The sequence below is a fragment of the Mytilus trossulus genome, chromosome 9 (genome assembly GCF_036588685.1).
Source record: "Mytilus trossulus isolate FHL-02 chromosome 9, PNRI_Mtr1.1.1.hap1, whole genome shotgun sequence".
NCBI classification, from domain to species: Eukaryota; Metazoa; Mollusca; class Bivalvia; order Mytilida; family Mytilidae; genus Mytilus; species Mytilus trossulus.
The window spans coordinates 33237941-33786731 of NC_086381.1; the positions used below are offsets into that span (position 1 = coordinate 33237941).

The 548791-nt window shown below is 32.0% G+C and overlaps 14 protein-coding genes across 89 annotated transcripts; 6 read left to right on the forward strand and 8 right to left on the reverse strand.

The window, feature by feature from the left end:
• Positions 1 to 14291: 14291 nt before the first annotated feature.
• Positions 14292 to 21868, reverse strand: LOC134683831 (uncharacterized). The gene is made up of 6 exons (XM_063543139.1): positions 21768 to 21868; positions 20203 to 20239; positions 18737 to 18900; positions 16155 to 16259; positions 15136 to 15330; positions 14292 to 14558 (listed from the first exon to the last, which is right to left on the reverse strand). The coding sequence occupies exons 2-6, from the start codon at positions 20203 to 20205 to the stop codon at positions 14354 to 14356; spliced, it is 672 nt and encodes a 223-aa protein (XP_063399209.1). The 5' UTR covers positions 20206 to 20239; positions 21768 to 21868; the 3' UTR covers positions 14292 to 14353.
• A 7796-nt stretch (positions 21869 to 29664) lies between these two features.
• LOC134685593 (Krueppel-like factor luna) lies at positions 29665 to 109588 on the reverse strand. 41 transcript variants are annotated; one of them, XM_063545438.1, is made up of 6 exons: positions 109450 to 109588; positions 106273 to 106431; positions 104342 to 105657; positions 103304 to 103695; positions 44015 to 44316; positions 43439 to 43652 (listed from the first exon to the last, which is right to left on the reverse strand). In XM_063545438.1, exons 2-6 carry the CDS (start codon positions 106396 to 106398, stop codon positions 43617 to 43619), a joined length of 2172 nt encoding a protein of 723 aa, XP_063401508.1. In that variant the 5' UTR covers positions 106399 to 106431; positions 109450 to 109588; the 3' UTR covers positions 43439 to 43616. The 41 variants fall into 41 exon arrangements, 40 of the variants coding, with proteins under 40 accessions (XP_063401535.1, XP_063401532.1, XP_063401518.1 ...); XM_063545433.1 differs by lacking the exons at positions 43439 to 43652; positions 44015 to 44316 and adding exons at positions 47494 to 47656; positions 49087 to 49468; XM_063545467.1 differs by lacking the exons at positions 43439 to 43652; positions 44015 to 44316 and adding exons at positions 86299 to 86527; positions 86875 to 86990.
• Positions 109589 to 118449: 8861 nt separating this feature from the next.
• On the forward strand, positions 118450 to 210899 carry LOC134685596 (uncharacterized). 27 transcript variants are annotated; one of them, XM_063545492.1, is made up of 7 exons: positions 118450 to 118640; positions 120934 to 121074; positions 130695 to 131908; positions 132404 to 132687; positions 207198 to 207289; positions 209508 to 209766; positions 210366 to 210899. In XM_063545492.1, exons 2-7 carry the CDS (start codon positions 120946 to 120948, stop codon positions 210491 to 210493), a joined length of 2106 nt encoding a protein of 701 aa, XP_063401562.1. In that variant the 5' UTR covers positions 118450 to 118640; positions 120934 to 120945; the 3' UTR covers positions 210494 to 210899. The 27 variants fall into 27 exon arrangements, with proteins under 27 accessions (XP_063401562.1, XP_063401550.1, XP_063401559.1 ...); XM_063545480.1 differs by lacking the exons at positions 207198 to 207289; positions 209508 to 209766; positions 210366 to 210899 and adding exons at positions 196292 to 196606; positions 196958 to 197196; positions 197784 to 197894; XM_063545489.1 differs by lacking the exons at positions 207198 to 207289; positions 209508 to 209766; positions 210366 to 210899 and adding exons at positions 200428 to 200694; positions 201267 to 201522.
• Positions 210900 to 212597: 1698 nt separating this feature from the next.
• Positions 212598 to 219926, forward strand: LOC134685599 (metal cation symporter ZIP14-like). Its single transcript, XM_063545497.1, has 7 exons — positions 212598 to 212936; positions 214577 to 214748; positions 215146 to 215315; positions 215888 to 216016; positions 217060 to 217318; positions 218802 to 218989; positions 219601 to 219926. Exons 1-7 carry the CDS (start codon positions 212703 to 212705, stop codon positions 219748 to 219750), a joined length of 1302 nt encoding a protein of 433 aa, XP_063401567.1. The 5' UTR covers positions 212598 to 212702; the 3' UTR covers positions 219751 to 219926.
• Positions 219927 to 230199: 10273 nt separating this feature from the next.
• LOC134685600 (uncharacterized) lies at positions 230200 to 243173 on the reverse strand. Of its 2 annotated transcripts, XM_063545498.1 has the most exons (15): positions 243119 to 243173; positions 242213 to 242267; positions 241195 to 241314; positions 240706 to 240867; positions 240035 to 240182; positions 239241 to 239404; positions 238431 to 238524; positions 237737 to 237850; positions 236745 to 236822; positions 236317 to 236411; positions 235574 to 235668; positions 235053 to 235203; positions 234329 to 234417; positions 232427 to 232542; positions 230200 to 231976 (listed from the first exon to the last, which is right to left on the reverse strand). In XM_063545498.1, the coding sequence occupies exons 3-15, from the start codon at positions 241248 to 241250 to the stop codon at positions 231671 to 231673; spliced, it is 1668 nt and encodes a 555-aa protein (XP_063401568.1). In that variant the 5' UTR covers positions 241251 to 241314; positions 242213 to 242267; positions 243119 to 243173; the 3' UTR covers positions 230200 to 231670. The 2 variants fall into 2 exon arrangements, with proteins under 2 accessions (XP_063401568.1, XP_063401569.1); XM_063545499.1 differs by lacking the exons at positions 241195 to 241314; positions 242213 to 242267; positions 243119 to 243173 and having other exon boundaries at positions 240040 to 240182; positions 240706 to 240822.
• A 4532-nt stretch (positions 243174 to 247705) lies between these two features.
• On the forward strand, positions 247706 to 253959 carry LOC134683832 (uncharacterized). The gene is made up of 6 exons (XM_063543140.1): positions 247706 to 247766; positions 248913 to 248967; positions 251030 to 251202; positions 251828 to 251953; positions 252610 to 252735; positions 253711 to 253959. The coding sequence occupies exons 1-6, from the start codon at positions 247725 to 247727 to the stop codon at positions 253864 to 253866; spliced, it is 678 nt and encodes a 225-aa protein (XP_063399210.1). The 5' UTR covers positions 247706 to 247724; the 3' UTR covers positions 253867 to 253959.
• Positions 253960 to 257984: 4025 nt separating this feature from the next.
• LOC134685601 (uncharacterized) lies at positions 257985 to 319596 on the forward strand. Of its 5 annotated transcripts, none has more exons than XM_063545503.1 (15): positions 257985 to 258081; positions 266087 to 266328; positions 299597 to 299710; positions 303574 to 303651; positions 304457 to 304564; positions 305569 to 306061; positions 306449 to 306651; positions 307302 to 307729; positions 308825 to 308982; positions 309455 to 309657; positions 310393 to 310616; positions 310832 to 310990; positions 311422 to 311551; positions 311765 to 311864; positions 312803 to 319596. In XM_063545503.1, exons 2-15 carry the CDS (start codon positions 266209 to 266211, stop codon positions 316381 to 316383), a joined length of 6099 nt encoding a protein of 2032 aa, XP_063401573.1. In that variant the 5' UTR covers positions 257985 to 258081; positions 266087 to 266208; the 3' UTR covers positions 316384 to 319596. The 5 variants fall into 5 exon arrangements, with proteins under 5 accessions (XP_063401573.1, XP_063401572.1, XP_063401574.1 ...); XM_063545502.1 differs by lacking the exon at positions 257985 to 258081 and adding an exon at positions 258123 to 258258; XM_063545504.1 differs by lacking the exons at positions 257985 to 258081; positions 266087 to 266328 and adding an exon at positions 275947 to 277631.
• A 5360-nt stretch (positions 319597 to 324956) lies between these two features.
• LOC134685602 (RNA cytidine acetyltransferase-like) lies at positions 324957 to 368452 on the reverse strand. Its single transcript, XM_063545506.1, has 27 exons — positions 368307 to 368452; positions 363540 to 363654; positions 362676 to 362767; positions 361472 to 361643; positions 360058 to 360180; positions 357815 to 357876; positions 356696 to 356810; positions 355167 to 355274; positions 354456 to 354589; positions 353568 to 353661; positions 351897 to 351995; positions 350747 to 350883; positions 350246 to 350385; positions 349534 to 349781; positions 348875 to 348991; positions 348153 to 348254; positions 347185 to 347259; positions 346697 to 346810; positions 338765 to 338898; positions 336909 to 336957; positions 336347 to 336449; positions 335555 to 335662; positions 331613 to 331785; positions 330670 to 330789; positions 330085 to 330183; positions 327804 to 327961; positions 324957 to 325079 (listed from the first exon to the last, which is right to left on the reverse strand). Exons 2-27 carry the CDS (start codon positions 363645 to 363647, stop codon positions 324983 to 324985), a joined length of 3081 nt encoding a protein of 1026 aa, XP_063401576.1. The 5' UTR covers positions 363648 to 363654; positions 368307 to 368452; the 3' UTR covers positions 324957 to 324982.
• A 223-nt stretch (positions 368453 to 368675) lies between these two features.
• On the forward strand, positions 368676 to 411712 carry LOC134685603 (meiosis 1 arrest protein-like). The gene is made up of 13 exons (XM_063545507.1): positions 368676 to 368795; positions 369924 to 370046; positions 370892 to 371055; positions 373380 to 373559; positions 374143 to 374259; positions 375899 to 376049; positions 378753 to 378848; positions 394027 to 394106; positions 394339 to 394479; positions 396128 to 396229; positions 398408 to 398632; positions 409845 to 409958; positions 411129 to 411712. The coding sequence occupies exons 2-13, from the start codon at positions 369989 to 369991 to the stop codon at positions 411270 to 411272; spliced, it is 1572 nt and encodes a 523-aa protein (XP_063401577.1). The 5' UTR covers positions 368676 to 368795; positions 369924 to 369988; the 3' UTR covers positions 411273 to 411712.
• A 16457-nt stretch (positions 411713 to 428169) lies between these two features.
• On the reverse strand, positions 428170 to 442999 carry LOC134685604 (FMRF-amide neuropeptides-like). The gene is made up of 2 exons (XM_063545508.1): positions 442855 to 442999; positions 428170 to 430617 (listed from the first exon to the last, which is right to left on the reverse strand). Exon 2 carries the CDS (start codon positions 430597 to 430599, stop codon positions 429535 to 429537), a length of 1065 nt encoding a protein of 354 aa, XP_063401578.1. The 5' UTR covers positions 430600 to 430617; positions 442855 to 442999; the 3' UTR covers positions 428170 to 429534.
• Positions 443000 to 454965: 11966 nt separating this feature from the next.
• On the reverse strand, positions 454966 to 473646 carry LOC134685606 (putative ammonium transporter 1). The gene is made up of 13 exons (XM_063545509.1): positions 473522 to 473646; positions 471068 to 471201; positions 469716 to 469805; positions 466637 to 466867; positions 463689 to 463783; positions 462396 to 462530; positions 461812 to 462006; positions 460045 to 460107; positions 458510 to 458648; positions 457390 to 457502; positions 456776 to 456902; positions 456170 to 456262; positions 454966 to 455374 (listed from the first exon to the last, which is right to left on the reverse strand). Exons 2-13 carry the CDS (start codon positions 471192 to 471194, stop codon positions 455124 to 455126), a joined length of 1659 nt encoding a protein of 552 aa, XP_063401579.1. The 5' UTR covers positions 471195 to 471201; positions 473522 to 473646; the 3' UTR covers positions 454966 to 455123.
• Positions 473647 to 485459: 11813 nt separating this feature from the next.
• On the reverse strand, positions 485460 to 493676 carry LOC134685608 (protein phosphatase inhibitor 2-like). 2 transcript variants are annotated; one of them, XM_063545513.1, is made up of 4 exons: positions 493597 to 493676; positions 491352 to 491555; positions 490622 to 490734; positions 485460 to 485838 (listed from the first exon to the last, which is right to left on the reverse strand). In XM_063545513.1, the coding sequence occupies exons 2-4, from the start codon at positions 491537 to 491539 to the stop codon at positions 485603 to 485605; spliced, it is 537 nt and encodes a 178-aa protein (XP_063401583.1). In that variant the 5' UTR covers positions 491540 to 491555; positions 493597 to 493676; the 3' UTR covers positions 485460 to 485602. The 2 variants fall into 2 exon arrangements, with proteins under 2 accessions (XP_063401583.1, XP_063401581.1); XM_063545511.1 differs by lacking the exon at positions 493597 to 493676 and adding an exon at positions 493407 to 493512.
• LOC134685607 (deubiquitinating protein VCPIP1-like) lies at positions 493641 to 518196 on the forward strand. The gene is made up of 17 exons (XM_063545510.1): positions 493641 to 493752; positions 495666 to 496567; positions 497354 to 497482; positions 498293 to 498423; positions 499011 to 499122; positions 499661 to 499870; positions 500165 to 500252; positions 500645 to 500788; positions 506423 to 506556; positions 507199 to 507359; positions 507957 to 508103; positions 509092 to 509220; positions 509997 to 510360; positions 511074 to 511264; positions 511617 to 511907; positions 512204 to 512434; positions 512937 to 518196. Exons 2-17 carry the CDS (start codon positions 495703 to 495705, stop codon positions 513507 to 513509), a joined length of 3900 nt encoding a protein of 1299 aa, XP_063401580.1. The 5' UTR covers positions 493641 to 493752; positions 495666 to 495702; the 3' UTR covers positions 513510 to 518196.
• Positions 518197 to 526335: 8139 nt separating this feature from the next.
• LOC134685609 (calumenin-like) lies at positions 526336 to 543403 on the reverse strand. 4 transcript variants are annotated; one of them, XM_063545517.1, is made up of 9 exons: positions 543182 to 543317; positions 539989 to 540105; positions 538455 to 538585; positions 537885 to 538075; positions 532461 to 532630; positions 532016 to 532076; positions 531119 to 531346; positions 530880 to 531076; positions 526336 to 528694 (listed from the first exon to the last, which is right to left on the reverse strand). In XM_063545517.1, the coding sequence occupies exons 2-9, from the start codon at positions 540094 to 540096 to the stop codon at positions 528590 to 528592; spliced, it is 1191 nt and encodes a 396-aa protein (XP_063401587.1). In that variant the 5' UTR covers positions 540097 to 540105; positions 543182 to 543317; the 3' UTR covers positions 526336 to 528589. The 4 variants fall into 4 exon arrangements, with proteins under 4 accessions (XP_063401587.1, XP_063401586.1, XP_063401584.1 ...); XM_063545516.1 differs by lacking the exon at positions 531119 to 531346 and having other exon boundaries at positions 543306 to 543403; XM_063545514.1 differs by lacking the exon at positions 530880 to 531076 and having other exon boundaries at positions 531123 to 531346; positions 543306 to 543403.
• Positions 543404 to 548791: the final 5388 nt, after the last annotated feature.

Sequence of the window (548791 nt, forward strand, 5' to 3'; positions counted from 1 at the left end):
GTACAATAAAAAACACGACATGGCAACACGTACAGAAACGCAATTTCAGATAACAAGTGCTTTTTCCTGACTAAGTACAGGACATTTTAAGAAATAAATGGTGGTTTGAACCTGGTTTTGTGGTTAGCGAAACATCACGCTTTTATGGCAATGTTAAATATAACAATAAAATGACAACATGACATGACAGCAAAACAGTACAAAGACATGCACGAACATTAAGGACAAAGAAATACACAAATTAACATTACAATAGGACATTTCGACATGCTAATAGTTTCAGGTTTAAAATTTAATATACCCTATGTGCGTTTCGTCTACATAAGACACAAAAACTTTTTGTAAAGAACTGAAAAGTAAAATCATAAAAATATGAATCTCTGAGGAAAATTTAAAAAGGAAGTCCATTAACCAATGGCAAAATTAAAAGCTCAAACACATCAAACAAATCGATAACAACTGTCTTTGTAGAACCTTTTTCTTATGTTTAAGCTGTATATATCTTTAAAACTATATTGTTGTCTTTTTATAAATCTTCGATTAACTTACCAATAAATCCACCTAACAAGAACTCCCGATGCATCTTTCATTTGAAAGCAATCGACCACTGCTTAAATTCTAACAATACGTTGTACCGATTTAACCAATTCACTACAACTATGCAAATGCCAAGACATAAAAGTAATTCAAATAACAAAACAAAGCCAAAAAGCTTACTTAAAATAGATTTATCCCTCTAACACTAAGATGATAATAATTGATTAGAATTCTTCATCGTTTAACTTGCTAACTCTTTTCATTACATTTATTAGTTCAATTGAGAAAAACATTATAGTACGAAATACGAACTGTGCATGTGTTATACCTAGAAATAAATAATAATCAAACTACTGATGATATTAAAACAAAAGGTCACTTCAAAACTAACATACATGTTGTCACTACCCGAAATTCATTTTAGCTGCAATCAATATTTTCATTAACTGCTTCAACAACGATGTATCTTAGAAGAATATGTAAAAAATCAACAAATTAGTTATTAAACTTTAAAATTACAAACCTCTATTGATATGTCGATGTTGGCAATAAATTGTTGCCGCTCGGAGATTCTCTTCTCTAATTAATGATATGGAAAACTTAATTACTGTATTTATATATACATATACGTAGTGCGTGGTATCATGTTACAGCTGTTACATCTTGTTTTGAACATAAAACGTTTGAAAATGTCAAATAGAATGTACGTATTTGCACTGGTCAAGGAAGCTGAAATACAAAAAGTTAAGGCTGCATTTATGTCTAAAAAGAAATATTCATAAAGCAAGTTGTAATAAGATCCATTAGAAGTAAAAACAGCACCCAATCCAAATATAGATGACGAGATAATAAAACAACAATATAACATTAAAGAGAAGAAAAAAAATCAAACAAAAATGAACCTAACGAAAGCAGTTTGAAACGGGGAAAATAGAAATCAAACAAAAATAAAATCTTCAAAAAAGATATATCGAGATGTTACACATCACGGCCGTGATAAAAAAAAAACCATATGAAGTTGCATCATGAACCGTATTAGCAACGATACCTAATTGGTGGACTGAGTTACCATCTACTGTTAAAGATGCTTCATCGGCAAAAACACTACCAGTTAAAATGTCTGTATATTCGCATATCAGACCACTTTCACGGTGGGTATGGTTGTCCTGCGAGAGAACGTACTGTGCTGGTGATTTGGTCCTGACGGGTGCTGGTGGGTCCTGATTCTGTGCTGGTGGGTTTGTTTACATTGTATCAGAACGGCAATAAAATGACTGTTTTGTTGCTTAATTTTTCTCTGATGTGTCATAAGTACCATGCAAAGTATATTACAACAATATTATATTGCAAAAGTCGTGCAAGTTCGTTAAACGGAATTGTCCGGACGCTGTGCTGGTGATAAGAAAAACGGTCCTGGTTCTGTGCTTCTATGTCCTGGTTCTGTGCTTTTATATTTTAGTTAAAAGTGGCATATATTCAAGATCAATTTTTTTCATTGGTGCTGTGAGAGCAAACATATAGAACAAAGGACTTTCTGAGCGTTTGAATCATGTCTTTAGCAGCTTAAAACACATTTGTTTGTGAACAATTGAGTGCTGACTATAAGAATGACAATAGTATTGCGGATTTGTTTTTTTTTCTGTTTTTTTTGGGGGGGGGGGGGGGTGGGGGAGGGATGGGGATAAGTTAGAGCGAGGTTACAGTGACGCTTGGAATAGTTTCCCGTAAGATTTAAAAGTTGTATTGTAAAAGAAAAAAGTATCTTATAGCTGTTAAGAATCACTTGCTGTTAGATTTCTCCTACATATTTTTTTTTGTCTAAACGGTTATCAGGTAAAAAAAAATCGAAAGTTCGATAGAACACTAAAAAAATCACTATTTTATGAAAGGGCAGATAAGAATATGTCAGAAAATGAAGACGAGATAACATAGAGAACACTAACAAAATTCAGATTTCTTAGCTTTTTCATTTCAAAATAAATATTTTTGATAAAGAATTACGGGGGAGGAAGTGAACAATGTGTCCTTCTTTTCTATATTTAAATATTTTTCATGAATAAAAATAAAATGTGCCTTGATTATAATTGAAAATGAGTAAATGGAAAAAATACCCAACTAAAATACACTTTTATTTTAATATTGGAAATATCACTAAGCTTTTAAGTTTTGTGTGTCAAACACACCATCTCTGTAGTAATGACTCCTTGCTAAGATATTTCACTTCATTCATTTTTTTTCCTGCATTTTTTTATATTGTGAATTCATAGAATTATTATATTATAATGTAGCCTTAATTCATATTTAAAAAAAAACTGAATCTAAAGCCAGATATATCAAACATTTTTGTTTCCATCTATCCGGTTTCAGGACTTTAACAATCAACAATGCCTGGAAAATGCGTACTCGGCTGTCTGTAATCGAGCATTTTTAGACACCACAGGCTCCAAAAAAAACAAGCCGGGGTGGGGGCTCAAAGATGCAAATTATGTACTTATATCAATATTTTATCTTTTCGTGTACGGTTTATGACCCCTCCTGTGGCCTGTCAATTCCGAAATGTGCAAACTGCAATAGTATCAAAACAGCACAGACAATGAATAATAGAGATATAATTTTGTACATATATCAAGGGGAAACTTCTTGCAAAACATTATTATTTATAGTTCATTATTATATTTAGTAGAAAAAGAGAATTTAGTGAAAATAAAATCACTATTTTTGTAGAGAATTCACAGACCTATGTACAGAAATTTTTGTTATGTTTAGCATGGGATCAACACAATGGTTCATTACCGAGTAAAAAAAATCTAAATGTCTATCTACCTTGCACATTATAGAAAATTCAGATCAGATAACGAAACTGGGTCCAGCAACATTTATAAGCAATTTAAGATTGTGACCCTCACAGTTTCCATTCACCACAAATATTCTCGTTACAACGAATCATTTTAAATACAAAAATACGTGTTGCAGCCTTTTGTTTATCTATTAATATATGTATACGGATAAAGTTATGAAAGGCAGCAGGGTCATCAGGGTGAGGAGTCCATGTCATCTGAAATAAATGCTAAGCATAGATCTAGAAAGCGACAGATAATCATGACATTAAAAAAAGTCTCTTATTTTCGACTTTTTTCGAACAAATCGACACATAAAATGAATTATATAGTATTGTGGAATTTTTAACTTATTTTAGATACTATATATTGTTATCTGATATTGGACGAAAGATGTTGCCCTTTTATGTTATTATGTTATACAAGTTCAGATCATTTGAAAACACATATTAAACAGTCAAATGGATGCACAAGAGCTAAAATAGGAGTTATAGATCCTGTAGGCAACAATTAATTGGCTAACTGTATTGATTTTGTAACATTTGTTTCAAATATGACCAACTTCTTATCCAAAATCACCAGCACCGTATCAGGACCCACCAGCACAATGACAGGACCCACCAGCACAGTATCAGGACATGAATAAATTGAGAAAATGCTAAATTTTAATAAATTGCAATGTTTTTTTTCACAAAATTGTTTTGTCGTGTGGATTGCGGTATAGAAAGCGGACTCAATGAGCATTTTTGTTTTATTTTTTCAGTTCGAGATTTTCTGAAAATGAGCATTTTTGTGTTATGCTTACTTAAACAGTTTAGAGGGTCATTTTTTTAATGGTTTATATATGAACCGATTAGAAACGAAATTGAAAAATCTAAACTGTTTTCTTCCATTTTTTTTGAGTGAAAACGTCAAAAATCATCATTTTCGTCTTTGTTTACATTTTTGCATTGATCACCAGCACCCGTCAGGACCGAATCACCAGCACAGTACGTTCTCTCGCAGGACAACCATACCCACCGTGACTTTGATGTTATCTGCAAAATACGTCACTTGTGACTTGAAGGACACCCCTTTATTCCCTTAAAGCGTGTGAAAATAAACGAGCGTATTGTCTTCATATAGATTTGTTTACTCCATTACTTGAAGAGTTGTGTTTTCAAAACTTAATAATAACCCAACATCCTACAACAAAAATTAATTTGAACACTAATCACATAGTACTTTGTTTCATCTAAATAATTATTTTGATCGTTTCTTGTTGATGATACATTTCAGTGCATTTGGAATCTCTATTTAATAACAACTTGTGCCATACAGGTACAATTTAACGTTGCATACAGACTTTTACTGAGAGACTTATTTACAATGTCTTACTCAATAACCTAAGGCATACAGCATTGTACTTCAATACTTAAACTTATGTATTAATATTCTTATCAACAATAAAAATATTAAAATGCCTCAAAATAGTACATTTCTACATTCAATATGAATATGTTACATTAGTTTTTTTTCCATATAAACATATTTCTAAAAATAAAGATGTACTAAAAGGATTCAATTTGATAAATTTAATAATTAATCTACGTGTTTTCTTACTCGAAGCCAATTGAATGATTCGTAAAACATTGAATTATATTTCTTGACATTTGCTTCCAAAACTAAAACTGTGTGCATGGAAAACATGACATATATGGAAGAAATAAAAAAAACATATTATACGGTAGAATCATCCAAGCATCTCCTCAATACGGAATATACATCATCCAATTATTACTACATTCCCGCGGTTGCATTTCCTATCATGATTTTCTTTATAAAGATTGGTGCTCACAAAGACGTTATTAAACCAAGAGTTCCTAAAGGTGAAGTTGAAATCATCCCTTCTCTTGTTTCTTACGTCGAAACTATAATCCCCTTTCCTTTTCATGAAGGTTATTTGCCGATTTAGACTATTGGACGGGCTTGTAATAACATTAGCAAAATGACGAGTGCCACATATGGAGCAGGATCTGCTTACCCTTCCGAAGCACCTGATATCACCCCCAATTTTTGGCGCGGTTCGTGTTGCATAGTCTAGTTTTCAGTGTTGTTTTTTGTGTACTATTATTTTTCTATTTGTTTTTTTTTTCATTTTACGTCATTGCGTTGGCGGTTTTATTTTCGATTTACGAGTTTGACTGTTCCTCTAGTATCTTCCGCCCCTCTTTTAAGGGTGCAATAATTGGCTCAATTCATAATTTGATTACGATGTGAAAATATTTGTCAGACCAAATAATTTGTTTCCACTGACACATCTTAAGAAGGTTCCCAACACTTAGACTATAATAGACTGTTCTCGTTAATTTTTAATAACGTTTTGATAGGAATATTTGCTTTGACCTGTTACAAAATAAGCAAATATCTAGAAATTTAAACCACATAATTTACAGGAATAATTTGGTTCGTTAAAACGCGTGATCTTTCCTTAATAGCAGCATGTAATTAAACGATTCACATAAATTCTGAGAGGAATACAATAACTGACATGAAAAATCCAGACTTCGAATAAACTGATTGAAATATTATGTCCCAATAATTGGTAATTAAGTGACATTCATGGCATCATTGAGTTCCATCAGCTAAAACTGCGCACACAAATGAATGTGCAATGGTATTCACATCAAGTAACATGTTTCAACAACGGCATATCTGAAATCTTTTTCCAAACATCTGAATATTTTATTTTGTTTTTACCTTTATATTATTAATTACCTTATTAATTTTATGTTCAACAACAACTTATCATGTTAGTCTGCCTAATTTTATAAAATCCCAAAAACTTATTATCAAATTGAGCGACAAAATATATGCAATACACATATTAACTATTTATAAATGTTTTAAACCTTATAACAAGCCATGAATATATATAAAAAAAAAAGAAGATGTGGTATGATTGCCAATTAGACAACTATCCACAAAAGACCAAAATGACACAGACATTAACAAATATAGGTCACCGTACGGCCTTCAACAATGGACAAAGCCCATACCGCATAGTCAGCTATAAAAGGCCCCTATACGACAATGTAAAACATTCAATAAAGCTTTCCTTTGAATTGACAATAGTTATTTAAATTTTATATGTTTTATTTATACTTACATTTCAAACTTGAAAATAAACGAAGAAAATTAACTGTTACATGTGAGAGTTTTGACTGAACGTATGTTCAGTGATTCCATAGGCTAGAATAATTAAAAATCCTAAACTTTTTTGTAACAATTGAAAAGCTGATAAAATCAAAAAAGATGTAATTGATGTATTGATTGATTTGTATTTAACGCCAAATTCATTACTTTTTTGCTCTTTTTGTGACGGTAAGTTTTTCTTGTTGGAAGAAGTTTTAGTGTTCAAGAGAGCACCGACCCTCGATAGGAAAATTAACAATTCTAATCATTTAATTTTAAAGCCGCGTACACCTACGCTGTGCAGGATTCGAATTTTCTAATTGAGTGACAGGCTATTGATATATTAGTTAGGACTCCATTGACCAATCGACCGAGGCGCTTTCAATAGGACATAATAAAGTTTAGCTACATGAAGCTACTAGTATAATACCAATAATGAAAATTAATTCTTTTGATAAAATGGACTTTTGGATGGAGAGTTGTTTTCTTGGCACTAATACTACATCTTCCTATATCTATGTAAATGGATAAGGGTATACAATTATCTCTTGACAATTAATGAGGTTTTTTCACGAATTATGAGGCGCATCTTACGAGTTTTAAGTTAATCTTAAACTAGGCTTTTGAGCGTATTTTCAGTATCAAATTCATTTAAATTAAAATTAAACGATGATGAATTTTCTTTTGGACAAATCAAATATACACGTTATTATTTAGAAATACATTTAGTCATTATTTGTACATGTATATTTTTTAAATGTTTTTATATGAAAAATAAATTTGGTGACATCATGTGCAATTTTGTATTTAGGAAAACATTACAAGGAAGTGGTTTCTTATTTTTATTATATATTTACATATGACTACATCAATTAACTCGTTAAAGTACAATGATGTAATATGTAAGTGAACAAACGTAAGCATCATCTGCTTAATATTTCGTAGCACCTGAGAACACACCCGGATTTTAACGGGATTCGTGTTGCTCGGTCTTTAATATGCTGTTTTGTTTTGTGTACTGTTGTTTGTCTTTATCTTATTCTCTTTTCCGGCATGGCGTTGTCCGTTTATTTACCACTTATGAGTTTGATTGTTCCTTATGGCATCTAACGAATCTATAGTACAATGATTGAAACAATCTGAAAGGTTAATATGATTAACTTACATGAACGTTTTGTAAAATTTTAACAGAAACCCTGATAAGTGAATTTCGACTGTTACTCAAAATGGATAATAAAAATAATTGTCAAAAGAGTTATTAAATGAATTTATTGTGTCCCTTTGGTAAATTAAGTAAAATCTTTTTTTTGTCGTTTTTGGTAAAAAGGTAAATTTAAGAAATTACAAAAACATATATCCGATGGTAGACAAATGTATGTGAGGCTTTTTTTTTTAGAATTTAGCACAGCAGAATTATATTAAAATAATATAACTATGTGTTTTAATTAATATAATCACATGCCGTTTAGTATTGGTCAATTCAAGTCTTGATTTATATTGTGGTAATTTGTTATATATCAACTTATATAAATTTGAAAACTGGTACACACTTTCAAACACCAAATCATTAAATGTAATGTAATTGTTTTAAAAGCTGTGCTATTAATATTACAGTTCCATGTTAGCCCTTTATAGCTGTAAACAACATGACATGTAGCAATGATAAACAAACGTATAAAGTCTTAGGATTGCTGTATCATGAATTTCATAAATCTCGACAATTTCTCGGTCCATTTTTTTTCGCTGTTAGATTTTACCCTCTTTTTGTATCGAAACTATCAGCGATTACACAGTAGAAAAAATACAATGACAGCTATCAAAGCAATATCAAAACTATTCAAGCTTGTTTTTCTATATAAAGGATGTCACGTTTATTTCTTTTTCATATGATTATATTTCAAAAATATTTTTATACAAATATTGACAAAATGTATTCGTTTACATGCAATGTGTATACGTGATTTATAATCCTGGTACTTTTGATAACTATTTATCCAACAGAGAATAAAGATAATTTGATTACCTTAAGATTAAATTGATTAAGGAATGACTGTATTATTTTTCTGTCTATGAAGAAATAACATAATCAATTTGGTGCACACTGAATAACGCGCGTAGCGGATTATTTTGCAGTGTGCACAACATTTTTTATGTTATTTCGAATAGACAGAAACAATATTACAGTCATTTCTTATAATTTAATTCTAAATTCCATTTTAAACCATAGAAAGCTATGAAAAAATATGATCACGGTCACATTACAAAATTATGTCTATGGGCCTGAACAAAATAACGTCAGCCAATCAGAAGACGCATTACATCCAAAATTAAATTATTAGTAAATATACTCGCAAAACCGCTAGCTTACGATTTACGAAAAACTATAAGTTCTTCTTAATTTTCATGAAAAATCATAATTTTCAACTTTTATAGGTTTTATAACGAACGAGAATTGGATATCGCTTAATATCAACTCGGATTCATTATGATAATGAACGAGACTAAGCAAGTTTATAAGTACAAGTACTATAATTAAATATTGAGAGTTTATATCAAGATATCCAATTCTCAAGAGCTGTTCAACCTAATTTCATTATGGTCAACACTCTCATTGCGTTAAATTATAAATTCCGAGCATTGATAGTCTAGTCTTTTGCACATACCTGTATGATTTCAAATGTCCTGTTCAAGTCGAAATTTAGTATCAGACATTTTAAAACTACGTTTATGATTCAGAATTTAATAAAAATTTGACAATATGAATATTATCATTTAAGAAATCTTCATAATTCTAGATATTAAAAACAAAATATAACAGTAAATTTGCACAATTTATAGTTCAATTGAGATTATTTTATTAGATAAGTCTTCAATTGAATTAAATACGGTGTTTTGTATATTATTGAAAGAAATCACATATGGCGGTTGCCATGACACCGTTTAAACATTTAAACGTCATCAATGACCTCACGAATATTCAACGGAATCGTCGTAAATTCCTCTCACAATGCTGGATAAGCCAATCAAATTCAGGCAGTTCTTGAATCACTATTTCGTATCACCTTCTTTGTAGTGTGATACGAGAAATATCTCTTTATGCAAGAAATAGAAAACAGGCCACAATCATAACAGAAATATATAGATTTATATAATCCAATAGAAACAACCCTTTTAGTTAAAGTTTGGATTTACATGTATGCAGATCGATTAGATCTTTTTCTTTATCTCCCTCAGTCTGATTCAATTAACTTGGATCGAGATTATATATAAAGGTAATAACGGTATATATGAACTTCTTTTCTTTTTGTGGAAATCTGTCTTGAGATTGTTGGTCTTTCAAATTCAACTAAATCATAGACTCTGTATATATTAAATGGAATGTGGGTACACTTCCTGTCATTCATGTTTACGGAGCGCTTAACGTGCCAGTTGGATATTCAAAATGTATAGTGAAAACATACCTGAGACCGCTTAAATGAGGGTGAGACCCTCCTGGTCTTTCAATTTCCATAAACTTCAACTAAATCATAGACTCTGTATATATACAGGTTGTATTATACCTTTTCAGCAATTGTCCACACCTACATTTGAGAACGACTACGACAGGTAAGATGTTAATTGAAAATAATAGTATTGATTACTATTGATTTTATTGTTTGAAATTTATCTAATTGATAATGATACAACTTTCAAACAATCCAAATGACATGGATTGTTGTAATTTAGTATGAAGAAAAGGATGATCTTAAAATTGCCTTTCATCTTTTGAGACGTTGAGTCTTTAGATCACAGGCACTTGTCTAAGAAAAAAAATCCTTTATACCTTGTGTAATATTAAGGTATATAGGATTTTTTTTCTGAGACAAGTGCCTGTGAACTAGATGTCTTAGTGCAGTTTGGAATATGAAAACAATGTTTTTCTGTCATTGAAGTTTACAAGGGCGGCACATGTTTATTTCAATTTCTATCAGTTTTTGCCTTGGGTGCCTCTATAATGCACAAACTACTATATAATTTTTTAATTCATTGATTTTGTGTCTATATTCACCGATGACACGATTAAATTTTCTACACTTTATCTTCAAATGTTGTTTGGCTTACGGTTAATCTGAGGTGTTGTAATAGGGGTTACTTAAGGTGGTATGGGAGTCTAAAATAAAAATGATGGATTTTTTTTATACTTTGCCAAAACGTAGTATCTATTGATATATGTTGAAAAATATAATAAAAATGATAGGTCACCGTGCATTTTTTCGAGCTACAGGACGTGACAAAATGACAAATTTTGTATAGATTATACAGGAAAAAACACCATTTTGTGATTAGAAACTAAACAAAATGATAGAATTGTTAAATACTTAAGGAAAAGATAGCTTTCAGACACTGCTTTGAGAATATCAAAAGAAAAGATGGGGTCACCGTACGTTTTTTCCGGCTTAAATACAAAATAGAAAAATTCCATGTAGAATCCTTCAGAAAATGCACTGTTTTAGAGTTACCTCCCCTTAAAATGCAAATTTTAAAAAATAATTAAACACCCCAAAATAATCAAGATTTGCAAAAATATTAATATTTATAAGTTATACTCTCATACATTGGTTCTTTTAAATGAAAATTCATATTAAATATCTGCATTCCTGCATCAAATTTTGCTAATTTGATAGAAAATATGGACCTTTGGTTCTCTGTTTTTTACAATCCAAGATGGAGGAAGACACCCATACCACCTTAAGAGTAACAATTGGTATATATGTAAGACTCAAATCTATGGTGGGTGCCCTGTAAACTGTCGAGAGATGTTGAAAATGTCTATTAGAAGGTTTTCACAGAATAATGTTATCTTCTATATCTACTGAGGCCTTAGATTGTCTCTTTTCAGCTAACACTTGTCAAAATTATAGGACAAAGGGCACAGGGCAATGGCTAGAGACCCCTGATCCCTCAATCTTTCTGAGAGTATGCAGAAATTTAGTTAATAGGTGATTTAAGGGAATTAGGGAACACCTCCTGTCGTCAATGTTTACGGAGCGCTTAACGTGCCAGTTGGATATTCAAAATTTATAGTGAAAGACTGCCTGAGACCGCCTCAAGGAGGGTGAGACCCCCCTGGTCTATCAATGTGCATAAAATTCAACTCAATCATCGACTCTGTACATAGAAAGGATGTATCAGAAGGATCTCACAGAATTATGTCATCTTCGATATCTACAGAGGGATTAGATTGTCACTTTTCATCTAAAAATGTCTAAGTTTTAGGACAAAAGACACTGGGAAATTACGAGGGTTCGCTGAATTGTCAATCTCTCTAGTATAATGCAGACATTTATTTAATAGGTAGATACAAACGTGATTAAAGGGTATATGGGTAAACTTCTTGTCTTCCATGTTTACGGAGGGCCCGAATTCGTCCAATTTTATGTACAGAAAGAACATGGAGGTATGACCGTTATTTGAGTGGTATTAGGTAGATTTGCACTATATATTTCTGTTTTTTAGGCTTCTTATATTAATTTCTATATTTATTTCTCAATGTTTCTAGAGTAATCGGTATTTGATTTTTTTTAAATTAGATATTAAATAACATTTTTGATGTCGTTTTATTGATATAAACCTTTGTCTCATAAAGACAAATATGCAAAGTACATAAGCATTGATAATTAGGGTTTATATTCGAGGACAACGAGAGTTTAACTATGAAAATCATGCTTTAAATGTTATCAAATATTTTATTTATTTTTGATTTTCAAAGAAATTTGAATATCAAACCGACTGCTGGTAGCCGAATATCGAGTATCGAATGTCAAACCCCGGATGCTAACTTCACATCAATTTACTCTCCACTTATTCTTTTAATTTCTCCACTGTTTTACCGATTATTTGTCCTATTGGTGTATGGACTCAGAATATGATAACATTTAGAATAAAATGGGGAATATGTCAAAGAGACAGCAACCCAAAAAGCAGACAACAGCCGAAGGCCACCAATGGGTCTTCAATGCAGCGAGAAACTCCCGAACCCGGAGGCGTGGTTCAGCTTAATAAAAATGTATAATAGTTCAGTGATAATGGACGTCATACTAAACTCCGAAATATACACGAGAAACTAAAATTGAATATCATACAACACTAACAAAGACCAGAGACTCATGACTTCGGATATGCGAAAAAAAAGCGGCGGGGTTTATTAAAAAAAATAATTTAGAAAACAAATTTTCAGTTATCGTATTTGTAAATGTCTTATAATCAATCAGCTTCATAACGTAAACCGACGGATATATCAAATTGATCACTTCATTGATTGATTGTAACTGTGGCGTCCGGGAAAATATAACCCACATTGAGTTTTTTTTAATGTTCTTTTAAGCAAAAAGTAAAATCACAAAAATATTGAACTTCGAGGAAATTCAAAACAGAGACTGAAAATAAAATGAGAGGTTTAGCTAGCTATAAAACCAGGTTAAATCCCAAATTTTCTACATAAGAAAATGTCTGTGCCAGGTCAGGAATATGAAATTTTATTTTCAATCGCATCAAATTTCAATACCTCTTCACATTTCTTCATGTTTACAATCCCCTGATTTTCAAATGCCTTGCTTGAGCAAATAACTGTTCCTTAAGAATGAACATCCATGAATGAACTTTTGACTCACTAAATTTTCAAATTGTCAAAGTCATTCAACAGATGACCTTTTGAATTAATACTTATACATGTATACATTTGATATTTGACAGTGATTCCAATATTTTCCCAAAATAGTCTAACGCTCCTTTGAATTAGTATACAACATAAACATTTTGACCTTAAGTCTTAGATACATGATTTTGTGTTTAGATGTTATTGGATAATATAAACTAGCTGATAATAGCAATAAGAACTCTCAGATATGGAGTTGTATTCATAAAAAAAAAAAACTACTAACACTGTAAGTCATGAATAAAACAGTAAACTAAAATCAAACTGACTTCTGTACTTTATATCTTATTTGTTTTGGGGACGCATCAATACCATGCCACACCCGGTCTGTGTTTTTGTATCTTGTTTTTCCGTCTTTTATCAAATTGATGAATTAATAATAATAAAAAGAAGATGTGGTATGTTTGCCAATGAGACAACTATCCACAAATGACCACAATGACACAAACATTAACCACTATAGGTCACCGTACGGCCTTCAACAATGAGCGAACCCCATACCGCATAGTCACCTATAAAAGGCCCCGATAAGACAATGTAAAACAATTCAAACGAGAAAACTAACAGCCTCATTTATGTAAAAAAAAAATGAAAGAAAAGAAAAAAAATTAAAAAAAAATTAATTAAGCTCTCTTCAACGGATTTTTATAGTGTGTGCTCATTGTGAAAGGCGATCTATAATTGTAAACTTCTGTGCCATTTTGTTTCTGGTGAAAAGTGGTCACGTTGGCAATTATATCATAACTTCTTAAATCTATATTCAATGTCATATTCGGGACATCATCTTGACATGACACATGTTATGTATTTGGTACTGATAGAAACTCCCTGGCAGTTCCAGTTCCTATCCACATACTACTTTATACTAATGGAGTACAGGACAATAGTTCCGGAACGAAAACGACTACTGTAGGGAGTTTGGTACTGATATTCCCACCGGTATATCAAACAAAATTAATTGTTGCATTTGCGTGCTTTTGTTCAAGGTTTCATTGAGTTCAATTCCATTGGAGATACGAAAATCTTAAAAATTGATGAAAACAACATACAAATTTTATGATTTTATTAATTCAATCACATAGTTATGTGGTTGATATACACCAGCAGAATTTTATCCTGCTAAAGGTTGTGTTTGGTGGTGGATCCAAGGGCGGCAAAGCAGTCTCATACATGAGCAACATTGCGGCAATCTTACATATCTTCGAACCAAACCATAGTGATGACAATAGATATAATAAAAGTATGTCTTATATGTAGATTGTCTGCAGGCTGTGATCCACGGGTAAAATGTATAGACTCCTGAGCAACTCCTACTTCTAAAAAACAAAACACAAGATACATGTTAATTTAGATATGTCAAAGATATAATTTGATGTCTGGTGCTTTATCAAACGTAAAAAGATAATAACCTTTCATCTTTGAGATTTTGTTGAAATAAGCATTTGAACCATGACAATTATGTAAAACAGTATGATAAAGAACAATTTACCATTTTTGTTTCTTGATTTGTAATGGTAACGTGAATGTTTAGCAGTTCTTTTATATTTGAAATGTTATGTTCATTTGCAATGCATGTAAAGAATCTGCGCAGCCTGCTGGAACATCTACAGATTTTGATGGCGTTTGCTTTGCTCAGTCTTGTGTTTTCCCATGATGTTTTTTTTTTCTTTTGATTCTTTTTCCCCCGTTTTGTACTTTGCGTTTGTCTCCAGCTAATGGGTATTTAAACCCTTTCTGTATCTTCTGCCTCTATAAGATTTACATATTGTGAAGCACATTTTTTTGTGTAATTATTCAGAAAATTCTGTGTGTAATATATTTTTTTTTTAAACTTAATCTTCGATTTATTACAAAAAAATAAACAATTTACATTTTATAATATGTAATACTTACCTGCAGGTATTATATCTAACACGGTAATGATGCCAATTAGATAACACCCAGCACATTCGATGATTGTACCAAAAGGCCCATCTCGGAAAGTAATAGTACCTACTATATGATGGGCACGTATCACTCCAGAAACTGAATGCTGTAAGGGAGTTAACAGATGACTTTGCAAGGGAAGCAGGCTTAACATCAGCAGTTCTGAAAATTTTATATCAACATGTATTTGTGGTTAATGCAAAACATTCACAGTGACATAATAAACTGAAAGAGTTTTATTGTAAGTATTCAATATATTTAACGTTAGAATATATTACTCGACAGAAAGTAATATTTGAGACGTTGCATTTTGCGATTTACACAGTATAAAAAGACCAAATTGAGGATTTGATAAAAAAAAAAAAAAAAGATTATGTCAGTTTTCTAATGTGGTTCTCGCTTAGGTCAGATGATAAAAAAGACACGAACCACGTATGTTATATAAGTTTAATGGACAGTGGTCTATGTAGTTACTTCTGTTATCACTAGCCAGCCGAGGTTGAGTGATCGAACCCCGCTCGTGCGAAATTATTCGACTTCAATCTTAACTGACTAGTATGGTCAGTTTTCCTATCGAAGGTCAGTGGAGTTCTCTTGACACACACTTCGGATTCCTCCACTAATACAAAAATAGACGTCAAGAAAAAGCTTAAAATAGGCGTTTAAACACAGAAAAATCAAAATCAAATTGATGATTTGAAAATTTCAAACACGGACTTCATATTTTTATTCACAATACCTAGTTGTTTTAGTTATTTACTATATTTTAAGTTTTACTTTCTGTCATCCGTCGTATAAAAAACGTTGATCAGATTCATGGTTCAAAGAAATTATTCTAAAATAAAAAGCAAAGAAAGAAATATCAAATATATCGTTAATACTAAACGATCTACAAATTACATGAGTATGTAAAAAAATATAATTGTGTACGAGATTTTTTTATATATTTCCACGAATACTTTGCATGACTATTTTTTTTTAAATACCTGGTGGTGTATCTCTCATAAACACTACTTGCAAGAGTTACTTCCTTTTGTAGCTGAACTCTAATTGTGCTGGATGACCTACTTATAGCACTTCTAATAGCAGCGCTGGAAAAACAGATGAAGAGAGGTAAAGTAAAAACTGTATTGAATCAAATAATTAAATATTATAAAGCTTAGTGTTTTCCTATACTTTTTGATAATGTATATTGTTGTATTCGCGCTTTGTTAATTCACCCCAGAAATTTTAACCATGGGCGATTAAGATTTAGAACACTATTTGTTCATGTCATTTTTCAATCCCCTTCTGTGAAGTGGTATTGTCTTATCTAAGTGTTACTTGTTTTTTACTTGGATTATTAAGCTGCTAATGACAGATATGTAATCCCTCTATTACATTCTGTCCTGTCGCAATATGTTAGGATTTTTAAAACTTGGCCTTTTCCATTGAATCTTTTTTTTTAAATGCTATACGGTACTCTCTTTGGTCACCTGGAGTTGTTGTTGTTTAGTTATAAGAAGAGATATAAGAGATTCAAAACTTTATAAATTTGAAACAATTGATGGAATTTTCCTAGCGGTTGCTTTAAATGGACTTTTTTTTCAAGCAATAAGAAGATGTTTAGAATATATATAACGTTTAATATGTTTAATTTCTTTTGTAATATCTATCTTTTGATCATTGCATACCGCTTATGTAATATTCTTTTCAGCTGATCATGTATTTAAGACATTATTCAGGTATGCATTTATTAAGGTTGCATTTTACAAAAAGCTTTTTTTTTAACATTTTATGGCCCCTATTATATATTCAGTGGATCGATAAACAGTATTCGTTGAATCTAGGATCATAAAAGGTAAAGTTGAAGTGATCTCCCAGATAGCAATACTTTGTTGGGCCAACATTGGTGATTAGTTGGCACAGTTGGTAAACAGTTGGCAAGACAACAAGAGACCAACGTTGGTCCAACAACACTTAGCCAACAGTTATTTTGACATTGTTGGCCCCTCGTTGGCAAAACAACTTGGCACCAACTGTCATTTTTGTATGGTTGGCCAAATGTTGGCCCAACATTTTCTTACCAACTGTTATTTAAGTAGTTGGTCCAATTATATTCGACTTATGTCGTCCATTGGTTCAGTGTAAGATCTTCTGACCGAACCCACTGAACCAATTTTAAACAAACTTTATTTGAATGTTCATTCTTAGGATATATGTCATGACAATATTGAAATATAAGCCAACATTGTGCCAACCATATGCCAACGTATTAAGTACCTATCTCCCCATTTTATACCACAGATTTTTATTTATTTTTAAATATTATTTCAAAGTGAAAACAAAAAGATGTGCTCTTTATTCTCTTTATCTAATATTTTCAAATCTGTGTAGTCATCTAAATGTATTTATCTTAATGTTTGAATATTGTTTTGAGCAAGCAAAAAATATTTAAAACCAGCCCAAAACAATAAATAAAATTTGAATATAGTTGCATTTGAAATATAATCATTAATTTCATCTGTTCAATTGACACGAGTGCATTTCTCTACTCTCCAATTGACAGTTGATTGTATAATATCTATATACATTGCAGTATGATCCATAATATACTGATTACTAATAAATTATAATAAGGAAAGCATAATAAAACGTTATTAAAGACGTTGGCAAATATTAGTACGACCAACATGGCCCAACATAATTTCAAAACTAGACTACGTTGGTAGACTGTTGGCAAACAGTTAACATTGTTGGCAGATTGTTGGCAAATAGTTAACTTTGTTGGCATACTGATGTTCGCCCAACAAAAACCCAACATGTTGGGCCAACGAAGGGCCGATGAGCAAAATGACGGTGGCCCAACATAGTTTTCCAACGTTGGCCCAACAATGTTGCCAACAGAATGCCAACGTGGGCCCAACACATGTTTGCTATCTGGGCTGTGTTGACATTGTGCGGCCAACAACATACATTTAGGTGTTTGATCAAGAATATCCGTGTCGACTGCACGATGAATACGGGTACCGTAAATTCGCTAAAGTACAAATCCCGTCCCTTCGTCACTATAACATAATTCGCATGGGACTTATTTTTACGTTTTACGAAAACGAAAACAGTTTATACGCGTGGAGCAGGACATTATTCCATTGCCTGACCAACTGAACCCACTACTTTTGTTGGTAAGGTAATATCTGCAAAGTGTTCAACGAACTAAGGTTAGTTTTCGTATAGCTTAAAAACGACAGGATTTGGAAAGCCATACACAGAATGTGATGTTTTTTAGCATTTAGCACTATCTCTAACTTTGGACTGATCAATTAATTTTTTTGTCAAGTAAAATAGTTCCAAATTTTAATGACAAACATTTAAACAATATGGATTAATACGTATCACTAGTTGTAGGTAAATTATTTTATGATACCTAATATGTATGTCCAGTTATTTATGAATGATCGTTGTAAAGGGATAGTGCTTCGGCTCTAATTTGTGTTTCTCTTGTTTACAATTGAGTGGCATAGATATATATTAATTAAACAATTGGCCGAGATTATTCCACGATTTTCATTAGTTAGAATATACCTACGCTGGATATACGCCAGACTGTCTCGAGCTCACTTGAACCAATGCTGGTTCAGAATACTCTCTTGGTTGGATGCATCTCTGATTAGAAATAGGAACGCTTGTATGTAGTTGAGCGTCTGCAGCGTACACACCAATAATCACCAAGCATAACGTGATGTACAGCCTCTAAAGAAGTTAGAACAATGATAATTCGTTAAATAGCTGAAATATGTATAAGTAATTGATTTCATAAAATAAAATATAAATCAAAGAGTTTTGCTGTTTGCTGTAGGGATGGTCTATTATAAAAAGTAAAAACACAAAAATATTGAACTTAGAGGAAAACCAATTCGGAAAGTCCATAATCACTTGGCAAAATCAAATAACAATACACATCAAAAACGAATGGACAAAAACTGTCATATTCCTGACTTGGCTTTTTCAAATGTAGAAAATGGTGGATTAAACCTGATTTGAAAGCGCTAACCCTCTCACTTTGATGACAGTCTCATCAAATTCCGTTATATTTCCGATGATGCGTGATTGAAACAGACACAATAAATACGTCACATATATTTGTCGTTCAATGTACATACAATTTTAAATTTCTCATAGGCAATGTTAGCATACAGGATTAAAAAATCATAAGTATGTAAGAATTAATTTCAGAAATAGACCGAGATTTAAAATAGTCCAACAAAATCATCTAAAATGCAGCTTTTTATTATAACGATTACTTCAGTTTCCATTCTAAAGTTGGATTCTGGATTGTTTCTTAATTTTCTTCAGGAGGTACGCTTCAGTTTTATTGGAGTAGGGTTTTCAGACTTTCTTCTTTTGTACATAATGTGTAAATAAAAATAACACTTAAGATGTCGTACGTCCTAAGCGCTTTTTCTTACTTTACCGTCATATGGAACTATCAAACGTAGAAATTTGAATTTTAGGGTTGTATTAAAATGTATATACATTTGAAGCTTAATTACTCAAAGGAACAAAAAACAAAAACCGAATTAATTAGTGTTCAACTTTGTCTGTTATGGATAGAAAAGCTAAGCCAAAAAAAAAAAACAATTCTGTTGGAGCTGTTTCTGTCGGATGATGACATAATTGTGCTGTGATCGTTATATTTGTAATTTTACTTTTGTTATGCAATGAAAATTAAGTTTGCATACACAACAATAAAAGATATCATGGAACAGTTTAATATTTCAATATTTCAATCTTACTGAGACTTGAAATACTGTCAATGTGCGGAAAGTGGACATAATGACAGTCTAATGACTGTTCAACAATGTGACAACTCACTGTTTCCTTTTCGAATATACAAATATTTTTTTCTAAAAACATCTTCAGTAATGTTAACTTCAGCTGGAATTGAGATATATGCATGTGGATTAAATCGTTGTTAAAGCATTTTTAAATGAATATTAACTTTTTAATGTAATAAATGTAAAAAGAGAAAGAAATATTTTGAAAAGGACTTACCATGTTTGCGACGAGGATTTCAAAGAATAGGAAGTAGCTAAAAAGAAAACAATTGTACACATTTTCATTACACTTAAACTAATATTTATTTAAAATTTCAATCTATTGGATCTTATATATAAACTTATGACCAACTATTCACATAGTGTCATTATGTTTTTGTTTTTTATTTAATTAACTTATTTGATGATCCTAATTCTCTGCCTTCAATTTACATTAATAAAAATCGGAAAAAATCTCTTAGCAACGTTTTATCACAGAGTCCCTTGACTGATGATAAGTAACACCTTGTATCTTTATCCATCCACAGGTAGTATAATGATAGACAGGGTCACCATCTATCAGAATATGTCACAGGTGGTACTGTAACATGCTTAAAAAGGAGAAAGTTTTATTTCTTGAAACGATAAGCTTCTTCTACTATGCCCACTTTACCGGTCACGCAACTCAAAAGTCATTCAATTGTAACGGGTTTGGAACATGATCTATAAGTTTTTATATCAAACGACTGGTCTGATATCATAAGATAAAAGCCATCGGAAATATTTTGATAGTTAGTTCAGACACAGACAAGTCGTAATAGTGACCGTTAATAGTATGTCAAATAAAAAAGAACATGTGGTATGATTGCCAATGAGACAACTGTCTACAGGCGACCAAAATGAAACAGACATAGACATTAACAACTATATGTCACCGTACGGCCTTCAACAATGGGCAAAGCCCAAACCGCATAGTCAGCTATTAAAGACCCCGATATGACAATGTAAAACAGTTCAAACGAGAAAACTAACGGCCTTATCTAAATAAAAAAAGTCGATTTCAGTCTTTTTCAACCCTTTTCAACTTTGTTCTTGTTTGGGTTTATTTAAATATGTTTTATATGAGCGTCACTGGTGAGTCTTATGTAGACGAAACGCGCGTCTGGCGAAATGAATTATAATCCTGATACCTTTGATAACTTTTCCCCTCATACCACTGTTTAAAAAGCCCGTACAGTGTCTACATCATCATCGTAACGCGTATATTGAGATCTATTAATGCCAAAAGATTAAGCGTAGGGATGTTTTAATGCTGAGCAATTGGAATGGAATAATCAGAACTGAAATTATCAAGTATCTACATGTCCTAGTTTGAAATGGTTTATCTGTCTCCACGGCGTTATATATAAGTTTCTATAATTAATATAAAGTTCACTTGTATGTGTTAAAAGCAAGTCTCACTAACAAGTGGTTAATTGCGTTAGAAGCTTTTATCAGTACACATGAAGGACTTTACAAAACCGTTTTAAAATTTGTGTAAGAAAAAATCTGTTTGACGAGATACTTCTGGAGAAATTTGTCGTTGGCATCAGTATGGTTCTATAAAAAGTAAGATTTTTCTTGACCTAAAGTAAGGAATTGATCTCTTCAATTCTCTCTGTTTTAAAGTCTTGTTTAATGAAAACATTTATTCGATCAGTTATCTGCAGTAAGATTGGTACATATAAACTATTTATGTTACAAAAATTATAGTGTTCACGACGTACATGTTTAATATTTAACAAACATTAAAATATTACAAACCTTTACTGGAACTTCAATGTTAGTCGTTGTAGGTTCCCTCTTCTCTGAAGAACTGATACAAATATTACCAGGTATATATACTGTACATCTACGTAGTGCGTGGTATAATGGTAAAGCTGTTACATCTTGTTTTGAATATTACCTATGTCAGCATCTTTTTGTTTAATATTACTTATGTCAGCATGTTAATTATAATGTTGTAATTTACATTTATCAAGACAGCTAATGTTGATAAATTTTGTATGTACTATATATGTCTACTTTTCTAAAATACTAAAATATATGGGAGGAACCGGATGAAGACATCACAATTACCATCAAAACAAGACAAATAGTCAAGTATCTAGCAATTAAAAAAACACGATTATTTTATAAGTTGATTTTTGCTACAAACCTACAGTAGATGCCAGTGTTTTCAGATATGTTCTTTGTATCTCTGTATATCTCTGGGTTTTTTAAGGGTTTGTCTTTGGCTCTGTGTTGATCTGATGGGTTGAGCCCTTTTTAACGGTCTGGTATAGTTTGTATAGTTTGTTCTTATTTTGTACTTTTAAACCACTGTTCATGGTTAGGGGTGAATTAACTAATGTATTACCCGCAACATTATGTATGTTTCTGTCTAAATTTAGTAGCATGTCTGTATTCACGGTTTTCTTTTTTTGCTTTATTCTATTATGATACAGGAATTTTGTCGGTAATAAAAGACACAAAGTAAAGAAATTTCTTTAGAGATGGTGATCCCTTTATGATATAAAATGCATGATTTATGTCTGATGTCTGATGCTTGGTCCGTGTCTGTGTGTGTTACATTTGAGTGTTGTGTCGTTGTTCTCCTCTTATATTTAATGCGTTTCCCTCGGTTTTAGTTTGTTACCCCGATTTTGTTTTTTGTTCATGGATTTATGAGTTTTGAACAGCAGTATACTACTGTTGCCTTTGTTTATGTTACACCGTTAGTCTGGAATTCCCAATTAAAATGTGAGGTAAATTCCTTGATTTATTTCTGTCGTTCACACAAACCTTGTGTCTATCAACTTTACAAATATCGAAAATATTATTCAGCATTATAATAATCATACAGAAAACAAATCCTATGCTAAAAACATTTTTTTTTTTATCACAGGCTACTGACTAGTTATAAACACATACAGAATGTGACAGGGTTGAACATGTAAGTGGGCACCCTTCTCTAACCTGTGACAGTAATGTATCAGGACAAACATATGAAGAAAAAAACTATTAAAATCAGTTGAAAAGGGTTTAACTCATCAGATCGATACAACTCATGCTAAGGATTGGCATACAAAAATGTCAACATTAAAGTGAAACAAGGTTGAAACTAAGTTCCAGCTCAAACAAACCATTCTTATGCAAGGGAAAAAGAGGAATAATATGGCTTAACACCTTACATGAAATCAAACAGATCTAGACAATCGAATTGCACTTACTCACACCTGTTTTTTTTTTCTCTCCATTGATGCTTATTTCGAGCGATATGATCAGCAGCGATCTTTGGAGATCATTTTAATGGTTAATTAGATTACATCTAGACTACAAATTACTGAAACATATTATCGAATCAATACATTGTTAATTTTTAATTGTTAATTTTAAACTTTTTAAATAAAAAAAAAATAAGAATCTTAGTAAAATTGGTGAACATCTTATTAGGCCCAATAAACGAAAAAAAAAATTTTGAATCAATGTTGATTACCGATAACACTTGAAAATATTATTTTAAGATTCTGTTCGAATGTATCAAACATACATGTAAGGTTAAATTATATTGATATTTCAGCATTCATCAATGCTTGTTAAAAGTTCTTTAACACAGACTTGTACTTTTATAGTTTAAATTATGTACATATAATAAAATTAAGAAAATGCTTTCTTGATATGTTTTCTTACACACAAGATGTTGCTTTTAGAAAATGAATATACTAGTCAGTGAGTCAAACGTGCATGTATGCATGTTCCTTTCTAAGGAATAAAAAATAGGAATTTGAAAGTCAATGAAAAGCCTAAAAAACAGGTGCCGACGGATTGAAGAAACGTGAATCTGTATATATATATGAATATAATAACTAAAGTAATATCTATACCAATAAAAACATTATTGAAATTCTAATTGCAATGGTGAATGGGTTATCTTTAAGAATCGGGATAAATAAAGAATCGGGTTAATTAAAGGAGCAATTAGCTTACCACGAACGATCGCATCTGCATTTCCGGGATAAAAAAACAACATCTTTGTAAAAAAAATTAGATGTGCTATAACTTTTCTACTAATACAGCCAAACTTACAAACCAATTCTTTTTATCTATTCTAGAATTGGTTGTGTGGTAACGCAAACGCTGACTTAATAACGTACCAGTAATAAAATATAAGAAGATGTGGTATGAGTGCCAATGAGACAACTCTTCATCAATGTCACAATCAATAAATGTAAAACTATTATAGGTCAAGGTAGGTTCTTTCAACACGGAGCCTTGACTCACATCGAACAGTAAGCTATAAAGGGTCCCCAAAATTACTTGTGTACAACCATTCAAATGGAAAAAAACAACAGTCTAATTTACTTATGAATCACATAAACAAAGAACAACTACTGACAATCAGATTCCTGACTTAGACCAATTGCATCGGGTTAAGTAGTCCAGTAGTAAGCACTTCGTTGAGAGGCCATGAATATCAAATATATGGTTATATTTATGATTTTCTTGATTACAAAACTTAGCAAGGATTTGGTTATCCCAGGCAAAGATTACCTTAGCCGTATTTGGCACAACGTTTTTTGGAATTTTTGGTCCGTAATGCTCTTCAACTTTGTATTAAAGGTTTAAATAGATATCAACCTCTACCCTTCTCTGAAACAATAGTGTAACATCACAACATAGACAGACACACTATGAAGTACCAATTGAAATGTCTTAAATCAATTAAAAGACATATTAACACAAGTACAAAAATGAACCTACACTGAAAGAATAAAATTTGATCTATGATACACTGTAAATACAAAATCAATAATATAAGGAATGATTTATTAAAGTACCAGTATTATACTGCTGAGAAATGTTAAACAATTGCAGACAAAACAACAATAACCTTGAGCAAGAATCCGTCATTTACAATATTATTACACACAGGTAAACGAAAATATTTGTGTTGTTAGGTAAACAGTTTAATTGGAGAGGAAAACATTTTTACAAAAAAAAAACTAGTTTATTTATAAGTAAAATACGGAAAAAATGGATTTTATTTTTACAAAATTAACTTCTAGATACTATTTTATGATCATAAACAAGCTTCTTTCCAAGTTTGGTAGAAATCCAGTACAGTTTAAGAAGTTTAAGAAAGTTATTAAATTTCCAAAACCTAAAACCACAGATTGAATATTTGTGGACGCAGCCAAGGTCGACAGAATGTATGATAGCTATGTCGTACTGGTTCGACTAAAGTCGAAGGCTCGACAAAAATGTATTACAAATAGTATCAACAGGTCAGATTTACAAGAAAGTACGATTTGAGAGTAATCGCAGTTACTGACAGCTAGTTTAGAGTCAAAAACAAATAATAATAATAATAATAATAAAATCATGCATCAGAGAGGCAAAAACTCATCTAAACCACATCCGAGGCAGTTAGTATTTAACGTCATGGACAGTCAAAGAAAAAATGACTTGTGTAATGCAAAAAATACGTATGAACAGGCAGTAGGATAGATAGGAGTTAACATATTTACAGATAAATGAACGCAAGTGTGTTAGTATACAATCCGTTTAAAAAGAATACATTTAGTTGTGTTTTAATTTGCTGATGACAAAATCGATATTATTGCCAATGTCAACTATATTCAAAGATTTAGTTACAACATTGGTATAATATAACCTGTACTAATAAGTTTGTTGAATGGTTCGATGAGTTAACACGGATCACAAAGTGATTTCCGCGCTTTTAATACAATACTTTCGTATAATTTAGGATGTGAAATACCGTTTTTGATAAATGTCTAAAGATACAGCTAGATTTACTAATCAACTCATTGTAGCTTTGAAATATATATATAACGCTCATTGAAATCGCCAACCCCACTAGAAACATGGATATAATGAACGAGATGTAAGCCGATATTTTCTTTATTGTAACTGATTACATAACATGTAGACACCCTTATTCGAAAACATTTTTGTCAATAATTTTACATTAATTTTTTTAAAGTATGTAATTAACATCTTGTGTGTAGGAAAACATTACAAGGAAGCATGTTCTTATTTGTTATTCATTAATATGATTATGAATCAAACAATTTATGTAAAATGATGTAATATCGAAGTCAACCAATATTTACTTTAATTGATACATGCTGAAATATTATTATAGGTTTACCTTACATGCATGTTTGTCAATATTTTTTAAACAGAAACCGAGAATAATAATTTCTTATGTTTCCTATAGTTACTAATCCTTGATTCAAAATGTACATAAAAAAGAAGATGTGGTATGATTGCCAATGAAAGAACTGTCCTCAAGAGACTAAAATGACGCAGAAATTAACAACTATAGGTCACTGTACGGCCTTCAACAATGAGCAAAGCCCATTCTGCAAAGTCCTCTATAAAAGGCCCCGAAATGACAATGTGAAACAATTCAAACGAGAAAACTAACGGCATTATTTAAATAAAAATATGTATACGTTTATTAATAAACATCAAACGAGACTATATAAGAGATTCATCACAAAAGAAATCCTAACAAATCTATTAAATAATCAATGTCTTATTCAAATGCCGTAAAATATTGTTCAAATGAGATAAATCATTTATCTTGTGCATTAAGTTTCTTTCAAACTGAAAATTCTTAATAAACTACTCCTAACACAAAAAAATATGTGTATCAGCATTTTCCCAATAGACAAGCTGTCCTAAATCAAACACTACACACATGAAAAACAATCACACAATTACAGGGTCCGAGGACAGGCGCACACAGAATATGACAGGATGACAATGACTAGAACTCAATAAAATAAGGTAAAAGGAAGCATTATAACGGGTTTACTGTACAGCCCTTCGGACGACGAAGGTATGAAAGTCTTATATATAAAGGGATGGTTTCGTAGTAAATAAACTCATCATAGATACCAGGACTAAATTTAGTATATACGCCAGACGCGCGTTTCGTCTACAAAAGACTCATCAGTGACGCTCGAATCCAAAAAAGTCAATGAACAGCATTGAGTTACATTTCCTTGTTCTCCTAAATAACAGGATATGGAATCAAGCAGATTACCTTGGTCACATTGAGCATTGTTCTTAACTCAACATTCACTCTTAATTGAAGTGCATAAAGTGGAGCTAAACGGGCGTATATACATCGTGACTCTTCTATAAGAAGGGCTTCTTATGCAGTAATATACGAGTATAGACATCATGACTACTTCTATGAGAAGGGCTACTTATGCAGTAAGATAAGAAATTGATAGTGTTCAAAAAGAATGCAGGAGGTGAGGACAGCTCACTAGTAGCCTAAAAATGCCCACAATTTAAATGATATCAAATAAACAAGAAAGTCAATTTGTAATGTTTTATTGTTGATTTTTGTTAATTGTTTAATTGATGCTAGTTCTACAATTTGTGTAATCCTTATACAAAAGTATAAATAACTGCCAGTTGAATTTAAACCTGAAATTTAAAGATATAACCCACGACTATGTTTGGTTGATAGTAGTTATGTTTAATGCATATATGTGAATAAGTCAGTCTTAAAATATCTTGCTACATGTAATGCATATTCTATTTCCATCTCTAGCTGTTTTAACTTTCGAATAAAAACAGAAGATTAAAATGTCGGATAAACAGGATTTGTTTACTTTAGCAAAGTTTCAAGTTTGTATTTATCAAAGACCCAACAAGAGTATGTGAATAGTAACAATCACATTAATATTTAAATAAAAAAGTAAAAAAATTATGAAATGAACATAACAGAAATTTTTTAACATATATACATGTACAAAAAATAATAAATCATAAGAAAATGCTTTTTATTTGCAACAGTATTTATCTAAAAATAAAGCAATCATGAACATAAAATCGTAATTTCAGGAACTGTTTCACACAACATTCTTAGTATTTTTATTTTGGTAATGAGATTACAAGGTAAAAAATGGTTTTCTTTCCTTGAAAAAAGAACAAAAAATCAAGAAATGATATAAATCACCTAATTTATTCTTAAGCAGAATAAATAGTCATATAGCTCTTTCTCTTCTTACAACACTATACAATTATGACCCGTAGGAAAAGTAAATATCCAAAATTGTCAACACGAGAAGGTTATTTCATTAGGGGCGCATCCCGAAATGAAATAACTTTTTAAGGTTAGACATTTTTGAATATTAATCGCTTCTAAGGGGCCACAATTGTTTTATTATATCGAACTAACAGTTGAAAGGCCTTTTCACATGTTTGAACCATTGAAAAAGCACTAACCTTATTTAAGTAACAAAAACAAGTTCGAAAATACATTTTTTTCACAGCTACAGGCATGGAAGTTCTTGTATGTACAACAAAGGTTGCATCTTTTTTGTAAAAAATTGAAAAGGACTGTTTAAAGAGATACCATTGGCAATAGATACATGTTAAAAGTCTTATTTCCTCGTCTTTCGAAGAGCTTTCTGTAACGTGAACCTTGACATTTTGTTCATTTACATCTGTGACGTCATTATCATTGGAGATAACTCGTGTACAAATCAAGGAACTGAAAAGGTTATTCGCCGGTGATTAATAAGGTTATTCAACACTTGTGTCAATTGTTAGAGTAGTTCGTCCTTCATGCCATTGAATGAACATAATTGAATTATTCCATGTCACGTGATAACGTATTTTCCAATAGAAATGTTTGTAATATTTGTAAGGTATAATAAAACAATTATATCACTCCGCCAGGAAACCAACGTTATTACATTATGTTTTGTTGGTCAATACAGAAGGAAATAACCAGTTATTTTTGTTGGTTTTTAAATTCTAAGTCATTCAAAGGGTTGTGATTTTGGAAAGTTCAAATAATTCAACTCATTTTAAATTTCAAAACTTAAATAGACACACTTTGACTACTTGTTTCCAATACAAAAATGTGACAACTATATAAGATGCCAGTCTCTAATATGACTTCACGCCACACCAATAAAATATAAACTGCCCTTAATGATTGTACATTTAGCAAAACTAAAAATAAAAGATAGTGAACTGGAAAAGATGTCTCTTACAAATTGAAAAAATTAACAAAGCGAAACGAATGAAAAACATTGAAATATTCAAAAAAAAGTAGGTAAAATATAATGTTCATTCTCAAAGTCAAATGGTTCATCATAATACAAATAAAAGGAGAAAAGGAGCAGAAGTTTAAGTCTATACGTGAAAAAGCATGATACAATCAGACATCCTGATAATCTGGAAAAACACCTTTATGATACAGAGCTGCATGATACAATACCTGTGTAACACTTTTATGAAACAATCAGACATCCTGATAATCTGGAGAAACATCTTTATGATACAGAGCTGCATGATACAATACCTGTGGAACACCTTTATGAAACAATCAGACATCCTGATTACCTGGAGAAACACCTTTATGATACAGAACTGCATGATAAAATACCTGTGTAACACCTTTATGAAACAATCAGACATCCTGATTACCTGGAGAAATACCTTTATGATACAGAGCTGTATGTGTCAATCAGACATCCTGAATACCTGGAGAAACACCATTATGATACAGAGCTGTATGTTTCAATCAGACATCCTGAATACCTGGAGAAACACCTTTATGATACAGAGCTGTATGTTTCGATCAGACATCCTGAATACCTGGAGAAACACCCTTATGATTCAGAGCTGTATGTTTCAATCAGACATCCTGAATACCTGGAGAAACACCTTTATGATACAGAGCTGCATGATACAAATAAAAACACTTCCTACTTCCACGACAAAGTGGTATGTTACACGACCTGCATTTATATCTGGTGAATATGTCCCAGCCATTCTTAGTCTTGGCACCAATCTTGATACAGTAGTGACAGCGCTTGTGATTACCATCTACCAGCACTGATGTATGACCTGTAGCTACTGACATGTGACCAGGGTCCAGTAAACCGTCTAAAAAAGAAAGGGTATTTTTATTATAAAATAAAGTATATAAAAGTTGCAATATCGTAAATATAAATAAATGCTTGCAATTGTTTGTAAATCGAGATCACGTAAGCATGTCAATTTTACAATATCATCACTTTGGTAAAATCTACTAAATTCAAAGTATAACTATGTTGGATTACTTTTGAATGGTTTGAAATATAGGACCTGTTATAAACATTGTTTATTTCCTTCCACAATGATCAACTGAAAGTGATGTGACTTATATAAAATTTATATTGTATGATTGCCAATGAAATAACTCTTCTTCATGGACCAAAAGACGTCGAATATAACAATCATCGTACTGTCTTAAACGATGAGCGATACTCATAACGCATAGTAAACTGTAAAAATAAAAAAAAATAGATACTCTAAAGAGCCTGTGTCGCTCACCTTGGTCTATGTGAATATTAAACAAAGGAAGCAGATGGATTCATAACAAAATTGTGTTTTGGTGATGGTGATGTGTTAATACATCTTACTTTACTGAACATTCTTGCTCCTTACAATTATCTCTATCTATAATAAACTTGGCCCAGTAGTTTCAGTGGAAAATGTTTTTAAAATTTTACAAATTTTATGAAAATTGTTAACAATTGACTATAAAGGACAATAACTCCTTAAGGGGTCAATTGATCATTTCAGGCATGTTTACTTATTTGTAAATCTTACTTTCCTTAACATTATTCCTGTTTACCGTTTATCTCTATCTATAATAATATTCGAGATAATAACCAAAAACAGCAAAATTTCCTTACAATTACCAACTCAGGGGCAGCCACCCAACAGGGTTATCCGATTCATCTAGAAATTTCAGGGCAGATAGATCTTGACCTGATAAACAATTTGACCCCGTCGAATTTGCTCTAAATGCTATGGTTTTTGAGTTAAAAGTCAAAAACTGCATTTTACCCCTATGTTCTATGTTTAGCCGTTGCGGCCATCTAAGTTGGATGGCCGGGTCCCTGGACACATTTTTTTAACTAGATACCCCAAATATGATTATAGCCAAGTTTGGATTAACTTTGGCCCAGTAATTTCAGAGGAGATTTTTGTAGCAGATTACAAAGATTTACCAAAAAGGTTAAAAATTGATTATAAAGGGCATGTTGACTTATTTGTAATTCTTAATTTGCTGAACATTATTGCTGTTTACAGTTTATCTCTATCTATAATAATATCCAAAATAATAACCAAAAAAAGCAAAATTTCCTTCAAATTACCAATTTATGGGCAGCAACCCAACAACGGGTTTTCCGATTCATCTGAAAATTTCAGGGCAGATAGATCTTGACCTGATAAACAATTTAACCCGATCTCAGATTTGCTCTAAATTCTTTGGTTTTTGAGTTATAAGCCCAAAACTCCATTTTACCCTAATGTTCTCTTTTTAGTCGTGGCGGCAATCTTGGTTTGATGGCCGGGTCAACGGACATATTTTTAAACTAGATACCCCAAAGATGATTGTGGCCAAGTTTGGATTAGTTTGGCCCAGTAGTTACAGAGGAGAAGATTTGTGTAACAGATTACTAAAATTTACGAAAAATTTTTAAAAATTGACTATAAAGGGCAATAACTCCTAAAGGGGTCAACTGACCATTTCGGTCATGTTGACTTATTTGTAAATCTTACTTTGCTAAACATTATTGCTGTCTACAGTTTATCTCTATCTATAATAATATTCAAGATAATAACCAACAAGAGGCTGTCACAACGACAGCAAACCGGATTTATAAGCATTTATTTGTGTCCTGGCAATACCACAAGAACCATTACTGATGATTGGTGAAAGTGAAAATTGTCAATATCAAATTTGACCTCTATTTTGTCATCAGTATCAACATATTAAAATTTGAAAAGCTTAGATTGAATGGTTCATGAGTAAATGCAACAACGTGAATGGAAACACCATTTTACGATCTTTCAAGAACCATAACTCCTGAACGGTAAAAGTCAAAATCGTCATTATTGAACTTGACCTCTATTTTGTCATCAGTAACAATATATTAAAATTTGAAAAGCTTTGGTTGAATGGTTCATACGAAAATGCAGGGACACGACTGGAAACGCCATTTTACGATCTTTCAAGAACCATAACAACTGAACGGTAAAAGTCAAAATCGCCATTATTAAACTTGACCTTCATTTAGTTGTCAGTAACAACATATTAAAATTTTAAAAGCTTTGGTTGAACGGTTCATGAGTTAATGCATGGACAACATTTGGTTGCAGCCCGACCGCCCGCCCGCCCGCCGTGCATCCCCATATCAATAACCGACATTTTTGTCACAAAAATCCGGTTAAAAACAGTAAAATTTCCTTAAAATTACCTAATAAGAGGCAGCAACTCAACACGAGTTGTCCAATTCATCTGAAAATTTCAGGGCAGATAGATCTTGACCAGATAAACAATTTTACCCCGGTCATATTTGCTCTAAATGCTTTTTTTTTAGTTATAAGCCAAAAACTGTATTTTACCCTATGTTCTATTTTTAACGTTGCATTTTAACGTTGAGTCGTTTCTGTTTTCTCTTATTTTTGAGATAAGACGTGGCACGGTACTTGTCTATCCCATATTCATGTGTTCGGTTTTGATGTTATATTTGTTATTCTCGTGGTGTATTGTCTGTTGCTTGGTCCATTTCTGTGTGCTGTTGCGTTTCGGTGTTGTGTCGTTGTTCTCCTCTTATATTTAATGCGTTTCCCTCAATTTTGGTTTGTTGCCCCGATTTTGTTTTTTGTCCATGGATTTATGAGTTTTGAACAGCGGTATACTACTGTTGCCTTTATTAAGCCATGGCGGCCATCTTGGTTGGTGAACCAGGTAGTTTCAGAGGAGAAGATTTTTGTAAAAAATTACTAAGATTTACGAAAAATGGTTAAAAATTGACTGTAAAGGGCAATAATTCCTAAAGGGGTCAACTGACCATTTCGTTCGAGTTGACTTATTTGTAAATTTTATTTTGCTGAACATTATTGGTTTTTACAGTTTATCTCTATCTATAATATTATTCCGGTCACCCGGTTAACCAACCAAGATGGCCGCCATGGATAAAAATAGAACATAGAGGTAAAATGTAGTTATTGGCTTATAACTCAAAAACCAAAGCATTAAGAGCAAATCTGACATGGAATTAAATTGTTTATCAGGTCAAGATCTATCTGCCCTAAAAATTTCAGATGAGTCCAACAACCCGTTGTTGGGTTGCTGCCCCTGAATTGGTAATTTTAATGAAAATATGTTGTTTTTGGTTATTATCTTGAATAATATTATAGATAGAGATAAACAGTGAACAGCAAAAATGTTCAGCAAAGTAAGATTTACAAATAAGTCTACATGACCAAAATGGTCAGTTGACCCCTTTAGGAGTTATTGCCCTTTATAGTATTTTGTGTACATTTTTCATAACTTTTTGTAGATTTTTAGAAAATATTTTCCACTGTAATTACTGGGCCAAGTTCATTATAGATAGAGATAATTGTAGCAACAAGAATGTTCATTAAAGTAAGATCTACAAACACATCACCATCATCAAAACACAATTTTGTTATGAATTTATCTGTGTCCATTGTTTAATATGCACATAGACCAAGGTGAGCGACACAGGCTCTTGAGAGCCTCTAGTTTAAACTAGATACCCCAATGATGAGTGTGGCCAAGTTTGGTTTAACTTGGCCCAATAATTCAGAGGAGAAGATTTTTGTAAAAGTTAACGAGAACGGACGACGACGGACGACGACGGACGCCGACTCAAATTGATGGGAAAAGCTCACTTGGTCCTTTCCGTCAAAAACTTTAGTTTAAGTGAACGTCACTCGTGTGTTTAGGTGCGTCGTGACTTCCGTTTCAATGTTGAGCGAGTGGTTGGAAACCTATAAAGCCATGATATTGCACGAATTATTCGGCAAATTAAATTCTCATAATTGTCAATCCGTACCACTGTCATTAGGAAACTGTGACTAAGTACCTACTGAACAAGCTTTATTTCTAGTTTATCCTGCACAATGACGATCACTAAGACGCTTGATGAACGTTTATAGTGCAGGGATACAGGCGAGCCCCTCTATCTGGTAAATGACGTCACAAAGGCGCGTATAATTGACGAGTTTTTCCGGTGATGTATGAATTCTAAAGTGGTCTATTCAAACGAGAAAACTAACGGACAGAGTCTCAGGTATAGTATGTGATGGCTGTTTTAGAAAATGACTGGTACATGCAAAATAAGTCAGTCCAAACCTATTTGGGATTTCTAAATTGTTTTATCAATCTGTAATCCTTCACCTTCCAAATATGAATAAAATAATATCAAATCAAACATTGGCATTTGAGAACCCTAAGCCCAAAGTATTCATCTCTATTAAGCTATAAAAAAAGATGTGGTATGATTGCCAATGAAACAACTGTCCACAAGAGACCAAAATGACACAGATATTAACAACTATAGCTCACCGTAGGGCCTTCAACATGTATATTTCGACAGTATATTATCACATTAACATATATATGCTGGCCATTTTTATAAGTATACAAAAAATACTTCAAAGCATTAAAGTCATAAGAAACCTCAAATTGAAAAAAAAATATGCATATGTTTTTATACCTCAATGGATAGTTTTGATTATAAAAATTATGTACATATTCTTTAATTTGTTCATATTAGAAAGAAGTTAACTTATTTTAATAGCTTCCTCAATTCCCCGATATAATTTCCGTATGCAAAGTGACCTCCGTGTGACCCATCTCATAAAAATCCGGTGATCATAATTCGCATGGATGTCCTTAAAATAAACTATTATCTGATTGTACATGTTAAAAACGTGCTCAATATCCATACTTTTTTGTTGATTTTTGACAAACAGGTGAAAATCGTTAAACTTCGGCTTCAAAACACGAACTTTAATTATCTGCCATTTTTTCACAAGTTAACAACACTGACCAATTGAGAGAAAAAAATTGACGATAATACGAAATTCATGCGAAAAAAAGTGATATAATCCTGCGAAGAGGAATAGGTTTTAGGATGTTTGTATGCATTGGTTAAAGAATTGGAATAACATTATTTTTCACCGGTCACTCGTTTATTATTAATTTAACTTTATGGTAGTTATAGTCCTTCTTCGGCACATGTACAAATCGTATATATGTACACTAACAGATACTTGAAACCTTTCTTGTACAAGTAAATTCTTGAAATCATGCTTTATCTTTATGGACCATTGAGTGCCTTTCTTTCTAACATAATGCATATTGTATTGTCCCGAAAAGTGCAAAACAATATTGCTAAGTTCAAATCTGAAAGTTAACGTGTACTCAAAATTTCAGTTAAGCAGAAAAAATAACCATTATAGAAAAGTCATATAGTGTAAATAAGGTATCAATACCAATAAAGCATACAAAATAAGATACAAACATTTAAACAACCATTGGACACATATAGATATATGCTAGATAATTTAGCAGGAAACAACGAATGTAGTGTGCAAATAATGCAGACAGACTTTGTTAGATGTAACACAACCATCGCGTCATTTTAAACGAGAATGCAACGGAAAGAGGTACATATTTAAAACAAAATATTTCCTACGCATAAAGGTAAATATCAAAATATGAAGTATATATTTTGTTAATTTAAGTATCACATAAAAGGTGAAGGACACTTGGCCCTTGCAGAGCACCTTTTGGTTGAAATTTTGAATACTACAAACATGTAATTGGTGGCCTTCAGCTGTTGTCTGCTCTAGTCTATGGTCGGGTTGTTGTCGCTTTGACACATTCCCCATTTCCTTTTTCAATTTTATCAGTACATTCTACAATTGAGTGCATGTATTATCTGTTTCTCAGATGTAAGTTACCTTGTTTGGTGTATCATAAGTTCTGGTAACCGGTTTGGCGTCTAAAAAACGGTATGTTAAAACCAACGACAACCACTGAACATTAAGTTTAGGTAACACTGTTTACATGCAAGTGTCTCTACTAGACAATTGTTAATAGATTTAGTAGAGATAACCATAATCAGTGTTCAGCGCCATAATACAAATCAGAACAAAACAAAAGAAACGAACAAAGACAATTACTGACAAGTTACAAAGCTTTTGACTGGGACATTAATATTATATATTTACCGCCATCTTAGTACTCAAATCAAAATGTATTAGTCTCGATTGATATATGATGATAAAGGTAGAAAGGTCAGTACACAGTAAACATGTGTTAAAGCACCTTCTACCAATAGTTGGTTCATCGTATCATTTTATCAGTGTATCAGATTACTATAGACATAAACCATGTTTTGAATATTACATAATTACATTAGAAACATTGATTGGTTTGTTTTTAACGCCACTTTCAGTACTTTTAGCTATTTATTGGCGGCTAGTATTTTATTTGTGGAGGAAGGCAGAATGCCAGGAGAGGGCAATCGATAATAAAGACGGCAATGCCATTGCTTCAAATGAAAAACATAATAATGGACCATATTATATTGCAACAAAGAGATTGATAGCAGTACTTTCTAGAAGATACTATACATCAACGTAATGAACTGTTTAGAAAAACAATCCGATTTAAGCAATAAATTGTTTGGGTGTGGTCTATGTAAACCAACACCATGAACATTGTACAACTCAAAGCATTTCTTATAATAATATATACCAAAACAGAGGAGAACATTACACTGGATGCATTTATACCGACGTTCAATCGTTTTTGATTTTCGTTTTTGTTTAGAAATATGAAAGAAATGTTGACATCGCTTTAATATGAGTTCAATCTATCAATACTTTATCGGCGTGCTCCGGAAATGAAGAGGTAGATCATTGGCAAGTCCTGAAAAGGAATATATTGTTAACATCTATATATTATATATTTGTTATTAGTTTGATGTTTTGGGAATCGATTTTCCTGGTATGGAACTTTTATATATAGTATAAGAATATTAGTCTCGTATCGTATTAACTTATCAAATTGGGATAAATTGTAAAGAAAGTAATTCGGCCATGATTATGAGGGTTGTATGTTCGATTAAATACTTTATTTGGGATGTATTAGTATACAAAGAGCTGAAATAGATAAAAACTTTTATTATGAGTAAAAAGAAACATTAAAATAGACAGAGAAGCACATACGCATACTCTATGCCACTTGAAGACTGAGATATAGCGCTTGTCCAAAACGTCATTGAAGGTTTTGTTATTAAGCTCCAATAGCCCTATTTTACAAATAATCTTTAGTGTAAAAATCGTAAGTCTAAAATATTCCTTAACAATTCATTTGTCGTCTAGTTAATTCTTGTCAACTGTGATTCCCACATTTGACAATATCAACAACTTAGTTTAACTAAATGAATTTCTATAAATTAAATTAAACTACCAGAAACAGCTTTCCCTTTATAAGTATTATAATTTATGTTCATTGAAAAATACCTAAGAACAAAAATCTAAGTGATACCACAAAATTATATTCTTATATAAAATTGTAGTAATCTTTAAAAAAAAAAACTAAAAAAACACACACACACACACCAAAGTTACAATTTGCTGGCTACATTCGGTGAAATTGTGCGATCCATTCACTGTCATTAATTTTATCTTTAAAAATCGTATGAAAAACTTCAAAACAATTTCGGTAGGTGTAACACAATGAAACATCACATTGGCTACACTTGTAAGCACTGAAAATATCCCATCCTCTTTTGGTCTTGATCTTGTTCATCCAACAATATTGACAACGTTTCCTGGTACCGGTCAGTATTGGTAAATGACCACCAGATGGTTGGGCTCCTGGAGTTGACTGGATATTTCTAGAGGTCACTGAAACAGAAAATAATTGCATTTACAAAAAAACATACTCTGTTTTTTTAACCATTGTCATTTGGATATATAATTGATATATAGTTGACCTAATGCATATAGTATTTGAAAACAGACCTTGCAGGAAACTTAACTTAATCACTGATATATGAATTAAAAGTAAAGACCAAATGAACCCTACTACACAATAGTTGACATATTACTATAGTATCTTAAAAACAGCCAAATCCGGAAAAAAACAAATAGATATAATAAGAAGAAGATGTGGTATGAGTGCCAATGAGACAATTCTCCATCCAACTCATAACTTGCAAAAGTCAGCCATTATAGGTCAACGTACGGTCTTCAACACGGATTCTTGTCTCACACCGAACAGCAAACTATAAAAGGACCCATAAAAACAAATAATTCATGCGGTAAAAGTCAGGCGAACACTGACAGAATGTACACCATATGTGATAAGTATTTCAACTAAATTTTCAAATGTTCACGAATAGCAAAACTGTGCGAGTTTATAGTTCTTTGCATCAAAAATACAATTTGACTATTCAAGCATATATTTATTTTTTTCAATCAGTCACTTAAAACAAAATGTAAATCCGCCATGTAAGTGAACAATAAATAGATTTCGTTATTAGTATATTTGGGTCTGAGTTATGCCGCTTTGTGTGTAGAACATCATCTCTTGACAAAATAAAACTGATTAAAGTGTTGCCTCAACTCACAAAGTTTTTAAAACTTTTTAAAAAGACTGTAAATGAAACGACAGATACATTTATGCTTCTTTTCTGCGAGAAAGATGGGAGGTCTCAAAACTTACACTCAACACAAGGTAGTTAAATCTAATGACTTTTAAACTATGATTAATCAGATGGTTGAACCATCAGTGAGGCGGGTAAGGGTACTTCAAAACACTTATGTAGTTTCATCGATGTAAAACTTATCAAAGTAAAATTAAATGCAATTTATTTAATTGTCAGATATACACATTTCAAATATAAAAACAAAATGTAATGAAATTTTCAATGGGACACCTATCCACCAAATGTCTAATGAAGTGTTTTAGCAACTATAGACAACCGTATGGCATTAAACATTGAGAAAACCCATATTGTATAGTCTTTTATAAAGAGCCACGACAAATATGAAATAATTCAATTGAAAAAATAACGACCTAAGTTATAACAAATCAATTTACGAAAAACAAATATGACAGACATGAACCAACAACAACTACTAAACTACGGGATCATGACGTGGGACAGGCAAATACAAAATATGTAAGGTTTAAACATGATTATGGGTGCTCAACTGTCTTAACCAGGGACAGTAGTATTACAGCACAACATAAGAAAAAAATATAAAAGTCAGTTGAATGCAAAGTAGGAACACATCCAACCGATTTTAAGTCGAAATGAATTCGCTACACTTATTATTGACATTCTCGAGTTTTATTATGTGGGGAGAATTTCATACTCTCTGCACTTGAAAGAACCCATTCCAAGAAATCTTTCGGAAGTCCATAGATGACATGTTGCATGGTAAAAGGAGAAATTTGAGACCAAATTGGTCCTAAAATCGAGTATATTTCAAACTGTCCTTGAAAAGCAGAATCAAATGCTGAATATGAATATTAATAAATCCATGAGTATATACTTTCCATGAATTTTAACTAATTGACTATATATGTGCAGTCAAAATATTACTTGGGATCAGAATATTTTTGCTGCTACAACTCTGAACAAGAATGTGTCCATAGTACACGGATGCCCCACTCGCAGTATCATTTTCTATGTTCAGTGGACCTTTAAATTGGGATAAAAAGATGCACCAAATTTGTTTTCAAAGGTCAAAATATAGGGCTGTGTGGCATATTTTCAACATTTATATGCCCTGAACTTCTCAGAGGTTAAACTAACACTAATTTTCTTAACTACCTCTACCTCGAATGAAAGGTTACCACAGATTTCAATGTAAACAATATGCACATGTAAATTTACTGGTAACATTTCCAAGTTATGTCTCTGTGAGATGGAACACAGAGAGCATAACTGGGAACCAGTATGTAAACAAAATTAATTTTCTATGAATATTAAAGTTCTCCCCAAACCGGACAGACGGAAGAACACAGTATGTCCTTCTACTTTCGTAGGTGGGGAAAAAAAATCCCTTTTTAAATATGAAATTATAGAGTTTATCTGTTATCGTCTTGGATATGAAAAAAACAGTTGCAACTGGACGTTCAGCAAACAACAATCAATCAATCAATATAAATATTCCCTTCGGCAATTTTCAAAACAATGATAAAAAAAAATGTCTAAAACCTCAAAACACTTTATATCAACTTTATAAACTGTGGCGTAAATGATTATCAATATCAATTCGGGCGAATGGGTGAGAAAACACTAGGCTTGCTCCTGTTGTCGTGGCTAAAGAGATGACAGAGTCGTTTCAGCTTAGTTATTAACGGATTCAAATATAGATAGGAAAACATATACCCATCAGTATATACATGTTCCAGACCATATGAATATTTGGAACGTACGCGTATTTAAATAAAATGACACATGTTTATATAAAGTTATATCTTTAATTATCGTAATAACCTATTACATTTAGAAATTATAACAAATCTTTTGAAAACAACACAATGCCTTGGATTTTTTTATCCTTTTTAATATCATACAGTAGGTAGAAATGAAAATATATACAGTAGAAATGAAAATATATACAGTAGAAATGAAAATATATACAGTAGAAATGAAGATTATACAGTAGGAATGAAAATGTAAATTAAAATGTATACAGTAGAAACGAAAATTATACAGTAGGGATGAAAATGTATACAGTGCAAATGAAAATTCATCTCAATGGCCAAACACAGTAGCCTTCGTTGATTGATTATTACTGACATCACTAAAACTTTACATTAAAAAATTGTTCGTGAAAATTTTCGAAACAATTACGAGGAGTTTGAATTCCGGAGCACAATGGAATTTCGCATTCTTTACACTTATATCGAGTAAGTATATCCCAGCCTGCTTTCGTTTTACATTTTGATAGCCTACAGAATTGGCAACGCTTTTCCTTCTTGTCACCTATAGAAACAAGAGTATGTTGAACGTCTCCTACATAATGATGTTTGTACTCTTCTCCACCGGTATGTTGAGTGAGCTTGCTAGTATTACTTGAAAGGTATGGGAATAGTACATCTGAAATTATAAAATATAGCGTCAGGAAAATAATTAAATTTCAAATGTACTTTTTTTACAGAAAAATATAAATTTAAAAACTTTACGACAAATTGAAACCCACAAGCAGATACCTCATCTACCGGCGGTAGCCAATGGTTATTATTTACTCCCCTCCTCGTATGCTCTTAGGATGAGATTGGATCGTAACCCTTGGCTAGCATAGATGCAGATACATATGTTAGATGAAATTCGACAAGTTTTATGTGACATTTTAAAACATATCTTATCATTTTTGTCATGAACCATTTTTGTCATGAAAATGATTTAAATTGTATCTTTAAATTATGTTTGTCGCATCAGATCAAACTTTCTTTTATGATTTGTATGATGCAACCTTAGTTTATAGAAGGGTTTGTATACTATACAAATCCTTGGTTCAAAAATTGTGATGACAAACATACTAAACTTCACAGTTGTTTCCAAAGAGATAATTCTATTAAAACTGACACAACAATGCCGACCAACTAATAAAATATTCCTTGTATATATACTTTGTACAAGCATTTTCCGCGGGGAAAATGTGGATTAAACCTTGATTTACAACTGGCTAACCCTCCCACTTTTGAGGTCATTTAAAAAGATTCTAATATAACGGAATGTCTATAAGTCTTATTATTCTTTTGTCATTTGTACAAATAAATGCAAATAGGAGACATATATGTTTTAACTAAAAGAGTGTAGCAATTTAAATTCACAATTCTTGAAGAGAAATTTTAAGAAAGTAAAAACTGTGCATCAAAATCAAGCAATATGCGTTTTCATCTGGAGTGTAATAATTACTCCCTTGTTCGAAAACGTTTAAACAAGTTAAACATTTTTCCGTAGGTTCCAACCCCCGGAACCCCCCCCCCCCCCCCTGGATTTGCCAATGTAATTAAAACACCTTCTAGTACAACAAAGGTATTGTCATGACACATAAGAATACTCATACTAAGTACCATTAGGAAATGAGTGGGGATCGTAAAATTTCTAGGTATATTTAATAACTTATGATATAAGTGGGTGAGAGGTAAGGAGCCATAGATCATGAAAAGAATATATGCTCAAGATATTTAGTTTTTCAGCATGTTTCAATTAACAGTAATCATATACAACTCTAATTTGTCATAAACTTGTTATGACAATTCATTGCCAATCTCGGTCTAAAGCGGTTTTCAAAAAAATCGTTAAAATATCCTTAGCCATGTCAGACTTGTTGATTGACAGTAGGAATCATTGGACATTTCAGATGAAAATATTTTGTAAAAGTTAGGGTTTATTCTGATAAAATGCCCCATCTCCATTCAAAGACAAAAACAATTTGAAGACGTGTTTCATTTTTGTTCTTAAACTACTAACACATTATTTTTAGCAGAGAACACTTTCATAATTTACATCACTATTCAGCAGCAAAACTGTTTGCTATATAAACAAGAAAGCTCTGGATTTGGATTCACTATCCGCAAAAGCATATCTGCTTGTGATCTTAATTGTGCATACTTCTAAACCTTCAAATCATAACGAACAAGTATATAAGTTTCTCATTGATGTTACCACACCTTTAAGAAAAACTCTAAATAGTCGAAATACAATATCACCAGCCAATCGACACTAAAGTTGTGAGTTCCAATCCCGCACTAGGCAGGTGCAATCGAATCAAATCTTCATTCACTAATATTGTCAGTTTAACTACCAAAGGTCGGTGTTTCTTTCCAGGAACTCCGGCTTCCTCTGCCAATTAAAGCTGACTGCCACGAAATGGCAGAATAATGTTGAAAGTAGCGTTAAACACCCATCAATTAATCATGAAAACTACCTTGTTTAGCCTACGGGCGGACGAACAGACCAGAAAACATTTTCGATAAATGGCTTCCGGCATAATTGACCAAAAAAAACATTTTTTATTATTCTCATTTAATTAGGACCCTCGTAAAATAACAATCTAAATAACGAGTATACTATCCTTAAAAAAGACCACAATATGTAAAAATATTTTCAAAACTGAAGTATCCATATTGATTCAAACTTTGCCAGTTATTGGTTGGTAATAGTTGTCTTATTTACAATCGCAATATAATAAAACGCTGTTGGCATGCATAACTTCAGTTGTTACAAAAGCCTAGAGTATTTATTTTTCCTGTTTCGATAAATCGGTGATGTAAAAAAATAAAACATAGATAACTCTACAAAGTCATGCTCAAACTAGTAATAAATCAGTGGGCTGGCAAAATCAATATGGTTAATTTCAATCAATATTTTAATGAAAACAAAGTTTACTTAAACATAGGTCATAAACTTAAAAGTTTATCTTAATATTCTTTCAATCATTTTATTGGTACATCGCCATGTTGTCCAAAAACAAATTCTTCATGAAATAGCTGGAAACAGTTTCTGTCTGTATTTTCTCCAGAGCATAATCCAATGTCACATGTACCACATTTAAAGTTTGTTACAACACGCCATCCGGACTTGGTCCGTAATTTATGTATTTGACAATATTTACACTTCCGCTGCTTTTTATTTTCTATTGGCACAACCGGATGTCCAGGCAAATCACATTTCCGGTTGACATCCTCCTGACTAAAGTATGGATAACATCCTGTTCCTGTTAATAATTGTCCTCTTGACTGCCACGGTAAGGTTGCTGCAAAAGAAAAGAAAACCTTGTTGACTGCGAAAATCAATATCGAAACACTTCTAATATATATATTGGATATGAGATAAATGCACACTTCTACTAGGGGGACTCCTATAATGAAGTAGAAGGGTCTAGTTTAAGCTAACTATACAATTTCCAACAACAACAAAAGGGAACAACTGGAAACAATGTTAGATATCACCGAAGCTAACATGTCATTCTGGACGATGTAATAATACTGATAAACCCTCACTCTGTTAAAAACACTGAAACCAGAGAAAAGGTTAAAAGTATTTACAACAATAAAAAAATCCAGGCTACAGAAGCAATAGAGAATTTAAAATATAAACAGAATACAATTTATTTACCCTTAATTCAGACTGTTGGTTCCTAAATACAAATTCATGATGATAACTAGTGAAGCAATTGCGGTTTGTCAATTCTTTGGTGCAGAGAGGAATGTCACATGTTGCACATTTGTAATTAGTTTTCACTCTCCATCCAGATTTGGTACGATTCCCAGTGAAACGACAATATCTACATTCTCTTTGCTTATAATTTCCTCCAACAATGGCTACTGGATGACCTGGAACGTCCTCTATCGGAGGTGGCCTTCCTGCGTTATCCGGTCTGCCTGTATTACCCGGCATATAATTATACATAGTTGATCCTGGAAAGCAAAAGATAGTTTCATTTATTTTCCCCAGGAATACTGTAATGCAGTTTTTGTAAAGGTACATGTATGCTTAGTGTGTTCTTCTTAACTTTCATTTAAAGAACACTGTTGCCGAGGTGTAAAAAAAACCAAGAGCATTTAATGACAGGTCCATTATTACGATTGATTCACTAGCTACGAGTCAGTACATGTATATAAACATTAAAATGTGATATTTTTTGTTCAAGTATTAGTTAAAGTGAAATCGTGAATCAAGTATTCGCTTTTTTCAACTATTATGTTCAATATTGTTAAAATAAGCTAAGAAACATCGATGATTATTTTTTCACTTGACAATTCGACCTCATTGAATCCAAATTCATGTAATTTTTTTAATTAAACCCCTTAGCTAGAGATCGAGTACGCATAAATTATGCGTGTTTAATTATAAAAAGGAAAAGGATGTCAACATTAAAATTGAATCAAAGGAACATCATTTGATGGACTAAATCGATCCACAAAAAAATCTTTCTTTTACAGATAAAAACAATGATTAATATATTTCAAACCTATAATATGAAATTAATAGGCCTAGAAAAATCCAATTGCACGAGTTCGCTATCTATTTATATCCGTATATTTATGTTTAGGTGTCATACCATCAATAACTCCCTCCAATTTAAGACGTATTTTAAAGTAGTCCTACTCTAACAAAAAATATTGCTTTTGATGTCATTGTTTACTTCAACTAACCAACAAATTTGCAGAAATGAAACTTTTGGTGAAAGGGAAATATATTTATACCATTTTGAGCCAAAATTCACTAGTCTGTGAGTTTGCGTTAAAAAATCAGGATTAATGCGCTACATAGTACACTAGTTTAAGATTTCCAGAAAACCGGGAGTTATTTTGGTAGTACCTGCGTTTTCAAGATCAGAAATTTATTCCATGCAATCTTCACTCAAAAATTAGATGTAGTAATATTTTCATAACCAAACAAAAACATTCAATTCGTTTGTTACGTTACTCGGTGACATGCATTCTATGCAACTAGTGTAAACTCAATATGCCTTCTCTGTTATATTTATACCATATTAAAAAGAGGATGGGGTATAATTGCCAATGAGACAACTCTCCACAAGAGACCAAATATCATAGACGTTTACCACGATAGGTCAATGTACATCCTTCAAAAATAAGCAAAACCCATATTATGTATTTACATTGTATATACTTCATGGTTTGGTTTCACACTTGGTGCATGTTATAAAACTGTATTTCGACCGACGTCATTCAACAAGAACCACCGTCAGGAATTGCAATATTTGCATGTAAGTACCTCCATTCAAAACAACAGAATAAGAATACATGTAAGTAAACACAGCCACTATGTATATGTATTGTCTTGATAGATTATGACATACAATTAACAAAATCCAAACCAATTTGAGTCCTTGTTTATTCATAAAACATGTATACAAGTTAAACAAATCAACAATTACAAATGTATGACATAATTTTAAAACATCAATACTATACAGTAATAAAAGGAAACATAAATCACACCAGTGGTGTCCTTATACACTAAAAACATAATTTATATCTCCATTCAACCATTGATCATTGATATTAAAGAAGGGGCACTCGAAAATTTCTAAATCTTTGTCCTAAGATACTTAAAAAACTAATTATAAAACAATAAAATTACATAAACTATTAAAAAAAATCGCTTTCATTCTTTTCACATTTATTCTTCACATGCCTGTGTCCATTGGATTTTAACACATCTGCTTTTAAGAGCTTGTCCATTCTTTTCACATTTATGCTTCACATGTATGTGTCTATTGGACTTTCATACATCTGTGATAGAGCCTTTCCGTTCTTTTCACATTTAACCTTCATATAGTTGTGTCCAGTGAACTAATATTCATCTGCTGTGGATTTCTCATGTATGCTTCACATGTCGGTGCATATCAGTTAGCAATTTTACCTGACCATATCGGGAAAAAGGTATTTAGTCGGATCTTAACACGTATTTGTGATTTGGTTGAACCGGTTTTTCTATGAATATACGAAGAAATGTCGAAATGTTCAGGACTTAATTAAATTCGTATTTCATTAGGATGGTGCAAGCCTACGATTTTTATTGCGTCTTACACTTTGAGAAGCGAATAATCTTCAACTACTTTATTCAAATATTGTGTAAAAACGTTAATTTTGAGCTTTGAAAGTCAAGTGACTCGATCATTTTCCTGAGGAAGTTTTAAAAAATTGCAAAGAAATATGTTTACAGCGGGTTAGCTTTCATTAGTCTTCACTATCTATAGATTAACAACTTTTGGTTATATTTATAATTTAGAATCATCATTGAAGGTGGAGCACGATTGCGCAGTTAATTAATTCTATTAATGTGCCATTTGTATGCAAGAGTGACATTCCGTTGTATTATGTGCCAATTCGAAAAAGTTATGCGAGTATTCTCTCCCCTTAACAGGTTCATTATTTTATAAATAAGTTTACGTTTCTGATATAATTTTGAATAATTACAAAATGTATACATTCAATATATTTCAGTTTTTGTTATTGGTGTATCAAAAACATTGATGTACGAATATAATTTCATTAATTTGAAACGTTTAAAATGATAACATACCAATATAAAAAAACGTTCATCATTTTTGAAAAAGACTATGAACGAAAATCGCATCAATTATCTGCTCTTGATGATAGATTGATTAGCAAATGAACATGCGTTATCTAATAGAAATCACAGAAACGGACCGGCGAGCAATTAATAATTGTTGCATATTCAACCTTAAAACAATTTTCCACTATTAAGGAATGTTACTTTATACAAATATTAGGACTTAGTTAGCTAAATCTACCAATTTTATTGGATATTATGATTTTTTATTGCAATAGATTAATATGCTACATGACTTGTATACATGTGCAGTTGATTTCACATTTCTGCTTCAAATGTTTGTGTCTAGTTGACTAATATACATCTCCGATTGTATTTTCCCAAAAACGTTTTCCTCGTGATATAAAACAAAACAATTTCTTGAAGTCATATCACCAGAACACAGATTCACATTACAAGTTTCACATTTAAATTTTGTCTTGACATTCCATCCCCTTTTTGTTTTGATCCTGTATTTCTGACAATATTTACAATCTCTCTGCATATTATTTTCCCCGATCGGTACGACAGGGTGCCCTTCTATATTACACTTTCTATTCGCCATTGTATTTCTATGTGACATCGAAATAAAGAAGTCCCTTCCTTTATTATCTGAGTAATAATGTGGTCCTAAAGGGTTGTTTCCTAAATCTTGTTGAAAAGGTAGCAAGTCTGAAAAGAAAATATAATTTTATAGGCATAAATAAAAATGAGTTATCACAACGGTTTTGGAAGTTTTAATGTTTACAGCAAATCTGTAAACAAGCAATGGGCTGAAATTATGTCTATTTCCAATTACAACATGACTAATTGCTTAAATACACCCCTAAAACGATGCCGTGAATTAGACAATTTAGAGTTATATCCCGTGCTAAAAAAAAATCTCATATTTTCGAAGAATATAATACAAGTTATCGCCATTATTACATATCAATAAAAATCCATAGAATCTAGGAAGACACTAAAGTTCAAACTATAAGCAAATATTTCTTGTTTGAAAGTGTTTATCAAATCATACATCGTGTAACCTCAAAACATACATTTTACATACATGTATATCCAAATCAAATTTCTCACACTCAAATAAAACAGAGAAAGAGTGTATTACAAATATTATGATTTTAACATTTTACTTTTTATTTGAGTGCATATAATGAATAAATCAAATTCATCTTCAATATCAGAATTACATAATTTACAAATCCTCCCTGCTGACAATTTAAGATAAGTAAACATCATCTTTCAATACCTTAATCACTATTGCTTATACGATTTTTTCACAATTGTTGTTTAACCATGAAAAACAATAAACTCCTTATAATTGCATGCGTCCGAAGCGCCTTTTGGGATGCACCTCCATCAGGAACGCTCATAACCGAATATTCAAATGCCATGCGTGTATGTTGAAGTTGAAGACCAAAACATACTTTAAAATTAATAGCCATAATCATCTAAGGTTAAGCATACACGAGAGAGTTGAACTTAAGTTTCTTAATAATTTTCAAATTAAGACTAGTAAACAGTAAGGTATGTTAAAAATCTTTAAAATACTGCAGAATTGGTTGCTGAGTTATTGATACCCTTGGGGATTGAAACATGTAAATGCATGAAAACTACTTCAAACTGATATGAGATGAACACAAGTTTCTCAGAAATAAAATTAATTTGAAAACATCACAAAATATCCCAAATACATGTAAAAAAACAGAAAACTTGAGACACAATATTAAATTGACAGTATAATCTCGCTCTTTTTAAATACTAATTTTCGGGAAAAGTCTGTTATACTGCCTTAAATCTCAATCATAAATCGCCAGTTGAAAAAAAATTATTTGAAATTCCAAACAGCTAAAAGTGATTCCTAATATTTAAAGCCTTGTACCGACCAGTCCTGCAGATGCAATAGTTAACAGATTAAAATCTGCTGTACACGATAACAAAATTCATTGTATTGCAATAGCAACCGGAACTGCCGACTTAACCTGCTTTATATGAAAAAAATGTTTTGAATGACAATCAGAAACACAGATTCCACTGATTTGATGTAGTAATAGTCAATAATTGGGTGTATCATTTCTACTTGTATATTCTACGTAGATTACATTTGTCAGTTAAAGGAATATCTTTACATATTGTGTTTTCCGAAGACGAATTCATTGTGAAATAAAACAAAACAATGTCTTTCTGTATGTTCACCACTACACAAGGCAATATCACATGTCGCACACTTGAAGTTCGTCTTGAAGCGTAGTCCTGATTTAGATTTTAATTTGTGTACTTGGCAATATTTACAGTCCTTTTGTATCCGTTTTATTCGAATTATTGGTACCATGGGGTGTTTAGACATATCTCCAATAGGTAACGGATGTTTAGACATATCTCCAATAGGCACCGGATGTTTAGACATATCTCCAATAGGCACAGGTGAACAGATGTTGAAATGACTTCTTTCACAATTTCTGGGTAAAAACATGTATGTCCTACCTGAAAGGTCAAAGTAAAATACAATTATAACTTGGACCAATACTTCTCTCATATGTCAATTATTATTACTATCTTATACGTTCCATCAAAAACACAGTTATGTGGTACATGCTACAATTGTGTCTATTATGCGGGATGTTCAAGTTTCAAATCCTCACTCAATGAATCGAAATATCTACCGTGTCATTATAAAATACTATGTTAAATTTTATATATTAATATATTTAATTCCATTGAACTACTGTTGATATACTAATATATTGAATTCCATTGAACTACTGTTGATATACTAATATATTGAATTCCATTGAACTACTGTTGATATACTAATATATTGAATTCCATTGAACTACTGTTGATATACTAATATATTGAATTCCATTGAACTACTGTTTATATACTAATATATTTACTTCCATTGAACTACTGTATCTCAGATGTTAGATCATATCAAGGAAATGACATAAAAACATTTCAGAAGTAGTCTAAGTTTCTCGCCCGTTATCTCGGTCAACCACTCAAGAATTAAATGCTTCTTTTTGTAACTTCTTCAGGGTGTAAAAGCGTTGACCGAAGTACATTTTGTATGAAGCGCGGAAGAGTTTCATTCTAAAAATGTGCGCACGGTCAACGCTTTTATATGTATCAATTGTTGACATGCTCTCATAACACGATTGGCACTGGAAGTTAGGCAACAAACACTCAAATAAAAGATGTACATTATCATAAGATACCACGTCTAAAATTGAGAAAGGTATTGGGGAATGTGTCAAAGCGACAACAACCCGACCATAGAGCAGACAACAGTCGAAGGCCACCAATGGGTCTTCAATGTAGCGTTGATTCTAATAAGGAAAACATGTTAACTTCAGTGCATATGGATAATTGGAGACATTGGTATCCGTCCAGGAGACAGCTACATAGCGACCAAAATGAACAAAGAAATCTCGAGGGTAATCAATGCAGCTTTCAATATTAAACTGTCTGTACAACATGTCGAGCCTAAAATCTAAACGGGGATAAGACACAATAATCTAAGACCGCTTATACCATTTTTTTTCTCGTTTGACAACAGTCATATTTGCATTTAATTTTTTTAAAAGCCCCAAAACATTTTGTCAATCATTCCCTGTGTTCATGGAACTTTGAGGAACTTCTGTAAACCATACACATGTACCTCTTCGATACAAATCAGGAAAGAAACAAATTCAAGTGTTTTTACTGATTTTGTTTTATTAATTTTATTATGCCACATTGTATAAAAGATATAGAACTTCCTGCACCTTCTACTGTAATAAAGAATAGCCAACAAATATACAAATGGCACACTTTGACGATCTATATTGTACATGTACGCTACAGTTTAACAATTTACACCTTTATATTCAAAAATAAAGTTGTTAAGCGTTAGATTATAATTTACCATGACTATTTTAAAACTGCACAATGAGTGAAAACTACGTTAAACGGACGTTGCCACTACCAAGCATTACTTACAATAATTGTATTACATAATGCAAATGCGTGTACGCAAGGACATATGTCAGTTATAATTCCTTGGTTTCCGTAATCTGGTAGAAAAACTAAGCCAGAGTCTTACAATATGTTACAGATTTTTTTTTAGATATTATTGCGAAAATTTGGTTCGATCCAACAAAATACTCATCTCATAGCTACAGAAGAGAATGTGGAACTGTTTTAAACAGGCAGCCAACTTATAAACGCCTGGAGATTGCAATATTGCATTTTGTCTATATTTTGAGTACCTATCTACCCAAATGTGTAAGCAGGACATCGTTCACCCAAACGAAAAAAAACGTTGAATGTAAAGCAATGTTTTGCATTTCGAATACAAATAAATTCATGTTGAAGTTAATTTTAAAAGGTTTCTAAGGACACAGAGATTCTATTTTCGGAATTAATGATTGGAATAACATTTTACTGCAGTATACACATAAGGAAAACATGATAACAATGTTTTGACAATATGCCATTGTGAAAAGTTTAGAAACGCTGCAGTCACAACCTTAATCAAACGGATAAGATCAGGAAGATTCAAAATGCATTCTATTTATTTTCCAAAAACGAATTCATTGTGATATGACACAAAACAGTTTCTCCCAGTATGCTGGACACAACATAATGCTATATTACAAGTTGCACATTTAAAATTTGTTCGCAGTCTGTTTCCAGATTTGGACTTTATCTTATATCTCTGGCAATATCTACATTCTTTTTGCATCGGATAACCTCTACTTCCAATAATAGGTACTAATGAATGTTTGGAAATCTCTCCCATGGGCACTGGAACACCTCCGCTGTGTCCTTCTCGTTCAGAGAAAAACTCGTGCGACTTATCTGAAAGTTTAAATAAACATTCGATTAGCCATCGAAATTGCATCTTTTATATAATTTGAGTGTTTTGTTTTGTTTTACCCCGGATTTCGTTTGTTTTTGTTTTGTTTTGTTTTTCTTTTATTTGTTTTGGGTTTTTGTTATCTTGGGCGGCAATTTCTTTTTGAAATAGCATTATGCTGAATAACATACAAGTACTTTGAAACTTATACATATAAAACTTTGATGGGCGTATAAAAACACATCGAAAGAGCAACAATTTAGAATTTTAAAATACAGGTCACATTATTCATTCTTAGGAATCCTTCGCATAATTTGAATGCATAGTTGCTTTATTTGCGTACATGAAGTAGAAGAATTGGAAAAACTTAGAAACGTCCTCGGAATATACGAACATGTATGTTTAACTGACCAGTACAGTATTAAACACAAAGTAAAGTATTTCACAAACAAATAACTACTGTTTTGTAAATAACTCTACCACAAAAGAAATTCTTTCCAGATAACGAAGACTATCAATTACAACATGGCAATTTAAGTCCAAAACTGTTATGGTAAATTTATAAGTGTGTATAAATTTCGTGAAAAATTAGTTTTCATCAATATATAAAAATACAACAATGTTGTTTCCCACATAGTTTTGTGTATCCTATTTGTACTATAGTAAAATAGGAAGTACATCACTAAGTCATTGTCCCATTGCTTTCCGTGTTAAATTCAAGTAGGTACAGCTCTTTTGATTTATAATTCAAATAAAGTGACAATTATTGCATGTCAAATAACATTTTAAGATGTCTTGTACAAAAATTAAATCAACATACCTTTAATGGCATATAAGAGGGAACTGATTCCCGGAATGTCGAATGTACTATAACAAGTACTTCAGATCTGACAAACAGGTAAAATGTATGTATCCTCCTTTAAAATTTTCATGCATTTTTTTATTATTCAAAATTATAGATCAAAAAGGTTTTACAATGATCACCAGTCATACAGCTTTCATTTGATACCAAACTTTCTGGTTACAAGCAGTTTCAAATTATTCCCCATTGGACATTTTAGTGCATTTAGGATCTAATTTCCACTTAACCTAGTATTTGACATTAGGCAAGGAATTAGCTTACACAACTTTAAGGTGGATTAACTTTGGATGTTACGTTTTTTGTTTTCTTTCTGATCGGAAAGTATGCTCGTGAATTCAACGAGAGAGTATTATTTAAGAAATGCTGAGACCAAATTACATAGAAGTTTATAACTATAGGTCACCGTACGGCCTTTTTTTAACTATATACATGTAATGTATATATTGTACATAATTTGATTCAAACATGATTCGTAATGGAGAAACATGTTGGGGTTTTTTAAGAAAAAATAAAAGAAAAATGTGTCTGAGAACACGAATGCCCCTGCTCAAGCTTTGCGATCTTAAATTAAAAAGGGGCATAACTCTAGAACGGCAAGTGACCTCTTCCCAAATTCGAACACAATCTGCTAGTTCTAGTTCTAAATAATGTGTATTAGTTTCAAAAAATTTGGATAATAAAACTTTTGTTAGAAAACCAAAAAATGCCTGAATGGGATAGGTTGTGATCTTATCAGGTAACATTTTGTTTAGTTTACATATATTTCATTTGCTTAATATTGCGATGAGACACAAATTAATCAAAATTTAAAGTCTTCTCCAATCTTTTTGTTTTCATATGTACTATTAGGAACTTGTGATAGCAATTATTCGGTTACAACACATCTGATTAGACATATCCGTACTCTCATTGGTACAAACATATTTTCTTATATAATCATTTTTATTGAAATAACATAAAGCAGCAGGTTAACATATTTACAAAGAGTGATTGTATTAACTTCGTTGAAATCAGTATTATTATCAAACTTTTTGTCCATGCTATTATAATTATAATGTTCCTCATAACATAACCAATCTTATTTACACACACACACACATATATATATAAAGGGAACAAAACAGAATGTGACTATCACAATTAGTTCTGGGCGTGGCTATATTACACCCAAAAAAAATAATATACTAGTATTTAACAAAAAAATTTAAAAAAATGAATTTAAAAAGAAATTATAAGCTCAGTTTTTAGTCAAAAGCAAATTATATTTACAAACAAACAGATTATTATATAACTCATATAAAAATAACAATTTGGAATCAGACAGTTGTATATAAAACAACAATAATTTGTGCACAGGGCAACGGTTACATATCATGCTTTATCGCTCCATCATCTATATGAGAGTATTGAAGATGTGAATAGAATAGAAAATAATAGCCCCCAAAATAATCAATTAACAAAAATGAGCCCTATAAAAAGGAAAGAGAACAGCAGGTTGCAAAGCATAATAGTATATTAAATGTGGATATAAAATAAATCAAGTAATACAATACTGTTTACAGAAATGAACGATGGACAAAATAAAGAAATTATCTAATTGATTGATTGTTGGTTGCTTAACATCCAGTGGCAAATATTGCATGCATGTTCAGGTCTAGATACGATATAATTTAACTGAATAAGAGTTATTTCTAAAGACTTAGAAAAATGCATTTAAATTGGAAAAAAATAATGCACAAAGAAAAAGTGATCCCAATCAAGACGTACCCTAAACTATCAAGTTTGAGACTGACAATACTCTTTGTGATACATGTAAAAGCAGGACCTTCCCGTCTTTTTGTGTGAACACAGATTTACGTCACAAGTATTGCATTTGTACTTGCTTTGTACTGGCCAAATGCTTTTAGATTCGATCTTCTTTCGGCGGCAATACTTGCATTCCCTCCTTCTTACACTAGAAACAAGAACGTGTTCACGAGAGTTGACCACAATGCACTCATATCCATCCTGAACCGCAGCATTCGACATCACACCTGGAAGAATTATGCAGATAGAAAATAAGCAAACAAATGAACAGAAAAGGATGTGTTTCAAGACTGATAAGGAAACCTTGACTAGTGTCATAAATTCATAATGAATTAGTACACATGCAGACATACAGGAAAAGTAAGAAAAGGTGAGTGGTTTATATGTTAGTTCATAGCAAATAGTACGTAATGAGTCTGGGAAGTACATGTATACATACATAGGTACATGATAGTAAACAACTGGTTCACCAACAACAAAAATTTTGACACCAGCTATTATCCAAACTTTGAATTTTTAAAGATGCAAGCATACAGTTTCAGTTGGTAAATATATAATTAACCAAAAAAAAAAACCCAAAATCTCTCAAATATTCAGTCCAGAGTTGAAATTTTAACCGGAAAACTCAACTTAAAGCTTCATTGGGAAAAGAACAAAGTACATATTACATTTTCGAAACGACATATGCTTCATTATGAAAGTTAACCAAACAATTTCTGTCTGTATATCCACCAGAACACAAAGCTACGTCACAGGTTTCACATTTATATTGCGTCTGTACAGCATAACCACTTTTTGTTTTTATTTTATGTCTCTGACAGTATTTACATTCTTTCTTCTTGTTTCCAGGAATTGAAACAAGATGGTGTCCCGGTGGTAAATTGTGTTTATTGAAAGGAAAGGTATAGTGATTCGACTCACTACCTATTCCTCCTAAATGTGGTGACGTAAGATCCATCATAACTAAAGATTTCTCTGGATTTTGTTGAACCTCTCTCTTACCTGAAAGGTCAAAGAAAAACAAACATATAATCAAAATGAAGACAAAACTTAAAAGTATAAAATACGAAATCTTACTGCATGCCTAAGAATTTTTCATTATGATACAAAACAAAGCAGTTCCTGTTAGTTGATTCGCCTAGAACATACAGCAGCATCACATGATAAACATATATATTTGGTTCGTACTGCCAAGCCTTTCCTTGTTTTCAATTTATATTTTAAACAGTATCGACATTCTCTTTGTTTTACGCTACCGGAAGTAGGATTTACCCCCCAATGAGTGTTAAGATGTGACCTTCGGGCATATTACTTTTGTCAAAGGGAAGTCGGTTGATGTCTTATGCAAGTTCCAATTTTGGTTCTGATACAAGATTAAGTACGCATTTGGTATGATTGCTAATTATAACACAACTATCGAACATCATTCAACCGGAGTAGATTTTAGCAACTAAAGTTCAATTTATGGCCTTTAACAATGAGCAAAACCCATTCCGTTTAGTCAGCTATTAAAGACCACGACGTGCCAAAATAAGAAACAACTCCAATAAAATACAACCGCATAATTGAACACAACAAATGCATTTGTATTCAGATATCGCAGATCAAATTGATTCGTTCATTGTGTAATCATACGTTTTTTGATTGAGTTAAGTCTGCCAATTGATATTTTATCGTATGTTTTCTATGTTGTGATGTTATGCTATTGTTTCAGAAAAAGGGAGAAGGTTTGGATCCATTAAAACGTTTAATCCCGCTGCAAATGTTTGCACCTGTCCTAAGTCAGGAATCTGATGTACAGTAGTTGTCGTTTGTTTATGTAATATATACGTGTTTCTCGTTTCTCGTTTTGTTTATATAGATTAGACCGTTGGTTTTCCCGTTTGAATGGTTTTACACTAGTAATTTTTGGGCCCTTTATAGCTTGTTGTTCGGTGTGAGCCAAGGCTCCGTGTTGAAGGCCGTACTTTAACCTATAATGGTTTACTTTTTAAATTGTTATTTGGATGGAGAGTTGTCTCATTGGCACTCACACCACATCTTCCTATATCTACTAAATGAAAATCAAATATGACACAAATCCAACCCCATGAATTAAAGGGTCCAGGCATGGGACAGGGACATATATAATGTGGTTGGTTGACATTTATGAGAGCGCTCACCCCTACCTAACGTGTGGCAGTGTTAACGGTACAACATAAGAACAGACAGTACAAATCATTTAGAAATGGCTGAACTTATCAGGTATTCAAGATCAATAGTGCACAAAAAGACAGTTTATCCACATCTACATCTTCATGTAAGATTTTGTTTGTTCTTAATGGCCTTTAGTGTTCATATCGAAATATTCAAGACAAGCTCTCAAAAAGGGGGAAAGGGGATGCACTTTTTATAAATCAAAAAATAAATCACAGATCATAAATTCAAATAGCTGAAGCTGCACACACACACATGCATGTCATGAAGCAACACGTTTGGTGGAATTCCGTTTCAGCAATTTAAAACCGACTGTGACACCATAAAGAAGAAACATTTGACCCGCAAAATATTTGCTATAAGGCTACACATTTCAAAACGCATACGATTTATTAATTTTGTTCAAATAACATTCAATTATTATAACCCCTCCTCAAATGCAAGTTTCAAACGTGTTAGTGTTTGTTGGTCTCATAAGCTGCAATATTTGTTTTGTTAAGATAATATAAGTGTTTGTATAGGTCAAACATCGTCAGTTCAAAGCAATCCCCTATATAGAGTACAGTGGTAGTTTCATTTGCATTGGCAATTTTGCATCTGGTATTTGTTTGTTTTTTTGCTGTTTACAGTTTCTGATTGTATTTTCTATCTTTTAGAATGAAATTCAAAACAGTGTGGCTGTGGCCATTGATTGACACATTAAATTCATCCATTGACTAGGACAATTTAGGTGAACGTTTGTATGTAACGACCACTGCTCGTTATGCACTTTTTAAAGACTCTTAAACTATTGGGTCACCAAAGGGTCTCAACACCTTAAAAAAGTAATTCAAAAAATTAATCAGAAAAAACACGATGTATTGATTTACATCAATTATATAAATCAAAACATAAAAATTATTCCTGATTAATTTTTCGAATTATTTTATAATTAAAGGCGTTAAGAAACCTTTGGTGACCCCACAGTTTAAATGTCCATCGGTGGTACGTCGTGAACAGTGGTCGTTACAGACAAACGTTCACGTAAATTGTCCCAGTCAATGGATGACTTTAATCTGTCAATCAATAGCCACAGCCACACTGTTTTGAATTTCATTCTAAATAAATCTTTTCATTAAATGAAAAAAGTCTAACAACAATATTTGTTTCCTAGATTTCGTCTGGCGTTGCAATGCAAAGTGTTGTTTTATGCAAAAACCGATTAATAGAGAAATTCGAATATAACAAGAATGTGTCCAAAGTACACGGATGCCCCACTCGCACTATCATTTTTCATGTTCAATGGACCGTAAACTTGGGATCAAAAGTATAATTAGATTTTAAAATTAGAAAGATCATATCATAAGCAACATGTGTGCTTAGTTTCAAGTTGATTTGACTTCAGCTTCATCAAAAACTACCTCGACCAAAAACTTTAACCTGAAGCGGGACAGACGGACGGACGCACAGACCAGAACACATAATGCACCTCTACTATCGTAGGTTGGGCATGCAAAAAATTGCAAGTTTTTATCTTTACACGCAGATGATAGTTCAATGATAGTTCAATACTAGAATCTTAAACTAAAAGCTAAAAAGCAAATGATTTGGATAACTAATCCAACATTACGTGGAATAAATTTTATTTAAGCCATAAAATAAAACAAAACATACCTCTACAAAATAAGACAAACTCAAACTAACTAACTAAAATCATCTCGTTTGAAATTCAGTTCAAATCTTATTTTCTAATTCAAATTCAGTACTACTATACTTGTAACAAATTAAGACTTGTTATGAGTACATATCTTAGCAAGCATTTGATTAAAAACAAAGAAACACAATGTTTAACGTTAAACTAACTAGAATAAATGTATCCAATGTAACCCCACATATAAACAGAATTATAATACAATATGTACAATACGGTTTTTATCAATCTTGTCATGTGTCTGAAGTGAATACTTTCAAAAGTTCACACCACATTAACAGCAGAGCACACCAAATAATCAATAGTTCATACCACATAAACAATAGTTAAAAAACCATCAGTTATATACAAACACACCAATTTGCATCTCGTAAAAAACACAACGGGAGGAACAAGCATTCAAATAATAAATTTTGTAAAACTAAAATATATTCGGTTTTGAAATAGAGAGTTTGTGAACCCTTTCCAGTTGAAAACAACAGAAGTAAATGTTTGAAATTGCTTGCTATGGAAACTCTTCTTCCCAATAATCAATTTGAATGATATAAGTCACTATAGCTTTGCCCTTAAACAACAACCCGATCAACATATATATTCATACGCTGCATCTTTTACCAAATAATCATTCAATGGCAAGCTTCCTAATTATGTAGAAAAACGCAAATCACCAATATCGATTTCTTTTTTGTTCTACACTGCTATCAAGTCATTCGTCGTTATTATCCCATAATATACGAACTTTGAAAATAACTTGTTTTCTAATAATTTTAGTATGGGCGACCGTATGCATACACACATCTCTTTTTTTTTATATATATGCTGATAGCTTCTTATGTCCTATTTGACATGAAGTTAAGTGTATGCATATAAGCCATAACAAATCTAATTTGCAATTTCTAGTATATACACATAAATATCATCTCCTGTGTTAAACTGTATACATGTAGGTATAGTTCCATTATACAAATGAACTACTATAGTCAAATGTCAGCACACGTCATCGTTTACTGCGCTTTATCGCCTAAAATCTGCTCGCCAAACATTTCAACATGATGTAGATGGAAGCAATTCCGTTCGCATACTTCGCTCGCACAAAGAGCCACATCACAAGTTTCACATTTATAATTAGTTTTTACTCTCCATCCAGACGGTGTTTTTATTCTATGGACTTGACAATATGTACATCTTGCGCCATTCTTGATATCATTAGGGACAATTTTATGACCTGGTAAATCATCTAATCCCTTTAATATTATCGCTTTCTTCTTAACAACTACCGGTGCTGAAGAAGCTGTACCGTCTGGGTCGACCAAGGGATCAGTCGAGGGATATACTGGTTCTGCTACCATTGTAGGTGTTGACATGCCAGTTGTATGTTGAAGTTGCTCTTTAGGTGCAATCCCTTGTGAATGGTCAGGAAATTGAGAAGGTACAGGCATACCATGAACAATACTGGACGAAGATTGGAAATACATTGGTCGTGACTGAAACTCCATGAATTTAGGAGAACTTTCAAGACTTAGTGGATAAGGTGGCGGCGGATGTGTAATATTGGGTAAAATTGGAAAAGGTGGCGGCGGACGAGTCATATTGGGTAAATTTAACGTAAATCTTTGTCCACTGGAAATCGGATATCCACTCTTCATAGTATTCGCATCGCCTTCAGAAGGTGCGAGAGAATTGTCCCTATCTATATCGGCTTCCATTTTAGACTGTTCTGAATCCAATGGTCTTCTATGACGATTTGTACCTAAAAGATAAATATCACATAGTAGGTTTTCATCTTAAAAAATAGTTTTACATTGGCGAGTAGATGAAAAAACTTCATAATGACTGTAAAAGGGTTTCTTGAACATACATACTAGTATTTGATTTCTGAATTTAGAGGACCAATTTTATACAGCTGTATTTTCTGTTTGAAAACATCATTAAGTAAACGTAAAACTATTTTAAACAAACTTGATATATTTCAAGGTAGCGATATAACTTTCAAGGGAAATAAATTAGATAAACTATTTCCATTTTTCAGTGATAGCTGCAACACATTTCCTCAAATATGTAAATATCTTTGCCAATATCAAATACGTTTTAACATACGATGTTCCGGTAATATTCTATTCAATCAAACAGACCTAGCTTTCAAATGACACATACATGGAAGAAAATAACCAGACTGATTCGTGCAAACCGCAGAAATAACAAAAGCTGGTCCATTAGTTTTGAGCAATTTCATATTAGATTTAGACTGATATAAAATCGGTACTACCCACATCGGCTACTAGACATATCAACATCAAAATTACAGCTAAATACGATCAAATAATGACCTCAGACAGGATTAAGTCGCGATGTTTGTGGTTAAGTCCACCTCACTAAAATTTCTGTTGTTGAAATATGTACGGTTTCAATAATAGTTTAAAATTTTAAAAAAACAAGGTTTAATCTGAATATAGCAATAATTGACAATCTGATACCTTTATTTACTGTCAAATAAAAATAAGAAGTGGTATGATCGCTAATAAGACAACTCTCCACTAGAGAACAAGAGTAATAGAAGTTAACAACTATAGGTTATCGTACGGCCTTGCAAAACGAGCTGATCATATGCCGCATTGTAAGCTATTAACATCCCCCTCCCCCTAGAAAAGACATATGTAAAACAAAAACTAACAGTGCAAAACAATCAACGAAAAATAATATACAGCAATAAACCAAACTGCAAAATGACCGGTAACAAGCTTTACTGTACTCGATTGGCATTTAAATATGTAGGTGCATGTTATTTTTTTTTGCTAATGCATACAAAACTGAATATAGAAGCTCTGGAACTGTTGTACGAAGTAGTGACCCTAATGTCCGTTACCTTTGACCAAGTGTATATCTGATAGCTATTTACCTTGCCCACACAGATTGGAGGATTTTTATATGCTGTTCATCTGCAGATCACTTTTCAGGAACTTCGTATGTCGTTGTTATTCAGTTTTGTATTTTGGGTGTTGATTGATATTTGATTGTCTCCATCAAATCTAATGAAGTCTTATTTAGACTCGGGTGATTTAAAACTTAATTGACATATATAGACGTGTCTACTGTTCAAGACTGTATACCACTATATATTTATATCTAAATGGATTATGGATTATGGATTTGTATCGCAAGGTGATTGTTTTATTTAAGAATTGATTGTTTCTTATTGTAAATTCATTGGGATGTAAAGCGTTGACCGGATTTCATTTTGAATGAAGCGGGGAAGCACTTCATTCTAAAAATGTGCGAACGGTCAACGCTTTGAAAACCCTATGGACTTACTAATAACTACATGTTTTCGCTATGGTCATGAAATTGATTTTTATTTTGTATCTCTTAATGGCATTTACACTTTTTTTGTGATAGCACGTGTCTTCATGAATGTTAAACTTCTATGAGATATGAAGGTGAATTTTAGTATGACGTACAAGCGTTGTTATTCAATTAAAAATAACGGATTCTTCTGAAACATACATGTTATGTATTATTTATTTAAGACAGACAGCTAGATACCATAAACATACTACGTATACACAAGCCAGAGTCTGAGCTTGATTTGCTATATGATATAAAAACTAAACTGACGAAAAAAGGTCATTTATTCAAAATCATAAAATGCAAAAAATACATTTTGCTAATAAAACATTTGACATAAAAGTTCATATTTAATATGAAATAATAATACATAATTACTACGAAATTACATCAACTAATATCATGTCAATTGAATAAATGACAAAGAATAGCAAAGGTGGGGAGAAAAACCTGCCCCATAAATAAACATATTTACTTCAAAAGATAATATAAAGGGCGGTCTGTGGGTGGGAATTTTGAACAAATTGTTTGATAAGAATCACAAGTTAACACATCAAATGCTGATGATAAAAGGAAGTGACCACAATGCACTTACACGTGAACTCGTGCTGACCCGCAAGGCCATTGACCAATAAGAAAGATGATATCCAATCATGCATTGGTCATAAAAGAAATTTCTCTGCACGTGAAAACAAGTTATCTAATTTCAACAATTTATCGTTTAATTAAGTAGGACACTCTGACCCTTTGACCAGACTAGAGACATTATACATTTACAGTAATAAAAGCTCACTCTTTTATTTAAGTCGGTTAGTAATAACCAATTAAACAGAATTATCTTCTCTGCTGTCTTAAATTATTTTATTCCGCTTAATTTTCAATTAGCAAATAAAACTGGTTTTAAGACAGACAGCTAGATACCATAAACATACTACGTATACACAAGCCAGAGTCTGAGCTTGATTTGCTATATGATATAAAAACTAAACTGACGAAAAAAGGTCATTTATTCAAAATCATAAAATGCAAAAAATACATTTTGCTAATAAAACATTTGACATAAAAGTTCATATTTAATATGAAATAATAATACATAATTACTACGAAATTACATCAACTAATATCATGTCAATTGAATAAATGACAAAGAATAGCAAAGGTGGGGAGAAAAACCTGCCACAAATCCACTCTTTGGCTGAAAGAGTGGATCTGAAATCCACTCTAAGGCTAAAAGAGTGGATCCCCCACCCGAGGACTCTGGCGACGTGAATATAATTATATATGACTTGGGAAAAAAAATACATTCACATACATGTACACCAAACACATATCACTTATTATGTAAAACGTTTCCACATTTAGCAGAAATATTAAAAGTTTCTATTTTCATATACCAAGATATTACTTTAAAATAATCTCTTACTGGTAAAAATGATAAAAGGTGTAAATCTTATTCCGACCAGGATCACAGCAATTAAATTACAATAGAATCGCAGTTACAATGTAAGTATGATTCAGAATTCATATTTCTTCTTACATCCAGACATTTAAATATAGAATCCTTTATATATTTTAGTACAGACAATTAGTACTTTGATTAACCGAAACAATATCTTTAATTTTAAAAATTCAAACAAAACTAAAGTATATTTTTACAAAGCCCTGGATCCTTCCTAAATACGAAGTTTTATATCTGACTATTTCTGTAAGGGATCATGAGCAAAGGATTCCCAAACTAAACTTGACATTTTTCAATCGAAAATGTATAAATATAAAAAAGAATATGTGGTATGATTGCCAATAAGACAGTTCACCACAAGAGACCAAAATGACACGGAAATTAACGACTATATGTCATCGCACTGCCTTTAACAATGAGCAAAGCCTATATTGCAAAGTCAGCTATTAAAGACCCCAAAATGACCATGTAAAACAATTCAAACAAGAAAACTAACGGCCGTATTTATATAAAAAAAAAAAATTAAAAAAAAATTAAAAATTTAAAAATTAGCAAAAAACTTAAATGTAACACATAAGCAAACGACAACCACTGAACTACAGGCTCCTAACTTGGGAAAGGCACATACATACATAATATGGCGGGGTGAATTCCATAGGGTAAACATTTTTAAATTGAAGTCGGTTAGTAATAACCAATTAAACAGAATTATCTTCTCTGCTGTCTTAAATTATTTTATTCCGCTTAATTTTCAATTAGCAAATAAAACTGGTTATACTCATATCTCCTTTTACCGTTATAAATATTTTATCGGCTAATATATATCATTACTATCTGCATACAAATTAAAGTATGTTTTTTTGTTTTTGATTTAAGGCGATAAAACAAACGTTGCCAAAAGGCAAAATCAAAAGTATAAACACATCAAACGAATGGATACCAACTGTCAATTCCTGACTTGGTACACAAATGCTTTTCTGTAGATTTCTTGGTTCTTTTAAAATAAAACATTATTGGTGTTCTTCGATTCTGATATCGTTGTACAATTCTGTATTCTAATTAATTAAGTCACAAATACATGTATATCATAAACTGGAAACAAATATAAAATTGAAAAGTCCGAAAATTTAAAAAATAACGTTTAACTGTAATATTCCTGATCGAATGGTGAATATGTAAAGAACCGATCTTTAAACTAAGTGTATGGTTTCAGCTTTCATATGTCCTCCACCATTTATTGAAATAAAAAATGAATTTCGAAACTTTTAGGTGTATGTCGACCCAGGCCTGCCTCCACAACGACAACAACACCCGAATAGTCTCTACATCGACTACAATGACATAAATAGGGACCAAGTTCCCTCATCATGCAAAAATCAAGTACCAACTCTCATAGAAGTAGTTATTTTTTCTGTTGAGATTTTGAAGGAAAAGAGCATTTAGAAGACCATGTTACAATACAGGAAAATCAAACTACTTCTTTTAATAATAAATGGTGGAGGACCCGGGTTCAAGACAGTGTTCAAGTAAATGTAGTCAGACATACAAGTTTTATAATATAAAGTTCTGCAATTGGATTAACCTTTATTCTAAATTCATTGACACATTTATGTTTTCAAGAATGTAACTTTTAAAAGACATGAAAAAACATTTTGTCCATAAATTGATAGGTTTATATTAAGATAAGATAAAGTTGGGGACTATAGTCCAACTTGACGGCTTATGCATCACTTGTTTCCGGTTTTGGTGCACCATTTACCATGTGATATACAAAGAAACAACGCCGTTCTGAAGTATATGGATTACAGAGAGCGATGCCACAGGTTTCACATTTATAACGTGTAAAAATCCTAAGGCCAGTCCGGGTACGGCATTTCATTATTCTGCAATATTTGCATGTTTTCTGTTTTCCAAATCCCAAGGGAACAAGTCTGTGTTCGGGTGAAATGAGGATATCTTGGTAACTTCCAGCGTCAGATAGCTTCGTGCTTGATAAGATAGGAGGAAAGATGGATGCATCTGCAAAATAAGGGGATTTTAGTATGATCTACTTAAACATGGTTGAAAACTCAAGAATTCAAAACAAAGTGTTAACCTAGATCGTATATCTGTACAACATTGACCTCCCAAACCTTTCATCAATGAAAATAGTTATATGAACAACAATTTACACATTAAAATCTAGATTTATATTTGTTGCCTTTATATTCAGCACACTTTGCCGAGTAATTTCTGTTCTGTAAAGCCAATCCACATTTTCAAATATGCAAGTTAGCGACATAGATTTTAAATTCCATGAAATATGGGCCTAGACTCAAACTTCTGATTCAATCGTGAGTAAATTAAGGTCCAAGTAGTTAAACTATCGCCAATATGTATTGTACTCGTTTAAGTTTACTTCAACGAAACTTGACACAGTGCAGAACATTGTAATCCTTTAACACTGATCTAGGGTTAATGTTGATAAAATAAGTACTTTAAATTTCCAGATAATGTCAAATTAATCTATTATTGCTATCAAATGAAATATGTTCTGTTCAGTTCAAGATTTCAGTGATTAAGTAAAAATCTGGGTTTTTTTATTGGCTGCTATAGTATTAAGTTGTACTGAATATTAGTACTTAACCATACAAATTCAAAGATATGTACACAACCTTCTGTATTTTTTCCCTTCTCGATCACGTGACACACTTAGTGAACAAAGTTGTTACAACATAGTCTTATAAAGAGTGAAATGCTTAGGCAAACCCAAAGTAATATCATTTATATTTATTGATGATGGAGAGTTGTCTCATTGGCACTCACACCACATCTTCCTATATCTAATAACGATACCAAGATACGAAACTCCATCATGCTGCAGATAATACACCAAATACTCATTAGAAATACAGCAAAACACTCATTAGAAATTTTCAATAGAAATTTTCAATCAATCATTTAAGTAGTTTTTAAATCCAAACTGACATACGTACATGCCTACTGTGTACCTTCTTCATAACTATTTATAGTGATGACTTCAACTATACTTCTCTTTATTCTAATCCAGTCATATATGTCAGAATCCAAAAACCCTGACACATGAAGCACTCATTACTTCCAAGCGGTTGACAAACTATAAAGTCAATAATATCCGAGACAAGTGCGAAGAAAAATCTTAAAATTCATCCACATGTTGAAAAAATTAAAATATCGGCAACTAGGTAAAAGGTATTTGACATGTAAGAAAGGTGGCCTGAGAACACAGTTATTTCGTAGTGCATTTCTTTAGACAATAAATTCAAATTAAAAAAATCCCACCTGCTCTTTCTCAAAAAGAGTTTTACAGTGTAGTGTACTCACAGTGAGACAAATAATATCAAAATTATAGAAACTTCTACCAGCTCTATTAAACTCAAAATATTGACAATTCTGTGTTAAGGGGGTGTTAAATTCAGTTTGACAGCTTCAGACGTAATAAAATTTGACCTTTCTGAACTGGACCAAATCACTACTTAACATAAAGATTCAGCACCCCAATTTTTTAAACATATAATTAATTACATCCCCCTACTTAATATTTCATGCATTTAATATCAAGAAATAAATTGGGAAAGTGTATCAAATAAAATATGCAAGTTATACACTGTTTACACTAGGGACTAATATATTCGTAAGACAACGAAAACCAAAGGACGACAACTGTGTCCTTGGACCAGGTGGTTACACATTACAACTCATCACTGTAAAGCTGTTGACCATCAATTCACCTAATAGGCTATTCAGTCGAATGTGAGTAAATGTGTGTTGAAAAATTGTTTGACGGACGGACGGACGGACGGACGACCAGACGGACAATGCGAATGCAATACAAACAAAATTACAAGAGTTAGGATATGGTATTTTTGTCAAATTTACTTCAATAGATATTTTGTTATAAGACAAAGTCTTTATTTATCTATATGATTTATTTTCACAAGTGATTTTTATATGGTTATACAAATTGTTCATAAAAAAAATTAATTTAGTTCACAATTTCACGTAAAAAAAACTTACACGGAAAATATTATTTTGAATTTAGAATTGTCCATCTTTTGATTATCTGCATCTTCAGAATGAATCTCAAGCAAGTATAAAGACAGCTAAATATCATCAAATCGCATCCAACCGATAATAGACAAAATCGGCCCGTTATTTATTTACACATGCATGCAAACCCACAACCAAACTAGCTAAGTAGAATAACAACTAGAGTTTGACTAGATTTGTCCACAGTAACAGTTGTATATTAAATATGTCATTCATTGCCTTCGTCATCTAACTTTCCTCCTTGAGTTTTAATAAGTGTATCATGATAGGCTTTGAAGCACATTCTTTCAGACGTTTCAAGTTTACATAACGGAACTTCACAGGTTCCGCACTTGTGTCGGGTAAAAATAGGCAACCCTGACCTAGTCTTGTTGTTATAGAAACGACAATACATGCATTTCTTTTGTTTATGTCCTTCATTTGACACGCACGGGTGTCCAGGAACTTCAAATGATTTATTTGTGAGGACCATTCCTCGATACATATCTTTGTAGTAGTCGGTATAGTATGATACTTGCATCTGACCGAGGTCTTCAGTCCGAGGAGATATCTTAATGTGAGTTCCTGAAAGGGAAAAAGAGAGACAAAGAATTAAAGACAGAAACTAGCCAAAACTATTTGAAAAAATCACACATCATCAACATGCACCTCACATAAAAGGAGAAAAGTATTAGTAACTGTGAGAACAAGACAAGAGTATACAATGTGTATAATTGATTAGAACACACATGAACACTTTACAGATGAATAATTGATGTGGCCACCATAAGAAATAATAGGCCACTCATTTGTATCTTAAAAGATCATTCAAATATTCTGTTTTTAATTTGAATCAGATAACCCGCCATTTCTCAGATAACCCGCCATTTCTTATCATGCAAGAGATTCAAATATTGTTTTAGAAAATGTGCAAAGAATCGTGATTAACTTTCATTTCACGTCTTCAACCTACTAGTACAAAACACAGAAAGGCCAATGTTAAGTCAGATAAATAATGATTCTTTACACTGTTCCCCATCTTTTACTTTGTTTTTATACAAATTATCATATTTAAATCTCTAAACCGTAGTCATACATAAAAATAGGAAACAATAAACACTGAAATACCATTATTATTTTAATTCATTAAACGGTATAAGCTTTGAACAATGGATTAAGTTTATTTTCAGAAAGACAAGGTCAATGTTTTAAAGTCCCACAACGTTCAAGAACCGGTATAACCCAACAATTCCTCGTGGTATTGCTTAAAACAATCCCTTTCTGAAGTATCGTCCCTACACAAAGACACATCACAACTCTCGCATCGAAATCTAGATGCGACCTGCCATCCTGACTTAGTCTTTCTGCGATATTTCTGACATTGCTTGCATTTACGCTGTTTGTGTCCCTCATTCGGAACAATTCTATGACCCGGAATACCAGAATCCATTGACCTATTGACGTTCCAATATGCAAAGCTAGAGAGGTCAAATCCTGAAAGGGAAATAAAATCGAGTTACTCATCAACATATAATGGCATGCCAGAACTGTTGGTATAATTTGTGCTCAACTGTAAAATTCATTCTGAAACCAAACGTTCAGATTTCCATTCATTATAAGCAGGTCTGATAAAAATATGAGTCATCATATGACCGGTTTCTAATCCCAACTTTGCATTACAACCTTTCTGATTATAGGATTGATTGGTATTTGGTGTTTAATGACACTTTCAGCACTATTTGACATTTCGTGGCTGTTAGTGTTTATTTGTCGAAGAAGCACGAGTGCCTGGGAAGAACCACCGATCTTCGACAGGAAAACTGACAGTCCAAGTCAATTAAGATTAAAATCGAACGCACCTGCCATATAAAAGTTAATACAATAGATGAACTACGTGGGCCACTCGACAACTGATGCCCCCTGAAGACATGGAATTGCGTGCGGAAATATGAAGACAAACAAAGAACATCATTCAACATTTTATCAACATAGTCAAAGAATCACTCATCAAAATGTAACTTATTTTATTTTTTGAATGTACCTTTTCGCAAAATAATTGATAAATGTAATCAACAAATGTATATCTTATACAGGAATCAGCATACATGAAACCTGGGTTACCCTATATGCTATTTATCAAACGATTCAAAGGATTCAAAATCAAACTGTAACCGAAGATGTCATAGGGAAACGGCAAAATCCGAAGATTGTCCTCGACTAGTCTCACATCTTAGCAATACATTTATCTTTAGGCTAATAAAACTTTTCAACTATATTCGGCTTGCCCTGGTAGAAAAAAAGACACATGACGATTATTATTTTACTACCAACAAAATCAAAGCTACAATATTTCATACATTGTGTTTAAAAATAATCAGAAACTAAACATCCAACTTTAACACAACTAAGAATGTCTTTCTAGTGCATGGTGTCACATAAAATATCAAAAAGAGATTTTGTGAAGAATGTTGTATCTTGTTGAAACAGTGCTCTGTTAACGACATTGTCGAATTAAAGTTAAAACATTCGACGCGTAAGCTTTAAAACACAACGGTAAAACGTGTCACCATTGTCATTATACTAGTAGTTAGCTTTGAAACGCAAATGAAACACTTGTCATCATTTTAAACATAAAATCCAGTTCTGAACACTAACAATTAAGACGAAATAAATAAGACCTCAAAGCGTAGACAGAATTTTTGCAAAGTATACTTTGAACATCCATGGAAAAAAACTTGATATGAGTAGCGTTTCTTTCTGAAAAATTCTTCGTGATATTGTTAAAAGTTCCTCGTGATACGTTTTATTTCGGGAAGTGTTAATTTCTGAACAATTCCTCGTGATATTGTTTAAAACAGTCTCTTTCACGACACAAAGCTACGTTACATATATCACATCGAAACCTCGAATTGACCCGACATCCCGATTTTGTACGTATCTGATTTTTCTTGCACTGCTTGCACTTTAGTTGCCTGCGACCTTCGTTCGGAATCATCCTATGACAAAGTACCGTACCTGAAAGGTAAAGATAAAAGGATAAAAGACGGAGTCCTAAAATTCAATTCATTTTCTACATTAGTCAAAGGCAACAGTGAAACCCCAATTAACCAAAAACCACCTCAAAAGTCAGATACAATACATACCATCATAAAAATACCATGTTTTAACCTCAAACTTTAATTTAGATGGAGCTTCGCCATTTCATTTAAAAACTCTTTACATACAATATTAGATAATTTGATACTTTTATTGACATACTATGATGGAATCGCATTTAACGTCCAGTAGCAAATAGTATGTTTGCATATTAGGAAGAGGACATGTTCATATGATATGAATAAGAACCTTTCATTCTTACTATCTCCTAACAAATTAATGTTTTAGGTTGTTGATCTCAACGTAACCGTCAACAGGAAAACACGACACCCTATCCACACTTTTTACTGTCTTCCAGTCAGCGTGTCTAACGCTCACTCCTGAATGCCAAGTACTTAGATGAGTTGCAAAAAGATAACTATTCTTTCATTTGACATGAGCAGAAGTCAAACCATCCTTCGGCACTCGATCGCGTACTGTCTCGAGACTAATTGACACAATACCCAAACTACTAGTATATGAAAATAAAATCAGCTCTAAGGTTTTAACAAATGTGAACTATAAACTCCAAGAACAGTCAACAGAAATTGAATATATATCGCCTCATAATATAAAATGTGTCTATAGTACACGGATGCCCAATCCGCAAGTATCATTTTCTATGTTCAGTCAAAACTCTAATTTGGCAATAAGATTAGAGAGCTCATAGCATAGGGATCATGTGTACTAAGTTTAAAGTTCAACGTCATCAAAAAACTACCTCGACCACAAACTTTGACCTGAGGCGGGACAGACGGACGGACGAACGGACACATAGACCAGAAAACATAATACTCATAAATTGGGGCATAAACTCACGTTCGTTCTAAATAGTTTAGCTATTTTTAAAATTGTGTAGTCAATGCTACTATTGTGACATATACATTTAAAATTTTAGGACCAAATATTAGAGGTTAATTCATTATGAATACATTAATTCTAGAGCGGACCTTAAATATTAAATCGTACTTTTGAAGGAAAATGAAAATGAAGCACTCGTAGAGTAATTCTTTTGTGTATTTTAAAATTATACAAAATATAAAATCAAACTATTGTACAAATCATAAAAAAAAATCATCCCACGTGTCAATCAAGTATATAGTTTAGCTTTCTATCTAAAACCGGTATGTCTATAGATATGACAATCCGTCGTTGTAAAAAATGATGTAACAAGGCACAAATAATCAACTTCATCATGCACCTATCCTATTTCCACAAGAGACAACTTTAATATTTGTCTGGAAACACAAACTGTTCATGGAACAATTTGAAACACTGTCGCTGTGTACGTGTGGTTTCTTGACACAAAGGCACGTTACACACTGAACACCTTACACGTGTCCAGATCGTGTTTCCGGTGGACGTTCTTCTCCCTATCGCTGAACAGTAGCGGCATGGTTTTTGTTTATACCCATCCGTAGTGACTAAATGGTGGCCTTGAGGAGATAATGGTGACCTTGGCTTATGACCCGGAAGAGGATAACGTTCCCTGTTGACGCATGGTGATTTCACTGAAAGGAAAATGATGGAAAAATAAACAAATTTGTTCACAGGGTTAATGAAGACAAACTGATTTTAATTTACAAAACTATTCCCGACATTTGCGAAAGCATAATACACTTAATACAAATTTGCCATCACCTTTGTATATCACTTTAATATAAACATTAATTTCTGTAACCCAGGATACACAACCGTCACCCGTCTCGATCAAAATAAAGGTCAAAGTTAGCCAATTCATTCCAAACTACCTGATTCTACAGATAATTGATCATCAAGAGAAAGTAAATTGAAGATATTATTAATCCTTCGATCCATATAAATATTTAATCCTTCGATCCATATAAATATTCAGAGAAAAACTTTGATTCAATCATGTCAACGAAAATGTTCACTGTCGTGTATATGTATTTTATTATAGAAATACTACATTTATATTGATAATTGTATATGAAAACCATTTCCCTTTTATATGCGTAAGCCGTTTATAACAGTTATGTCACTTTTTATTAAAGATATGTTTTTCGTGAAATAGCTGGAAGCAAGGTCGTGTTTTTACACGACATAAGGGAACGTTACACACTGAACACTTCACTTGAGTCAGAACGACCCAGCCAGATACAGTTCTAGTCCCCTCCATTTTACAATATTGACACATTTTCTGCTTGAAATTATCATTTAAAACCAGAGTATGCTTTTCAGTGTCAGTTCCGCGTGTCCCACTTGGCGACAAAAAGGATCCTCCTTTCATGGCACTTTTTGGGACTGTCGTTTGGCCTGAAAGGTAAAGAATCGTGTTTGCAATTATTCTACGTGTATATACTATGAAGGTATACATTTATAGCTCAAAGAAAAAAAAACAAAAAGAAAAATATTCATCAATATCGATTAGCAAATTATATACTTTAAATTTCAACGCATGTTCGGAAACTTTATAAGAATATAACAATATGAAACACTAACTTCAACATACCGAAATTCCAAGAACTAACAAATAAGTCAGTAATGCCTGTTTAATTTATTATGACTGAATCCCATGATGATATGTAAACCGAAAATTTACTGCGAGTATTCAACTATGAAAATGAAGCCAATGTAAGTTGGTCCCAGTTAATCTTAAATAACACTTATCAATCGTAGTAACTTGGTAACATACTTAAGAAACTGAAACATTTCTGGTGACCGATTGAACATGGAAAACAATTATTGTCAGTTATTGCTGTCAGATGTCTGATTCTTACCCTTTTATATAGTGGAAGTCAAATTTCCCAACCTTTATCCCAGTCGAACACTTCATAGAAGTCTTATCTAATTTGTTCTCAACCGAACATGCATTAAAAAATATTTGCCACTGGACGTTTAACAATTACTGCTAATTAAGCTATTATCTATTTTTTTCTCAAACTGAACATGCATGAAATGTTTGCCACTGGACGTTTAACAATTACAGATAATTATGCTATTATCTTATATTAAGTATTTATCGTATGGATAGGAGCAAGGACACATTCACTTAGTGAAAATGAGTTTTAATAATAAGAAATACTTACTTAAAAAATTAAACACAAAAAAATGGATAAGAATAGAGGGGTCTATACCCCAAAGCGCCTGTGATCTAACTCAAAAGTTTTCCTTAGTATCCTCGATTAAGAGATGATATGAATATTTTTTCAGTTGGTTTATGAATAGATCTATTACAAAATTATAGTAGTCAAAATACTAGTATTCACATGTCAAAACAAGTTTGGTAACGACAAACGATTTCTTTAGGTTTTAAAACAGCTTCAAGCGTCTTCACTTTACATTTTTGAACCACTAAGGTTCAGACTGATCAAGTAAATGTGTGATTTCAAGGCCTGTTAAAATCAATGGCTACATATATTAATTTCTGAGGAAAGTTTCACAATCAAATAGTTCGCATGCTCATTACTAAAGATGAATTATATGATAGGGAAACGTTAGTTGTACAGCTTCTCATAACATCAATGTATAAACGCAAAGTTACTTGTCTTTAGACATATCGTCCTTGAATACAATTTTATCATGAAAAAGTTTAAAGCATTCCCTGTATGGACGTGTAATTCCGCGACACAATGACACGTTACAAATGGAGCATTTAGTCCCAGTCAAAACTGTATACCCAGAATGCGTTTTTTGGCCCGTAAGCCTGCAGTAATAGCATATGTTTTGCTTATATTGGTCGTTTGGGACCAAGTCATGACCTCCAACACCTCTGATATAAATATGTTGTGTCGACACAGAAGAATGTGTTTGTTGAATGTTTGCTCTTCCTGAAATGAAAATAAATAACCAACATTGAATGATAACTAGTCATCCTGTCATCGAAGTATTTTACAAGTAAACACAAGAAAAGGTTATAGAGAAAGTGGTAAATTATTTTTTAAGCAACTTCAAACTACAGAAACGGTATACCAAGAGCAGAGTAATACTAAGAAATCATTCTACACCCAACTCTTTCCGCACAGAATTGACAATCCCTGTTTTCATTATTTCGGTATGTTAGTAATTTTTCCTCAATAACAGTAGTGTCTCTCTTTCTTTAAAAAAAAAACACTCGCATAATATATACCACAAACACAGCCACAGTATTCATTGTGTACAAGACTGACGAAGAAGTGGATAAAGATCCCCTTAGCTACAAGCATTTATAATGCGGCAACCAAACAAACACCTCTTATTATACATGATACAACTTTATTCCGAAATAAACAGAAAGGTAAATGAAAAAAAAAATATATCGATTATTGAAATGTACATGAAATTATTAAAAAAAATCTTTTTGAAATGTACACAGAGTTATGACAATTTTCTCCTAGTGGATATTCCCCGTTTCCATTTTCAATTATATTGTTCCCCTCACTTAGTCTCCAGAATAAAATATCAAAATATGATTGCTCGTTATAAAAAAAATTGAACATCAAGTACTGAATATATTTTCCTGTCTTTTTTGTCTCGATGACGCCTAATACAAGGACAGACAATTTCCTATTACTTTGAAATATTCTCATCGGATGTTGTATATTGTTTGAGAATATATTCTTCGTGAAACAACCTAAAACAACTCCTTTCTGTCTTTCCATCATGACATAGAGGGACATTACAAGTTTCACATTTAGATCGAGTAAGTATTTTCCATCCTGACGGTGATTTCATTTCGTTAGCCCGACAGTATCTACATAGTTTTTGCTTCTTGCCATCAGTAGGAACAATGTTATGCCCAGGAATGCCACTGTTCCAGAACCTATAATTTGGTTGACCTTTATTCGTCATCATACGTGCATCACCTGCAAACAGAAAGGGGCAAAACAAATTGGTTAACCTTTTTTCAACTTCCATTTTCATTTTAATTTAAGACATATTATCAACGTTCACTGTTTTGAATAAATTTCAACTGCAACCAGGAAGCGGCAAAACAAATTGGTTAACCTTTTTTTCAAATTCCATTTTCATTTAAGACAAATTAATTGATGCTCATTGTTGCGAGTAAATTTCCATACACAAACCTCCAAATCAAAACATGTTCTCCCTTCTCGCGTATCAAATGCATACTTCGTTTGAAAACATGTTAGCAAACTTTTTATTCAGACATCTAGGATAGAGCATCGTTTAAACCTGAACTTTGAAATATAAACTTAAAATAATCTACGGATTTATTAAAACAAATGCTACTATTTACAAATAAAAGTACGCTAAAAATTGAACACACTCAATTTTCAACATATACAATGGGTTTCAATGACGGATTGCAAAGCTAAGCTGGTCACTATACTCTCTCGAAAAGAATCTACATTTGCTGAAGCACGAAGCTTTAGTATATTTTTCTAATACATTCTAGACAGTTAAACAAAATCAAAAACGAGGTCTACTAATCAAATGGGTGGTCAAAGTCGTGGTAGGTGTTGACTGTTTTCGCAGTCCTTATGTCCTGCCATAAAGAAGTCAAAAGCAGGAATAACAAACTCCAGATGGTATTTACTGAAACAATTCCTTCCGGTTCTAATACCAGGACAAAGCGGGACAAGACAGGCTTGACACTGATAAGCAGTCTCAGCTATTCCTCCTGCCGCTGTTCTAAGTTTACGTTTTTGACAGTATCTGCACCTTTTACGGCGATTTGTTTCCATTGGCACAAGTTTGTGTCCATTCATGGCCTCGTGTTCTTGCAAAATCTGGTTCATTTCTGACATGCCTATTGATTGGCTGATATCTGAAACACTGTCTGACTTGCTATCCCAGGCAAATGTTCCTGCAAGGAGAGAAGTGACTGGTTAAACCATTATATGCTCTAGACAAGAGAGGGGCGTATTATCACGAAAAATCACACTAATATCAAAATGTCTTGTAAATATCACGACACTCACGTTCAATGCATTACACATATACACAACAAACACATGAAGACGTGTGAAATAAAGATATCATTTAAGCAACCATTCGTGATACAAATTAAAACAATCTCTATTTTTAGTACACAGAGGAACATCACAGAGGTGGCACTTGTTTCTCGTTCTAGCCATATGACCAAGTCTTGTTTTTATTTTCCGTTCTGAACAGTATTTACAGGGTCTGAGTTTGCCATCAAAAGTATTCACAACAACATGACCTTGGGTCTCTAACTGTCGTAATTTTGCACGATGCCATTCGAACTGATGAGAATGAGAAAAAGACGGATAAGTATGTGCCGCCATTTGTTGAAGCTTCGGCATATCTGAAAGGAGAAAGAAACAATCTGTAATTTTATTATTCCGGACCTCTACAAGAACAATACCATGCATACATCCTAGCAAATTAGCAACTATTAGAGCGAGACAATAAAACCCGAAGTCTTTACATCAGACGGATAGAACAGTCAAGTATCGATCCAGTGATGATATGCAATGAAACAATCTCGGTGTTTTGTGCACAATGGTACGTCGCAAGTCGAACACTTGTATCGACTCCGTATTTTATGACCTCCTTTTGAAATAGTTTTGCTAACTGAACAAACAGCACATGATCTTAATTTCTTATCAACATTATCAACTGCACAATGGCCCAACATTTTTAAGTTTCTCATGTAAATATGTCGTTTTGCTCTAATATCACCAGAGACTTGACGAGAGGAACCATCGGAATGAATTGGAAAGGGTCGGCGGAAATTTTGATGGCCTGATTCTTGCAATGACTTGTTAGTTTCTGATATAAATTCACCAGGGAGAAAATCTGAAAGGAAAAAGAAAACAATTCTTACTGCATGCAAGGAACAAGCATAGCTTATATCTAGAATAAGGATTGGGATTAATACCCGGAAAAGAATCCACGAGAAAAGAGAAGTGACAATTCGAGACAGCTATGCAAACATATTTAAAAAGCACTCACGAAATTCACAATTTGCTATCAATGAAAAGCAATTAGCATTGATGAAGGAAATATCAAAACACAAGAAAAAAGTGGAAATCTTCAATGTAAATTAACACGAGGAGTCTGTTGTTCTTCACGTTTAGCTCCCCCCCTTTCAGTACAGCTATGAGATACAGTAACATTTATATTTTTTATTACATAAATACAAAGCGATTCACAAATAAACAAATAGGCAAACAAAACGAAAAATGTTTGCAGTATATGATTATGACATGACGGCAACTAACTCAATAATGAGCTGATTTCCATTAATTTCAAAATTCAACCATGCAAAGTCAAATTTAAAATACACACGTGTACAATAGTTCTTATATTAGACGTGTCAAACGTCGCATCTCTACATAAAAACTACGAAAAACAACAAAAAGTGCAGCAACCAATTACAAGATAGAGAGATGATTGTAAAACCTGATAATGATAACTGTCTTTTAAACCAATAATCAACACTTCCACACATAGGTATCTATAGATGGAACATATATAAATAAAGAAAATTGTTTTCGTATTAATTGTCAAACGATGTCCACGTACAAAAAGAATTCCGACATGGTTAAAACATTTACTGTTAATTAACTCAACAGTTCTTCAGTTAGACTGAATCGTTTATACTAGAAGAGGTTTGTTCAAGAAGGGCTCTATGATATTCAACAAAACAATCTCTATATCCAATACAAAGAGGTGCTGCGCATGTCCCACATTGCTGACGCACGCGTACTCGTTCTCCTTTCGGTGACCTGATATCATGTTTAAGGCATTGTACGCATATTTTCTTCCTTTTACTGAAAGTGTCAACAATGGGATGACCTATAGAGGCTAATTTCTGTTGTTGGTATTTTTTCCAAACTCTTTGCTGATAGTCGGTTGTGGCGTCAAAAACTACAGGTGCATCTCCTGAAAGATAAAACAATTTCGTCGTCATTTCCACCATTTTGGTATCAATCAAAATATAATGTGCAGTCAAAATCCTTAAACAAAGAATTCAATTGGTGAAATAAACAGAAGGGCACCTTTTTCCTTCTTCATTTGAAGACCTCTAATTCTATAGTAAGTTTCAAAATAAAATAGTTTTCCCACATCATATTTCAGTTCTCATTTTTGCAGAATACGTTTTTAACAACAACTGCAATATGTATCATTATATTAAAATTGAGAATGGAAATGGGGAATGTGTCAAAGAGACAACAACCCTACCATGCATGTAAGAGAAAACAGCAGAAAGTCACCAACAGGTCTTCAATGCTGTAATACACATATCATACACAGATATGCATAACGAGAGACAGCAAATCAACAATAACCAACAAGACATCTAGAAATCAACACATGTTATTCCACATTTGAATAAAGTTAGTACACTATCACGCCCTTATTCACTACAGGAATAAAACGAAAACAATGTCAATATACACTATCAAAGGTCTGTCATCAACACAAAATGACCAAAACATTATTATCATGACGAATGACAAATATATACAACAAAGGTCGTATTATTTCTAGAAAACCTTCTCTGTATAAGCAAGAATAGTTAATATGATTGCCAATGAGACAATTATATTTTTCTTCTATTCACGCGAAGGCGCATCAATATTGTCGGCTAGTACAGCCATCGTATTATGTTTTCTTATGCCAGTGCTGGTGGTAATTTTTCATTGGGTTGTTTTATTGTTTTTCATAATCTTTTAGGTTTTTGATTCTCTTTTAACCCTTTTTTTTTTGTTTTAATTTTACAGGTTAGTCGGTAGGGTATCATGAGAATATCGTTTACCATAGAGATCCTTAAAAAAACGAATCATTAAATTTTGAAATATTGAAGGTCTAATGAAACTCGCTTATATATACATCAACATTGTTTCTCCCAATAATAAACCATATATTCAGCCAACTAACAATAAAACTGAGTATAATATTTATTCAACAAACGCATTTACATTGATACATAAGACAACACTATGAATGAAGTGTATTACTTCGTCAACAATTCTGGGTGATTACTATACAAAAGCAAACATATATATATATACACTTATGATATCAGCAATGATTCGTGATATATAGAAAAACAATTCCTTTTTCCAATGCATAATGCCACATCACATTTTGAACATTGATGTCGAATTCTAACTTTCAGTCCATATTTTGATCGTATGTTCCTACTTGAGCATAAAACACAAGGTCTTAGTCTGTCATTAAATGTGCCGACTATCCTGTGGCCTAGGCTTGAAAGCCTACCAACATTTTCAGCTCTTACGCCCCTGTATAAACGTCCACTCTCTTCATCATACATATACATGGACGAGTCTGAAAATATAGATAATATGACTCACAGTCAGGTCTCTTATGACTTAAAAAAATATGAAAAAATGAATCTAGACTAGAAGTAATTAAATACATATCCTCTGTCCCATGCAATGTTTTATGACTACAATATATACGAAAAATCGCAAATAATCAACTGAGTAAAGACTGGTGATGTAAAGTGAAGCATTCACGGTAACCAATACATAAAGCTACACCACACTTAGCACACTGGTGACGTATTCGGATGCTATGACCTCTGTGTGACCTGACGTTACGCGATGCACATACAACACACGGTTTCAATCGTTTTTCGTCTGTATCAACAACTCTATGTCCCTGTAATGACAACTGACGTATTGTTTCATGTTTCCTTGTTCTATAATCAAAGTCTGTGTGGAACTGGGTTACCAAATCTGAAATATAAAAACATCAACCATGACAAATTTCTTCCATCAAGCAGGTCCATCTTAGTACACACGACGAATTCATATCACTGGTAAAATATTGAAGGTCATCAAGCGAAATGCAACCTTGAATCCCTTATTTAACTCTCAAACCTCCATTAAAGTATTTAAAGTTATTTTCCACTTGCTTGCTTACTAAACATCATTTTATGAAACTGATAAAAACAATCTCTGTGTCTTAAACAAAGAGGAATGTCACATCCTAGACATCGGTGACGGACACGAACTTTCTGTCCAGAACTAGACCGAACGTCATGAATCGTACACAATCTGCATGGCCGACATTTCCTTCCTTCTGTGTCACCTGGTATGTGGCCAAGGATATTCCATGCATCTATTTCAGCCATTCTGTCATTATGATTTGTATGAATTCCTCCAAGATCTGAAAGGTAAAATGAACATTTTACCAAAGCTTGGAGCCAGGAAGACGACAGATTACGATTGCCAGTTTTTCAAATATAGAATAACCATAAAAAAAATAACGAAAATTTAAAAATCCACAAAACATTTGAAATATAAATATTTTAGTTAGTCTAATACGTTAACTTAACTTATGAAATCGTTTCAAAAATAATAGTACAACATTTCCCTCTCTTATCGCCTTTTTACATAAACAGTCAGAAATATCAAAATTCAAAACAATAAAACAAACATGGAAACTGATACAATATAAATGTATGATGTGCACGTGAAATCTGTCACCGGGTATGCTCCAGATAAACGTTTGAAATTAGTTCTAAAGAGCGTTAAAACCAATTAAAGCACATAAAGAGCAACACAAATCGTCGAGAGATGTGACGCTAATGAGATAAGTATCCACAGAGTTGAAATAAAATGGGTGAAATCAATTATAAGCTAACGTATACAGCCTTCAACAATGAGAAAACCACACAAATATAGTATACTTCGACTATAAAAGGCTCAGACATGAAAAAGAGTGAAACAATTCAAACGAAAAACTGATGGTCTCGTGTATGACGTACACAAACGGTTGACGAAAAACAAATATAACAGACATGAACCGACGACAACCACTGAACTCAAGGCTCCCGACTTGGGAAAGGCGCATTAAGAATGTGGACAGGGTTTAGGGTTCAGCACAGACTTTTCTGCTAGAAAGGATACCATTCTTTAAACAAACAAAAATCCAAGGATAGCGTGTACCGACCTTTGTCAATTGATAGTTGAAAACAGTTTGTGCATCTCGAATTATTTTTTTTATTTATTTTTTTGGCACCGTTAGATTGCGGTCTACTCAAAACAGCAAAACTAAACTACAACCTCGAAAGTAAACATCCAGTTTTACTTAAAATCACCTCAACTTTTCAAAATTATTTCTCCCAATATTTAGCGAAGTATCAAGTCATGTCAATTTGATTATCTACCCTTTACCGTATAAGTTTTGTACAAATATGCAGTCGTCGTCTTATCAGCACATGGGCAGTCTGATTCCTATGCCCCCCCTTCTAAAATTTGTTATCCTGCTCCACAGATATGACCGAGTTAGTTATTTCATACAATTTGAAAAATAAACACTTATATCAAGGATTACATCTGATGGTCGGGATTTTTCATTCATTAACATTGATGTTCGATAGAAACTGATACAATAGTTTCCGTGCGACGAGAAGACACTAGCTATTCAAAGAGTTAAAAGTCTTAAGATATTAGATTCCGAATCAATGCATATTGAATTCAACATTCAACATGAATTCAAATCCAACAACTTTAAAAAAACACAATACATACTCTTGATATTTTTTAATCATATATTTTATTAAATGTTATTAACAAGATTCCAATTACAAATTACAAATATTCCATACCACCATTTTTCCTACTACACTATTTGTATCTATCTACACGTTACATTCACACATGATTATATAAACAAAACTTGCAGTTGTCACGCCAATACAAAGACCACTATTTCTTACGGGTCCTTTTCCTTATGAGGCGGTGTTTGAAAAAATCAGTCATTTGGTGCACAACAATTTTTAAGCAGGTATTTGAAAAAAAATAATACATTTTTGCTTGCCAGCCCTTTAGTTTTCTGTTAGACAGTTCGTTACACATAAAAAATAGAAAAAAATCGCATGAAAGGTATCTATTTGCAACTACCTACGGTTTCCTTTATGAAATAAATTATTTTCTGCATCCAATCAATTCATCCGACTTCTGAAGCATCAAGTCGTCAATTTGCAAATGTTAATACTTAAAATGCCCTAGTCCGAGATAGAGCCATTTTCATGCACTGTTTGAACACAGATATTACTATTACTGTCTTACTGGTTAAAAGGTTTTGTACGAAATTTACTTAATAGGTATAAAAGGAATTCTAGCAGCAACTTCAACACAATATTAACATAAGACATTATGGATTCCAACTGACATCACTAGGCTGTTTGCTGAATTTAAACAAACAGTTCATCTGACAAAGAAGCTTGTGTGAATATTGCTGCTGATTCTTTGAAATCTTGTCCCAATTACAAATTTAGCTTTATTTTCACAATATCGATGTGCCTGTATTGTATTTATATATTATTCTTTGAAATATTGTCACAATTACAAATAGCTTAAATTTTCACAATATCGCTTTGCCTGTATTTAATGTATCCATATATTATGAATTTTCCAGAACAGACCGATGAAACAAATTGAAACAGTCCCTGTTTTTAGTACATAGAGGTACGTCACAGAGGGAACATTTACATCGGGTGTATGTTTTACGTCCGGACTTCGAACGGACTGAATTTATGGAACAGTAAACACATGGCGTGACCTTTTTACCATCCGTATGAGTAATATAATGGCCTAAAGATTTCAATTTCTCCCAAGAAGCATTAGAATAGGCGTGAGGACGATGTCCAAACACGTTGCTGTATCTCTGGAATAAAGGTTCTGAAAGAAGAAAAAGAAGTACTTCAGTATTGCGTTCACCACAATGAATCCTGAATGAAAGAAAAAATTCACAACTGTACATGAACTTATGACCTTTTCTGATACATTTCTATATGAAAGGAAATATCCCCTTTTCAAGCAAAATTGTGTAAAGTTCAAACCCCGAGATTCGCTACATATGCTATATGTGTATAAAACACTACTGCAACCCTACATTGCCTCGCTCTCTTCTGATACAAGACACGTGCAACATTTCATTTAATTCTAAAGATGTATTTATCAACAATCAGTTCTATTATACTTATTGGTTATAGTGTTTATTTGGCAAGAACACTATATATGTTCCGAAGAAATAATCAAAGAAACTAAACGATAATATAAAGAATATAACCCAAGACGCTTATAAGTATTTACAAAGAGACGTTTACAAAGACAAAAATCCAACATTGTTCTTCAAAGACATATGCGTTTGTTACAAAGAACTACAAACATTTTATATGAGCAAAGGCCAAATTTCAATCTTAGTATCAACGTGAAGTATATATAAAAGTGTCTCAAATTAAAATCAAAAGACATGTTTACATTGATTGAAAGACACAACTTTTCTAAAATAATCCTTTACAAAATAACACAGAATTTAACGAACTATAAGCACGTTAATACATATGTACACGCTGCTGTCCCGAATAAAGTTTTGAAGCCACCGCCTGGTCCAGCAAATGAGAATGGTACAGACCAAAACAAGATCTATTTTTAGTACAAAGCGGAACATCACATTTGGAGCATTTATGTCTAGAGAACGCTCGATGTCCTAATTTAGTCTTGATTTTCATAGATTTACAATAAACACATTGTTTTGGTTTTTTGTCAGGAGTGTGAATGATAGTGTGGCCGGAATTTTCTAAAGTCCGTATAACCCTGCTGTAGTAGATTGAATTATGTGAAACATCGGCGTCTGAAACGGAAAAAAATAAAACATTTGAAGAAATTCGTTTATTTTCCACTACAAAAGATTTACATACATATATACAAATTTACAATCACGAAGTCTAAAAACTTATATTCCGATTCTTTAACTTGCATCACTTTAATGTGAAATAATAATATTAATCATAAAAGGTATATATGTGAAAGTATCCGAGAGGCGAGTATAACAATTTCAAAAGGAATTCAGAATCATATTATACAATTTACAGTATTACTTATACTAATAATGGTGTCAATGGTGAAAAATGGAAGATAACAAACAATGAAGTCAAACTATAACAAAAACAACTCAGCTGGAAAATTAGAGAACCAATAACCAACGATAATGCATGGAAACGGCAATTGTAATCCTGTATATTTTGTGTTTGAAATGAGCTAAGATCGCCCGAAGACGATATTGCTTATAAGTGAAAAAAAATCGATTTTAATCTCCTAATCCTTTTTTAAACCATAAATCTTGTTCGTGAATCTCAAGTAACCAAAATGATATATAAAACTTTCTTGTATTCAAGAAATACACATATATACCATCCCTATATACACGTACATGTAGTTCAGAACATTCACATGAAAGTTCTTTCCAAACGCTACTTGATATTGAACAGGACAAACGAAACTTTCAAATTTCCTGAAAACCAAAGTTAACGAACATTGTATTTAATTCCAAATTGGTAACATAAAGTTGAATAAATGAAAGGACCTCCCACACTATAAGATGTATATATCAACGACCAGGGTCAAGCTGAAAAGCAGGAGCTAACTCTTCTCCCATAAAGTTTATATGAATGAAAGGACCTCCCACACTATAAGATGTATATATCAACGACCAGGGTCAAGCTGAAAAGCAGGAGCTAACTCTTCTCCCATAAAGTTTATATGAAACAATGCAAAACAATTTCGATTTTTTGTACAAAGTGGAATATCACATTTGGAGCACTTGTGTCTGGATAATGCTGGATGGCCAGATTTAGTTCGTATTTTCATGGATTTGCAGTAGATACAAGGCCTTGTTTTACTTTCTGGGGTGTTGGCTATTCGATGACCAAATTGTTCTAATCTCTGCAACACATTTGCATTGATCTGGTAAAACTTTAAGGATTCTGAAAGGAAAAATAAACAGATGGTCAAGTGCTGATTTACGTAACTGAAAACTATCAATACTGGTCATTCATGAATTTCGATGTATTTATAATATTTACACGAAACCAACTTCTATGGTCGTATATTATGATTAATCTAGTAATGCATACGGAATAAACATGTGCAATCCTTTACAGTAAGCCCAACAACACAGTCATGTCCAAGAAGACACCACATAACCTATATTTCACTTTACATTCATTTTTTCAAAACAAGATTGGACCTCTCCAGTAGTTTCTTATGATGTAAATAGAAACAGGGTCTATTTTTTGTACACAAGGCAATATTGCATAAAGAACATCGATGTCTTGTATAAACTTTCCAACCAGCCTTAGATTTGATATTGTTTGTGAGGCAATAAACACAAGCCTTCGCTTTCCCTTCTGGATTATTCATTAGCATGTGACCCATTCCAGATAAAGCCCGAGTACTTGAGAAAACGAGAACATCCTGTTGGCTACCTCCCACGTTGTAAGCCTCTGAAAGGAAAAAAGAACAAAACTGAACTGAATATATTCTTTAATAGTAGTTCCAAACCAAATATAACATTTAACACACATCTTTGTATTAACTAACGTAGCATAAATAAACTCGAAAAAAAAACTAAATGTATGCGGAATTGACAGCACTATAATCAAAACGAGACCCATAGTTATCAAAACGAGACCCATAATTATCAAAACGAGACCCATAATTATCAAAACGAGACCCATAATTATCAAAACGAAACCCGTAATTGACCAACTGTATTTTATTTTTTTCTCAACATTGATTAGTTATAAAACACTTTTACTCGGTGAAACCAATGAGACAATAATAAGGATATTGAGATACTATGACTTAAATGGGAAAGAATTTCAAATACATTTTCGCAGAGTGACAAAGATCATAAAGGCGGAATGTATGCTATAAATACGTCATACCCCTTTCTAAATGTTACAACAAAACACTGTTTACGTTGAAGTATACAATCTTCTATCAAGCTCAGCACAAAATGATCGACTGACAACTAACCAGTAATCGATCACATACTGTTTTTTATCCTCCTGTACGATTTCAGTGTTAGGATAGAAATATTTTATTAAACCTTCATAGACATTGAAATAATTCATATAGAACAGAAATAAAAATAACACTATGTTGTATGCGCATGTTCAGGCAGATGACGTGATTCAAGATCGTAGAGAAGAGTTGTATGGTACAACAGAAAGCAATCTCTATGCTTGGTACATAATGGAACATCACATCCGGCACATTTATACCGCGTATACACGCGCCATCCGGATTTTGTTTTTATTTTACACATTGTACAAAAAGCACATGGTCTCAGTTTTCTTTCAAACGTGGGTACAACCAGGTGGCCTAAGGATTGTAACTTCTGGAATGATTTTGGTTTCGAGTCCTTGAACGTGAAAGGGTCATTACCTAATGTGGTCTCTAACATGCGAGGATCTGAAAAGGTAAAACAGATCCTAGTCATTATTTCATCACATAACCAGTAAAACATCTGACACAAAATAACAACTTGTAAAACAAATAATGAGTATTCCTTATTTTCCATGGAAAAAAAACAACTATAAGGTGTATTTTGTGCCTTCCTCGTAATCATTTTGATTACTTTCCGATGGGGCATAACGGAATAGTTTGATAACAGAATTTGAAGGATTATTTCCTGTCACTTTGCTACCAATAAGGTTATGGTAATGATAATAACAATCTCTTGAACCTCGACACAAAGGTACTTCACATGCCTTACACATGTAATATGACTTGACAGTCCATCCCCTTCGAGTCTTCACCTTGTTAATTTGACAATAAACACACGCTTTCAGTTTATTTCCTTCAGTATGAATAAGAATATGTTCAGCTTCTTCATTCACTTTCCGCGAACCATGGCCAAAAGGCGGCGCTGGTTCTGAAAGAAATAAAGTATATTTGAAACATGAAGAGGCAAGATAACCTTGAGGAATTTACAAATGACGATCTTAGGTTGACATTTGAATAATACTGGGTTTTTTTCTGTTACACAATTTAATAACAAACAACATCAAATACAAGTTGCCAGTTTTCAAATTCATCTTAGTTCACACTTAATAACTTTCAAAAAAGACAATGTAAAAAGCAGTCAATGTCAAAATAGATTCTCCCTGGAGAAAAATGATAAGTTTAGTGAGATTCAGGAGACGATAAACTGATACAGTATGTATATTCTGGAGTTTCGTGGGATCCCGTCTCGACAGACGATATACTGTCCGATTGTACAGTTGCCGTAGTAAGTGGTTCTGATTTGATCAAGGGCCCACTCAGCCTCCTACGTCCGGTCCCTGTATTAAAATCATTCCATCCACGTTCTTCAATGTGCTTATGGAAATCACCAAAGCAATTCCTCATAGTTTTACATAAAGCTACATCACAAGCTTGACATTGAAAGTAGGATGTTACAGCATGTCCGCTGTAGGTTCTGGCATTTTTAAAATGGCAATAAACACATTTTCTCAGTTTCTTTTCTTCTGTATAAACAAGCTGGTGTAGGATTACGGGACGACTGCTTACTTTTCTATTCTTGGAACTGCCTGAAAGAAACAAGCATGGCTCTGATTGGCTTTTGTGGATTCAAAAAAAATAAAGTGTTGGTTGTTCTTAAAACTTACAATTGTTTTGATTGACTAGAGACATAGAAAGACGTGGCCATATAGATCAATAGAAAATGTAAATAAGTCTCAATCTTTTCTTTATTTGTCCCATTAAATGTTATTGTCAATATCATCCCGAACACCATTACTTCGACACCAATTCCGATAGTTGACTGTTAAGACCTGTTTAATCATCTTTCGGTCTAGCATATATTCAAAGTCAACTTCCTTCATCAACTCGTGATAATAACTAAAACAATCTGTTGTTCCTTTGCACAAGAAGACGTCACACGTGTCACACTTAAAGTAAGACTTTCTGACTTCTCTAGAGATTTTGGTTCTGTTTCCAACTACCGAGCACATGATACATGTTTTGTTATTACCAGCACGAATACACACATGTTGTCCTGGTAACGACTGACGAGTTACAGGATTGTATTCCTCTGAAAGGATAAAGGACATATATCAAGTCACGTGGGAAGGATCCGGCATTGTTTTATGTCTTATTGAAAGCTTTTGCAATTCTCTTTACATGAGGACTCAATTTGGGTATTGTTTTGTATTGTTTGGTGTTTTGTTTGACACAAAGCCGCACTGAGCCCTATACTTCATACTGAAACAGCCACAAAACATTGATTCAATATCTGATATCTCGTCAGCAATAAAAACATCCAACAGAACTACGTATTGATTTAATATCAAGAGAATGAAGACAAGCCTTATTGATTTCGTATTCATAAAAATCAATTCACAAGTAAAAATACATAAACTATCAACTGTTCTACGCATATCATACTTGGCATATTAAGCCGGATTGATTTTCTTAAAACTACTTAAAGACACATCAACAGCAGAGAAGACAAAATCAACAACATATAGAGTTTGCATTGCAATATGGGATATTCAATTGACTTCCACAATGTCCTACTCACAAAGTATTTAGCTACCCATCTACACTTAACCTAAAACACTTAACATTTCTATCAACAACATTCCTAACATTGACTCTCTAAGAACAGTACGTTACATCAGCGAATAACACCGTTAATATACGACTTCAATAGTAAGTCATATCTCACAAGGTAATAATTCCGTATACAGCAGTTATTTCTTTAATTCATATCAGTATGTAAACTTTGTCCAGTGCAGATTTGGATTACGTGTTCGTTTTAAGAATTCGTGAAACAGATTATAACAGTTGCGGGACCCACTACTGCACAGTGCAGCATCACACGACTCGCATCGATAATATGACCTAACCGAGTAGCCCTTATCCGTTTTGCATCCTGTTAACTTGCAATATAAACAGGTCAATGCCCGACCACCTTGATTATGAACAAGTCTATGTTGTGGGGACATGATGTTACGTGGGACATCGTCATCTTGGATCAACGACCGTTCCATCTTTGGTACTTTTAATGGTGACGGTATTTGTTTTGACCCAGTTTCATGTAAAGCAGAAATTTCGGTCATGACGACATTTAGATCACAATCAGGGGCTTGTGAATGTTCAGCTTGTTTCGATTTAGATTGTTCATTATGTTCATCATGTTTTGGACTATATTGAATCTCTTCTAAGGACAGGATCCCTGAAAGGACAAGAAAGACCTAGTTAGCCTATAGGTATTCTGATATTTAAGCAGAAACAGACCACTAAAAAACTAACTAGAACATAACAAACAACATCTAAGGCAACATTTACATCCTTATCATGCTACTCCCTCTAATTTACTTAATATATGCAAAATAGTCCAAGGTCTTCAATTTTGATATTCAGTTTACTTTATCCAACTGGAAATCGATTCAACAATAAACTTTTATCTTTCCACATCAAAAATATCTACAACTGTTAAAGTCCTGGTTTGACGATCTAGAGGTTCAATACATAAAACTTCAACAAGGATTTGACAAATGCACCCACATAACATGAAATTGGTTTAATACTATAAACACATTACAATTATAATGACATCAATTTGGCAAGCTATCTTGTTCCATCATCATATTATGAAACCTAACAAAGCAGTCTCGAACTTGAGGTCGACAAAGACAGACATTGCACGTATCACATTTGTAATAAGTTTTGGTTGGAAGTCCTGTTGCAGTTCGAATGTTATTCTTTTTACAAAGCGCACAAGGCTTGTTACTGGCAGTATTTAATGGAATTAAATTGTGAGATCCCGGCTGAGGGGTTTCCATTAGTTGAACATGAAATTTAGACTGAGCTGTGTCCATTTCCTTTTCCCTATTCCATACACCATCAGATACATTCCACACAGCCACGGGACCCAAAGATTTGTCCTGACCCCACCCTGAAAAGGATAAACGAAATAACGTTAACCAGGGAAAACTCTATTGTTGACTGCTTATCATAATGTCAATGTCATGTTATATAAAGGTAAGGAGATGTGGTAAGATTTTCAAATTGACAATTTTCAAACCGAGACAACAGGACATGGATATGAACAATTAAAAGTCATCCGTTCACCATATTAATAGCAGAGTAAACCCCATACTGTATAGAAAGCTGTATAAAAGGCCCAGAAAATGTTAACAATTCAAAAGTGAAAGCCAAATGCCTGATTTATGATAATTTGATTCCAATTGCAAACTTTTATCAGTATCAGATAATACTTCAGTGAACACATTTAGTATGTGATTATATAACAAGTCCAAAAACTAAATTAAATTATGAAAGGTTTTATCCACTGTAATAGACATCAACAATGAGTCACAATCATTAAAATAAGCAGTAGCCCTTTCTACTTCAAAGTTGTGAGAAATACTGTGCAAACTATCAGAAAGACTGTTCAACACCCATTGTGGTAAAATGACAGCTTAACTTGTGACATTTTGTCTTTGGTCTATCACATAATAAAAGACTGGATCACATGTCTTAGGGAGTTTACTAGCATCTATAGAATTTCTTAAAACAAAGACTGAGAAAGAAAGAGCACAGTAAGTCTTCTTTGGTAGATTAAAATATTCTCTATGAAATGTAGCGAAAACAGATATGATTCACAACAGTTAATTCCTAATTAAACAGTCAACTCTATCAACTTTTTTCGTCTGACACACCAGCTGAACAGTTGTGTTGTTGAAGATTCTTTTTATGTTTATAAGACTTATTGCACACCAAACATACAAATGTCTTTTCTTCTGAATGGCATCGCATGTGAGTAATTAGTCGACTCTGACCATGGAATAATTTTCCACATACAGTACATTGTTCAAAGGAACCCGTCTCTCCATCATGCATTTTCTTGTGCAGTTCGTAGCCAAGATTAGATTTAAAACCTTTACAACATAGACGACAATAACCAACATATTCTTTCGAATGTTTTGTTTGATGGTGAATGTTCATTAAATCTAACGACACAGATGAGAATCCACAGATCCTGCATTGGTGATGTTGTGGACCACAGGATGTAGTGTACAGAGAATGTTCAGAGTCTGTTGTCATTGCTGAAATCAAGAAAAAGAAGGATCCTAATTGCAAGTGTAAAACACTATGAAATAATTAAATCTACCAGGCAAACTGCAAAAGCTTGATGTAGTCTAAAAGCCAATTCTATGCAAATACAGAACAAACCACATCAACATTGTTTTCAATATTATTTTTTTTTCAAATGTGTTTTCATCAAATAGTTGTCCAAAAGAATCAAATACAAGAAAACCAAATAGGCTTTTAAATTTGGTCTTGTCAAAGGTATAGCATAAGATAGATAGAAGTATTTATTTCTGCATTCATTTGATAGTGAACTTTGCACTGATTTTGTCGTTTATTACTTTTTAACATTTATATACCATATTTGGCATTTTTAAAAGACTAACAGGTTACTTTACAAAAGTAATAATATTAAAGCTTAAAGTCTCTTTATAACTATCAAAATTTGAATAATGAATCTTTCAGTACCAGTAGTATTGCCCGGCATTTAAACAACTCTTAGCTAGCGCCTTTTATTTTATAACTGCATAACTATAGTCTTATTTCCATTACATTTATATGTTATTTATTACTTCAATATTGGGGGGGGGGGGGGGGGGGGGGGGGAATGCATTATATTATTTCCTTTTTCATGTGTCAGCAATTACATATAATATTCATTACTTCAACATTTGGGGGAAATGCATGCTATGATTTCTTTTTTCATATCTGTCAACAAGTACAATCTAGACCAAAGATTGGAAAGATAAAATATGAAACCTTTCAAAGACACAATATGAAAAGGACCTGAACTGAAAAGCCCTAATTTTCTGTCAGTCTAGCCGAAGTTAGTTGCACCCAGAGATTTTATAAACTCAAAATTCACTGATTACATTTATCTTAACTATGCCAAGTGAGCGTGTAAGGTACTGACCAGGTTGTCAAAACTTAACCAACAAAATGATTCATCTTAAAACCTTGCCATATTTTGGCTATTTTATTTATTGTGTCTGTTTAACGCATCAATGTAAATATAACGGAATTTGATGAGACCGTCATCAAAGTGAGAGGGTTAGCGCTATAAAACTAGGTTTAATCCACCATTTTCTACATTTGAATATGCATGTACCAAGTAAGGAATATGACAGTTCTTGTCCATTCGTTTTTGATGCGTATTGTTATATGATTTTGCCATGTGATTATGGACTTTCCAAAGTGATTTTCCTCTAAGTTCAGTATTTTTGTGATTTTACTTTTTGCAATTCAAATCACAGGCCAATAGCATATTGTGACTTCCATGAGTCTGGAAGCAGTGGTACTGACCAAGATGCAGATAAATGGGTTTTTATCAAATTTTATCTTCAAATTTACAATAAGTTAATATCATCAACAGTAGTGGATAGTCCTTTAATCAGGTTCAATCATTTCTTTAAAGAACCATCCTTTGAAGACTTGTTATTCTTTTAACTTCATTTATCTTTATAAATGTATTTTACTCATTTTTTAATTGGGTCATTTGCATATTTGATTCTATTTGTCTCTATTAACTTTAAATATATATGACTAAAAATAAAAATGTTTGTTTTATTTTACGATATAGCAGAACTCATAATTCTATTTATTATAGATTATTTTCATATACTTTCTTCAATTAGTTCCACGACATTTATGGTCTCTCAAGTCTTTTTCATGTTTATAAGACTTGTCACAGTGTGAACAAGCAAATGGCTTTATTTCTGAATGACTACGCATGTGTACAGCTAATCTGCTTTGACTAGCACATCGTCTACCACAAATGTAACATTTTGGATAAGAATCGTTTTTCTCTTCATGCATTTTTTTGTGAATTTTGAATCCGGAGAGTGATTTGAATCCTTTTCCACACTCAATACAAAATGCTATGTATTCCAATCCATGGGTCGTCTGCTGGTGCTTATCCATTTCATCATATTCAGTGGTCAAATAGCCGCATGTCCGACATTGATAAGGTGGCTTCGTCCATGATGAACTACTTGCTGAAATCAAGAAAATAACCATCCTCAAATCATACTGAATAAATAATCAGTCGATATACCAAATTATTTTAATGTATTCCAGCTTATTATGCACAAATTTCATAGCATTACCAACATAAAAGTGAAGATACTAAAATAAAACAATGACTTGTGTATTACTATATGCATTTTGTTCTATCAGAAACCATATTTTTTCTATTAGAAGAAGTGTTTTTAACTAAGTCAAACTTGTGTCATAATTCCTCATTTGTCAGAGTCCTTTAATTACTAAATCTGGAAGCCAAAGAATTGAAAATTACTAATGTGAAAGATCCCAAGTTCAACTTCAACAGTACAACTAAAAGTTCATAACACTAATACCTTCTTTGGTGGTATGCAGACTAAAATGATAAAACCTTTTATAGATAAGATATTTAGTGTCAAGGAGGCAATAATAGTCAATTTAACACTACACTATGACGTACTTTAATTACTATGTATTTTTCACAAGGTTTCTCAAGTGAAGTGTACATTTCGATGCATACATAAGGCAGATTAGGTAAGAAACAGTTTGAAGACATTGCAATATTGGGATAGTTGTTAAGGAATGTTCCGCTGTTCTTTTTCCCTCCTCTTCATGTAATATCGTCGGTTTACTTCACGTCGTTTCAGTTTCTTCATGTGTTCTTTGATCATTTGTTCAGACCAATTTTCTCCAATAGGATCGACTTGCAGTTGTGCCTCTAAGTAACTAACTGAAACGAAAAGCCACCACGAATAATTGCAGAAATGATAAGCCATTTCATTATAAGTAGAAACGGATTTATATTGATTGATATGTGTTTATTTAGAAGTATTAGTCTAAACTTGAGTTCAATGTAAATAGGGTCGTCTAAAAGGAAAATCAGGCTATGAATTCCTCCCCTAACAACCCTATACACAAATTTGAATGTTTCCATATACAGTTTTATTTCACAAATACCTGCAATAAACCAGTCGATAAACCAGTCCGTGTTTACTTTTTATGTTCAAGTATCCTTTTCAATAGTTACTATAAAATGGTAAGTTTATCTGATTATAAATTTATTCCATTTATAGATTCATAGTCTTTTACAAAAATACATAGAGCATCAAATACTTTAAAAAGATATTTGCTTGGCACCAATACATAGAATAGAAAATCTATATATCCTTTACTGAACCCCTTTAATATAATGATTACATTTTATGCTGTTAATCAATACAACCTCAAGTCATCTTATTGATTTGGCAAGCCTGGTATAAAATCAATATCCTTACAAAGATTTCCATTACACAGGATTATGTCTCCAGAAAAATCAATTTTACAACTTAATTCTGTACATTCTGTATACTGACATCATCAAATCAACTGAAAAAGTGGAATTTCACAGATTTATCCTTGATTTACTTCAACACAATGAAAACCTTGTATTTAACAGTTGAATCATGACAGACGCAACATAACTGACCCATTTGCCTAGGTTAACACTTGTAGAAATGGAGAATGGAAGACAGCAAGCAAACAACCAAATGAGCACAAGTCAGTTCCAAAAAGAAATATATACACTATCAAATCGACAAGATCCAAATCACATTTCTCCTCTCCTGTGCCTTTCCATGTGTCCAGAATGACCATTCCAGGTTTTAAATCCTTTTCCACAAATTTTACAGAAAAATGTATATTCCTTATGAGCTTCTCTTTGATGATCTCTCAGTTCTTCTTCACTTGTAAGGAAATTATTACAAACTCGACATTGTGGCATAAGATTGTCCTTGTGGTCAAGAATGTATGTGACAGCAGTATCTTTGGTCGATGATGTCCTACCATGTCTGTTGGATTGCCAGTTGTTAGCCTGCTGCTTGGCCCATTCTACATAACTCTGAATGTCTGAAAGCAGAGATGGGTACATGTGACTACTACACCCATTATATCTCTTTCAACTTATTTTCTATATTCTTCTTCAATACTTCCACACTGACAATAGTCAGCTCAAAGAACATATACATCTTTGAAAACAGTTAGAAATCTTTAAGAAGTCAACTGAACAGTAGTCTAATGCTTTTGGTCATATCGAGAAGAAAGCAACAATTCCAAGGCAAGATCCAATTTAAGTAATTATGAGTTGTTGACATGAAGACCTTTATGCATATAGGAAATCCTGATATTCAAATAAAGATTTTATCTTCAGTTATATATTGTCAAATTTATAGGCAAATATAACAAAAGAGTCACAAAACAGTTTCACATCCAAACCTCAACTAGAAACTACCTTTCCATTCATATAACTTGCAACTGCAATTTTATTTTAATCAAATAATCAAAAATTAAATCTACACAAAGACACTCAAAAGCAATGATATGATCTCAATTTAAATCATTCAAAATGCAATACAGCACACAACTTCAACATAGAATATTACTTATAATGAGTAATTACATGTCAAGTTTAGGCAAATAAAAATTACAGTTTCACACCTTTTCTATTGTCAAATTTCATTTCAAATCACCCCACAATAAAACAGTTTTACTTTAACTTTACCTGAAAACCGATGTCCATGGTTGAGATAAAAAAAAAAATGAAAATGAATCCAATACAAAAAAAACAAGATTTGCATTTTAACCTTTGACTGCATTATTTTGCATGTAATTTTTGGAACAGATCTGGGTGGCCATTTCAATATACAAATTATAAATCATAACTATTTCACAATGCCTCTCAAGGCATAACAATTTTTACTGAATGGACACAGATTGTTGTTTGCCTTTGACAGCATCAAATTCTTAATTCAAGATTTTTTGGGGAATCTAAGATACAAGGAACTGGTAATTTGAAAAGTATCCACCAATGTATAGTTCAGTGGATACTTTTCATCGTCTCTTCTCCCATGTATTCCCAGTTAGTTTGATAAATAGGTTCAATCAAATTTTTGAAACATTTGCAGTTTATATCACTGCTTCATTTCATTTAAGAATAAGCATCTAGTGTTGCTATGTTATAAGCCATAAACAAAACACTACAAGTATTCTAGTACGATGTCAATACATCAAAACCAACAAAACCCCAAAAACTTTCTATTCCAACTATATAATACCAAGATCTGCCGATTCAAATTATCCTTTGAAAAACCTCATTCAATCCTTTATCATTTTCATAACTTCCAAAGTCAACAAGAAAACGAATTCAATCCAGCCCTTTTTGTCTATTCAGATATTATTCAATAATTTGTTACGGAAACTTTAATTTGTCCATTTGCAAACTATCAAGATATTCTACAGTTATTTTGGTAAACCTTTTTTTTTTACTCATCATTCAATATTTTACATTCCTGGTGACAAGAACTATGTTCAAGAAATCATGTCATTATAGATATCATTTAATCCCCACCCGCCAACCCAATCTGACATGATTGCTCGAGGAGATGGCTTCAATAAGAGTATCTTAAAATCTTATTTCAAATGTTATTCAGCATAAAATAATTATGTTTTACCAAGATAACCTTCCTCACATATCATAATGTATTGAAAATCATCATAGTATTGAATTCATTATGCTATAAAAGCAAATTAAGAATGTTTTTTTCAACAACCTCACATGTGAGCAAAGTTTCTTGAATTGTGTACAAGGACCAAAGGACAAGGAATACAAATGGTAATGTAAAGGCAAGCAAGCAAGTAGTATACGTACCTGTTTGGATACAGCATTCGGTCCAACTTTATACCTAAAAATTTATAGAAAAACATGCACATATTCAATTAGTGATCCAGCTAGGAGAAGAGGGCTAAATTATCATGAAATACCCTTTTTCTATTACTTTAACTTTATCATATCTTTCATTTACATTTAACAAATTTTCTTTATGTCTTCTTGTAAAATTACAAATTTTCTATACGTCTTCTTGTGTTCATAATGCAGAAAGGAAAAAAATATAGGATTATGTTTTTTTTTATTTAAGACTAGCTGGAACACTTTATTATTTAATTCATCAAAACATCAAAATCACTTTTCAAATATAATTATCAAAGAATGTCATGAATAAAAGCTATACTTTGAGTATCACATTTTTAATCAATTTAATTGTAATTTCATCCAAAAGTAATTTTTTCATATCAATTAAAGTTGAAATAATATGGAATAGAAATGTAAGCTTGATGTTTTGTTGCAGTTAAGTCTTTTAATTTGATGAATACAGGAACATGCTATATGGGTTGACAAAAGCTAAGGGCTGTTCCAGAAAATACTATGTCCCCCCCAGGGACGGCACTTTTTTTTAACCCCCACCACCCACAGAAATAAAATTTAATTAGAACAGCACTCCCTTTGCATTTTGGTATTTCAAATACAACCACCCACATAATATTTAAAAAAATTGCCTTCCCTGGGGGGGACATAGTATTTTCTGGAACAGCCCTAACAGGCTTTATATGTCATAAAAAGACTTTCTGCTGGATGCCAAGTGTGCTGTAACTTCTGCTAATATAACTCATTGTCTTTTACAGTTGCAAGTAAAATAGAGGAGGGTGTAACTGAGGAACTAAATTAACAATTCTTAAAAATAATTCTTGGAAAAATCAATTAATGTTGAGACCATAGGCTAAAAATATGGAGTTCCTTTTTTTAACTTTAAAATAAGGGTAGTTGTGTCTAAACAAGAAATCTATTTTTATTCTCAATGACTCCTTTATCTCACTCGATATTCTGCCTACATACAAGTACTTTTTTCTGGATCATTGTTGTTCTACCATATGTACTTCCATTTAAGCAATGCTTAAGTAGGGAGAGTCAAACTTTTCCCATATCTCAATTGACAGTCCATAGTAGTGGGTTTATTTCACTGCTGTATCATTGCATTGTGAATTGGCTAAAATATGGGAATATGGCATGAATGGGATATGGTACATGAGAGAAAGATATAACATATTATATTTTTATAAACTTTTATTTGTCATACATAAAATCTGTGTACTCTTCTTCACCAATCACAGCATCATCCTTCTTTTTCTTCAGCTGAGATCCAGTATTTCTGGACAGTCTACTACATGTTTAAAATCCAATATGTATAGCTGACATTTTTTTATTATGGCTGTTGTTCAGTACTCATCAGGATGTTTTGGTTCTGATGCTTACTAACATCTACATATGCTGTCCTTTGATGGTTTAAGTTGTCTCATTGGCAGTCTTACCACATCTACATAATTTTGCTTTTAATGGAAAGTTGTCTTATTGGCAATATTACCGCATATACATAATTTGACTTTTGATAGTGATCTCATTGGCAATCTTACCATTTAATAAAGGAAGTTTTTTTTATTCAACTTTGATCTAGAGCATACCGGATGACACTTATTCAACATTTCCTGTGCACTACAGGAAGTAAATAAAAAAAAACACTATTATTTATATTACCAAAGTTTAACTTTAAATGTTACATATTGTTTCCTTTTGCATTGTTTCCTTTTGCTATAAACATCCAGTGGCAGATCCAGAAATTTTTTTAAGGAGGGCCACTGACTGCCTAAGACAGGGGCCCGCTCTCATCATGCTTCAGTGATTCCTTATGTAATCAACCAAATTTTTCCCATAAAAGGGGAGAAGGCACTGGCAGGCCCCCTGAAAAGTCCTCTCCGTCCACCTTCGACATTTTTACAAACATATTGTCGTACTAGTTTTGAATTACTAAGACTTTTCTATCTAATGAATGGAATACCATAGCTGTTTTTGGCAAAACTTTTAGGAATTTTTGGTCCTCAATGCTTCTCAACTTCTACTTTAGTCAGCCTTTTTTACATTTTCTAATAGAGTGACACTGATGAGTCTTTTGTAGACAAAACCCACGTCTGACGACATATACAAATTTTCATTCCTGGTATCAATGATGATTTTTTTCTTGTTTTATACATGCGACTTTTCTAGCTTTGAGTCTTCAGCACATTTGTTGACTGCTTTTTCAAGAAAACAGTGCAATATGTCATCTATGTATTGTACTCTATATTTTTGTTCATGGAAAACTTGTCATTGGATATCCACCATAAGCTTCTGTTATCACTAATGATTTTTGATTATGTAATACCATTCCATTTTAAAGTCATTTCTTTCATACAGTCCATTTACATATGACTCATAAACATTATTGAGTTCTTTACTCAAAAATTGACAAAAAATAAGTCAAAAAGGCAGTTTTAAAAAAAAAACATGTGTGATTTGACTGCCCTTTTGTAATTGTAAATAATCTAATTTTTAACAAGAAATTTAGTTTTTGGCTTTTTGAAGCAGTGATTCTGAAGTTATTAAATTCTTTTTGTAATAATCAAACATATATTCAGTTTTATGGATCAAATAAAATCACAAGCACACATACATTCATGTTACAACAATTTTGAATATTTGCTTTGAACCAAACACTATACATTTTGTACATCAAAGTTCAATATTTAGAGTAAAACAACAAATACAATTATCTGATTTCATAATATTTATGGGCATGTCAGACTTTAGTCAAGGCTCCATGTTGAAGGCCGTACGTTAACCTATAATGGTTTACTTTTTAAATTGTTACTTGGATGGAGAGTTGTCTCATTGGCACTCACACCACATCTTACTTCCCAATCTAATCAACTCCTCATTTTTGTGTAAAAATTATCATCTCTTCAAATGAATTTTTAGCGCATTATTTATTTTCTTTATATCAAAATCTTGAGTCATGTAATATAAATGGGAGCTGTTGCTCGTAATCAAACCTAACTAGATCTAAATACTGGATAGTATTGTCTATTTCTGCATTTTTTTTCTTTAATCAAAGCAGTTTAAACATGTTAAAGGTCAACATATTGGGGACTTTTTAAAAAAAAAACAATATTATAAATATTATAACAAGTTATTTTCAGACTTATGTATTGTGAATATTGATATTGGTCTCTGAATTCAATTGCCATACTATTGTTTATTATACCCTCTCAATAGCCATATTTCCAATATATAATGTAATATTACGGATTACAAGTGTGTCGAGGCTTGTGATTGGATAACAACACAGAGATGTCAGTGTATATTCAGGAAACTGCCGGGGTATATACGACGTTTTTATCCCCAATTGGAACCTCAAAAACGTCATCATAACACCGGTAACTATGTGACGTAGTCAAAAGCTATCAGATTGTCAGAGGCTCACAGAAGGAAAATAATGACGTGCTTCAGTCAATAATACATTTTTGATACAAAAAACACGCAATTTATACTTTAATACTTAAATTTAATGTTAAAAGTGTTATTATAAATTATTACATACACGATAAAATTATGATCACAGCAAATTAGAAAATCCTTCACGTATGCCGAACATATTAGGGTTTTCAACTTATATATGTGTTGTGAACAAAAACCTCCACTGGAAAATAACATTGAGTCAGAGGTAATCCATAATATATGTGTAATTCAGGTCTCAGAAAGGGTATATACTGTGACATTCCCGGCTTAGGGCTTATATCCCCTTCGCCTTCGGCTCAGGGGATATAAACTCTAAGCCGGGAATGTCACAGTATATACCCTGTCTGAGACCTGAATAACATATAATGTGCATGTGTGTAAACACCAAAAAACATTAATTTTCTCAAATCAAATGATAACATTTTGGTACATTGTACAAGTATATAATATACATCTCAAGTCCATACAAATACCTTTTGTATACATACAATGAATTATAAAACTTACATTAGCATATAATCTAACTTTATAACATCTGTTACAATACACTACTATAAGAAAATAACCCATATAAACGTCTATCAATTTAAAAACATGTTCATAGCTTATAACATGCAAGATTTCTAAGTTACACAGATTGAAGATATTTTTAACCATTTTATTACTTAAATTTAACAAAATGAAAAAATTCAAATTAAAACTTTAGAAAGCAGAGTATATTTGTTAATGAACTATATCATATTGCATATATTTTTACTAAATGTATTTCATTTTTTTATCAAACCCATAGGCATGTTAATTGAGGAAATTATTTCTTGTGGATTTGGACAAATTTTTCTATATATTTCTAGTCAAAAGAAAAAAAATGTTAAGGATAAACTTTGAAAATGAATATTGCCCCCTAAAATATCCATGACAAAAAGTGTAACAAAGATGCTCAATCTTGCATATTATATGACATACCTTTAATTGTGTCCACCATCTCACAGTTGCCGGCTCTATCTGAAACTTATCATACATAACCTAACACTTATGCAGGCAGGGGTGGGAGATGTAAATTGCTAGTTTCAATGTCAAATGATTTTCAACATCTCATCCGATATTTTTGTTTCTATATTAACGCATACCTTTCCTGTGCAACTGTTGAATATATATGTATGCTAGAATCTCATGTCAAATCAAAGCATTTCATACATGTTTTCACATTCTCTTTTTTTAAGTTTCAATTTCGTAAAAGCAGATGAGACCCAAAGATGCGGTGATTGAATATGCATTCAATTGAAATCATGACTGCTTTTCTAAAATTTAGATTTGATTTCTAAATTTAAAATCAGTTTTCACCTCAACTGATTTATTTATGTTTATCACAAGTTTCAGCACTTTTAAGCTATTTGGTGGCGGTCAGCTAATATTTGTACTTCAACAATCCTAAAGGTATACTAGGTTTATTAAAACAATGATAATTTCACCATTTGTTTTGCATGATTATTCTGTATATTTGGTACTTAACAGGTATTTATCACAATAGGGCCAGACAAATGGGCAAGGGGATTTTTTTTTGTGTATGTACAACATGCAGTCAGTCCAAGCTTAAAGTTTCTAAGTGTATACACCTTTTGTAAATTTACAATTAAACACTTGTATAAAACTTTAAACTTGTATATACATCCTATATATGCTAAAGCAATTATTCAGTTTGAAGCCATCTCCTGAAAAAAGCATTAATTAACAGACTGTCTAATAAAAATGAATGAAAGCATATAATTAATCAACTCTTGCTGTAAACAGGTCAAACTAGCCTCATTAACCAACAGCAAATGTTTTGAAGTTCCAAATACTTATTGAATAAGTCTTTGAACATTTAAATGCCCAGCAATTCAAAACAATATAATTTAACCATCATGATTGTGTTGATAATAAATGCCAGTTTGACTGTATACACCCCTTCTTGCCTTCCTTCATTCTTGAACAGTTATAAAATGAATGAAAGATTTTGGTTTGAAATAAAGGGAAGTATGTCCATAGCCTTTGTATTTCATATGTATTAAATGCAGTCTCATATGTACAAGACTTAATGTTGTCTGAGAAAGTTTCCTGTCAAAGTAACATTACACTGCAAATGAGCAAATCTTCATGGTGCTACTATTTCTATGCAGCTAAATTAAGAGGTCAAAAGCAAATATCAAACTGTAATCCTCGTTTACATTCAAATATAGTAAACCGGGATTCAATAACAAACTGTCTAATTCTTATGAGACAGCAATATCCTAGGACGATTTTGACTTTTCTATATATATTGTCGTCTTTTTTCAATATTTTGGTGAATAATTTCATTTTGTACTTAAATTTGAAAGAGAAGCACAAATGTGTAGCTCATTCTGAAAATGTAATTAGTTTTCCGTGGTGATCTTCTAGACTGTACAATGTTATATATTACTATTTCAGGATAGTAAGCTTCTCATATAGGCTAGAGGTCAAATTAGGTCATATCTAAAGCATTACATTCTACTGTCTAATTAATCAGTCACTTAAGTCATAAGTCCTACCCGGGATGGACCCACACAACCTTGTTTTCAAACTTGTACTGTGGTAATTAAGATGAAGAATCCAAATAGTATTTCCTCAAATGTTAACCCCCTATTATCAATCATAAATGTGGAATAAAAAAATATCAAATTGAATTAGAAAGACCTCATATCATCCCAATTTTGAAAAAAAAAAAAAAAAATGGGTATTACATTGAGACAGCAACCCCAAACATTGTGGTTCATCATTTATTATCACATAAATGTAGACCATTAAGTTTTAATTTCAAAAATGTTGGAAAAACTTTCTTTTTTCTTTTAATGATTATTAAAAAATTTAAATTCACAGGACAAGTTGAAAACAAGATGTTTCAAAAAACCAAGATCTTTCATTAGACTTGTGAAGTAAAGAAAATTGATCCCTACCTCTAAATCCTCCAAGTGGGTTATTTGGATCATTGCTTAAACTACTATCATCGTTACTATCGTGTGGCCAATCTCCGGTTGCTTCCAGTTCCTCAATATCGCTATCTCCTTCCTGTCCCATTCCGTCGTCATTCCGTTGTATTTGCATTGTCATTGTTCCGCCATCGTCTGGTGCATCTACATGCATGTCCAGACCACCAGTCGTATCCCCACTCAACAGACCTGAATGATCTGTGGAGTGAATAACACCATCTGAGGAATGACCAGGCTGACCACTGTCCTTGTGTTCTTTAGACATTGTCTCATCTCCTGTTTCTACTTTGATTATTGTTATGTCTGCCATTAGATCTGTTGAACTTGCTGTAGAGGAATCTTCATTTTTTTGTTTTGAACTACAATTAAACATTTTAAAAGTTAAAACTACAATTAAACATTTTAAAAGTTAAAACTACAATAAAGCATGATTTTAAAAGTTAATGCTACAATAAAAAAAATTAAAACATAAAACTACAATTAAAAACATTTTAAAACATAAAACTACAATTAAAAACATTTTTAAACATAAATCTACAATTAAACATTATAAATGTTCAAACAAAGCTTTCTGGTAATAAGCAAATATTTCCAAAATTTCTTAAATGAAACATACATATATATATATATATAGTTGACAGTTTAATCATTTTCGCTTGTCCCAACCTTTCAAATCTGTTTGCTTAAACACAAAGCTGTATGTTGTTTAAATTGTATGTTGACTTCATATGTTATGTTTGTATTGTTTGATTCCTGCCTTATAAATTCTAGATGATCTTTTGGTATGATCAGGTTTTATGGTAATATTAAACACCTTTAAACGTGTGGTAGAAGATATTTCATTGGTGGACATTATTTTCAGAGCAGAAAGTTGTATGAAGTGTTGTCTGATTCTTGTAATGAAGCACACAAGTTTGTTTCACTTCAATAAGATTAGTACATGACATTTACATGTACATGTATAACAATTTATTATTTTGTAAGATTTCGTAATAAAACATCTACCTGTCCTTGCTGGCCTCAACACTTGGTGGTCTATCCATACTATCACTTCTACCACTTAATGATGGTGATCTATCTGGTCGTAAAGTGGATGGTGAACCTGTTGAGGAGGAACCACTGTGGAGATTTGGCATCTGTGGTGGACCGACTTGTCTGGCACTGCCAGCAGCAAATGATGGTTTGCTAGCAGTCTGCTGTAGTCTTTCAGTGAAGGGAAAATGAGGTGGCCTTTGTTGTGACAATGATTCATGTGGTGATGTGAGGCCCGGGGCTAACTGTAATGCTGGCGGTCGAGAAGATGAGGCACTATGTTCTTGTTGTTGTAATTGATGGGTGACTTCTCTAGTTATCTGTGATATTTGTGGATCGGTTAATGAAATGATGGCACGATCAGATGCTTTGGACTGTGATGGCGATGAACTGACTGATGAATGGCGGGGTGTGTATGAGGATGATGACGGAACATGTGGTGAAGAATATGAAGGACCACTTGTTTGTCTCTGTGAATGACCTTGACTTGGAGATGGACCATGCGGAGGTCCAGTATTTCCCGTTACATTAACAATGCTAATATTTGGAGGCCCACTATCCATCTGGCTAGCCACAGAAACAGCAACACCTTTTTGTGATGGCGGCTGATGACTGCTGCCATCCCCTGGATCAACATGAATTAATTCAATGCTGTCTTCTACGATATCAATGACACTTGGTTGTTGAAACCTTTGACTTTGACCTCTTGACATTGAAGCAGCATTAGCTCCAGGTCGTGGTACTCTATCCCATGGTTCTTGTTGACCGGACCCATAACTGTGAGACATGCTGAATGTATCATCAGCTCTTTGGCTGAAGCTTGACTGTGATGATTCTGATGGTGGTGTTGAAGCTCTATAAAGTCTTTGTTTTTTACTTGATGGGCTTAATGGTCTACCCATTTCTGAAGCTCTTTTCATAAGACGATCTTGTACTGTCTTCTGCAGGTCAGTTGCTCTAACATGGCGGAATTCTAACATATCATAAGATGAATATTTGTACTTTGAATTAGAATACATATTGTTCCCCGTTTTTGATTCTAAACACTTATAAAAGTCTGCACAACATTTGATTACACTGTCCACTTGTAAAAGTCTTGCTACTTTTTCAACGTCTTTACAATTTTCTTCTGTGAGCAACATGAAACCTTCATATAAGTACTGTAAGAACATGTTAACTGCTTCCTGTTTGATGTCTGCTGTCAGTCGTACCTCCAAGTGGGAACCGATCGATGCTTTTTCCATGGATTGTAACATTGGACATGCTGCAAGTAACACAACCCGGTGGGCCTAAAAAAATAAAACATTTGTGTAAGCATTGAAGGTAAGGTAAGGGGTTTTACATATATTATATGTTTTATTAGTAAAGTTATAAATCAATCTGAGGAGCAGCTGTTCATTTGTTGTTGGTCATTGTAAAAAAAAAAAAGACCCCAAAAAATTATAATAAAAATCCAATTGCTATTTACGTAGAAACCTTATAACATTTAGTTGTCGTCAGGTAATAAGAAGCATTTTTTTTGTTCTTTGGCTTAGGCAAAATAAAATAATTGATCATGGGCTAAAGATTTTTATTGTATTTGAGGTCAAAATGGTCCATAAAAATATATATGAATCTATATTTCTAATAAGAATCAAGTGTTTAATCCAAGTCATTACAAAAATTTCAGTGAATGTCGAATTTCGTTCACACATTTTATTGTTTCAATGAGGTTTGTTTACTATATAAAGCTTTTTTTTATCATTGACTTGTCTCATCAGCAATCCTACCACATCTCCTTAATTTAATGTTTAAGGCCATTAGGAAACTATGTACCTCTGATTCTAATAATGTTCAAACTTAGGACTGTTGCTGCACAAGGAATCCCCAACTGTAACAGAATATCTATTTGTGTGGCTACCTACCTTTGTGGTGACAGTTCCTGTCCTTATGTAAGCATCACATACTAGCTGGCTCCTCCACATCTGAGCTAACTGACATAATAATGAGCTTGAATGTATCTGGTTCATATAAACCTTCTGGTAATTCATTTTGGCAAGATTTTCTCCTCTAGTTTCTTTGAACTGCAAGATAATTTTGATTCAAGTTAGTCTATGTCTGTTATTCCGTATTTTCCCACAACAGAACTTCTAAATTCTTAAAGCACTTCCAAAGAATACATTTTAACTAAGATATTGATTTTCACTTCATAAAATGTTGATATATTTTTCTTTTGTCTTTATGAGGGTTGCTTTTTAATAAATAGATTTTAGTTAACTTTCATTTTAAGTCTTCCTTATTTTAAGTGAAAAATTCTGAAAATCAACATTATTAGCATTTTAATATTATGTTCCTTAATTTGTATTTTACTTTTTTTAATTAAGTGTATCTAATTCTAATTTGCACATAGTGCCTACTAAGCCAACTTGCGCTATAATCTATAACTTTTGCATATAAATATTATTATAATTATGAATTAAACTTTTTTTATTGTACAATATTAATTATAATGACCTGTAATTAATACATAGGTGACAAATATCAGTTTCTTTTTCACTCGAGACAATAATCAAAACAACATTCTTTACATTTTTTAATGACTACATGTAGTTCTGAACTTGTGTGCATCTCCTTAAATGAAGTTATATATTATGTTTTTGTTTAGGTGTATAATGTTTGGTAAATTTTTAATTAATTAAAAATACTTAATTCAGAGTTCGCGAAAATGGTCGGTCCTGTCGGTCCTGACCGCCAAAATGAGGCTCGGACCAGTATTTTGAAACCTAGTGTCGGTCCTGATGACCGATGTAAAAACGGCCGTTGTAGTTCCCTTTTTATCGGTAATTAGTTGTATCGCAACTAATTCCAATACGTGTTTACATCGGTCTTCAGATGTACCTGCAGGTTATTTCCGGTACTGGATTCCTGTTATTATAGACAAGCTGAAACCTATGGAAAACTTAGTGCCGATCTACGCGTGGCCTGCTAAATTTGTTCTTGGCAAACAATCGGCGATTGAAATCTTAGATGGAGATAACAAATACTGAGAAAATGATTCAGTAGATGAAATTGATAGTTAAGATGACTATAAGAACAATCAGAAGAACAGAACGTGTCCTTCATTATTAATTTGTCCGTGGCTGTGAAAAATAAAACTAAAAATAATAATAAAGATATTTTTGGATAAAATATGTTATTATTTTATATTAGGATCAAATTGACAGATTTTTTTAGGACTGGCAAAAATTTTGTAGGACTGACAAATAATTTTGCTTTGTCGGTCCAATGTCCGACGGGTCAAACGAAGTTTTCGCGAACTCTGTTAATTCCATCTCGGATGCTTTCGACATTACTCGTTACCTTTCGACATTACTCGTTACCTGTTTGTACAAAAATTTATCGTTCGTAATTTATACGCATTTGATTGGTTAACAGAAATACCTGTTCACTTCAGGTAAATTTTCATAAATATTTCCTAGTCATTTCGAAAAGTTTACTGGTCAGTTCAACACGTTAAATTTACCCACCCTCCCGCCCATTTTATTTTTGTATAATTTGATATTTTTGTACATGTGTTATACCTTATTAAATAGAAGAAGTTAGTCTTTTTCAGATAATGCAGATTGATGAATTTGATGTCTGTTTGGGAAGTGACTGGTGCATTTATATACTGTGAAAGTACTTTAATTCGTGGGTATCAATTTTCGTGGTTTGAGTAATATTTACATGTTCTTGGGTTTTAAAATTCGTGGATTTTAGTTTTCTAAAAAAATAATTGAAAAATTAAAGCCTTTAGAAACGATTACAAATAGTTTGGATTGAAGGAAATTGCAAAGTAAACATTGCCCTGTGTAAATTGTAGTTATAACGTTAATTAACCCATGATAAAGTGATTAACAGATTGAAGACCATTAAAGGTGTTAATTAGGCCATAAACATGTCACCTAAAGAAAACAGTAACATAAACAAATGCACTAAATGTATTTTGCATTGTCAAATAATTCTTATCAAAATCAAGCTCAGCATGAAATTATTATTTCCCATATGTACGAGAACTATGAAGATATAAAATGAACACTTTATCACACTAGCATATCATCACAGGAAATCTCGACTTTCATCGATCAAAAATATTTTATGAGAATTAAAAGATCAAAAGTTGTACAGTTTAGGTTATAAAAGATTAAATGGGTATAATCCTGCATGCGGTTGTAGTTCTATGACGATTATTAAAGTAATCTCTGATTTGGTGCTTTTCTATATTCTCTAGATCATATCAGTAGTCAAACCTTACGATGGGGATCTTTGCATGTCTTGATTTGGACAATGGTTGTTTTATTTCGTTGGACACTTAAATTCGTGGATAAAGTCATCCACGAAAACCACGAAAATTGGTACCCCACGAATAAAAGTACTTTCACAGTATTTTGGAAATTAATATTTATCAAGAATATGGACTTTAAATGGGAAATTTATTTATGACATATGTATGATTGTTATTTATGCCAAAATATGATTATCATTACTTATGTGTTGAGTTTTTGTTTTATTACATCGAAATGGGAGCGGAGGGAATTTCTTTTAAATGTTTAAAATTATGCAATACTCATTGAGGTACTTCAAAAATGATTACTTTGTAATTTCTAAGTAATGGCTTTAAACAAAGCTATATAATTATTCAGGTAATGCATTTATCTTGTCTATTTGTTAATTGCCAAATGACACCTACCACTAAATTATGCTAATCAAATGTTATTAACAAATACACGTGTTTATTGGTTATTTCGGTTATTAGCCAAACCGTGTGACAGGTGCCCGTTGTTGTTGAATTATGTCAATCACTTTTCAAAGACTGACAATTTCATTTCTAACCAATTGCATATTAATTATTGAAAATGAAAATGACAGTCTTAAAGTAGTCAAATAAAAGAATAATGGGGTAACTGTCACTTCACTTGAATTTCGAAATTCCAATAATGCGGGTCATGCTGCCTCCATCCCCGGCCAAGATATCCGCAACCAATTACGTTCATAGTAGCAATGATTTCTAAATAATGGGACAAATAGACAAAAAAGAAATAATCTGTAAAGAACATACTTACGTTTATAATAATATTTGCTATTTGGAATTTGCTTTATAGACGATCAATCAAGGAAGATATCAGTTTGTAACAATGGACCTGCAATCCTCCGCCATTTCTTGTATGTCAATGTCTGATATTTAAAACAATGCGCAGAGCAATTGCGCATGTTAGTTGACGGAGGTATACAGAAGGATATTTCATATATCGTATGATTTATAAATGCCATTGTCCTAATGAATGATTGTCAGACTAAAATCAAAGAAATTCAGAGTCAAATTCTAAATCTTTATTTAATCAATTCGGTATTACAAATTCATGTAAAAAAGGCTGGAGTCAGTTTCTAAAATCATCTTAAGACTTACACAATTCAGAATGATCTATATATATATATACTTGCGATCAACATAAGACCGTGGGGTAGGATGATATTTGTGAAACTGGTTCAAGTCACAGTTTCATTAATATTAAGGGTCGAGCCGACCATTTAAGTTCAAAGTGGAGGGAGATTATTTTTGTTTTCTAAGAAAAAAATATTATGATCCTCAATTCGATGGAAAAAAATAACCAGAGTTTGTCCATATCTTATATAAGGTTAAATTTGGAGAAGAAAATTGATTGATAGCGCCGTCGAAAAAAATATAAGAAAGAATTGCGCGAAAAATTCTGACAGACATAAACTTATTACACCCCCTTATGTAAATGGTTGCTCCATAATAATCCCAGTTTTTAATACATGTATAATAGTAGTCTAAGACAGTGGCGGGTCCATAAACATTCATAAAAAGGGGGGTGGAGATATATATATATATAGATTCATAATAGGTAAATTCAGTGACATTTAAACAATTAAAGAATAAGGCAATAAGATTAAAAGATGGCACCTGATATAAGTTATCTTCTTCTCATGATAATTAATACTGAAAGGAAGAGTGCGTAATTACATTGAACTAGTCACGTGTATATATATATATATATACCAGGCGATTTGGTGTCACGATATCACAGTAGCATGGGTTCGAATCCCGGCGAGGGAAGAACCAAAAAATTGCGAAAGCAAATTTACAGATCTAACATTGTTGGGTTGATGTTAATTTAGACGAGTTGTATATACATTATGTACACAGCTATGTATCACCATCATTGATGGCGATCCGATGGATACATCTGTTGTAGGGTTGTCACTGACTCAGACGTACTTATGAATATAATTATTTTCTGTGACTGTATCTTACATTAATTTGTAGGATCCTTTACTATAGATAATTTAGCTGATCTGTAACAATAACATCTTCATGCCTTATATGTCATGTACTGTAGTACGCCGCTAGATTAAAACTGACGTGGAAAGGTAACACATGCCCACCGAAAGCTCTTTTTGAGAGCCCAGGACTGGTCGTGTGGTCTAGCGGGACGGCTGTAGTGCAGGCGATTGGGTGTCACGATATCACAGTAGCATGGGTTCGCATCCCGGCGAGGGAAGAACCAAAAATTTGCGAAAGCAAATTTACAGATCTAACATTGTTGGGTTGATGTTTAGGCGAGTTGTATATATATATATATATATGTTATTTAGGCGGGGCACCCCTAAAATTGGCAAAGCATTGATTGTCCTCAGCGAGATATCTACATTGCACCAACTCTAAAAGAATATTTCGATAATTTTACCAAAAACAAATTTTTGCCAAGGCTACTCTAATATCCTGGATCTGCGCGTCCCTATCCGCAGTGATAAATTCAAGGGGGGGTGACATAGAGGGTACACGACCCCCTTGGATATATTTTCAGTTTAAGTATGCAATTACAATCCCCTTTTACCTAAAATCACATGGACCCAACGATGATCTTGTATTCGTTCATTTGTCCAATTGTCCTCCTTTCTTATCAAACTTCATGTGATTATTACAAATTGTAGATTTTCAGTCTGATATTACTTCATCGGGAACGCTAAAATCCAAAATATATGGAAACCAAGGAGGTATTCGAGTAGCCATTGATCAAAAGGAATACATAAAGAATAGTCAAATACATGTTAGTTTCTTGTGTACAATTTGGAAATTAGTATGGCGTTCATTATCACTGAACTATAGTATAGAAAATATATCAAAATTATCTCCCCTTGACCACTGATCCTTTCTTCATGCATTTGAATTATTATTTTATGTTTCTTTAATCACTCTGTAATGTTTATGTCATGTTGTAATTAATGTTATGCTCTTAATGGGCCCTTTAATTTGGAAATAAAAATATTGTATTGTATATATTTGTTTAGGGGCCAGCTGAAGGACGCCTCCGCGTGCGGGAATTTCTCGCTACATTAAAGAGATATAGGAAGATGTGGTGTGAGTGCCAATGAGACAACTCTCCGTCCAAATAACAATTTAAAAATTAAACCATTATAGGTTAAAGTACGGCCTTCAACACGGAGCCTTGGCTCACACCGAACAACAAGCTATAAAGGGCCCCAAAATTACTAGTGTAAAACCATTCAAACGGGAAAACCAACGGTCTAATCTATATAAACAAAACGAGAAAGACCTGTTAGTGACCTTGTGCTTTTTTTTTATATGGTCGGGTTGTTGTCTCTTTGACACATTTCCCATTTCCATTCTCAATTTTACCTATGATCAGTTTAAGCATTGTGAATAAAAGGAGATTCTGGTATATATAACAAGAAACTGCACCAACCAACGACAAGACAACTAAGATGACACGTATCAAGAAGGGAACATGCAGTGAGTCTTAAACAGAAGACAAGTGTTTATATATACAATACCGGTAATCCTCACCAATTTGTAAATCGTCACGAGTTTGACAAAGTTTTGATAAAACCAAACAATAAGTACCAATAACATTTTTTATAGATTTTCAAGCAATTTGTTTGATTTACGAAATCTGTCGTTGAGCAAAGGTTAATTTGCAACGTTCTTTAGCCAGTCTTACAAAGATTACATTCTCAATCTTTATTTTTCGTGTACTTTTTTTTCCTTCTGATTCATTAAAACCATCAAGTTTTTAAGTACATGACATCATGAACACGTACTATATATATATAGAATATAGATATGGGTGGATCCGAAAGTTTTCTCTTCTCCTTCTCACCGCGAAGGCCCACTCATGCAGTGTTCACTTTTATCCTTTGAAAATTGACGTTATCAAAATGATGTTTCGTTTCTTTAAGTGAAGATGTCTCGTGAGAGGATAGTATTTAATTGTTAGTTTTCCACAAAGGCACATGTCTCTGAAAAAAAAAACATATACAGAAAAAAATTCTTGTTGATTTCTGGAATATGTTAATCAAAAGTTTACTCAAATTCCCTTTTAAAGAACAGTCATATATATAGCCGGCACAATTATTGTTTAAGAGAATTTGAGTCATATAGAGAACAGTCATATATATATAAGTTTTATCTTTATTTTCAATAAAATGTTTATCACAATATTCGGAAATTGGTATTGACAGGGTTCTGTTTCCTCAGGTATTATACAGATATAAAAGGCAGTTTTGAGGATTTCAGTGCCAAGTAAATGTAGTTTACATAAACTTTATATGGGATATTGGTCGATCCTTTCGTTTGTTGTTCCCCCAGGCCATTTTTTCATAATTCAGCTTATTTAAGATAATAGCTTATTTCATATATACATGTAAATATATTAAGTGATCTATCATGTATATTCTTCTTAATCAAAGGACTTCGTGCATCCATGCTCTCCGCTTACCATTATATATACACGCAGTGTCTTCTTTTCCTTATCTGCATATTCACAAGTCATCTTATTTCTGAAAAAAAAAAACAATTAAAGGGTTAGAGAAGTACATAACAAGAAAATATATACAAGAACAATGAAAGGTGGATGTCAACCCGGATTACACAGCCCATTATGCACAAGTTTTACGAGAACATGATTTGAGTGGCCAGGTTTGAGAGACTTGTTCGATTATACCTGCCATACTGCTTTCAAATTTCAATTGGATGCTGTGTAAATTTCTTTCATGTTTGTAAGTCAAGGTTTAAATATTTTGGCATTTTATATATAACAAAAATAGTTGTCAACATTTTGCGAAGTATAATGTTTTTACAAAAGAAGAGAGTTGTCACCCTTTCAGTCAATGGAAAAAGCTTTTTTCTGAGGTGACAGAAAACTTTTTACGCGGTTTAAATATCTTTCAAACTCAATATTTGTTATTTTTTTGTATGATTTGAAGCAGACCAACTTTGGTGTTTTTTTCATATGCCTGTGCCAATGTTGACATTTTTCTATTTGAGTTCTCCTTCTGGTTGAGAATATATATATGCTTTTTAGTTTCCACGTTTTTCAACATGTTTTCCTTGTAGAACTACATCACAGCCGGCGGGAAATAAGTTCTTAGTTGTGACATTTTTATTAAATAACTATGCGTGATTTTGTATTTTTATATACACATTATTCATATTTCAATTCATATAATTTACCATCATATAATTTGTATCGACCGAATCAAGCAAAGTATAGAGTCAGTACAGTATCGAAGACCTTCTTAAAATCTACAAATACACACCGTGGCTTTATTCATCTTCTTCTTTTTCAATTTATTGGGCTCGAAACATTGCTTTAAAACTGCCAAGTATAATGAATCATATTAAAAAATTGAAAGAAATTACTACCAGCAATTTTACCTGATCAAAATGAGGAGATGTGATACTGGTATGATTGCATACCAGTGAGACGACTACCCCCACCGTTCAAATAAATTTGATGTAAGCAAGCAGTAGGGGCTACCTTCAGGTCTTAAAAACAATGAGAGAGAAAAAAACATAGATCGTATAGTCGGCTTTAACCGCCCCGTCATAAAAACATAAAACAATTCAATTGAGAAAAACTAACGGCCTTATCTTAAAAAAAAAAATCTTTTGAAAAACAAAGACATAATTTAATGTATGAACCAACGACAACTACAGACCTACATGTTCCTGACTAGGGACACATAAAGAATGTGACAGGGTTTCACATGTTTATAAGTGCTCAATCCTCTCCTACGATTGGACAATGGTGTTACATCAGAACATTGGAACAAACTTTTAAAATAAGTTGAACAGGGCTTTATAACTTGGTGGCGGGGGTGGCTGGCTTTTCGATCTTCGATTTGGAAAAAGCAGATAACAATCGGTCGAGATCTTGCAAATTTCGAAAGAAGTATGTAATTCATGTGTAAGACTTGTCATGTTTATATAGATAATTTTGTATTTTATCATGTTCACGGCTATATTTTACAAAAAAAAAACACCAAAATTTATAAGTTTGATTCACTTTTACAATATTATGTATCGTTGATTTACCTTTTTAATTGTGTAGCAAGAAAACAAGTCCGTTGACCACATTTTTGTCGAGTCTGTGACTTTTGTCGCAGAAACCTCGACACAATAGATATAAGAAGATGTGGTATGAGTGCACATGAGACAGCTCTCCATCCAAGTAACAATTTTAAAAGTAAACCATTATAGGTTAAAGTACGGCCTTCAACATATAAGCTTGGATGGTGATCCGACAGAGCCAACTTCTCAAAAGCTTTATATTTTAGATTTAAGGTGGGAGATGTTTAATACTTTTGTTTATTATAATAGATGTCTCATGCTACGAAGTTTCTGTCTGTCACATGTCTATTGTCATTGACCTTATTTTCATGGTTCAGTCACTACTTGAAACCAAGGATTTGTATAGCTATAACTATACAAATCCTTGATTTTACTAACAATGTAAATGCATTAGTATATAACAAACAAGAATAGTATTGTTTTAATTCACAAATTATGAAAAAGATATTTATTCAAATAAAATAATACATTCAAAGATCTAATTACAGTATTAAATTGGTAACCATTTGAGTTATTTAAGGGCTTGATAAGTTTAATCGGACCGTATCTTAGTTTCTAAGCTTGTCAAACAACATCAGAGTAAAAATTCGAATGTGCTATTCCATTTGAAATCAGTCTTCTACAGGTACAGCCAAACATGCAAACCTAATATTTGTTTCTATGAAATAATTTAATTAATCAGAATCCACTGTCTAATAAAAACTGAATACCAGTTATTAGCACAAAGAGAACAAGAAATCGAGTCACGTGTTTATCAGAAGAAGAATGGTTATAATGAACACAAACGTCTATTTTACAAACAATACTCAAACTTCCCTCTTTAAAGTATATATTCATCTAACAATTCAACCTATCCAGAGACATATATAATATGTATATATAGTGTATATACTATAATATAAGATTAAATTATATAGGAATAAATTACGACAACAAAGATGAAAGGATGATTCTAATAGGTGTTCAATAGTGTATATATACAGGCGATTTGGTGTCACGATATCACAGTAGCATGGGTTCGAATCCCGGCGAGGGAAGAACCCAAAATTTGCGAAAGCAAATTTACAGATCTAACCTTGTTGGGTTGATGTTTAGACGAGTTGTATATATATATATATATATGTATCTGATCTGTCATTAGTGAATGTAGCAATGTATATATAATTATATATACTTGTTAATTCAAGAAAAGATAGATGCATGTACAGTCTTCTAACTGATAATGTAATATATATCCCCCCTTTTAATCGGTCTTTACACAAAGTCGGTCACCTATTATAATCATCCTTTCATCTTTGTTGTCGTAATTTATTCTTATTTCTTAATTTGTTAATACAATAAAAAGACTATAGTATACCATGCGATGATAACTACATATGAGAGATAGCAGAGAAACATATAATACCTTCAAAGTGTAATTTTTCTCAGACTTTTGGTGTTATAACCTTTTAAACTAACTTCTAGGACCGAGGGCACGGGGAACACACTAATGCTTCTGTGCTTAAAATATTCGGTATGTTAGATATAGGAGGCAAGTAAAACGTAATAGCTTAGTAGGGGAAAATTACGAATATACAGGAATTTACAAATGAAATCCCTGTGTCGTCACCCCTTTCTTTGACAGCCGCTATTATTTTACGATCAAGACACTGCAAACAGTATACTATAGCTATTTGTTGAACACCCTTTCAACACTAAGCACGTCAAAATAGTGTGTTAGTCATTGAATATTTAAAAAAAACCAAGTGTGTTCTATGAAAGTCAGCAACCTGATAACCGTCAGTTAAATCCTCTTTTTATTTTCGGCGAGAAATTGCGATATACGAAACAAGCTTTCCTCTCAACTTGTTGATGCAACATTAATGGCATATATTGTGATGATAGCCAGGGTGGTTACTTTCTATATTTTTAGTGGTATGTATGTGCCGCAAAACAGGGTAGTTTTGTCATGCCCTGCTGGTTAGAACAGTTTCTTTTTTTTTAAACAAAGTATTTGTCTAGAACAGGATTTCTTATTAAATGTTAAAGATACAGCCTAGAACCTGGGTCTAGAACAGCATATATTTTATACGCTCTAGAACAGCATCATTCCCAGTATACATTTTCTGAGCGTGTCTAGAACAGGGTATGTTTTTCAATATTTCTGTTTAGAACAGGGTATGTTTTTCATTCACGGCCGTTTCTCGTTATACCAGGGTATGATCTGGCAAGTGCTGTCGGCATAGTAATACCTGAAAGGATAGTCAGTAAACTTCCCCTCCCCACCCCCGGTAATTGTAACTAATTAACATCCATTGGAAATATTACATGATATAAATAAATTTAATATTAGTTTTGTCAAAATCAAATTAAAAATTGGTATTCTATTACTAGTATATGAGAAAGTTGACCAGCGCTCTCTTCCAACAGAATATCAGATGATGCTACCTAAATCATTAAGTTTCATATTAAGAACTATATGATGAATGAACACTTTGAAGAAAAGAGTGGCTATAGAAACATGGTTTTCAGATGCGGATTTAGAGGGGGCAGGGGGGCCGGCACCCCTTTTTAGGAAAAAATTTGGTTGCTTATATAGGGAATCACTGAAGCGTGACTGGAGCGGGTCCCCTCTTAGGTCAGTCAGGGGGCCCCACTTATGAAAATTTCTGGATCCGCCACTGGTTTTTTTTTATGGTTTGGGGGATAACAACTTAACTACCACGCACTTCACAGCTTTTGAACTCTGCTTAGAAACGGACTCATTATGGGTTTTAAAGTTAGTGTTGTCGGGGTCTATTGGCAAACATTCCATGGACCAGTACTCACTGGAGCTTTAATAATGAGTGCTGTCCGTGACTTGTGTGTCCATCGGCAAATATATATCACGGATTTATGGATGACTGGGGCGTAGTTAAAACTGAGTGGTGGGTGTCCATATGCAAATATTCCATAAAGACAAAGCACCACATGAAGAAAAATAAGACTGTTACTGAAAAAAAAAATGTTGCAAATTTTTTTAAAGGATTGTTTATTTCGAGCAATTTTGATCATGTTTTAGTCAATCACAGTGCCCTTTTATATCATTATGTTATACTGTAAAAATATTTCATTGTAGAAAAAATACGGTGACTTGGAGTTGCTTGGTATCTTTGTGGTTCTGTCATTGTGAATACTATTTGTAGCAATATCAACATGAATACCTTGTTCTTTCTGTATTCGTCACTATTAATTTACCTCTTTTTGGGGCGAGATGTTTTATAAATAAATATCTGTCTATATATATTTCATAGTATAATTATTTTTACGAGTTCAGTTTGCTTTTGTTAAAAGTCGACTTGAACAATAATTTTCTATCCAGAATAACTGTTCAGTATCAACTCATTTTTAATTGTTTTTAATTAACGAATACCCTTTTGGATACCTCACTAGTCTGGACCAAGTGGATATCCAGATACCACGTGGTAGACTGAACCCCAAACATGGACATTAATGACATCAGTGTCCAATGTCGGGGTTCGTGAGAAATCGATCGAAAATCTAATGTAAATATTGGCTTTTGATTGATAGGTCTGCGTTCCATTTAATGAATGGGCAATGAAAATTTATTGATTGAATTTATATATTCTGTTAAATAGGTAGTTAATTTGATGAATGGTAATCATCTTCCCCCAAACGAAGCCCAAAATTAACATAATCCATTGATGCGCATGAGCCCTGCGCAGGTGCCCGCCGACAAAGAAGACCCTGGACCAATCGATATCGAGTCAGAACACAAGCGAGAAGAGAAAATGGCCACAACTCATTGAACCCGCAGTTGCAAATTACTCTATAAATTACTAACTTGAACAAAATTGCACTTCTTAACGCATAATATTTGTAAGTATTCACACATATTTCTGTCGACTTATGTTGTAAATGCATGCAAACGGCTGGACCGTTGAACCTGTGTAAAGTTTAGCAAAAATGCTTTGTGTTTATCCGCCATATTTCCGGAGAAAATGTGGGGGCAAATTATGTGAAAATTAAATTATGTGTCCATTTTATAAGATGACAGTAACAACTATGATAATTTTTTTCTATCCGAATAACATATTTAATTATTTTATTGTAATTCAAGGCAAGTTATAGAAAAGGGGGAGTGAAAAACTCCACTGATTTGTTTTGCCCTTTTAGAACTGGCATTTGTCTCTTTGCTTTATAAGACTCTTTCCAATTTTGACAGATGTTGAATGCACTGCACAATTTTCCTATTTATCTTGTGAATTGTAATTTTTCTATGGTCTCTAGACTAGCCAACCCAAGGGGAGAGATTCCAAACAGCAATGAACATTTTAGATGATATAAATTTTAAATCATTTTGTGTTCATACAATGAATTGTAATCAGTCATAAATTAAATTCAAATAAACTGTTTTTATGTCCCAGTCTTCACTATAAACCTTCGTCCTGAATATGCATGAAATATTTGCCACTGGACGTTAAGCAACCAACAATCAAACAATCACTCTAAACCTCTAGCCCTGTGACATTTTACTTAAAATTCTGTTACCAAAAAAATCCATTTAAAGACTTATCTACTTTATTTTTGATCCCTTTCAAATGCTGTTTTGATTTGATTTTTTCGAGACTTCCACTTTTATTAGTCGAAAAAGCGAGACTAAGCGATCCTACATTCTATCATCGTCAGCAGCTTCCACAAATATTCACTCTTTGGTGAAATTTTTTGAAATTATATTATAATAACTTTCTTAAACTATACTGGATATCTACCAAACTTGGACAGAAGCTTGTTCATGATCATAAGATAGTACCCAGATGTACATTTTGTAAAAAAATAAATTCATTTTTCCCAAATTTGTCTTTGAAATAGACTTAGTTTTTCTGCAGGGAAATATTACATTCATTTTACTAACTTTCTGAAACTATCCTGTGTTTGTACCAAACTTGGACAAAAGCTTAATTCTGATCACAAGATGAGAGGGGATAGGACCTGTATCAGGATTCTGGGATCGGGTGTTTTTAAGCTCGGGATTTCAGGATTGACCCTTTCGATATCTCTGTTATTCATTGTATCTGTAGTTTTGATACAATTGAGGTTTGAAAAATTTGTACAAAAATGGCTACAGAAGGGTACATAAACCTTAACATTACATACATGTACAGTCTGCAGTTAAAGTTTTTAAAACATTTATTGGATTCATAAACTATCCTGGATTTTTACCAAACTTGGACAGAAGCTTACAATCAAATGATTGTATCAAGAGGAATGTTTTCATTGATTTTTTTCCTCATTTTTGTGGAGCCTGCAATTTACAGCAAAAGTAGGCGAGACACTGGGATCCGCAAAACCCTTACAAAGTTTTCTATTTACAGTTACAGTTATAGGCTAAGTAATAGAAAAATATTAATATTTATCATTCAAATTCCATAAGATATCTATTGATTTGGTATGCAAATCAGATGTATTTATTTACAATCTTAGAAGGGTATTAAACTAATGATTTTCATGAAACACAGATAACCTTTGATCTGATGAAAAGAAAATATCAAATTTCAAATGAATGGGATGTAAGCAATAATATGCAACGGTCAGCCGTCCATAATGAGAGACAAATTTTGAAAAGACTGCCCTTAATCAATGTTAATGAAAAATATGAATTAATTGGAATCAATTGAGAATACGATAATTTCAAACATTTAATTTTTTGGTTCATCCGTAAGAAACGAAATTCACAAAAAAATGGTATTGGACGAAAAAATACGGAATCCACAGTATAAGGAATCTTGGATTAGGTAAACGAAAAGAGTTTTGAAAAGATATTGGGACTCCATCTTGAATTATCTAAAACAAAGATGACGGGCAATAACAAACATTGCAAAATCAAGTTTCCTTCTTGTTTATTGTACATCATACATTGATTATCCAGCAAATTGAACTTTTAGATCAATTACATTTGGATCAAGAATTTTTCAAAAATCATGAGGCAACATTGGTTCATTTTACTTTAAAATCTTGGGCCAAAAATCTCCCTTAATCTTTTCTAGAGTAAAATTTGGAGATATAGTCACTCACTTTTCCGGTGTGGTGACCCCTGGAAGACGGTAGTTTTAGATTTCCGAGACTTTAAATGGTCAAAGATGAATTCTTAATTTTCTACTTTTATTTTCAGAAAGCATCAAAGATGAATCAATACCAGAAGGTTTATATGAACCAGATACATTCCAGTTCTTTACTGGGACAGTTAGCACAGATGTGGAAAAGTCAGATGTTATGTGATGCACTGATTAGGACAGGAAATGTCACCACAAAGGTAGGCTAGTAGTTTATGTACTGGAAATAAATCTTTGCAAATATATGAAATGTGGGCTTACCCTCACAATATATGAGTGAAGATGTACAAAATTACAAAAACAAATGATCATGTATAAAGGGCTAAACCTTTGATAAATTGTCATCTAAAATAAGTTGGTTTACAGTAAATATGTTCAAAACAAAAGATGTCTATTTAATCCATTTATCCAGACTTAACTAATCGATCAGATCAGTAATCGATTGATGACTTGAAGTCATCGATCAGTAATCGATCAAACTCTCTAGGGAGTTTGATCGATTAGTGATCGATTAGATGACTGATCGATTTAAGAACGATTACTGATGGATTAGTGCTTGATTAATGACAGATTAGTGATTGTATTATAATTGAGAAAACAATGCTTTTCCAGAAATAAGCCACCCCCTTATGGAAGACATCAGTTGTGAAATAAAAATTCCGTGGAAATATTTTCACCATTGCCAAAATTTTCTGGAATTCCAGGATTTACTCTGTAATACATGTTTATATAATATGCAGTCGTAACCAAGAGAAGCGTATATAAAAGCTTAGTCCTAACATATTCCTGATTAAAACTACATTTTTGTAGGTTTACCCATGTATATTAGTCCTAATAACTATGACGCCTTGAAAGGCTATTGTATTTTTTTTCTTTTGCGCCTTTCATTGACGGAAGGCGTCAAAGCAAAATTTAAAATAGCCATCCAAGATGTCATTATTATCGATATAAAAACCCTATTTTTTATATGTGTTCATGTAACAAATTTGGTTGTAGAGGGGTCTAAATACAGCACAAACTACATTTTCCAAAAGATCGAAAGAGTGAAAAAAAATAAAAATTTAACAACAACATTTGACTTGAATATAGTAGTATATATATACTTCCATGGTCGATAAATATTTGATGCCTTTTAAGTAAATGACCTTTGTTAACACATCAAAATAAATTTTGACATATAATATCAGCTTCAGACACTTGTGATGTTATTATCTGGTATTAAGAGGATGAAAATTGCAACCAAGTTAATATTATATTAAAATCTGTATTTTTCATATATAAGGATTAATCAACACAAATAAATTGTGGAATTTGATATATATCCTTAACTTTATGATGAAATTTAGGGTTTGTCCTATAACATTATTAACTAATGCCAGATTTTAGGTCACAACTAAATAGCCAGAACATTTACCAATTTTACAACAGGTAACTGATACATTATTTATTCAAACACACTTGTTAGTCTTCACAGCAGGATATTGTCTAATTGCGTACAATGGGAGGCAACTCTCATTGTACCTAATTGATAACACCTTGTAAGAGATTGCTTCCCTTTGATACTTCATCCGGGTTTATATTACCATGTGGTTTTAAGCGAAAGAGCATGTTCCAGGCCACTTTATTATGTAATTGATATAAAACTTTTTGGTTTTACTGTGGAACCTTTTTTATCTACAGAATTCAAATTGACTTTAAGAGGATTGAGTCATAAGAATCAACATGTGGCTGTGTCAAAATTACCATTGTTACCTACACATTTAATTGATATTGTTAGGTTGTTGAATATTTATGATTATTTAGATGCTTGTTTATGGTGTTTTCTAACGTTTGCCTTTTTTGGTATGCTTAGGGCGTCAAACCTGGTCAGCAGAAGCTCTACATCTTTTAATTCCCGTGAACAATTGATCAGAGATGATGTTGTTGTTAGTGAAAAGGGTATCCTCCTTTTATTGAAATGGTCAAAGACTAGACAAAATCATGATTACACCCATCAGGTTTCTCTGTGTTGCTCAGTTGAGCCTTCAATATGTCCTGTTCGAGCTTATAAGCATCTTGTGTCTTTAATACCTGGTGATAAGAATGCTCCCGTTTTTGCTTTACCTGTTCATGGTAAATTATTGCCCTTATCTAGATCCGTTTTGTTGAACCGTTTTAGAGAGTTAATTGTTCTTGTTGGTTTAGACCCTTCAGTTTATTCTTTTCATTCGCTGAGACACGGAGGGGCTACTTTAGCCACCAAGGCTGGCATTCCTGAGATTTTATTGAAACATCACGGAGACTGGAGATCTGATTGTTTTCAGACTTACATTAAACAAGCTAGTGTTGATATGTATCGGGTCACGTCAGCTATGAATTATTTGATTGGTAGTTAGTTTTAGGGTATTTTGCCGGTGTATTATTATATTCTTGATTTGATGTTGTTTTTTTTTTTTTTTTTTTTTTTTTTTTTTTTTTTTTTTATGTATATTATTAACCCTGTGTTTGGCGACTTCGTTTTGGGTTCAGGTGCTTCAAATTGACATTTTGTTCATTGTAGCTTATTGATACCATGCTTGGTATAACTATATATGCATTACTATAATAAAGCACCTTTCGCCAAACACTATTAGTTGTCAATTGCGTACAATGGGAGGCAACTCTCATTGTACCTTATTGATAACACCTTGTAAGAGATTGCTTCCCTTTGATACTTCATCCGGGTTTATATTACCATGTGGTTTTAAGCGAAAGAGCATGTTCCAGGCCACTTTATTATGTAATTGATATAAAACATTTTTTTTTTTCTTTTTCTTTTTATTGTTAATTTTTTCTAATTACTTTTATTATTACCCACATTGGGGTTCAGGTGCTTCAAATTGACATTTTGTTCATTGTAGCTTATTGATACCATGCTTGGTATAACTATATATGCATTACTATAATAAAGCACCTTTCGCCAAACACTATTAGTTGTCAATTATCACAATATTGTAGAAGACTGACCAGAAATGACCAGCTGTGGACTATGACTCTACCATGGATTGCAAAATACTGATAAAATAAATAGATTGTTATCAGAGTCAGTGGAAAACTGTCTATTGACTTTTGAATTTACATACAGAAGATCCCCCCTTTTTTCTGAAATTTTAAAATAGTCTTAATACAAGACAATAGTGGAGTATTTGTGATTAGTGTTTTATTTTCACATGAAAGCTTATATTACTAAAGATTAGTAAAATGAATATGAATAAGAAATTAAAGATGTTTTTAAAAAGAACTGAGTATTGTGCCTGCTGAGTGTGCCTGTCACAAGTCAGGAGCCTGTAATTGATTGTCGTTTGTTTTTGTGTTACATATTTGTTTTTAAATTTATAAATAAGGCCGTTATATCTACCTATGATTTGTAGTTGCATAGTGCAACTACAAATCATTGTCCTGGACAAATCATTGATACGGTGTAGCAATGTTTAGATTTTTTTCTGAAAATGTGTTGATTAAAGGGAAACTTTCAGCAGAGACCACCCTTCTTTTTGTCATTTTTTTGTATCACTGTTTTGATTTATTGATTCTTTTCATAATTTTGTAAAATCAGTTAATTTGAATTAAGATTTTTTGTTTTTTTGATTTTCTAACTATTTCAACCTATAGTTCAATAAATGTTAGATTAAGTGTTTCCTGGTAGAATTTTGTCTTATAAGAATATCAGTTTACATGTGAGGTTTACATGGTGATGGTCATTAATTAGTTCTGCACAGTGAAATATTTTGAAGGAATTGTGACCTTCATACTATTTTATAGGTCATTTCATTAATTCACCAATGTTCTATTTCTTTTGAATCCTATGGATAGGTTTTAATGGGATATTATAATACACAATGTAGCACCTATTGAATAATCTGTTTTAATAAGATGCCAGTATTTCTTGAATACTTTTTGAAGTTCTTCTGCTTGAGGATGATAATTATTATAATGTAATGAATGATACTTAACATCTATTTTAATTTTTTCTTTTTCTAAGTTTTCTGTTTTCTGTCATGGAATTTGATAGAATTTGATTTACCAATTTCAGTCAATAAAATAGTCTTTCAATACAGAGTTTTCTTTCTGGTTTGTGTTTCTATGTGAATGAATACCTTTGCCTTTAATATAGGATTTAAAGTTCAAAATGGGTTGGTTTGGGTTTTATGAAGATGTTGGAATTTTTCTGTATTTTTTTTAAAGCATTTCATATCTTAAACACCAGTATTTTGATGTGTTCGTCTTTGCATGGGGATTTCAAGGTCTAGAAATTTTATGGAATGATTATTGCATTCCTGAGTAAACTTTGGCAGGTAGTGTTGATGAATAAATTGAGTGGTAGGGATGGGCTGGTCACCATGGTCACTATTTCAAGCACTAATACATATTTTATGATAAAATCTTGAAATTTAGATGGAGGTTAAGTTTTCAACTATTTTATTTTTTTATTTCACAAATGTCTGAAACTAATTAGATGACATCTTGGATGGCAATTTTTAAATTTTGCCTTGACACCTTCCGTCAATGAAAGGCGTAAAAGAAAAAATTTCAATAGCCTTTCAAGACGTCATAGTTATTGTACTAATAGACACGGGTAAACCTTCAAAAATGTAGTTTTTAATCAGAAATATGTTAGGGCTAACCTATCAGATACGCTTCTCTTGGTTACACTGCATATTGTATTAAACATGTTTTACTGACTAAATCTTGGATTTTTTTTGCATATTTAGACAGAGACATAAATTCAAAACTAAAAAAAATTAAAACTGATGTCTTCTATAAGTATTGATTCAATCCTTTACACTCAAATTTCCAAACGATATTGGCAAAATCATGAAAAAAAATTCCAGTATCTTTTTAGCAGTGAAATGATTTTAAATTTTAGAATTCCAGGTAATTTTGGCAATGGTGAAAATATTTCCATGGAACTTTTATTTCACAACTGATGTCTTTCATAAGTCTTATTTCTGCAATAGCATTGTTTTCTCAATGATAATAAAATCACTAATCTGTCATTAATCAATCACTAATCCATCAGTAATCGGTCTTAAATCGATCACTTATCTAATCGATCACTAATCGATCAAACTCCCGAGAGAGTTTGATCGATTACTGATCGATGACTTCAAGTCATCAATCGATTACTGATCAAATATGATCGATTAGTGTTCGATTACCGATCTGATCGATTAGTTAAGTCTGGATTTATACATTATGACTTGTAAATTTACGACACAAAATATTTCAAGACAAGAAACCCCTTAAAAGTGCAATGTATGTCATAATAAGTAATAATATGGCCTAAAACACAACAAAAGCTCAAACCCTACAAGTTCATGTCAGTTTCTGCACCCCTTTTTGCAGAATTGTGTGAGATGTAAAAAATACTACAAATACAAGGTAAAATATTAAATGATGTCTTTACAAGTCAAAGAAATCTAAGAAATGTAATCATCCTTAATCATATGCAGTCTTCACTATTAATTAGTTATCAAAAGTACCAGGATTATAATTTAGTAGGCCAGATGTGTGTTTTGTCTACATCAGGCCTTTTTTTTAATTAGTTGGTTTACGGATCCGCCGACCCGATTTTGTTTAAAAGTGAAATAAAATTAAAATTTTGATTTCGTGTTGTTTTTTATTCCGCCGACCCGATTTTTCGAGTGCTGTGAATAAAAAAATCCGAGGCGTTCCAAAACGTTTTGTCTGTGTCAATAAAGCGTTTGTAGTGAACGGCGTATTTTGAAAAGCTTCGAAATGACGCAGACGAATTCAAAAACCCAACGAGGGAGGACCATGGAGTCTGACGGCTTCATCTACTTTCAGTTGAATATTAACTTTGATGGTCAACGTACTGAGAGCACTTTTATCAAATGCAAACCTAAGCAAACAATCGGCGATGCCATATTCGACAATATGGCTGATGAAAATGTTGCCATTGTCAAGGTACAAACAGTTTCGCCACCAAACAAAACTAGGGCAGACAATGGAGAAAAGTAATCTAATGTAATCAATTACATTTGAAATTGGGTGTAATCATAATGTAATCGATTACATAAAATAAGCAAAGTAATTGTAATGTAATCGATTACATTTCAAAGTAATCGACCCCATCCCTGCCAGACACCCCTACCAGTACACCCGTAGAAGTGCTTGCGTCCTTTGACTTAAAAATTGGTATCTGCTGCTTCTTCGCCAAGCACGCTGCAATTGCAATTATTAAAGGAGTCAGAATAATGTGTTTGGGTAAGGTAACATATCTTTGGGGGAACTGTCACCTTGTGAGCTAGCACATTTAAATTCTGGCTCAGTGTGTCAGTTTAGCATTTCATTTCTCATTATCATATTCTCATCCTAATTATGCATCTGATTAGCCACTAGACATTAAACAACAATTGACCATCCATCCATCAAATGCAAAGCATATCAAGATAAGAGCTAAACTATTTCTCCTCCTCAACTCCTGTAATGTCATGAATGAACAGCATTTTTTTTTTTTTTTTCCTCCGACTCAAATTTTTCAGAACAGTTGTACGTGAACAAAAAAAAAATCAAAGATTGCTATTTTATTTTTATTTTTTTTACCTCCTCCGACCCTAACCTTTGACACTAGTTGTCCGTAAACCAACTAATTAAAAAAAAAAGGCCTCAGACTCGTCAGTTAAGTTTGAAGGTTACAGACTTGTATTAATACTTTTGGCCTGTTGAAGAAAATTTTGTGGGCACCATAGTATGTTTGACCAAGCATGAAAACTGTGCATAGTCTTGTTTTTGGGATACAATTGCTTTCAAGCAATCTGTAGACCTTTACTATCGGCTCTGAGCAATGCCCTCACGTCAACTGTTTTATTCTAAACATTAAGGAACAGCACAGATTGTTATGATTGTCTTGCTTTAAAAGGTAAAAACAACCGGGATTGAACAACTTTCCTATATCTTCTTTCCATAATCTTCATGTTTGATAATTCCTTTGACTTATATGCGTGTTTTTAACAACACGGAACATCAGAATTAAGCAGTATTTATATTAAGTGTCTTTATAAATTTAGAAACACGTCAGAGGGAATCCCAAATTTTGATGAAAATGTGAGTGTTCTCTGAATTCCGATAAATCTATTTCTGTCATATAAGAACTGAAGTGAAGTTTTTCTTATATGTTACTGCTATGTAACTGATATTTGAGATTGTACTTCCATAAAGAAATAGAGAACAATCTAGGTTGTTTAATAAAAATTTAATATACGTTCTTGCTCCAGGGTTTGTTTTGGTATTTATGCACATGCGTAGTTTTCTTTACTTCCAGGGTATTAGATTGAATGGTAGCTCTGGATTCCCCACTCAATTAATTTATAACTCGCTAGATCTTTTCTATGTATGTCTGCTATTGAGGGTTATTGTTGTTACATGATTTTAAATCATTTGCATCATTTAAATTAAAATTAATTAGTCCATGTCGTCAAGTTGTTACTAGAACACCCCTTCAGGAGAAATGGAGTCTTACATATTATTGTTTTGAATTGTCTCCCTTCCGAAAGTAAATTCCGTAAGATCTGACATTGAATATTAGCTCGTTCTGTCAAAAAACGTCGTATTATATTAAAACCGATTGCAATTTAAACCGTAGAATGAGTACGGAAAGAAGTTATGATCACTGACCAAAAGGAAATTAAATATTTAAAGAGTTAGGAATGATGTTCCTCCTAGAATTAACGTAAGAAAATAAGTGATATAAATATACGAAGTGAAAAATACCTTCTCTCACTTTTTTTACTGTTGTGGAAAGTAAACTTGGAATTGATAGTACAAAAATAAAACACAATAGGCCTACGTACATTGTCCATACACTTTTATCCGGGATTGGCTATTTTGTGACTATTCAGATTATGTAAATTACATTTTACATGTGCAGTTGAATTAGTTTTTAAAGCAATTGCTTTCATGCCGTCGCGTATGGCCATCTTTGTGACCCAGATCAGAGACTCCGCCCAGATCAAGCCATAGTATTTTGTTAAACAGGCTCCTGGTCTGTCATTCTTAAACACCAATGTATGTTTTCTAATGCAGTACATAGCTTGAAACTTTTGAAAAACGTTAGTGGATTTAAGAAGTTTCAGCATACGTTCTTGTAGATGTATTTTTGTATTTAGGGGGACAACCGTTTGACTATCAAAAAACATAGACGTCCGAGTGAAAAAAATGCATTTTTATACCTGCGATTTCGTTTTCCGTTCATATGTTGTTTCAACAAAATATGGAATCATTTCAGTTGTTGATTTAGTATTGAAAATTTGACTGAATTATCTTTTATAATATACGGTTTTATATGTTTAATTGGTGTTTTTTTAAGAAAGAGGTCAGGTGCTCTTGTTTATTCATAAAATTGTCGTTCATTCATAAATTTATCTTAAAATCAAAATCACTACACAGGTTATCAGGTTATACGTAGTGTCAAATGATTACCTGTAATCTAAAAATAGACAAAGTTAACTGACCTATTTTGTTGATTTGTTTGCGCAAATAATTTAGAGGAACGAAACCCTTGTTAAAAACACATAACAATAAGTTTGTTTTCCTTTTTTGTCATAACTCCGTAAGATTTATCGATCACCTTACTAATGAAATGGACCCGTCCAAACGTGATAGATGCCAATTAAGTCCAGATGAAGAGATATTTACAATTTGGAATTTTCTAGTTTCATAGATTAAAAAAAGTACACCTTTTTGGATATCATATTCAAAACTGGGTATGCATGACAAATGATAAAACCATTATCCTCGTCTTTCCAATGGACGAGTCTACTACGTTTGTTGACCCTCGACAGTCCACCGTGTTTGCAATTTTATTTCACATGTTTTCGAAATATTGAAGATCATTTTCACAATGTTTCCTGAAAATTGGATAAATATCAAAGCAACTTAGAGCTGTTTGTTCTTGTTCGTTTAATGACGATTTAATGTCATGTTTGTCTGTGATGGCCCCTCTTTTCGGGATTGCACGAGAATTATAGTTATCTCGTACCGCATGAGGATGACACATATCAACTGAGCAATAATGTTTGGGACTTAGTTTTTAAGAAATGATGACAAAGTAACATTATGAAAATATTTTTAGTCAGCTGAAATATATATTTATTTTTTGCATGTTTATGTCTTGTAAAATATTTTGTTTCTTTCCTGTTTTTCAACATTTGCGTCTGGAAAGTTGAAATGTTTTTACTGAAGTGTTAAATTTAAATTAATTATGAAAATTAAATCAATAAAGGAAATTATTGCCCAGTTACAAACACTACTAGGGGATAATCCATTATAGTTTCGGGAGTTATATGTTTCAGCACATGTATATTTGACCCCAACTTTAGCCTGGTAAACGTGTTGTCTCCTTGTGAAATATAAAACATATTAAAAATGACTTTCTGCTAAAGTCTTTAATTGATATAAAGTTAAAACCTTCTTAATTCTCACTAGACCACACTCCGGTCATGTTTAATTCTTAAATATATGTGGATGAAAAAAAAGTCCCCAAAACATAAACATGGCAGCAATTGCTTTTACAGCCTTTCAGGCTTTGATTAAAATAATATTATCCAGCTACATGTATACATGTGTCAATGAAACAATGGCAATCGTATTCCTCAGAGCAATCTGCTCTTTGATTGTTTGTCGTTTCTGAAAATTTGTATATGAATGGAGATAAGTGATAATGATACCAACAAAAAAAAACCCAAAGACATCTAAAGAGTAACATATATTATCTATTTTAATGCGTAATAGATAAGTGTAATGTTTAGACTGCAATTACATAAATGTTTCTATTTTTCAGGCCCACAGAGTCGTGTTGGTAGCTGCCTGTCCTATGTTACAGTCCATGGACAATGCTTCAGTCGGTTCACATCTAGAAGTACGCTTGGCAGCAGATATTAAACAAGAGGCTGTCAATTCATTCTTACAGTACTTATATGAAGGATTTATGATGTTAAGTGAAGAAAATTGTAAAGACGTTGAAAAAGTAGCTAGACTTTTGCAAGTGGACAGTGTTACAAAGTGCTGTATAGACTTTTATAATTGTCTTCAAAAGAAAACAGGTGTGCCTGTATATTCCAACACACAATATAAATACTCATCAGCTGATCTCTTGGAATTCCGTCATGTTAGAACAACAGACCTTCAGAAGACACTACAAGAAAGAATGATGAAACGAGCAGCTGCTGATTCAGTGAGACCAACAAGTCCAAGTGGCAAACGCCAAAGAATGCAACAACAAAGACCACCAAGTCCCAACATTGATCTTGCCATGTTTGGTCAGAAAGCTGATGATACGCTCAGCATGACTCATAGCTACATGGGCAATACTGGCAATCAGGCAGCAGCTGAACCATGGGAAAGGGTACCTAGAATTGGTGCAATCCATAGTCAGCGCCCATCTCACCCAAAGCCAGGTGTAATTGAGATCGTGGAAGATAGTCTGGAAATCTTACAAACTCAGCCTCCAGACAAGGACGGCAATAAGTCAGCTCCTCCTATTATTCAGAAGAGCTTAGCTATTTCAGTATCTAGTCAAGTCAATTCATCACAAGATGTTCATGTTGTAAATGTGAACGACTCATCATCTCATCCCACTGCTGCCGGTGACGGCCCCATCATGAGTACGGGTAGAGACTCTATCACTGTCAGTCCATTAACAGTCATGCCAGGAACATCATCATTATCGTCATCATCAGCATCATCACCATTAACCAAAGATCCACACAAATCCACTATGGATAAAGATATGTCAGACAAAATACCATATGCCAAAAAATTGCAGTCATCATTAGACCATCAGTCCAGCACCCCTCAGAGAGGTCTGTTCCCTGTGTCTATGTCACCAGCTAATATGTCTCCCATCAATCAAGTCAAGAAATCATTTGCCGCAGGAAGTGCTTCCCAAGCTGCCTCTATGTCACAATCACATGATTCACCCGCCAAAAGAACATCAACCTCAGCAGGAAATGAAATGGAGAGGCCACAATCTTCAGATCAAGGCAAAGATTTGGGGTTTGTATATTACATGTGATAGACATCTACTTTAGAAATATATTTCACTATTACATGTACATACAAATTCCCAAGCATTTGCGACATCACACACATGTCTTAATAAAGGTCAAACATGATAAAATCTGTAATTTAGATGTTTCAAGTTTGCAATTATTTCTGTTTGTAAAAAAAAATTCATTCAGACAATGGTATCCTCCAAATAAGTAAATGAATAGATAAACGAATATGTGGTATGAGTGCCTATGAGACAACTATTAATCCAAGTCAAAATACAGTCTTCAGCACAGAGCCTTAACTCATACCGAACAGCACGCTACAAAGGGCACCAAAATTACAATTTCTCCTTCTTATTCAAGTTATTGCTTAAATTGGACAATTATAGTGACACATTGCATCAAGAAAAATGCATTTTTTTAGGTCCTTAAATAAATGGTTGGCATTATGATTATTTAATAATTATCAGAAATTAATGTTAAATGTTTTACATTGTAGGACAAAAAATAAAGTGGATGACAGGTCTGCATCCAACAGTACAGATATGGCACCTGATTTAAGTATTGTAAAAGTAGAACCGACAGGTGAAGCTGGATTAGACATGTATGTTGATGTACCGGAAGAGAGTATGATGCAGGCACAACAAAGAGAACAAAGGGAACACGATGATGAAAGCGATCTGGAATTGGAAGAAGCCTCAGGCGATTGGTCAAGGGATGAAATGTCAAATGAAGCAGCTGGTGGCGACCAGAATAACTCCTGGTATATAGGACAGTTCAAAGGTAGGTCTTCTTTAATATTGGCCTGATTATAACCCAACATGGTTGACATAAATATACTGAAGAAAAAAACTCAATTCTATATGATTTAGGAATGAGACATAGTTTTAAGGTATTTTTAAGTCAGCTTTGCTGGGTTAATGTGTGGATCACTCAAGATGGCATAATTTAGTTATTTTACTGCAGGCACATTGCAAATTACGGATTTAAGTGAGGTTTTGCATCCAAACATCATTTATCTTCTCTAAATATAAAATTCATAAATTTAAAGTACATTTTCATTTTGCCTTTTTGTTGAACAATGGAGAGGACTTAAGTACATTTTGCATACCAATCATGTTGTCAAAATTGATAACAAACTTTTATTTTGGTGAAATCTATCCTGCTAAATAATTAAAATTTATTTTACAATTACCTGCTTTGTACAAGATCAAGTCAGATTTAAATTTGCAAGTTCTTATTGTAGCAGTCTTCAAAAAGTCCTGGAATACCCTTTATAAGGTTCCCTGGTTAACAATTTTATTTTTACCAAGCACCTTTTTTTTACTTGAAATGAATTAAAACCAAAGTATCAATATGAAAAATTGTGAAACAGCGATCTCCATGTCTTACCCTCATGCAATAAATTATCATTAGCTGCATTGCCAAAGATTTCCTCAGTAGAGGAATTATTGTATTGGTCGATGTAGTTCAACAATATTCAGTATTTAATTCAAACTTTTTGATGGGCATGATTTTAATTATTTTTATTTTCCAATTTAGATGTTATATGACTTATTTTTACACCTCATTATTATGATTTATTTGTTTTCTCTAATTGCCCAACATACTGAACAACCTAACTTCAGTAATAGCTAGTCAACATCTGATATTCGTGATATTCATAGATGTGGATTGTAATACCTGTGTCTGACCTTTTCAGTGTTAATTAAAGTTGACTTGTTGCTGTAGTTATCACAAAATGTTCATGAGGATATTATTTTTTGGTCTGAAAACATAAAAAAAATTAGCAAATTTTATAAAGTCAAGAAGCCTGACAGAATTGGTTTGTGGATGAAAAAGATTCTGCAGATTACTAAATATAAGCGGGATATGCTTTCGAAAAAAATATTTCTATGAATTATTTTTGTTTGTTCTGATGCATATAGTATTATGTCAGAAAGGACTTATTTCCTGTAACCATTCAACTCTTAAAATTTCAAACTTTACTTTTATTTTGAAAAAAATATGGTATGACTAGATATGGCAAGAATTAAAATTGATCAAGTGTAGGCAGCAATTGAGAGAAGTACGATTGACAGAAGCTTTGTCATCCACAATCATAAATGCAACATCTTTGAGGGATCCACACTTCTTAAATAAGATACAAGATCACTACTGTATATATAAATAAAATTTATGATCATGATCATGGAGAAATTTTTTCAACAACATTTAAATGTACATGTCGCGCCTTCAAAAATATATTTAAATTCACTTGGTATATTGAAAAAATTCAAACAGTTTAACTTATGATAAGTTATTTTTTAATCAAAAATATTTATCAAAAAACTAGAAAATGGAAATAAATTTCTCCTTTTAACATTGCTATGACACCCTTAACATTATAGATATGTTTATTGATAAACTCTAGTGTTTTAAAACATAACAAAAGACAGGTTATACTATAGTACTATTGAGTGTGTGTATATGCATGTGTTTCTTGTGGTGTATAAGAACATACAGCTGTAAAACTAGCTTATTCTGAGAGTATCGATACAAACCTTGGAACAGAAATCAAAATGAAGTCCATCATATGCATGGTGTCAAAGTTGAACTTGAAGCATGTCAAAAATTAAATTTGTAATCTGGTGCAGCAGTTTCTTTGTTGGACAGAAGTTGTACTATTTTGTAATTATTTTTAATGAGGGAATAATATTTTGAATGCTATTTACTTAGATGTTGAATTTTAGTCTTTTCCAGCATTGAAAGTTTTATGAAAGAAATTTTAGGACCACTTAGAACTGCTCAAACCAGATTATAAAGTGTTATGTCATAGCAATGAGAATGTTTTCTTATTTTAATATGTAGGTCAATGTGACCTGATTATGCTGATATAAGAAATTGGAAGATGATAAAATCAGCTTCCAGTCTCTGATATACTAATAGACAAACAATTTGTTTGTGACAATTTTATATTTATTTAAAACAAAAAGGTATCTTGTATATAGATCATTATAGAGAAACAAAACGCTTCCATAAAATTCATTTGTGTCTGTACTTTGCAAGTTTGGAGTCACAAGCGGGAAACAGTCCAAGAAATTTGTAAAATAATGAACTGGAGACTACTAACTGACATAAGAGTTTGACTGAAATTAGATTTTACTTTAGTATTCAAGTTTGGTATAAAAGAAATTATCTCAAAACGTGACTGAAAGTAAATTTCGTGTCGTTTCAGATGACATGGGCAGCTTGCAAAGTACAGTTTTAATGGGACAGAATTTCGATTATACTGTTACACAGAATCTTGAGCAATTACATCCAACCTCAATTGATTCAAAAACAGACAATACTAAATCAGTTGTCAGCTTCAATTATGAAGAAATACTTCTTAAAGGCAGGGATGATCCATTCTCTGATATTCCAAGAGAACATTACATATCACTTGCAACACTTATAGACCTTCATAAACAAAGTTTAGGACCTGGAAATTTTGCTAAAAATGTTTCTGAGAAACTTTTCCCAGAATTATTTGGACCTGATTTCTTAAGAATTTATTACTCCTACAATGGAGGTGGACGTTGCGATAAGAAAGAACTAGATCCCTTTAGAAAAGCTTACCTGAAAAAATATGTGACTTTTTTTCATCCAGAACTTGAAAACACACCCCTCTGGAAAGAGAGTGCTGTTTCTAAAATAAATGAGAATTTACGACGTCCAACTAACAAAAAAGTGTATAAACATTAATGATAAGTTTCCTACCAGTGAGTATTTAAATAAGAAATCTAAATAACCCAAAAGAGATATTCTGATTTTTAAATTCTTTCCTTAAGCATCTCCACCCATTCAACCAGAGGTGATAACTTGCAAAACTGAAAATGAGGATACGCAGAGGATCTTAGATATGCCACGTCCTGTTGTGTTGACATCAACAGAGCCAGTTCTAGTAACGGAAAGTTTTGGCGGAAATAAGAATTCAGGAAGATCATTTCTATTCACTAATGAGTTTTGGGAAGAATTGGATATCAAGTGTTCAGATATTGAGCCTCCTTACAGAATTTCTAATGCTGAACTTTTAGCTGAATTTAATAAATCTAATAGCCCTGGAAATTTTGCCAAGCATTTGTTAGAGAAACTATTCCCAGAACTTTTTACAGATGAATACCTTTGTCGTCTCTATTCATATTATGGGGGAGGCAAGCAGCACAAATTTGCCCTTAGTTCCTATGGTCTTGGCTGTTTATATCGATATGTCATTCATTTTTACCCAGAAGTTTCTAATCCCATAGCATGGAAGAAGTTTGTTGTTAAAAATATTAACTGTGCTCTAAGAAGATGTGAAAATCCCAAAAGTTCAGATGTGATTGAGATAAATTAATTTAAATGACACCCTGCAAATTACATTCCAATTTAGAATACAAGTTATTTAACATTTGTGTCCTTTTTTTTCTGTTTATATTCAACAGAAGTTTGAAATGAATCTTGTATATAAGTTAGAAATTAATGCGTTGTTTTCTGATATTTTTTTCTCTAAAACAGTGAATTGCCAAAAAAATATGCAAATTTACTTCTTGTGTTGTATTAAAATGATCACATCAAGATACCTTTTTGTTTATTGTGCATCTGTATATATATATTGATGAATTAAAAAAGGAGAATTTTACCTGAGAAAAGCTGGAGAAAGGAGATCATTTGGATTAAAAGCATTACCTTCTTAAATCTGCCAGAGTTATCTTTCTTTGTTCACACATTTGAGTTCTGGAATTTTATGGAAAATACTTATTTTTAATGAAGACAGTGACACACACATATGCAATTTAAATCATCCTGGTTTTTGATATGGATGAACATGTTGGTATAAGAATTAAGTAAATTGTAATGGTTATCAAAAGACTTTAAACAAAAACCTGGCAGAGTTGTGAAGGCAATGCTAAACAGGTAGGTCCACACACACCAAACAAAAGTCCCAGAAAAATAATATAACTGAAGACTGGAATCAATAATAGACTGAAAAATAATTGAATACTGATTCATATACTTGAGTTGACTGGATCATTGAAGGTTTCATGTGGAGTTATATAAACTTGTAGAGAGCTAAACAATTGACTGGAATGTTTGATTTTGGTTGAAATAGTCTTAATCAGGGAATTGTAGTTTTCTTGTTCTGATCAGTGATGTATGATTTATTAGTGGGAATGGTAGTTGTATTCTTGCTTTGACTTTGATTGAAGTAATCAATCGTTTGTTAAATTGATGGTAGAAATAACGCACTTATAAAAAATGTTGTTTAGAAATTTCAAATAAAGTAAAAAAAAATGGAAGATAAAAAAGGATGTAACATTATCGTGGAAAAAAATATGAATTCTGTTTCATGTCCAAAAAAAAAAGAAAAATATTGAAGCCGTTTAATAAAATATAAACGAAGTATCATAAAACCTTAGAATGTAACCATTATAAAATTACAAATGGGTGATCATTTTGTTGTGTGCTGTTGCAGGTCTCCATGGTAACAGACACAACAAAATTGATCCACTCCGATACAAGATGATGAGATCCCAAGATAGAGACACCATATTGGTAGAAGAAGACTGTGCAGATTTACAATATTATGTTGAGGATGCTATTCCTGTGAAAGTGTTAAACTTTGAACATAGGCCTGACTGTGTTGAACCTGAAGAGGAACACATAATACAAGAAATATTAACCAATGCTGTTTCTCGTCAAAACTTTGCTTGGAGACTTGTTAGGCACTATTTTACTGATCCTGAATTGAAAGATCACAATTGTTTTGGTCGGAGAGGCAAAATGCCACTTATCACTGATAAATTAGAAAAGGTTGAGAGCATTGTATTTGCCTATTACCCTGTGGCTGATCCTGCTTTATATCCTCAAGCGTGGCGAGAGTGTGTGGTTGCTATTGACAAGGGCATTAGAAATTCATTCTCTGACTATGGCTACATTAAAGCTGACGAAAGAAAGTGTCGATCAAGTTACAATATTATAATATAAAATTCCTTAATGACTGGAAATTTAAATTGAAACTTATTTTGATGGTTTTGTGAAACTATCAATGCATATGCATTAGCACTAGATATGTCCACAATTGAATGTAATAATTGAATGATGCAATTTCTGAATGGAATATGTTCTTCCTGCTCTGTGCTTCCGTATTTGCATATAGTGGTCAAATACGTTATTATAATTTCTTGAAAAGCTATATAGAGTCGTCTCTTAGTTCAAAATGAATAGTTGTGATGTTTGTTTTAGCTTGTTTTTAAATAATTTATATTAAAAGATGAAAATGCATTGATATTCTTGGGTTTTATTGGAAAAGGCTTGTTACAAATATTGATAGAGTTACTTCCCTTTGAACACTTAGTTATTTATGGTTGATATGCAGTTGCCGAGTTGATTCTCATGTTCAGTCAGAATACAAAATTAAGAAGGTTTAATTTAATCATGTTCAATTTCGGTTTTTGGAATCTGTAAAATAAATCCCCAAGGGCAAACCTTAAATCTTGCAGAGGAAATTATGCACATTATTTGCAAAAGTTAACATTGTAATTTGATTTGAAATCTGGTTGTTATAAAGTTTTACAGTGTTAACAATTGATTTTGCAAACCAGCAGTCTGGCAATGTTACTTGAAAATCAAGTCTGATCATTGTTTTCTACGATGTACAGGATTCAACCTTGCAGGTAGATGTTATTTTTGATTGAATTGACTGTGCACATAAGTGGACCAGTTAGCAATGGATTTGACCCATAAACCAGAGATAAAATTAAGTAATAAAAGAAATTATTTCTCTTGTAGTAAACCTGACATAGATATGATAACCAATCACATAAAACACACTAATACAACAAACTTGATATTGACACACACATTCAGTTGACATATTTTAATTCATATAAATTGCATGTTGTTTGTGTTTGTTTTTATAAATATTGCCTAAGTGTTCTTCTATTCCTCCTGGTTTCACTAAAACTATTGAGAACACCTTGGCACTATTTAGGTACAAAATAGCCATTAAAAAGCAGCATAATGTGTTGCTATAGCTACTGAACAATAAAGAGAGGCTGTGTTTATTTCAAATTCCAAATTCTTTTCAATAAATGTTTTAGTGATACCTTGAGAAAGATTTATAAATTTCTTTTTGCACGAAACTTTTAATTGTGAACGTAATAGTAAAGCTAACACTAGCCTCTCTTTATTCTTTCAGCTCCCAAACAGCCAGTTTTAAAAACAAAGCCTATGCCTGCCTGTGCTAAAGCTAAGAAGTATCCAGGTTGGAAAGAAGAACCGTCTGAAGACCCAAATGATCAAGAGATAGAGTTTATGCCAGGTCACAAATTAGTTCACATCACTGGCCATAAACGAGCTTGCGCTTATTGTAATATACTCCGTCTTAAGACAAAATCGGGATGGGCTATAAAATCTTACTATAAATGTGAGGCTTGCGATGTATGTCTTTGTAAAGGAAAGAAAGACTGTTTTGTAAGGTATCATGAATTAAGAATGGAACAACCAGATTTGTCTCCCAAGATGTTGCTGAAAACTTTAAAGGAAGCAACTGCTAGTCAAACACCAAAAAAACCTCGTAAAAGTGCCAAAGTAGATGAACCAGGGGCTAAAACTGCAATATATGAAGAATTTACCTCAATGATGACACAGGCTATTGCTGATCAACTTCAGGCGTATGGGGGAATGTTGGACCCAGATGACAATGGTCAACAGAGTTTGAATCGGAGTCGTGGATCTGACCAGCAGTCACATATAACTGTCTCACCACATAACACAAATGGTCCCAGTCAACCTGAAACTGCAAATGAAAAAAATAGAATTCACATGGAACCTCTGAAAAATGAACAAGGAATCTTGCCAAAAACTACAGATGATAAACCCAACCCTAATGAAGAACAAACTTACTCACCTAATAACCAACAAGAATACTTGTTGTAATATGTTGTTATTGAAACAAATTAATGTGTTCAGCTAAATCATAGACAAAAAAGGGCATTTCATTGAAAACATACTTAAAAAAGGAATAGGTTTTAAATGGCTCAGTCCTTGACGAAAGATTTCCATTTTTCTATTTCTTAAAATGTTATTGCCACAATGATCAAATATTGACTGACATAATAATTTATGAAATGCTCCATGTTTTACATATTATGTGCCAAGTATATTATTTTTTAATCTTCCATATTTATTATTTTGACATGTTGTTTTGATAAATGATACAGGTAAATTCTGAAGGCATTATCACAATTATAATTTATTCAGTTTGTATATTTTCTACATTTTCCCATTTTATGATGATAAAAAAAAATAAGGACACTTTAAAGTTATCTTCTCATGCTTTTCTACCTTGCTTGTGACAACACTTAGTGTAAAAGTAAAGATAGAACAGGTCTGAAATATTCGTTGTTGATTTCAAATTCTTGAATATGGTCAAAGTGAAAAAAATAATCATGTTTTGAAAAAATTACAACAGTTTAAATTTAAAAACCAAAAATATTTGAGTAATTTAAAATGTATTAAAAAAAATTGAGATATTTTGCTTTAGTCTGGGAAGCACTTGTTTACCAATGGGTAGTTAATGCATACATGTGTACCAAGTACAAAATGTGGGATTTAAGATTTAAAATTTTATTGACAAAGCTTGAAGAAATATATTCATTACTATCTTCAAATTTCAATAACAAGGTTTTGTTTATGTTTCTTTTCTTATATAATAATATTTAATTGTATAACTTGCATGTGTTTTGTGTATTCACTATACTTTAAAAAGGTGTTAATAATTATCATGACTAATGATGCATGAAAATGTATTGGAAATCCCTCTTTCCCTATTTATGCCCCTTTGTTTTGTTTTGCATTTGAAAATACTCATTTTGTTTGCTAATGTTGTTTTATAATGTTCATGTTTTTTAAAAGTTAAGATTTGATTGTATAATCTGCAAAGCAGTGGCCATCCATATTGATCGTCTAATCTGGTTACCAAACTTTGTAATAACCCATCTTCTAAAATAAGGGAGGTAACTGGTTTACCTTTGTCTGTTCATCACATATCAGTGACATAAGGCCACACTTAAAAATATTTTGGTTTGCCCAAACCCTACCCAAAAGTTGAGACAGTGGGTAGGTAGGTAGGCATTTTCTTTTTTTTTTTCAAAATAAGAAATTGAAGTATCAGATGTTTATTAGTCTTCATGCCTATTTGGTTAAAAAAAAACTTCTTCAAATCAGGACAAAAAAAGAATTTGAGTAGGCAGCTATTTTCTGGGTAGGTAGGTAGCATTTGGGCAAACATACCTATTATTTATTATGGCCTAGCTTAATCTGGATGTTCAGTAGCTTACAGTATATCTGATTAGTTCTGCACAATAAACAATCACAATCTGCACTCATTCTTGTATGTATTAAAGTCAGGTTAAGCAGCTTCAATTTTGATTTTTACTCTTTGGTAATTTGAGTTTTCTTTTTCAAATCCCATCATTTTGAACATGAAAGTGTGTTATTAATTGATTTTGTATGGCTGTTAAATTTAGATATCTTTGACCCTTGTTTTCAATTTATTACTCCTATTTAAATATTAAACTCAGGAAAAAAAGCTTTTGTATTTTTACAACATTTGAAACTAAACATAGATCTTCTTACACAAGGCCAGTTAATTTTTGTTCGTTGTGACTTTTCACCTTAAGAATCGATCTTGATATAAAAATGAAAATGAATTAAAAAAATATAATATTTTCATGTAATTTTCAAATTTATTATTATACATTGTTAGTGATGAGCATACTTTATTTATATCACAACAAAAAAACACTGCCTGATGGCTGATATTCTAAAATTATATTGTATACAATATATTGATCTGAAATTGGATAATTAAATAAAACTAATGTGAGGATCACCCAACCAAACTTTATTCATACACCAAATATGTATCAAAGCTTTGATTATAAAGTATTCTATTTCATTTAGTTCTTTCAAAGTCTAAATTAAACAATTGTAAGTTAACATAAGTTGTAACATTTAATTTTTAAAATTTCCAGGGACACCAAATTTTTACAATTTTTACAATAGCTGTTATTAATTAATGGTCTGGAACAAAAAACTTAGATATTTATTTAGAACAAAACAGAAATCCTTTTTATATGCATGTTATCGTCTTTGTGCTATATTTATTTATGTAACTTTGTTTAGATATGTCCGTGTTGGTATTTTAGAATAAAATGTTGAATTATTTTAATGGACAATTTTATTGATACCAACACTTTGAACATAGAAAAAATGCTTCCACTATTGCTCTGAACATAGAAAAAATGATTTCACGTAAATTCACTGTGTAAATATATGTTGCACTGGAGAGAGAGAAAGAAAACAAACATAAAAACCTTGATGTGATTTCTGTAGTAACTATTATCAATCAGACACTTGCCAGTACACACAAAAAACTAATAATATGGATATAATTATTTAACATTAAAACAAAATGTAAATATAGGGGGCTGAGTGGTCTAAGTAGTCAAACTACTGTTTTACTAGCCTTGTCAACAATGAGGTTCTTAGTTCAAATCCTGCTGAAGTCTAATCATCTGAATTGACTAGGATTATCAGTTCTCCAACTGAAGGTTAGTGGCTCCTCTGAGCACTCTGGCTTTCTGCTTCCTCTTGTAATAAAATGGCCACCATGAAATAAAACAATTGTTCTGAAAGTGGTGTTAAACACCAATCAATCAATACCAAAAATAAAAAAAGGATGATAAAATAATCTAATGTTTGACATATGTGGGATCTTACATTTTTAACTTCAGGAATGTGTGTTTTGTTTTTTCTGGAATATTTCATTGATTCTTTTTTTATAAACTTCATTCGTGAAATATTGATTGTATAGGTCAATACTGGGGAAGACAGTCAGATAAATTGTAAGCTGTTAATTACAACACCAAACTCTTGTTCTGGGATATTTGGTTTATAATGATTATAAACATTTTTCTTAGTTGAATGACTTTCTTATGAATTGTCAAAGGTATGGAAGTTCTTGTTCCCTACATTGTAAATTTCATTTCTTGCAGGGTACAAGGGCAAAGAACGATCTTCTTTTGGACACAAGTTTACACAGGAACTTCATGAAAGTATTGCAACAGAATTTGAAAAAAAATTACATGGTTATAAACATAATGTGGTAGATCAGTCAGCTGATTGGTCTACACAGAAAAGTTCAAATTTACCATATGTAATTGGGACTAGTGAACTTGAAGGTCAAGATGTGACAGAAAGTCTACCATTTATTGTCACTGATAAAAATCTGGCTTCTGAACAGGGTGGGCAATATGAAGGAAAGCCTAAATATCATTGTCTTGTGTATAATGCTGATTCAAAGGCCAAATATTGTGTATACTGTAAAATCATGGGAAATAGAACCAGCTGTGGTTGGAATGTGAGATCTTATTACTGTTGTGACGCTTGTGATGTGCCACTGTGTAGTGGCAAACGGGACTGTTACAATGATTATCATAACATGTTAAAGAAATCACAACCAGACTTGACATGGCTGTGCTCTGATCTCAGACCAGTTAAAAAATGAATTACAAATCGAATTGAATTGAATTTTTAGGCTTTGTGGCTCAGGTAGAATATTTCTGTTTTCATAGCAATTTGTTGTTTTTACATGTTTTTTCCCTGGATGAATTTGCAACCAATCAATGAATAGAAAAAAATAAAATTCAATAGTCATACAATAGAGTTTCAGCTTGATGCTTTTGAGTAGAAAATAATATCTTTGCAGTCTTGTCATTGCCAGAGGTATAATACCCAACATCTCAGTTAAAACATACTTCAAGACATCAACTTATCCCTTGAAAAGTCCCACTTAATAATTTTGTTTTGATGTATCTTGATATATTAAAATATTGCCACATTTTTGTTTGTTCAAACTAATTCTTTCTCTATGCATCAGATTCACAATTCAGACTGTACCTATAGCTGTGATAGCTTGGCACTACAAAATTCTTCAGATTTCTATCTAAATATGCACACAAATAAACTCTAAAACATTCGTTTATATCTTATTCACAACTTATCAAAAATAAACTTCCAAGAGGTTAGAGTTGACACTCTTGTTTAAGACTATATATTGTCTTTGAGATGTCTTTTGGTTATTTTCTTCAATCTGTTGTGTCAGTCATGTCAACCTTCTGGGACGCCACTCTAACTGAGCAGAATAGTCCTTGCATCTTACTCTGACAGAAATTTGCTTTTTACATGTATGAAGCTTTCTTAATAGTGTTTTTTGCAGTGGGATCGTGGATAGTTTCAAAGAGAGGGGTTAAAATGAATCTGCCAACTACAAAAGCTTTCTTTGTATTAAAACTGACCAATATACTGGATTAGTGAATGCATTTTATGTTACACTAAAGAGAATGTTTTAATATATATGTCTCTTCTCTCTAATGATACACATGCATATAAGAGATCATTTCGAAAGGACCTTGTTGGCAGATTCAGAATAATTCTTTCTCTTTGTTTTCAGGCGGCCAAGTTTCTTCTAATCTTCGTGACATGCTCACATGCCAACTTCCTGCTGACAGTTATGGTTTACAGTGTCGCAGTTCAGCTGTTTACAAATCAAAATGGGAGGCATTGGGGCACTTACTGGTCAGATGTGATAAAAAGCTTTGTTTCATGTGCCAGGCTCATAAACGAAAAACTAGGGCAGGCTGGTTCGTGTACACTCGGAAGAAATGCGAAAAGTGTAATATTCCATTGTGTAAACAGGGGATGGGTTTCAATTGCTATGAAATGTTTCACCAGCTGTATTTTCATGAAGATGGAAGCCCAAAGCCGTCTCTAGTCCAAAGTTCTGGAGTTCACAGAATTTCAGCAAGTTCAGTTAGGCCTGGCAATCAGCTGACACCTGATAAGCAAACATCTTTGATATATTCAACATTTCAAGTTCCTCATAGTACACCAAATCCACTAGAAAGTGGTAAAACTACAAGACTAATGTCTGATCTTTCACCATTACCTCTCCAGTATGGTAGACAAGTTGAAAGAAATGTTATTAATGAAAGATTTTTTGATGAGGATTTCACTAGACATATGGAACACATAGTTTCTAATGTTATACCTGTTCAAGGAAATTATAATACTGATAATAGAGATGATGATATTGAACAACAAAGATCTGATATACTTTCATTTGAAAACACGAAAACAATAAATCTGAATGAAACTAACAAGTAGAGACATGAACCTTTCTAACTTTCAAAGAGTCGTATTCTGAAAAAAATACTTGCGGTTATACATCTTGTTATAGAGTGCCAAATAAAGATATTTGTTTTAAGCTCTTTTTTCTTTCTCTATACAATGTGATGGAATTGAAGACATAGATATTTGATATTATTTAGAAATGGTTGAAATCTCACAAATAACTTCTTGGCAATCAACCTAGAAATGTTGTGTACAGGATATTAAATCTATTTATAAACGACTTGTTTAAAAAGTGTGAGATAATTTTCTTGGACTCGGCTGTAGAACTTATGGTTTTCTTCAAAACTATTCAAATCTTGGGTTTCAAGTAATAATATTTAGCATGCAAGCTGTAGGCATAATATGTTTTGTTGACTTTGTAGTTTTGAATTTGTATTTGCTGCATGTGTAGAAAAGAAGCTACTTTACTTTTGTTATTTGATACAGAGTTAATTAGTATTAAAAAACATATACAAAAGATTTATAGTTTGCTTGTATTGTCAATGAAATTTTGTTGAATTGAAAAACTTTGGAGACAGCAGTTCATAATGGAAACTCCATACTTCACAAATGGAATGGGTGTTAACGCTGATTTAATTCAATGAATGTGTATAATGCTGTATATATTGTACAACATGATTCAAGATTTAGTGCTCAGTGGCCTATTTTGTCTTTCAAACTTAGTCGAGCATGCACACATGTAATCTATGTTTTCAGGTGGCATACAGATACCAACAGAAACAAATTGGTCATCAGTGCAGCCTCAACATGGACAAGTCATGCCATCAAAAGTGATTGTCAATAATCCTTCCTTTTGGTGCATTCCTTTGAAATCTTTTATGGGGAGTAAACAGGAGGATTTTACTGGTTCCCTGAATAATTTTACTATGCTGCCACTATCAACTGAAGATTATAAAATTCCAGCTGAAATAATTTTACATGCTTTGAATACGTGTGAGCTTCAGAGGCATAAATTTGCAGTTGCTATTTTTCGCCAGATTATATCTATTGGTGAAGCCCACGGTCGCAATATTACAGGAAAAGTCTTTGTACCAAATGTTATAAAGGGTAAAATTTCTCCAGTTAAACTTCAGGCCATTCAATTTGTCTGTAGACAGTATTACCCATCAAAGTGTGGAGAGGAGGAAAAAGATTGGAAAATTGTTGTTTCTGCCTTACATAAAGCATTGTGGACAGTTGAAAAATTTGTTCAAAATTTCTTGGATGTCAGTCTGATTGCCAACTTGCAAGGAATGACTTAAAATATAATGGTTTTGTACTGTAATGACATAATAGATATATGAGTGATTGTAAGTTACTGTGTGACTGTGATATGTACTTTTAATCTTTTTTTTTTATTTTTTTGACAAAATAATCATTTTAATGGAATAAAATATTAGCACATGCTATTAGAATTGTGATTCATAATCAGGAGATTTAAGGTCAAAGATTTTTGTCATGGATTGTTAAGACTTTTGGTTGAAAAGGATTGCATTGCTATACCTAGTTCTTTAGATAAAAGCCATTGCATTATTGAAAGATTTAGATTTTTGGTTGAAAAGTGATTCATTATTGATAGCCTATAGATATTTGGTAGAGCGAGATGTGTCACTGAAAAACTACTGGTCTATTTTCATTTGATGAAGAGGGGTCTATCTTGAAAACAGTTAGGATATTTCAGCAGTGTTGATGTTAATAGTGGTCCTGTCTAGAAAAGTTGTATGCGAGTATTTGATCAATGACATTGCTTTATTGACGCAGTTACTCTTTTTTCCTAATTGAACAATAACAAGTACATATGGAATGATAGGGAGTCTCAAATTTGAAATTTTATTAGAATGTTGAAATAAATATATGATAAATATTTTGATGTACTTTTATGTGGCATGTTTCTGAAATAACCTTCATCAACTTAAACCAATAGATGACGTTAAAATGCAAAAAGAATAGGTTTTAGAAGTCTACAGCCCAAAAAGAGCTTAGACAGAAAGGATACCCCCAACTTGCCTGTTAATTTTGGCTTATGGAGTTACAACTGTAATAACAATTTCAATTTATTAAATGCAGCAGACTAAAGGATTTTGACTTTGTTTCTTTTTTAATTTAAAATTTTAATAAATAATTTACGTGGAAAACATTTTGTTTTCAGATGAAATGCAGTCTTATGTTCCAATGAGGTTACTACACTCCCAGATAAAGCAACTAGACTTTGGAAGAGAACAGTTTGAACCAGATCATACCAGTCATTCAAATCTGGCACAACCTTATGTATTGGATGATTATAGAAATTATAAATTAGAAACAAAATTAAATAAACCATCACTTGCATGCAAACCACAAAATCAAAGAAAAGGCAAAGTCAAAATCCTTGATCCAAAATTTTGGGATCTTCCATTAATAACATTGATTGGAAATCAACCAGAAGAATTAAATTACAATATGAACAATTTTGTATGTTTGTCAACACCAGAAGAGCCATTTATTATCTCCGATGATACATTGTCTCTTGCCATGACAAGTAGTATGTCACAGCGGCATAGGTTTGCCACCACTGTGTTCCGTCATATCTGTACTATAGGAGATATATATCATGGAAATGTTTCTGGGAAATTCTTCAGAGCTCATTCTGCATCTGTTGTCAACAGGAAAATTAGTCCGTTAAAAATGAATGCGTTAGAACAAATTTGTTTTGAGTATTTTCCGAGCTCTCCCAATGATAGAGATAAAGATTGGAAAATCATTGTGACTGCTTTACACAAAGCTGTTTGGTATGGAAGAAAATACATTAGAAATTTATTGGATATAAGTGCTATTGAAGATAGTCTACAATGATGATTATCTATTGATATGCCATTTGTCGTAGGCTCAGTCTACAATGATGATTAACTATTGATATCCCATGTGTCGTAGGCACTTCTGTGCATGTACTTCAGCTCTCAGTTATATATTCCAACAATAACTGTCAAGAAACTACAGTTTATAAAGCAGCTTGAAAGATAACTGAAATAATGCAAAAATATATAATTTGTACATACTATAACATTCATACCTAATATAATGTAAAAGGATGTTATCAATACTAGCAACAAAATATAATCATTCTTAAAAAATGAAGTAAAAAATATCTGAATGTCTTCTCTAAGGAATAATACTCTACATCCAAAATGAATGACCTGTACAAATAAATTAAAAAAAAACTTAATAAGCATGACCACTGACTGGAAGTCATAGAAGTGATTTGCATTTTTATTATTATATAAGCTGTGCATTAGTATAAATGCTCTATCTACATTATTTATTTATGCTTGAAAGACTATGATTCATTCTGATTGTTGTCTTATAGATATTTTGTTTGTTTACATCTAAATAAATATGACTGTTGTCTAACTACTGTGTTTGTTTACCCTTGGATATATATATATATATATAATTATAGATTATCGTTGATTATCTCAACGAGATTGTTTTTCTCGCTTGAGCTGGTTCAGCGAAAATGAGAAAAGCAATCGAGTTGAGATGACCAATGATATTAATCTGTTTATCGCTATTTTACCTATGACGACGACGTCAATTTCGTTAGCAACGCCATGAGGCCTCCTTAGTTTCTAGCAATAATTTTTCCATCTCAATCGAGGAGCAGGATATGAAAATTATCACAAAAAAGATCAAAGGAAAAATGCACAAAATATCGATAAATATATATATATGGTTGATAATGGTTCTGTTTGTTTACATCTTTTGAAGACTTGAAGGTTTTTTTGGTTATTTTTTTCTTCCATGTAAATTTTATTGTAATCTTTCAGGTTCTACTTCCTATCATCTTTAATTAAAATGGTTATTGTTTTGTATTTACCTGAATTGATACAATCATACTTGTAGGTTGATTTTGTTGAGGTTTCCAGAGGTTCCATATGCATCATTATAGTTCAACATGTCAAATAAATGCAGATATATTCTAAAGTTTCAATTCAAATTACTGTTTTTGCAATAGTTCTAGATGATTAGTTAGTCAACCTGTACCCTTTCTGGTATTGTTAACTCACACACAAGTTGTCATTTATAATGTTAAAAGTGAAACATCTTTGTATTGACTTTGTTTTAAAAGGATGGAAGTAAATGTGGGGTTGGGGTTTTCAGACACAAATTAAACAAAACAGCCAAAACCTAGAAAATTAATATATATTAACCAGCAAATACTCATTGTAGATCTGCTAAATATATAAATTTACCGGTACATGCCAAAACTCTTTCCTGACTAACCTGCTGGATTTTTTGGTTGCAGTATACTTTCTTGAAGTAAATTTAATAGATGGTTACTCACCTACCTGGACAGGAGAATTTTACTTTTCGTTTTTCTGCTGCTTGATGATGGAGGGACTTAATAATAGTCACTGTCCATTCAGCCATGCGTTAAGTTTATAATGAAAGCAGAATTATCAAATGTCAAAGACATAATCACATTACCAAAGAATCATATTCTATCTATCTTGTTTTGATATTATAATGTTGGTAAATGGGAAGTTTGGTTTTGTTTCCAGGTGTACAGTTAAAGGAAGAGACATCAGAAGAGAATTTGGGAATTGAAGTTCTTTCCTTGGCAGGTTCTGCATATGAGGTTTTCTATGGGGAAGTGGATCAAGCCCAGAGTTTTGATCAGATATCAGAGAATTCCACTGAAGTTGAAACTTATCATGCTAATGGGGTTGGTGAAGTTGATCTTGGTCAGACAAATACCTCCCATACAGTCGATGTAAATGAAACCACTGTTCAAACAGTTGTTGTACCAGCTGATAAGCAAGATAAATCCATTTCAAATGTTCATAATACAAGAAGCAAAAGGTCACCACTAAAAAAATCTGCAAAAATAAAAACTACAAACAAACGAAAGGTCAAAGAAAAAGCATGTAAACCTTTTATGAATAGGTTAAAATATGCATTGAGAACAAGAGAAAACAGATCAAGAAGGTCCATAGGTTCTAAAGCAGTGCTTTCATGCATAGAAAATAATGTAAGTGTTAGAAAACCAACTGATGCTGCTAAAAAACAAAGTCGTCTTACAAAGAAAGCTTCTGTTGTTGGGAAACTGATTCCAGCAAAGAATGTTACACATCTACATAAAACAAAGCAATCTTCAGCTGGAAGTTATCTATCCATGATATCCAATATTGAAGACATGACCATGGAAAAATTAGTTCCTGTCAAATTTCCAATGAAAATTTCTAATACTTTAACTGACACCAATAACCTGCAGGAACAGTTTATGACTAGTTATTCATTCAAAGTAATGGATCCCAAGTTTTGGTGCATCCCACTGCAAGCTGTATTTGGAATAGTCAGTCTGCCAGGTGATGCTCGGCTGAGATGTATATCACAGGTATCTGGCTGTCTACTTCCTGCTACTGATTCCTTCACAATCAGTGATAAAGCTATACAAATTGCACTAGAGTCCTGTAGACAAAGCAGCTATAGATATGCTCAATCTCTCTTCAAGTCTGTTCTTACTGTCGGAGAAATCTATAATAGAGGAGTGGGTAAAGTGGACAAAGAAGAAATAAGTCCTGTCAAGATTGAACTTGTTAAGAAACAAACCTTTAAACATTTCAATGTTGAGAAAAGTGTTGAAGAATTTCAATGGAAGCATATAATGTATGGGTTTAACTTGAATGTAGAAGAAACTCATAAATTCATTGAGAAATGGTTTGATGTCAGTCTTATTATGGAACAATTGTAAATGTGTAACATAGTTTTGTTAGAAATACCAAGGTTAAGGAGAGAAGTTTGATTTTTTTGGGTAAAAATTGCATGAAATTCAATTATAATCCTGTTGTACTGACTAGTACTTGCTATCTATATTTCCAGGATTTATCACATCGGTTGAAATACTAAAATTTCCATGTTTTACAGTGTAACTTCTCATATTGACAATTGAAACTTTATAATCTTTTATTAAAAAGGGGGGAGGTAAATGTGTAATCAAACTGAAAGCTGTACATGTATTAAGAAATCAATTTATATATACATGTACTAGTAATTTAAGATGAATTATATGAAGTTGTATAATCCACCATCGTTAAGTCTACTCTACTTGAAGTTTTGATGGTTATTTTATTTTCATCACTAGATAATTTCTTGTACTTATAATTAGACAAATTTTAAGGGTATGATAGAAATAATGTCCATAAGCATTAAGCCATTGTCTTCACTGTACTTTAGCACTACCTTTTGGAATAAATTTATTACCTTTAATTTGTTGCTTTTCAAGAACTCTTGATTGTTTAAATGATAAGATAATCATGAGACAAATTGGTGAAATAGAGTTATACTTTTTGCTTTTTCTCTGTTTGGTTACAATTGCTATTTTTTTTTTGTATTACTTACCTTGGAATATTGCAATAGCCTTGCCTCTCCATTCATTTGTCAGTCTTATATTTTGTCCATTCATCTGTTTGACAATTTATTTTTTTTACTTTGTAAAGATTTTATACCGAATACTTGAACTGGGTAGTTTTGAGATTTTCTTTGAAATTGATTTGTTGATTTGCCAATGAATAAGGTCTCAGAAAAAGTCTGGCAATAAAAGCCAATATTGACTTTGCCAGTTTGACTTGGATTTTAACTTTAAAAAAGCTGGGGCTCCTGTATGAACAGTGATTTATTTCTGTTTGCCATTTATTACATTTTAGAAAACTTATGAAATGAAGATGAGCTCTTATATATAAATATTCAATTAAGGAATTGTATATTCTATGAAACTATGAATCTCTTAATGTAATATTATTATGGTTCTAGTTTAAAGTATAATATAAATGTACACTCTGTTAGACTAACATATTTCAGTGAAAGTGTAAATATAATTATTTCTCGATTTACAGTACTTGATTGTTAGATTTCCAACAAAAAGATATTCTACAGAGGAGAGATTAGTTACGATTTGATTTTCGATTCCAGATGCACAGCCACAAGATGAGATTCCAGATGATTATGATGCACCTAACCTGGTAGAAAATTTCCTTGGCAAATCTTTTGAAGAATTAGCACATGGATCAATGGACACTCCAGAGGTAAAAGTGGAAATCGTTGCAGAACCCTTGTGGTATACATTAACAGATGTTCCTACACAACAGGAATTTAATCTTGCAGCCACACAGATTGTACAAGTCAGTAAGACAAAAAATCCAACAATGTCAAAATACAAAGCGGCACTATTAAAAAAAAAGAGCAGACTTGCTAGTGATGGTTTTCCCTCTAAAATAACTACCTCTTCACTTGCTGTGAGGAAGGCTAATTTTGTTGGAAAGATGTCATCAGATGATACCCTTGAAAACCCCTTAGGAATGATAAGACCTTCCATTGTGGGAAAACTAATACCAACAAAGGTAACATCACCTAGTAAAAGTCCAAAAACCATAACTTTCATACATCAACAGATTCAATCAACAAGAGCAAAACCTCTTACATCAAAAATAAGCAAATCAATCAGCAAGCCGAAGGATTCTGCTGGAAGAAAGCTGAAATATCCACTGAAATCAAAATCTGGCGTAAGGAAGAAACCTTTTGTAAGTAAAGTGAGAGCAGCAAAAGAGAGGTCTTTATTAGCAAAAAAAGGACCAGTTAAACTGAAGGAGGCATCTGTTGTCATAAGCCCACTTAAAAGCCATAACCTACAGGGTTCTTCAGTTATTGACAAGGAGTTGAAAGAGAAGACTCCTAAACCTAGATTAGAGGTCCCGAGGGCAAATGTAAACAGTACAAACAAGCATAGAAACTTTCAAATCAAAAAGATGTCGAATAGTCTTGATAAATCAGTGAATATCAATTCTGAGACAGATACTAGTGAAAACACAGAAGAAAAATTAGAGGTCCAATGGAAGAGACGCAAATACTTTGGTGGAAAAAAATTAAATGTATGCGATCCAAATTTCTGGAATCTTCCAATACATGTTATCATGTGTTATGACAATATGCCACAAGATTTAGCTGTTGAAGATGTAAGCAAGCAGTTTGGATCAGTTTCAATAAAGGAAAATTCACTCTACATTGATCACAGGACAATAAAACTCGCCATGGATAACTGTCAGTCCAAGCAATCTTTATTTACAAGACATTTGTTTAGACATGCCTTCTCAATCGGAGAAATCTTTAACAGGCACGTTTCAGGGCTGGGAGGAAAAGAAAAGGTTAATCCTGATAAATTGAGGATGCTGAGGGAGATTGTGTTCCATCATTTTCCTCTTGAGGACAAAGAAGAGGAGGAAGAAGAATGGAAACAGAATTTGGTACGATTTCAGGCTGTTTTGACGGAGGCTCGCCTTCATATGAGGAAATGGCTGAAACTAGAACAAATTCTGGACAAAATATAGACTGTTATTGAATTGATTATTTGAGATGGACATGAATACTTATCTATTATCTACAAAAAATATACAGTAGCTTTGATATAGACATTATTATAAACTTACATGTATTTTATACAAGATACAATATATTATAGACCTTTGACATATAAATCATGAAATTTTCATATTTTAATCATTTTGTGCTTGTTATTTTTAATTTTTGTTGTGATTCACCAAATGTGTTCATTAATACAAATGAAATAGTCTTGTTATTTTGTATTAGTTGTAGTATAATACTGTATTTTTGCTTCTTCTTTAGATTCATTTTTTTTTAAAGAAAGACTATTTTGTTTGGTCAAATCTTTTGACAAAAATCTCTACTTTGAACAGTATCAATTATAATTCTACACATCTTAAACAGTCTCATTGGGTTATTTGACTGGCCTTGAGAGAAATAAGAGTGAATTGATGTATAAATTTGTGATTTTGAAGATTCAAGTGACCTTTTCAATGGAAGTTGTAATAACAGTTGGTCTGACATTCATGCCAGTTTGTACTTTTCATTTAAGCTTTTAATTTTGTCCATGTTATTATTCTATACTCTAGAAACTCCCATCTAAACTTTCTAAAGAAGGAAGGGATTTAGGACTTCACTATTCTTGTATAACTACCAATTAAAAATGAAATAGCCTATACACCTTATTGAATATGAATACACTACACAGAACAGTGTTTAAATATCTGTAGTTTTTTCCTCAAATAGCAACGAAGGTGTATAAATGTGAAAGAATTTCCTAATTGGACATCTTTGTTTGAAGTTTGGCTAGCTGGCACATGGACTAGAATTACTTTCAAGGTCATATTCCAGATGTCAGTTTAAAACTATTTGATCGCGATAATAATTGAAGTGGACATTATAATGTAAACATTTAGTTTTGTTTCCAGGTTCAGAGCCTCTAGAACAAAAAGATGAAGATGATTCTACCCAAGGAATACAAATTCAGTGTTCAACAGGGTCAGCTTATGATACATTTTATGGAACAGAACAAGTTCCTCCTAACAGTGATTTACCAGTCCAGACTAGTAAAAAAAAGAAAGTCTTTACCTGTCCAAGTGACATTGTCATCAGAGTTACAAAATCTTCGGGAAAAGATGCACAAAGGGAAGTTCAATATTGTCCTACTGAATCAGATTCAGCCTTTCAAACAAACGCTACTAAAAGAGCCAATAAAACTGTTCATTCATTACCCATGGAATCAAATCAGACAATAAATACAGACAAAAACCCCAACAAACCTGAAGAAGGGAGAAATGATATGGATAATTATTTGGTGAGCCTAATTAAAACCTATGACTGTCTTGGAACTTCAGCTATAGCCACAGCTTTGAAAGAGAAATCTTATAAACCTAAATTAGATGCTCAGAAGACTAATGTTAAACAGAAAATCACATTTAAAAAGACCAGTATGCGGTGCTATCGTGGGAAAAAATATAATGTATGTGATCCAAATTTTTGGAATCTCCCGATGCATGTTGTCATGTTTTATGACAATCCCCCTCAAGATTTAGCTGTGGAAGATGTAACCAAGCAGTTTGGGTCAGTGTTAATAAAGGAAAATTCACTCTACATAGATCACAATACAATAATAACTGCCGTGGATAACTGTCAGTCCAAATGCTCTTTGTTTACAAGGCGTTTGTTTCAACATGCCTTCTCAGTTGGAGAAGTTTATAATAGACACATTGAAGGGATTGGAGGAAAAGAAAAGGTTAATCCTGAAAAGTTGAAATTACTTAGGGAGATAGTTTTCCATCATTTTCCTGTTGACAGTGAGGAAGAGGAGAGTAAGGAATGGAAATTACATTTGAGACGGCTCCAGCGTTTTCTGTCAGAAGCTCATCACCATATAAAGAAATGTCTAAAAATAGAACAAATTCTGGACAAAATATAGAGTCTTTGAGTCTGTAGTCTATTGTTATTGAACTGATCAAGTGAGATGGACATAACTATTCAGTATTTTATAAAAAGAAAAATATTGAGCTTTGACATGAAGTCATGATTTTATTTATATATGGGGATAACCATTTGATTTTCTTGGGGCCAATGCTGATTAATCAATTATTTTCACCTGTTGACAAAGAATGCTTTTTTTTCACAGTAAATTTATGATGTCTTTCATCAAAATTTGTATGGCAGAATATTCATTTCTTTCTGTTTTGTGCAGTTACTTATTTTTTGTTCTTATCACTGACACAATTAATCATTTTCAAAATCCTCCTTCCCCCAAAACATCAAATGGTTCTCCCCTATTTGTATAAATTTCATGGTTGTGATTTATTTTTTTTTATGTTTCACCAGATGTGTTCAGAATTTTTCTGTCAGATAGTTCTGTTATTTAGTATTAGTTGTATTATACTATACTTTTTGCTACTTATGATTCCTATGGGATTTTTATCCACTTATTTGCTAACATTCTCTAGATTAAAGAAATCTTGTTCATTAAGCAAAACATTAAGTCTTTTAGATTCTTTTAGTTTCTACCATTGATCTCGAGAGGGAAAAAATAGTTGATTGAAATATGAATTGCAAATGTTTGTTTGTTTATTAAATTTAAGTTAGGTGATGGATGTTGTAAATTTAGTTCCTCTGAAGACTGACCAGTAAGCCATTGTTTTGGTCTGCCTTCTTTTGGGGGGTTGTTTTTCTGAGTTTAACTGGTAAAATGGACTACAGTTAACATTAGATACAGTCTTTTAAAAGTTTTTGTCATTATATCCAATTCAATTTGGTACACACGCTTATGACTTAATGTTGGTTGAATTGTAATTTTAAGACTCTGGTGGTTGTAATCTAAATCAATGTCAGTTTGTCAGTTTGCAGAATTATTTTTCACTAATGTTATTTTGAAATATTTCAATCCAATTAAATGTGGTTGGGAACCAAGTTTTTTTTCTGAAAGGGTTAAACTGCATATTTTGGCTGAAAACTTGAGTACTCATGATCAATGTATATAAACTTTTGTAAACTTTTGTTTGCCTATAGAACAGTTAGATCAGGAGGAACTAAATGAGTATACCTTTTTTCAATTCAAACATATTGATCAGATAGATCTTTCTTGTATAAAAGAATATAAGTATTTTTATGGATGAAGGAAAAGAAAAGGGCAAATTACATATATGTGAAATCAAGCAATAAAAAGTTAAGACTTTACCCCTAAATTAAACTTGGATGCTATGTAATGAATATCCTTATTATGAGTTTTTCCATAAGATGACACTCTGTATAAATGTTGCTTAAAGCCTTTATTATTTGACTTTTGTAAGTGTTGAAGTTTTCATTGGCTGGACTGGACATGAAGTTATATTTCAGATTGACCTATATGCAGTATAATACAATTTGATAAAGATGACTCAAGTGGACAAGATAAAGTAAACATTTGGTTTTGTTTCCAGGTTTGAAGCCTCTAGAACAGATTGGTGAAGAGGAATCTACACAAGGAATACAAATTCAGTGTTCGTCAGGGTTAGCCTATGATACATTTTATGGAACAGAACAAAGACCAGTTCTTTCAAATACAACTGTACCAGCTGTATGGACCAATATAAACAATGAAATCTATTCTTTCCCAAGTAACATAAATGTCAAACCAGTAAAATCTTCTGGAAAAGGTAAACCGAGGAAAATTAAAAGTCTGCCTGTTATAATACCTGGGATAACAGTTCCTTTTCAAACAAAAGCTACAAAAAGAGCGAATAAAACAATTAAAAAGTCAAAACCTGAAGAATCAAATCGAACAACAATTAAATCAAGAAATGATGTGGATAATAAACTGATGACAAAAGATAAGAGAGGGAGACGTAAATCTCCAACCAAAACTCCAAGAAAGTCCCCTGATACTGGAAGCAGGAAAATAATGGTAAAACAAGAGGTCGTAAAATCATTTAGTAATGAAAAGAAAGGCAGGATAACTTCAAAGGTCATTCAACCTGAAAATCAGAATCCTAAATTATTAGATAATGCTTCCCCTAAAAAAATGAAATCAGAAAGAAAAACCCCTAGGGGTAAATTGAGTTACAAATTTACCAATCGTAAGTCCTTAAAAAAACTATCTGGAAAAAAATATTTAGTGAAAGATTCAAATTTTTGGAATATGCCACTCCTAGCTATCACTTCAATTGAAAGTCCAGATATGCTGACAACAGGAGACCTGAGTGCCCTGTTTGGATGTGTCCCCACTGGTGATTCTATTGATGGAGATATAATAAATCTGGCACTTGAGGATTGCTTGTCTAACAGGGGTAGATTTGCTTTGGCCCTCTTTCACTACATTATATCCATTGGAGAGTTATATAACAGGAACATTAGTGGATCGGGGATCAAAATGAAAATCAATCCTTTCAAGATAAAAATGATTCGAGATTTAACATTCAAACATTTCCCAGCAGCCACTGGAAAAGAAGAAGTGGAATGGAAGTATATTGTCAATAGAATGCATGTGACCATTTGGCATGCTGAGAAGTTTATCCAGAAGTGGCTCATTATTAAACCTTTGAAACATTATAGTTTAGAATAGATCTCCACTCTTGGAAGGTTTATTCATGAACTTTTGACATTTTCTTAAATTTGTTAGGCCAATTTTGGGCATTATGACTTAGTAGCATATCAGAATCTCATTGACAAGCAGTAGCATGCAATTACTGCAAGGGATAATGGAATGTAAATATTTTCTTTTGTATATATTTTGGCATTTTTATATATGCAGTGTAATGAAAATATCAAGGCTTTATAGAACTATTTTATTATATATCATGTACACGATATTTGCATTTCAGCTGTCGTCTGTTCTATGGTTGGGTCGGTGTCTCTTTGACACATTTCCCATTTCCATTCCAAATTTTATTTTTATGAGTACATTTTAAGTGCATTTATTTTGGCAGAAATATCTAGTCTCTGGTTTCTGTTATTTTGCTCTGATTATTCTTTTATCCAGAACTAAAACTGTTTGATATTGATTCTGTCTGGGTTTAAAATCTTTTTGTTATAAAACTGTTGATCAATCAATGAGTTTCAGCTTCTTTTTTGAGTAACCCCATCTTTTCTCATCAGATTTCTATCAAAATTTAAAAAATAGATAAATAAATATCAGCAGTTTCCTTCTCTTTGATTAACAGAAAATTCTGTGACGTAAAACATATTAAGTTTGGTATTTGGGTTGTTGAAGAATTGATTTGAAACACTACCGATATGTGTTCATGAACTTTCATCTTAAAACTTGTAATTTTATAAAAGTCCATTTTAGGAAAGATAGGGATCAGTAAAGTGTATTCTTTTTTATTCATTTTGACATTTGACTGATAATATTGGTATATTCTTTAAGATTGATAATAAATATGGAGAGAAAAACATTTACAAGGGCTGTGTTGCATTTTTTCATGCCTTAAAGTGCAGTTTGACAAATCAGAATATTGAAAATGTTGGATCAATTTTAGTATAACTTGATAATTTGTCTTCCATAGAAATCGACTTCAGTTTGAAATTTTGTAAATGCTTACTCCCATCCCTGCTTACATCTTTTGGCAATACAATTTTGTAAAGGGAAATTTTGACCTCATTTTAAGCATCTTTTATATAATTTTTTCCCTGCTAAATATACACTGAAACGGTTTGAAGGTACTTTTCTAAACACTTTTTAAAATAAATGGTAAAACACAGCAGTTTGATTTTTCATTGATATCTTTAAAAAAAAATTGCATTTATTGAATAAATTAATGTCTAAAAAAAACTTTCATTTTTTCATGAATCAAACCTAAATGACTTGCACAGGACATACAATTTTCATGGTTTATATTGGTTGTATATTATGAATAATGGTTGTAAATTTTTCTCTAAACTTTAAAATCTTTTTTTTTTCGGAAACTATATGCAGACAGTTGTTTTGAAATGTGAGTTCAATTATGTGGCATTTTTGTTGATAACTTTTGGCCAAGGAGGCATTTATGATTTTATATACCAGCATTTTTATTGTAAATAATGAAAGGTATTATGTATGCTTTTATTTGACTAGTGTATTAAGATTCATGTAGACATCACTTTACTTAAAATAAAATTAGCTTTAATGTTTAATCGTAGTTTACATATACATATGGCCATAAGTTTATCTTTGCTGTCATGTAGTTGTACCAAATATATAAGAATTATCTTTTTATGGTCAACATGGGTATATTGCTTTACCCTTGTATAATGTACCTTTTCTTCTTGGACTTTCCATTTAACTTCTATGTATCAATGCAGAAAGCTTTTATTTTGCAAAATCGTCAGGATTGAAGAAACGTTCAGCAGTTGAACTTGGTAGATATTTGTTCAGTTTTGAATTTATGGACATTTTTCAGTGCTTTGCTTGTCTGCTTAAATCTTTAGGCTTTTAAGCTAGAATTTAAAATTGATCATTACTATTCAACGTTTATAAACTGTCCAAGATGCACACTGTTGTTGCATTAACAGAAATAAACCAGTCAACCTTTATGACCACAAGTAATTCATGTCACGTAACTTTTGTAATTGTTTACAGGTTTGAATCATTTACTTAAATATTTTTAAGTCAATCTCTATTTGAGAGGATAAGCAAGCTATAGATAATACCGGGTCCAATCCACCATTTACTGTATCAAGTCAGGAATATGACAGTTGTTATCCATTCGTTTGATGTGTTGGAGCTTTTGATTTTGCCATTTAATTAGCGACTTTCCGTTTTGAATTGTCTTCAAAGTTTAGTTTTTTTTGTGATTTTACTTTTTAATATCTTTACTGAAAACCAAATTAGAAAAAATCCGACACAGGCAAATGTGCTATGAATGTAGAGTTCACTATTTTTGTGATGCTACTTTTGACAGTTTTGTTTTCTAAAATCAATTATAATTGAAATGCTGCATCCTTGTTATCTGCTTTGATATATAGACAGATAAGCTGCTTTAACAAAGAAAAATCAAAGAGCTACTGTTAAACAATCCCTTACCCATTCTGCATTAATTTCTCAGGGTAGATCATCATAAAATCCTAGAATCTTACGAAAATGCACCATATCGCGAATACAGACTGGTCAATGCCTGTTTTGAAACATAAAGCACCCTCTAATGGTGGGGTCCGTGTTGTTCAATCTTTTGTTGACTGTCTTTTGTATTTTTGGTCACAGTTTTTAATTGGCTTTCTTCAACCCATGTTTTTGTTATTGTCCACTTGGTTTCTACTTGTAGTTTTAATCAAATCACAAAAGCTTTTGCTTACCTTTTAAATGATGCTCAGCAGAACTTTTCGTATTTCACACTCTTTATTTTGATTTATGCATGGTCGATTTGAAGTCATTATTAAAATGTATTTATGCCGACAAAAAAGGGACAATAAACGCAGTTTATGAAGAGACATGTATTGTCGAAATGCGCATCTGGTGCAACAAAATTGGTACCGTTGATTTTATGTAGTCGTGTAACAATGAAATAAACTCTTCGCATGTTTCACTGCAAATTAATCGATTGGAAATAATGATCATAACAGTCGAACAATTAGTTCTTGGTTCAAAGCCCTAGCTCGTTTATAACGCTCTTATTTTCATTGTCTTTTCCTCACGTTTGTTAGCTCCAAATTGCCTTTGGATTTAGTGTTTAACTAAGAGAATTCTTGGGAATCGCAGATACTAGTTTTGTCGATAATTTGTAAGAGTTCCAATAGCTATCGAGATAAGTTGATTGGAGGGAACAACGGTCAAAAGATATGAATTATTAAGCTTCAGTTAGGCTTTAGATGAAACAAGTTATCATACATTTGTTACAACGTTGTGCAGAGGCAATATAAATATAAGTTTTCTTTTTACGTTAGTATGATTTGCTGAATTCCAAGCAGAAATGAAATCGCGCAATTCGGAGGATTATTATTCAATGCACATAGCTTTGAGATATGAATGGAAGTTTCTTTTTCCTTTCAGGCCACCACGTTGCACAAAGAAGTCATCTTCAGTCGAGTGACGCCACCCCTAGGGGGTCGGGTGTAGAAGGTCAGGGGTCGCGGACATTCGTTAGGCAGGGGTTTGACCCTTCAGCTGGTATTCTTGGTCAACACACACGGTCTTCAGTAGATGATCTTGCCACATTACGACCACCGAGAAATCTCCCTGTGGACAGTATGTGCACTACAACTTGTAGCGCAAGCTGTTCTGGGGGAGGTCATATTCCTGTAAACATGATGGGGGTTAGGAAAGGTTGCGTCTATTGTCAACTAACAAAATCGAAAACGAGGTCCGGATATTGGGTATATACACGGTACAAATGTGGAGAATGTACGGTACCTCTGTGTATGCCCTCAGCGGAAAGAGACTGTTTTCAGTTATACCATAGGTATTTGAAAGATGGAAGTCTCCAGCCACCAACATTGTTTCCAGACTCTAGGGCTCCGCGACAGCATTCCGAAACTACTTCTTTTCCAGATTCTAGGGCTGCGCGACAACAAATCGAAACTGAACGTTTTCAGAGACAAGTAATTCAAGCTTTAAATGACCAATGCAAGGATATAAACCCTAACAATTCAACATAGAACACCACAAGGTACTTGTTATCATAATACATTTTGTACCATGTGATATTAAAGCCAAAAACTAAAAGTTACTGTATGTGAATAATGTATATACTTTTCTTATAAATGTGTCAATTTGTGTGCAGATTAAAGTGAAGAACGACGCTATTGTCTTCTTTTTTCCCTCCTTTTCACTGTTGAAGAGTTAACAATCCGAAGGTTAATAACACGTACGTCAATTATTAGAATTCGTTAAAACAGTGTACTTGCAAATATTAACATGTTCTATTTAAGCAAAAAATTGTGGTTTCTTCTTTTGCATCATCATCCTTACAATCATATAACGCCACAAACATACGTATGAGTATTATTTATAAATGGTATGTCTTGTTATTGTTGACATTTTAAATGCTACATTCAGAACTTTGAGACGCCAACTGAATATTGCAAATAACTTCTACATTATTTATTTTTGTGGATTCAGGATGTCAGTTCTTTTTTACCAAGGTGTGAATAGTATAATATCACGATGTGACCATACAAAATTGCATTAAATGCTTTAGCTACTTTCTCATTCTTCTTAAGTCATGATTTTTCGTGAATTTATACTTCTTCCCTAACTGCTTCCTTTAACACTTAGCAATCGCTTGCGTTTCTTATCGAACAACTTGCATGGCTCATTCGGGCTGACAAATTCCAGTAGACGACTTTTGTAAGGCAGTGTCTGTGCTGTCAACACACTGCAATGTTACCTTGAACTTTTATTTTGTCATTGAAAAAAAACCCTGAAATTTGTAGAGGAATTTGATAACATTATTTTGTGTTAAATTCTTTCATCAACTTATAGCTAAGGTGCAAGACACCAAAGGGGTAATATCCCGGGATACTTGACATTAAAAGCAACAGAAAAAAAACATTCCATGAAATTTTGTCTAGGTTATATACGATTGGTAGTCATAGTACCAGAAGGAAGTCATAAATCCTCGTGAATGAATTTATTATTATAATCGCATTTAGTGAAGAACGTAAATTAACGAATATAACGAGGATTTATGGTTTTCTTTCTGGTTTCAGGTTTGGATTATGGTTCGCCTGGACAGTCTCGCCCTGGAATTCACCCGGTTTCTTCGTCAAGTGGTTTACATGATGTTGTTCGGAACGAGGGAAACAAACCACGACTCTGTGTTTTGTGCAAATTTTATAAGAGAAAAACAAAAAGTGGTTGGAAAGCCTATTCTAGATTCCACTGTAATACTTGCCAAGTGAATTTATGTAAAGGGGATAGGGACTGCTTTAAAGTTTATCATGTTATGCTAGAACGAGGAATCATTGACCTGGACGTATTACGTCTTCAGACAAATGTGGTTGAAAGACACCGAGATGAAATGACAATGTTTATGCAAGAACAGGAGAAAACTCGTTATAGTGAAGACAAGACATTTTAGAACATTTTAAAAGCAGTTGACATTTAAGACCGTATATCATTTGTTTTATTTTTTGTAGATTTTGTGAATTAAAAGGTATTTTTGTCTGGTGGTGGTGGTTATTTAAGAGATGGAAATTGGTAACTTTTTTAACGTTACCTTCTTTATGTTTTCAGATTTTCCATCTCCACAGAAATTTCAACCACCACCAGCAACGATTCCCTTTACTGGTTCGGAACACCGCCTTGTTCACAACGAAGGTTATAAGTACAAGCTGTGCGTTCAATGTCAGTTCAATAAAATAAAAACGAAGAAAGGATGGAGAGTGTACACACATTTTAAGTGTGAGAAATGTAATGTTCCCCTTTGTAAAAACCAAGGTTCCCAGAAGAGAAATTGTTTTGTTGTATACCATCAAACGGAACTGGGTGAAAGTAAATCTGTTCCAGTTAATCCACTGCCTCTGCCTGTTTCAGTAAAGTCACTGCCCCTGCCTTTAGTTGCTCCGTCCGATCCTAGCAACTCTTGGTCTTTCACTACCAGCCGATCACCGGAAGCTAATGTGATATCTATTAATAGAACACCGCAGTCATATATGTACATGGCCCAAACAAAACAACGATTTCCGCCTTATCCTTTCCAGCATCCGCCAGACACTAGTAGTTAAGATATAATCGAATTGATTAATTATTTTTACTTATATGCTTATTTACTCATTCCCGGTGAATTAAAAGTTTGCTTTAAAAATTGCTTTAATGGGAAATTGCTATTTTAACTGACCTGACGATATTGTCATCATGAGCTGCTAAGTTGCTATTATAACGTATAACTTATATCTGGGCTTTGCAAGTTCGTCACAAAATTTTAATTTTTATTCATCATTTAAAACCATATATATTTAATGCGCCTTATCAATCAACGTAACAATGTACTTGTACTTTTTTTATTTTTTGAAAAGCTTGTGCTACTCTTGATGAGTCAGTTGCATTTTTTTTCTAAAAGCACTGGGATAATTATTTTGTTGTTTTATATGGTTAGTATCTGAGATTCCATATATGCTAGGCTTAGATCATGGCGCAGACCTGTAAAATGTTTTCTATGATTATCTGTTTTCATTTACAAAGGGTCTGACATAAAAATTATCAAATACAAAAACTCCTAATAAATGAATCGAAAAGGGTATTCCTTGTATCTTAAATTTACATTATGAGCTTCATTTCTTGACCATTAGACAGGATTTTTTAACCTTCGACTTTATAAAACTCAAAAAGGATGACAGGGATTCATGGAGAGAGAAATAATGTGGAACAGATCCCGGTCTTTAGTGTGGTGGGTGTGGGATACAGATAACACTATTTGGGAATCATTTTTTTTCCCAGATAGACTAAATTGTGTATTTTATTATAGTTTGTAAATAAGATTTTTATAATAATTTTGTATAATGGTTTAATCTTTGCTAATTCTATTTTTTTATACAAGTATTCACATGTATATAGATTTCATTGCACTAATTGCCTTTAGAATAAAATAAAACTTAATTCATTACTCCTTACTCGTCATTATTTTTGGTCAGACTGTCTGATGACCAAGATGCAAAATGTTGCTAGCATACAGTCGAAGAAAAAAATGTCCGTTCCCGTGATCAAATGTTTTATGCAATTTCAAAGTAACCTATCTGTATGTGTAATTTGAATAATGCCACTGTTAATCAAATGGTATTCGTTTAAACGAGTGATTCGTAGTTACATATTTCACTAATGTTTCGTGTTTTCTTGTCTGCTTCCCAACTTACTGTTCGTCAATGCTGGCTGTGTCATTGACACAAGTTATATATTATACTGAAGTCGATTCACGTATAGATATATAGAGTATATCTCAATATAGTGGATAAAATTCCAGACATTTAGTTTAGTTTCAAAACAGATTTTTACGAAAAGGGTTGGTGTTCACAAGAAGGCTTCTGAAACAAAGATTGTTTTTGCGATGAAGATAGTATCTTGAAAGTTTACGAACGCCATCATGGTTCATACTTTGATGACTTTTTAACGAAAATATTTCACAGATATTATGTTCCGTCTGTCGTGGCAATACTTTCGTCGCCCTTTCCTCGTTTATGACTGGATACATTTGAAAACATACTGTATATTTTTCTGTTTATGGCTCTCAGCACATCGTTACTGTTATAAACCTTTAGTGAAACAGTAGCTATGCTTTCCCTTTCGGAGCTATCGAGTCAACTCAACGTTTTGGCGGTGTTGGTGTTGCTAAAAGACTTAAGTATTCTGTAGCATTGTGTTGGCGTTGCTAAAAATCTTAAGTATTGTGTTGGCGGTGTTGGCGTTGCTAAAGATCTTTAGTATTCTGTAATATTATGTTGAAGTTGCTAAAAATCTTTAGTATTCTGTTGTATTGTGTTGGCGGTGTTGGCGTTGCTAAAAATCTTTAGTATTCTGTAATATTATGTTGGAGTTGCTAAAAATCTTTAGAATTCTGTTGTATTATGTTGGCGGTGTTGGTGTTGCTAAACATCCTTAGTATTCTGTAATATTATGTTGGAGTTGCTAAAATCTTTAGTATTCTGTTGTATTGTTATGGCGATGTTGGTGTTGCTAAACATCTTTAGTATTCTGTTGTATTGTGTTGGCGGTGTTGGTGTTTCTAAACATCTTTAGTATTCTGTAGTATTATGTTGGTGTTGCTAAAAATCTTCAGTATCCTATAGTATTGTGTTGACTTGTTTGGTATTTCATTTGGCTAGTATGTTGTCTTTCTTCCTTGACTAATGATAAGTTCACCGCCTCCCCTATTCGGTATCATCATTGTCTTTTGTCAACGCCTTGACAGAGTAAAATAACTACTTGGGCATGCTGTTTCCGGCGGTGTGACCGAGTCAGTTTCAGACAGAGACATAAATACAGTACTAAAAAGTACATAGGTCTCACTTTTAAGAGGAACCACAAATGGAAAAGTAATGATATCTTGTATACGATTGTACTAGCGTTGCTATATATTATATCTCGGGAATTATTTGTACCTGTTCTTTTAACCACGATTCCGTGATTGACTTTCAGTAAATAATTATTGCATTTTTTTCAACATTTGCATTTTAACTATCAACATTAAATACATGTTGGACAAATTTCTGTGTCAACAGTTCATTCACGACGAACGCCATTGTGCTTTTTTTCAGGCTCGATAGTCTTGTGCCTGTCTTGTTTTTATATGCATTTTACTGTTAGTCGTTCTATACAAAAAAAAGAAGCGTTTCCGATAACCAGGGGAATTAGATGAACGAAACTGTGGACATATATATAGTCGCTGATTATGTTATAACCAAACACGTCTTTTACAACTACAAAATAACTGACTTTTATTTATTATCAGGAAAATTGCAGTAGATGGTGGTTACACTCATATTTAGCGCATGCCAATAACATTAAAAATAAAATGATTCGAAACACCAAAATCTAAAGCTCCTCACGAAAATGTCCATTTGGACGTAAACATTATATGGGAAGGAATCGAGAACCATGCATGCAAATGCCAGATTGATTAATCGAATAGATTTCCTTCTCTTTGTCACTAGAACTATCAATATAAGAAAATTGTCTATGCGTATAACGATTTTACCAAAATAGTTATCTTTTATAACTCACTTCTGTTATTCAAATTTGCATATATATCGGTCTTCTCGATTTATTCCCATATAATGTTCACCTTCAAAAAAGGTCTGTTTATCTTTCAATTTTGTTGACGAGTTTTCGATGAATTTCGTTGGTTTAGAATGATGTATATATGGAGTACTAGCGTGTCCATGTGACATATACATCCAACCAGTTGAGATTGGTTCGTATACAATACTTTGTTGCATGGCAAACTTTTAAACTGGGTTTATCCTCGTTCTTATAAAGTCTGCTATTCTCGTTGTTTCTTTAGAGGAAAATAAAATTATCATTTAACTCTTTTGCATATTCATTTGCTTTCCAAATTTCCGTTTACCAGAATATTAGCTAGTGAACTTAAAATCAATTCCGTTTTGGAGCATATGGACAACATTGAATAGTGACTGCCATTTGCCAGGGTATTTCTCAGGGAATAACATGTTCAGGAATTTATCTCCTGATATTTAGAGCACTTGTTACAGATTTCTGTTCTCTCTACTATTATATAAAAGCTTAAATCAATATTATATTCGGGTTTAATCCCAAATTATAATCCATGTATGCTAACAGTCTGTTTTCGACGTAAAGTGTAATATATTGATTACCGAAAGATTTATACTTTTGCCATGGCTTTGTCAGTTTATTTTCGACTAATGTATCTTTCGTCTCTATTCTACTTACTGGTTTATATCAACTATATACAAAGATGTGGTATGAGTGCAGTCTGCATTTTGGTTTGTGATAGAGCTATTAAATGTTGGTTCTTTTTCTTTTTGGTCTCTGGTGGAGAGTTGTCTCAATCAATGGCAAATTACTACCTGACAGAAAAGCAACGTGCAAAATTTGTGATTTGAAACTCTTTACAAACAGGACTTCTAATACTTGGATATTATTTAACTTCCTTAAGGACCCAGTTTATTTTTATATTTAAATATTGTTGATTTTAAGTAATAAGTGATTTACACCACACTAAGCCACAACCAATTCAGTATTTGAGGTGACCCGCTTTTTCGCAATAAGAATGTTGATACTATACTACAAATTGAAGCAATAAAGTTTAATACAAAAACAATTTTTTGAATTGTTGCTGCCGTTTCTAATGCAAATTCTGATTAGTTTTCCACCTTTTATAAACTCGTGTTCATCTTTTGATTTCAGAACCCGACTTACCATATAGAATTAAGCACATTGAAGCAGCTGACAACATTCGACAAACGTCAGGAGTTACAAATGTTTCGCCATCTACAAAATTACCCAACAGTAGGCATTCCCTTCCTGTCATGACGTCAGATTTTTCCTTCGGTGTTACCAGAGGGCGCCCTAGTAGAGCGTCGGAAATTGAGCTTGCTGATTTCATTGATCCAAATGTCCATACCGTTGTTCGAACTGTAGAAAATAAATACAAGCCCTGTGTGTTTTGTCAAATCCAAAAACGTAAAACAAAGAAAGGCTGGTACATTTATTCATATTATAAATGTAAGGCCTGCGATATTCCACTGTGTACTGGACAAAGGAATTGTTTTAACGATTATCATGCCTATATCAGTGGCAATTATGTACCCTCCGCGGAAAGTGAACACGAAGACAAGCAAATGACACTATGATGTTAGGATAGTTGTTTAATGTGACATGACAAATGATACTATAATGTTAGGATAGTTGTTTAATGTGACATGACAATTAATAATTATAATGTTAGGATAGTTCACGTGGGATAGTTGTTCAGTGAGATATGTCAAATGTTGCTAGATTATGAACAAACATGTAGCAAATGTAGGGCACCAACAGAAAACTATATAATATAAATCAACTATTATAGAATATCAATAATGAGTTATTGCATACACAAAATGATTATATAGAATATTGTAACATTTAACATGATATAGTTCTATTATGTTATAGTCTCCACATATAAGTCAAAACTGACATATTTGAATATGTACATTTACACTCTGACTTGAAGTAGAACTTACACATGTAGTTTATGAAAAGTGTGATATTATATTTCATATCGACGATCTGTATTTGGTTTCTTGATCAATATTTTACTTTAGTTTTATTGAAAGGACATATCTACTGTTTAAGGTGGACTGGTATGATTGTCTTTCGCCATCTTGGATTGTAAAAAACAGAATCTAAGGTCCAGATTTTTAATCAAGTAAGCAAAATTTGATGCAGGAATGTAAATAACTAATGTGAATTCGCGTTTAAAAGAACAAATTTATAAGATTATAACTTATAAATATTAATATTTGTACAAGTGTTGATTAGTTCTGCTTGAATTTTTTATATTTATATGTTGGCATTTTAAGGGGAGGTAACTCGGAAATATATCATTTTCTGAAGGAATCTACATGGAATTTTGATATTCTCAAAGCATTTTAGAAAAGCTATCTTTTCTTATTTTATTTTACAATTCTATCATTAAGTTTAGCTTCTAATCACAAAATGATGATTTTTCCTGTATAATCCATACAAAATGTATGATATTGTCACGACCTGTATCTTGAGAAAAAGGCACGGTGACCTATCAATTTTATGATATTTTTGTACATATATCAATAGATACTACGTTTTGGAAAAGTGTGAACAAATTCTGTCATTTTTAATTTAGACTCCTATACCACCTTAAAGTTGTTTTATTAGTGTGATGGGTGTTTGTTTGGCTGATATTTGAAGTGGAAGTGTAGTTTGATGTAAACACTTAATTTCTAAGTAGGTTTTTTATATTTTTGAATTTAACGTTTAAACATAGTTTGTTAAGGATATGTATAGGAGATACTCAGTTTTGTTGTTTTTACAATAATTTTTTTCAGTAGTTCAGATACAAGTTTGCAAATTTGATAAAATAAAATGCATGTATTTAATGAAAAGGGTACCAGAGTATTTTTATTTTTCACCACGTTTAAAAATGCTATTGATATTACAATATCTGATTTTAAATCAATAAAACTGTAGGTCACTTGATCAAACTTACCGAAACATGATTCTTAAAATAGAACCTCGTGGGTTGATATAGAATTTAAAAAAAAGATATTGTCATTAGTAATTTTAAAGGCGACATATAAACGCCTACTAATATTAAATTAGTTTGAACATTGTCCTTACTGAATAACTTTGAAATTTCATTATAGAATTGGAGAATCATATTAAACAGAAAATCTGTGTGCAGCTGAAAGAAGTGGCATTATATCTTTTCTAAAATAAACTTGGAATAATAAAAAGATCAAAATAAATTCTTGATAAATGAATTTAAATGCCACTTCTTTTTGTTGCAGGAAATGGTACGCAAAGTTTACAGTATCAGACCTATGATATCTCAAATTCTTATCATCCAAATCCACGTGATTTTTCAGTCGGAACTGGAACAAAATTTGAATATTCACAGAGTATTGGATTAGAACCAAGCATTCATCAGCAAAACCATTCCAACTCAGATTTACAGAATAAATCCGTGCATATTCCCCAATTTATTGGTGGTAATAGAGCTTGTCATTATTGTTCTAGCAAAAAAATCAAAACTAAAAACGGGTGGTATGTTTACAGTTCGTATAAATGTTCACAGTGTAATGTTATTCTATGTACTGGAAAAAGAAATTGCTTTAATTTGTACCATAAAGACATGGGACTTCATTTGACAGGACATGAAAATACTTCTTGGTCAACATAATAACTTATATTCCATTGGGTTGTAGATTAATCGTTTTGAATTGTTTTGTTTTTTTATTATTATTTTTGTAAAAGTTCAGTGTGATAGATGAACTAATAAAATTTGAAGTTTAATTTGTCGTTTTTAGCGTTTTATATGTTTGGAATGATCAGGGACCTTCTATACTAAATTAGTAAGATAGAAAGTACATTTGTACCTGGAATTATGTACCTGATTAACAATTAGTACTATGAATTAGGGAAATGTGGGACTTCTCCGACCAAACAGCACCAAAAATTACAAAGAATTTATATTTTCTTGTGCTGTTGTGTATTTATTGTTCCCAAGGTCTTTGATGGATTCGTCTGGCTCTCGGTTGAAATTTTTTTTTGGAGAAATCATTTGCATTTCCTTTTCATGTACTGATATTCGAAAAGTCAAGTCAATATATCCTTCCAATGTTACATGTCACTATCACTTGTTATATATATATATATATGATCCTGGCTTGTTGATATCTTTTAGAGAGTGATGCGTAACAGGTTGCCGAAGTAATCATTGCAATGAAAAAATGGTGATCGAAAATACTTCTCCATGCACCTTTTTTGCAAATAGATGTTTGAAAGTGGAGAAAACACGTGAAGGGACGTTTCTTTTGAAATATTATTTTGTTAATTTTATTTAGTTTGGATGAGAGTAATGGTTCGTTCTTTTGTTTCAGACAAAATGGCTTATCCAAAAAGATCTAACATGCATGCAGATGTCGCTAAAAAATTTGGTTCAGTAGGTGGACCTCATAATACCTCTGATGAACGGATGTATATTTATCGCACAAACACGAGTGCAGATCGGTATCTACCACGTGGCTTGCCACAACACAAAGTATCACATATACCTGGCATGTCGGGTAGTTTAAGCGGTTTTCCTGATGACACGAAACGTCACGTGGCTCAAAATATTGGAACAACAAGAGCCTGCGTCGTATGTGCTAGACAGAAACTTCGAACGCAGGGTGGTGGCCATATCTACAGTAGATACAAATGTCAGATGTGTGATGTTGTACTCTGCCGTGGAATAAGAAACTGTTTCAGACAGTACCATCAAGATCTCGGAATACCAATCGAATAAGCCTCGCTACAACATCCTGTTAGGGATTGAAGTTCCGAATAGCAGGCGTGTTGTCCTTCCGAATCATTCCTTTTTAGAACCTGACGTCTGCTTTGTTGATTGCGTATTATTGTATCTTGTTATTTGTTGACTTTTTTAATTTTAAAGATAGAAAAACTCTAAACTTTTAATTTAAACCATACCGAAAAAAATGAAATGATTTTATTACTATTTTACAGGAATGCATGTATCATCTTAAGTTATTTGGTTTCTGTGACATTTTAAACAATCTGTTGCCTCACAAACGAATTAGCACGCCGCCATTCCCAAGAGATTAACAATTTCCAGTAAATATACTGAAATCTGGTAAAGATGTGGCATTATCTATATTAAATGTGTTGTAAACCTTTTAACTTATTTCTAATAATAAAATTTAACAATATTTCTAAATAAAGCAATGCCACTTCTTTATGTTCCAGATTCCCCAGTGGGTAAGCAAGTTCCGGTGAAGGATCCTTTGTCGCATAAGAGTAGGACAATTAAAATCTCTCGTTCGCAGTCATTAGATATAGAACATGAACAGTTAAAATGGAAATTGGCAAGAAAAGAGAAAATGGAAGAACTTGATATAAAAGATACTATGGAAGTTTTATCAAATATGCAGAGTTTAAATTCAGGAAATGAAAGCGGATCAAATAGGTCCAAACATTTGGATAAGTCACCTGATTTACACATGCCACTTGAACAAGATAATTTTGATAATAATGAATATTTTGACGAAGATATGGACCATAGAAAGACTATCCAGAAAGGGTATTATCCTAAACTAGATCCACCATACGATAGTCATAAAATTGAACCAATAGGTACCAACAAGCCATGTGCCTACTGCGAATTATTGAAGAGGCGAACGAAGAACGGCTGGTACGTTTACAGTCGTTTTCGATGCAGTGGTTGTATGGTGGCATTGTGTAAGGGAATGCGTGGATGTTTCTATAAGTACCATCAGTGTCTCAAAGATAGAAAACAGTTGAATTAACTGCTATAAATGCACCGTTTTACAAAGTTGTATCGAATTAGTGTAAAAATCGCACATGCTTACATGAGAAAACATATTGTATTACAAGTAAGCTTTCTGTGTCATTTATTCTCGTGTAGAGAGTTGCCTCATTGGCAATCATGCCATGTCTTCTTTTGATATTTTATTGCCTTAGACTCTGCATTCGTTTTATTTGACAGTTAATCGACAGATATGAGTAATTAACAAAATAACTAAATAGCTTTGACAAATCTCTCGAATACGTTTAAAGAATGTACAACTGTAAATTGCATGAGTACTCTGCTAGTTTGAATTTCTTGCAGTGCAATCTCTACTACAGACTGATGTAACGTTATATATCTACCGTTTTCTACCAGTTTTGATGCATGGTAATAGAAAGAAATAACATTCTTCATAGTATTTGAAAAAGTCCTTCGTGGAAAATTAGCGTATTGTACAAAACTTCTGGTGTATATATTATTTTTGTTCCAGGCGGATGTATTTGTTGACATCTTTTTTCTTTTTCTACATACTATTTAATGGAACTTCTTTCTGTATCTGTTTTTCTTTCAGTTTTTATTCATGCTCATATATTTTATGGGTCCTGTCTGCCTTTATTTTCCCGCCTTTATTTTAAGGAAAATTCTATTTTATGTATAGTCAGTATTTGATGCTCAAAACTTCAAACTATGATATAAAGATTGGTGTAGATTATCCTATTCTTCCCAAACACAAAAAGTGATTGTATTATTTTTAAATGTATTGTTTCATAACATTTTTTGTACATTCCTTGATAAAAGCATGCATTGTTTATTAAAATGTTGAAATGTTTTTATTTCTTTTCTTTTCATTGTTTTATTGGCGCAGTAATCGACAAGCATTAGCTATCAACCAGTTTATGTTTGTATTCATGTTACCACCACAATGACAACTTTTAAAAGTGGCCAGGGGGACACTTTTTATGAAGTAGAGAACATTCATCTTTGAAAAAAACCACTCCAAGTAAAACAATATTGTTTTGAAAACAGAATATGAGAATAAAACAAAGCAAATGAACTGGTTATGAAAAAATAACCATTAGACTGTTTAAGATAGATGGCGGAGGAAAACAATAAACTCGTATTTGTACTCGTTATAAAACATCTTACTTGAACTACAATATACCAAAACAATTAAAACTTGTTTATAAATTGTTTTCGTTGCACAACTTTTGTTTATAGTATAATAGATTTCATTGCATTCTGACGGCTGGTATTTCCTGTTCTTTTTAAGTCTTTTGGTTGTTGAGTGTTGGTGATTTTACGAGGGATAGTGCTTCCACAGGAATCATTTACAGAAAACCAGTGATGCCTCTATGTGCCTCACTGACTGGTTTGATTTGCATATGGATAAATATAAACGAGAAGACATTGTACGTCATTGTTTGAATGTTTGGTTGATTTTTTGGTCAAAACCCGTATTATTTAGGGATGTTGTGGTTCACCGTTGTTTGAATATGTTGATAGTTTCAGTTAACTGATGCCGTCAAGGGAAACGAATTAGAATTAATCGAAAATCGTTTTCTTGTTGAAACAAAAGTGAGGGTTGAAAAATAACATTGTTCTCATTTACTTCGGAATACAGAGTCTTCCTAGTTCATTAATCTGGTAGTTTGGAGTCGACAAACGAAACAGGTCTTACAGAAAAGCGTATGCCTGGTTGTTATATGATGTTCTTTGTTGTTCTGAACATTTTTGAAAATTTGAACAATGAATTGAAGATTTTACAGAAATAATTGAAGATTTTATGTTTATTTATGTCGTGTTTTAGTTGTTTTGTTTCATTTTGATGGTTAAATCTAGTTTTACAAATGTATGCGTATCTCGTTTGAATAATAAACAGATTCTAACTTGTTATAAGTTGTTTACAAGTAATTCGTCTTCACAGGATATGATGGTATGCCAGAGATGTTTTTGCGTCACTCGGTAATGCAAGATAGCAGTCAACCCAACAATGTCACAGATCTATTAAAAGGTAGGCACCATTACCTTTAATGTACAAACATTAAAATAAAAAGTTATGAATTAAGTACAATACTATTATTTAGACTTTTCCTTTCTCTCTCTTGTAAGTTTTTAAATACTAAAGTTTTCAAATAAGCTCTTTCCTATCATAACGTAAATGATTTAGTGCCATAGTATATCTAGAAAAAATGCATTTTATGTTTTCTATTTGGAAAAGTGTTTTTTTTTCACTTGTTCAGTAATTCATATAGTGACCTTTGTCATTACAACCCCCAATAAATGTTTTATTAAGAATTGTTTTTCATTTTCATTTTAAAGACTGGGCACAGAAAGAAAAGCGTACAGATCATATGATTATGAAAACGGAATTCACTCCTAGGCCCAAAGGACCAAAGAAAACGCCCATGCGTCGTGACGATGTTAAACTATTGATGTCATCTTCTTTGTTGACCTTGACGACCCCAATTGGTTTATTACGGAAAGTTTGGTTTGATCTAAGTCTCCATCTTGGTGTATCTGGCCAGGATGCTTTGAGGGATATGCTGGGAGATTCTTTATTAATAGAAACGGACGAATATGGATACACATATTGTAGATTGTCACATTATATGGAAAGCAATGGAATTAGAAGTCAGAATGAAATGACGCAATGGGATTGGAATGCCCGGATGTACGAAATTCCGGGAGATCCGAATTGTCCGATGGCTAGTTTAAATTTGTATTTATCTAAAAGAAATCCGTTCCAAAATGCGTTTTTTCAGAGACCCAAATCAGTAACGTCAAAAGAGCAAGACATATGGTATGCTACACCATTGGGTCATTGTGTTCTTGCTCGTTTAATGTCTAATTTATGCGAGGAGTCTCGAATGGATAGATTATATACTAACAGTACTATAAGAGTAACTGCTGCTGAGCTTGTAGAGGCACGTGGTATACCAGTAACAACAGTAATGAATGCCGATCCACGTTACAAACAACATGTCAAACAATCTTTTTCACAGAAAACGTCACAAGAGTTGTTAACAGCAAGCGATACTTTACACAATATCATGTACAATGCGTAATATCATGTTCCAACAAACGAACTCTTTTATGTCACAGGAACTGTTAACGGCCAGTGAACGTTGCACAATATTGTGTACAATGCGTAATGTGATGTTCAGACCTAAGAACTGTTAACAGTGAGCGAAACGTATGTTCAATGCAAAATGTCTTGCTCATAACAAAGAACTGCCATTGTAACACCAGACTTAGATGCATAGAGTTACGGAGTAACAATAATACACCTATTTATGTTTAAACCGTTATCATTGAATATCTACAAGTAGAATGTAAATTTGTGCATTCCAATAATTGTGTGTATATACAATGTAGTACGTTTGTTTTATTTAAATTATTAAATTGACAATAATTATTAAAAATGGGTTCACTTTAATATTTATATATCATGATAAAATCTTACTTTTTGCTGCCAATATGGCTATGATATACAAACATATATCCTATGATGATATATCATATGATGAAATCATAATCTTTCAGTCAGTTTAATTGAAGTCTGGAGCTGGCATGTCAGTTAACTGCTAGTTGTCTGTTGTTATTTATGTATTATTGTCATTTTGTTTATTTTCTTTGGTTACATCTTCTGACATCAGACTCGGACTTCTCTTGAACTGAATTTTAATGTGCGTATTGTTATGCGTTTACTTTTCTACATTGGTTAGAGGTATAGGGGTAGGGTTGAGATCTCACAAACATGTTTAACCCCGCCGCATTTTTGCGCCTGTCCCAAGTCAGGAGCCTCTGGCCTTTGTTAGTCTTGTATTATTTTAATTTTAGTTTCTTGTGTACAATTTGGAAATTAGTATGGCGTTCATTATCACTGAACTAGTATATATTTGTTTAGGGGCCAGCTGAAGTACACCTCCGGGTGCGGGAATTTCTCGCTACATTGAAGACCTGTTGGTGACCTTCTGCTGTTGTTTTTTTATTTGGTCGGGTTGTTGTCTCTTTGACACATTCCCCATTTCCATTCTCAATTTTATCCTAATATATTTATATTTGACTTTCAATATCAAGTTATATTGTTTGCGGTCGTATACAAATCTGTTATATAATTATAACAGATTTTTATGCGGCGCAAAATTTGTTTTGCGACGTATAATGCTATCATGTCGTCGTCATCGTCGTCCGACGACACATTTAGTTTCCGGAAAATAACTTTAGTTGAAGTGAATGGATCTCTCTAAATTTTTACTAGAAGGTTCAATACCACTGAAGGAAGGTTGGGATTGATTTTGGTGTATATATTCTCAATAGTTTAGAAAAAGGGGGCCCAAATAAGCATGTTTGTAGTTTTCAATCAATAACTTGTGTTTAAGTGTATGAATCTCTCTGAAATTTTTGAAAAGTTTGAAGAAAAAAAATCTTATATTGCGCAATAGATTTGTAAGATCTTGGTATTTGTTTTGTGTCAAAAACCCATATTATGTCAAAAATTTGATCACAATCAAAATCAGAGCTGTATCAATCTTGAATGTTGTATCCATACTTGCCCCAACTGTTCAGGGTTCGACCTCTTCGTTCGTATAAAGCTGCGCCCTTCGGAGCACCTGTTTCAAATAATACGCAGCAAAATTAATTGCAAGCAAAGGAAGAATTTAGACAGTAAGACATAATAAAGAGTTATGACAACAAACTTCCAAATGTACACATTTTGTGTTTGAACACTGATCTTTGTAATTCTCTGTTGCAATAGTGCACTAGTTTGCGTATTGTATAGACTCTTTTGTTGAAGGTACGTGTAGTATATGTGTAGATCATAAAATGTCTTTTGTGGGTTGTTTTTTTCCGTCGAGTTGCTACATCATTAACGCATTCGCCGCATCTTTTTTTATTCTTAACTTTTTTTTCTGAAAAAACATTTCTTTCTTGACTTAAAAGTGTGCTTTTATAATCTGGGAACCATTGACTATCTGACTAAGAAGGTTGATTCACAAATGAATAGCTGCAATATATTCTGAATATTTTTATCACCTATGTAGTCTGCTTTTATGTTACTGTTACATGTAATATTATATAAGCTTGAAGGGCCTCGATGGCGAAGTTAACTTCAAGTATTTCTTCTACTGCATATAGCCAGCCTGTCATCTATGAGATTTCGAACCCCGCACGCAGCAGTTGCGTTTGACTACATTCTTAATTGACTAGGATTGCTAGTTTTCCTACCAAAAAAAGGGGGGGGGGGTCTTTCCGGCTTCCTCCACCAGTATAAACTGGTCGCCTCGAAATAACCAATAGTACTGTAGGTGAAGTTAAACACCAAATATCAATCACTAAATGTATTAGTTCGAGTTTGGTATGTCTGCATTGTTTGAAATTATGGTTAGTTCTTTTTGGAAAAAACAGCTGGTATCAGAATCCTCCAAGAGGTTACAACAAAATAAATATAAAATTAGCTTGAATCAGTAGCATTCTTTTTTTTAACATAAAAATGCATGAAAAGTACGGTTACTTAACACTATATGTGATGTATAATTTAAACTGAAATGTACTTTATATGTATCACTGAAACGTTACCTGGTAACAATTGACAGGGTCAGAAGTTCACGTAACCGAGACCGGAAGCCAAGGTGTTATAAAGATAGAAGACGATGACAGCGATTCTTCAGACTCGGCACAGATCAACTGGGGAGTCAAGTTGTTTAGAGGTAGGACATTATTTACATGTATATATATATTCTTTTAATGAATAAAATTAAAAATGGAAATGGGGAATGTGTCAAAGAGACAACAACCCGACCAAAGAGCAGAAAACAGCCCAATGCCACCAATAAGTCTTCAACGCAGAAAGAAAAACTTACATCCGAAGGCTGGTTTCATCTGCACCCCTAGGCAAAATGTGTACTTGATCAGTGAAAATTGACGTCACACTTAATATCGAAACATAAAAATATCACAAACAAAACCTTGTATGTTAGTAAATTTAATCAAATCTTCTTTGATTTAAATTTAAATTAGATGTTTACAAACTTTTGAGATATTTTATTCAAATATTCTTTCAAATATTGCTTGTATCTGTTTCTCAATGTGAACCGTTTAAAATGTTCTCGTTATTTGGTGTTTTTTTTTCTTTTCTTTTAACATCCGCGTCACACAATTTCTTCAATCTATTGCAGGTTGGCTTGTGAGTGTTAATCTACCCGTTGAATTTGAAATTTACACTATAAGTGATTTGAATGATGTCTTGTGCCAGTTTTATCTCGAAGCAAAGTCCAAAAGAGGTGACCCATATCAACTGTGTACACTGATTGATGTCAAAAATGCGATTAAACGGTACTTGTCAGGTATTTCAAAACAGTGGAGCGATTCTTGGAAGGACGACCGAAGTTTCGAATCATCCAATCGCATACTTGACAGTATTCGAGAAGCCATAAAAGAATCCACACCAAGAAACAAAGCGCCATCAAAACTACCAATGACAGAAGAAGATCGAAATACGTTTATCAAATCAGGATTACTTTGCACTTCGAATCCCCTCGGATTGTTCCGTAAGGTTTGGTTTGATCTTTCGCTTCACTTAGGATGTGGCGGCCAAGCAGCAATGAGGAGTCTGACGGCAGATATGTTTGTTACGGAAATCGACGAACAAAATCGTCGGTATTATAGGCTAAATAAATGTTCCCATGTAGAAAGTGCTAGGTCGAAAATGGAAATGCAATATTGGGATTGGGAGGGGAGAATGTACGAAATTCCAGGAGATCCTAATTGTCCTGTTTCTGCAATGGACTTGTACTTATCAAAGCGGAACCCGCATAAGAATGCGTTCTTTCAGAGACCAAAAACAAATATACATGACTGTCCTGATATATGGTATGAGTCTCAAGTAGGTCACGGTGTCCTAGCATCCATTATGTCTAGAATGTCGGAAGATGCGGGTCTTAGCCGCTTGTATACAAACACAAGTGTTCGCGTTACTGCAGCAGAAGCTTTAGAAAAAAGCTGTGTGAATGTTGACGCTATTATGGGAATTAATCCTAAGAACAAAACTGCCAAAAGTGTTCAACAAGCAATGTCGAGAACTCATACCTCTGATGAGCTGTTTTTCAATAGCAAAACGCTACATGAAATATTGTACGGCTTTTCCTAGACTTATTACATTTCTGTGTTGTGTGCTGTGCATATTAGTATAATTACGCAATATGGGAAAATACATTTTGGTTCGTCTTCCTTGTAAATTGAATATTCAATGTGCTTTCTTGTTTTTAAGCTCACCTGGCCCAAAGGGCCAAGTGAGTTTTTCTTATCACTTGGCTCCGGCGTCTGGTGTCCGTCGTCGTCGTTGACTTTTACAAAAATCTTCTCCTCTGAAACTACTGGGCTAAATTTAACTAAACTTAGCCACAATCAGTATTAGGGTATCTTGTTTAAAAAGTGTGCGGTGACCCAGCCAACCAACCAAGATGGCAGCCATGGCTAAAAATAGAACATAGGGATAACATGTAGATTTTGGATTATAACTCTGAAACCAAAGCATTTAGAGCAAATCTGACAAGGGGTTAAATTGTTAACCAAGTCTATCTGCCCTGAATTTTTTAGATGAATTGGACAACCCGTTATTGGGTTGCTGCCCCAGAATTGGTAATTTTTAGGAAATTTTGCTGTGTTTGGTTATTATCTTGAATATAATTATAGATAAAGATAAACTGTAAACAGCAATAATGTTCTGCAAAGTAAGATCTACAAAAAGTCCAACAAAAATGGTCAGTTGACCCCTCAGGAGTTATTGACCTTTATAGTAAATTTTTAACAATTTTCATTAATTTGGTAAATTTTTGTAAATTTTTATTAGATAGTTTCTCTGTACCTAAAAGGCCAAGTTTATTATAGATAATGAAAATTGTAAGTAGCAAGAATGTTCAGTAAAGTAAGATCTACAAACTCATCACCATCATCAAAACACAATTTTGTCATGAATCCATCTGTGTTCTTTGTTAAATACATGTATGCACAAGGTGACCGACACAGGATCTTAGGAGCCTCTAGTTTAAGACCCTGACATTTTCTTTAAATGACAATGTGTACTATATAATACTACGTAGTGCGTGTAAGTATTAACTTGAAGAACAATTATATATATATATTTAGTTTGATATTTTAAGATGAAGCAGTTACTACTTTCAACGTTCTAATTTATATTCCAAACTGTATCTTCATTTTATAGTAAATGACCATAAATCGTTGCATAATATGAACAAAATGGAATAACTGTCGGGGTTCGAACTAATTTTAAACGCTTATTTTTTAATCTCAGTTCAACTTAAATTTTAATGTCCGCTTTTATTGGACAGAATAATCATTGGTTTAGGTATAACCCGAATAATGCAGTTGCTTTCTACGATTCCTTTTAACTAGGGAGGAATTGATTAATATAGTTCTTGCAAAGGAGCAGGTTTCATTTTAGTCTTTTTGTCTCTTATTCAGATTTTAAAAAAAAAAATTAAAAAAAAATTAAGAACTTCATGATTGTTTTTCTTTTCTTTCTATCCTCTGGAAATGTAGGTATATTTGCCTTGTGGTTTGGATATGTATTTTAAGTTTATTTAGTGAGAATTTTTTTATAAAGTTTTTAATATTTTATTAATTATTTAAAGATTTACGATATACCCCCGTCTCGTAATGAATGGTCTCAATCATAAGTCCATACTCCGAGCATAATAAAGTGGGATTTCATTTCTTGTTTTATATTTTATCGAATGAAAACCATTGCTATTCATGTTGTTACAGTAGTACTAGTGAATAAAATCATGTAGATTTTGTGTATATAGTTGGCTTTTGTTGTATTGTTATTAAAGTTCGTTCTGAGATAACAATCAGAAACTGTTCATTTGCTTTCAAAATAATAAATCAACCATTTACCAACACACAAGTTAGTTTTATTTATTTAATGGAGCAGTTTTGAGATCACAAATACTTATTAGTTGGAACAAAATTTCACACAACACGTATTTCTGGTAGTTCGAATATGCATACATGGTTAAACTTTGAAGAGCCAAAACAAATCTAAAATAAAACAGATCAAATTTGTCAGAAACTTCTAAAAATGTGAATTATTGGTCAGAAAATGCAATACCCAAAGCATGTTGGTAACGTGATAGAATAAGTTAGGTTAACATATTATGATTAAGAGTAAGCTTGTTAGTAATGCAGTGCACAGTAAACATTGGTACGGTATCACAATGTCATTAGAATGTTGGTATGCTTAATTCAGGAATATGACAGTTGCATTGACTTTAGAAATTATTTTTGAGTTTGATATAGCCTTATTTATGTGAATGGCATAATACACATTTCATTTGACAACTAAAAGCACCCTTATGAGCACAAGCACTAATATTCTTGAGACTCAAGTTCTTGAAAGTTTTTGTCGATGACTAATAAACACGACCATAATTATTGTACGAAGTTCGAGATGTCAGTTTGTCTATTGAAGAATGATTTAAAAAAATTCATGAATACTTGAGATATTTATAACAACAAATATGAAACGATATTACAAATATTGATTCTTCTCTTCCACACACCATTTGACTGAAATGAGTTTAGTTCATTTTCTATTAAAAAGAAAGATGATAGCTTATCCATTTCTATCTTCTTTTTTTCTTCTGTCTATGCATTTGGGCTAGTAACACGCCTTACACTACTCTTTGACATCGTATAGTAACACGCCTTACACTACTCTTTGACATCGTATAGTAACACGCCTTACACTACTCTTTGACATCGTATAGTAACACGCCTTACACTACTCTTTGACATCGTATAGTAACACCCCTTACACTACTCTTTGACATCGTATAGTAACACGCCTTACACTACTCTTTGACATCGTACAGTAACACGCCTTACACTACTCTTTGACATCGTACAGTAACACGCCTTACACTACTCTTTGACATCGTATAGTAACACGCCTTACACTACTCTTTGACATCGTATAGTAACACGCCTTACACTACTCTTTGACATCGTATAGTAACACGCCTTACACTACTCTTTGACATCGTACAGTAACACGCCTTACACTACTCTTTGACATCGTATAGTAACACGCCTTACACTACTCTTTGACATCGTATAGTAACACGCCTTACACTACTCTTTGACATCGTATAGTAACACCCCTTACACTACTCTTTGACATCGTATAGTAACACGCCTTACACTACTCTTTGACATCGTATAGTAACACGCGTATAGTAACACGCCTTACACTACTCTTTGACATCGTATAGTAACACCCCTTACACTACTCTTTGACATCGTACAGTAACACGCCTTACACTACTCTTTGACATCGTATAGTAACACGCCTTACACTACTCTTTGACATTGTATAATAACACGCCTTACACTACTCTTTGACATCGTATAGTAACACGCCTTACACTACTCTTTGACATCGTATAGTAACACGCCTTACACTACTCTTTGACATCGTACAGTAACACGCCTTACACTACTCTTTGACATCGTACAGTAACACGCCTTACACTACTCTTTGACATCGTACAGTAACACGCCTTACACTACTCTTTGACATCGTACAGTAACACCCCTTACACTACTCTTTGACATCGTACAGTAACACCCCTTACACTACTCTTTGACATCGTATAGTAACACCCCTTACACTACTCTTTGACATCGTATAGTAACACGCCTTACACTACTCTTTGACATCGTATAGTAACACCCCTTACACTACTCTTTGACATCGTATAGTAACACCCCTTACACTACTCTTTGACATCGTATAGTAACACGCCTTACACTACTCTTTGACATCGTATAGTAACACCCCTTACACTACTCTTTGACATCGTATAGTAACACCCCTTACACTACTCTTTGACATCGTATAGTAACACGCCTTACACTACTCTTTGACATCGTATAGTAACACGCCTTACACTACTCTTTGACATCGTATAGTAACACCCCTTACACTACTCTTTGACATCGTATAGTAACACCCCTTACACTACTCTTTGACATCGTATAGTAACACGCCTTACACTACTCTTTGACATCGTATAGTAACACGCCTTACACTACTCTTTGACATCGTATAGTAACACGCCTTACACTACTCTTTGACATCGTACAGTAACACGCCTTACACTACTCTTTGACATCGTATAATAACACGCCTTACACTACTCTTTGACATCGTATAGTAACACCCCTTACACTACTCTTTGACATCGTACAGTAACACGCCTTACACTACTCTTTGACATCGTATAGTAACACGCCTTACACTACTCTTTGACATCGTATAGTAACACGCCTTACACTACTCTTTGACATCGTATAGTAACACGCCTTACACTACTCTTTGACATCGTACAGTAACACGCCTTACACTACTCTTTGACATCGTATAGTAACACGCCTTACACTACTCTTTGACATCGTATAATAACACGCCTTACACTACTCTTTGACATCGTATAGTAACACCCCTTACACTACTCTTTGACATCGTATAGTAACACCCCTTACACTACTCTTTGACATCGTATAGTAACACGCCTTACACTACTCTTTGACATCGTATAGTAACACCCCTTACACTACTCTTTGACATCGTATAGTAACACCCCTTACACTACTCTTTGACATCGTATAGTAACACGCCTTACACTACTCTTTGACATCGTACAGTAACACGCCTTACACTACTCTTTGACATCGTATAGTAACACGCCTTACACTACTCTTTGACATCGTACAGTAACACGCCTTACACTACTCTTTGACATCGTACAGTAACACGCCTTACACTACTCTTTGACATCGTATAGTAACACGCCTTACACTACTCTTTGACATCGTACAGTAACACGCCTTACACTACTCTTTGACATCGTACAGTAACACGCCTTACACTACTCTTTGACATCGTACAGTAACACGCCTTACACTACTCTTTGACATCGTATAGTAACACGCCTTACACTACTCTTTGACATCGTATAGTAACACACCTTACACTACTCTTTGACATCGTATAGTAACACGCCTTACACTACTCTTTGACATCGTATAGTAACACCCCTTACACTACTCTTTGACATCGTATAGTAACACCCCTTACACTACTCTTTGACATCGTACAGTAACACGCCTTACACTACTCTTTGACATCGTATAGTAACACGCCTTACACTACTCTTTGACATCGTATAGTAACACGCCTTACACTACTCTTTGACATCGTATAGTAACACGCCTTACACTACTCTTTGACATCGTATAGTAACACGCCTTACACTACTCTTTGACATCGTACAGTAACACGCCTTACACTACTCTTTGACATCGTATAGTAACACGCCTTACACTACTCTTTGACATCGTATAGTAACACACCTTACACTACTCTTTGACATCGTATAGTAACACGCCTTACACTACTCTTTGACATCGTATAGTAACACCCCTTACACTACTCTTTGACATCGTATAGTAACACCCCTTACACTACTCTTTGACATCGTACAGTAACACGCCTTACACTACTCTTTGACATCGTATAGTAACACGCCTTACACTACTCTTTGACATCGTATAGTAACACGCCTTACACTACTCTTTGACATCGTATAGTAACACGCCTTACACTACTCTTTGACATCGTATAGTAACACGCCTTACACTACTCTTTGACATCGTACAGTAACACGCCTTACACTACTCTTTGACATCGTATAGTAACACGCCTTACACTACTCTTTGACATCGTACAGTAACACGCCTTACACTACTCTTTGACATCGTATAGTAACACGCCTTACACTACTCTTTGACATCGTACAGTAACACGCCTTACACTACTCTTTGACATCGTATAGTAACACGCCTTACACTACTCTTTGACATCGTACAGTAACACGCCTTACACTACTCTTTGACATCGTATAGTAACACGCCTTACACTACTCTTTGACATCGTATAGTAACACACCTTACACTACTCTTTGACATCGTATAGTAACACGCCTTACACTACTCTTTGACATCGTATAGTAACACCCCTTACACTACTCTTTGACATCGTATAGTAACACCCCTTACACTACTCTTTGACATCGTACAGTAACACGCCTTACACTACTCTTTGACATCGTATAGTAACACGCCTTACACTACTCTTTGACATCGTATAGTAACACGCCTTACACTACTCTTTGACATCGTATAGTAACACGCCTTACACTACTCTTTGACATCGTATAGTAACACGCCTTACACTACTCTTTGACATCGTACAGTAACACGCCTTACACTACTCTTTGACATCGTATAGTAACACGCCTTACACTACTCTTTGACATCGTACAGTAACACGCCTTACACTACTCTTTGACATCTTTTATCCACAGAAATAGGTCAGCTTAATCATCTTGACCCGTGTTAAACTTGTTTTTAACGACCAGTCGCAAATATAACATATAAGTACAAGAACATGTTGAATGTGGTATGAAAATGAGCCCTGTTTTTTTAATATAGAGTGACGCGCTAAACCGTGTTTTAAATGTGGTTCTAGTTCACAAGACAACAACCTGTAGGACTGAAAGATGTGTCACCCTACTGGGACAATTAAGTTTGCTTTAAGTCAACCAGTCTTTGTTCCTATCCCCAATTATTTTAGTTCTTAGTGGAGAAGCAGTACATTCCAATTAAGAAATGATTCCTTCATGGCATGCTCTATGCTTATTTTAACATGGGTAGGCTTTATTTGTCGATATTTTACACTGAGCGTTAGCGAGGTGTAAAATGTGGTCAAATATAATGCCTACCCATGTTAAAATGAGCATAGAGCATAACATGAAGGAATTATTTCGATTCTAATAAGACAAATACAGTATTTTTATAGGTCGAAGCGTACGAAAATACCGTAAACATGTTTAGCTGTTCCCGTTTCCTCCACGAGGTGTCTATACATTACATTTCATATTTGAAAAAAGTTTAAAAAATACCAGCAGGGTAAATATATTTTGTTCGATATAACATATATTATAAAAGTTTATGTGAGCTACTTGAATGTATATATTTTATAGGATAACGATGGAAATAACTTTAATATAAACATAAATTTATGCGCATGTGTCAAACCACATATTTTTTGTGCTCATTAGAACACGGCTTTGTTTATAAAGCGTAATAAGGACGTCATATTAGAATTCCAAGTTTAGTCCGACCCTACCGGTAATCGAACACACGACCTCCCGCATACAAGTCGACCACGAGACCATCGAGGTGATAAAAGAACAAACACAAATTGAGATAGAAATTTATATGCTTCAACATTTTCACTATGTTATACTGCAATATATAGATGATTAGAGAGAGAGATAACAAACGCAAGTCATAAATGAAATAGATACAATTATGTAAGAAACCTTTACTTATTGGACCGAACTGAAGTAGATTTATACTCGTCAACGCTAAACTATTTATTTTAGGTATTTTTTGACATACAGCTCTTCAACGGTTTCGGTACTTGTACATCTTCGGATTTCAAATGTTTGGCTTTGAGCGTTCCTGATGAAGGTAAATCCAGAAAAGCGCTTCGGACGCAAGAAATTAATAACGTGTTGTTTTCAATATATTATATATATAACAATTGCTAGAATTTTTCTAATTCCACTTGTTTCTCACAAGCGCACTGATTTGGCATTTTTCTGGTTGATCTTTGTATTGAAATAGTTTTTCTGGCTGCATAGTTGAAATAAAAGAACACAACTGTGCATACTTATGAATTTTTAAATGAAATATAGTAAGGAAAATGTTATTGTCACACAGTTCATTGTTTTTGTTTGTTATACTGTTTTAATCAACCTCATTAGCTTGTTGTTCGGTGTGAGCTAAGGCTCCGTGTTGAAGGCCGTACATTGACCTATAATGGTTTACTTTTTTAAATTGTTATTTGGATGGAGAGTTGGCACTCACACCACATATTCCTATATCTATTGTTCGAGTAAATACACTTGAGAGAAAAAGTTTCCACAAATGAACAAGAAACTAGTGTATCAATGGCAAAATTGCATTAGAACTTAATACTAGATTAGAATGTTGCATGCATTTAGTTTGGTAGTAGTTATCTTGTTAACGCAAATACTTATTACCGAATACACTTTGACAGGAAAAACAACCAACGAAAAAGATGGCGACGATGAAAGTACCGGTTCTTCCACACAGCGAGAATATCTAGCTGGAACCAGAATGAGGACAAAAAGGGACATTAAGATATTTAAAGGTGACTTCCAAGTTTTAACCTTGTATGCATGTTATGTCCTAGAAATGGATTAACACTCGCTGTTCTGTTAACTTAAATGTAGCATGGTCGAGGCAGTTTTCGCTAAGAAAAAAATAAGCAAATGGGCAAAAGGAATTTAATCGCTTAATTGCATGCTATTCTTTAAAATATAAAGAAAGATAGACAAAGTGTTAGTTCTTTTTATTTTATGTGGTCTGTTATATTTCTTTTTTAACTATTAGTTTGCTATTAATTTGACCAAGAGGAATCAAACAAAGCATGAGATTTTAAGATTTTGAAAATAACTCAAATTATTTTGAAAAACAAGTACTGGTATTAGGAAGATTAAAAAACGGTTTTGTTGCATCATGGTTCAATTAGGTGATGACGTCCCTTTTTTATATTGTAGAATGGCTTATATGGAATAATTTGGATCCCGATTTTGAGACATTGCCTGGTTCTAAATTGAATAAATTCCTAGAAAGATTCTATAAGGAAGTCCGATCAAAAGACGGCAAACCCTATACAAGATCGACTGTTGTGGGCATCAGAGCGAGTATAAATCGTTACATGAATTCTCTTCCAGAGTCATGTCGCTTATCGATCCTTAAACATGAGGCATTTACTTCAAGCAATGCTCTACTCGAACGCATGAACTTAGAAGATAAACACAGACCAAAAACTACAATTAAAAGAATCATTTCAGCAAATGACCTAACAAAAATGATGAGGTCAAGTGTTATAGAGGCGAATGTTCCATCGTCCTTAGTGAGGAAGGTGTGGATCGACCTTTGTCTACATTTTGGCATGAAAGGTAAAGAAGCAATACGTACTCTAACCAAGGAATCGTTTCTTTTCGAAACGGACGAGAATGGACATCAATTCTACCGATTGAATTATGACCTTGAAACGCCAAAAATAGAAAGTTTCTCGGAGATGCATGATTGGCATTGGTTTGCAAGAATGTATGCGGTTGATGATAGTCAATATTGTCCAGTTCAAAGTATGAATGCTTACATATCAAAACTTAGCGCAGATATACCCGATTTTTTCCAGCGCCCTGTGGACAAAAAATCAATGACGGAAGAAATTTGGTTTTACGGTGCAATGGGACATAATTCCATATTGAAAATGATGTCTGAGATATCGACAGGAGCCAGTTTGTCACGAATTTACACCAATATTTGTCTGAAAGCAACAATAACTGATCTTTTAGAGAAGCAGGGGTTGAATGTAGAAACTATTATGAACATGCAATCAAGAGGAAAGTATAATATTAATCCAATCCAGTCGTCTGAGGAACTCATGCAAAACAGTTTAAATATGCACTACCTGCTGTACAGAGCGGTATATGATCAGGCATCAGGCTTATAACAATTCTTTAGTTTGTCGCGTCACGTGTTTGTCAATGTTTGACACCCATTTTGTACACTCTGCCAATGATTTTGTCAAAATAAACTCCAGCAATTTTCAGGCGCTTAAACTTGCCACTATAGAGAGCATTTAGTGTCCGAAAAGGTAATTAAATACACATTGCTTTAATATTATTCGTTTTGTATGTTGATGCTTATTGCTAAAGTGTTTGCATTTGACGTATACATGTTTCTTTTTTTTACTACCAGTTTTCCAAATGATTGTTTTGATTTTCTGAATCTATAGAGATACATGTTGTCGGATTGAATTTATCGACATACGGTTACTTCTTTTAGTCTCATTTAAGTTATCTCAGTCAGATCAATACATCATGATATTGCTTCGAATGAAATAAATAAATATTGAGTTATATTGTTGTTTGAATACTTGTCCAGATATAATAGTGAGCTACAATTGGTACTCAAATGTTATTGGTAAAGAAGTAGAAAGTTACTTCAAATTATTTGTCTGAAAATTAAGGCAAAATTCCTCTTATTTGCTAATATGATACGTAATTCTTACACAAATGTATGAGCAAACTGAGGTAAACGACGAGCACTGATTTCACAAATCTTTTTAATACAGTAGAAAGAGATTAGTAAAATACATTGAAAAACGAGTAACAAGTCAAACGGAGATAATTAATATGAGTTTTGTAGATGGACAGTAAAGTAAGCATATACTGGGTTTGGACTATTGTAAAGGATTGTTAAGTAAAAACAAAATCTTAACAAAAGAAATATTCCTAGAAAATATACTGGAATTTGAAATGTATGTAGATATTTAAATAGCTGCATGAAAGTTTGATTGTTTTCATACGGAGGATGTAACACTGCAGTTTTGTTCTATTTTTAAGATGAGGGAAATGAGACGGCCAACATCGAGCATCCTATGGAAATTCCTGTTCCAGGAAATGTTGAAACACGTAAGGATTTCTTGAGACTTAAAGGACTTAACGAAAATACCAACAACGAACAGTCCACGGAATCGCTCTTTTTTCAAACACATTATGTCAATAGTTTAACCGAACATCCTAGAGAACAATCCATTACCACTATTTCGGAACAGATTGCATTTATCGATCATCAGAACCGAGATATTATGGAAAGCCAAATAAAACTACAAGATGTTGTTGATAGTATATCAGAAGTTGTTGCTGCAGTTCAACACGATGTCAGCAAAGTTTTACGTTTGTCAGTTGATAATGCGTCTGATGAAGTACCAACTTCGTTTTATCTACCAACAACAGACCCAAAGGTCATCCTGTCAAAGGAAAATCCTAAATCGATGCTGATTGGTGGATCTGAGTTTGAAATGGATTATGATCAATACTATGCAATTTTCAGCAAATGTTTCAAATCACCTCCGACTCTTGCTGTTAAGCTAATTGGCGTTCTTTTTACAGAGAAAGAATTGCTACATAAAAATGTCACTGGCAAAACTACAGGAAGGGAACAAACAAAAGGAAAACTAGATCCAACTAAAATGACAGCAATCGTTTCTCAAATCAACTTACAGTATCCAAATTTCATGATGAAAAAGGCAAATGCGGAAAAGGTTTGGATAGCTATTAATGGAAAGTGTAGAAAGACCACTGATAAATTTGAAAAACTTGACAAGAATTTGAATGGCTAGATAAGACAACTGATTTTGAAAACTGTTCAAATGTGTTCCGAAAATGTGTGTTAAAACTGTTTTAATTTTTTAACAATAATGTGTCAAGAGTTCCTACTCATTTAATAAAGTGAAACCTATTGATTTGCAACACACTTTACACATTTTTGGATTAAAGGAGGTTCATTTTATTTTATAGACATTTGTCTGCCATTTTTCCTCGGTAACAAGCCACGGCCTCATTTTTTTTTCTCACTGAGATTCGACACGAAACAAAATCAAAAGAGTTCTGCATACAGCATGTACCAATAGACAAGTATCTAAATTGCATTTGAGTTTTTTAATACCACAATAACAATTTACTTTCTATATCTTGTGCAGACAATATGCCGAAAGTAACATAAACTAAATATCAAAATAGTTTTCATTCTTGAACTGCTGTAAGAAATATCATTGAATACCTTCTTAGTTGTCAAAAAGTTGGGTGAAGTCTACCTAACATTATAGACACTATACTGTCTTACAAGATTTATACTTAACCACAAACAAAACTAATACGATGGTTCTAGTAAGGTTTATTAGCTCACTTCAATTTAAAAAATGGAAAGTAAAAACTCGAAAGCTAGGGTGATCTTCTAGTTTAACATCTGCTAGATATATGGCATTGGTGGTGGACTACAGATCGATAGTACTTCTAAGATCTAAAGTCACTGCATTTGTCCTGTTATGATTTCACTCGGATATTGATACTTTGAAAGGTTTCTCAGTTTATGAAGCTTTATTGCTTCTCAGCTTTGAAACTGTCGAATAACCTATATTTTGAGCATCAGTTAAAGCGAACTAAATGTTTGAAATGAGGTAATGTTACATACAAATGAATCAGACATCGAGCAACAAAGTATCATCAATTTGGGATAACAACACTCATCAAAAAATATTTCGAAATAAGTTTTACACAAAATTAAGAATCAATTGAAATTTAAGATATGCAGTCATCACTTATTGAATTGCATCTTATACAACAGAACGGATTTGAACCATTTTGTGTCAAATTTGACGGATACGATATTAACCATTATTTACAATCATAAAAGAGTTCTCCCACATCCATACGGTTTTATATGATAACTGTTAGCTGTATCCTATTATATCATCTTGTGTATACCAAGAACCACTGGTTTCCCAGCTTGTCGGTATTCCGGACTGCCTTTTGGTATATTACATTTACTTCCAGCAGTCCTTTCACTTTGCAAACACATTGTTATTTAGTTGATTTCAAGTTTTCGATTGTCAGGCTTCACTTTGGAAATGAAATTCTTTGATCGATATTGATATCAAATGTTAGCATAGATTTGGAACTATATCACAATATAGGGCTTTGGCTGACGATGAATGGCGGTTTTGTATTGTTGTATTGTTGCGTTGTTAATAATTATACATTAAACTGTTGTTGTTCGTTTTAGCGGGGGTTTTTTTCTGGAATAATATAGATGAGATATGATAACGACACTTTAATATTTTTGAATGTCTTAAAAAGACGGGGAAAATGTATGACCAATCGAGTGCCTTACGAAAAGACAGCATTTGGCTTTATAAAATGTTATAATTAAGTTCGTTTGTACTCCTGTAAACACTACGATATCGTTAGAAATTTCTTTTTTTTATCGTCATAAAGTCTAGATGTTTTTATAAATATATATTCTTTACATGAGGGTAACTTGTGGACAATACTGTTTAGTACATATTTACCGTATTTGTTTTGAAAGTGGGTTTTCGGTCATTATTGTCATGCTTGATAATACACAATTCTTCGAAATCTGAGACCTGTCGCTAAGCCTTATCATCGAAACTGTTTGAACTACGTGTTCGTCATTAATTTTTGTGCCGTTTTGGGTCTCACTACTTGATGGAGTTTTGAATAGTTTTTGACTCCTTTTAAAGTGTTGTTCTAGGGATATCTTATTCCTTACTTCATTTTAGAATTGATGGGGCTGCCGCATATTTTATATGTCATTGCAATGAAAAAAATAATTCATCTGTTATTAAAACTTTCATTCACTAGGAAGATGAAATGTGGGGGAAAATATATTAAAGGTAAAAATATACACAATCGTTGAGCAACATAGCATGGTTAAAAGTCGTTTTCTCCACTATATTGAATGCTGTAGAATAATTGAGTGTTTGGAACTAGTCTTGGGTTCGTCTTACGTTAAAATTCTTATGGATGTTTCTATTTACAGATTGGCTACGTCAACAAGGGGAGAGTATCTATTTTGAAGACATGCTACCATTGTATCTCAACTCGTTCTTGACAGAGTTCTACCAAACCTGCGTGAGGTCGGGATTGCCATCCAATATCCTAGAGGCCTATCCGAGCGAGATTTCACGTTATCTAAATAACCCTCCTTTCAACAGAAATATAGATATTGAAACTCACCCAGAATTCATATCTTCATCTCAGATTTTAAGATCATGGTGTCATAATTTTGATGTTTCTCCAATGGCAGCTCCAGATGATGCGGTGCACCGCCCAATTTCAGATGAACATTTACAACTTTTGTATAGATCACCATGCATGTCTTGTGAAGCACCAGAGGGCCTTCAAAATAAAGTATGGGTAGATGTTAATTTATACTTTGGCGTGTTAAGTCGAAAGATGCTTAGACAACTTGAAAAGAGCTCTTTTATATTGGAGGTAGATTATGATAATGATAGGCGATATTATCGAATTGCTGACGAAAAAATTCCAAAGGATCGACATATGTCGCGCATGTACGAACAACCAGGAAACCAGTTTTGTCCAGTTCAAAGCATGTTACATTACTACTCTAGGTTAAACCCGAGCAGCGAGGCTTTCTTCCAACAGCCGGATAAATCCGGAGTAGGGTCGATATGGTACAATCCTACACCTGTAGGGAAAAACGTTCACAGTGGCAAACTGTCAACGATCTGTCGACCATGTGGCATTAAATTGTATTACAGAAATACGGCCCTCCGAGCTGTCTATCGCCGTATACATGCTCATTCACCCGATTACACGTTCGAATTTAGCAAACGCATACTTGAGATTGTAAGCGGTGAGGATGATGAAAACAAGTCCAGCCAGACTTTCATTATATGATTTAGTCTAAAATTTATCCAAAATAAATAAACAAAAATAGAAGAAATTGACAATACATTTAGATTGATAGAGAAATCTATGTATATATTGAAGGGTTTCATTTCTTGATTATTGTATGGCGTTCTAGAATTTAGGTTACCATTTACGTTATACAACATAGAAGAGCGTTATAAACTTCATGTATAGTGGAATTATGAAATTAAATATTGTTGTAAACAAATATAATTCATTTCTTAAGTGCTTAAATTAATATCGAACACTATGTTTATGTATGAACTTAATTTATTGGTGCATTTATGAATAATTTATAGACAATCAGTTGTAGAAAAGATGCATTACAGCACTGCCATTTGGTTGATAGTCAGAAAGCAGTGTTTTCTTTGTAAATCCTTATTTGTTATCGATAAGTGCCATGATTGATGCTGTGTTAATACAATTATTTACCACAATTTGATGTTGTAGCTGTTACATTTCTGTCTTATGCACTTTTCTATTCGTATGTTCATATATTATTTTTTGACATTGAAATAAACGTGTTTGCGTCATCTTTATTGTTGTGTGCGATCCGATTATCAGTCCTTTTTGTTGCTGGAATGTTTAAGGAAGTTGGCTGAACCTTTTTTTAATTTTGTCGTCTTCGTTTTTGTTTTTTGCCTTTACTTTATTTGATATTATAGGTAAACATTTGTTAGGATTAGTATCAAATAAAATTTTCACCGAAACTGAAAATGCATTTCCCTTTCTGTCGGTGTTAATCTTAAATTAACAGCATTTTTATGGTTGTTGCTCCATAAGAGAGTTATTTGCGATACAATACGTATGTGTCCTTCAACATTTAATCCATTTTTACCAGACCAAAAGAGTTTCAAGCTTCCATGATCCATAAACGAGCTTTATCTTTGAAGTATATACATCCCAAATTTTGCTCTATTTCTATCTCGTGATAGTTTGCTCGTCTGTATTATCGAAGGTCAAAGATTTGATCCCCGGCCAGGTCAAGCAAAAAAAATGAAAATTGGTATGTGCTGCTTCTTAAATAAGCACTGTGTATTTACATTTAAAAAAAATTGTGCCTCAGCTTGTCGGTCTATGACAAATGGATTACACTCAAGTTTTTCAACTTAGTAGCATCTTGTTTGTCCGTCTAATACATAGCATAGTTCATATTCTCGTTGCCATTTAACGGTAAACCGTCAAGGTCATCTTGGACAAATGACCTTTCCTGCATTGGTATAAAAATCTACTCTAACCACAGAAAAAAATATATCAAGCAGCAAACTTCATTGTTGTACCACTGGTTGAACCGCCAACTTTTATTACCAGTACTTTTATTTGATTGTTCTGGGAAAGAATCATTGAATAAATATTCATGTATATTATGTTTTTAATATGAAAACCATGCATTATATTATATAGTACTTTCAACACAATAATCTTAAAATTGCTGAAATAATTAACTTAATCCTGCTTCATTCACTTTCTTTATTTTGTTGAGTTATCATAAATCAAGTTGTTAGCTGGTCTTATCTCCTGTCAGCTTGTTGAAGCCTTTTAAGCTTACTAAATGGTGTTTGTTTTGTTCATTGGTTCATGTCGTATGGTAATATACATTTGCTTATGTCCACATCATTTGGTATATGGTGGATATCGTTCTCATTGGCATACATAGCATCATCTCCTGTATTTTAATTTACACCCGGGCTATATCTGAATAAGTAATGGATGTGACAGTCATGAAATCAAATTGAAATTGTTTGTAATATGGTAAAAAGGACAATTCGATTCACTAAAATAACCATATGTTTTTGTGTTATTATAAAAATATATAATTCACGTGGTTTAAAAAATAAACGACATATTTATTACGGCTTTTTGATATTCGCTTTACAGGGAGAGAAGAGTCGTTGCCAATCCTAAATACAGAACCACCAGTCTTTAATGATGGTGATACATTCATGAACTTTGAACCTAGTAATTCAGCTGAAATGCAACATTTAGACCTGACCTTTGATCCTAATGATCCGGTGGGGCAACAATTCCGACCGGTTCCAGTGCAACGATCTAAAGCTGAAAGAGGAAAACAAAAACCTGGACCCAGACCTACAATGGTCAGATTGAAGTTCTATTTTCTTCCAGATTGGAGTAAATTGCCGTCACTGTCTAAACTCGACCCACTGATTCAAACTCACCAAGACCAAGGCTTTGGTAGGTATCAAAAAAGTTTAAAACTTTATCAAATGACCTATCTTTCTGTAATTTTATAATTTCAAAATTTCAAAATAAAAATTGTATTATGGTAACTGAAAGAGAACATATATAGTATTAGAGTTTTAAGTCCTTAGTGACCTTTAAACTTTGAATGCAAAATGTTTACTCATCACTTCCTTGTTATCGTCATAAGACCCGAATACGTTTGAGGTTTAAAACACACAATCAAAGCAGAAGATAATAACAACGAGGAAAAAGGATAATATTAAAGTTTTAAACACTCATTCGTGTAGAATACTACTATATAATAAGAAAAGACACTCAGTATCTGTTATTTTACTTGTTTAGGATATCCAACGCAGTATTATAACAAAGAAAAAATGCATGCCAAACCGTGGTCATGGAGTTTAGATCTGTCAGATGACGATTTTAAAGAGTCTATTCGAGATCTATACCCTTTACTGGAAGACAAAGATTTCACATTGTATACAGTTGACCAAAACAAAAGATTAAGACCAGTGCCATTTAAAACTGCATATTTCAAGGCCATTAAATACCAGGGTACTGTTATTATTAAGATGAATGACGTAAGTTAAAATATTCTTTTTAAAATAACTATGCATTAATTTCTTCTCGGGCATAACTAACTGCTCTATTAAAAAAAAACAGCAATTTTGAAGAATTTGGAACAGATTGATATTAATGAACTCATCATATATACCAGAATTGACATTTTAAATTTGCGCCAGACGCGCGTTTCAAATACATGGCACATGTATAAGCAATAGTTACGTGGTTTGAAGTCCAATAAGACAACTTTTTGTTTAGAGCAGGCACATGTATAAGCAATAGTTACGTGGTTTGAAGTCCAATAAGACAACTTTTTGTTTAGATCCAAGGACAAAGATGTCGTTCAAATGCATGATACATGCTCATTGTACGTAAACATATCTTTTTTATAATCAACTTCTTGTAAAACAATTTAGAAATGTCTAGCAAACTCTACTTTTTACAAGTTATACGATTTCACATTTTGATCTAGAGAGTATAGATAATTTAAACCAACATCGACCATAAATATTATTATGATTTAGTGCAGACATCCAAATGTACATTTCAGTATTTTCAGCAGTTCATACAGCCTTACTTCTTCAACTTTTCTTCTTTTTTGCAGGATCGTCGTCCAATTTTACAGGATGGTTTTGCAGTATGGAGGGAACCGGCTTGAAGTTGAAGAGAGATAATTGCTAAAGATCCATAACTTCAGTCATTACATTTCCTCTTTGTAATCCATTTTTTTCAGTTTAATTAACAAATAATAAAGACGTTTCTCATATTCTGTATGTTGTAAATTGAATTTAACTTTACCATGTTCTATAAAGTAGTTCTGTATTTGCAAATGATTTGGTAAATATAAACGAAAAAGTAAAAACCGTATATCGTAGAATGTTTAAACCTACTGACACGAATTAAAACACTATCCATGTGTATCAGAACAAGGTTGTTTTAATACTGACGTAAAAATGATATTCTAAATTAAAAGGAATAAAAACAAACAATAACTATGAAAGCCATGTTTCCGCGTTGCAACGTAGTATTATGGTCTATGTTGATGATTTTATAATTTCTAAGAAACTATTTAAAAAGTGTTTGCTGTTCAAATTTTTCACGAAGACTGGGCTTGAATCGGAGTGTTAGATAATAATAGTGATTGTATTTATCATTATGTTTTACTTCTAAACCAGAGATTTCAGCGAGGTCTAAAATGCATATAATTCTGTTTGGTCTTGTTTCAAAGACTGAAATTAAAAGAATGAAGCAGATGAACATTGGAATAAGTGACTGGTTTGGTTGAAACATATGGTAGCGTAACAAGATGAAGAAGTAGTAGTTATTTAAAGCTACTTTATAAATATATTTGAAGGGGATATAGTCACTTTTTTTCCCACAGTTTTATAATTTATGTTATAAAAGATTCTTATGAGGATAAATGCAAATTGTAATCAATAGTAATAAACGATAAAATTAACGCCATTTCCCAAAGAATACATATACAATGTTGTCTTATGTACAAAGGATGGAATAATATTGTGAAAATAATCTATTTTGAATATTATGAAACAGTTATGATTTTCGTCTTCTCCTCCAATTTAAAATTCCCTACGACGGCTTCATACACACTTGCATTACAGTTATTATTATAGCGTCCTCTAGCTGTAGAAAATAAGAATATTCTATATAAAAAAAGAAGATGTGGTATGAATGCCATTGAGACAACTATCCACAAAAATCCAAAATGACACAAACCTTTTACAACTATAGGTCACCGTACGGCCTTCAACAATGAGCAAAGCCCATACCGCATAGTCAGCTATAAAAGGCCCCGATAAGACAATGTGAAACAATTCAAACGAGAAAACTAACGGCCTTATTTATTTAAAAATATGAATCACTGAATTATCCAAAAACTTCACTTGCATATTCAAAAAAATGTTAAGAGCCAATCTGCCAGAAAACCATGCAAAACCGTCCGAATGCCACTTTGGCCAAATGAGTTCATATTTGGCACATTGGTGCACCTTAATGATATAAATAACCACACAAATTTTTAAAAAGGGAATACTCAGTCAAGATTTTACAAAAAAATAGCTTCAAAGTCGGTAGTTAAACATTTTGGAACACTAGATACTCTGGCTAGAAACCAAGTTGTCAACCCGGCTAATCCACCCAGCATCATTACAGAACCTACCAATGTCTTTTATGGCATTTCGTATAACAGGGATTTCTTTTTTCATTTGGGAGTAATTAAAAAGAGATGGCGTGTCATGATTGGAAAACAATTAATTGTTTCTGTTTTGTCTGAATAAAAAGACAGAATCCACCTAGAGAAGTTATTACTTGAGCTTGATAAAAGTCGGGTGGCTGCAGTAACTATAGCTAAACGCCTACGTATGCAGGATTTTCTCGCCGTGTTAAAGACCCAATGATAGTATAGGGCTTTTTGGTGCTTTTTAGTCTCGTTGTTGTCTCTTTGACACACTTCCCGTATCCATCCATTCTTAATTTTATTCAACATTCCTACTATGGTTTAATGTAAAATGTAGGTACTTTGAGAAAAAGATAGTCAACCATGTTTTGTCCCGTTACCCTTTTTTGTGTGTTAGCTTTTAGAGATCACTGAAGGGAAGTTCTTTTTCAGAAATGATTGAAGTCATATGTCCTAAAATGTTCCATGTACTGAATTATCGCCATTGACAATACTTGTAATGTTGCATGCTAGACGGATAAGGTACCCTTTCGGAACCTCTGATTTTGTTTCCTTGTGAGTGTGTTTAGCTTTCTTTGCTTGGGAGCACCATCTGTGTCACTGTTGCAGAACAAGGCATTATAAACTCAATCTTGTTATTGCTTTCGAAAACTTTGTTTTGATTGAATTCTAAAAAGTTGTTTTAGTATGCAAAATGGTTTGTGTTATTTCTTAGTCTATAATTGCTAGTTTGTGTACTAAATTATAATCCTGGTACCTTTGATAACTAATTATTATGAAAAATGGAAACGTTTTTTTATATTAATCTTTGAATCGCATACAAATAGTAGAAATATATTGCATTTGAAGAATGATCATAGAAGGGTGGGTGAGGGCCAAGGGAATATGGAAAATTATCTTGACCAAAACGAAAATAACTTATTCTGCATTACTAAATGTAGGAAATAGTTGTGTAGAAAATTAATATACCGGCCAAGCAACTAGCTGATGAAAATGAATTATAATTTAAAGAAAAACACATTAACTACATTTTCTTGACTACATATTTTAGAATCACAATCTCAAGAAATATTTGATGAGTTAAGGAAGACACAGAACGATGGGATGGAGCAAGGGTTTAACTTTGACCAAAGTCTGCTTCCACCGTATCTCAGAAGATCCCCTAAAGAAATACCAGGTGTTACAAGGTTGAAAATGAAACCTGGACCGCAGCCGAGTAGTTATCGGATGAAGCTCTACCTATTGCCACCCGGAAGTAAAATCCCAAAGCTTTCAAAAAATGATCCTATCATACAGACACACCAAGAACAAGGATATGGTAAGACTACAACCATTTGTCTTTTCTTTTAGGTGTTTTATAATTATAAATTGTATAAAAAAAAATGTTATATCTATTCTCATAGTTGCTTCAAGGCTTATGTTCGTTTTTTTTATTTGTTGTAAGATCAGAAGCGTACACGTCAATTAAACAGCTAACATAAAATATTCTAAGATATTGCAAGAATATCAAAGTATAATCGTATTCAAATTGATCACTTATTTGTAATTGTGCCAACTAGTAAAATTGTTTACTCTCAACAACATTATCAAAAAAATATAATAATAATACCATAAAATCCAGTGTTTGCCTTTGAACATCCATGTACATTCGCTCTACAGAAATCAATTATAATTGTAAAGGGAAAGTTGACAGTTACTTATTGCACACATCAGTAAAAATGCAATTGTTATAACTTTCGTAATACTCCGACTTCTTTAAATTTTCACGGCGTCCATGTGTTCTTTCATGTGTAACAAGGAACAAAACCAATTTGTATTATTCTTATAGAGAAGCTCTTAGATACTTTTTGATACACACATAATGTAAAACTTTCACTTTTGCTTTTACAGGATATCCAGCTAATCTGTATGTGGAGGGGAAGGTCAGAGTGTCATGGGATATAACTCTGTCAGAACAGCAATTTAAAGAGACAATCAGAGCGACATATCCAATTTTAAGGGATAAGGATTTTTCATTGGTCACCATTGACCAACAAAGATTGCCAAAACCAGTTCCGTTTAATCTTCAATATTTTAAACAAGTGAAATATAATGGAACTGTTTTCATTGTAATCAACGAGTAAAGGTCTCACAATTTGTTTTAAACAAATGAAATTAAAAAAACAATATTGTATATATTGTATAAATTGTATAAATGTTTAGATGACATGTGCAGTTGATTATGTTTTGGCCCTTTTTCCAGAAATGTTTTCGAGGATTAATAAAAGTTTCTATAAAAATAATTAGAAAAGTTATGATTTCTAGTTCAGACATATTGTTTAAACATATTGTATTTGACGAAAGCATATGGGTCATACACAAGTACATCGTATTTCAAGTCTTGTTCCTTAATGCTATATTAACAGCGGTATACTACTGTTGACTTAGTTTATAACAATAATATATTTGAGCTGACCATTCCAGAGCTTGAATTTCCTATAACGGTTTCCTTGATAGAGGGTTCCAAGTGGTGTAGTTGAAAATCCTTTGTAAATTATAGTCCCCATCACGAGTTGGTTGACCGTTGTGAAATATCTGTTTTATAGCGGACATGATCTTTATTTCGTAACTACAATCCCTTTTGAAATAATGTGACCTACCGAGTTAAATTTATTACCGGGTTTGTACTAACATGAGCAACCCAACGGGTGCCACATGTGGGGCAGGATCTGTTTACCCTTCCAGAGCACCTGAGATCACTCTCAGTTTTTAATGGGATTCGTGTTGTTCCGTCTTTAGTTTCCTATGTTGTGTTTAGTGTTCTATTGTTTATTTGTTTGTTTTCTTCATGTTTAGCCAATGCGTTTTCAGTTTATTTTCTACTTATGATTTTTAATGTCTCACTGGTATCTTCCTCCTCTCTATAATTTGTATGGACTATCCAATGGTTCAGGCAAATCATGGAATCCTTATCGTTCATAATATTCATAGCTTTGCCTTATAGTAAAACAATGTACATCTGATATTTTCTCTAGAATCGATGGCTTATATAAGTCACATATCAGGATGGGAACACTTGTATGTGATATGAATACAAAGTAGCACAGTAACAATGTTCTGTAGAAAATTCAAAACTAATATCTCAAAGACTTAATATACTACTAGTAACTTAAAACATCTGAAGAAAGTCTCATGATAAATTTATCATATGGATCAACTGTTCTTCTCTTCTTGCAAACTTTTTCCTTTATTCATATAATAACGCCTTCATAGAAAAGCTTCATAGGTAGACTGAAAAAACAAATATTAATTAATTTTACGTTTCGCTTCATATATTTGGTGTCATCTCACTACATATTTCAACATTTGACGACTTCTTTGAGCTCATCAATCCGATCTAACTTGAAATAAAGGATAACAAAGAGATGATTACAAATAAGTATGACTTATATATAAAAATGAATCAGACGCTGAAGTTCAGTGGAGAACAAAACTTTTGACAGAAAAAATTATTTCTGCTTTCCTATCGTGAATTTTCGATTTCTATGTACCAATTTTTCAGCAGCGTAATTATATAGAATATATATCTCCCAGTTTATACATCATATAATATTTGTGTTTTCTTTCATAAGGTTATTACAATGAAGTATTTAAAAAAAAAGTTAAACTAAGGGATCATTAGTAGTGGTAAAGTTAAAGTCGTCCTTCAAAATTATATGAACGCCATCATGCATGTATCACAGATGACCACTGACATGTTCCAACATTCGTATCTACAATTCCAGCGTCTTTTCCTTTATTATTATAATACCGAATGAAACTTGTCACTGAGTGTAAATCTTTCCATGAGGGTCTGGATGGGGGGGGGGTCTGTTATTCTGTAAACATTCAATTTTCACCCCTTTTTTTCTCTCTAATCTTCCCAAAAAATGTGCCCGTTATACTCTTATCTTCATTTTTAAGGGCATTATTCTTTAATCATTTAACCCCATCCAAACCCTCTTCCATAAGCGACAAGATGGACGACACAAACGTTATAAAATGGCAGAAGATACCTAAAAGACAATCAGAATCGAATAACATTTCTTAGTCAAACTGTTACTCCTTAACAATGTTTCTTCTTTTTTTCCTAATCCCTGATGGTTCTTAGAAATAAAAGATTGACCGTAGGGATCTGTACATTTCTTTTCTTGGTGAAGCGGTTTTTACCTCTTGTCCGGTTATCATTTTGGGTCAAATATTAGTGACGGTCTATGTTTCTTCCTGGTTTCCCATTTTAATGTTTTAACAATATTTGTGACATAGCAATGTGTTCGGCCTGTAAAGTTGTTGTTTACAAGTCTTGCTGCTCTTTTCTGTACCTATGCTATTGCCTTGATCTTGATGTTGGCTTATTGGATCCCATACTGTGCATGTATATTCAACTGCAGGTCTTACCATGAATACTGTGCTGAATGCAGCTGTTTTTACATGTTTTGTGCAGCATTTGAGGTTTCTGTGTATAAATCCCAAAGTTTCATAAGCTTTGCCAACTGTATTATACATGTGCTTATTCCAGGTGAAGTTCCTGTTGATTGTTAATCCTAGGTACATTGTATATATGATGCCTGTACCCACTCAGGAATATGACAGTTGTTATCCATTTGTTTTATGTGTTTGGGCTTTTGATTTTGCCATTCGATTAGGGGCCTTCCGTTTTGAATTTCCTCGGAGTTCAGTATTTTTGTGATTTAACTTGTTTTTCACTCAGTTACTTTGGTCAGTTAAATCACGATTCAAAATTGCATCATTGCAGATTTACTTCATCTCGGTTTATAAATTCCAGCCATTTAAAAAAAAACTTTTAGTAATACCGAAGTTCATAAATATCAATCCACAGCGTCCTTCAAATCAAAGCTTGCGATGGTTGTATTGAAATCAGAACTTTGGTCGGCCCATAACCAAGTGTGACCAGTGACTTGGTTTATACCTGATATTCAGTGGTTGTCGTTTGTTGATGTAGTTCATAAAGGGTTTCTCGTTTCTCGTTTTCTTTATAGATTACGGACCGTTGTTTTTTTCTGTTTAAATGGATTTACCCTTATCATTTTTTAGGCAGTTAAGCTGCCTTATGCGAGCACCCTAGATTTGTGTCCTACCCAATAAATGCTGAAATACCTGCCATTGTTATCATCTAGCTGATTTCTATGTTATTTATAACTTATTGGACTGTTATATGACCACAACATACTTATATGATCGTCGATTTTCCCAAAAGTTTTGAAGTTGCACATAGGAAGTAGAGCACATTAGAAATCTTTGTGTAGTTTATTATTTCCTGCGATTTTGGCTAAGATGTCAAAGAACAAATGTATGAAATATTTAATCGCCGAAAATCTCTAAAGACAAGTAGTTGAGATTTCCCAAATTGCAAAAGTTGTAGGAATATTGTTTGTCATCAATACGTAGTACAACGTCAGTAGTCTATTATATAATAAGTTCAACTGTTCATGCTGTTGGCGGCAATTTCAAATTAGAAGACGAAATTTTTAGATCTTTTCAATTTCTAGGCAGGGGTTCAAATTATCGGTGGTCCGAGGTCCGCGACCTTCCACTTTTGCACGCGGAAATTTGACTTGGTTTCTAGCTACGCCCGACGGAGTCACCTTCCACTTAAAGAAAATAAGAAATAACTTTGCAAACCTTTTCACAACAGTCTCCAAATAAACGATCTAAAATTTATTTTCATCATTATAATTCATGACAGCAATGTTTATTTTGTTCAACCGCTAGCTTTATTCAGAAAATCGCCGACAAAGAGTGTTTAAATTCGACTAAAATCGTATCTGATTGACAAAAACGACATTGTAAACACAATAAAATGGCTGCCGTGAAGACAAAATTTTACAATATCGGATCCGATTCCGGTAATTCCGGGTTTGGCGGTCAACTACAAAAAAATCCAGACAGGTGACAAAATACATTTATGCGTAGTAAATGAATATAAACACTAGAATTGAAAAGCAAAAGATATATGTTAAAGAAAGAAATGTTCAGCAGAAAATATTTTATACAGACACTCAAAACTAATACTTTTTGACAAATTCTAATGTCAAAATCCAATACAATGTGACAGCTGGGAACAGTATATCTAACAATATATATGTTCATGGTCACAGTATAAATTTTATTTATCAGTGATAAATGATACTAATGCATGTGAGATGCTCTTAAAGTATAAACAAATTAATGCAATTTTAAAGGGGTATTTTTTTCTCAATTTTGAAGGGTCAATTAACGTAGCTGGAAGTTTCCTACTTTATTTTCACAAATAATGCAACTATATTATATAATACCTGAATGCAAGCAAATCATATGATATATAAGTGGCGTCCTTAAGGCCACTCTATCCTCTCTTGTTTGATAACTTGGATACGGTAGAGATCCCCACCCCTAAACCATATTCCGGTATTCAGGTTTAGGACAATATAATAAATCAAATAAAATATAGGAGGAGTCCCTGGAGTCACCCACCCCCTCCTGTTTGAGAACTTGGAAACAGTTGAGATCCCCACCCCTTAACCATATGTATTCATGTTTGTGACAATATTAAAAATCAAATGAAATATAGGGAGAGTCGCTTGGGGTCACCCAACCCCTCCTGTTTTAGAATTTAAAAACGGCCCAGATCTCCAACCCTAAACCATATATATATTCATGTATGGGACAATATAACAAATCAGATGAAATAAAGGGGGAGTCCCTGGGCTCACGGTACACCCTCCTGTTTGAGAACTTGGAAATGGTCAAGAATCCTCACCCCTAAACCATATATACTCATGAATGGGACAATATAACAAATCAAATGAAATATAGGGGAAGTCCCTGTGGTGACCCCACCTCTCCTGTTTGAAAACTTGGAAACAGTTGAGATTCCAACTGTAAAATAATATATATTAATGTCTGGGCCAATATAGCTAATTGAAAGAAATAAAGGGGGAGTCCCTGGAGTCAACCTACCCCTTCCTGTTTGAGAACTTGAAAACCGTTGAGATCCCCACCCCTAAACCATATATATTTATGTATGGGACAAAATAACAAAATAGCAACATTGCCACAGTTTTCATGATTACATTTGCCTTGGTTTTTGATTAACTGCCTTCAACGCTTACAGCCCTTTGATTTGGTCTCTTTATAGCTTGCTGTTGGAGAGTTGTCTCGTTGGCACTCATACAATAATTATGTCATATCTTTATTATAAATTTATCTGCACAGTAGACGACTTTATGGATCAGATCAAAAAACAATATTATTTTGTGTAATTGAAAATAAAGACTTTAGATTAATTTGGAGATAGTTCACAAATTTATAAATTTAAAAATTCAAATAAAAGAAAGTTTTAACGAACATTGGTTCAGAATAGTTGATACGTATTTCGTATGAAAAAAAATGTCAGATTCATATTTGAATATATGCTATATTTTGTATAAAAATGTTAGATTCTGGGTATTTGCTAACATTAATTTATATATCTAGGTATACTTATGTATAGCATGTAAAGATATCCAAAGCACTAAAGTATATATAGATATGTGACTAGGCACAAACCATATTTGGGGGTATTCTTTAGTAGAGAAAACTTCCCACTTAACTCACTGTGTAACTCAATGATTGAGATGACAATACGAGTACCAATTTGATTCAGTCACGGACCTTCAATGTCCTTGGTGTCATCCAGTACAGTAAAATAAGTAAACAAATTTCTGACTTTAGATTGCGTTATAGTATAACAAACAATTACACAGGTTATTACCCTAATTGAACTATTGGCCATATTTAAATGATATAATATCTATTTTTCAGATGAAGACTTTCTGATTACCGAAGGAGTTGAAAAATTCAGGCAGAAAAAGTATAATCCAAAAACAAGACCAACGATTGAATTAGCTGATTATGTAGGTTTCATCTCGTTTGTCACAGCGCATTGCCATTTTATTGCTTGCAACTAATTCATGCATAAAGGCAAATTTCTTATGCGACTTGCATACAAGTGAGAGGTTAAGCTAGATTTAAACCCAGGTTGAAGCCACCATTATCTACATAGGAAAATGCCTGTACCAAGAGAGGAATATGAAATATAGTTCAGTATTTGTGTGATTTTTCTTTTTAATTAATTGCCTGATCTTCAAATTAAGGCCACTAAAAATAAGTTTTTCCATCAATATCAAAGCAAAAGGTGTTTGCATCAAATTCAAAGCAATAAGTTTTGTACTATAAATGATCAAATTTAAATATCAAAAGTGAATACTTGAAAATAAATATGAAATAGACCCCTTAACAGAGGCGGATTTAGGGGGGCCAGGGGGCCCGGGCACCCCTTTTTGGGAAAAAATTTGGTTGCTTATATAGGGAATCACTGAAGCGTGACTGGAGCGGGCCCCCTCTTAGGTCTGTCAGTGGGCCCCCCACTTATGACAATTTCTAAACCCGCCACTGCTTAACCATGGCATTAGGAAAGCTGCATTACATATCCAGATGTGCATATCACGTATGTGCCGGGTTTAAACTGCACTGGCCACTCGACCCTCTCCTTACCTTGAACAGTAGTGTACCAGTCCAATATAGGAATAAACCAAAACACAGTTGGAAGTGGCTTCGTGGACTCTTCAGATACGCACTAAGTACAAGAAACGTTTAGTCAAAAGACACGACCAATTTATTAAGATAATTGTTATACTTGATGATCAAGTGAGTTCCGATAGATTTGAAATTTAATCAGACTGATTAAACAAAGTACTGGGCTGCGTTCAATAACATAGCTGCTACGTAGTGCTACGTAGATTTTGACTATTGAACGTGTAGCTATAAACTAGCTGCTACATAGATATTGATAGAAGCTACGTAGCCACTACGTAGCTGCTACGATATTGAACTCAACCCTGATCTATTAGTACTCGCACTTACTAAAGGCTCAAACGGGAAAACCAACTGTTTAATCAATAAAAACACAAGAAATGAAAAACCCATCCTAAAACGACAACTACTGACCATCAGATTCCTGACTTAGGACTGGTGCAACAGGTTTAAAAGTTTGAACGTAACAACCTCCCCCCTTACCTGGAACAATATAGTGTAACACCACAATATAGAAAGACATCTCCATTTTGTTTTAAGATGTTTTATTATAATGATAAACATACATTAGATGCATATTAATCATGTCAATGTAAATACTCGGCCTCCTCACGTGGTGCTATCTTGTGATGTAATTTAAAATGTCGTTTCAAAAACACACCAATCGACCCCACGAACAAAAACTTTTATCAGGACATATCATTATTTATATGTTGTTGTTTTTTAAATTCAATCGGTATGATTCTAGTGTGTGTGTTCTTAATAATAAATTAGTTTAACTTTTAAATGAACTGGAATATGACCATTCAAAAAGAGAATGTTGTCTCATTGACAATCATACCACATCTTATTTCATATGACCATTTAAAAATGATCAATCATTTTTGTTATTTTTCCATGTGATGTGTCTCATTGTCAAAGTTAAAATACTGCTTGAACTTTTGTAATATTTTCCTTATTAAACTGTATATGCTCCCTTTTTAATTTAAATTCAAATTGGAAGAAATATTACAGTATATCAGTTTGTGACAGAATAAGGGTTTTTAGCCGGAATGCATGTCTATACATGCTACGATAAAATAATTGTTGTACATATTAAGGCATTGTTTGTCGTAAAGTTTTCACATAAACATCTTTTATGAGGAACCATTGTATACGTTGATAATTATGGTTGCATTATAATAATAGTATTTTTACTGGTATGGTACTTTACTTTCGGTATGTTAAGCATATATATAAAAAATAATAAATCGATGATTGATTGTTGCTAACTTCACTTTCAGTGGCGATTGTTTCAGGCTATTAGGCATTTCTATTACGCTTTCTCAAGCTTCAGCCTTCGGAAAAAATAAAACCACAATAGAATAATATTGTAATCTGTCTTATTTTAAAAAAAAATGCTTGATTTTATTTTCATATAATCTATATATTGTTTTTTTTTTTAAGATGGCGTCTCCAACGAATACCGTGATATATTTCTTTTAAACTTCAGAAATTAAATTGTGCATTCAAAAATAAAACGTGTTATATTCTTTACAGTATGAAGTTAGAGATGACAGCGTAATAAGGGATGGATACTGTATCTTAGCACCTGGAGCGCAGATAGCTGTAAACGAAATATGGCTCTATGGTATTCTTTCAACGCTATCAAAGCATAGGAAAGCACCGAAGGAAAAGGAGAAAGCTGGCTTTGACATTCTTAAAAGGTTAATCGATGGTTTCTATGAACCTTGGGATCTAGCTATAGATGGAGGAACAAAAGTATTTCAGGATTCGAAGATATTTAGAGCATTAAGAAGTAAGTAGAAAGTAGAGCTAGTGGATATAAAAACTGATGACGATGTGGTATAATTTCTATTGAGAAAACTCTTCACCTGAGACTGAATGACATAGAAATTTATAACTATATGTCACCGTACTGCTGTCAACAATGAGCAAAGCCAATAACACATAGTCAGCTATAATAGGCCCCGAAATGACTTATCAATTCGAACAAGAGAACAAACGGCCTTATCTATGTACAAAACTCAATATAAGATCTACGCGTGTCTAAAGTAATTTGTATCAATAAAAGGTAGTCCAAACAGAATTCAAGACCGTACCATATATAGTATTTGGTCAAACAAATATCAAGGTTGTTCTGCTTTTAGCAGAATAGAAGATCGGGTAGGTTAGAAGGTGAACGAATTTTTAACTATTTTTTTTTAGATAATTTGCAAAGACTAACAGTGAAATGTTTTAGATTTAAACGATGCCTAACCCGACAGAAGTGTATATCAATAAACATCCGAAAAAGCAGTTTTAAGTCTTTAATTAATTAAAAAGAGAAAAATATCAAATATTTATATCACTTTGATTATATTTTTGACAATAATAATGGCATCTTATGTTTGACAGGTTATGCAGAGCACAATCTAGAAATGGACCAAAGTACCTTTACTCGAGGTTGGCTGGAAAAAATGTCATCGGCCAAGAAGACAGTAAAAAGATTGAACAAATTAGCTAGTGAATCTGAAAAACAGTAACAAAGTCAATATATTAACATGGAATTACTATTGCTTAATATAGACAAAATGTTTTCCATTGTCTTATTTAACCAAATTTTGAGTCATCTGCATGAAAGGAACGAATTATTTCCGGTGAAAAAAAAAGACTTTGTATGTTAGAATATTTTGCCATGTTTCCAATTTTCGATACTACCTCATAACAGTAGATTTGTTATTTCTGTTATGAAATAAATTGTCAAAATAAACAGAAACTGTTAAGTTATTTCGTTCACACTCTTTGACTTGGAAATTAAAATAGTTAATACGTTGTGTACCAATAAGTTATTAATAAACTTTTATCTTTTATTACTTACATACTTGAAAGCTAAAAATGTCATTGCTGAAAAGGTGGTATGGGAGTCTAAAATAAAAATGATAGAATTTGTTCATACTTTGTCAAAATGTAATATCTATTGATACATGTTCAAAAATATTATAAAAATGATAGGTCAAGCTACAGGTTGTGACAAAATGATAAATTTTGTATGGATTATACAGGAAAAAACAACATTTTGAGAATAGAAACTAAACAAAATGATAGAATTGTAAAATAAATTAGGAAAAGATTGCTTTCAGACAATGCTTTGATAATATCAAAAGAAAAGATTGGGTCACCGTACGTTTTTTCCGGCTAAAAGACAAAATAGGAAAATTTCATGTAGAGTCCTTCAGAAAATGTACTGTTTTAGCGTTACCTCCCCTTAAATTGCCAATTTGAAAATATTCAAAAACAACCAAAAATAATCTACACTTGTAAAAATATTAATATTTCTAAGTTATATTCTTATAAATTGGTTCTTTTAAATGAAAAAGGGTCGGATCCAGCCATTTAAAAGGGGGGTCCCAAACCAGAGTAAAGGAGGGGTATATTCCAACTATATGCTCCCACTCAAATGCATTGATCGTCCAAAAAAAGGGGGTTCCAACCCCCAGAACCCCTTCCCCCTGGCTCCGCCAATAAGATCATCATAAACTTGTCTGAGTATGGATTGTCCCCTGGATTATCCTTTTAGTTCAAAATGCAAACCCTTTTTATGAAGAGCTGTGTAGGTATATGACCTTATTAGCATTACCAAATAACCAGACATAATCTGTTTACATTGATTTATCAAAATTAGTGGAAACAGATAAAAGATTGCATGTAAACAAATTATGTATTTACATTTACAGTATCTATTTAAAAGTTCAAATGTAAGATGTGTAGTCAGGTATATCAAAGGACGAACCTACTTCGTACTTATCGGGTAGCAAAGTTAAAGTCTTAAGTAGCAGCAAAGTGTAACTAAGTTATATGACAAAGTCATGATTTGAAAGGTTTTACATAAGAATATTAAGAAATCTGAGTTGATGTATAGTATTGGTAAGTACAGTGACAAGGACTCCAGAACCTTGTAATCCATGTGTAGTAGTCCAAAATGGTCTAAAGAACAAAATGCATTTGCTTGAGTTTTCGTGTTATTCAGACAGATATTATAATTAACCACACCTTTATCAAAAACAAAGTCTTATATATTTTACCCTAAATACTATCTGTTCATTTCACTTTACGATAACCGCAGAGTGAGTCTTGTACAAGTTAATTACAGTAAGCACATGTTTCGAAGCCTAATAAGTATTTATATTTTTTTTCATAGTATAGCTATTTTTTGTAACATACTGGGATACTGTTCAATAGACTAAAGTCAAATCCCACAGGAACTGGGACCTGTAGATGTTTAAAAGCTTACTATATAAGATCTCAAGTCTGATTTTCCAACTTTTGCAATTACGGACCTTACGAGACACCCAGCTTCATCATGTATCTCTTGAATGAACCAAATGAGATTATCAGATGTGTTAAATATTTGCTCAATGTTTATCGTATGCATACGACTGATAATCTAAATATCTCAGTTTCTGACCCGTTTCACTTTATGGACAAAACAAATTAAATAAACAAACTTGAACGCCTTACATGACGCTGATGAATAGATAATTCATAATTTAAATATTGTATTCTTCGGACTCTTGTACTAAATACTATCTCAAGTAGTCGACGCGTTGTTTACAAATATGATAATGCAAATCAAATCTATTTACATACCATATCATATATTTTCTTATTCGTATTTAATACATTAACACATCTTGTGATTTTTGGTCGGGTATATAACTGGGTACATTTAAATACAATACACATTGTGAAAGTATGGTTATATCGGGAGCATGGATTGTTTTTATTTCTTCCTGCGTCGTTGTAGAATCTCATGAAAATTATTTGAAGTCTCTGATAAACAAGTTTAGTTCTGATGGTTCACTTTCTCAACTTCAGTTCCAGGAACTTGCTATTGATTTAACTGCTAACAAACTTCCAGGAAATTTTTCTTCAGATTGTGATAATCAGTCTCCAGGTACTAGTTGTAACAAAACTCAAAGTATCCAGGTATTTATATTATTTTTTTAAAGCATAATAGCTTGTTCTTTTTGTAATGTGCTTCACCCTTTGGGTGAACCACGTTTATATTTATCAATCCTATGTTTCTATTTTCCTCTAAAAATTAAGTGTTTTCTAACATGCATATTGGACCAGTGAAAGTCGATTTCAGTGTTTTTGAATAAAACGCTATACCATGATTAGACTTTTCTTGATTGTTTTACATTTTGGGACCTTTCGTGCCTTGGTATCAGATATGTGTTTTGCTTATTGTCAAAGGCCGTACGATAGATAGTGACTAACTTTTTATTTACGTCATTTGGTCCTTGGTGTCGAGTTGTCTTATTGGCAATCATACCACACATTCTTATATTCACATATTAGATATTATTATAATAGATTATACAATTTATTGGACACAAATGTCACTTAAAACAGTCATATTATAAGGGCTTTCTAGTGTAGGTGTCTTTCAGACTTCAAAAACAGGCAAGTGTCCATAAAATTTGAAATTGCACGAATCTTTGAAATAAGCAACTGTTCTTGGAGAACTTGCACATGTGCAAAACTTTTAGGAATTTTGGTCCTCAATGATCTTCAACATCGTACTTTATTTGGCCTTTTTAACTTTTTTTATTCGAGAGTCACTGATGAGTCTTTTGTAGACGAAACGCGCGTCTGGCGTATACTAAATTTAGTCCTGGTATCTATGATGAGTTTATTTACAACCACTGGGTCGATGCCACTGCTGGTGGAGATTTATTTTCCCGAGGGTATCACAAGCCCAGTAGTCAGCACTTTTTGTGCTGACATGAATTGTCATTGAGATGGTTATATTTATTAATTTACTGTTTACAAATTTTTGATTTTTTTTTTAAATACTAAGGCTTTTCTACCTAAGGCATAGATAACCTTAGCTGTATTTGGCAAAACTTTTAGGAATTTTGGTCCTCAATGCTCTTCAACATCGTACTTTAATTGGCTTTTAACTTTTTTGATTCGAGCGTCACTGATGAGTCTTTTGTAGACGAAACGCGCGTCTGGCGTATACTAAATTTAGTCCTGGTATCTATGATGATTTTATTTATATGTACTTTCTTGAATTATTTGCAGTTCTATTATCCTCACCTGAAGTGTGATAAAAAATGACTTTCAATGAGTTAATCTGAGTACCTGTAATATGAAATAAACATGGCTGTGCTATTACCTGAATGTTCTTCATGTGCGCACTAGGTTTTATCAGGTAACTGCATCATGTGCTTCTGATTTCACCTCAAACATAGAATTATAAGTTCATATAAAAAAAATGAATATATACTAAAATTGAAAATGAAAATGGGTATATGTCAAATAGACAACAACCCGGTCAAAGAGAAGACAACCACCAAAGGCCATCAATGGGTCTTCAACGCAGCGAAAAAATCCCGCACCCGGAGTAGGTCCTCAGCTGGTCCCTTTATAATATTGTGTTCCAGTTCAGTGAAAATGGACGTAACACTAAACTCCACAACATATAAATGAACTAAAATTGATAAATATACAAGACTAACAAATACCAGAGGCTTCTGACTTGGGACAGTTGCAAAAATGCGGCGGGGTTAAACTGGTTTTGAGAGATTAACCCATAATTTTCCATTCTTTCATTCTAGTGTCTTGGATATAATGATATTTTTAACACATATGCCAAAAATGGAAAAGTGAATGAAACTGGACTGGGTGAAGCAGTACCTGCACTACTGTACTTTACACAAGAAGACCATTGTATGAAACCAGATACAGGGATATACCACAGTCATCACAAGAAGCCATCTTCTTCACAAGGTTATTAAATATACTATTAATAATCTAAGTTAAGTAAATTTGAAATTACAAACATGTCATATCATCGTTGCGCTTCATCGGTATAAATGTCTTTTCTTCTTCGATTCGTTTTGAGTACTAAGCAAAAGATCTCTAAAATATTGGTCCTATGGTTTGTTCGAAGTAGAAACAATGTTTCCATATGAGGTGATACTCATGTGGTCTGATACCGTACAAGCATACAGGAAATTCTTGGCATATGTTGTTGACCACAAATGGGTATATGGTCAACATCTCATAATAGAAATGATGCAATCAGAATTTTACATTTTGTGTTAGCTTATTTTCCAAAACAAAAATGAATTGAAAAGTATAAACACAACACTGAACCTAATGTACATTTCTGTTTATATTTTAGCATGGGGTTATGGCATCGGTTTTGTAAGTTTAATAGTTGTAATATCAAACATTGGAGCCTTTCTTGGACCTTGCATGAAAACTCAACTCTTCAAAAGAATCCTAATGTTCTGTGTGGCTCTAGCTGTAGGAACTTTAGGAGCAACTGGTCTTCTTGTTCTTACTCCAGAGGTATTGTGTGAATATAAAGTATACTTAACTGACTGTGAGTGCAAACTTATTTTTCAAAACAATACTGAAAATCCACTAAGATCTTCATATAATCAACTTCATTAAAAAAAAACGTGCAGGCTTATAATTTTGTACGCTAGATGCACGTTTTGTCCACAAAATACTCTTTATAAGTGACCCTCGAAAACAGTTAAAAGGCCAAATCTATAGAAGGAACTTGAAGAGCATTCCATAGAATTCACATTGTCTTATGATATGTCTTAAAAATAAGATGGACAGTGTGTGTAAACTGATGAAGGGTGAAGCACATAAATTTAACTTTAGAAAGAAACAAAATCGGCCTGATTTTGGCTAATAACACAAAACGAAAAACAGTTTGAGGAATGCAGCAATAAAACTACAGCTTTAGGACAAAAAAAATCCTCGCTTAGAAAAGGGTACACTCACCTGTAGTATTTTATGGTTTCAAAATAGCAATAGGTGTGCACTGGTGCGGTCTAGGATCAGAGACATGAATTGACTTTTATTTTACCTCAGAAGCTCACAACTATTCTTGGTTGTTTATTATTTAGGCTTTAGGGTTGACAGGAATAGACAGCCCGGTTCCAGACTACAACTGGAAGATGACGACTGTGTTAGGGGGAATTTACTTTGTGTTTGTATGTGAGAGATTGCTCAAGATGATTTTAAAGGGCAAAAAGGTAAACTTATTATTTTAAACAAGTAAACACAAAGAGATGTTGTGATATTCTGCTTGCAATAAATAAAATTGAGAATGGAAATAGGGAATGTTCTCAAAGAGACAGCAGCCCGTCCAATGAGCAGAAAAAAAAACCAAGGCCATCAGAGGCGGTCTTCAACTGGCATGAATATTTTTTTTACCAACGAATTACTAAATATATTTGATATACTTTATATAATACTTTCTGTAATTCGTTCACAGTTTGATTTATGGCATGTTCAATAATGTTGGCTTGAGTAGAATGACGTAAATTATTTGAATGATACCAAACTCAGTATTAACTTTTCAACAAAATATGATTTTTTTGTTTTTTTCTCTTCCATTATTTAGCTAGACGAACCAATTCGAATGATAAACAAAAATGTCATCGGACAAAAAGCAAAAGCGGACAAAAAGCAAATTGCGGACAAAAAACACTGTATCAGTCAACATAGCTAATGCACATTTAGTAACTTGTTTTCTTTTTACATAGTTAAATATTCTACGTTTTGATCTTGTTACTTTCAAATAGAGATATGTATTTTTCAGGGTTTTTTGTCAATTTTAGCCATGTTTATAATAGTTAGGGACGTCAACCAAAACTCTGGAAGCTGGTCGACAATTCTTCATTTTGCTAACGCCTTATAACTTTAACAGAACTTTTTGAATGAATTCAACACACAGGCACCTGTCTCAGATTTTTAAACTTTTATGTATATACCTTAATTGTCTTAATACTTAATACTGTTATATTAAGGTTCATAGGAGAACACAAGACTGTGACAAGTGCCTGTGATCCAAAACCATATCATATTACAGCAGATTTGATTGATTGGTGGTTATTTCAGATATGCTGTTTAAGCTAAATAGTCCAAGGTAAATAGTGGCCAATTATGGTTACTGTTGGTTTCAAGAAGGAAGATATTTAATTTAAAAAAAAAAACTATTCAACAACATGTGCAGATTTTGTGCCATCTGATACTAACTCTTTATCAAAGAACTAAAATAAACTTTATCTCGCAGAGAAAAGACGAGGAAGAGGAAGTAAACTTAAACGAACAAGGTAAAATAAAAAATGGGACTGACCATTCCCACTTTGACCCTGAAGATATGGATAACAGTTCTGGTGGAGTTGCAACAGTTGCTTGGATACTGTTGCTAGGCGACTCTATTCATAATTTTGTGGATGGGCTGTCTATTGGTGCCGCTTTCACAGAAAATGTGTTTACTGGTGTGAGTGTAAGTCTGGCTGTTATTTGTGAAGAGTTACCACACGAATTAGGTAATTAGGTAATTTATCATTTTTCGTTATTGTCCTGTATTCTCATAAATAAAGACAAGAAAATTGAGAAAAGAAATTGGGAAATTGTCAAAGCGACAATAACCCGATAAGACAAGACAATAAGATAAATTAAGAACAAATGTTACTTACAACAAAATGACTTTAGTGTGTAGGTACAGGTAATATCTTTGGCTAGCTTGCTTGCTAGCTGAACCGTGAAATCATTATTAGGTTATGTATACTACCCTTCTTTTGTGAGTAGTCTAGTCCTACAAGCAAGTTTTGTTATCTGTCGGACTAATCTACTCTTAAGGTCAAGGAACAGTAAATGGGCTATGTCGCAGATTTTGCTAAAAATTTGCATACAACCTTGGCTCGTTGAACTACAACTGAAAATCGAAAAAATAATGCATTTATCTCAATTATCATTTGAAATATAACTGATTGAAATGTTACAAAATGGGTGAACATTTGTATAGAAAGCACATAAAATCGGCGAAAAACCTTCTAAAATATGTCTTGAAAACGCCAAATCTCGAATTCTACTACATAGATTTTTCTTAAAAAACTATATATTGTTGACACATAAATTTCTGTTTTAATGATATAAAATAATCATAGGGTCACCGACTTCGTTTTTTGTCTAATACTCAATTTGTAACCTTGTTTGTAGTGAAAAACGTCAAAAATCAACGTTAAATACGGCCTGCAACGCGATAACGTTACGATTATTTCGACGTTTTGTTTGATTTTTCCACATAGAACGCAACCTTAAATGATGTATACCGTAAGAACGAAGTCGGTGACCCTATCTTTATTTTGCATCATTATAACGGAAATTTATGTATCAACAACATATAGTTTTTTAAGAAAAATCTATGGAGTATATAGAATTACAGATTTGGCGATTTTAAGACAAATTTTAAAAGGGTTTTCGCCGATTTTATGTGCTTTCTATACAAATGTTCACCCATTTTGTAAGAATTCAATCAGTAATATTTCAAATGATAATTGAGATAAATGCATTATGTTTTCGGTTTTCAGTTGAAGTTCATCGAGCCAGAGTTGTATGCCAAATTTTAATGAAATCTGTGACATAGCCCATTTACTGTTCCTTGACCTTAAATAGGAATAGTATACCTTACATTAATAATGACTTCACAGTTTAACTAGCAAGTTAGCTGACAAAACATATTACCTTTACCTACACAATTCAGTCATTTGGCTGTAAGGTTCTTTCAGATACTAGTAATTATTTTCATATAAATTTCTCTCCAAAATACGGTAAATTTTAGTTAAGCCCAAGTCCTGATAAATTGTACATTTACAATCAGATGTAATAGTCTTCCTTAGTCAAGACACTAACCTTAATAGTGTACAGGTTTTTATACATTTTCTGTGTATGTATATATGTCTGAGTAAGCCGGTTCTTCAACATATTCAGATACATAATATGATGTTTTATTTTTTTTTTATTTTCAAGGAGATATTGCTATTTTACTACATTCTGGTTTGACTATGAAGAAGGCGCTGTTTTATAACTTTCTGGCAGCAATAGTCTGTTATGGAGGCCTTATTGTAGGAATAGTAGTTGGCGAAAATACGGATGCAAACAGGTGGATATTTGCGTTTGCTGGCGGATTATTTATTTACATTGCTTTAGTTGATATGGTATGTCAGTTTGATTTATTTCTATAAATTTTTGTTGAAAAGAAACGAATGTAGGAAAGAAAGGCGATGGTGTTTTCGTATTTACACTATTACGCCAGTTAATAGTCACAGGCACTTGTCTTAGAACAAATATCCTTTATAGTTACCTTTATATAACATAAAGGTAAATAGTTTTTTTTATTCAGAGATAAGTGCCTGCTTTTATAGCATATTATGTCGACTGCAAAAATAGAAGCAACTCGGAGGTCAATATATACGATCTTCAACAAATAGACAAGTCTCTACATAGTATGTCAAGCTCTAAAACTCCCTTATCCAAAAAAAAATATTTACAGAAAATATAAAAGATCTACAAGCTAACAGAGTTACTTCTATATCAAAAACATTACTTAAGAATACATATTTTGTATGTACAAGTACTTTTAGTGAATTGTATTTCTGACAGCAATTGCACGAAACGAAGAATACTCGATGAGTGCTTATATGTATTATGAATTGATACTGTGTGAAAAATCTATAAATCATATTATGCTTCAAAATAGTATGTAACTTTAAAAAAAAAATTTATTATGTTCTTATCCAATCAATGAATACATGTTTTACTGTTACAGATACCAGAAATGAATGAACAAGCAGCTACATCCCGGAAAAACCAAACCGAAAGTACTTTACAGATATTCTTATACCAAAATACTGGACTTTTATTGGGTTTTTCCATTATCATTATTATATCGTATTATGCCAAATACATTGACTTGTAAACATAGTGTGTGCGGTAAAGGACAGTTTGTACTTGGCATAGACTGTCCTTTGCGTAATGTATAAATTTGTGTGAGAGTAGATCATAGTGGAGTGGAAGAAAAGAGAGAAAGAATTATTCACTACACTTTGTTGTTGAATGTTATCATACATTAGAGAAATGAATCATTTTTCAGAAGGACATAATAAACTTGTATACTTCAGCTCATAAATCTTAACAATATTAACAGTTTATATTTCCAAAGTATAATCAAGTACTTTGTCTACATATTCTGTCTTAATACACATAGGTAACTAATGGGAAATGACGCTCTACACGTATGGACATAATGATATATTTTTCTTACACTTTTCATATTCTAAATTACCTAGTTGTACTTATAAAAAGGTGACAACTCGTCGGCTTCTGGGCAAAGTTTAGTGGCTGATTAAAGGAGTCTTAGAGTTTGTATGCTCTTGCCATTTTTGGCTAAAGCTGTTCCTGATACACTTTTGCATTCATGCGTTCCTGTCGTATGGTTTTCATAAATTACGTGTTGTCCAATCTAAATTCCATTGTCATATTATTTTTCATAAAAATAATGTTAAATCTATTCCGTCAACACCATGGTTGATTTTCTGTTTCTTATGTTTTTCAAGTTATCCTTTTTAAATATCTATTGTTATACCCGTAAATTAAGATAAACTTTAAAACAAAAACAAAAAAGGCCATGAAAACATACGCGCCTCGGAATATTGTGTTGACTTTCACACACTTCAGATTCATTTTTTTCCGACAGGATAAAATTTTCTTCATCTTATTCAGAATGTAAAACATTTCAAATAATTCATAATACACAACAACAACAACAACGAAAAATGATAAACAGCAACATACGGCAACCATTTACTGAAGTACAGGTTCCAGACTTGGGACAGGCAAGTATAGAATGTAGAATCAGAACATGATTTAAAAATATGTTCGCTTACGTATTAATTTTCCTTCAACTCTTAACCCAATGCACAACGGCAGATACAGGGTGGGGGTGTCCTATCCCCTCTTTTTGGACGACTAATGCTGATTAGAATTGGGACATATGTTGGAACCACCACACCCTTCCCTTTATCCTGGGTTAGGAACCCCCTTTTTTGTACGATAAATGCATTAGAATTAGGACATATGTTGGAACCTCCTCCCCTTTATCACGGGTCAGGAATCCCTCATTTTGAAAATGGATGGATCCGCCCCTGCCGCTTCTGAAGTGTATATAGTTTTTGCAAATGAAGAGACTTTCTATTGAGAACCCCATTTAAAAAATAAGATTAGAAAAAAAGGTTCACAATCTGTCATAAAAACTAGACATCTCTGAAAATTTCATATGTATGTATGTACTGGTAAATGCCTCCGATATCCGAAGAACCCCTCGAAAGCTGCGAGCGTACAGTGACATCCATGTACACTCCCTATCGGGATTAATGGAGATATGCGCACTGGAAGGAGAGCGGGTTGGTTTGGTTAGTCCAACAGTTGAAGGTCAACCGTGAAACCCTCAACTGTCTTTTGACATGCAGTTACCTCGTTCAGATGGTTCCACTATACTATTTTTTTTGGAAAAAAAGAGTTCTTTCGAATATCTGTTTTGCAATCTATTAATTTGTACGATCTGCTATATCTGGTTTCTTGTCTTTCCACGATGTTTGAGTATTGAAAGTCAATTAAGTTTTTTGCCTTGACTTGGCGTTTATATCTTGTCTTTTGCAGGTAATAAGTTGGATCAATAGCCACCACCAATCCCTCAACCAGAACATAGTCAGCCTCTGATGTTTTCTTCGTTCTTGGAGAGGTGGTAGTTTTAGCTTATAGAAAGCATATTTGTGACGCACCCAATGTCTCTGGATTTATAATCGTACAGGGTGAAACGTGCTTCTCTTTTCTGTATGCTTTCTATTTTTTGCTATTTCCCTTATGGTGAATGGGTCCCAGATGACAACACCGTATTCTAGTACGGATCTTACCATGGCTAAGTAGGCAAGTTTTTGCACTCTTGGGGGCACTGGCGCAGGTTTCTTCTCAGAAACCCTAGTGTACAGCTTGCCTTGCTTGTTGTTTTCCATGTGGCTGGTCCATTTTAGGTCATCAGATATGTTAAGACCTAGGTAAGGATTTGTTTGTACCTGTTCTAGTATATGGTTGTCTAGTTAGTAGAAGTTTGTTGATTTTTGTTTGAAGCTCATTATATAGCATGTTTTTTTGCGTTTAATTTCATTCCCCAATTTAATGCCTATACTTCCAGAGCTTTTAGATCTTCTTAGAGAGTTTGATGGTCTTTTGTGTTGTGTTAATCTCTCGATAAAGTAATCAGTCGTCTGCAAACAAACTTCAGATTTTACGTTTTCCGGGAGGTCGTTGATGTGGCATAGGAAAAGCAACGGTCCTAGTACTGTGCCTTGTGGTACGCCAGAGTCTACGTGGGCATATTCTGAGTGCTCACAATCTACGACAACCTGCATTGATCATTTTTGTAGAAATGATGCTAACCATTTGTTCAGATTTCCATCTATTCCGAAGCTGTTTAATTTAACCAGTAGTTTGTCATGTGGCACAATATCAAATGCCTTTGAAAAGTCGAGTATAGCAATATCGAATTGAATGCCACTGTCGAAACTCTTTAGTAGGTCTTCTGTTGTGACTAAGAGCTGTGTTGTACAAGAGTAAACTGATCTGAATCCGTGATTTCAATTTGTCAGTATATTGTGCTTTTCCAGGTGTTTAAGGATGACTTGTGTTTACAGATGATGTGTTCCAAAAGCTTACATGATACACAGGTCAGTGAAACTGGTCTGTAATTTTCAGCTGCGTTGGCGTCCTCCTTCTTAAATACTGGAGTTATGTTTGCTTTTTACCAATCTTCAGGGAGAGTGCCTGTGTCAATTTATTTTTCAAAGATGGCGGATTTACCAGGTGCGAGTTCTTCTGCACATATTTTAAGGACAGTGTTTTCCGTCTGGTCCCATTGCTTTGGATGGATTTACATTTTTTCAATAATTTGTGCACTTCTTCTGATGTTATGCCCAATTTCGAAATATTTGAAGTTGATCTTTTTGTTAGCGGTGGTATTTGTGAGTTCGGATCTAATTTTGTGAATACTGATTTGAATTGGTTGTTTAGGATTTCTGCCTTTTCTATGCTGTCGTTTGTAAGGCCTCCATTTGACTTTAGTGATGTTACTCCTATATTATCTTGCTTCTTTGCTTTCATATACTAGTAGTTCCAGAATGAATTAGAACTATTCTTTTCAAAACCTGCATTCATTATGTCATTGATATAGTTCCATTCTACTTTTCTAAATTGGCATTTGCAGTCTTTTTGGAATTGTTTATATTCTTTATAGCTTCCAGTTTTTTTAGCATGTTTGTTCAACCTAGCTTTCCTTTTTAGCATTTTGCGCAGTTTTCTGTTTAATCATGGGACAGAGTGCTTTTTCTTTATCATTTTAGATGGTACATTGGTGTCAATTGTTGCCTGTACTACGATCTTTAAGATTTGCCAGCTTTTTACTATTGGCATATCGTGTATATGATTATAGATGTCCTTTATTATCATATTTCTGTCCGTTTTAATCTGATCCCAGTTTGCTTTCCCAACATGTATCGTTTCTGTGGGCGTTGTTTGCAATAGTATGGTTTTATCAATGAGTCTGTAATGACGATATCATGGTGCATTGGCAGTTGATTTAATGAGGGACGAGTTGTTTGTGAATACCAGATCTAGCAGATTTCCCTCTCTTGTTGGTTTGTTGTGTATTTGTACAAGGCCGTGTTCAATAGATAGGTCTATAAGTGCTTGTTGTACTTCTTTGTCTTGTTTTTATCTCTATATTTATCCAGTCGATATCTGGGCAGTTGAAATCTGCAGGAATAATGATATGTTTTGGTAGGGGACAACTTTGACCAACCGAGGCCCCCAAAGTACCCATTATAGTTTAAACTCCGATCTGGGAGGGTGAAAATTACCTTTCTGATGTACTGATATTTTTAGCACTTCAAGTGAGAATCGAACTCGGGACCTTCAGCACTGTAGACGTCTGATTTTTTTTCTAACCCGCTGCAGCGGAGGGGCAAGTGTTTCCCTTGTCCGTCCGAAGTACTCGTACGTACGTCCCAACAATTAGTTTCCGGTCTCTAAAATTATTTTGCCTGAATCAAATTCTATGAAACGTATACACGATGCTTAATACCATAAAACACTCCTATATGGACACATTTATTTGGTTAGATTCAGTAGTTCATAGAATGTCTTGGAAAAATTATGCATTTGAAGTGTCTCCATGGAAATAAAGCATTCGATTATTTGACAAGGTGGTTATAACTCAGATAGACAGGTTAAAAACTGTGACAGACTGACGAGAGCGTAGAAGACGAACAAAAAGGAGTACACTGAAAAAGGTGCCAATAATCTAGATGATGCAGTGGCTGACACTGTGTGGGCAGTATATATTGTTATCACAAAAAAATTTAACTCCGAAGGAAATTCCAAACTGAAAGTCCCTAATCAAATGGCAAAATCAAAAGTATGAGAGATTTGCAGGAGCTCAACAAAGAGGACTCCAATAGTTATAAAAAAAAACTGAAAGTAAAACGGACGCTAATTTGCTCTGGGAGTTTTACTGCTCCTTTCTGTAAAAGCCACAGCAAACTGAGATTTGTCACTAGATAAGTACTATTTTAAGATAGCAGTATACATAAATTTAACATCCTTTTTGTTTGCTTTCTTACAAATTAAGCCTACTGTTTGTGTCGTTTGTGTGCATACAGTATGTATGTTATCAGTATTTTCCATAGATCTGATACCCAGTATTTGAAAGGTTCCATTGTTTTGTATCTATGGCAACAACCTGCTTGTTTTTACTAATAATATTGCAAAAAGGAGGTAGAGATGTTTTCCAAAAATTTGACCAAAATGGAATTTCAATCCCTTGGAAGATAAATTTCTGAAACTGTTTACATATCTATCACGAATTCAAATGAAAATGATTTGTCTTTAGTCACATTTTAATTTATATAAAATTGCGTAAAAATCCGTTTGAAAAAAAGTGTTTGTAAACATTCAACCGAACGGTGACATGTAGTTGTTAATTTCTGTGTCATTTTGTGTCCTGTGAAGAGTTGTCTCATTCTCAATTATGCCTCATCTTCTTATTTTTATACTACACAAATTTCTGGACATACGGAAAATACGGATAGTCAAACAAAAATAGCCTATTAAACAGATAAAATATAATATGGATGTTCTTAAAAACAACTTTGAAGGCTAAATTAGTCATCAGCTGTCTACTAATAAATGTTAATGCAAAATTACTTTCATATTTGAAAAATCCTCTGTGGCAAAAATGCAGGATCTACTTCCCATCCGGAACACCTGATATCATGCCATGTTTTATTGGGTTCCGTGTTGCAAAGTTTTTTGTCTTGTAGACTGCTGTTTGTCTTCTCATCGGCTTTCGTTTTTCGCTATGGCTGTGTCGGTTTGTTTTCGACCTTTGAGTTTCATTGTTCCTTTAGATTCTGCTGTTTCTCTTTTAAAATTTTAAACCTCCTTGCAAAAGTACAGACGTGTAGTGTACATGGAGGAATTTGTATATAGTTAAAACATAAATAGTGATAATATAGTTTTGCAGAAGCAAATTTACCTTTGGCATGTTCTTTATGAAGGATGTGAGGAAGGCTACAAATGCGGCAAAATATGACATATAGAAAACAAAATGGTTATGGAGTAAACATTCGTGTGACAACAACTCAGACGATACATAAAAAATTATAACGCGTGTACCGGCATTGTTGGTGTTTGAGGCGCGTTTGTAATTTTCATTATGTTACTTGATATGAAAAATTGACAAGAAATAATATTTTACTTGTAAAAGTAAATCCTGAGCCTGTCATAGCTGCTCTTCTTGTTCCATTTGAACTAATAGAAACAACGCTGTCGCCTTTCTTGTTCTCATAAAATCATATGATATGAGCTCCATGTTTTCTGAACGTCTTTCTTATCTGTCGTATTAGACTGACCAGTGTATATCGCTCATGGCACTTTTATGTATTTTAGCGCGAAAATTCACTTACATTTAGCTGGATTTATTGCCGTCGTAGTTCCATCTTGTCGCCTTCGTACTTTTATTCGATGGCAACACGACGGGATTACGAGGTCTTCACGAAGTCGTGTTGCCATCGTAAGACCTTTGGGTAGCTTCGTGACTCATTCGTATAGACATCGTAATGTCAAAACTGCCCGATGGAAACACGAATGCACAACGATGTTCAAGGATGCATTCCCGGTGATATTACGATGTTGTGGATGGTGATACGAACTCAATACGAACCCTCAACATCGGACGCACCTTCGGGGATTTTTTAACATGTTAAAAAATTTAGAACCCTTCCCGAAGTTGTCCCCGAAGGTTAGAAAAGGTGGCCGATGGTTCTACGATGGTTAAAGATAGCACTACGAATAGCTCGATCTGGATACGATCAGTCCCGATTTTGAAAATTTCCATGATCGTGTTACCATCGGCGTAAAAATCGGGACAGTGTGACGCGGGCATTATGGAAAAACACATATGAATAGTGAATCTAATCATTATGACAAGAAAAAAGGGTAGACAGTTTTTAAGATATATAGAATAAAATAAGTATAGAATAAAAATAAAACCTTTTTTGCCTAAATAATCACATATTATCTTTCAACGTTAATAGGGAGTACCGAGGATAAAAACATTGACGAAAAAACATTTAAAGGGACCATTTATCACCATCACCGATACAGATAATTGTATAGAAAATTAATTTCTAGTTATCTCTCTTTCTATCCTTTCAGGGATAATTAGAGTAACTCACTGTACAGTTATGTATTGAAACCAGCTGGAAGGAAACATCAGAAGAGGTTGGAAAGAACAGCTGTGCAATTATACATCTGTATGATGATACCCCGAGAAACGAACTTAGGCTTTTTTGAATAAAATATGTAGAAACTTCCATTTTGTTACTGTTTTTTTACAAATTACATTTTGCGTAAATTTCAATGATGCAAAAAACTATCGCGAATGGGGAGAAACAGACCTATAATGATTTACTTTAATAAATTGCTATTTTGATAGAGAGTTGTCTCATTGGCACTCTTCCTATATCTATATATTATAAATCACACTTTCAAGCAGAACCCACAACTCAATATACTGTTTAGCATTTTAAGAACTGGCAACTACAGATGTTTAATCATTGAAAAATTTGATACTTCTAAGACAAAATAATCTGGAGGGATTGTACTTAATATTCATATGATGAAGACACAATCCTTCAATCAGTTAATTGAAGTCTGGAGCTGGCATGTCAGTAACTGCTAGTAGTCCTTTGTTAGTTCATATATCATTATCATTTTGTTTAGGTTCTTTTGTTAACCTATTTTGAAATCGGACGCGAACTTCTTTTAAACTGTGCGTAATGTTGTGTGTTTGTTTTTCTATATTGGCTAGAGGTACAAGGGGAGGGTTTAGATCTTTAAAAACATATTTAACCCCGCTGCATCTTTGCGCCTCTCCCAAGACAGGAGTATCTGGCTTTTGTTAGACTTGTAGGATTTTTAATTTTAGTCTCTTGTGTTTACCTCGGAGTTATATGACGTCCATTATAAGTGAACTAGTATATACATTTTTGTTAAGGGCTAGCCGACGCACGCCTGCGGATGCAGGAGTTTTTGCTGCATTGAAAACCCATTGGTGTCCTTCGGCTGTTGTCTGTTCTTTTTTTCGGGTTGTTTTGACACATTCCCAATTTCCATTTTCCATTTTATTTTTTATCTACACGTTTTTCCCTTTACCGATGATATTTGAAAATTCGGTTTTACTTCACATGGGTGGATTGTGGATATAAAATGTTTTTTAGTTCACCTTCTGAATTTTAACTGCCGTGACATCGACAATCACTGGTGATTTTTCTTTGTCTACAGGACGGCTAATTCACTGCTAGTAGTTTTTAAATGAAGAAAAGTCGATAAAGACCGTTAAGTCAGATTACTTTATTACAAAATGTAACTTTCTTTGGTGTACTTTATTATATTTTCATTTTAGATCAAAGATAATGATAATGTTTAATAAATCATATTTTCTTTAAGAAAACACGCTTGTCAGAATTACAGTGCATTTTATTTGATGGAAATTTAATTTTAAAAGAATTAATTTTCATAACAACAAAAATATGATAAGTCAAAATACAACATACTTTGGCGTTAAAAGACTGTTGATTATGTGCAATATTGTATTAAATTAATAACCCCGTGGATATTGATCTTGAAATATTAAATTCCTCGTAAAATCAGTTTCAATGCTTTATTGTTATAAAAGTTGTAATTTTGTTATAGAATTCCATTGAACGACCCCATCAATAGGGTTTAATTACTGGATGTTGCCAAATGTTTTGTTTATGGTTAGCAGTATTTAAATATACATAAATGAAACAATATTTCGATAGTTACAGATTTTCAGCGTTCGATGTCACTCATCATTTGTAACATCCAGAGGTAGGTCACATAATTTAAGACTATTATATTTATTAAGTTATGATAATGGGCCTTGTTTTTACATTTAACTTCTTTCGTTTTTGGAACACATTATATATAATAAGCATGATAAGTAAGTCATACTACTTTTTTCAGAGGCGGATTAAGGGGGACAGGGTGTCCGCCCATTTGTTGTTTTTTCCATGACTGAATCGAGATTCATCTGTATATAAGATGTCACTAAGTCGTTATTTTTACCTTGGGAACTTTAAGTAACTTTTATTCTTGGATTAGTAACCAATTCAACCATCTCGATTTTTTTTAAAACTTAGTCTTTAAATTAGAGCATGGATCTAATTTTATCCAATGGTGCAAGCATATCAGATACGATAGTCCTGTATATAACCAAGGACGTATAACTAACAATTTAATATACGTTCTTGATATAACGTATCGAGACATCTTCATTTCATTTTGCTAAGAACGCAGTCTTACACTACCAATAATTTACCCATACTTTTTTGGTACATTTCTACCCTCGTGCATATCAGTACTGCAAGGAAAGACTGAAAACTTATAATGTTATACTTTCAATGAAATCAGTACTGATTTTGTCAGTACTATTTCAGTACTGATTTTGTCAGTACTGTTTCAGTACTGATTTTTTCAGTACTGTTTCAGTACTGATTTTTTCAGTACTGTTTCAGTACTGATTTTTTCAGTACTGTTTCAGTATTGATATTTTCAGTACTGTTTCAGTACTGATATTGTCAGTACTATTTCAGTACTGTTATTTTCAGTACTGTTTCAGTACTGATATTGTCAGTACTGTTTCAGTACTGATATTGTCAGTACTGTTATTTTCAGTACTGATTTTTTCAGTAAAGTTTAAGTACTGATTTTTTCAGTACTGTTTCAGTACTGTTTCAATACTGTTTTAGTACTTGTTTTGTCAGTAATGTTTAAGTACTGTATTAGGACGGAATTGGTGACCAACTTTGTTTTTACTGTTCTAGTACTGATTTATTTAGTTATGATCAGTACTTTTAGTTTAGATATATATATACACATATTTGTATATATTTCTGTTTTATTGTATCAATCTGATTTATCATAACTGTTCATGTACTGCATACATTTCAGTACACGCATTAATAGATCACTGTGTTATTTACAATGTTATGTTTCCTAACCAAATGTAAATGTTTTAATGCTTAATCGATGCTCAATGAAAACCCAATAAAGTATATAATTATGTTTTAATAGCAAGATATTGCTGGTCTTGGGTTGTACTGTACATTTGGGTTGGTAATTTTTTGTCTCTTTGACATATTGTATGTTTCCATCCTTTATGAATGTTGTTATTCATTCTAATTTTTTTTGTGCTGTTTTTTTTTATATCTGATTTTGCTTTGCTTCAGCAGCTATTTAAGTAATTTTCTTGTATATATGTTTTTCGGCTTAATGTCTCACTTACATTATATTTGATAATACCATAATATCTGTGTCCTGCTTAGGTAAAGTCAAAACATAATTACCAAGACTTGAAAATTACAAATGTATAATTATATTGCTTTCAAATAGACTTTAGTGTGGATGTATTGTTATCCAGTGGCAAGTTAAGTGCATGATTGGGACAAGAATAAAAACAACTACTCATTTTGTACTACACTGATTAAATATGCACTAACGAGCTAACTGTTTAACATGCCATCACAACAAGAAGTGAATCCGCACGTGATGTGGTACCTAACCTGAACAGGTAACTTAAGACTGGGACTGTTTTTCTCTATCATGATGTTGTGTGAGGGAATAATTAGCATAAAACCACTATTCCAGTCTTAAATTTGAATTCTGTGGTTTTAATAATACTATTTTTTGCCAATACTGATTATTTCATAACAAAAAATAACATAATGCCAGCCTCATTTATATGCTCATTTGTAAGATTTTTAATGATAAAACCATGTACAGATTTCCTTTTTTCTATATAAACATTTACCAAGTTGCAATTCTTTTCACTTGTAATTTGTCCAAAGCTAGCATGTATGAAGTATATATCCTGGTACATTGCATGAAGGGAACTCTTACAAATTTACAACTGCACCAATTGTTACTGAACATATTTATATGCTAGTATACATATATTATAGAAATCATATTTACAATCTGTTTGTTGATTTATCACATTGAATAACAAATATTAATAATTTTTTACAAACATATGTAAAAGATGTTTAGAACTGTTGAAAATGTACACTTATTTTAGGTCATCAACTATATTATTTTTTTCAAGCAATCTGATCTAATCTGGTACAAAATTGATACAATAAGGTTAAAACCTAATCACAGTTGGTAACAACTATTATAAAGATTGTTCTTGATAATTTCTATTTATGCTTGCAAGATAAATTTGATCAACTTGGTTGCTATGTACATGTTGTATGTTTGGCTGTTTATATTACAAACACAATGTAGGCCAGAGTTTAAGTCATACTAGAATTTGATTGGACAATGAAAATTAACTTCACTTCGCACATAGTTAAGTTAAAAAACATAGCAAGCAACTGTTCAAAGTTTCACTGTTCATGCATGCTTTTATAGAAAAATTGTAATGCAGCATGACCAGTAAATGCCATTCCCTCAACAATACATCAAATAAAAAAATATAAATTTCTGTAGAAACTAAGGTTAATTCAATTCTATATTCTCAACATAATGAAAATTGAACTATCATATAATAAATATTTCTTCTTATAATTTCTATACTATATGCAATGCCAAAACATGTTAAATTTATAATAAATACATGTAAAGCAAATATTTTATTAAACCAGTCTTCATAGAATTGTGTCCTCAGTCAATATACCTCTTTCAGGTCAATATATCCTTGTATTGACCTCATACAAAGGCTATATTTGTATAATATTGGTAACATCTTCAATATTTGAATGAATAAGGTTACAAAAAAATAGTGACCATAACACTTTACCAAGGCTTAGATATAGGAAGATGTGGTGTGAGTGCCAATGAGACAACTCTCCATCCAAATAACAATTTAAAAAATTAAACCACTATAGGTCAATGTACGACCTTCAACATGGAGACTGGTTCACACCGAACGGCTATAAAGGGCCCCAAAATTACTGGTGTAAAACCATTCAAACAGGAAATCTATGTTTAGGACAAAATCACAATTCTATTATTTAACCACCAAATTTTCTACAATTCATTAAGTTAAAAAAAAAAAATTTACAAAGAAAGAAATTAACACTATTAAATTTTGAAGCAATTATGGAAATAATACAGACAGAACACAAATATTTATTATTGATAAATGATTCCTAGTGTCTATCAACCAAAAATATGCTATACAGAAGAAAAAGAGACAAAAATCAGCACAATTTATGGTCAAAATTCATTTTAAATCTATTTATTAAAAAAACAGGATGATCTAATTTGTGCTTGAAAACCCTAGAAATTTTTCCATCATTCCTTGTCATAATGACACAACATCCACAACTAGCACAATCATGCACAACATACACAATGCCCTGCACATCGTCAATTGCAAGAGATAATTCATCAGATGATTTACGTAGTTTATAACAATTAAATACTCTATCTTCATCATCTAATTTAACCATTCTTGAAATGTCTATCAGTGTTGTAGAAATATTCATTATTTCACCAAATTTGACCTGCAAAATATACAAACATAAATCTATATTAGATATTTTTCCCTGTAGGATTCTTCATTTTTGGAAATATTGATCTAAAACAATAGATTGTTTTTGACTATTACATGATCTTTTCTGTTCATAAAAACTTGTCTATCGTGTGCAAGGCAAACACTAACAAATGTTGCTTTTTCATCAAATAAACCATACAAATATCAGTACAATACTAGTACAACTGTTAAGTAAGAAGATTGTTGCCAAATTAGGAGCATTAATTGATTACTTTCTTGGAGCATTAGAAGTCACTTCATTCTGCTGTTCAGGGAATTGACTTTCTCAGCCTTTAGTGTTTTATATATAGTATGTATGGTCTTGTATTCATTGAATACAGATCTAAACAATGAAACTGCTTATTTCATTTGTTCATGATAAAAAAGTTAAAACACATAACTGTTTTCAGTGAATACTTACTTGATCATTATTGAAGTAATAAATTACATCTCCTTTTTTTAATTTTTCACCATTTTTTGTTCTTCCTCTGGATTTTTTTATCAAGCCATCATGACTTCTTTTTACAGAGCTGTGACCTAAAATGTAATACAATAACACCTGTTAAACATTTATTATTAATAAAGTAAATTGAAACTATCATAAAGTGGCTAATAAAGGTGTGGGAATTTCTCGCTACATTGAAGACCTGTTGGTAACCTTCTGCTGTTGTTTTTTTATTTGGTCGGGTTGTTGTCTCTTTGACACATTCCCCATTTCCATTCTCAATTTTATATACTGCAGCTGTGCTTTTTGAGCAGTCAAATTGCATTGACTGTATATTTAAGAGATAACTGTATTGTACTTGAAGCTTTAAGGACGTCCATTGGTAGTTTTACTGTCGCAAATTTAGTTTACCTGGCGACTCTATTCTAATGCAAAACAAGTTCATTATTAAATTTCAATCATTATTTCAGTGTAAAATCTTCATTAAAGAAAATTCCGCGAAAAAATGTTATCTTCTTTGGTCCCTACACTAGGTGACGTCATAGTTATGCTTCCGGCGTCAAACATAAACACCGGGCGTTTTATGGCTTCTGTGCCGCTTCAAAATGTAATAAAATTTGATAAAAAGAAGATTTTTAGGCGCAACAAGTGAGTTTTTTTGTTTATTATTGTGGAAATAGCATGTCAATACAATCCGAAATTCAAAATGTCGGCTTCCCTAGTTACAGACAAGGAGATAGAGAATTTTACGCTTGCTGTCATCCAATCAGAACAATTGTTACAAAATAATTGCATTAGAATTATATGTCATATACAACTGGTCTAAACATCAACCCAACAATGTTAGATATTTATATGTCATATACAGTCACTGACCATATATCACCTTGTTTATGAAGTTGACAATGGGTTTCCGTAGAGTTTTATTTATGACGTCAATAAAACATACAGGTTCGTGCAAATTTTACGTCCCACCGCTTCAAATTAGAAAATGATGTTTTTACCCTAAATATTCCATTTAGAACATTTTTAAGAGTTGCAGTATATAAAGAATAACCATACATTGTCTCGAAATATCAATGCTATTTGTACTCGGCTCGAAACAGGTAGAAATGCTCGGTACAGCCTTGCTTTCTAACTGTTTCTAAGCCTCATACAAATAACATTGATATTTCAATACAATGTATGGTTATTCTATATATATCTTGATTTTTGTTGAGCCTGTGACTTTCTGCCTGCCTGGCATGGTTCATCTGACTTTGACCTCATTTTTATGGTTCATTTGTCACTGTTTTATTTTCTTGCTAAATATTAAGTTTAAGTAACAGAACTTTGTAATAAAGCTTTATATTTAGGACTATTTCAACCTATTTTCAATGATTAGTAAAGAAGGCGAGACATTTTGGCATGTGCACTCTTGTTTAAACTATATTTAACAGATATATCATGTTAAGAAGGGGTATTTGCGAAAAATACCAGTGGAGAATGTATAATTTCATGAGCTGTAAGTCGACGGCAGAGAGGGTAAGAAAGGCATATATCCGTTTGACAAATACCACAGCCGCATTAAAAAATGAATGATATTCATTTGATCACAGTAAATTGGTGAAAAATACTCTAGCTATCAACCAATCAAAATCCATGATTCTTACATAAGGTGTAATTAATCATAAAATTGTTAAAAGTAAATAAAAGATTTGTAAAGCAAACCCACTAAAAGAGTTAGTTGATAAAAGTCTGATGTTTAAATTGCCAACTCCCTTTTAAAGGTATGTTGTTTTCTCCAAGCACTTAAGCTTTATTCACCAACCAAACCTAACCAATACTATGTTGAATACTTTTATATCAATTTTCAAAATAACAACATGATATCCATACCATCATTATTTTCAGTTTGGTTTCCAAACACAAAACTCTGAATTCTACTGTGGCATATTTCCTCGACTGTTTGTCTTGCTGGACTGACTCTGCAATTAATATTAAATGTATTAATTTTGAAAGTAATATATTTCTGATAAAATCTGAAATAGAATTCAATAGTAATCATTTCAATAAAGACCACATTTGCAAATATTTAAGTGGATAATAGAGATTGAAGCATACCTTATTTAAAAAAAACAAATGATGAAGAAAATGATATACAAATCATGATTCCCTTATATGCGAATCATATAAGAATTATCAAAACATATTTCAATGATAGCTTATAAATATTTAGATATCATTTTAATTCATCTAAACCATATCATTTGACATTTATTCTGTAAAAAAATATTTGTTAGTGACACCTTTTCTTATTATCATTTTTAGTGATTTGTAAAGATTTAAGCTTTAAAAATGTATGAGGTAAAATCTAAAAAATCTAGGCTTTAAAATTTATAATCTCCTATTCATGATGCTTGATGTTACAAAAATTGCCCGAAATGATTTCCTCTGACTTTTACATGATATTTAGCATTGGCATTATTTGGAAAGCAAATTAAAATCCATAATCTTCTTTAAATTTGGTAAAGACCTTTTTGAACTATTCGAAATCTTTGAAAAAAAGAATTACCCTCTTTCTCAAGAAAATTTAATCATGTGTAAGAAATTGTGGACCTACCTTTTCCCATTAACTTTCCAGGTACCATTATCCATGATATGTCCAATTTCTTCCACATGAGTCAGTTTATAGGCTGTATCACGGTTTGGGTTGTGGTGATTGGTGATATACTGGCAGTTCTTTACTATCCCGCACCAACTTTCACCTGCCTCTAGAAAAATAATTATACATTATTGTCATAGGATTTCATGAAAGTTTACTGTGATGAAAAAGAGGAAGACAATTTTTTTTAAGACTGGCACATTGTAGAAAATGAATAAATGATATGCGGATATAGGATAGGCTTTGTCACCTGGCAACGCACATAATTCAATTTCAATCATTATTTCAGTATAATTAAATGTTCTTTCAAGAGAATTCCGTTAAAAGATGTTATCTTCTTTGGCTCAAAAGAAGGTTACATCATACTATAGGTTAACTTTATGACCTCAAACATAAACACAGGAAGTGTTCTGACTTCTTCAAGGCTTCAGAATGTAATAAAATTTGATACAAAATAATTGCATTTGAATGTCTTGTACCTGTTGTATACTCAGTTGGAACACCATGCATCCTTATATTGTCTTCCGTATGCAAATTGTGATGCATTTTTTGTTTCCTTTTGGTCTCTGGAAACCTGTAAATCAATAACTATATTAATTGTTAACAATTACTCAATTTGATTATTACCAATTAGGCAATTAGGTTTGGTTATTTGACATTGTAAACTCTAGAATTTGCCATGGACCATTATCAATAGCAGACTGCTTCTTTAAAATATTCTCTCCCTTTGGAAGAATTTTATAAAAAATGGAAATTAACAGTGTCAATTTTAACAAATTTACTTATATTCATCTATTTTGGTTACCATGATTTGGAAAGATCATGTGTCATACTTAACCTGAGAACTGTGTTTCAAATTGATGCAACTACAAAATTCATCCAAAAAAAAAAATGCCCCAAAAACTGAAAAATGATTCACTGACAGCAAATGATACTGAATCAAGCCAATATTTAAAGGTGTAAAGACTAATAAAAACATATCGTACATATAAAAACTAATATATGGTTTGATACCTGTGAATGTATTAATAACTCAGAAAAGGAGTTCAGATGTGATGACCACACATACATGTGAACAAGTTGGTTTTTGTTATTTTCAATTTATATTTCGATTGAAACAAAATGTATTGATTTAGTCTTAGTTCTGATAATTTAAAAACCAACACATTTTTACTAGTATTGATGTAGTGTTATAAATTATAGAAATTTTATGTCAACTTACCTGTCAAATACCTTTTGGTTAAACGTAATTTGAATGTCTTCCAGGTGTGCAAGTTCTGACTCTTTTAATTGTCTTCTATTAATCAGTTGTATAATCTATAATAGATCAACAATTGAATTTGTAAAATTCTGACAGTATGCACATATAATATAAAATCTTTAAGGCTGTACTTCGGTGATCTGAGGTAAAAAAATTAAATAATCAAGAAAATAAAACTACAGATTTAAGCTGGAAGAGTACTAGTTAAGGATCAAAATAAGCTAAACATTTTGATTGGTCATGGAGCTCCTTTCAAAAATAACTGGAAAAGATTAAAGTGTCTGTATAATGATATGTTTTTTTTTTAGCTTTTTTCAAATAGTCTGTTACAAAATGGTTAAATGATAATTTTTTTCCTGTGATTTTTGTGGAAAAAGTATTTTTATTACCTCTGCTAGCATACACCAAAGTTGAACTACTTCCTGCTCATATCCAGCCCTTTTCACTACAAATGGAGCAAGCTGAACCTGGCAATCAGTAAAACATATCAAAATTATAAACTGCCAAAAAAAAAACAAGAGAATATGTCCACAGTACATATACACTGATGACCCATTACCATTCAAAGTAACCTTGACCTGAAACTTTAACCTGAGAATGTTCTGATTTTACAAATCACATTTTTTTTATTTTCAGTGAAATTAGAGTAAATTTTCGTAAGAATCTTCTCCATTACTTTTGTAATTGATTTTAAAACATTAAATATTTAATTTGACCCCTCGATAAAAATAAAATCTAAAAAAATAACTTTCTGTCAAAAAAAAGCCATCAGATATGTAGCAGTTGACAAACACTGATTTTTACCATTGAGAAGAGTAATATTTCCTTAATGGTAATACAAGCTGATAAGAATGTTTAGATAATTTTACCGAGTTATCTCCCTGTTGTGTTAGGTACCAGCTTAAATTAACATTTATATAATTTTGTCATTACGTTTTGAGGGACCTCAGTGGCCAATGCTATTAAAGAGGGATGAAAGATACCAAAGGGACAGTCAAACTCATAATTCTACAACAAACTGACAACGCCATGGCTAAGAATGAAAAAGACAAAAGGACAAACACTATTAAACATGACACCTAACACTACAGGGAGATAAGTTGTTCTACTACTGTAATTACAAGCCAGTCAACACTTGATTTGAAAACCTGTATGTGCTGGTGCATTTGACTCAAACTTAAATTGACCTAAGACCTGTCAGTTTCCCAATAGAAGGTTGGTGGGTTTTTTTCAGGCACTCTGGCTTCCTCCAACAATAAAAGCTGACCACCACAATGCAGACCAAAAGTGGCCTTTGAAATGGTGTAAAACATAGACAATCTATAAATTAATATAGTCTTTTGATTGTAAATTATTTGAATGTTTCAAAAGATATACTTACAAAAGCTTTAAAATCCTTCCCTTGACTAGATCTATGGTAGCGGATAAAAGAACTTCCACATTTGTGATGAAAACCATTCCACTCAGCACTGTTAATGGCTAGTTGTATGTTTTCCTGTATGACATGCAAATTATCAAAGCAAGATAATATAGAAATATTCGATGAAATTCTAACTCTAAAAGACTAACTATTAGACTTTACTATTTATCATTAAAAAAGTAGGGAGATATTTTACTATTTAAAAAATCATGATCTTGAATGTATTAAGGCCGTTTCTTTTAGGTAAAAATTGATACATGTTAAATGAAGTTGGACATTATAAACAAAGTTGATGCTGCTTAGTCTAAAAAAAAGAAAAAAGACAATAAATATATTTATCAAGGGCTTTGCCTTTCACAAAATACTATAAATATAAATCTAAAATATCGTATGTGCAAAATTTATAAAAGTATCATATCTTAGTAGATAGACTGTCTAATACTATAATCATTTGATTTATAGTGGGTGAAATATTTTTTTTTCTTTCTTTTTAGTTGTTATCTTTCTCTTTTATAACTTAAAACTCCTGTCCTGCTTTTTTTTTATTTCATCATAGCCTAGCTCCATCCTCATCCCCAACTTAAAATCAAAATCAGAATCAAAAGCTACATTTGTTGGGACATTAAAATAAAATTATTACTAGTATTTTAAATACCTTCTGTAAATCTGTGGAGCAACTGAGCATGGAGGATAGCAATATCGAAATATCACCCAAATATCGGCAGTGCAGTAAATCTGGTGGTAGATCCCTTTCAAAAAGAAATAAATTTAGTCATAATAAATTTATTCGATCAGCCAATTTCAAAAAGTTATGTCATAATTTTATTCCAAATCATGGCAAATGAATGTTTTATAATTTATAGATTATCTTTGATCATCTCAACAAGATTGATTTTCTCGCTTAAGCTGGTACAGCGAAAGTGAGAACAGCAATCAAGTTGAGATGACCAATGATAATCTGTTTATCGCTATTTTACCTATGAGGACGTCAATTTCATATCAATTTTGTTAGCAACACCACATTGCCTCCTTAGTTTCTAGTGATAATTTTTTCCATCTCAAGCGAAAGGCATGATATGAAAATTATCACAAAACAAGAATGTGTCCAAAATACACGGATGCCCAACTGGCACTATCATTTTCCATGTTCAATGGACCATGAAATTGGATAAAAAATATAATTAGGCATTAAAATTAGAAAGATAATATCATAGGGAACATGTGTACTAAGTTTCAAGTTGATTGGACTTCAACTTCATCAAAAACTACCTTGACCAAATACTTTAACCTGAAGCAGGACAGACGGACGGACAGATAAACGAACAGACAGACGAACAGACGCACAGACCAGATTACATAATGCCCCTCTACTATTGTAGGTGGGGCATAAAAAGATCAAAGTAGAAATGCACAAAATAGCGATAACATAAGTTATTTCAGATTTACCCTGTACATTTTTATTTACCTATGAGGATCCCACAACTCTGCTTTATTTAGCTCATCAGCCTTTTTCTTTCTTTTGATGCCATGGATTGTAGAATGTGAGGGGTACTGATCTACCTCCTGCAATATTTCCTCAGTCTTCTCCTTTGTTCTTGGCTCACCTTTGCTCAAAAAGTTACCTCTATACTAAAATTTGAAACCATTAGAAATGACAAACAACAACAACAACAAATAATTTACTGTGGATTAATTTTTTTTCGTGGGTACCAATTTCGTGGATTAAGTAAAACTTGCATATTCGTGGATATTTAATTTCATGGTTTTGCTGAAGTCTGCATACAAACCTATAGAAAAAATATCATTCGTTGAATATTTAATTTCGTGGTTTTACTGTGCCCACGAAATCCACGAATATTGGTATCCAACGAATATTAATGAATCCACAGTATTAGAGTCTTGCCTCTATAAAACGTTTTATATCAAACACAATATAATATTAACATATCAATTTATAAAAGTTTTTTCATACCTTTAGGTTTATGCAAACTTAAGTTATAAAATAGAAATGATAAATTCAACAATTTATATTATTCCACCCACTGCATGTTGATTTTGAAAGCGAAATCAACATTTGATTGGTTGAAACTTTCACACGTGACATCAAACACAACTTTTTATTCACTTCTGAGTATTATATTCCCCTCTAACATGTTGGGACTAAATCGTATATTTAGTTGCAGTATCATTAGGTAATGTCTGAAACATTGACAGTAATGTTATATATATTTATCATGAGCATTGTATAATATTTATCACCTTACAAAATCTGCAATTTTCCTTAGCTGCAGCACCCATACTGTGACAGAACTCTGCTGCCATTGCATTGTCCATCAACCCTATACCCAGTTGTGACGTCACAATTACTTCTTTTTTCAAATAAGAGTCATACATCACTTTCCCTTCACTATTTAAATATAAAAGAAAAAATATGAAATCTGTGTTATTAAAGATTGTTTATGCTTTGTGGAATTTCATAGAATAGAATACAAAAATTTCCCTTCTTTTTTTCTCACATTTTTTTTGAAAGCTGTGTAGTATAAAAACATGTTTTATTCAAGCATTTTTGAAAATATCTAATATCATAACAACAGTTAATTTAGAATGATCTCATCCATATGACATGTGATAAGTTTCAATTGCATGTGACAACTTCATTATAAATTTCAATATGCAATCAAAGTACTGAAGTACTGATCATCGGATGACCGCAAAGTGCAGGGATATGGGTAAGCAACACTCAGGGGCTATGAGTTTTGTATCCACATGCAAAAAAACATAAATATACCAACAGATGGACGGAAGAGACCTTAAAACATAACTGCTATCAGAGATGGGGAAAATTATGTGGAAATCTGTAAATAAAAGATATACTGAGTTGGACGACTATCAATTTATATAAATATTAAATTCAGAATGAGTTAACTTACTGGTAAAGTGTGTTCAGGTCTTCTACAACTGGTGTTGCTAGAGATTTAGCATCTCCTGACGTAACACCAAGAAAATGATGCGAATTCTTTGCCATTTTCTCTTTAGCAGGAATACCAGCTATTTGTAGAGTCCAAACATTAATTGGATTCCATTTCTTTGATCTGAAAAAAAAGTCCAAACTTGACAGTAGAAAACCTATACTGTAATGCCATTATTAATGGTACAGATTTTTTCATGTAAAGTGGTAGGACAGTTTAAACAAGTGAAGACACAGAGCAGTGTGGATTCTTTGGACAGTACCCAGAATTCTGAAGTATTGCAGAGAAATATAAACATCTAACTTAATAGCAATGATCCACTTGGTTAATCAACAATTCCAAAAAAAAAAAATTATGAAGATTTTTTTTAAAAGCCTTAATCAATGTAGAAAATGTCAAATATTTTTCCAGCCAGTTTTGAGTTAACACCAAATTTTGATAAAATTTTACCTATTTGCACTGGTATCATCGACAAATACATTTACAGGGACATTATACAGATCCATATTTTTTTTCAGTAGATAATTGGATCAGATTTGTAACTCTACCATGATCATTTCCTTCATATACCTGGAAAATAAATAAACACATTAACTAAAAGACTCTTATAACGAACAAGGTTTAAGCCCTTGTGTAAGGTGAGCAAAAATTGATGTACTCATCTAATTTTATTGTATATGTGAAGGTATCACTAATGCATCAACTCTGTAAAATCAGCTAAACATTTTAATCAAGTTGTATTGTTAAGAAAATATTTTAAGCTTCTTAATGATTAAATTTGGTGTTTGTTGTAAGGTTAACCTGCAAATTATAAGAATTACTAGTGCCAGTCTTTATAAAGATCAGACAGTATGTTTGAATAAAAACTCAAAATCTCTAACGATAAGTTTTGGTTAGAAAGATAGCAAAGTACAGAGTTATCTCCCCTTAACTGTTTAATTCTAATGCATTTCATCAAAACATACACCTTACACCAATTCAATACACATACTTTAATTCTAAATTGTCTGAGTTCCATCTTAAGAGAAAGAGACCAAGACACAAACACTTTAGCTTTACTGCAGAACCTTACCATCATTTCATAATCCAAATATATTGTATATAAATAGTATCTAACTATCTGAGGTATGGACTTGGCTGCTAAGATTTAATCTTACTGACTGATCTAACTGAACTTAAGACATAATTCAGGTTCAATCCTCCCCTTTCCCAAACCCCTTTAACCCTTTCCTCCATAATGACGCTTTTTTACGCCACCCCCTTTACACCATGATGCCTTTTGATGTATATTTGAGAATATCTGACTTGAATTTCATTGATGAAATATTCCTTTTCTCAATGCATTAATACTTTAAACCTGATGATTTCTTTTTTATAAAAAAATGCCTTTGCAAATCAAGTATGTGAAAAGCCCAGTTCCATGGAGGAAAGGGTTAAAACTTTCATAGGTATTGATTTATATACTCACATTAGGTTCATTCAATAATACTAGACCAGAAGTGTTTACTGCAATAGTTGAAGAACTGTAATGAAAAAAATAAAGTTTATAAATATAAGTTTACCAAAACACTCTTAAATCAAATATCTAAAAAAAATATGAAACTAAGGGTTCTCAAGAGCTTGTGTCACACACCTGTATATATAATGGTTAACATTTGTTATTATTCTAAAGTTGAAGAGACTTCAACTTCATCATAAACAACCTGGACCAAAAACTTTAAACTAAAAAGTACTGCCTCTCCTGTCACATTTTTCAGTTTAATAAACTGTGAAATGTAGTTCAAGAACTATCTAGCATACACTAATTAAGAAATATTTCATGGAGTATATAATGTCGTGCACAACTTGCAATTTTGTACAAGTTATAACATGTACAAAATTACCTCTTACATGTTAATGAGGAATAACACAGTGTTTTGATTTATATCAATATAAAAATGAATCAAAACATAAAGGTTATTTTTGAATTATTTTTCGAATAACTTTATTATTAAAGACGTTAAGAACATTTAGTGACCCCACAGTTTAAATTCTATAAGAAGTAAGTTGTGAGCAGTGGTTGTTACAGACAAACACTCACCATATCTGTCCCAGTCAATGGGATGATTTAGGTTGATGATCAATGGCCACAGTTACACTGTTTTGAATATGATTCTAATAGAAACATATTTTTATTTTCAAATTTTGTACAAGTTAAAACCATTTTTAAACAATATTTTGTACATGTTATAACATGTATGTGGTACTTTTGTACATGTTATAACTTGTATTTTTTTGCATTGTACAAATTATAACATGTACAAATATTGTGTTCCCGTTATAACCTGTACAAAATCGCAACTTGTACACGACACATCAAAATAATTATACTTACTTGTCACACTGAACTGAAGCAAAAATACTCTGGCAGTCTGATGATTGATCTTCATCCTAGAAAATAATATTGAGATAATTAAAAGTAACTACAGGTATTGGAAACATAATATCATATTAACTTATACAAGTCTATGTTTTATCAAAATTCAATAAAAGAAATTGCACAAAAGCATTGTATAATGAAAAGTATGAGTGGAATAAATATGTACTGGTCAAACAGACAAATGTATAGATGAACAAACTTACACGTATCTTTCCTTCATATTTAGAGGTACATGTATAATAAAATGCATGTTAACATAAAGCAAGACTACTAAATCTTTGTAATTCTGATTAAAGGTTCATTTATAGCTGTTAACACAAAAGTGTATTTGGTAATTATATGTTAAAGATTATGAATCTTATATTAGTTGATTCACACTCGTATACATTTGTATCATGTTTTTTCAATCCTATTAATCTACACACTCATGCCATTAACTGAGGAAATGCAAAATATTGCAAGGCATGCTGATTATCACAACATGTGAGAATTAAAGGAAAATATAAAAATAGACCAACTTTTAAAAAGAATTCATCAACTCTCCCACTTTCACCATTGACTCCAATGCGTACACGGTCACCAACATATATTCTTTGTTCTTTTGAGTTCTTGGCCATAAGAGACTTCATGTGTCTTCTCCACTTTATCCCTGTGTTCTGGTGTGACAGGAAACTTGATTCTTTTGGATACCTGTTTTAACAATGTTAAAGCAAAAGAGATTATTTCCATCTTTTGGGGGGAGATCACTGCTGCACTGTAAACAAAACTAAAAGGATTTGTCAGAGAACAAAATTTCATTGCTTTTGCAAGTCATAAAAGGGCCTAAACAGTAAATGAAGTATTCCATGATTGTGTACTGCAACTGTAAAAAGATTCATTAATTTCATTCAAGCCATTAAACAGGATTGAGCTTTAATACATTAGACCTGTTGCAACATATTGGATGTAGATTAAATTATTTCAATTATCTCCCTTGAAATATTTTAGAACACAATTATTTCCCATTGTGCACATTCTCAATTGCTCATTGTAACATTATAAGTAACGTTTCATCAATACCAATCATGCCATATATGAGGAGTTGTGTTTACAAGACCAGTGGCAGTGTAGCCAAATATTACAATAATAAACTATGAACGTTGGTAGTCTAATCATCTCCATTTAAATATTGTGTAAATATTAAACCTATTAGCCCATTGGTTAAAAAGGACTTTAATACCGTACAAGACATATGGAGGGTTTGACAGACAAACAAATATACCTTTGAATTTGTTTGGCGATTCTAACTTTTGATAGCTGCAAGTTGATGATATCAGATGGCTTTATATAATACATATCTTCATCCTCAATTGTAATCTGAAAGAAATATAATAATAAGTAAATTTAACTAAATGAAAGCAACTTACTTCAATAATCAAGTAATTAACCTGTACTGAAACTGCAAACATGCACATATGTGAATCCCATACCGGTATATGGGTATCACTTTGTAAATTATACAGCTGTTTCTCAAACCACACCTCTTTTGGGGAGACTTAGAATATTCATATAAAATCAATTCTATTTACATACTGGTTCCAAGTTATGCTCCCTGTGTTCCCGCTCTGTTCTAGAATGATATTTTTTTCAAAACTTCATAGTAAAAGTTGTATAGTTTTAGCCGTAAAAGGAGTTCCTATGGGAAATTGCAGTCAATATTAATAGAAATGCAACCTATAAGATACAAATTGCTATATTTTTGTAATATGACTTTTTTTTCAAATGTATTCTAGAAGTAATCATTTACATTTGTAAAATGAAAATACATCATTTCAATATTTTGGTCAACAAACAATTATCACATAAATGGAGTTATCTCCCATATATCAAAGCTTGTGAAATTAAAGTTGTTTCATAATTTTATCATGTTAATGATATTCTGTATAAATGTAAAAGATAAAAATAGGATAAATACATGTAGCGATAAAATCACTAGTCTTACAGTTTTCAAGTATATCTATTTAATACTCTTCAAGAACCAAGCAGAATATAACTATGGTGTAAATATATAATAATAATTAAAAATCAAAAAAGTTTAATTAAATAAGTTTTTGTGGTGCAATTTAAATATTTGCAGATAATCTTTACCTCCCATGTTTAAAATGGACATGAGTAAAAAATGTAATAAGGGATTTGAAATCAATACAAAACTGTTAGAAAGGGGAGATGATTTATTGATTAGAAATATAATTGAAAGACGGTTGATGAGTGTTACATGCCAACAAATCCAAAACAAAATAATAAAATAGGGACATTTTTTTTAAATGTATTCTAAAGGATTGTAAAGAATCTTTATATAAAAACAATAATGGGGATTATACATGTACATTACTTGAACATTTCAAAGTGCTAAATGATTATAATTTTTTCTATTAAGTAAAACTTACTTACCTGAGATGGCTTTAACTCTAACCCATCAATGTTCATATTCCATATTCTGTGGAATGGTGGTATCTGTTTAATTTGGTCTTCAATAACAACTTGAAGTATGTACAAAATATACTTAAATAGTTCCTGATCCTGTAATTAAAATGTATAATATAAAATAACTGCATAGGTATGAGCCATAAAAATCTTTTACAATGTTATTTTTTCCCAAAAACTGTAGTAAAGTGATGTCTCAATTTTATTTCATATCATCAAAAGTCTCATATTAAAGTTTTATTGAGTTATACATGTACAATTGCTTTAAAGGAATAACATGTGATGTGCAGTTAGTCAATCAGAATAATGCATCTGATTATAGTGAAACATACATCTCATGTAATTATATTCAAAGAACAATTAAATTACAAGAATAAACATGATAAAGAAAAAGACCAAAAATGTAAAAGTAAGTGTTGCTAAAATATAATGAATAGGGAATAAAAATGTTGGTGGAAATGTACCTAATGGAAGAACCCAATCCTGACCCTCTTTATTCCTTAAAAATGTAGGTATCATCCCTGGTGTCAGCTACCTTTAGTCCCCCCCCCCCCCCCCTTTATTTGTAGCCCCAACTTTTTCATGAATTTATAATAAAGCCCCAACTTTTTCATGAAAATATAGGTGAAATTGGTTCTTTGAATAGTAATACATTGAAACCTTAACAAAACAGTAATCAATTTATCCACAAAATAATGGCAAAAAAAAGAAGTTGTTCTATTTTTATCACATATTGTGCCACTTTCAACTAAGATTCTAAATATAGATCTATGATATTTTTTAAATTGCGGACGGGAAAGAAGACACCTACCTTTTTATTATTTTGAAAATATAATAAAACATTCTTATCTATAGATACTTAAAGACTAGATCCATAACTAAGTATGTAAAAAAGATTAATACTTTCAGTACTTTAAAAACTATAAGTAAAAAAACTGTTTAAAATTGTTTTTCAATCGTAACTCATGCTTACATGTGCAGTTATCCCAAAAATATATATTTAAAAATGAATATATTTATAATTTGATATCAATAAGGACTAACTATAAATCTTACAATGTTGTGATATTTTGAACCACGTAATATATAAAGAAGCAGCTCCAGTCTGTTTGCAAACGGAAAAAAGTCATCTTCAAATGCGGCCTCCGTCCCGTCAACTTCCTCCTCTTCATGAATCTCCTTTTCTTCTGTTATAAAACGTTCATTAATTTGAACAATATCAATATGTTTTCTTGTCTGTAAATGTTTTAAATAATGGTTCTTATTGTGAGATACAAACATACAACTCTTGCATTCGTACATCTTTGTTCACAAAAATAAAGTTATCGTAAAGTCACGCACTCCCCCACATTACGTCATCAATTGTTGTTTACAATTCCGTTACTGTTCACGTGCACTTTACGTGCACTTTACGTTAGTTTTCATCGATAGGAGAGCGTTTGAATAACCAGAACAAAGAGTGACAAATACTTGGATAATCATTTAATTTTCAAATATACTGGTAAGTAAAATGTAAAAAAGTATTACAGCATGGCTAATTAACATAAGTATGATGCCGAAGGCGTAACAGCTATTTTTTCCGGCAACCGATTGGTCAAATAAACAAGAGGGATTTGGAGGGTTTTAAATTATTTGTTGGTTTGATTTTGCGTATTTTTTCCCATTTCTCATTGTAATACAGATTAAGTCTACCATCACTGCATAAATACTGTTTTTTTTTTTTTGTAAATTACAAGTAAATAATTTATATGCATCCGGCCAACCGTATAGACATTTTTTAAATATTCTTAGGCTATGGGAAGGCAAAAATGCTAAACATGAACTGAAAAAGGGGCATCCACAAGGAAAACTCGGGAGCAATCGGTGTAAAAGCAAGCATTTTGATGGCTCTATCATTAAAATGAGAAAACCAGCAAAACATCATATGACTACAAATAACAATGGCAAATTTGGAACCTGTCATTGTCGATATGATATTTAATGATATTGTTTACTGGCTTTTATTTCCCCCAAAGAAACTTGATGTCTACCTAATGATATAAAAGTCTTATTATCCCATTTTTTTTTCTTACAGGAAGATGACTATTCCTCATTGTCTATGTCACCAACAGTGTCCAATCAGGATAGGAGCAGTGACAGGGTATGTTAAATGTCTTTTAGTATCATAAATTAGTTTGATAATTTTTTTTATTTGTACAAGATACAGTGGGGTAGCTATGTAATTTTTACATGTGCACCCCAATATTGGCGAGGAATCCAGGGATCCCCAAAACGGTTCAATGTCAAACAATTGCTGTAGTGGGCTAGAGCTAGGTAGCGAAGCCCCCGGAACCTAAAGATTTATCGAGAATAGATGTCATTCTTGTCATTAAAACTCATCTGATTAGCAACATACAGATCTAAATGGTTTACTTCCCATTGTTATTTCTTGATTTGTTGATTATACGTCATTTGAAGAAAATTATGATGACCGTTAATATTTAGCAATAAATAAACGAATAATTAGTATTTTATTACTGATATAGTTATCAATCAATTTAATTGTAGGTAACTATTAATGTTTTGCAAAAAATCCATACTTTCGATTGATTTTTAACTATTTTAGACTTAAGTGTTTTCTTATGCGTTTCCTTAAGCTTTGATCACACCTTAGCGGATAGCTCGAACTGTCGCCTAACTGATAACTGTTTTTTCAATCAATGCATGTCTGTAAGACGTCCGTTCTTATCCGTTAGACACCCGTCCATATCCGTTGCATGTCCGTTAAGCGTACGTTATACATCCGTTGGAGGTCTGGAAGATGAATGCACTAACAGACCATAGGCGGATTTAGGGGGGGGGGGCTGGGGGCCCGGGCCCCCCCTTTTTTGAAAAAAAATTTGGTTGCTTATATAGGGAATCACTGAAGCGTGCCCCCTCTTAGGTCAGTCAGTGGCCCCCCACTTATGAACATTTCTAGATCCGCCACTGCAGACTTCTACCGGACGTTTAACGGATAAAACGGAGAAGCTCTAATTCAGACCAGAAATTGCCCTTTGTTGGCATTTTGAAGAACAAACCAAAAACAGTTACACAGAATCATTTTGAATATTTATGCGACTGCATGTTTTATTATTGTCGCCTTTAATTTTTCAATATATCTCGTTCGTCCGTTTTATCCGGTATGCATAGTTTTGTTGAAATAAAAACATTTGCACTAAGTTGACCGCGAATGCAAGGATATTTTTAAAAAGTTGAATATAAATGGGTGTAACTGTAAGTTAATTGTATTTTATATTCTTTTAAGGATCTGGAAGATATAATACCAGACACACCAGAATCCACACTGAGACTTAATACAGGTATGAGTCAAGTTTATTCATCAAGGAGAACGAGGAATATGTTGATTTTATAGGGATAAATTACTTCGCTCATAACATCCACATCCTGAAAAAGTGCTACAATCACATTTAAGAAGACAAAATATGTTTTAGTATGCGTGACTGCTTACATAGAATAATAGTTATACTACAACCATATTTATATAGTGCATATACTTACAACTCAGCAAAATAAAATATCTGCTTCAAATTTCCATACTTCAAATTTCAATAAAAGTCCATTCATACAAAAGAAAAAATAATTGTATAAAGACTTTTTGTATAACTTCGTTTTTATTAACCTCTTACATAAACAGATATAGACGTAGGATTAAGGTAGATCATAAGTCACTCATTCTCAATTTAGGGTCGCAATTCTATGTACCACAGTGTAAAAGACATATTCAACCACAGACTTGTACATTTCTATATTTAGTCGGATAGGGGATACCGGTGCAGAGATAAAAATAATTGTTTTCCACATGTAACTCTCACAATATAAACAAATTCAACTTTATGAACGTCAAACACAGTATTTACGTTACTGTCCACGGCAAGGTATCAAATTATTAAAATCTCCGTCTCGTGTTATTTGAGCTATTTGTGCACAAAACATTCTGCAGTTATTTGAAGAATTATCATACTCTTCAACTGATAGATGTATAATGCATTGACATAACACATTTTTAAAATCAGATTGAAACGAACTCTAAATTTCCCGTGTCACCAAGTCCAAACTATTTGAATTAATGTGTTTGTTAAACGACGTTAGCACTGCATTAAATGTAGTTATAGTATAAATCAAAACCTATTTGTTTTATTCCTTAGACATATTGTTTTAGCTGACAAATATCAAATATAACAAAATTGTTCTGTTCACACTGATTTTGCATTTTTTTTTACATACCAAGGATCATGGTTATAAACACAGGGGATATTTACGTGTTGCACGACAGAACAATAAAATACATCTCAAATGTCAACAGCTCTTCTATACTATTAAACGAGAAGACCTCATTGTGGGTGTCGCTTCTCTTCCTTCCACAATAAATCAATCATCATGCCTCTGTGTCCTATAGGTAACATGCATAGTCGCATTTGTCATCTATTCTTATGATTATTCAGATTCCATACTATACCTCGAGACAATAGAACATGTCCAACTTGTAAAACCTTAGAAGATGAAAATCACTTTCTCCTCCACTGCCAAATTAATAACGTTTTACGTATAAAACTTTTTAATGACATGGCAATAGATAATCCTATGTTTCCAAATCTATCTGATACACAAAAACTAGTAATTCTACTAAATCCTTCTAATATAAACCAAGTGAAAAAAACAGGTTCCTTTATAAAACAGTCTTTAGAGCTGAGGACAGGGGACTCTTAGTTAGTTTTACTTGTATATATATAGATATGTGTGTGTTCAACTCAGTTATTTTATTGTTGTTGTTACTTTTGTTTATGTCACAAGTATAATGTTACTTATATGACAAATAAAGATTATTAAATTAAACGAGAAGACCTCATTGTGGGTGTCGCTTCTCTTCCTTCCACAATAAATCAATCATGAAAAAACACAATAGTGTGCATAAAAAGAAATCTGTAAGATAGAATTTTGAAATAAATTGTGAGAAGATATGTTTCATCAATACGTTTTAAGAAAATAAAAAGAAAATATTGTGTCACCGAACTTGTTTCCTTGCTACAAGTAAAAATAAAAAAAATCCCCAATTAGTCCAGTATAAATTTTGTACTAAAAGAGTTATCTCCCCTTAAATGGCTTATTTAATAAAATGATTTTAGAACCCAAAAAATTGATATTTGTTAAAATATTTTGTTTAATATAATTAATTAACAAGTTTTCTTTAGAAAGAAAAACAGTCTAACCATTGAATTGCAAATCTTCCTCCAAATTTGCAGATTAAGGAAAATAACTAGACCGATTTTGTTCTGTGATTGTACACTGCAAGATGACGGTATACCATCAATCTACCGCTAATAAACATTTTTTTATCTTTCTGCTATTTTTCCATTGCTTTAGGAAGAAATTTATTCGATTACATCCTGGAAATACAACAATCAGTTAAAGAATTACACCAAAAAATTGACAAGGAAAAAAAGTTCCGCATTGAGGGTGCAGTTCAACAAGAGTTGAATGTAATTGCCAAGGCGGCGTTTGGTACAGACATTTTCAATGTGTCAGACTGTTTCATTGTAAGTATAGCATGACAACTTTGTGTAATAAGCTTTATACTTCTTTTTAGATCTTGTTTTTATTTAAATGACCATTTGGTCAGCGCCGGGGAAATAAGAAATTTATTACTATTACTATGACGACTCCGAATAAGCTGCCTTCAATAAAACTGATAAAAAATAGCGTATTCATTTAGCTATTGCTATTCTGCTGGCGCCATCAATATAGCAAAACGGTTATTATGCAAGTTCGTTGTAAAGGAAGAAATTTTACTATGTGGTCCCCTTTCAAATGAGTCAAAATAAATGTTCAAGTTTATGGTCCAATGTTGGTGTATTTTAGTTTCAAAGGATCCAAAGATTTTTAATTTTAATTCTTATAAATTATGCATTATTGGAGTAAATTACGATCATTATTATAGATTTGTCCTTAATTGTGCAGTTTTAGAGTTAAATTCATATCAGGGTCAAAAACATTAACTTTGTTGGAATGAAAAAATAAATGAATATATTGTGTTTTTTTGTATACTGTGCAGTCTTGGACATTTTATTTATACTCAGTTGTAATTTTCACATGTAATCAATCTTAAGCTTATCAGTATAAAAAAAATGCAGGAAAATAATGCATTTTTATCATGGTTTAAAGGACGAAATAAAGCAGCTGATCCAATTGGAAATGAACAGAACCCCTACTGCACTTGAAGTTAGAATGGCCAAACAGCATATAAGAAAGAAGTTTAGTATGGAGTATAGACCTGCTATGTACAGAACTGTAAGATATATTTTGAATAAGGGCTGTCTTTATACATCAGCATGATACATGTATATACTGAGCCAAAAAAATTAGCAACAAATTGTTTGTTCTTACTGGATATATTCATGCAATAACACTTTTATTGTATAGCAATATAATATTTTTGAAGGTAAAAATTGTTTTAAACTATAAATGTGTCGTTGATGACGTCCTGAATTTCGTTCTCTTTTTTTACTTTAGCTGGTTCTTAAAATAGTGTTATGTAACTTTTTCAAAATGCTTATAACCACATTTTGACAATAATTCGTATCTCTCTAGTGGTGCAGTGATGGTTTAAAGTTGCGATTATCTTCTTTGTCCTAATGGAATCATAAACTGTATTCGTTAAGTTTCAATATGATAAAAATGCGTTATTTTGAATAATTTCGATTTGATAAATGCCTGAAATTTATCAGAAATAGAAAAGAGAATCAAGTACTTCCATAAAAAAAATTAAAGCAAAAGAGACATACATATGTGATTGTATTGTACACACTGAGTCTCCCTTCTCTCTGTATTTATTTTTTTCATGACTAAATTATGTCTATGGGCTGATAACACAATAAAGTCAGCCAATATGAAGACGTGTTACATCCAAAATTAAATTATTCTATTATATTATGTATTATTTGTAGCTAAAGAAAAATATGGAAATGGGAAGGGAGCAAATAACCAGAAAATTATTCAAAAGCTTTGCAAGTACCTTGCACCAAACCACTGTAAATACAGTAGGATATAGAAAAAAAGTAGTATTGATAATGGTAAGTTTTCTTCATAATAATTTGAATAAGTATTTATGAATATGATTTGTTCGAGATACAAACGCATAATTAAGAGAAGGCAAACATGGATAATTATAATTTTCACTGGAAAAGATATAACATAGATAAAGGAAAAGAACTAAATAATTATAGATTATCGGTTTTCTACATACTGATATCGTAAAATATCAGCTACAAGCAACAGTGTACACTTTTTTTTAGCGTCTGATATTTTACAATATTTGCAGAGAAAAACATGATGATATGTTTATCATTTTGTTACTAGTCTTTTCCTCATATCTAAAACAGTTTTAAGCTTAATGAAAGCAAGAATGACATCGGCTCCTCTCAGGTTTGAACCAAAAGATACGGATGGAACCACAGTTTAATACCAGAGTGCCCAAAATAGAATTTAATCGCATTCGCAAATCTCATGACGTTTTGTACCTTCACGTTTTTTTCAAATTAATTATTTATACATTTAATCATATAAAGAAACTGTACTAGCTAGTAATGAAAATCACACACGAAAGACATCAAATATAACAACCATTCTCTGACAATTTATACCTTTCTGCACTAATTGATATAAAAAAATGGTATTTTAAAGGCTCGGACTTTTAATCTGATAATCGTCTCTGTCTGTCTCTCTCTCTCTACATATATATATATATTTATAAGTATGTCTGAGCCAGTCTGAACTACCACAGATTTATCCATCGGAGCACCAGCAAAAATTGTGATACATTGTACATGGTCGTGAACATTATGTATATAAAACTCGTCTGAACATCAACCCAACAATGTTAGATCTATAAATTTGCTTTCGCAAATGTTTTGTTCTTCCCTCGCCGGGATTTGAACCCCTGCTACTATACATATATAAAGAGAGAGATAGATCGATTATAACAGTAAAATGTTCTGTATATATTAAGTTGACATTATAACGTATATATGTGTTTTAATTTCTTTCAGAGAATTGTACAAAGAAGGGGTAGCATTGTCCCAGGTACCTTCTGGACCAGAGTCAGAAATCTATATGACTCAATAGAAGAAAAGATACCAGCCAGAAAACTGGCTATTTATGAGGCGTTTCAAAGGAAAGATGACAGGGGGGGGAGGGAACAATAAAGTTTACCATGATCAAAACAAAATTGAGTGTTCCTCTATTTGTTTTATTAATTAATTTCACAATTGTATCATATTAATTAAGTTTCTTCTGAATTTAACTATATACCTACAGAAATAATGTTTTAAATAATTTAAAAGCAATTAATAATATATACAAAATGTAGAGGCGCTTGAAGACAATTTTTCTGGAAAAGTTAGAGTGGGTTCATCCATATGAAATGGCGTTTGCTGTTGCTGCCGAAAATCAAGATTACAAATCGTTTTGAAAACTTATATTTAAAATTACTTAATAAAAAAAAATATTGAAAGTTCTCAAACCGTATGATCTTACAAAATAACCTTTCAGACACATCATATAATACAGAAACTGGAAAACAACTGACATAATCCTTTCATCATGACCTGGTACTGGGATATTTAAATTTTTCTCAAAAATCCTCTCAGTGTTTCATGTACTGAATCTCTTACTAAGAAAAGAAAATGTGAAGTAAAAACTCATTCGAAATTTTACAAAATTATCAACATGAAAATATTGGCTATTTTTGTCGTAAACTATAGGGTTATATAAAAACAATTGCAAAAGAGTATATTATTGAATCACTAGTTATCACCAATAAAAAATAACAGTAATGTTAAAAGAAGTGAAAGAGATATTAACTGTTTTATGTTGATACATTGCCCAAAATATCATCATATGGATTTAGGCAATGGCGAAATTCCAAAATGAACATTATAAAGGTTTATAATGTTGTGAGATATGTATAAACTGTCGGTTTTTTTTTTATACAAATCGATATGTTCAATGTGAGCCTCAAACCACAATGTGAATCTCTCTGGTGCCTAATGCTTTATATAAAACTATATGCAGAACACAGAACGACAATAACAACCAGAATCAAGGAGACAATTAAGACTCACTAAAGGGCATTTTTAACAACATTAAAATTAAAACAATAGCGAACACTACAAAAAATCCGAGAGTTAAATTAGCTGATCCGAAAGCACAAACAATTACATAAGAAAATCTGATAAACTGCTTAACATGTTACATTTCGTAAATTTTACGGACGCCATCACGAGTTCATGAATGTGACCTACCAAATTAGACAATTTACCGGATTTGTTATCACATAGGCAGCAGGATCTACTTTCCCTTCCGGAGCACCTGAGATCATCCCTAGTTTTTCGTGGGGTTCTTGTAGTTTATTCTTCATTTTAATATGTTGTGTCATGATGTGTACTATTGTTTGTCTGTTTGTCTTTTTCATTTTTAGCTATGGCGTTGTCAGTTTATTTTCGATTTATGAGTTTGACTGTCTCTTTGGTATCTTTCGTCCCTCTTTTATGTTGTTTTACCTGAATAGTTTGTTTTATATGGGAAATATTTTTTGAGACATTTCTTTAGTCTTTTTCACGTCGCTGATAAATCAATCTCAACAGTTGAATCTAGGCGTAGACATGTTGAATACTACAAGTAGAAATATTATCACAGAATAATCAAAACTATATTTTAATACCCATTGTACCCAAACAGATGTACATCTGTCCAAATTTCTCCGATAATACAGCCTAATATTGAATCTGAGGTGTCTACACAAGATACAATATATAAGAAAATGAATTAAAAAAGCCGTCAACATGTCACAATATACCATTCTATACTTACCTAATTTGTTAGTTTTCAGATCTCAGTTTATTCAAAAGAATATGCATTCAAATTTAAAAAAAAAACCACAACAAAGAAACACACCAAGATCAACTAATACAGCTATACATAAATAAACACATTTCTGATATTGATAAATATAAAAAAAACTGAAAAGTAAGTATTCATTAAAAACAGAAGATCACTAAACCATTACTAATAAAAATCAATTCACTAAAAGTACTGATACAGTACTGACAAAATCAGTCCTTAAACAGTACCGACATAATCAGTCCTTAGGCAGTCCTGCAAAAATCAGTACTGAAACAATACTGAAAAAATCAGTACTGAAACAGTACTGAAAAAATCAGTACTTTAAAGTACTGAAAATAACAGTACTGAAATAGTACTGACAAAATCAGTACTGAAACAGTACTGAAAATATCAATACTGAAACAGTACTGAAAAAATCAGTACTGAAACAGTACTGAAAAAATCAGTACTGAAACAGTACTGAAAAAATCAGTACTGAAACAGTACTGAAAAAATCAGTACTGAAACAGTACTGACAAAATCAGTACTGAAATAGTACTGACAAAATCAGTACTGATTTCATTGAAAGTATAACATTATAAGTTTTCAGTCTTTCCTTGCAGTACTGATATGCACGAGGGTAGAAATGTACCAAAAAAGTATGGGTAAATTATTGGTAGTGTAGGGGCTTACTTTCGTCATTGGAATGACCCTATTGGTAAAATTCATCTGGATTTTCGTGATTCCGTCACAGAAAAGACTGTCTTAGTCGGGAAAACATGTAGAGGCAACAGAGAAAAAATATATTAATAATTAATTGGTCATCAGGTATTTTTTTGCCAGAAAATTATCGCCGCAGTACAGCCTTTTGTGTTGAAGTGGTGTTAAGCAAACTCCCAATCAATCAAAATTTAAATATAACAAATGATATTTCGAATGTTGAATGTGTCAAACAATATTTCGCAGTCCATAGTTCACATTAATATTTTTATAAGAAAACAAAAGGACAAGATCAAGTTCATATTCCTATAGTATACGTATTAATTTTTTGTGTTATTTGTGTATTGTCTCGTTGCTTAAAATCAATAATTGTTGTTTGTATATAACGTTCAGCGACAACTATTTCGTCCATATTAAAGACGACTATCCCATTGACTTTATTCAATACCTCCTTGAGTTGTTATGTAATGGTCGTTGTTATCACTGTTTCCTGTTGATTGTTTACAAAAACACTCAATTTATTAAATTCAAAGTCCCTATCTGACCTTCGTTTTTAATACCACAACATCAATACAGTCTATATCAAGCGGTTCATATCAATGGGTCTAAACTTTGCCATGGGGTAGATCTTGTAGACGGGTTATTTAAAGTCCAATTATTGAATGACCAAATTAAACTTGAGACATTAAATCTCAGACAGCACGCATGACGCGTATTCCAGAAGTGACCTTCAACAGGTTCACCAGGAGTTGGTTTCACAAAATATCTTAGTACTAAGATTGATTGTATGTTAAGAGCAATGCAGTTTACTTACGATCAATCTTAGTCGTAAAATGTTTTCTGAAACAGGTACGCTAGGAACCCAAAATTCGGGATGTTAACAAATAAGGTGTTTAAGATCGCAAAAGCCTAAAAAGAATATAATCAAAATCTCAAAGGTCAACATTCATTGTCTGTTTTTCAATGTTAAATTATTTAAAAAAAAAAATACTTGTTTAATGCATGCCAGTTCATGAATCAAGCGGGCGGATTGTTTTTCTCGGAATCGCTAGCCCAACGGTAGCGGTACCTAATAAGTGGTACATTTTAGTAGCACAAAAGCGAATTTGTAAAAGCACAGAATACAGAGTTATAAACTGCCTCAGTGAATCATGGTTTGAAAAGTCAGTTTTGGCAGATTAGTTATGATAATTTAATTTATACAATAGTAACTCCTAATGTATAGAACAATTTATAGTGTTTATATATAAATCTACTTATAAAGAGTTCCCAAAGGTTAATTAAGAACATTTCTGCTAGTTTATTTTTTATTTTCATACTTTCAGAAAGACATTTCGACCTCATAAAAAATCTAGGACAGCATGCTTTTAGACTTAATATGGTTTTAATTTTATTTATGACAAGCATTAAAGTATTAAACTTTACAAAATTTGATACTTGTCTTATTCATTATAAAGTGGATGTTTTTTGGGAGGTTAGATATTTCAGTTTTTACGACTCCCGTACTTTGACATGAACGTTACAATGTTTAAACACGGTTTATTAATTAATTTAATTAAGGAACAACATGAAATATCATTATACACATTTTAAATACAAATATAAGAAATTTAAATTCAAACACTTCAATAAAATTAAATAGAAAATATCAAAGAATTCAATAAAAGATGTAATTGAAGAAAACATGTCGGAACAAAACTTCTCGCTTCACGAATTTCAACGGATATTACATGTACCTCTTTTTTGTATTGAATCTTGATGTTTTTTTACTAATCCATGTTAAATGATATTAAGGAGTGAAAAGTCACCTTTTTGAAGTAAGTATAATTTTCTGTTTAATCCTGTTAGTTTAAGAAATTACCTATTACATATATCTGTTAATTGATATCTTTTGTGCAATATACATTTATGGGATGTGAAGAAAGTTAATATGATCAATTACTTTAATGTCCATCTCAGTTTATTTATACTGGACACCAACGAGAAAATTCATGGTAAGAATTTACATATTTTACAAATAGTTTGTATAGTTTCTATTTTTTTATATAAAAATAATGGTCTTTATTATATTGTTGGCAAAATTAATCTACATTTATTTAACTTGTAATATCATTTTCAAGTACTGAGTTATATTTCGTACTGGTTATGTACGTGTCTTCGTTTTGGAAAAACACACGTAAAAATAAGTGCAAACTATACAGCGCGACTGTGTAATTTTGAAATAAAGCTTAGAATAAGATGGTTTAACAACTAACGAAAATATACATCTTATACACCTCTTCTGTATGATTCAATGGTTGTGTCACTCAATAATATTTATCAAAAGTATCAGGATTATAATTTAGTACGCCAGACGCGTATTTCGTCTACATAAGACTCATCAGTGACGCTCATATCAAAATAATCGTTGCGGCAGTCCATTTCAGATTATGATGGTCTCTGAGGAACCAGAAAACGAGATGAACGGGTCCTTTCATAAGAAATCTTTCTTGCGGGAATTTCTCGCTACCTTGAAGACCTGTTGGTGACTTTCTGCTGTTGTTTTTTCTATGGTCGGGTTGTTGTCTCTTTGACACATTCCCTATTTCCATTCTCAATTTTATTCGTATACCATCTTGCTCTTGAAGTTAATACCCAATACTGTCTTGCTCTTGATGTGAATAACCAAGGAAATTGCCTCCTCGTCGAAGTCTTTTGACCATCACGTGCTATGTTTCAATAGATTGGTCAATGACTATAATTTTGTAGATGGTATGGGAAAACAAGCACGTGTCAATGTGCTCTCTTTCTAATTACTATCAGTTCCAATCTAGTACATCTAGTATTGATGGTACCGCGTTGCATAGGTTCAGCTTGTTTATGTTGTACTGAGTTGCCGAATCCCAGATCGGTTAATTTACTTTTCCATGGAGTGTCTTCCGTGCGCATGATGGTATAGGACTTAAGTGTTACTAGGACTGTTTTTATGATTCTTTGAAGAACATTTATAGTGGAATACCTTTTTTTGAGACAATATCAATTTGTTTAGTAATACAGAATGGCCTGTGTATTTTGACATCTAGATAGTTTACATATAGTCAACTTCCTCAGTTATGGTCGTGTATTTTGTAGTTTGTTTTACATGGTTTCTGTTTTGTTGTTACTTTTTAGACTAGACATTTTAGGGGGGGGGGGTCTACACAATGGAGACCTGTTACATCAAAACGAGGTAATTGCCTTTTTCATAATGTTAAAGCTGAAATCAGAAATTTTGATATCTATAAAAACCCAATATGGAAATGTTTTTGTTTTTGTCTGCTAAAACTACATTTAAATTCAACAATCCTATGTTTTGTTTACTATGAAAAGTATACATTGTAATTGGAATGTCTGTCAATTGTATGATTTAAACAAAATATTACGTAGGTTTTCTGTGTTTAAATTAAATATCTTGAAGCTACAGACTTTACCGAGATTTAAATTTTGAAAGTTAAATTACAAGTTTTAATGTTTATTTCATTTAAATTGCCTTTTTTCATGTAAACATCTTTTGCCTCTTAGATTTTTTCCTCGAAATCATGACATTTTACAGTCCATATCTTAAAGAAAAAACAAGTTTTAATGCAATATATGCATCTAGTGTATCTATTGTATATCCTATAAGTTAAACACTTATTTGAAAGAGTAAGATTAGAGGGAATTGGTATTTGATGAAAAAAAGAATGAAATAAACAAAACTAATCATCGTTAAAAGAATTTATGCATATAATGTAACTGCTTGTTAGTAACAAGACTCAATTTGGGAAAGGCATGAACAAATCTGATGACCAACCACATAATCCTCGCAGAGGAGCCAGTAGTTCAGAAATAAAGTCGTTGGTTCATGTCTTTCATATTTGTAATTCGTTTATTGTTTTGTTATAAATCAGGCTGTTAGTTTTCTCACTTAAATTGTTTCACATTTTTCATATCGTTTTTTTTTATATCCGACTATACGGTATGGGTTTTTATTATTATTGAGAGGTGGCCTATTATTGCTTACTTCTACTTCAATTTCACTCTATGGATAGTTGTATGTATGGATATATGGCGAGTACGGGTACATTTCCTGGACTCAATAATTAGGGTATAATTGGACCCGACAATAGTCAAATGGTTCAAATAACTGTATATCTAAATCAAACGTCATTGCTGCATTTTATCCAAATTCGCAAACCATAAGGGAATATACCTATTGTAGTCATAAACTGAAAATTTATATTTAAACTGTACATTTAAACAACATGTCCTTGGATTTACATGCTGAAATTTAAATTAAAAGTCAATTATAAGGATGAAAAAATAGAGTTTTCATATTTACGTTTGAACTATCATATAGGGTCCAATTAAAAAAAAACGGAAATAAGATACCACTAAAATAAATAACAATGGACCTTCTGTAAGGAGACCATAAATAAGTTCGAATTACTAATACTTAAATGGCATAGAAATTTATGGAACGCCATGACTGTCTTCTGATGTTGATTGTTTAATATGTTCGGTGCTTTATCCATTTTATTCAGTAGTATGTATATTATGTTCAGTAGTATGTATATTATGTTCAGTAGATATCCCATTATGTTCAGTAGTTATTACATTATGTTCAGTAGTTTTGACATTATATTCGGTGCTTTTGGTTATTATGTTCAGTAGTTTCATTATTATATGCAGTGGTATCTAAATTATGTTCGGTACTTCTGACGTTATATTTAGTACATTTTTCATTATGTTCAGTACTTTCGACATTATGTTCAGTAGATTCAATGTTATTTGCAGTTCATTATGTAATACCTTCAGTAGTCCCGGTTTCTTTATATTCAGTAGACTATTCATTATGTTCAGTAAAAGCATCGGTATTATATTCGGTTCGTTCAACTTTATGTTCAGTGGTTGTATCATTATGATGATGTAGTAAAAGTCAATAACGGAAATTGTCGGAAAAAAACGAACGCTGATATTTTTGACGGACGTTTTATTCATGAATACCTTTACGTGATTGAATGAAAATGGAAGAAATGGAAGCAGTTTTAAATCGGTGTGGTTTACGTTCCCAAGTTGGCATTTTCCACCAGGAAAAAATAACTCCTGACTTAATTTGTAAGTTGTCGCTAAAATATTTCGCATATTTAAGTATGAACTACAGGAGAAAAATAATGGAATGAAGAAAAGCTTGTGTACATTTCAGCAGCATTATTAGGACTAAGAATTATAACCAGTTTTTCATTCCCTAAAGAAGCACTGAAATCCCTGCTTGAAATCGATTTAACTGTTATGGAAATTCGTGAGATATTTGGTGTATCGGAGAGTACAATATATCGGAATATGAAAATGTATAATTTGAGTAAACTTGAATTTTCTAACATTTCTGACAAGGATTTAGATGCTGTTATTGCAAAACAGGTAGTGGAATTTCCTTGCTATGGAGTGATTCTTCTAAAGCAGATATTAGCCCAACAAAACATTAAGGTTTGTTCCAAAACCCCAGTCCTATATTGGATATTTTTAAGCACTAGTATGTTCCTGATCCATTTCCAGGCTTGACGATGTGGATATGATAATTACAGACATTTAAAATAGATCTGAAAATCACGATATCTGATACGATCAACATTGATTTAGTTGGAATTGTTGACATTATCAATATGTTAAAATCAAATAAAGATCTGGTACAGATATTATTAGCCATAGTATGCTTAAAATGTGTTCTGAAAGAAGCAAGATCGCTTCATTAATCAAATACTGATTGACTTATGTTATTGTTGGACTATCAATGCATTTGAATGGGGACATGTAGTTGGAACCCCCTCTCCTTTTTTGATCTTGGTTAGGACCCCCTTTTTAAAATGGCTGGATCCGCCCCTGATCTTTTTTTGATAATTCTAGGTCAGAATTTTCGTTGCTTTGGATGAGTTGTCATCTATAATTTCACATGACCTGAATAATTTCAAGTAGGGGGTTAAAATTTAAAGTGCCCCTCCCCCTTGTATTTTGATAGTGAAGTTAACCCCCGGGTAGACCTCTGTTTGCCGCCTGTGTGTGGGTCATATTACAACATAATTAAGATGCGGAAAGTTCGGATTAGGCGGTTTCCCAAATTGCATAGATTTCGGAACACGTTACATCATATTTGAATATATTATACCAAATGGTCAAAATTAATCATTCATGTGATTTGTTCTGGGATGTTTGCAAAATTTCAATGGAAGCAAGTTCTAGGCATGGAAGAAAGACCATTCACAATTTGTTTCACATTTGTTTTTTTCTCTCTTTTAATTACCTAATACATGTAGTATATTAACCTTTCAAATGTAGAATTCATAAGATAAAAAAGTACCCTGTGGAACCCCCCCCCCCTTTTGTGCTCGCAATTTCTAACCCTCGTATTAAGCTTTTCCATTCCAACTAAAATTTAAAAAAATGCTTTTTAACCGATCTATTTATGTACCGGATCGGCAACTTTATCATTTATTTAATCAGAAAATCTACAATGCCATTATAAACATGTTGTTTGCTAGGAGTCTCTCCCCCCCCCCCCCCCAAACCCAAGAAGAAGGAAATAGCCTTGCTCCAAGATACTATTTTCCTGTATCACATGGAGCTTGAATTAGAATAAATACGTAGTATGGAAAAAGGAACTACAGTTCGAAACACAAAGTCCGAAGGCACCTATCAGAATAAAAAGAAGGTTTGTTTTGGCAAAGCTGCCGAGGTAAGGCTCTCTATGTAAATATACATGAAATATTTGACACTTTCCTTGTCATTTCTATGAATAAACACCCTATCTCTAACATGCTAAGAAAATTCCGGTAAACCACCTACGGCACCCATTAGTAGTTAACGATTTGATTTCTTTCAAATAGTTAATGTATGCATGACCTGTATGTTCGTGTCGCCTAAAACACGGCCATATACCACTGAAATGGTCAATGTAAAAACAAAGATTTCTGCGTATGATTGCCAATGAGACAACTCTTCACACTGAGTGATCAAAATGACACAGAAATTAACAACTATAGGTCACCTTACGGCCTTCAACAATGAACACAGCCCATACTGCAATTCAGCTATAAAACAATTAAAACGAATTAACTAATGCCGTATTAGTGATGAAAAACAAATATGTAACACACCAACAAACGACAACCAATGAATTACAGGCTCCTGGTTGAAGACAGACACATTATCATATATACAGAATATACGACGCTGATAGACATGTTAGCGGGATCTCAACCCTAACATGAGATTGTGATGTAAAAGTACAACACAAGTAAGAACGTAATAACGAACTTTAATCAAATTACTGAAGTACTGAACATCGGCGGAATGACCGCATCGTCAAGCCGGGAAAGGGACCAGGAACATACTAGTGTTTAAAAATATTCAATTTAGGACTGAGGTTTTGGAATAAACCTTAATGTTTTGTTGGGCGACTATCTGCTTTAGAAGAATCACTCCACAGCAAGGAAATTCCACTACCTGTTTTGCAATAACAGCATCTAAATCCTCGTCAGAAATGTTAGAAAATTCAAGTTTACTCAAATTATACATTTTCATATTCCGATAAATTGTACTCTCCGATACACTAAACATCTCACTAATTTCCATAACAGTTAAGTGATCTTAAATCGATTTCAAGCAAGGATTCCAGTGCTTCTTTGGGAATGAAAAACTTGTTATAATTCTTAGTCAAAATATTGCTGCTGAAATGTACACAAGCTATTCTTCATTCCATTATTTTTCTCCTGTCGTTCATACCTAAATATGCGAAATATTGTAGCGACAACTTACAAATTAAGTCAGGAGTTATTTTTTCCTGGTGGAAAATGCCAACTTGGGAACGTAAACCACACCGATTTAAAACTGCTTTTATTTCTTCCATTTTCATTCAATCACACGTAAAGGTATTCATGAATAAAACGTCCGCCAAAAATATCCGCGTTCGTTTTTTTCCGACAATTTCCGTCATTGACTTCCCGACTTTCACTACATCATCATAATGATACAACCACTGAACATAAAGTTGAACGAACCGAATATAATACCGATGCTTTTACTGAACATAATGAATAATCTACTGAATATAAAGAAACCGGGACTACTGAAGGTATTACATAATGTACTGCAAATAATATTGAATCTACTGAACATAATGTCAAAAGTACTGAACATAATGAAAAATGTACTGAATAGAAAGTCAGAAGTACCGAACATAATTTAGATACCCCTGCATATAATAATGAAACTACTGAACATAATAATCAAAGCACCGAATATAATGTCAAAACTACTGAACATAATGTAATAACTACTGAACATAATGTAATAACTACTGAACATAATGTAATAACTACTGAACATAATGTAATAACTACTGAACATAATGTAATAACTACTGAACATAATGGGATATCTACTGAACATAATATACATACTACTGAATATAATGGATAAAGCACCGAACATATTAAACAATCAACATCAGAAGACAGTCATGGCGTTCCATAGAAATTAATCAAATTGTAAATAGGATAGACTGAATCTTAATAAATAAATAAACTTATATTTATACTCGTTTGAAAAGGATTTAATTTTCTATAAAAGAATCTTTAAATAGTCAAATTCAGATGTATTAATGTTCTCATAAACTGCACATGAAAAAAAAATTAGTTTAATGATATTTATGTCGATACGCAAATACATTTAAATCGTATTCTAATCATGAGGTTGACATATCAGTTTGGAGGAGCATGCTTTGTTCAGGTTAAAAACCCGCAAAATACTTCAATGTGAAAATTATAAGATTATGCGAGACTGAATGGAGAAATTGAATATTCTCCCTACGTGTATTAATTTTAAAAGGAAATTTGCTACTGGAAGACATCCTGATTTGTAAAATCTGGAAATCTTTACAGTGCGATGATGCAATTCCTTTGCTCGTTCTATTCATGGAAGGATTATTTACAGACTCAAGCATTCTATAATGTTATACAAACGTCTAACATACATTTCGACTTGTATGATCTTTATATATACAATTGTTTGACATACTTTTCGATTTGTCTGAACTATCTTTACAAAAGTTTAACATACATTCCGACTTGTATGAACTATCTATACAAAAGTTTAACATACATTCCGACTTGTATGAACTATCTATACAAAAGTTTGACTTGAATGTGCTCTATGTACAAATAGTATAACTCTTTTAAGCTGTACTTTTACTTCTATTTTTTCTAGAGCCAGGCAAAATTACTGCCCTATTATTGTTTACAAATAGATTTTAATATGCTTATTCTTGTCTCAAAGTGTTTGTAATATTGCCCGCTGGGCATTTAATATATCAATAGTTACTAAGGTCAATGTTTGTTTTGATATGTTGTAAGTTGATGATTTTGTGTTATTTATTTTTTTAATTACAAGTCTATTGTCTAGATTAATATATGATCGGTCTGTTATTGTTTTTTTTATCATATTATCCTTATTTGAATAGAAATCCTTATTCTTCTTTTCATAGCACGATCTATTATCCATCATTTAATTGTACATCTAATATTTTATCTCTGCAAAAAGCATCTATTTCTATAGAATATCGGTGTCATACCATACATCAGAGTCGCACTTCAAAACATGCTTATACTCGAAACTATGTATCAAAATACATAAACAAGACTTTTAATGACTGAAATGGGGATTGTATTATAACATTTAAATAAAACTTAGTAAATAGATGCAATAAAAAGATAAACCACATAAAACTCAATTTCATTTTAGTTTATTTGTTTAATTCTTTTGTTGAAATAGGTAGCAAGAATGCACAAGAAATTAAACTGTAAAAACTGGATATGTTCCAACTGTAACCAAAATCCCATTAAAAACCAGATATTGTCAATAGCTGACTAGAGGTCAATACTAAACAACAGACCATGGAGGAACTGGCTATTTCATCCCTTGGACGTAGACCTACGTATTTAGAAGAAAAAGAGCATACGTTCTTCAGCCACAAGTCACCTTCTATATTATCAATAACAGGCAATTCATTGAAGGTAAGTCAAATAAGGCAGTTCCACTTGATTTATGCCCTATCTATGGGCATTATGTTTTCTGGTCTGTGCGTCCGTCCGTTCGTCGTACCGTTCGTCCGTCTGTCCCGCTTCAGGTTAACGTTTTTGGTCGAGGTAATTTTTGATGAAGTTGAAGTCCGATTAACTTGTAACTTAGTATACATGTTCCCTATTAAATGATCTTTCTAATCTTAATGCCAAATTAGAGATTTCCCCCCATTTTCACTCTTCACTGAACATAGAAAATGATAGTGCGGATGGGGCATCTGTGTACTGGGGACACATTCTTGTTACAGGAAGATGTTGGCCAGAAAATGATTCTAAAACCCACAAAACTGAAACAAAATAAGGTGGACATAAGGGAAATGTTGCTATGGTATATATATACCGTCTTAGGAATTGTTGAAAATATCTAAATTATGAGAGAGATTACCATTATTTTAATAATTTCAATAGCAAAACCATAACCTATAATATTGTCTTTTAGAACTAAATAGTCACTTCGTTTGTATTTGAGGTCAAACAGTCATGAACCGGTACATAAGGATAAGTTCAGACAAATCAAAAGCACCCTTTTTACACCCATATAATTTATCTGAGAATATTCTATTAGGTCTTTTTTTGTCTCTAGTGGATAGTTGTCTGATTGCCAATTCATTTCAATGTTTTATGTTCCGTGATAAACTTTGCATTGGCGGATCCAGGGGGGTCCGGGGGTAGGAATCCCCCTTTTTTAGCTCACCGGGCCCGAAGGGCCAAGTGAGCTTTTCTCATCACTTGGCGTCCGTCGTCCGTCGTCCGTCGTCTGTCGTCCGGCGTTAACTTTTACAAAAATCTTCTCCTCTGAAACTACTGGGCCAAATTAAACCAAACTTGGCCACAATCATCATTGATGTATCTTGATTAATATTTGTGTTTTTTTTACCCGGCCAACCAACCAAGATGACCGCCATGATTAAAAATAGAACATAGGGGTAAAATGCAGTTTTTGGCTTATAACTCAAAAACCAAAGCATTTAGAGCAAATCTGACATGTGGTAAAAATGTTTATCAGGTCAAGATCTATCCACCCTGAAATATTCAGATGAATCAGACAACCCATTGTTGGGTTGATGCCCCTTAATTGGTAATTTTAAGGAAATTTTACTGTTTTTTGTTATTATCTTGAATATTCTTATAGATGGAGATAAACTGTAAACAACAATAATGTTCAGCAAAGTAAGATTTACAAATAAGTCAACATGACCAAAATGGTCAGTTGACCCCTTTAGGAGTTATTGCCCTTTATAGTAAATTTTTAACCATTTTTCGTAAATCTTAGTTAACTTGTACAAAAATCTTCTTCTCTGAAACTACTGGACAAATTTCACCAAACATATCCAGAATCATTATTAGTTTAAAACTTGTGTTTTGTGACCTGGCAAACCAACCAAGATGGCCGCTACGGCTAAAAATAGAACATAGGGGTAAAATGCAGTTTTTGGCTTATAACTCAAAAACCAAAGCATTTAGAGCAAATCTAATAACGGGTAAAATTTTTCATCTGGTCAAGATCTATCTGCCCTGAAAATTTCAGATGAATCGGACAACTCTTTGTTAGGTTACTGCCCCTAAATTGGTAATTTTAAGGAAATTTTGCTGTTTTGGGTTATTATCTTGAAAATTATTATAGATAGAGATAAACTGTAAGCAGCAATAATGTACAGCAATTTAAGACTAAAAAATAAGTCAAAATGACCAAAATGGTCAATTGACCCCCTAAGAAGTTATTGTCCTATATAATCAATTTTTAGCAATTTTTATAAAATTTGTAAATTTTTACTAACATTTTCCACTGAAACTACACGGACAAGTTCATTATAGATAGGGATAATTGTAAGCAGCAAGAATGTTCAGTAAAGTAAGATGTACAAACACATCACAATCACCTAAACACAATTTTGTCATGAACTGTCTGCTTCCTTTGTTTAATTCACATATACCAAGGTGAGCGACACAGGCTCTTTAGAGCCTCTAGTTTGATTGGCCGATCAATGCATTTGAATGGGGACATATAGTTGGACCCCCCCCCCCTTTTATTTTGTCCTGGGTTGGGAAACCCCCTTTTAAAAATGGCTGGATCCGCCCCTGCTTTGCCATTACAGATCATTTGTAGGACTCGAGTTGAGAGGGTGTGAGCCTGATCATTTTTCTGAGCGACCATTTGTATTCCCTACTTATACTTCGGAGCGTTATTTTTTTCAGTCTGTGTGTCCGTATATTCGTCCGTTCGTTCGTCCGTCTGTCCCGCTTCAGGATATAGTTTTTGGTGATTTTTTTTTGGCCAAGGGAGGTTTTGATAAAGTTGAAGTCCTATCAAGTTCCCTATGATATGTATAATGTTTCTAACCTTATGCCAAACTAAAAGCAGAGCATAGGCCCAAACCTTACAGTAAGCTATAAAGGGCTCCAAAATAACTAGTGTATAACAATTCAAACAGGAAAACCAAGTAAATATTTCATATCACATTTGAAGTTAAGATAATTTTTAATGATTTATTACAAAGGAAAAGAATTTTTTCAAAGATTTAAATTTTCCAAAATTAAAATATATATTGAAAATTTGCCAAAATGGCATACTCATTAAAAAAACCAGTATCAAATGTAGTTGATTTAATGTGAAGAGGTCGGCTTATTTCCCTTTATCTGGGTGTAACCATCAAATTTATATAAATTTCCTTTGTTGTTTTCTTAACATATAACCTATGCACCTAAGCTTTATTGCAAAAAAAATATTGGGCGAAATGATAATGTCAACAAAGTTTACCAGTTTTCTTCTTATTAACCTTGTATCTGCAGGTTAAAAACTTTGTTTCACATGTTTTCAAAAAAGTTCGATTGAAGTTTAGCAAAGTGAAAATATTTTTAAAATGAGTTGGTTTACGATTTTTACAACATTAGGGAGTGAAACAAAAGAAAAGAAAAAATGCGCTGGTGACCGAGTTGTTCTGGAAACTGTTCACACTCATTCGAATGCATGATCAATAGGTTCACAAATAAGTTGACAAATTATTTTTTTTTAGGTAATCATGCATACGTGTATGAGAAATCTTATTAAAACTCCTGTATTGCAAGCGCTTTCAAATATTCGACTTTAAACTCTTAAAAGATATAGGAAGATGTAGTGTGAGTGCCAAGGAGACAACTCTCAATCCAAATAATAATTTATAAAAAGTAAACCATTAAAGTTTATAAATGCTGATTTTTTTTCACAATTTATACTAAGGTACCGTAACAACTTTATCATGCAAATACACTTTTGACAAGTTTGAATTTTAAAATGTTGCTCTTCTTTTAACTTTCTTTTCGGTTATAAACATGTTCCGGCATTTTTAAACACCCATGCTTCTCAATGCGATAATCTTGACTAGCTACTGTGAAATATTTTTTCTTGTCAATGGCAGACATAGTCGAATTGTTAGAGAGTCGGGTTACATTACCTTAGCTGTATTTGGCAATACTTTTCGGAAATTTGGTCCGCAATGCTCTTTAACTTTGTACTTTATTTTGCATTTTTAACTTTTTTGGATTCGAGTGTCACTGATGAGTCTTTTTTAGACGAAACGTGCGTCTGGTGTATATACTCAATTTAGTCCTGGTATCTACGATGAGTTTATTTATAAGTTATCCCATACTTATGATCTGTAGTGTTGCTTCATAAGAACTCTCAAAAGAAGATTTGTAATAAACTCTCATAGTTCGTCATTTGTTGACACTTATTTAGGGATCCTTGAGAATCATACAGAATGCAGATATGATAGTGTTAATATTTTAAGCAAACAAGATGCAAAATTTGATTTAAACAATAGCGATTTTATATCATCTAGTGCTTTAAAAGATCCATGGATCTTTTACCTACAACAGACGACTCTAAACACGTGCCATGACCTTTATTTCTTGGAACGTTCAATTTTGTTATATAAAAAAGAAGATGTGGTATGATTGCCAATGAGACAACTATCCACAAAAGACCAAAATGACACAAACATTAACAATTATAGGTCACCGTACGGCCTTCAACAATGAGCAAAGCCCATACCGCATATAGTCAGCTATAAAAGGCCCCGATAAGACAATGTAAAACAATTCAAACGAGAAAACTAACGGCCTTATTTATGTAAAAAAATGAATGAAAAACAAATATGTAACACATAAACTAACGTCAACCACTGAATTACAGGCACATACAACATAAATAATGTGGCGGGGTTAAACATGTTAGCGGGATGTCCACATGAATAAGGTCGTTATAAATAGGGTCTCTTCCTCATCAGTCCTTGTACCATTATATTTCTTTCTTTTTTCTATTTTCACTGAGACAAAATCAGTCGTTTTCTTCAATCGTTTATTTTCCTTGGATAGGGATATGCTCCGGCAACTGTTTGGTTATTTCTTATACAAATCATTTGCTTTATAGCATACATAATAGAAGAAAATGTAGGACTTTTAAAAATATTTGCATTACTTCCCTTTATTCAGTAAAATCATTGTTATACATGTACTTATAAACCACTGGTAAATACTATGGACACGATAAATGTTTGTACATGAATTTATAAAAAAAACACGTTTTTAATACTTTAAGGAGTCGTATTGATACAAAACATGGCTAGAATTGTGACATGTAATCGAAATAATTCTTTTTTCCGTTGATACAATACTAAAATTGTCTATAGTTGGACATTTAAAGCATCGATTATACTCATCAGTGGTATGATTGATAATGTTTAAGTTTGTTTTGGTGATACAGGTTTATTGTCAAGTAATTTGTATTCTCATTTAGGCCAACTGTCCATCTTTGAAATGGGTTCCTCTTTAAAATTCGCTAGAATAATTGAACAATAAAAGAGATCGTTGTCCTTTTCTATAAAACATTTTTTGTTTTGCAGAAATTAGTTGATTTTAGTTTTAATCTTAATCGACACATTTCATAAATTATTTTGCAAAATGGTCTTTAATATCAGTCACTTGTACATGTCATTTTACTCCCTGTCTTAAGGTTTAGCAATATATGTTTCTGCTTTATTCATTTAAAATTGAACAATATATAAGGGAAACCTTATTTCCGAATACCTTAGTAGTATTGTATTACTGTATTTATATGTGTATGTTATACGGTAGGTACAGGATTTTTTTAAAAATAAAACATGTTTAAAGTAAAATTAAACAGTCTAACAATAAAGCGTGCCATGTAAATAAAGACAACAGTAGTATACCGCTGTTCAATACTAACAAATCGATTAAGCAAAAACAAATCCGGATCAGAAACCAAAATCAAGGGAAACACATTACTAGTAACTGTAAGAATACACAATGTTCTTTCTTTCTATAACTGTAGTTCGTGCTGAATATAAATTTGTTAAAACGCTCAGTTGAGTCTCGTGTCTTATTTTTAGTATATATATAGCATTGATTCTATGGCATAGACAAAGGTAAGACATGTTTATCACTTTTGTCAGAATCCAGTAGATACTCAGTTTGATTTTTTATTGGTATAATGTCATTTATAAGGCAAACAGGTTTAAGAATAGTTCTAATGGACTTCATTTATGTTATCATAAACTTATTTATTGTATATACTTACAGGTTACAATTTTCTATTATACAATGCATATGCCATATAAGGGTTGATATCGATTCGGTTTTTTTTCTATATCATAAATGTGTTTACAATTATCTGTGATCATTCACAACGTCATCTGTGTCTGCATTTCAATGGGTATACACTATGTCATCCTGTTTTGTGTTAATATGGACATACCTAGTTCATTTTTTCTGTGTTAATATGTGTCTACTCTCTGTTCTCATTTTCCGTTTCTAAGCAGACGTTGTTTTGAAAAATCAGTACAGAAGCCATCAATAATGTTTTATCCATTGCGCTACCTCATGACCGCTTGTATTAACTGCTATACATAGAGATACGGTGACTTTCTTTTCCAAGCATATGTGTTTGTGTAAGTTTAAACTCGCAAAACTTAATATGCTGATGTTAGATCTATGGTATACTATAATGAGTTCACTTACAACATTTTTTATGAATATGTGCGAGTTGGAACTTGAAAGATAACATTGAATCTTTTCATTATTGGAAACCTTAGACAGAATTATTGATGCCTTGATGGCGTTCATTGCGTACATTGCAATTTCAACAATGTCTACCTTATCCATCCATGGCATCAGAAATCAAGAAAGATATTGGAGAAATGTTTGTCCACCTTTGGCCAATATTTTTTTTTCTAAGAAACCACAAACGAGCAATTGAAATGCATCGATAGCCTTTCTCAGTTTGCATCATCTCTTGTCTGTATGTCTGTGTTCAATCTTTATATTTATATAACAGATTTTATTTTGTGGGACTTCTTTTCTGTTCTTTATCCTCCCCTTTCTTGTTTTCTCTACACCAGTGGGTCGATGCCACTGCTGTTTGACGTTTCGTCCCCGATGGTACCACCAGCCCAGTATTCAGCACTTCTTTGTAAGATGAATATAAATAATATGTTGGTTTTTTTTTAAATTTCCTGTTACAAACTTTGAATTTTTCGAAAAAATAAGGATTTTCTAATCCCTGAAATAGATTACCTTAGCCGTATTTAGCACAACTTTTTTGTAATTTTTGGTCCTCAATGCTATTTAATGCTCTTCAATTTTGTACTTGTTTTGCTTGATACCTATTTTGATCTGATCGTCATAGATGAGTCTTACGTGGACGAAACGCGCGCCTGTCGTACTAAATTAGAATCCTGTTGCCGTTGATAACTGTTTGACGGTATTTTCAATTCTTAGACTTTGAATCTGAAAACGGTACATGTTTGAATTTGATAATCAAATGCATCATTTCTTTTCATTTATCGGTAATTCGTATATTTTTCTCTTTGATCTTACTGTCGAGTATCAACGTACTGGCTGTATCACTGAAAATATTCTAGGCAATACATTGTGTGACGTCATAATTACCGATAAACAAGAAAAATAGGTAGTTTCGTTTTCGATACTTACAATATCATGTGGAATATCTTGAACTCGCCCTAACGGGCTCGTCTAGATATTCCACATGATATAGTCAGTATCAAAAACGAAACTACCTATTATTCTATATATATCTGTTTCTTAAAACTATATGGGACTACATCCTATACAAATTGGGTTTGTTACACTATTTGCCATTCTATTGAGAAATACAATAACGTGAAAGTATCATGTCTATTCCTGTTTAAATTTCCTAGAATTTCCTTCAATAAAATTGTTTACACCCGGATATCACTTAATTGTAATAAATAAACCAACATGACATTGACACACATAATGGTATAGCATACAATAGATGTCTTCAGTTCACCAGGAAGTTATTCTATAATAAGAAATATCCCTCATGCATCACTATACTTTCTTCTCAAGCTTGTGTTATATATATATGCTAATTCGGTTATATAACCTCCTGAATGATTTTAAGTTTTCAAATATTTGCATTACTGAAACGACATCATTTGTTGAAATCCTGATCTGATATTGGCACCTTTACTTCAATGGCGGATAGGTATCACCAGCCAATAGGGCAGTGCTTCGATACGCACATGGCAGTATGGATAAAGTATTAATTAAAGTTTTCAGTGCTCAAAGTCTTGCCAAAATATATTTTTGTCATTGCAAACAGCTTCATTGGTAGTTACATTATATAATTTTCAAATATTGTGCCCTCGAGCATCACTGTAAAAATGTCATTTGTCGATATGTCGATGCAATGGTGATAGAGAAATAGGTACTGTTTATTTTAATATGGTTGTTCAGCGTCACATATGAATTCATTCGAATTACAAATCTGCTGGAAAAAAAACCAATAAAAGACTCGGAAAGTTGTAGACAAGCACGAGGAACTTCTAATTTATTGAAACTGTTAATTAGTCTATCAACATGTTTTTTTGCTAAAACGTAATAAAGAAGGTTATTCCATTACATAAAAATTATCCAGAATTTCTTGATTTTTTTGTTTGAAATCCAGCCATTAGCCTCTAGATGTCTTTTGATTTCCTTTCGTTTCGTTCTTGCTTCATATACCCAAAATCGCGTTTTATGCATATTCAATAACCACCTGGATGTAGCCCAAATACCTGACTCATAAAAAACATTTACTACTACATTTGCATTATGCAATAAAGCTGCACAATGTTTGCATTTTATTAGAAAAATCATAACTCCTTTGACGAAACATTTAACGTTTATTCATACTACTTTCTTTGACAAGTTGGTTGATTTAAATCAATTTTCGTAAATGATAGATAGACAATTGAAAACATTCCCGCATCCCTTTCCGTAGTGAATGTATATGTATTCATTTCCAAATTGTCATAGCTTTTGTTTTTCATTTTTGGTGTATATCAGTTTCGTTGGTAACCACTCAACAACTCAATATTCAGTCCTTCAAATTCCCATTTTAACAAATATAAATACCAACTGTCCTAAGTTTGGACATTATTTGCATAATTGTCTTGATTTATTGTGATCAGAATGTCATTATAGCAAAGTATATAAGGCTTTCATATCTAGTATTTTTTTAAATCAAGTTTTTTTGTTGCATTTGTTTGCATATTGTCAAATGACAGCAACATCAATTAAAAAGTAAATTATGTATAATTGATAGCAGGTGCTCTTCCAATACACAGAGGACTAAATCATCATCATGCACAATAATAGTCTTAATTGTACCACAAATAGTTATCTCATTAGAAATCATTTGGAAATCAAATAGAAATCAATTAAACTAATAGGTTATCCGATGGTATTAAGTCTATTGTGTAACGAGATATAAATAAATCAGGACTTTGGTTGTGATCAGAACGGCGAAAAACTTCATAATCATCGTATCATGAAATGAAATTAGGAAGTTTTGTATATAATCTATTAAATTTCATTGGATATTAATGTGGGGAAATTTGAAATTTAAAGGTCCTTGAAGAAACTGTTTAATTTAATGTATAAATTACTCAATATACTTTCCCTCATCACAAAAACACCGTTGTTCAGTGTTTATTTCGTTCATATAAAATTTTGACGGTTTTTTCTATGCCCCTATTGTTCGTAGTCATACATATTTGTTATAAACACGCACACATGGAGTCACTGTAAATGTTGACATTGCTAAAAAGGAGAAGTAATTCCATCAAGTCCGTTCCGCCTATTTGTTGATCAAGTATTATACGGAAGCTTGCAGTTTCTTAAAAAGTATTCAAAGCCACATGTGAAGCTTTGGTTAATAATTGTCTGATCATTTAGCTTCCCATATCTGACAGAGGCATTTATCAATTATTTTTAAACATTTAACGCTGTTATCGTTTGATACAGTACGTGAATTTAAAGTTGCTTAAGGACTATCCAGACAAAAGAAAAAGCATCCAGCATCTCGGAAGCTCGTATCGCATAGCTTGACTAAGAAGTTTGTACTTATTTCATGGAGAAAAAGATAAAGCAATATTTGAGATTATTTTTTGGAATTTGGTACACATTGGAGAATACACCCACGAAAGTTATTAATTATTGATATATAAAAGTTATTTGGACTCTAGATACTAAGTTGACATAGTCATTTGTTCACAGTAATATAGCCAGGACAAAAGAAAATTGATAAATCTCTTTAATAGTTGTTTTTGTGAAACGTGCAATAGATGATTTTACAAACGGATTTAATATTAAAAATACAGTTTGAAAAGAAGACATGACAGTCGTCAAAAAGAAGCTAGCAACGGAATAATTTCTTCCGGAATCGTACGAAACTAAATAATTACAAACGGCACGATAGTTTTATTGATGAACAGGAATCGAATCTTTTTGACATAACTATGCAGTAAAGTTATAAAAAGGATTAGTCTTGTGAATGATAGTCTTATTTCTTCTCATACCCGAAAAGAATTTATTATACCACCAATTTTATCTTCACACAGGAGAAGAGATACCCTGTTGACATCACTCACTTTGTTTGAAAAAACTACTGCACACAGATTAAAATATTTAATCAAGACAACAGTTTCCTAATACTGGATAAATGTTTATCATTGAAGTTAGTTTATTTATAGAGTACCCCGGATGTCAAGTGTTGGGTAAACAATCTATTGACTGTTTTATGGACTCTTTACTGGGTTCATTGTTTAACCGTTTGGTTTCTATATAAAACACGCTTGTTTGTTGAACATCTTCCAGGCCATAATCCGCTTTAGGGTCATCTTCTGTGTGTAATCTTCTTTTAGAATCGTGGAGTTAATTTGTCTAATTGAGGGATTGGTGAAGAGTCAAGTGGTCTTGTGTACACTGTATAGACAACTTTCCTGTTATGACATTGATTCCATAGATTTGGATTAAAAACACTGTTCTTTTTTTAAAACTTCTACATGACCATTATAATCCTAGGAGTCTGTATATAATGGTTTGACTAATAACCGAAAGATTCATATGGAAATGAACAGCGCTAGCAGTAAAACCGGATAGTTATCTTCTGTTTTCTTTAAACGTCTTGGGAATATATTCTCTACCATAGATATTGTTGAATTGACTTAAGTTTTTGATATGAATGCCATGTGATAAGCACCTTATACAGATCTACTCGTGGAATACAAAGAGAAAAGATTAGAAGCTAACAACATTTTACTTCGCGCTTCAACAAACTGATGTTCGTGTTTCTATTTGTTACAAAACACTCGATATATTAGTATCAAACATATGCAAAAGACATGTATAACATATCGTTTCATCAGTATTTAATAGTGCAAAAAGACAGTCCCATCTAAAAAAAAAACCTCTCCGGTTTGGATTCGTGTCTCCGTATTTACTTTAAACGCTGTGGTATAACATTACAGATTATGTTAACATATTTTGTAATTTGATGCAAACTTTTTAAGTGTGTAAACATTTTACCTACATCAAAGAACATTTATATGCACATCACCAGTATAAAAAGTGGAAATCAAATAATTGCATTAAAAACAAAACGTTGACCATCGATTTAAATCTGATAGCACTGATCCGACAAATTTGAACAATAAGTATATTATAATTGAGTAAACAATTTGAAAAGTATCTCAATATATATTGAGGACACCATTTAAAACTGATGTGATCGGTGGAAGAGATGTTGAACACGCAGTAGGATAACAAATTTTATTACTCATAAGATGGAAGAATTTCCGTACTTTATAAAAGCAAGGTCTAAAGTAAAAGTAACTACAACAGTTCCACGTGGATGGGAACCAAAAAAGAAAAAGGTAGGATTAAAATCCGTTTCAAATTATATTATTTTATACTTGTTTGGTGGAAAGAGAATACCTTGATTTGTCGATAAACGTATCTTTATAAAACTTTAAACAACAGAGCACTTATAGTAAAGTGCTGCATTTGAAATTTTCCTTTATTGCTGTTTTACATTATGTTGGGTTTTGACATGATTTGATAAGCTAAGATATGTTTCTATCAATAAATAGTATATTTCATATTCATATAAGGGTATAAATTAAAGAAATTGAAAAGTATAGTCGATAGGAAAGTAACCGTGCAATACAATAAAAGAAAAAAAGCATTTGTCCGCCTGGCCCAAGTCAGGAGCCTCTGGCCTTTGTTTTTGTTTAGGGGCCAACTGAAGCACGACTCCAGGTGCGGAATTTTCTCGCTGTATTGAAGACCCGTTGGTGGCCTTCAGCTGTTTTCTGCTCTTTGGTCGGGATGTTGTCTCTTTGACACATTCCCATTTCCATTCTCAATTTTAACAGATATGTGACCAAATCACAATAATGAACAAGTGTGTAAACCCTGTGACAATCTATAAATAACCCTTTTCCTAATTCCGAAGATCTGCTGTTAAGTATCTAGGGCAACAAAATTCAGTGATACAAACAAAGACAATCTCCAATGTTCAATAATTTGGACCGGTCCATCATCAGACAAGATATATTATTTACTTAGTGCACCTTGATATACTTTTCTTTGTCATATAACAACAGATACAGATTGAAATGTTCAATGACAATAAAATCAATGAAGATAACAGCACTGTCTTATTGGCCTATACAACCCCATAGTATTGTCTGTTACCTATTAGAATATAAATATATAATATCGGTACAAAAGACTTTTATTGAAAAGACAAAATACATTAAAATTTTATATTTCCCTAAGTCATGATCATAAAATTTAAAAAACGTTGTCATTTAAATCGAATTGCACAAATTTTACAAAGAAAGTTTTCAGTGTATAAATGGTATCTATAGAGAATTCAAATCAATTTCTCATTTTCACCAGTCTTAGCAACGGAAATCAAATAAAGTAAAGTAGTTGCACCCTCAAGGCCAATATATTCTGAATATTTTACAGACGTACATTTTATTGAATCCTTTTAAAAATATGTATGTTGGCTTGTTCTGTATGACTTTATATACACGTATACAGAAAAGTGTGTACCTATATTTATTATATTTTTTGGGGGGCTTTTGCCATTGGGACAGATATCTTCATCACTTCATTTAGCAACATGTTACGGTTTAACTGTTTTAAAAATATTCTTGACTGTAACCTAGGGATATATGTTTCGATATCAACAAATGCTAGTTGTTAAAGATTGTGTTTGCTATACCCAACAGCTTGCATTTTGGGTGTCACTAGAAAAATATGGTCCATTCTAGAGCACCAAATTTCAACCTTATTTTGTAAGGATTATGATTAAGCATCTTCAGGTTTTCTGTTACATTTCTATTGACTGTAGCTTGTGTTTCAACTTTTTTTTATCCACGATGTTCCCTCTTTCAGCAACCTATGATTTTTATTGCTCTTAGGTATCTGTGAACTTTATTTTGTAATCTCTAGAACAACTCAATTTAGTGTCGTAACGAAAACATTTTTATTTTGTATTTTTTATATAAACTATCATGTGGTGGGAACGATTCTTTTCAAACATTTACTGAAAATGTTACTCCGAATCAATCTCACCTCTAATCGAAACGTGTCTTCATGTCAACATATAAGACAAGCTACCATATACAGGGCTTCGTTTAATATCGTAGCGGCTATGTAGTGCTACGTAGATTTTGACATTTGAAAGTGTAGCTATAGACTAGTTGTTACATAGATATTGATAGCAGCTATGTAGCTGCTACGATATTGAACTCGGTCCTGGTTTGTTCACATTTTTCAAGGCTGTTTGGTTCCATATAAATGCTTACCACTTTTATTTGAACTTTGATGGATAGTTGTCTTATTGCCAATCATACATCTTCTCCTTATTCTTATTTTGGAATACGAACTCTGAATGATCAAAATGGGGAAAGACAAACAATACACAAATCTTTTAAATGTTTTCATTTTAAAATCATATGGATTATACGATTAATAAGATTTTTAATCACTGAAAATGTCAGACTCGAGATAATAAGGAGGTCTTGAAATGTCAAATATATTTATTTTGTTAACAAGGTGTCAAAAACTTCATTTCAACGCAAACTATAATTTCAAAACAAGTGATTATAGAAAAAAGTAATAATTGATTGTCGGAAAAATATAATTCATTTAGTAACTAAGGGAGAACTGGTACAGAAATTGGTGTATCCCACTCTACCAGTTTCCAAATCAGGCTATTAAACGTGAAAATAAATTATATAGTTATATTTTTTAGAAATAAGTTATTTGAGTAATCAAAAACAAGTTTTACAGAATTGTGTTTCAGCGATTATCTATTTCTTTAATCGCAATGAAGTTTGCAAATATTAAAACAAATAGCATAACCAAAACTGAAGTATCATGATCCCTTGAAATGTATTGGATGATTCTTACTGCGACAAACACAACATTTTAAGAAGGGTTAAATACAAGAATTTAGAAAACTATTATTTTTCCAAGTTATCCCATGTATAATTAGTTCACTTTTACAATTTAATTGTGTAAATAATAGTGATGGTTAATCAATTTCGTTTTATTTGAACAAATTTCAATGGATTGAGAGTTGTCTTTTTTTATTAGCCTTCCGTGTAACTATAAAAAAGAATTGATATTTGGGGAATAACTATATGAGATTATAGTCGATACTAAAGATACAATACTGTTGTCATATCTATAAAGCTAACACTTTTTGGCATAAATATTGAATTACTCATAGAGTATATGCATCGGAAATAAATTCATTAGTTGTTGGCATGGTTCAGTTATGTTCTTCTCGTATATTTCTCATAGGATTTTGTCTAATTCTTAGTCCGTTTCTGTGTGTGTTACATTTTAATGTTGTGTCGTTGTTCTCCTCTTATATTTAATGCGTTTCCCTCAGTTTTAGTTTGTTACCACGATTTTGTTTTTTGTCCATGGGATTATGAGTTTTGAACAGCGGTATACTACTGTTGCCTTTATTTATGATGGTATGATACTAAACACCTAACAGAACGAATTGTGTTTAGTGACGAAAATATCCGAGGACGGGATTATCTAGTTGTGTTGAAGACTCATTGGTGGCACTTTTGTTTCTGATGACTTCTCGGCATCACTTCCGACCTTTGCATGGATGCAGTTTATGATTTTTTTCTATTCAATTTTAAGCCACACTTTAGTTTTTGTGCCAATGATAAAGTTATAAATAATGTAACAATTGATTATAGACCAAAAAAGCTAGCCTTTTTTTTTCAAGTTCACTTACATTTTGCGAATTACTGGTTTATTGCAATGGTAATTTTTTATCCTCGTTTTCAAAGATTGTCTTTTAGTTTTGGCTAGTTTTAGGAGTTATTTTTGAGACGCTGTATTAATAGTTTTAGCTTTAAATCAATTCTTGATATTTCTTGTTATCTGTATAAACTTTTCAAAAAGTAAAATCACAAAGAAAAATGTACTCTGAGGAAAATTCAAAACGGAGTCCCTAATCAAATGGCAAAATCAAAAGCTCAAACACATCAAATGAATAATAACTGTCATACTCCTGACTTGGAAAATGTAGAAAATGCCTTTACCAAGCTGGATTGAACCTGGTTTTCTAGCTAGCTAAACATCTCACTTGTACGACAGTCGCATCAAATTCTATTATATTGACAACGATGCATGAACAATACATCTCTAAATATTCTTATTTCTGATATCGCTTCCGCCATCATTCTATATAAAAATAAACCAAACAGACTGCGCTTTGTTTAAAATCTTGATGATAGCTTGTCAAGTAGGTTAACAACTTCCTGGTTAAGATAAATAATTCTGAATATCACCTATACAATGTATATTATGCTAATTACTTTTTAGTTCAAAAGTTTTTTCCATATTATGTCACAAGTTATTTTTGTATATATAAAAGCAAATTCTAAACTGTATACAAAATAAAGCGTTTTATTTGAGTAAACAGCACTCATTCGCTTTTGTTGAATTGTAATTTACAAAGATAGGAGCATAGAAGAAGATAATGTGGCATGATTGTAAATGAGAAAACTATCCACCAAAGAACAAATGACGAACATGTAAGGACTATAGGTCACCGTACGGCCTTCCACAATGAACAAACCCCACATCTTGTAGTGATATAGACCATTCTGTCTTAATTTGGCTTGATATATATACTTTCAAGGCATTAATGAAGGTCATTTCTTGGTTAATAGGTAAATTCCAATATGGGAAAAATCAAATTTGTATACATTATTAGAGATCGAATAATTTATAGAATATAAAATATTGACGTTTAGTAAACTAATTATCTACTTAGGCTTGTACTCAACATGAACTTTTAAACTTTTTAATATTGTCAGCGATGCAAATAGTGTTACAGACTTTCATATTATTTTTAATTGCCGTGCTGAAACCATGTACAATGATTATCAAATCAATTATCTCAGATATTAAGTTTAAAAGATCAAAAACCGAGCTTTTATTTTCTTCATACGGATCAAAATACTTTAAAATCTACAATTTTTCAATTCAGCTATAATTGCACATGACGATTTTTAATTGGCTTTACTCTAACCTTCGGAGACTATAATATAAAATAAGAATCTTCGTTTAACGGTACATTTTGTCCTTCGGAAGTAACAAACATCCTTTTTGTTGATAGGGATATCGCACTATGGTTACCGGAGTTGTGAAATCAGAGCAAAATTTGTCATTGCTGGCTTTTATACAACTGCTTCATTGAAATTGTTTTTTTTTCTTAGATTATCTTTTCTCTGCACTTCATTATTTTCATGTGATAAAATTGATTTTTATCTCATAATAATGGGATGGTATTACCAAAGAAGTATAATATTAAATCTCTGGTATAACTCAATAATTGCTTTTCCCATTGGTAATGTTGTACTTAGAAATTTGGTTTACTCAGTATGGATTGTCTTTACTTTGCAGAACGTTATTTCAAATCGGTTCGTTTTGGTTTTTATGTTTCCACACGTTACATATGTGGTACTATGCTTCCAATCTTTTGATCTTGAGTGAAATTATTTGATAGCAATTTGACAATTTTAACTACATGCTCTTTTATGTCTCTAAAGCTTCTGTTGCTGCTCTCAAATTTTTAATGTGTTTGACTTCCGCGCTTTGGCTCTTGTGCAAATTTTAAAAGGTTATACAATACGTGTTATAAACCCTGAAACTTTTACCCTGCAGTTATAGTATAGCTCTTTGGTGATTTCATTTGAAAGACTCCCTTACGATAGGAGTGTTCATTATCAAGAAAGGAGGGTCAATTAAATTCTCTGTATGGAACGCTTCAATTTTACAGTAATGAAAGTTGAAGCAATATAGCGTGAAAAGTAAAATAACAAAAATAACGAACTCTAAGGAAAATTTAAAACGGAAAGTCACTTAACAAATGGAAAAAATCATAAGGTCAAAAGAATGGAAAACAACTGTCATCTTCCTGACTTGGTATACAGACATTTCAGTGATGTAGAACTGCACATTGCAATGTTTATCGAGAAACAATTATATACATATAAATAATCCAATAAAAAACCGTAAATATGTTAACGAAGTATGACTTTCTGTGAAATAAAGACTATTGGAAAACTGTGATCATTAAGAAGCGTAAAAGGTGGTGACACCTAGTTCTTAATAATCAATGATTACCGTGATTTTGTTTGATTTTCTATACGTTGTATGTCCTATATCAAACTATAGATTTAATCAGTAAATACACATGCAAACATTGATCTTTGTCAAATAATAAAACTTAATTTTAGGTAAGCTGGTGTTATAATAATAGTTATGTCAATGTTTATATGTTGCTAAGCCAGGGTATACTTTCAACTCAGCATGGAATCTATATTGAGATTTGATTAAGAATGTGTTCATGTACTTTAATATTTGTTAATTAAAGTACTATTTCAACATGCTGTGCAAGGTCTATTTTTAATTTTTATTATTCGGGGATTTTTGGATGTTTTCTCTCAAATTCTTAATTCTATATTTAAAACTACATTTGGAATTTTTCGTATTTGTGATTGTTTTACTGTAAAAAAATTAATTAGTACTATTTGTTTATGTAATCAAAAGAATGTTTTGTAGCCACGAACGCGACCAGGGCTACTATCAGGTGGAAGAACTGATGTTCCCTGTTAGTTTTCTTTGTGTAGTTTTGTGTAATTTGATTGGACGTTTTTTTTTTCATTTGGCAATGTTGTTGTTTGTCTTTTATTAACTCTACTTGCGGCTTTTGATTGTACCCTAGGTATTCAAATTTTAGTCTATTCTTGTTTAGCTTTATTCACTTATATCCTAAAGTTCTGGAGTTAATGACAAAACTTATGTCTTATGTATTCTATATCTTCTGAAAACAACAATTTTCTTTTTTCTTATGATTTGCCAACGAAATTTTCATAGCGATTAGAAATGTTTGAGACGACTCTTATTGGGGCCTTTTATAGCTGACTATGCGGTATGGGCTTTGCTCATTGTTGAAGGCCGCACGGTGATCTATATTTGTTAATGTTTGTGTCATTTTGGTCTTTTGTGGATAGTTGTCTCATTAGCAATCATACCACATCTTCTTTTTTATATCATGAATATATTTTCTAGAGATAACGAAATTGCATTTATATCAGTCAATGAATATTTGTGATAGAGTTTGGTCAGTATAAGCTCTTTGTTGTTTTGTTCATAGATCAGTTCGTTAGGTTTCACGTTTGTATTGTTTTATGTTTGTTATTTCGGGGCCTTTTTAAATAGCTAGCTGTGTTGTATTTGTTTTGCTCATTGTTGAAGGCCGTACAGTGACCTATAGTTGTTAATTTCTATGTAATTCGGTCTCTGTGGGAGAGTTGACTTTTGAAAATCCTACCACATCTTTTTTTAATATCTATTCTTGAGAAACAAATTTTAAGTACAGGTGCACGTTTTGAAAGCGTGAATCTATAATTGATATACTCTTGTCACGTTGACGTCTTTGTCAGGGTTTTTTTCTATTCGGAAGCAACATAATTAAGTGTTTAATTGATAGTAAATCTATGTCACAGTGTAGATACTATTCTGTACGCTATCCGGAAGTCGCGATTTTCGAAGCGAGGATTTCAAACTGGCTTACAGAACGGTTTTGTTTTGGTGCTTTTTCTCATCATTTGTTTACTCCTATATCTATAAAGTGCTTCGCACATCTTAAATGTATGTATAACATCATAAATATGAGTAACTGTAACGAAAGCATGCAGTAGAATATAAAATATTCGCGTGCATCACACCAACTTCATAGAAAAAAGTGAAATCGATTGACAATTTTGCTCTCGTAGTACAAAGCAAATAATCTTTTATTGCGAATATTTGCATCAGTTTACAGTAAAATATATACTGTTTCAATATTCCTACCGTATTTAAGTAGAATGTTCGTATTTCAAATAAAAAAATATGCTTTCCTTGAGGTTCCCAAAATAAATTACTGTACGATCAGTCTAAAACTGACTGTATTCTAGTAGCGATTTCAGATTTTTGTCTGTATGACCAGTCGTGATTTTGAAGAAAAAAACAACAACAAATGGAAGTTTTTTAACGACCTTGACTGAAAAAAACGGCAATTTGAAGGTATATACGTGTCTATGTGATATTATGATTGTGTCCATGGAACTATATAACGTGTAATTTCTTTCATCAGACAATACAAATATATTTCTGATGATTTTTGTAGACGGCAAAAAAAGTTTTTGTTCCGTCAGTCTTACTTAAAATCAAATGCCTAAAAAGCAATACATGATTCGCTTGTGGACTGTATTAGTGTGTCGTTGCAGTTATCTGTTTAACCTGAGACTACTATAACACATGTGTTATAGTAGTCTCAGGTTTAACTATTACATGTTTAAAGACTATTTACACCGTCTACCGTTGATCAATTGGTGATTACATACATCAAGCCTGTCTCTTTTAAAATGACAAAAAATAGATAGAGAAAGCTTTGTTAAAAAAAATTAGGTATTGAGGAAAGAATTAACGAAATTATACCCCGCCACTTCTATAGTCCATGTTTGGGAAAAAAATAAACCACCAGAAAAACTAAATTATAGGTGCACAGGGGCATCATTTAATAACGAATATGAGAAAGTTTTATTAATACTAGTATATGGTAAGTTTTTGAAAGTTGCGTATAGTAAGGGGGTACCACCCAATAAGGTAATGGAAAAGTCCATATCATGGAAATTAAAAACTGATGATTTTTCGAAAAACCAAAATAAGAGGTACACAATTGAATTAAATAATAAGGAATCTGAAAAAAAAGATTCATTAAGTTATGACAAGTGTCTGAAGGAAGTTGTGGATATAAAATAGGTACGCCCAATATAAGGTTAATATGACAAACTCCGTATTTACGATAGAGAAACATCAAAAATATTTTTACAAAATATTCGAAATAGAAGGTCCATAGTACATTAATAGATTACAAATGGAGCAATTTTAGAAAAGTTTAAAAATTGGTTTTGGAGGTCACGGTTGGGAATATCTGATGGGTGCCCCCATATAATGCAATGTTCAAGTCCGTATCTTATATACAGAGACCCCATAAAATATTCTTAATAAAATAAGAAATACATATCTTTTTTTATATAAATAAGGCCGTTAATTTTTTCGTTTGAATTGTTTTACATTGTCATTTCGGGGCTTTTTATAGCCGACTCTGTGGTATTGGCTTTGCTTATTGTTGAAGGCCATACGGTGACCTATATTTGTTGATATCTGTGTCATTTTGATCTCTTGTGAACGGTTGTCTCATTGGCAATCATACCGCATCTTCTTTTTTATATTTTTTATATTTATGATACGGAATCCGAGAAAAAAATAATTAATAGTTATATGACCAGGTTGTTGGTCACCTCTGTCATCTTCATTAGTTTCGGGGGAAACTAGCGGTAGTTTAGATAAAGTCCAAGTCGCTGGAAAGTTTTCATATTATTTATTTCACATCCATATATTTCAAATATCAAAACATCACTGAAAAACAACATAAAAACAAATATAAAATACAAATTCAAAAGACTGATTGATATACGGAAAAGGAACCAATCAAATATCTTTTTATTAAATAATTAATTCGCGTTTTGCAGAAAGCGGGGATTACAGATTCAAAACATGCTTCGTCAAGAATGGCTTTCGGCAGTTATCACTTAGTGTCAATTTATCTATATTCTTTCTTACAGAACCTTTTATCATAAAGACGGATATAAATCTTTGATAATTAATCTGAATGAAAGGATTATAGTTAAGTGTAAAATACAAGTAACTTTTGAATAGCGTAAAATACAATAAACTAATAAATTATTAAAACGCAATGAGGACTCGGAATAATTGATAAAAAGCAAATATTATAAAAACATACAAAATCCTAAATGTGAACTTTGAACGAACAATTGTCGGGTCATAGTTATACCAGTGACGGATTCAAGAAAATTGGGATCTGGCGGTTTGAAACTCTTTTTTTCAACTTTCAATGCATTTGTATGGGAACATATATTTGGAATCCTCTTTTCTCCTGGATTGGACCTCCTCTCCATTTAAAAATGTCTGTAAACACCAATGTATATTAAGTGGTTAATGAGGAGATGCGCTTGCAAAACCGGCGAAACATGTTGTACCGGTCCAACGGACGAACGGAAAGACGGATTCATTATCACTATAAACCATCGCTTTACAAAGTGGTGTACAATTGAGTGTGAAAGAGACAGATCTACATCCAAAACAAAGTGAAGGAATTGTGATCAATTATAGGCTACAGTACGGCCTCGAATGTTTGTAAATTCATGCATTTTTATATAGTAACAATTAAATCTGTGTGTTTGTACAATTTTTTAAGTATAACGGAGGACATTTCTGAAACTTCTATAAACAAACAAACCTTCTTCTTATTTCAGCCACATTCAAACATCCTTATACTTAATGTAGTAAGCCGAGTACACCCTATCAAGCTAAAATATGTATGAAAAGTTTACAGGATGTAAATTTATTAAAAATATATTTGTGTTATAAAGAAAAATGCCATCTTCTAATGTATCGTAAATAACTTTGAAATCACTACTAGAATACAGTGAAATAACGACTGATCATACAGTTTCAAAATATACAAGCGAGACTGATCGTACAGTGAGAAATTCAAACAAGTGTAATTTTCTTATTTCTGGCTTCAAAGATCTGGCTGAAACTTCTACCACCACCTAAAATACACTTTATCTAGTAAATTAAGTCTGGATTTTACGTTAATTTGTACAGTAAGAGTGCAAAAAGATTGTTTTTAGTTTCACCAACTGATTTTCCTTAGTGATGCACTTGAAAATCTCTTAATTAAGGCAAAGATTCGAATAATGAATGTGCTAAATTTAATTATAAACCATTTGTGAGTATCGATGTCAGCTGAATTAATCATTAAGCAATGTACAGATGAACATCTTACCGTTTAATATAGTATATCCAACAAATTTAAAATGTGATCCAAAAAGTTCTCGCTTCGAAAATCGCGACTTCCGGAAAGCGTACAGAATAGTATCTACACTGTGTATGTAAGTCATCAGTAGAACTGACAAAATTTTCACATTAAATACAATCGGTTAAATTTTCATCGAATTAAAACTCATTACATGTCATACTTATCGAAGCAGAAATCTTTACATTTGAAAACTTCTTTCATCCGAACCGTTTGCGTGAAAAAATATAAGTCAACACATTAGAAATCCTTTCCTTCGCAATGTTATATTTCAAATACCGTTTAAATTGAAAAGTCTAAAATTAGACATTTATTGAAAAGGAAAATGTTATTCGAATAAATATATCTTTTCAACGTTTTAAATCTTAAATCCGCATACTTTCCACTCGATTTATAGAACGCCTATTCTATCTAACAACGCGTATACTTGAATTATACTTAACAACTGTTGTGATTAAATTCAAACTGCGTCCATTTATGACACAAAAACTAACTTAAATTGATGAGCGTTCTATACATAGATATTCACCGAATTTATCAGTCGGTCGTATTATTTGCTTATAATGAGGAAAAATTGAGAAGTAATCCGTGTTATTCTACCAGTAAATGTTGGCGACACGTACGGTCACGAGGCTTTGATCTATACGATAACTCCGCTATGTTGTTTTGATCTAATGGGCTTCCACTGATTTCGAAGTACGTCTCCAACAGGGTTTAAATCAAAATACGTTTATCAGGCTAAAACCAGTATACTTTTTCTCGACCATGAAAACTGTCGTTGTTCTTATTTTTTATTTCTGAAACATCTTGGAATGTTCATGCATTGTTTCTTCTGCTTGGAACATGAATAACATAATTGAACGTTCAATGGAGTTATACATCAAACTCAATTTATCAAAGCGCAATTCCAAATACAGGTGTCAATTCAAAATAGGAAACATCGGAGTTTAACGGGAAACATCGGACTGTTGTCAAAGAACGAAGCCTGTAAATTTTGAAATAAGGATGAAAAGAAAATAGACTATGGTTATAAAAAGGATAATTTAATACTAATATATAGAAGAAATACTTTCAACGGAAGTGATATTTACCTATGTGGAATGAAAATGCACATGCTTTTACGACAACTGTGAAATAAAGGAGGTGAAACCTTAATATGGTAACAATACAATGCAAATAAAATCTACTTTACAATGAAAATATTTAACTTTAATATCCTTTGCTTATTATATATTTTCGCTCGAACTGGAGAGTATAATCACTTCTATCGATACAATAAGCAATGGAGAGTAGATATATAAATAAAAATACATTAAATATTTTAAGCTTGATATATTTGCAAACGAACTGAAATTAGTTAAATAACACACTTTAAAGAGTAAATTTAAACGTCTAATTGAGAAGACATCTTTAAAAGTTTATGAGGTCGTCGATTTTAGTGGACAATGCAGTTGACAAAACCTTTCACATGCTAAACAAGTGTATGTATATTAAAAAAAGGATTGGAATATATATAATGGATGTGAATTTTTAAAGTACATGGTTAATGTATTAAAAGTATAATGACAAGTGTGGAAACGAGAAAACTTCATTTTGCGCCCACGATGGTGCTACAAACGGAACGTTTTCACATTCTTAATGCGAAAAAGCCTGTTGTTAAATTGAAACGACTGAGGGAAGTAAACTTAAGAGACACCAACAGGAGAATCAGGGAACTTATTAAGGTAATATTGATAGCAACGTGTGTGTTAGTCTCAATGGTCTGTATTGCACATGACTGTCTGTAACTTAGCTTCAGATTTCGATAACTTAAACCATTTTTTTAAAGTGTAAGAATTTTAGTACCGGAAGTTTTTTAATATCATATACTTCAATCTGATTTTCTTAATTCTATAATGTTTCTAATCATTGACGGTATTTTACATCCTGAATATTATTGTTTTATCCTTCACGAAGCCCATTATTTTGAAAGTGTCCCTTAACTATCAACGTCTTTTAGAAGGCAGTATTCATTTTTTAATATATTATTGTGTTGCTAAAGGCCATAATTATCGTTCGGTAGTACTATAGGTTGAAATCAAATCGGACGAAATGTGAGACGACACAACAATGCAAGCTTTGTTGTGCTGAAGAGGTTATTAAGAGTGTAAGAATTATACTAGTCTTTCGTGAAGACTATGAAGTCAAAGAAACTCAAAGAAACTCTTCGATGAAACATTGCAAATGAGAGTGGTTATCTAACATATCTTGATTTTTAATGGCTGTCTTAACTAGATGACCGATTGTACAGAATCTTCTAGTTAAGGCACATCCTATTCGTAAATTTAAAATGCTTGTTTTTCACTTCCCTTTTTAGTTTGTAAATGGTCCATCAAATGTATAAGATTCCTGTTTGCTCATTTTGATTTCTTTTCTGTATGTAAAAAACAACTTCATATTTTTTTTTATCAGGAAAGAATACTTATAAACAGAAGGATTATTGTTTTTTATCGCATTGACTGCTTTGGTTGTTTTCATCGATTATGGCTTAAACGTGTTGTCGGTGCTGAAGACTTTTAAGCAGAGAAATAGTCATGTACATTAAACGTGTTTTTTCTTAAAGTTTAATATATAAGTGCAATAGACAAACTTGTTATTCATTTTTTTAACTACCGCAAAAGACTTAAAAATCAATTAATCATAATGCATTTGATTAAATCAAGAAAAAAACCTAGTGCTTTGTGTGTTAATGTACACTTATGGCACGTTATTGGTGATTATTTGGTATTAAAGGAACCCTATACTAGTAGTTTCAATAGTTTCTACAAAGCAATTAAAAAATATATATTAAACAAGTATTTCAGCAAACAGTCTTTAACGTGACTGTGTAATTAAAACGCAAAAGTAATTATTCATTTTCATTTCATATTGTATACATTTACTTATAAAAGACCTTGATATGAGATATTGATTTCGGGTTAATATGCTAACATGGTCTGTGATCAGTATACATAGATAACATTCCAGAACCATGAAGAATATTCCTGTAAATTGAATTTAATTAAGGTTTCCAACGGTATTTTTAATTGATTTCGACTTCGAATACAACACTGGTTTTCTTGTATTTCAAAGCATTACGATAATAGTTGAAATGTTTTAATATTTTCCATGTTTTCTTTGATACAACTGGACCGTTAAATATGGTCTAACAGAATTGTTATGGTATTGCCATTTTTCTAGATCTGTAATATTCTCTAATAGCGTAAATAACAGGAAATATTACTTTAATTTACAGTTTTCCCTATTTTGAACAAATCCGATAAGATTATACTACCATAAAACTTGGAATATATGTTTCACTTTTAAGTTCTAATGAATCGAATTTCATGGAGTTTTCGATATCAAGCATATGAAATAAAAAGTTTTGGCAGTTATTTGATTTTTCACAAATTTTTATTTTAATTAAGTCAAGATGACAAAATCTAAGATAATGGTTCTTTTCTTGTCAAAAACACTCTAAAAGAAAACTAAGAAACATGCTTCAGTTTTATATAATGTTTTTATGATTTTTGTCATTACCAAGTGGGGAGTTTATACATAATATGTACATTTCGTTAAAATATCTGTAAACATTTCTCTGTATATGAAATAGTCTAAGGTTTGATTTTAAAGTTAGAAACCAAACACACTCATTAATACTGTGACGTAAGTTTTGCATACATAGGTAGCATTTTCATTAAAGGTTCAGAGCTTTATGGGCCGAGGATTATAATGTAAAAAACGTAACAGTAACTTGTCTGTATATGAGGCAAGGATGCTCGTTTGGTCATTGTATCAAAATGTTCTAAAAGTTTAATTCTCTTTTTACTTTAGACGATTTATAGCTTTTTCAAACTGGACGTCTATTGTTGAAAACTTCAACAGTTCCGATGTAGTTTATATGTGTCCAAGGAGGAATTAAGAGAATGTTACCCTAATGTCCCATTTTTCGTGTTTTTTGGCTTATTTCCTATTTTTTCATGCCATCCTTATTTTGTTAGTGGACCTCATCTCTCCTCTCTTGTTGAAAATAGTGAACCTAAAATTGTTGATAAACACATTGTCTTCACGTACTTTGTTTATATCATACACAAAATAGGTTATTAAAAAGTATACATATGCCATTCGTGTCATAAACATAGAAAACAAAGCAATTTCAATTTGGACCAATTTACTTATAATTATGATCTTGGACAATTGTTATATGTTAGAAAATGGTCCCATTTAAGACGAGAAGATTTATTTTGATTATAGAAAGTGGTATATACACGACAATAGTTTCAGATTACAAGTCATGCAGATGTCAAATTCAAATATTTTAGAACACTCTTTAAATAATTATAGCATTTTACTTTTAACAATAAGGCGAACGACGCCTTTTAAGAGTTTCAATATATGCATGTTAAGATATAGATAAAGCATAATATTCCTGTTTCCTATCTACCCTTTTAAAACAGTATATGCTTGGATGCACGCTCCACGTAATGCTTAAAAAAAGTTTCGTTACTTTGAAATGATAATTTATCATGGATTCGTAAAGACATTAGATGTGGTAGGATTGCCAATGAGACAACTTCTATCCGCTAGTCCAAATGACGTTGATGAGAGCAACTTAATGTCACCATACGGCTACATCAATAATGAGCAAAATCCGTACTGTATAGTATGCTATGAAAAGGTCCCACAGGACAAAATGTGAAATAATTCAAATAAGAAAACCAACAAGCTAATGATTGACAAAAAAAACCCGAACACATTATGACAGACAACAACAGAATAGGTTCGAATCATAAAACAATTATAATTTAGCCATTTGGACTTTTGTTGTATAAAATAGTAGCATAGTGTTTTAACACAAAACAAATACGATTAGTACTCGTGGTAAAGATTCACATAGTAAAAAAAAGTTCAGAAAGTAAGATGACTTTTTCCACTGTACGTTTTGTAATTGATTACTATAATTTAATTCTTACAGTACAATTTATAGTGATCTTATTGTATTATCTCTTCGTCCTTCAGAATAAAGAACCATATCTTACATACCGGAGTAGTTTGGATAAGATATTGGGAAGACTAAGTTCATTGATTTTATATTAATCATTGTGGTTAGTGACTTTTTACCTTAAGTATACTTAAACATACTTTAAGGTTAATACCTGACAGATCATTCTGCTTTGTCATTGGAATTTGTTTTGTCGGTGCAATGTGTTTTAATTTCATTTCCATAAGATCTGAAAAGTTGCATAAAATAGTTGGCTGGAGGAAAAACAAATTTCACAAAAAGAATCGGGGGGGGGGGGGGGGGGGGGGACCTTTTAATTCTATGTGAGTTGATAAACTCTCTCTGTGCAGAGTAGAGTGATTTTATTTATAAATGCCTACGGAATTTGAAAAAGTTTATTCGAAAGAATTTGACCGAAAATTGTACGATCTTAAAAAGTTATTTTATGAGGATATATTTAGTATCGATTAAATAACATACCGAAAATCAAAAATAGAAAAAAAGAAAACATAATATATAGGCACTTCAATATTCTGAAGTGAATTCAAATTAGAATGATAGCCCTTAATATAGCTTTATTGTTGTTATCATATCATTAATACAAAGTGTAGTGATATTTAAAGATTTTGTGTACTAAAGTACAAAAAGTTTTATTTCCCATAGCAGATACTTGTTAAAAGACAGGTTGTTTACTATTTATAAAATGGTTTAGGAAAACTATTTAGCAAGTTGTAGATATATAATACATCTTAACTTTAAATGAAATTGAAATGAACATGGCCTACTTATCCTGGAAAGTAATTTTAGAGAATGAAAAATATCATGAAGAAATAAAAACAATTTCATGTCTCAAATCTACAACGAGAAACAGACTTTTCTTTAAACTTCGTATTTTTAATGGAATAACATTCATCAGGTATACTTGTGATCACAAGATGAGAAAGTCAAACATTAAAAATGATTAAGAGGATACAAACCAAAGGGATAGATCAGACCCCCTTTAAATGTCTACTTTGCCTGAGGTAGTTGCAATCTTGATTTTAGAACAACCAAGTTAGTTTATTAACTGGAAATTTATAGACAAAATTTATCAATAGCATACTTGTACATTAACGCTTGCTACCTGGCGCACGGTTGGTACCATAGAGGACTGATAGTTCACCTTCAGTAAAACTGACCAACATGTTAGTACACAACACGTATTCCAAGTGATTCCACGCGCATATCACGTGTTGCTTGGACAACCGTCATCATATACGCTCGCCTTCATCATATACACTCGCCTTCATCATTTACGCTCGTGACCAAAAGTTAAGGTTCGTAGTCTAGAGGTAAAATAGGATAAATCATGGTAAATGTCTTAAACATCTTTGGAATACGTAGGATATATTCATTGCTCTCGCCCCATATGGAATTTACTGACCCCATATATACACTATGTAACTAATATTAACATGAAAAAAATAGATTGCGCTTGTAAAAAAGAAGTGGATTATACGAAAGAGACAATCAAAATTAACTCGACGACGCGAAGAAAATAACAAAAACAATGGTAAAAGTCCAATGTTAATAACTGGGGTTGTTTTAGCCAATCAAAATGTATATCAAAAAGCTGTTCTATCTTTTCCGTGTCAAATGAAAAGGCAGACGTCATATCCTTCTCTACCCGCTGGTTTTTATATAACATATTCATAGTTTATCATATTCTCGTCTCGATACGAGCCTACTTAAATTTAATATTAAGTCATCTTGCTGAGTGTGTTGTTTGTACACTTATGTCCTTTTAAACTTGTTAAAGCCACCTGAAAATATCTACCTATTTCATGTACTTTATTGTCCATGCACTCTCATGGATTTCTATGGTTTGCGAAAAATTTGAAACGCAAAAAATGTTTTTCTATAATCCTGTTGTGAAGGATATAGAAACAAGTCCTATCGGTTATTTTTTAAACTGTGTCAATTATTAGCATAAAAACATGAAGGTAAACGTATAGTCGTCCGTACCTTACCAATGTTGCAATTCAAAATTCTGTTTTTTTTCATTTTTACTGTTTTGATAAAATTAAGAAGATATCAAGTTTTAAACATTTAAAATAATGATCCTAGTTCGCCAAAGGTCGTTAAATGTAAAATACGTTTTAAACAGGACATTTAATAATATTATACATAGATATAAAACAGTTCAAAATGTATATCATTGCAATATGTACTTATTCAAAGTTATAACATCCATAAAATCGTACAAACACTGAAACTATTTTTTAAGTTTGTTTGTCTCGATGAAGCCTGTTTTTGAACAATACACATTACAAATTACAGGGAGTGGCTTCAAAGGACCCTTCCACATCAATAAATTTATACCAAATCAACATTTTAAATATTTTTCACTTCAATTAAACACGAATGCTTATATCGTTTTACATGCGAATAATTTTACATACTATTATACATCTATATTTTAAAATTATTCATTCATTTCAAGACCTAACACGTTGGAAATTGATGCATTTATCTTTACATCGCTTGAATTTTAATTTGTAGTTCTACTAAACGACGAGTTTAAATGCTGAAGTCATGGGAGATGTTTTGTTATTAAATCATTTGTAGCTTTCGTTCAAACTAAAATACCATAAATAAACTGAATTAAATTAAAGTTTAATCTTTGAAGACTGAAAAATGTCATCGATATCTACGGTAGAGAACGTTGAAGGTATACTAAACCTTTATTGTTCAAACTCCTCAGCAAATTATTCATTAGTTCCCTGTTTTCAGTCTGAAATGGCTCTATTGTTTAAAAGTCGGCCTGAATACCAGAATATATAAACAGAAAATGTATTATTAGTCCTTTTCCAGACATTATTGTAATACTAGACAAATATTTTGTCGACAATCAGTGCGGATCTGTTTCAGCTCTTTTAGTTTGTTTTCATGTAGTGCTGTTATATGACTGTCTAAGGTTTTAGGAGAAAAGAGCTCATACCATTATTCATGTACCGAACAGGAGCATGCAATCCAGTTGCTGTAGTTGGTTCATGTCTCCCATTGTTGTATTTCGTTTAATGTTTTGAGTATTTATCAGGCCGTTAGTCTCACTTCAACTGTATCATGTATGACATACATTGGTGTTTGATAGATTAGTAAATAGTATGGGATTTGCTCATTGTTGAATGCCGTATGATGACATATAGTTGTTAACATTTTGCCCGTAGGTCTCTCTTCTATTCATCTATGCATATATAATTGACATAAAAGCGAAGACTTTGAACCATCAAATTCGTGTTATATATAACATAACTTCCAAATTTGCAATATTGTAACATACACTATCATGAAACGCAAAACATCTTAAGAATAATTCGATTTCAAAAGATATAGTGTACATAATGCATAATAGATCGCTCAAATTGATCTATTTTGTCAAATAAATTTAAGATCTTTCACTTTTGGTAAATCCTGAATATTATATTTTTTTTTATTATATCAAGCTACAGTACACTATTTTACGATGCACACTTTAAAGTAGCAAAGATTGAAAATGTCAAATATAGACAACATCTCAGTTGTAACAGTAAAGAAACAGCCTTTCAGATTTGTACCAGTAATAATTATAATTTGTTGGTTACAATTTACACTTTCATTTGATTACTTTTGTACATCAAAGTAGGATACATTTTTTTTTTTATTAGGAATGAGGAAAATATATTATTAAAAAATGCAAAACAAATATTACAACAAAAGCATTTTTCCGAAGCAAATGATAAAAAGAACATATTAACATCATTCACATGCCTGTCGGCTCTCGGGCTGGTATCATGACCTAGAGCTGATAAGGGGTCTGATATGAAAAATGACATGGTATAATCTATATACATCAAGCAAAGAAGAAAACAATATACGTTCTCTACTAGTATTTGGCCTTTTTTAAACTTTTTTGGATTCGAGCGTCACTGATGAGTCTTTTGTAGACGAAACGCTCGTCTGGCGTGTTTACAAAATTTAGTCCTGGTATCTATGATGAGTTTATACACATTGTAGATAAAGCAACATTGCACTTGTTACATAGTGCATCGTGAGGGAATACCCGTGCATTAAATCGTTATCTTTGATCTATGTGACTTTGATTCAAAAATTGTTATAGAATGACTCTTATCTGCACAATTCATCTTTTTAATGAAAATCACCTATTTTATTCTGTTAATTATTAGAATTCACAATTATTATTTGATATTGAAAAGTAATTTCTATACAAAGTTCGGATTACCACTCAACAAATCTCAGATGAAACAAACAATATTGTGGTGGGTTTTCCCTTTATATTCATTACATATTAATTTTAAAAGAGTCTTTAAAATTTTATAATTTATATGTTCTAAAACATGTTAAAGCTTTAAATTGTACAGGAGTGCTTAGTAATAAGCGTTGTAATTCATCGTGAAGTTATCCGTGAGAGTGACATGAAATTGAAAACAAATATTTAAATATACGGTGCAGTAAATGTCAATGGCACTTTCGTTAACAAGTATGTGTACTCCAAAATTCCCCCTAAGATTTAACTGCATAACAATATAAATAAAACCAATAACAAATTTAAACTTCTTAAATCAGAAAATAATATTAAAATTGGTCTCTAAAGATGTAATATGAGCAAACGCTAGGTCTGTAATTATCTAGAAAATGAAATTTAAAGTTCAGATCTTCTATTCTTCGTGAAAGTCTACAGCTCATATTAGATTTGAAATCATTGCTTGTTCTTACCAAAGTGAAAAGAGAACGAGAGAGATCCCAGGATATTTTAGACATTACATTTTTGATAAACTTGCTCAATATCTGAAGGAAAAAATGAAAGGGATCCTTCATGGGACACAACAACACTTATCTAGGCCTACCACAGCAATCATAATTATTTGTGTAGTTTAAAATCATTGCAGTCTGTTTCTATCAAACATCTGTGAGCCACATTAAAATGGAATTCAGTGACACTTTTTACTTTTTATACTTCCTTTTCGTAAAATAGATACAAAAAATTCGAAAAAAAAATGTATTTTTGACCTTGTGGAAATTTATTTAGTTTAAACAGATATTTCATTATCGTTTTGATTTTACAGTTAAACTGTAGACAAATATTGTAGGTTTCAATTATCATTTTACTTACAGTACATTAAACAGGTCTATAAAGTTTCAATTATAATTTATGAAATTAAACATTTAAAATTCCAACGATTGCTTGATTTATTTGAATATAAAATTCAGGTTAAAAAGGAGAACTGTCCGTGAGCGTTGGCTTTAAATCTAGTTTACCCTAGGAACAATCTAACCATAAGACAACATTCCGTCTGTTTCTTTAAAGCATTACTTATTCTAATTATTATGTTATAAATGTGGCAATTAAAAAGTTTAACCTGAACTTGTATATTTTTTATAGAGGTTAAACGTACTCTTTATTCTGACAGTGTTCATTGAGTTTAGTTTCAAACGAAATTATAATGTCTGTATTGACAAATGACGAAAATATTGCTATAATAATGATGAATGCTCTCAAATGATCATACAATAAACTTGAAATTACGAAAGCTTTCAAATGATCATACAATAAACTTGAAATTACGAAAGCTCTCAAACGATTATACAATTAACGTGTACTTGTGAATGCTCTCAAATAATCACATAATCATATTGAAATTAGTTATAAATTATCATAAGCAACAGTGAGTCTACACTACAGTGATCAATATCCGGTCATACCCAAGGTAGTGAGTTTGAACCCCTCTCATGATAAGGTGTGGCTTCCCAAAAACCAAAACATGGTCACCAGGATATAGCTAAGGGCATTGAGAGTGGCGTTAAAACCCAACAAACAAACACACATACGTTTACTTATTATTATTTTTTTTCCATTTCATATGCTTATACCGTTTAAATAGGCAATTGAGCCATACGTACATTAGTTTTCTCGTTTGAATTGTTTTACATTGTCTTATCGGGGCCTTTTATAGCTGACTATGCGGTTTGGGCTTTGTTCGTTGTTGAAGGCCGTACGGTGACCTATAGTTGTTAATTGTTTGTGTCATTTTGGTCTTTTGTAGATAGTTGTCTCATTGGCAATCATACCACATCTTCTTTTTTATATTACACATACTTTAAGGGAAACAAGTGACAGAATGTTTTAGCATTCTCTTTATACATTGAATAATTATTCAACCCCTACCGATTTCAAACAGGAAATACCATAGATAAAGGACGCTCTCAGATCAGGGTATTAATCCAGAAATAAGACTTTGTTCTATAAATGATGAAATATTAATTGTTTATTTCAGCATGCTGATGATGGGAGAAGAAGAGCAGGAGTACTGCCTCCATTACAAGTCAAACGGGAACCCACTTTCCATAGACAACCAAAGGGCAATACAACTCTGTCTAACCCAGAGGAGGTAAGAACATTATGCATTGTGTTAGATATAAAAGACAAAGGGCAAGTCAACTCTGTCTAACGCAAAGGCGGTAAGACATTATAGCATGTGTTACATGTTAATGGCAAAGGGACAAAGATCACAAATAAGTTTCTGTGACATCTATTTAAAAATTCAAAAGAAATGGTCTGGGATACTGATTTAGCTATATTCCGGAACATATAATGCCCTCGGTGCACACCTATCGTTTAGACATAATACCACAATAAACAAAATCATCCTGTAATTCACTATCAATGTGTCACTTGAGATGTTCAAGTAATGTGTACCAAAGTGTGTATATGTTTATGTCGTCTCTAATTGCTTAATACGTATTTGAGTTGCTTCAATTGTTTTTAATCTACATATTGAAATCTTCAATTTCGATTTGAAATCATTTGCTCTGCCTTTTTCGCATTTTCTAATGAAAAGACATTGTGACATATATCATTTGTCCACTAGCTTTTGATGGTAGTTAGCTATAGGTAATAGATATATCATTAACATCGGATTACTCCGCTTCGTTTGTCCTTCTTCAGTTCCAGGAGCTCCGAGTGAGTTGTAATGGTAGGATAAAACTTGAATTTGTCTTTGTTTGTACTTCGGGCTCTCTAGAAACATCATGTGTACGGATGATATCATAACTTTTAAATAAAATAGACATACATTAGTATATAACATAAATTTTCAACACAAGAACATTATTACAATCCTGGTATCTATGATGAGGTTATTTACAACCACTGGGTCGATGCCACTGCTGGTGGAGTTTTAATTCCCCGAGGGTACTATCACCAGCCCAGTAGTCAGCACTTCTGACTGACGTGAATTATCACTGATATGGTCATATTTATAAATTTAATGTTCACAAAACTGTTGAATTTTGAAATACTAAGGCTTTTCTACCTCATGAATAGATTAACCTAGCTGTATTTGATAAAACTTTTATGACTTTTGGTACTCAATGCTCTTCAACTTTGTACTTTATTTGGCCTTTTTAACTTTTTTGGATTCGAGCGTCGCTGATGAGTCTTTTGTAGACGAAACATGCGTCTGCCTTAAATACAAAATTTAATACTGGTATCTATGATGAGTTTATGTACACTGTCAAACTCAAAATTAGCATTATTTTAGAAAATTAGTGAATAATTCAAACAGATAGTCAATATTCTAATAATTCTTTTAAATGTCTAAAGTCAGTAAGGACTGATGTACTGTAGTTTGTTAACCCATATTACATCATATCATAAGGTTGAATGGCAATGTTCAGATTTACCGTAACGTTTTATTCATTTCAACTCGTCTATATCACGTGATTTTTTTAAAATTTTATGACTGATAATCTGTTTGCTATTAAAACATGTATAAAGTATAACAATGATAGGCTTTTCTGATAAATTTTACAGCTATACGTTATAACAGAAACATGTAATATCCTATAACAGGTTAATGATCCTTTCATTCTTTATAAAACCATTATGTTCCAAGTCTCTGCAAGCAATTCATATTGACTCATTTTTTTGGGGTGGAGAAAGTGGACTATTTTTTCAACGATTGCAGAACTAATGTCTGATAAATTATTGCCCTAAAATGTAATTGTCTTTTTATGTCCCATTAAAGCCTCACCTTACAATAAAATCATTATTGGAATTCATTTTCATTGGTAATTTGATTATATTTTTTGTTATTCTATTAGCTTTAATAGTTTGTTTAACTTTACATAACCTTGCTATTAGGTCAAATTAATATTTTTCGATATTATTGATTTGAAATTATATGTAATAAACAACTTCAGACATGCTAACGTACTTAATATTTACTATGCGTCTGAATACCATATTACAATAGAACAGAAACTTGTATTTGATAGGACATACGATCTATAAACCAGAAAATTAGTCATTTATTTAATAGTCGGCTCATATTTTGTATCAATATTGAATATATCAAATTATCCTATTTATGTAATACTCCGGGTCGTATTTAATATATTTATAACACTTGACTGTGCTTGATTTATATAACTAAGCACAGAGTCGAAGTGATTTTTAACTTAGATACATATATCGAAATATTGAGGAATTCTGTGAGAAAAGTTGTACTGAGAAACATGCTGTTGGAATGAATAATCGGTGTTATTTATTTTAATATTGGTATATATCATTAGAGTGCTTTGATTTTTTACTAATCAAAGATGAGAAAGGCTTCGGCTTATAGGCTAGAAAAGAAGGTAAGATCACCTAAATAATCTATACGAAAAAGAAAATTGTACTTGTTTGTATGTCTGATATATCTGGTTGATTTTTTTATTAAGATTAACTGTCTTTTTTATAATCATAATTTTAATCTGATAACCATAAATATCATTTTTAAGAGTATATCAAAAAGCCTAACATGATTAAAATTGCAGGTTCCATGTCGAAAAGGAATTTTTTAGCGCTTAAAGTGTAAAAAAAAGTATGCTATTTTGCTTAGCTATTGTGTCTGTTTGTTTCGTTCACGCATCGTTGTCAATATAATGGAATTTGATGCGACTGTCATACAAGTGAGAGAATTAGCTAGCTACAAAACCAGGTTCAATACACCATTTTCTACATAAGAAAATGCCTTTACCAAGTCGGGAATATGACAGTTGATTATATCCATTCGTTTGATGTGTTTAAGGTTTTGATTTTGAACTTTGATTACGAACTTTCCCTTTAGAATTGTCCTCGGAGTTCAGTATTTTTGTGCTTTTACTTTTCACTTATGTTTTATATATGGTGGATTGTGGAAATACCACGATCCTTTGTCATTTGTATCATATTAGTAAGTGTCTGTTTTTTTTACTATTTTTATTTGATCTTCATTTTGTGAGTCTTTTGAAGAAGAAACGGGCGTCGGACGTTCACAATCATAACCCTGGTATTTGTTATAAGTCTTATTTCAAATTTTAAGATTATTGAGTCCAGTCTTTCTTGTGATGATTCTTTTTCAATGCAAGTTTCTTGATACGAGTTATCTGAAGAGTAACTCGACGCTCTTTGTTGTTGCTATATATGACATTATTTGTAAGATGACTTTAATATTAAAATATGATTATTGATGTGTTACCACATGCAGTGATGACAAGAGGCATTTAAATAGAATTGTTGCAATGAATATGTGATTACTTAATTTGAATGCTAACTCCAGTCACCAGATGTATCCGTAGGCAAACTCATAAATGTATCTTCTTCTTTTTTTGGTAAATCACGACACTATTTTGGATATATAATTAAATGGCCATCAGAAAGTTCTGAAATATGAATCTGTTAAATGTGCATGACATCGCAGATAAAGAGGGTTTTGTTTTAACTTAAAAGGAAACATATTCATGGGAAAGCCTTTATTTCCTTACTCTATGATTATACCAATATTAAAAAAAATTATGTGCATTATCAAAGAAACGTTTGACATATCCCTATGTTAGACACTATTTATATAATGATTTATCTCAATCGATTTATTACTTTCAAATAGCGGTATTCTACTGTTGCCTTTATATATGTATATATCAATGGGTCTTCAACGCAGCGAGAAAATCCTTAACCCGTAGGCTGGCTTCACCTGGGCCGTAAATAATGATGTAAACTAGTTCAGCAAAATGAAAGCCACAGTAAACTCCAAAACATTATATACATGTAGTAGCTTGGAGATAGCAACTCTCTATGCAGTTGCTCTTAACTACAATTTGTTATGCTTTGCATTGAAGTTATTTTAGTAAACCAAATATAAAACAAAAGTACATATTGATTCCAGGAATAGAGATTATTATATAAAAATGAAAATGTAGACAATAAAATACAATGTTATTAATATTTCAGGCTGGTGATGCCCACTGGAATAAGCAGTACAAAAAGTATACCGTCGATGTTGACAAAAGAGTTGTCAATCATCTAAGGGTAAGTAGTATTACTGAATAGCTGCTTTCTCGTATCTCTTTTAATGTGCTACAGAACTGAATGCTAAATATACTGTTCAAATACAAATGTAGATGAAAACGAGGCATATGAATGCCTACACTCAAAAGGCATAATCGCATAAACTCCTTTAAAAACGGTCAGAAAATGGATTTCAATATTCAAATTCGCATTAATTAGCCAAACGTTTGGCTTTGAGCGTTCCTGAAAAGATAAATCTAGGAAGGCGCATCTTTTCTTTTGGTAAAATTAAACTCCAGATAATCATAACATATTTTAAAGACTTTTAATTATAAAACAATGAAACACATAAAAATACTGGTTATAGGTAACTGTCTTATTCATGTTAACTTTCATCCTATAAATATACATGATACATGAAGGATCCTCAAACCGCACTGACTGCAGTGAGATATGTATGATCTCCAATAACCGATAGGAGATTTCGTAAAAAATACTTTTATAATTCGATTTAATTCAATAGCGATATACTTCCGTGTATATGGCTTTTGTTAATAAAAAAAAAAACGTCTTATAATGCTGAAGTTAGATGACAATTTAAAAATCAAGACGGACTCTCTGATGACACTAATTACTAAATACATTTGTGGACATTTTTTCAAGATAAAAAATATCAATGCAAGTCTTTGAGGGTTGAGTATCATTTATGATAAACGTTAATATCTTTTTGGTTTTATCTGAACACTTTTAGTTTAACCTTCTAGTATATCATCTACTCGTGCATGTACAGTACACATGTATTCTAATGGAGACCAATCTATTATAGAGAGTTTTAAATAAACGAATAGATGACCACATGAACAGTTTAACTGAGTCAGAAGACAAAGAAACGCCCGACAGTTCAACCAGTCAAAATGCCCCTAGAAAACAACCGGTAAGTCAAGTTATATAGGCACTGAAACAACCGGTAACCCCAGTAAAATAAAATGGTTTTAGAAACATTTGGTAAGTTAAGTTAGTTAGAATGGCATTCGAAACCAACCAGTAAGTCAGAATTCTACTAGAAAACAACTAGTAACCCCAGTAAGTTCTCAAGGCATTAGAAACCAACCGGTAAGTCAGAATTCAAGTCAAAAACAACAAGTAAGTTAGAATGGCATTAGAAAGCAACCGGTTAGTCAAGTTAGTAAGAATGCCAATAGAAAATAACTGGAAACTCCAGTAAGTAAGATTGACATTAAACAGAACCGGTAAGTCAGAATGTCACTAGAAAACAACCGGTAAGTCATGTAAGTCAGAATGCAACTCTTAACAAATGATAACTATAGAAAATATATTTGTAGATAGTTATATATAATCGATTTAATGATGACATGAACAGCCTAACAGAGTCGGAAGACAAAGAAACGTCCGAAAGTTCAACCAGTCAGAGTGTCCCTAGAAAAAAACAGGTAACCCCAGTTAGGAATGACATTAAAACACAGAATCTATGTGTAAGGTTAACAATATAAACTTGTCGATTCAAGCTTGCTAGTTAGTATATGTACATGTCTATCGTTTTTACGAAAGATGACCCACAACGATACTGCAAGTCAGTGAATAACTGATTACAACAAGCGAGCAGTTAAAGACCACTTTAAATGTTATTAAGAAAACTATTTCTGTTTTAAAGTGCTGATCGACATAACAACATCTGAGTGAGTGATGATTTCGAGCAACGTTTCGATTGCAGAGCTAGTACGATTGTCACTGCTTTTGCGATGGCATCATGATATTACTTGGGAAATATTTAGTTTGAAATTATGATATAAGATTTGTTAAATTCTTAAATTACTAGGTTTTTTTTCTAATTCACATGTTTTCTTTATTAGATGTCATTGCACATCTACTGCTCTTCGACATTTAAGTAAAAGTCAATCCTGTTATTTCTATTTCAAGACTAAAAGGCCTGACATCTTCAATCGCTATAACGATATAGAAGTCATTAAACCAAAGAAACAAACACCTAAAGAGGAATCAAATGGAAAAGTTGAAAATGGTAGGGCTTTACCTGGTATCAAGAATGACCATGGACACAAAAATGGACACTCCGCAGTAACTGTAAACGTTACTAATACTGACTCAGCAGCCGATGAAGCAGACAGCAAAGCAGAAGGCAATGACACCACAAAGGGCAATTTGAGCGCGGAAGAGGACGAAATCCTTGATATACCTCCATTTAATCTTGAAGATGATTCAAGTGACTATGGAGATTTTAGACAATGCCAGGTCAGCCCCGTGCCGACTCCAGTATTACAAAGGCCAATGACCAGAGAACAAACCCGGATATCACACGAAGACAAGGTTTCTGACATTTTAAACGGAAACGTAAATAGATATTGTTCTGCTAATAGTAAAACAATTAGGATTTACCTGTCTTCTGGATTTTCAGGTAAATGTAATGATAAGCTTAAGATAACGTGTTGTTTTTATATTAACCTTGTTAACAAGTGGACAAATTTTCTTCGGTTATAACAATAAAATAAAATCTTGGGATTTACGAACAGAGTGTTTATCTAATTTTTTGTTTATACTAGTACCTGAAAATATCTATACTTCAAATCATGATTTAGCAATAACTCAAATGTTCTAGACCAGTATATATCTAGAAATAAGCCTTTTAGTAACTTTCAAATAGTTTGTTATGATAAAAAAAGACCTTCATTGCACTATAACGTGACTCTGCTTATATAGTTCTTGTCTGTCTGCCTTTTCATCTTACGATGATTTAGCATATTGTTATTTGTTGACTAACTTAGAACTGCGTTTTAAATTGCAGATTCAGTAACAGAAAGATCAGTTCTAATGGAAAGAGTCTTTCCACAACTCCGTAATTTCTGCGCAGCCAAAGGCTTTGAATTAGACGTTTATGATCTCCATTGGGGTTTGAAAGACTGTACTTTTGATGACCATTCATTACCTGAGACATTTCTTAATACACTTCATTCTTGTCTGAGCTCTGAGTATGAGATTAATATGGTAGTAAGTATCTAAACAGATAGATTTTGTATTGGAATCGAAGGTCAATGAAGTAGTAATGATCAATAATCATATGAAATACAAACCAATCGTACAGCTACACCATTATGAATAGTGACCAAGAAATAAAATACAGAAGAAGCAAAGCTTACCTACAAATTTTACATGGTTTCCAAGAAAATGATTAATTACAGGTACATACACACCGATCAACAAGGGGCATTATAGAAAAACCATGCATGTTTACAAAACCTGTGGTCTGAAAGAAAATAATAGTAAGCGCTTTTGACGCACGATATTTATTTCGTTTTATTTTCATTTACTATATCTCGATACCTCTGCCCAACTCCCTCAATCGAAAATGATATTAGTTTAAATAGGCTTTTACTTTTGGTTTCCGTTTGTTCTAATATCTCTAAAGGTTCCTACGTTTTATTATCCCCTGGTTTTCAAATGTTTAGATTTAGGAAAGTTCGTCCAGAAAAGAGCTTTTAATTAGTTCATCAAAAAAATTAAATTGTTATTTTTCACTTTGTAACATTCAATTATACATAAGACGAAGAATAAAGTAGTACAAACAGAGAAATTAACCCACAACTGGAATTTAATTGTAATAATAGTATCGACTACATTTGTTTAATTTATATTTATAGCTATTCCTAGGAGAGAAATATGGACCAAGCATACTACCAGCCAAAATTTCACAAGATGATTTTGAGAAAATTATACAGAAAACAAGAAGTCATACAGAAAATGAGGTTGAAAAGATACGAAAACGTTTAAAAGAAATAGACGAAGTCAAGGAAGAACGTGAAAGGGAAGATAGTGGAATAACTTCGGAAAATACTGCAAGTGATTTAAATGACAAAGAGCCATCATCAGCGGACATTCCACATCAAATAAACTCTGCAAACGACATCAACAAGTTCAGATCTCACGCTGAAACAATCAAACGAGAAGCAGCGGTAGTTAAAATGTTACAGGAGAAACATGATTCACTTCCTAGTCCTGCCTTATTGATGCATTGGTATAAACTGGATGAAAATCATGTCCCACCTATTTATAGACTGCAAAAAATTAGGTATGTTCGATGCCTCAGAAGTAACAAAAATCTGTAAGCAAAAACGTGTGGAAACCAATATTGTTTATTGCTTTATAGCCTAAAAGTCGATGCCCTCTATCTATTTGATTTTTCATTTTCAATTCAAAAAAGAAATGTAAAAAAAAGTATGGGACGCTAATTTCTCCTATTGAACCTCGTCTCATATGCCACTTACATTTTATTATAGAAATATTTATACATGGATGGTACCCATCTATTTTCTTTTCTATCATATTAATGTAAAATAAATGAAAATCCATGATACGTGAGCATATAGATAGTCATTTCATTATTATTTTCAAATAAGCAATTTAAATTCACTCCAATAAATGATAGCCCTTTGAAATTCAGACAGTTTTCAATGCATAGGAATGTTTAAACTGATAAAGCAAACTGTCAATATAAAAATTAGTATACCATTGAGGCAAACGATAAATTCTGTAAAAAAAAAAGAATTTATTGACTAGGCATTTAATTTAAAGCCAAAGCAATTTTGAAAGTATGGTATTGTGAGAGATCTAAGGCAACAGTTACTGTTGTATACCGATCTGCAAATCTCGTTTATTCGTTATAAAATTAGACATGGTAAAAGCAACAGTATTTTACCGATCTGAAAATTCGTAAACACTTTTAGAAATTAGAGGCAACAGATGTTGACTAATCTTAAAATTTCGTGAATCATTTAAAAAATTAGGGGCATCAGTAGTTTACCGATCTTTAAATCTCGTAAACACATTTAGAAGATACAAATCAAGATTTAAAAATGAGGGAATCCCATGATCTTCAAAGGGAGAGAGAACAAGTGATGACAGGGTTAATCTTCTCCTTAACGCAGAAAACATAGGAAAGCCAATAAAAGTATAAGCTAAAAAAATCTTGAATTAAGTCCGAGGAAAAACGGATCTTTAAGTACCGCACATCTTCATTAATTTAGTTCGTAGTCTGACTTTTTTTTTTTTTTATTAAATATGGCTTTATTTTTGTTAGCAATATAATTAAAATTCGTTCTGTTATTTTGTAAAATCAATATTCATGAAAATGAAATTATATATGTTATTCATGTATTTTTTTCAGCTCAGAGTACTCAGATTTTATTAAAGGTGATTTTTCTAGACGTGAAGCTGGACGCACATCGTGGAAGGAAGTGGAAGCTAAAATTAATTCAGTTCTTATGCAGATTGTTCCAGAGGTCTTCCCCGATGAGAAATCTAGGAGAAAATTTTCGAGTTCATGTAGGTATTTCTTGTAACTTTATTTCCTGTATTTTCAGCAAGTGTGTGTAGTTTATACATGTCGGTTCAGAATTTTATTTCTTTTTAAGATTTGAGACACGTTGTACGAGATGAGATATCCTGATAATCACAAAAATAAAAGTTCACTTTCCTTTTATAGTTCAGGTGGTTGACCGTTCCGTCGGTTTTAGTTGTAACCCTGATTGTTAGCTCTTAATCGATTTATGACTTCTGAACAGCAGTTTACTCTTGTTGCCTTTATTTAGTGTGATAGATTTGAGAAAATGGTGAACGTCTATTGATGTGATAAATAACTAAATTGGTCACAACTGAACATTGAACGGTATAGTTATTGAAGCCATGATCAATTATTACATGATAGAAAGTAAAAAGCATTTTTATAAATATTTCAAGAAAAGTAAATCTGAAGATATATGTATTTCCATTCTCAATTTTATTATATTTTTTTCAGTATTGGATCTTGAAATTGAGTACGGTATTGTTAACTCAGATTCAGCATGTGATCATTGTGTTGTCATTCACCGAACATTAGAACACATCGCCTCTGGGATTGGTCAAGAGTCCAATTCTGACTACATTGATGTTGTAAATAGACGTCTGGAAGACACGAAACACAATCGAATCACAGAGTATCGTGACAATATACACACAATGGTATGTCATGTTTAATATGCATCAGTAATAAACTCTTATGCTGATAGTTATTTTTATCTGCTTACATTACATTCCAAAGCACTTGAAATCACCAATGGTATTTCGTAAGTGTCAGTCTTTAGTTTAACATGTTGGTTTTGTTAAATGTTGTTTTGGTCTTTTGGTCGTTTTTCGTTTTTTTGCCATGGAATTGTCAGTTCGTTTTTGGACTTAGGTTATTCCTCTGGTATATTTAGCTTCTCCCTACGATGTAATATTAACAATTATCTTAGACAGTTTCCTTTTCAGGAGAAATTTTTAAAAAAACTTTATGAAATGGGCTTCAATGGTGACAGTAATTTCAGAAACAATTGATGTCTTCATGGAAATTGATGTATATGTTTCAACTACTATTAGTAGTCAATTTATCAATGTACAGAAGAAAACAACTGAATTTATGAATTAATTATCAGCATGGATTGAATTCTAGGAACGTTGCAGAATTGATGTAGACATTTTGATACAAAAATTATTGAAATTCATATATGTGATAGCTGTGATTATAAATAATAAGAGATAAAAAAAAAATGCATCAAATTTATAAAAAAAAAATCGTCAATCGCTAAGATTTATAAAGTTAAACGAGACTAAGAAAAACAATGAAAGATTATTGAATATTCGATATAAGTTAAATTATTGAATACTTTTTCAAGGAATCATTTGAAAATAATAATACATTTATAATATTATTCACAGGTTTCTGGAGCTAATGTTTTGCCTTATGAGATTGAATGGGTTGCTGGAGGAATTAAAACGAGTGGTGGTCGTTATCAGCAGGTTTACCTCGACAAAATGTGTAAGCAGCTTCAAGATACAATACAAAATCGCCTATACCAGGATCTGGAAGCTATGAAAAATCAAGAAAACAAGATGAAATTATTTGACGAAGTGTCACATCATGTCAGTTTCTGTCAACAAAGGTACACATACTTTTTTTAAACCAAAACCTAATTGAATACTTTATAAGTTTTTTCAGTCGAACCTAATACAAATATTGATATATGACAATATCAGTTGTGCTGTTAATATATTTTTAATTATTTATAAAGTCAACTGCTATTCTTTCTTGTAGTTTACAAAAACACTCATTGTTTGCTTAAAATATTTCAATTTTCATGAATGTGCTTTTCTTCAGAGCAAGAAGTTTCCAAGGTCGTCAAGAGCAACTACAGCTTATAAAATCCTATCTTTTATCAAATTGTCGTTCTCCATTGGTAGTCTACGGCCCTGGTGGTAGTGGGAAAACAGCTCTACTGTCAAAAGTAGCAAGGGATACAAAAACTTGGTTCAAGTCGTAAGTTTTACTAGTATTATAAACCTTGTAATTTTGAAGAGCTTTTATTTTTCCAGCTTTGACTTTAACCAGTCATTACCATTGATCACTTCAAGAGAAATTTTCTGTCAATCTCATGCAATTTATTAAGCTATTCAAAGACAGTTACATTCGTTTCGTCTAAACATTCAAGGAAATATAAAAGCTAGATTACATTAATCGACGTAATTGTGAGAAAATGTAAACTAACATGATCAACAAGAACTGAAATAGATCGTTACTGTTCTAGTATTATTTTCTACATAAGAAAATGCCTGTACCAAGTCAAGAATTTGACAGTTGTTTTCCATTCGTTTGATGAGTTTGAGTTTTTCATTTTTTTACATTTAGTAATGGACGTTCCGTTCTGAATTCTCCTTTCTATGTTTGTTACTTTAATTTTTACATTATAGGGTGGATGCGAGAATAGTTATACGATCCATTGGTAAAACAACATCATCAGTAAATGTGCGAACCCTTCTGAGAGATATTTGTCAACAACTATGTTTGATACTAGATGCAGATGACGAAGACATGCCAACGGTAAGTTTACATGTGCCATTTTTTAACTTTTATACATACAGACTACATAATGTCAACCGCTTTTGTCTCATTTTAGTATTGGGCCTGTGTTTCATGAATAATGTCAAAAGAAACGAATGTAGTATCATCTAAAATTCTATGTCATCATGATTTGTAAAAAATGCCAGTTTAGAGAAGTATTTGTTTTAACATGATTTTTTTTCTTCTAAACAGGAGTACAAAGGACTTATGAACTTTTTCAATCAACTTTTGTCACAAGCAACAGAACAGAGTCATTTAGTGATACTTATTGACTCGCTAGACCAACTTACAGGTAAATTCAATTTAGCTTATGTACTTTTTTTACATGCATCTTTTTTTTTTGTATCCACCCTTATGGTTTTCAATCTTAAACCTTTCAAATATATTCATTTCAATAGAAAATTCCATCCAAAATTTTTACCATTTTCAGTGTGTGTTCGATGTATAATTTGGAGTTAACCTATTTGACTCGGAGAAAGAAGCATTTGTTATGTTAAATGTTACAAAAATAACAGTATTTTAAGTCTAAAAAACCTTAATTTGATAGTTTGAAAGGACGAAAGTGTGCTTTATCATTTTGCATCAGTTTAATTGTAGAAAGCAATATTTGTTGGGCAAACGAGAAAGTCATACCATTATGGTTGTAACTTTAAACTATGAAAGAAAAAAAACAAACAGTTATTTATAAATTCTATTCAAAATAACCGATAACGATGAGAATAAACGGTTTAAATAGTAAATTCGAATTTTGATGCAGACAGCTATTTAGCAGTACTGTTTTTCTCTTCTATTTTCAAAAACTTTAAGTTCCTGTTTACAAAACTTTGTATTTTTCGAAAAAAACTAAGGATTATTTTATCCCAGGCATAGATTACCTAAGTCGTATTTGGCACATTTTTTGGGAATTTTGGATCCTCAATGCTCTTCAACTTTGTACTTATTTGGCTTTATAAATATTTTGATATGAACGTCACTGATTAGTCTTTTAGAGACGAAACGCACGTCTGGCGTACTAAATTATAACCCTGGTACCTTTGCTAACTAATAAGTTATGTTTGCCTAATGTTTGTCAGTAGGACGGAATGAACAGTTAGTAATCACCATATTGAAAGAAAATTCAAATTTTTTTGTTAAAAAATCCACCAAAGTTTTCAAACGACATTTGTAACGAGTAACTAAAGAATTTCAAAACTGGTTTACTGATTTATTTTTCTACTTTCATAATTTCAGATGAACATGATGGACGAAAGATGAGCTGGTTACCAAAGAAATTACCACATTATGCACACGTCATCGTATCAACTAGTCCTGATGAAAAATATGAGTGTCTTCCACAATTGAAGAAGATGTTGCGTGATGATGCGTTTATTGAATTACCAGATTTACCAGTTGAAGATGCAGTTGAAATATTAAATCATTGGCTAATGAAAGACAATCGTGCTCTTCAACAATACCAGTTTGATTTGATTATTGATAAGTTCACTACATGTCCTCTTCCACTTTTTCTCAAAGTCGCATATGACGAAGCGTTGTCGTGGACGTCTTACATGGATCCTGAGCATTGTAAATTGATGGATACTGTCAAGAAAATGGCCGGTTTCAAATTTTCTAAGATGGAATTAAAATATGGCGAAGCTACCATTAAACGTGCGTTAGGTTACATTGCTGCTTCTAGGAGTGGAGTCACGGACAATGAGATGGAAGATCTTCTGTCACTTGATGATGCTGTGATGGATGAAGTTATGGTTCGTTATACACCTCCACGTCGCCATTTTCCACAAATCATATGGGTCAAAATAAGAGAGGAGCTTAATTATTACCTGACTGAAAGTAAGACCTACAATATCAATACGATAAGATGGTCGCATGGTCAGTTTAATGAAGCTGCAATAGACCGATATCTTAAGAACAAAGATAAAGCACCATCTTACCACAAGGCAATGGCTGAATACTTTATGGGAGAATGGGCAGAGAAACCAAAACCCTTTGGAGGAAATACTCGAGGAAGTCTTCGATATGTTTCTTCTCAGCAAATGTATTTTGAGTCAAATGCCGAGGGTGAGGAAATTTTCTACAATGTAAGGAGAACTAATGAACTACCATATCATCTTTTAAATTCACAGCAAATGGAAAATTTCAAAAGTCATACATTATGCAATTTTGAATGGGTTCTTGCCAAGTTGTGTGGAACATCTCTTAGAGAACTGGTAGAGGAGTATCAAACAGCTCTTTTGACTGAACCAGGTGACATGGACCTAAGAACACTATCCGATGCCATACAACTATCTGGAGAAGCACTTACTAAAGATCCGAGACAGCTAGCGTCTCAAATGGTAGGTCGATTACATGGAGTTCTAGCCAAAGATGTTCCGACTTCACCAGGAGACCCTCGAAAATATCCATTCTTGCATACTTTTATGAACCAAGCAAAAGTGCCGTCTGTTTTATCTTTAATTCCATCAATTGGATGCTTGACACAACCTGGAGGTGTATTATTTGACCTACTTTCTGGACATTCTGATCCAATAACAGCAGTGACCTTAACAACTGATGGATTAAAGGCGCTCACATGCTCAAAGGATAATACAATGAAGTTGTGGGATCTAAGAACTGGAAAAGTAATGCGAACAATTGAAAACGTTGGAACAAATGTTCGAATGATTCGGCCTGCTATGAACAATGCCTTAATAGTAACCGTAGAGGGTAGTGTTATAAAAGTTTGGAATATCCGCTACAATGAACTTGTACTTGTAATAAATAAATATGTAGATCCACCGGAAATTGGCATTGCTGGTGAAGGGAAATATTTGTGTGCATTGTTTGATGGTAGTAACATGTTGCGCACTTGGAACTTAAGTAAAAGTAATTATCCTATGCTGTCTTCTGTGACTATTGACAATCATAAAGTATTTCAAGAAAGATCTGTTCTTATTGCGCCTAATTCGTTCGACGAAAGAATACTTGTTGCCTTTAGGGGAGCAAACGTGGGAGCAGTTCATCATGCCAGAACAGGAAAACATATGCACACACTAAATTGCAGCGAAGATTCCTCCTCCGTTACAAGTCTTGGTATTACGAGAGACTATTATATAATGGCATGCAGGCAAAATTTTATGAAACTTCATGAAATATTTCAGCTTGAATTGTTTGACCAGAAAAAAGGTCGATACCTCCGTAGTGTTCGTGGTTGTATACATGATCGCATTACTGAGATGCATTTAAATTATATTGGATCTCATGCCATTTGTATAAATGCAAACGAACAAACAAGTACTACAGATATAGCAATCTGGAACGTGGAAACCGAAGACCACAAGCATTTAGCCCGTCACTCGGGTGAATCTACAATGGGGGCTTGTTCAGATTTTAGATTCTGCCTAACGGCAGGAAAAAATGATCGATCTCTGCACATATGGAACATAAGTGCAAAAATAAATCAGAGTCAACCCAAGTTAAAAAAGAACCTTGGCGTGAATCAGATTGTGCCAATGGTTGACAATCCAAGATATGTTGTCGCCCGACAAATGAACAATGGTCCTGTAAGCATATGGAATGTTGCAAAAGCAAAATGTTTGGACAAGGCTGTCCGAATAGAAAGGGGACTCTCGGATTCATCCGATGTCGTCCTTATTCGAAATACAAGAGTTATCATATTGACTGACAAGGGATTCTCTGCAAATACAGATTCATCTAGACCGGTGTTCAAAACCCTTCTTACATATGATCTTCAGTCAAAACGCTTCATACGTAAATTAGACAGTTGTTTCATCCCGCCATTACCGGCGCATGAATATGTTCTCCTCGATGATGACCGTCTCCTTAGCTTATCTGATTCTAGAAATCATTTTGTTATTTGGAACATGAATACAAGAAATCCAGATGACAGAATCAGACCAAACTTTGCAGAAATAGAAAAGAAAAGGGGAATTGGAGTTAAAGAAAATTCTTCCCTTATCAAACCAGGTCTTGGAGTAACAATGACGCCATGGGATCGTAGATCCGAAACATTGTCGGCGAAAAAGAGGAGACAGCAAAAGGAAATCGAAGTTGAAAAGAAAAGAATAGATGAACTAAAAAATGAAAAAGACAATAACATTGATCAATACGTCATAAGTGGAAACCACCGTATTATTGTAGCCTCTTTCTTTGCTCATCATATGTGTGTATTTGACATTGTTGACAAAAAACATACACAGACTATGGTGAGTGACACTTCCATGTTGTTTTTACATGTGTCGGCTATCACACACGAGGGAGATTATATAGTTCATGCAAATTACGACGAGGAAAATAAGATGAGTTTTGTCACATTGTGGGACTGCACAACCGGAAATGTTAAAAAACGATTGAAAAATGAAAGTGATGTCATGGCATTGGGAATCACAGATAATGCTTCACGTGTCATCATAGGCAGAGGAAAGAATGAACTGCATATCTGGGATCCCATGTACTCTAGGTCGTTACAAAAGATAAAAGGTTATCGCGGTTTAGAGTTTAGCCCTGAGAGTAAAATATTCGTCATAAACGAAGGAAAGCGAGCTGTAGTATATGCTGGAGATATTTCCATTTGGGATATTGAAAAAGCATCCGTCATAGCAATTTTCACACCCGACATGCGTATTAACTGTGTAAATATAGCGCTAAATGGTCAGCTGATAACATTTGGTCTACAAGAAGTTCCTGACGTTGTTACTCTTAAACTTACGTCAAAGAACACATTGACAATGTTAGAGCAAGGTGGGGAAGATATGTTTGGTGAAGCTCCAGATGAGTCATCAGAAGAGGAAGAAGATGAAGACGATTATGACTAGTATGCAAACATTTGATATTGTTTCGTTTGATGCTGGTGTCCAATTCCAAACAAAAGAAACGGTAAAATCCCAAAACATAGAATGTTAATTCGTTCATAACATTAAAGGAGGAGGTATGAGTCATTCGCTGTGCTATGAAATGCAAAGTAGATAAAAAAATCTATTTTTTCTTGGTATGTGATTAGTTTTTTTTATCGACATTCGTTGGTGTGTTGCCTATATTAATCCTGTACTTCGGATCAAATTTAATGTAATTTTTCAGATTTGACTGTTTTTACTAAAATGCAAACGTTTTTACGCAAGTTTCATGGAAAATAATGATATTGATATATGGCATACTTGTGAACATCTGAAGGTTCATATTTGATATACTCATAATTAAGTTTGATTTTCAAATTCAAAGCAACAGCAAATATGTGGCTGTAGCAAACCTTCTTCCTGCATGTGCATAATATGTTTAATGTGGTTTTTTTTAATTTTACACTTTTGTACCAGCTTGTCATTGTTCATTGACAAAATGTCATTTTTCATCGTTCTTTTCATAAAATCATCTGTAGAAATGGCACACAATTCTATGTATATGTATGAAAAAAAATTTCTTTCATTTCATCATTGTCTTCTCATTAGTCGTTAAAAATCCCGATTCAGTATTGACACAGACACTGTGTTGACATCTTAGTTGTCAGTATTGAATACTGTTATGTTCTTATTATTATTTCGTTATTTTTTGTGCTCGTCCAATATTTAAAAAAAAATTTATAGTCAGCCTTTCTCAATCAAGTGTTCAATGATAATGTAAACACATAGTAAAGTGTTGTCTTGTTATTCAGTATGTATCAAGCTTGCATTTGGTTTCCCTCGTATTAGTTTGTTACCCAAATTTATTTTCGCTTAATCAAATTGTTACTATTGAACAGCAGTATACTACAGTTGCCTTCATTTATTCCTTCGTTTTTGTATATCTGGCATGACATTTGTAGGAATAACTGTTAAGGGCATCCGATACGGTTTTGATCCATATGGAAATTTTGCTGACAATTTGCATGTTGGCTATTTTTTGTCTGATTTCATCAAATATGTAATAAAAAATATACCTTCATGTGCCACTTTTTGAGAAAAATCAGGTCCAAATTTAATATATTTGCTTAAAATTCGGATTTGTGTACGTATTTTTCCTTTCGACAGAAATACATAACTTTTTTGTTTGAAAAGATAAACACAAGCTGTTTCGTTCAATTATTTGTTAATTCCGTTTATATAAATGTCCTTTAAATTTGTGTTATTTGTTTTTCAAATATCTCATATTTATCAAATGTTCACGAATGTAGGAAAAAAACTGTATTTTTTTGCTGTATATTCATCAAATTTAAAAAACAAAAACTATTTACGTTTTCATAAAAAGTGTTGCACATAATCTTCTTACGTAATCAAACCAAATGGCATTTTAAAAAGAGGGGTACATGAACTCGTTTTAAGTCCGATAAGTTTGAATGATAATAATCAGTCGAAAACTGAATCTTTTCCCAATAAGTCATAGTTTGTCGTCGCGAAAAAAAACACCATTTATTTTAGCTATGTCATTATATCCCCTGTAACTGTATCGTATGCCCTTAAATAACAATTCATTGCAAAGGTTTAATATCATACTAGTATCCCACGGGAAAATAATTTTGAATATATTTTTTAATTTGGTTTATAGTCGCAACTTCCATTCTTCAACTGCCTATGTTATCTCGTACTTATTTCTACTATAATTTTGTATTGTAGTGTAAAATAAATGCAGTATGATTTAAAAACAAATATATTCACACCTTGTTCCAACATCACTTTCATCGATATTTGGGAAATAAAATATTATTAGTACCAAATAATTGCCTTTAACATGCCAACTTTTTTCTAATAATAATTCATGTTGAATTTGTTCTAGAAATGATTATTCTGTTATTGCTTTGTGTCCTTTAAAAAAATGCCTATCATTTGAATATTTTTATGGTTATTACAAATTAATATTATGGAAAGGATGTTATGTAACACGCTCGACTATTTCAAAGGGTTATTGCAAAGCGTGACAAAGGATTTTATGCATTTCGCAAAATTCTTAACTCGTCTAGCAAGTATTGTTCTCAATATTTACAACTTCTACTAAGATTAAATAACGATTTGTAGTTTAATGTCATTTGAAGTCATATTAACAACAAATTAAATATCCAATAATTATTGTTAATATCATAAAAGTTTCATATTTTTTACTGTAACCTAACATTTTAAAAGTCATAAATTTTCCCATCGACAATCCTTTCTGACTTTGATGTATGTAGTAGGCGTATGTTCTTATAGTATTGTCTATACGAAGTATTATGCGGATTTACAGCCGATTTCATTGAGTGTGTAGGCAAAGGTAATATATTTGGTTAGATTGCTTGTTAGCTGAACCGTGAAATTATTATTATGTAAGGTATGCTACACTCCTTTCGAAGTAGACTAGACCTACAGACAGATCGATTTGTTTTCTGTCGGACTAGTTTACTCTAAAAGGAGGGTAGTTAACCTAACCTAATAATGACTTCACGGTTCAGCTAGCAAACTTTCTCTCCAAAGATATAACATTTGCCTACACACTCACTGCATTCGACTGTAAGAGTATTTTTCTTCATTTAATTCAAGTTGGAAGTCATAATGTATATAGTCAGAAATTATACCAATAGGAAACATGTGTAGGTTATTTGTTTTATCTACTTGTATACACTAATTGGTGCTACAATATTATCTGTGATATTATTACATGTATATTTAATTTATATATCAATGGCACGTGTTAGCTTTGGCATGATCTGAAATGCTTTAAATTATTTATTTTTTTCTAACGGAAAAAATGTTTTACTGGTACTACGTCCAAAAATAATATTACTGTAAATGACAGATGTCCTTCAAATGTTTTGCATAAAGGTCATGTGTTGTTATACCGATGTTGACCACCTTACGCTGTCACGATGTAGTTCAGCATTAAAAGCAATGTTCCTTAATTTATGTTGATGACCCAGTTTATTGTTGAGTTAAAAGTATTTTTCCAATTTTTGTTTTATTACTGAAATACTTTAAGAATTTGAAATCCGTCCTTTATTTTTACAAATCTAAGCAATATATATGCACGTAATGTAATATATTTTACACTTTATATTTGAAGATTTACGCAATAAATTGTTTTTAAAAAATATTATTTTTGATTGATTTTGTTCAACAATTTTAACAGTGTTTACTACTATACAAATTCTTGTTTTTTTAATTAACTTTTTCCAAATACTAACATGTGCAAAAGACTATATTGTTCATATAACTAGTGATAATATAATTGTCCATGTGCAATTGTGAAAAAAGAAATATATAAAGAGAGGCAATCAAAACCCACAATTCGAAAAGAAAACCACTTGGCAAAGAGAAATGAAAACAAAAGGAAAACCTGTACAGAACACACCTCAAATGAAACTAGAATGAGCAAAAATATAGCCTTCTGAAAGTAAACTGAAAATATTTAATTGAGAACTCGTTAATGGATATAGAATATTCGATTACTGAGATGTGAAAACATGAAAGCAGAAAGCAGTAAGCTACAGACTATTAATAATTATCAAGAGATTTTCATTCACTGTAAAGCAATAACTCTTATGAAATAAAAAAAATAAAAATATGTAAATAACAGAGAGAAAACCAATCAATTACGGACGATATCAAATGTGAAACAACACCTCACAATACCATTACTTATACTGAGAGGTGAAATTATGGATTATGCGATCATCGTGAAACATGGAAGTGTGATTGGGTTTATTTTGAGGAATTTGCTATATGGCACCTTAGATCTTGTACTAGTATCGAACTATGCCCAGTTTATTATGATTTTTTTTTCAAAGATCAACATACAATGGCTCTGCTGTAAAAAGTAAAATACCAAAATTTACCGAACTACAAAGAAAATTCAAATCGGAAAATCCCTTAATAAATTGCAGACCCAAAATTTCAAAACACATCAAACAGATTTCATATTCCTGACTTGGTATAGCCATTTCCTTTAGGCGATAATGAAGGATTATACCTGGTAATATGTCTTTATATATGTCTTTTATAGCTATCTATCAGAACCTATAACTAGCTATTTTTTACATTTTTTTTATTATTATGTCGGATTGTTTTGTTAACACATCGTTGTCAATATAATGGAATTTGATGCGACTGTCATTCTGTTTAGCTAGCTATAAAACCAGGTTTAATCCACCATTTTCTACATAAGAAAACGCCTGTACAAAGTCAGTGATATGACGGTTGTTATCCATTCGTTTGTTGTGTTGTAGCTTTTGATTTTGCCATTTGATTAGGGACTCTCCGTTTTGAATTTTCCTCAAAGTTCAGTATTTTTGTGATTTTACTTTTTTGTTTGACAGTGACATAAATTCAGTTATATAAACAACAATGCGTGAGCAAAACCATTAGACATAATAGGTTAAAACAGCAAGTAGGGTACAGGAGTAAACAAATAAAACAAAAAAGCATGTAGACAATTGACAATAGTTATCTAGGTACCAGGTTTATAATTTAGTACGCCAGACGCGCGTTTTGTCTACATAAGACTCATCAGTGACGCTCATATCAAAATATTTATAAACCCAAACAAGTACAAAATTGAAGAGCATTGAGGATCCGAAGTTCCAAAAAGTGGTGCCAAATACGGCGAAGGTAATCTACGTCTGGGATGAGAAAATCCTTAGTTTTTCGTAAAACTCATAGTTTGGTAAACAGAAAAATTATAAAAATTACCACATTATTGATATTCATGTCAACGCCGCAATGCACCTAAGCAAAAACGAATATCATGAATACAAAAATTACCATAGCACAATAACATAGTGGCAGATGTATAAACACCGAATAAAACCAAAAGGATGTTACCCCAAATGGAATAAACAGTACGGTTAAAAAGATACAAAAACAAATAAAAAGTAAAAAAGACACTGTAACACGTTATCAAGATGAAAAACAGCACCAATACCTAGAATCTATATGTCAAGACATCATGAAAAGTTTGTGTGCAGTTAAATAAGTATCAACAAGGTCTTGGTATCTTTCGATGAAATTCTTTGACATAAACCTGGTTCATCAACTGTTTGCTCACACACTGTTATTTGATGAGACTGTTATTAAAGTGAGAGGGTTAGCGCTATAAAACCAGGTTTAATCCACCATTTTCTACATTTGAAAATGCCTGTACCAAGTCAGGAATATGACAGTTCTTGTCCATTCGTTTTTGATGCGTTTTGTTTTTTGATTTTGCCATGTGATTATGGACTTTCCAAATTGATTTTCCTCGGAGTTCAGTATTTTTGTGATTTTACTTTTTATAAGTTGTTATAAAGCCGAGTAGCAGCTGAAATCTCTTGAATACTGTATGAATGGGAAATGCGAGTGTAAATGTGTCATCTTTTACACGTCATAGTACTAAATAATGTGATATTCATTTATTTTCGTGGTTTTAATGAAAACTTGCATGTTCGTTAATATTTAATTCAGTAGTTTTTGCAGAAGTCTGCCGACAAGCCTATATGAACTTTTCCCGTTTGAATGGTTTTACACTAGTAATTTTGGGGCCCTTTATAGCTTGTTGTTCGGTGTGAGCCAAGGCTCCGTGTTGAAGGCCGTACTTTAACCTATAATGGTTTAATTTTTAAATTGTTATTTGGATGGAGAGTTGTCTCATTGGCACTCACACCACATCTTCCTATATCTATTTGTGATTCGTTGAACATTTAATTTCGTGATTAATCTGTACCAATGAAATCCACGAAAATTTCTATCAAACAAATATTAATGAATAAACAGTACATAAAATTCATACAAACCACTCCCACACGAACACCATTCGTATCAGCGTCATATAGTTCTGCAAAGAACAGCAGTCCAAGACCGTAAGCTAAGACGTGACCTCATCTGTGGAACAGAATCATGGCTCAAAGGATAAAAACTAGGTGAAAACCATCATTAAAGACGCAATCAAATCATGCGAAATATTCCTAAATGATTATACCACCTATAAAAACGACAGAGGAACTATTGGTTGGGTGTGGTGGTTATATCAGTAGAACAGAACTAGCACACATCACAACAGTTATTTTCCAAACATCATTACACTGGATACTACCTGAAAGCTGATTCATTTAAAACAATCACGCCACTGACAATTACAGACCAGTCTGATTAACATTAGTACATTACAAACACTAAAGCATCTTATAAGCAAGCATATTTCAAACATCCTGAAAGCATAGCATATCAATATCACTTAACTATTCAGATCAAGCTATTCCTGAGAAACAGCATTTTTTCTGTTTGTAACTCTAAAATTGCAAAAGTGACAGCAGCAAAATTCAAATTCGATCTGTATTTTATGGATACAAGCATTGTGTATAAGTTTGATAAAATTTGATTGAGGCAAATTAAAGAAAGAGAACTGAAAACCCAGAAAATTTCCAGATGATCAGACTTTGGTAACTTTAAAGTAAATTATCAATAAATTAAAAGCAAACTAAATATAACTAGTATGTTATATACATATACACATTCATGAACTACAATCTGTCGATGCCTGTAACTTGGCATTGCATAAGGTCATGTTTTTCTTCGACTGTTTATGACGTCTTTACACTAAATCCATTGGATGTGTACTGATTGATAGTTTAAGTCTTAGATGCAGGATTTTCTATTTAGTTGTTTGCGGCTTTGAACTAGCTGCAAGATAACTGCGAAAACTCTCGGATCTGTTCCTAGTGTCTTTTTGTTGTCAGGATGTACAAGTACCCAGCAACGTCCAATTCTATTTTTGTCCTTCTGATGAGTTAAGCCTTTTCCAACTGATTTTTATAGTTCGTTCTTATGTTGTACTGTTATACCATTGTCCCAGGTTAGGGGTAGGGTTGGGATCCTGCTAAAATGTTTAACCCCGCCACATTATTTATGTATGTGCCTGTCCGAAGTCAGGAGCCTTTAGTTCAGTGGTTGTCGTTTGTTTGTGTTAAATATTTGTTTTTCGTTCAATTTAAAAAAAAAATAAGGCCATTAGTTTTCTCGTTTGAATTGTTTTACATTGTCATATCCGGGGCCTTTTATAGCTGACTATGCAGTATGGGCTTTGCTTATTGTTGAAGGCTGTACGGTGACCTATAGTTGTTAATGTCTGTGTCATTTTGGTCTCTTCTGGACAGTTGTCTCATTGCATTGGCATTCATACCACATCTTCTTTTTTATATTTGGGCAAACAGATAAACAAGGGTAACACTTAATGCCCCCTCCACTATGACAGCTGCATAAAAAGAAAAAGGTTTTCTATACAAAAGCAATCCAAAATGAACATAGGAATACAGTCTAAATAGCATGTCATAAAAGAACAGTTCCAATGTCTAACATGTTGAAGATATTTTGTCCATTCAAGAAACAAGGGTTATTACTAAAAAAAACACCATTTTTTGTTCTATATAAGACTTTTTTGTTTATATCTATTAGAAATCCATTTTCAGAGTAAATGCAATGTGACATCCATTATAATGCATATTTCCAAGGGACATAACTCTTTTAATAATTGATGAGTATTGATTTATCAACTTGTGCAAGACCAGATGTACAGAATACATTGTAATCAGAATGTAATCAAAAAGTAATCAGGATTACAGGGTATTTTGAAAAGTAATTGATTAAATTAAATTACATGTAATCAGATTTTTGGCTGATTAATGATTACACTGATTACTTGAGAAATTGTAATCAATTACAGCTGATTAACGATTACAATTACAATTACCCCAAGTCTGGTACAGATGGACCAATGGATGGAAGCCTGTTATTTCTATATTCTCCCTAATTGCCTTGCGCAGGGGACAAAAATCAACCTCATATTTCTTTAATGGGATAAGAATAATATTTTTAATCAATTTCTGACAAATTTGTATGAAATTATTTTGGCCTAATTTTTCAGATTCTTCAATATATGTTTAATTTTACAGTTACTATTTACTTTTGGTAGCAGAGACATGGTAAAATACCAGTCTGGTGATTCTGCAAATACAATTAAACATAATTCTTGGAGAGCTTGTACTGCTTATCTTGCTTATATATTATGACTAATGTACAATACTGACATCATGTCGATCTGCATCAAAACTACTTTGGTAATTATACCTGCATAGATAATGTTTCCTCTATTTTGAGGTTTTTTGAACTATAAAAATGTTTTCATATGGACTTAAAATTGCATGACATTGGCTTGATATGATCCAAGTTCATCTTACTGCACTATGTTATTTAAACTCAGGCAAATAACATAAGGGTTTTGATTTCATTTTAAGCTATCTTTACCTCAAAAATGTGATTTTTTTAAAATGGACCATTAGAACCAAATGGCATGAGATGACAGTAGACCAAGCAGTTTTTTTGGATGAGATTGGTTATGAGCTGGAATCTTTCCATTTCAATAACTGCATGATTATGATATCAAACATACATGTAAAAACAGCAACAAACTTTCAACAAATATGTGTGTTTTATAAATATCTATTTAAAATCAGTGTTTATGTTTCTTTTTGTCTTTTTTCTTTTTTGCACTAGTTGAAAATTCCTCCAATATATTTGATTCTGGTTTTCGCTTCTTTTCTTTGTTGCTGAAAAAATAAAGTCAGTAATTAGTACTAATATGCTTAAAATGTACTTAAATATTTAAGAAATAATTGATGCAAGCTATGCTTTATTGTAGTTTTAACATGGGTAGGCATTATATTTGTGATTATTTTTTCCCGAGCCTTAGTAAGGGTTAATTAACACGAATATAATGCTTAACCATGTTAAACTACAATAAAGTATAGCTTACGTCAATATTTTCGATTCTGATTAGGAAAATTAAGGTAATTTCTATGTCCAATTTGTATAAGTGAACAATGTTTGTATAGGCTCTTCCATGAACCTCCCTTTTTGGTTTGAAAACCAGCAAACGACTGGCAAAATGATTTTTCGAGGGAGGAGTTTTGAACTGCCAGATGAACGGTTGTGGTATTTAGGTCAAATATGTCAATTTCGAATTGCAACATGTTGCAGTCATGATAAATGGATTAGAAACAACATGTGAATCATTTAAGAGGTTGGAAGTGTTTTAAGTTTAATCAAAAAAATGCATGCTAATTTGATAAAATTCATTATTCTGCAGTAGTCAATATACACATGTGCAAACTACTTTTAATGGATTTAGAGCATGGCAGACCTGCCAACTATCCCGATTTTCGCAATATCATCCCGATTTTTACCCCTCAACCCGAATCCCGACATCGGGATCGTAAAATTAGTCAAAATCCCGATTTTCAACAAATATACCCGAAAAATTATTGTTTACCGATTTTGAAGTTTTTCTGATCAATTTTAAAAAATCAATCATTTTACCTGGGGACATATTATGACAAGTTAATGACCCTACGCTAATCAACAGTCACAACAGGTGTCATAATTAGTGGTTGTATGTAATCAGATTACCTAATGGGTTGTAACAGTCCTCAAAATTAATTTGTATACACAAATTTGGTCAAACAGCCTTTCAATTTTAATCAATTTATCATACAAGCATAATTTGCAACATTTGCTGTAGTTCCACAGCAAAATCATAATTAATTGAAAGATGAGAACTGTAAAGAACTCTCAAGAAAACATCGTTTATCTTGAAATTTGTTTAATTTTTGAAACCAGACATCGTGTGTTTGTTGATTTAAAATCAACGTGCGTTTGTTGATTTAAAATCGACGCCATTTTGTATACACTTCTACTGTGTTACTGTATAAGCCTCCGCCGGTAAGAGCACCTCTGAATACAAAGAAAGATAACTCAAATTTTATCCATTTTCTCATTGATACTGATAAGACCATAAGTAAGACTAAATCATAATCTGTCTTCATCCTTCTTACTTTAGGACATGTAGTTTTAGGTGTTTTGAGTCAAGGTTCATAGATGAGAAGGTCTTTGGAGGGGGGAAAGGGGGGTCTCTACTTTGAATCCTTTTTTTTTAATGCCATTTTCTCTATTCCTCAGTTATTTTGTCAATTTTATAATTTAATAGTACAAGAATCATGCAAATAAAAGAATTCAAGGGCTTCAAGCTCATCATTAGTATACCAAAAGAAAAAAGAAGAGAACTTAAGACTATTTTAGGAGTAAAAAACAATGCTCACAGAAAAGTCGCTAAAATTGTAACCCTTAAAAATCATGTTTCGCGCTAAATCCCCCATAGAGATTTTCAAAAGTTGGCAGGTCTGGCATGGGTTTATTCACAAAGCAAATGACACTCGTCATATTAGAATACTGTGAAAGTACTTTAATTCGTGGGTATCAATTTTCGTGGTTTGAGAAATATTTACATATTCGTGGGTTTTTAAATTCGTGGATTTTAGTTTTCTTAACAAAAAGTTGAAAAATTAAATCCTTTAGAAACGTTATAAAGGTTACAAATAATCTGGATTGAAGGAAATTGCAAAGTAAACATTCACCCATATAAATCCTAGTGATACACTACTTAACCCATGATAAAGTGATCAAGAGATTAAAGACCATCAAAGGTGTTAATTAGGCCATTAACATGTCACCTAAAGAAACAGTAACATAAACAAATGCTATAAATATATCTTGAATTGTCAAATAATTCTTATAAAAAATCAAGCCCAGCATGAAATTATTATTTCCCATATGTACGAGAACTATAAGGATATAAAATGAACACTTTATATTCATACATGTACTAGCATATCAATACCGGAAATCTGACGTTCATCGATCAAAATATTTTTAATGAGAGTTAAAGGATAAAAACTTGTACAGTTTAGGTTATTAAAGATTACATGGGTTTAATCCTGCATGCGGTTGTAGTTCTAAAAAATCTGCTGCTGCTATTAAAGCATTCTCAGATTTGGCTTTACTCAATGTAGTCTCTAGATCATATCAGTAGTTTAACCTACCGATGGGGATTTTTCCATGTCTTGATTTGGACAAAGGTTGTTTTATTTAGTTGGACACTTAAATTCGTGGATAAAGTCATCCACGAAAAACCACGAAAATTGGTACCCCACGAATAAAAGTACTTTCATAGTATTTAATAATCCCCTGATCTTATGGAATCATGTATGAATGTGTAAAATCAAGCACCAAATATCAAATGCACATAAATGATAAAATGTTTCATTATCAAGTAAATGTTGAGCAGTAAAAGGTAAAAAAAACATATTTTTTGAATTACATTTAACGTCCAGGTTTTGTAAAAAGCTCAATATCAATTAATCATATATTATTTTGCTAGATAGTCTCCTTAAAAGTAAGGACTCTCCATCTAAAACTATGCCTTGTATGTATATTACCTTTTAACACTAACTAATCCCTTCTTCTCATTGGACCCTGACAATGCTTTTTGCCAGTCATGTTCTGACCCTCTGATAGCATAATTTGTCAGATCTATCCCAGACAACACTGCTGCTTCCTGTCTCTGTTTCTGTAACACCTCATTGGCTGCCTCATTCTGGAATCAAAATCATATTTTTACATTTTAGAATGGATAAATTTGCAAACATAAACCTTTTTAAATGTCTGCTACTTGTTCAAATGTTAATGATATTACTAATTAAATTGTTCACTGAAATCGTAATTGCTTGATTATCACAAGTATTCTAGAAGCACTAAAGAAAAAAATACTTCAAACACAGACCTGCCAACTTTTGAAAATCTCCATGGGGGATTTAGCGCGCGACAAGATTTTTAAGGGTTACAATTTTAGTGACTTTTCTGTAAGCATTGTTTTTTACTCCTAAAATAGTCTAAGTTCTCTTCTTTTTTCTTTTGGTATACTAATGATGAGCTTATAGGCCTTGATTTCTTTTATTTGCATGATTCTTGTACTATTAAATTATAAAATTGACAAAATAACTGAGGAATAGAGAAAATGACATTAAAAATAAAGGATTCAAAGTAGAGACTTCCCCCCCCCCCTTCCAAAGATCTTCTCATCTATGAACCTTGACTCAAAACACCTAAAACTACATGTCCTACAGTAAGAAGTATGAAGACAGATTTTGATTTAGTCTTACTCATGGTCTTGTCAATATCAATGAGAAAATGGATAAAATTTGAGTTATCTTTCTTTGTATTCAGAGGTGCTCTTACCGGCAGAGGCTTATACAGTAACACAGTAGAAGTGTATACAAAATGGCGTCGATTTTAAATCACACACGATGTCTGATTTCAAAAATTAAACAAATTTCAAGATAAACGATGTTTTCTTGAGAGTTCTTTACAGTTCTCATCTTTCAATTAATTATGATTTTGCTGTGGAACTACAGCAAATGTTGCAAATTGTGCTTGAATGATAAATTGATTAAAATTGAAAGGCTGTTTGACCAAATTTGTTTTGAGGACTGTTACGACCCATTAGGTAATCTGATTACATACAACCACTAATCATAACACCTGTTGTGACTGTTGATTAGCGTAGGGTTATTAACTTGTCATAATATGTCCCCAGGTAAAATGATTGATTTTTTAAAACTGATCAGAAAAACTTCAAAATCCGTAAACAATAATTTTTTGGGTATATTTGTTGAAAATCGGGATTTTGACTAATTTTACGATCCCGATATCGGGATTCGGGTTGAGGGGTAAAAATCGGGATGATACCGCGAAAATCGGGATAGTTGGCAGGTCTGCAAACAGGAATTCCAAATAAGTTACTACCTAGCTGCTTTAATATATAATTAACTGTAATGAGAGGACATGAAAGTATTGGTTGGACTTCAAGTGGATAATATTAATAGAGTAAAAATATGCAAGTGTTCGGTAAACAGGAAATTGTCAAGTGATGAATCTGTAAACGCATCACATGGTATAGCTGACTTATATAAATCCTGAAACCAAATTTCAGAAATCCTTGTATTGTAGTTCCTGAGAAAAATGTGACGAAAATTTTCAACTTGGCTATCATGTGTAAAATCATACAAGTGTTCGGTAAACAGGAAGTTGTCAAGTGATGAATCTGAAAACACATCACACGGTATAGCTGACTTATATAAATCCTGAAAGCAAATTTCAGAAATCCTTGTATTGTAGTTCCTGAGAAAAATGTGACGAAAATTTTCAACTTGGCTATCATGTGTAAATTCATACAAGTGTTCGGTAAACAGGAATTTGTCAAGTGATGAATCTGAAAACGCATCACACAGTATAGCTGACTTATATAAATCCTGAAACCAAATTTCAGAAATCCTTGTATTGTAGTTCCTGAGAAAAATGTGACGAAAATTTTCAACTTGGCTATCATGTGTAAAATTATACAATTGTTCGGTAAACAGGAAGTTGTCAAATGATGAATCTGAAAACGCATCACACGGTATGGCTGACATATATAAATGTTGATACCAAATTACAGAAAGGGTGGATGTGTAGTTCCTGAGAAAAATGTGACGAAAGTTTCATGGGACAGACTGACTGACGGACGGACGGACTGACGGACTAAAGGACGGACCATTGACAGACAGAGGTAAAACAGTATACCCCCCCTTTTTTAAAGCGGGGGTATAAAAACACCCTCTATTAGTCTTATTATGTAAAATTTGCTACATGTAGGGAAATGGCACTATAACATATCCATACCAATTCTTCATCCATAGTTTGTTTGACAGGTTCTAATGTTATCTCCTTTCTAGCTACCATATCCTTTTCTACATCAGCTTCCAAAATCTCATTCAAATTCTGTAAAAACACCAACAGATCATTTTAATTTTACATTTACGCAATAGAACAAATGTATAAAAATCATTTTATTGAAAGTTTTATTCGGACAGCTATACTTATGAATTACTGTTTCGTAAAATAGATGAATCAAATATAAGAGGAATAGAAAACTCCAATTTTAAATTTATCAGGTGATTATTTTTAATTAAGGCAAAACATCTATTTTAATATTATGCAAGGCTAGGACGATATAAAAGTACATACATATCCACCCCAACTAAATTTATATTTGTACATTATGGAAATTATGCACTTTAAAATAGCAATCTGTGAAAATACAATTATTTTGCTTCAGTTTAATCCATTTTCATGTAAGTCTTGTCAATATTTTTTTTTTATTTGATGGTGACCAAATCATAAGACAAGCTTTTAAGAATGACCTTGAGTCTATTCAAGATGTTAATGAGTTCAGTAGAAAACATTAGAAATGTTTTGACTATTCACCTGTACAATTTTCCTAATTATTCTGTTAAACAATCCCAGTAACTGACTAGATGGCAAGTCCAACTCCTTTTCTAACTCGTCCACTGTTCTGTGCTGAAGTCCTAACCCTAACAACAGACCCTTTAATAAAGATAAAACAATAAAAATTGAAATTACACCCAAGTTTTTAATACTTTTTTGTAAAAATATTTCAATGTCCCACTGTTTTATCTCTACATTGCTTGTAAAGCATCATTTTAAGCATAACTATTAGAAGTTGTTGCAAATGTAAAAACATTTTTTTTATCTCTATTTTATCTTTCAATATTTAACAGCTGAATATGCAAGGGAAGATAACTCCAGTTTCAAATATAACTAAAAAAAATAAACATTGATGTTTTGAGAACAGATACAAAGATAGTGATTCATACACAATGCACACCATTTTTTAAAAACCTTTAAGCCAGCTAAAATATAATTTTGATTGCATAGAATCATTTTCAAAACAGTGTGGTCCTGGCCATTGATTGACGACCTAAATTATCCCATTGACTGGGACAGATTAGGTGAACGTTTGTCTGTAACGACCATTGCTCACTTCTTACTTATTATAGAATTTAAACTGTGGGGTCACCAAAGATTCTTAACGCCTTTAATAATAAAATAATTCGAAAAATTATTCAGGAATAACCTTTATGTTTTGATTTATATTATTGATATAAATCAACACATCGTATTATTCTGGATTCGTTTTTCGAATTGCTTTATTTAGGTGTTGAGAACCTTTGGTGACCCCACAGATTCAGTGTCTTTAACAAGTACATAGTGAGCAGTGATTGTTACCAACAAACGTTCACCTAATCTGTCCCAGTCAATGGGATGATTTAGGTCGTCAATCAATGGCCAGGACCACACTGTTTTGAATAGGATTCTAAATGCAATCTTTACTCCTATAATAACTTACAGACTGTACTACACTGAGGTGTGTATCAATTAGACCCAGAAAGAACAGTCGACTAATGGCTGGTAACAGGTCTATTACTAAGTGATAATCCACCATGTTTTGGGCATACAGCTCTAGACGTTTAACATCATACTTTGTAAAGTGAGCATCAAGTTCTGCCAAACTCATCTTTTCTGAAATAAATGAAATGATAATTAGGGCTATTCCATTTAAACATAGCTCAGCCCCAAGGAAAGCACCTGAAATTTCAAGGTACCCCCCATAGAAGTGATATTTTTCAAGTTCGGCAATGGTAGAGAAGTGTTTTTTCTGTTCCACCACCACCAATAGAAGTGGGGTTTTTTTTACATGCAGACACCTCCTACAGAAGCAATTTTTTTCTTTATAATTTACTACCACCAACAGAAACAAATTTAAAATTCTTAATTTTTTTTTGTTAAGGCAAAATTGGAGTGTATCAAAATTATTTTTTTTAATTTTGAGATGAGAAAGGTTTTTTTTACAACAATCACTGTCAGAAACCTTTTGCTGGGTATATCATGTTGTTTTGTTATATATACTGTATGTACCTATGTTTCTGGGATGTGGAATGTCATAATACACTGTCCGAATTGTGTGAAAATCCCCCTGAAATAACTTTTAGTTTACCCCCTTTAAAAATACCTCTGAAAAAAAAACTAGTCCAAACCTAAAAAGAATTTGGGCAGCACTTCCCCTAGGAAATTAGCTTTTTAAACCCAATTCCCCTATTTCAGGACCAAAAGTTTGGGATTGTCAGAGAAAGAAATTGAGAAGATGTGGGGCAGATTCATTTATAGGAACATGAACCAAACATCATCCCAAACCTACAGATAGACAAATATATTATATACACTGTACCTTGCAGGACACTTTCTTGTGTGTTACTTTCTGTAAGATTAAGAAATATTTTTTTCTCCGCGAAATGGTCACACTTTCTGCGTTGAACATTGAATAAGACGCGTTGTGTTGCCATGTTCAAACACTGGCAAACGAAAATATCTACTGCGCATGCTCCCACTTATATAATTAGCCAAGAAGATTCCACTTTCCAGTACATTCTAAAACTAAGCCTCAAGTTTAAAATTAGCGTTGTTTTTCTTCTGGGGCAATAAAAAGATTGAGGGACTTAGAATTATTTGTTTTCCTTCAGAAAAAACAGTCGGTAGGTATACAAATTTTTTTTTTTCCCCACATCAGCTTTAAAAACTTTTGAGTCGAGGGTCGGAAGGACGGTTGGTCGGGTGACCGGAAACACATTTTTTTTTAGGCCTTATCAAAATTTGCATTTATTTTTTTGAAACCAAATTGTCTGTAGATTGCTACTAACATACTTAGTCTGAAAATATATGGTTGCTAGGTACTTTTGTGTTAAAATAACAGATCTGAGAGCGTTGCAGGAAATTTACCAAAATTGGCATTTCACTTTTTAGCTCACCTTTCCTAAAGGCAACACAAGGAACTCTATAATATGACAATTATTTTCACTTCAGTATAATAATGGGTGTCCAATAAATATGAAGTAAATATTTTATTATTTATCATTTTGTTGCAACAAATGATACCTAAAAGGCCAAAATTTAAAAAAAAAATGTTTGTTTGCAGTAGACTGACTGAGCCGATTGAGAGCCTCCCTACTGTAAAATTTTTATTGAAAAAAATCGTAAATTTTTATGATTTCCGGATTTTTTTCGTTTCTTTTCCGTATCCGGTTGCCTTTTTCTCTTCTGGCCTAAGATCACAATTAATTCCCTTTGTTCGTGGTCTAGGAATATAGTTCCTAATTTTTATATGGGGTATTTCTTCCTAGGTAATATGTCTACTGTTATCTTTGAAATGTTTACTATTTAAGTGGTCCTCACAGTTGCATATATATTGAAATAAGTAAAACATGTGGAAAAAAAATATTGTTGAAAGTGAAAGTAGTGATTTGGCCAAAATGAAAGTAGGGTAGAAATTAGCCTTCGTCATTTATTCAAGATTCAAATCCTACCATTGGCATGTCAATACGGCTCTCAAAAGAAAAAGCACTGATGGATTGTCCTGGGACAAGCATATTTTATTGGAATAATAATGGTCTATAAGCAGTTAAATTTATTTCATGTTTGTGGCGGTGCAAATTTTTTAATTCACTTTGACTTTAATCAAAAAATGCATTGTATCCAAGGGGGAGAATAATTGTGTTCTGAGGCCTTCTACTTCGATCCGGGTCGCAAATGCGCTTTGAACATAAACCTGGATTCCTGCGTATACACGTGGTTTAAAGCGGTAAACTGATATGATGTCAGATGTTTTGGTTTGGCTGAAATTGTCAAACAAACGCAAAAATAACACAAATGATTCTCTCACCACTCATAAACCCCCCACCCCCCCGAGAAGCATTTTCATTCAAGCTAACAATATCCATGTAGAAATGCATTTTTTATTAATACACACACATGGATAGAAGCAATTTATTTCAGACAACAGCCAGGGATAGATTTTTTTTTTATTTGCCGTCCGTGGGTATGAGCTATATATGTTTAAATGGAATAGCCCTTATCAAATTTATGAAAATAATGTAAAAAATAAGGTATACTTTTACATTATCAATTTTTAATCAGAGCATAGCGAACCCAGCCCATATAACAATAAAATTTTAGGAGGTATATAATTACAATAATCATTCCCTAGTTTATAACCAAGGCTTCCAAAACGGTCATATATGCCGGTCATTTGTATAATGTCCGGTAAAAGACCGGCTGGGCAAAGCATGAAACGGTCATATACTTTTTAGTTTCAAAGGCTTTTTCGGTCATTTTAAAATATAAATTCACGATCTTTTTGACCCAACATTTTGCCTTTAACAGCCATACATTTCCGGTCATAAAAGTGACATGATGATTAATTACTATCAAAACAACCCCTACTTCAATACTTTCTAATTATAATCAAGGCTAATTAGTTGTTGGACAGCTGAAAACTACCTATTCAGGTGACAGGTAAACTATTTTCAGTTAGTACCGGACATCGTATAAATTAATCGGTCCATTCCCAATTATTTTCATACATTTCAGCAGCTTGTATCTAACTGATTTAAAATATATAATAAATACATTTATAAACATGATTTGATAAATCATTTAAAAACGTTTTAAATGAAAAATCGTCAGCACTACGTTGTATGAACAAGAACATGTGTGCGCATGTGCACAGGTAGGAAATTCAATTATACATCCTACATTTCTTCAAAAATGCTAAAAGTATCATTGATACCTGTATGTAACGTTCATTTCAAGTATTTTGTTGAAGAAATAACGTGGAAAGAGCTTCTTCGCTCAGTAGTTCTATGTTACGTACATGGATTTTACGTATCCGTTTATGGTCCATGTTTTACCATTGTCAAGTCAACATCCGGTTTTGAAAAATGTGACTTTAAAAACGAAAATAAAGTTCTAGACAACTTCATTTTGCACAAATAAAGAGTATAATGCAGATATGAGCACGCTGATGTGCACACTTTGAATGATGCAATGCCAATTTTAACAGTTTATGTCAGAACATCAAATTCATATCAAAGTAAAGTTTAATATCGATTTTAATTTAATGTCAATCATTGGGATGGCCATCTGATTACCATAATTACATTTTGTGACTTTGTCTTAGGAATTAAAATTTCGGTTCAGATATAAAATGTCCATCTGGCTCAGAAAAATTTTGGAAGCCCTGTTTATAACCCTAGATCAATTAAACCTAATAGAATGTATAGTAGTTTAGTGCTAAGGAACAAAACAATTAAACTTAACACTATATAAGGCAAAACACATTTTTTTCAAACAATAATTCAGCATAAAAACTATATCACCTGTTTATGTCTTAAAAGATCAACAAACAACATATTGTATGCTGGTAACTTTACATTTTTTTCTAGTATAAAAGTCTTACTTTTTCCTGTGGATTTGAAAGTTTTCTCCTGTAGAATATTCAGTGCCATAGAAGGTTTAAATGTCCTGAACTGGTAGGACAACAAAGACACAAATCTTCTGCGAAAATCTAAAGAAAAAATATACATTTTTAGAATATCTAATTGATGAATTTGAATATTATTCAAACAATGACTTATCAACACATTAATTCAGGGAAGAAGTGAAAGAGTGTTGCTCAGTTACAAATTGAAATTTTTTCTATATTCCTATTTTTGGATTTTTTAAATCTTTTTTCATTAGACTTTTTATTACTAAATCAAGAAGAGAAGGCTTTTTGTTTTGCTTTGATTGAACTTGATTGACGTCTAAACAACACATATTGTTTGTGATGATAAAAGATGGCTTTTTAAAGTTAAGGTGGTACCTAACACTACAGGGAGATAACTCTGTAAAATCAGCAGAACGTTTTAATGATGTTGTGTTGTTAAGGGAATATTAAGCTTCACAATGATCAAAATATGTCAAACTGCTATTTAACCAGTGTAATTTTTCTGATTAAACGGTTGGTTCATTTTTTTTGAAATTTTGAAATTTTTGTCACAGGGTCAAAGTAAATACTTTGTCAAAATTTTAAGAAAATTAAACGAGCCAAATTAATTTTGGTTAAGGTGTTGGGTACCACCTTAAGCGGCAAATTAAATACATATTTTATTGATTTGACAGGCTACCATGATCTAAACTTTAACCAACTCTGTTAGGTACTTAAATAACTAAAATAATTTGATCCACTAAACAATAATTTAATAATAACCTTTCCAGAAAGCCGCCAGCCATGGTTCACTTCTATCTTCAGGATTATCTTCTGTATGTAACATCTTCAACATTATACAGGAGTGTTCACCTGTTAGGTCATTCTAAAATACCACAAATAAAGTGCAGATATTTGACAAAACAATGGAATTACAATTCATTGCTCTAGTCTTGGAAACATATAATTCATTGATTTCAATGTGAAACTCATTATTTCACATTTTTGTTTATACCTTGCATCATGATTTTAGCACACCACACATCCAGTTTTATCAAATTGATAAGTTACTACATCTATCTTGTAAGGGCAAGAATAATAAAAAAAAAAAAGACTTTGTTTACACATTTTGAAGATCAGTCATTTCTCTTTTTTTTTTTTTGGTTAATTTGTGTTGATGGTTGCTATCTTTCTGACCTGTACGCCCATCTCCTCATATCAATTTAAGGATATGAAAGAACAAATACAATAAACTCAGAAATTGTCATAAGTATAACATTTCCTTTGTTAGATTGCAGAAACAGTAAAATTATAAAATTTTACTTTAAAAACAACAAATACTCACTGGAGTCTGACGAAGATACACTGGGGTAAATTTGGACTTCTTCCAAAATCTATAAAATAAAAAGAATAAAAACATCTTTGTTAAAACTCATCTTATTCAAAGGAAAGAAAAGCAAAATAGAGAGAACAGATCAGGGAAAAAATACACAATTAAGCAATTATACCTTTACATTGACTTTACAAATGGACCTCTGTTAACAAGGAAAACATTATATAAAGTCATTGTATTTTGGTAGCAACTATGGACCCGTGTTAAGAGAGAGTCATATCTCTTGCACGTTAAAGACACTCTTGTAGATTTCGAAAAAGAGTAGGCTAATGCCGCTACAAGACAGCACTCGCACCCGCAAAGTGGAAAGGGATTAATATAAGTTGTAAAACTTGTTTCCCAATCCACTATAAATAAATATGTTTAAACTAAACTAACTATTTACATGTCAGAGGTAAAATGTTAATATAAACTACTAAAACTTGATGTTCAGTGGGGGTTTGTTGATGTGGTTAATAAGTGTTTCCCATTTCTGGTTTCTTATATAGATTAGACCATTGGTTTTCCTGTTTGAATTATTTACGCTAGTCATTTTTGAGGCCTTTTATAGCTTGCTGTTTGGCCTATTACCTTCCACTGTAAAATTTATACCAAGGCTCTGTGTTGAAAGCTGTACTTTGACCTATAATGGTTTACTTTTACAAATTGTGACTTGGATGGAGAGTTGTCTCATTGGCACTCATACCACATCTTCTTTTATCTTTTAAATAATATTTTTGAGTGTGTCTACAAAACTGTACACAGATTTTATATATTCTGTCTATGTTTAAAGGGGCACTAGTTAAGAGATATGTAAAAAAAATTTTTTGTTCAATCAATAATGAAAGTGAAATAGTGAAATAACAATTCGCTTTTTGCAGCCAAAAAGGTTCAGTTTTGTCAAATTACACTAAGAAACATTGATAATTAGGTTTTCACTTGTAAGTGAATGAGTCGACCTCTTTAAATCCGTATTCATGTGAACTTCAATTTAACCCCTGGCTAGAGATTGACAACGCATGCATTGTATGTGTACTGGTTATTTAAAGAAAAAGAATGTCAACAATGAAAGTGAAACTACGGTAAATCATTTGATTACTAATTCGATGCACATTAAATCATTCTTATACGGTTAAAAGCAATGAGAAACATCTTTTTTTAATCTATAAAACAAAATCAAACTATAAAAATCCAATTGCACGTGTTGGTTTAATCTATTCATATCTTTATTATGTTAACATCCCTTATATGGTTATCCGAGGTCAAATCGATTGTTAATTAGATGTCGTCTGGACTAAAAAACACAAAACAAACCTATATTTTATCTACCCATGCTCTGTAAACTGTTAATTTTAGACTTTTGATAGTGTGGATAAATGTTTTACATTGTTATAAATCATTTATGAAAATTTGAGTCAAATCGGTGACCATGAATTTGACAGCTAGTGCCCCTATAAATTTTATTCACTACAAATATCAACATTAAGTTCTATAAAACCTTTTTTATCAACAGAAATTAAAATTATAATCAGTGTGTAAATGAAAAAATGCAGAGTTTATTCCAAACTTAAATCAAAGTTTGTTAACGTTCAACTTTTCAAATGTTGCATGTCAGTCACTGAAACCCTTTTAAATACAACTAATTCATTTTCTTGTGTTGGGTCCTAATCTTATTGATTAGAACACTCTCAGATAAAACTGCAAAGATATTATTTTTTGAGATCCTGATATTTAAATGGTGTATTATAGCTACTAATGACCTTTCTCATGCATGCTTTGGTAAAATGATAAGAGACTTCTACTCAACAAAGATTTAATTTAAACCTTACTTAAGTAATCCTGCTGTGAGACCAAATGACACACCAAGATAATCTAACTTCTCTGGTTTTCTCTCAGTCAGTTTCATGAGTAATGGCGGAAGATTTTTTCTTGGTGTCAATCTTTCATCAACTAAACTTACATCCTGTTAATAAAATAAACAAATATAAAAAAAGTAATTTTCAAAACTTCTTTTCAGTATTTAATACTGTCAGTGCAATACATGTATAATGAAGAGTAAACATGAAAAATTAACACACAAAGAGATCAAAGGAAAAATATGCAAAATAGCGATAACAAATATTATTCTCCTTCCCTACCTATAGATTATCGGGTTTTCTACACATTGATATCGTAAAATATCAGCCACTCTACACAATGTGAAACTTTTTAGCTCGTTCGCTTGGCTCACCCTCCAAAAAGGTTCACATTGTGGCAGCGCCTGATTTTTACGATATCAATGTGTAGAAAACCCGATAATCTATACTTATATTACAATATTTGTTCCTCCAGTAATAAAGGTTGTATAATATTTTCTCCAATAGAAACATATGTTATGGTGTTGTTCATCTTAAACTTTTGTGAGGCAGAACAAATTTACATTCATATATTCACTGAACTAATACACAATTTTATTTAAGTGACAGTTGAGGCCCTCCTCGGAGTGCGGAAGTTTCTCACTGCATTTCAGACCCATTGGTGGCCTTCGGCTGTTGTCTGCTCTTTGCTCAGGTTGTTTTTTCTTTGACATATTTCCCATTTCCATTCTTACTCTTATAGTTTGTTTCTATACAGTCCAATAAAAAAAACTATTTCGACTTTTGTGATAACAATAAACAACCAGATGCATACCTGCCAACTTTTGAAAATGCCCATGGGGGTTTTAGCGCGCGACAACAATTTCAAAGGTTAAAATTCTTTGCGACGACTAATTTGCGCATGCTGTTTTGTAGTCTAAAAAAAAGTGTCATATTTGTAAGATGAGTTAACATCCCTTTTTCTTAAGTTTATTTGCATGATTCTAATTATTATATCAGCAGAAAATATGGACATGTAGCTGTAAGACCAGGAATTATTTTCATGTGTAAGGATACTAAATAGTTGTTGACTTTTCCAATTTAAAATTATACATAAAGAAGGACCTTTATCAGGTTGGGAACAACACATAGGGATCCCCCTCAATGTTAGGACATTAAAAACCACTTTTTAAGTACAAATGAGCACACATTTATATTATTTGAAGAAACTTTCCCCAAAGAACTATACATCTTATGATCTATCTGGTATTATATGGTCAACACATGTCCAATAATTTGATATGTTCTTGGCCTTGTATCTTTTTTATTATTCAAAATAATAGGACTCTTCATTTAGAAAAGCTGTTCCAAATACAATGTCAGAATTTCCAATTTTTAAGTTAATAAATCTACATTTTTCTATTTTATTTTTTACCCCTTGACTAAGGGTAGTTCCTCATTTAAGGGATTCCTCATGTTGATGTGTGTGTGTGAGGGGGGGGGGGGGGGGGGGGTTCCATGTGAAAAATAATGAATAGTACATTATACTTTAAATGATTGAATACATAAATAAAATTATGTTACAGCAAGTGTACATGTAATGTCAATAAATTAGTGAATAAACTACTATTTATTATATTCATGGTAGTACTGCATCATTGAAGTTTGTCAATCAGCCATGCTTTTATTCTTATTCTGTGTAAGAACCTCCTTGCAGTTGAAAAATCATTTGCCATGTTCACGTTTTTACAAATTTTTCTGACAAACAAACAGAGAAATACACCACAAGTTCAATATCTAGCATGTTAAAACAATCTTGAGAGAAAACGTTTTTGATTGGCTGATTAATTTGATCTTGAGAAACACACAATTTGATTGGCTGAACACGATTTTCCTCCATTGGACACAGTTCAAAATCGGGAACAACAATATTTTTCGTGTAGATTTTCACCAAATCGTGTTTTAGCGGGTTTTTCAGGAACACGATCGAGCAATCGTGACAAAGGGTCAAAATCGTGTAGTACACGCCTAAATCGTGAAAGTTGGCAGGTATGCAGATGCTCCACAGGGCGTAGCTTTATACGACCGCAGAGGTTGAACCCTGAACGGTTGGGGCAAGTATGGACATAACATTCAAGCTGGATTCAGCTCTAAATTTGGATTGTGATTAAATAGTTGACACAGCATAGGTTTCTGACACAGAAAGAATGTGTTCTAATGAAATTAAATTTTTTGTTTTCTCTTAGAGCAATTCACTATGCTGTTGAATATTATTCCTCTCAAAAAAATGTTTGAAGAAATTTTCTTTTTATTTATGAAATTTCAAATGAGAAAATTGAACCCATTTTTTTTTATTACATCCCCCTTTCCCTTATTCCAAAACTAATCTCAATTAAAATTTCTAATGGAGTTTGCAACAATTACTACTCATTTAAATACATCGTAAAATATTAAGATGTAAAAAAACTGCTTGTTATCACTGAATGGTAAAGATTATTTTAATTTATCAGTTGGTAGTAAAAAGTGAATATACATTGTATATTGTATAAATAACAAAGATTTAAGTTGATTCTGGACAAAGAAAGATAACTCCAAATAAAAAAAATTCTTACAATTTAATATTTCTTGCTTACTATTCTGGACAATGAAAGATAACTCTAATTAAAAACAAATTTGCTATTTCACAATATTTTGCAATAAGATATTTCTTGCCATTGCGCAATACTGTGCAATTGAAAAGACTTGCTATTGCACAAAACTTAATATAATAATTTTAGATCCTGATTTGGACCAACTTGAAAACTGGGCCCATAATCAAAAATCTAAGTACATGTTTGGATTCAGCATATCAAAGAACCCCAAGATTTCAATTTTTGTTACAGCTATTAAATTAATGCTAGCAAGACAAATCTTTGTTTGACTTGCTTGCTTTGCTTGTATCAATGTTTGCTCAAGCATGTCAATTAAGATAGGCGGGGCTTCAGCTTGTATACATCATATTATTGGACGTTATGTTTGAAGTTAAGGACACTAAATTTTAAAACATCACAGGATGACAAATATAAAGCGCAATCGTAGAAATGGAAGCCAAATAAATTGTATTTGTGTTTTCTCGAAGATATGCTTTTTTATCATCCAACTGAAAAGACTGTCGTCAAGTACTTTAGAAAAACAAAATAGCTATTCGAACACACCTACTCTGATTATGTGATTCATTACATAGGTATTTCATTTGACCCATATATATCTAATCTTTTAGTACTGTGATTTTTTTATGTTATAAAGTCAACCTGTAGCTTTGCTATATAAAAATGATAGAATCTGAAGCGAGATGATGCATCAAATGTTCTTTCTTTGTACGTTTTTAAGACAAAATATTCATCTCAAACACACCCTAACATAAGAAGGTCCCACTCGATTTTCTCTTTTTGATACAATTGTTACCAATTTTTTGATTTTTTTTCTCGAGTCACATAATGGAAGGACAGACACGGAAATAACTAAACTTATAGATTGATATGTTCTCTGTCCGTATTAATTAAAAAAAAAAATAGAGGTTATGCATTTTCTTCAATCAACTTGATAGATAACCATGTCGTCGACTTGATATCTAATTGTTCTGCTTAACTATGTAATAGATAAATTGAAAACTTATTCAAATGGTTGGGTTTTTTTACAATAAAACACTTTGTATTTGAGAAGAAAATTGTTATTTTATTTGTTTCTATTCACTCTTAAAAAAATGTTTTACTATAGTAAACATTACAGAAAGCATTCATCGCCTTCTCTATAAACAAAGAATAATCAGTTTGAAGGTTTACAATCAAAAATTAATCCAAAGTGCGCAATGTTCAATAACAATAGACATAATAAATAAAAGGGATGAATTAAGTCATCCCCCCTTACTTAATTTATCACTTTTATTAGAAAATCAAGTGCACCTTCTAATGTTAGGGTGTGTTTGAGATGAATATTTTGTCTTCAAAACGTAAAAAGCAAGAATATTTGATATATCATCTCGCTTCAGATTCTATCATTTTTATATAGCAAAACTACAGGTTGACTTCATAACATAAAAAAAATCACAGTACTAAAAGATGAAATACCTATGTAATGAATCACAAAATCAGATTAGGTGTGTTCGAATAGCTTTTTTGTTTTACTAAAAGTACTTGACGACAGTCTTTTCAGTTGAATGATAAAAAATGCATATCTTTGAGAAAACACAAATACAATTTTTTTGGCTTCCATTTCTACGATTGGGCTTTATATTTGTCATCCTGTGATGTTTTAAAATTTAGTGTCCTTAACTTCAAACATAACGTCCAATAAAATTTAAGTATGATGTATACAAGCTGAAGCCCCGCCTATCTTAATTGCCATGCATGAGCAAACATTGATACAAGCAAAGCAAGCAAGTCAAACAAAGATTTGTCTTGCTAGCATTAATGTAATAGCTGTAAAATCAAACTAAGTTTAATTTTGGACCCTTTGGACTTTAATGTAGACCAATATGAAAACAAGACCAACTAGAGGCTCTAAAGAGCCTGTGTCGCTCACCTTGGTCTATGTGCATATTAAACAAAGGACACAAATGGATTCATGACAAAATTGTATTTTGGTGATGGTGATGTGTTTGAAGTTCTTACTTTACTGAACGATTTTGCTTCTTACAATTATATCTATCATGAACTTTGCCCATTAGTAACAGAGAACTATATTTGGTAAAAATTTACATAAATTTACCAAATTAATGAAAATTGTTAAAAATGACTATAAAGGGCAATAACTCCTTAAGGGGTCAATTGAACATTTAGGTCATGTTGACTTATTTGTAGATCTTACTTTGCTGAACATTATTGCTGTTTACAGTTTATTGCTATCTATAATAGTATTCAAGATAACCAAAAATGGCAAAATTTCTTTAAAAATTACCAATTGGAGGGCAGCAACCCAACAACCAGTTGTCCAATTCATCTGAAAAATTCAGGGCAGATAGATATTGACTTGATTAACAATTTAACTTCTTGTCAGATTTGCTCTAGATGCTTTGGTTTCATAGTTATAAGCAAAAAACTGCATTTAACCCCTATGTTCTATTTTTAGCCGTGGCAGCCATCTTGGTTGAATGGCCAGGTCATCGGACACATTTTTCAAACTAGATACCCCAAAGATGATTGTGGCCTAGTAGTTTCAGTGGAGATTTTGTAAAAGATTACTTAGATTTATGAAAAATGGTTAAAGATTGACTATAAAGGGCAATAACTCCTAAAGGGATCAACTGACCATTTTGGTCATGTTGACTTATTTGTAGATCTTACTTTGCTGAACATTATTGCTGTTTACAATTTATCTCTATCTATAATAATATTCAAGATAATAACCAAAAACAGCAAAATTTCCTCAAAATTACCAATTCAGGGGCAGCAACCCAACAACCGATTGACCGATTCATCTGAAAATTTTAGGGCAGATAGTTCTTGACCTGATAAACATTTTTATCCCATGTCAGATTTCCTCAAAATGCTTTGGTTTTTGAGTTATAAGCCAAAAACTGCATTTTACCCCTATGTTCTATTTTTAGCGGTGGTGGCCATCTTGGTTGGTTGACCAGGTCACGCCACACATTTTTTAAACTAGATACCCCAAAGATGATTGTGGCCAAGTTTGGATTAATTTGGCCCAGTAGTTTCAGAGGAGAAGATTTTTGTAAAAGATTACTTAGATTTACGAAAAATGGTTAAAAATTGACTATAAAGGGCAATAACTCCTAAACGGGTCAACTGACCATTTTGGTCATGTTGACTTATTTGTAGATCTTACTTTGCTGAACATTATTGCTGTTTACAGTTTATCTCTATCTATAATGATATTCAAGATAATAACCAAAAACAGCAAAATTTCCTCAAAATTACCAATTCAGGGGCAGCAACCCAACAACCGATTGACCGATTCATCTGAAAATTTTAGGGCAGATAGATCTTGACCTGATAAACATTTTTATCCCCTGTCAGATTTCCTCAAAATGCTTTGGTTTTTGAGTTATAAGCCAAAAACTGCATTTTACCCCTTTGTTCTATTTTTAGCCGTGGCGGCCATCTTGGTTGGTTGACCAGGTCACGCCACACATTTTTTAAACTAGATACCCCAAAGATGATTGTGGCCAAGTTTGGATTAATTTGGCCAAGTAGTTTCAGAGGAGAAGATTTTTGTAAAAGATTACTTTAATTAACGAAAAATGGTTAAAAATTGACTATAAAGGGCAATAACTCCAAAACGGGTCAACTGACCATTTTGGTCATGTTGACTTATTTGTAGATCTTACTTTGCTGAACATTATTGCTGTTTACAGTTTATCTCTAACTATAATAATATTCAAGATAATAACCAAAAACAGCAAAATTTCTTCAAAATTACCAATTCAGGGGCAGCAACCCAACAACCGATTGACCGATTCATCTGAAAATTTCAGGGCAGATAGATCTTGACCTGATTAACATTTTTACCTCATGTCAGATTTGCTCTAAATGCTTTGGTTTTTGAGTTATAAGCCAAAAACTGCATTTTACCCCTATGTTCTATTTTTAGCCGTGGCGGCCATCTTGGTTGGTTGACCGGGTCACGCCACACATTTTTTAAACTAGATACCCTAATGATGATTGTGGCCAAGTTTGGTTTGATTTGGCCCAGTAGTTTCAGAGGAGAAGATTTTTGTAAAAGTTAACAACGACGGACGACGACGGACGACGGACGCCAAGTGATGAGAAAAGCTCACTTGGCCCTTCGGGCCAGGTGAGCTAAAAATGAGGAATCTACATAACAGTTAGATTTGGCATATCAAAGAACCCCATTTATTCAATTTTTAATGAAATCAAACAAAGTTTAATTTTGGACCCCGATTTGGACCAACTTGAAAACTTGGCCGATAATCAAGAATCTAAGTACATTTTTAGATTCAGCATATCAAAGAACCCAACCGATTAATTTTTTGTCAAAATCAAACGAAGTTTAATTTTGGACCCTTTGGACCTTAATGTAGACCAATTTGAAAACGGGACCAAAAGTTAAAAATCTACATACACAGTTAGATTCGGCATATCAAAGAACCCCAATTATTCAATTTTGATGAAATCAAACAAAGTTTAATTTTGGACCTTTTGGGCCCCTTATTCCTAAACTGTTGGGACCAAAACTCCCAAAATCATTACCAACCTTCCTTTTATGGTCATAAACCTTGTGTTTAAATTTCATAGATTTCTATTTACTTATACTAAAGTTATGGTGCGAAAACCAAGAAAATGTTTATTTGGGTCCCTTTTTGGCCCTTAATTCCTAAACTGTTGGGACCTAAACTCCCAAAATCAATACCAACCTTCCTTTTGTGGTCATAAACATTGTGTTTGAATTTCATTATTTTCTATTTACTTAAACTAAAGTTATTGTGCGAAAACCAAGAATAATGCTTATTTGGGCCCTTTTTTGGCCCCTAATTCCTACACTGTTGAAACCAAAACCCCCAAAATCAATCCCAACCTTTCTTTTGTGGTCATAAACCTTGTGTCAAAATTACATAGATTTCTATTAACTTAAACTAAAGTTATAGTGCGAAAACCAAGAAAATGCTTATTTGGGCCCTTTTTGGCCCCTAATTCCTAAAATGTTGGGACCAAAACTCCCAAAATCAATACCAACCTTCCTTTTGTGGTCATAAACCATGTGATAAAATTTTATAGATTTATATTTACTTTTACTAAAGTTAGAGTGCGAAAACTAAAAGTATTCGGACGACGACGACGACGACAACTACGACGACGACGACGCCAACGTGATAGCAATATACGACGATGAAAAAATTTGCGGTCGTATAAAAAGACAGGGATACAACAATCAGCTATTACTTACTTAAATATTAGATTTAAATCGTACCTGCTCATCGACTGGTGTAACATTGTCCTCTATGTCTTTAGTTTCTGATAAACTGATCATTTCACCTTTGTAATACTGCTGTAATAAATTCATTGCTCTTGTTCCATATCCCATCTGAAAATATCATTATCTCTACATAAAGTTTGACAATGAAATGTATTTTTTTTTTTTACATATAAGAGTTAAAAGCAATAAGCTATTTCAATCAAAGTGTATATAAGCTCAAAAGAAGTTTATTGTAAAAATAAAATAAAATTTTCCATACAAAATGTATCACTTGTAATCATTGTCTTTTTTCCTTGAACAGTAAGAACCTGTGTATTATGTCTCAAACTGAACCAGGCATGGCAATTGAATGTCAAAATTGTCAAATACTTGTGATAAAAGTTGTATTATACACAAAATTACTATTGAAATTAGATAAGGCAAAAGCAAATATTATATTAAAAAAAAACCCACAACCTGCAAATTTTGTATAATTTTCTTACACTTTGATAATCAGGATGAGTAGCTATCCTCACAACTCTTGCACCAGATAATCCTGCAAAATCTTGGTCCTGAAACTGGAAAATATTTTTTTTTATGTATTTTGTGTTTAATAAATGATCTTTTTAAGTAATAACAGAATATCAGGTCAAAAGAATTCACAGTAATCAATTGCATATTTGACATCTTAATTTTCATTGAAAATATTAACAACGTAAATTATAAATGTGTTAATAGTTACATCAATTGTATTTTTTTTTAATTCCATTTGAATAAAAAAAAAAAGTCCTTTAAAGCAAAGTAACATTGTAAAAATTTGCCAATTCTAATCCATAATTCTGGCATTACTCAATAACATAAACAGAAAATCAATAAACAGAACAAACAAAGCTTTGAACCTAATATCAACCCCGCCACATTCTGTATGTATGTGCCTGTCCCTCGTAGTCAGGACCTTATAATTCAGAGGTTGTTGATGTGTTACATATTTGTTTTTGTTCATATTTTGTACATAAACTAGGCAGTTGGTTTTATTGTTTGCATTGTTAGACATTTTTCATTTCAGTGCCTTTTATAGCTGTCAGACTATATAGCATGATCTTTGCTCATTGTTGAAGACAGTACAGTGACCCATAGTTGTTTATTTCTGTGTCATTTGGACTCTTGTTGAGAGTTGTCTCAATGCCAGTTATACCACACCTTCTTTTTTATAAATCATGTAACAGGTTTTTTTAAGGAGATTTTTTTTATCAGTTTTCTTGATGCAGGACTGTTTATTCTTCTCCACATTGTGAATGGGATTCATTATCTTCAATATCTTTGTTCTAAACTACTGAAATCTATAAAAGTAAATCAATTTCAGTTTATCTATTGAATTCAGGAATAAGTTGGGAAAACAATTAGCATAAACACCTTTCAACAGATCCATTATATATTTCAAATTTGTTAATTCAAGGAATAAATCTCCTACCTGTTGTGATATGGTCCATGGAATCAAATCACCTGAAGCTCTCTTTCCTCGTGATAAACTATTCATTATTGTTGAACTAGAAATATCTCCCTCTAAACAAATCTGAAACAAATTAACAAGAAGGTTAATTCATTCCCTTATATGAAAAGTTTGTAACAATTTCATAACTCTGACAATCTATACTTGATGACAATATCAATTTATCTTTGAGTTGCTTGATGGCCAAGGAATGACACCAAAACAGAAGGTTTTAAGATCTACATTGACATATGATGTTGAAAAAAAATCTTTAAATAATGGCTTCTATGAAAAGTGGATACCTATAATCTAATTAATATTGTTTGTGGAAGATGAAATACACAGATTACAACAAGAATGTGTCCCAAGTACACGGATGCCCCATCTGCACTATCATTTTCTATGTTCAGTGGACCATGAAAATGGAATAAAATCTCTAATTTGGCATTAAAATTAGAAAGATCATATCATAGGGAACATGTTTACTAAGTTTCAAATTGATTGGACTTCAACTTCATCAAAAACTACCTCGGCCAAAAACTTTAACCTGAAGTGGGACGAACGGACAGAAGGACACACAGACCAGAAAACATAACGCCCATAAATGGGGCATAAAAATAAAATAAGTAATAATGGTTAATAATGATATTAACCTTGAAAATGATCACTTTTTTTAACATATTTAATATAATAGTATTACTCACTTGTAAAATACAAAGAACTTCTGGTAATGAAGACTGGTTTGGGTCAACAGGGCCAAGTAATGCAAATATATGATGTGCAGGAGCATCAGATAATAACTGTAAATCATTGGGGGTATTCTGGAAAATACAGAGTTAGAAATTATCAAATACCATAATGAATAATTATATTAAAATTGGTATTATTATTATTTCAAGAAATGCTAATTGATTTTCAATGACGAAGGTATCAAAACTTTAATTTTAATATAACATGCTGACTTATGCTATGTTAATATCATTATAATAAAACATTTGGTATATGTATATTAAATGCAGACTCACAGATGTACATTATACATCAGTTACTGTTTAACACCCTTACATAAATCATAAATTTTCTTGCTATTGTTGACATAAGAAAATTTCCAACAAATCTATTGGCTTGCATGAATTATTTCTTACAGACTTACATTTTTAAAATTATGAAGCAAACAGCTATTACTTTCAATCTGAAACCATGAAATCTGGTCTGACAGTTTGGGTACAATGTGTAGATTTCTCAAGTTGTTAAACCTTTATTTATACAAGAAATAGCATACTGTCCTATGAAATTTGCATGAAATGAATGGCATAGCCTTCCATATAGCATCTATAGGTCAAAATGAATCTACATATCTTACCTTATAATGTGATGAAACATATAATGCCATAATTCTGTGCAGAAATCCTTCAGAAGCTTTGTGGTAAGAAAATAAAGTGTCTCTGTTTACATAATATAAGTCACATGACTCAGGTACAGGACAACCTGAGGTAATTCTAGATACATTAGTAGCATCCAGACACAGTAAATCATTCAGCCATTTCTCTACGGGATCACCGTTAGCATATCTGATGGAATCATTTAACACTATTTCATGTAAAGCTCGTCCTAAAATCAACAAAAAGGAAATCAGTAAGTGTTACAAACATTTTACCCTAATTCATCTCAATACATCTATTAGTTTTGGTATTGATAAATTTCTATTGACACTAAAAAGGATTTCAACAAAAAATATGAATCACTACAATAAGTAGCTTAATCTGATGAAATTATTTTTCTTTTGGAATATTTTTTTTTTTAAATTAACAGTAAGAAATCAGACTTAAAATAAATTACAATCATCTTTTAAATCATTCATTTTATAAACATATGATCTCTGCATATACATGTATGATCCAACTTGTCATATCAAGATTTCTGTTTTAAACCAACATTAAAACACCATTTCAGTCTCATGAGTTGTATGTAACCAGGTATATTGTATTTTATATAAAATAAACCAGACAAAAGTGGGACATGACAAAATCTTGTCTACAGCAAATAAAGTTTTCTGATATGTTACCAACCCTTACCTGTAGCAGAAGATACAGAATCTGATTTAGAGGCCATACTGATTGCTTTCTGGACTTCAGATGAACCACCAAATGTCGCTGACTGTTGTCGTAACTGTTGCACTAACTTCAATGACAGTGATCTCCCTGTTCCCTCATATCTGAAACATTGTTATATGATACCATGTGCTTAAAACAATCCGGTTTCTTGTCATTTGTATTATTCTAAAATTACTACAATCAATTAATTGTCATAGAATCCTTTATGCAAACCACAAAATATTTGTTTATAAGTTTTCTTTGAAGACATTTTATTCTATCTTTATTAGTTTAGTTTAGATTTAACCTTATGTACAAGACTTGTCAAACTTAGCTATATTAATTTGTCAGACATGTATATAGAGGTCTTTATTCAACATTAAGGCTAACACTTTCAAGTTAGATAATTAAACAATCTGTGATGGATATTCCACTGGTACCAATGTAAGAATCTGTATTTATCAAGCACAAATATAATCTTACCCATTAATAGTAGAGGACATGAACACCAGATATGGTCCAAGAAGATTCTTCACTAGTGGTAATGGAATGGCAGCAGCTTCATCTATACACACCAACTCTGCCTGACCAAGCTTGTGTGAATCTGATGGATGGATATACTGAAATACAAATATCAGAATAATCAGTACTGTTGTCAAAAATAAATAATTTTCTTGCTTGATAAAATAGATTTGTATAAATGAAATAGGACAATAAACTTAATCTCTTGGTCATGTACTAATTGATAATTTTGTCTGAGAAAAATGGTTTATTTATTACTTTCAATTGGCTTTGAACTAGCTTTCGGTAACTGTGAGTTCCTTATAGCTATACTTTTTGTTTAGGTTTTTTGTTAATGCTTCATGCAGATTTGTTGAGTCCAGCTGTTTTTGACTGTCAAATGATGTTAAGGGTTGAGCACTGACAAACATGGTTAACCTTCCTACACTCTTTGTATCTGTCCCAAGTCAGAAGACTTCAGTTGAGCAGTTGTCATTGGTTGCTGCCATATTAAGCTTTATTAGCATAAATCTGGCTTTTGGCTTTCTCTTATGACTTGTTTCATTGCTCATTTAAGACAGTATGGTGACTGGTTTACATCATTGTACTTTGATTACTAAACGAAAATTGTCTACGAGTCAATCAAACCAAATCTTCTCATTTGTATATTTATTTTATTAATTTATTGAACAAAAAAATATTAATTAACTAGCAGTGATGATCACCTCTTTATGCCAAATACTTCATTGAAATGTTTTGATTTTAAAATAAAAACCACTTTTTTTTAAAAGTATAGTAAATAAAAGTAAAATCAGTAGTTAAGGTAGTACCCAACACTTTAACCAAAATTAATTTAGCTAGTTAAATTTTCTTGAAATTTTGACAAAGTATTTACTTGACCCTTTGACAAAAATATAAAAATTTGAAAAAAATATGAACCAACCGTTTTATCAGAAAAATTACACAGGTTACATAGCAGTTGACAAACACTTATTTTGATCATTGAGAAGCTTGATATTCCCTTCTGAACACAACATCATTAAAATGTTTTGCTGATTTTACAGAGTTATATCCCTGTAGTGTTAGGTAACACCTTAAGGATACAAAGCAACATATTATTATGAGTTTGTACCTGTATTGTCTGTCTGTGTTCTCTGAAGATGTTGGCTCTGACTATGGCTTTATTAAAATCTGGATTAGTTGACTGTATTATCTCATAATCTAAATGTTCCTAAAACAAATAATAACTCTCTCAAATTAGTTTTATTGCTAAAATATAACTATATCAAAATATGCTGAATACTAAACAGATAATGTTGTGAAACATTTAGAACTATTTATTAAACCTGTATTTCATCTAAACTTATTAGGTAACATGAATCTGAAAAACATTTTCAATTGAAATATTTAAGGAATGACAGTAATATTTTTTCTCTCTATGAAGAAATAACATAAAAAATCTGGTTCATACTGAATAAAGCGTGTAATGGGTTATTTAACAGTGTGCACCACATTTTTTATGTTATTTTGAATAGACAGAAAATATATTATAGTCATTTCTTATTATTTAATTCTAAATTCCATTTTAAACCATATCAAACCATGAAAAAATGTTGATGACGTCATGGTCAAATGACTAAATTATGTCAATGGGCTGATAACAAAATAACGTCACCTAATCAGAAGATGCCTAACATCCAACATTAAATTATTACAGAATAACTAAGTTTTTGCTGAGGCATCATAAAGTAAAAGATGCAGTTGTAGAAATAAAAATACCTTCCTATTGTTTTACTTGGGGGAAAAAAGATATGAGGCTAACATGCATAAAAAAAATTATTGTGGGATATATCTATGTATTACACAGCTACTTTTGCATAGGTACTGTTTCTGTACTAAAAATCTGTAGTACTGGAAATCTACTTTTAATATTCAGTACTATTTTGTTACTGTAAAATTATTGCAATATTTAGGTACCTGTATTTTACAGTACTTAATTTGTACTTGAAATTTAGGTACTACAGATTTTTGGTTACTACCGTTACATTTTCAGCATTTTGAAAGTTTGTAAAATATAATTATTTTACAGGACTTGATTTGTACTAAATATTTTGGTACAGAAATAATACAATATTCCATCATAATTATGATTTTCAAACATGGAATACAAAATATTTAGTACAAATCAAGTCCTGTAAAATAAAAGTACCTAAATATTACCAATAATTTTAAAGTAAAGAAATAGTACTAAATATTTAAAGTAAATTTCCAGTACTACATATTTTAAGTACAGAAATAGTACCTATGCAAAAGTAGCTGTGTAGAACAGGAATATGTCTCCATAGGACACTATTTCCCGCTTGAAATATCATATTTCATGATGAGTGAAATATTAAAACTTGGTTAAAACTCTAATTTTGCATGCATTTAATAATTCCCTTTAATAATATATCAAAATTTAAAACTTTATTAAGGTTGTGGAATTTATGTGTCATTTGGTCTCTTGTGCAATCATACCAAATCCTCTTATTTCATATACCGGGTATATTTAACCTGAAACTGAAGTGAAGGATGAGCACATATGGGAAAACATAATGGCCCTCTATTGTTTGTCTTTTATTTTTATATTATCAATTCATTTTAATCTTTCATCGTGTGATAGCTGTCTTAGATACATATACCTTTATACCGAATAAAACCTCAGATGTTTGAAGGTTTTGTATGACTGTGGAAATAGCTATAATACTAAAGATAAACAAATAATACACCTATTACACCCTATATATTATATATATAAATGTACCTGATATTCTAGTGTGTCAAATCCTTTGAATACAAACTCAAACACTGTCTTTAAATTCTCAGGACTTGGTGCTGTCACAAATATATTGGAATACCTACAAATTTAAAATATAAGTAGTATTTTAAAATGCAATTTATTCACAAAGTTAGGCCATAATAAATAATAGGTTTGTTTGCCCAAACGCTACCTACCCAGAAAAAAGCTGCCTACTCAAATTCTTTTATTGTCCTGATTTGAAGAAGTTTCTTTTAATCAAACAGGCATAAGGACTAATAAACATCTGATACTTCAATTTCATTTTTTGAAGAAAAAAAAAGAAAATGCCTACCTACCTACCCACTGTCTCAACCTTTGGGTAGGGTTTGGGCAAACCAAAATATTTGTAAGTGTGGCCTTATGTTTTCTGCAATTGAATGTTTGTTTAAGTCAATAAGTTCTTCAACTGTATTGCGATAACTGAAATTTATCTGTTGAACAATCTCAAATTTTAAATTTTGATTTTTTAACATCTATAACATTATTTTTTTCATTTAATATTGCATATTTAGAATTTTTCCTTTTCAATTTTTCCCCTTTTCAGAGGGGGAGGGGTCTTATTAAAATTTTCAATATGGTGTACATGAAAACAAACTCTAATCGAAGTTGTTCCCTCTGAAAGATTGTTGTTGTGTTTTTTTATTTTGGTCGGGTTGTTGTCTCTTTGACACATTCCCCATTTCCATTCTCAATTTTATTGGTAGGAAACTAAATCACTGGCACACAGTATAATTTCTTACCGTTTTTCAGAAGGAATCAAACTGGTTGAATGTTTTCAGTAAACTAAAAAGAAGGTGATTAAAAATGTATATACAAAATAAAAGGTGGTATTTAAAAGAAAAATGTTCTTACCCAAATGATACTGCAGTTGCTATTGCCAGTCCTAGAGCCGCTGACTTGCCACGCCCCCTTGCTGCTGTCATAACAGCTGTGCTTCGTAAAGTCTTCTCTGATATAGCTTCAACAAATTTCAGAACTGCTTTTGCCTGGAAAAGAAGTTTGATATTGATAAAAAATTAATATCAAAGTCATTGATAGAAACTTATGTAACAGCTAGGGAAACTTATCTGCCTATCATCGACAAGTTGGTTTTGGGGGAAATACACATATCAATATAAAAAAAAAATTCTGTATCTCAAGATCATCAAAATACTGCACAATATTTATCTCTACAATTTAATTGCTATACAAAATTACCAATATTCAATCCTTCCTAATTTCAAAGAGCCAGCTACATTAAAAACACTGTCCATAAAAGACATATGGTCATAAATGTATAACTGAGAACATCAGAATTGATTTAGGTTTTTAAGTTATCATTATAGAGTTTAGTATTTATATTTTCATTAGAAGTTTTGTTACAATTCAATTTTCAGATTTGTTAAACTAAAAGTTGACATCATATTCCCATTCTTGGTATAACTTGAATAAATAATACTAAAAAAGTTTTATTTTAAATAGTTTATGTAATCTGTCTTAGAATGAGCATCTAATCATGAGAATTCTAAAAATTCTTCCCTTTCCATTTACAAAAAGCATATTGTTTTGTTGATAACTTCCTACCTGATCCAGTGTTTTACAACAGTTGACAATAGATCCAACTGGTTGTGTGTCTTGTAACGAATCTTTCAGGTCCCGTAACTCTTGTTCTTGTGGTGATAAAGCATCTTCCTGTCAGGAAAAATAAGATATGTAAAGCAACAGTATAATCTGTAAATACAGAAATTATTACGAGGTTTTTATAATGGTGAAAAATGCGACTGGGTTATAATCGTAATACTTTATACTCACATTTTGAACTTTTTAATATGAAATAAACATGATTGTTCTCAATATTGTTAAACTTGAAATTGCATTTTAGTCTTAAGTGACAAAATCGTAATAATAAATGCACGCAATAATTTCTAAATTTATAAAAAATATTTTTAACAACACTGAATGTTATAATAATTCTATAGGTATGTGTGTTTGAGTGGGCTCTAACACTGTATATTGGGAAGGTAGTGTTGCAATGCATGCTCAACCAAATAGGTAAGCTGACATTGAAGCCACAGTTGCATGTGGAAGATTTCTCAAATTCTGCTGAGAGAGTCAGAGAGACTAACTAAGATTTGCAACATTTAAAATCTTGCCTTACATTGTCTGGTTATTTAACGAAAAACATTTTACATCGATTAAGAAATAAGTTAATCTGGCCTATAAAATAAACTGAAAAAATTCAGCAAGATGAATATTGTCCAGTTGTACTGTGTTCTTGAGTTGACAGATACCTAACATATCCTTTTATCATACTCCAAAAATAAGTTTTAAATTATTTGATTTGATTCTGAATCTGTTTAAATTATATTTCTGGAGAATAATGCCACCTATTTCCTAGATGAAGTTCTCAAATGAAAGAATGTTTGCATGTAAATTCCACCCCAAAACATAAATAATTTCTATCCTTACCATAGATTTAGCTGGTACTGGCTGTATAAATAATTTCTATCCTTACCATAGATTTAGCTGGTACTGGCTGTATAAATAATTTCTATCCTTACCATAGATTTAGCTGGTACTGGCTGTATAAATAATTTCTATCCTTACCATAGATTTAGCTGGTACTGGCTGTATAAATAATTTCTATCCTTACCATAGATTTAGCTGGTACTGGCTGTATAAATAATTTCTATCCTTACCATAGATTTAGCTGGTACTGGCTGTATAAATAATTTCTATCCTTACCATAGATTTAGCTGGTACTGGCTGTATAAATAATTTCTATCCTTACCATAGATTTAGCTGGTACTGGCTGTATAAATAATTTCTATCCTTACCATAGATTTAGCTGGTACTGGCTGTATAAATAATTTCTATCCTTACCATAGATTTAGCTGGTACTGGCTGTATAAATAATTTCTATCCTTACCATAGATTTAGCTGGTACTGGCTGTATAAATAATTTCTATCCTTACCATAGATTTAGCTGGTACTGGCTGTATAAATAATTTCTATCCTTACCATAGATTTAGCTGGTACTGGCTGTATAAATAATTTCTATCCTTACCATAGATTTAGCTGGTACTGGCTGTATAAATAATTTCTATCCTTACCATAGATTTAGCTGGTACTGGCTGTATGTTGAGAATGTGAGAAGACACTGGCAGCATATTAAACTGGTCATCAATTACCATGCAGTTCTTACAGGATGTTAAAGATAAAAGAAACCTGTAATAAACAAAGTAACCACATGATAACAAAAAGTTTACTCATTACAACTCATCAAAATCGCAAGATTGTTTTGTTTTCAATATAAAGCATAGAAGTCTCAATGGTACAGTGTAGAATTTCTTCTTCACTTATCGATGATGCAAATACTTTGTTTTGTAGGAAAAATACATTTGAAGTACTACAATGTTAAGTATACAAGTATATACATAGAATCTACTTTTTGAATGGAAAATACTAAGAGAACAGAAAGTTTTTAAAAAAAGCAACTTTCAATCATATATCTTTTTTGCCTTTTGATATGTCATATGTTCAATTAAGGCCTTTGTTAAATTATGAATAACATTTAAACAGCTGGATCAGGATAACCTTTACAAAAGGCAAAGCCAAGCAAAATCTTTATAGAAACCAGATTTAAATATGAAGAATTTGGGTGCTTTAGAGATTGCTATCCTTTGAAGCAATACAGTGACCTCTACAATGTCTAGTTTTCAGTTTTGTTGTTGGGACTTTTTCTCATTGAGTTAACTCCACATCATTTTTTAAATATCAAAACATTTCCACATAATTTTTTTTTTGCATTCACTCTTATCATGAATGATATGAGAGCCGTGGTGTAGTGGTTAGTGCATCGGACTACTAACACAAAGGTTCCTGGTTCAATTTCTGTTTGGGATGACAATTTCAGGAACTCAATTTTCGGCTCTCCCTTGACACCATTTGCGAGTATGGTCTTGAGGAAACGATGATAGTCTGTTAAATGGGGACGATAAATGGCTGACCTGTGTTAAGAGAGAGCCATATCTCTTGCACGTTAAAGACACCCTTGTAGATTTCGAAAAAGAGTAGGCTAATGCCGCTAGAAGGCAGCACTCGCACCCGCAAAGTGGAAAGGGATTAATATAAGTTGTAAAACTTGTTTCCCAATCCACTATAAATAAATATGTTTAAACTTATCATGAATGATAAACCAGCATTCCAAATGCATTTAATCCTAACTATACCTTTCATTAAATCTTCCAACAACATCCTGATGTGACTCTGTTCTATATCTTGCATGGACATCCTAAATAAAAACCATTTCTATTATACTTTTATCACAGAAAAAATTCAATGATATAGCAGTCTGTGCCAAAAACTATTTGAAGCACTAGCCCTATGGGCTAGTAAGAACAAAAAATTACTAGCCCGAATTTATATGTACTGGACCTGATAAAATCTGTGTCACCGGTTGCACGAAGTGATCCGAATCCGCTAGGGGGTTTGGGGGCATGCCCCCCCAAGAAAATTTTGGAATATTAGATGTAAAATCCTGCATTCTGAGGTTACATTTATGTATCTTGAAGTGTATATAACTTTTCAAAAATATAGAGTTTTTTCTCCATGTAAAATAAAAAATTCTACTTTCCATAAAAAAAAACTTCTCAAAACTGTTGACAAGAATTTAAGACATAGATGTAAAATAAATGTATACATGTAGATATAAACCCCTTGCCATCACATTTTGTTTAAATTAATTTCTCATTCAAATTTGACTTTGGAAGTTAAAGAGATCATCCTTTCTGAAGAAGACCAAGAAAAGAAAAAAAATCAATCAGTTAAAATTTTATTCTTCATGATTTTTCATATTATTTTTCAATTTGCTGAACAGCTCCTGTTCAAATACAAATACAGATACAAATTTTCCTCCTTTTCCCTGCTCCTTACAGTAGCTACACAACATAACTAGATTCTCGTACTGGAGCCAGGGTCAGGGATTGAGGGACGACCGTCCGTCCAATGGGTTTTAAATTCTCGGACCCATAAATCCTCGTATTTTTTTTAGCCTCCGTAACTTGGTCGGACTTGCGAGAGGGCCTTTTTGATGCCTTTCGTGGTCTCACACTTTCCAACAGTGAAGCCATGTATATCAAGCGATGTTTATGACCACAATTATGTGTACACTTCCGAAAAGAAAACAAAACTGGTTCCACTTCTTCATAAAATTAACAGTAACCAGTCACTGAAGTCGTCCTAATAACCAACTGTCTAAAACACAAAGATGTCAAGCGGGCAGTTACGAATTAATATCTTCCGACGCAAAAATGACTTTATTAATTTCAATGTTTATGTTATTTTCTGTTATGAATATTTTTTTTATTAAGTCTATGCAACATAATTCAATCAATAATTACCAAAATTTGACATTTTCAAAACACGTGGTTCTGACCGTTTTCGCGCTTTTTCTTTTAAATTTTGAACAATCGGTTATTAGGGAGACCGTCAAAACTGCATTTTTCGCAAGCAAGAGAGTATCAGTTTATTAATATCGATTGCATTGAGTGACATTCTGCGTTAACTTACGGTAACGATTAAAAAAGTGCACACATATATGCACTAGACCGGTCGGACTATCAGCAGTGTACGTTTACTAGTCCGAGCTTATTTAAACTAGACTCGGGCTTCGGGCTACCGCTTAACGTCGCAGACTGATATAGATTAACTAAAATAATTTACTTTAAAAAAAATACTCATGAATTTTATACATTTTGAAATACTCTTTGAGTGTAAATGGAAATCTAAAAGTTAAGGAGCCTGGATTGTGATATAATCTAAGGTGGTGCTAAACCATTATTGCAAAAGATAATATGTAAAAACACATATTGCAAATGAAGTAGTTACAAAAAGATAGTTAGAAAAACATTTTCCACATTATTCCCAATATCTTTCAAAAATTCTTTTTTGGTTGTAAAACCCATGTTGTTTTAATTTCTTTTTCAGAATAGCTTAAAATCCTATCTTTTCCTATGTAAGAATAGCTTAAAATCCTATCTTTTCCTATGTAAGAATAGCTTAAAATCCTATCTTTTCCTATGTAAGAATAGCTTAAAATCCTATCTTTTCCTATGTAAGAATAGCTTTAAATCGTTTCTTTTCCTATGTTAGAATAGCTTAAAATCCTATCTTTTCCTATGTAAGAATAGCTTAAAATCCTATCTTTTCCTATGTAAGAATAGCTTTAAATCATTTCTTTTCCTATGTAAGAATAGCTTAAAATCCTATCTTTTCCTGTTTAAACTATCACAAACATTTGTGAATCAATTTTCTTCATGTAAACTTCATAAAATTTTATTTCATTATTTTGTTTTACCATGTCAGATCAAGTATTCTAAATATATTCTTACACACCAAAATATTTTACTCAAGAAAATATTTATGAACATAATGACACTTAACAGTCCAGAGTAATATTCTTTCTAATACATACCATAGACATTGTGTACAGCTGTTTCAGAGAAGCCATTGTCTTTAGTAGGATAACAACAACACCTCCTCCTTCTACTGTCTCTATTGTTCTGGCCAACAAATTCGGTGTTAATGCCTCAAAATCCTATAAAATTATATATATATAGATTCTTGCATTGATACCAGTGGATTACCGGATTTATCCAATCGAGATAGTTAAATTAACAATTTTAAAGTCCGAGCGGCGTCTGCGAGTACTTTAAAATTTATAATTTAACTATCGAGATTGGAAAAATTCGATAATCCACGAGTAACTATGTAAGAATCTGGTCTCTAATGATTAAAAAGACATTTTCTTTTGTTGTTAACCGAAAATCCCCTTCGAGTGCCTTTCACATTGCACGAAGTTGTCAATTTCATTAAAACCTGTTATCAAATTTTGATTCATCCAGTTAGCTAAAAAGGTCATGACCTTTAACAACATCCAATGATCTTTTGAGATCACCAGCAACCACACGTTGAATAAATTTTTTTATACAATGGGTTCGGAAAGGTATAAATTTCCATAGAATTAAAGAAAACCTAACTATTAGCATTTTTTATTATATGGAGATAAATTTGATAATAATTCTCATAAAGTCGTCATCAGAAGTTTAAAAAATTAGATAAAATGCATTCAATCTATTTCCAAGTTCTATTTTTTTTGTATGCAATGGAGTGTAAATAAACTCATGTTTGCCTTGGGTGCCTTTTTTTAAATAAGCTTTAAGCCAATTATATTTATTCTTCATTTTACAACATTTTTTTTTTCAAATACCTCACTCAAAATGTAATGACAAATTGAAAAGGTCTGTCAACCCAACTTAGGGGAACTTATGCAGACTGCATGTTATCAAGATGTGAAAAAAAAAATCAAAATTGGATTTCCTAAAAGTAATTACTCTTTGTTCAAATTAGTATGGTTTTTGCCAATACCATAAGACCATAAATTTCTATTCCCCCAAAAGAACATTACAAAGCTTTATAAGATGCCTGATATTACGTCAAGACACGTTTCCATTTGTGATGCAATATGTTGACATGTATTTATCATTTTTGTGTTTAAGTGCTTCTGTTTCATAGATATATATGTTTATCGGTAATTCGTATATTTTTCCTTTGATCTTACTGCCTAATATTTTCGAGTATCAATGTACTGGCTGTATCACTGAAAATATTAGGCAATACATTGTGTGACATCAAAATTAACGATTAAAAGAATACTAGGTAGTTTCGTTTTTGATACTGACTATATCATGTGGAATATCTTAACTATCCCTAACGGGCTCATCTAGATATTCCACATGATATAGTCAGTATCAAAAACGAAACTACCTATTATTCTATATATACGCTACATGTCCTTCTATTTTAAAATATTAATTTTTATTGTATACCTGTAGAATACACATGCCAAAGGTCTGTCCAAGTATTTTATGAGTTTCTGCATAATAACAATATCTAATATTTGTTGATGCAACAAACAACTCAAAAGGATCATCTTCTTTTACATCTAATTTTCCACTTTTTATCTTCTTTTGAAGCTGTTTCATTCTTTTTTTCCGATGACTTAAATGACAAAAATTCATACATTACATTTTGCTATAGTTCATTTTCTACTGGTTACCAAGAATTCACTAAAGAACTGGAGATTTCTGTGAAAACCTATTATAATAATATTGATTACCTTTTTTGTATTTATAATTGATCTCATACTACTTTGTTTTTGAGAAAGTTATTTTTTATGTGTTTCTTGTAAAAAGTGTTGTTAAAATGCCCTGTATGAGAATAGAATTTTGTTTCTTTTTAGTAAGTATTGGAATTTGATTTTTTTTTATCAAATGATTCAGTTTACACTACTTTTTGTATACAGAAATGTTGATAAATAAAAATAATGACATAATGTTAAATTCATATACATGTCATTCTTTATTTAAGATTACTGAGAACTATGGTTGTGTTCATCTTATATACACATTCTAAACTGTTCAATCAAGTTTAACTTTTTTATACTGTTTGTTCAACGGATTCAAATTATTTTGTAGCAAGAATTAGAAGCCTGTAATACAGTGGTATTTGTAGTTCAGTATATCTAGAAAAAAAAAATTGTATATCATTTTGTACATAAATCAAATAAATAAGTTTTCTCTATTGAATTTTTATTACACATGTTACACATGTCATTTTGGGGATTTTTATAAATTACTATGTGGTACACGTTTTACACATTGTTGAAGCAGTACGGTGACTTATAGTTGTTAATGTCTGCATCATTTGGTCTCGTGGAGAGTTGCATCATTTACAATCATACCAAATCTTCTTATCTATACATGTATATATATATCAGTCATTTTTTATATAAATAAGGCTGTTAGTTTTCTTGTTTAAATTGTTTTACATTGGCTTATCGGGGCCTTTTATAGCCGACTATGCGGTATGGGCTTTGCTCATTGTTGAAGGCCGTATGGTGACCTATAGTTGTTTATGTCTGTCATTTTGGTCCTTTGTGGATAGTTGTCTCATTGGCAATCATACCACATCTTCTTTTTATATATGACAATGTAAATAGATACCAATGAGGCTATGTTCACTGCATCTTACCTACTAAATCCAAGTTCTTTCTTGTAACACCATAACACAGATGGTCTAGCTCTTACTGTAGCTTTAGATAACATGTGATGTAATATAACAACCTGTTATGTAAAAATATAGAAAAGATATAGATAATTCAAACAGCATGCAATATACTGTAAAACTATAGTCTTATATTAACTATGCGTTTTAAAGATTTAATTTCTTGTTCACTTTATTGAATCCACAACTGGTTTTAAAAATAAAATCAAAAAGACTAGTATGGAATAGGCCCGTAGCCAGGAATTTCCAAATGGGGGTTCGTTTGACTCACAAACTCGACTTTAACAGTCACAATTCGAACAGAACATTGACTTTAACAGTGCAAACAGTGTTTTCAAGGGGGGGTTCGAACATTCGAACCCCCCCTGGCTACGGGTATGTGGAAACTAGTCAATCACAGTATGCTGACCTCTTAAGTGTTTTTGATTTTACTGTTTAGTTTAAACATATTTTATTGTTCAAAAAAGACAAATGGATTAGACACAAGTTTTTCAACTTAGTAACATTCTTCTGATCATACTGATTTAACTGTGTTGTTTGGTTACTGGTTCAGCATGTTCAGAGGTGTTACCTCATATCGACTTTAACTTATGTTATTTTGTATTATACTAAAATCCCTTAATTAGCAATTTCTTAGTAAATCCTGTTATTAAAACTTTTTTTGAACAAGCAAAAGTTATGTAATTTTCATAAAAATTAAGTCAATTTATGTTTTATATCTTCAGTGCCACAGTTTTATCTTATCTTACCTGATCATGACCGTGATCTCCAACAACAATTAAGTCAATTTAAGTTTTATATCAAAAGTGCCACAGTTTTATCTAATCTTACCTGATCACGACCGTGATCTCCAACAACAACAAACATACTCCTGTGCTTCTCTGCCACACCATTTTCAATCAATATTCTCAGTCTGTTATCAATCTTTTTTCTCACCATCTTTTATCTGAAAGTATACAAAATTAATTAGTTTGATTTAATTGACTTTTAATATAATTTCTATATATATACCAGAGATCAAACCGGTGTCATGCAAACTATCATGAACAGCAAACTGCATCAGTTTTAACTTTACAGTGATAATATATGTTAAAGAACCTTCATCTCAATCCTGATTTCAATTTTGCCCACATGGATCTCTCTTAGTTTCTAAATATACCTCTTTTACTATTATCTGTGTATACATATTGGTATTAAAAGATGTCTCTTGACCATGTAGACAATAAGTAAACTTCCCTCAATCAATCAACATGAATAGGTTTGAGTAACTTTATTCATACAAACTGTACAACATATACTGAAAAAGTATTGAATCACAGTCTTTCAATCTCAGCTAGACAAATCTTTTTGTATTTCTCAGGAGTGGGATATATTTCAATTCTGTTGCGAGCACTCCTCCATGGGCATATTATTATAAAACTGTAAATCTTCTTGTAGCAGAAAATAAATACTAGTCAGCCCTAAGCGGTTGAGCTTAGGAAGTATTTCATTAGCTAAGTCAGTGTATCTGTCACGCTGCCTTAAAACAGACTTCCCTGGGTTGAGTCCAAGTGTAGACCAGATGACTTTGTAATAAGAATCATGATCTTTCATTACATTTGGCACCCAACAATTACACCCACAGTTAGAGGAATATTACCTAGCCAGGGAATAATATATATACAAATGAAGATATCATCATTATAGAGTATAATGGAAATGACTCTTGAGGTGGGGGACGAGACAGTATTACTTCCATTAGTAAATGTGGAAGATGCTAAATTAGGAGCAAGTGGTTGAGCCAAGGATTTTTTTTTTAGTTTAGTGGGTATACACACTGCCTTACTTGTAACACAGAGGTCCTGGGTTCATTATAATTAATATCTATAGTCATTCGGACTGACACAGAAGCAGACTAAACAGTGTGAGTTTTGCTATTTTTTAAGGCACTGGCTACGGTTACATGGAAATGTAACAATAATAAAAATATTATTGTTACATTGGAGACTAATTGCCGAAATCAAAGTTGGGTAAGGAACAGATTAATTACGAGTGTAACAATAATTATTGAGGCTACGGTTACATTGCGTTATTGTTACATGAAAAAAACGGTAATGTACGATGGGACTATTATTATATGTACTAAATAATAAAAGTTGAAAATATTTATTTTATATTTACAATACATACAATTATTACATACAATTTCTTCATTTATTTTTGTTTACAATGACAGTTTCTACATATCCACTAAGTGGTTTTTGGTGCATTTTAAAGTCCGACACATCACCTCTCCAAACAGTATTTGTATATAGGTATATGGATTTAAAAAAAAGGGGGAAAAGTTACCTTTGGTTTAGGCTCGATTCTGATTTTGAAACGAAATTACGTCCTCCATGAATACATGTATACAGAATTTCACAGTTAGCAAACTTTGATTTTGATATATATTTTTTTCCGAACTGCGTTTGTATAGTTGTATGAAATGTGTGTCTTGTTATTAAATCAGTTTCGCTTCAAACCAATCCAAAGTTTTAAATGTTTCACCTAAAACTAAATTGGTAATAGGAATCTCTTCATCCTTTGTTCAAAGTAAAATGATAGTAATGAGAGTAGGTGTGCAGTTTAATACTGAGAAAAGGACGTTTTTCTCAGCCCGACTCGGTTCCCAACAACAAACCATTGAATTTTAATTTTCGCCTTTGACACTACTTATCTGAAGTAAAATCGAGAATGGAAATGGGGAATCGGCAACAACTATAGAGCATACAACAGTCGCACCCGGAGACGTCCTTCAGCAAGCCCCTTAACACCGGTGTCAACGTGATGATCGTAGCTGCAGTTACGATCATCCCAATATGGCGGACACAAATATAGGGATATTTTATAAGGCTGATTTCTCCACTTTAACAGCTAATTTTCAAATTTGTATTATGTCAAGAAACATCTTTACACGCATTGCCATTGAAATATTTTTTCGGACCAAGCAACAAGAAGAATGAAAATCAAGATTTAACAAATATGTATACCAGTTCAGTGATAATGGACGCTATGCTAAACTCCGAATTATACACAAGAAACTAAAATTAAAAATCATACAAGACTTACAAAGGCCAGAGGCTCCTGATTTGGGACAGTATCGAAAAGAACATCAAAACCATTAATACGTAAAAATATTCAAACACAATTTGTTGAATAATAATATTTATTATTTGTCATTATTACAAGTATTCACCTGATGATTTTGTACATGTAAATGAAAGAATTAGGCAACAAAACTATAGAAGATTTAAATTTAATAAATCCAGCGTATATTGCTGTTTTTCATGTGTGACGGTAGTCAGTTTACTGTTGGTCTTTAAACATTTCAGGGGTTTGGTTAACTTTCTTTTTCTTAATTCTATCTCCGTTTTATTAACAACTCTAGTAGTTCCGGCCATTTCGTTTTCCCCCGCCGGGCCACTTCCGGTGTCCCGGTAGCCCGGCCGGGCCTATGACGTCATTTTGGGGATAGAAATACGTAAGCTCTAGGGTTTAGGGGAGTGCACTTTTGGGATTTGAACGCCAGTAAACAGTTGACTTTAGTCTTTATTACATTCTACATTTTTATCTAAACAATATATATCTTACTAACCAGGTAAGGACTTAACCGTAAACTTGACCATCGTATTTTAAGTATTTATCTTATTGAAATGTCTTGTAAATGTGAACTATACAAAATACATGTAAAAAGAACGTAATAAAACATATATAGACTTTAATAATCGTCAGTTTTAATTTTTAAATTTACACAAGTGATTAACAATATGTATAATGTTACTAGTTTGTAAGTATTGTTCAAAGACTATCTGAAATAAAGTTATTGTTAGCACAATATGCAATTAAAATTCAGCCAGCTGGAAACAGAAAATGCCTATTCTGGGCATCCTGCACACAACCACTCTGGTTGTACATCAACAATTCAGAGTAAAAACTTGACAACAGAGAAAAACAACCAATCTGGTTGTAAAACCACAAGCAGTGAAACTCAAACATTAATAACAGATCTGCCTCCGTTAATACTGCCACTAATACCAGAGACCCGCCCAGAAGTTGAATCCCTTCTAAGATGGCTGTGCAACTCTATGGATTCTATTGGACGGTTGCGTGAGTCAGCGAAGCACAAGTTGGAGGATATAAAGGAATCAGGAAGCAGGCAACAAGACAGAGACAATAGAAGGAAGCTTGAAGCAGAAAACCGAGAACTCAGGAGACAGATAGCCGAAAATAAATGGAGAGAAGAACTATTCAGAGACATTGCCAAACAATAATTATATAAACGTTGAAACTTTATATTTTATATTGTGATGTTACTCTATATCTATTATATTTATTGATGCATAATTTTATTTAAATAACTTAATTTATTTCATTTGTATTTCAGGTTGAACATTGTTATATAAATATATGTTATTGTTGTTGTTATTGAATATTTTATTACTTGTTGATCTATATTAAATTTTAAAGGTCCCAGTAGGCTGAATTTTAATTGCATATTGTGCTAACAATAACTTTATTTCAGATAGTCTTTGAACAATACTTACAAACTAGTAACATTATACATATTGTTAATCACTTGTGTAAATTTAAAAATTGTTTTTAAATTATATATTTTAGGTTATATTCTTGCCACTTTGGACTAATGTGTTTTGGCACATTAGGTCTTAAGAGGGAGGGAGTGTGACGGTAGTCAGTTTACTGTTGGTCTTTAAACATTTCAGGGGTTTGGTTAACTTTCTTTTTCTTAATTCTATCTCCGTTTTATTAACAACTCTAGTAGTTCCGGCCATTTCGTTTTCCCCCGCCGGGCCACTTCCGGTGTCCCGGTAGCCCGGCCGGGCCTATGACGTCATTTTGGGGATAGAAATACGTAAGCTCTAGGGTTTAGGGGAGTGCACTTTTGGGATTTGAACGCCAGTAAACAGTTGACTTTAGTCTTTATTACATTCTACATTTTTATCTAAACAATATATATCTTACTAACCAGGTAAGGACTTAACCGTAAACTTGACCATCGTATTTTAAGTATTTATCTTATTGAAATGTCTTGTAAATGTGAACTATACAAAATACATGTAAAAAGAACGTAATAAAACATATATAGACTTTAATAATCGTCAGTTTATTAGAGAACCTGGGAAGACATAACACTAATCTGTTACACATGTAACAATAACGCAATGTTACCGTAGTCTCAATAATTATTGTTACATTCGTAATTAATCGGTTCCTTACCCAACTTTGCATTCCGGCAATTAGTCTCCAATGTAACAATAATATTTTTATTATTGTTACATTTCCATGTAACCGTAGCCAGTGTCATTTTTTAAAGGCCATACCGTCCTGGGTTCAGATGCTGGTGAAGATGGGCAATTTTGTAAAGAAATTTATGATCTCCAGTTACATACTAAATTAGAATCTTTCTAAAACTCAAGTAGTGGATTTAGTCTACACACTAGGGTATGGCCTTCAAAAATCAGCAAAACTCACACTGTTTATAGTCTGCTTCTGTGTCAGTCTGAATGACTAGAAATATTATAAGCGTTTTTGTTTTAAACCTGGTTTGTATGAATAACTTACATTGTTTTGCATATAAAATATGTTTTACAATGAGATACTGTCCCACTTGTCACACACAATCTATATGTTCACAAAAAACGAAGTAAACAGTTGTGTTTTGCTTTTCAGCACGTGCTTCCGGTAATAAACCGATAACGGAGATGGAGGCGAAACATATCGGATACGACAAATTGAATGTTCTCAACACAATATCACTGAATATGCCATTCACCAAAATGTTGCGGCTTGAAGAGTATTTTGCATAAATATATTTTATTACTCAAATAGCTATGGCGTAATTCGTCGTGCGATGCAATAGCATTACAATTTCAAAAAAAATAATCCGGAATATCTTGATCGTTTCAGTAAGCATTTCTCAAATATTAGTTTAATGAACTTCCTGTTTGTAATTTTTCGTCTGCAAAACAAAAATAGAGAGCTACCCCTTCATTTAGTAAAATACTAGCCAAGTAAAGATTGAGTTGATACCAAAAACATTATTTCTGCAACGTAAATCATTGTTGGTGCCTAATGCTAGTCAGTTATCCTTAGCCCAGGTTTTGAGAAGCATGCATGCAGTCTAAATCCCCGATTTTAATCTTAACATTGGAGCTCTCTGACAGGCTCTGTACATCTATCTCTGTGACATTCCCTAAATTTTTACAGTTATAATAATATGAAATTTAATTAGGAAATTTGAGCATTAAAAAGCCATTATCATAAAGTATATAATATGAGGCAGGCATTACCTGTGAAAGGGGACGAAGTCAGTATGATTTTTTTTTAATTCAAACATATATCTTAATTTCAAAACGGAAATACCGTAACGTTTCCGATTTTGGTTCTGATGTTAGGGATTTTAATTGTGACGTTCTTTAAGTAATGACGTCATATGCAATGTGAACAAAGAAATGCTATAATCATGTAATGTTTTTTCATATCAAGGAATTATTAAAAATGAAATTGTATTGCGTTCCTTCCTACAGAGTAAGTATTAGTAGATGTATCTATTTACATGTTACTTGTGTACACTTAATATTAATGTATTTCATTTACAAATTCTTATTCATTAAATTTTTGCCACTGGACATTTAGCAAACATCAATCAATGTACATATTCCTAATTTTATACTTACACTGAAGAAAAGTTGAAGACAAAATTTTTAGATATATAGTCTTAATTAATATTAATACCCATCTTTCAAGTAACAACTTACATTCACAATCTGTAAATTATTTCATATCATCTAGCATTTGTCTAGGGATATTAAAATTACCTTTTTCATAAAAAGTTATTTAATGAAATTAATTAAAAAGACATTGTCATGTTCAAATAAATACATATTCAAAGTTTCATCTATTTACAAGAAATATTATTTTTTTTATTTTTCAAGGTGAGAAACCATGTCTTAGTCCCAATATGCATGTAATGTTTGCAACTGGATGTTAAACACCTCATTTATCAAGAAGAAACCATTGAATGGCAACTTTTTGAGGGCTAAAAGATAATTTTCCCTTGTCTTTGATGGACAGTTAACTGATTGTCAATCCTACCATATTTTTCTATTCTTATATAATTTTGGGATTACTTTGATCCATATATTAAAGAGAACTTTTATTATTTATTATATTTTGTAGATGGCTGTAAATACAATACAGTTGTGATATTGTATTATCTAGTCACTTAAATATCATCTGCTAATATGGCAGGAAACAGGAAAAAGATGGAAGGTACAAGGATGCTGCTTGGTAAACAACCTGGTAAGTAGGTTTTACAAATGCAGATTATTTATTTGACACGAAGACACCTGCATTTCCACCAATTAGATTATAATGCTTTTAATCAATGATAATTATTATTAATAATTGTTCTAATAGTGCAATGATCTCTTGTTTCAATTGTTATAGACTTTAATATCATATGATATTTTCTTGCCTCTATGACTTCTATTCATGCTATTTGGCCTTTATTGTGTAGCCAAATGTGGCACAGATGTGATAGCTTCTAAGCATGAGTTTTTTTATCCTTTAACAGATCTGATGTGAGTAGGGTTATGTTCAATGTTGCAAATTTTTAATGTCATGACCTAGTCGGTGGCTGATCCAGAAATTTTCATAATTGCTTACTGCCTAAGACTAACTTACTAAGAGGGGGCCTGTTTACATCACCCTTCAGTGATTCCCTATATAACTAACCAAAATTTTCCCTATAGGCCACCCACAAAATATGGCTCTGGTAGTTCATCATGTTCATGATTATTTATTTTGGTATTTTTTTTATTTTTAAGATACAATGTAGGTATTTTGAGATGGCTTTTTTCATCCTTTTGGTTTTTTTTTAAAGATGAAATTGGTTAAATCCTGTCTGAAGTTGTATATATATTTCATAGTATTTTTGCTAATATTCTAAATGTATTCTTTATACTATATGCCTGTAACCATGTAGCAAGTCAAACCTGTAGTATACATGGGGATCTTTCCATGTGTGGATTTGAACAACAATTGTTGTATTTCGTTGGACTCTTAAATTTTTGGATAATGCAACCTAAGAAAATCCCCAAAATTGGTACCCCACAAATAATAGTACAATATAATTTATTTTTCAGCCAGAATGTTGTTGGTTGACACATCCTTTCCCCTATTTACATTTAGAGAAGTGGTCAATGATTTATGTCAGACCTTAGAGAATGTCTTCTCTGTTGCTACAAACATTGGTGGACCATCAAGGATGCCATTTTTCAGTCTCATGTCTCTGGGATCGTATCCAGAGGTAGGGTAAATATTCATACTGAGTTTTTTTTTAGTTTTAGAGTACATCTATTTTAGTTGTTTTTATTACGGTTTTTTGTTTCATTGTTTAAATTTTTGCATATTGCTCAGATTTTTGAAGAGGTTTCTCAAAACCTAAAGAGCAACACATAAAACGGTCAAAAGCATCTCAAGTCAAATGTGCCAGAGGGATTCTTGTAACAATATGTTTATATTTTATCAGCATATTTTTGTAAGGATTTTGAAGAAAACAATATTTCATTGACTTTCTGTTTTAGAAAGATTGCCTGAAATAATGAACTAGGAAGGTCTATGATGTTTAAAAGGTAGTAAATGTACAGTGAAATATTAGTGTTTTGCTTAAAATAAAAAGAAGATGCGATATGATTGCCAATGAGACAATTCTCCACAAGAGACCTAAATGACACAGAAATTAAAAAAAATTTGCATATCACAAAAGTTTGTATATAACAAAAATGGACAAAACAGAAAAGTTCCAATATATATATGAAAGACTCAGAACGACATCTTGTCTCTAATTGACGTTCGTTCATCAAATCGACGTCCAAATCTTACGTCAGAATATAATATCCTTCCAAATAGACGGACAATTCTATGCCTATCTAATCGACGTCTATTTTTTTTGGCTTCTCTAATCAACCTCCAATTTTAAGCTTCTCTAATCAACGCTCGTTTTAGACACAGAATACAAAATTGACCATAACCAACCGCAGCTAAAACCTATAGACCTTTAAACATGTTATGTGTGATAAATAGGATCTATTCAAAAAACAAATTACGATTTAAAACACAAATTAGAAAATTAACAGTCTTGTTTATAAAAAACATTTCTGCAAAAACAAATATGACAGACATAAACCATAGAAAACCACTGTATTATTACAGGCCCATAGGGAATATGTCGGTGTAAACATGTGTGTAAGCACTTAACCTAGAACAGTTGTGCACGTTACATAAAACATAATGCCAATTTCTGGCGTATATGTTTCGCTCCAGGTCTTAAACTCAGAAATTTGTTGAAAAATATCTTACAGAGTCCGAATTATAATACTAAAAAACCCACCAACAACAATTGGCTGTACTTCTTTATTTTGTTAATTGTTGTAGATTGAATAATACCCTCTAGATATTGTTTGGTTTTCTTTGTCGTTAGATTGCTTTCTACTTGACATACACCAGGGACTTTCTATACTTAGTATCAACAGTCCTGCATACATTTACATGTCATTTATTAACATGAATAGGAATGACACACTGCTATGTAGATCGATTCGATTAACTTTTATCAAGATAAACTTTTAATATGCAAGATACCAATTTTCATGATGAAAAAAAAATATAGGGAAAGTATGTATTAATATTTGAACCTTTCAAAATATGAACATGTGTAAGTGTAAATAATTATTAAGTTCCGTAATTTATTATTTATTGATATTGAACATCCATTAAAGATGACTAAAATCAATCAGACGTAGTTTTGGCAATACTTGACGTCACATTGGACGTGGAATACTGTGGATTCATTAATTTTCGTGGGTACCAATTTTCGTGGATTTAGGAAAAATTGCATTTCCGTGGATATCTTATTTCCTGCTGTTGGGAAAAGTCTTCATATGATCTACCTTTGAAAAATTTGTAATTCGTGGTTCCCCTTCATCCACGAAATTCCACGAAAATTGGTATCCAACGAATATTGATAAATTCACTGTAAAGGGTCAAAATATTGGACATTGATTTGAGAATGTGACGTCAGATTCGGATGTGGATTTGAGAAATGGACGCCGATTTGAGGAACGGGTGTTGATTAGAGGCCGAACGTCAATCTGAGTCTAACATATATATAGTATTTAGATATATATAGAATAACCATACATTTTCTCGAAATATCAATGTTATTTGTACAAGGCCTAGAAACAGGTAGAAAGCGAGGCTTTGCCGAGCATTTCTACCTGTTTCGAGCCGAGTACAAATAAAAGATTGATATTTCGAGACAGTGTATGGTTATTCTTTATATACTGCAATTCTTATAACTGTTCAAATTGAAGTATTTAGGATAAAAACCGTCATTCTTTAATTGTGAGTGGACAACGTAAAATTGCCGCCAACCTGTATGTTTTATTGACATCATAAATAAAACTGTACGGAAAAGCATTGTCAACGTCATAAACAAGGTGATATACAGTCAGTGACTGTATATCACATATAAATATACAGTCAATGCAATTTGACTGCTCAAATAGCACAGCTGCAGTATATATACTGGTATAAATAGTCAACAGTTAAAAATATTTAAATATATTGCAGTTACATCTTCCTTTGTCACATGTTAAGAATAACTACAGCAGAATACAAACATCTATCTCTGACCTTTATGATGGTATCCAGGACAAAGGTCAAAGTCAGATAGAGGGTAGAGGTTGTATAGTACAGGGCATACAAGAAGCATGTGCTCATTTTCACAGACAGATGAAAACCATGGTCCCTGTAAGTAAATATATTGCTTTATTTTACCATTTAAAATTATTAATACAATTAGTGCTTTATTTTTTGCTTGGGTTGTAGATAAGAAAAATTTAAAATTTTGTTATTTTGTTAGATTTCATGTTTTTTTTCAATTTTCATTTAGAGATCATCATCAGCTGAAAAAAAATCTTTTTTTCCTTAAATTGAAATAACTTGTTGCAACCCGAAAGCCTAATAATCAAAAGACATTTAGAGGTCACTCAACATCCAGTCCTCAACATTTGAGGTGCACATATAAGCGTTAAGTTTGTTTTATGAAACTTTTCACTTGCAAAAATAATTATGAATTTATGTAAGGGAGATAACAATGAAATATTGACAGTGAAAGATTGCATAGTTAGATTGGTCTTTGGTTAAATTATTTTGTTTTAAAGGTGTCATAGAACAAGTTCTTAGTGCTTTTAAGTGAACTCTTCATCAATATCGTGAAAATTTAAATTTACACAGTAGTAGCTAAGCTAAATTTTGGTTCTAGGTAAATAACGTTGATGGGATTGTTTTGAAAATGTGTTTGATTTAAATTTATTTGTGGAATATTTTTCAGCAAACAGGCGGTCTATGTAATCAGTTAGAAGTTATCTTGATGACATGTCAGCAAGGACACAAAGTTCAAAAGCAGATTGATGAAGCTATTATGTTAATGAATCTGGAAAATGTAAAGGTATATATCTGTCAATAGAATATGAAGATATCAAGGGGACTGTGAAAATCAATATAGAAAAAGGAGAGGCATCATCATTTCTAAATCAAAATATTAAAAAACAAAATACCATTCCACCAAATAAACAATGATCAATATCAACCTGCAAACTGAGTTTGAATTCAGGTGCTCTAAAAGGTTGAGTAATTTCTAGCTTCAAAAGGGATACCTATCATGTTGCTCACAATATAAACGAGATCTACCAGAGAAACCACTTTACTCTTAATTTTCATAAGAGGCAACAAAAACATAGGTCCCAGTTAAATAATATGAAACAATGCTGTAACAAAAATGTCTAAAACTAGTTGAATATTAAAAAGAAGATGTGGTATGATTGCCAATGAGACAACTGTTAAACATGTTAGCAGGATTCCAACCCTCCCCTAACCTGGGACAGTGGTATAACAGGACAACATAAGAACGAACTATAAAAATCAGTTGAATAAGGCTTAACTCTATAGATGGACAAATATACAAGTTGACGTGGCCGGGTACTTGTACATCCGACAACAAAAAGACACTAAGAACAGATCTGAAAGTACTCGCAGTTATCTGACAGCTAGTTCAAATACTAACAACTAATAGAAAAATCATGCACCTTAGACTAAACTATCAATTCACACATCCGACATCCAATGGATTTAGTGTAAAGAAGTCATAAACAGTCAGAGAAAATCATGACCTTGTGCAATGCCAGTTACAGGTATCGACAGATTGTAGATTATAATAATGTATATATGTATATAACATACTAGTAATATTTAGTTTGCTTTTAATTTACTGATAAAAAAAATCAATATTTATACCACCCTTATTGAACTTAAAGTGATGGTATAGAAATTGAGTCTAACACATTCAAATCAGTGGCTGAACTTAGTAGTAGAATTTATAGAACAAACAGTGAATGAAAGCACAATCATGTATCATGCCCAAACTTACTGTTTACTCATCTGTTTTTGTCTGTTGAAGTATTTTCCTTCTATGAATAGTAAATTTGGATTGTCACTTTTAGATTGATAATATTTTTTGTATTTGTACTGTATTCCTGTCATGTAATATTGTCATTTAAGTGTTGTATTTAACATTGCCATACAAGTGTGAGTTTTGACTAACCACAAAACTAGGTTCAACCAACCAGGAAAAAAGTCAGGAAAATGGCAGTTGTTATCTTATAGTTCGTTTCTGTGTATGTGTTGCATTGTCGTTTGATTTTTGTTCACTTCAGTGTTTCTGTTGTTTTGTTGTTTTCCTCTTATAGTTGATGTGTTTCCTAAAATATTAAAGCTTTATGCGTCTAGATAAGTGAGTTATAAGATTTTTAAAATTGACTCAAAATTCTTGGCAAGAAGCCATCTTGAAAACTAGTGACCACGGATATCTAATTACCACAAAGTCCTAGTACCCGGTATGACATGTCCAATAATCAGTGGTAAAATGACTTGTCAAGCTGATGGATGTTGTACCCGACCAAGTAATAATTTGCAAGATCATTAAATCAAGTAATGCTTCATTAAGATTAATAAGAATATTTAAAAAAAAATACTTTACAAGAAATCTTAATTTTTTAAGAGGGTTTGATATTCATGTTAATTATTTTTAGAGAATACAAGTTGTGGTATTTAATGTCGGAATAGACTATCCAACAAATGAAGAATCAGACATTGTTGGAAGTCAAAACAGCCTTGTATCCAATATATCCAATAACAGTAGTCTATCAGGGGGACTGGTGGAGGTTCTTAATCTTGATCCAGGTAAAGTCATTGTTAGGTATTATATAATTGAGAATGGAAATGGGGAATGTGTTAAAGATACAATAACTCAACCGAAGTCGAAGAGCAGAAAACAGGCAAAGGCCAACAATGGATCTTCACCACAGCAAGAAAATCCTGCACCCAAAAACTGGCGTCAGCTGCTGGTCCCTATATAAAAATTTGTACTAGTTCAGTGAAAATGGACATCATTCCTAACTCAAAACCATATAAATGAAGTAAAATAAAAAATTATACAAGACTTACAAAGGGCTTTAAGGCCAGAGGCTCCTGACTTCATTTAGGATCCTAAATAGGAATTTGAACTCTTCTACCACATAAAACTTAAAATGCTGATTATCAACAAATATTTCCAAACAATTATTATTGAGTTTTTAAAAAAAGATCCCCCCCCCTTTTCCAACTTAAAAAGTATAAATGATTGCAAATATGTTATATTCTATCTGAGTATTATCAAGTAATGATATTAATAAGTTACTTTACAGTATATTCTTGTGGGTGACTTCTAATATTTGTAAAGTATTTTAAATTCCAAGTTTGGTTTGAAATATTAGTATAAGCCTTAGTATTTGTATATTTACTACTGATAGCTGCTAATATTTTTACTAACTTGATTTGAAAACAGATTTGTACTAAATACATACAACATGTTTTGATGCACTGATTCTTTTTATTCCAAGACCTGCCATGTGCCAACTATCACTATTTTGTTAGTATCATCCAAATTGTCAGGCCTCTACCTGAATCCCAACAGTAGTATTGTAAAATAATCAAACTCCTGATTTTCACAAAATTGTATGTTACCCATTTTGAAGTTTTTGAAATAATGCTGTTACAGGTAATCTACTTATCTAATGGGTCATAATGATCCTCAAGATTAATTAATTTGTAAATAAAATTGGTCAGTCTGTATTTCAATTTTAATCAATTTATCATACAATAACAATGTGCAACTAATACCTAGTATTATGACAGTATTAAAAGATAACTCAAATTTTATTCATAATCTCATTACTGATAGAATAACTAAAGATCTGTCTTCTTTCTTCTAACTTAAGAAAATTAAGGTTTAAGTTGCTTGAGTCATGATGCAAGATAAGATGGTCTTTGGTGGGAGAGGGGGGTCTTCATTTTATATCTTTTAATTTTTCACCATTTTTCGCCATTTTTAAGTTGTTTCAGTAATTAATAAGTTCAAGAATTATGCTAATAGAAGAAATCAATGCTTATTAGCTCATTATCGGCATACCAAAAGAAAAAGAAGAAGTATGAGACTATTTCAAGAATATCAGTGCACACATAAATGCTGCAAAAATTTTAACCGTTAAATATTCTGGTCTCACACTAAAAAACACATAGCGATTTTCAAACTTGGCAAATCTATTTCAATACAACCATATCATTAGAATTTTAAGTTTAATCTGTATTATCTCCCCTCTTCTGAAAGATATGTTTAATTTTACTCATAACTTTCTCTATAATATAATCATTTCTACATGAAAATATTTTGAGAACAATAATATTGAAGAGGGATATAATCATTTTTATTGGACATTTCACAACCCCTTTATAACATGGCCATTAGGGGTATGAGAGGTTAAATTGATAGTTATTTTAATGTTTCACATTGTTAATATTTGTTATACAGGTTTGAAATTGTTTCAGAATTAAAATTATTCATTTCTTTTATATGTTTTATTTTTATCCATGGAAAAAAATACTGTTGATTGGTTGAATTTACATAAAATAAATGAATTTCAAAAAAAGTTGTTCTGAATAGAATAGATATAGAATAATTTAAAGTTGCCAGAATTATATATTCATGCAATCAGGGAAAATTGCCTTTTGTCAAAATTATATTGTAACACATTTAGAAATTTGTTCAGCCTTTTATGCAACTTGAAGTCTTAATTTTTTACAATTTTGTTATATACATGTAGTCCATAAGGGCATGCAATACAGTTACAGTTGAGGTTATGACGTTGCTAACGTAAAATGTTATTTTTGCGATGTCAAACTGCGACATATCTGAAAAAAGATGCTTTTTTTGACTGATTTTTATTTTTATCATTCAAACAGATTTAAATTGAAAACGAGTGCATGGACCCCTATTTTTTAAAACAACATTTTGTTTCATTTTGCAGGGAGATTTTGTGGACGAAATTTTATAAAACTGTAAAAAGTGCAATTTTTTCAATTTTGATAAATATACAGCAAAAAATGATGTTTTTTTCGCAATTCATGACCATTTGATAAATATGAGTTATTTCTAAATAAAAAAGCATAAATTTTTAGGATACTTAAAAAATACAGAAATTACAAATTATTTGACAAAAATCAATTTGTGTTTATCTTTTAAAACAAAAAAGTTATGTCTTTCTTTTCGAAAGAAAATAATACGGCCACAAATCCGAAATTTTGAGCAAATATATATATTTCGACCTCATTTAACTCAAAAAAGTAGCACATGAAGGTATATTTTTTATTACATATTTGATTTAATCAGCCTATATGGAAATTTTCATCAAACTGTAGTTATGGGATCAAAACTGTATCGTATGCCCTTAACCCATCTTGTTTATTCTGATTGTCTTCTTCAAATAACACACAGCTACATATTCATATAATACAGTCATATATTCATTTTAACATAATATCTGCAACCATTAGTTTTGTGTGTTTCAGATGCCTTAAGTTTACAGAATTTTTTCAACAGTTGGTTATTAGATAGCAGTACAGAGAGTGAACATTTACATATTATACTTCCTGCATCAGTAACTAGTGAGTTTTATATCAAATAGACACTTAAAAATGGATGATTTTAAGGGTTGTTTAGACTATTCTCTATTTTATAAAAAAGAAGATGTGTATGATTGCCAATGAGACAACTATCCACAAAAGACCAAAATGACACAGACATTAACAACTATAGGTCACAGTATGGCATTCTACAATGAGCAAAGCCAATACCGCATAGTCAGCTATAGAAGGCCCCGATAAGACAATGGAAAACAATTCAAACGAGAAAACTAAGGCCACACCAATTTAATTTCTTGTTCTACAGATTTTTGGACTACAAAAATTGGGGCGAGCGAGCGATTTGAAAATTTTAATAAAAAAATATTTAATTTGCAAATTTTTGAGGCGAAGCTTAGAAAGTAAAGGCGAGCGATTTTAATTTTTTTTTGTAAACATAAAATAGTAGGTTTTGACTATATTAAAACTTGATTTATAACTTGTACCTTGACATTTCTTTAATTTATGAAGTATGTTTTCCCTGTTCAACAAGAAATGATTGAATTATTAAATCAGGTCTATGTATGTGTGACTGACAATGAGACAATTTTCCATCAAAGTCATAATCAGGTTCAGAACCCCTTAATGATATGAATATCCCTTTTATGAGGGGTCAAAATAATTTATAATATATTTTTTAGGTAAAAACACTTTAAATACAAAAGGGCTTATATTTTCCCAAAGAACTATACTATTTGGTATTAAAAGGTCAAAACATGTCCAAGAATTTTGTAATATTCCTGGACTTTAACCATGTTAACACATTTATTTTAACAGTTTAATATTATTCAAAATAAGTGGACCCACCCCTCTTTTAGAAAAGTTGTTTAAAATATAATGTATTTCTACTCTTTTTGAGTAAAAAATTCTAATTTGTTAAAGGTTTTGTATAGTAGCACTGTACAAATCCTTAGTATTTCTATTTTCTTTTCTACAACAGTAAACATGGTAAAATGACCCCTTCATGGCCCTTGTCTGAGGGAGGGTTGGTCCCAACCTGATAATAACAAACATAGGTCAAAGTACGGCCTTTTACATAGAGCTTTGATCAAGACCAACCAGCAAGCTATAAGGCCCGAGAACACAGTTATTTCGTAGTGCATTTCTTTTAGACAATAAATTCAAATTAAAAAAATCGCACCTGCTCTTTCTCAAAAAGATTTTTACAGTGTAGTGTACTACCAGTGAGACAAATAATATCAAAATTATAGAAACTTCTACCAGCTCTAACTCAAAATATTGACAATTCTGTGTTAAGGGGGTGTAAAATTCAGTTTGACAGCTTCAGACGTGATAAAATTTGACCTTTTAGAACTGGACCAATTCACTACTTAACATAAAGATTCAGCACCAAATTTTTTTTGACATGTAATAACATACCCCTACTTAATATTTCATGCATTTAATAGCAAGAACTTAATTGGGAAAGTGTATCAAATAAAACATGCAAGTTATACACTGTTTACACTAGGGACTATATTCGTAGACAACGAAAACCAAAGGACGATAACTGTGTCCTTGGACCTAATAGGACAGAAAGACTTGACCAATCTTTATAAAACTTTGCATAACCTAAGCTGAGACAATAATGAGATAGTTAGCCAAGTTTCATGGCCATATGTCATATATAGGAGAAACTGGGGTCATTTTAGTATTGACATTTGGATGATTATTTTTGACGTATAAATTAAAAAACTTCAATTGTCAAGATTTTGGCCTAAAAATTTGAAATTTTGCAAGAATTTCATTTTTAAATGCTCTTGAATATTATATATTAAGTATTAAAAGCATCTGCACACTCATTTTATTTATCAGATGTATTATAATTATTCCAAAGTCAAATTTATATGAGCCTATGCCTGAAAATAAAGATTTTCCATTTCAGGGAAGCCTTATATAAATATGCATTTTTCTTAGGCAATTTGAAGTTTTTGAAGTTTCTTAAGCTTAAATTATTCTTTCATATATATTAAATGTACTTTAAATGTATAGAAAAGTTACAAAAAGTATACTACATGGGTATAAAATGGTCTTGGGCCATGTAGTACTGAGAATTATTTAGAGTCAATTTAGGCGGTAGTCCATATTGACATATAAAAATGCACACAGAAGCTATCAGAAGTGAAAATGTGTTACTTTTTGCTCTTTTCTATGCTAAGGTGTTATGATACAAGAAGTCTAATTGCAAAAGGACTCTTGCATTTAAATTTTTTGAAAGACAATATGGTCTGACGGCCAGTTTTTTCACTTTTCAATGGAAAACTTGCATTTAGTTTTAGTCTCAATAGGCATAAATTTGGACCACTTACTACCATACAGGGAAAAAAATATGGTAGCCTTTAAAGGAGTTAGGTGTACTGAATATAGTAAAGTGCTTTTTTACAGATTTAGTGAAATATTTGTGATGGACTACAAATTTGTATTCAAAGCGCTTCACATTTTACATACATCAATTAGGCCGTTTAACCAGGGCCATGAATATAAAATATACTGCACTTTTTTTCTGTGATAATCTACTTTTCTCTATATTCAGAGTTCACAAATGGCTAATTAAATTTGATTTAAGCATAGAAACACAAATATCAGGAACAAAAAAGCTGTCAGACAGAAATTCAGCATGCCTCTTAGGCATAAAATGTAAATTGCTTTAAAATGCTTATTATAGCCGTAGAATGCCAAAATGGCACATTTTAACAGAATTTCTGTAAACCAAAGATGTAAATCCTTTACTTTGATTGAGTTTGACAAATTGAAACCGGCAAATCATTCAGGAAAGTTGCCAAAGTACAGAATCTAGATTTCAGGAATCCATCTCTTAGGCCCGAGAACACAGTTATTTCGTAGTGCATTTCTTTTAGACAATAAATTCAAATTAAAAAAATCGCACCTGCTCTTTCTCAAAAAGATTTTTACAGTGTAGTGTACTACCAGTGAGACAAATAATATCAAAATTATAGAAACTTCTACCAGCTCTAACTCAAAATATTGACAATTCTGTGTTAAGGGGGTGTAAAATTCAGTTTGACAGCTTCAGACGTGATAAAATTTGACCTTTTAGAACTGGACCAATTCACTACTTAACATAAAGATTCAGCACCAAAATTTTTTTGACATGTAATAACATACCCCTACTTAATATTTCATGCATTTAATAGCAAGAACTTAATTGGGAAAGTGTATCAAATAAAACATGCAAGTTATACACTGTTTACACTAGGGACTATATTCGTAGACAACGAAAACCAAAGGACGATAACTGTGTCCTTGGACCATAAGGGACCACAACTTAGTATTGTACACAATTCGAACAGGAAAACCAACGATCTAAATTGTATTTCAAAACGGGAAAATACCAATGAACCACATCAACAAACGATAACTGCTGAACGACAGGTCCCTGAATCAACCAGGACAGGTGCACACATCTGCAGCGGGTATGACCGTCACCATACATTACAATTGCAGTAGAAAACAAATCCTTCAGAAGTTCTTTGTACTTTATTCTAACAACAAACATTTTTTTATAGGGAATATAAGTTAGGGGGAAAGAAACCAACGTTTTGTTCTGTACTGGTATTTCTATTTATATCGGAGCACTCCGGCTTGGAATAAATTGGTTTCATGCTGAAACAAATATTCTCGCAGCTATTTACAGTGTTGTGGGGTGCTGATAGGTTTAAAATCGTTATATAAAGGCTAGACTGTAATTTAAAAAAACAAATGCTGAGATCTTTATATAATATTTACAAAAAAACGGTGCGGGAAATGGACATGATTTCATTTCCGGATGCAGGAAGCGGGAATATAATAAAAATAAAAAAAATCTGTTTTGAAAAAAATAGGTGCGGGCGGGTCCGTCGAACAAGGAATCAAATTGGTGTGGCCTAACGGCTTATTTTTATACCTGGCCATTTGAGTCTTTAATCCATTTTTTCTGTGTTGATCTATATTTATGAAATATTTACACTATGCTTCTTTGTTAAAAACATTAACATCTCCAGCACTTTATATCTACTTTTAAAACTGAGCTTGGCTTTATATCATTAGCGTTTTACTATATACCTTCAGCACTACATTTTTAATATTTCTACAGTGCTACAGCTTAATAGCGGTGGACTTTACACCTCCAGTGCTGCACTTAAAATCTGTATGGATGGCCTGGCATAATTTGTAAAGCTCCACCACTACTAAACAATGTAATGGACCTTTTATCCACCAAACAATTTCGCAGGTACTCTGACAAAATCCCTTACCCTTCTTAAAATGGAAATTGGTTTTGGACTTCATTCTGGTACAACTTTGATAATTAAACCTTGGGTGCATGTACAAACTTTGTTATATTTATTAAGGAGCTGTTATTCATAAAAGACAAATCTATGTAAATAATCTGCAGTTATCATACCTTCCAACTGTCAATATTTGCTGGGGATTTTCCCCATGGAGGGGAATTTTGAAAGAGCAATTTTACAACAATTTTAAACAGAACAATTAATTTTACAATGACATCAGCTAATAAAAGTATAAAGAAGCCAAAAAACAACATTAAAATGTATTTGAAGGCCCCTTTAAAGGTTTTATAGGACAATGGCAGCCATCTTGCATGCAAAACCCCCATAAGCATTTTGAAAAGTTGGCAGGTATGAGTAATACAGATTCCAAACAATAGAAAAACATCTTAATATTGGTTAAATTGATTAATTATTGTTGGTAATAATTCATACAAGGTCTGTAAGAAACTCTCACTGGACCATAAAATCTGTTCAAGTTATATCAGTGTTTTAAATTTATATTGAAGTAGCAGTCATGTGCCATAGTATAAACTCAAACAAAATAAACTGAATATGGATTAGATAAATATGTCTTAAAATTCAATGGTGCTATAGTTTTGCTGTTCTAGAAATTGCTGTTTTATTATCGTTAAATTTTTTCTCATTTGCAAATTAAAAATCTATTGTTTATGAAAAAAACAACATTAAAAGATGGCTTCTAAATGAAGTAAAGAAAAAATCTTTTATAGTTGAATGAGATGATATGATAGGTTTATAATATTAAGAAATTAAGATGATATTGTCTGGTCACTTTAGTGGAGACATTTCTTTTCTGATGCCATAAACATATAGAAATTAATAAGTTTGATTTAAATTACTATTTTGCAGAAGATTTCTGTTAAAAAACAATGTATGTTTAAGCCAATCCAAAGGTATCCAAAGATATTTTATCTCTTCAGCTACTTTTTAAAGTAAAAGTAAAAAGTGGATTCATTTGATTTAATAGATTGAGATAAACTTGTCTTTGTGTCTAAAGTAAGTCATATAGCATTTGTTTTTGGGTGGGGACATGGAAATACCAGGCATCTGTCTATCAGTCTGTTCATCATTCTGTCCATCAGTTAAGTCTTGTAAGGGCTCTCACAGGTACAATTCCTGCCAGATTTTTTATAGAACTTACGCTATAGTTAATATCAGTAATATCGCAGACAAGATTTATAATGGTGGCCGATCGACTTCTTTTAAAAGAGTTATGCTCCTTGCAAATATAAAATATATGCAATGTTTTGGACATTGGATCTCTGTTCTTTTATTAATTAGGTTTTCTATAAGTCTAAAGCAAATTAATTATATTTTAATATATATATATATATATATATACATGATATCAGACAGACTTAAGGATTTTATCAACATCTGAAGGATATTATTTATTAGATTTATAGTACCTTTTAAATTCAGAACCTAATGGACAAAACATTGGCCTTGTGATTTCTCCTTTTTATCAAAAAATTAGAAAAGATATTGCCTTTCTTGCATATTTCCTTTTGAACCCATGTTGAAAAGTAGCACTTGTAGGATTATTATTAATCAATTTTCAATAAAGATGAAATAATTTTTTTTTTTTTTTAAATTGATATGTTTTCAGGAAAAAATCATAAAGAAAAACCTATTGTACGCTCTGTGTTGGCAAGTTTTTTGTTTTTTTTAATTCTTCTTTGTAATTCTATGTTCATGTCTTAATATTATTATAAACTAAATGCAAAATTATATTTGATGAAAAAAATATACGTCATTTGAGTGTAATTTTGTATCCTCTGGCTTGTTTAAGTAATGCAGTTATTGACAGTATTGAACCACCCAATAAAGAAACAAAACATATTTAAAGAGCTCACACGGCGAGTGATATAAGATTTTCTGTCTTCATGACAAAAAGACTCAAAGTGATAACGGAAGGAAATAATAGAATTTTTATGATTACAAAAGCGATTGATTTATGATTTAAGATGCTACAAAGAATTAATTACCTTTGATCCAGAATAATTCTAATTTAATGCGCAGTTTGTGTGAAGAAAGATTTAATGACTCAGATTATCACATAAATTCATTGTTCTTTTTATGGTTCCGCTTCAAAACACTGATGACGTTCATTCTTAACTATTCATTGTACCCCAGATATCAAGGTTATAGAGAGAATAATAATGTTTTATCTCAGAAATAGTAAAATTTTGTTCCAGGGGATTCATTGTTGTTGGTGTTATGTGTAATGATAGATTCTTTACAGCTGTTCTTTCATTGAAATATCAATATGAAAGTTTCTTTCAAGTCAATGTCTCATAAATTTTGGTGTGAAGTTGTAGGTAATTTTATAGCTTGTAATTATTTGAAACAATATAGAGATGACGATTGCAATCTTATTTCATTAGACATTTAGATATACTGGTACTTACAATCCCACTTTTTTCAAGTTCAATGTAAAAATACTTGTGGACATTTTAGAGTTTCAGTCTATACTTAGTTAAAATGTAAAGGCTTTTTCATAAGAAATAGTAATTTAATATGCCAACACATATGTATACTTGATGTATTTTTGTTTTGAATAACACAACATTAAGGAAACATTTCTATGATGGTCCACTCTTTTTTGCCATATCCTGCTTTGTGTCTTGAGTATATCTAAAGTTGTAATGAGGAACATAAATCCAACATTTTCTTTCCTTTTTGCAAAATCAGGGGTTCTATTACGTGAAATACACAGAAGATCATACACAAGGCGCAAAAGTGACTTGCGCGAGCTTCCATTTCATTGGATAAAACTGTAACATGATCAATTTCTAATATTAGTTGAAGGTCTTGAAGCTATCAATCATTTTATATACCATGTGTCTTACTCATTAACATATTTAAACCAACTCATCCTTTGGATTTGTTTGTTTAAATATATTTACTCGTAAAAACCATGGTATATATAGTACATATTAGGATCAAAGGTTTGTTGGCTATGACCTCACCAAAGTCATATACAAAAGTCAAATCTGATACATGCAGTTGTATTGGGCACTTGGTCATATCTTAAAGTGGGTTGTCTTGATAAAACTTCATACAGTTGTTGCCCATGTCAAAATGTTATAGTTTATGGATTAAAAAGGGAAGTCAATTGCCCTCCAAAGAAGAAAACAATTGTGTTACAATGCTCCATCTGTGATCTACAGTTTTGGATTCATATATTTTACTTATGAATTGCTAATAATTCAATAGCACCTTGACCCAAAGTCATATCTGTACGCCCAAGAACAGTTTATACATTTTTAAAAGGTCTATAACATTTGAAGGTCTATCATACTATGTCATAGGACAGAAGTTTTGTTATGTGACAGCAGTAAAAGCAATAGAGATTTAGCTAAATTCCTAAATTTAAACTAGATATATGAAACATCAAGTACAAAATTGGACACTTATATAACAAAAACCCATCAAAGCAACTATTCAATTAGTAACTTTGTATTTTAACATATGATGATACTTTGAACTTTCAATGAATAGGATGCTCATGAATTGTAATGATGATATGATACTAATTCTTTATTGAACACTTTATTGAGAAACATGTTACAGTGCATATTTAATCTGTTATAAAACTTAATATAAACAAGCTGTCTTAATTCCTTATCATTCTTCTGTCATGTTGTTTAAAATATAAAAGAAAATCAAAACTCATTGACTTTTATTAGTCATAATTGGTTTTTATAAGTACAGACAAAGGTAGATAAGTCTAAAGGTACTCAAAACACTGTCTTTATCAGTTGCCTTTCTCTTGATGTGTCTGGTACTAATTTTTAGCACACCTGGCCCCTTAAGGTCAATGAAAAGTAAATGTACTATGTCGCAGGTTTTTTTTAAAATTTTGTATACAAATTTGGCTCAATAAACTTATGACTAAAAAAAGGTAGAACAATTACAAAAATCCACTCTCTTGAATCGAATCTACTGGTCCAATTAGAACCAACTTGATCACTATCATACTTGGGGTATCTAGTTTTAAAATTGTAACCAATACTATTCCCTACCAACCAACATGACTGACATTGCTGAAGATAGAACAAGAAAAATTCAAGTTTTATCTATTTGTCTCAAACAACAAGATAACATTTACAAATCATAAGGCTGAAATTGTCTTGACAACTCCTTATAGCAGTTATTACCAAGTTTTGTGTTTATGGCAATTATGGTGGTACCTAACACTACAGGGAGATAACTCTGTAAAATCAGCTTAAAGTTTTAATTACGTTGTGTTGTAAAGGAAATAATAAGCTTCTCAATGATTAAAATTGGTGTTTGTCAAACTGGTTTATAACCAGTGTAATTTTTCTGACAAAATGGTTGGTTCAAAATTTTTGAAATTTTTATATTTTTGTAAATACTTTGTCAAAATTTTATATTTACTGTAATTTTTTTTATGAATTATATTATAGACTACAATTTGTGTAGAGTTGCCTTTTTTTGAAGATGCATTTCAATGCTCAGATATGTGACACAGACTCTTAGATGCCTCTAATATTATAATTGTACATCAAATATAAATGTCGTCTTTCTTTGGTATTCTCCAGGTTTCTGTGGGCCTTATTTGTGTCAATTTTTTTTAATGTAATATAAAATAAGATTCATACTTGAATTCAGCAGAAAAACCTTTTTAAGAGAATACTTGAAGTTTTGAAGATCATTCTTTCATATCTGTAGTTGAAAACCATACAGTCAGCTGGATTTGGTCTGGGAGCTTAAAATTTTTAAGTAAAAAAGATGAATGAATGTTAGTTTAATGTAATATAATCTTAATAACTTTAATCCTTTTTTTAATTGATTTTTTCAACAAAAAAATGTATTTTTCTGAAAGGTTTTATCTTTCAGAGCAATTGTCTGAAAATTTTATTGGTTTTCTTTCTTTTTTTCTCATTTATTCTATTTATGTGGGTATTATTTTTCAGGACCATTTGAAGTTGAAGGGAATCTTGTTTTTGACTGTATAGGTAGTAAACATTTACAAGAAACATAGAAAAATCACAATTTAAAGAAAAACAATATTGCAAAATTCTGGTAAAAGTAAAAAATGATCCATTTAGAAATATTAAGAAGCCAAGATAAATAATCTCATTTATATACATTATTCCTTTGTAGAAGAAAGACATCATTTGAGTATGTTCATTATAATTAAAGTTCCACATGACAATGTCTTAGGTATCTTAAGCTATTTCCAATATATTTAACTTAAGACGGATTGTACATTGAAAAATCACCACCTTTAATTAGATTCTACATGCAACAAAATAATCTTTTAAGAAATAGTATTTTGGGTAGATAAGAATCATGCTGATGAGACCGTCGTACAAAGCTTGTACTTTTGTAATTTTTGAGTTTGAATACATAAATAAATATCAACACAATATATCAACTTCCTTAAAGATAATTAAATGTCAACTTACTGTCTTAAAATCATATGATACGACTTTCTTGTAATTTAATTATTGAACTAATGTATGCATATATGATACTAGAAAAAAGTCATGTATGCAAGATTTTTTACAGTTATTATGGATCCATAATGCTTTATTGACAAAAAAAACATTACATTCAGTGAAAATTGCTTACAAATTAATTTTTGTGTTGTAAATTTTAAAACTATATGTTTTATAGTAGAACTTAGCCATTTACCTTTTTTTTAATTTGAACTTTGAAGTACAGATTTGTTAAATAACTTTAAATGTTCATGAGCCCTTAATTGTCTAGACGATTTGTGAAGGAAATACCATTGACCAACAAAACGGTTTGCCAAAAAGGACTCAAAGTATAACCTTTGTCATTTGATGCACTTGGTAAACCCAGGCCTGTAGCCAGGAATTTCCAAAGTCACAATTCATAAACATTGACTTTAACAGTGTTTATTTGTTTTCAAGGGAGGGTTCGTCCAAACCCCCCTGGCTACGGGTATGGTAAACCTTTGATGTCAATGAGTTATCAAATACTTAAGAATTTCAGTTTCAAGTTAGAAAAAGGGGTTCAGATTATTTTCAGCGCCTTTAAGGGACATTTTTTAAAGGCAGTCAGTTTTATATATACTAGAATACACCCGTGATATCGCAGGTCCGTGACTGAATTAAAGTATATGACTGTGGGCAAGCCTTATTTTAGTATTAGTATTGTCATCTGATAAAGTCGTGCCGATTATAAGATACACAGTTTTCTTTGCTTTCAAATCTTTCTATTTGAACCCTTCGAACTGGAACTTATCAATTATAGGTAATATTAACTATTTGGAAAACAAAAGGACCTGGAGTGGTGTAATTTTTGGGATACGATTGCTGTCAAGCAATCTGTAGACTTTTACCATTGACCCTATGACACACTCCCTCACGTCATTCGTTTTATTCTAAACATTCGGCAACATCTCAGATTCTTATGATTGTCTTGCTTTAAAAGGTGAAAACAAGCAAAACAATTGAACATAAACAACTTTCCTGTAATGTTTTACTCATAATCTTCATGTGTGATATTTTCCTTGACTTATATGCGTGTTTTTAACAATACGGAAAATCAGAATTAAACAGTATTTATATTTAGTGTTTTTATAAATTTAGAAACACGTCAGAGGGAATTCCCAAATTTTCATAACTTGCGAGAGTTCTCTGAAAGCCGATCGATAATTCTATTTCTGTCACAAGAACTGAAGTGGAGTATTTCTATATTTTACCGTTATGAAACTGATATTTGATACTGTACTCTCATAAAGAAATGGAGAACCATTCATCATATCATTTAATAAACGTTCTTGTTCCAAATCGCAAGTCGCGGTTTGTTTATGTATTAATGTCCATGCGTGGTCTCACTAATTAGAGACAAAAAGAATTGTAGAGACAAAAAGCGTCAAGAAGCGACAAGAAGAATAATATTAGCAACAAGAAACTATTTAGCGACAAGAAAACATTTTTTTATTTATATTACTTATTCGAAATAAATATTAAAAAAATATGCAAAAGAAAACAATTTCAACGACAGGAAAGTTAATTTTGATAGGGGGAAAAATGAAACTTGTAAATCTAATTCAGTTGCTACATTTATTTACATGATATTTTATAAGGTATCACAGGAAGTATATTTTGTCTTTTTATTTGTTTTTAAAACCATTTTTGTACAATATATAATTAACTTGCAAAATGCATTATTTGTGCATAATTGTCCAGAAAATACATACACAAATTGTGAAATACAAATTAAGAACTGAAATCAAACAAGAGGAAAACATAATTAAAATGTGAATATTTTTCATCATTTTATTTAGTGTATTGTCTCATTTTAAGATATTTATCATGTTTATGCATATAGATTGAAGATTAAAGGAAACTGATGACAATCTTGAGTTTTCAACAGGTGTTCACTATTCGGTACAATAATTTTATATTCTGGTGCGTGTAATTGATGAAGGTGTTAATGGCTGTTATTGTTGCAATAAAACAGGACACGCACCTAGTTAATCTGATTTGTTGCTCTTAATTGTGTATTACCTTAGAGTGAAGCCACAGCTAATGTTGGTCCTATCAGGAAAAATTAATTGTACAGTTAGGAAGGAAATAATATTTCATGTTTTTGTTTTATTAAATCCTTCAAAAGGAAGGTGACAAATCTTTGTTTTTATTTTCATTTTATAGGGTTTACATTTCCTTTGCTCTTACACATGTTTAATTTCTACATCTATCAATATGATAATAAAAAGTACACAATCTCTTCATCGAATTTTTTTTATTTCTTCATCTTTCAATATAATCCTAAAAATTATTTTAATGTATGTGATAACAAAATGTATTCTTGTCGCTAAATAGCTTCTTGTTGCTTTTTGTCACTTATTATTTTTCTTCTTGTCGCTTCTTGACGCTTTTTGTCGCTAATTAGTGAGACCCCACATGCGTGTAGTTTTCCTGATTTCAAGGGGTATCAGATTGAGTGATTCCCCGCTTCATTGATTAATTTGAAACTCATGGGATTCTTTCTATGTCTGTCTGCATATGGAGGGCTATTGTTGTTGCATAATTTTAAATCTCATGCATAATTTAAATTAAAATAAATGTTTCATCGTTAAAATTACCTATAACACCCCTTCAGCAGAAATGGAATCTTCCATGTTATCGTTTCGAGTTGTCTCCCTTTTCGAAGTATTCGTCAAGAAGAATTAACTCGTTAATGCCGGTAAATGTCGTATTATATTAAGAACGATCTCCATGTAAACAGAGGAGTGTGTACGGAAAGGAGTCATGCCCTCTGACCCAAAGAAACTTCAATAATTAAAGAGTAAGAAATGGGGTTCCTCCTAAACTGGTCCGCCGTTCTATATATAGCTTCGCACCGAAGGTCAGTGTAGCGATAAGTGAACACAATAGGGGTCCAGTTTAGGGTTCCAGTCCTAGAATTACGGTGATAAGATACGGAAGCAAGTTAACTCGTACCACGGCATTGGAACCAAAAAAGTTAACTTGTACTAATGCTGGGGAAGTCGTAACATTCAGAAAAATATATAAAAAATATGATGTTTTATGGGTTTCTGTTTGTAAACTTAATAGAAATAAAGTTGAATTACTTGAATTTTACACAGGAGTTAAATGAAAACTTAGACAAAAATAAAGAATGTTTTAAAGCATTAATGTTTTAACTGATCTTTCAAACTAGAACATAGGCGGATCCAGCTCCCCCTTTTTTTGTGGAAAAAATTTGGTTGATAATAAAGGGAATCATTGAAGCATGACTGGAGCGGGCCCCCTCTTAGGTCAGTCAGCGGGCTCCCCCTTAGGAAAAGTTCTGGATCCGCCACTGTAGAACTTAATCCAGAGGAAAGTTAAAACATTGCTTTAACTGTACCTTATTAAAATTGAACATGTTGAATATGTATATATCCAATTTAAGTTAATTAAAGCTGTAATCCATGATCACAAATTGAATGCTATGTTTACAATTGTTGAAAGCCATGTGCTTTTTTTGCGGGGAAAATGCGGACCCCCTTAACAGGAATCAGTTAAATTTCATTGTAACATTTATTTATAGACAGTAAAAATAATTTTGGCAATCATTTTGACTAACTGCTAAGATTTAATTATTCATGAAAAATTTTCTTAGGGTGAAACTGTATATACCTTAATTATCTACATCTGCCACAGTATTTTCTATCCAATATACAAGGAACATAAGCTACAAATTGGTCATTGTACTTTCAAATTATATACATTTTACAGACTTAAGAGTTTTGGGTGAAAGTAACGTATATCATGTATATTCATCATTTAACACCATTTAAATGCATTTAAATAAGTTGGTACGAGTTAGCAATGGTACGAGTTTACAATGGTACGTACGTACAGGATAACTATAATTCGATAAAAACACAATAAGTACATGGCTCATGCACTTGTAACGGGGATTGGCTATTCTTTAAGTTGAGTGACTATTCAGATTGTTACATTTTGCATGTGCAGTTGAATTAGTTTAGAGAATAATACTATCCAGCTGTACCAGGGTTACCGGCCAAAAATGCTTGAGACTCGCGCATGTTCATGCTTTTTTTGCAACAGTATTCTTGGATCTATTTCTTTCCTCTTTGATCTTTTGAATTTTGGCCAAATCTCATGCATTTGTTTAATGAAAGTTTGGCAGAACTGCTATACATGTGTCAATGAAAACTATGGCAATCGTATCCCTCAGAGCATTCTGCTCTTTGATTAATCAACAGCATTGTCCTATATTAGTTATAATTAAAGTTGAATTCTTTGATTCGCTGTTTTACGTCATGCCCGCTAACAAATTGAAAACTGTACCTATACGCCTTATTTTTAATCCAGATTTTTAGTAGTTGTATAGTTGTCTTAGAAAGTCTTACTGATTAAAATACTGCAATAGGTAACAATTTGACAATTTAGTAGTGTCAACCCTGTGATTATGACCCGTGTAGATAGGATATTAATCCTGAATACACCGTTTGGTGGTGCGCCGGTCAGATGCGGAATGTACAGATAAGGTAATAGGTAACAGGTGAATATACTATTGGTATCGGTATCGGACTCGACCCGAAACTTCTTAATTATTGACAATATTAATTACGTGGAAAACAAAAGGACCTGGAGTGGTGTAATTTTTAATCTACACCTTTGTACTATATAAGTTATATATAAAGTTGAATTCTGTGATTCGTCGTTTTTACGTGATGACGGCTGACAAATTGGACCTCGTAATTTAAGTATTATAAATGTAATACAATTTAAGATGTCTGTCAACAACAGTCTAACAACTGAAAAATTAAAGCTTAGGAGATATAAACTCTAATAATAACTATGATAGCAGGTGCTAAAAAAAAAGTAACCATTAGAAATTGACAAGTTTGTTCTGTTCAATACAATAAACTGCTACATGTATTTTGTTAATTTTTATTATGCCCCACCTAAGATAGTAGAGGGACATTATGTTTTCTGGTTTGTGCATCCGTTAGTTTGTCCCTTCCTTCGTCCGTTCGTCCTTCTGTCCCCCTTCATGTTAAAGATTTTGGTCACGGTAGTTTTTGAAGTTGAAGTCCAATCAACTAGAAATTTAGTACGCATTGTTATTGTGCCCTTTGCTATGATCTTTCTAATTTTAATGCCAAATTAGAGTTTTGACCCCAATTTCACAGTTCACTAAACATAGAAAATGATGTGAGTGGGGCATCCTTGTACTATGGACACATTCTTGTTGTTTTTTGTGTTGCTGTCATCTCATTGATGTAGCACTCCACATTAACAAATACAATGTTTTTAAAAGCTTCATAAATATATTTAGCATAGGAAATTTGTGCTTTGGATATATGTACAGTTATTTTTGTCCTTTTTTAGATGATAAAAGTGTGGTGATTAAATGTGACTTAAGAGAGAGAATACTTAACCCAGCACAGCTTCCTTTCTATGGAAATTTTGTAAGTAAATATCAGGTAGACTAGTTGTTGAAAAGTTGTACATTTTACCATCAGTTCTTATATGTGTTTTATTTTTCGTATGTCAATTGTTAAGGATACCTCATGGTAGTGCAAGATGACAATTTTTTTAATGAAGTTTTATTTGTATTGGTAAGAAGTACTTTGTACTGGTAAAAAATACTTCAAAGTTACAAAACAGTAATTTGTTTGTATGTTTATTGTTTTATTTTAGACTGTCCATCCTGACTCTGCCACAATGAAGACATTTCCATCCACCAGTAAAGCACTAGGAATGTCTATCCCTATCTACAAGATCAAAATACTTGGACTTCTGTCTTCACAAGATTTGTGTGATTCTATTGTATATGGAATGGTTAGTAAAATTAAATGACAATATAATAAATGTTAATGGGCATTGCCAAAAATCAAATATATATGATATGATTAAACAGCATAGATGTTGGTAATCAAAGACTTCAAAAATGGGCATTATACTTTACAGTATATGATTTTGAAATCAGAAAATATGGTATGGTTTCCAATGCAATGAGACAACTTGCCACCAAAGAACCAAATGATGTAGTAGTTAACAACTATAGGTCACCCTACTTCAACAATGAACAAAAGTTAATCTTCATAGAAACTATAAAAGGCTTCTATTACTGTAAATTCAGAAATTATTGAGAGGTTTTTATTATTGCGAATAATGCGACAGAGTTGTAAACGCAATAATTAAAACTCACATTTTGTAATATTTTAACTGAATAAAGCATGACTTTTCCCCAAATCATTAAAATTAAAATCGTATTCAAGTTGAAATTGACAAAATCGCAATAATAAATGCACGCGATAATTTCTGAATTTATAGTAAATGACAAATGGAAACCAATTAAAATGAGAAAACTAATGGCTTGATTTATGTACAAAACAATGAACAAAAAAATGATATCAGATAACAAACCACAACCATGGAATTGCAGGCTCCTAAATTTGGACAGGTACAAACAGAATCTTTTACCTCGTGGGACACCCTTGGTATAAAAGTTGAAATAAAAGTTATACGTTCACAAGGGGCTTTAGAGAATCACAAAATTTAACTAAACAGATTTGGGAAAAAATTTGGTTGCTTATATAGGGAATCACTGAATCGTGACTGGAGCCTGCCCCCTCTTAGGCAGTTAGTGGGCCCCTACTTATGAAAATTTCTGGATCCGCCAGTGCTAAATTAGATGTTCAAAAAATTCAAAAGAAACTGGCAACCAAATATTGGTCATTTGTAAAATAAAAAAAAAAAATTAACAAAACACTACAACTGCCATTGTGTTATAGCCCTGAATGTTCTTGCATTTATGTGTACTGTATTCCTGTCATGTAATGGTGTCATTTTAGTGTTGCATTTAACATTGCCATAAAAGTGTAAGGTTTTGCAAAAACAAGTTCAACCCACCATTTTTTCTTAAAATGTCCTGTGCCAAGTCAGGAAAATTGCAATTGTTTTCTTATAGTTCTTTCTGTGTGAGTTGCATTGTCGTTGTTTTTTTGTTGTTGTTGCATTTTAGTGTTTCTGTTGTTTCATTGTTTTCTTCTCATATTTGATGTGTTTTCCTCAAGTTTAGTTTGTAACCTGGATTTGTTTTCTCTCAATCAATTTACGACTTTGGAACATGGATATGCTACTGTTGCCTTTATTCATAGGCTCAAGAACATCATGTATGTTAAAGTAGCTGGGTAACAATCTATTGAGTATTCAACCCTCCTCCTAACCTGGGATTGTATATATATAGTAATTAATGGCATCTACATTTACAATAATGTGCGAAAAGAGATATTCAACCTTGTTTGTATATTTTAATTAATTCTAAAGGCAATTTCAAGTGTCTTGAGTTATATTTAGATTTCTAAAAAGTTGAAATTCAAAAGCTTATTAGAAAATCCCATAAAAATATAATTTAATCATTTTTTTGTTGTTTTATAGATCTATTATTATGCTTGCCACGAACCTAACATGTCTATTTTTGCAGCCAATGATAGCTTTAGCCACAAACTGTTGGAAAATAGATTGGGATGATCTGGAGAAAAATCAACAGCTATTTAAAGCATTATGCTATAAGCTGGTTGAAAAAGTAAGATTAAGTTAAAAAGGCTACTTAATTTTTCCCCATTCTATAAAAAAATGCATTATGGTAAAATCTGGTAGAAATAGTAAGATTTAGTTTAAAAAGGCTTCATTATTTTCTCTTTTCTGATTGTATAAAATACCCATTAAGTTTTAACTTGTAGAAAAAGTTAGATGCTGCATTATTTTCTTTCCTTATTCAGAGTCATTGTATAGAAAATGCATATTAATGTTATATTATAAGCTGGTAATTAAGTAAGATAGCTGTAAAAAAAGTTTACAGGGACATTTTCTTTTGTCTCCTTGATTGTATATAAAATAATGCATTATGTTATAACTGGTATTAAAAGAAAGATTTAGTTTGCAAGGCCACATTATTTTACTTTTCTTATTATATGTAAAAATGAATGGCTCATTATGTTATAAGTGGTAGTAAAAGTAAGATTTAAATTCCAAGGCCGCATTATTTTATTTTCCTTATTGTTTACAAAAGATAATGTTATAAGAATTAGTTAATTAGGTTACAATATATACTATCCTCCTACACATTAAATATCTTAATATACAATGATACATCTTAAGTATTAAATTGGAGTAGAGTAATGATTGTGTTCACTTTTAGCTCACCTGGCCCAAAGGGCCAAGTGAGCTTTTCTCATCACTTGGTGTCCATCGTCCATTGTCCGTCGTCGTTGTCCGTCGTCGGCGTCTGTTGTCGTTGTCCGTCGTCATTAGCTTTTACAAAAATCTTCTCCTCTAAAACTATGGAGTCAAATTTAACGAAACTTGGCCACAATCTTCATTAGGGTATTTTGTTTAAAAAATGTGTGGCGTGACCCTGCCAACCAACCAAGATGGCCGCCATGGCTAAAAATAGAACATAGGGGTAAAATGCAGTTTTTGACTTATAACTCAAAAAACAAAGCATTTAGAGCAAATCTGACATGGGGGTAAATTTGTTAATCAGGTCAATATCTATCTGCCCTGAAATTTTCAGATGAATCAGACAACTGTTGTTGGGTTGCTGCCCTTGAATTGCTAATTTTAAGGAAATTTTGCTGTTTTTGGTTATTATCTTGAATATTATTATAGATAGAGATAAACTGTAAACAGCAATAATGTTCAGCAAAGTAAGATTTACAGATAAGTCACATGACAGAAATGGTCAGTTGACCCCTTTAGGAGTTATTGCCCTTTATAGTCAATTTTAACCATATTTTGTAAATTTTAGTAATCTTTACAAAAATCTTCTCCTCTAAAACTACTTAGCCAAATTAAACCAAACTTGGCCACAATCATCATTGGAGTATTTAGTTTAAAAAGTGTGTCGCGTGACCCTGCCAACCAACCAAGATGGCTGTCACGGCTAAAAATAGAACATAGGGGTAAAATGCAGTTTTTGGCTTATAACTCAAAAACCAAAGCATTTAGAGCAAATCTGATTGAGATTTCATTGTTGATCAGGTCAAAATCTATGTGCCCTGAAATTTTCAGATTGTTCAGACAACCTGTGGTTAGGTTGCTGCCCCTGAATTGGTAATTTTAAGGAAATCTTGCTGTTTTTTTTATTATTTTGAATATTATTATAGATAGAGATAAACTGTAAATAGCAATAATGTGCAGCAAAGTAAGACCTTAAAATAAGTCAACATGACCAAAATGGTCAATTGACCCCCTAAGGAGTTATTGTCCTTTGTAGTCAATTTTTAACAATCTTCAGAAAATTTGTAAATTTTTACTAACATTTTCCACAGAAACTACTGAGCCAAGTTTATTATAGAAAGAGATAATTGTCACTGTATAAGCAGCAAGAATGTTTTGTAAAGTAAGATGTACAAACACATCACCAAAACACAATTTTTTCATGAATCCATCTGCGTCCTTTGTTTAATATTCACATATAGACCAAGGTGAGCAACACAGGCTCTTTAGAGCCTCTAGTTCATTCAGATTGTTGAACAAAGAACAAAAATGAAAATATCAGAAATTATATGGTCACAGGGGGCTTAATTTTTTTTTACCAAATACATCTAAAATATAAGTAAAAATTCATAAGAAACAACTGGCAATACATTTGTATTGATCAATTACATAAAATTAAAAACAAATATTATTATTGTAAAACATATACTAAGAAACAATTGGAATAGTCGCAATGTTGCAATCTTTCTTTCTTTATGGTTAGGATCAAGTGTTGATAGGAGAATTAGAAAATCCTGTACCAAACAGATCACGTTCAGACCAGGAAGTAAAACCCAATGGAAGCTTTGTTTTCTTGCCTGCTCCTAATGGCACACTGTTGGTTAAATCTATTGCTGTACAGGAGTTGTTACTTCCATGTCAGACAGGGACATCCCTAGATGGTGCCACAGAAGAATCTTTAGAACTTATAAGTTCGTCCTTACATCAGGTTTGTTTTTATAATGTATATGGTCTGCTAACCTCATCTGTCAGACAGGGACATCACTAGATGGTGCCACAGAAGAATCTTTAGATCTAATAATTTCGTCCTTACATCAGGTTTGTCATAATAAACTTCCATGTCAGACAGGGACATCACTAGATGGTGCCACAGAAGAATCTTTAGAACTTATTAGTTCGTCCTTACATCAGGTTTGTCATAATATACTTCCATGTCAGACAGGGACATCACTAGATGGTGCCACAGAAGAATCTTTAGAACTTATAAGTTCGTCCTTACATCAGGTTTGTCATAATATACTGCCATGTCAGACGGACATCCCTAGATGGTGCCACAGAAGAATCTTTAGAACTTATAAGTTCATTCTTACATCAGGTTTGTTTTTATAATGTATATGGTCTGCTAACCTCATCTGTCAGACAGGTCATCCCCAGATGGTACCACAGAAGAATCTTTAGAAAGTATTAGTTCGTCCTTACATCAGGTTTGTCATAATATACTTCCATGTCAGACGGACATCCCTAGATGGTGCCACAGAAGAATCTTTAGAACTTATAAGTTCATTCTTACATCAGGTTTGTTTTTATAATGTATATGGTCCGCTTACCTCATCTGTCAGACAGGTCATCCCCAGATGGTACCACAGAAGAATCTTTAGAAAGTATTAGTTCGTCCTTACATCAGGTTTGTCATAATATACTTCCATGTCAGACAGGGACATCACTAGATGGTGCCACAGAAGAATCCTTAGAACTTATAAGTTCGTTCTTACATCAGGTTTGACATACTTTACTTCCATGTCAGACAGGGACATCACTAGATGGTGCCACAGAAGAATCCTTAGAACTTATAAGTTCGTCCTTACATCAGGGTTGTCAGAATTTACAAAATCTCATATGAAAAAGGTTGTCAGGTTATGTCAGATTTCTATGGTCTCAGTCCTCCTTGTAAGTCTTTTATTAAATACACATTTGATAAATTTAGATTTTACTAAGAAACTATGGTTCTAAATCCTTTGGGCAAAGTGGATTTTAATGGACTAAATTTAACAATTTTTTTCAGTTCAATTTGGTAAAAAATCTCTAAATGTTTGAAGGCCCTTGTACATCTATGACTTTCAAATGCTAACACTAGAGCATTCCTGATGAAGATAAATGTAGAAAAGCACTTTCAAAATGACTTTGGATGTATGAAATTTTTATAAAGCGCTTTTTTCATTTCCAACTTAATAGATTCACCTTCATTTCCAGATTTCATCCATGACATTATGCCTTAGACTTTTAAGTTATATACCATGTGTGATATCATTGCAGTATTATATCTGTTGTAATATTGATAAGTTGTTAACATTTCTTATTGCATTTTTCCCAAGAAAATATTCTGCTGCTTCTACTTAATTTCAAGGTTTCTCATGATTAAATAATGTAAGTCACTGATACAACTCTTCAGCTTATACCTAAATAAAGATCACTTGTTCACTGATTGTTTTTAAAACCAAATAAAGAAAATAGAGACTTAAACACAATAATGCATAATGTGATAAGAAAACAGTATTTTTAGCTTTTTATGTAGGCCAAGCTTAAAATACAATACAGTGATGCTATTTCAAAATACAATATACATTAACAGGTCTATCACACCTTACTGTTTGATGTAATTGTAGCGGAATCGGTTTTTATATATCTAAAATTATATGTGAGATTGCTTATTTCAATTTACAATTCATTTTCATTGTTATTATTTTGCCTACATGTTCGTATCTAGGGTAAACTAAAAAGTGTAGTTGATTTTTATTGGTTAATCACTAAGGGTTCTCGGTGTTTTACATAAGATAAATGATAAAAAGCTTTTCTTTCCTTCTCGGTAGTAATCAATAGTTGTTTGGATTAAAATATATTCGAGTGCACCTTTATATACAAGTTTGTATCGAAGTACGCGGTTGGTTAAAGTTGTTATTTCTTCACCTGTAATTAGTATATAAAGTAGATATTTTATTAATTCGGCGCTTGATCGTATAAAGCCAAGGTCTGTATAAGACATAATCGACATTTGGTTTGAATAAAACCACCGTTGTTTATCTTTATTATTAAGGGCTTACGGGTGTATTATACCCCGATGTCTGAATAAGACACTGCAACTTGGTTTGAATAAAACCGATATGCTTTATTTCTTAGGGTGATTGTTCGTTGCTTTATTTGGTCCGCTTTTAGTCCATAGCGTGTTCTAGTAAGAATTTAGTAAAGAAGCTTTTATATTTTGGGGGTTTGAATTTAAGATTTAATGAGATTACGATAGAGTTTAACAGTTTATGGTATTTACGGTAAAATGCCATTTGTTTAGAAGCCGAAACTTAATATTCATTTTACATTTTTGATAAGAGCTTTTACATTATTTTACAATGTAATATTTTATGTGACTTTGATACTTTGTATTGTTATTGCAATATTATTTACATCTGTTGATATTTTGAGAGACCTTATTAAATTATATAAACTTACTTATCTCGATCTCTTCAGCCAAGGAGACTCAGGGCCCAGTGGTTCGAACCTTTACATAAGGTTAACAGACGGTTTTATACAATTTATAGTCGGAAATATCAAGTAGACTTGTGTTTCGGGAATTAATCATTTCCGAGCCATAAGACCAATTACGCTTGATTTAATATAATTGTCCGATTACAGGTGTTTCAATTTGTAGTCAACTTAGGGATATTGAGGTCAATGTCAAGTATTGATTTATCGGTGTACTTATAGGTAAAGGTGTGTTCGAAGAGTAGACACACGTATTTACGGTATTGTTGATTTAGACACACGATAAAAAGGAACTCGTCATTACAATGTAGAAATACCTATAGTTTTAGAGGCTGAGTTAACAGTAAAGCTGACTTTAACAAATAAAACACACAGATGATAAAGGAAAGATATTTTATACATAGAAAAATACTGAGGTTAAACCGTCTCCTGTTACATTTTGGCGCCCAACGTGGGGCCCTGTTGTAAAACATCCAAGGCTGAGAGATAAGGATATTGTATTTTTTTTTTTATTATTGAAACTGAAAGCTCGAACATAGAGTTTATTTAAGAATATTTATAATTTCAAAATGGCAGAAGGGGGCAAAAATATTAGTTCTGAAGATTACATACCCGTTGAAATGGCAAATAATAGAGTCATGAGTTTTATTAGTGATATTGAAAGGGATTTAGAGGATATGAGACTCAAGACATTTAAAGATTATGAGGATCATAGGGGTCTGTCTAATCCTGGTCATGGTGCAAGTCGATTTTTGATAGGTTCTAGTGAGAAGGTTGATTCTGTTGATAGGTCTGATTGTAATAAGTTAGGTTCATTTGAATTATATTCACGGGAGGGGGATAAGCATAAAAGTAGTACTCCGAATGAAAACTTGCGATCCGGCTTTAGCGTTAAAAGGGATAGCAGTCGCGATTCGAATGTTAAATTTAACTTAGAGCATGGTTACTCAACGGATTGTTCTGACTCGAATAATCCCCGTCCGCGAATAAGACAAGGGAGAAAATTCTTCAAAATAGGCGTGAAGGGTTGCATGCTTACAACCTGCCAAGTCGCGAGGAGGCGTCCCGAGATTCGGTTGGAATGTACAACCGATTATATAATCCTCCAACAACTGCTATCTCTAATATTAGGAACCCCTACACGTAGAACACGCTATGGACGTCTTGTTACATGTAATAGTCAATAATAGTGTCAACCCTTTTCAATGTATATACATGTATGTTTTATTTTAAAGGTCTCTCATTATTTTATCGTTTTTATTATAGAAGTATTAATATGTAAAACAAACAACAAAACATACACAGAAATTCTCTATCACATTCCTAAGGCATATATCTCTCGCACATTATTGCTGCGAACTGATTTCAACAACACATCATATATATATATTTTTTTTTTTTTTTTTGCGTTATTATTATTATATTTTAGTTTATACTTATATCAAAACTAGTAAAATTTCATACACTGATATATATATATACGGCATGGATCTTAGGAGCCAGTTTATAGAAATGACAGAATTTTCCATGAAACTGTATTTATGATATTTCGAATCAGTGTATCATGTGTCATGTCTATAAACGCGTGCATAATATTGATTGATACTCGCTCTGACACTGGGTCAAAGAACTCTGCTCGTCAAAGCTTTATGTTTCGATAAGGCCGAAGTGACTAAAAATCGTATTATTGCACTACACACTTTAGGTATATATTGCAAGTAGGATTGCCTTAACTAAGGTTTAAAACTATATAGATTTGATGGATTTAGGTTTAGAGAACCTCCCAAGTTTTTATAGACCTTAGGAGTTTATTAGAGGAAAGTTTTGCTTGTACACGACTAGAATCCTGGTGTTTGGTTATAGTATTGTGGGTACAGGATTTAAATCACGCGCATGATGTAGTAGAGTCGCGTCACGTCTGTTTTAATTATCAGCTTTATTATTTAAATGAACTATATTTTCAAAATCTATATTCAGAATTATTTTACCGCGTATCTATATAATAATATGTAGATTAGTATACATCCATACAAATAAAAAAAACAGAAAAAAAATAACAACACACAGATAGTTTCATTTTTTTTTGTTTTGTTTATTTCATAATTGTGTTCTTTTCTTTTGATTTATTTTTACTGATGATTGTTCGATTTTAGCAATGGAATACACGGTATCGTCAAGAGAAATGGCTAGCTTGGACATGGACACAAGAGTATTAAGACCTGGTTGTCCAATTGGTGGAATGCCTTGTCCAGTGGCATCCTGCAGTACAGGAAAACTCAATTTCAGACAGCTTGTCCGCCACTGGAAGAAATACCATGAACTAGAAAGACATGCCCATAAGTGTCCGTTATGTGGGATTACAGACACCAGACGGAATGACCTAAAGCGGCATATCAGAGTAATGCATTGGGTCACGGGTGGTAATATGGAACATCTGATGAAGTCAGTTGTCGCCGTGACTGTCGTTAACCCTCAATACAAGGAACCTGGGACTGCGGTCCTGCCCAAGTATGTCCGTCCAGGTCAGGATAGTACGGAAGACTCATTAGTAGAAGACTGCATTACTGGTGTAACCCCCGCCGATGATGAAGAAGTGGTTGAGGTAGTTGAGGAAATAGTGGAAGTCGATGAGGTATATTATGAGGCCCTCACACCTAGGGAAATGGCACAGCGACAACGGGAGGAATATGTAAGACAACATGCCATTCATTTGAATGAATTAGAAACTCCGGATGATCTTGTCGCACGTGATCAGGTGGCAACATTTGCTGATGTCGACGGGAAAACTCGTATGGTGGTTAAACCCAACTGGAACTTTAAAATGTGACTTTAATATTTTTTATATATATATGTTCAAATGTAAACATTTGCTTTTTAAGTTGGGGGGAATGTAGCGGAATCGGTTTTTATATATCTAAAATTATATGTGAGATTGCTTATTTCAATTTACAATTCATTTTCATTGTTATTATTTTGCCTACATGTTCGTATCTAGGGTAAACTAAAAAGTGTAGTTGATTTTTATTGGTTAATCACTAAGGGTTCTCGGTGTTTTACATAAGATAAATGATAAAAAGCTTTTCTTTCCTTCTCGGTAGTAATCAATAGTTGTTTGGATTAAAATATATTCGAGTGCACCTTTATATACAAGTTTGTATCGAAGTACGCGGTTGGTTAAAGTTGTTATTTCTTCACCTGTAATTAGTATATAAAGTAGATATTTTATTAATTCGGCGCTTGATCGTATAAAGCCAAGGTCTGTATAAGACATAATCGACATTTGGTTTGAATAAAACCACCGTTGTTTATCTTTATTATTAAGGGCTTACGGGTGTATTATACCCCGATGTCTGAATAAGACACTGCAACTTGGTTTGAATAAAACCGATATGCTTTATTTCTTAGGGTGATTGTTCGTTGCTTTATTTGGTCCGCTTTTAGTCCATAGCGTGTTCTAGTAAGAATTTAGTAAAGAAGCTTTTATATTTTGGGGGTTTGAATTTAAGATTTAATGAGATTACGATAGAGTTTAACAGTTTATGGTATTTACGGTAAAATGCCATTTGTTTAGAAGCCGAAACTTAATATTCATTTTACATTTTTGATAAGAGCTTTTACATTATTTTACAATGTAATATTTTATGTGACTTTGATACTTTGTATTGTTATTGCAATATTATTTACATCTGTTGATATTTTGAGAGACCTTATTAAATTATATAAACTTACTTATCTCGATCTCTTCAGCCAAGGAGACTCAGGGCCCAGTGGTTCGAACCTTTACATAAGGTTAACAGACGGTTTTATACAATTTATAGTCGGAAATATCAAGTAGACTTGTGTTTCGGGAATTAATCATTTCCGAGCCATAAGACCAATTACGCTTGATTTAATATAATTGTCCGATTACAGGTGTTTCAATTTGTAGTCAACTTAGGGATATTGAGGTCAATGTCAAGTATTGATTTATCGGTGTACTTATAGGTAAAGGTGTGTTCGAAGAGTAGACACACGTATTTACGGTATTGTTGATTTAGACACACGATAAAAAGGAACTCGTCATTACAATGTAGAAATACCTATAGTTTTAGAGGCTGAGTTAACAGTAAAGCTGACTTTAACAAATAAAACACACAGATGATAAAGGAAAGATATTTTATACATAGAAAAATACTGAGGTTAAACCGTCTCCTGTTACATAATACTGTAAACTCAAAAATAATTGCATACATTTGTTTTTTTTCAAAAATGGACAAAACTGCAACATTAGTAATTGTGATATCAGAAATATTTGCTTACATATGCATGTGAGTTCTAAAGTTATACTGGCTCATTCCCATTATTCACATTAATACAAAAAAACATTCTCTAGCAAAGTTGATTTTTGTGAGGAGGGAACATTCTCCATGTGTAGCTATTGTAGGACTTCGATGATGGCATACCATAAAGTCTCTTGCTGAATGCATTTTATATAAAGATACAGAGATGTGGTATGATTGAAAATCACACAACTATCTGCCAGAGTTCAAATAACAATGATAAAAGCAATTATAGGATGTTTTGTTGATGCAGTAAAACTTCAAATCGTAACAACACACAATAAGTTTTAAATGAACTAAACATTGAAAATAGTGTATTTTGCATTAAAATCAGGGTAAATAATGATCTTAAATAGGTCATGTTTTATGCTTGTATCACATTTTATTGTTACTAGATATTGTCCGAGTTGTCAATTCAAAAGAAAGTCCTATCATTCTAAAAGGAAATAACTCCATATAGGTATACAAGGGAAATTAAAAGACATCGTAGAGATGTTAATTATATTTTATATTGCTTTAAGCATTTATTTGGTCAATGATGTCATTGACTTGCACTTCTATGATGTCATAACAAAACCTTTATTGCTGTAAAACATAATTAAATCATCAAAGTAAGTCAATAATATGAAAATAAGCTCTGTTTACATTAAAGTCACTGCTTGTTTTAATAACAATACAGATTAGATTAATTTTGTCCCTCGAGGGTTTCCATACTAACATCACTTTCTAATGTTTCATAAACTAAAATAGTTCAAATTTATCCAATATAGTCATCTTTGTTGCCACAAATTGATGCATTTAAAAGTACAAAAGTCATATTTTTTTAAAAACCAAAACAAATTATGGTGACATGATGGTAGTGGTATATTATCATCACATGTAAACAATTGGTAGTTGTCACAGCTTTGCGTCGGATTTTCATTAGACTAATTATTGGAAAGTAGGATTTAACTCAGCTGTTTAAATGTTACAGTGGTTAGACTAAAATATCACCTTTTGGTTTTATAATTTTGTTTGAAAGTAATAGTCCAGGAAAGACCCCATTTCATATTTGATTTGCTTGAAACTGATTGACATTAACAAGGACTTTTTTAAAACTGATGAAGATTCATATTTGTCTTTATTGATTCTTTTGGAAAGGTGTTGGGCTGAAAACAGAACCAATGAAAATTGTCTGTAGCAAAATAACCAATTAGGTTCTAAAGTGGTATTAAAAACTTAACAAACAATCAATCAATTAAGGTAGCACAATACAAAGATTTTATAACTCCAACTCCCAAGTTTTAAAATGCTGTAACTTTCTTAATAATGCTTGAAAATTTATAAAAGTGGTAGTTTTAACAGATTACTCTTTTAAATTAATGCAATGTTAGTATTATGAAACAATTATGGTACCAATTATAATGTTAACTGTGTGTAAAATATTTTTCACCAAATTTCCACTTTCAAATGAAATTAGCTTCTGCATAGGTATCCCTAGAGGATTGATTTTATTATATGTTGTTTCTATGGCCATTATCTACAAAAGGGTGTCTCAGATTTCAGATAGAATGTATAGAACAAATTTTACACCTAATTAAAAATTATATTCTTTTATGTGGTTAGCTATATATAGGATGTTTATACTAATTAGATATATATGAGAGAATGGAATACCATAGCAACAATCTGAGACACCCTAATTTGAAGCCCATGATGTGTTGATTAAGATTTCGTTAAAATTTTCTGTATAGTTGAAGAGGTGATAGAGCTAAATTAATTCAAGTTAACTTACCCAGATTTTGCCACTTATTACATAATGATTGCATAATAAAAATATTGCAATCTTTTAAAAGATTAATCTTTTGTCTATCTATATATTACTCTTTTATCTATCTACATATTACTCTTTTATTATTTTCTATGCGTTCATAAGAAAGTTACAGCATTTCAAAGGTTAGTGATTGGAAGTAAAAAAATCTTTGTATTGTGCTACCTTAAATAGAACCCAGATAATACTGTTGCAAAAGTTGAATTTATAGATTGATTCAAATTAAACAAGATACAGAGTATAATCCTCAAAATAGACAAAAAAAGTTTTCTCATTTGAATTGTTTTTCATGTTTTTCATTTGTAATTTTGGGGCCTTTTCTGGCCTTTTATAGCTGACTGGCCAACTGTTAATTTCTGTTTCATTTGGTCTCTCGTGAAGAGTTGTCTCATTTAGGAGGGAGGTTGGACCCCTCTTTTTTGGGGACAATTAACGCATCTGAATTGGAACATATAGTAAAAACACCCCCACCCCACCCACCCTTTTTTGTCCTGGGTTAGTAACCCCCCTTTTTTAAATGGCTGGGTCCGCCCCTGAAATATGTCATTAAAGTATCAATTTGATTATGAGGATAAGAAACTGGGGAAGTCCAAATTACCAAGCCATTCATCAGTTTCATATCTAATACTAAAAACATATTATTTTGACTTGGACCAAATATTGTTTTTATACTGCAATTTACAACGGCTACAATGATAACCTTACAAAATGTTGCCACCAAAATAAAACTTATTTACTATCACTAAATGAACCCTTGTTTTTAATGAAAAATGACATGATATGCTCAAAATATCACTTTGTTACGATTTTTAGAATACAATGACAACAGGATACAGTATAGCTGCTGAAGGAATAATTTTATATTAACCAATAAAAGTCTGAAACCAAAAACATAAAATGCAGTTTTATGAAATGTGCATAATTTGCCATCTTGCTCTAATCTTTCCATGAATTAAGTAATAAAAGTCAATGTAATATCGCTTTTAATATTGCAAGTTAAGAATAAAATTTCTTTATTTCTATTCATTATTTTAACTTTATTAATATGTTGACAGTTGTATCATAATTGTATGTAACTTGTTTCTAGAATACTAATAAAGAGGTATTTTACATCTTCATTAAGAAGTACAGAATATTGAAGAAGTCTAAAATTCAATATTTTATTGTATACCAGCTTGATGCCTTTTATAATTCATAAATGTAACAAAATACATTTCTTTTAATCTGTGCATGTTATGAAATCACAAATTTGAAACCTGATTATGAAACTGTTTTCAAACAATTCACAGGTTATGAAATCACAAATTTGAAATCTAATTATGAAACTGTTTTTCAAACAATTCACAGGTTATGAAATAACAAATTTGAAACCTGATTATGAAACTGTTTTCAAACAATTCACAGGTTATGAAATAACAAATTTGAAATCTAATTATGAAACTGTTTTTCAAACAATTCACAGGTTATGAAATAACAAATTTGAAACCTGATTATGAAACTGTTTTCAAACAATTCACAGGTTATGAAATCACAAATTTGAAATCTAATTATGAAACTGTTTTTCAAACAATTCACAGGTTATGAAATAACAAATTTGAAACCTGATTATGAAACTGTTTTCAAACAATTCACAGGTTATGAAATCACAAATTTGAAATCTAATTATGAAACTGTTTTTCAAACAATTCACAGGTTATGAAATAACAAATTTGAAACCTGATTATGAAACTGTTTTCAAACAATTCACAGGTTATGAAATCACAAATTTGAAATCTAATTATGAAACTGTTTTTCAAACAATTCACAGGTTATGAAATAACAAATTTGAAACCTGATTATGAAACTGTTTTCAAACAATTCACAGGTTATGAAATCACAAATTTGAAATCTAATTATGAAATTGTTTTTCAAACAATTCACAGGTTATGAAATCATGAATTTGAAATCTGATTATGAAACTGTTTTTCAAACAATTCACAGGTTATGAAATCACAAATTTGAAATCTGATTATGAAATTGTTTTTCAAACAATTCACAGGTTATGAAATCATGAATTTGAAATCTGATTATGAAATTGTTTTTCAAACAATTCACAGGTTATGAAATCATGAATTTGAAATCTGATTATGAAACTGTTTTTCAAACAATTCACAGGTTATGAAATCACAAATTTGAAATCTGATTATGAAATTGTTTTTCAAACAATTCACAGGTTATGAAATCATGAATTTGAAATCTGATTATGAAATTGTTTTTCAAACAATTCACAGGTTATGAAATCATGAATTTGAAATCTGATTATGAAATTGTTTTTCAAACAATTCACAGGTTATGAAATCATGAATTTGAAATCTGATTATGAAATTGTTTTTCAAACAATTCACAGGTTATGAAATCATGAATTTGAAATCTGATTATGAAATTGTTTTTCAAACAATTTACAGGTTATGAAATCACAAATATTAAAACTGATTATGAAACAGTTTTTAAAACTTTTACAAAAGTATGCATTGTTGTCACATGATTCATTTTACTTACAGATTGAAGAATTTGATAGTTATAACCCTCTGATGGCCTCTTCAGGATTATATCAATGTTTGAAGAATAAAAACAAAAAGCCTGAACCTAAACAGCAAAAAAGAAAAACAGAAAATGTAAGAATTTACTATAATTCCTTGATATTTGTAATGTGTTATTTTCAATAACTAGCACTTGGGGATAGCACTGCTGGTGTACTGCTAGTCCCAGAGTATTTTATCAGTTTAGAAGTCAGTTCTAAGGAATGGACCAGCTTTTCAATCAAATTTTATATGATTCCCAGGTGATACAATAATGGATCATTGAGAACTAATGTTCCAACTCTCTCTGGCAAAGTTGACCTTGTGTGAATTGGATGTTCATTTTAGGTCACATATTGGTTATATAGCTCTTATAGATTTTATGCATTTGTTCATCAATGGCTCCCAAATGTGTAGGTTTGTGTATTCCTAATGATGATCTATCCATAAAAAGGTCTTTGAACACATTAAATCATTAATTTATAATTCAGATGACACTTAAAGTAGGAAAAACAGCTCAAGAGTAAACCCTTTTGTTAGTTATGCCAAAAATCACTGTCATATTACTATCATGATGTCAATAGAAAGTCACAGAAAGCAAACTTATTTTTCTGAAATGTTGATTATTTTAAGATAAATTTTCCAAAAACTCCAAAATATTTAAACAAATTAAAAAGTTTATGCTTTCAAAATTTGTCAATTTTCTGTCTAAAAGTTAAGAATCTTAACCAAGTCATTGATCTGAAACCTTATTGCACTGCACATCCAAAGCTTGGGTTCAATGATTTTACCAAGGAATTCAGCCCTTAAGAAAATATAATAAAAAAGGCACCAGGTTAACAGAAAGTAGTATGAAGGAATTAAAGTCTGTGAGTCACATGACCATTATCCCCAAATTTTCTATTGACATTTCAAGGATGATAACCTTTTAAGTTATTCATATAACTTCTTTCAGGTTTTGTTTTCTCATGAATCATCATATTTCTATAAATTCAATACACATTACAAAATAAAGGTTAAGTTTTGATTTTATTGCATATCATTCTCCACATACATTTGTTTAACAGGATGGATGAATTATTTAAAATGAATATATGCATATCATGTCAACTTTCTTTCATCTTTTAATGAATTTGATTATAAAGTTACTATGAGATGTTTAATATTATTTCAAGTTTTGAATTTAATTCATTTATTTCTATTTCTTCTTTAAACTTTATTAATATGTTAACCGCTGTATCATAATTTTATTCGCCTCTTTTCTAGAATACTAATAGAGAAGTGTTAACATCGTCATCAAAGTACAATACCAACATACAAATGACAGGAAAAGCACCAAGGGCATCTCCAGTTTCTACGAGTGTTAAAAGACTGAGACCATTGCTAAACATCTTCCCAACAGACTTGTGATTAACAATTAAAAGGCTTACACCATTGCTAAACATCTTCCCAACAGACTTGTGATTAACAATTAAAAGGCTTACACCATTGCTGCTATCTTCAATACAGACTTGTAAATAACAAAGAGGTGTAAAAACATAGGTCTGTCTATTTTAAAAGACTTACCCTGAATGAGAGTGTATCAAACAGTCTTTATATTTCTTATGCCTTGTACCTATGAGGTAGCAGTTGACTACCAGAATTTTATTGATATGTTATTATTAAATTAATATCTGCTATATATTTGTGAATATATTATGTTATGAACAATGAAGATAAGGTCCATAATTATACATGTTATGTAAGTTAACAGAGTAAGATAACCTTGAAAATAATTATATAGTTTTTAATTGTTATTTGTTATTTGTTTATTCTGATTATGATGTTTTAATAAATTTGTTAAATATTTATTGTGCTTTTAATGCTTATTTGACCAAGAGAATACAGTACTGAACTCTGCAGCCCAATTTTCCTTACAGCAGGATTGCTGAGCTTTCACTTTCTTGCATAGGTTTTTTATTTTTTTGTTATGTCCCATTTCAGGGCATTATGTTTTCTGGTCTGTGAATCCATTAGTTTGCTCTTCTGTCTTTTCATCTGTCCATCTGTCCTGCTTTTGGTTAGTCAAGGTAGTTTTTGATGAAGTTGAAGGTCAATCAATTGAAATTTAGTACACATGTTCCCTCTGATATGATCATTTTTATTTTATAAAGCCAAATTAGTTTTGACCCCATTTCACAGTCCACTGAACATTTAAAAATTATATTACGAGTGGAGCATATGAGGTTTTTTTTTATCCTTGTCATTTTCATGGAATAGTTTCACAAGTTAGTTTCCTCCTGGTTTTTTGGATCACAAATTTTTTATTAAATTTAGCTCCATTTGTATTCAAATATTTATATCTACTTGACATTTTACCTATTATGTCTGTTTGTTTTATTCACACATCTTTGTCCATGTAATTTGATGCGACTGTTATACAAGTGAGAGGTTAAGCTAGCTTCAATCCACCATTTTCTTCATAAGAAAATGCCGGTATCAAATCAGGAATATGACAGTTGTTATCCATTCGTCCGATGTGTTTGAGCTTTTGATTTTTCAATTTGATAAGAGACTTTCGTTTTGAATTTTCCTCAGAGTTTAGTTTTTTTGTGATTTTACTATTCGCTTACAATTTTTGGGATTTGATTGCTTCAGAAAAAGCTAGTCCTGAAAAGTGATTAAGATTGATCAAATTTATTAAGCATTTTCATTATCATTAAGTAGACTGGAGATTTATCCCTTTTCCCTTTTGTTTTAAATTCATTGACATGATTTGAAGATCGGCGCTTAAATATTATATGATAAAATCAACATGTAGGCATAGTAGAGAATGAGTGAGACAATTGATCACCCAAAAAACAACCAGAGGCATTATGCATATTTGTCTGGTTTCATATGTGGATTCTAAAAAACTTTATAGAACTTCTGGATAATTTAAAATCTAGATCTTTTCCTGAAAAATGTTCTATCAAAACTTTGGATTTTTCAACACTGTATACCACTGATTCATATGTGAACTAGAAAATCGTCTAACAGAAATATTTCAAAATGCTTTCAACATAAAAATGATAGCATGTGCTATAAATTTATTACTTTTGGAAATCATACAGCATATTTTGTTAATAGTGAACATAAAGAAAAAACATTCTTCACAGACGAACAAGTGATAAGTATGCTGGAGTTATTTATTGACAACATATTTGTTGAATTTTGAGGTAGACATAATGAACAATATCGGCATTCCTATGGGAACGAACTGTGCGCCTCTCCTTGCCGACCTCTGCATATTTTCATGATTCAGAGTTCCTTCAGACACTAGTCAAAAACAAGAAGATCAAAGAAGCCACATTATTTAATTTCACATTCAGTTTCTTACCTTTAAAAATGCAAACTTTTCATATTGGTTTTCAAAAATAAATTCCCCAGAACTAGAAATAATAGAAACAACAGACATGGCTTCCGCCGCCTAATGTTCAGACTTATACTTCGAATTTGACATACTCAGTCATCTCAGTACCAGAATCTATGACAACGAGACGAGTATTTTTGTAAATTTACCTTTTCATAAACGTAAGAGGAAAAAGAAAATTGTTATTGCTTGACATGCCTGTTATTGGTTATCAATAAAAGTGCAAGAGGTATATAGAAATAGGAGCTTGTGTTAATAAGTATCTATGATGGTACTTTTAGACTTGTGTTAGTTCTCCTAGATAAGGCGTAAGCATACCCTCTGTTTATCAGGTGAAAATCACTTTAAAAGTTTAACATTTGCAATCATGACTTTGTTTCTGATTATAAAATATACCTGTTACAATTGTTGTTGTCTCAATTCTGTTGTTCTTTTCTAGTTCATTACTAACCACCTAAACAATGACAGGCTTGTAACATGAGTAACATGATGACATTTAGAATAGAAAATAAAATCCAATGCGTCTTCGTTTGGTTGGCTTTTTATTGGAATGATGACAAGATTTGTTGTGTTTTAATTATCTTTTTGTGTTTGTCATTTGGCAGGATATTTGCACATATTTTAGAGAACATTTCAGTCAGTATGTAGCTAATGGTAATATCTTTGGTTACCTTGCTTGTTAGCTGAACCGTGAAGTCATTGTGAGGTAAGGCAAACTTCCCTCCTTTAATAGTAGACTAGCCCAACAGATAAAAAATCTATCTATCTGTAGGACTAAGCTACTTTAAAAGGAGGGAAGTTTACCTTACCTATCAATGACTTCACGGTTCAACTAACAAGATAGCTAACCAAATATATTACCATTAGCTACATACTGACTGAAATGTGCTGTAAGCAGTTTACTTTTTATCTTGTTGCCTGTTCGAATTTTTTTCTCAGTGTCGTATTTTATAAACCGTCTTTTTAATTTGAATTGACTGTAAGTGTTTCACCTTTCAATTCAGTTGATGAAACATCTTTCTTTAATTCATATCACATACCCAAATTGTTCAAAATTTACTAACTTTCCCTTATTTGTGCTCCGACAAATTGAGCATTATTGCAATTCTATAGTCTTAATTTTCTGTTATCAGCCTATTGGTAAAAAGGACACGCATAAAGTTTTAATTACCTGGTATCTTTGATTTTTTTTTATAATTTTACCAATTTAATCACTCAGTTTGATTGTGTTTGCATGTTTTACACCTTGATCTTAAAGCTTCCTATAGAAACAAAACAAATATTGACCTGACTTTATTATAGGCTGATCTAATTTTTTTAGGCTGACCTAATTTTTTTTCACTTGACCCAATTGAAAGTAAAAGGAAACACACTTGAATATTGTTGTTGGAAATTGAAATCTCCTAGGGTAGTTCTGCAAAATGCATCCAAATCTCAAATCGAAAATATATATATATGTAATGTATATAGATAATTCTTAAAATGTATAAATAGTTAATAAATAGTTGATATGATACATATAAATATTTTTAAATTTTCTGTAAGATTTTATTATTCATTTCATTTTAAAATCATGACATGACGTTGTTAGAATACATAAGTTATTTTTGCTTTTTCTCTCGTTTTCATACGAGGCACATATAACTTATAATATTATTAAAAAGAATGGGGTTTCTATCAGTATTCTATCGGTATTTTTTTGGTTCCAACTAAGAATTACCATTGGAATTAAGAACAAAGTTTCAAATAATCGATATCTAGAATTTACACAGAAAAAAAATGGATAAAATCTTATATTTAACACCCTTAAACATATATTTTGCCATTAACCAGATTGACCCTATATAAATTCGTATATAAATCAGGGTTAAGGGATAGCATCCATACTTTGTAAAATGGTTTTTCTTATTTTTCAAAACAGGTAAAAATTAAATACCAACAAAATTATTGTAGTTGATACTTTTGATTTAATATAGGGATGTTTGAAAAGATATGACATATAGCTACATTAAATTAAGAAAGAATCAATCGCATCAGATTATTAAACAGAAGGTACATATAGTAAAGAATTTTGAAACAATTATGTCTACATTACTGTGGGGATATATAAGTTCCACCAAAGTCACGGTTTTACATTAAATTAGAATTTACAACTTAAATTATTGTTTTGTTTTTGTTTTTTTAGTTTTTATTTGATATTTTGTATTATTTTTTTTTAGTTTTGTTGATGCGGATTTTCAATGCTATTGTTCGCTTTTAAATTTCAAAAAGGTCCTATGCAATACTTTTTTGGCCTCATAATTTTGACTCACTATCAATATAAGATGGTAACATTACATAAGTTATAATTATTTCAACTATATAAACTAGCGTATTGCGAGTATTAAATTCTGGTCTTGTTATATTCGAGAAATTTGTATAGATAAGAATTGCGTGCTGTTCACGTATACCAAAAACAAGGGAGCGTTGCTGCACTCATCATAATCTGGTCAACTAATATTCAGTTTCATAAATATATACAAATTTCGATGGAGCTATTTTGTCTTTTTGACTTTTTGTCAAACTGTAAGCCTGGTATCTTTGATGAGGTATTTTAATCAAATTACGTAGATAATAATTGCATAATTTGCATTCCAATACCAAATCTTAACCAGGCACTTAAATGGTTACACATTGATTCGTCACCTAGATTAGATTCGGGCTATATACTGTTTTGACAATAAATCCAAGATGGGCGAGGATGTTTACGCTATCAACATGACAGTATATATACCGCTGGTCAGTCGATAGTTTTCAATATAGATGTATAATTGGTGGTTTCCGTGTCATCCCTAATGTCATGACCAAATACATCAAGATCACGCACCTTCTTATCTTTCTTGATTTGTAGTTTACGAAGTATGATGTATGACAGACAAATCCCAAACAAAGATGTAACGTCCAGACAGAAAAGTTAACATCAATCTTGTATTAAAGGTGAAGTAGACGTGATGGGACAGTAGTCCGCATTTTTTATGAATTATTTTAAGCATTTAGGACTCGTTGAACTGCATCTAGATATCGACAAACGTGTTATATGTAGCATTTACACTTAAAGATATATAGTGAATGAAGGTTGGGAAATAGATTTACAAATATATAGAATGTATTAAAATTAATTGAAAAATATATATTTATTGACATGAAGTGTCATTTCTCTAAAAAAAAAAAAAACCTGCACATAATTTTGTTTAAAATGATATGGTGTTGCAAGGAATATTTTGTTTAATGGTGTGACGTTTTTATATGTCACCAGAATTATATAATACGGGAAATCAATATTTATAAATATATAAGTCTTTATTTTTAGAATATAGAAAAGTGTCAAAAATCTTTTTATTGGAGTATCTTCATGCAACATTCCAACATTATTTAGACAGCAAACATGAATTAAGAGAATTCCAGTATTTTCATATCATTTAAACAAAAATGATTACAGCAAACATTTTATTTTTAATTAATTGGACGGAATTTCACAATTTAGAATTATGAGGGGAAAAAAACGAAAGCACCCATTTTCACATACATTACATTACATTTATAGATTAACTTCTCATATATTTTATTATATTTTTTTTATTTTTGATTGCTTTTATCTCTGGAGGTATACCATTAAGTTGATTCAAATATTTATATATAACTTATTATTAAAATCCCTAATACGACACAACATAATGCGTATTTTCATGGTTTTCATGTTCTAAATGACATTACAGAGAAATCGTTATCATGCAAATATTGAAATTTAGTGTAATTTTTCCCTATATAACCATATAATAATTTCATGCAAAATTTAACATTTCTGTATTAAATCATTCAATTAGGACAAGAAAAGGTTTTAGTATAATTTTTTTTTCATTAAAATGTGTTTTCAAATGAAATAATAGGGGAATGAATTTCCGGTAGATGAAACACTTTTAACCCAGACTGAAATTAATAGGATCGTAGGTTGGGTTTTTTTTTATAATTTTTCGGACTTTGATATTGAAGTCAGACTAATCAAGGAATAGAACCGAATTCAAATGATCAATAGTTTAATTGAACACCAATGAATAGTGTTTGCCGGGAAGCACAACGTCATATACTCCGCAACAGAGGTTACGTCTTCTTTGATAGTCGCGACGACGCTGGTTATAAAGTGACGTCCTCACTGTTTCGAAGTCTCAATACTTCTTAGACCCTCACAATCAACTAAAATTGTTTAGGTAATACCGTTATTGACAAGAATTCATTCAATACTGAACGTTTTTGTTTTTAATATTGTTGCACATAACAAGCTCTACCATGTTAAGTTATTTTAATCATTTGTGAACTTTACACTATTGTCATAATAGGGAAATGAAGTTCTGATACAACATCATATCCAGAAAATAAACGTTGTGATTTTGTAATGTAGGGGATACATGCATAACAGGGGCGCTTATTCAGATGTTGAACCTTGTCGCGCTCCTTTTGAAGTTCATGCCATACACTTTTTTTTAATTCGTCTCTGCCTAATCGATATCGAGATAAAAACAAAAATGATGGAGGGTCGTCTTAAATTATATCTAAAAACTACACATAACTGATCTTTACGCAACTATTAAAATGTTCATGAAGTCTGAAAGTTTGTTTCTGTTTGTTTCTGTTTAATATTGTTTAACAGAACAATATGATTCGATGTGCTTTTATTTGTCTTTAATTCATCAACTTTATTTTATTGTCAAAATATGTAAATAAAGATGTCCATATGCAATTTTATATCTAAAAACCACACGTTTTAAATCATTTTTTTAACATCGATGAACTGCTATCGCCTTTATTATGACATCAAACTATACATAAACGATCTTTACGCCATCCTTTACGTGACCATAAGTAATTAAGAATAAATTTGGAATAAATCGGATCATGAATACTATCCAGCCGACTTTCATCAAACGTCGAATAATTACAATGACCAAACCCATACTAACCATTTAAAATAGATTTTTTAAGCTCAATAGAGATGTTAATTAAAAGGGACATGTTACTTAAACACGCATATATATATATAGTATCAGATAATTATATTAAAAATTATATTAAATACGTCCCACCAATGATGAGTTTATTTTAATCATTTGGCCTTCCTTTATTTTCCCTGTAAATATATAGATATTTTAGCAAAAAAGTTTCTTTCAAGAACTACTTAAAAAGAGAATCGAAAGATACCAAAGTGACATTAAAAGGCATAATTCGAAATAAAATGACAATACCATGGATAAAAAAAAAAAAAAAACACAAAAACACAGCATAGAAAAATGAATTTTCAGCAACACGAAACCAACCAAAACAGGGGCGATATAAGTTGTACTTTGTTTCCTAGTCTTAGAGGCATGATTTTTTTATTAGTTGTTAATGGCTTTGAACTATCTGTCAGATAACTGCGAGTACTCACAGATCTATTCATTGTGTCTTTTTGTGTCGGCCACGTCCACTTGTATTTTTTGTCTATCTGATGAGTTAAGCCTTTTTTAACTGATTTTTTGTAGTTCGTTCTTATGTTGTACTGTTATACCACTGTCCCAGGTTATGGGGGTGTTGGGATCCCGCTAACATGTTTAACCCCGCCACATTATTTATATATGTGCCTGTCCCAAGTCAGGAGCCTGTAATTCAGTAGTTGTCGTTTGTATATGTGTTACATATTTGTTTTTCGTTCAATTATTTACATAAATAAGGCCGTTAGTTTTCTCGTTTGAATTGTTTTACATTGTCTCATCGGGGCCTTTTAAAGCTGACTATATGCGGTATGGGCTTTGCTCATTGTTGATGTTTGTGTCATTTTGGTCTTTCGTGGATAGTTGTCTCATTGGCAATCATACCACATCTTCTTTTTTATATAACTTTGTTTATTTTTTGGTTGAAATTCTGTCGTACCGTCTTAGGGGAATCAATTACCATTGACTTTTGTTAGAGTGTTGTGATTGGTAATAATGAGTAAACAAGTCTTCACTATTTTGTCTACTTCCATATGTAACTAAATATAACAGATGAACATCATAGTGACCTTTAAAAAAATCGTAACCATTTACAAACATTTTGGGCATAGAAAACTTTTTGAGAAATAACACGTATCTATATTATATCCTTGACCTAAATACTTTAAAAACAGTTTTTTTCCTTCGGATCCCGAAGTAATAACCTTTTTAATCATTTTCATTATTTTTTCATAAAATGTGTTCTTGGTTAGACCGATTTACTTATTCTAACTAGAACTTTTGATGTAAAATATAGGAATATGGTATATAGAGGTATTCCCGTTACACATACAGCTAAATCAATTTTATTGTTGTACGAAATGAATCGAAAAAAAACCAACAATAATGTCATTTTTTACTTTTTACCTTCAACTTTAGAAAACTATCACTAAAGGAACGATTTCTATGTTGTAAAAATTTGATCATTTCTTGCTAAGTATTGTTTTCTTTGAATTCAAAAAACAACTTAAATGCCGCACGTGGGAGTTCTGATTGAATGTATACTCGTTTGGAAATAAGATGTTTGTCTTTTTTTTTCAAAGATACGATTTCCGTCGTTAAAAAAAGACATAGAAATATCTGTATACTAAAACATATATACTTCAAGATTGTGCGGTAAAAACTGGTAATAATAGCTGTCGCAATATTTATTCCTCAGTTTTAACCGAACATAAGATTCCATAGAAATCAATTGCAGGTTGATTGATACGAAATTAAGTGGTGTTGGATCTATTTAAAATCACAAATACAGGTTAATCCAGTTAGCCAGGGACTTCCAGTTCGTCAACTTCAAATGCAAAAATATAAAACTCAAATTGAGAATTAAAACCTTCAAGGAAATAGAATTTTACACAATGTAACAACAGATATGGCATTTACTTTGGACGGAAATATACATTTGGGACATGTGACTAACTCAACGAGTAATTAAACTGCCATGACAGACTTTGTGTGGCGTGGGAAATTATATTAATATTGATATAGTTAGGCAATACAAATTGAAACCTTACACATACTTAACACTATAAAAGTTCAATTAGCTACAAAACCTATGTCCATTTGAAGTATTAATTGGCTTTCAAAAAACCACGTTTTATAGAATTATCGGCAAAATTGGATGATAGAAACTCGTACATCTTAAATTTGTTGTTTTAATTGTCCTGAAATAATGTAAATTATAGTAGATGTCGGCCAGTCACTTTATATTAGTGGAAATGGATCGAGACTGAATGACTAATATGTTTATATTTTGTATGGGTTATAATACGGTTTGTACATGCTCCGTATGGCTTTACTGATGTCAGTTACATATATGACAAAACTATAGATGATTTTGATACTGTCTTGGGCAGTCAGTGTTAGTAGGACGTAATAAGCTGTGATATACCAATGTCTACATTTTATTTGACATACGTCTCACTTGCGGTTCGTCCAAAATGCAAGAACATGCAGGTTATACTTTGTAAAACTTCATAAATGTTTTATCTCTAAACAAATTAATACTCCAAATTTTATTATCCAATCTATATTTTTGAACTGGATTGGCTTTTTTCATCAACGATGTGTTTTTTGTTTGGGTAGGTTTATATGCAACCTCAACTAATGATTGTTTAACTGTACCCATCACGAATAAGTCAATTCTTATCTGATTTGGCACAGACCATACGTCTTTTTTTAGGGGGGTTAAAATCCATTGTTTAATTAATAAAAAAATACTACCAGAAGTTTAAGACCGATGCCACCGCGAAAGGATGCATGGTCGGTGCATTAGTTTATTGTATTTTTTCCTCTAAATAAAGGCAACAGTTGTATACCGCTGATAAAAATAACATTAATTCATGGGGAAGAAAACAAAATCGGGGTAACAAACTAAAACTGAGGGAAACGCATTAAATATAAGAGGAGAACAACGACACAACATAAGATGTAACACACACAGAATAGGACTAAGCATTAGACAAAATCCTATGAAATTAACAAATATAATATCAAAACCTCTAACCTTCCTGATTTCCACTCCAAAAATATGATTCGATCTTGGTATTTTAATATTTTTCGGTTCTTTCGTTCTGGAAATTCTCATGTGACGTGAAATATCATCCGCAATGCCATTCGGACATATTGGTGAAATGCAACCAAATCGGAATTTTTCATACAGAAAGCATAAAAATTATTTAAATTACATTTGAAGAACATTTGTGTAACAGTTACAGAATTCCGTTTAAATATCACGAGAGAAACAGGGTCTGCATCTCTTGCGTGACGATGTTCGTCCATATGGACAATTTTATTTCAACTATAAAATATTTACAAATTTTAAAACTACTGTTTGGAATTGGGACATAATATTCAAATTCAATAATCGGGAAGAATTTATGTTTCGTAAACATAACGGACTCATCGTCTTTCTACATCAATTCACTAGAGAATACTCAGCACATTTACAGACTTTGTTCTACTTACTTTCCGGTTTTGCGAGCTGAAATATGCGATTAAATAGGTGTGTTCTTGGTTCATTACACAGAAGAATTCCCTAAACGCCAGGAATCAACCAGGAATATAGCCAAATTCTATTTATTGAACCAGATTGTCGAGGTTTCAGCATTACCTTATCGTATCAAAAGCTTTGTGGTATTATAAAGGGATGAAGTAATTGCTTTGACATATGCTACAATTCTCATCTTTTGACCAATTAAAGGAAAATATATTTATTGTGGTTTAATCTTCATGAATTCTAATTGAAATCAATGCATTGACTATCCATTGCGTACCTTTATAAACCTGATCTGCTCATCCTAAATATTCTTTAATAGGACAAACTTATGATAAGTTCCAGTGTTTCTATTAACATTTTCATAAGATCATTGAAGAGTTAATTAATTTTCTGTGTAATCTTCGTAATCCTGGCATAATCTGGTAAAATACTTTGATATCTTAATACGCCTTCTTCATAATCTTTATGATAACTTCAAATAAATATACTTCATATGTATTGGAATAAGGAAAAAGCAAAATACAAAAGATAACATTTTTTATCAATGAAAATACAAGGACCACAAAAAAGATGGAAGTTATGTAAACCGACAAATAGTCGTCAATGTTAACGTACACGTTTCTTTATATTTGGATATTACTGGTAGTCATATTAGTCTCTTGTGGAAAGTAGTCTGGTTGCCAATCATACCACCTCGTTTTTTTATACATATTAAGTATGAGTGGAATTTTGTCAATTTTGCCAATCATACCACCTCGTTTTTTTTATACATATTAAGTATGAGTGGAATTTTGCCAATTTTGCCAATCATACCACCTCGTTTTTTTTATACATATTAAGTATGAGTGGAATTTTGCCAATTTTGCCAATCATACCACCTCGTTTTTTTTTATACATATTAAGTATGAGTGGAATTTTGCCAATTTTGCCAATCATACCACCTCGTTTTTTTTATACATATTAAGTATGAGTGGAATTTTGCCAATCATACCACCTCGTCTTTTTTTATACATATTAAGTATGAGTGGAATTTTGCCAATTTTGCCAATCATACCACCTCGTCTTTTTTATACATATTAAGTATGAGTGGAATTTTGCATCGGAAGTAGTTTTCTACTCTTGTTATTCACTGTTGAAAAAATTAAAACAGGTCGTCCTTTCAAATGTCTACGCACCACCCTAGATTATAAGGCAGGTGTCCATGACATTATATAATTATAGATAAAAGCGGAGGTCATTGGCGTATTTAGAACAAAGATACTTAACTATTCGTGTGATGACGGAAACAAACACTCTCAATAAAAGTTATTTTGAAGCCATAAGAGTTATGATATATATTTTTTTTTAATAACTGTTGAATTACTAGTATATGATTTGCAATGTACTGGCTAATACATAATATGCCATAATCAATATAAACGTAGGCAAATGATTGTTAAGCGATGGTTTAAATATGTAAATTTTTTCTCTGCATATACATGTATGAAAAAAAATCTTAAAATATCGAACCTAAAAAAATGTAAATTTCTCTTCCTACATCTTCAGGATGTTTCTCATAGTCTTCAGCATGATACAATTTTCCAGCCATCTATTATTTTTTTGATGTTGCATTTCTGTTTTTGAAAAATAAACAATTTATTCTTTAAAGATTTCATCTTTCAACCATAATATCATAAGGTCGTTGAAATATTTGCGCCATAAATGCGTAGTTGTATTTTATTTATTTTCTTGATTTAGAGTTGTTATAATTGCTGCATTGATTTGAAATTGAAAACTTAAAATCTTTGCTAAATGTCTTTTGATTTTGTTTATCTTTCCTTAAGGGAGTTCGCTTCTCCGTTTCAAAATAATAGACTTTTTAAAAAACAAGTATATTGATAGGGGATTAATAAAGGAATCAAAAGAGCAAAAAAAAATATATAGGTCAATGTGCTTGTTTTCGAGATATTAGACATTGAAATTTTGAGGTTTTGCACAATGAGAAAAGTTTAAAATGCCTGTCACAATCTCAGGTATGCTTTGGATGATTTTGCTAAAAATGTAATAAACTAATTAGGAATCTTGATCCCATTGTCTTGATGCGTTTTGATATTTTTTTATTTAAGAATTGTATAATGTTAGTGTTAAATATTTAGCGATTGCTGCAAACGGGTGTACTATGCGCTCATGGCGTTAAAATTTATTTGTTAAATTTCTGAATGTAAATCATGCTTTTACGGTAAATTCCGATATTTGTGGTAAAATTAAACAATTTTTGACCAATTTTTGACCAATTTATGATATCCGTATTCCTGTAGTGAATGTTGTTAATGATCAAAACATTACATTTGTTAAATATAAGACATTTCTGTAAACACATAAACATCAGGAAAAGACTATTTACAGCAGGAAAGAAAAAGATACTTCCAATGTAACATAATTCTTAAAGTAAAGTGTACACAAACTATCTGAAAAGTACAAAAATAAAGTAAATTACGTTAACCAACTTATTTTCGCGAGCGATTTATTTTCGCGACTTTCGCGAGTAGAAAAATAACGCGATTATAAATCGTCCCGAATATTTCAATATATGATCATTTCTTAATAAATTTCATCAAGTAAATCAGATAATCGCGAAATTAAATAGCCGCGAAGTGATCAAGAAAGGATAAAATGCGAAATAAAGTACCCGCGAAAATAAGATGGTTTACAGTAACCAAAATACTCAACTCCGAGTAAAATTTAAAATTAAAATTCCATAACCAAATATCAAAATCAAAATCTAAAACACATCTAATAAATTGATAACAACTGTCCTATTCATATTCCTAACTTGGTACATTAGTAAGAACATTTCTTATATGTGGAGGAGTAAGAGTCAATAAGTTCACTTCGGCAAAATTCATTGGGTATATTTGAAACAAGAATGTGCCCACAGTACACGGTTGCCACAATCACACTATCACTTTTTATGTTTAGTTGACTGTAAAATTGGGGTCACAGTAAATTCAGTATGGAATTTACTAACCTCATATAAACCGTATTATGTCACTTGCACACTATGTAACGAATTTATCTTACCGACCGTCTTAACGTGTGAAATTTTGACTAGTGACCTACTAAAATGAGCAGGTCTTCAATACTCTTAGCATGATTAAGAAACACTTCCATTGATCCTATAAAAACAGATGCAAACAATAACAACAGGCATATATTACCTTAGCAGGATTTGGCAAATTTTTTAGGAATTTTGGTCCTCTATGCTATTCAACTTCGTACTTTATTTGGCCTTTTTAACTTTTTTTTTTATTTGAGCGTCACTGATGAGTCTTTTGTAGACGAAACGCGCGTCTGGCGTATATACAAAATTTAGTCCTTGTATCTATGATGAGATAATTCACAACCATTAGGTCGATGCCACTGCTGGTGGAGATTTATTTCCCCGAGGGTATCACAAGCCCAGTAGTCAGCTCTTTTGTGCTGGCATGAATTATCATCGACATGGTTATATTTATAAATTAACTGTTTACAACATTTAGAATTTTTGAAAAACTAAGGCTTTTCTACCTCAGACATAGATTACCTTAGCAGTATTTGGCAAAATGTTTAGGAATTTTGGTCCGCAATGCTCTTTTACTTCGTACTTCATTTGGCCTTTTTAACTTTTTTTGGATTCGAGCGTCACTGATGAGTCTTTTGTAGACGAAACGCGCGTCTGGCGTATATACAAAATTTAGTCCTGATATCTATGATGAGTGTATTGTTATGTTTAAATGTGTTTTATGAATTTATTTCAATCTTAATCATCGATTTTTTCGTCTCACGGTTGAAACCTTTTTTTCTCAGTACGTACCGTTTTGTTTTTGTAAAGGGACCACTACTAACCGTGTATCAAATAAGCCCCGCCTCCCTTCTAACCTAATATGAAATATACACGGTCTCCACACGGACGCTTTTAACTAATCATATTCCTAGAAATGTATAAGAGGTAAGATAAACCACAATTCCGTCATATGAATCAGTATCATTTGGATATATTTTGGGTTTGCATATCTATTTTATATGCTAAGAAATTACTCCAGCAGTTTATTATTGTTTATAATGTTTAGGTTTGTTTTTGTAAAATGTAAGGTCCAGACATTGGTATTCTATTGTCAGTTAACTTTGTCCTTATTATTGCAAATTCAACGAACAAGCTTTAACGTTCGTTTAGGTTGTTCACGTTCGAATACTTTGATCTCGAGCATCACCGAAGAAACGTTAATTGTCGAAATGCACATCTGGTGCTATAACATAAGTGTTGTTAGTTTTGTTTATTTCTTTGTTGCTGTCGGTCACAGTTTTGTGGCATCATTTAAATCAATGAGCATTGTGAACTTTCAATTTTTGCTTTGCAACTTTCCAGCAGCACATGAATTTTGTTTCTCCTGGCTGATACTATTTTGAAATGCTTGCATTTAATATCATGATTTCTGTGGTTTCTAGAAGGTCGTTTACAACAAAGAAGCTACTGATCAAAGTTTTCAAAATGGAAAGTCAAAATCATATCTTGGATATGCTTTTGGAAGCCATTACGACTTAATTGACCATAATAGAGTATCTGTAAACCTACCCATTTATGACTTGATTTCATCATAAGTTGAGTTCATTTACCTCAATCTTGAGTTTTTGATGTATTTTTTTTTGTGGCAGCCGACTTTAGCTTATCTTTTTATTTTTTACTTGGCGCTGTGTGTGTTTCGTCAACTCATTTTGTATTGCCTGTCATTTTTTTGGTATCTTCTTTTGAGTTAAGTACACAAAAATACTTCTGAGAAATACTTCATAAACTATTGATAAATACTACCATATATTGTTTTGTAATTTATTGTCGAAAGATATTACAAAATATTTATATAAGTTCAATTATATAATATTCAACAAATAAAAAGACGTAGTGATAAATGCAACTCTAACATAAAGCAGTCTAGTGTTTTTGTTGTCTCGGGTTTTTTTTCTCTTATAGTGGATGTATTTCCCTCACTTTTTGGTTTGTTACCCAGATTTGTTTCAGTTAAATTGATTTATGACTATTAAACAGTGGTATGCTACTATTACCTTTATATATATTCTTTTTTTTTACACTCATGCTTTTCATTTTTAAAAGGTTGAGCGTTCCTCTGTAAATTCAGATAAACTCTTCGGACAATCGAAATTTTCTGAGTTTATGTTCATTAATTACGACTTTTAAAGTTATTGAATCAATAATTTGTATAGGAATATCCGGTCATTTTATTATTTTAATAAGACTATATTGATATCGCTGCCGGTTGATTATAATTTCCATGGATACAATCTACCTATCTCCAGTCCTGTTATACACCGTAAATGTTCAGTTCATAATTTTGTTATTGGACTCAAACTAAGCTTTTAATAAATGTAAACTGACTGAGGGTATGCGTGGTTTTGTTAGGCTTTCTTTTTGGTGTTTCATACAGGAATATCACAGAAAGACTTAAAAGGAATTAGCATCATTTTGAGGTTTATTGATACAAATTGCTGTTTACAAGAATTTTAATTAAGCAGGAGTCCTGAATGATACAGTTGAAGCTATCTTTCCAATATTTTGACTATTTTATTAATTTTGACTGTTTATTTAACGCATCATGTAAATATAACGGAATTTGATGAGACTGTTATTAAAGTGAGAGGGTTAGCGCTATAGAATCAGGTTTAATCCACCATTTTCTACATTTGAAAATGCCTGTACCAAGTCAGGAATATGACAGTTCTTGTCAATTCGTTTTTGATGCGTTTTGTTATTTGATTTTGCCATGTATTATGGACTTTCCTAATTGATTTTCCTCTGAGTTCAGTATTTTTGTGATTTTACTTTTTCCAAAAGCTTGTGGACGACATTCCGATTCACCATCAACAAAATATTACTGTTAGTGGTGACAACAGTTCACTTGTAGTCAAAATCTCATCCTTTTTACTCAAATTTGACATTACAGAACTTTGCCTTTTCCGTTTGCACAATTTCACACATTTCTTGTGGTGGGTTTAACAGTAGATTGTACGGTCAGGGTTTTTTTCATTTTCGAAAAAAATGTACAGTGATCTACCATTGCTTGTATACACGTCATGTGAACTCTATTGACAATCAATTCACATCTCCTCGTCTATATATAACTTTATATAAATAGAACCTACGACAAATCTTCCAAAATAATGACTTTCCACAGAGTTGATTCGAAGAGTTGTTTTCATAACTCGTTTCTGTTTTAAAATCCCGGATAACCAACACATTGAGTAGGAATCGTTTCATTTTTCATTTTTATTGGTTTATATACGAACAAATGTCAATTTATGAACAAGATTTCAGCTTGAAAAGGCATTAAAAATATTGAAATAACGACTAAATCATAAAATTATTTTATTGCTCTTCAACATATAACAAAAATTATATTAAAGCACTGTACATAATATAAGTATGCTCCATTTGCATAATTTTACAAATTAGTTATGTCTCCGGTCAACCTGCTTTTTATGGTATAATAATGCTACTCATATTTTAATATTATCGGTTTTCAATGCATTTTCTAGACTGAAGACAGCTTAATGGGACGAAGGTAAAGATATCTTTCAAGAATTTTTTTTACATTTTGATGAGCACAGCGCTTGAAATTGTTATTGAAAGAAGATAGAAAAACAAAACAGATAGTTTACAATGAAAACAATGTCCACATCAAATCGATAATACTACATCGTTTGTTATATTTTTGACCCCACAAGTTAATTGGAAATCCGAAGAAGTTTTATTTTCATCATACAATCCATCATTAAAATAACCATCAACTTCTGTTTGTTCAAACAAATATCTCTTAAATCGAACTTAATAATGCTAAAGTCGTTAATTAGACCTTCATTACTTCCACAGCTCACTAGACTATAATTGTTGTAGTTTTTACATTCAACATAGAAATGGTGACTGAAAGTAAGAACCATATCATCAATTGTTTTTTAACAGTTAAAAAAGGAAATTAACCAGTGCAAAAATGCCAAAGAACATTTTACTTGTGTGCTTCATATTAAAATGACCGAGTTGTCGATCTTTATGTATATCACACAGGTAAAAGTTAACAATCTTTTGACTTTAAAACCAATAGAATTTGAAAAATGTGCTAAACAGACACACACGATTAAAGGTTTATGCGGAGTTTTAATTTTCCCATGATCTATTTCTTTAGAAGTAAGGTAACTTTTAAAACAGAATAACTATTTACAGTAATACAGACTTGTGTTTCATCTTTGAGATTAAAACATCATTATATAATATTTTTAATCATGTGATCAAATATTGGAATTGTAAATTACTCTCACACTTTTTGTATCGATAAATAAATTTGAATTTGACAGAATATGTTGAAAATAATTTGTATATTCTTTATGTCTATTTTAAATGTTCAAATATCCCTAGATTTCATCACATTACGTATACCCGCTGTATAAAGCAAATGTAGCAGAAATCGATCATGCATTTTTTCACCTTTTACAACCACAATACTTGCATATCATGTTTATATTTGAAGGAATAGTTTTGTGCCAAAACTGATCGTGGCCGCCCTATATAAGACATCAACATTATTGGTGTTAAATATACAGAATTGTGTAAACTGGGATAATTTGAAATAATGTGTATATACCACCAGTAAACAGTTACATTTTTTTTCTAAATCTATAAGACTTTCATTATGATTGTCATCGTGATACAGATGCTATAGTATTTCACACATCTTGTTTTTGAAGCAAAAACATTAAACCATCATCATGCATGTTACTTTCTACTGGTAAATCTGCCCGTTTTCCTATCCTGATGAAAGACGAATGTCCTCTGCGCCCTTCTCTGATGTATTTCCTCAGTACAAGAGAATTTATTAATCTGCTTCTGCCAATACGCATGAATGAGGAAGATGGAATCTTTCCAATTCTAATAAAGCCTCGTTTTGATAGTTGATCTAGCTCAGCACTCCTCCTTCGTCTTTTCATGCTTTGATCTTCTTCTGGTCCTTGTAAACTACCTACATCTTTAACCAATTTGTATGATTCTTCAGTTTCATCGTTTGGAGCTGCCACGTCGGCATTGTCTATTTTTACATATTCAGGTCCCATCTTGTCTGACTGTTTTCCTATTCTTACAAATGAGCTGTACCGTTTTTCTGGATCTGTGTTGGCCTTTCCAATTCGAACAAATGAAGAGTGTGGACGCTTTTCAACAAGTTCATAATCAGGTAATACACCGTTGTCAAGCTCGCCGTAACTTTTGCCTATTCTTACAAATGAGCTTGTTCTACTTCGTTTTGCCAGTGCATCTGTCAAATCTTTTCCAATGCGTACGAAAGAACTGTATCTTTTATTTTCTTCCGGGTAGTTTTTTCCAATTCGTACAAAAGAACTTAACCTTTTACTGATATCTTCATTTGGAGTCATTGATTTTCCTATTCTTACGAAAGAGCTCATTCGCTTTTCATCATATGGCCAAGAACTAGGTAGTTCATTCTCAAGTTGGGACTTACCAATTCTTACAAATGAACTTAAACGTTTGTTTTCAGGATGTAATTTTCCTATTCTTACAAAAGAACTAAGTCGTTTTTCTTCCGGATTAGATTTACCAATTCTCATAAATGAACTGAGTCGTTTTTCTGCACTGACACCTGGATCTTCACCATTATCACTAGCTCCTACAACAAACTTACTGAAGCGTCTGTTTCGATTTGGTTGTTCTTTATTTTGGTCACATAGTATGCAGATGAAGTGGCAAAATATTACAGTCAGGGAAAGTTTATTTTGCATTGTCTGTGGTTCTTTTGTCTGAAAACAAAAAATAAGAATATAAATCAGTCAGTAATTCACAAAGTCCTTTATATAGTAGACATTTGTTTAAATGTAAAAAAAATATGCTCTTAAGATAATGCTTTCTATTACCAGTTTCCTGATTTTACCTTACTAAAATTCTTCTTATAAATCAATTTTTACCAAAAAGAAAATAACAAAAATACCGAACTCCGAGGAAAATTCAAAACGAACATTCCGTTACCAATTGGCAAAATCAAAATCTGAAACAAATCAATCGAATGGATAACAACTGTTATAATTCTGGCACGGCATTTCCTTTGCATGTAGATAATAAACCCTAGGTTTATGGCTAGCTAAACCTCTCACTAGTATGACTTTTTTTTCTTTCTTTTTAATGAGATCATGAATTGTTTCTTGGTTAATCCATTAACATGTCAAATACAAAAGTATAATACCGACATGAGATGAAATACGTGAAGTCCAAAGACAAAAAAACAGTTATTGTAAGTAAGAACAATCGATATTCCAAGAACTTGATTTTTGAGTGTAGCTCCAACCAATAAGGACACACGAAGTTTGAAACATTTTGAAATCAGTTGTTTCAGATGGACAATTGTAAGAATGTAGGCCATATGACACAGTTAAAATGGCAATGAGACAACAACCAATTAGTGGTATTATAAAAATTTATGTAGTGGTTTTTATTTCATAATTTTGCTCGAGTTGGTTTTTTTTCAGTTTGAATGGTTTTGTACTTTATATAGTGGTCAAATGTTGGAATTGTTAAACTAATCTTTTCCACAAAAGGTCATAAATCCGACACGCTTTTACTCTTTAAATATTTATCTCTTTATTAATTGTGTTATAGGTTTACAATACCATTGACATTTACCGACATCCATTTTCATTCATACCTTAAGAAGAAGATTCGTTCAACCCTAACTCAGGAACTTCAATACTTGCTTCTGATTCTTACAGATAAGACATAAGCTATATAAGTATGTCACGGTATTCAAGAAAAAACAAATACCGTTAACCAAGATTTGTTTTTTTTCTGTACATTACTCTGCTGAACATACGTTTTTATTTATTTCATTTCTGTAATAACCTATAGCTTTATAAGAAAACAAAAACATAGACTGTACCGAAAGGAAAAGTTTACAATTTGATTTATAACTTTTAAAAACCAAAAGGAAAAGTTTACAATTTGATTTACAGATATGATAAAATAGCAACAACACCAGATTTATAGCCTTTCATTAATGCCTCAATTTAGTAAAAAAAAAATTATAATCTTCGTGTTATGGAATAGTAGATCATGTGAAAAGGTTCAACCGACATTGTTTATTGACGTATATGTATTCGTAAGATTTGACTGCAATCTTTTTATATTTCCCCCCAAAGGGAAATTAATTAAGACCTGAAACATCCTAGTATAAAAGTCATCTCCGGATGAAGGACTTGAACAAGGACGTGTGTTTCCTATGTTTCTGAAGCTTAATGATTTATAAGTATTTCATTGAAACGTTTTGTTATAATCAATCTTTTTTTTATATTATATAAGTAACTTTAATGAAGTAAATGAGTGTCTGTTACATTTTAAAACACATGGTACAAAGGTAAAAAAAAGAGACATAACCATTCTTTTTTAATACAAAAAAAAGGAGAAAGAAAATGGGGGAATCGAGACCCAGAGAGAAAGAGAGAGAAGCATTGTCATGGAATTTTATGCGACTAGCATACAAGTGAGAGGTTTAGCTAGCTATAAAACCAGGATTAATCCAACATTTTCGATATAAGAAAAGTCTGTTCCAACTTGGGAATTTGACGTTTGTTATGCATTCGTTTGATGTATGTTAGCATTTGATTTTGTCATTTGATTAGGGACTTTCAGATTAAATTATCCTCGGAGTTTGGTATTTTTTGTTATTCTACTTCTTTCTGCTATGCATGCATCAACTGCCAGTTAAAATCCAGACCCATTACAGTCAACAATGTCACATAATTAATAGGCAACAATCGGTAATTTTATAGATCAGACAACTGTACTGGTGTCTTAAAGTCTAACGACACGAAAGCATGTCTGCCTTATATTTAGCATTATATCATTTTTTTTAACAATATATCTATATAATCGCCGATTTGCCTATCTTACATAATTCTTGGCTTAAAGTACACTTCGCATTTCCTGAATGTTCTTTTTTTCAAATTTCCAATGCCATGGTAAGGATTTTGACTCAACAAATTCACATGCAATATTATTATCACAAATCTAAAGAATTGAAAAGATGCTCATGTGTTTGAAAACTTAAAGTCAAACAATAAAGAGATGGGAGAATATTTCCGGGATACATTTTAAGCGAAGAATTCGTATTGTTATATTTACAAATAATACATCTACGAACAGCTTTTATCAAAGGATTAAACATCTCACTGCATATAGAAGGAGGAAATCATATATCTACCATCTAACAAAAGGTTTTTAAACTGTTAGAGCGAATCCTAAGATCATGATATAGACCGATACATCTGTGCTTTTGTTGACTGAAGACAGTGGTTTATCGATGTAAAGAAGTTTTATCGTCTCCATTTAAACCGTGTTAATTTCATTGACGAAAAAGAAAAATTATCTCACACAAGAGCATATAATATTATTCGGGGATTCGTATACTTAAAAGTGTAATTTAAGTCTGTTAATACTCCGAATAAACGGAAATAAGTTAGATACGGGAGAAATTTAGTTTACCGATGTTCAAAATTTTAAATTATGTTTAAGTAAACAAAGTATGAACAACCCTAAGGGAGTCGCTAGAACTACATTTTTTCTCAAACTTGTGTGTTATTATGGAATTCGCATCGAGCTTTACATTAACCACCCGCCATGCCAAGGATTCATAAATACATAAGGAGCAAAACTTGTAACCCAAATGGATATTAATATAAAATATTCGCACCTTGAAGGCAAATGTATAATGCATGTGTACGGGATTTGGAAACTGAAAGAGAAGCGAGCTCCTGCTGTGTAGCGAATACAAATACATTCTATATTTCCTATAATGAACCATAATGTTTCTATCTTACAATTTAACATAAACAATTGTTTTGCTTTCCATCCGTTCGTGTTGTTATATGATAAAATCAGCATGACTTAGATGTTCATTACGTAGAAAATCTAAAATTTAATTGTGACGTCAATAGTCATTTGAATGACGTCGCTTGCTTGCGACAAAAAACCTGAAGACCTAGAGAAAATATACGTATACAATTAATTTTCAGATAATACGTATACGTAATACGTAAAGTATACGTATTACCTGAAAATTAATTGTGACGTAAATAGTTATTTAAATAACGTCGCTTGCTCGAAACAAAAATCCTGAAGACCTAGAGAAAATATACGTGTATTCTACGTATTAGTATAAACTGACAATTGAATTGAAAAATTCCGATTGAAGGATACAAGGATGAATTGAATATAGAGAGTAAACTATAAGAAACTTTTGTTTATTATGCTACCAATATTAAATAGTTACATTTGTTATCATAATAAAAACATTTAAAGATATAAATTATCTATTGTGTATGTATATCCAATCTGAGGGCAGTTACTATAAAAGATAAGTTACAACGATAAAATTTAAAGTATTTGAAATCTGAAGACAACACAATAAGAACAAATCTCTCTTGGCCTAATGGCAATGTATGGGAGAGTGATTTGTTAGAAAGCTCGTACAAGAGTTATAGATGAGGATAAAGTTATGGGCAAATTGAACCCCTGATTGAGACGGATAATATAATAAAAATCAAATTTGTACTATCACAAAATAGAAAACTTTAAACTATATGTTGGATTATTAACACTATCCAATAACAATCAACAGTCAATAATTTCTTGGTGATAACTATCCAGTATAACCTTTACTTGGAAATATATTGTATGCATTGCGCTTCAGCAAAACAATCTCTACAGTTGAAACCTGCGCCAGTTCTCCAAATTAGCAGCAATGATAAAACGGCATTCGTCCATTAATTGTTTGGATGCCCTTTAAACAGATTGAGTTGTTATATTCCTACACCGAAGTGTTAGGAGTTCTTTAAATTTAGCTATTGATAAATTTGTCGCTCAAACTAAAACACATGTTGATTGATTAATGGTTGCTTAACTCCTGGCTCATTCAGATCAAGAAAACAGCAAAACTTAAATAAATTGGTAGAATACAAAGATATGTAATTGAACTTGAATATGACTTTTAAATGAGTATATTTTCTTTGCTTGATTAATGTCATTCCCCTTGGGCAAAGATGCCATGTTTTGAAAGACGACATTGATTGGAATGGAACAGGTTAACAGCTCACCCCTCAGAAGATTTACTGCAAGCTCAAATAGCATGAACCCTATTACAACGGAGGAACAGGGCAGAATATCAACTTTTGACCGATCTAAAGATTTGTTTATCGTGTTTTATTAGATGTAAAGATGGTATAGATATCTTCCGAAAATTGCACCAGATTTTACATTTTAAGTTTTTAGACATATTTAATTGATAAATCCGACCTCAAATCAAAACCTTTCTGAATGGCTCATAAAACGGGCACTAAATTTGAATAACTACATTTTTATATTCCGGATACTTAAACAAAACATGCAATTATTCTGATCATGCGTACTATATACGTAATTCTATAATCATCCCGTAACTTCTTATTGTTAAACATGTCATCCAAGCTTCAATGTTAATATGTTTGCACAATATTACACAAGTAAAAGGTTTTGTGCCTGGAAGACGAACACTTACAATTAATGAAATATAACAGGCTGTTATGCCGACCATTTTGTAACTGACAATATAATTATTCTAATGCAAAAAGTTTTAAAGAAAATATTTTATAAAATAAATGTAATTATAAGACGGAAAGCATCGCCTTTGGTGCAATAATGATACGATTTTGTGTAAGATGAAATAAAAATTACCGAGTCGACGCCTTGATTTCATCTTTACTCACTGAGATGCCATATATTTGCAACTTTGATGTCCGATATACAATTTTACAATTGATAAATTGGAAAATTGAACCAAAGTGTAAACCGAAATATACTTATGCAATATTTTAAATCATTTTAATAGTATTCGTTTCTTAATTTTCTTTGTTTTCTGGTTTCGGTAGTGGTTTTTATTGAATATAACAATTTCTATTGTAGTCTAGTATTTCATAATTTTATTTGCAGTATCCTTCAATTCAAATTATAAGAAAACTAGATTTAGCCATGATAAAAATACCTTCAATCTATCTGTTCCAGATAACATTTAGATTTCTTTACGTTTTATCAAAAAAATATGTCTTCATTTTTTATCTTATTAACAGCAATATAAAATTGGTCAAGGTCATAACAAAACAAAAAAGAACGATTGTTTCTTTATAAGAAATATTGGTCTATGCCTGAGGACATCATTTAAAACAATCTTCATACTGTCGAAATGTGCATTTCAAAAAACCAAGTAGGACCAAATCATCAGGATTAATAAAAGTATATAATGCAAATTTCATCAAAGACATCTATAAAATAAAATGCGATATGGTGCCAATGAGACAACTATCCACAAGTTGAGAATGTTTTTATTGCAAAATTTACTCTATTTGAACTTCGCAGAAATGCTATTGATAAAAATAATCGTTATAAAAGAGGATTGTGTTCACTGTTTACTTCAAACTATCAAAATGTTTTTAAACTCCTTTTTATATGAATACGGGAAATAAAATCGTCTAACGTTGGCACATATTGGCTATGGAATTTATTTTCGATTACTGGATTAAATATCAAAGAATTGAAACATGTTTCATATACCGGTACTTGCCATTTTGATACTTAAAAACAAAGTATTTTGAAATTATAAATGTGAAAAAAGATATATGATAAAGTTACAACTGCAAAAAACAAAATATAAAATATGCAATGACAAACAATGCCGATAAAAAAGGCTGAGTAAACAAAGGCCCGATAGTGAACTCAAGTGTTCGAGATGGGCAAGTGCTTCCTGTTTTTTTTATAATTTGCGAATTGTGCATGGCAATAAGAATTCAGGTGATCATATGTATTCGATTGATAAACGGACGTAATTGTGGTTGTACATAATAGAATATTTCCGTGTTAGATATTCCCTAATTTTTGTTTCAATAACTTTTCTTGTATAAATTTTATATTTTTTTATTAGTTTCGTCAAGAAGAAAAAAAAAAGAAAGAAAAACAACAGACGAAAAATAATATTAAAGTTTTAACAGAGGCTATATTTATCAAATGAAACCCTGATAATGTGGAGAAAAGCAGAAACAGACAATACATGTACAGAAAGTTGAAAGCATTGGTTGATGTTTGATGTTAGTGGAAAATATTTCTTACACTTTCATGACGAAACTTAGTGTTGCTTATCCTAGATTTTAGGGATAATCGGCAAAAAGTCAAAAATTGATATTATGTTCCTTGCATGAAAAAAAAGATATATTATGTATCAATTAATTGCTGAAATTCCTGTACAAATTATTTGTTAGCTTTCCTTCGTCTCAAATGTCTCATTGGGAAGCTTTCAACACGAAGCTTAGACTTGCAGGCCTAGATTACCTTAGCCGTACTTGGCACAACTTTTGGGGAACTCTATGCTGTTCATCTTTATACTTGTTTGGCTTTCTAACTTTTAGATCTGAGCGTCACTGATGAGTCTTATGTAGACGAAACGCGCGTCTGGCGTAACAAATTATAAGCCTGGTACTTTTAAAAACTATTTGCACCTCTTTTGCATGTGCAAGACAGTGCATCGCCGGTTTCAGAAAATCTTTACAATATCTTTGTCAATAAGGCTACATCTTATAACGTACTCATAAATAAAGCTATCAAAGCTTTTTATGAAGTTTTGAAGAAAAAAAACCCGATTTTTACATAACCTGACAGTTAAATGTCAGATTGAGTTTTTGTAAAAAAAAATTAGGATGTGAATTTTGGCATCACGTATTAGTGATGGAATAGAAAGTGTGTATTTGGAGTTCTTTTAACTTTTATCAAATTAAAAATAAAATAACCCCAAACTTTATGGTTTATGGTAAGCTCAGCGCTTATCCTATGTCAATATAAATGAACCACCATATGGTAACCATTTGGTCTAACGTTGTAAATTCTATTTCTAATAGGAAATTGATAAATATTCTGTATAGATATATTTATAAACTTAACGATTGTGGATATGATTTTGAATGGTTGTTCTGTATGAAAAGCATCTTGAATAAATTTGAGTTTTTAACTTTTGGATAAATCGAGTAATTACAGTCTTCATTCAAAATAGTTCCAGGTAAGTATTTAACAGAGGATATATAAATTTCAGCAGACTTGGAAATCTGAACTGGCCTGAAAATTCAACAAAAGCATCACGTTATAAATAAACTCATCATAGATACCAGGACTAAATTTAGTATATACGCCAGACGCGCGTTTCGTCTACAAAAGACTCATCAGTGACGCTCGAATCCAAAAAAGGTAAAAAAGGCCAAATAAAGTGCGAAGTTAAAGAGCATTGAGGACCAAAATTCCTAAAAGTTTTGCCAAATACTGCTAAGGTAATCTTTGCCTGAAGTAGAAAAGCCTTAGTAACTTTAATTTTTTTTTAGAAAAATACAAACTTGGAAATGAAGAATATTAAGATGTATTACTTTATAAAGATGAAATAACATTATGTAGGTTTGGAACTTGAAATCACCGGTTACCGACATAACAGGTAGATAGATGACTTTCAATTGTAAGACAGGAAAGGTACTCGACTAGAGAAGTGATGTACAAAGATTGGCATGCCCTTAATATGTGTATTATTGTATGTAAAAATGTCTTTCTTTGTACTAAAAACTTGTTTTCATAAGAAATAAAGATTAATTAATTGATTGATAGTACACATGTGTATAGTAATATCAATACATAATTGAATAAAACCGGCAAATAAATCTTACAAAAACTGTGATAAATTATCAGAAAGTCATTAATTAATTGTTAAATGACGCATGATCTGCTGGTTATCATAGATACACTCAAAACAAAAATGGGTAGTTGTATTTTTTCACGAAAATGAATAGTTCACAACGGTAGTACATATTTTCCTCAATATGTCGATTTATAGAAAAAGCAATGTATATAATTATCAATATACAATAATGGCATTAGTGTTTTGATACTTATTTCATCAGCAAGAATAACAAGCGAACTATCTGAAATTCGAGCTGATGATATCAGTTAAAAGAAAATCAAAAGCCACATATTGTTTTTATCGGCAATTTGTCTTAACTGTTTAACTTTTTTGGTTGAAAATTAGGAGACAAAATTAAATTGTAAGTAAAACATCTTATCCGCGTATTTAAAACGTTCGGTTACATGAAGGAAGTCGCGTGCATTTTATTGATTAATTGACGTGGATGGACCTGTACACGATAGAACTTAAACAATATTAGGCAGTAAGAACAAAGGGAAAATGTACAAATTGCCGATAAGTCAAAGTATACACCAAATGACTAGTAAGTATCGCACTCTCTTAAGTTTAGAGGGTGAAGAAAACACCAAAAAAAAACACTTTAATAAGGTCAGATAAAGATGTATTTTATGTCTCTGATAAGACAAAGCGAAAACTTCCAGAATAAAAAGTTCATGATTCCTGGCGGATATGAAATATTGATTAGAACAAAAATATTTAAAAAAAAAAAATCAATTATAGAGTTCATGAAATAACAGCTTAGCTTTTATTCATACTTTGAAACTGAACATGCCTGTCGCAAGTTTGGAATCTGTATATTAACTAATTAACTGGTTTTCGTTGGTTGATTTCTGTTATAACTGTTTAAGTTTTGGTTTATTGCTTTGTCATAAATCAGGTCGTTAGTATTCTCGTTTAAATTTGTTAATATTTTGTCGTATAGAAGCCGCTTATTGTTCGAACAGCGTTATACTACTGTTGCCTTTATTTATTTTTGATTATACGATATTGTAATGGTACGTCTGGTAATTTATTGTTGCTTTTAGGGTCAAGTGGATAGTTGTCCCATTGACAATCATACCAAATCTCTTGATATATATATCAAATATGTCGTGTCTTAGTCATATTCTTTATCCTACAACAATGTCACATAGTATTTACGATTAGGTAGACCGCTCATGTCAACTAAAGCATACTTTATTTTGTTGAATACTGCATAGCTAACGTTTAGATAATACGACAAATTAACATTAGATTTTAAGAACTCGATAGCCTACGTTTTGCAATTACAACTATGAAAACAAGACAAAGATTAATATCACGTGTATTGAGAGTAATTATAAAATTCACCACTATATAAGTTTTCTTTTAGAATAAGAGTCATCTAACATGAATGGCGTTTGTAGTGCTGTAGTATTTTCTCAATTGATTTGTCCTCTCCTTCGCAAAATATCAACAGCACAAAATTTAGTTGTCAATCAGCTATGAGAGGACAAACGGATTCAGACCAAGATTTGCAGAGAGGTCATTCCAATTTGGTTTTGATTTCAAGAAAGCCAAAAATCTGATCTTTTGGAAAATTTAAAGGAGTTGATTCTAAAATTAAATCTTTTCTTCTCAATAATTATGTCTGAAATTTGATGATTAGTGATCCAAGAAGTACGAAGAAGTTTTTACAAAGATCTAAAACCAAAGGAAAACGTGATATGGTAACTACACAAACTGTCTTTTAAATAATTTAGTATGTAATTGATATATCTGGAAATTAAATGACGATAACTTAAGACCAGACCTAGGCCTCAAAGTCGTGGGATGCTTAATAATTTTTTTTTAAAGATTGACACAAAATTAAAGATCACAAAATTTAACATGCACAATACAAATGTAGGTGTCTTTTCTTCCACGTATAGCAGTTTTCTATGGTTGGAAGCACCTATTATAGACATTTTCGTTTTGTTTCAAATGGTTGAGGCAACAAATTATTCATTGATTTTCAAGGTCTTCTCATCCATGGTGTTACGGACGCCAGAGTGACTTTTGCATATATGTATTATGAGCCATTGGGAAAAAAAACACTTATATAACAAAAGTATCCAATGACACGGTTTCTGATTTTGACAGTCACAGAATTATGTGACGGGTTTTAACAAGTATGTCAGCACTCGCATCTTTATCAAAGAATTTATTATAATAACAAAGCCACATAGCCGGTAAAAAAACCAACAAGAAACAAAAATAACCAACCACAAAACCAAAACAAAACACATAACTATATCAGATGACACAACACAAATGAAAGTAAAGCAATACCAAAGGAATGCTCGCAATAACTAAAAGGATGTGTTTAAACGCGCGTCTGGCGTATATACTTAATTTATTCGTGGTATCTATGATGAGTATATTTATCTACTTACATACTTTAAACCATTTCGTTCCATTACCTTTTGTCTCGTGTTCCCAAACACTTCGAAAGACAATATTATAATGTTTTTTTATAAGTATTATGTTGTTATCAAACCGTTTTGTTTGCCTCTTTAGAGGTTATATGAGCACAATAGATGTTGAGTATACTTCAAGAAAAATAGCAACCTTACCACGCAATAAAAGTTAACGAGACATAAGGAGATGATGGCATATGTTACTGATACAACAATCCATCAACACATATAACCAAAGACAGCATTAGGAATTAACTTATGGTCTTTCAAATACGCTACTACCTTCTACTATGCCATATACCAACCCTGAATTCTATACTATTTGTGAGTAAACTGAACAGAGACAAGCAAACATTTGCAATCTTCAAATTCATTCATTACTCGAACTAAAATTGCCTTGCAACAACTCTTTGAGGGGTCCGTAGGTGACCTGTTGCAAGGCAAAATTTCTGTCCCTATCTAATATACCCTCATTTTCCAGTAGCAGTCCAAATTCCCCCGACCATCATCCCAGATGGCCTCTTTTACAACAACCTACCTATTGTATTTATTGTTAACTTGTTCTCGTCCTGAATATGCATATAATATTTGCCACTGGACGTTAAGCAACCAACAATCAATCAACTAAAATTGCCGAGATTCTGATTGTGATAAAACAAATTAAGGAATATTAAGATAAGCAAAATAAAAATTGCCTAGATTCAGATTGTATCCCTTCCATTCCTTTTTCGGATTTTCTTTTGGAGATTGCATTGAATTTTTCATCAATGTTTACCATACTATAGTCTCTAAATGGACAGTATTTTTTTATTACTTTAACATGTAAACCAATGTCTTAGATCATGACATTTTTACTGAAGGCTACATAATAAAATATAATACTATTGCCTTTTGTTTTTGAAAATACTAGACTAAGTATTCAACTTTATTAAGAGTTTACAAGCACAAGTCTAAGCTCGTGTTAAAATTTGAAATGAAAAAAAAAACAAAAAATATTTACTATTTATCGACATGGTAATTTGATTGTTCATTTCTGCATGGACACTGATATTTGCAGCATGAGTTACATGTTCGTATACATTCGCAATGTGCAACGTGCTTTGCAGTTCAATTATAATCATTCAAAAATATCTAAATATTTTAGATATTCTTATAATCAATTTATATATTCTATTATTTTTAACAGATTTATTTAAATTGGTGTGAATAAATTGTGATTCCAAAAGGGAAATGATATTTAAGGCACTAATTGAATATAACATTATCAGGCTCGGTTGAAAAGGTAATTGTTAAGGTATGCGTGCGAACATGGTAAACTGTTAACTGTCAAAATGAAACATTTTATTTCCCAGTTATTCCAATTAGTATGAAAGGCAATGGATTTGAAAAAAAATCTGATATTTGTAGCATACTAATATCATATAGTAACGAAATCATTAGGGTCAATAAAAAAGTTAATCGTGCATGCATGCACAGATTGGAAAATTGCTTTCTTGCATTAAAACACGTTCGCTGTCAAAATAGATATAAGAGTAATGCAACTGATTATTTGTTCTGTCATAAAACTTTGAAAAATAAAAGGAAATGTAAAAACAATGCAACAATTTCGTTCATCCAGTTAAATCATCGGTGAAATCATAACTGCAGAATTTACGTTTCCAGATGAATAGTTACAATCAGAACGATACGACAACTTAAATTATGAAATATGTTAAAAAATATTAACTAAAATAAAAAGTAAAAGTAAAACTTGATAAATAATTAAAGTAGATAACACTATTCAGAGGCATATATAATGTCTCAAATAAACTTACCAATAATGTTAATGGTGTAACCTAACTCCCAAAACAGTGTCTTTCCAAATAAACTTCAACGGACACCTCATTTAAGTAATACCCAAGTGACGCAGTTTCCCATCATAGTTATTCAATGAATTAGCCGTATAAAGTAGACAGGAATTATTCTTTAACAAATCCCTAACAATTAAATAGCATATGATTCGTAACTAAGAGATGCCTTGTAAAACCAATAAAAGCAATACGATTGGCCAATGCGCCCTTTGCCCACAGCTAATGGGGGTGTTCGTTTCAGCGTATTATAATTCAATTAACTGAAACAGACGCTGAAAGGCAGTTAATTACGACTTTTACTGAATTTGTTGCTTTTGAGATTTTAGAATGAATGAAAATTATATTTGACGTGCAAATTAAAGAACATTTTATTGGATAACTTTTAAGTCATTCAAGCTTAAAATCTTGTCCTATGGTTTTGTGAATGATTTACATGGTGAATTAGTAAAAGTGTTATCAAGAATATATATGCACATGTATACACAGCTACTTTTGCATAGGTACTATTTATGTACTATTTATGTACCACAAATCTGTAGTACTGGAAATCTACTTTTAATATTCAGTACTATTGTGTTACTTACGAATTATTTAATATTTAAGTAACCATATTTGTACTTGAAATTTAAGTACTACAGATTTTTGTTGCACGGTTACATTTTCAGCATTTTGAACGTTTGTCTTTTTCAAATCTCATGAAGTTATGATATTCAAACATGGAATACTGTGATCATTGTTGGCATCATTTTTGTACCAATGTTTAAAGTACAAATCAAGTACTGGAAAATACAAGTACCTAAATATTACCATATTTTTAAAGTAAAGAAATAGTACTAAATATTATAAGGAAATTTCAAGTACTACAGATTTTAAGTACAGAAATAGTACCTATGCAAAAGTAGCTGTGTATGATCATAGATAGAATGTTTATTATAAAGATGATATAATTAGACATTATGATATAAATTGATTCTTCATATTTAGTATTACATACTTTCTGAAATAGAAATATACTTTTGATGAGATGCATAACATTTGTATCTTGTTTCTCTAGAGATAGATGTATACGAGCTACAAAAATATTTTGACGTACTAATAAATTACCATTTCGTGTTCCATATTAACAATTGCTGGACTTATGATAATGATAAGAGGCACCATAAACAATCATGTAAATTTTCATGGGAATATGCTATTTGAATCAAGACTCTAAAATCCCGGTTGTCATTCATATTTACTTCTGTATCATTTCTGTTTAATTTATTCAATGCTTCGGACACGTTTATGACCATGTGGGGGCACCAAACAAATTCCAACAAAAGCATTGTTTCATAATTGTTTCTTGGGGGTTTAAAGTAAATGTTGTGATTTTGTGATCAATACGTTGCACTCTTTTTCTTCCATAATATAGTCATTTGTCATTCACATAATCTATTGGAACTATATTTAGGAAAAAACTATAAATGAAAAAATTATCAAGGCGTGTATACATTTTGTATTTATAAAGTAGCCTTATGTATGCAATGAAAACCACAGTAATTTCATAGCTAAGAACTACTAGTATTGTCTTCCACGTGAGAATAATAATGGGCATTGACAAAATAATGAATTTAGATTTTTGATTTTAGCTTAAAAATTATGCTACCAAAATGTTTTTACTTAAAGAGATAAGGTATAAGAAAAAAATAAGTATTGCACGGCGAAGACTGACTCAGCAAAACGAACCCTATGTTAATTTGAGAGATAGCTCCGGAAGGATAAGCATCTCTGATAACAGAAATAGGAAAATCAAATAGGCTTAAATCATCTGCAGCATAAAAATTACTTAAATGATTGAAAAAGCAGCATCCGGTTTATCTATATATTATTATTACTAAAAATAGATAATTTTTAACACAAAAGTTTAATTTTAGCTTGATCGAGTGGGAAACGTAGCTTTATTTCAATCGAATTGAAATAAAGATTGATATTGGAGAAGCTGGAATTAAGTGGCAAGAAAGTACAATACACTACGCTGTGACTGTAAGACTTTCAAATAGGGTAATTTGTACAACACATGTATATTCTATGACATAATGAGCATTTTTCGTGAATATTGATAGCTGATCATAACTTTAAGATATTATTTATTGGTAAAGAATTGACAAATTATGTATGGATAAAAACTGATAATGTTAATTTGGCCATCTATCTTTGTCTACTAGTAAATTGATATAGAAATTTGCACACTTATATGTTTATCTAACATAACATATTTTGATTTATATATAATCATAATCATTTGATGAGATAAATATGGTGTTCAAATTGATCTGTCTGGAAAACAATTTTTATTTACATAGATGGTGCATTATACAACAATACGGTCAAAAACGAAAAACATTAAATGACATATAGTTCATCAAAACTGTAAAGGCGGCACTACATACGGGGCCCCGAATGGGACTCTTATGGTTTTGAACTCCAAATTCAATTTTGTACGGAAAAAAGTGAGTTTTGTTAAAAAAAAATGAGTTTAGTTTAACAAAATTTGAAACATACTACACACTATTTTGTCATACAAAATTATCTTTCAGTGGACAAACATTACTTTTGTCATGACAAAATTCATTTTTGTAACACAGACTTTACTTTTGTTACCTAATTGTAAATTGGGCGACAGTAGTCAATTTTGTATGCAAACTAATTTACATACAAAAGTGAGATTTTGTCAAAAAAATCAATTTTGTGTTTATTTTTGTGTAGACAAAATTGAGTTTTTTTAAACAGAAATTAAAATTTAACACAAAAGTAAAAATTTTGTGTTAATTTTTCACTTCTGTTTTACAAAACTCAACTCGGTCTACACAAAAAATAATTTTAATTACAAAATCACGGGATGCTAACTTACTCAACATGTTAATTGCTTACAAATTCAATTTTGTCTCACGAAATTGACTTGTGTGTTTTTATTTCCATATCAGGTAAAAAAGAAAAAAGAAGTCAATTTTGTATGCAAATAAGTTTATATTTGCGTACCTATTTGACAAAAATTGAATTTTGTCTACAAAAATGAATTTTGTCTACAAAAATGAATTTTGTCATTACAAAATTGAAGTTCTCATAAAACAAGTCTGTTTCACATAGTTTTGTAAGACAAAAATGAATTTGTTATGACAGAGCTGCATTTTGTGTACACAAAATTGATTTTGATTACAGAAAGTTCAAATCCCATTCGGCGCCCCGTAGTCAGGCTATAGTAGAAATAAAATAACAATGAAAACAATGTACAAGAATCAAAAGTTACATTAATTGTTCTCAAAATAAGTATAAGAATCTATTTTGAAGGAATTAAGTAAGGCATCAGATCATACCAAAAAGGCAATTCAAAAACGAAAAATTGACAATTGACAACACCATGATCAAACAAGAGCAGATATCACCACGACCAAACGAAAAAAGACAACATCAAAGTTTGTATAAAACATTTTGTGGGAGCTCGTTGTTGTATTTCATTATTAAATTTTTTCATCTTTTTTCTAGCAGACCTTGTGAAAATTATCTGCCATCGGATGTAAATAGAAGCAGACGAAGAAAAAACCATGTCAATGATAACGTGTGTATTTGTCAGTTTAATGTACTTCCCCTTTTTGAATTTGCCTTGGATTTCTTTCATAGAAAAAAGATACTTTCAAAATAAATGTATGATCTGCATGTGTGATTCATGCCCTTTGCACTTTTGGTTATATCGGTAATTGCATACCAACCGCCTATTGTAAAAATAGAAAAGCAAAAATATAGCATACATTTAGCAGTTATAACTATCTTACTTTATAGCAACCTAACGACAGAAATACCAAAAACACATAGAATGTGATCGTTTAATATTCTTAATTGGAAATGTGTTGGGTTTTTTATTTACACTTTACTATTTTAAAGTTTAACAAGTTACGTTGCAGTATAATTTATGTTTAATTGAATTTTCTTCTTTTTAAATTTGAGCAATACGAGACTATAAAAAGTAAAATCACAAAAATACTGAACTCCGAGGAAAACTCAATCGGAAATGGCAAAACACATCAAACGATTGGACAACAACTGTCATATTTCTGACTTGATAGAGGCATTTTCAAATGAACCTGGTTTCATAGCGCTAAACCTCTAACTGGTACGACAGAAGCATCAAATTTCATTATATTGAAAATGATGCGTGAACAAAATGTAATAAAAAAGTGAACAACAACAATACGAGCCCCATCAAAAACTGGGAGTGATTTCAGGTGGACCGGCGGGTAAGCAGCTCCTGCTCCACATGTAGCACATGTCGTGTTGCTTATCTTGTTACAAAGTCGATTAATAGTCTATTCGGTAGGTCACATTCATCAAAAGGGAACGGGATTGTAAATAAAATACCTATACCTATATCATAACTGTAAAATTGATGCTACAAATAAAAAAGATCACAATTTTCAAAAAAAATATTTTTATAAAAATCAACATTCGCTAGTACAGGATAATGCAAAATAATAATACGGAGTTATGATTTGAATATCTGTTTCATAATCATCCTTTTAAGTTAGACAGAACTTAAGAAAAATATTAATTAAAAGACTTTTAAACTTTTAAGGTTTCTATCAATAAAGTTCAAAAGCTAATTGCAATAATTTTGTAATTAGTTTGTTACAGAAAGGTGAATTATAATCATCTATTTGCACTTTCTTCGTACGAGAAACCTAATTCTTTTCCTAATTAATGACGTTTATCTGAAATACACTCTCGAGTATTTTTTTTTTAATTTTGTAAAGTCATAGAATCAATGATTGAGTATAATACATTTGTGCTTCAAAACTACTATTCGACGTTGTAGTGTTTCAGAAACCTTACTTTTCCAAAGAAAACTATGTTCAGTCTGTGTCTCATCTGTTAGCTTATCTGACCAAAAAGACCAGTGTGCGTTATTTCTAGTTATTGGCTAATTATTGCCAAAAAGAAGGCATCCATTGTTTTTTGTTTTTTTGCCATCAGTTTTGCATTTAACGTCTACCCTTCAACAAAAAAGCAACCTTCAAAACGAATTTTAACAGAAATAATGTAGTCTGATATTCAATTGATACTAAATAAAAAAAAATGAACACTTTATTAGAGAAGGTAAGCATGGCCAAGTTACGATATTTGAATATATAGTTCGCTTTTAGCAGCTGGTATGGTCCAATTTTGTCAATTAAAGATACATGTGAACTTTAATTCTCCTATTAGCTAGAAATGGATAACGCATGAATTGTGTGCGTACTTGATTATTTAAAGAAAAAGAATGTCCACATTGAAAGTGAAACAACGTAAATCATTTGATTAACAGGTTCGAACTAAATAAAAATCAATCTTATACAGGTAAAACTGATGATTAACATATATTTTTAATCTATGAATGAAATTAGATGAACATAGAAGAATCCAATTGCACGAGTTGCGCAATCTATTTATATCTATATTTATGTTTATATTGCTTATTTGGGTGGTCTTTGGGAGCTCAACTTTGCAGTTAATTAGATGGCTTCTTGACTAAAATACACACGAAACGAAGTAACATATCTTTGACCCAGTTGCCTGTTATTTTAATATTTTCATAATTTAGATAAATGTTTTACATTATCTCAAAACAAATGTTTATTTGACAGCTAGAGCCCCTCAAAAGTCATTCTTTGTTGATTGTTTACTATACGGTGACAATCGGCAAACTACGGCTTCAAAACAGGACAATAATTTAGCTGCCATATTTTTCACACCATAACAGACAGAGAGGGAAACAATGACAATTATACGATATGTTTGCTTAAAAAATGACAGAAGACGAATTTTATGATATATACACGCATGGGTTCGAGAATTGGATAAACATTATTTTTCACCAGTCACTCGATTAATATAATTTTAATTACTATCACAATTCCATATCAATATTCTTGTAAATGTCAGAAAATAAATCAAATGACATAGTTACAAACCTGAGCTTGAACAGTATCAATTTTTTTAGACATTTACTTGTGACGTCACTTTTGTGGCGTTGATTCAGTCGTGTAAAAGACAGTTCGTTGCGCTGTTCGTTTTTTTTTTCCTAACTTGACCAACGTTCAAAAACTTGTCTTCTTGTAATCAGCATGACTTAAAACCGCGGTAATTACCGGGGTATTATAAAAGGGACATATTCGGGTATTCTAACGGTCGACTTCCTGGCAGGCTTGTTTAATTTAATACACAATGAACAAGGTCAATGAATCACGTTCGTGATCGCGAGTGAACAAGGTGTGCACAGGTAAAATGTATAAAATATACCATACCAATATAAAACTGTCCGTGATATACAACCTGTGTACAAAATTTAACAAAATTTAAGAGTGGTTGTAAGCATAGGTATAGATTATCCCAATGTTATTTAATATCAATTTTACTTTTATTTATATTTCAGCATCTTTTCTTCGGAACTTCCGTTTTAATATATAATTTTTTGTCCCTTTATTTCTAATAAGTAATTCGTCCTGTTTATATCCTCACATGTGTGACTTCATTTTCAGTCTAGAAAACAGCGCTAAATTTCAAAATGCATGCCATTTTTTAATAATTGTTCATTTATTTTACATGTGAAATAGGAATATCAATTAGTAAAGTTCGGACTATACAAATGCAGAATATACTGTGCATATTTGCTTTTGTCTAACGAGACAAGAGAACTGGGAAATAAACTGTCATATAAAAACAAGGCACGGTCAAATTAATAGAGAAAAAAATATGTGAGTAAGAGTTAACTGGAACAGCAAAAGTAACAACTTTTAATCTCGAGTGTATTGGTAATAAATGTATGTGAATAGCTCTATCCATTATCAGATATCACATAATCTATATTTTTCATAAGATTAACCCTTCCGACTTCACTAAATCTGAGACTACGTGTTAAAGTAGTCCAGCTAAAATCTAATGCCAAACTCTAGAAGTAACAATATAATACAGGTATACCTTTCACGATCATGGCTTTCAAAATGTCTAAATTCAATTGTTCCCGTACATTTTTTGCCTATTTAAGACAATGTAAATGCTTTTGTAAAACTAGTTCTATTTTTCCTGTTTAAAAAAACGTAAATAAATTATAAGAGTGTATCTCATTTTATTCTGAAAACTGAATCTAATTTCCATACTTTAACCGGTTCATTTCTTAGTTTAGAAACTTATTTGAATTCAAATAAATTAATAGCACCAAATATCATTACACAATTCCACGGCGATTCACTTGTATTTGTCAACACGTACCTTGAAAACGTATATTAGATGTGTGTATTAAACGCGACCTCCTGTCTTATAATCCACTGACTCGAATAGACAGTCACACCTGACACGTTGTGCCCTACAGGCCGAGTTAATTACCGATCTGCAAAGAACATTTTACCTTCATGAGTATTGTCGGAGAATAATACACACTTTGCATAAACCTAGTCGATAGCGCAGAAAGTAAAGGATAAATAAGTGTAAAACTATATATTGTGTTATATACTGTAATTTATTCACTTTATCAGTCTGAAAAAGCATATATTAAAGCAAAAAAATAATAATAAAATTTCTTGTGCTGTCTGCAAAAATAAATCGAAATATATACGGTAAATATAGAAAATGTCTTTCATGAAGGTTTACAACTGCACCTATGTGCACTTGCTTTTCTTATTATCAGATGGTTATTAGATATAGCATTAGTCATCGGCGCTTACGATAACGTTCAAATATGATGAAAAACCAAGACTTTTAATGATAGTATTTAAAATCCCGGCATGCAAAAACCAAGAGAAAACGTCATGACCTACAGGAAGTAGTTAATATTTTTTCATTAATTATTGAATTTCTCCTTTATTACTACACATATAGCGATATAACTTTGTGAATATATATCTAATTTCATCATGAACATATTTAAACCATAAGTAAAAAATCGCGAATTCATAAATGATAAAGTAAATAAACAATAGATATTAAATTTCTAATTCCAAATATGTTCATAAAATACTGGATTTCATTTGACATTTCCAAAGCCTTTACTAAATGATTAATAAAGAAAGAACCGTCTGTTCAATAAATTAAGAACATACTAAATTAAACCTACTCGCAGATATTCAATAAACTAACTTTTTATCCGTTTTACACATTTTTTTACACATTTATTAAGACATTTTCGGAAATTAATAAAGTATTTATACGGTCGGAGATGTTAATCGAAAGGGAAATTGATTGAAGCAATCCTGTATACATGTACATCTTAAAGTCAATAATTTGGTCCTGACATGATATATAACATACTTTTGTTTTATTTATCAAGAAATTTACAACTACTTAGTAAGGTTTCAAAGCAAAATTGACATCAGGTGAAACAAGCTATTCTTATTATGTGCGTTTTGTTCTTATAGATCTAAGACAACTTACGTATTTACATATCTCTGGTTTTCAGATGTATTTATTTCAGCGTTCTTAAGGAAGGCATACCAAGTGAAGCGATTCGGAAGAGTGCTAAATTATAAAGTGTAATTTTTAAGTACTAAAACTGGGATATTTCTCTTGATGTATGTACCCAAATGTTATAATCAGCTTTGTAGTTAGTATTTTATAAGTTTTTATAACATACTATTTTAAAATAACCTTTTGTTGAAAAAAATTCACTATGACTTAATTTGTGATCATTATTCATAGTTCATTGACCACCAAAAAATGCATTTGCATTGCGTCAACATAAAGAACAATGTGTCTGTGTTCATAGATGACCACCAACCACCACAGACAAAACACAAAACCAGTTGCAATCTGAAACTAATTTTTATGTGAAATTCTACATAAAAGTCACCACTATTTGTCATTCTGTAAAACATGTAGACTTTTGAAGATTTAAACATTTGCATTATACATTCAATGTCTAATTTAATAAACGATTTAAATTAAAATTGCAATATTTTAGCATGAAAACTATGAAAATCCATGAACCATTACTGAGGGAAAAAAAATTAATTTCCATGAAAATTAGATGTGCCAATACTTATACATCTACATACCTAATATCATTGACCTAATCACAAACTAATACATCTAATACATGATAACTAAGCAAAAGAATATTTCTGATCTGTAATTGTACATTGCTACTTCTGATTTGGGTATTGATCTGAAAAGTCTCACTTATATCTAATATAATATTTAAAGTTCAAATTATAATAATGAAATCTTCTATACCTTTATACAGAAATCCCTCAATTCTGCCATTTTTTTGGCATAACTATTGCCAAACAGAATCCGTGTGTTTAGTGATTCCAAAAATTGTTCAGAAATTTCAATTAATTTTGTTCAACGAATAACGACAACAGTAGTTCAATATTCAGAAATCGATTAAGAGAAAATAAACCCGGGTCACAAACAAAAACCGAGGATAACACATCAACTATAAGAGGTCAACAACAACACAACAGAAACACTTAGCTGCGACAAAAAAAAATACATAGAGAAGGACTATTTGATAACAAATACCATATTTCTGACTGGGTACAGGACATTTTAAGAAAAAAGTGGGTAAAACATGGTTTCATGGATAGCCAAACCTTCCGCTTATATGGAAATGTGAAAAATAGCGCTATAATGACAACATAACGTACCAGGAATACAGTACAAATAAACGCAAGAACACCCAGGACAGAGACATACATAATAATATAATATACTTATAAAAGCACATTAGCCAAGGCGTTGTCAGTTTATTTTCGATTTCTAAGTTTGATTGTCCCTCTGGTATCTTTCATCCCTCTTTTACAATATGTAAACCTCAGAATAACAACGGACACTTCCCATGAATTAACCAGTACACCACAACAGATCTATCAACTGTGCGTCACACCAATGTATCAAAGCCTCAAAATGTGACGTCACAGGTAAATTTTTAAGAATAAAATATACATTTAGATAAAGTTTGTAATGATATTATTTTATGTATTTTCTAACTATTACAAGAATCATTAGTATAGAATTGGGATAGAAATTGTGTAATTATTTGTATTTTCTAAGTAAAAACTGTAAAAAAAATCCTGTACAATTGTTTCGGGAAAGTAAGTTTTTCGAGTAGAAGCGTCAATTGGTTATGTTCTGCATTAAGGGAACAAGTCTCAATGACATGTTTACAAGACGGGTGTATGGACATATTTCACTTCAAACGCAAAGCACTTCACAGATATGTTTAATGATCTTCAATGTTCGTTGTAAATTTTATAACAGCTAATTATGTTGCAACTCTCTTGCGCTATGTAATTTTGTTTTAGAATTTGACTTTTTTTTTGGTTATATGTGAATGTTCAATGTACCTCGACATTTAGCTCTTTTCAATATTCATCAATTTAGAATTTGACTTTTTTTTTGGTTATATGTGAATGTTCAATGTACCTCGACATTTAGCTCTTTTCAATATTCATCAATTTTACATATATCATTAAACGCACGTCACTTTGTTTACCTAAGATATGAAGATTAAGTTTCTAATTGTATTCAAAATCAAAAGGACAGTTCAAATCAAGTTTAGCAAATATTATACTATTATAAACCAAATTATAAAGCATATACCATTCCCACTAGTGAAAAGATCTGAAATGAGAAGTCTGGTATATAACAATAATATTTCAGCCTCTGAATGCTTTGAAAAATAAATATTACAAATCGCCTGTGAGAATATAGACACACTCGTCCCCACTCCATTCCACGACCGTCAACAACGTTGACATTTTATTGTTTGTGGACAGATTATGTAAACATGGTCTAATTACAAATTAGCTCTCAGTTTAATCAAAACGGTTCCAGTGTTTGTTCACTAAACTGGAAAACATAATCTTTTTCATATTAACCTGTATATTTTCCAGACACAAGAAAGGTTACAGAAACGTTTAATTTCCGTGTGATTAATTCAGAAAAAAATTATTTAGCCGAAGACTGTCACATATTGATTGAAATTTTGCTATAGTTTGATTCATACCTAGTTCACATGATAATCTCTATCAAAACAAACACGAACTTCATTTTAATCATTAAAAGTTAAGGAGACATTTTAATTGTATTTTTTTCTAGCCTGGCATACTGGTCCGATCAAACTGAGCGTCACAAGTATACTGACAAGTTGAGCTAGAACACAGGCATTTTTTCTCTCCAGGATATGGATTAACTGACAGAAAATGTACATCTCTGACACCGTTTTCGGTAATTTTCTTCATTGGTGAATATACAAACCTTAGTGCAGATAAACTATAATAACTCTTTTATTGTACTTGATAATTTGTATATCCTTCATTTTCCTTTTACATGTCAAATTTAGTGAATAGGTAAAATGCCGAGGACACAAATCAATACCCTTGTGCCTTATAACCGGTTACCTTTCATTAACTGATTTTTATCAGGTTTAATTCGACGGCTGTCACGTGTGGAACAGGAAACCTGTGTTTTGTTGGCTTCATGTAGCTCAAACTTTAATTTTCTATGTAGTGTTTGAGTCTTGTTTCATATTATATGTCTGTTCCAATCTTCTTTTTTTACAATCTTGTTATATATCTTTGTTCAACCTATGGTTTTTGGTTGGTGTCTTCTATACTTTGAAAAAATCTATTTGTAATAGTACAATTAAAAATCTGACTAAAAACTACGTTATGAAGACAAACAATTAAGTAGTAAAATCACAAAAAAACTGAACTCCGTGAAAAATTTAAAAGTCCCTACTAAAATGACAAAAGCAAAAGATCAAACACATCAAACGAATGGATAACAGCTATCATATTACAGGCATTTCAAAGGTAGAAAATGGTGGATATAACCTGGCTAGCTAAACCTCTCACTTATATAAGTGAGTATAATTCGCATCATATTCATTATATTGGTAACAATATGTGAAAAAAAAAACAGACATAATAAATAAAAAAGTAAATATTAAGGGTACAGCAGTCAACCATCTTAAACACTGTAAAAACATGCATATATGGAAAAAGGAAGAACAAAAATGCATATAAATTCACCAAATGTCAAGGCATCATTTAAAAAATAATTTCGATAACAGTTCGTAAATCATTATTTATTCAAAATAATAATATTAATTTTCATGAAAGTCGAAAAATACAATGTATGTAGTGAATAAATGTAAATGTAAATTAGTAAATATAGCACTCATTACATGTTGCTTAAATTCATTGATACAGTCATAGAACAGTTTTTTATATTTTGTATATACTACCATATGGAGGTCTAACTAGTTTAGCTCTTGGTGCCATAAAATAGTTAGGACGATATGAGTTGAAATATTGCTCTGGCCAGTACCTAGGAGGTTGTGTTCGAGAACGATCGTCCTGTTCTGGAAAGTAAGGAGGTACTGGTCTATAACGGCCATCATGTTCTGGACAGTATCGACAACAATCACGGGTATGCTCGGTTTGCGGAATTGAAGGCTTCTCACTGGCGACAGACACTAAGAAAGAAATAAAAAACACATCCATTTTCAATGTAATATTGAAATGCACCAGCATGACATACAAATGCCCAACTTGAAAATTATAAATATTAATGATTGACAAAATGTCAATTATACTCATTTTTTTTTAATAATAATGATAAATTGAAAATATTGTTTTTTATGATATCGAAATGCTTTTGTGTAAAAAAATCTATGTTTTCAATCAATTTGATTATTAGAATCAAGAATGGTTTCAAACCGAATCCAAAAATATCCCGAGTCATCTTTTTTGTGAGTAAATAAACAAGAATGTGTCCATAGTTCAAGGATGCCCCATTCGAACTCTCATTTTCGATGTTCAGTGGACCGTTAAATTGGGGTTAGAACTCTAATTTGGCATTACAATTAGAACGATTATATCTTAGGGAACATGTGTAATACGTTTCAAGTTGATTATACTTCAATTTCACCAAGAACTACATTGAGCAAAAACTTTAATCTGAATCGGGACAAACGTACAAACGGACGGATGGACGAACGAACGGACGGTTGGAAGGAGAAACAGACAGACGCACAGACAGGAAAACATAATGCTCCTAGGTGGGGCATAAAAAACCATCATTCCTAAAATACATATGTTCAAAAAATTCTTACCGAGTGTATGATGCAGTGTTGGCATTATTTTTACTATGTTTATGCCATTTCAATCAACAACAAAAAAGTTGACATAAAAGAAAATAATTCCTCTTACAGCTGCTAATATTCGTATCTGATATTCTTTTTCTATATGTAATATAAAACTATAATTACCATCGTCCTGAAATTGGAACTTTTCTTCAAATGGTGCTCTTTTCCAAGCTTCGATGGGATAAGCAAATTCTTGAAAAGCATCTGCATCAACGCCTGTTATAAAATGATTTTTATTAAAGACATTAGAAATTAAGATACTAGCATGTGCAAGTTCAAGAATATATTAACGTAGTATCAACGTGTTAACTTATTTCTTCTCAGTTTTAGTTTGCTGTTATCATGTGAGTATTGATAGGTAAACCAAGAGCTAGCTCGTCTGCTTTGCATACTCATTTTCTGGGGGGTTTTTCTTATATCAGTGGGGTGAAATTTTTAATAGTTGCATCTATAAAATTTCTGGACATCGTTTGGTGAAATAGATAGACATTTTAGACATTACAGATATTAACAAACGTTTGTTCATCTGCTTTATTTTAGATATAATTGAGAATGGAAATGAGGAATGTGTCAAAAAGACAAAAACCCGACCATAGAGATAACATAGATTACCTTATAATCTCGCATAAATGCATATGTTTCTGCTAAACACAATGAGGAGCTTTATGACTTTTGAACAGCGGTATACTACTGTTGCCTTCATTTAAATGCAACGAATAAATGTACTACCTTCACATTCTATATCCTTTTTTACTCTCAGTTTCCCACTTAACAGCACAATCAGGAGAATAATTAGAACTAACACAAAACACCATGCCGTTATAACTATCGCACCAATCAAATTCCATGCAAATATCTGAAAAAAATAATTAATTATAGTTTTATCTTTTCATTCATTATTTTGTTAACTCATTATTCTTGATTGTATGCATTTTAAAATAACTATTTGAATTAAAGCTAACTACCTTACGAAGTTATATTAATTTTCTTCGTTTAAGAATTACCGATTCGGGTTGTTTTAAACGAACCATTTTACGACACCGAGAATAATTTTATTTGTAAATAAAATCCTGTTTGGTATGTGCTAAAGTTCTCAACAATTTATTTCTTTATCTTAATTGTAGGTCCATTTTCACTGTACACTTTTTTGTTTAGGGGCAGATGAAAACTCGTCTCCAGCTGCAGAATTTTCTCGCTTTATTCAAGACTTATTGGTGGTTTTCGGATGTTTTCTGCTCTTTAGTCGGTATGTTGTCATTTTGACACATTCCCTATTTCGATTATTCACAATTCATTATTATTTTCTTAAAGAATGATATACATTTTGAAGTATTTATTCTTACAAGGTAAGGTGTCTCTTCGTAAGTCCCGTTTACTTTAGTCTGATAAGCTGCACCATATGTCCGAGAAAAGATCGCAGCGGCTAACACTCCCCAAAAGCCTGGACCAAAATGGACTGAAAAGAAAAAGAATAATCGCCTGTTTTCAATTTTGAAATTAATGCTTTACATATACATTTTTTTTATTTTCATCATCTGCTATAATTTTAGCAGCATTGAGAAGGTTGAATAAGACGAAAACAATGTCATAAAAAGTTTTAGCAAATGAATATATCTAATAAAGAAATAATCTGACACAGTTATTTCACAGTATTATCAATTATCGTATTAAAGACACACATGTATTATTTTAGAGTTTTTATATTCAATATATTTATACAGTTGGTAAATTGGGCCAGCAGTTTTATACAAGCGTAATATATTGTATTTTTTTCTTCTGTTAACATTTCCTGAAAACATGAGCGGGATTGGTTGATTGTTTTGTCAATAAGACAAATATCCACCAAAGTTCAAATGATAACATAAACGGTACTCATGTTGTGTACCATATGCGTATTTCGACATTGAATGTGTTTTCAGTGATAACATTTGAAAATCCAGAGCTAATTAAAAAGATGAAGAGCTATAAACCAAAAAGATCAAAAACGTATAGGCAAAGCCGGGCTAAGAATCAGAGCTTTGCATGAGGGAAATTGTAAGCAAGTATTGGCAACCATACGGCATTCAACTATGAGAAAAATAAGCATACCGTATGGTCGGCTGTAAAAGGTACCGACATGAGAATTGGAATGTGAAAACTAACGCTCTAATTTATAATAAGGTATTTTCAACATACCTCTTCAACGATTTTCGGTACTCATCTATCTTCGGAATTAAATATTTTGCTTTGAGCGTTTCTGATGAAAGTAAATCAAGAAAAGTGCTTCGGACGCAAGAAATTATTAAACGTGTTGTTTTCAATTTTTTTTATAACAAAACAATGTATGAATTCTTATTTCAAAAACGGCAGTTGATAAAATTACGTTTTTCTAGTTCTTACGTAATTCCCAGTATATCAGTTCGACGTGTATTATGATTTTAAAACACCTTTGACGTTCATTTATAGTAAAGCATTAACTAATACCTGCAAATGTCTCTGCTGGATCGTCAACCATACAAAGGTACACCACAAAGCTGTAGAACATATAGACAAGACCTCCTATCAAACCAACAACGAATGATATATAAGGGTAGTAACTATCACACCCAGCGGCAACCGACACCTATAACAATGAGTCAGAAAAAAGACTTCCTTTAAAATTTTGCATGAACATTTTTTACTGAAACAAATTTTGTTTAGTTGAGATTAAATCCTCCAAACAGTTGAGCAACCATCTGAGGAAGTAGTGAAACTTATTCTTTTCGCGATATTTTTTAATTCATTTCAGTTATGCAAAAATGTGTTTACATTCTTGTAATTTCTCTAATAATTTCAATTTAGAATATTTTATACTGAAAGATATTAAAGGAGCACTGCCTACGAGACATATAAAAATAGCTTATACATTATTTTTTTGCTCAATCATTAATGAAATGCAAATAGTGAAATAATAATTCGCTTTAAGCAGCCAGTATGGTTCAATTTTGTCAAAATACGCTAAAAAACATTGATTATGAATTATTCCGTATTCATATGAACTTCAGTTTAACCCCTAAGCTTGAGATAGATAACAAGTGAATTGTTTGTGTTAAGTTATTTGACGGAAAAAAAATGTCAACATTGAAAGTGAAACAAATGTTCATCATTTGATTGACTGATTCAATCCACCAAAAACATTCTTATACAGATAAAAACGAAGATAAACATTTATTTTTCATCTATAATTTGAAATCAAATAGACCTAGAAAAATCCAACAGCACGTGTTTGCTTAATCTATTTATATCTTAAGTTCTGTTTACATCGCTTATATGGTCATCGGATGACGTAAGAGGTCAACTCAATAGTTAATTTAATGGTATCTAAACTAATTTACACACGAAATGGAGATACGTATTTTCATCCCCGTGCCCTGTTAATTGTTTATTTTAGACTTTTAATAGTTTGGATAAATGTATTAAATTGTTAAAAAATCAAATATGAGAATTTGATTTATATCTATGAACATGAATTTGACAGCTAGTGACCCTTTAAGTCAGTCAAGGCAATACTCGTTGTGAATAGCACGAATCCAAAAAAAGACTTCCTAATTAACAAAATGATATTTGTCAATTGCAACTTTTAATAAACAATATATGTAACCTTCGAATCAATTATTTATGTTGTCTTATCCTTTGTACAAAACAGTTCTTGAAGCAGTTGCCTTGAAATAGTCTGTCATTATAAAGACTGTCATATTTACATAGAAATTTAATCTTTATATGCTATAAGAATTCGAGTGAGAAAACAAGATATTTCATTCAAAACAAATATATTTCATTCAAAACAAATATATTTCATATCATGAAAACATGCAAATGGTTCACTCGTGTGTTATCAATAACTTGAATGACGACTTATAATAATTTTTTTTGGCTAGCTGTATTGGATAAAAGAAAACTGTTTAAACACTTCAAATAAACAACCAGAGGTCGACTTTATACACCAGTACTGAAGAACAAAGACACTAAAATATACTCACAGAACCAACTAATGCAGCATTGACGACAGCTTGTATCATTGGCCAGTGGAATTTCCTTTTCGACTGGAAAAAAAGGTTAAAAATGAAGGCTTTAGAAGGGATTCATTACAAGTACTTTCATTTTCCCAAGCTCGACAGTGTTTCTTGAAAATACATATTTGTTTATCCTAACTGGCGTTACAATTGCTAGATATTGATAAAAAAAATATTCATAATAAACATGTTTTTCTACTAGTATTTCAATATATTTTTTGACGACTAGCATATTGTCTGCTAAAATTATTTGTTGTTTGCCTATGTTTACAACTCATTAATCCACTTACCATGTCGACGCATTCTGATTCGTTCCTTCTAGAATTCCCTTAGTTTTTTGTTTTTTTATCTTTTATTTTATTTTTATGATATAAATGGATATATAAGTTTGGAACATCGGTACACTACTGTTGCCTTTAATTCAATCTGCATTTTATAGATAAAAACGTGGGAATTGCGTTAACTCCATAGAGATACCGGATGCATTGACAGAGTAAGAGTTTCCTGTTATGGATGCATCATCCTCTATGCAATTTCAAACTCGTTCAAATTTCAGAATAGGGAACAAGACACAACCGGTAAATTCAAATATCAAACGACCATTGTGTTTTTAATTTAAGACCAAAATAAAAATGTCTTTCGGGAGTTGAATGTAGATTTTCATCGTCCTTTTTTATAAGAGGATGGATTTTGTAATTTTCCAACAATCCCTTTTGTGTATAAGTAGAATTATGAGAGTTGTTTCTATCTTAAGTTCTTTGATTTTGAATGAACCGCCTCAAACTTCTTTGGATGTGTGCTCATAGTTCATCGTAGACTTTGAATGTGTTTCTAAATGTAGGATCAAATAATTTTTTCATCTGATACGCTGGGAACACTATAAGTTGTCCTTAGTTTATGGTGCCAAGGTACCCGGTTATATCATGGCCAGCATTGTTATATATGAATGTGGAAAATTTACAAAAGGAATTGGAAGGATATAAATGTTCTTTTACGAAAATAAATATTCTGTCATAAAAGTTATCAAAGGTACCAGGATTATAATTTAGTACGCCAGCCGCGCGTTTCGTCTACACAAGACTCATCAGTGACGCTCATATCAAAATATTTATAAAGCCAAACAAGTATAAGGTTGAAGAGCATTGAGGATCCAAAATTTTAAAAAGTTGAAAATCTTCAATATGGACTTGGATTTTCCTGTTTATTATTTGTACAGGGGATAATTTTAAACTTCTTCTACAATATTGTGATGGTGTAAATGAAATGTGTTAATTAAAGGAAAATATGCCTTAATGAACTTAATTAGTTGATTCGCAGTGCAAACATTCACTCGTAATTCAAAGTATTGGGAAACTGGATGTAGATATGCGACAGATCAGAGGTTACAATCACCTCTGTCAAACAGCTCACTAAATAAGATTTTTTTTCTTTATGGGCTAAAAGTGGAACGGAAATATATGTTGAAGGTGAATTTAACATAGCCCCCAATTTGTATAGAGTCGGGATATAATGAATAGTTCACTGATTATAATAAATCGGAATCACAGTCTCAAGCGCCATATTGTTAAATATCAGCTTTCATGTCTTGTGGACTTGTCTTACTGTTCGGTAATCATAATACATCTGTATTACTTGAATAAAGCTTGTAAGATAATGCAATGTATAGTAAATGTTCGTGTTATACAGTAAACCTAACGAGTATAAAATAATCTGTTGAATGGCAGTTGTACCTACCGAACTTTGATTTAGGTTATTTAATGCACAAGCCAGCAGAAAAACCACAAATGTAGATCCTAAGCTAGCGAGAAAATTATTGATGATAACAATAGCTAACATGTCTGAATTGGCCTGACTATTGGTTGCAATGACTCTGGTTAGCTGCAATGTTATCAAACCACAGTATATAACTATACCACCAAAGCCTGTCATCTACAATATACAAAAAGATGGGAATAGTAATTACTTCTACAATATTTCCTTTAGATAGATACATTTACATACTATTTACTAAGTTATGCGCTTGTCATCATTTTGGTATATAAAAAAACGCATTTGATTGCCTCGTGAAATTAACTCTAAAAATAATAAAACTGCACTCTATACATGAATCAATAAGACTGACTGAAATAAAGTTAAGATTGTCCATTGTCATGGATTTAGGATTAAGAAAACTTTTACGGGTTTGCAAAAGTAGTGTTTAAAATTTCGGAATGATAGTACAAACAAACTAAACATTTAAATCTTATATGTATTGTAATTTAGAAAAAAAAACTAGACAATTTTTGGAGTACTTATACATTGTTTTAATAATTTCATACCGGAGCTGAATGTGAATGCAAAATTTTAAAGGCAGACTTTTTTCTGGTTCTTTCTTGTCGTGGTCTACAGATCATGGCGCCAACAAATCCAGATATTCCACCAGCTACATGTATAACACAGCTACCACCTACGTCCTGTAACAATTATGGAGGTTTTATTATAAGTAATACTTTTTTTTTTATTATTTTTATTTGTTCTGTTGGTCCTTTTCAATAGAATAACATTCATTTACAAAAGTATAATTATAAAGGTTTTTTTTTAGCCAGGGTTACCAATAACACTTCTGTTGACTATCTGGCAAAATCATTAGCTCATAATGGTATTTATTTCAATTTGGACTAGGAAAACTTTAATACCATTAGAATTACATCTTTCAACTGTTTATATGGTTTGGCTACTTAAACATTGCTAGCGGTGACGGGATTGCTTCCCTGGAATAGTTGATACTAAGCTAGCCATGAGCGGTTGGGATAATGAAGTTCTTCTTAAGCTCAGTCGGTTATAGTGTTGCTTTGAAATATCGAGAGGAGTTCCAGTTCCGGGGTAGAAAAAGTGAATTTGTAATAAGAATCATGCTATCTGGTTAAACAACATTAAAGACTCCATGACTAAACTGATAGGGTAAAAGTGCACAATTCATAGAATCCTTTAACTGTGTTCATCCAGTTGCTTCATTATGAATCCGTCAACTCGTGTTGAACTGTAGCTCATTATTAAAAAATAAATAAAAAGACAAATTATCTATTTAACCTCGGGCACAATAGTTGTTCACGAAGACATAATATATGATCGATGGAAGGCAAGCCTGCCAATATAAACACACACGAACACAACACAAAGAATATCATCCTACAATAACATAAAAGATGGAAATTAATGGAAATAAAAAAATCCATATATAGTGCAGAACGGTGCAATTAATGAAAAGTGAGCGTTAAGATTTAATAAAAAGATTAATCAGTAACAGACAGAGTGTACGATCAATTCAACATGGCATAGTGATACCACAATCATATTATCCATGATAATCGTTATCGTAATATGATTTGACGATATTGTACGATAGTTAACAGATAAATATGTTCCTTTGGGTTATTCAACTGGAGGAAATTCACATATTGGATTGAAGTTGGGATATTGAGTTGATTTTTTTTAAATTTTTCTATACATTTATTGGCGTATATTTCTATTTCATTTATTGTTCATGTGTTGTGTTAATTTCACATATGTATGAATTGAGATCGAAATCAGATCATTTATCAGATCTGCCTACTACAAAATCTTAGTCTGACCTTGAAAACTACATCTGCTTTGTCTCGTAAATGAACTGTTTGTAACCATCCTTCCTCGTCCCAAGCCCAATGAACAACGACTGGATGAATGAAAACTAAAATAAAAATAAACATTTGTGTGATACGAATAGAATTATGGATTTACATCAAAATTTATCTAATACTTGTTATTTACTGAATATCAAATGTTTTAATTTAAACTTACGTCAAATTCTCATGAATATAAAAGATTTTTATAAAGGAAAAGTATGAATAAGTAGTTTGGACATTTTTGCATATTGGTGTTGATATCAACCTAATGCAGTTCGAAATTCTGACAAAATTGCAATTTGTTTTAAGTCATAAGAAACCTTAAAAAAAATAATACATATGGTTTTTTTATAACTCAATGGATAGCTTTCATTATAAAACGTTAAACTTCGGCTTCAAAACACGAACTTTAAATACCTGCCATATATTCACAACAACACTGACAGATTGAAAACCAAATTGACGATTATACCACATTTATGCAAAAAAAGTGATAAATTCGTGCACAAGAGACTAAGTTTATGATGTTTGTGTGCATTGGTTCAAGAATTGGAAGAACATTACAGGTAGTGAAAAGTCTTTAAAAAGGGAAATGTGCCACAAGAAACCACTAAACGATATCAGCAGTCCCTATCAATAATTGTTGTAAATACCAAACTATTACTAATGACAATGAGCTGTTTGTTTAACACAAACTCCAAGGATTCCCATCTTAAAAAATCGAAATAACATGTGGTCAAATATATAATATATATATTTAATAATTGTGAATTTTTTCTTATTTTGACTCAAATAAAAGGAAAACAATGCGACTACTTCATACAAAATACATATTGTGACTTTTTTTCCTGTGACTTTTTTCCGTGACTTTTTTTCCTGTGACTTTTTTTCCTACATTCTAATTTTTCACCGGTCACTCGTTTCTTATGACTTTAATTAAGATTTCAATCAAAACCTATAGTTGTTAACTTCGATATCATGTTGGTCTCTGATGGAGAGTTGTCGTATTGGCAATCATACCACTTCTTATTATCTGTATAACCAACTGGTGTAGAAGAACGAAGTACAAAGTGACAAAATAAAGCATATAAACAATCATCAAAGATATGTATTTCACTTCATGGTTACAGAAAGGGTTACGTACACTTATTAATTAAGGAAGTATTTTTTTGTAATTGGTCATTTGAAAGGTACGAATTTGAAAGGTACGATAGTAAATTTTGAAAATGTCTAACTTGAGTTTTTGAACCATATCTCTTCTAAAATGTTGTTTTCTATATATACATATCTTCAAATTGAAATCTTAAATACGCGGTTCAAAGCTAAACATCTTTTAAAGAGGCACTTGCTGTCAAATTCATTTTAACCGTCTCATATGTGATTATAACATACTAAACCGTGTATGAAAATTGTGAAAAGTTCAAAACTAACCACTTACAATGCATGGAAAATTTCGTCTGTATTTTGGTCTAGACGTCATATAATTAACAATCGATATGACATCCGGAGACTGCCGACGGTCATATAACCCAATACAAACATAAATATAGATATAAATAGATAGATAGATAGATAGCAACATCGTGCAATGGAATTTTTCTAGGTCTGTTTAATTTCATATTATAGGTTAGGAATAAATGTCAATCAGAGTCATTACCTTATAAGAAAGTTTTTTTTTTGGATCAAATCAGTGAATCAAATGGTTAACCCTTGTTTCACTTTCAATGTTTACATTTCTTCCCTTTTAAAATAACTGGACATGCCTTAGTTAGGCGCAACACTTCTAAAACTTAAGGGTTGAATTGAAGGTCACATGAATACGGATTCAATTAAGTCAAATTATTCACTTGCAAGTGAATAATACATCACTTGCAAGTGAATAATACATCAGAAATAAACAAAATATTTTTTTTTAATATCTCGTAGCTGATGTCATCTTAATTGTGACTTCACAGATAATTACTAAATATTACATGTTTTTGTTCAAACTTACGTCAAATTCTAATCAATATAGAAGAATTTTTAAAAGGAATCGTATACAAGCGTAGTTTGTACATTTTTGTAGCAATGTAAAAATAACCACCTCTCACCTTTCGACAGACTCATTAGCAATAATTACACAAAGCCATGAAGTGGAATGTAAATCGTAATAGATTGTAAATATGCTTTATGGGGTATGGATAGGAGTCCGTCGTTTCGGTATCCTAAATTTATGTCATTTATCTTTAATATTCATATTTCTGCCCATCATTTTTCATTCTTTGCATTTGAATTCTCGTTATTCTCTATTCTTTTTTTAAAACTTATTTTTCTCTACTATTTTTTCTGCACTTTTTGCCCATTATTATATGTTATGTGTACCCCCAACTTGACCCTCTTTTATTTTATCACTTGGCACTTAAATAGAGTTAACAAATCATGTTACACAATAATTATTGAAAATAATAACGTGTCCATAATAATTAAACAAAAGTTCATAGAATTGCAATGAATGAAATTTAAAATTATATTTCATTATCATTTCTAATGCACCAAGAAACGTTCTTATATTTTTTTTATTTTTTGTTTGATTTTTAAACTGAGATTTATATGATCCTATATTACTGGTGAAAAGCTGAAATCGCAGTAGTTGTTCTGTTTAATTAGTATATTTTTGGTGACGTTTGACAATAGATGTGACGTAGAAATTCCTATTCAAAGTGTCATGGAAGTATTATATTGATACTAAAATACTTCCGTGAATCTGCTATCTTTGTCTTTTCATATCTAAATATATTTCATTTGCTTTCCAGCCCTAAGTCATGAAAATAGCTAATGGGGGTTAATCAAAAACAAAATTGGTAAATTTAGATTCTATCATTTTAACATCATATTTTTTTTATAACATAATTAATACTCTTATATATCTTTATACGTACAGGCAAGAAACAGTGATAACACGAAGTATGTGATTGGTCTTCCTCGTTCAATGATTCCTCCGCATGATATATTAACAACAAACATCGTATAGCAGGCATGTAGTGCCCAAGGAATGTAATCTGTGGAAACCATTTCTGATCCAAACCATTTCCTCCTATGGCCAATGAACTTATTGCCTGACATCCATGCAAAGGTGTAACCGACACCCCATACACAAAACAAAACTATGACTTTGAAAAACAATAAAAATGCAAGGTTAGTTGTAATACAAACGTGTTTATTCTTTTTTTAATGAGATAGCTGTCATTTTATTTACTAGTAATCAAATAAAGTCTTTGAAGTAAATTACGTTTTACTTAAGAATTGAATGCTTCTTTTTGTAACTTTATTGGGATGTAAAAGCGTTGACCGAAGTACATTGTGTATGAAGCGCAAAAGCGCTTCATTCTAAAAATGTGCGCACGGTCAACGCTTTTACAACCCTATGAATTAAAATTAAGAATGGAAATGGGGAGTGTATCAAAGAGACAACAACCCGTCCATAGAAAAAACAACAGCAGAAGGTCACCAACGGGTCTTCAATGTAACTAGAAATTCCCGCACCCGGAGGCGTCCTTCAGCTGGCCCCTAAACAAATATATACTAGTTCAGTGATAATGAACGCCATACTAATTTCCAAATTGTACACAAGAAACCAAAATTAAAATAATACAAGACTAACAAAGATCAGAGGCTCCTGCCTTGGGACAGGCGCAAAAATGCGGCGGGGTTAAACATGTTTATGAGATCTCAACCCTCCCCCTATACCTTTAGCCAATGTAGAAAAGTAAACGCATAACAATATTTACATTTAAAATTTAATTCAAGAGAAGTCCGAGTCTGATGTCAGAAGATGTAACCAAAGAAAATGAACAAAATGACAATTATACATAAATAACAACAGACTACTAGCAGTTAACTGACATGCCAGCTCCAGACTTCAATTAAACTGATAGAAAGATTATGATTTCATCATATGAATATCAGGCACAATCCTTCCCGTTAGGGGTTTAGTATCATACCATCATAACATATATGAGAAGAACATAACCAGTGCCATGCCAACAACTGGTTTTTGAATAAATGTGTTTAGTTCCGATGCAAAGACCCTATAAGTGAATCAATATTAACGCCAAAATATACAATCTTTAATGACCTGACAACAGTATCGTAACTATATCCCTTCGTAATAAGTCTATTTAAAGATTTTGTTAGTTTCTGTGGTGAATACTGACATTTTTGTGCTTTATACAGAATATTTCCATAAAAAAATGGATGTGAAATACCTAAACGTATAAGAAGTCTGCATGTTGAGCTATATTTACGAATGATGCCCTTATACCAATGATAAAATTTAGTAAATGTTTTGACTAGTTTGTGATATCGAAAACCCTGGTGTTATAAATTTTCAGTAATACATAAATTTCTCTCGTTAAAATCTAAAACATTGTTACATACACGAGCGAATCGTACAAGTTGAGATATATAAACACCGTAAGATGGTGACAAGGGAACGTCACTATCTAAAAATGGATAATTATTAACGATAGGAAAGAAAAATCATTTCTTTTATCATAAATTTTAGTATTAAGCTTTCCGTTAGTGATATAGATATCAAGATCGAGGAAAGGGCAGTGGTCATTGTTAGTATTAGCTTTATTCAAAGTAAGTTCAACAGGATAAATTTCTTTATTATACATACTGAAGTCGTCATTATTGAGAGCCAAAATGTCATCCAAATATCTAAAAGTATTATTAAATTTGTTTATCAGATGTTGTGTCGATGGGTCTTTGCTGATTTTTGTCATAAATTGTAACTCATAGCAAAACAAAAACAGGTCCACAATAAGTGGTGCACAGTTAGTCCCCATTGGAATTCCGCTAACCAGTCAATATACGGAATCTCCAAAGCGAACAAAAATGTTATCTAGTAAAAATTCAAGGGCATATATAGTATCAAAGCATGTCCAATTGACATAGTTTTTTGTTTATTGCTACTAAAAAATGACCTAAAGAGTTTGAACATATATATTCACATTCTGACTTTTTTAAATGCCCATTTAATTAGGTGGGTGAATTTTTCTTAATGAGAATGTGAGGCAATGTGGTATACAGGGTAGAAAATCAAAACTTTGAACAAAAGTTTCAAAAAGAAGCATCCAATACTTATAATTACATTTTTTTTAGCTAGGATCATGAATACACGATTTGCATCAAGTTTTTTATTTATGCTGAGTTCAAACGTAATTCGAATTCGATTCGCATTAACTTATTCGAATAAGTTTAATTCGCATTCGAAACGTTTTACGTCCTATCGTCAATTCTAATTCGAAATGAAATGCGCGTCAAATTCGCTTTACTGTCCAAACGACGTTAACTTTTGATTCGTATTAACAAAAACATATTTCTAATGCGAATTGATGCTGAGTTCACACGTAATTCGAATTCGATTCGCATTAACTAATTCGAATTAGTTTAATTCGCATTCGAAACGTTTTACGTCCTAACGTCAATTCGAATTCCAATACGCGTCAAATTCGCTTTACTGTCCAAACGACGTTAACTTTTAATTCGTTTTAACTTTTTAATGCGAATTAACTATTTCGAATTAGTTAATTCGAATCAATTCGAATTAAAAAAAGAAGAGTGTGTGAACGCGATAAGCGAATTCGATTCGCATTCGATTCGAATTCAATTTTTTAAGTTTTATTGTGTAATGCAATTGCTTACGGAATAACACGTGATGTGCAGTTAGCCAATCAGAATAACGTATTATAATGAAACATACATCTAATTTAATTATTAATCAAATGAGTTATCGTATCTCTAAGAGCATTCGTATACAAATCCAAAATTGGTCAAATGAAAATATAGCATTGTTCTTTGGTTGCTTTATTTCATTCTAGGATTTTACCCCCTTCAATGCCGCTTTTCTTGACGCAGGGAATGTTCTCATTTTGAAAGGAGAATAAGGTCATTTTGTAACCCTTGAATTCAAAACTCGAAAATAGCATTATAATGGTGCAGGGTAAAACTTACACATGTTGATAAAAACAGCAATGTATGGTGTCAATGCATTTCTGGCACGGGATAAACCAGAGTAAAGCAATCCAAACCCACCTTGTGACACTGAAATAGGAAACATATCAATAAATCCATCATAGCCTTTATTAGGATTTAAATTGTGTACGGCTCTAAGAAAATACCTTACAGTTCTCAATGTACATGACAAATGTAAAATAAAGTTTGTCTGTATGCCGTATGTCTATCACTTGTACTTTATAAGATAAATAAGTAAATTTATTGAAATAAAGTCCAGACATTTAACTATCATCTAATATAAATGCATGTAACTGCAGTTGCAATATTGGCAAAGAGGCAGAAAATCTTTTCATAATGTTATTTTCGAAATATTGGTCACAATATATACCAGACGAGTTCATTACGTACTAATTAATTTGAATGGGGAATTTTTAGCATTAGTCTATGATAATGGAGCGATAATGAGTTCTTTGAGTAGCAATAACGTCTCTTTTCATATAGTTTAGTTATCTTTTTGCGAATAGAGACATCTGAAAGATGTAGAACAAAAATAAGCAAAGAATCCATTAAACCAAAATTTATATACCGTTATTATTTTTTAGTAGATGAAAAAAAATCGTATGATTATCTATGTATGGTCAATTTGAACGAGTATTCGCGTAATCTTTTAGATGGCAATTTTTCTTGGTGTAATGTCAATATTAGATAGTGGGTGCTGTAATTATTATGAAGAGGACACTTAAAATAGATAATACCAAATGTGCAAATTGGTCAAATCAATTATTCAAGAAGAATTCGTCTCTTCTTAAGATTTGAAAATCAAACAAATCATCATAATTATATACATATACAAGAAAACAATAAAAAGACAAACTTTAAAGTCCAAGCCACAATCAAACCCACGTTTAAAAAGACAATTGTTACTGCTTTCTAACTTTAGAGCGTAATTGAAATAATATGAGTAAGTTTAGCTCGAAATGTTCGCTTTGAAATAACTTTTTTTCAAATCATAACATTGTTAAACTTAAAATACTAAGAGTAACAAACATGTTTAAAACCGCCAAATTATGTATGTATGTGCCTGTCCCAAGTCAGGAGCCTGTAATTCAGTGGTTTTCCTTTTTTTGGTACATTAATCTTATTTTTCTCGTTTGAATTGTTTTACATTTGTGATTTCGGGGCCTTTCATAGCTGACTATGCGGTATGGGCTTTGTTCATTGTTGAAGGCCGTACGGTGACCTATAGTTGTTAATTTATGTGTCAATCGGTTTGTTGTGGAGAGTTGTCTCATTGACAATCATACCAAATCTTCTTTTTTTTATATGTATCCAAGATTAAAATTACTTACAGATCATGAAGATGATGCTTAGGATTTGAATGCCTTTTCTCGACTCAACGCTGAGAGCTAAAGACACCTCGACTGATGTAGTGTTGCTTAGCTGAGCAAGTACATGTAATAATGGTTGGTTAACCATGACTAGTCTAAAATTAATATGACAATTCTGTGATATCATTAAAAACATAGTTTATAATTTTGGTTTCAGATTTCTAGAGAATGCATTTCAAAAGTATCAACTATTTCAGAACAAAAATGCATGGTGATTACAATCTGTATTTGTCTAGATGTTTTCTGATTCTAATTTCCTTCTTTCACGTGCAAACCTTCTGCAAATTATATTTGTAAGTCTACTAATAGTACTGTCAGTTGAAATCACTTACGGTTCGTTTAAAATGTTGTTTCAGATCTAGAAGTTTATGGACTTATGTTATTATCATTAATAAGATTCCAGTAGCTGCTATAAATCATGCATGGAACTTTGTTTTAAAATTAAAACTTTATAGGTCTATTCATTGTTGCTTTCTCAATGCCCAGTGGCAAATATCACATACATATTTAGGAGGAGAGAAAAAATACTATTAATACCATCATTAAAAGGTAGATCACGCACCGTAGTGGAATCGGGTCGACCGGGAAGAACAGTGAGAAATAAGAACTGACACCTGAGATTAAAGGTATTATGAGTGTGGGCATACGTGTCGTCTTGCAACAAGGTGGTGGTGGGGGAGGGGGTAAGAGGGGTCCTGATTCCAAAATCCCGGGCTTGAAAACACAAAATCCCGAGGTCCTGAATTTAAATAAATCTAAATCTCGACATCCCGAAATTCAAAAATAGAATTCATGGATCCCGAAAGGTTCAATCCCGCGAAATCCCGAGCTTAAAAACACCCGATCCCGGGGTCCCAATAAAGCTCCTATCACCCTCACCAATCCATAGCGAAGAGTTGTTAAAAGGTCTGTAAAAGTACCTCATAAGGTTTCGTCATAAGCTCGTCTCATCAACGTATGTTGTAAGTACAAAAACGTATTCACATCTGCAAAAGGTTTCATTTGATTCGTGTAATACCGTGTACAAAAACGTATTCACATCTGCAAAAGGTTTCATTTGATTCGTGTATTTCCGTGTACAAAGTGCAACAAGCACAACCAAACAGAATCAGAACCATCAGTAGTGATTTTGAATCAATTGATTGTAGAGTGCTTACCATCCAGTGGCAACTATTATATTTTTTCTTGAGACGATATTTTTATTGGAAGACAGGTGTGACGGAAGGGGCAACATATATTCTTACAAGATGTTCAAAATTTGTTTCCCGTTACAGTGCATCTACAAACGATCAATGGATTGACCAAAATGCAGATCGATGAAGTAAAAAACAAAATTTTGATCAAATATCTGTAGTGTGTGCTAATAGAGCTCGTTCTATTAAAAAGGATCTCCCTTTGAAACATGTTCATGAAATTTTATCTATTCACTTATTCAGGTTGGGAACAACCCCTCAGTAAATGAGTGGTAACCCCTCAATGTAATGACTATTCCTTTTCTGAGGGGTACATTTCAAGTGATTAAACTTTTGTTGTTTTTGTTGTACGTTTTAGTACAAATGAGCATATGTTTAGCAGCATATGTTTATAGTATTTGAAGATTTTGTTCTTTAAGAACTATGCATTTATCTGGTATTATATGGTCAAAACATGTCCAACAATTATGTTATATTCCTGGACTTATGGATCGTCTTTCTAATTAAAAATAATGGAACCCCTATTTTAGAAAAGTTATTCAAAACAGAATGAATTTTACCCTTTAAAGTTAGAAATTCGAAGTTTTTCTTTTTTTCTTTTTTTTCTTTTTTACCACAGCAAAATAACCCCTTGCATGAGGATAGTCCCTCATTGAAAGGGTATCCCTTACTTAAAGGATATTCCACATTTGGAGGGTTGTTCCTAACCTAGCTATTATTTGGAAGTGCAATCAAAGCAATCGATCTATCAAGGTTAAATGTTTAATAGCACAGCTGCACAGCAATAGAAATTGAAAATATAGGTGTGCACTATTATAAAGTACATAGCAAATGCAATGAATACAACAGAAGATTCTTGAAATCTTTGTTATAGATAATGTCATGCTGTCTGTTTCTGTTGGAGCAAATATTCTATATATAACGATTACTTTAAATTTGTAATATTTGTTCCAGTGTAAATAATATTCCAGAATATGTCTTCCATTTATAATTAATATTTTGAAGGAACTTCTATATATGAAACTTAAATGTAATTTCAAAATAGATATATATTACCAATGTTCGAATAAAATATTGAGTAAGACAAAAGTAAAGGTCGATAGATGGAACATAAAATTTATAGTTTCCAACCCTGGCTTTCAAAGAAATGAAGTTAAAATGTTTGTAATTGCCAACTAAGATACTTTAAAACTGCAACAACTAGTCGTGTAGTGTTCCTTACCTTTTACTGTAGCTTTTATTATAAACAAATCATTGTCATGTGTTTGTGTACTAGTGTGCCATTCCGTCAACTCGAATAATAAGTGAACACAGGTGAGTTTGATTGGGTGAGATATCGGGGATCTCCAGAGGATAGGCCGGATTGAACGTGTTTTGCTGTTCGTGTATGCCCGAGTTCCGACTTACATATTGAATTTTCAATTTGTACTGTAATATAAATTTTGACAGATAAAACATATATGGAAAAAAAATCGTGTAAAATGGCACTAAAGCTGATGGCATGTTTGGTGTCCTTGTTATTGCAAGGGTCTACATGTATTCCCCGAAACATCCCTCGTATATGCAGACTGAATGGAACGTTGAAAGAAATTTAGGTATACAACCAGGTGTTCCACAGGGCGCAGCTATATACGACTGCAGAGGTTGAATACTGAACGGTTGGGGCAAGTATGGACACAACATTCAAGCTGGGTGATTAAATAGTTGACACAGCATAGGTTTCTGAAACAAAATGAATGTGGTCTAATGAACTTATTTGATTTTATTTACTTTTGAGCAATTCACTGTGCTAATTAATATTAATCCTCTAAAAAAAATATTTTAAGAAAGGAGCTGGCCCCAAAATTTAGCAGTTTTATAAAAATAATAAATTATAGATTTTCAATTATTTATTGGACAGAGGAATGCTTCTGCTACATAAATATGGGCTGTTTTTGAGAATACGATGCATATATATCGGGTTGTAGCACCATTAAGTCATGCTAAATTACTGAAATCTTCAAAAATCTAGCATTTTAGTTAAATTTTAGACAGTTTCCGTGTAAAACGAAAGTTGCCGCATTCGTGTTCATCCTTGATATTGAAATGCAAGTTGTATTTTATGATAATACATAATATATCTAAAGGTTGTGGATGAACACGGATGCGACCACTTTCATTTTTGACAAAAACCATCTATAAAGTGGCATTTTTCGGCATATTTGGTAGATTTTTCATATTTTAGCTTGGATCGGATCAATTTTAATGACTAAATCAGTTAAAATCTTTCACATAAACTAATTGAATCAAGTGAAATAGACACTTAAGTGTTTAAAAAGTTGTCAAAATCTTTCGTCAGATGAACCTGAAATTTGAGGCCAAAATCAGTCATTACCGGACCTTCTCCTTTTCTTTTCAATTTCTGAAATCTGAAATGAAAAAAAAATGAACCCCTCCACCCATTTTTTTCCTCCTCCCCCTTTCCCTTATTCCAAAAATAATCTCAATTCAAATTTCTAATGGAGTTAGCAACAATAACTACTCATTTAAATACATCATAAAGTATTTTGAAATGTCATATTAATTAATAGTAACTTCTACAAAATAAATGGGGAATGTGTCCAAAGGGACATAGATGATGTCCCCGCTAGCATATTACCAGTGGCGGATCCAGCCATTTAAAAAGGGGGTTCCCAACCCAGGACAAAAGGGGGGTTCCAACTATATGTCCCCATTCAAATGCATTGATGGTCCAAAAATAAGGGGGGTCCAACCCCCGGAACCTTCCCCTGGATCCGCCACTGATATAACGTTATAAAGGGACATAACTCAAGAACTGTAAACGTGAAGCTGCCAAAAATTTCACTTTATCTGAGTTTAGAGATAATAAGTATTATATACACATTTCATTTAATTTAGTTGAGACAAACTTAAGTTAAGAGAACGGAAACGAAAAAATCTTCAATTTTTCCACTTGTAAATCTGAATGGTAAAGATTGCTTTAATTTATCAGTTGGTAGTAAAAGTGAATATTGCATTGTATATTATATAAATAAACTCATCATAGATACCAGGACTAAAAAAAATATATATGCCAGAAGCGCGTTTCGTCTACAAAAGACTCACCAGTGACGCTCGAATCCCAAAACGTTAAAAAGGCCCCAAAAAAGTACAAAGTTGAAGAGCCTTGAGGACATAAAATCAAAAAAAGTGTTGCCAAATACAGCTATGGTAATCTATGCCTGAGGTAGAAAAGCCTTATTATTTCAAAAAAAATCCAAATTTAATATAGCATTGTTTAAGTTGATTCAACTATTATTCTGGACAAAGAAAGATAACTCCAATTTTTAAAGATTTCATAAAACATTGGTTTTATGTGATTCAACAACCATTCTGGACAAAGAAAGTTAACTCCAATTTTTAAAGATTTCATAAAACAGTGGTTTTAGGTGATTCAACAACCATTCTGGACAAAGAAAGATAACTCCAATTTATTTTCTAGAAACTACAAAAATGCTTGTTTTTGCCCCTTTTTGCCCCTTTATTTTTAGACTGTTTGCCCTGTAACCCGTGTAATATATCCCAACCTTCTACTTATGGTATTAAACATTGTGGTACAATTTCAGAACAATTGAAATACTTATACACAACTTATTGTCCTGACACTAGATAAATGCTTGAGTTGGGCCCCTAATTCCTAAACCTTTTTGACCATAAACCCCAAAATCAATCCCAAACTTCCTTTTGTGGTCATGAACGTTATGTTAAAATTTTATTGATTTCTATTTACTTACTAGTATACTAAAGTTTTTATCCGGACACCATCTGTCTTCGGACGACGTTGACGACGCTGACGACGTGATTCCAATATACAAACGCAAAAATGTTTGCGGTCGTATAAAAACCTCAGTGTTTATAAAATAAGGAGATATGTTGAGAAGCTCGTGTATGGCAACTACGACCATCGTTAATTGTGTGTACAAAAATATCACTTTTTAAAAATATATGCACCTGATGCGCTTTTATAGGTTAACCTTCATTAAGAACGCTCGGAACGCTCATACCAAATATCTGGAAGTCAGTGACGAAATGTAATGAAACACGTGAAGAGATACTAGTAAATGATAGAAAGGTCATCATAAGATGTAAGAAGATAACAAGAGCGAAATCCATATCATAAATTAAAAAAAATGACAAGCAATACTATTTCAAAAGGAAAAAGACAAACCACACTTTAAACGCTTCCTGGAAAAGTAAAGACCAAACAATTCGTTTTGCGGTCAAAGATCATAACTCATTTACCATTGAAGCATATAATTTAGGTCAAGAAATAACATATCTGATATGTTACAATCACATTCTGATGCTGAGTTCACACGTAATTCGAATTCGATTCGCATTATCTAATTCGAATTAGTTTAATTCGCACTCGAAACGTTTTACGTCCTAACGTCAATTCTAATTCGAATTACAATGCGCGTCAAATTTAATTTGGTAAATGAGTTATGATCTTTAATTCGAATTTAAAAAAAAAAAAGAGTGTGTGAACGCGATTAGCGAATTCGATTCGCTTTCTATTCGAATTCATTTCGAATGAAAGGTACGTGTGAACGAGGCATGAATATTATTGACTCATCCCGAAATCTTACTTCTTGATACCTAGAGCAAAAAAGCCTGTGTCGCTCATCCGATTCTACTTAAGTTTTCGAAATCATGTAAAACAAAGTTAAAACCATAACAGATACCCTAGTAATGATCGAGGCAAATTTGGTTTAACATTGACCCCATAATTTAATGAAAAGCATAAAACTTTTGAAATTTTTATAAAATTACCAATGAATTCATTAAAATTGTAGAATGTGACTTTATAGACGGCCGACACTCGGCTAACCGAGAGATTGTTCGGTTAATCTATATTGAGTATGCGGCTATATGGGCGGTTGGTCTGTTAATCGAGTTGGTTATACGTCTGTTAAGAGTAAAACGCACAATTTATTGTTAAACTCTGTTAAATATTTTTTAATGGAATATTATAAGTATAAAATCAAAAAAAGTGTCGGACAAACAGATATTGTGCCTACAAGTAGTAAACAATCGTACAATACTCGACTTTCATCATCGGATAATTTTATTGTCCCTAAATCAAATACAGAATTATACAAATCAAGTTTTTCTTTCTGTGGTCCAAAAGTGTGGAATTCATTGTCCAGTGAAATTAACAAATCAAAAAGTATATCTGCATTTAAAAACTCTTACAAGTCATTTTATTTTGAAAGGTGTTAAATTTTTAAGTTAAGCCACAATGTATACCATAGATGTTGTTGTTGTTGTTGTTGTATTACTTTCTATACGTCTATTCTTTACATGTGTGTAATAGTAGATTAATTATGTTTTATTCATATTGTTAACATTGTATGTATATATAGAGAGCCTTATTGAAAATTGGTTTAATCCAAATAAGTTACTCTCTTTAAATAAAGCTATTATTATTATTATTATTATTATTATTATTATTATTATTATTATTATTATTATTATTATTATTATATTTATCATAGATTATTTTTCACCTGTAAAATAATTTCATAGTCTGCGCAGTTTTCAGTAAAACTAAAAGGCGTCGCGTAAGTACGTTCAGTATTTATGCATATACACATAGCAATTTTTTAATAAAAGGCGAAACAAACAATTTTATATATCATTTAAAGGACAGAAAATAGTTCTTTAGTTCTAAAAAGTAAATTGACATCAGTTGATATTTCATAATTGTATTATAACGTGAATAATACCCGGTTTTAGTGAAAATTATGGGAATAAAGTCTGTTAATGGGTTGGACAATTAAAATTGTGCAGTTAAGAGTTATTTAGCAAAGACAAAAGTTTTGGTACTTTTATGTTTTCCCATTGAAAAAGTTAAGAATAAGATGTTCTTGAGTAAAAAAAAATAATAAACGGTTCAACAGTATCTTTCTAGTAAGAGCATTTTTATTTTGACTTTCTTTGCATTTTATTGAAGGGTATCTCACTTCAATATAGCGTGATAGGGATTGGCCGCTGGAATATGCATGAATTTACTATTAACGTTTCCAATCAGGCTTAATTTTTGTGTCTGTTCAAAGTAGTACGTTCTGAAATCCGAATGAAATGTCTTTCTAAAACAACACAGGGTATATATAACGTGTTGCCGTTCTTATATGTACATGATATTTGTCACTGGATGTAAAACCCTAATTCGTCAGCATCATCCAATTGGTTCTTTTTTTCTATTACTTAATCATATGTTATTTACAAATCATTCTTAAGAAGTACATGAAAAGGAGCGAACGCAGCTACATTTGGTTATCTTGAGGAGCATGTAAACTGAGTTTCTAGTTGATTGGACTTCAACGGCATCAAACACTTCCTCGATCAAAAACTTTAACATGAAGTGGGACAGACAAATGGACGAACGCACAGACCAAAAAACATATCTCCCCTAAGGTGGCATAAAAAGTAAATGACAACAGACGACAAAGGACACCAAGTGAAGAGAAAAGCTCAATTGGCCATTAGGGCAAGGTGAGCTAAACATGAGATCAATGTCAATGTCAGACAATGACTAGATGGAGTATCTGCATACAAATTGGACATGATAGTGAAGTAAATTTGCAATTGATTGATGTCATCATCGCAACAAAAGGAAATAAATGCATATAATATCTCACATACTCCTTGTTCCACCATTCAATTCAATAAGCCTTTAAGAATACAATACAGAATAACTGTCTTCGCTGTGTACAGCTGGATACGACTGCAGATGTCCAACCCTGAAAAGTCTGGGCCAAAATGGACACATATTCGCACTTGATACACGTCTGAATTTGCATTGTAATTAAATATTTGACACATAAAAGGTTTCTGGCACAGAATAAGTGTAGTCAAAGAACTTAAAATTGGTAATATGATTTGAAGTTATATTCATTTTTTAGCTTTTGTGCAATACACAATGCTGTTTTGAATTGAGAAATTTACAGTTAATCATCAAGACAATCATCATTTCTTAATACATAATTAACAAGCAGTGTAAGGGAGGTAATCAAATATATATACAACATTGTTCTTCAAATGGATTGGATTACCTTCCTTACAGTGCTTTAAAACTGTCCTTTATTGTCCTTTAACCAGAAAAATCTGTTTTCCCCCTTTTTTGCCCATTATTCCTAAATAGTTCGAGCCATAACCCCACATAACCATCCCTTTGTAGTATGGAAACTTGTGGCATAATTTCAAAGATTCTTACACTGAAACACAAGTTATTGTCTGGAAACTGCAAAAATGCTAAGTCGCCCCCTTATTCCAAAACGCTTGGGACCGTAACCCCCAAATCAATTCCAAACATCTTTTTGAGGTTATAAACCTTTTGATAAAATTTCATAGATTTCTATTTACTAGTACTAAAGTAATTATCCGGAAACCATCTGTCTTCGGACAATGCTGACAAAGACTACAACAAGATTCCATTTATCTTCTTTTATAACACCTATCATGCAATGTGTGTGCACTTGATGCAATGTGATCATTAAGTCTTTCTTATGTTTGAAGAAATGAATAAAAATATTGCTGCAAAACTTTTTAATTATTATGCATAATGAAGACTTACTACATGAGGACAATTACCATAGCAACAACAAGCAGTTATAATCTATCATACTAATGGAAAAAAATATGAAATAAATGCTGACAATAAACGAAAATGACAGTTTTAGCAGTAAAGTAAGTATTTATGCAGTTAATATTTTATACTATAGTAAATTCTGTAGTTTAAGACTGACTTATAATTAATAGGCAGAATAGCACGAAGGAATCTATTGGTATCATAACAATAATTGTATAATATAGCTTTATAATCTTGTGTCTTATATTATATATTTTTTTTATCCTTCACCAAATGATATCAGTAAAGATTGGACTTATATTTCAGTATGCATATATTTCTTACATTATGTAGATATATGACTTTGCTCCCAGTTAACCCATTCAATTTAAGGATTCTTTCTTGGTCAATCGAAAATATGATTGTACCCTTGTCAACATTTGGGCTTATATACATATAATAGATTTTGCCAAACCAAGTAAAACAATTGTGTTACTGAGACTAGATTTTCATAAAAATTGTTAATCATATTGTACACATGAAATACATGTACTTCTTATTTGAATTAAGTGATACTATGCAAGGAACACGCTTTTTAATTTTACTTCCTCATGTAATATTTGCCATCTGTTTAGACAAATGTGTGTAATCGATTTATTTTCTAACAGCTATTTAGCTATCTGTCTAAAAATTCAAATGAAACTTAGCAAGTACTTAACAGTAACTTTGTCAATTGATATAGTTTTTACTAAAGATCATGAATTAAATATATACAAGGTATTAAAAAATATATATATCCTTGCATATTATCCATGTATTTAAAGTCTTTTTGTCTTCTTTCTATAATAAGATATGTAAATAAAAAATATAGCACTTTGTCAATCTCTCTGTCAATACAGCACACCTTAACAGTAGAATTTAAAAAACATAACAAACAAACGATTGGAATGAAAATACAAAGCAAACAAAAACCAGATGCTCCGCAGGGCGTAGCTTTATACGACCGCACAGGTTGAACCCTGAACGGTTGGGGCAAGTATGGACACAACATTCAAGCTGGATTCCGCTCTAAATTTGGATTGTGATTAAATAGTTGACACAGCATAGGTTTCTGACACAGAATGAATGTATTCAAATGAACTTAAAATTTTTGTTTTCTCTTAGAGCAATTCACTATGCTGTTGAATATTAATCCTCTCAAAAAAATGTTTGAAGAAATTTTCTTTTTATTTATGAAATTTCAAATGAGAAAAATTGAACCCAATTTTTTAATCACATCCCCCTTTCCCTTATTCCAAAACTAATTTCAATTAAAATATTCTAATGGAGTTTGCAACAATTACTACTCATTTAAATACATCATAAAATATTAAGATGTAAAAAAACTGCTTGTTATCACTGAATGGTAAAGATTATTTAAATTTATCAGTTGGTAGTAAAAAGTGAATATACATTGTATATTGTATATAACAAAGATTTAAGTTGATTCTGGACAAAGAAAGATAACTCCAATTAAAAAAAAATCTTGCAGATATTTCTTGCTTACTATACTGGACAAAGAAAGATAACTCTTAATTAAAAAAAAATTTGCTATTTCACAATATTGTGAAATTAGATATTTCTTGCCATTGCACAATACTGTGCAATTGAAAAGACTTGCTATTGCACAATACTTAATATAATAATTTTAGATCCTGATTTGGACCAACTTGAAAACTGGGCCCATAATCAAAAATCTAAGTACATGTTTATATTCAGAATATCAAAGAGGCCCAAGAATTTAATTTTTGTTAAAATCAAACTTAGTTTAATTTTGGACCCTTTGCACTTTAATTTAGACCAATTTTAAAACTGGACCATAAATTAAGAATCTACATACACAGTTAGATTTGGCATATATCAAAGAACCCCAATTATTCAATTTTTGATGAAATAAAACAATGTTTAATTTTGGACCTCGATTTGGGCCAACTTGAAAACTGGGCCAATAATCAAAAATCTAAGTACATTTTTAGATTCAGCATATCAAAGAACCCCAAGGTTTCAATTTTTGTTAAAATCAAACTAATTTTAATTTTGGACACTTTGGACCTTAATGTAGACCAATTTGAAAACGGGACCAAAAATTAAGAATCTTCATACACAGTTAGATTCGGCATATTAAAGAACCCCAATTATTCAATTTTGATGAAATCAAACAAAGTTTAATTTTGGACCCTTTGGGCCCCTTTTTCCTTAACTGTTAAGACCAAAACTCCCAAAATCAATACCAACCTTCCTTTTGTGGTCATAAACATTGTGTTTAAATTTCATTGATTTCTATTTACTTTAACTAAAGTTATTGTGCGAAAACCAAGAATAATGCTTATTTGGGCCCTTTTTTGGCCCCTAATTCCTAAACTGTTGAAACCAAAACTCCCAAAATCAATCCCAACCTTTCTTTTGTGGTCATAAACCTTGTGTCAAAATTTCATAGATTTCTATTAACTTAAACTAAAGTTATAGTGCGAAAACCAAGAAAATGCTTATTTGGGCCCTTTTTGGCCCCTAATTCCTAAAATGTTGGGACCAAAACTCCCAAAATCAATACCAGCCTTCCTTTTATGGTCATAAACCTTGTGTTAAAATTTCATAGATTTCTATTCACTTTTACTAAAGTTAGAGTGCGAAAACTAAAAGTATTCGGACGACGACGACGACGACGACGACGACGACGACGACGCCAACGTGATAGCAATATACGACGAAATTTTTTTGCGGTCGTATAAAAACATACCATTGTAAAAATATGCTGAGATGTTATTGTTGTACTACAACAACAAAACAACAAAATAAATCTTTTCTAAAATATCCTTTAAAAAAGGGTTATAATATTATGGTAATAAAGGATGATGAAGAGAAAACTCCACATACTTTTATGTTAAAAGGTACAACAGAGTTACAAATACAATTTTATTGCTTCTCCTTAGACGTACATGTAATATGAATACAAAACTGTAACAACCGACTAATTTCTGTAAAGTTGTTAGTGTTTCACTTTAAAGAATAATTGGGTTTTTTTTTTGTGTTTTATAAACAAAATAAGTATTTAAAAAAATTTTGTTAGGGAATTATAAATGAAGTATATGATATTAATTGGTAAACTTGCTATGAAAATTAATTTCCTTAATTTTTAATAGTTTTTAAATCTAAGAAATATGTTTTCTGTAATTTTTCCTAATTTTGAATCTGGCAGCCATATCAATCCATTGAAGTCAATGTCTGATGCAAATAAGATGTGTATGAATACAGTGTCTTGATTGCAACTTACTGAATACCAGAACATGTTTTAAACAATTTTGAAATGAACACATAATATGAAAAATCTTACACAAATCACACTTTATTTGTAGATTGACAATATATTTTTTTTTTAATTCATGGTCAGTGTCTGTTTGTACTGCATGTTTCATTTGTCCTCAAACACCTAATTTATTGAAATGAAATTGTGATATCCATGTTTTTTAACAAATCACATGCAAAGGTTCTAAGAGTTATCCTACATACTATCTATGCTAATGTGGCGTAAAGCAACCAACAATCAATCAATACATACTATCTAAAATCATTAAGTATTTTTTACACTGTATCTCATGCTATACAATGCTATACAATATACAGAGAAAGGCTTTTTATTTTTACTTTGTGTGATTACATGCTTTTTATGAGCCCTATGATTAGGAAATAAAATATCTTTATCTTATCTTTATACAATATTTCTTCACCTCCAACAGTTATTTTTTTTTAAATAATTCTGTAGTTTGGCAAGTTTCATGGTTATTTAACATCTTAAGTTAAAAAATGTTGATAGAATTTATACAAAATCTATTTGAGATTCCTGTCAATACAATGGGATTCTAACAGTTAACTGCATAAATGTTGTCATGAAGTTTATGATTAAGAAGATGCATAATTTTAGTTTGTTCTGAAAAAAGGTAAAAACAAAAATTAGACTGAAAGCAACAGTTACATACATCTAACAATGATAACAGAAGGAAGACTCCCTGATATGGTTTCATGATTATGGATGACAACGAAATACAATAGTATCTTTAAAGGGAACATGACTACAGGTATATATGGATGACATGCATAGATAACTCAAGGTCAAAAACCACTGTCCAATCAAAAACGCCAATGCAAAGAGGTTTGGTCATAAACACTTCCATGGTTTTTAAGAAAACAAAGTCAACTGATAAAAGTTTAATAAAGCCAATTAATGAAAGAAATATGAAAAAAATATAAACAACCTATCTTTCTAACCTCAACTATGAATTTGAATATCAAATAAATATTAAATATTCATGGCAGAATATTGTGGTATTGACCTTTTGCTGATCTTGCATTAAAACCTATTTACATGTATATAAAGTATATAAAGAATCTAGCACTTATAAAATTGTAAAACCTTATACTTTCTATGTCCACTTCAATGTACCAATTGTAAAATATCAGGCAAATCAAAATAATACTATAGTCTTAGTTCAAGAGTCTGTCTTTCCACCAACAGGAGTATAAAAAGGGAGACAATTAGTGTTTATCTTAATTTCAAATTATATTTTGAAGTTCAAATTACAGGTTTGTCATATATACACTGGTCATTTATTGAAAAAAAGTATCTTGAAATGTGCATTTATTAATACTCTATAAATAAATCTAGGTTGGTCCAAGTCTAAATACATGTAATACTTTTACCCTCATTATACTCAAATTGAAATATTAAAGAAAAAAGTCAAACTTGATATTCACGGGCAACAACAAAATCTATAGTTGGGGTAAAATTTAATGGTAGGTCTGGAAATTTAAATCAAGTTTTTTATGTGACCTTTAAAAGCAAACTAGGAATGTAGCAGCAAAGAATCAATGAGACATATCCTTCCAAAAATTTATAAAATTATCATGAGAATTTAATTTGAGTATGTTCCTTCCAATAAAATATTATGGTGTAATAATAAGCATGATTGTTTACTAATGTAAGAAAAGATACAAACTACTTCTGACTAGGTCCCTGTTAGTTTTGATTTAAGACAGAGTTAATTCAAAATTCAACAATATATTGTTAAAAAAAAAAAAAAAATTACCCTTGGATGTGGATAGTAATGATAGTAGTGAATTCAAATTCACCAATTTCAGCAATTCTAATTAATGATGGTCATTTCTATAAAATCTTTCCACAAATGCAAAATTTTGTAAAACCTTTTCCAAGAATCGAGATTTTTTTTGGAAAACTGACAATAATTTTTATAAATACCTCGGTCTCATAAAAATATGAACTGATATATTATCATTCTTTTATACAAATTATTTCAATTTAAGCATGAGATGGCTTTTTTAAAAAGAAATATATTATTGAAGCAAATAGGACATAGAAAACATGAGGTTTGTATGGCCCATCTTATTGCAACAAAGCCCCTTAGATATAATTATGGCCCTTTTGTTCAAACACATAACAACACCCTACAACAACACAAATTCCTGACAGGAATCAACAGCTTTATATATGTCTTGGGTTCAGAGCTTAAAATCAAAATTAATGTCCAATTTTCCTAAACAGCAAATTTGTAAACATAACATAATATTTTCTTTTTACTGACAGGAACTTGGAAGAATCAATTTGAAAATTCTACATCTATTTAACACATATAAAACAAATCATGTATTCTTTGCTGGTGAGTCGGCCTTAGTTTTATCCTGATTTTCAACTTTTTGAACTTTTTTTCCCTGCTCTTGAATGTTATCATTTTTCTTATCAGAATCTTGAACTTCATCATCATTTTCATCTTCTTCATCTACATCTTCTTCTTCCTCCATCAACTGTTTTGCTAATTTAACAGCTTGGAATTCATTATAATGCAGCTTTCTTTTCTGTTCAAATACTCTGCGTGTTGCTGGAATGGAATGAATATATTTGTATATACATGTATATGTCTAAATTGCATTTAAGGATGTTCACTACTCTGTTTCAGAATAACAAGCTTTTTTTTTATCAATTGATACTAAATAAATAAAGGAACTAAAAAAGTAGAAATCAATAAAGGGTTCGTGTGTTGGTTTTCAAGATATAGACCATTGATAAATTTACCCTATGCCTGTAACGTTATAAACTTAAGAATAATACAAATGATGCCACCAAAATTGGATATTAATCTGTATTTGATGTAATAAGCATTGTGTAAGTTTATAACATTTGGTTGAGGTGTACTCAAGTTTGTGAACAGAAACCAATTTTGGGACTTCTGTTTGATTGATTGATGGTGTTAAAACTTCTTTTTTAATGGGCCACTTTTGGGATATTTGGTAGCGGTCAGTTTTATATTGGTGGCCGATTCCCTGAGTGCCATGAGAAAACCACCTACCTTTGATAGGAAAACTGACAATTGAAGTCAATTTAGATTAGAGTTCATTGCACCTGCACAAACAGGGTTTAAACTTACAACCCCAGTTTAAACTGGCTAGTAATTGCAGTAAAAGAACTACTTAAGACCACTTGGCCACTGAGGCCCCTACATTTGATTGAAGGATGGATAAGGTCAAGACATAATGCTCCCTCCACAGCAAAAGGGGCAGTCAAAGTTAGACATGTACATGATACCATGAGCACAACCAAAAACTAAATATCCAAGAAAAATAGACACCATCATGTCAAAATGAAAAAGAACTGTCAGCTATTGGACAAGCTTAAATCATGCAATAGGATTGGCTTATCAATTCAATGAAAATATTGTAATTACGGGTGATTTGAACAGTGATTTATTCAAGGCGCAAAACAACAAATTAATTGAAATCTTAAATATATTTAATTTACGAAATGTTATTGATAAACCAACTCGAGTGACAAATCACAGTAGCACACTACTTGATCCCATTATTTTAAGTGACACTTTGTCGTACTTTATCTCAGATGTTTTACAACGCCTTCTAATATAAGTGACCACGATGCGCCAATAATTTTTCTCGAGTGTCCGACAACTATTACACTTTCGTATAAAAGAGAAATTTGGATATATATGAAAAAGTTGACAAAGTTAAATTCTCAGAAAAAATGGACGACGTAGACTGGAATGCACTGCTTCCTGATAATAAAGACGTGGACGAACTATCTGGAATATTTACTGAAACATTCTTAAATATCGCGAGGGAGTGCATTCCCACTAAATTAGTTACTATACGTAGTTCTGATAAACCATGGATTAATGGTGAATTAAAACGAGAAATTCGAAAACGAGACCGTTTTAGAAAATATGCCCTGAAATTTAAAAGAGAATCGGATATTGCGAAGTACAAGAAACAGAGAAACAGAGTTAACAATTTAAAAAAACTTGCCAAGGAAAGATTTGAAACTAATTTAGATAACCTTATATTGAGTAATGCCCCAAATTCAAAAAACTATTGGAAAATAATGAAAATGTTGATAAAGTCGAATAAGAGTTCAAATAATATTCCTCCTCTACAAAACATAATAAAAGATGAGGAGTTCAGTGACATAGTTTATGAAGATAGCGAGAAGTGTGACTTATTGAACAAATACTTTGGTTTGATATCTAAACTAGAGGAAGAAAATGTTCCCATTCCAGAGTTTAAAGAAAAAACCAATACTTATATTCAAAATTTATACATAAATCAAAATGAAATAATTGATATTATTAAAACTATTGATCCGAATAAGGCATCAGGACCAGATTTGATTAGTCACAGAATGCTGAAAATTTGCCCTAAGAAAGTGGCGGTTCCTTTACAAATAATATTAAATAAATCCCTCCAACAATGTAAGTATCCTTCTAGCTGGAAGATTGCAAATGTTATTGCTATTTTTAAAAAAGGTGATTCGTCATTACCTTCAAACTATAGACCAATTTCGTTAATAAGCTGTGTAGGTAAAATCATGGAACGAATTGTCTTTAAACATGTATATAATCATTTACATATGAATAAATTAATTTATGAATATCAGTCTGGATTTTTGCCAAAAAATTCAACTGTACATCAGCTATTAGAAATGTATAATTGTATTCTTAACTCACTAGAAAAGAAGGAAATAAATTGTTTTGTCTTTTGTGATTTTTCGAGAGCTTTTGACAAGGTTTGGCATAGAGGACTCTTGCATAAAATGAAAGCTTACGGAATACATGGTAATCTACTTAACTGGTTTGAGAGTTATCTTTGTGATAGGCAACAAAAAGTTGTGATTAATACATCATCATCCTCATTTTGCAGTCTTTCAGCTGGAGTACCATAAGGCTCAGTACTTGGTCCCTTATTATTCATAATATATATAAATGACATTGCAGAGAAACTCACATCTCTAACTAGACTCTATGCGGTTGACACTTCGTTTAATTACTCGGGGAACGACCAAGAGCAAATAAAAACTGTTATTGATCGTGACCTCGAAGAGCTAAACGAGTGGTCACGGAGGTGGCTAATGTCTTTTAATCCAGACAAAACAGAAATAATGATTTTTTCAAATAAAGATGCACCCGTTTTAAAATTCTGCTTAAATGATAAAGAAATCCCTATAACAAAATGTCACAAACACCTTGGGGTAACGTTTTGCTCTGATGCTCGGTGGAACAGTCATATAGACAATCTGATTATCAGTGTTACGAAACATCTAAATATCCTGAGAAAACTCAAGTATCAGCTTTGTAGGAAAAACTTGGAAAAACTCTATTTAGTATTTATAAGACCAATTTTTGAATATGCAACTGAAGTTTGGGATAATTGCGGGATAGGATATGTTAATAAACTTGAAAGTTACAAAATCTGAAATTCTGTATGAGGAAATTGGGTGGGAAACTTTAGCTGACAGGAGGAAAAGACGAAAATTACAAATGTTTTATAACATTCAACATAACCAAGCTCCGGATTATCTATGCAAACTTGTTCCACCTAGTGTACAGAGCACAACTACATATCCCTTGAGAAATGGCAATGACATCATTGTTCCTTTTTGTAGATTATCTCTTACTAAAGAATCTTTTATACCATCAACTATTAACCTATGGAATCATACCGATTTGTCCCTTCGAAAATCAGACTCTATAGCAAAGTTTAAAATTCAATTAAAAAGGTTAAATACCACAAATAAAGATGTACCAAAGCACTTTCTATATGGACCGAGGAAACTAAATATGATTTTAACACAATTCAGATGCTACTCATCTTTCTTGAACTATGACTTGTTTAGAGTCAATATAATTGCTGATCCATCTTGCTTTTGTGGATGTAACATTGAGACTGTACACCATTTCCTTTTCGACTGCTCTTTATATAAACACCAGAGAGAAATTCTGATGAATAATCTAAGATGGCTTCCTGATGACCTTATATTAAATGTTAAGTTACTTACATCTGGTAATCCGAATCTCTCGTATGAACAAAATGTGAATATATTCAAACACATATTCGAATTTATCAAAAGGTCTGAGAGATTTCTTGTTATGTAGAAAATGTATTTACGGTAAATTCACGTCATCATCATCATCATCATCAAAGTTTTCAATGTTTACATCTACTTCTGTTTCATTTGTTTTTCTCAATTGATAGACTCGTAAAATATTGTTTATTTTGATATTGCATGCTCATATTAATATTGTATTGTAAATTATTGTCATTCGGAGCGGACTTCATAAGTATGGCTTACTTGTGTCCAATCCATTTTACTTTGAGTAAATAAAATATGTTTAAACTAAAGCTATTGCTTATCACTTATTATAACCTTTTTAAATAATTAATAAATAGAAAGTTTAAGAAAAATGAATCTTGAAATGCAATACTCAGTAAAGCATTTTCATGTGTAGCTTATAGAAAATTTAAGGAAGCTCTTATATGTAGTTTTAGATAAATGTGATAAAAATGTGTTTGAATATTATATAAATATTTGGCAAACAGGTAGTTGATGGTCACTGGGTCTGAAAATGCATATCTTTGGTCAATTTTTTAGATGTATACCTGCTTTTTAAGATCTCATTTAGATATGTCTACCACAACACACTTGTGCTGCCATACAAGTCTGTTTAGTTCCTACTTGTGTAGTGTGTAGCAACTGGTTTTTGGTAATTATTCATTATGCCTAGGAATACGTATTGTTATATGTTTACTTTTCTTCATTGGCTAGAGGTATAGGGGGAGGGTTGAGATCTCATAAACATGTTTAACCCCACCGCATTTTTGCACCTACCCCAAGTCAGGAGCCTCTGGCCTTTGTTAGTCTTGTATTATGTTAATATTTTAGTTACTTGTGTACAATTTGGAGTTTAGTATGGCGTTCATTATCACTGAACTAGTATATATATTAGTTTAGGGGCCAGCTGAAGGACGCCTCCGGGTGCAGGAACTTCTCGTTGCATTGAAGACCTGTTGGTGACCTTCTGCTGTTGTCTGTTCTATGGTCAGGTTTTTGTCTCTTTGACACATTCCTCATTTCCATTCTCAATTTTATTCTGACATTCAAATATTATTTAAATACTATCTATTTCTATACAAAATTTTATCCAGACATGGGTTCACTGCTCACTGTGCAAGACAGTATGGCGGCTAACTTCTACATAATTTTGTCTCTGGTGGTGAGTTGTCTTATTGGCAATCATATGGTTTCATACCGCATATTTATTATTTTTTTTGAAAATAAAATTTAGAAAATATGTTCCTTCACTAAGTAAATTTGTCTACCTTTCATTTCCTCTGTTTCCATTTCTTCTTCTTCCTCTTCCTCTGACGAGGATTCCTCTTCCTCCTTTGACACTTTGGCATGTAATTTGTTTCTATCTTCTACTGTCTGTAACCTGGAAAATAATATCTACATCATTCACATTAGTTTAAAAAACATTTCCTATTGATGACAATATCCTTAACTTTTGTCTTATCTGATACCTTTAGTAAAACTAAGTTGCTGAATGTTTGCCAATTTTAATATTTAATAAATGAATTTGAACAATTGTGTTTGACCAAAGTCTTTCAGGTAATTTTTTTTTAGATGTTCTATTCAGAATTGAACTGTAGCAAAAATTCTAACAATATATAGCTAACATTACTTAAACCAGATGCATTTGTTTAAACCTGTCCTAAGTCAGGACCCTGATGTTCAGTGGTTGTTGTTTGTTGATGCGGTTCATAAATGTTTCTCTTTTATCCTTTTAGACTATACTGATGTTTTCCTGTGTGAATGGTTTTACACCAGTTGGTATTTTTTTAGGCCTGTTACAGATTGCCAAGGCTCCATGTTGAAGACAGTACTTTGACCTACATGTATAATGGTTACTTTTGCAAATTATGACTTGGATGAAGAGTTGTCTCATTGGCACTCATACCACAGCTATCTATATTGTAATATAATTTTACAAATCTGGGCTGACGGGCATGTAGCAAAGCATAAAGACTGAGACCTTGTTTCAACACCAACCTAGTTGCTATTGTCTCAGGGTTTACCCCTGGTTCTTCAGATACACTGTGACGTCGACCACCTTCTTCATCGTCCTCTGCGTCTGATAATTTACTGTATGGGGTCTTTGGCTCATCTATTTTCATGTGACCATAGTCCTTATCTGCAGGGTGATGGGTGGCTAATATGTTCATTTCATCCCATTTCATTTCTTTTGAATGAGGACTAAAAAGAAATGATAAATTCAGTATTTACACTTCAAATATTTATAATAGAATTTTTTTTTTTTAATAGATAAAAACAGGTTTTCTTGCTCATTATTAACTATCATGACTGTTGGAAATTAAAAGCCTTTTAATCTTTTAAAGCAAACATAACTAAAAGTCAATGTTATTTAACATTTAGGCCTAAAAAAAATAATGTTGTGTTACCGATCACCCCCTTGAAATTTTTAAGGGACGGTAGGTAGGGATTTTTTTTTTTATTTTTTTTTTTTTATAAATATTATGCTTCATTGCTGTCTCGGTTTTGTTTAAAGGCATGGGCACTTTGTTCATTGCTTAAGACCATTTGACAATTTTCAAGATTATTGTGTGAGTTTTTATCAGCAATATCCATTCATTTTCTTTTGTATTTTATATATTATATGATAACTTGTATAGTAGTTTACCCCCTTTTAAAATACCCCTGAAGTCCAAACCTAAAAAACATTTGGGCAGCTCTTCCCCATGGAAATTAGCTTTTTAAACCCAATTCCCCTATTTCAGGACCAAAAGTGTTTGATTGTCAGATTTGTAACATTTCGGGTTAATTTTAAAAACAATAACTCCTACTCATTATTGATCATGACATAACCAATGTGAACTCGACATTGGGCTTGGGGTGATCTGTATTAATGTTAGATATTGAAGGGCATTTATATATGGTTGAAGATTTTTATACATGAATCATTTATTTTTGATATTTTATGAAAAGAGTATTTACTCTTAATTATTATCTCACTTTCAACACTTGTGTCCAGCAAATAACCTGTACAGGGCCCCATTACTGCTTTGCATATAAATACGAAACTAACGAGGTTTTACTTCACTGTCATGACTGTCAAACTGCATATCAAAGGCAATTCATTACATATCTACTGTTAAAATGATTATAAACTGTGAAGTATTGTTTAAAAGCTTATTTTAATCAAAGCATAGCAATGTTCAGTGTACATATTATGTCATAGAAACAAATCTATTTTTAGAACAGTTTATTTTCGTATCCCAGGTAAAGGAAAGTCGGAATGCAAATAAACTAGAAAACAAAATGTGTTTATAATCTTTATTAAAATTAACAAAATAAAATAACACATGACACTAGACAAATAATTTTTATTAGAATAAATCAAAATTCAGCATATTGAACTCGTATGTTGATTACAGACGTTAATTGTTTTCTTTTGGGGCAATAAAAAGATCGAGGGACATAGTTTTTTTTTATTTTCTTTCAGAAAAAACGGTCGGTAGGTATAAAAAAAAAAAAATTTCCCACTTCAGCTTTAAAAACTTTTGAGTCGGGGGTCTGAAGGACAGTCGGTCGGGTGACCGGAAACACAACATTTTTTTTTTTTAGGCCTTACATTTTTGTAAGCAGGTAAGGCCTGTCTCATGTTATAACTTTTATCGCTGCTGGATAACTCATCCTTGATTCCTTAACTGTGATTTGTTGATTTTGTTTTTTGACTGTTTTTTTTCTTTGATGACATATAGCTGATGCGAAATCATATGACTATGAATACATATGATATGAGGATACATTCAAAATTTAATTGTTACAACTGTGCAAATGCAGATATATTGTACAGTGGGACACTCTTTAAGACAGAGCATATCTCATCTGACTTGAATAGGACACTATTTTGTTATATAAAAAATATGGGAGGTAACTCATCACACCAAATATGAATATCTCTGACTTCATAAATCAGAAATTCTGATTTGTTTATGTCTAAGTTTTGACTGTAAATTAATACTTGTGATAAGGCTCAGAGAGGGAAAAGACTATGAAATTATTATGAGTTTTGAAGTTCCCTACTGTTGGTGATCTGGTTTGTCAAAGCTGGAAGAGGCTTTCAAAATGCCTTTTGGCTTCTGCTTCACTTCTGAAGCCATTTTGTAAATTTTTGACACAGCAGGGTCGCAGTGAATACTAAAAATAGATAATTAATTGGTTATAAGTCTGACAAACTTTATCAATATTGAAATGCAAATATCTTTAAACATACATCAATTTTAAATCAGTCAAAGGAAGTTCCTAAAATTAATTCAATGTAAATACGTAGTTATCCCGCAGAGTCGACTTCCTGTTTTGCAATTGTGAAACTGAAATCAAAACTCTCTGAAATGTAAAAGAACTTCAAAAATTGTGCACAGACACTTAGGTATGCACTTAAGTTACAGTGAACTCTTTTCTATACTGCCAGGTCAAATTAACATTTTAATTACATGCCATGACAATTACATTTCTGTAAGTTGTAACGACAAAATTATAAATTTCATCACTTTCAGTTTCAATTTTAAGTTTCTTAAAATTCATCAATAGATAAGAAGGCAGGTGTTACATGTGGTCTATGATTATGATGACAATATTTATTATCCATTTTGTAAAAATCACTAAAGTCATCTTCTTAAATTTAGAATGTCATCTCATTTTAAAACAATACCATGAAAAACCTTATTTAACTTTTATAGCAAAGCAATACAACAAATAGGGCTCTTTACGGTTAGTTCGGCCATATTGGATAGGGGGCAGATTTTCATAATAGAGGTAAAAATGGTGTGAAAAATACGGGAAAACATCATTAAAACAAAGCTGTTGCTAGGAAACACACATAGGATTTCCGACACTTTCATACTATTTCCACCTTCTTCCAAAAAATCTGCCCCCTATCCAATATGGCCGAACTAACCGTGAAGAGCCCTATTAAAGAAATTATTCATCACGAAATCTTTACCTAGAGGGTTTAAACATAAATGGGAATGAATATGAAAAGAAGTAAACTGAATGGGATTTCAAAAAGTGGGTTATGGTTTCAGAGCTAAAGATCCCAGTTTAGGGAAATGAAATATCAGTAAATTAAATGCCTAAATGCCGGTTAAAATGGATGATTACCACCATTCCACTCATCTCTACATCTTTAATACCAAGATTGTAGTTTGAACTAGAAATTCTGCAATCATTTGTGTTGCATTACACCATAAGTTTAATTTCTGTTCAATTGTAAATCGACTTCAAAGTTGCTATTGAAAACTGCTTAGTATTAAACCACAAATCAGTACAAACAAAATATAGTTCAAGAGATCTACATTTCTTACTCTACAGATTGTGGTTAAATTTTGTCCTGAACTTAAACAGGGGGGCACAGAAATAAGGAGCATCAGTCCATCCCGTCTTGTTAGCACTCTCATCTAAACAAGATGTTTGTTGGATGAGTTCAAAAATAAGTGCCAATCAGATATTTTTAAAAATGTATGCCCCTTGGTATCAATAATTATTTTATTTGCATCGTTAGCCCACTCATGTGTACAATTCTTGCAAGATTTTTATGAAAACTTATATATTATCATTGGTTTGTTTCAGCATTGTCTTAGGACAAGATTGAAAATTAGTTCCGCTCAATTATTATGCCCCACCTACGAAAGTAGAGGGGCATTATGTTTTCTGGTCTGTGTGTCCATTCGTCCGTCCGTCTGTTCCACTTCAGGTTAAAGTTTTTGGTCAAGGTAGTTTTTGATGAAGTTGAAGTCCAATCAACTTGAAACTTAGTATCGTGTTCCCTTTGAGAAGATCATTCTAATTTTAATGCCAAATTAGAGAATTTATTCCAATTTCACGGTCCAGTAAACATAGAAAATGATAGTGCGAGTGGGGCATCTGTGTACTGTGGACACATTCTTGTTTTTATATGAGTTATGACCCTTGGAAACAATTATATGAAAAATTCTCATGTGAACAATTCTTTCTTGCCACAATTTTATAAAACTTTTATCATCGATGTCTTTGACACTTTCGAAAATAAGTGATGATCAAATATTTAAGTTATAACAGAAATACATGCAGCATTTTATTGGCTCTGAATCTTTGATTTTTCTTACATACATGTATTTATAAAAAGAAAAAAAAGTTTTTTTTGTAGTTATTGACATTGTACATGTACCTTGGATAGATAGATACATGTAGAATGTGTACAACATGCACATGTTGGACTCTGACATAGGAACTTTTTATCAGTTTATGCAATACTACATTTTGAATTATTTATGAAAACTTGATACAGTGTTATTTTCATTTTAGCTCCAGATGTTGAAATAAAAGGACTGTCTGACATAAGATGGAACAAGCTTTATCAAGAAGACGTGAAGATTACAAAGTTCTGTGTGGGACCTGTCCAGATGAACAGTGTCATGCCAAACTATTTTTCCCAGCTTATGATAAAAGTATAGAATGTACAAGTTGTGGTCAAAGACACGAAAAGTCCTCACTTCAAAATATTGCTGAGGTGACAAATCCAAGTGTCGCCTTACATAATATTCTAAAAAATATTTTATTGGGAAATGTCAAACCCAAAAAAGGACCAGATAATGTCAAGGTGTTAGGGTTATCTAATTATGTCTGTAAACTGGTATCACCTATATTAACCAGATATGGGATGTGTAAGAAGACAGGTAAAGCTCAGTTACTGACTGAACTTGGACAACCTCCTGTATTTGATTGTGGTAAAATTTTAGGTGATCGTGCTTTCCTTATTGATGAAGAGAATTTATCTATTACTGGCTATGGTAGAGATAAGTCTGGTAGTCTGAAATACTTATCTGGTACCCTAGATGTAATTAAAGATGTCAACGAGGGAGAGGAGAGACTTGTAGCTATACATGCAGATGGAGATGGTCATTGTTTAGTCCATGCTGTATCACGTGCCCTGGTTGGAAGGGAACTGTTCTGGCATGCATTACGTGTGAACCTGATGAATCATTTCACAGAAAATTTAGACAAATATAAAAACTTGTTCAAAGACTTTGTAGACAGAGATGAATGGAACGACATTATTCAAGAATGTCATCCAGAATTTTGTCCACGAGATGGTGAACCTTTAGGTTTAAGAAACATACATGTGTTTGGATTAGCCAATGTACTGAGAAGACCAATTATATTGTTAGATTCTATAGAAGGAATGCAGAGTAGTGGGGACTATTCAGGTAAGTAGAATAAGAATATGAAGCAGACCCTTTTGCATCAAATAATAGTGGTTAACCCTTTCCTCCATAATGACGCTTTTTGACGCCACCCCCTTTTCTCCATAATGACGCATTTTGACGCCTTTGTAGTACCTCAGTTGAAATGCTTTGACTACAAAATGTCTACATCAGACTTAAGAACATTTGTATCCGATATGAAAAGGATATTCATGAGAATATCTGACTTGAATTTCATAAATGACATATTTTTTTCACAATGCATTAATACTTTAAACCTGATGATCTTTTTTTTATTGAAAAAATCTTATGCGAATCAAGTATGTGAAAAAAAAAATTCCATGGAGGAAAGGGTTAAAATATTTTTATATGAAGAGCAGAAAATTTTACCCTCAAGAGAGTAAATGATTATGAAGGTTTTCATGGAAAATGTTTTAGTTGACTGTGATGAATTTCATTATTCTGTACAGGGTAATTAACAAATAGAGAAAAACATTTTGTTAATGAAATCGCTGAACATTTGCACAAATACCATTCTTCAGCCAATAAATAAAATATATATATTGTGAGGGTAATTGAATTAGTAAGCTTGCTCAAGTATTTGAAAAGAAGTTGCTGAAACAAAAAATATTCTCCATTATTCAGATACATGTAAGTTAACAATATGTGTTACAGTGTATGAAGATGTTATTTAGTTATTGAAAGTTCACTAGTTAAAATTAAAACATTGTAATGATAAAATGTTTTTATTAAGCTTTATGTCAAACTTTTGTCATTATCTCTTTACAGCTGTATTTTTACCAGGGCTTATAAAGCCTGAGGAATGTAAAAGTAAAGACGGAAGTTTAAACAAGCCAATCTGTATTGCCTGGAGTAGTGTAGGCAGAAATCATTACATCTCATTGGTTGGCATAAAAGGTAGGTGTTTTATAACCTTTGAATAAAGATCAATTATTTGGTTTATACATGTTTGACAGAATGAAGATCAGTACATACACATTGGTGTGTATATATGAAAGAATTCAGATTAAAGATCAAAGACAATACAGATACATTGGCCTGTATATATAACTGTAGTTCATAGCATATTTCAGTTAAAGACAACTCTTGCTACTTGTTGTCCAGCCTGTAACAATTTATTTGGAAAGTGGGACACAACCTCCTACATTTCATTGTTTGCTACTTCATATTTAGGTTCAATTTGTGTTTTTTCAGACATCAATAATTTTGCTTTTAATGGATCAGAGACATGTATTACAACTTAGTTTAGTTAGTTTTTCAATATCTCTATTCAGTAACACACTCCATGATTGTCGATTGAATTCAAAAACTTGCTTGAATTGTTAATCTAAAAAAGTAAACAGTTTGGTCATACAACAGAAAAACAGATATACAATGTGTGGGTCATAAATCTCCTATAATTATGCTTCCTCTTCATTTTATAAGCGTCACCAGTCATTATGTATTTATGTCACTGCTATGTTTACTAGCATTCACTAAACAGCAGATTAATTATATTTTAGTGATTGTTTGTGGTAGCTGATAGATGAGAGGGAAATATTATCTTTTGATGTTGGAAGTGGTATTTTTTTATGACAATTAAAAAAATATGAAATAAAAACTAGTAAATTTAAATCTTATTTTTTAACATAATTTCTGATATATCCTCTCTTTATATACCTTCAAATATTTCTGTATAACAAAACTGTATTTGTTTATTTTTATCAGGTAAACCACCACCTAAACTTCCTCGCTACATGATCCAGAAGACATGGGGCATGCCAAGTACACTGTTAGATAAATATATTGAGTTAGATGAGTATGGTCATTGTATAGTTGGAGGGGACAAATGTTTATCTGTAAGTTTATTTCAAAACAATAAGCAAGATAAAATTCACTGGAATATATTATAAGATATAAAAAGCTAAACTTTCCCCAAAAGCTCAACACAAGAATTATTTTTAGGTTAAACAATATTCCATGTGATACGGTCAAGCTATTTGATAAATTGCAACAAAGTACATTGTATAAAGATAGACTTGTACATTTTGCATATCTCATATAATAGTTTTTGTCTCGTGACCTGCAATAGCAAACAGACAAGTCACAGGCAGTTCCATGTGCCTTTGTCAATTACATATTAGTTATAGTCCTCAATAATAAGTAATAAAATTGAGAATGGAAATGGGGAACTTCATGTAGCATAACTGTCAATAGTATTCACACATATCTCTTTATTTGCATAAAAAGTATTTGATAACTAAACTTGAAAGTGATAGAATTTCAAAGTGTCTGGATTTAAAAGAATTTTTTTAATATAATGTATCTGAAATATTTATAGAATTTCACAAAATGTGATTTACCTCTTGTTTAAATTAACTATTAAACTAAGCTTCTTTTTGAATTGTCATAATATTATAGTTTTCATATATTTGTTTTATTTCAGGATAAATATCTGAGGCATCTTGTGTCCGCTATGGAAGAAGTTTACTTTGAAAAACATGGTGTACATCAGCAACTTGTAGCAGACGTCCACCAGTTTATGTATAAAACTTCAGGTATGAAACATTATTTAACACAATATTAGTGTTTAAAGAAAAATGGAAATTGACCTTTTTAACTGAATGCAATCCTTTCCACCTGTTACTGATTAGCTGTTTCAGATTTTGAACGATATGAAACAATTCAAATTTACATTGTTTATTAATTTTGAGCCTTATAATTCATCAGTGTCTTCAAATACAGTTTATTCATATGGCATGTTATATACAAAAAAATATTGACAATATGCATAAATAACAATAGGTGAGTGGCTTCAGAAGTTTCATGATGACAAAATTATTACAATAAACTGTTTCTTGATTAAAAAGAGAAAGTGGATTTACCTTTCCGTACTACTGGATATTGTTCTTGGCTTTGATGAGAGTAAGTAATGTTTAAGATATAAAAAAAATCTGTTTCCTGTTTGTTTATTTCTTTGTTTTTGTTCCAGAGCTTGTTGACTACATTCCCTTTGGTTTCTGTAACCTGTTATTCTCAAATTAGATCAATAAAAAATGGAAACATAACAAAGGATAATATTTGTATATTTTGTAGGTATTGTTGGTGTTCTACCTGAAGAAGTGTTAAAGACAACACAGAGAGCTGTGAGAGAGAAAAAATTATACCGTTGTCTTACTTGTGATGGTGTGATGGAATATATACTGCCACCAGAATGGTTCCGCAAGGGAGGAAGTCTGTACAATATAGCAATAAAAACACAGGGAGCCCTCAAACCTGATAAAAAATATCAATTTCCAATGCAAGGTAAAATAAAGCATAGCCATAAGATATTGGCGAAATTAAAATTTTTGTAAAGGGTGACTTAGATTGGCTGAATGAATTACTTCATTGAATTACTATCTGAAAGTCCCTCCCTTATAAAGTTTTTTAAAGACGTCTTTATCAATCAGGTTATCTTCCATTGCCAAATTTAAATAGCCAAACATTTCACTTGTATGAAAGAATTTTTTGTTCTAAAGACTTTTTTTTTAGCATTTTATGTGCCACTAATTACATTTGATATAAGGAAAAGAAATAACATTAAACTTGTATTTTCAGGAGTTGTATGTAATTATGATGCTGAAAATGATGTCCTTAAACCAGATATGGAAAACAGTCAACTTAGTATCTGTTCATTCTGTCAGGGGTAAGTTTGATTTATAACAAGATATGCCAAAAAATCTTTGTTCTTGCTAAACATATAAGAAACCTTTTCCAATAGAATTTTTTTTTTAACAAAATGGCAATCTTTTGCCAAATATTTATTTCAAAAAATTAGATGCAGATTTGGTCTCTGCAAACCTAAACCTTGTTGGGGTTTGTCATTTCCAAAATTGCTGGAAGGTCTTCAGTATTGAACAAAAATACTAATACTTTACAGCAAGGTTCTGATTGCAATAGTGATAATTCTTGATAAGACATTCAGGGCCTTATATAGCTATCATACCACATGTTCCTTATTTTATAATCAGTATCATTAAGGTAATAACACACCTTTTAGCATGTAATTAAAAAAAAAGTGACCTCTTATATTTACAGTGCTCATGTGCGCCTGGTAAAAGGAGATGGAGGAGTAAAATATGAAAATGGTGATCGTACGACAACACCAGCTCCCAGTGGAAGATGTACTTGTGGGTTTAAACATTACTGGGATGGCAGAGAATATGACAATCTACCAGAAATGTAAGCTTAATCAAATATAAAAAAGAAGATGTGGTATGATTGCCAATGAGACAACTATCCACAAAAGACCACAAAATGACACAAACATTAACAACTATAGGTCACCGTACGGCCTTCAACAATGAGCAAAGCCCATACCGCATAGTCAGCTATAAAAGGCCCCGATTAGACAATGTAAAACAGGCTATCTTAGAACTATTGTTATAACCAGTCTGCTATTATTATGATTTGAAAAGAATGTTTGATATAAAATGAAAGAAATTCATTACAAAAAAAATAAGAGAAATTTAAATATATATATGCAAAAATACAAATTTAAAAATCAGTTACAGCTTTTACATTAATGCTAGCAAGACAAATCTTTGTTTGGCTTGCTTGCTTTGCTTGTATCAATGTTTGCTCGAGCATGGCAATTAAGATAGGCGGGGCTTCATCTTGTATACATCATACTTAAATTTTATTGGGCTTTATGTTTGAGGTTAAGGACACTAAATTTTAAAACATCACAGGATGACAAATATAAAGCGCAATGATCGAAGAAATGGAACCCAAAAAATTGTATTTTTTTTCTTGAAGATATGCATTTTCATCATCCAACTTTAAAGACTGTCATCATGTACTTTTAGTCAAACAAAATAGCTATTCGAACACACCTACTCTGATTTTGAGATTCATTACATAGGTATTTCATTCGACCCATATATTTCATTTTGTAGTACTTTGATTTTTTTATGTTATAAAGTCAACCTGTAGCTTTGCTATATAAAAATTATAGAATCTGAAGCGAGATGATGTATCTAATGTTCTTGCTTTGTACGTTTTCAAGACAAAATATTCATCTCAAACACACCCTAAGTAAGAAGGTTCACTCGAATATCTCTTTTTGAAACAATTGTTACCAATTTTTTTGATTTTTTTTTCTTGAGTCACATGATGGAAGGGCAGACACGGAAATAACTGAACTTATAGATAGATAGATATGTTCTCCGTCCGTGGTAAAAAAAAATTAAAATCGGCAGTTATGCATTTTCTTCATCCCTCTTGATAGATAAACAAGTCGTCGACTTGATATCTTATTGTTCCGCTTAATATGTAATAGATAAATTAATAACTTATGCAAATGTTTGTTTTTTTACAATAAAACACTTCGTATTTGAAAAGAAAATTGTTATTGTATTTGTTTCTATTAACTTTAAAAAAAATTGTTACTATAGCGTACATATCAGAAAGAATTTATCGCATTCTCTATTAACAAAGAATATTCAGTTTGAAGGTTTACAAGCAAAAATTAATCAAAAGTGCGCAATATTCAATAACAATGGACATAATGAGTAAAAAGGATGAATTACGTCATTTCCCCCCTTCTTAATTTATCCCTTTTATTAAAAAATCGAGTGCCCTTTCTTATGTTAGGGTATGTTTGAGATGAATATTTTGTCTTGAAAAAGTACAAAGCAAAAATAGTTGATACATCATCTTGCTTCAGATTCTATCATTTTTATATAGCAAAGCTTCAGGTTGACTTTATAACATAAAAAAATCACAGTACTAAAAGATGAAATATATGGGTCAAACTTTGAAATACCTATGTAATGAATCACAAAATCCGAGTAGGTGTGTTTGAATAGCTATTTTGTTTTACTCAAAGTACTTGACGACAGTCTTTTAAGTTGGATGATGAAAATGCATATCTTCGAGAAATAAATACAATTTTTTTGGCTTCCATTTCTACGATCATTGCGCTTTATATTTGTCATCCTGAGATGTTTCAAAATTTAGTGTCCTTAACCTCAAACATAACGTCCAATACAATTTAAGTATGATGTATACAAGCTGAAGCCCCGCCTATCTTAATTGTCATGCTTGAGCAAACATTGATACAAGCAAAGCAAGCAAGCCAAACAAAGATTTGTCTTGCTAGCATTAATGTAATAGCTGTAATTCTTGAAATTTTTTAGTAAAGAAGCTTAACTTTTAGCTTTTTTAAACACTAAGCATGAATTTGTAGTATAAAATAAACTTCTTTCGACAATTTCTAGAACAGCCATAAGGGGAATAACTTTTTACTATATTACAGTTTCAATTTTGGGAACCTTGATACTGGGATTATTTATACACATGATACACTTGAAATGTGGATAATTTGCATATAATACTGAAAAATCAGTTGAAGTTGGATGTAAAATGAAATATTTTATGTTGAGTGTAAATTCACATTGTGATAAGATGTTTCACGGTACTTGTCTATCCCAAATTCATGTATTTGGTTTTTGTCGAGCCTGCAATTTTTGTTGCAGAAAGCTCGACATAGGGATAGTGATCTGGCGGTGGCGTTAGCTAACTTCTTAAAAGCTTTGAATTTTAGAAGGTAGAAGACCTGGATGCTTCATACTTTGTATATAGATGCTTCATGTTACGAACTTTCCGTCAGTCACATGTCCAATGTCCTTGACCTTATTTTCATAGTTCAGTGACTACTTGAAAAAAAAGTTAAGATTTTTATACGACCGCAAATTTTGAAAAAATTTTCGTCGTATATTGCTATCACGTTGGCGTCGTCGTCGTCGTCCGAATACTTTTAGTTTTCGCACTCTAACTTTAGTAAAAGTGAATAGAAATCTATGAAATTTTAACACAAGGTTTATGACCATAAAAGGAAGGCTGGTATTGATTTTGGGAGTTTTGGTCCCAATATTTTAGGAATTAGGGGCCAAAAAATGCCCAAATAAGCATTTTCTTGGTTTTCAATAGAAATCTATGAAATTTTGACACAAGGTTTATGACCACAAAAGAAAGGTTGGGATTGATTTTGGGAGATTTGGTTTCAACAGTTTAGGAATTAGGGGCCAAAAAAGGGCCCAAATAAGCATTATTCTTGGTTTTCGCACAATAACTTTAGTTAAAGTAAATAGAAATCAATGAAATTTAAACACAATGTTTATGACCACAAAAGGAAGGTTGGTATTGATTTTGGGAGTTTCGGCCCCAACAGTTTAGGAATTAGGGGCCAAAAAGGGACCCAAATAAGCATTTTTCTTGGTTTTCGCACCATAGCGTTAGTATAAGTAAATAGAAATCTATGAAATTTAAACACAAGGTTTATGACTATAAAAGGAAGGTTGGTATTGATTTTGGGAGTTTGGGTCCCAACAGTTAAGGAAAAAGGGGCCCAAAGGGTCCAAAATTAAACTTTGTTTGATTTCATCAAAATTGAATAATTGGGGTTCTTTAATATGCCGAATCTAACTGTGTATGTAGATTCTTAATTTTTGGTCCCGTTTTCAAATTGGTCTACATTAAGGTCCAAAGGGTCCAAAATTAAACTTAGTTTGATTTTAACAAAAATTGAAACCTTGGGGTTCTTTGATATGCTGAATCTAAAAATGTACTTAGATTTTTGATTATTGGCCCAGTTTTCAAGTTGGCCCAAATAGAGGTCCAAAATTAAACATTGTTTGATTTCATCAAAAATTGAATAATTGGGGTTCTTTGATATGCCAAATCTAACTGTGTATGTAGATTCTTAATTTTTGGTCCAGTTTTAAAATTGGTCTAAATTAAAGTGCAAAGGGTCCAAAATTAAACTAAGTTTGATTTTAACAAAAATCAAATTCTTGGGACTCTTTGATATGCTGAATCTAAACATGTACTTAGATTTTTGATTATGGGTCCAGTTTTCAAGTTGGTCCAAATCAGGATCTAAAATTATTATATTAAGTATTGTGCAATGGCAAGAAATAACTAATTTCACAATATTGTGAAATAGCAAATTTTTTTTTAATTAAGAGTTATCTTTCTTTGTCCAGTAAAGTAAGCAAGAAATATCTGCAAGAACTTTTTTTAATTGGAGTTATCTTTCTTTGTCCAGAATCAACTTAAATCTTTGTTATATACAATATACAATGTATATTCACTTTTTACTACCAACTGATAAATTTAAATAATCTTTACCATTCAGTGATAACAAGCAGTTTTTTTACATCTTAACATTTTATGATGTATTTAAATGAGTAATAATTGTTGCAAACTCCATTAGAATATTTTAATTGAAATTAGTTTTGGAATAAGGGAAAGGGGGATGTGATTAAAAAATTGGGTTCAATTTTTCTCATTTGAAATTTCATAAATAAAAAGAAAATTTCTTCAAACATTTTTTTGAGAGGATTAATATTCAACAGCATAGTGAATTGCTCTAAGAGTAAGAGAGAACAAAAATTTTAAGTTCATTTGAATACATTCATTCTGTGTCAGAAACCTATGCTGTGTCAACTATTTAATCACAATCCAAATTTAGAGCGGAATCCAGCTTAAATGTTGTGTCCATACTTGCCCCAACTGTTCAGGGTTCAACCTCTGCGGTCGTATAAAGCTACGCCCTGCGGAGCATCTGGTTTGTAATGTTAAAATCTCTCTTATTATAAGTAATTGGATAACTATATTTGGTATGTGCGTACCTTGCAAGGTCCTCATGCCTGTCAGACAGTTTTCACTTGACCTCGACCTCATTTCATGGATCAGTGAACAAGGTTAAGTTTTGGTGGTCAAATCCATATCCCAGATACTATAAGCAATAGGTCTAGTATATTCGGTGTACGGAAGGACTGTAAGGTGTACATGTCTAACTGGCAGGTGTCATCTGACCTTGACCTCATTTTCATGGTTCAGTGGTTATAGTTAAGTTTTTGTGTTTTGGTCTGTTTTTCTTATACTATATGCAATAGGTCTACTATATTTGGTGTAGGGCATGATTGTAAGGTGTACATGTCTTACTGACAGTTGTCATCTGACCTTGACCTCATTTTCATGGTTCAGTGGTCAAAGTTAAGTTTTTGAGTTTTGGTCTTTTTATCTATTACTTTATGCATTAGGTCAACTATATTTGGTGTATGGAAATGTTTTATGATCTATATGTCTGTTACACAGGTTTTATTTTACCTTGACCACATTTTCACAGTCTGTGAAGTGTTAAGTGTTAAGTTTTTGTGTTTTGGTCTGGGTTTTTTAATTTATAAGCAATAAAGCAACTATATTTGTTGTATTATTTTGTTAGCTGTACATGTCTGCCTGGCATGGTTCATCTGACCTTGACCTCATTTTCATGGTTCATTGATCAATGTTCATTTTCTTGGTAAATGTTGAGTTTATGTGACAGTTGTAATAAAGCTTTATATTTCGGTCTATCAACATAATATCAATGATTAGTAAAGAAGGCGAGACATTTCAGCGTGTGCACTCTTGTGATGTTATATTTGTTATTCTCGTGGGATTTTGTCTGATGCTTGGTCCGTTTCTGTGTGTGTTACATTTATGTGTTGTTTTGTTGTTCTCCTCTTATATTTTATTTTTTTAATGTGTTTCCCTCGGTTTTAGTTTGTTACCCCAATTCTGTTTTTTGACCATGGATTTATGAGTTTTGAACAGCGGTATACTACTTTTACCTTTATTTATATTCCCATTTGTTCCCATGAGTTCAAAATCCCAAAACAAAATAACTGTATGGGCATACATTTATATAAACACAAGACCATATACAAATACTTCCAATAATAAAATTAGTTTGTTAGACAAGGTTTGCCTTTGTGTAGCCTTTATTTTAATCGATGTTTTATTATGTTTTAATCCTACTCTTTGTAGATTCCCCATTAGTATGGAGTGGAATGGAGAGGTTGTGGCAGAAAAGGTCATGTGGTTTCAGTACGAATCTGATGACTCACTTAACAGTAATGTGTTTGCAGTAGCACAAAAACTAGTTCAAAAACATTTCCCAGGTAAATTATTCAAATAAGATTGTCCCCATATGTATATTAAAAAAAAACACTGGAACAATGTACAAATATCTATCCTGCACAGCTAACCATTGCGGTAAGCTCTCAAGTGGTGAACTAGAAATTTGATCCTTTAGAGATCCAACACTTATTGCACTGAATAATATTTTATTGGACCAAATACATCATGTTTTTTAGTCTAAACCTTTAGTAAATAGTGTCCCAATCTTATTTGTTTATCACAGGCTGTATACTATTAATTACATAGTGTGCTAGTGACCTAATGCAGTATATATGGGGTGAGAGCACACTATGTACAGAATTTATCTTACAAACTATCTAAACATGTGGTACTTAGAATAGTGGCTTATCAAAAGGATCAAGTCTTCAATACTTTTAGTATTAAGAAACTACTTCTGTGGTCCAAAAAACAAATGTCAACAAAAACATCTTGTTAGCTTGTTATGCAAAAAATTAGCAATCAAAACTTATTTACGGGACCATTTAGAGTATCTGAGAAATTTTCATAATGACTTTATAAACCCATTGGCATTGAACTCTTCATTTCAAAATGTTAAAGATAATATATACAATAACTGTTGGCTTTTTATCAGAATATATGACTCTATGATATTCATATTACAGGAGAGTTTGGGAGTGAACGACTCGTCCAACAGGTTGTGAATACTATTCTACGTCGTACTGCTGGACAGAAAAAAGATCCTGAGAAATCTGTGGTCAATCCATATAGTGATGAAAACTTCTCAGCAGATACAGCATCTAAAATCATTCTTACTGGGCATGCAGTAAGTACTTGTGTATGATATACAGTTGTCCTATCAATATATACAATAAGTACTTATAAAGCATAACAAATATTGTCCTAACTGGACCTGTGATAAATATTTATACAGCATCTACATTTACTCTTAAAGTTGAGGCAGTATAGACTTATGCAGTATCTAAAGTTACAGTAACTGGTCTTGTCATACAGCTTCTAAAATTATCGGTAGTTTGCAGGAAAGAATACCCATCAAATAGAATTAATCTTTACATACTTGCACTAAATCTAAATTAATTCTAACAGAACTGGCAGCACAGAAAATATATGATCAATCAATTGAACAGTTGGAAATTTGAAAGAGTAGAGCATTTTTTCTTAAACTGAAAATATATGATTATCAGCTATTGCTTTTGTTTAAACTTTTGTAGACATCTTCCATATCACTTGTTAGGCGCAACAAGAAAAAAAATAATGATCAAAATCGTTTGTATACCTAGGTAGAATCTAGTGTGTTAGGTACAAAGAAAACTCACTAGTACCATGTTTATGGTATATGTTATTTTAAAGGTATATGAAAAAAACGTTTATATATGTACTTATATTTATTTTTTCATTTTAGGCCAAGACATTGCATAAAGAAGAGCTGTGTAAGAGTGAAAAAGAAAAGCAGGTTAAGAAGAGGATAACATCAGAAGCCCAGAAACATCAACAAAAGAAGACTGCAGAAATAGCAGCAACCTCACAACAAAAATCTAGTCCTAAAAAGGTTTGTATACAGTTGATGTTCTACTTTAGTAAGAGTATGATGTCAATAGTACTCACAACCATATTTTGACTATTTAACCATTATGTCTGTTTTCTTCATGCATCGTTGTAAAAATAACGGAATTTGATGTGACTGTCATAAAAGTGAGAGATTTAGCGCTATAAAACCGAGAGATTTAGCGCTATAAAACCAGGTTCATTCCACCATTTTCTACATTTAAAAATGCCTGTACCAAGTCAGGAATATGACTGTTGTTGTACATTAGTTTGATGTGTTTTATCATTTGATTTGGCCATTTGATTAGGGACTTTCAAGTTTTGAATTTCCACTGAAATTCAGTATTTTTGTGATTTTACTTTTCACAAACCCATCAAATGTTTATGACTTTATATGTTATAGCATTTATTATTGTGTGATGTCACAGGAGGGAAAATACAGTAGCGGTTATATTGTTCAGAAAAAAAATCATTATTAGGCATGTAACATCAAGAAAATTGACTTATTATATATATTGGATTTCAAGAGAGTGAATGTTTCACACTTTTTTTCCCAATTTCTAAGCATAATGAGTAAAGGGAGATGAGAGTATTTCAATGAGGCACAATATAAAAAAAATAAAGCTAGAAGTCAGCATACAGTCTTAATCAATAGACAAGCATCTACACAACATGTCAAACACTAAAGTCCTTATTCTAAACAAGTAGTGGGAAAAATTAACAAAGACTATCAAAATCTATCATCAACACCAAATATTATTAAAGAGACAAACAATTAGATATATCTACCATTAATCATTGACAATCTTCCAGACATAGCATAGGCATCTGAACATATAAAATTGAGAATGGAAATGGGGAATGTGTCATACTATTTGATTTAAAAAATTTCTGAAGTTTTGTCAATATTTCCCACCAGACCTTAAGCAACCAACAATCAATCAATTGAGCAATCATTAACATTCTTATGTTTATTAATCTTGATTTTGCAGTCCAAGTCATTAGACTCAGGCATGCAATCAAAAACAACCACAGATGTCACCATGACAACTTCAAAACTAAGTTCACCACGACACACTGGTGAGAAAAAAGTAAAGATAGCCACATCTGATGGTCGACAGGTAAGTTAATACATAATGCAAGCTTTTCATTTTTTTTTATGTAGATATATATTTATATGACTGCAAGTTTAAATAGGTGTGTGATCATTTTTTTTTTTCTGGTCACCATTATTTTCTATTAAGGTGGTCTATAACTCTACAGGGAGATAACTCTGTAAAATCAGCTGAACGTTTTAAACACAATCTATTGTTAAGAAAATATTTAGCATCTCAATGTAAAAATGAGTCTTTTCCAAATTGCTATGTATCCAATGAAATTTTTCAGACAAAGCGTGCTTTTTGAAATTTTTATATTTTTGTCAAATTGTCAAAGTAAATATTTTGTCAAAATTTTATGAAAATTGCACGTGCCAAATTAATTTTAGTCGAGGTGTTAAATACCACTTTAATAAAGCCCTTGTGAAACTTTAAAGAAGTATTCGATAAAACAATTAATTTCAACCATAAAGATGAAACAGAACCTTTTTCTTTTAACCTCATACATACATACATTTAATGTCTGTGGACATAAGATGTGAATTATATACTCAGAAGAAAAGGAAATATTCATAATGCTTACTTTCTCCCAAAATTTTACTGCAACATACTCAAAAATAGAATTGATGCAGATTTCGAAGCAGAATTTTTGCTTTGGTTGTACAATGTATGTAATTTTTTCTTCCTTATATATGCACTTGGCCACTCTACCTTGTCTTTATTAGAAAGTTCATTATTTTAATATGAAGTAAATTCTATAATTCAAAACTTAATTTACAATTACTTGTATTTACTTGTAGATTATGTTAACTTTACCAGGGGAAGTAACTTATGACCAGCTAAAAAATCTGATAGCTGAGCAGGTTACTGTTTCTCCTGTACGACAGAGGCTCAGGACAGGATTTCCACCAAAAGAATTAAAACAACCTGAAAATGCAGAGCAAACCATACCATTACTTCACGGTGATAAAATAAATGTTGAAATATTACCTGACAAATCTGTACCCATGGAAATTGATCGTAAAGTTTCAACGAGAGATAAGACCAAAGTGAGTGAAGTACCTAGCGCTCACAGAAATTTTGGAGCTTGGAGCAGTTTTGAGGAAGATGCTCACGGCAGCACTGAAGAAGCATTGTTAAGGGCATTAAAAGCAACTGAAGGAGGTAAACATTATAAGATATGATTCATTCTTCATTTTGAGGGATTTTAAGCCAAGAAGTATACTGCATAAAAAGATCATTTATCAATTTGATGAAGAAACATCTGAAATCAGTATAGTTTTTATACGCCTGTCAAAATTTTGGCAGAACATATTATGTTATACAAATGTCTGCTGTCTGTCCGGCGTCCACGTGTCTCACTGTTACTTGAAAAGCACTTATCCAAATTTCATGAAACTAACATAGTTGTTTTTTGTGATGGTCAAGCAATCTGTATACTTTTTGGTGAAAATAATATTGAAATTTTTGGAGTTACAGGACTCAAACAGGGGTGTGTTTTTTTTCACATGATGCACCATATCTCAAAAATGATTTATGATTTTATGATTATTGCTTAAAACTTCACACACAAGACAACAGGCTTATCATGCGCTCTTAGTGCAGCTGTTTATTCACATGTTACTTTTATCCATAAAATTATAATTAAAACGTTTAATTGCAACTTTATTTTGTCACCATAATAGGTAGACAGAAAAAGAATTGACTTTACAAAACCAAAGCATGTTAAGCCTTGATGCAGTATCTACCATTAGATATTATTTGGACCCTCGTCTTATCCAACACTTGTGGTAAACTTTGCAAATCATTAAATGATTAAATCAATATTGACATTTCATTTAATAAAATGCATTAATATAATTCTTTTCTTTTTTTAGTAAATGATAGTCTGGATTCCTCAATAGCTAGTCTGGCAATTATGTCCACTGTTACTGGTCGTGACCTTTGGACATATGTTCAAACTATGCCCCACCTTTTCTCAGTAGGAGGTCTGTTTTATAAACAGATGGAGAGAGATTTAGGTCTTGTTGATGGTAAACATTGTCAGCTGCCTGCTCTACCAGGAAAGGTAAGTTTTGAAAATTAGAAAATGAGACAAACAATTAAAATAATGTATTGATACAGATACTCTTAATATTTAGCCTTTAAATTAAGCAGAGGGTTTTAGAACAACTATAAAATATAAATATGTTGTATGATTGCCAATGAGACAACTCTTAAGCGGAGACCTAATGACCTAGAAGTTAACAACAATAAGTCACTGTTTAGCCTTCAACAAATATGCACTGTATATGTTATTTGTGATAAGAAGATTTTACAGATTCAGTGCAGTGAAGAGAATATTTGATTATTCAAAATTTTCTTCTGCATTGACTAAATATACATTGATAAATAAGTTAAACATATTTTTTTTCTTTCAGGTATTTAGATATAATTCCCATGATGACAGATTAGAACTCTGTTTAGAACCTCATGGACATTTCCAAGTGGAACCAAGAATTGAAGAAAAGGTAAAAGAAATGGTGGCTTCAGGCAAATTGGCAGAAGCTAGATTTGGTAGTAGTGGAGCTGTTGGTCGACACAGTCCCAGAATGCAAGCGTTTGCAGGTCAAGGTCATTCTATGAGATCAGCTGAAATTGAACGAATGCCTGGTGATCTGCCAGAACCAGTAGGGCACCATCATCATCATAACCAAGTCCGAAAACTTCAGGTAAAGTAAATCAATAAACCAGTTGTGATCCTGGTGGAAACAAAATAATTATTGCTTTATATTACTCAATCTAGTCAATCCAGTCAAGCAAGTAGAATAAAATTGTCAATTACTGTTATGGAATTTTTTTAATCTTGTTAAAGTTGTTAAAGTTTTGATCAAAAAATTATACTGTGATTAATCTGCTTTAAAGAACATGATAGGTATATAAACCTCTATGAGGGAATAGTCACATCAATAAATTGTAAAACGTATTTCACATTTATGGTTTAAAATGGCTTTTGTATTTATTCCAGAACCTTTGTGATCCTGATAGACATGAGGAATCCATTAGTGAGGAATCAGAAGAAATACTGGAAGATGCACCTGCAGTACAGTCACCAGGGTACCAGAAACTGGGACCAGGATACAGTGTTATTAGTTCAGAAAATGTTAACCAATCAAATGAAAACTTTCAGTTGTTTAAAGACCTGGCCCAAAGTATTGAAGAAACAATGAATGAAGATATAGCTGATATTAATAAAGAGGTATTATTAAATGTAAATGCTGCTTCAAGTGAGACCCAACATAGGCCTTTAATCATTCCAAACAATAAAAATTTTGATTTTTGCATTATAAAACAGAAGGTTTGCTAAGCTTATTTATTGCACAGCATAAACCCCAAAAACTAAAGAAACAGTTCTTTTATTGCTGTTCTTCATCGCAAAGTCACAATCAAGCCTTCCAATAACTAGCAAAAAGTCACCTCATTGCAAGATTATGACAGCCCTAGATTCAGTGAGCTAAATTCTTTGACAATCATGCCACAGCTTTGGAAAAAAAGCAAAGTTCTATTCCCTTTTTTCTTCTTTTTTTTTTAAATTGTTATTTGGATGGAGAGTTGTCTCATTGGCACTCACATCACATCTTCCTATATCTATTACTATTATATAAGTGTTTTTCACACATGATATCATCAAAATTAAATCTACAGACTAGTTTTGCATAATCTAAATTGTCAATAAGGCAAAATTTTTGTGTTTGATTCAGATGGAGAGAATAGATAGTGAAGAAAGAATGAAGTCCAGTGTATGTAGCAGTGATATGTTGTCTCATGTACCATCAATATCTTCTATGTCTGACACAGTGTTTGAATCAGAAACAGACAGAGGTGTAACATCTGATAGTGCTATAAATTCCACAGATAGTGATAAAATGGATGTCAATATGGAATGTTCTGATACTGGTGTGAATAGGTCAGACAAAGAACAGTGTGATGCCATCAGAATTGATAGTGCGTCTGCTGCTGTTTCTCTGAGTCAGCATGTAGAGGACAAAAAGGCAGTTGACAAAATCGATGAAAATTCAGGTTGTGCTGGATCTCTTTCAGCAGACACTAAAATAAAGCCTGAAACTGTTTCTAGTGATGGAAGAGATGAGTCTGTGTGTTCACCTGATCAGCAAGACATTGAACTCAAAATAGATGAAAGTAAATGTCAACCAGATCCAATAACACAAAATAACAAATTAATTACAGATACACAGCTGGAGAGAGATAGTGCCAAATCAGGCTTTTCTGCACAGACCAAAACTGACAGAGACAAAGAAATGGATACATCATAGCAGAATTGTGCTGTATTATATGTAAATGCTTTTAATGTAATATATGTAAATAATGTTTATGTATTATATGTAAATGATGTTAAAGTATGTTAATTTATTGTAGATTTTTTATCTGTTTCAAGTCTCAGCATATAATTATGTCAGAAATTATTATTGTGTTAGATTTCAGAAAACTTCACATTGTTTATTAACTTCTTTGAGGAAGTGTCTGAAAATACATGCATAGATTATTGTTTTCTATAATTGCCTCCATTGTTTAAGCCTCGTTACACTTATATAAAAAAAATTAATATAGGTTTATTTTTTGAAATAGATAGTGCTCAATGTTTCATATATGTGCTGGTGCTCATTTGAGATGCCATGTTGGGTTAGTCATATATTTCTGAAATAATAATTTAATTTAATAAACAATACATTGATATTTAGCATATAAGAGAGAAATTTGTTTGTTTTTGTTTTGAAATATTGGATATATATAGATTTATCAGTATTGTGTGACTTTATTTTTTGTGATTTTTTAAAACATTGAAGAATAGATAACAAATTAAAAGTACATGTAAGAGAAATATTTTTTCAGAAGAAGTTACAAATTTATTTTTAAATCATGCTTGCATTAATTGATAAAACTATTGATTTTTCTACAGATATCACAGTGACTGTATCATAGTTTTCCATTTAAGACATTTTAATTTTTAGATCCATATATATTACTCAAGGTTTATTAAAAGTAACACTTTAATTTTTTTTTAAATATTTAAGCATCAAACTAAAAATTTAACTTTGTTTTGAATGACTCAATGATTATCATCTATTTTCACAAGATCCCCTCTTTCTAGTCAACTATAAGGTAATGGGCTTTTTAAAAAAAATTATATTATTTATTGACAAGTATAATTCTTTGTTTTAAATGTATCAAACATAAAAGGATAACAGCTTTAATATATAAAACAGTAGGTGGCATTTTTTTGTTAACATTATAACAGACATTCAATCTGTTTTAAATATACCTCTTGCTCCTTTTTCTATAAAATTGAAATTTCATGGCATTTTATTGCATGCTATGTTGTATGGGTTTTGCTCATTGTTAAAGGCTGTATAAAGACCTATAGTTTCTTACTTTTTACATCATTTGATCTTTGGTGGTGTATTGTCTCATTGGCTATCATATATAACCACATCTTATTATTATTATATCCTTTTCTCAAATTGCACCAAGTTTAGTAATAGTAATCTATAAGAAATGTTGTTCAATAAAATAATCATACTTAAAACATCAATTGAAGTTGACATGTTATTCTGTTTTGTATAGTCATTTATTGATATCCTTGTATTAAATTGTTTAACTATACCCCGCTTTGAAAAAAAGGGGGGTATACTGTTTTGCCTCTGTTTGTCTGTCAGTTCGTCCGTCTCTTCACATTTTTTTCAGGAACTACAATACAAGGATTTCTTATATTTAGATTCAGGGTTTATATAAGTCTGCTATACCGTTTGATGCATTTTCAGACTCATCAATCGACAACTTCCTCTGTACCAAACACTTGTATTATCTTACACATGATAAACAAGTTTTTGTCACATTTTTCTCAGGAACTACAATACAAGGATTTCTGAAATTTGGTTTCAGGATTTATATAAGTTTGCAATACTGTGTTATGTGTTTTCAGATTTATCACTCAATAATTTCCTGTTTACCGAACACTTGCATATCTTTACACTATTTAAATTTTTAAATTATCCACTTGCGGCAGGGGTATCATCAGTGAGCAGTAGCTTGCAGTTTCACTTGTTATTTCAACATTTCATTTCGTAAATTTACTCACTAACTAAATGATGATTTTGTCTTTTTTAAATATCACTAAACTAAATAATATGTAGAAAAGTGTGCAAAATGATCATTGATGAAAGATTTAAGCAAAACATAACATGTGAGCGATTCAGGCTCTTGAGAGCCTCTTGTTTCATTTATACCTGCTATTTTTACTACCAGGTAGTTAACTGGTTGTTAACATTCATTACAGAAGAGAGGGAAGTGATGTCACCTTCATGCAGGAAAGATATTAATGGCAACTTGAATTTTCAAGCACAAATAATTATAACTTCACATCAAAATCTTAAACATTTATGATTGCGATTGTTGAACAATGTACATATATTTTTGTAACATTTGTATGATAATTGAAAATACTGATGGTGTTTTTATATGGTTGTGTGTTTAATTTTTAATTTTTTGTGATGTCTAAAGGGCAACAAATATTTTTTTTAATTATTTGGATGTTGAATGTACTGAATATTGTTGGCTTTGTATTTTTGAACAACACTGCAATTAAAAATAGACAACTCAGTTGTAGTTGGAGTTGGATTATGGAATTCAATAGTATCTTCAAAAAAACTTCTAAATAAACTTTAAATGTATCTGTACAAATAAATTGTAAAACATTTTTTTTTTTATTATTTTTGGTTCATGAAAAAAATCAGAATCAGTAAAGGGATGTTTTGTACTAAAAGAGATAATTTTTTGTGATAAAATGGAAATAATTTTATGATATTTTTTAAATGATTAGGCATGATTTGCTACAGCTCAGAATAAAGATATTGACAAAAATAATGACTACCCATTTTAAATGAGCATAGAACAAGACCTGAAAGAGATATTTAGCATTGGGAGATGTATGTCCATTGCATTGTTAGAAAATTAAAGACTAGATTCTGTCCACTGATATGATTCTTTCTAATTAACATTTTTTTTCAAATTTTTTTTTTATTGGAATGCTCAAATTTAATTTTCAACTTCTGTTATGATGAAGAGATATCATTTTCAGACATAATGCTACTTGAGTAAACCCTTAACATCTTAATGAACCTGCATGCCGGTAAGCATATTTTTTTTTTATGAATCAACATCAACAATGTGAAAGTATGTAAGTTTAGTATAGCCTACCTTTCATGTCTGTACATTTTGAAGTTTTGCAATGTTCTGAATTATTGCGAGAAATCGGGACAGGTGAGTTTTCTCAAAAATACAAAATTGAATTTAATTAAAATTTTGAAAGCATTGTTTTTATGCAAAATTTCCAGAAATAACAATAATTTATCTTGCAAAATCAAAATAGAAGAGGCATGCAAAATTTCTGAATTAACAGGACTGTAAATTCAGAAATTATTGCGAGGTTTTTATTGTAAACGCAATAATTTAAACTCACATTTTGAAATATTTCATATGAGTTGAACCGGATTTTTCTATAAATTGTAGAGAATAAAATCTAAAATGACAAAATTGCAATAACAAATGCACACAATAATTTCTGTATTTACAGTATTCAGTTTGTCATCTTTCTTTTATATTTAACTAGATATTATTTGTTAATATATGAAATTAAAGTTTACATTAATAGAAATTAGCTGGCAATTATATTTATAACCATAAGTTGTGCCATATTACTCTATGTGTTATACATTTGTCTGTTTTGCATGGCTAGGTCATTTATGGTTTGGTAATGGCATGTATGTAAGACACTTTCCGCAGTTCCTAGACTGACCTGATATTAATCTGAATAATAAGTGGAAAAAAAAACATTGTTTATTAAGGCTGCATTTAATCAAAGATTATCTTTTTTAACTGCAAAAATGTTTCACATAAGTACCTTATAAACCTATAATTAATGTTTAAATCTTTATAGGAGATGTCAACATAGCTTTTTACAAGGATCACAAGAATGTGAAATGAAAAAAGTGATTTCACAATGAAAATAATTTTCAGGCTTAAGTTGTTAATCTGTAAAACTTTAAATCATAGACTGAAAAAGCAAGAAAACTTGAGATAAAGGGGGAGAGATGTTAAATGAAAATAAGCCTTTACTACTGTCATGTATTGTAAAAGGTTAAGTTTGTGATGGTTGTATCAGTATGTCTGCAGCTTTAATGTCAATACATTAACCATATCAAATCTTTGTTTTTATGCCCCACCTACGATAGTAGAGGGGCATTATGTTTTCTGGTCTGTGCCTCTGTTCGTCCGTCCGTGCTTCCATTCGTCCTGCTTCAGGTTAAAATTTTTGGTCAAGGTAGTTTTTGATGAAGCTGAAGTCGAATCAACTTGAAACTTAGTACACTTGTTGCTTATGATATGATCTTTCTAATTTTAAAGCCAAATTATACTTTTTACCCCAATTTCACGGTCCACTTAACATAGAAAATGAAAGTGGGAGTTACAGGTTAAAGTTTTTGGTCAAGGTAGTTTTTGATGAAATTGAAGTCCAATCAACGAAACTTAGTACATATGTTCCCTATAGTATAATCTTTCTAATTTTAATGCCAAATTAAATTTTTATCCATATTTACGGACCATGGAACATGGAAAATGATAGTGCAAGTGGGGCATCTGTGTATTTTGGACACATTCTTGTTTTTTTTTAAAACATGTATAAATAGGTGAAATGTTTAAAATATTTCTTAAAATTTAGTTCAATTAAATGGAAAAAAGGTGTCACCATATTTTTTGGGATGTCATTTACAGTTATTAGTGCTAGTTGTTTAGTTTTTTTGTTTATTTTCATTATGTTGTTAATATATAAGTATGAAAACAGAATTAATATGTAAACCATTAAGTCTTTAGATGTTTACATGTATTGACTTGATGTGGCTTCTAATATTGAAATAAAAAAGTTCATCATGGAATAGTGTTGCATAGTTGAGTATATATTTATTTAAGGAATGACTGTAATATTTTTTCTGTCTATGAAGAAATAACATAAAAGATTTGGTTCACACTGAATAACGCGTGTAGCGGGTTATTTAACAGTGTGCACCACATTTTTTATGTTATTTCAAATAGACAGAAAAAATATTACAGTCATTTCTTATAATTTAATTTTTAATTCCATTTTAAACCGTAGAAAACCATGAAAAAATGTTGATGACGTCACGGTCACATGACTAAATTATGTCTATGGGCTCATAGCCAATCAGAAGACGTGTTACATCCAAAATTAAATTATTGATGTATCACAATGAAAGTGTCAAAGGATAGTTTCCAAGATATTGTGCAATTTAAATAAGAAGATGTAGTAAGAGTGCTTATGAGACAAATCTTCATCCAAGTCTCAATGTATAAAAGGTTAACAATTATAGGTCAAAGTATGGCCTTCAAAGTGGAGCCTTGTCTCACACATCTGAAAGCAAATTTTTAAGGGCCTTAAAATGACTTATGTAAAACAATGCAAGCAGGAAAAACAAGTCAATATATAAAAAAAATTGCAAGGGTTCCACAGAACCCAGTATCTCGCCTACTTTTGCTGTTAATCTCAGGCTCAACAAAAACGAGGAAAAAAAATATTCCTCTGAATACTATCTTTTGATTGTTAAAAGCTTCTGTCCAAGTTCGGTAAAAATCCAGGATAGTTTATGATTGTAATAAATGTTTTTATAAGACCGCATTCAAATTTTTCGTCGTAAATTGCAATCACTTTGTCTGCGTCGTCGTCGTCAGAATACTTTTAGTTTTCACTCTCTAACTTTAGTATAAGCGAATAGAAATCTCTGAAATTTTAACACAAGGTTTATGACCACAAAAGGAAGGTTGGGATTGATTTCGAGAGTTTTGATCCCAACATTTTAGGAATTAGGGGCCAAAAAGGGCCCAAATAAGCATTTTCTTGTTTTTCTCACAGTAACTTTAGTTTAAGTAAATAGAAATCTATGAAATTTTGACACAAAGTTTATGACCACAAAAGGAAGGTTGGGATTGATTTTGGGAGTTTTGTTTCCAACAGTTTAGGAATTAGGGGCCAAAAAGGGGTCCAAATAAGCATTTTTCTTGGTTTTCGCACCATAAGTTTAGTATAAGTGAATAAAAATTCTATGAAATTTAAACACAAGGTTTATGACCACAAAATGAAGGTTGGTGTTGATTTTGTGAGTTTTGGTCCTAACAGTTTAGGAATTAGGGGCCAAAAAGGGGTCCAATTAAGCATTTTTCTTGGTGTTTGCACCATAACTTTAGTATCAGTAAATTCAAATCTATGAAATTTAAACACAAGGTTTATGACCATAAAAGGAAGGTTGGTATTGATTTTGGGAGTTTTGGTTCCAACAGTTTAGGAATTAGGGGCCAAAAAGGGGTCCAAATAAGCATTTTTCTTGGTTTTCGCACCATAAGTTTAGTATAAGTGAATAAAAATTCTATGAAATTTAAACACAAGGTTTATGACCACAAAATGAAGGTTGGTGTTGATTTTGTGAGTTTTGGTCCTAACAGTTTAGGAATTAGGGGCCAAAAAGGGGTCCAATTAAGCATTTTTCTTGGTGTTTGCACCATAACTTTAGTATCAGTAAATTCAAATCTATGAAATTTAAACACAAGGTTTATGACCATAAAAGGAAGGTTGGTATTGATTTTGTGAGTTTTGGTCCTAACAGTTTAGGAACAAGGGGCCCAAAGGGTCCAAAATTAAACTTTGTTTGATTTCATCAAAAATTGAAAAATTTGGGTTCTTTGAAATGCCAAATCTAACTGTGTGTGTAGATTCTAAATTTTTGGTCCCGTTTTCAAATTGTCTACATTAAGGTGTAAAGGGTCCAAAATTAAACTTAGTTTGATTTTGACAAAAATTGAATCCTTGGGGTTCTTTGATATGCTGAATCTAAAAATGTACTTAGATTTTTTATTATTGGCCCAGTTTTCAAGTTGGTCCAAATCAGGATCTAAAATTATTATATTAAGTACTGTGCAATAGCAAGAAATTTTCAATTGCACAGTACTCAGCAATAACAAGAAATCTTCAATTGCACAGTATTGTGCAATAGCAAGAAACTTTCAATTGCACAGTATTGTGCAATAGCAAGAAATCTTCAATTGTACAGTATTGTGCAATAGCAATAAACTTTCAATTGCACAGTATTGAGTAATAGCAAGAAATCTTCAATTGCACAATATTGTGCAATAGCAAGAATTTCAATTGGAGTTATCTTTCTTTGTCCAGAATAGGTAGTTGAATCAACTTAAATCATTGTTTTATACAATATACAATGTATATTCACTTTTACTACCAACTGATAAATTAAAACAATCTTTACCATTCAGTGATAACAAGCACTTTTTTAAATTTTAATATTTTATGATGTATTTAAATGAGTTGTTATTGTTGCAAACTCCATTAGAAATTTGAATTGAGATCAGTTTTGAAATAAAGGATAATGGGATGTGAAAAAAAATTGGGAGAGGTGGGTGTTCAATTTTTATCATTTGAAATTTCATAAATAAAAAGAAAATTTCTTCAAACATTTTTTTGAGAGGATTAATATTCAACAGCATAGTGAATAGCTCAAAGGCAAAACAAAAATTTTAAGTTCATTATACCACATTCATTCTGTGTCAGAAACCTATGCTGTGTCAACTATTTAATCACAATCCAAATTTAGAGCTGAATCCAGCTTGAATGTTGTGTCCATACTTGCCCCAACCATTCAGGGTTCAACCTCTGCGGTTGTATAAAGCTGTGCCCTGTGGAGCATCTGGTTAAAACTTTAACTGCAGACTGTATGTTATGTTAACTGGAATAAAAACTAAGTCCATTTATAAGCAAAATACAAAAAAAGAGCTACAAAATTTAACAATATTTCCTTCTAGATACTAGCTTTTGATCTTAAACAAGCTTTTTGTTCAAGTTTGGTACAAATCCAGGATAGTTTAAAAAAGTTATTAAAACTTTAAAAACTTTAACCACAGAGTGAATGTAATGTTTCCTAAAACTAAGTCCATTTATAAGTAAAATACAGATTAAAAGGATTTTTTTTTCTTCTAAATTTATTTCTGGATACTATCTTTAGTATGATCCTAAACAAGTTTGGTAGAAATCCAGGATAGTTTAAGAAAGTTATTAAAATTCCAAAAACTTTAACCACAGAGTGAATATTTGTGGACGCCGCCAACAACAGAATGTAGGATTGCTGTCTTGCTTCTCAAACATAAGTCAAAAGGCTCGATAAAAAAAGACATTAACACAAAAACTAACTTTAAACCTCTAAACCGAGAAATGAGGTTAAGGTCATATGACATCTGCAAGTTGGACATGTACACCTTACAGTCCTTCAATACACCAAATATACTAGACCTATGGCTTATAGTATCTAAGATATGAACTTACTACAAAAATATATCAATGTTCACTGACCCCATGAAATGAGGTCAAGGTCAGATGAAAACTAACTAGTTATCCATTTACGCATAAGTGAGAAATTACCTCTACACAAAATTACAACTGTTTTTATATGACCGCAAAAATTGAAAGTCCGAAGACCTTTGGTTTTCGCACTCTAACATTAGTAAAAGTAAAAAGAAATCTATGAAATTAATACACAAGGTTAATGACCATTAAAGGAAGGTTGGGATTGATTTTGGGTGTTTTGGTCCGAAAACAGTTTAGAAATAAGTGGCCAAAAAGGGCCCAAATAAGCATTTTCCTTGGTTTTTGCACGTTTACTTTAGCATAAGTAAACAGAAATCATGAAATTTCAACATAAGGTCTATGATCAAAAAAGGAAGGTTGGGATTGAATTTGGGAGTTTTAGTCCCAGCAGTTTAGGAATTAGGGGCCAAAAACAGGTCCCAAATAAGCATTTTTCCTGGTTTTTGCACAATAACTTTAGTATAAGTTTATAGAAATCTATGAAATTTTAACACAAGGTTTATGACCACAAAAGGAAGATTGGGATTGATTTAAGGAGTTTTGGTCCCAACATTTTAGGAATTAGGGGCCAAAAAGGGCCCAAATAAGCATTTTCTTGGTTGGTTTTCGCACTTTAACTTTAGTTTTAGTGAATAAAAATCAATGAATTATAAATACAAGGTTTATGACCATGAAAGACAGGTTTGGATTGATTTTAGGAGTTGAGGTCTGGACAGTTTATGAATAAGGGGCCCATAGGGTCCAAAATTAAACTTTGTTTTATTTCATCAAAAATTGAATAATTTGGGTTCTTTGATATGCCAAATCTAACTGTGTCTGTAGATTCTTAATTTTTGGTCCCGTTTTCAAATTGGTCTACATAAAAGTCCAAAGGGTCCAAAATTAAACTAAGTTTGATTTCATCAAAAATTGAATTCTTGTGCTTCTTTGATATGCTGAATCTAAACATGTACTTAGATTTTTGATTACGGGCCCAGTTTTAAAGTTGGTCCAAATCAGGATCCCAAAATTATTATATTAAGTATTGTGCAATCGCAAGAAATTTTCAATTGCACAGTATTCAGCAATAGCAAGAAATCTTCAATTGCACAGTTTTGTGCAATAGCAAGAAATTTTCAATTGCACAATATTCCGCAATAGCAAGAAATCTTCAATTGTACAGTATTGTGCAATAGCAATAAACTTTCAATTGCACAGTATTGAGCAATAGCAAGAAATCTTCAATTGCACAGTATTGTGCAATAGCAAGAAATCTTCAATTGCACAGTTTTACACAATAGCAAGAAATATTCAATTACACAGTATTGTCCCATTTTCAAATTGGTCTACATTAAGGTCCAAAAGGTCAAAAATTAAACTTTGTTTGATTTAACCAAAAATTTAATGTATGGGGTTCATTAATATGCTGAATCTAACCATGTATTTAGATTTTTGCTGTTTGGGCCTGGTTATCAAATTGGCCCATATTAAGGTCTAAAGGTTCTAAAATTGAACATTATTTGATTTCATCAAAAAATCTATAATATGCTGAATCTAATTATGTATATAGTTTTTTTATATTGGACCATAATAGGTAAATGTCTAATTTAAACAAGAGTGCACACGCTGAAATGTCTCGCCTTCTTTACTAATCATTAATTTGATGTTATGTTGAAAGTCCTAAGTATAAAGCATTATTAAAAACTGTCACATAAACTTAACATTAACCAAGATAACTAAACAAAGACCAATGAACCATGAAAATGAGGTCAAGGTTATATGAACCATGCCAGGCAGACATGTACAGCTATCAATGCTTCCATACAACAAATATAGTTGAACTATTACTTATAGTTTAAGAAAAATAGACCAAAACACAAAAAACTTAACACTGAGCAATGAACCGTGAAAATGAGGTCGAGGTCAAATAAAACCTGTGCGACTGACAAATAGATCATAAAATATTTCCATACACCAAATATAGTTGACCTATGGCATATAGTATTAGATAAAAAGACCAAAACTCAAAAACTTTACTTTGACCACTCAACCATGAAAATGAGGTCAAGGTCAGATGACATCTGCCCGCTGGACATATAGACCTTACAATCATTCCATACAACAAATATAGTAGATCTAGTGCATAAAGTATGAGAAAAACAGACCAAAACACAAAAACTTAACTATAACCACTGAACCATGAAAACAAGGTCAAGGTCAGATGACACCTGCCAGTTGGACATGTACACCTTACAGTCCTTCCATACACCGAATATACTAGCCCTATTGCTTATAGTATCTGAGATATGGACTTGACCACCAAAACTTAACCTTGTTCACTGATCCATTAAAATGAGGTTGAGGTCAAGTGAAAACTGTCTGACGGGCATGAGGACCTCGCAAGGTACACACATACCAAATATAGTTATCCTATTACTTATAATAAGAGAGAATTCAACATTACAAAAAATCTGAACTTTTTTTTCAAGTGGTCACTGAACCATATAAATGAGGTCAAGGACATTTGACATGTGACTGACCTAAACTTTGTAACATGAGGCATCTATATACAAAGTATGAAGCATCCAGGTCCTCTACCTTCTAAAATATAAAGCTTTTAAGAAGTTAGCTAACGCCGATGCGGTAGCCGCCGTAGCCGCCACAGCCCGATCACTATCCCTGTCGAGCTTTCTGCAACAAAAGTTGCAGGCTCGATAAAAATTTAAGTTTTTAAGTTTAAGTTCTTAGACCACATTCATTCTGTGTCAGAAACCTATGTTGTGTCAAGTATTTAAGTCATTTAATCACAATCCAATTTTAGAGCTGTATCAAGCTTAAATGTTGTGTCCATACTTGCCCCAACTGTTCAGGGTTCGACCTCTGCAGTCGTATAAAGCTGCACCCTGCGGAGCATCTGGTTTCTCTCTGTTGTAGACAATTTTTTAAATCTAGTCTAAAGCCACTCAGCCAAATTTAGGCAACTTTATAATATTTTTGTGTGGCATACTTTCAAAGTTATGTCCTATCATCTACAATGCCATGATAATTTTTAAGACCCAAACTGCCTGTTATACCATGCAGCCTTGTACATCCCCAGGTGACAACAGAGGAACGTCATCTTCCTAGGGTAGTTATGCTGTCTTGCAAAATGCCTGTAGTCGATTTCACAAAAAAACTTACAACTAAGATTTATTGTAAGTATACTGAATTGCTCTTGACTTACAATCAATATTAATTGTAAGTTAATTTGTGAAATGGAGTAGTTTTCAACCACAAAATGTGACCTACAAAATGAATGATGAACCATTTGTAGATTTTGAAATGGAAAGGCTTAAGCTGTCATGATGAAAGGGTCTGTTCCTCCTCTAACCACCATATATTTCTCGTGTCAGGCAAAATTTGATTCCCTTTGGTCTAACCTCCTCTTTATTTATTTTCCTTTTAGATCCCCCTTTCTAATATAATGACCTCAAAGTTTACTTTTTGAGCTGGTCTGGTGTTAACATCAAGATGTATTTGGATATTTTTAGATCATTGGATTGCTGTTTTATTGATGTATATACCTCTCAACTATTTTATTTCATGTTTTCCTAGTGGAATATTTTTAGTTGTACAGTCTAGTCTAATTGCATAGAGATTTGGTCTTTGACCACCCAAGACAGATGAATTGAGTCCAGTGGTTAACAGATATTATGTATTGTTAATAAGATTTTTTTGACAACCTTTGACCTTTAGGCTTCAAGGAGCCTGAATGGCTCATCAGGAAAAGAAATAAGCAATTTTAGTAATAGGGTTTAAATCAGTATCCAAAACTAATGTTTTTTCTGGTCCTGACTTCATTTTCATTGTTCAATGTTCAGTTTTTGTGGTTTTGTTTGTGTCTAGGATACTGTAAGCAATAAATCAGCAGTATTTTGTTTACCAAATGAATCCACAGTGTACACACCTGTCGGGCAGGTTTCATCTGACCCTGACCTTCTTTCATGGTTCTTTGGATGATGTTAAGTTTTTCTGTTTTGGTTCTATTCCTCAGGTACTTGTATAAGCCATAAGGCCACTTTATTTAAATGTAAGGTTTACTTGCTGTATGGCAGGTTTTATCTAACCTTGATCTGATTTTCATGGTTTATTGGTCAATGATCATAATTAGGTATGTTACTCAAATCCTATAAGCAATAGGCTAACTTTATTTGGTGCATGGCATAGTTGTAAGATGATCATGTCTATTTAGCAGGGTGAATCTGGTCTTGACCTCATTTACATGGATTATTGATAATGATAAATGTATGTGATACATGTAGTAAAACCTTTATTTTACAGATTTTCAACATAAATTCAAACACGATGAATACACTAGGTGAGACTAAGATTATTGGTATTGTTTACAGTTTCTGTTCAACTATTATAGTTTTAAAATATGTCAAAAATCTTTATTGAGAGGCAATTACTCAAAGTAGTTAATAAATATTGGCAGTCATGTTGGTATTTTTGTAGACAAGTATTGCTGATTATTTTGCTTTGTATAGTTTCTCTATATTTTGCAGTTTCAAAACTTCATGGAACTGTTCATTTGGACAACAGTTAGGCATGACAACTTTTTCAATTCTTTTAGAATTGTGTTGCAAATGAAGGGAAACTGGAGGTCAAGAATTTAAACTGAGTAACAATGAGCAGTTTATTCCAGTAAAAAACATAGCAAACAAACATAATACAACTACAGACAATTGTCATCTACTGACCATTAAATATTATTGTATAAATGCACAATACACTTCAGAGGGATGAGCACCAAAAGTGACCAAATATTTTAAATATATTTACCCTGTCTCTCACTGAATAGAATGATTAATTCTTACTTTTTATACCAATAACTTTTTCCTTTCAAATTCTAGAATTTTACAGTCAATTAACTGTACTTTTCATGTGCATACAATTATTCAATTATGATATACTATAATAGCAAAATATTTCTGATGTAAATTAATCATTGTTTTTGATCTTTTTAAGAAGCACCTCAATTACAATTTTATTTGATTAAATAGATAAATAAGTTTTTCTTTTACTACAAGTTAGATATTATTAAAATTCATGCAAAATACACTTCTTAATTTTTGTATAATTTTCTTAATGGCTTTAATAAACAGTTGAGTTATTTCAACTCTACAAAGAAACTTTAAACAAACTCTATCTGGTCACAGTTTTATCCTCTCTAACAAAGTGCATTTATACAATAAACAATGTATACTTCTACTACACACATCCATCTTTATATAAAACATAATCTATACTGAAAGGCAAATGATAGGCATCAAATCTCTTTAATCAAATACTTAATACTCAAATATAAAGCACTGAATGTTGGCATTATCTTTTATCATCATTAATGTATAATATAAATGTTCAACTCATACATGGAAATTGGTATATCTAATCCTGCCACATATATGCAAAAATAAACAAACAAAAATAATAAACATTTTCTAAAAAACTTTTCAATCGACAAGAAAATCATTTTTTTAAGGCAAAGAATGCAGGCTAGATAGGCTGTTATACCATCAACTGTTAACATGGATTAACGTATTCAAGATCATACCATTTCATCTGTATATAAAAGCATGTCAAACTTATTTGAAACCTTGAAGTCATTTAAATAAAAGGTGGTTTATTTTCGCCGAGTTGCAATTTTCACAATTTATATAGGGAAACCATTACATTAATTGCCACGTTTTTCTGTAACTGTGGAAAATAACCCACTTTATGGTATAAACTTTGAATATGTGTAATTACAGCAAATGGATATGATAAAAGTGAATGAAGAAGTCTGAAATGAGGTAATTATTCTTATTTATTTGACGAAATTATTGCACATTTTCTAAGTATGGGTCCTAATGAAGTCTGCATTCGTCAGACAACCTAGGGTAGTTGTAATGCCAATGACATTTCTCTTTAAAACCAAGAGCTAATGTACGTGAAGGTTGCTGGAATGACCAACAAGCTATGCTTAATTGACTCCAAGATAAAACTAAGTACCTAAATAGGTAAAGCCAATGTAATAAATAGTGATTTTGGAAAGGAAAGCAGGATGAATTCAATCTTCACTTAACAACAGAATGATGAAACATAGCTTATTACCAAAAATGCAGAGTACAATAAATCAAAGTGAATTTTCCTGCACCTTAAAACAAGTCACTATTGGAAAAAATGTGAAAGCAATGAAACAATTTTTCCATTATTTTTCTCCACACTTTTTACCAATAATATCCAATAACATGTCCTCAATATCAATTGACAATAATGATCTTATTACGTGCGACATATTGTATATTTCGTGCGTACAAAAAAAATAATTACAGTTTACATGCCATCACTGACAATTTACTGACGTGTCAAAAAGAAATAAATTTTCTGCTTGTTCATCATATATAGTATAATTTGGTTTTCTATGTACAGAAAAATCTAAACCTAAGCGTCAACAATTTAATGAAAAGTAAAAGTAATTTCCAAAGTAAGCATACAACTTCTAATGTTTGTAGATTGCAGTACATATATACATATGAGACATTTGTATAAACTTTATAATTTACTGGTTTTGCAAGTTGTAGTATTGGGATCTATTACAATTGTAATTCATTATTGGTTTTTAAAAATATATATCATTTGTAAATATAATTGGATTTTCAACTTCATTGAAGTTTATGTTTATGTCAGCCCACTCTGGAATAGAATCTTCAGCTTGACTAGAGTATAATGATGCTGTCTTTGACATGTATTATGCTTTTTTCAAAAGCACACTATATCACATAATCTTTGGTTCAAAGGTTAATATTTTTCACTTCCCTGAAGTCACATAGTTAGCATGATAAATACAAATATTGTTCCTCAAATTTGATCATAGTTTCTAATTGAAGACTATTCTTAAAATTCATCATGTCTTGTTAGTGCTTCACCGAAATCTGTTGCTTGGCTTCCAACAAATGTGTCATAATGTTCAAGTATTTCTTCTTTACTTAATTTACCATCCTGAAAAATAAAATGAGAAATTGATAAAAATACTGTATCTGCATCCAAAACAACACTGAACATAAATAAAATTAAGAATGGAGATGGGGAATATGCCAAAGAAACCTATGGGCAAAAAAACAACCAAAGGCCACCAATCACTCTTCAACACAGCAAGAAAATCCTGCACCCAAAGATGTGCTTCAGCTGGCCCCTTAACAAAAATGTGTACACATATTTCTCCATGTAGGTAAGTTAAGGATTATCACAATCATACAATAATACAAATTGAATGTGAACACAGAACAACCAGATAAAAATACACTTTATACTTTTTGAAAACTAGATGTGTTACGATCACATGGATGCCCACTGCAGTCTGAACGAACAAGTATAATTTTCATGAAAAGGGTTTCAGTTCCACTTTTTAGATATACAGGATATAAACGTTATGGAGTTTACACTTACATTCCTGGAGTCAGTTTCACAAAAAATCTTAAGACCAAGATTGGTCATAAGTCATTTTAGACGTAAGTCATGAACCAATCAGTATACTTTTAAGATCAATCTTAGCTGAAAGTTTTTTTGTGAAACCTGCTTCTGTCCTTTGTAAATGAAAAAGATTTCTAATATCTCAATATAAATGAAAGTATAAAGTGATCTGTAATAAGCATTAAACTTTGAAGGCTATACAGTGATCTCTGGTGGTTTTCCTAGAGCATTTTGTCTCTGGCGGAGAGTTGTCTCATTGGCAATCATACCTCATCTTGTATCTTCTTTATAACTTTTTCATATGCAATAATCAATTTTAATCTGATTTATACAAAAGTTCTGATACTTACCAGAGATACATGTGGCAAACAAATAAAATTTAAAGACTGTTTGTGTTCGCCTAAACACTTCATGAAAAAATTACAAAAATTCAAGATAAACTTATTGCATGGTTTTGTTTTCATGAAAATATTTGTCCTTTATTATATAAAAAATATATTATAACATCCATCAAAGTAGAACATACTTGTTATATAAACATATTTTAATTGAAGAATTTGTATTCACACATAAGAAGGTTTAGCTTATATGTATAAATGTAACTGAGGAACATTTCATTTACAACAAGGGATCCAGAACTAATAGATGGATCAAAAAACATATTAAATGCTGAGTTGTGACAACAAATAAGTCTTGGCAACCACCATTAGGAAAAGAAGTTTAAATCCAGATCGTTCTATACCACTTATTTTTCACAGAACAGGATCTATAACTGAAAACTTTAGATTACCACCACCTTTTAATAGATAAGTAAAGATGAATACTGTCTTGAAACAAATGTATTATGGTGTTGGCAAAAAAAAAAAAAAAAAAATTTAAACATCATGCATATAATCAAAAATAGATATGTCTGAATAGGTCATCAAATCCGTAAGTATCCAATACTACAACCGCTTATCTAAATTTAATTGACAATCAATTGTCTAATATTTATTTGAAAATCTGTAATGTCGAATGGGACCATATTTGCCATTAGAAACCAATATTTCATTCATAAATATCAGCTGTTATAATACATAAATGTACAATAAAGTTGATATAACTATTATGTATACAACATTTATATCCGAGAAACAAATGTTAATCTTTAACAGAAAACAGCTGACACTCATGACCATATTTAGTGACAATATCAGAAATGGAAAGTGTCATTAATCCAAAAGATAAATACATGCAAGCAAATTACCATCCCAAAGTAAAAGTTTTAGTCATGATGTGGAAACTATTGTATATAGACCAGATAAAAGTGCAATCTATGAGTGAGGTTCATACATGAAACAGATTTAAAACTGACAAAACTAACTATTAAACTCTCAAGATAAAACAATCTGTCTGTAGAATCTTGTGAAAAAATAATATTTCTTTTGCAGTACTCAAAATGCGAGATCATAAAAAGAAAGCGTTCATCTATCTATTTAACATGTTAAAGGGAAAATATCTTGGATCTTGAGCTGTCCATTGAACACATCTTTTCATTAAACATGAATAAACCACCTTGGTAAAATAGTACATTTTGTCAGATCTGTATGTTGTGAAATATATTAAGTTTTACAAAAACAGGAATTAGTAGCATGAAATAAATAAATCTAGTCTGTTTACAATAGTTTCCAAACCATGTGACACATTTCAGCCAATAAGATTTGTGGTTACAAACCTTGTTGGTATCTGATTCATATATCAAGTGCTTGGATTCAGCATCAGTATGATCATAATCAGGGGGGATAATCCAGTCTTTAACCTCCTCATGATCCATTTTGCCATCAGAATTTTTATCACGATATGTATTAAACTGTTCCCTTTCACTTTTGACCCATTCAGGTTCTTCCCCATCTTGATTTGGCCACATGTCACCTACAAAGGTCAAAAAAGGTTAATATTAAGGTCACTCTCAACGAACCTTATTTTCATCAGCTGTGAAAACAAGATGCTGTGCTTCTGATTCACTATGATCATAATCTTGTGGTATAATCCATTCCATGACTTCCTCAGCATTCAGTTTGCCATCTTTATCTTTGTCACGGTGGTTCTTGAACTGTACTTTTTCACTTTCCACCCAGTCAGGTTTTCCTTCATGAGGATAGTCTTCATCCTCATCCTCCTCATCCTCGTCATAAACATCAGCTAAATATCAAGCACATGTCAAGCAATCTTATGTTAAACTTTGTAAACTAAAAACGTTTTTCCTCATTTATGGTCAATTTTAACAAAGTGTGTTTATCTTTTTTCTAAATTTTGAACATTCAACAGTTGGAACAATCCAGAAGTTGCATGCAATGTCATGCTTTTTTTAACTGGAAATTCAAGGTATCAGAAAAACTAGAAGTAGGTATCTAACAAACTCTAAGAAAAGGGCTTAGGCATTACTGCCATGCTGCTGACTTAAAATAAAGTCTTTCTATTTGGTTCTTTTTGTAAAAAGTGTGACAACAAATTTAAAGTTAAATAAGCATATTGAAAAATTCAAAGGAGTTGAAATGTGTGAACAATTTACAACATATGATTGTGAAGCTGCAGATTAAATATGGTGTTATTCTATTCAGTTGTCCTAAAGAAATTTTAAGGTCATTCAACATATTCTTTCTTTATGAGACACAAGAAACATCGCCTATATTTTGAAGAGCTTCAATAATACTTTAATCCATATACTGGTTGTATGTGATCCCAGTTTCACTGCCAAAGCCATTTTTTCAACAAATCTATACCACCTGACATACAACACTGCAACATTATAATCATCAACTCTTGTCAAAACATAACAAATATTTTGTAAGATATTTGTGATGTTCTTACCTATATATTCTTCTAAACTGATATAACCATCTTTGTCTTTATCTATGTCTTCCATGGTCTCCTAAATAACAATGAAATCAAATTAGTTTTAAATGAAACAACAAAATAATCAAGTTCCTTTCAAATAAAACGGGAAAAAAATAAAAGTAATGTAAATTATAGATTATTAATACATTGATATCAAAAGAAATATGAGTCTTTGTTAATATTTTTTTTTAAATATAAGCTCAAGCTTAATACTTTGCTATTTGTCTGATAAACTTTACAATCAATTTCAGATCAAATATTTCTGAAAAATGAAACACATTTTAGTCTTCTGCATTTTGTTTTTAGCAAACTCTTTGAAAGGGCAGTACCATTGAATCAGCATTCATTTAGTAGTTAATACTTATCTTCCCTTTTCTAAGAAAACTTTTGTTTCTAGTTTCTTTTTACAATATTTTACCTGTACAACAATATCTCTCATATGTTCTGCTTCTTCTGGATGTAAAAAGTCTGAAAATTCTGTTTTGTCTAATTTTCCATCTTTATTTTTATCTGCAGCCTTCCATCTTCTCTCATCACGATTGATCATATCTTTGTAACTAAAGTTTGGTGAGTTCTCATCATTATGGTCTGTAAGTACAAAAAAATAATCGTTCAAATATAAAAATTTCATGAATATCATTAGATATCTGACAAAATTATCTGTGTTTTCTTATGTTGGTTAACACAACACTTGGTACTGAATTTATATTTCATAACTACAATTTAAAGCAATTGGTTTAAAAAAACAGAACAGGTAATCTGACAAGTCAATTTGACTAGAGGCTCTAAAGAGCCTGTGTCGCTCACCTTGGTCTATGTGCATATTAAACAAAGGACACAAATGGATTCATGACAAAATTGTATTTTGGTGATGGTGATGTGTTTGAAGTTCTTACTTTACTGAACGATTTTGCTTCTTACAATTATATCTATCATGAACTTTGCCCATTAGTAACAGAGAACTATATTTGGTAAAAATTTACATAAATTTACCAAATTAATGAAAATTGTTAAAAATTGACTATAAAGGGCAATAACTCCTTAAGGGGTCAATTGACCATTTAGGTCATGTTGACTTATTTGTAGATCTTACTTTGCTGAACATTATTGCTGTTTACAGTTTATTGCTATCTATAATAGTATTCAAGATAACCAAAAATGGCAAAATTTCTTTAAAAATTACCAATTGGAGGGCAGCAACCCAACAACCAGTTGTCCAATTCATCTGAAAAATTCAGGGCAGATAGATATTGACTTGATTAACAATTTAACTTCTTGTCAGATTTGCTCTAGATGCTTTGGTTTCATAGTTATAAGCAAAAAACTGCATTTTACCCCTATGTTCTATTTTTAGCCATGGCGGCCATCTTGGTTGAATGGCCAGGTCATCAGACACATTTTTCAAACTAGATACCCCAAAGATGATTGTGGACTAGTAGTTTCAGTGGAGATTTTGTAAAAGATTACTTAGATTTATAAAAAATGGTTAAAGATTGACTATAAAGGGCAATAACTCCTAAAGGGGTCAACTGACCATTTTGGTAATGTTGACTTATTTGTAGATCTTACTTTGCTGAACATTATTGCTGTTTACAATTTATCTCTATCTATAATAATATTCAAGATAATAACCAAAAACAGCAAAATTTCCTCAAAATTACCAATTCAGGGGCAGCAACCCAACAACCGATTGACCGATTCATCTGAAAATTTTAGGGCAGATAGTTCTTGACCTGATAAACATTTTTATCCCATGTCAGATTTCCTCAAAATGCTTTGGTTTTTGAGTTATAAGCCAAAAACTGCATTTTACCCCTATGTTCTATTTTTAGCCGTGGCGGCCATCTTGGTTGGTTGACCAGGTCACGCCACACATTTTTTAAACTAGATACCCCAAAGATGATTGTGGCCAAGTTTGGATTAATTTGGCCAAGTAGTTTCAGAGGAGAAGATTTTTGTAAAAGATGAATTAAATTTACAAAAAATGGTTAAAAATTGACTATAAAGGGCAATAACTCCTAAACGGGTCAACTGACCATTTTGGTCATGTTGACTTATTTGTAGATCTTACTTTGCTGAACATTATTGCTGTTTACAGTTTATCTCTATCTATAATAATATTCAAGATAATAACCAAAAACAGCAAAATTTCCTCAAAATTACCAATTCAGGGGCAGCAACCCAACAACCGATTGACCGATTCATCTGAAAATTTTAGAGCAGATAGATCTTGACCTGATAAACATTTTTATCAAATGTCAGATTTCCTCAAAATGCTTTGGTTTTTGAGTTATAAGCCAAAAACTGCATTTTACCCCTTTGTTCTATTTTTAGCCGTGGCGGCCATCTTGGTTGGTTGACCAGGTCACGCCACACATTTTTTAAACTAGATACCCCAATGATGATTGTGGCCAAGTTTGGATTAATTTGGCCAAGTAGTTTCAGAGGAGAAGATTTTTGTAAAAGATTACTTTAATTAACGAAAAGTGGTTAAAAATTGACTATAAAGGGCAATAACTCCTAAACGGGTCAACTGACCATTTTGGTCATGTTGACTTATTTGTAGATCTTACTTTGCTGAACATTATTGCTGTTTACAGTTTATCTCTAACTATAATAATATTCAAGATAATAACCAAAAACAGCAAAATTTCTTCAAAATTACCAATTCAGGGGCAGCAACCCAACAACCGATTGACCGATTCATCTGAAAATTTCAGGGCAGATAGATCTTGACCTGATAAACATTTTTACCCCATGTCAGATTTGCTCTAAATGCTTTGGTTTTTGAGTTATAAGCCAAAAACTGCATTTTACCCCTATGTTCTATTTTTAGCCGTGGCGGCCATCTTGGTTGGTTGACCGGGTCACGCCACACATTTTTTAAACTAGATACCCCAATGATGATTGTGGCCAAGTTTGGTTTGATTTGGCCCAGTAGTTTCAGAGGAGAAGATTTTTGTAAAAGTTAACGACGACGGACGACGACGACGACGGACGACGGACGACGACGGACGACGACGGACGACGGACGACGGACGCCAAGTGATGAGAAAAGCTCACTTGGCCCTTCGGGCCAGGTGAGCTAAAAATAAACAAAAATGCAAACTTCACAAAACATGTGTGATAAAAAATTGTTTTTTTCCATGTGCTGTCATAGAAGAAATTAAAAGAGAGGTGGTGTATTCATTTACAGTACACGAACATAAATCAGACAGCAATGGTCAGTCTATAATATTTGAGATAGAAATTGTTTATTTATTTAAATAGTCAAAAGCTACAAAAGAATCAAAAGAGAGAAGTCTGTTATAGAGAAGACTGAATATACCAGGTAATCAATTCTTTTTTTCAGGTTTGAAAGTACAAAAGATTGAGAATGGAAATGGGGAATGTGTCAAAGAGACAACAACCCGACCAAATAAAACTAGAGGCTCTAAAGAGCCTGTGTCGCTCACCTTGGTCTATGTTAATATTAAACATTGTACACAAATGAATTCATGACAAAATTGTGTTTTGGTGATGGTGATGTTTTTGAAGATCTTACTTTAATAAACATTTTTGCTGCTTACAATTATCTCTATCTATAACAGTAGTTTCTGTGGAAAATGTTAGTAAAAATCTACAAATTTTGTGAAAATTGTTAAAAAATGACTATGAAGGGCAATAACTCCTCAGGGGGTTATTTGACTATTTTGGTCATGTTGACTTATTTTTAGTTCTTACTTTACTGTACATTATTGCTGTTTACAGTTTATCTCTATCTATAATAATATTCAAGATAATAACAAAAAAACAGCAAAATTTCCTCAAAATTACCAATTTAGGGGCAGCAACCTAACAACCGATGATCCAATTCATCTGAAAATTCTAGGGCAGATAGATCTTGACCTGATCACCAATTTTACCTCTGTCAGATTTGCTCTTAATGCTTTGTTTTTTGGGTTATAAGCCAAAAACTGCATTTTTCCCCATGTTCTATTTTTAGCCATGGCCGCCAATTTGGTTGGTTGGCCGAGTTACCGGACACAATTTTTATACTACATACCCCAAGATGATTGTGGCCAAGTTTCAATTAATTTGGCCCAGTAGTTTCAGAGGAGAAGATTTTCCTAAAAGATAACTAAGATTTACGAAAAATGGTTAAAAATTGACTATAAAGGGCAATAACTCCTACAGTGGTCAACTGACCATTTTGGTCTTGTTGACTTATTTGTAGATCTTACTTTGCTGAACATTATTGCTGTTTACAGTTTTTCTCTATCTATAATAATATTCAAGATAATAACCAAAAAACAGCAAAATTTCCTTAAAATTACCGATTCAGGGGCAGCAACCTAACAACGGAATGTCAGATTCATCTGAAAATTTAAGAACAGATAGATCTTAACCTGATAAACAATTTCACCCTTTGTCAGATTTGCTCTAAATGCTTTGGTTTTTGAGTTATAAGCCAAAAACTGCATTTTACCCCTATGTTCTATTTTTAGCCATGGCGGCCATCTTGGTTGGTTGGCAGGGTCACCGGACACAATTTTCAAACTAGATACCTTAATGATGATTGTGGCCAAGTTTGGTTAAATTTGGCCCAGTAGTTTCAGAGGAGAAGATTTTTGTAAAAGTTAACGCCGGACGCAGGACGACGACAGACGACGGACGCCAAGTGATGATAAAAGCTCACTTGGCCCTTCGGGCCAGGTGAGCTAAAAACAACAGCAGAAGGTCACCAACAGGTCTTCAATGTAGCGAGAAATTCTATTATATACTAATTATATACTAGTTCAGTGATAATGAACGCTATTGAAATACTACTTTTTGATAAATATTCCTAAAGTAATGAACTAGAGCAGTTCTCGCTCGGACACACACTCCATAATCTAGTATATTATAAGAGCATAAACCTGAAGCACGGGGAGACACATGTATACTAAGAGCATTTATAAGCTATATTTAAAAATATAACTTTAAATTATATAATATATATTAATTGGAATACAACTTTCTTTGCCTACCACATTTAAACAAGAAGTGCCTAAAAAATTATCAACATAACATGTATGAATGATATATGAAAATCAAACTTCTTAAAGAAAACAGTATTTTAAATTAAATTCCTCATTAAGAACAGCGTTAGTTCATATTTACAAGCAAAATATTTAGAGTTCACTAGAACTGCAAGTGCCTCACAAGAGGATAACCTCCTGAAAATTGATTATCTCCTTTGATAGTTTTTTTAAGGTGTTTCACATCACTTTTAGTTTTTGGTTTATTTTATTTTATGTCTTTGGAGAATGACAAGAGTTTTCTGAGTATACTATTAACTTTTGACCCAAAAAAGTTGTAATTCATGTCAATAAAGATCAGGGTACAAACACACCTTGCCAACAGCAGCGCTTTGAAATTACAACCTCAGAGTTGACAGGCAAGTTTTCATTGTAGATTAACTACTTAGATCACTTTGACACATCCCTCCTTTAAAAATGTTTAAGAGGCATAATCTTCCCTAATACAAGTAATTTAAGTTTTGTCAATATCTATATATATATATTATTTCCTATTTGCATATTGTAGTTAGTAATTTGAATTATCTCCCCTTCAACATGAAGGACTGGATTATATACACTTCAGATAGATTTCTAGAATTGTGTAAAGTTTAATCAATATCACTCTAGCTGATTAGGAGTTGCTTTTACAATATGCATACAGACTACAAGACATGATCCTTTATCAACACCCTGTTTTAAAAATTAAGTTTTTCTATCTTTCAGTTAAAGCTAAAATGCACTCAATCACCTTTCACACCAAACTCCACTTTTGAGAGGCAGTCACATTTCAAAACACCTACCATCTTCAAAGCCATATGTTCTCTTTTTATATGCCTCCCATACAAGTGTGTCTCCCTGTATGTCATGATCTTTCCACATACGATCTGTGTCTGTTGTGATGTAACGTTTCTGTACATACTGTATCCATTCTCTTAATTCTTCTTCTGTAACTTCACCATCTTTGTTTTTGTCAATTTTGTCAACTAAAATACTGAAAAAAAATACATAACACTTATATTACTACTGAAATAGAAATGTTATAATAGTACATTTGACTACAATTACTGGTAAAGGGTCCTGCAAAATTCAGAAATAATTGTCTGCACTTGTCATTGCCATTCTAGGACCTCTGGCAAAAGTTTGATGTTCCTAGTCAAGACATTTTTTTGGCATTAGATTTTTCATAATAATAATACAAGCAACACAAAAACTTTTCAAGTCTTGAACTAACTGTAAATCACAAATTGACAACATTAGAATATTGAAATCATGTTACCCTAATTTGTGGACAATACACCATGCTTAAATGCATAGTATAATATAAGGTAATATAAAATTGAATTTTGTATCTGTAATAAAGTTGAACTTACGCTAGTCTTTCTTTACTCTCTTCTGGTGTTAATTGGTCAAATGTTTTAGCTTCTTCACGCCCAAGAAATGCTTCATGGTCATAATCATTATTGTGTTCTCCTTGGTCTTCATGTGGGGACTCACTTAATTTCTTGAAAAAAATAAAATGCATATATATCTTAACATGTTCATGATGTTAGCAGTATAATTTATCAAGAAATATATCTTTACTTTCAATTTTGTTCAATCATTATAGGATGAAGTGTAAACATTCTTGTTTTAAGCATTACATGTACTATAACCGGTATTAGGAACTTGTTTAAAAAACAAAACAGTTGAATAAATCTTCATGTGTAAAATAATGTATTTTTCACTTGTACTGTACATTATACATGTACATATATATATTAACAAAAAGAGGTGAAAGGTGATACCATTGATAATATATTACATGTACAGTATCAAAAACTTCATCAACCACATGACCTGACTAAAGGTATCAAAACCCCCAAGTCATTTTCAAAACATATAAATTATTACTGGAATGCTTAAAATATGATATATTTATATATATCTTGAAGCAATATAGTAAAGATGTACAACTGATGAAAGTCACACTTGAAAACATTCATTGTAGCTCTAACCTATAGTATTTTCTCTGTAGGGCACATATTTTATGTGGTTTAATTTTCAACTGCACTTACCTTCTGTATTAAAAGTGTTTCATCTCCATGAAAATTATTTTTATTTTTTATTGTAATATTTACATGTTAAATTTCAACAAATGTGCCATTACATGTTTTTTCATATCTACAAGAATCATAGTCACTGATAGTAGTGATAGTACTGTGTAGTAGTTCAAATTTTTAATTTCACTAACCTATGAAGGTTCTTGGCACCAAATATGATGTAGGATATTTTAACAAGCTCCCCTCCCCCACGAACAAATTTCCGCAATTCAGATGTTTCTGTTTATTTAAACTTTTGTTCTTAAGAGTTGCACTACCAGAATATTATAATTCTAATTTGGCCAAAAAATCTAACATATGTTTGGTTCTGATGTCAGATCAGAACTCCACCTACTATACGTGTAAAATTTATATGTTAACTTATAATGTAGTTGTCTACAGTAATGAAATCAATTTGTGTAAAAAACTCTTTGTTTGTTACAAATGCATGAAAATTGTCTGATTTCACATTCTTTCATAACCTAGTATTGTCAGTTTTAATTGGACTTATTTTAATACATAGCAAACCCACCCCCACCCCCTTCTCTGTATCTTTACTCTCTCTTTAAAACATACATCTTTTGATTGATATACAAATGTAGGTAAAAACAAAGGGGGCTAACCATTTAAGGAAATCGAAACTTTTAGCAACTTCAACCTGGTTTGGTGAGTAAATTGCTACGAATACAATTGAAATTGTAAAGCTATATATAGGGTTAGCAGAAAAGTAATACATCAAACACCTCCCATCACAAGATGGACATTATGTTAAAACAACTATACTGTGATCAACAAAAAAGGCAATGGCAAAACCTTACATATTTACCTTTTCATGAACTCGGTTTTTATGGTCGTCTTCTCCTGGTTTTGGTATAGCAGAACAGTATGAAACACTTAAAATTCCCAATACTACATAGATACTTGAGGCTTTCATTTTGAAATGCTGTAAATAAAAGAAGATTTAGATTGAAAGTTTTCACTGGATCAAATCAAGTATGTCCTTGGACCAATTTCTTTACAAATCTTTTATGTTCCATTTGAACATCAACAACAATATATTTTTCAAATTGAAAAAAAAACTTTGAGCAAATTTCAAGACCTTATACATGTACCACCTAGTAAATTTTGATATAGTTACATGCTTATGTATGCATATTCATAGATTAATGTATGCAAATTTCAACAAGCCCTAGCTTGCAAATGTACAATGTAAAGTTGAGTTATTAATGTGAGCTTGACTTCAACCTATCAAATAATTTCAGGACACATCCTCTGGTGATGGACAGAATTTTCACTCATTTTTTCATTTGATGCATTTATAAAAAAAAAAAACTTCAAATATATATCACATGTGTAATTTTTTTTTCTCTATCAAATTTAATATACATATATATGACCTTCAGACGGAGTGTACTCATAAGTTAAATCACAAACACTAGCCATATTCTGATATCTTTACACACATAAAATGCAGATGTGGTTTGATTGACATTAAGATAACTCTCCACAAGAAACCAATTGACACAAAAATTAACAACCATAGGTCACCTTCAACATGTCTATTTAAAAAAAGATTTTGTGTATGCCTGTAAAGTTGACAATGTTGTTGCCTCTGTAATAATTTCTTAATAATGCGCATGTATCTCAATAGTTTTTTAGTTCAGACTGCTAAGGGGTAATTATTCATCTTTTTTTTCTATTCTACATCAAAATATTTCTTAAAAAACAAAGCGTGAGGTGCCAATTTGATTTTTTTTAATGTGAATTTTTTTACTTCATATTCAAACGTGTGGTTAAGAATATCTCTTAAAAGTCATTTCTCCCTCACACCCTAAACCCTTTTTATAAATTGATGTTATGTGTTCAAGAATCTAAATAAATGTTATTTGTTGTCCATTACGAAAAAAATTAAAGCCCATGGGTGAAACTCTTAATATTCATTTCATTTCAATTTTTTTTTAAGCCCTTGCTCTTTCCTCAGATTTTTTTGTCAGTTTACTTTTTGTAATCTGAGCAATGTAAATGTAATAACAACAAACATGCATCAACAAATTTAGTATGTATATTACAATGTATCTAATAATTTTATCAATTACATTTTTTTATCTGGCATCAAAGACAATAATTAATCATATCCAACTAAGTTGGACATCACGTGACTTTTGTGACGTATATTAGCCGCCATTTTGTTTTATATTTCCCCATATAAAATGCATATATGCTTCAATAAAGTTTAATTTTCTCTTAAACCTAATCCGTTTTCATACTTTTGCAAATCAATCCTTGATATTCAAACATATTTCTATCAAACAATGTTGGTCCTAACAGTTTAATTTTTGATTAAATTCGGTCAAATCGGAATCGTAAAACATGCACTTTTTCTCATCATTTCTCCGTTGACCCAATGCTAAATTACCGATACCCATGTCTACTTTTACAACAAATAAAGAAATTCTGTATATAAAAAACAAACTTTGCAAATCGATTAAGTATATTCAAACATATAGCTGGGGGAAAATACTACTTAAAACAGTTTAATTTCAGGGCAATTTCGGTCAAACATCGATTTAAAAACGGGAATTTTACGAGATTTTTCAAAATGGCGGCTGATGTATCATATGAAAATGTTGCATCAAATCAATGATTTCTATAGTAGACTTTCCTAGACTATATTTAATTTTTCATAAAGAATCTCTGATGTTTCTGTTATTTTCCTTTAGTGATATTTCGATATCATTGATTTCAAAATTTCTTAATAAAAAAAATTTATTTTAAGTGTGACACGGGAACATTTATTTTGACAGATATTCATCCAGGAGATACTGTTACCAGAAAATACTTTACAATATCTATAATAAAAAAAATCTCTTATTTTTTAAAGGTGTTTTTCAAGTTTTCTGAAAATATATTTATTCATTTCTTTTAAAACAAAAACAAAAATATTTTCATCCTAAGAGAAAAAAAACAATGTCCAATTATAATAGATAAATATTCTATACCTTTAAAATTTCATTCCTTGACCAAACAGGTGAAATTTAACTTGGATTATAATGTTACATCATAATATATTGTCAGGTAGACGTGAAAACCAAAAGCAACCAGCTGACATTAAACATCCTGTCAGTGTGTATACATGTATTACCAGAGTTTAAATTTTGTGATATACAAAAGTTTTCATAAATGTACAAATAAATATCCTTCCCGTGTCAAATCATAAGAAGTATGTTTCATTATAAACTTGTGGAAAATATGAACATTATGAAAATTTCTTTAAAAAAATATTTTTTGCTTAAAAGGCATTCAAATATTTATATGTTTCAATAATTATTTCAAAGAAATATTCTGATTCAAATTTTAATTTAAATGAATTTCGATCATTGAATATGATTTTATTGTTATTTATCTTTTAATTCAATATTTAAAGCTAAATCCAGGCAATGCGTGAATCGATTTAAAGTTTAAATTGTGTAAAACAAAAGATTTATTCATTCCAACAGAGACGTATAATGCGATTGGTCTGGTTTTAACAATATTGTATACCCGATAATATTTATCGACAGAGTTATCGGTCCTGAATAGGACTGATATAGTTGGGTATGATTAGTGACAACAAAAGCTGTCAAGTGCAATTCAGTTAAACTAACCTTACTCATCTATTATAATAATGAAATGAAATACAAAACACACATTACTTTTTGGTAATTTGGACCTAGTATTTTTGCCACTTTACAAAAAAATATAATTTTCAAAAATATTATACCCAAGAGAAGCTAAATATAAAGCGATCACGACAAGCCCTGAATTGGCTGAAACCAGATACAGAGACAAGCAAAATATCATAAACAATTACTTCTATGTAGGCTTATACATTCTAATTACATGTGTATGTGTTTTCTAAGACTAAGTAGCAGCTATAATTTGACAGATCAAATAACTAGTATAGTAAAATGCAAACTTTACATTGTCGATTACTGTCGATTTCTAATACGCGATAATTAGATGAGATTTAAACCACTTACCGTAATCGTTTATACACCTGATTATACAATATGACTTAACAATCAATATACAATGTACTTTTCACTACTTAAAACATCTGTGCATCAAAAAAGTCGATTATTGTTGTTTTCATTTTATACTAACCTCTCAGCTAAGTGGAGATAACCCAAAGCTACACGTTGCAACTGAAGTTGTCCAATCAAAATAAGGAACAATGCACTTCGGTCCAGCCTGCCTGTCTACGCTGACGATAAAACCAATATTTTGATTGGTTCTCGCAGAATGAATTACATTCTTAGCATTTGCCAGCGTGGCAGAGAAATTTGATCCGCCGTCGCAGAAGGGGGGAGCGTCTAATATTTTGAGAAAATGGAACAAAAATATTCTCGAAAGTTAGTTTTCATAAGCATATACTCTTTGTTTACAAAAACATTCAGAGCGGAGTTGTCACATTTTTTAATATTAGAAACACATAGATGGATTTTTTTGTTTGGGGGAGGGGGAGGGGACGGGCCCTCTTCTTCTTTAAGTTTTCCAGTTTTCCATCTGAATAAAGATGATTAATAACTGGTGCATGCGGGCCTATTTATTTAAAAAAAACTAGTTAATATTTTAGTAATATACAAAACGGTGCAGAGAACAGTATACTATAGTGATTAAGACTAGGTACAGGAGATGAAGCCTTTTAAATGATAGTGGAGAGAAAAGCATGTGTAAGCTGGTCTCTGAAAGAGTCGACTTCTCTTACGTTGGGGAAATTGGGTCATTTGATTGTATAGGAAATAACCGAAGCCTTAGATCAGTCAGTGCCCCTTTTTACAAACGAGTTTTAGATCCACCACAGTGACTGATATATATAACGATTTTTTGTTTCAGTCTGTCTACAGTAGCATGCCATTTCTCCCACGGGGGGTCTCAACATGGGATTTTGGGTACAGGTGTGCAGCTGGGATTTTAAAAACACCCCCCATTCATATATTGAATAATTGTGAAATCCCTACCTATACATATATTTCACAGCGAAATCATAACCCATTCATATATTTATCAGCTCAAATAGTACCTATATGCTTATACAATCTTATTATACTACCTATTGATATATTTCCTCGGTAAAATTGCACCCCATTGATATATTTGACGGATCAAAAAAGGGACCCATTCCAGCGGCACATATGTATATACCTTTATATAGGAAGAGACCCCCCCCCCCCCCCCCCGTGATTTCTCCTTACAAGAGAAGTGAGAAGTTGATATACAATCCTGTGTCTATATATGATAGACACTTGAGGATTGAGTTGTCTAATGCACCAACATTTCTGAATGTTTTGAAAACGGACTTTTAATAACTACAAAAACTAACAATATTATACTGAGAAGACATCTTTTAATTTTTGGAAAGTTGTGAAAGTCAGTTTAGCCTGATTTGGGGTGTGTCTGTAATAAATAGCATAGGCGAATGTCCTATATATGTTTCATGTTCGTGGAGTTAAGTTAATGTGGTTGTTGTAAAACCGGTTTCTTCGAAATAGCCACTGCCTTTGATTAATAAAATTATTAATTTTATTTTAAAAAAGGCAACCCAGTGCCACAATTAAACAAATCCCTCTTATCATAAATGTATAGACTTGGATGGAAAGAAATCATTATATTCGTGAACTTTATGAATTTGTAATCGGGGGATACTGCAAATGCATATTTACAATTATCCCACATGCTTTCTCTTTCTATGTCCTCAAAAAAGTATTAAACTATACGTAATGCAGAACTATGATGGATTACTTAGGAGAATGATGCAGAACATGACACGTGTATAGTTAATGCCACGTGTAAACTTCTTACATCTGAATCATTTAACACACGTCCTATGTATTCCTCTTGATTGATATTAAAGTACTGAGTACATGTACACCGGCTGTTGGATACTACCGTTTTGATGCAAAGTTTCACATGATAAAATTTTCCCATAAATTTTCTATGAAATTTCCCAAATATCTAACGAATAAAAGCAAACGTGTAAACTTATACGTAAGCTTTCCGCATAGAAAATAAATGCTTTGCAGTATAAAACGACAAACGTCTCTCAAAGAAAATTATAAATGACATATATACTAAGACTGAAAAACCAGGATAACTTGAATGAGAGGAAAAAAATATGAATATATGTGATATAGTCTGTATTCAAGTTTTGTCTATAATATTTAGATTTATAGCAGTAGTGGAATAATACTGAATAACTTCAGATTGTTAGCATAACTAATAATTTCATTTTGTAAATAATGATTATCATTACAAAGTGCAGGCTATCACGTACACTTTATCTTATATAGTGGGATTTATTCTTGAGATGTATCTCGATAGATATATACTGCAATAGTTACCAAAGGTGCAAAATAACCAAGTCAATGAAGCTGCTCTTGTTATGCCTTGTGAAGTAAAGTATGATCATATTGTCTTACTCCTGTCCGTCCGCCCGTCACACAAAGGGTATATATGTGTATAATATAGATAGAAGATGTGATATAATGATTGCAATCATACAACTGTTCACAAGAAACCAAAAGTTTGTTTAGGCACAACTAGCGTACAGTTATCATGGCAAGCTAGAACTTTTATATAGAGCAGGTCACTGGTGGTAGGTAAGAGCAGGCCACTAGTGGTAGGTAAGAGCAGGCCAATAGTGGTAGGTAAGAGCAGGCCACTAGTGGTAGGTAAGAGCAGGCCACTAGTGGTAGGTAAGAGCAGGCCACTAGTGGAAGGTAAGGTAAGAGCAGGCCACTAGTGGTAGGTAAGAGCAGGCTACTAGTGGTAGATAAGAGCAGGCCACTAGTGGTAGGTAAAAGCAGGCCACTAGTGGTAGGTAAAAGCAGGCCACTAGTGGTAGGTAAAAGCAGGCCACTAGTGGTAGGTAAGAGCAGGCCAATAGTGTTAACAATAGTGGTAGGTAAGAGCGGGCCACTAGTGGTAGGTAAGAGCAGGCCACTAGTGGAAGGTAAGAGCAGGCCACTAGTGGTAGGTAAGAGCAGGCCACTAGTGGTAGGTAAGAGCAGGCCACTAGTGGTAGGCAAGAGCAGGCCACTAGTGGTAGGTAAGAGCAGGCCACTAGTGGTAGGCAAGAGCAGGCCAATAGTGGTAGGTAAAAGCAGGCCACTAGTGGTAGGTAAGAGCAGGCCACTAGTGGTAGGTAAGAGCAGGCCACTAGTGGAAGGTAAAAGCAGGCCACTAGTGGTAGGTAAGAGCAGGCCACTAGTGGTAGGTAAGAGCAGGCCACTAGTGGTAGGCAAGAGCAGGCCACTAGTGGTAGGTACGAGTAGGCCACTAGTGGTAGGTAAGAGCAGGCCACTAGTGGTAGGCAAGAGCAGGCCACTAGTGGTAGGTACGAGTAGGCCACTAGTGGTAGGTAAGAGCAGGCCACTAGTGGTAGGCAAGAGCAGGCCACTAGTGATAGGCAAGAGCTGGCCACTAGTGGTAGGTAAGAGCAGGCCACTAGTGGTAGATAAGAGCAGGCCACTAGTGGTAGGTAAGAGCAGGCCAATAGTGGTAGGTAAGAGTAGGCCACTAGTGGTAGGTAAGAGCAGGCCACTAGTGGTAGGTAAGAGCAGGCCACTAGTGGTAGGTAAGAGCAGGCCACTAGTGGTAGGCAAGAGCAGGCCACTAGTGGTAGGTAAGAGCAGGCCACTAGTGGTAGATAAGAGCAGGCCACTAGTGGTAGGTAAGAGCAGGCCACTAGTGGTAGGTAAGAGCAGGCCACTAGTGGTAGGCAAGAGCAGGCCACTAGTGGTAGGTAAGAGCAGGCCACTAGTGGTAAGTAAGAGCAGGCCACTAGTGGTAGGCAAGAGCAGGCCACTAGTGATAGGCAAGAGCAGGCCACTAGTGGTAGGTAAGAGCAGGCCACTAGTGGTAGGTAAGAGCAGGCCACTAGTGGTAGGTAAGAGCAGGTCACTAGTGGTAGGTAAGAGCAGGCTACTAGTGGTAGGTAAGAGCAGGCCAATAGTGGTAGGTAAGAGCGGGCCACTAGTGGTAGGTAAGAGCAGGCCATTAGTGGTAGGTAAGAGCAGGCCACTAGTGGTAGGTAAGAGCAGCTGAAACATCCAAATCCCCAACTTTTCACATATCTTTTATATTAAAAAAACGTACTATGAAATATTTTGTTTCAATAATATAGATTAACTAACTATATCATGGTTATGTTATTTCATAAGAGCTAGAAACAGATCTTACAATTTGTCGCATATATTGGTAAAATATCAATTAATAATTACTGGATTTAGATACTAGTACTTATAACAACTTAACGTAAACAGGAAGTGCTTCTGGGGGTTTATGCGGATAAATTGCATTATTAACAGCACAATTACAGCTTTGTTTTTATCATTTAAATGGTCATTTCACATCAAAAGCCAACCAAACCTTAAAACAGACTTATTCAGAATAGATATACATGTAGTTATGATACAATTTTCAGATCATTAAAGATGGTCGATTTTGTTATTAATATAGTTATTGATTCATTCATATGATCTTTGCATCGGAAATAAGCACATTATCTGCACATCCCCAACACTTTTTAATTTGGTAACTATAACATGTTAGTAATTAATCAAAAGTATATTTTGCATTTATTTTGGTCTATGTACTGCAGATAATTGTAGGAAAAAAATATCAACGCTGAGATGTTTTAAGGAGAAAGGGGTTCTTGGAAATAGAAGATACCCACATTTTAAGTCCAATAAAATAGACAAAACAAGGGGCACAAAGAATTTGAGAATTCCAAAGCGTGACAATAATAAACGTTGAGTGCAGGTCCTCTATAGATGTAGAAGTGTATCATGACATATAAGTAGTCAGCTCAATATTGGAACCCGTATTGTTCAGTGTTCGTGAAAGTTAACATTCGACGATTGAAGTCGAATTGGATATTTTCAAATTGAAGAAAAAGGAAAATAATTTCTATATTGAACGGGAAGGATTTTATTTTCAACCGATCGCATAGAACACACCCAGTTTTTAGATAAAACGTTACGATACAGTGACCAGAAAATTTTGGAGACATTGCTTACTTTAGTCAGTTTAAAAAAATAATTTAGAGTCATAGAATTACTTTTGACTAAGCGGTTGCTTTTCATAATTATATGAACTTGATAGTGAACACTAAAAACAACTGATTGTCAATGCCACGTGTAAACTTCTTAAATTACATCTGAATCATTTAACGCACTTCCCACATATACACCACTTAATTGATATAAAATTAAGTACTTGTACACGACTGTTGAAAACTATCGTTTCATGAGAAGTTTGACTTGAAATATTTTCCCATAAACTCTCCGCGAAATTTTTCGTATTTTTAAATTATCGAAAAATTAAATTAAAAAGTCCGCAAAATGGAAATAAACTTCAGGTCAAAGAAACGGTAAATGTGCTGTCTCAGATTTTAAAAATTTGGCATACATCTTTGGCTATTCAAGTTATAATGCACTGCACTGGCAAATAATCTAATCAAATATAGATCTCTGATTACGTTATACTACATATGAGCTCATATATAGACTGTAGTGTAAGTTATAGGTGGCACGGTAGTATTTCCTGGGCCATAAGGGATAATGATAGCCTTTTTAGAATTTTCACCA

Coding starts and splice junctions, on each gene's coding strand:
- LOC134685604 (XM_063545508.1), bottom strand. CDS start 430,599: ATGCAAAATAAACTTTCCCTGACTGTAATATTTTGCCACTTCATCTGC.
- LOC134685609 (XM_063545517.1), bottom strand. CDS start 540,096: ATGAAAGCCTCAAGTATCTATGTAGTATTGGGAATTTTAAGTGTTTCA. Junction 538,076..538,454: donor GAGAGTAAAGAAAGACTAGC/GTAAGTTCAACT, acceptor ATTTTTTTTCAG/TATTTTAGTTGACAAAATTG. Junction 528,695..530,879: donor ATGAATCAGATACCAACAAG/GTTTGTAACCAC, acceptor TTTATTTTTCAG/GATGGTAAATTAAGTAAAGA.
- LOC134685607 (XM_063545510.1), top strand. CDS start 495,703: ATGGAACAAGCTTTATCAAGAAGACGTGAAGATTACAAAGTTCTGTGT. Junction 499,123..499,660: donor GTTTATGTATAAAACTTCAG/GTATGAAACATT, acceptor TATATTTTGTAG/GTATTGTTGGTGTTCTACCT. Junction 511,908..512,203: donor ACCAAGTCCGAAAACTTCAG/GTAAAGTAAATC, acceptor TATTTATTCCAG/AACCTTTGTGATCCTGATAG.
- LOC134685601 (XM_063545501.1), top strand. CDS start 289,825: ATGACAAGTGTGGAAACGAGAAAACTTCATTTTGCGCCCACGATGGTG. Junction 308,983..309,454: donor GAGAAAATTTTCGAGTTCAT/GTAGGTATTTCT, acceptor TATTTTTTTCAG/TATTGGATCTTGAAATTGAG. Junction 310,617..310,831: donor GTCAGTTTCTGTCAACAAAG/GTACACATACTT, acceptor GCTTTTCTTCAG/AGCAAGAAGTTTCCAAGGTC.
- LOC134685608 (XM_063545511.1), bottom strand. CDS start 493,483: ATGGCTTCAGAAGTGAAGCAGAAGCCAAAAGGCATTTTGAAAGCCTCT. Junction 490,735..491,351: donor CCTGAGACAATAGCAACTAG/GTTGGTGTTGAA, acceptor ATTATTTTCCAG/GTTACAGACAGTAGAAGATA. Junction 485,839..490,621: donor GGAAACAGAGGAAATGAAAG/GTAGACAAATTT, acceptor ATTCCATTCCAG/CAACACGCAGAGTATTTGAA.
- LOC134685593 (XM_063545425.1), bottom strand. CDS start 106,398: ATGAATTACCAGAAGGTTTATATGAACCAGATACATTCAAGCTCATTA. Junction 105,658..106,272: donor CAGGAACTGTCACCACAAAG/GTAGGTAGCCAC, acceptor TTATTTTTTTAG/GCCCACCGGGTTGTGTTACT. Junction 103,696..104,341: donor GTTGAGGCCAGCAAGGACAG/GTAGATGTTTTA, acceptor GTTTAATTGTAG/TTCAAAACAAAAAAATGAAG.
- LOC134685602 (XM_063545506.1), bottom strand. CDS start 363,647: ATGGTGAGAAAAAAGATTGATAACAGACTGAGAATATTGATTGAAAAT. Junction 347,260..348,152: donor CATGGACCATATCACAACAG/GTAGGAGATTTA, acceptor AATATTTTCCAG/TTTCAGGACCAAGATTTTGC. Junction 330,184..330,669: donor TAATTAGGAAAATTGTACAG/GTGAATAGTCAA, acceptor GTGTTTTTACAG/AATTTGAATGAGATTTTGGA.
- LOC134685600 (XM_063545498.1), bottom strand. CDS start 241,250: ATGGATCTGTATAATGTCCCTGTAAATGTATTTGTCGATGATACCAGT. Junction 238,525..239,240: donor GAGTTGTGGGATCCTCATAG/GTAAATAAAAAT, acceptor TCTTTTTGAAAG/GGATCTACCACCAGATTTAC. Junction 232,543..234,328: donor CCAAACTGAAAATAATGATG/GTATGGATATCA, acceptor ATTACATTTTAG/GTCACAGCTCTGTAAAAAGA.
- LOC134683831 (XM_063543139.1), bottom strand. Junction 16,260..18,736: donor CAGTCTGGCGTATATCCAGC/GTAGGTATATTC, acceptor CTGTTTTTCCAG/CGCTGCTATTAGAAGTGCTA. Junction 14,559..15,135: donor GTTAGATATAATACCTGCAG/GTAAGTATTACA, acceptor TTTGTTTTTTAG/AAGTAGGAGTTGCTCAGGAG.
- LOC134685603 (XM_063545507.1), top strand. CDS start 369,989: ATGGCAGGAAACAGGAAAAAGATGGAAGGTACAAGGATGCTGCTTGGT. Junction 394,107..394,338: donor TTCCTTTCTATGGAAATTTT/GTAAGTAAATAT, acceptor GTTTTATTTTAG/ACTGTCCATCCTGACTCTGC. Junction 409,959..411,128: donor AAAAAAGAAAAACAGAAAAT/GTAAGAATTTAC, acceptor CCTCTTTTCTAG/AATACTAATAGAGAAGTGTT.
- LOC134685596 (XM_063545468.1), top strand. CDS start 120,946: ATGAATCAATACCAGAAGGTTTATATGAACCAGATACATTCCAGTTCT. Junction 121,075..130,694: donor CAGGAAATGTCACCACAAAG/GTAGGCTAGTAG, acceptor TCTATTTTTCAG/GCCCACAGAGTCGTGTTGGT. Junction 132,688..152,091: donor GTATATAGGACAGTTCAAAG/GTAGGTCTTCTT, acceptor TTTCGATTCCAG/ATGCACAGCCACAAGATGAG.
- LOC134683832 (XM_063543140.1), top strand. CDS start 247,725: ATGTCACCAACAGTGTCCAATCAGGATAGGAGCAGTGACAGG. Junction 247,767..248,912: donor AGGATAGGAGCAGTGACAGG/GTATGTTAAATG, acceptor TATTCTTTTAAG/GATCTGGAAGATATAATACC. Junction 251,954..252,609: donor GACCTGCTATGTACAGAACT/GTAAGATATATT, acceptor TATTATTTGTAG/CTAAAGAAAAATATGGAAAT.
- LOC134685606 (XM_063545509.1), bottom strand. CDS start 471,194: ATGGTTAACCAACCATTATTACATGTACTTGCTCAGCTAAGCAACACT. Junction 466,868..469,715: donor TGCTGTTTTTATCAACATGT/GTAAGTTTTACC, acceptor TGTTTTTCAAAG/TCATAGTTTTGTTTTGTGTA. Junction 463,784..466,636: donor GTTATCACTGTTTCTTGCCT/GTACGTATAAAG, acceptor TTTTTATTTTAG/TTTTCATTCATCCAGTCGTT.
- LOC134685599 (XM_063545497.1), top strand. CDS start 212,703: ATGGTTATATCGGGAGCATGGATTGTTTTTATTTCTTCCTGCGTCGTT. Junction 214,749..215,145: donor GAAGCCATCTTCTTCACAAG/GTTATTAAATAT, acceptor TTTATATTTTAG/CATGGGGTTATGGCATCGGT. Junction 215,316..215,887: donor TTCTTGTTCTTACTCCAGAG/GTATTGTGTGAA, acceptor TTTATTATTTAG/GCTTTAGGGTTGACAGGAAT.